At 40.9% G+C, this 467,047-nt stretch overlaps 3 protein-coding genes and 1 long non-coding RNA gene across 12 annotated transcripts; 3 read left to right on the top strand and 1 right to left on the bottom strand.

Moving 5' to 3' along the window:
* Nucleotides 1–15,338: 15,338 nt before the first annotated feature.
* Nucleotides 15,339–68,806, top strand: ODF2L (outer dense fiber of sperm tails 2 like). Of its 5 annotated transcripts, none has more exons than XM_073357167.1 (19): nt 15,339–15,642; nt 16,351–16,446; nt 21,437–21,594; nt 22,366–22,483; nt 23,650–23,778; nt 25,326–25,388; nt 27,309–27,380; nt 28,791–28,907; nt 34,577–34,762; nt 36,505–36,614; nt 38,192–38,327; nt 40,541–40,651; nt 46,236–46,337; nt 47,954–48,112; nt 50,570–50,652; nt 50,735–50,897; nt 52,456–52,581; nt 60,280–60,366; nt 66,159–68,806. In XM_073357167.1, the coding sequence occupies exons 2-19, from the start codon at nt 16,363–16,365 to the stop codon at nt 66,252–66,254; spliced, it is 2,100 nt and encodes a 699-aa protein (XP_073213268.1). In that variant the 5' UTR covers nt 15,339–15,642; nt 16,351–16,362; the 3' UTR covers nt 66,255–68,806. The 5 variants fall into 5 exon arrangements, with proteins under 5 accessions (XP_073213268.1, XP_073213273.1, XP_073213272.1 ...); XM_073357169.2 differs by lacking the exon at nt 15,339–15,642 and adding an exon at nt 15,770–16,233; XM_073357172.1 differs by lacking the exon at nt 47,954–48,112.
* Nucleotides 68,807–150,839: 82,033 nt separating this feature from the next.
* On the top strand, nt 150,840–392,224 carry COL24A1 (collagen type XXIV alpha 1 chain). 5 transcript variants are annotated; one of them, XR_012160422.2, is made up of 61 exons: nt 150,842–151,243; nt 167,499–167,563; nt 177,659–178,974; nt 192,319–192,372; nt 195,740–195,793; nt 203,791–203,844; nt 208,279–208,332; nt 218,437–218,481; nt 222,603–222,656; nt 223,941–223,985; nt 227,500–227,553; nt 228,353–228,397; nt 236,473–236,526; nt 239,371–239,415; nt 245,820–245,873; nt 245,975–246,019; nt 246,395–246,448; nt 247,272–247,325; nt 249,046–249,099; nt 265,633–265,686; nt 270,078–270,131; nt 271,773–271,817; nt 280,668–280,721; nt 282,777–282,821; nt 303,386–303,439; nt 306,336–306,389; nt 309,309–309,362; nt 310,052–310,105; nt 320,135–320,188; nt 320,578–320,622; nt 320,743–320,787; nt 323,571–323,624; nt 326,720–326,773; nt 328,816–328,869; nt 329,084–329,137; nt 333,521–333,574; nt 334,240–334,347; nt 338,019–338,072; nt 338,693–338,800; nt 340,424–340,477; nt 341,313–341,366; nt 342,711–342,767; nt 345,552–345,605; nt 346,447–346,500; nt 346,626–346,679; nt 354,235–354,288; nt 356,086–356,193; nt 361,761–361,868; nt 363,051–363,158; nt 363,250–363,303; nt 364,694–364,756; nt 365,891–365,944; nt 367,613–367,648; nt 378,638–378,673; nt 378,771–378,797; nt 380,065–380,130; nt 380,932–381,100; nt 386,717–386,826; nt 388,452–388,667; nt 389,790–389,919; nt 390,304–390,385. XR_012160422.2 is itself a non-coding variant. In XM_073357173.2 (60 exons), exons 1-60 carry the CDS (start codon nt 151,188–151,190, stop codon nt 390,448–390,450), a joined length of 5,091 nt encoding a protein of 1,696 aa, XP_073213274.2. In that variant the 5' UTR covers nt 150,842–151,187; the 3' UTR covers nt 390,451–392,224. The 5 variants fall into 5 exon arrangements, 3 of the variants coding, with proteins under 3 accessions (XP_073213282.2, XP_073213274.2, XP_073213275.2); XM_073357173.2 differs by lacking the exon at nt 389,790–389,919 and having other exon boundaries at nt 390,304–392,224; XM_073357174.2 differs by lacking the exons at nt 228,353–228,397; nt 389,790–389,919 and having other exon boundaries at nt 390,304–392,224.
* Nucleotides 391,229–395,154, bottom strand: LOC140916111 (uncharacterized). The gene is made up of 3 exons (XR_012160424.1): nt 394,981–395,154; nt 392,816–392,898; nt 391,229–392,080 (listed from the first exon to the last, which is right to left on the bottom strand). It is a non-coding gene; the product is annotated as an uncharacterized LOC140916111 (long non-coding RNA).
* Nucleotides 394,613–455,431, top strand: ZNHIT6 (zinc finger HIT-type containing 6). Its single transcript, XM_073357182.2, has 10 exons — nt 394,613–394,884; nt 395,498–395,563; nt 395,643–395,749; nt 395,834–395,919; nt 398,442–398,545; nt 409,336–409,404; nt 410,544–410,624; nt 417,125–417,205; nt 445,819–445,943; nt 452,799–455,431. Exons 1-10 carry the CDS (start codon nt 394,628–394,630, stop codon nt 452,882–452,884), a joined length of 1,062 nt encoding a protein of 353 aa, XP_073213283.2. The 5' UTR covers nt 394,613–394,627; the 3' UTR covers nt 452,885–455,431.
* The last annotated feature ends 11,616 nt before the right edge of the window (nt 455,432–467,047 follow it).

Raw genomic sequence — 467,047 nt, forward strand, 5'->3', positions numbered from 1 at the left:
ACTTTTCTTCCCCAGAAATGTTTTTAACAGGTTTCAAATGGTGTCAAAGTTCAGGGCAACTGCATTTTTCCCCTCTGTGATCCTGCAAGGGCTTCCTAGGCTTCCAGCTGTCATTTCTCTTGGGTAGAGATGCATGTCTCTCTCTACCTCCTGAGCAGGGATTTTCCAGGCAGCACAGTTCCCTGCCTACACTGTGATATCCTCAGCAAACCAGAATACCTGGCCTCTGCTTTCTCCTCAGAGGCAATAAACAGTGTAACTGCTCACAGTTATAAATGACCACAAACCGCTCTCTCTAAGCAAGTACATTTATTTTTAAGGTAAAAGCACTACAGAGAAAACATCAAAATAATAAAAGAACCTAGACACAGGCTACTAAGCTTGCCAGAAAGAACCCTGCCTCTCCCACCCAACCCCAGAATGGGCTCTGGGAGGAATCAGTCCTTCAAACCCTACAAAAGGGCTTTCCCCCCTGTGATTACAAGTTCATAACAAGTTTTTAGCTCAAAACAAGCACTCCCATGCACACATTAGTCTTCCCTTTATACAGTTTAGGCCTTTGATCTTTAGCTTCCAGGATCAGGTAATTTGTAGACAATGGTCCCCTTCTCAGGGTGTACCTTCAAAAGGATCAGATTTTGCATAACTGGAGGTGGGAATTTGCAGTCACCTCTCTGTAGAGATTCCCCAGACAAACCACTTGACACTGTTCAAGATCCATTTTTGTCTGGCACATTGTTCAATACAGTCCTTTTACATTCATAACATTTCCCAGGGTTCACAATAATACATAACCTTTGTATTTAATACAATGGACTCCAAAAATATTTAAACTTAATTCAATAACATTTTTCAAGCATACTGAGGGAAACTGCCATAATCCATCATAGATAAGATTCCCGCCTTTAACATAAACACAGTTTTTTAGTGATGAAAATTACCTTAACGATTGTGGATCTTGTTTACTAGGGAGTGGTACATTTTGTAGTCTGTGTAGGCCAAACTGATTGCATACACCAGGGGCTCCTTGCCCTCTCCATCCCCTCCCAGCTTCCTGTGTCCCATCTGCCTCTGTCAGGGACTCCTCGAAACTGCCTTCAATCTCTCCTTTCTTAGGGGTTCTGTGTGCCTCCATTCCCTACCACATCCATATCAGGATCCCCCATTCTCTCTCCACCCCATGACAGGGGTTCTGTGTGCCCCTATTCTCCCCATCCCTTCATGCTAGGGGCTCTGTGTGGCCCCTATTCTGTGGTTCCACATTCTCCTCTTTCTACCATGCCATCCATTCCCCAAACTAGAGTCCCCAAATTTCCCCCCTGCCAGGGTTTTCTGTACTCCCAATTCTCTCCTCCACCCATTCCAGGATCTCCCATTCTTTCTCACCTATGGCAGGGATTCTGTCTGTCCCATCTGTTTCCCCCCAGTAGGAGGGGCCCCTTACCCTCATTCCCACCTTCTACCCCATACTAGGGGCTCTGTGCATCCCCTTTCCTCAATCCCCCATTCTCCCCCTTCCCCATTCCAGGGGCTGTGAGCACATTCTCATTCCCCCATTTACCCTTACCTCCATCATTAATCTTCTGTCTGTTTCAGAGCTAGGTCATTCAGGATGTCAGTATGTTACAAGCTACTGGGAGGCTAGGTACAGATGAGTTAAGGGTAGTGTCATGCTGGAAGGCATTAAGGAGTGCCATCAACTCGCTTTGGCTGTGCTAAAGAGCTGCCCGGAGATTCTTGTATCCCCCATTTTTGGTTTTCTAATTTTTCCCAAAGTCTGTAGAATTCTAGCCATTGATGCCTAGAACACTCCTGTTAATTCTGGGATTGATCCAATACAGCATTCAAAAGTTATCACATTACAGACAGAGAGAAAAATACCATAGAGCTCACAGGCTCCAGCTTCCAATTTTCCCTGAGGTTGCTCAACTGCTGCTCACCCCCGGGCCCCGCCACAACTTCACTCCTTCCCCCAAGCCACTGCTCTGTCTCTTCCCATCCCTGCTGCACCCCAACCCAGCTCCCACTCCACCCATTCCCCCAACTCCCCAACCCTGCCCTGTCTCTTCCCGCCCCTGCCCCAGCCCACCTCTTCCCTGTCTCTTTCCGCTCCCTACGCCGAGCACGCCCCACCCCCACTCATCCGCTTCCCTCCCAGCGCCTCCTGCACTCCGTGGAACAGCTGATCCACAGAGGGCGGGAGGCACTGGGAGGGAGGGGGAGCAGCTGCCGGTGGGTGGGAGGCACCTATGATAGAGCTGATTGTATTGTAAGACCTTCACAAGTTCGGCCAGTAACACCTATCTTTCAAAAAGGCCAAATCCTTCAATCCTTACTTAGTCAAATCTCCCACTGACTTTATTATTAAAATGTAAACTATCATCCCATTGTTCAGCAGGTCTAAATACCAACAATACCAAAATATAATATAAATATAATATCATCTTTAGCCCAAGTCCAGCTTTTACTGGCACCTTTCACTCCCTCTGAATCTGCTGGGTAACTAAACTGTGTGTGTGTGCTTTTGCTATATTGTCTACAGAGAAATTTGCAGTTCTTGCAGAAATCTCCATTACTGACTGCATCCTGCAGTGTCCCACTCATAGGAATGGCAGTTTTGCCTTGTAAGGACTACAGAGTCAGTTCCTTCATGTGTTTGTTTCAAATCACACTTGTAGACTTGAGTGTACTGCCTTCTTCTTGAAAAGATACGGCTATATGTGGACTTTTTGCATGTAGACTGCCCTTCAGAAATCAAGAGGATAATATCAGAACCAGGCTCATGGATTGTATCTGTCTGTTATCTCAGGGGGGAAAATATCTAGGATTATCAAATACAGAAGCCAAACTAAACAAATAGAACAACTCAGGTGAATAAACACATGTAGACTTTGAAAAGTTGCTTAAGAAAAGATATTTTCTTCCTCCTTTTAAAATCTCAAAGGTCTCTAACAAATCATCCAGATGGCTGACTGTCTTATTTTAGACTCTGATACTTCCCTGTATATCCTAAGGTTCTTGGCTGAGATTTGAGAGTTTAGAAATGACTCACAAGAAATGAGTAGTGGCACCAGTACAACTGGCTTTCCAATGAGCATGTGGTAAGATGTGTTAAAAGAGGCCTGGGAACTCTGATCCAGGATTTAGTGTTGTTAAGTTTTTAACAAGTCAAGACAGAGCAATACATGTGTGACAAACTAGGAAATATCTCTTATTTATTAATAAGGAGCTTGTCTCTGTGTGTTTATATATGATGCATTACTTATTATGGAGTTAGATCAAGGAGGTTGTTAAGAACATAAGAATGACCATATTGGGTCAGACCAATGGTCCATCTAGCCCCGTATCCTGTCTTCTGAAAGTGGCCAATACCAGATGCTTCAGAGGAAAAGAACAGAACAGGTAATGATCAAGTTATCCACCCCCTGTTGCCCCTCCCAGCTTCTGGCAAACAAAGGCTAGGGACACTTCAGAGCATCCCTGCCCACCCTGGCTAATAGCCATTGATGGACCTATCCTCCATGAACTTATCTAGTTCTTTTTTGTATCCTGTTACAGTCTTGGCCTTCACAACATCCTCTGGCAATGAGTTCCACAGGTTGACTGTGTGTTGTATGAAGAAATACTTCCTTTTGTTTGTTTTAAACCTGATGCCTATTAATTTCATTTGGTGACCACTGGTTCTTGTGTTATGAGAAGGAGTAAATAACACTTCCTTATTTACTTTCTCCACACCAGTCATGATTTTATAGACCTCAACCATATCCCCCCTTAGACATCTCTTTTCCAAGCTGAAAAGTCCCAGTCTTATTAATCTCTCCCTATGGGGAAGCTGTTCTATACCCCTAATAATTTTTGTTGCCCTTTTCTGTATCTTTTCCAATTCCAATATATCTTTTTTGAGAGGGGTGACAAGATCTGCACGCAGTATTCAAGATGTGGATGTACCATGGATTTATATAGAGGCAATATGATATTTTCTTTCTTATTATCTATCCATTTCCTTTTGATTCCCAACATTCTATTAGCTTTTTTAACAGTTGCTGCACATTGAACAGATATTTTCAGAGAACTATCCACAATTACTCCAAGATCTCTTTCTTTAGTGGTAACAGCTAATTTAGACTTCATCGTTTTATATGTATAGTTGGGATTCTGTTTTCCAGTGTGCATTACGTTGCATTTATCAATATTGAATTTCATCTGCCATTTTGTTGCCTAGTCACCCAGTTTAGTGAGACCCCTTTGTAACTTTTTGCAGTCTGCTTTGGACTTAACTATCTTGAGTTTTGTATCATCTGCAAATTTTGCCACCTCACTCTTTACCCCTTTTTTCAGATCATTTGTGAATATGTTGAACAGTATTGGTCCCAGTACGGACCCCTGGAGAACACTACTATCCATACTTACCTCTCTCCTTACTGAAAACTGACCATGGATTCCTACCCTTTTGTTTCCTATTTTTTAACCAGTTACTAATCCCAGGGGACCTTCCCTCTTATCCCATGACAGATTGTTTTTCTTAAGAGCCTTTGCTGAGGGTCCTTGTCAAAGCCTTTCTGAAAGTCGGTACACTATATCCACTGGAAAAACAATGAGGAGTCCTTGTGGCACCTTAGAGACTAACAAATTTATTTGGGCATAAGCTTTTGTGGGATGTAACCCACTTCATCAGATGCATGGAGTGGAAAATACAGTAGGGAGGTATAAATACACAGCATAGGAAAAGATGGGACTTGCCTTACCAAGTAGGGGGTCAGTGCTAACGAGGCCAATTCAATCAGGGTGGATGTGGCCCATTACCAACAGTTGACCAGAAGAGGTGAACATTTGAGTTCCTTCAGAACTCTTGGGTAAATACCATCTGGTCCTGGTGACTTATTACTGTTTAATTTATCAATTTGTTCCAAAACCACATCCACTGGCTTCTCAGTCTGGGGCAATTCCTGAGATTTGTCACCTAAGAAGAATGTCTCATGTTTGGGAATCTCCCTCACACCCTCAGCTGTGAAGAAGTAATTTAGTTTCTCCAAAATGGCCTTATGTTCCTTGAGTGCTCCTTTTGCATCTCAATCTTCCAGGGGCCTCACGGGTTGTTCAGAGGCTTCCTGCTTCTGATGTACTTAATTTTTTTTTTTTTTTGCTGTTACTTTTTGAGTTTTGGATAGCTGTTCTTCAAATTCTTTTTAGGCCTGTCTAATTATATGTTTTACACTTCACTTGTCAGAGTTTATGCTCCTTTCTTTTCTATTTTCCTCATTAGGGTTTAACTTCCACTTTTTAAAGGATGCCTTTTTGCCTCTCATTGTTTCTTTTACTTTGTTGTTTAGCCACGGTGGCACTTTTTTGGTCCTCTTACTATGTTTTTTAATTTGGGGTATACATTTAAATTGAGCCTCTATTAGGGTGCTTTAAAAATTTTCCCTGCAGGTTGCAGTTTTGGCATTGTATCTTTTAACTTCTGTTTAACTAACTTCCTCATTTTTGTGTAGTTCACCTTTCTGAAATTAAATGCTACCATGGTGGGCTGCTGTGGTGTTTTCTCCCCTGCTGCCCCACCCAGGGATGTTAAATTTTATTATGTTATGGTCACTATTACCAAGCAGTTCAGCTATATTCATCTCTTGGACCAGACCCTGTGCTTCACTTAGGACTGAATCAAGAATTGCCTTTCCTCTTTTTGGGTTCCAGAACTAGCTGCTCCAAGAAACAATCATTTAAAGTGTCAAGAAACTTTATCTCTGCATCCAGTCCTGAGGTGACATGTACCCAGTCAATAGTTGAAATCACAGCCACCAGCTTCTTCCTTCCCCGATGGTGCTCAACCCACACTGCGCCCCAGACCCCACCCCCACTCCACCCCTTCCCCCAAGTCCCTACTTCCGCCCCGCCTCTTCCCGCCCTCCACCCCAGCCCAGACCCCGCCCCCACTCCACCACTTTAGAACCCGCAGCTGAGGAAACTGTATGCAGAGCTGTCCCCTGAGTCGGGCGAATCGGGGTGACCGCCCCAGGCCCCTCACTCTGGGGGCCCCTGCGCTTTGATAAAATCGGGACTGTCCTGATATTTAGCCCTTTGTCCTGCATCACGACCAGTGTGCGATCGGGATGCCATTTGTCCCAGTATTCAGGTGAGGAGGCAGGCAGGGAGGTGAGGTAGGAAGTAAGCGGGTGAGTGGGATGAGGAGGCAAGTGGCAGGCGGGCAAGTGGGAGGGGGGTGAGGAGGCAGGTGGGCGGGAGGATGGTAAGGAGGAGAGCAGCATTCGGGCGGACGGAGCGGGCGCTGGATGGACGGCAAGGAGACTAACGGGGAGGCGAGCGGCAGGCAGGCAGGTAGGGGAGGAGGTTTGGCACCAGGCTGCCAGTATTTGCCTGAAAACCCCACCCTGTTAGCAGATAATGATCTTGATGGGAAATGTTAAGTGCATTTTGCTGACTCATGTTGCAACTGGCTTGCTAACTCTAGAGGGAATTCATTAGAGGGTCTAGAGAAGAGGGTGGGGGACAATGCTACAGAAGAGGGGTATCTCCCTACCACCCACCTCTTTGTCCTCCTAGATCTGTAGGCTTGCACCACTCCTCCTCCCCATTTAATATATTAGCAAGGTAGTTGGGGTTTTTTGCCTTTTTTTAAAGAGGCCCATAGCTCTCTTTCTGAAAATACCCAGATGGAATCAGAGCAGCTGCCTTAATAAAGATCAGTAAAATATTTGTGCTTGTTATCCACAGTTATACACCAGCTAAATCCATGCTTAGGAAGTGGAAATGGAGATTTTCCTTGATCAGATACTATTGCCATAATTAAACGAAATGCTTTAGTGTCTCCAATTTCCTAAACAGAAATGGAAAGAGTTGCTATATTTTTTAAATCAGATAAAGAATTGGACCTTGACAAATACCTAGCAGAGTCTGCATAATATTTAAAGCAGCATCTCTCTCCTGGCTCTTCTCATCCATCCCACCTCTCTTTTTAAAGCCACAAAGTTCTTTTAATGTAGTTTTTGGTGAGTGATTATTATAATCCTGTGTATGTATGATGTAGAGAAATCAATATTGTAATGTTATTTCTTACTGTATAATCTATGACATATTATACATTCAGAGTCAAATCCTGCTCACCTCACTCATATTAGCAGTCTCACTGATTTCAAAAAGTCTACACATGTAAGAAAGTATATGCTATATTTCAGTGAGGAAAGCATGTTGAGTTTGAGCCTATGTATTGTGTATTACATAAAAACCAAACAACCACCTTCATTATAATTTACTACAACAATTTTCTGCTTTAATTTGAAAATCAGGTTTATCAGTTTCAAGGGTCAAATATCCAGTTTATATATCAATTTGTGATAAGATGAAATTTTGAATTGTCTGATATAATTATGATGGCCTAGAAGTGGCTATTCACATACAGAATCCCAATATCATCGTAAAATGCTATGCCAGTGAAAAGTTATGTTTGAGGTTTTTAAGGCACAAGTCAGACAATTCAAAGTTATGGCTCCTATAGGCAACAAATGTTGGTCCTTTGCACATATGAGGGCAAATTCTCCTAGCTGTTACACAGGTATAAATCTGGAAACAATCCAGCGTGGACAGTGGACTGATTCCATATTGACACATGTAACAGAATGCAGAATTTGGCCTTTGTCATATTTTATATTTCTGCATATGGAATTATCTTTTTGTCTTAGGCTCTGTGCACTCTCCTTGTTCACTATGGAGCTTGGGGGGGAGGGCAAGAGGGAGGGAGGGAGGGATGTATAATCATTCCCAAAACTTTCTCTGGTATGGTACACTACAATCTAGCTCTTAATACATATGTATCAAATAATATAGCCAAGTTACAATACCCACACACTTCTTAATATCTGGCATTGTGTTGGCAAACAATTGACAATGTAATGACATTAATGCCATGAATACCACACATCTATATGAAAAATAGTCACTGTGCATTCTAGTGATCTTTCAGTTCAGCCCCTTTGTCAGAGCAGTCCCACTGCAGTAAATGGGAGTTTACATTTGTGAGTACTGTGTGCATCACTGATGAACTAATTCTCAGCAACACATTACCTCTTCATTAAATAAAAGGGTGGAAGAAATAGATGTATAGTATGAAGAAGTGCTGGCAGTTTACTGAAAATATCTTTGGAGTAAAGATTTAGCTGCCTTAGCTATAATTTAACTTAATTGACTGGCTGAGGTGTTTTAGATTAAATTTTACATCAGCATCCTGAACAGAATGACTTGACTAGCAATAATGAAGTCCATGGCATATTTTGGACAAACACAAACAACTGAAACAATCTATGTACAGATTATTAAACAGTGTATTAAATTATTTTTTTAAGTAATGACTGTATAAATATTGTGTAGTCATTTATTCGGAAGTCATGACAACTGATCGTCCAATATGCAGTCATTTATGATAAAGGCCTTTGTATTGCAAACAATACAGTACCAAGTACATTTAGATAATTTTTATATATCACATTATATAAGCCTTTCCAGCAGGCCAAAAAAAATTAAAAGGATGTTTGTTTTCCTTACAGTTACAACCATGTCAGTCAGTCTATGTAGCATATACTGAAATAACCTAGTTTTGAACCTAGTTCAAAGACTAACATAGTTACTTACACTAGTTTGTCTTCTTTCAGCAAAAAAATGAAATGTCATGGCAGCTTGTAGGATTAGAAGGTATATAAAGGGTTAGATTACCTTGACTAAAGAATATATGTGTTTTGCAGTTTGTGTAAAGTGCTGGTGCTTAGCAATTGTGAGAATGCCTTGAAAGATTGTATGCTTAATTGGATATACTGGGCTTGGAATGTGACCTTAATAGGAAATACTGGACCTGGAGTGTGGCTGATAAGTTCCGAGGAAAATCTTTGAAGAAAAAGCCTCAATTATCAAGGATGGTTCTAACTGGTTTTTGCAAAGAAAGGAATTCAACAAGCAGTCACAATCATCATGAAGGTTCTGATAGATAAGGTATACAAGGGTGAACTCTTACTGTTAAAGGATTTGTTATTAGTACCTCCCTGTCCAGTTGGAGCCAGCCAACATGGGTTTAACATCCCAGGTCTAGCTAGTCCTGTTCTAGATATCTGAACAATGTTATAACTGCATGCTACTGTATGGGTGTGATGATTGCTTAGGTAGTTAAGGTATATTTGGAGCAGCTGTAAAAATACCATTTAGCCTTTTCGATTTAAAAAAGAAATTTATAGTTAAGAAATGTTGGTGTTGTAGTGGAATCCTGTATTATTATCATTAATAATAATAATTCCAGCACACTGTAAGAGTGCTATGTGTATTTTTGCCTTATTTAGATGCTATAGTTTTATTTTATAGTATGTTTACGAGTGTTGGAGTTTGTACACTTGGTCACAGCAGTTGTGGATGTCCTTGATGAATGTGATTTGCATCTTTGTAATACACTGCTTACTGTGTGTGATTGTGCCTCCACCTAACATTGTCCCTAGTGGTTATAACAGTCTACTACTTTCTCACAGCTAAAAGTGTCTTCCTATACTCAATTGATAAAGGTCAGTGATTTTTGGAGCTGGAACACAGAGTTTCAATCCTTGCACATGATCCATACTGTTAGCATATATACAGTAATGGTTGTTACACAGTTCTCACTATTTAATCGTAGTTTGCCCTTCAATGAAGCCCAACAACTGAGAAATTATTACTTCAGCTATATCCAAAAGAGGTATCCAAATATTGTTCAGCAAGGTTTCATAGAATGTGAATAGATTGTGAACTCCACTGAATAGTGTTGGACTGTAATAAAGAACATGCCATTTCATAAACTAAGCACCTTGTAAAAATGTTGATTTCACAAACATAATTACATAATTGTGTTATTTTTAATAGTAGAAATGTGTTTATGGCTAAAAAGTCCCGGTTTTGCAAAAGGGAACAAAATGGGCAAGTGCTGTAATTCATCAATTATGGCTCTCTGGATTGCAAAATGGTGTCTAACATGCCAGGAGATGATAACACAATAGGGTGTCTGGGAGTGGCAGAAAATACAGCACAATAAGAGACTTACATCAGAACAATAAACACACTGTATGCACTATATTTACTGTTGTGTGAAAGTTGTATATTATAAACATTTACATTATACACATGGCCAAATGAGTTTCCAAAGAGTCCAGCATGGGAATGGTTGTACCATATTTTATTATCATCCCGTGTTCAAAATTCTGCTTGTCACTAGTGAAAGATAATTTTGCATATTTTATTTGTCAAAATAACACAATGTAATCACACCAGTTTCAATTATGTTGGTAATTTATTAAAAAAAAACTTGTCAACAAGATGTCTAAGGCACTTAAGATTCAATAAATGCTTTTTAGACAAATAGATTCCCTAATAGGCATATTAATACAGAACTTTGAGTAATAATTCCTTTAAACTACAGTACAGAAATGAATTTCCTGTACCAATCAGAAGCAATTCAAAGGCTTTGAGGAGCTGGGTAAACGGAGGAGCTGAGGGAGAGGGAAGTAATTGCTGGGAAGGAGCCTGGAGTGAACCTGGAGGGTTGTTGGGTGTGGGTGGGAGAAGTATGGAAATTCTTTTGTGGGGGAAGGATTGTTAGGGAGTTGAGGAACCTCTCCCTGCAGACCCGGATGACCCCTGCCCTTCCCATTCAGTCAGGAACATTTTTCCCTCTCCCCATGTGCCCTTGCACCCCCACTTCCATTCAACATCCACCTCGGTCTGTCCCCCCAATAGCCATTCACAACCCCAGTGTGACGTTGCACCCCATAATGCTTTATAGAAATATGCTTATGAGTGTAAATATGACATAACTGGAATATGTTTTATGCGAGATATGCCATGCAACATATCTCTGCAAAGGTTATGGTCTACTGGATATATTCATCCTATTTGCATGTATGTATCATTTTTGTATTTGAAGTTATGAATATTGACTATGTACTTGTTTGATTTTAAGTAGCCTCAGTGAAGCAGTTGGTCAGCTTCTTGAGAAAAGACTATTCTCAGTAAGTGCCCAATCAAGAAACACTTAAGCTAACAATTAACTTTAAGAAACACCAATCCACATCTGAGCTTTCCAGGGAATGTGGTGTCGTCCTGTAAGAAACTGAGTCATGCATGGACATGTGACTTGCCCATGTGACTCCAAAACTCCATCTTGGAGCTGGATTCTGCATAGGAGAGGGAAAGGGGTTTCCACCCACAAGAGAGAGACTATTTGAGCCCCTAAAGAAACCCCTCCATTTTGTCTCCAGCTGGCTCAAGAGATAGCCTCTCCACCCCAAAGGATGCCTGAAAGAAACTGGAACAAAGGACAGTAACTACAGGGGTGTGAGGGACTGCTGGACCCAGACTAGAAGGAGGCTATCTGTCAAAGAAGCTTATTGGAACATCTCTGAGGGTGAGATTGCCTGCATTTAGTTTCCTACTGTATTAGGCTTAGACTTGTGTGTTTTATTTTATTTTGCTTGGTAATTCACTTTGTTCTGTCTGTTATTACTTGGAACCACTTAAATCCTACTTTTTATATTTAATAAAATCACTTTTACTTATTAATTAACCCAGAGTAAGTATTAATACTTGGGGGGGCAAACAGCTGTGCATATCTCTCAGTGTTATAGAGGTTGAACAATATATGAGTTTACCTTGTATAAGCTTTATACATTGCAAATGGATTTATTTGGGGTTTGGACCCCATGGGGAGCTGGGTATTGGAGTGCTGGAGACAGGAGCACTTCTTAAGCTGTTTTCAATTAAGCCTGCAGCTTGTGCGGGATGTGGTTCCGACCTGGATCTCTGTTTGCAGCAGGCAAGCGTGTCTGGCTCAAACAAGGCAAGGTACTGAAGTCCTAAGCTGGCAGGGAAAACAGGCTCAGAGGTAGTCTAGGCACATCAGGTGGCAGTCCCAAAGGGGGTTTCTGTGATCAAACCCGTCACACCCAGCATTTGTGACCTGCCCCTCCCCCCACCCAGCAGCCCCGTGTGCCCTGCTCTGTCTGTCCCCCACAAATCCTCACCAGGCTCCACACATAAGATGCTGTGAGGAATGCAGTCTCTCCTCCTCCCTATCCACTGCTTGCTGCTCTGGCCTGTAAGCCAGCTGCTGTCTGTTCTGACACCACAGCAGCGGTTGGTGAGCAACAGGCATAATTGCAGTGCCTCTTCGGCAGAATGTATTTTCTGCAGAGAAAATTAAAATGTGGGGGACAGGAATTCTGCACAAGCGCAGTGGCACAGAATTCCCCCAGGAGTAACATTTACATGAACAGAGCTGCTTTTGCATATGCAATATACACATGCAAAACTCATCATATGTATGTGTGAAGGGTTCCCCCCACAGGAAGCCACCTGGAATTGGGCTACTACTGAGCCATCCTGGTCCACCAGCCTAGGCTTCCTTTACATCAGGGGTTCTCAAACTGGGGTCAGGGGGTCACAAGGTTATTGCATGGGGGGTCGTGAGCTGTCAACCTCCACCCCAAACCCCGCTTTGCCTCCAGCATTTATAATGATGTTAAACATATTAAAAAGTGTTTTTAATTTATAAGGGGGGGTCACTATGTGAAAGGACTCACCAGTAAAAATGTTTGAGAACCACTGCTTTACACTGACCAACCTGCCAAGTCCTCTCCCAGGCATCAGCACACCTACAAGTAGGGACACACCCAGTTGCAGTATATACAGAGCTGTGATCCGCTCAGCACGGGGAGGCTACAGCTAAGGAACTGCCCAGTTACTCAAATGCACACACCCCTCTTGAGTGCAAACCCAGAATTATACCGGTCTTGCACTGCACAGTGATCTGTACAGCGTAAGCTCATGAAATTTGCCCCATCCTTCAGTGTGGAGAAGGATATGCAACCGCTCTCTGCTCCAAGTTATGACTCCCACACACTGGTTTTATACAAAGCAAAAATAAAGTTTATTAACTACAAAAGATTTTAAGTGATTATAAGGGAGAACAAACAGATCAAAGCAGATTACCTAGCAAACAAACAAAACAAGCAAACTAAGCTTAATATACTAAAGAGATTGGATATGAGTAGCAAATTCTCATCCTAAATGATTATTCAAGCAGGCTGCAGATATTCTTAAGGGGCCAGCTGCACTTGCTTATAGCTTAAAAACCCCAGGTGTTCCTTTCACAGGCTAAAAATCACTTTAGCCTGGGTCCAGCACTCCCTCCCCCCAGTTCAGTCTTTGTTCCGTAGCTCTTTCCAGGAGTCTCTTTAGGTGGGGAGTCAGTGAAGAACCACAGTGATGTCACTCCTCTGCCTTAAATAGCTTTTGCATATGGCAGGAACCCTTTGTCTCATGCCAGTCAGTGGAAAAACACCGGTATTCCAGAATGGAGTCCAGTACCAGGTGACCTGGTTAGATGCCCCTGCAGTGCCACAGCAGGCTGTTTGTAATGTCCTCAAGAAGACACCCCACCCACCCCCGTTGGGAGATAAATTTCTTCTAAGGCCTATTGTTTTCTCCTCAACAGAGCCTGACAATTGCAATCAAATAATGTGATCATCTATGAAAAGTAATATTTGTGTGTTTTATTGCAAATCTTTAAAAATATTTAGTGTCTAATCCTTTCCTTTTCAGGCAGTTTAGCTGGCTCCAGAAGGACCGTCAGGCTTATGGGAATCCTCAGGTGGGGTAGATGCCCTGAAATGTCATCTCTCCACCTGGCAAAGATGGTGCAGTTGGTGCAATTGCAGTTGCTGGTGCAATGATCCATGGCTTCTGGAATGGTTCCTAGGGGTATGGGCAGCTAGTGCAATTACACCAGAAGACTGGCTCAGTGCTGAGCAGTCTCAAGAGCAGGGAATTCAAAGATGGCTCAAAGCCACTTTTTCACAAACACTCTTTCCTTAATTGCACTGAGTACTCCTCTGCTGGAGACCATTATTAGAGCTTCAGTGGCTTTGACAGGCAGGACCTGCACTGCGCTTCAGAATTTGCTAATATGACAATCCATTAGGGAAGGTTAGCTTGGCATGAGAATAGCTCCATTACTGTGTCTTCATGCACATCTTATTTTTCTCGCTGGCAGAAAGTCAAGACGGGCCACAGACAGTCAAGTGGCCCCGTCTGGCTGGTGAATTTAGGATTGGGCCTCTCCAATTTTTGATTAGTCTGGAGATGTGTGCGATGGATAGGCAGGGGAGGGGTCATAGTCTGGAAATGCATGTAATGGGGAAGGGCCCTAGTCTGGAGATGCAAGTGATGGGTGGGCAAGGTGTGTATATGATGGGCAGGGGCAGACGAGGGGAGCCCTGGCCTGGAGCTGTGTGTGATGGGCAGATGAGGCGGGGGGCTGGCCTGGAGCTGTGTGTGACGGGCAGATGAGGGGGGGGGGCTGGCCTGGAGCTGTGTGTGACGGGCAAATGGGGGGGGGGCCTGGCCTGGAGCTGTGTGTGATGGGCAGATGGGGGGGGGTCTGGCCTGGAGCTGTGTGTGACGGGCAAATGGGGGGGGGGCCTGGCCTGGAGCTGTGTGTGATGGGCAGATGGGGGGGGGGTCTGGCCTGGAGCTGTGTGTGATGGGCAGATGGGGGGGGGTCTGGCCTGGAGCTGTGTGTGATGGGCAGATGGGGGGGGGTCTGGCCTGGAGCTGTGTGTGATGGGCAGATGGGGGGGGGTCTGGCCTGGAGCTGTGTGTGATGGGCAGATGGGGGGGGGCGCCTGGCCTGGAGCTGTGTGTGATGGGCAGATGAGGGGGGGGGCCTGGCCTGGAGCTGTGTGTGATGGGCAGATGGGGGGGGGGGTCTGGCCTGGAGCTGTGTGTGATGGGCAGATGGGGGGGGGGTCTGGCCTGGAGCTGTGTGTGATGGGCAGATGAGGGGGGGGGTCTGGCCTGGAGCTGTGTGTGATGGGCAGATGGGGGGGGGGGCCTGGCCTGGAGCTGTGTGTGATGGGCAGATGGGGGGGGGGCCTGGCCTGGAGCTGTGTGTGATGGGCAGATGAGGGGGGGGGCCTGGCCTGGAGCTGTGTGTGATGGGCAGATGGGGGGGGGGGGGTCTGGCCTGGAGCTGTGTGTGATGGGCAGATGGGGGGGGGGGGTCTGGCCTGGAGCTGTGTGTGACGGGCAGATGAGGGGGGGGGCCTGGCCTGGAGCTGTGTGTGATGGGCAGATGGGGGGGGGTCTGGCCTGGAGCTGTGTGTGATGGGCAGATGGGGGGGGGGGTCTGGCCTGGAGCTGTGTGTGATGGGCAGATGAGGGGGGGGGGCTGGCCTGGAGCTGTGTGTGATGGGCAGATGAGGGGGGGGGGGCCTGGCCTGGAGCTGTGTGTGACGGGCCCTGTTCCCGGCGGCTGACGGGGACTTGGGAGGACGAAGCTGGGCTCTGTCCGGGGCGCTCGGGACCGGGCGCCGCGGGGCCAAGACCCTGCTCTCACAGTCACCAGCAGCAGCCAGGCCCGGCCGAGCGGCTGCCCGCGGGCGGAGCTGTCCCCGGCCGCCCTGCACCACTCGGCCCCGCATGGCAGCGGGCTCCGCCCCTGAGTGCCGGCGAGGGAAGGGAGCCGCGCTGCGGAAGCGGCGGGCGGCTACAGGTTGCCAAGGCAGCAGCTGCGGCTCCCGCCTCCCGCCGGGGAGAAGGAGCGCGACGGCCGTGGAGGGAGGCTGGGTAACGTCACCAGGGACTCCGGCGGGGCAGGGCACCGGGTGGGCCTGGGCGGGGCAGGACAGAGCGGGGGGCGCCCCTGTCCTGCTTGGGGGCGGGGCGTGGCATGGCCCGCGGCGCTGCTTGGCGGCTCAGGGTCGTGGGCGGGAGCTGGCCGGTACCGGCGGGGCTCGCTGGGGGAAGGTGCCCGGGCACTGCCCGCGGCAAGGGGAAGCTGCTTGGGGGTGCCCTGTACCGCCCGCGTAGTGCCGGCCCCTTTCCCGTCCCCTCACACTCACGGCGTCGGCTGCTGTGTCTCGGATGGGGGATCTTGAGGCCAGGCTTTGCCCTGACGGGCCTCTCTCCCTCCTTCCCTCCCTTTTATGTCAGTTACAGTCAGTAGCCCTTTATTTTGGGGAGTTGTTTAACTTTTCTGCAATGAATGTGTGAGTGGTTGGGGCCAAGTAAATAAGTGCTAAATAAATATCCCTTACAACCTTACTTTATTAAGTATTGACTCTGGCCAGTAATTTCACTTGGGGTCACCTGGAAGCCTCATTCTTGTAGTAGGTCTAGGTTTTGTTCATCCTGCATTTTATATTCAACTGAACTGAGGTACCAGTGATCTTTAACTACTGTGCCTTCCCTCATTAGCTTGCTTTTCTATTATTTTTATTACGATGATGGCACTGTAGAGAGATGCTTTTATATCAACTTTTAATCTTTTTGCAGAATTAGGACACAATGTTGTCATCCATGCACATACAGAATAACGATAGTCTATCAGAGTTGTATGTTCAACAAAAGCTGTCTTTTGACATTGCTGAGGTAAGTCAAATCATACTAATTTGCAGTGCCATCAATAGGGCCGTGTGGGGCCCGGGGCAGAAGTGACAGATTTCTCTCTTCCGGGACCGACCACTTGCACCGGCCCACGGGGCCCCCCAAAATGCAGGGCCCGGAGCAGTTGCGCCGATTCGCCCTACCCAAGGGACTGCACTGCTAATGTGTTACTGATGTATGAGCATTTCCTACAAAGGAAAGTAATGTATGCACTTTGTTACTGACTAGGCCCTGGCTTCAGATCAAACTTTAAATTTTGTGTCCTATCTGTAGACAGTAGGAAGAAGGGATGCATTTGGGGTTTGATTTTCAAAAGGGTATGAGGGAGTTTTGTGCCCAATTCCCCTTGAAAAAAATCAATCGGAGCCAGGTATTTAACTCCCCTAGGCACTTTTGAAGAGTCTACTCTTGCTGTTTAGGAATGGAGTGCAATGCTAATAAAGGACATATATAGGATAATTCTTTAAGTGAGTTAGGGCAAATCTACATTACAGCGCTACATTGGCGCAGCTGCACCACTGTAGCACAGCTAGTGAAGAGACACTATGCCGGTGGGAGTGCGCTCTCCTGTTGGCATAATTACTCCACCTCTGCAAGAAGCGGAAGCTATGTTGGTGGGAAGGTGTCTCCTCCTGACATAGCACCAGTGGTGGGAAGGTGTCTCCTCCTGACATAGCACCAGTGTGAACAGCACAAAACTTGCATCTCTCAGAGGCTGCTTTTTCACATTCCTGAGCAACATAACTTAGACGGATTTAAGCAGTAGCGTAGACCTGCTCTTAAACAAGTGTTTGTTGGAAGCTGTTTGGTCACATCTCAAGCCACTGGGAAATAAATTCAGAGGGGAATAAAAGAAAAATGGGGTTAGAATAAAGGATATTATGCGGAAGACTTCTGCGTTGGTTTATGAAAGTGTATGAATATGCTACACATTTACTAAGAGAAGCTATGTTCTTAAAAGAAGATTCACGCAAGTTTGACACAAGGTAGGAGAGATCCTATATCCTAATTGAAGACTACCTCTAAAAATTACATATTGAAAAAATGGATAAATTCTAGTTTGTGCTTCTCTGGCTCTGGATGAACTAGGATAAATTAAATGCTATGCTAAGCCTCCCAAGATGCTGCATAGAAGGAATTTGACTAATCTCAGTCATAAATTTTTGTGCTTAGTTGTGCAGTGTGTAAATATAGCAAAAATATTTTCATAGCAATATTAACTTGAGAACATATGAAAATTTGCATTCAGCACACATGGAATGAAATGTATTAAGCCTTTGTGTAAATATATTTTATAGAACTTACTTAACAAGCCTACATACAAGTAACTTTGCAAGAATTTACTTTGTAGAACCAATGGAGACTTAATTCACTCTTACAACTTAAATTAGTATTGTTAGCTGGTTTCATTAAATGCTTATAAATTTTAATTTGGTTACTGTTTTGCTATACATATTTATATCACTCTAGAAAAATTCTACTTCTCCTGGAACTAAGTACCCTTTTAACTTGCATCACCAGTCAAAGAAACAATCAGTTTATTATTCTTATTTATTTATTAAGACTTCAGACTGGAAATGTTCTAGATTCATTGAGTATAAGATCTTGTAGCAAAACAGTGATGGAGAATTTGCCACAGCCTTTGAGTTGTTCCAGTGGTTAATTACCTTCACTGATAATAATTTTCACCTTATTTCTAGTCTAAATTTGTCTGGTTTTAACTTCCAGCCATTCAATCTTGTTATACTTCCATCCGCTAAATTGAGAAGCCTTCTAATATCAAATTTATGTTTCCATGTAAGTACTTAACAGACTTAAGTCTGTTTAATCTTCTCTTTGATAAGCTAAATAGTTCCTTACGTCTTTCTCTAAAAGGCACATTTTCCAGTCTTTTAATCATCTTGTGGCTCTTCTCTGAATCATCTCCATTTTACCAACCTCCTTCTTGAATTGTTGACACTAGAACTGTACTCAATATTTCAGTAGTGGTCAGTTGCACCAGTGCCAAATACAGAAGTAAAATAACCCCTCTTTTCTCCTACTTGATATTCCCATTTTTACATCCAGAGTTCACTTTAGCCTTTTGGGGTACACTGCCACACTGGTAGACCCCTAAAAGTCTCCCATCCTTTAAGTATGGCCTGCGTTTTTTTTTTGTACATATATGACTTTACATTTGGCTCCATTGAAATGTATATTGTTTCCCAGTTTATCAAGTAATCCAGATTGCTCTGGATCAGTGGTGTGAATTCATTGTTTAAACACTCCCCAAATCTTTGTCATCTGCAAACTTTAGCAGTAATGTCTTTAAGGTGTGTCATTTTTCATAGCCAATATTATACAAGGGAGTAATGTGGCTAGCATCATGTCCAGCCGCCTTTTGTAGCATGATGTGCCCTCACCGCTATGGCACCTCCTGCTGGTTAGTCCGGGAATTAACTCAGCCAGCCTCAGACCATCTCCTGCTGTTGCTTCTTGTCTTTTTATTCTTAATCTCCACCATTATACTTCAGGCTCCGAATCCCTCCTGGCCCACAGTGCCCCTTCTCCTGGGTACTGCCCCACAGCAGTGGCCCCCACACTCAGGGTCCTCCCCTCCCCAGGGAACCCCCATCCCCTAAGCCCACCTCACCTCAGTGACCCACTGCCAGTCCTCATCTAGCTCCTTCCCTCGGGGCAAACTGCAGTCTGAAGTGGCCAGGGGGTTGGACTGGCTGCCTAGTTCTTCCCTGGCTGTTCTCCTCAGCCCCAGTACCTCCTCAGGCCTTGGAAGCAAATTCTCAGCCTGGGAGTTCACCAGGCTGGAGCTCCTCCTGCTCTTCCCACCACTGCTCTGTCCAAGGTAGTTTCTTTTGCTTGCAGGCAGTCAGTCTTTCCCTCTCTAGGCTGGAGAGAAACTGGTAGCCTGCTGGCCCTGCAGCCCTTTTATATGGCCTAGCCTGGCCCTGTTTGGCTGCCTCCCAGCCTTCTCTGATTGGCTGTCAGCCCCAGCCCTCCACAAGGACTGTTTTTTAATCCCTTCTGGGCTGGGGCAGTGTGACTGCCCTGCTACACCCTTGACTTCTCAAACCCTCTGGAGGTGAACTGGAGACAGCCTTTCAGTGTAAGATCAATAGAGACCCCACCCATTAACCTCTGGGATTGTTGTCAAGTGCATTAACCACCACACCACATTTTGTATATCACTTCCCCTCTGAACCAGGTTGTTTTTTAAGCAATATAGCCTTCTCAGTTGTGGAATTGTACCTTTTTTGGCATCTAATAAAATGTTTTTAAACAGCTACCAATTATCTTTCACATTTTTCTGTATAAATTCTTTCTCTCAAGTGATTTGGTTCATAATTGTTTTCAGCTTTCTATAATTGGCCCTTTTAAATCACCATGACTGGCTTGGACTTCATTGTCTTTTGTGTGCAACATATGTAATCAAGTCACAATCACTTGCACCTACGGAAACGCTCATTTTTAGTTCTGCAATCGATTCCTCCTGTCAAGATGATAAGGTTTTTTATAGAATTCCCCTGAGCTGGGTATAACACTTCTGGAATTAAAAAATTGTCCTCTAGAACTTTTAGAAATTCAGAGGATGTTTTCGTACGAGCAGCATAAGACTTCCAGCATATGTCATTCAGATTGAAGTCCCCTATGAAACGCAAACCTATGAAAAAACAAAGAAATTAAAATGGAAAAAATAGAAGTTGGTTGTAAAATTTCACATTATGAGAGATGTAAATAAGTGTGATGTTATAGTCTAGTTATTAAGAGTCTGATGCTAAATTCTCAGTTTTCTCAATTCTCACCTCCTCCTGTTATGTCACAAGGTGGGGCCTTTAGTGATGGTGGAAATAACAGATGAAAATGATAATTTAGTTTGTCCTGAACATTTTTCTTGAGTATTTCTACTTAATAAAGAACTTAAGTTGTTTTGTCTTGAGATGTCTCTTAGGCTCATGTGGCAGCTAAGCATAGCAAGCTTAGCAATGAGTGGTACCAATTGTTACATAATTCTCAATATAGTTATTGTAGGGAACAAGACATGCACTACCTATTACACCCGGAGAAGCAGCAAAACTCTGTTCATTGATTCAGTCCTGTGAAGACTATTTTAGAATCAGAAAAGTCAACCAACATGGAAAATATTTTACTGGTCTAAGTGAAGAAGCAGACCAAGTAGGGAAGACCTAACAATAGTATCAGTATGAGGCTGACGCTCTTAAGCCTTTCTTGCACTCCTGTTGGCATTAGAGATATTTACACATTTGTTCTTAACTCCCTTGCATTAAATAATTTCCTGCTAAATTGGAAGGAATTCATAGAATGATGTGTGCGAAAGCATAAAGAAAATTCTACCTAATTCCTGACTAGCTGTAAATTCCTGTAGAGTGGAACTTTCAAAGGATAATCAGGAAGTTAAGTACACAATTCCCTTTTGAAATTAAATAGGATTTGGTTGCCTAACTTTCTTAGGCTCCTTTAGAAATCCCAGCTGGATTGTTTTCTGTACAGTTTTTAAGAAGCTAATAATTAAACTATGTGACCTTAATGCTAAATTTGTCGCTATGATAACTATAATCAGAAACATCCTTCTTTCTGCCCATTTATACAAGTAAATAATTCTGGACTTTCATTTTTCTCACTGTGATGGTAATATGCTTGATCTTCAGGGTATAACGTCCACTGTTAGCTGTTTTACAGCATTGGACAAGACTTCTTACATATAGACTAAAGAAAGTAGGAGAAAAGTACGTAGAGTAATAAATTATTGAGGAGAAAATTGGTACCATCTTTTAATTCCATTCTGTTTCCCATAATAAAAGGGATGATGGACATTTGAAATAATTCTGGCCCCATATTCTTGTTTGTTATCTTGTGATAGAGAATCTTTTGATTAAGCTTTCGTTGTTATAGGTAGAAAATATGTCTTGAAATAGTTGGGGAGAAGATAAAGACTAAAATAAAATAAAATGTTTGTAAGTTTTCAGCATGCATGGAGGAGGAACCCTTGAAGCAGAATTGGAGTTCATTTACCAAAGTTATGGATAAACATCAGAGCAAGCTGAAAGAACTGTCACCCCAGCTCAAAAGCAGATCACAGGAAAACTTCCTACAACAAAACCTGAGTGAAATGAGATGGTATGCTTCAGACCAGGAAAAATACAATTACAGAATTTCATGAGACCAACAGTCTTTCATCTGTTCTGACAGCATTTATTTATGCTTCTTTAGCTGTTCAAATCCACACAATGTGTTCAAAACATAAATATTTATCTTCTGTGAGTGCAATTCATGCTTGGGCAGATGATTCATTTAAGGCTTTGTGTTTAGACAACATAGGGGCTTATGTAGGTCCTCTGAACAGAGATTAATTTCACCCTATAATAGGGAACTTTTTGAAAGTCTCACCCTGTCTGTGTTTGCCATCTGAACACTGCTGTATATTGTACTAGTTCATGAGACCCTGCAAATGAGATTGTTTAGTCTATTTTCATTCCCCTGGCTGAGTGAAATGCAAAAAGCAAACAGCTTAATTAGTGAAAAGTACATTTGATTATTAAAAGTTCGTGGTACAGTCATCTAAGGAGTTATTGGTAACACTTAAAATAAACTTTGCTTCAAAAGGTTTTTTTTGGTTTGTTTGTTTTTAAATAGGGTAATTCCCAAAGTTCTTACTTCCTCTGGCTTTAGAGGACATAGAATGCAGCAGCAAGAAAGTGTTCCCATAAGTATTCAGTGTAAATAATTTATGATATGCAGTTGAAAAGGAGTTGTAGCCTGTATATTAAGGGAACACTATAAGAAAATTCTGCCTTTGGTTCATAAATATTTGTGAAATGGAAAAGTTTATTTAGATATTAAACATGTATAGTTCGTGCAATTTGATTTCTATTAAGTTCTTGTGAATAGGTTGAAAGAAGATGAAATTGCCACATTGCAGGAAAAGCTTCTTGAAGCAGAGATGGCAATCAGTTCAATAGAAATGTTTTTGCCTTCTTTTAAAGTCACTATTGCTGGAATGACAAATGTAAGTTACTGTATTTTAATACTATACAAAAGTCTGTGTACATATTTACCATCAGAACTCTAACTGGGTTAGTGTTCTGGGATATGCTGTATGGTGTTTTTTTTTTTTTTTTTTGCTCCACTCATTTCTGCAGAATTAAACTTTTATTTTATAAAATCTTAAATGTCTAACTCATATGGTTGATTAGAAAAACACTCTAAATGTTGACTGATGCGTTGATATGAGTGCAGACATACATCTTTAAATAAGAGCTTTAAGAGGTCCGAATGTTTGTTTTCATCTCACATGAATGTTAATTCTGAACCCTAACGATGCCAGTCAACATTCTGAGCTATTTTACTGCTGATCATTTTAGCAGAAACGTATACCTACTTGTGTATTGTGGGTTTGTGAGAAGAACTTGAGTACATTTGCATCTTCTTCCCCAATTGTAACCCTGTTTATACACAATATTGTACAGGAGTTACTTTTTTTTTACTATGATTTTAAAAAATATCTTCAAATGAGATTTTTGATGTCTGTAACCTGTTGAGTACAAATACATTATTACTATTTAAGTTTATAAAACAAAACAAATATTATTCTAGGAGTCAAGATATCTTGATTTTTTTGTAGTCCCTCATGGATAATTTGTTTAAGAATTGCCATTGGGAATTCACACTTTTCTGTACCACAGAGTTAACATTTCCAATAGTACTTCAGTTTCTCTCCAGCTACAGACAGAAGTATTGTGAATACATATGTGCAAATCCAGATGAAATAACTTCTGTGATAGTACTTACTAAAAGGTCTATTACCTGATTGTCCTTTGTTATTTTTGGAGCAGCATAACTAGTTTGATTTAAATGGATTTTCCCTGGGGAGAGGAAAATTGGGTATTTTATCAGCAAAAAAGTTAAACTAGAGAAGAGCATATGCCTGATCTCTCTGTAACAGACTTTGAAGAGTGAATATTGAATTATGTAGTATTTCATACCAAAATGTTTAAATTCTAATCTAAACAGTATTTTGCATATTCATTATGATATTTTTGCAGTGTACTTAGAAAAATAATTTTATGTTTTCTATATTTTAAAGCTAAATTTTAATAGTGGTAATCATGCTGTTTTGGGGAAATATTGTAGTACACTTACAGTATATTTGTTTGTGGCTTAATATTTTATCAGGTGTGTAACCTTTCTACATCAGATATGCTTAAGATTTCTAAACAAGAGGATTTACTGATAAAGGAACTAGAGACTCTCAAACACATAAAAGGATTGTTACTGCACCTACTTAGAACAGAGCATGAAGAAGTAAGATGACCCAAAACAATCTTGGGCTGGTTTAACAGAGAGCACGAGCACATTTTATTTTTTTTCCTGAACTTTTTCAGTAGTGTTTTCAAAGAAAGAAAGCGCCAGTCACAGAAAATGCAAAATCATACTGTTTCAAATATTCTTTATTGTCCAAATCAACCCCAGGTTGTGTAGGAAGTTTAACCTATTTCAAGAAAACTATGCTATGCTTGTATTGTATTGTAAATATCATAGAATACCCATACTTTCCTTTCATGTATATATAGTCTTTAATCATAATCACATTTGCTGAATAAGACAGAATAGGAATTGCTTGACTTCAAAAAAGATATATTAAGTTTTTAATAAAAAGCAGATGAGAGAAGGCATGTTTTTTCTTTTTTCCGGAGCCTATGTATATAGAATAATCAAGGAAGGAGAGGAAGTTTAAAAAGGAAAAGACAAACAAATAGAGAATGACAACTGGTAAATAATAGGGAGGCAGAGAGAAGAAAAGTGAAGAAATATAGAGAGCATTATATTACAATAATAGTGTGATTATCTCTTTGTGTTTGAATACCTTCTATTCACCGGTGTTTGTATTTAAACAAAACCAAGCATACATAAGCAGTGAATTCCTAAAGTGGACATTGTACACATGTGCTGGTGGCTCTGTTCAGAATGCTCTGTAAGGCTTCCCTCTCACTGATGAGACAGAGTACACCATGCTTCCAAAATCCAGCAGAGTGCACTCTGCAAATACCAGTGCCGAGAATGCAGCTCTCATTTGCTTTTCCCCTTGTTACTTTTCTCTGCTTTCCGATCCATCTGTAGTTTGACACTCAACTTGCTGGTTATCTCCTTCTTATAATTCAATATGCACTGGCCCTGTAACATGCTGAGTCATCTAAACTTCCTTGGAAGTCAGTGAGCCCATTCTCTGAAGTTAAAAAGTTTGGGATTTACTTAACTGGAAGTTCCATCAATAAGGGTAAAAAGACTAACTGATAAAATAAGGACAACTTTGACTGCCAAATTATGTAATTGATGATTGTGTGATAGTTATGGCTGCATAAATGGTTTTGCCATTCCAAGTTTATATTTATGATAGAAGTTAATATTGTGGGATATAAGATTTTGGGGTCTGGAGATAATCTTAGCTGCCATCAAACAATATTTTCAGAAACTCTTAAGGAAATGCTTCACTTTGTCTTTAAAATAGATGAATGGAATACACACTTGTACTTTAGTCTACTATTTGAACAAGGAAAATTAAATATGAATGCCATGTAAGTGCTTCTATTTAAAAAATAATCAGTGTTACATATAGAATTAACCTTGGTTTATTTTCCCCTATTGATAAACTCCGCACATAGATTGAACAGAATCTCTAAGGTATTTCCCACCAATTGTAAATAATCATGCATGTCAAAGTAAATACCTCCTTGCTGTGGGTATTTCATATATATCAGTCTCCATTCCGATTACACTGAATCAGCAAGTTCCATATACTATAAAATAATTAATTTTAAAATATTGGTTGTTTTTTCTATTTTGACTTGCAGATAAGCAGTAAACAAATTGACATTTTGATGCAGAAGTTAACTGAAAGTGAAACTGAAAATGATGTAAGTAAATTACATTTTCTGGCTCCTTACCCTATCAAGGTATGCCAAAGCAGTGAAATCCACATCTCATACAATTCCACTAGGCAACTGCCAGACCTAGGATCAGGATCAGGTCTTTCTGTCTTGCGGTCACATGTATGTGTATATTGATATACTTGCCTGGCTCTCACCCAATTTCCATTATTTTGTTTCTTCCTTACCCATTTTACTAGTGATATTTTTCAGGAGTATGGTGTCACAGAGTTTAATGTGCTGTACATTATCCTATATATAGCATGGGCCAGTTTATGATGATGTTCACCAGTGTTATTCCAGAGTAACTTTAATGGAAATGCTACTTATTTACACTGGTGTAACTGAGAAGAATGTCTAGCTCTGTTTCTCTAAGGCCAGATGTTACTTTTGTTTTAATGTTATGGTTATTCAAGTGCATTGCCTTTTTATTCTGACATAAATCGATAGGCACTGTAGGGGAGGGAAAAACGTGAATTCATTGCTCCCCCAAATTACCATTTTTGTTATAGTTTATGTAATGTTTCCAATCCATGATGAGGTCGTATTCCTACCCAGATGGTAGCTATCGTGATCAGACTACACCATTTTGAGCAAGCAGATGGAACTAAAAGCTTGTAAACCCTCTGAATCATTCCCCCAAATATGCCATTTGCCACAAATGAGAAAATAAAGGTCAATATGGTATCCAAGTACCTAAAGCTTCAGAGAGGTAAATCCAGATAGTTAACTCCATGAAAGCAATGACAAGAGAAGTTTAACCATTTTGTTGCAACTTCAGTATTACAAAGAAATGTAAAATTCCACCAGTACCTTTTTTTAAAACAGAGTAATTAGAAGTTGAAGTTCAATTTACTCCAGTACTGAGAAGGAATAACAAGATGTTTAGCTGAAAAGCGTGATACGGTGCTAAATATCTCAGGTAGCATGTATTATTATCCTCATTTTACAAATGGGGTAAATTGAGGCCCAAGGTGGTGTTAATGACTTGTCCAAGGCCAAAAAATATAAACCAAATCACTTTATTCCTAGTTTGGGCAGAAACTGTCTACACTGGAATTTGAATGATATCAGATTTAAAAGAGCTGTTTATTTTTCACAACGCAGGAAGTCTGATATTCAGTAGTTAAGGCAACCTGAACAATAGGTGTCAGTACAAGGGCTGCTTATGGAACACTACCAGTCTGGTAGAGGGGCAGAATATGGCTGTTATGTCTGAAAAGCATTCAGCCAACAAATTTACCTTCAACAGAGGTTGAATCCTAAAACTTACTTTCCGGGGAAGACCAAATAATCTTTACAATTAGGAGCTCCTATCTCAAAAGTAACATTACTTTTACTTAGTTCACAAATATTTACTGGCTCTGTGTTTAGGTTGGTTTTTGGTTTTTTTACTCACCAGAGTAGCACCCCATTCTTAATTCCTTCTTTGGCTCTTCCCTTATTGTCTGCTCTGTCTCCTTGCTCTCTTGTGGCCTCTTCAAATGTAATTTTAAAAATCAGAATTTTAAAAACAATTTGATAAGTAAATGAAGTGTATGTGTATCCTTCAGTAATTTGATTTGCAGGAAATTGACAAAACTTGACAAAAAGAGTGTCCCAGAACAAATCCCTGTAATACAAGGCATCATTGTACATCAGCTAAATTTAGGTACCCAATTATGTTGACTGTGCATCTGTACACTTAAATTCATGTCCCTGCTTTGAGACACTTTTGTTCTTATATTCAGGTGTACTATTTCTTTGCTTTTAAGCATCATCTTGAAATTTTGTGTCACTGGAAATGAGAGCTCAATTCCCTAATAAACTATCCCTTTTACATGTGCAATTTGAGTGCAGTTATGAAAATGTAGCCCAAAATGTGCATATTGAGACCTTTTAATTTTGTATTAATTTTCCCTCATGAAGGGTCTCAGAAAAGAAACGCTTGAAACAGAAAAGCATATTGTAGAGCTTTCTTCTCAGCTTCAACAGGAAAAAGTAAGTCCGTTTCCCCCTCAGAATAGATGTTTTATCTCCGTGTGCTAAATTCTTACCTCCAAAACTCCTAATTTTTCAAATTGTGAGAAGTGTAATATTTAATTTCAAACATAATATGAAAAGCTATTCCTGTGGCCAGTGTTTCTCATAGAGGTGAACCCACACCAGGAAGTTTGGCTCCAGATGTTTTTCTTGGATTGTGAACCACTCTCACCCCAGCCCCTCCAATGGTCAGTGTGAGGGATGGCTCTGAAGCGGGAGGTTGGTTTGGACCTGACTGTCGTTTCTCATTTAAGGTTAGGTTTAGGCTAATGTTGCACACATGCATAAGGTAGAGGGTAGGGTTGCCAAGTGTCTGGTTTTCGACCAGCACACCTGGTCAAAAAGGGACCCTGGGAGCTCCGGTCAGCACTGCTGATCGGGCTATTAAAAGTCCAGTTGATGGGGGGGCTGGCAGGCTCCCTACCCGGCTCCGCGCAGCTCCCAGGAAGCAATAACAAGTCCCTCTGGCTCCTAGGCATAGGGGCAGCCACGGGGACTCCACATGCTGCCCCCGCCCTGAGCGCCGGCTCTGCAGTTTCCATTGGCCAGGAACTGCAGCCAGTGGGAGCTGTGGGGGTGGCACCTGCAGGCTGGGGCAGCATACAGAGCTCCCCGGCTGCGCCTCTGCCTAGGAGCCAGAGAGACATGTCACTGCTTCCGGAAGCCGCCTGGGGTAAGTGCCACCGGGAGTCCACAACCCTCACCCCCTCCCGCAACCAACCCTGTGCCCCAGCCCTAATATCTGGCACCATCCCAGAGCCTGCACCACCAGCCAGTGCCCTCACCCCAACCCCATGCCCCAGCCCTGTGAAAATGAGCAAGTGAGTGGGGAGAGAGAGGGGTGAGAGAGGGAGAAGGGGTGGAGCCTCGGGGCAGGGGTGGGGTAATGGTATTTGGTTTTCTGCTGTTAGAAATTTGGCAGTCCTGTAGAGAAGAGAGTGCAAAAGCCCCTCTCCATTTTGCCTCTGTACAGGGGCTGTTCACAGTCACTCTCCTTGTGCTCTTTGAGTTCATCTGTCGCTGAAGGCTAGTGTTCTAGACAGTGCTAACCTCGCCAAAATATGTAGATAAAGGTCCCTTTTACCCTCTGTACCAGACAAGGGAGGTGGCTCCATTCAAAGTGAGGGTGGGAGGAAAAGCACTGACTATACTCAATAAGAGGGTTAAAACAGCTCTAGACAGTGCTTCAGTTGAGGGTATTATACTTGAGTCTGGGTTTGCAATCTGTTTCATAATTATATTGTGTATGTACCCACAGAGTGTGTGTACTACTCTATGTTAGAAATCAATTATACTGAAAAAATAGAGAAATCTTCTTATGGCATATCTGCATAAATTAAAAGATTTGTGTTCATATCTTTTGCATAGGCAAATGCACTGAAAGCAGACCACCTATCAAAGTCAGTAGAAGCTGTACAAACCCACCTGCAATGCCAGATTCAGAAAAAGGAGGCTGAGAATGATCAGTTGAAAGCAAAATTACAGGTTACAAATATTTTTCCTTTGGGTTTACTTTTAGTTCATTGGTAAATTAATGAAAGTATGTTGGGGCCAGAGGGCCATTTTAAATTAGAAGTTGTCAGTCAAATCTTAAAATGTCACTTGTTATTATTAAATTAAATCCCTGGTATAGACTTAAATTAGAATAGAAAACCCCAAACCAGTAAAACTAATGGAAATATATATTTCTTGAGATCCACTTGGACAATGCTCTTAATTACAAATGAGTTTTATAAATATTCAGAGCTTACACTATAGACACTTATAGAATGATGTAAAAAGTATCCAAAGTAGCCTTTATCCTGCAAACACTTACACATGTGCACCTAAGGAGTCCCGCTGAAGAGAATGCAACTATTCACATGCTTAAAGTAAACATGGATGGAAATGTTTGCAGGATCAAGGCCTAATAAAGGGACAAATATTCGTGTTAACAACCAGAGAGAGTTGACGGGAGTTGTCAGTGTTGAAAGACTGCAAGGATGTGATCAGGTGGCTGCAAGGGAGGGGACAGACTGTAGCCACAGATTCTCTACTAGTATTTGAAATGTGCAAGGAATGTGAAATTTAGGATTGAGCAGGGGAGTTCTCTTAAAAGTGGACTATCCCTATTACCTTTTATCTTTTTGAATTTGCCGGATACCTTACCATCAACCTGTTGGTCAGTTGCTTGTTATCACACACTCAATAAAAAGAGAAAAATCTTGGTATGAATATAAGCTTCTGTTCACTTTCTCCAGTTTAGAATAATAATAAAAAAAAGTAAGTTCACTCTTACTGAACAATATTTTGATAATGGTCTCTGCTGCACACACTTTCAATGGGCCAAACTTCAAGCAGAACTGCTACTGTTGAAAATATAACTGCCAAGCTTGGTTTTTTTTATTTAAACTCATTCTTGCTTGTACACTAAATAATGACAATGACATTGAGTAAAACCCTGTGTTAGCCATACTTTATTCTCCCTTATTAAAGATGAGCTAATTTTGTTTGGCTCTTTTTATGGTCTGTGCTGTCTATAGGCCTGGCTGGCATGCCTGCTGGTTCTTCACCAGTTCAACTCATGTATTCTATATACTGGATAATATAATTGAAATTAGCTACTTTGTCTACTACATATAGTATTGTTCTCTGAATACAGAATTATGGCCTACTGAGCCCAAACAAAACAGCCAAGTAAATAGGCTTTGTGCAGGGTTCTTTTCAGGGGCGAAGTAGCATGGAATCCTACCCCATTGGCAATGGAGCACCAGTGGAGAGGCCACTTCTACAATCCATGGTCTGTGGGAGCTTGCATAGGTGCTCTGTCATCTCCCATCATATGCAGGGGGGAAGGTTTGGCCAGTTGATCTGTATAATTAAAAATTCCTAAAATAGAATCTCTTACTAGAGAAGGATAGAGCAGCATATCATTTTCATTTCATTTTAACTGATCCTCCAAGGAATTACTTGTGGTTGCTCCAAATCAGTTGTAACTAGCCACATATTCAATCTTTTAAGCACAATTAAAGAAACTAGGGAAATTAATACAAGTTTGCAATATAATTTTAAAGGGGAAGGAGAAGTTTTATATAGTCTGAGGAAAGCTGAGTTTTGTAGTTAAACTAAGCATTGTATGTGTACTAGCTGAACATGTCAAAAAATCAGTTGAATCATCTTATATGCGTAATTTGGGTCTTTTGGTCACTCACGAAGCCCTCCTAGAACAGTAGGAGTTGAAAGGCATGATATGTCATATTGCAAAGGTAACTTGCCTAGATTACAGCATAGCAGCCGTGTTAGTCTGTATCCACAAGAAGAAAAGGAGTACTTGTGGCACCTTAGAGACTAAAATTTATTTGAGCATAAGCTTTCGAAGTGAGCTGTAGCTCACGAAAGCTTATGCTCAAATAAATTTGTTAGTCTCTAAGGTGCCACAAGTACTCCTTTTTGCCTAGATTAGTAATAAGGCTTGGATTTGACCTTGGACTCTGATGTTTTGGATATTAATGATCCCCTCATAGATACCATACAGACAAATATGCAGGATTTTTTTTGTGTTTAGACTTACTAGAATCTTACTCAATTGCAAAGATAAACTCAACTGATAAGTTAATTATAGAAATTAATTAATTCTAACAGTGATTACACCTGTTTCTTGGTGAATATGATTTTCTAATAGTGATACAAACCTTTGTAATGATGTATTTTTACACTTTTTGGAATATAGGAATGAAAGTGATTTTAAAACAATATCACTGTAGAAGTTTCAGAGCAATGCCAAATACTAACTGTGTGTGTGTATGTATAGCTATATAGATAAGGGCTGTTGATTAATTGCAGTTAACTCACACGATTAAAAAAAATTAATCACGATTAGTCACACTGTTAAACGATAGAATACCAAATGAAATTTCTTAAATATTTTTGGATGTTTTTCTACATTTTAAAATATATTGATTTTTATTACAACACAGAATACAAAGTGTACAGTGCTCACTTTATATTATTTTTTATTACAAATATTTGCAGTGTAAAAATGATAAAAGAAATAGTATTTTTCAATTCACCTCATACAAGTACTGTAGTGCAATCTCTTTATAGTGAAAGTGTAACTTACAAATGTAGGGGGTTTTTTTGTTACATAACCGCATTCAAAAACAAAACCATGTAAAACTTTAGAGCCAACAAGTCCACTCAGTCCTACTTCTTGTTCAGCCAATCGCTAAGACAAACAAGCTTGTTTACATTTACAGGAGATAATGCTGACCACTTCTTATTTACAATGTCACCTGAAAGTGATAACAGGCATTCACATGGCATTTTGTAGCCGGTGGTGCAAGGTATTTATGTGCCAGATATACTAAACATTCGTATACCCCTTCATGCTTTAGCCACCGTTCCAGGGGACATGGATTATCTCCTGGAAGCATTATCTCCTGCAAATTGTAACCAGACTTGTTTTTCTGAGCGATTGGTTGAACTAGAAGTAGGATTGAGTGGACTTGTAGGCTCTAAAGTTTCACATTGTTCTATTTTTGAATGCAGTTATTTTTTGTACATAATTCTACAGTGGTAAGTTCAACTTTCATGATAAAGAGATTGCACTACAGAACTTGTATTAGGTGAATTGAAAAATACTATTTCTTTTGTTTTTTACAGTGCAAGTATTTGTAATAAAAAATAAAGTGAGCACTGTACACTTTGTATTCTGTGTTGTAATTGAAATCAACATATTTGAAAATGTAGAAAACATCCACAAATATTTAAATGGTATTTTTTAATCGTGTAATTAATCACGATTAAATTTTTTTTAATCACTTGCCAGCCCTAATATATGGTATTTGCCATTAAGAAGTCAACATTTGGAAATTAAAAGTAGGGTAGATTTTTTTTTTTTTTCCAGGTTTGGAAGATTATTTATTTTCTCCTCTAACACTTTTACTCCGGAACATGAAATTAAGTATACACATTCCATGTTTTGTTCTGAAGGATATTGTTTCTTGTACTTCTGCACAGTGTAATTATTAGAATTCTCCCAGCAGATTTTATTAAATGGTATATTTCAAGGAATAAGCTGATCTTTGCATAAAGATTCAGTGAGAGTAGACAGCCATATGGGCTGAGGTTTTCAAAGGAATCTAAGGTAATTAAGTGTCCATAGCCCATTGAAGTCAGCTGATACCCTGACAAAGCCTTGGGACAGGTTGAATGTTTTCTGCTCATTATGAAATGAGTTCCAAGTTTAAATTTACTAAAGTCTTTGTAAAGGACATAGCTGCATGCTACACAGGACTGTCAGTCATAGTGTGATAGTGACATCTTGTGGTGATATAAAGGACTAACAATTGTATTCCCTATGTATTTCTTTAACTTAATATACGCAACACGGTAGGTGAGGTAATATCTTTTACCAACGTATAAGCAACAGACTGACAAATAAAAATCTTCTATATTCTCCTAAATTTGCTTAATTCATTGAAGATATTATTTCCTAAATCACAGTTATAAAGATCAATCACAAATATAAACTGCTTCATTTCACACTTACATCAAGAAGTAACATTGTTCCTTTTTTTTTTTCTTTTGACTACCAAGTAGATTGCATATCATTCTAGATATGTATGTGTTTGGAACCCACCTTAGGAAGGGTCATGGCCCAAACTTGAATGAGAAGGCACTATACATGTTTTTAATTCATGTTACATTTAGTCATGTCTGCCTTTAAACTATTTTAAGATGACCTGATAGAAGATTTTATATAGACTGGTATATGTAGCTGACATGTTTACTACTTTATTGCATGGTGGAAAAATTGTCGATAATATCAATGTGGCTTTAAGACTGTCCATCAAGAAACAGTTGCATGCTGGTAGATTGTTGATGCCATCGATGGCCATCCTAAAGACAACTGTGTTTGGGCCCTCTTTCAAGCAGGCTTTAAGGATACATCTGATTGCTTTCTTCGCCAAATGTCACTATACCTTGTTCTAATGTCTTTGATGTGATTTGCCTCTAGCATCCTTATTGTAATAAAAAATGCTATGTATGGGAACAAACATAAATATCTAGTTCAAGTAACTTGCCCAGCCTTGCATAGGAATTCTGTGGCGGAGGCATGGAGAGAATCCAGTTCTCCAGGGCAACGTTCATCTGACTCAACTTTGAGACCATCCTTTCTCTTTTTTTGCAATCTTCTGCCTCATTCATTGTATACTTCTAACTTCTGCAATAAATGATGCAGGGGTGCTGAAGATAATTGTCTTGTTCGCTGCACAGCCCTGATTCATCCCCAGACTGGGTGCATTCAGATCGCTGAATGAGGCAGGGGTCCTGTGGAAAATATAGTATGTTATCATGTAATTAAAGACTGTACTATAATTTATACACATAAGGCAGTGTTGGCGTTTCCTAACTTTTGAGTGTATGACTATGCAGCCTTAATGTTCTTTTAATGTATTTGGTTAAATGTAATTTCCTAATTTTTTCAAAAACAAACTGCAAAAAAGTTTCTGTCATGTGGACTCATATTGATTGCCAGTTTGGGTCATCAGCAGATTTTAGACCCTTACATCCACAGCACATACTTGAACCACTTGAGCTAATCTAGTAACTGATAGCAGTAGTAGGTGGTTATATGCTGTTTTGGCCAGCCACTAGAGGAGGATGAAACACACACTTTTTCAGTGGTCTTCAGAACTATTTGCTGACAACAGAAGAATGTAGCGACTTAGGACTCTTGGCTTCTATTCCAGGTTCTGGATGGGAGTATTTTCTAGTAATTGTAGACTCTTCTGCCCCTCAAGCCCCAGTCTGTCCTTCTCCCCATTTGCTGCTGCTGCCCCCCACAACCTACTCACTTATTCCTATCCTCTTCCCCTTCTGCTGTGCCCCCACCCCCAAGGCTTTCCCCCACCATTTGGCTCCTTCCTTACCCTCCGACTTATGTACCCTCCTCCCCCTCTGTCCCTCCATCCCCATTTCTCACTATTCAGTGTGTGGAAATATGGGGTGCACAGTTTCTGCTCTCACCCTTGTGCATGTATTTGGGATGCAGGTAGCTTAGTGCAGGTGGGGTGAAAGTCTTTCTCCCCTGCATGGTTATGTTACTGTGACTCAAAATCTGCCCCATAATGTTCAGAATATATCATTCATTTTGCTTAATTATGCTGCAGACTCTGGAAAAGAAAATAACTGAGTGGAAGCTTCAAACTGGCAAACGCAAGCTCCAAATTTTAGCTGTAAAGGAAACAAATGAGCAAAAGAAGAAAGCTCTGAAAAAAGCAACCAGAGCCCAGAAACAAAGAGCTGAATGTTTTGAAGCATCTGTTGAAAAACTAACTTCCAAAATTAGAAAGAGGGTAAGTGGCTGTGTTGATATAATCAAATGTTTTTTAAAATAATCAATTATTTAAAATAATAAGTGCAATCAAACATTAAGATTGCCTCATCATTGAAGAACAGTAATGACCGACTGAGCGTGCTGTACTCTGGACTGGTACCTTTTAATTTGTTCCACTTTAGAGAAGGGTAATTTAAAATCAGTGATCCAAAAGTAATTGCTAAATAAGATGCATGAACTTTAAGGTCAGAAGGGACCATCATAATCATCTAGTCTTCATTTTATTAAAAAAATTAAAACGTCAGTTTAGTGAATGACTTGGACCACGTGGTTGTACAATTTGTAAGTTTGCTCTAGGGGCTTTGGTCTCCCTTCAGTACGGTATATGCCAGTTAATATTACTGGGAGTCATGCACATTAATCCTTAAATATCATTGAGAAGCTTGTTCCCTTACATTCATAGGCGGGCCCCGATCCTGCAGTTTGAGCTGTGTGGATAGACATTGAAGTTAATGGGCACAAATGTCCACTCACACAGATCAGATTGCAGGATTGGGGTCTTGATGTCTTAGTACTCAGCTATTTTCTTTTTTCAAAAATGGATCCAGCAGGCAGCATTTCTTATAGATGCTCAAATCTCCCTTTGTAAGCTGTATGCTCTGAATTTTGTAGAGCTTTGAAAATGAAGTTAGAATCCTCTCATTCAGCTGTTGCTTGGACCTTGTTGAGGGCCTCTTGCTGCCTTTTTTTCACCAATGTTAAGAAATTTCAGAAGGCCAGGAGGATCAGAACTTTTTTGAGTGATCTTTCTGGAGCTGGTGGATTACAATTCTGAATGGAATCAGTTGTCCCATTAGAGTACATTTAAAACTTTGTCTCCTTTCATTGCATTTCCCAATAGGTGGGAATATGCTTTCATCATAACGTTACACCTTTTTAGACATACAATACATTGGCCTAGTTGGTATATCAGGATCTAATTAAATTTTGCTTTGTTTCTTCTTTGTGGGCTTAATTTACCTTCAGACCATACGGTGCAACTTGATTTTCTCATGATGACATTCAGTTGAACTGGACCTTTTAATAAATTAATTAATTAAAGTAATTTAATTGCCATTTGTCTAACTCCAATTTTTATGTGTTCTCATAGTACTTTCCCTTTATTTTCCTATTGTGAGGTTTAAGCTGAAGGTTTTCGAAGCAGTTAATTTTAATGGAACATGTGTGGCTAACTCTTCACTGCTTTTAGAAGCTCTACTTTAACAGCCATTAAATAAACCACAAAATCCAATCTTTCTTCTTTTGTGTTTGAAACTCTCTTAGTTAGCTATTGTTTCTTTTTCACAACATTTTGATGTTGTGACTCAATTTCATTTTGGCATTTATTTTGATCTCTTATTTTAAAAAATGTCGTCATTCTTATGTCTCTGAGATTAGTACAGTCAAAATATTTATTTTAAGAAAACATTTTACCTCAAATTTTGAAGTTTGCTGCAGTCTGCAGCTAGAAAACATTATGAATGCTTAATTGTGATTCAGTTCTAGGGACTCATAATTCTGTAGTTCAAGCTTATTTAACATAATTAAAAATTTATTTTAATTTTTCTTCTTGAGATTGCAAGCTTAAGTTTACATTATTTTATACTACTGAGGTGTAACTTAAGGTTGCTTTAAATTAAAATGCCTTTTGTGTTTAGGGAACTGTGCAAAATTAAAAAGCAGTTCTTATGTTACATGATCTATATTTTGTATATTCTCCAGGAAGTCAAATTGTCTGAAGTACTTTCAGCTTCCAGTGTCTGGAAAAATCATCATGAGAAGGCTGTAGAAGAAAAGACTAGGTTAGAGGTTCAAACTGAAACTCTGAAGAAGTAAGTTAAACTATTGAAGCTTTTTGCAAATTAATAAGAAATCATATTAATTTCATATACAGGTTTTTCTATTTAAAATTCTAGGTAGAATTTAGAACTTGGAAATTGGTGCTCAGAATTAGATATTTCAACTATGGAACATATCTTAGCATTATAGTCTTCTCTCCATTGGATCATACAACTTCCATTATAACTAAAGAGTAACTCCTACTCATCAAGGAGTGTATTCTGTCCCCTACATCATTCCTGACTACAGGGGCTTACTGTGCTTGACACAGGGAACCCTCTCATCTGCCAGCAGTGGCTGCAATTACAGGCTATGAACTTGGGTTACACCTCACACGGGGAAAATAGCTGAAGGCTCTGAGTAGTAACTGATACAACAGGGATTCTCTTCTCCAGCCCCACTGTCAAAGCTTGCCTCCACAACAGCACAAAAGAACCCCCCCGTATAGACTCCTGGCTCTCTACTCTCAATTCTGCTGCAGTGAATCTGACCAGTTAGTTCCACTACGGAATGGGCCTTCCATACATGGAGATAGGGGTAGGATTTGCCACCAAATGTATACATGTGTGCCATTTTTATAACATTGTATTCCCTGTAATCACAGACAAAACAGAACTCCCTAAAATCTTAAAATATATAATAGAAAAAGGTTGAATAATTAAAAATGCCTTTTTCCTTGGCATATGGTAAGAAATATTCTTACACATTTTTATGGTTTGAACTACAGTTTGTATTTCCAATAGGTTTTTCATAAATATGTAAAATAAGACTAATGGCTGCTGCCTGTACTTTTTAGTTGGGTTTCATGCAGAATGTTTGTTTTGTCAAATAGCTGTTTAAAGAGGAATGTTCACATGTTTATAAGGGCCAAAATTAAGTTTACAGGTTTTGGTTTTTTAAGTCTCAGAAAACCTAATTTTCATGGAAAGCGTTCTCTCTTTTTTTTTTAATTTCAAAGAAAAAGTTTCTTTCCTTAGAGTTAAACATTGCAGCAAAAACTATGGCACTATGCCAGGGAATGAGCACCAGAAAGTAAAACTCTCTGTGAACAGACGTGAATCTGATTAGACAATTTTCATTATCTAATTTGACTGTAGTACAAAAAGTAAATTGGCATAAATGGTGAAAAGTAAAGTAGAATCGGTTTACTTTTAATAGTTGAAGGTGGTATTCCTAACCTACATAAGACAATTTTTTAAGATGGCTTTTAATTTGACAGTCCCTTTTTAAATTCTGCATCATAATGTCTTGGACTGTAAATATATATAATCTGATATTTGTGCTGGAAGAGTGCCTGTGCATTCCATCTAATCAGCTTATTTACAATTGTTCTAACCCCATTTCACATCCTTTAATTTTATTACATCATTTATTGGAAAAGCTGAAGAACTTGCAACTTCTCCAGTTGCTCATTTGGGGTGTGTAAATATGTGGAGTTACTTTAATAAAAACAAAAAGCCAAAAACCCACAAACTTTTCAATAACTGCTAGAGGAACATAATATGCAACTTAAATTTTAAAAAGTACTATATGCTAGTTGCTGCAAAAGTTCTTGATTTATTTAATAAAGGCAGATCACAAACCTTTTGGAGGACCTGAAAAAAATACAAGATTGTGGAAGAAATTCAAATGAAGAAATCCATGGAAAGCTTAATTCTATCAATTCAGAAAATGCAAATATTCGTCTTGAAAATGCAAAATTAAAGGTAGGTTGTTATATCATTTCATTGTTCAGTATGAGAATAACACTGAATACCTGATGCATTTTAAAATAAAGAGTAACTAGATTTAATTCAGATGTTGTTATTCCTATACATTTTAAATATCTCGAGGCCTCCTTTAATAATCTGTGCACTTATACAGTACCTTCCATCCAAGGATCCCAAAGAGCTTTACAGGCATTAATGAACTAAACATCACAAGACCCATGTGAAGTAGGTATTATCCCCATTTTGAAGTTGGTGAAAATGAGACAATGATAGGTTAATACAGGAAATCTGTGGAAGAGCTAGGAATAGGTCTTTGATCGGCCAGTCCTGTACCTTACCACACTACCTTGTGTCCTTTTCATTATCATTATCTGTATGATTACGTAACTAACAATTACCCTTTTAACTTGAAACAAATTTTAACAATGTTCCAAACATGGGAACTGCATTCACTTTTAATAACTAGTTTCAAATTAAGTTAAGGAGGTTTCAAACTTGCTTGGCGCAATTTGATAGAGTCTCTCGGACTTTCCTTTGCTGGTTTTGCTCCTACCTATCCTGCTGTTCTTTTTCTGTGGCTCATATTATTATTCTGGATATCTCCATTGTGGGCTTTTCCTGTAAACCAAAGCTTTACACACTGAAAAACCAATCACTGGGGCTTGTGGGTGGCCACCTTTCATCCCACTCCTCCAAAGATTATATTCACAATTATTATTTAATTGTTAATTACATCAAAAGATGCCTAGTTCATATGTCATTTGATCTACAAATACTGCAATCCAGTTTGTAACAAGAAAGCTTCTTTACCATTCAAGTAATTTTATTGCTGCATACATAGTTCAAATGGCATTTGACTTTCTGTGTGAAATTCCCAAATAGTAAGTCTCGAGAGATCTAATTAAAAACAAGATTTATTAAGAGTGTAGAGAGAAGATCAGCTCAGAATAAAATAGTATACATAATATCTGGTTTATGTTTAGTTACAATAAAAGTTTAAAAAAAACCTAAACATGTCTAGAAAGTACTCTTTCCTTTTGTCCTTCTAGCCTTTCACAGTATGCCTACACTTGGAATTGGAGCTTGGGGGACTAATTCCCAGCTCAAGAAGAAATACTCATGCTAGCTCTGATCAAGCTACCATGATAAAACTAGAGTATAGCCATGAGCAGCGGAGGGCCTAGCTGCCACAAGTACGGTCCCATCCAAGACCCCAGACATATATTCGGGGCTGCTAGACCGTCCGACTGCTTGTGCTACATTCTGTTTTTAGCATGGTAGCTTGATCAGAACTAGTGTGAGTATTTCTCCTCCAGTTGGGAATCACACTCCTAGCTTGAAGTGTAGACGTACATTGAGAATCACATTCTCTGGTTTCAAGTACCTCCCTGCTTCCCTTTCAGATCCCAGTACTTTAATGTTGAAAGTGGTCACAGACTATAAAGAAAAGGAGTACTAGTGGCACCTTAGAGACTAACCAGTTTATTTGAGCATAAGCTTTCGTGTAGCTCACGAAAGCTTATGCTCAAATAAATTGGTTAGTCTCTAAGGTGCCACTAGTACTCCTTTTCTTTTTGCGAATACAGACTAACATGGCTGCTACTCTGAAACAGACTATAAAGATGTTCCAGAATTCATCATCACATCAGACCTGCTGGTCAAGGTTACATAGGCAATACAACAATATATTGTTTGATCAGGTGTACTATCTGGGGGAAGTGAAACAGTTTCTGTTTTCTGTATAGTGACTATTATCCCCTATAGTCCTTAAAATCTAATAGCCCTTCCAACTTGGAAAATAAATCCAAGATTTCCTTTTTTTAACCAAGGCTGTCAAATGCCTCTTTGATTTTGCCTACTTCTTAGTCAGCCAGAGAATCAAGCTGATTGAATATTGGTTTGCCCTAACTAGAGTTAGATTAACTCACACTCAGTCTGTCTTTAAAATGACAGGATTTACATCTTTTGTGTAGTATTTCTATTCTGGATCAAATATGAATGAAAGTTGACAGATTTAAATGAGTTTGTCACAGTTACTTACCATGCAAAATAACAAAATATGATCATGTACAACTAAATACCAGTAGTTTAATGGCTAGTCATATAATAGTGCTGATGGTGCTTTGATTTCTTAATTCTTCATTATCAGAAAAAAAGTGTATTGCCTATAACAAGAATAAAATATTTATTTTCTGTATATTTTAATCTAGGCTTTACTTGCTGCTTTGGAAGACAACACTGTTTCGGCTGAAGCTGAACTCTTAAACCTGCAAGAAAAAGTAAAGCAGCAGGAAAATCTTGCTGAACAGTATAAAACTCAGGTGACTAATGGACCTGGAGGCTTAAGTATCAGTTTTATGTCTACGTGCAGTTTTGAGATAATGATGAGGATCTTAATTGAGAGACATGGTGATAAGGTTATATCTTTTACTGGATCATCTTCAGCTGGTGAAAGAGACAAGCTTTTGAGCTACATAGAGGTCTTCCTCAGGTCTGGGAAAGGTACTCAGAGTGTCACAGCTAAATATGAGGTTGAACAGTTTAGCATAAGTAGTTAGCACATATTCTAAGGGACCATTCCAGGTGAAGTTACCTATTAACATCCCTGTAGTCATAGTACAAAAAAGGGGTTAGGGGGTTAGTGGGTTACAGATTCATGTCTTTAGTAAGATCATGATTTTTAGGCCTTGTCTACGCTACAAAGCTTTGTCAACAAAAGTTAAGCTGCTTTAATTAAAAACACTGTTGCATGTCCATACTGTGCTCCTTGTGTCGACAGAGTGCATCCACGCTAGCATCTGTTGCATCGATTCAGAGAGCAGGCCACTGTGGTAGCTATCCCAATGTGCAGCTGGCCACAGGATGCTTTGGGAAGAGTTTGCAATGCCTCATGGGGCAGGTACAGCATCACATGTTGCAGGTTTCTCAATCCCAACTTTCCATGGGCATCCTAGTAGATTATCAGCTGCTTTTCAACTGAAGTGGGGGGGCGAGGAGAGACAGGAAAGTGGTGTGTCCAGGGCAGGGAAGACAGCAGGCCAACCAACTGACCTATCCTGAGGCAGGGGAGGGGGACACGCCCCTCCACATCAGCCCCCGGCTCTGCTCTGCACAGCAGTCTGTCCCGAAGCAGCCCGCTCTGCCTGCCTATGGTTCTGTGATTCCCTCCGAGTTCTCTCACAGCCTCAGCTGCCGGGAGTGGCATCCTGAGCAGCTCTGTGAGTTTCCATGCTGAGGAATGTCAAAGCAGCACAGCAGTCCCCACCCACCCTCCACTCCCTACAGCAGCAGTCTGCCTGCTGCTGTGTTCCTAGTGCAGGGCAGAACAGGAGCATGCCAAGTTAATGATTTGCTCTTTGTTCTCAGAGCAGAGCAGCATGTTCAGCTGTCCTGGAGCTTTAAAAGGGGAGGGGCACATGCCTTCAGAGCAGCAGAGATCAAAACAGTGAGCAGAGTGGTCACTGCAGGCATTGCGGGATACTGGTGGAAATCAGTTATGTCGACAAAACAAATGGCAGTGTCTACACTGACCTGATACTTTGTCGCTTTAACTTTGCCACAAAAAGCTTTATGCCTCTCATCAAGGTGGTTTTATTTTGTCGGCAAAACAGCAGAGTTTTGCTGCCAAAAATAGCTCTGTAGTGTGTACACCTCCCCTGTTTTGTTGGCAAAAGGCAGTGTTTGCTGACAAAACTTTGTAGTGAAGACAGGGCTATAGTGTCTAGCAAAGTTAGGAATTTAAGCTCCTAGGCTCTCCTTTTGAAAGTGGTGTTGTGCAAGTTTCCTTTGAGGATGAGGACTGATAGATCAGATATATTGTTCACTCACAGGTGATATGGTATTTTTGTCTTTTATCATTTTCCTGTGTGAGTTCATTCGAGAATATAGCGATCGTCTGGTTTCACCCACATAGTTGTTACTCGGGCATTTAGTGCACTGGATGAGGTAAACCACATGTTGTGATAAGCATGTATAGGACCCATGGATCTTTAAAGGTGTGTTGTAGGGGGTGTTGATCATGGTAGTAGTGGAGATAAGTCTGCAGGTTTTGCATCTGTTGTTCTGTCAGGATCTGGTGTCACTTTGAGTTGCTGTTCTGGTCTGCGGGGAGGTTGCATCTGATGATGAGCTTGGAGAGGTTGGGGGTGGGTATTTGAAGGCCAGAAGAGGGGGTTCAGGTAAGAGGTTTTTTTTCAGGATGGGGTGCACATCGACTATGTATTGTAGCTGTTTGATGATACCCCTTATGGGTTCCAGTGTGGGGTGGTAGGTGACAACTAGGGGTGTGCTGTCAGAGGCGGGTGTATTTCTGCATTGAAGCAGGTTCTCTCAGGGTATTTGGGTGGCCTGTTCCATGATGCGATCTACTTCTCTGGTGGAGTGTCGTTGTTCAGTGAAGGTGGTTTTGAGTGATTTAAGGTGTGTATCCTGGACTTTCTCCTTGGAGCATAGTCAATGGTATCTGAGTACCTGGCTGTAGTTAACAGATAAAACCTTGAAGAAATTTTTTTGGACAAATGCACCATGAAACCAATGATATACCTGAGATACATCAATGATATTTCAGATGACTTAAGTTCCCTCATAGATTTCAACCATGACTTCAGCAACCACCACCCACCCATTAAACTCGCTCTGGAACACTCCGATGCTAGCATCAACTTCCTGGACACAATGATCAGCTTCAACAATGGAACCCTAGAGACAATTCTATACAAGAAACCCATGGATCACCACACTTACCTTCATAGATCCATTAATCACCCCAAACACACCAAGAAATCTGTTATCTAAAGCCAGGCACTCCGATACCACAGAATATGCTCCAAGGAGAAAGTCCAGGATACATACCTTAAAACACCCCAAACCACCTTCACCAAACAAGGACACTCCACCTGAGAAGTAGATCACATCATGGAATGGACCACCCAAATACCTGGAGAGAACTTGCTTCAGTACAGAAATGAAACCCACTCCAAATGCACACCCTTAGTTGTCACCTACCACCCAACACTGGAACCCATACAGGGTATCATCAAACTACTACACCTCTTACTTGATGAGGACCCCACCCTGAAAGAAATCTTTCGTGAACTCCCTCTTCTGGCCTTCAGATAATCTCTCCAAGCTCATCAGAAGCAAGATCCCCACAGACCAGGACAACTGGTAACAGTCCTGGGACTAGTGAGGCAACACTAGAGTACTGTTTTGGCAGCCTGTTTATATGGCATATGGATATTTTGTCTCAGTGCTAGGGAAATACCAACAAAGCCCATATTTTATAAATCTGTTTTAAGTTCCTTAGCAATTCCTTTGTAGTATGTGCCTTTGTTTATAGAGAGGAAATTTTAGCATGATGAAATCAGATATTTTATAGAATTCGGTGACAGCGTAAGGGCACACTTGACTGACATCCCTGACTCGTCATATTTTATAATTACTGACCAGGAAGTAGTCAGTTTACAAACTCTAAACCCTGCCAACAGGCCTTGCCTATGGAGCAAAGAGCTACAATAAAATTTTTAGCCTGCTGTAAGAGACAAGAGGTAGTTCCTTAACACATCCAGCCTTAAGTAGGTATTAGGGTCCAAACTAATGACCTTCAGAAATAGGCTACCATTAGTTGACACCCATTGTTTTGAGATGGAAGGGATTGGACAGCCAACTGCTCTCACACAACAGCTGCAGCTCGTTTTCCATGGTGGATAATGAGCCATGATATTACCAGTTAAATTTGGTGTTTTATATTCAGAGTTGCCCTTTGAAAATATTTGCTGTGAAGCGGGGTCTGTCACACTGCAGCAAATTTGAAAAAAGAAAACTTTAATACAAATATCATTTCCTGATGCCAGGAACTTAGTTTCCTCACTGCTTCTCTTGATTACATTTATTTCAGAAAAAACTTTCTCCCTCTCAGCCCAGCTTCTCCACTTACTTGCTGCTGCAGTGAAGCCATAATTTTGCTCTTCATCATAAGAATTTGTTACAGTGGAAATGATTGATGTAATTTTGACTTCACTGCAAAGATGAGATAGAGGAGAGATTGGAATACAAAGGGGGAAATTCCTTGTTGAAGCACATATATTTTTGATAAGTAACAGAAGTTGGAGGCATGGAAAACCTGTGAAACACATGCAAGGAGAATGGGTTTACCTTTAAGTATTCTGCAGTGTAAAAGCTCTTTTTAACTGAAATAGTATTTCTCTCTGTTAAATACATTACAAACAGATAGTTGCTTTCAGCAACCTGAAAGGGGGTTCCAAAGAGGCTGGATCTAGACTGTTCTCAGTGATAGCAGATGACAGAACAAGGAGTAATGGTCTCAAGTTGCAGTGGAGGAGATTTGGGTTGGATATTAGGAAAAACTTTTTCACTAGGAGGGTGGTGAAACACTGGAATGTGTTACCTAGGGAGGTGGTGGAATCTCCTTCCTTAGATATTTTTAAGGTCAGGCTTGACAAAGCCCTGGCTGGGATGATTTAGTTGGAGATTGGTCCTGCTTTGAGCAGGGGGTTGGACTGGATGACCTCCTGAAGTCCCTTCCAACCCTGATATTTTATGATTCTATGATTTTAAACGTACAGCCCTTTTTTCACAGACAGAATTTTTCAGTCTGCAATAAGATCTCATCGCACCAAATCTAAATTATGGTAAATTAATGATGAATATGTTTATACCAACAAGAAATAGAAATTCAGTTACTGCTATCTAACTAAAAGCGTGTACAATTTGATCATTTTAAAGGTGGTGGTCCATTGGCTTCAGCAGGAGCTTCTGGGTACTGTGCACCTTAGAAAGCCACACCAGATATTTAGGTGCCAAAAAATTTGTTTAGGAGCCTACATTTATGCACACAATTTTGAAAATGTTGGCCTTGACCCTTTAGAATCAGTCCAACTCCCACTGAAGTCAATGACAGGCAACATTCATTACACCAAGGATGAATTTGACCCCATGTATCTTAAATTGATGGAGAATCTTTGAAATTTGGAGACATGGACGTATGATCTCTTGAAATGGGTAGATCTATTCATATTTATGTCTCTATAACTTTTTGCATATGGCCTTTGGCCATAACAAAGCCTTTGAAATGAAAGATATAGGTGCTCATAAATCATATTAATTAACCACTTGTTGCCTTTTATTTACTGTATGTAATAAAATAACTTTAAAGTGCAGTGAGCGTCAAGTGCCTGTGTAAATTCAAGTGAATTGTTTCAAAGATTGTGGGGATTTTTTCACGATAAGCACAGAGGCTTTTCATTAAAGTCTGTGTGTCTTAACATGAATATGTTAATACTATTTGGGCTTTGTTAGATGAGTTTTAATTGCAGGACAGAAAAGTTTGCCTATGGAAAAAATAACAATGCTTGAATTAATACAGAGGAACCTCATCTGAAAAGTAATTTGGTCTTGTTTGAGTCCCAGAAGACTACATTTCCCATTTACACATTTGGCTGACTTCATCAGGTTGACCAGGTGTCACACGGCAAGGAAGGAAAACTGCCGTTGTTGCGACTGGGGAGTGATGCAAGCGGCCTCAGGTGAATGAGTCAGATGACAGTCAAATAGGGTGGAGTCACAGTTTCTGCCTCTGCAAAGATATACGTTTGGGGGCAACATAAAGTCAAAATAGGCTTTCTGTATCTGTACGAGTACAATACATGGCTTGGAATAAGGAGCAGTCTCCACAGTTGCTCAGCAGTTTGGGTGGTATTCAGTGTTTCTGCAGCCTACTCAGTTGTGAAGGCAATGATGAGGATAGAGAAAATGAATAAGTAAGTGCAGGTCAAGACAAAGTACCATTTAGGGAAATGAAAGGCTGTTGCTTGCCAGAAATGCTTCCAGCTTTAAGGAATGATGGAGTTGCATTTGCAAATACATGTAAAATATATTGTATCCTAGGTACAAAAATTACAAACAGAAGCAGAAGAACTGAAAGTCAGATATGAAAAAGTGTTAAATGAAAAGAAAATAATAGAAGCCAAAGATTTAGAGATAAGTGAGGTAAGTAGTCCACTTTAATAAACAGTATAACATGGTTTCATGGTATTTTGTAGAACAGTGAACCTCAGACTGGCCTGGGAACCACTTGCTGATGGTTGTAAGGTGCTGGCTTTCTTGTTTTCCAGGTACTAAATTTCATAAAAAGATGCCAAAAATATATTAAATACTTCACTAACACTACTTTTCCCTGTAAGCAATTGCTGTAATCACCACAGAGTGAGAATTGCAGAGCAGGAGCAGCAGTCGTACCCCGGACAGTGACTAGGGAGGAGGTGGTCCATAAGCTGCTCTCAATTAAGGTGTGGTCCACACTATAACCATTTGTGAACCCATCATAGAATGTTCAGATTGACTTGTTTGTTTGCTTTTAAATACTAATCAGTGGCCTAGCTTATTCCCATCCTTAAGAAAATCTGTGGAAGCTGGACAGGGAAGAAGGAAATTACTATAAGGTTTGCTTTGCTAAGCATCCTACAAATTCTTCCTTTTGGGGGGAGCAACATTCCCAGCTGTGCAGATACTATAGTTGTGCAGGAGACTAGATGACCTCTCAAGGTCCTTTCCAGTCCTATGATTCTACATAGATCTCTGGTATCTTCTACACTCTGCTTCCTCACTCCCCGTGACTCTTCCCTGGTTCATTGTTAGCCATGCTAGGCAGCAGAAGGTAGAGCCCTTCTGCTCTTCAGTTTCTGAATTAGTAAAATTGGGATAATCTTTACCTGATTATCTGTGACTGCATATAACTTAATTGCTATATGTTTGTGGATTTCCTTTATGGTAAATATTGTTGCCCCCTTTTTTTTTTTTTTTACTGAGACACAGACAGGTGTTGGTTCCCCTGTAGGGCACCATGGTTTTAAAGATTAGGCCTAAGCCTCACAGTGACAAGTCCTAGGTTTTTATTCTGGTTCTGAAAATAACCTGCTGTGTGACCTTCAGCAAGTCACATTCTGTTCCAACCTTCATCTGTAAAATGGGGATATGGTATTTGCCTATCTCATAACTAAACAATGTTTGAAAAGTGTTGTATGTGGCTGTTGTGGCTGAGGAGGGCACTTGCCACTGCCTTCCAAAATTACACTATAATCCTCATGTTCAGAATGTCTCATCTAAAAAGCTTTTAGAGCTTTCACATGCCTCACTGTGAAAAAATTATGTTACACAATGTCCCAATAAATCAGCATTTTAGGAATGCAATACACATACAATAAATTGTTGAAAAATTTCACATTACTTTTCATTAACATTTCATTACATTTCCAGTTTCACTGAGCCTTAACTAAAATATAGGGCTGGAGGGATGAGTTTGTGCCGTAATGTTAATTACATTTTTCATTATTATTTAGGGTGACCAGACAGCAAATGTGAAAAATCGGGATAGTGGGTGTGGGTAATAGGAGCCTATAAAAGAAAAAGACCCAAAAATCGGGACTGTCCCTATAAAATCAGGTCATCTGGTCATCCTATTATTATTGGAGGAATAACGTTATGCAAAAATGTGTGTAGAATTTTAGACGTATTATGTATGTAACCATGTGGAAAACATTTGAAGATTTTTAACAATTAATTTATGGTTTTGCACCTACCTGTTTTCCCTTAATGCTACCGTGCAGGTGAGGAGCCAGATGCAGGCTCACTTGAAGGAGTTAGAACGTGTTCGTGACTTACTGAAAGTAGCTGAAGAGAGGCTGCAGGAGTATCAGGAAAACCTGTTGTCCTACAAAAGGAGCTATGCAGACAAATCAAAAACCATTAGGAAGCTACAGGTCCAGGTGCTTAAAGCATAACCATTTAATAGTAAAGTATCTAAACTATGGAAGAAAGTCTTGGGAGTAGTTTTGCCATCTGAGGGAACCCATATCAATGTTCTCTCAGCCACGTACTTGCTTAATACAACAAAAGTTCCTTGTGCAGCAATTGTGATGCTCTTTGTGATATGGTCTGCTTACATTTTTCTGTACCTTTAGAGAAATGAAATTGCAGCTTCATTCCCTAACCGAAAATTCTTATTTACTTTTGTGTTTAGATTTTAGAGCTTTCTGACCAAAAAAAACCAAAACACCCTCTTCCCTTTTGAATAATTAGGTATGTTAAATGTGAATCCCCAGCTGAATCCCAGAAAGTTTTCCTTGTTAGTGTATTGTACAGTTCTAAAGGACACCATTATATCTAATGGAGTAATTTCAATCTCTGGATTTTTTTCATGTAATGAAAATATTACATTTTTAAAAAATGATATTGTAATGTCTAATTCATAAGCTGGGCAATATTTGTTCAGGGAAATGACTATAAATCATAAACTTCAAAGCAGTAAATTATATCCTTTCTATTTTACAAGTTATATTGTATTTTACGTATAAATGTACTAAAAAGGACACTTCAGACTTCTAAAAAAGATGATTTCAAGTAATTTTTAGAGTTTTTTAATCACTGTTGTTTGTAGTACTAATTAAGGGCCTGAACATGTTTTTCCTCCTGTTTTTTATATACATTTCATTTTTCAAAGATTGTCTTTCTCTCCGTGTTCAGAATAAAAACTTACAGTTTTTTATTTTAAATTTAAATTTATGTGACAGACCATATATCTTTTTTGTGGACTAGAATAATCTGTGACAGCAGAGCTCTGGGAAGTGTTGGAATTAATGGGGAAAACCAGAAAAGGTCTCCTAAAACTGACAGGTAGTCAGTGGCAGAACTTCCGATGACGCCATTAGAAACAGAATGAGGTCCCATGTGCTATTTTTATGGTCCCTATAAAAATACGAGCTCTGGATTTTATGTTAAATTTCTTGGAAAGGTCATCTTTATAGATCTAGAACCAGCTTCTGCTCTCACTTAAACCTGTCCAAGGCCTCAATTCGGGAAATCACTTAATCATGTGTTTAATTTTAAGTATGTGCTTAAAGTTAATCTAATGCTTCCATGCTTTCCTGAGTAGGGAGACTGTCCTGAATTGAGCCCTAAATGCAGAGGAACTCTGTCAGTGATGAGAATGAGGAGTACTTGTGGCACCTTCGAGACTAACAAATTTATTTGAACCTAAGCTTTCGTGGGCTAAAGCCCACTTCATCAGATGCATGCAGTGGAAAATACAGTAGGAAGATACAGATATAGATTTAACATGAAAAAATGGGGCTTGCCATACCAACTCTTAACAAGACCAATCGATTAAGGTGGGCTATTATCAGCAGGAGAAAAATAACTTTTATAGTGATAATCAGGATGGCCCATTTCTAACAGTAGGCAAGAAGGTGTGAGTAACAGTAGAGGGAAAATTAGCACAGGGAAATGGTTTTTAGTTAGTGTAATGACTCATCTACTCCCAGTCTTTATTCAAGCCTAATTTAATGGTGTCCACCTTAATCGATTGGTCTCGTTAAGAGTTGGTATGGCAACCCCCATTTTTTCATGTGTTGTGTGTGTGTCTGTGTGTATATATCTTCCTACTGTATCTTCCACTGCATGCATCTGATGACGTGGGCTTTAGCCCACGAAAGCTTATGCTCAAATAAATTTGTCAGTCTCTAAGGTGCCACAAGTACTTCTCGTTCTTTCTGCTGATACAGACTAACACGGCTACCACTCTGAAAGCTATCAGTGATGTTTCTCAAGGTTTTCACTGTGTTCCTGTGATCAGAATCTGATCACTAATTTGTCAACAAGACATTTAAATTCAAATCAGTATTTTTCTTCTATTAGATCTGGTTATAGTCTAATATATATAGTTAAAGTCTAGTATATATTTTTGCAAAGTTTATTTGCTCTTTTCAAAATAAATGCTTTGGTGCTTTAAAAAATCCATCAGACAGCACTTCTAAGCTGCTCCTGCATAACAACAGTTGTACATGTAAGAAAATGGTAAGGAAACAAATATCATTATCAAGCTTCCAAGCACTTTTTATATACTGTGAGGACAAAATAATTTTAAAATGGAAAAAAAAGCTTTATGGATTTAAAAGATTTTGCACTGATTTAAACCGGTTCAACTAAATGCATTAGGTTGCAGGGTGTAAGCCAGCCCTAAATTCATGCCTTAACAAGTCTTTAGCTTACATTATAGTCTGCTACATAAGTTGTATTTTATTTGCTTCAGATATAGGCCAAATACTGCTTGCCATGGTGATGAAGTAGGCCCACTGATTCGATAGCTTGAATAAGGCAAGCTTGATTTGGCTTAAAATGTCCTGTGCAAATCTCCATTAAACAGCATGGAAACATCATTTTCACAGATGGATGACAACAGGTTCTTGAGAAACCATTCTTTGGAAGAGGAAAATTGTAACCTTAAGAAGAAATATGAATATCTTAAAAGGTAAATGTGATATCTGACTAGTACTCACTTTTACATTTTTCTCCTCTTAATCAAATTTCATGTGTATCTCTTTTGCATAAAGACAGCTAGAAAAGATGGAAGTACAAAATGAAGAACTTGCACATCAGCTGGCAAACCAAGAGGAGAGTCTTCAGCAGAGTGAATTGCAGCTTAAAGAGAAATTAGCAGAATATGATGCTTTAGCCAGACAGTTGGAGGCTGCTTTGGAAGAAGGCAGAAAAAAGGTATATATGGTGTAATATGTTTCTAAATTTGATTGCAGTTTTTCCCATTTTCAAATAAAGAAAAACCTGGAAAAGAACAATGGGCTTGAGGAGGTGTGATGGTCAGACAAATCAAGAAAGGTAGATCATTCCATACGTAGGGGGCCATGTGGAAAAATAGGTCAATGGGAGTTTTGCCTGAATAAATACAAAGAACTTTGGATTTCTTAACCCTGTTGAAACTGATGGCAAAACTCCCATTGACTTCAATGGGGCCGGGATTTTGTCCATCTTTATACAAAGGAATTCTTTCCTTCAAACAACATGAAGAGCTTCAACCATCCAATATTTAAATGTGCAGAAGTGACAGAGTTTCTGATCAAAAGCTTCAGCTTGCCTTTTTTTTCATTTTCCTTTTGAATGTGCAGTCTACTAGGACTTTGATACTGAGTCTTTCTAATGTCAGAAGAGGGCTTTCCACACTCAAAATGTACAAGTTTTTGTGTGGTCATGAACAGAAAAGATAGATTTCAAGCAATAAAACAAATAGGTGAAGTGTTGGAACTTACATCACAAGTAACTATTGCAGTACAATCAGAAAATATATATCTGAAGTGATAATGTCCCCATTAAATTAACTATAAGTAAAGTAGAACGTACAGTTGTATGATTGTTCTCATATTCTAGTAATACTGACATATTCTGAATAAGTCTCAGTTCAGGACAGATTCACAGATGAGTCAGACTTTTTTTTTCCCCCCATTAATCATTCGGACAGTATTTTCCTATGAGACAACTTATTTAATTTTAAATCAGAATGTATTCCATGTGTGCTCAAAATAATTGGTCGGGAATAGAGGGAGGATTATAACCAGTAATATGGAAGAGACGATCAATTGTAGCATAAAATAGTTTAAAATAATTATTTGTTGTTTTGGGCTTCAAATGCAGGTCTATATGTAACTACATCTGTACCTCGATATAACATGGTCCTCGGGAGCCAAAAAATCTTACTGCGTTATAGGTGAAACCACGTTATATCGAACTTGCTTTGGCTTCGAGCATTTTCGTTATTAAGTCACTTCCCACCCTGACTGACACCTCAAAACCCCCGACCCATCCAACCCCCCCGCTCCTTGTCCCCTGACTACCCCCTCCAGAGATCCCCCGCCTATAACCCCCCCTCCAGAGACCTCCACCCCCTACCCAACACCCCTGCTCCCTGTCCCCTGACTGCCCCTACCCCTATCCACACCCCCGTCCCCTGACAGGCCCCCCGGGACTCCCATGTGCTATCCAATGCCCCCCATTCCCTGTCCCTTGACCGCCCCACCCCCAGAACCTCTGAACCATCCAACCCCCTCTGCCCCTTATCCAACCCCTCAGCCCCAGCCCGGCACCCTTAACATGCCGTTTAGAGCAGCGTGTCGGAGCCAGATGCGCTGATCTGCCGGAGAGCACAGACCCACCCCCCAAAGCACTGCTTTACTGCGTTAGATCTGAATTTGTGTTCTATTGGGTCGCGTTATATTGGGGTAGAGGTATATATATAGCTTTTTGTTCTTTCATTACATCACAGGAGTCTGAAGTGGTGGAAAAAAATTCATCCAAGGAGAGAGCTCTTCAGACAAAAATATTGGCTCTGGAAACTGAATTGAGAGAGAGACGAGAGGAGCAAAAGCGACTTGTCTGCAAATTAAACAATGTGAGTATCTATCTCTTTCCTGACAGTTTGAGAGTGGTAGCCATGTTAGTCTGTATCAGCAGAAAGAACGAGGAGTACTTGTGGCACCTCAGAGACTAACAAATTTATCTGAGCATAAGCTTTTGTGGGGCAAAGCCTACTTCATCAGATGCATGCAGTGGAAAATACAGTAGGAAGATATAGATATAACATGAAAAAATGGGGGTTGCTATACCAACTCTTAACCATACTAATCAATTAAGGTGGGCTATTATCAGCAGGAGAAAAAACTTTCGTAGTGATAATCAAGATGGCCTATTTCAAACAGTTGACAAGAAGGTGTGAGTAACAGTAGGGAGAAAATTAGCATGGGGAAATAGTTTTTAGTTAGTGTAATGACTCATCCACTCCCAGTCTTTATTCAAGCCTAATTTAATGGTGTCCAGTTTGCAGATTAATTCCAGTTCTGCAGTTTCTCATTGGAGTCTGTTTTTGCAGTTTTTTTTGGTGAATAATTGCGAGTTTTAGGTCTGTAATTGAGAGTCCAGGGAGGTTGAAGAGTTCTCCGACTGGTTTTTGAATGTTATAATTCTTGACATCTGATTTGTGTCCATTTATTCTTTTGGGTAGAGACTGTCCAGTTTGGCCAATGTACATGGGAGAGGGGCATTGCTGGCACATGATGGCATATATCACATTGGTAGATGTGCAGGTGAACGAGCCTCTGATAGTGTGGTTGATGTGATTAATCCTATGATGGTGTCCCTTGAATAGATATGTGGACAGAATTGGCAATGGTCTTTGTTGCAAGGATAGGTTCCTGGGTTAGTGTTTTTGTTGTGTGGTGTGTGGTTGCTGGTGAGTATTTGCTTCAGGTTGGGGGGCTGTTTGTAAGCGAGGACTGGCCTGTCTCCCAAGATCTGTGAGAGTGAGGGATCGTCCTGCAGGATAAAATCATAGAATATTAGGGTTGGAAGGGACCTCAGGAGGTCATCTAGTCCAACCCCCTGCTCTATCCCCAGTTTTTGGCCCAGAGCCCTAAATGGCCCCCTTAAGGATTGAACTCACAACCTGAGGTTTAGCAGATCAATGCTCAAATCACTGGGCTATCCCTCTCCCCCGCCAAGGTTGTAGATCTTTGATGATGCGCTGGAGAGGTTTTAGTTGGGGGCTGAAGGTGACAGCTAGTGGCATTCTGTTACTTTCTTTGTTGGGCCTGTCCTGTAGTAGGTGACTTCTGGGTACTCTTCTGGCTCTCAATTTGTTTCTTCACTTCAGCAGGTGGGTATTGTAGTTGTAAGAACGCTTGATAGAGATCTTGTAGGTGTTTGTCTCTGTCTGAGGGGTTGGAGCAAATGCGGTTGTATCTTAGAGCGTGGCTGTGGACAATGGATCGTGTGGTGTGGTCTTTACTAACACTGATCATAAACTTCTTAGTTAATTTAATCTCTACATATGCTAAAGTATTTTAAATAAATGAATATATTTCTAAATGAATTTGTACATAGTTTGGGGCAAAAAGTCAGTTTACATAATTCAGTTAAGCATAAAGCTATCAGAAAGACTGCATATTTTGTGCACAGAATTATAGATGACAGATTAGGAAAAGATCTCTAGGATAGTTAATCCATCTTCCTACATTAGTGCAGGATTGTCTACTCTGCTAAGACCCCTTAGTAACCTCCCTTAGGGCTACTCCTTATTCTAAAGGCTCACCTGGACACAAACAAATTGGTAGCAAGTCCATACCTATTTAGTGAAGTGGATAAATGTATTTCTGAGCTGGTAAAAGAATCTGATCTTACCAGGAATCTGTGCCAAAATTTTCAAACATGAGTGCTTAAAGTTAGGCACTCATAACCTTATATAGGAATCTAAATAAGTGCCCTGATTTTCAAAGGTTTCAAGCACTTGCAGATCCTAGGTGTGGCACATTGGTACTTAACCTATCAGGGCCCCATTTCAAGAAGGTATTGTGGGCTTGGCACCTTTTGAAAATCAGGCTAGCTATTTAGATGCCAAAGTATGAATTTAGGTGGAGATTTTCAAAGCAATCTTGGGGATTTCAACACATTTTCCATTATTGTTAATGGAAGGCATGTCTAAATCCTCTACTCGTTGAAAATTGCATCCCAGGTGCTTAACTTTAGGTATCCAAATAGAAAATGTTGGCCCTTGAGTTCATTGCATCAGGCTAGAGACAACAGTACACAAAGAGATACATACGTTTTCAGAGACCCGGGGACTGATTCTGACCCTGTAGTACATCAGGTTTAACTTAACTGTAGTCGTTAGATACACTAGTGTAAAAAGTGGTGTCAAATCAGAATTGGGCCTTTGGTGTCCTTTCATTTAGGTCTACTTCAGACAGATGTTCAGAGCAAACTTTTACTACTACAAGCAGAATGGATTGTCTTGTCTTTTTTCCCCCCAGAGTTCAGTAAAGTTGGAGATTGAATTGGACTGTGTCTAATTAATCATATTTATTAAATCTTTTGCTTAGAAAGAAATTATTCTCTCTGACTGATTAATTTGTATGATTAAAAATCTCAAGTAACCTTTGGTCAGAGAAGGGGAGGTCGAAGCTCTCCTGAAAGAGATGTTTCTTATCTCTGAGAAGAATGGTGATGAAATGGTATTTTCGTCTAACGGCCACGTAAACACCACAAAGGTAACAAACATTTCCCCCTTAATTTAAAAAAAAATCATTTTTCTCTCATATCCTTCATGAGATGGATGAACATTACATAAATCTTCATAGACATTTTTTTTTGTGAAGGGCGGGGGGAAGAGATGAATTCCAGCTAAACTGAAGGTGGCATATGGTCAAAAGGAACTCTGGCTACACCTGATCACCTACATTCTGATCTGATACCTGATCATCTTACATTCTGAACTGGTCTTTTTCTCCTTCTAGCATGAACTCTGGTTTAAGATTCACAGGACGTTTTTTAAACTCTCTAGAAGCTTGTGGGTGGGGCGGGGAGAGGAGCCCAAAACTGATGGCCATTATCACAGAATTGTTTTGATGTGTCTTTAATTATAATAAAATAAAAAACAATTTACAATGGATAGAAATGATACAATAAGAATGGAAAGGCACATCACTGACAAAGATAAGCAGTATTGCAGGGAAAATTTAGTTTCTTATGCTACTTTGGATATTTCTGTGAAGTCTGTTAAAGATTTCCAAGTTTGAGACAGAGAACAAAGTTAGCTTTTTTTTGGCTGCTCCCTGTTCATCCTTGTGTAGTCAGGGTCAAGATGAAGGTAGTTAGGGCTCAGCAAGGGGGGACTGGGTGTGGAGGGATAGGGTTTGGCGGCGGGGTCTGAGCAGGGGGATCCAGGTGTTGGGGGAGTGGGGCTTCGTGGGGTGGAGGTCCAGGTGTAGGGGATGGGGCTCATCAAGGTGGGATTTAAGTGTAGAGGGGTCTCAGCGGGGGTGGGGTCTGGGTGCAGGGTTGGGAGTCCGGAGCCAGGGAGGAGGGGCTCGGTAGGTGAGCCAGGGAGGGGTGGGGCTTGGCAGGGAAATCTAGGTATGGGGGGTCTGGATGCATGGGAGTTGCATGGATGGGGGAGCAGCTCCCTGTACAATCACCCCTCCCCCCATGGCTGAGGAGTGATGGGGGCAGAAAGCCAGAGGGTGGAGCTTTCTATAGCTGGGGGAGGTTCCTATCTGACCTGGACATGGCTTCTCCTTGGGAGGAAGAGTAAGTCCTGTCCTCCCCCAGCCCAGCCAAGGCTAGCAGCTAAGCCCAGCTCTGGTAGGAGCCAATGGCCAGTAGGTCCCCAAAAAACCCCTCCCAGCAGCGATTTACCTCTCTGCCAGCTACTCCAAGCACCCAAAACGACACACCTGGGCTGCTGCGGAGGGGTGCATGACTGTTCTTGTGGCTTCCCTATCAGAAGTCATTTTTCTGCATGGAAGCAAAGAAATCTGTTGGGTACATGAATTCTGTGCACGTGCAGTGGCGCAGAATTCCCCCCCAGGAGTAATGTTGACTCTTTGCTGGCTCTTTGAGGGCTGGATTCTTGAGAGTAAGATTTTTCTGTGGAAGCTGCTAATCCTGTCATGGCTACAGGGCAAGCTGCGCCTTTAACTTATTTTAGTTCCTCTCAAATACACCCTTTAGGTGACAGGTCTGGCTTTCTGCTCCTCGCTCCAGGTAGAGCCACTCGGTCCAACAATTCCTAAACTGGATCTCTGGGCTGCAACCCCTTTTTACCAAGCATAGTAATCACACAGGCCCAACTCGCTTTTGGTACCTGTAAGAGGTTTCCTTCAGGGAAATGTAGTAATGTAAGTTTGCAGTGACATAGGAGGTGTCTTCCAAATGAAGCATTATTTGTTTGTTCCTCAAAAGTACAAAGCACTAGAATACAGAGTAGAAACAATAAAAGACCTACACTCATGAGTCTTACTTACAAAGGCTGCCAAGAAAAGTTTAAGGAACAAATACTAATCAGCCCAGCTAACTCCATCCCTGGCAGGGAGAAGCAGCCTGCCCTGCACAGCATCTTTGTCTCTTGGTGTTGGTCTTGCTGTCAGCCTCAGTCTGCTGACACCCTTTTCTACCTGTGGCAGGGTGCTGCCACAGAAGCCCTTAATCAGCTCCTGCCACTACAGCCCCAATACATTCTCCCTGATTGGGGCTGGGTGAACCTCCCTATTTTGCCTGATAACTGACCACACCTGCCAGCCTCATTAGCCGGATCTATAAGGCTGGAAGGAAGTGAGAGAAAAGGGGGTGGGGAGGAGGTTAGGTTGGGGTGGGGTATCAGGCTCAGAGGGAGTAGGAGCTTCCTAGTCTGTTGCTGGCAGCACCAGGAAAGCCACACTGGCCACTGCTGGAGCGTCCCCACAGCCTGCTGCTCAGGCAGTTCTGCAGTCAGCCACACCAGCTGCTGCTGGGTGGTCCAGGGGCCAGCCGCGCCAGCTGCTGCTCGGCATCCCCCAGCTGCTGGCCCTGGGGACTGCCCAACCAGTAGCTGGTGCCGCTGGCCCCACAGACGGCCTGAGCAGTGGTACCAGTGAATTTTTGTTTATGGGCTGTGACCTGTCCATTACTTTTACTAAAAATATCCATAAGCACCTTATAGAGGCATGTATGTTATTCTTACAAAACAATGCAATAGAACCCCATTTGTCCACGCCTCCATTATTTGGCTCTCCATATTAACTGAACTGGATAGCGGGGTTCGGGTTGTCAGCCCTGCCACTTCTGGAGCAGACAGTTGGAGCCTCGCCCATTCTCCTGATTTATCCAAATTTTTGATTATGCAATCTGGCCTCAGTCCCAATTAATCAGGATTCCACTATATAGCTGATCTTCAGTGGTACTCATACTGCCCGGGTCCTGGCCACTGGTACAGGGGGCTCTGCATTTTAATTTAATTGAAGCTTCTTAAACATTTTAAAAACCTTATTTACTTTACATACAACAATAGTTTGGTTACATATTATAGACTTATAGAAAGAGACCTTCTAAAAACGTTAAAATGTATTACTGGCATGCAAAACCTTAAATTAAATTGAATAAATGAAGACTTGGCACACCACTTCTGAAAGGTTGCTGACCCCTGCACTAGAATAGGGGAGTGTTTAACATTTCAAATGACTTTGTTGTTTGTTTTTTTCTTTGTTTGTTTGTTTGTGGACTCTAGTTCGTAAAGGATTTTCTATGAAGCAATGCATAATTGTTTTCCCATAGCCTTACATTTTTACTGTTTTCTGCTTTTGTTTTCTCTTGCTGTGTATCTTTTTTTCCCAATAGCATGGAGAAATGAAGGAACAAATCTCCACCTGGTACATAGTTCAAACAGCTGAGCTGGACATTGGTCAGATTAGCCAGTGAAGTCAGTATAAGTTTACCTGAGTAAGAATTGAGGGCTACATTGACTCCTCTGCCTCAGTGGCTAGAGTAAGTGGTATCTGACAGAGCTCGGCCTTGGAATGGGATCATTCTGAGCCTTTCCTGATCCCCTCTACAGGAGTCAAGGATCTACAGCTGTGAAGGCATGATCCAGAGGGGCAGAAGTAGTATCAGATCTCCTGGAAATATATAGGATTTTGGCAAGCAAATTAATGCTGAATCTGTGGGGAGCCCATGGGAGTAGTGTTGGAACTACACAGCCAAATATTCTGTGGGGCATGGGATGATTATAGAGCCAAGTGTGAAGCTTTGAAGCTGGAAGAAAGCATTAGTAGAATAATTCCAGGGGAACCTCCTGAGTGAGAAAAGATATCACTCCCCAACAGAGGGGTGTATATCCACCCATGGGAGAGGACCACAGATTTCAGCCCCCTACCTGAGTGTTAACAAGGAAGACATGAGTTTCTTTTGTGGCTGCTTCAAATAAGGATATTCAAGATGTTCTGTTAGCTGTTTTTATAACTTATTTCCAACATTGTCAGTGTTCCTCCCCTCCCCCCTTTGGCATTTCTATTTTGGGCAGGGTGTTCTTGTCCCCTTTTTTGTTTTTTCCCATGTTGAAAGGTACCTCTAAAAATCTATCCATGATACCTATGGATGTCTTCATTTTTATGAGCCTGATCCTGCTTCTGTTGAAACCAGTGGGAGTTCTGACATTGAGGTCAATGGGAACGTAGTCAGGCCTCAAAGCATGGATTTATTACAACTCACTTAGCTTTATAAAAGAATTTGAGTCACATGACCAGAAACTTTCCCATGCATTCTAAATTATTTTATCTTGCAACTCCACTTCCAAATCTCCCAACTGGGTCTGAAACCTTTTAGATAAGGACTACAAGTCATTGCTATTATTTTTTAGCAGAATCTCTCTGATACCTTTGTATCAGGTCTGTAGTACATTTTTCAGTGGTTTTCATTCTAGAAGTATTTAGGCGCCAGTTCAAAATAAATATGAAAAGAGAATTATTTATGCCTGAGGGGAGGTTTATTCTGAACAAACACAAAACGTATCCATTGTTCACCTTCTCCAGTTACATACCCATAAAATTGGGAATATATATGGAAAGGAAAAACAAAAATCAAATTGTTCTATTCCTGTTAGAATGATGCTGGAAACAGGGCAGGGCACAAGAAGGTAATTTTTTCTTTAGCTCATTTTAACCTGATTATTTCATCTAATGTTAGAATTAAATCTAAATGTTATAATTGACAAAAAATTTAAGAAAAATGTTATTTTAAGAAACTCACATCTGAAATCATGTTATGATAGGCATAAAAGAGAATCCAAAAATGGTAATTTGTTACATAAACAATAATCTGCAATTTACCGTATATGGATCTAATAAACAAGTAAATGGTGTTATCATTCACCCTTTATTTTAAAGGGTAACATAGGCAACAAAAATCAGGCTGCATTAAAGATCAGTAACAGACGTTCTCATTAAAAAAATAAGCATGTGAGTTTTGAGTTCGTATTGGAATTAAGATGCCACAAATGTTTAATGATGGAAATCCAAAACGTTTGACAGTTGCTGTAAAGGATATCCCAGGACTAGTGTCCTTTTTTAAGAGTATAAAGTTATACAAACAGATCAGTTTGGGCTCAGGAGACATAATGTATAGGTTCAAGCTTTTGGGATCATTTTGGAGGTCTTGTGTTTGTGTGGAGTTGGCTAAAATTTTAGGGAATGACAGACAGGGTTATAAACTTGAAGTGCTAGTCTTACTGTATTTTTATTTTGTATTTTATTTCTAACTTGCATCCCCTTTCTCTCTTTTTCTTTAGAGTGAGAAACATCAGGAAGTATGTTTGAAAGAATTAGAGCACAATCTACAAAAATCAGAAAACCAGAACCACCGCATCCACAATTATGTACAGTTCTTGAAAAACTCATATGTAACAATGTTTGGCTGATTTCTTTAATTTAGAATACTTTAAATGGCACCTGACAAGATTCTGTCCTTATTGGGTGTCCTTAACTCTCAGTGAAGTCAATGGAAGTTGAGGACACTTTGCTGGATTGAACCCTGTGTCATTAGGGCTTCATAGCAAAACTCTCACTCCCAAGTTTTTCAGAATTGAGCCTACCCTGATGTGTATACACTGTCTGATCATGTTCTGAATGTTTACATGGCATTACTAATCTGCATTTCTTGAACAATAGTGAGGGAAAAACTGCACAGTCTCCATGAAAGATATGCGTTCCTGTTATTCACTGTACTTCCGTTGCTGTAAAAATCTCACTGGATTCAATTTGCATTCCAGCTACCATGATAGTAATAGAAATACTATTCTTAATATTTTGTAAGTGTAATCTATAATTGAAAGAAAATCCATTCAAATTATTATATGGAGGCACTAAGTGTGGTGACAATCCTCCTGATAATGGCCCCAATTCAACAAGGTATTTAAGAATATCCCTAATATTAAGCACATTAGTAATTCATTTGAAGTCAATGGGATTACTCATGTGCCTAAAACAAACCACATGCCTAAGTACCTAGCTGAACTGGGGCCAGAATGAAGGAAAATCCTGATTATGTAAATTGGTTTTCTATAGCCATAATATAAAATATTCTTACAGAATTGTGATATAGTTTTTAAAGGATAACAGTTTCAGATAACATCTAAACATCTCAATATATAAATTTTAAATGTATATTAAATATCCTATAAATGTCCTTTTTATATAAAAATATAACTGACGTTTCTTATTTTGTTTTACATGCACATGTTTTAATGATAATCTTTTCTCAATATATAACAAACTACTAGCAATGAAATATTTATTGGTGCATCAGTATTTTCTTTTTTTATTTTGCAATTAGGTATCCATATCATCAAGCTAATGGTATATGAAGTAGGTTTCTGTTGGTTTACACTCTACGTGGTTTTTTTTTTTTTTTTTAAAGAAAACTATTTAAGTATATTTGATTATTGTGTCACAAGCACAGTACTTTCTATTACAACTTTTTGGTTGCCTGCCTTAAACTAATACTAAATTTTCTTTTGATTAGGTTTAATATTTTCCTCCACCATTCAGAATTTACCTGTTTAGTGATACTGAACCATCATAACCTTTTTAAAAAATCATGAATGAAGAAACATCAAGATATGCAGAAGTAAAACCTTGAATCCAGTACCAAGTTTACTTTTAAAAGCCTAGCAGAGTCCAATTAAACCACATGAAGGTCACTGTAGTAAGTGTAGGCTTCTTATTTGATACATGGTTTAAGAATTTCCAGTAAATTGCTTTTAACCTATCCTCTGCTATCCAGGAAATTAGAAAAACCTGAACCTTTTGTCTTTACTTTAATGCAATAATTAGAGCCCTGCAAATACGCGGCTATCCGCTTCATATCGGTAGACCATTTTTGCGGGTAGTTGAGCAGATGCAGATGCAGATAGAACCTTACAGGGCTGTCTGGATCTGGAGTGGAGACAGATACGCGTTTGCACAGGGCCAAGCCAAGCTGAGCCGCGCCCGGCCAACTCCCAAACCGTTTTGGAGACACTTTGCTTCTTCTCAGCGCCTGCTGGGCAGCTTATAAAACGCAGCCCGGTCCCAAGTCCCCTTCGTGGCAGGAGCAGCGACCCCTCCCTCCCTCCCCCACCCAGCAGGAGGTATTAAGCCAAGAAATACGTCCAGAAAAAGGTCATCTGATTTCCAACAGAGCCCAGAGCACTTTAATTAGGGATGGATAAATACGCTGCCTGGGCTGGGAACGTGAGGGGGGAAGAGAGAGGAAGAGGGAAAGGGAGAGAGTCAGTGCCTGGCAGGGGATGGAGAGACCATGAAGGAGAGACCAAGGAGCCGGGCTGCCTGGCTGATGGCTCAGGGAGTGGCGGGATGAAAGTCAGTGCCACGGGAGAAGCAGGAGCAGGAGAGAAGACCTGGGAGCCTATTCTCGTCCTCTCAGGCTGGGTCCATGCAGGGAGGACAGGCCCTCACATGTTGGGGGTGGAGAATCTAAGCTGGGGCCTCCTGGGCCCCGTCCTGCCCTCATGTCCCCCAGGGCAGCAGGCCCCATACCTGGCAAGTACATGTTGAGCAGCAGCAGCTGGACTCTGGCGCCTTTTGTCACATGGCAGCACCTAGGGTGACCAGCTAGCAAGTATGACAAATTAGGACAGAGTGTGTAGGGTAATAGATGTCTATATAAGAAAAAGCTCTGAATAGCAGGACTGTCCCTATAAAATTGGACCATCTTCTTATCCTACCGGTGCCTGTCCCATGGCATCCAGCTCGGGCAACCAGGGGGTGCAATATGCTCTGGGCCGGTGGCAACAGCCAGTGGCTGGGGCTGGGCGGCAGATCGGAATTGGGGCTGTCCAGCACCTGCTCGCCATCCAGCAGCTCAGCCCCCCCTCCACACAGCCTCTTCTCCTCAAGACCCCACCCCTGCACCGCCCCTTACCCCCAGTCCCTACCCTCACGCTGCCACTTCATGCAAGACTGCCCCCCACCTCGCTCATCTCAGCTCCTTCCCGCCCTTGAGACGGCTTGCGGATGCGGGTAGAGGTAAAATTTGGCTAGTGGATTGTGGGTCGGATTGTGGGTTGATCCCGGCAGATGCGGTTCGGATGCGGATTCACATTTTTGTATCCGTGCAGAGTTCTATCCATAGCTAAACCTTACCTCCCATAGCTGGCTACATGGATTAGTGGAATTGGTGACAGTTTCAGAGGCAGAATCTTTACCTCAATGTAGTACGCAAGTTTGTATGCTTCAAGTATCCCATGAGTATAATACACCTCAGTTGTGTCAGGCTGATTGTTGGTGATGCACTGCTCAGAAAACACTAAGCCACTGAGATAACAGGTTGAGGTTGCTGGGCTGGCAGTTAGAAAAATATATCTTTTTTTACTTGTGAACTGAGAAAAGAAATTATGGAATCACTAAGGCCCTTATCTTTAAAATTCTTATGCATGCACTTAACTTTGTGTGTTGAAGCCAATGGAATTACTTATATGTGTCAAGTTAAGCTTGTGCAAGATTGAGTCTGTGGGACCATTGTTTCTGTATAAAGTTGAACATGAAAGTATTTACAGGATTGAAGCTTAAGAGACCGTAGCGATTCAGCCCTTTTACCCACATACTTGGATGCTCCTACTATAGGTAGCTGCAACTAGAAAGCACTATGAGTTTGGCTGAGACTACTAAGTTACCAGTCGATACTCTGACTGTGCTTAAGTATTATTTACTTGAAGGCCAGGATATGTTAATGCTAAGCAAAGAGAATAACATCTTTTATAAACACATCAGGAGGAAAAATACTAGAGGAGGAAAAAATAGGCCCCTTAGTAAGTGGTGGGAGGATTAGTGTCCAGTGTTGACTCAAATACCTAAGGTACTGAACTCCTTGTTTAAATCTGTATTCAACTACAAAAAATAAAGTAAGTTTTGATGGTTCAGAAATGAGGAAACCCTTGTAAAAATAACTGTTCACAAAGAACGGGGAGCCATAAGGGAACACTTGGAAAATCTGAATGTATAAAAGTCAGCCGGCATGTATGTACGTTATGCCTTTGCAGGTCAGAGATTCTTAAATTGTGTTCTGTGGAGCACTGTGTGGTCTGCAGGGAGCTGGTTGATCACATGGTGCTAGATCCTTCCCCCTTATTTCCAACTGCTAAATGGTATTAAAAGACAGACAGAAATATATGTAGTTGCCTCAGAGATATTATGGGATTGTGAATTGGCAGGCTGCAGACAATCTGTGTATTTACTACACAGAAGAACAAAGTATATTCGCCTATCTTCATATTGATAACTTGCCTGTCAAAAAATTACTAACCCCAGGCAAGTGAGTAACTTTCTGCATGGTTGAACTAATACATCTGGATAAACAGATATTCAGAAGGAGAAATTTATTGGTGATAGTGACAGCAAGTCAGACATAGTCTTTAATGTCAAATGAGAGCAACAAAGGCCAATGCAGTTTTAGGCTGCATACATAAAGGAACAACAGCCCAGGAAATGAAAGGTCTGTATGACTCCAGTGTAGAACACCCAGAATATAATGTTCAATTCTGAGCATTTTATTTACAGGAAAATATGGACAAATGGAGAGTGTTCAGAGATGTTAGGATGCATATGGTACATTGCCAGCCATCAGAATGTTCCCCAAATCTGCCCTTTTTTGAAAATAAGACAGCACAGTTCTTGATTGTGCTCTTTTATTGATTCCAAATGATTTAAACAATTGCTGGATCCAACTGGATAATACTGCTAGGTCACATACGTCATATGTCTGCTCAGTCGTAAGTGCATGCTGCCTCCTCACTGAAAGGGAATATCCCGAGCTCTCGAGGGGATGACAACCCAAAAAGGATTTTATTTCTTTATGAAGCATTAGCTATGTGTTACCATTAACATGTCTACATCTTGTAGTTTAGAAGGTACCTTTATGGCTTGATGTCTCCTTGTTTTTCAGCATACACAGCAGCTAGTGATCTTTATTTTCACATTACAGAATTCAAATATTTTCTCTTTACTTGTAGTTCTCTTATTATGAGGCACATACATTGGCTTTTTTCTCATGCTGCTAGTGGCAAAGTTGACATTCATGTCATTTAGTCATAGCACTGAAATGATGTCATGCTTGTGTAATATATTGTACTCAACTTCATGATATGCAGCCACCACCAATGCACTGTGGAAGAAAACTTAATTTTATAAGCAGCTTTTAAGGACACTCTTGACCATGTAACAAATCAAATCATACAAATACTGAGTTTATTACCTTGGATCCAACCCATCCACAGAGCTGCTGGTTCTTTCTTAAGCAGGAGGAAACCTTCAGCGTCCAAGATGGCTTATCACTGGTTCTACAAATATGCAGCATAGTGTCCTGAGACATAACCTTCCCATTTGCATCCCAGTGAGCTGAATCCTGTCTGTACTCAGGCAAAATTCCCCTTAATTTATAGTGCTTAACTTGAGGAGTTCAGTATAACTGCTTAGATAGGTTACTGTAGATAGAAGAAATTTAGGACTTGGCTCAGTAAATTTGATCTAACTCAATTTATGAAATGAAAGCTGTATGGTTTTAAAATTCACTTTATAATCTTCGCAATTCCAGAGTCTTCCGACAGGACCATTTTGGAGTCTGAAGTCCCTCTTACAATGACAACTGTGTTTTCCTGATCGTGATGACATTTTGTGGCTGTTCAGAATGGTTGGGTTTTTTCCCCCACCATTGAAATAGGGTGGCTAGCCCCAAGCATAATTTGTTTTCTTCCTCAACTGGGCTTATTCCTTTTATGAAGAAAGAGACTGATTTCTTTTATTTTTCTAACTAGTTAATTACTTAAAATTCACATCAGATTACTGCAGATATTTTTAGCAACATTGTTAATACTGCCAATTTAATTATTTGTGTTTATTTTACTATATAGAAAACAGTCTGTTACACTGCAGATTTCCTTAGCAGAGCTATGTTGAACCGATGGAGTTTGGGGTCTCTTATCCTTTAAATTATTTTATTTGCCGATTCTTCATTTCCTATATGTATATCTTAAATCTCTATCAAACAGGTCTTTTAGAATGTTGTTATATGTACCTTCTACTGTCATTTTCATCTTTAGAGGCACATGACAAAGCTGCTAACATAAGTGCCCACGCAGTTTTCAAATAAGCTTTTGATTTTTTTTTTCCCCAGACAAATCTTTACATGTTCAACTGCAGCTGTATCACTTCAAAAGAGAGAAAGCTGGTTGCATCGAACTTCTTTCTGGTGGTTGTTACAAAAGGTTAAAGAAGAATTGTCAAGCAGCAATATGAGCTCATCGGTACTGTACTTGCTTACGTGGTCACGAATATCTGTCTCTTATAATACTCTTTTGTTGGAGCTTTAACAAGTGGGAACCTTCCGTTTCTGCTGCTCTGAGCTCACATAGAGTAGCAAAAGTGATCAGACATTCTTCAAGTCAGTTTGAACATCCTTTTCAAAGATGAGTTCATCCAGCAGAAAGTGAAAAAGAGATTTAAGCTATGTAAGAACACAAACAGTTTGTGTTGTCTGTATAATGATGAGAAAAATAAGGCTGCAATATTGGTCAGGTCTACACTATTCTGTATTAAGAAGCTTCTCTAGTAAAAATATATTTCACTATAGTTTTTTAATTTTTAATACAAAGACATTCATTCTGCATACTATAGGATTTGACATTCTGGATGAGACATCTGACTTATAAACAGTTGGTGCCAATACAACCTAAAGGCTGATTCAGCATGGTACTTAATCTGTACATAACTTTGAGCATGTGAGTAGTCCCGCTGTCCCATCAATGTCATTGGGACTATTGTCTCACGCTTAAGTTCCCTGCTAAATCAAGGTCAAGGACACTTACACTGTTACATTATGCTCTTGATGGTACTGAAGCATCCATGTTTTTTAATCACTATATTTGTACTAGTAACTCCACATGATGAATGGGATTTTTTTTTTCTTAAATTAAGTTTCACTGTAGCTTCCATCCAAGGATTGTTAATATGTGATCCATGAACCCGAGTCTCTCTAATCAACCTGATAGATTTGTTTGGGACTGGGAGGAGAAACAACCCATTAAAGGGACAGTGTCATTCAGAAGAGTTGTCTTTCCTCCGTACTCTGTACCTTTCTGTGTATATTTGTTAACACAATAAAATTTAAACTGTTTGGTTTTTTAGAATTATCTAGAACAATCTAGACACAGTAAAGTTGGGAAATGAGTTGCATTTCATATCCATGCACAGTGTCCCTTAATTAAGGTTCTGAAATTCTAACCAGGTGGAGGTTTGAGTCTGCTAGTCCAAAAGAAGCCAATAAGCTCTCAGTCACTAGTCTTGCAATTATTGATCTCTGATAAAAGGGAAAGTAATGCACCAGAGTCTCATTTTTCACTGTATTTGGGAAAGTCAGGATTTGAAGTAGAAGATGCTCATAATATCATATGCTTTAGATTTATTAATGTCTGGAAGAACAGAATTTAAAGCAGAAGCATAAATTTTAAGGCTACTTGGAGCCCTACCCTCTTTAATCCTGTCTGCCAAATAGCCTATTACTAGTAGTTTAGGGTTGATAGAAGATCTTTTATCTCTGTTTCCTATCCATGGCATAAAGCTGCTTTAAATTCTGTTGTAAGATATATTCGTGGAAACTTTCCAGAGAGATAATAGAAAACTTAATAGCTTCCCTCTGTAAACCTGCCTCCTCAAGGAATTTCTTGATAGAAGACATATGAGATATGATCTCCACTGAGTTCCTTACAGCTGAGTCATCAGCCTGATGTGATATGTTACTAGCTCTCAAGCCTTCCCAATGTTCTTGCATAGTCCATTAGTATTCTTATTAGTGCCTGAAACCGAGATCTGGATCTCCAGATAAATTTTAAAAGGGACGACTAATATCCAATTCACCATAACTTCCACTAAAATCTTCACTACTGCATTTTGCAGCAGAGGGAATAAAGGAAAGTAATTAGTCCCCATATATGCACTTTTTTGCAAAGGCACCTGTTACTGAGTCTTCTCTACAAGGGAACTTGCAAATAAATGTCTCCAATCTCCTGTTTTCTGATTGTTCTGGAAGTCCCCCATAGAGCTATATATCTATGGAAAACTGTCTTCCTCCTGAAGACTTTCCTTTTCAAAAGGGCATTCCCCATCATCTTTCCTTTGCTTGGAATGTGAAGATTTGCAAGAGAAGCTGCTAGAATCTAGCATCATTTCAGAATTATTAGTAGAGCCATCTGTCTAATATTGCCCTCTACAATCTGTTCCCTGGCTAAGAAACTACCAATTTGCTGCCTTAGAACTTGTGCATGATCTCTTGTGGGACATCTAGAAGAAGGAGAACATTTCAAATGGTCTGGATTAATCTGTTGATTTTTGAGAAAAGTCCCCCAATTCCCTTTCCATGTGTCATAAATATAAAGGGAAGGGTAAAGCCCTTTAAAATCCCTCCTGGCCAGAGGAAAAATCCTCTCACTTGTAAAGGGTTAAGAAGCTAAAGGTAACCTTGCTGGCACCTGACCAAAATGACCAATGAGGAGACAAGATACTTTCAAAAGCTGGGAGGAGGGAGAAAAACAAAGGGTCTGTGTCTCTTGGTATGCTGCTTTTGCCGGGGATAGAACAGGAATGGAGTCTTAGAACTTTTAGTAAGTAATCTAGCTAGGTATGCGTTAGATTATGATTTCTTTAAATGGCTGAGAAAAGAATTGTGCTGAATAGAATGACGATTTCTGTCTGTGTGTCTTTTTTGTAACTTAAGGTTTTGCCTAGAGGGATTCTCTATGTTTTGAATCTAATTACCCTGCAAGGTATCTACCATCCTGATTTTACAGAGGTGATTTCTTTACTTCTATTTACTTCTATTTCTATTAAAAGTCTTCTTGTAAGAAAACTGAATGCTTTTTCATTGTTCTCAGATCCAAGGGTTTGGGTCTGTGGTCACCTATGCAAATTGGTGAGGATTTTTACCAAACCTTTCCCAGGAAGTGGGGTGCAAGGGTTGGGAGGATTTTGAAGGGAAAGATGTGACCAAACTATGTTTCCCAGTAAACCCAGTTAGAGTTTGGTGGTGGCAGTGGTTATTCCAAGGAAAAAGGATAAAATTAATTTGTACCTTGGGGAAGTTTTAACCTAAGCTGGTAAAAGTAAACTTAGGAGGTTTTCATGCAAGTCCCCACATCTGTACCCTAGAGTTCAGAGTCAGGGAGGAACCTTGACACCATGTTTGATTGGATGGGTAATTCACTTTCCTTTGGAAGCCTTTTGCTCCATAATCATAGGAGGTACAGTAGAAAGGAGAGACTGCTTGGCAGATATCTGGCACAGATTCAACACCTCTGTCTCATCCATTCATTTCTCTTCTCAGTTGCTCAGGGAATAACAAATTATTGTGTTGTGCTTAATACTTAATTCCTAATTTTAAAGTGGGTTAGGAAGGGAATAAGAAGGAGCAAGGGAAGTTAGAAGCCAAGAAAGGATGGGGTCAAGGGGCAAGTTGATAGGTTAAAATTGCCCCTTAAGAAAAGGAAAACTTAATTGTCAAAGACTGAGCTGAAATAGTCTTGGTCAGGTTGAGCAGGGGAGTGATGGTGCAAGAGTAAGGTGAGCGTGACTGCATGTGGAAGGAAACAGCTTCTGCTTTCTCCGTGAAGTAACTGGTGAGAGGTGGGCAGAGTGGGAGGAAGGGCTTGTAAGAGACAGTGAGCCAGACTTACTCCACTAGCAGAATCCAGACTGCTGCGTAACAGTAGAAAGTCAGCTATATTCCTTCCCCTGGTGGGAGAGCTAGAGCCAGTCAGTTCAACCAACAATAGAAGCGGAACCACACGGGAAGGGGGTTGGGCTACAGCACCAAGTAGATGCAATGATTTAGCTCAAATTTCAGGCTGCCTTTGTTGGTGAGGCTCCTGTGGAGCTCCAGTCAGTTTAAAGCTCCGCTGAAGAATGCTTCTGCTGATGGAGCTTCCCCCACAGGTACAGGGAGCTTGCACACTCCCTGAGCCCATGCTGGTAAATAAACCCCATTGATGCCGTTCACTGGCAAGGAATTCCTGCAGTCAGAAGGCATGTTTATTGTAAACCCCCTACCTATTCTGATTTGCACTTTGGGTTAGAATATTTACTCTTTTGTTCATGGTTAATCCCAAAGCTCATAACTGCATGATCACTTAGTGATAAACTTCAGAGTACCCATCAGTGGTGCAATGATTACATCATCACCAAAATGAATTCACAACTTGCAGCCCAGGACCTTAGCATCACATGGCTGATTTGAGACCAGTTGCAAAGGTTCTTGGGGCTTATAAGTAGCCCAAAAGAATATCATCCTATTAAGTGGTGAATAAATTATTCCTGCCCAGAGAACTCTGATACCTTTTGACATCCTGATTGCATAAAAGGTATTTTCCCCCCCCCAACCACCCACCCCAGAATCTCAGAACTCTGAGGTTGACTTCCACACCTTTCATTATTTTCAAAGGTTAAACTGTACCAAATGCTTGATACAAAGCAATTAACACAAAGCAATTAATCTCTGATCTGGTTCATTTGAAAAGTGATAGAAAAAATATGCTTCCAGGTGTGTACACCTTCCCACAGGGCTGGCCTTACCATGAGGCAAACTGAGGCAGCTGTCTCAGGTGCCAGACAATGGGGGAGGGGGCGCCACTAGGACCCACAGTGTAGAAAATTGTATCTGCTCCTGGTGCATATGTATTCTCCCTGCTCTAGATGCACAGAGGTGGTGGAGTGCTGTGCTGGAGGAAGGAGGGCACAAGAGACATAACAGGCAGGCAGGAGAAACGGTGAGAGGGAATAACAGAAAGCAGCAGGAGCTCTGGGGAGAGAGAGGAGGAGGAGCCTCTTATGTACCTCTCTAGCACCCCCAAGAGCCTGAACTGATTAACACCAGCTTCTCAGGGAGCTTCCTGTTTCCTACTGCTTCCCTGAACCCACTTGAGGAGAACAGGCAGCCAACTGAAGTAGTAGGAGCCAGTTAGGCCCTTAAGACTCTGATATCTTCCCTCACTCAGGCCCTGCTACCAGCCTGCTTATTTGTCCCCTCGGGGGAACAAACGTTCCAGTGGAGAACGCAGCTTCTCCAAGCTGAAGTTAATAAAAACACATCTGTGCTCCACAATGACACAGGAGAAGCTGGTCGGCCTTGCAACCATCTCAATAGAGCATGAGCTGGCCCAGACTTGGACCTTGAGGAAGCAGTTCAAATCTTTGCAACCAAGAAAGCATAGAAAGCACCACTTTGATTATTCAAACAGATAAAAATGCCAGTGTTTACTATGCAGACAAGAAAAGTTACATTTGCTGTTCAGGCGTTTGAAAGTTAAGTGTTACTTAACATTTTTGAATAAGGCATTTTAAGTTAGTTCTCCTTTATTTGGGTAGGTAGCAGAGCAGTACCATGAGAGGAGTAGAATAGGAAGAAGGAACAGAATTGAGACCTTTAAAAGTTCCTGCCCAAGCGAGTAGGCATGGGGGTGTCATTTGCGCTCCCCGCCTCAGGTGTGAAAATGTTGTGAGCCGGCCCTGCCTTCCCACAGTCTCACCACATCTTCTCACAATACAAGTTATCTTTTTCTTCTCTAAAATTGTGCCTTCTGAGTTATTGTTAGCATAAATACTTCAAATGCCCCTTTCTTTCATTGGCTCTGCTAAAAATAGAAACCATGGCCTATCAGTTATACTTTGTATCTTTTTCATCTTAATGTAACCCTTTTAAGGTAATCTATGCCATGTAATTTTTAGTGAAGTTTTTCTGTAGCCAGCAACCACCTCCATAGCTTTAATCGTTCCCCACCAAAGCTTCTTTCAGGCCAAGCCCTTTTTAATTATCACTGTGACCACATCTATTCTTAGTAAAGATCCTTGCAGAGATGCAGTTTACTCCACTGTGGCAGCAATCCACTTGCCAATTTACAGCTCCACCCACTAAAGTACCCCTTTGAATTATAAACTACTAAAGTAAACATGTATTTTTAACAACCTCATGTATTTTTAACAGTCATGCCTGGTTATCAAAACTGAAAACATTTTGAAGTACAAAAATGGTAGGTTGGCATTGCAGATTATTCTCAGAATACAGGGTGTTCTTCCAGGTTAGGTCTTTTTCCTCTAAGAAAATCAATATACAGTATATTGTAAAACATGAGCTATACGTTACTTACATTTAATTATTTTCTTCAGGTTAAAGCCCAATTTTCAATAATCTTAAAAGAAATCCCAAACTTTTCTACCTTTTCTATAATGGTCCTAATGCATGAATATACTTTTTTTTTTTTTGGTTTTCTTAATTTATAATGTGATGTACTGCACTGTACTTTTTATGACTAGCATAAAACATAACAGAACGCAGAGCAGTTGAAATGCTTTCACTGAGCTTCTTCCCCTTTCTTCATCTCTTTCTCTCTCTCTTTTTATGAAGTTAACTTTTGTATAGTAGAAGAGGCCACATTTAACTCAAGCCCAATTTGGCTGTAGCAAATTTGGGACTCAAACTGGTAATCACTTATATATGTGCTTAACTCTAAGCACACAAGTTGTTCCACTGACAAGTCCAGGGCAAATACTGTATATTTTCTTGCAGATTCATTCACACAGATTATTTTTCAGATAAATTACTATCTGAATATGATCATTATATTCTGTAGCATTCCATTAAAGTGATCTGAGCCACTATAAATAGCAGTTATATTTTTCTTTGTTTTTGTTATAGGGCTCTGCAATTGTTTCAAAATCAAATATCAAAAATATGTCATAATTACTTAAATAAAATATCAGATTATTTTATCCCCTTTGTGTTAACCATAATCCTAGTGTGTGGAGTACTACCAAGCAGTACCGGTAACAATATTGACATTTATGTTGACATGATTAGATTTTAGAGTTGACTGTTCTGTGACAGAGGTTTGAACCTCTGTCTATAATTTATAGGTTATGGAAAAAAATTAAACAAAATTGCTTGGAAAGTTTGTCATAGGATTTGATCAAAAATGGCAATTGCCAATGAAAGTAAAATCTGAGCAAGTTGTAAACCTTTGAAAGGCAGCCATTAATCATAGTTAAGGATTTTCTTTTCCTCAGTAGACCATCTTCTACAAAGTGAAGAATGAAGCTGTTTTACCAGACGTTATGGTGTGCATAGGTAACTGGAGAAAACTGGTTAGGAAAAAGGAGGAGTAGCCCTGGATCAGGTTGCGCTTGATTAGGAAGTCTTGAGGATAGCAGACAAAAGTGTTTCTGTAGACACCAGTACGATGCCAACAGATGGGCAAAAGAGTTCTGAAGGAGGATACTGCTTTCCAGGGATATAAGGCAATCACTTTTCTCTGTAACTAAGTTGAAGATACCTCATCTAGTTTAGTTCCATTTTCTATTTTTACTAAATCTTTTTATTTAGATTACTGTTGTAAGGGAAATTTCACAGTGCTGCCCAAAGAGAAAAGAACCCCACAACTTCTAAGTGCAAGTGGTGAAGGATAAAGAGTCCCTGAAACCTAAATTCCCAACTCAAGCTTGTTCAAGGAGCATGGACAGAAGAGTCTGCTCCCAATAAGTTGTGTTATCATCAGGCTGTAGAGGAGAATGCAAGGAGAATGAAAGACCAGTGTGGAGATGAGAGCCGGCCATTATGTTGGTCACACAGTTGGTTCAGGATGTCTGCATACTCAAGCGGGCTACATTGCATTGGTTATTCAATTTTTATGTTTTGAGGGCTATCTTTGCAACAATAAGGGCTAATAGCTTTTTTTTATTAATGAACATTTAGATTCTGGATTATAAGATGGCAAGCATGAAAATGTACTGGCTCACCAAGCTTCTGTGAGCTGTCAGAAGGCAATCCCCAAGCCAGAAAGGTCAAAACACATAACTCTGATTCTCAGTCTCACTATCCAAACCTGGTTAAAGAAAAGCCCTTCGCAAGCAAATATTTTAGAAGTATATAGCTCAGCCTTGATTATCCAGACTTCAGCTATTTGAAACTCCCTGTTATCAAAACAAGGTACTACCCATCAATGTTTATTAATTACTGTAAACCTCCTGATTATCAGAATTTAGCCCAAGTCCTCAGGGACAACTATGTAAGTCTGGAAATTTATTACTATAACAATCATTGTCTTTGGAAAACATCAGTAAACATACCTTGCATAACACACTTTTTAAATGCATCTTAAATTACATTGAAAAGTGCCATTTAAAGCTTATGTAGGAGGGTCTATCATTTAGCTTTTATCCATTTAGTCATGTCCAAATTATTGCCATAATTTTGGTGCAGTTAGAATGTAATGGAGCTTATAGCTATCTGTTTGGGATGCATGGATTGGAGATAGAAATATAAAGTTTTCTGTACCTGGGCCACAACTCCTTTTTGTATGCTTTTATTTAAAGGGAATTTCCCCCTAGACAGAAGCATTCAAAGGTGGTGTTCCTGTTTATTTCTCTTTCAGTCTGCATTTGTAGTAATGGGGAGGAAATTTGGTTGTCCTATAAATGACATGATCTCATCAGGCAACCAAGGTCTTAAACAAAAGAAACTCCCCAGAACAAACCAAACCTCCACAACAAATACAAGCCTCCTCATCACTCTTTTGTGGGAGACATTGTCTAAATCCTACCAGGGCTTATTTTCTGTTATAACTTCTGCAGTAGTTTCTCTGCAGAGTTCCACATACCTACACGAGCAGTTCTTATGCCCAGCAGCATACAGTGCTTATCTGGATCTATGAAATAAGCTTCTGTTCCCACTTTTATAAAATACCACTTGCTAGAACTCAGTTCTCTTCTTTTGGCTTCAATTTCCAGACTAACATCTGGAAACAAGAGTACTTTATGATTTTTGTACAATGTCTTGTTTCTTTTTAGCAGTCTAATCACTTAGTCTCTGTTCTTGGCATCTGATCAGGCCTTGAATAGTAAATTGTTAACAAGAATTCCCTTTCCCTTCTTGTCTTCTCACCATATTGATTAAACTAATAACTTTATGTTAATAGTAGGCACAATTTTCCATCCAGTTCCACATCAGCTTGCATCCAATAACTGAAAAATAATATCCCTTCTTGCCATGGTCTATTCCCGCACTTAGCTTTCTCACTAAGATTTGGAACACTTTATCTGAATGTTCCTATACAGTATCCAAAACCAAATGGTAGGCATCCAGTTTTTCACAAGCCCTATTATTGGTATCCTTTCTCTCTGAGCCTTTTGACAAACCACATTATTTGCCCTAAGATCTCTACAGTTTTTCTAAATGGTATTCAGTGCCTGGTTTTCCTTTCATGGAACAGCATTTAAACTGTTGGAGTGAGCAACTTTCTTCAAACCTGCTTTCAGACATGAGCAAACTGATGTCTTTTACATTTCCCAAGTCTCTGATCCAGCTCCAGAATAGTTCCAATAGAGATGAGTTTGCCTGAGTTCCTGCATCACTGGAGCTGCACAGGAATAACTGAGAGCAGAATTAGCCCTAAGATTTTCTACTGTTTGCATTTTGTCTTACTTTACATGCCATTGTTTGTTTATATTCATAGATTTTAAGGGACCATTACAATCAGAGCTGTCCCTCAGGAGATACGGGGCCCAGGACATTAGAAACTTGGTGTCTATCTGCCGAGGGGTGCTTCGCCCAGGCCCTGCCCCCACTCCACCCGTTCCCCCAAGGCCCCACCCCACCTGTTCCTCCCCCGAGCATGCTGTGCCCTCGCTCCCCCCTCCCCTCCCCCAGTGCCTCCTGACATCGCAAAACATCTGATCTGCGGCAGGCAGTAGGCGCTGGGAGGGAGAGGGAGGTGCAGATTGGTGGGGCTCCTGCTTGCCCCCTGCCCATCTGCCAGCCTGCCACTCGCCTCCCCATTTGCCTCCTCACCCCGCTCACCTCCCTGCCTCACCTCCCTACCCACGGGGACCCCCAAAGCATGGGGCCCAGAGCGGTCACCCAGATTCACCACACCCAAGGGACGGCTCTGATTACAATCATCTAGTCTTATGTCCTGTATAACACTAGCCATAGAACTTCTCCAAAATAATTCCTACAGCAGATCTTTTAGAAAATCATCCCATCTTGATTTAAAACTTGACAGTGATGAAGAATCCACCAAGGCCCTTGGTACATTGTTCCAGTGGTTAATTATGCTCACTGTTAAAAATGTACACCTTATTTCCAGTCTAAATTTGTTTAGCTTAAACTTTTAGCCATTGGATCATGTTACACCTTTCTCTGCTAGATTCAAGAGTCTATTTGTTCCCCACGTAGAAGTTTATAGATTATAATCAAGTCACCCCTTACCCTTCTCTTTGTTAAACTAAATAGATTGAGCTACTTGAGTCTGTCACTGTAAGACATGTTTTTCTAATCCTTTAATCATTCTCATGTCTCTTCTCTGAACCCTCTGCAATTTATCAACATCTTTCTTGATTTGTGGGCACCAGAACTGGACATAGTATTCCAGCAGAGTTAAAATATCCTGTCTACTCTTACTCTAGATTCCTCTGTTTATGCATCCCAGGTTCACATTAGTTCTTTTAGCCACAGAGTCACATTGGGAGGTCATATACAGCTGATTATCCTCCCCCACCCCCAAATGTTTTTTCAGAGTCACTGCCTCCCAGGATAGAATCCCCCATTCTGTAAGTATGGCCTACTTTCTTTGTTCCTAGATCTATACATTTAGTCACATTAAAACGCATATTGTTTGCTTGCCCCCACTTTACCAAGCGAAACCAGATTGCTCTGAATCAGTGTACTCTTCAATATTTTCCACCCCCAGTTTTTGTTTCATCTTCATCTCCAAGCCTGATCAGTGATAATTTTATGTTTTCTTCTAGATCACTGATAAAAATGTTAACTAGTACAGGACCAAAAACCAGTCCTTGCAGGACACCAGTGGAACCAGACCCACTCAATGACTATTTCCTGTTTACAGTTACATTTTGAAACCTATCAGTTAGCCAGTTTTTAATCCATTTAATGTGTGCCATGTTAATTTTATATTCTAGTTTTTCAGTCAAAATATCATCCGGTACTAAGTCAAATGCCTTATATTAGCCATAGAAAGTTCAGGAATTCAAGACAGCATAATTCCCTGGGATCAAACAACTGTACAATGAAGACTAAATAAATCACTGAGTAGCCATTTCATTCTCTCTCTCTCTCATGGGCATTTTCCGGTGGCAGCTGTAGTTTGGCCAATTAAATACTGGAAACAAGAAAATCAAGCCAAAAAGACCTCAAAGTGGACTCAATAACTTCTCTCTGGGGCTGTGTTCTTGCTTAGTTTGCCTTCAGTACAGTTAGAGCAAAGCTTTTGATATGAATATTTTAAAGAAGACTTATTACAGCTATTGTCCCCACCCACATTCCAGTATATTCCTTTATCAATCTCTTGCCCTTACTATAGTCACTATTACAAAGTTAGCATTTGTCATTGCTAACAAATAGTTTCCAAAATGCATAGAACTTTGGCTTCCCAGAGTATTCTGAAACAAGTCCCATTAATTTTGACACTTTGGTACTCAACATTATTTGACTATCCCAAGCAAACAAATGGCAGTCTATGGAATATTCATAAAAATCGGGGTGGATTGATTTAAATAGAAATGATTTACATCACAGATTTCAATACTTATTTAAATCAGTGAGCAGGAAACCTTGATTCAAAGAATATATTTTAATATTTGTGTTTGTACTTTAATTTTCTGAAAGAAAGATTGATTCTCATTGGTTGGTAACTATTAAAGCATGTTGATTTATATGAAATACAGCATTTACATTAAATGTGGTACTTCTTTTTGCTAATCAAGAGAATACACTGTATTTATATATGTTTATTTAAGCAGATATGTTGCTTAACATACAGTTATTCAGATTCTTAATTTTTACTTTTTTGTTAGAAAATAGTGAATGATGCATTTTCTTATTAACAAGATCATGGTTATTTTTGTTTATGTATGATTTGTGTCAAGCTGTATTTGAATGGAAATTGAATTAAATTAAAAATATACAAAACTAGAAAAACTGAAATTGTTTTTAATTAGTTAAATAAAACTACTTTAAATGTGCTTAATACATAAGGAAAAAAAGGTAAGTTTATCAAAATATGTTTTGCATGTAAAACTAACTGATTTATTTAAAAAAAGGATGTGTTGTTTGGAGTTTGTGCATAGAACTGATTGGTTTTGATCACTATGACCATCTAGATTTTAGAACTATAGATCTCCTTCTCTCTCACCTCATTTTTGTTCATAGATTGGAAGAGGAAAACAAGTGGAAACTCCCAACTGGTTTCTCAACTTTGAATGAACTAATCATTGAAATGAACTACTTGAATAAACTGAAACAAAGAAAATATTATCTGTGCACCTGCAGGAGAAGTTACTGCTAGCAAAAGCTGGTTTACCACTTCAATGAGCTCCGGTTCCAGGTGTGTAGTCAGTGACTTTCACCAATTTAGTTGCTTGATTTTCTTTAAAATTCAACAGTAAACATGTAATGTTTGAATATTTTTTAAAAATTGAATTAAATGATTTTAAGGGATTATAGTAAATGTAGACCTTACTATAGGTTGTCATAAGTTTAAATAGGTTTACTTTGAAAAAAAAGAATGAATGTAAATATTTTTTTTTCCAATTGAGTTTTATCCACCCTGCAAAAAATCTATTGTTGGTATTTGAATTTCAAAATTGGTGATCAAGTGTTCTAGCGGGCAGAAATCACATACTGTGCTCAGTGCAAGACCAAAGAGGTGTGCCAAAGATGGTTTAAAGCTACTTTTACTTTTAAGAACATAAGAATGCCCATATTGAGTCAGACCAAACGTCCATCTAGCTCAGTATCCTGTCTTCTGACAGTGACTAATGCCAGGTGCTTCAGTGAGAGTGAACAGAACAGGCAATCAAGTGATCCATCCCCTGTTGCCCATTTTCAGCTTCTAGCAAACAGAGGCTAGGGACACCATCCCTGCCCATCCTGGCTAATAGCCATTGATGGACCTATTCTCCATGAACTTATCTAGTTCTTTTTTGAACCCTTTTATAGTCTTTGCCTTCACAACATCCTCTGGCAAAGAGTTCCATGGGTTGACTGGGCATTGTGTGAAGAAATACTTCCTTTTGTTTGTTTTAAACCTGCTGCCTATTAATTTCATTGGGTGACTCCTGGTTTGTGCGTTATGAGAAGGAGTAAATAACGATTCCTTATTTACTTTCTCCACACCCATCATGATTTTTATAGACCTCAATCGTATCCCCCTTTAGTGTCTCTCTTTCAAGCTGAAAAGTCCTAGTCTTATTAATCTCGCCTCATATGGAAGCTGTTCCATACCCCTAATAATTTTTGTTGCCCTTTTTCTGTACCTTTTCCAATTCCAGTATATCTTTTTTGAGATGGGGCAACGAGATCTGCATGACTATTCAAGATGTGTTTTATATAGAGGCAATTATATAGAGGCATTTATATAGAGGCAACATGCATTTATATAGAGGCAATATGATATTTTATCTATCCCTTTCCTAATGATTCCCATCATTCTGTTCGCTTTTTTGACTGCCGCTGCACATTGAGTGGATGTTTTCAGAGAAGTATCCACAATGACTCCAAGATCTCTTTCTTGAATGGTAACAGCTAATTGAAACCCCATCATTTTATATGTATAGTTTCTTTTTTCCAACGTGCATTACTTTGCATTTATCAACATTGAATTTCATCTGCCATTTTGTTCCTCAGTCCTCCAGTTTAATGAGATCCCTTTAACTTTTTGCAGTCTGAGTAGCTTTGTATCATTTGCAAATTTTTCCCTCTCCGTAGTTTTCCTTGTTGCTCTCATTGGTGCCCAGCCCAGACAGTCCCAAAGTGCTCTTCCAACAACACAGGATCCCTGTAGGCACACCATCTTTCTCTCCAATCCTGTCCCCTGTCCCAAAGGCTGGGTTGGAGAGTGATGGAGGAGTTTCTACGCTGGCTCGCCATCAAACGAGAGTTTCCTCTCTGTGAGAAAATAACCCCATTAAGGGCTTGTCAACACAGGGAGGTTATGTGCCCTATAGGGGTGTGATTTCTAAAGCACACTAACACATGGAGCGTTAGTTGGTCCATGTAGAACCTGCTGATGTACACTAACTGTTTTTAGTGTGCTTTCACATAGTGTACTTTAGAGAACATTTAGTGCACACCAGCAGCATTTATGCAGACCAATTAATATGCAACACGTTAATGCACTTTAGAAATCACACCCATTTAATGTGCATTACCTCCACTGTGTAGACAAGCCCTTAGAGTGCCTGGGTGAAACCTGGCTCCACTGAATCAATGGAGCCCAGATTTCACTCTACAACTCACTGTGAAGGTGTACTTAGATTAAATTTATAGCTATGATCTGACTTGGGGTTTTTTTAGCCAGCAATCTTCGGTGACTGGTTTAGTTGGCTTCATGGCAGCTTTACCATGCTGCAGTAGCACAAGCCAGCTAGAACAGGGTTAAGGATCTAGGGTGAAATTCTGACCTTATTGGAGTTGACAGGAGTTCCACTATTGACCATATAGGATTTTATCTATGGTTTCTAAAGTATACAAACCCTATAACTCCTAGTCTTCACTACAAAGTCTAAAACAAAACTCTGCAGAGCTAACAGGATTTAACACTCTGCACAGAGCTGAGTAGGAAGAAGCCCAGGGAAATGGCAGCAAGGATTGAGATGGTGGAGACCTTGGCTACTGATTGTGGGGTCCCTGGGCTGGAACCTAGATTAGCAGGTGTGCCTGGGTTCTCCAACTAGCCACTGGGAAAGCGGCACAAAATTGATTAGGAAGGCTGCCTGGAATGACACCCAGATAACAGTGAGACTTGGTTACCCTGGAAGGAGAAAACTGTATAGAAAACTGAACAGTGAGCTGGCTGGAGGGCCAAGCCACAAAGAGGAAGCAGAGAAATTCCTAGAGAGCAAGAGGGGCCACAGCGTCAGCAAGAGAAGGAAGGAGGCAGCAGACCCAGCAAAGCTAATCCCCAGCCTCAGCCACAGGGAGGAACCCCAGCTGTGAATAAAACCCCATGATCGAGACAACCAGACAGCTGGAAAGATACATGTCTTCTAAGAAAAAATGGCACCTATCAATTAAACCGTGGCCTTAGAATCCCTTGAAAATACATGTTCAGATGCTGCGTGACAAACTACAAAGGAATACATCTAATAGACAGGATTTTAAATAGTTTATTAATATGCACAGCTAATATTTCCATAATTGATTCTGGATTTTAGTAGTTTAGCATCTATTTTGAGGAGGGATGGTGAAGCTGGAGTACTTCCACTAAGAGATCATAATGGGAACTCTTGTGTCCTTTATAAAGGTACACGAGAGAGCATATGGATTACAGAGATTCTTTCAAGGTAGCTAGCAGGCAATATTTTTTGGTTCAATGGGTAGAGTTTTTGAGACGCAATATTCAACAGTGCTGCCAAGTGGCTCTCACAATGAAATTATTCTTGTTGTGACAGATGAGGCTGGCCTATGATGTTTCATTGTGCCAAATGAGGCCTGTGATATACGACTAAACTTCCTGTATGTATGTATTTGATTACCCATCCAGAAGCTTAAGGTCTTGAATCTAGAACCCAGAATTGATCATCCTTGTTTAATTTTATCACACTGGAGCTGATCAAACATTCTTTTAGCTAGATTGTTCACCTATCAATATGTTACTTATGATAAATTTACACTTAGCTGATCAGTATGTTTAGGTAAAACCCAAGTGGTGCCTATAGAACCATGGAAGTTATGTGTGTGATACTGGGTGAATCTCCATGGCTGGTGTCATGCAGGGGATGGGAGTACATAATTATAAGTCACTTGTGGCCTTAAAATCCATGAATCTAGTAAAACAACAAATGTAAGTATTGGTTTGCAATACAAACATGATGGGGCTGATCTTATTTAGTAGTAGTAACCCACATTTCCCTGCAAATTGTTATGATCTGGTGCTAGAAGTATTTGAGCCTTGCTAGCAGCAGTGCAGTTCTTCTGGCTGGAAAACTGGTGTAAAGTTTTCTGCTTAGCAACTGCCCACTGACTTCAGAGAGTGTTGCGAGCCCTCTGCATTGCTCAGGATCTGGCCTTTAGGGCGGTGATGGGCCTCTCACAAGTATTAGGCCACATTCATCTCTCGGATGGGAGAAATTCATTTGCTCAAGTTAATGAAGATTTTTTGGATTGTCAGTCTCTCGTAACAAATTGCACCCTCAACCATATTTTTTAATTCTGGCCCTAATGATTACAATTCATGGGATAGAGCACATGGTAGCCATCTGAAAGTGTGTGTGAGACTTGCATTTTAGAGCTCTTGTGGTTCCACTATGTAAAACAATGTGCATATGTGCTGGTAAATATAAAATTATATTTGATCTTACACACCTTTTCTTGGGTGACTACAAACGATGACCACATTCTTGAAACTAGGAACAACAGACGTACAGTGTACACATGAATCCCTTCCAGAAAAACATATTGCTGACAGCTGCATTATTATTAATACAATAAAAGCAGCTATAGTTAGATTCCTTTAAATGAATGAGCAGAGTTTTTTATAGGTCCTAACATAACTTTAAGCTGTATGAAACAAATTGATAAATGGGCTTTGAATCTCTTGAACATGTGTTCAAGAGATGATGTTGAAAAGTCTGACTTTTCAGTCTTGTTAGCCTTGCTGCCTGACAAGTCTTGTCCTGCATTCATTAGTTGAAACTTTTCCTCTTCACCAACGTTTTGACCTTATAAAACAGAGGATATTGCAATCCAAATAGGTGACATTAAAGGAGATTTCTAGTTACACATTAAAGAGCAAAGTTGTTCAGCACTAGTAAATACTAGTTTCACTGCTAACAAACTCTTATAGAAATTACTTGTGCATAATTTTTTCTGACTAGTCCAGTAAATTGTTGTGCATCAGGTTTTGATCGCTTGCCTCTTTTCACTTTAAAAGATCCAGGTTAAACACACAAATGTAGCAATTATAAAACTTTGAGTATGCAAGACAAAGGGCTCTAACCTCAGCAAAATTACAGAAGTTAAGGTTTCTTTCAGTGACATTAACTCACCCAGGTTGCATATCCTATGTATCTTCTGGTATATGATTATAGCAAACAATATTTGAAAGCTTACATCAAACAAGGAAAAGAGAAACAGAAAATCCTGAATACTTTCTGCGTGGCTACTCATGAAGCTGTTGTTCAGGTGAGACCCACCTGTCGCTTCCACTATGGACATGTCAGATCCTTTAACTTAAGCTCCAAAAGTGGCATCAGTTCCATGAATAATTAATGCCAATTCCTTTCACAGCTATTTGGCTTTCTGCAGCTAATGCCCCTTTCCCAGCAGAGATTGTCAGCATTGCTACTGAAACTACAAAGGCAATGTAAAGCTCTTTAGTCTGGAGATGAGCAGTTTCCTGTACTTACAAGCTCCACTGTCCCTTGCACCAAACTTGTTAATCCTCTCAAATGTACAGTTTCCTTCCTCCTTCTCACAACTGCGCTTCTAAATTCCTGTAGCCAAAGAACTAGGCTAACTATCTGCTTGTATATGGACAACACATCCATCTTTACATGCGCAGCTAACAATGTAACAATTTTCATAGGTGGGGGGGAATGTATTTTAATTTTGTCATTAGTATTATTATTATTTATATTGTAGTAGTGCCTACGGGCCCCAGTTAGGAATCAGGGCCCCTGTGTTCCAGCACTATACAAACACATAATAAAAAATGGTCCCTGTACTGGAGAGCTTACAAACGAAGTATAAAATGAGTGATCACAAGTGGATACTACAAACAGACAAGGGGCAATATGAAGTTCATGAAAGTTGGCAATGAAAATAACTAACTTAGCTATAGGCCTCTAAATTCTGCTGTCTTCGAAGTTACCTGAACCTTTCCAAATTACAGAGGCTCTTCCTTACTAACAACATCTTGCATTTATTATCTAGCATTCTTTGCTTTCCACTGATCTAGTGTATACCTTTGATATCGCTATATAATTGCACAAAGGTCTAATCTCTGAGCATTCAGTTGAATTTTTATCTTACTGAGTCAGTGTATTGTTTTATGCTTTCCCTAATTTCCTTAAGAGCTGGAAACAATTGAAGAGTAATTTATATACTAAACTGAAGTGGTGTGTGCAAGCAGATTTGTAAAGATTTTAATTAAGCCTGGGTTTTCTGTGATCGGTAGACTTTGATGTTTTTACTTAAAAGAAAAGGGGATTTCAATTAATTGTGGCAGTTACTTAAACAAATGAGCAAACCCAACTATCTGTGCTAACTAATTATTGTAATGGGCTGGCAGAGCAATAGACAGTCTTACACTTCTTTAAAAAATTCCAGTTCTTAAGAGGCACTAAAACAGAATAAAGGTTTGTAGGGTAAATGTGAGGAAAACCTTCCACAAGTCTGATTTGAAAACCTCAGAGTAAAGGGATCAGTGAATCCACAACCACAAGCCAAACCTGTTTCAGAAGAACATGCTTGTGACTGTATATCCAGAGAGGTAATTCTGAAGGTAACATAGAATCATAGAATATCAGGGTTGGAAGGGACCTCAGGAGGTAATCTAGTCCAACCCCCTGCTCAAATCAGGACCAATCCCCAACTAAATCATCCCAGCCAGGACTTTGTCAAGCCTGACCTTGAAAACCTCTAAGGAAGGAGATTCCACCACCTCCCTAGGTAACCCATTCCAGTGCTTCACCACTCTTCTAGTGAGAAAGTTTTTCCTAACATCCAACGTAAACCTCCCCCAACATGTCACTTTCAGTCTGAGATACAGATCCCTTGAGTGAACCTATGGGACATCAATATATTGTGTGAATGTTTAGTAAGTTTCAAGAAAGCTTTTATTCTGTGTTTTATTACACTTTCTCTCTTCATTTTTCTGTATAATGTCTGTATTTCAGATATTAATTAGTGATATAGGCAAACTGCAATCTTACCACAAGATAGTGTATGAAGATTCTTAGAAGTCCTTGCAATAGGTCACAGTACTGTAATGATTAACACACTCAAGAGTCAAGCTGGTTGGAGAGAAGACCACATTTTGTCTTTCTTTAAGCTGCACAAATACTCTTCTCAATCTGATGCTGTTCAGGCTTCTCAAAATGCCTAGTTCACCCTGGTCATGCTCAGATGCTTTAAAGGCAATAACATAGTCCTTCCCCTACAAGTAACATGACACCTCTCCCATAAGTGCTACAGGGCATTGTTTATGACTACAATAACATATAACACAATTAATTATTTATAATCAGACCAAAAATGTACCATGGGTAGGTTGGTCTGTTAATCAGGAACTTTCCAAATATTGCTCATTGCAAAAAGTTTGGCAGTTCTAACATCAATGTAAATTTCCCAGAGAAATGTAAGTGGATGGAGGTTATATATATTCTCCATATAAACTTCCATATGCACATTTCTGTAGTTAAAGCTGACCCCAGCTAGCCATGATTTACATGATCTTCATTTATACCAGATGTTGGTAAAGAAATTCATCATTCGTTTAATATCAACAAGCAATTCCTATAGACTTCACTCAGGCATCTCATGCAGTTATTTAAACCTCTAGACACATATCCCAAAACTTGTTCTAACACTTTCCATACTAAAACAATGCCTGCACTGATCCAAAAAAAAAAAAAAGTCCTCTCCAGAAGTCCTTAGTACATAAACATATTTATCAGTGTAAAAGAAACTGTAGACTCTCCACTACCTAGGTCTATTTTAAAAAAAAATAATTGATCTCACATGTCATGGTTTTTACGAGTTTAAAATATATTAACTATTTTGTTTTAGAAAACATATAGGTGGAATTTTCAAAAACATTCAGCCTTGTCGTAACTGTCTTCCTTTTTAAATCAATCCTTAAACTCCTGGGAACAGAGAGGCCAACACTGATTCCTTTAAAAAATCCCACTCATAATACCCAAGATGAAAACTTAGTTGAAAATCAGGGTTGTTATTTTTATAGACGTCATTGCAGACATGCAATTGTGCCTGCAAAATCTATGTGCATACCTCAGTTGTGCATTCAAACTGGGTAGCTGCACATCCAAGTGACCACAAATATCCATTTATGTATTCAGTTATCCATTTTGTGAACATAGTGTGAATAATTGCATGTGCAAATTGAGAATGTATTTGCATCCCTAGCTTAATATTTAATATTAAATTTAAATTTAATATTTAAACCCAATCCTTATAAAATCCTTATTGACTTTTCTGTCATTCAGTTCATCCTGAAGAGATCTCCTACTTCTCTTTCCTTCCATGTAATTAAAAAAATATAAATAAATATAAATGAGTAGAATTTAGCACTGGTGAAAGGTGCCAGACTGCCTTCATTAGAGATGGTATAGAAAAGGTACACTAACAATGCAAACATATGTTAATGTGCCTCAATCCTTATCTGGCGGAATTACCTTTGTAGAGAATGGGAGTCTCATACCCTTTAACTTTGGGGCTTTGATACGAGAATATCAGTTATAACAGTGGTTTTGTGATATGGATACTTAGGATTAACTGTATATGTTCTGACACAATGCCACACCGAACTGTATTGTGCAACTCTTTTTGGATGTAGCTTTCAGTGATTTGTATGCTAACGGGTTTATCTATTAAGGTCAAATGGGCATCTTTCCACTGATGTCAGTTGGCTTTGGATCAGGTCCTAAATCACTGAGCCAGATTCCCTGCTGGTGTAAATGGGTGAAACTTCATTGAAGCCAATGTTGTCACTGAAAAACCTAATAGCAATGGTCAATGTTCCATGCGGCACTAACTCCATAAGAATATGGATTGCCATATTAATGCATGTTACTCTTTATAGATTAGGCATTGTATATTAGCCACTCCATAATTGCACAGCTCAGTATTATTCCATTCCTTTAAGGAAAATTTAAAAATAGAAATTAATATTAATTGAACCACACAAAATCAGTTAGAATAAAATTTTTGAAAGAGCCCAACTGACAGGCACTTAGGTGCTAAAGTCTCATTGAAAGACAATCGGATTTAGGAGCCTAAATCCCTTTTTAAAGGGGTCTTTGGCTCCTGAGTCACTTAGGTCTTCTTTAAAAATTTACTCTTAAACTTAAAGTCCATCCTTGACTAATATTGTTCTGTAGATATAAAGCAGAACTGTAAGGAGAGCATATGTTGTAGTATTGTCACCTCACAAAGATTTATTTTCAAGTGCATTTTTCAGAAGTTTGGGTTTTTTTGGTTTTTTTTTTTTGTATATCACAGAATTTTATGTTGGTTTCAAGTTGTATATGGTTTTATTTTATAGTGTTCCTGTTCTTCTTTAAGAATACTTCTCATTGTTCTGTTAATGGCGTGCCACAGGAAAATAGTCTTGGCCCAGGTCCTTCCCCAAGGAGCTCTCTTCATCTCCTTCAGTGCTGAGTGTTAGTAGTCAGATCTGGCAAGGCAATGAAGACAGCAGGCGCGGAAGCTGCTCAGCACTTCATAAGATTGAGCGCTTGAAGGACAATGCTCCTGATACAGTATCTCTGCTGTTGATATTGCTGTCTTCCTTCCCAATGAGGTTTTTGCCTCAGAATTCTCTGAAATTCTACTGTCTTCCTCCTCAGATTGCCCTCTCTCTTCTTCCTCAACGAGTACCAAATAACAAAATAATAAAATCCGACTATCCAGTAATAGTTAAATACCTTCTGCTTGTTCTTCACAGAGGCATATTCCAATATTAGTGCCCACTCTTGCTCACTCAGCTTATTTGTAGAGGTGAGGAACTGACTCGACCCCAAGTCAATAGAAAAAATGTGAAGAGCTAAGGTCTAAGCACTGAGAGAATGTGCCACAGGGGGAAAGCATACTTGAGTCTTGTTAGGGCAAGAAGAAAACAGCAAAGTGTCTGACATCATGTCTAATGAACTTTCCAAAAGTTTTTTCAAAAGAGGTGATAGGAGGTTAATGAGAGGGAGGGAGAGAAGTGTGAAATGGTCAGAAAAGAGTACTAGCCATTTCTCAGCAGGAGTGCAACTCTGGAAACCTTTCTAGTGTTCAAAGTGAGAAACTGTTTTGGTGCACAACTGCTTCTGTATTTGATTGTGTTGGTAGCGCTCTTTCATTCAGTTTTTATCTTTAGTTCTATCTAGTCCCTCTCTGCAATCAGCTTTCATATGCTTGATCACTAGCCATGAGGGAGAAAACTTGTGCACCATTAAAATTACGCTGCTCGAAAGGTGTTCAGGAAAGGAATTTTACATTTACAAAGGAATGTTGGACAATAATTTATCCACTGTTCACTGGCCAAGGACTTGAAACAACCATGATGCTGGAGATATTGAACGCTGAAGTGTTGCTTGTGTCCAAGTCTCTTTGCCCAGATTTTCTAATACCATTAGGCCATAACGTTAAGAAGACCCCCTTGACCCATCACTGTAGGGGGTTGCAGAATCAGGCTGCGTGGCTGTCACCCATAATACTGACACACATTCTATGTGTGCTATGAAAATGTCTCTGTCATGTGAGAAGGAAATTTGTTAAGGATTTAGGTGAACTCTGAACACAGCTAGCTTATATTAAATACCCATTGTTATTGTTACCTTGTCTTTCCTCTCCTCTCCCCCATTTGTTTGTCTTACTCACCTGTAATGTCTGGTTGGGTCACTCAGGATGTATCTGCATAAGATGCCTAGGGAGCAGTGGAGGGTTGTGACAACCTAAAGATGGAGCCATTCCAGGTTCATTTCCAGCAAGCCACGATTGTTTTTACTCTCATGTAGAAAACAAAAAGAGGGTGAGAAAGGGAACCTGCTCTTCACCTACTTCTCCCTCTACTATCTGCTCGGCTCATTCATGGGTGGGTTCCTGATCCATAGGGAAGCACTGTTTCCATGGCTTAGAACAGATTTTGCCCACTGCTGCTTCAGATGAGGGGTAGGAAGCCCTGCTATACCTCTCTTGCTGACACCTGCTCTTCTCTGGCACTGGTCCACTACCTTGCTGGCCCAATCAGTGCCCATTTGCTGTTCTCAGTGGCCACAGTGAATGAAGCCTGTTCACTGGACATTCCTCCAATATTCCTCCTGGCACTATTTTCACTTCACCAGTTGGCTCGTTCCTGGGTGAGGGTGCTATAAATTTGCGTTACCAACACAGTAGCTGCTTCAGTTCAAAGGAAGGGCAATCCGCCCCTCTGGGTTTCCCACTGTACCTCGATAGAGCACAGCTGCGTAAAATGCATCAAGTGGAAGAACTATAGTTAAAGGTGACTTTGGCAGAGAGAGGGACATAGGCTGAATACTGGGGGAGGGAAGCAGAAATTCTTCAAAAGCACATTCTGCTCTGCTAGGGTATATTCAAGTTTGCTACATTACTCATGCCACTCCCTCACATCTCCTCGGATGGCTCAATCTCGGTCTTTCCCAGCCTCAGTCTTATAGCTAGCAGTTGTGAATGCTTGAATGAAATTACACTATTATATTTTGAAGTGTACCTGGATTATTGGTTTTTCTGTTTGCTGCTTGTTTTGTTTCCATCAGTTCAGTAATTCACTGATTATTTGTTTACCCACATTTTTTTTCAGGTAACAGGTCATTTGGCAAAGATATTCTTGAGCATATCAGTTAAGTGAGTATGAACATCTTATGTGATAATCTATATATTTGATTATCATTCTTACTGTTTTGAAGAAGCTCTCTTGGGACCCAGATGACCCAGATATGTACTTCTCTAGGAGCTACCATACCCAATAAAGGTATTTGATAGAATAGTCAATATTTAATGCAGTGGTTACAGCCAATTTCTGTCTAGTGTTAGCTTTGAACTTCTCTCAGTCGATAAAACATAATGAAGCATTTGTGATCTCATTCTGGTGGGAAGAATTCCAGATCAAAGGAAAACCTTTCATGTTTCCTTCATTTTATTATCCAAACTTTTTATTCTATAGTCTGTGGACTATAGGATAAAAAGCTTAATTAACAGTTAGTGAGTTGTGTTGACTTCAGCAAAATCATTAAGGAGCTTACTTCAAAGATACTAGCTGCCAGATGGATTATGTTTAGAACTAGGTTAGCATTCTCACACTATTTTTAAGGGAGACACATTAAAAAGATATATGTGCAATTACAGTAGGAAGTGAAGATCAGGTCACAGCAAAATTACACTGGGTTACAGTTTAGTGAGAGTTGTGCTCCTATATTGCACTTTGAACGTGGCATCATGTAATTTTGTTTTCCTAAATCAAAGGTCCAGTCTCCTGCCTATAAATTATGCTAATTGATATTTGCACGCTGCAGAATCAAATAGACTTTTAGTGATAAATATATTTATCTACTGTTGGACTCAGGGTGAACTTTTTCAGTAGCAATAGAAGAAACATCAATGAGATACATATTTCAAATAATGTCTTGATAAGTTTACTTCTAAATTTTAAAATCTAGTTTTGTAAAATGTAGCTAGATCATGTGTCATATTATCCTGAGTTACACTAGTGCAAGCCATTGGCTTCAATGGAGTTGTGCTAGCATGACTCAGAGGGGAACCTGGTCTGCAAGTACTGGAAACATTTTTAGTTTTCAGCTCTGAACCTGAGGATTTGTATTCACCTTAGTGTTGTATTTGCTGTTCTGTGTTGGCTGTAACTAATATGATTACAGGTATTTCAAAGGTTATTTCTAGTACGCTGTTCTTTGCTTCACATACCACCAGGTTTCCTGAAATGCTGGTAGCAATAGTGGGGAATGCTAGCAAACATTTTATTATGATCTGTTACAGTACTGCCATGGCCAAGATCAAGCTGGACTGTAGAAGGACATAGTGATAGACAGTCTGTCACAGGGTGACTGGACCCTTAAGAGGAAGTGGGGGGTCCAGTAAATCTGTGACTTGTCCACTGCCTCCCCCTTGGGTTTAAGAGAAGGCAGCTGGGCCTGAGAAGAGGAAGTTATGAAGGGGCACTTGAGAGATCCCTGAGGAGATGAGAGACACAGGCAGAAAGAGGAGCAGCAGAGGAGAGCTGGTACAGAGAGCCGCTGGAAAGAACAAAAGGTGAAAAACGTTGTTGGCGGGGACTGTCCAGAGCTGGGGAATCCCATCTGAGTTATCAGAGATCTTGTGCAGCGGGCCCTAGAAGGAAGGGGAAGAGCCTTTCTGATTAGGGGAGGCCAAGTCCTCGCAAGAGGGTTGGTGCTGGAGGGTGGATCCACAGGGGTAGGACTCACAGGCAGAGAGGCCTGGGTGAGTAGAACACTGAGGGAAGCCCCCTTGCAATAGGTCTGAGTGAAGGGCTGACAGGCAGGGAGGCCTGGCTGAGTGGAAGATGCCAAAAGTTCTCTTGGGGGAGCCCTGACTTGGGGTGGGAAAGATGGGAATCTGGGAGCTCTCCAGTGGCTGGCCTTGGAGAGTGGAGCCCTGGAATAAGGGCAGAGAGTTTGGGAACAGACTCGAGATGGATTCTTGGGAGGGTGAGCTGAAAATGATGTCCCAGAAGAGGGCATGGAAAAGTGCTGTCAACCTGTTGTACTTTGGGATTTGGAGAGAATGGTTTTGTCATGAGGGGTCCGGACTATTGAATCTGTACATGAATAAATTATGCCTAGAGATGGGGTTTTGAAGTAGGCTGTGATGGGGTGCCCATCCCACACAAGGCCTTGAGGGGTTGAAGTGGCTAGGCAGGCCAATTAATTGCCCCTGCTGCACCTAAAAAAGGAGACAGGGAGCAGGCTGCTAATTGGAAATGGGCCCAGCTGTGCAGGAACAGGAGGGGCCTGTACAAAGTCTAGGAGCTGTGAGCAGCAAGGGGGCTGCAAGGAAGTAGTCTATAGTCACTCCCTGGGAGGAGGAAACTTGGGCTGGCAAACCCAGAAAGAGGGGGAAGCCAGATAGGCAGGTGGAAACCCAGGGAAACAGCAGCAAGGGCTAGGACTGTACAGACCTCGGCTGCTTGTTCTAGGGTCTCTGGGCTAGAACCCAGTATAGAGGGTGGGCCTAAATTCCCTTACCAGCCACCTAGTGGAGACGCTAGCTGGACCCCTGGTCTGGAAGGACTTTGACTTCCCTGAAAAGGGAAGACCTTAGTGACCTGACTGGGAGGCCAAGTCACGAACAGGAAGCTGCAACTCTGGTAGCAAGAGGGGCCACAGAGAGAAAGAGACAATGGATAGAGACACTGCCAGAGGAGGGCAGTGCCTGGAAAGAGCTAATCCCCTAGAGCCACCAGGAGGAGGCAGTATGTGCAGTGAGTGGACCCTGTGATATAAGCACAGAGAAACTGTATTCCTTTTTGACTGGACCAAGTAGAAACTGAGGCAGAGGTGCCTGTCAAGGCATGGTCTGCCACAGGGCAAAGCCCTAGGCAGGGGCCACCTTATCATACTGTCTGTGCTGTGAAGAGCTTACAGTCCAAAGAGGCAGGACAGAGAAAGGATGTGAGGGAAAACAGAGGCACAAAGAGGTGAAGTGATTTGCCAAAGGTCATCCACTAGGTCAGTAGCCGAGTTGGTATTAGAAGTCAACTCTTCTGACTTGCTGTACAGTGACCCGTCCACTGGATCATGCTGCTTCATGTCCTAGTGAAGACAAGGTCAAAATGTTTCAGTGCAACTGCAACTGCAATTCCATTTACAAGGAACTCTCCTTATACTGGCATTCTGTGGAAAAAGAACACTCTTCAGGCCAAGAGCTTTCCGATCGTCTGACTGTATTTATCCCATTTCATATGTCTATAAACTTGAAATTCTATATTTAGGCCTCTGAAAACAAAGGAAATGGAAATAGAGCCACAGAAATGTGTGTCTGTCTGTCTCTCCAGGTTGGAAGTTTCAGTTGGAAGTCTTTTAGAAGATATTGTGCTCCTGCAGTCCATGTGTAATGGTGTTGTTGTGTTTTGGTAACAGGCAAGGACAAATATGAAAGTAAGACATCAGTTTCACTCCTACACCTGGAGGTAATTTTCTCCAGAAAGTTTCTGTAGTAGAAAACTATTTTCAAAGAGCAATTCTTCCAGCCTGGTTGTTATTTTATTAGAGTATTGCAGGAAAAAGAACAATAAAGAACTCAAGGTAAATTTTTTTTCATTATAAAGTATATTTGTATCTCCACTTAAGCCAGGAATATATGCTCCTGTTTTGACTAACTCACCAACACTGTTAGTAAAAGCATCAGAAGAAAATAAGTCCTTTCTTTTATAACAAAACAAAAGGACTGCACTGCATATGAAAACTCTCAGTAGGAATTCTGCAGAATGTCAGTCCAAACTTTCTACAACTTGTTTCCTTAATAAGAGAGCTACAAAGGAAGTGGTTAGTTCACAAAGAGACTTATGAACAAACAATAACCTCAAACTGGAGAGAGGGGTGAAACAAACATTAAATACAGTGGAAAACAAACAACAAGCTAGACATTACAAAATAGGAAGCCACAAAATCACATGTGCATTTATGGCATTAAAAAACAGTCAGAAACAGTGGGCAAAGCTGGGAAGTTTTTTCTGTTATTGTTTTACCAGCAAGCTATATAGCACTAGTTCCAGTGGTATGCCCTTTTGTAATTAGAGGACAATACAGTAGGCCTACTCAAACTGCTAATATCTTTACATTACAAAGGTAAGACAGAACTTTTTGGCTGCACCCACTGAATGGCAAAATGACTTGGTTGTTGTCCAGTGCTCTGTTTAAAATTAATCTTGGTCTCTCAGATCATAACACCACCAAATGCTCCAAGTACCACAGAGATCCTTCTTTCAGGCTTCTTGGAAGGATGCAGTTCATGATGTATTGCTCAAAAGCAGCCTTCTTAACACGATTAATGGCACAAGAGACAGTTAGCCCTATTGTCTATAATAAGAGGTCACACATAAATTGTGGATATGTTACGAGAAAGGGGAAGGAGATGGCTATAAAGCATCTCCCAAATGACATAAAGAAGAAAGCCATATTCACTTGACTCAGACTTACAATAAATCATAAAACAAAAGGCTTAGCAAAGATGAAATTCCCAATTAACATATGCCCTGATCAGGCCAGGCCAAGCCAAGTGGGAAATTCCCATTCTTCTTCTACTGCTGCATTCAGATTGCAAAACATTTACTTACCCAAATAGCCCCCATTGACATGAATGAGACTATCTGTGTGAGTAACCACTCACCAATACAGTCCAAAATGATTAGCCCAACTGAATAGAAGTAACCTACAAAACTTAACATGTAACTAACCGCATTAGAGCACTAACTTCAGAAAAAATAAAAGTTATGGAGTAGCATCTCTCCATTGGGTGCATCTGTTTAAACAGGACCAGACACTACATGTAGTGATAGAGAATACTCTGCACACTTGTACCATGGACTATGTATAGGAATATGTCTAACTTGTTCAATGTATAAGTAAAAAAAAAAAAAAGGGCGGGGAGAGAGGTAGTACTACTAACCCTGCAATTTCCTTCTCAGAGCTGAAAGTCAAGCTGGGTTCATTCTTGTTTATTCCCCTTCATTAATAACACAGATTTTGTAACTGAAACTTTAACAATTTAATTGCTGTAGAAACCAGAATAGAATCCAGCCCCGATAGCTGTAGTGGTTCTGCTGGACTACAAGAGCTATTTTAAAAAGGCTAATGAAAACATTTTTGTCAGTAATGTAAGAAGCTACTATTCTGAAATGTCACAAGGTGCCTCCATTGGTATCCAGTATGTCACACTGCCTGGTCTGGCCTGTCTCTTGGTCTCTTATCCACAAACACACACCAGGTTGTTACCCCTTCACCAGGTGTGTATTTATATTCTTCATTTACAAAATATAACAGTGCATACTGCAGGCGTACAAGAGGCAGACTTCCATGCAGTCTTCTCTCCTCAACCCAGGCTAATCCTGTTCCTCCCACTTATATCTTCCCAATTACTGAGCCAATTGCCTCATTAGCCTAGAAATTGCCACCCAAGAGTCAGAAATCCCCAACAGAAACTGATTAAGGGTATGTCGACTACAAAATGAGGTTGATTTTATAGAAGTCAATCTTTAGAAACCTATTTTATACAGTCGATTGCGTAAGTTTCCACTAAGTGCATTAAGTCAATGGAGTGCATCCTGAATACTATGGCTAGCATCGACTCACGGAGCGGTGCACTGTGGGTAGCTATCCCACAGTTCCCGCAGTCTCCACTGCCCACTGGAATTCTGGGTTAAGCTCCCAATGCCTGATGGGGCAAAAACATTGTCCCAGGTGGTTTTGGGTACATGTTGTCAGTCTCCCCTCCCTCACTCCTTCCGTGAAAGCAACGGCAGACAATCATTTCGCGCCTTTTTTCCTGGGTTACCCATGCAGACACCATAGCATGGCAAGCATGGAACCCACTCAGCTCACCACTGCTGTTGTGAGTATTGTAAACACCTCGCGCATTATCCTGCAGTATGTGCAGAACATGGCTAAGGGGTGCCAGCACGAGGACGATTGTGAGGAGGACATGGACACAGACGTTCCTGAAAGCATGGGCTGTGGCAATTGGGACATCATGGCACAAGTGGGGCAGGTTGATACAGTGGAACGCCGATTCTGGGCCCGGCAAACAAGCACAGACTGGTGGGACCGCATAGTGTTGCAGGTATGGGATGATTCACAGTGGCTGCAAAACTTTTGCATGCATAAGGCCACTTTCCTTGAACTTTGTGAGTTGCTTTCCCCCACCCTGAAGCACAGGAATACCAAGATGAGAGCTGACCTGACAGTTGAGAAGTGAGTGGCGATAGCCCTGTGGAAGCTTGCAATGCCTGACTGCTACCGGTCAGTCGGGAATCAATTTGGAATGGGCAGATCTACTGTGGGGACTGCTGTGATCCAAGTAGCCAATGCAATCACTGACGTTCTGCTATTAAGGGTAGTGACTCTGGGAAATGTACTGGTCATACTAGATGGCTTTGCTGCAATGGGGTTCCCTAATTGTGGTGGGGTGATAGACAGAACACATATCCCTATCTTGGCACCGGACCACCGCAAGGGGTACTTCTCAATGGTGCTGCAAGCACTGGTGGATCACAAGGGACGTTTCACCGACATCAGCGTGGGATGGCAGAGAAAGGTGCATGACGCTCGCATCTTTAGGAACTCCGGGCTGTTTGAACAGCTTCAAGAAGGGACTTACTTCCCAGACCAGAAAATTACTGTTGGGGATGTTGAAATGCCAATAATTATCCTTGGGGACCCAGCCTACCCCTTGCTCCCATGGTTCATGAAGCTGTACACAGGCAGCCTGGACAGTAGTAAGGAGCAGTTCAACTATCGGCTGAGCAAGTGCAGAATGGTGGTAGAATGTGCCTTTGGACCTTTAAAAGCTCTCTGGTGCTGTTTGCTGAGTAGGTTAGACCTCAGCGCAACCAACATTACCATTGTTATTGCTGCTTGCTGTGTGCTCCATAATATCTGTGAGAGTAAGGGGGAGATGGTTATGGCGGGGTGGGAGGTTGAGGCAAATTTTGAGCAGCCAGACACCAGGGCGATTAGAAGAGCACAGTTAGGCGCGCTGCACATCAGAGAGGCTTTGAAAACCAGTTTCATGACTGGCCAGGCTATGGTGTGACAGTTGTGTGTGTTTCTCCTGGCTGCAAACCTACCCCCTTTGTTGATTTTAATTCCTTGTAAGCCAGCCACCCTCCCCCCTTTGATCACAGCTGGCAAAGGAAATAAAGTAACTATTGTTTTGAAACCATGCATTCTTTCTTTATTAATTAAAAAAAAAGTGAGATAACTGACAAGGTAGCCTGGGTGGGGTGGGTTGGTGGAGGAGGGAAGGACAAGGCCACATGGCTTATTGTAGCCACATTACAAATCAAAACTATTTGAATGACAGCCTTCTGTTGCTTGGGCCATCCTTTGGAGTGGAGTGGCTGGGTGCCCGGAGGCTCCCGCCACTCCATGTTCTTGGGCATCTGGGTGAGGAGGATATGGAACTTGGGGAGGAGGGCAGGCAGTTATACAGTGGATGCAGCAGGGGTCTGTGCTCTTGTTGGCTTTCCTGCAGCTCCACCAGATGCCTCAGCATCGCATCCTGCCTCTGCTCATCGCGCTCACTTAATGCTTTCCTGGCCTCTGCCACTGAATGCCTCCATGCATTCAGCTGTGCCCTATCAGTGCAGGAGGACTGCACAAGCTCAGAAAACATGTCATTGTGAATGTGGTTTTTTTTGCCTTCTAATCTGCGATAACCTCAGGGACGGAGATGATAGGGGGAGCATAGAAACATTTGCACCTGCAGGGTGATAAAAAGGAGAGTAAAATTTAAGATGATACATTTCTGAGAACAAAAGGCAGACTCTTTCACAGTGAATCAAGCAATTCACAGCAGACAGCACATGTGCTTTAGGTACAAGATTGCATTTTGCCTTTTATATTGAGCGCCTGCTGGTATGGTGACACATCACACACAGCTGGGCAACAGAATTCGGTTTCCAGGCAGCTGTGGTAAGCCAAAGGGTACGTGGGGTTTGCTTCTTCTGCCTTCATAACATGTGGGAATGGTTTCAAACTGCAGTGCCCTCCTTTCCCATAGCAAGCAATGCCGGTTGGATTTCACATTTAAAAGGAGGGGCTACAGTTTTTAGGGTGGATGTGTAGCACACACCTCCCCCCACCCCACCGCGTGGATATTCTTTGGGATGATCCCTTTTAGCCAAGCGCAAACAGCCCAGCATGAACGGGGTCCTTTTACTGTTCCCTTACAAAAATTCCCCTATTTCAACCAGGTGACCATGAATGATATCACTCTCCTGAGGCTAACACTGAAAGATATAGACCAAATGTTACTTGAATGCAACCAAAACCCAGAACCATTTGCTGCCATGCTTTGTGCTGCAATGATTCCAGACTACTTGCTACTTGCTTGGCGTGGTAAAGTGTCCTACCATGGAGGACGGAATGTAATCAGAGTCAGGATGGGCTCCACCCTGACATCTGGTGGTGAGGTGTGGCAAGTTGTGGAAAAGAACTTCAGGGGCTGATCTCATTTGCATAGGCACACCCTCCCGCGTTAGAATTAGGAGTGCAGGGGCCTACGCCAGCCAAGGGACCCTCAAAGGAAGCCTCTCCATCCGTCAATCAAGAGGATGTTCCCCCTACCTCGGCAACAGAGATTCTCAATAAACGAGACAGGGTGATAAGACCAGTAAAACGGTTAACTTATGATGCACCTGGGGTGACTAGTGAGGAGCCAATACATTTAGCACACAGGATTGTGGAAGCCAAAGTGGGCTTTCTGAGGCCCTTTGGAGGAAACCAATGAGTTGGTATAAAGGGAGTATGATTTGTCAGGACACCAAATTCTCGGCTTGGGGGAGGATGTAAGCAGAGTCAGGATGGGCTCCACCCTGACATCTGGTGGTGAGGTGTGGCAAGTTGTGGAAAAGAACTTCAGGGGCTGATCTCATTTGCATAGGCACACCCACCCCACCTACAATGAGGCCATAACTGCCCAAATGGACACTTTGGCTGCTGTGGGATCCCCAGTGTCTCTGTTATTGAGGCGGGAAGAATAAATTGTTATTACCCTGATTATGGGAACTGTGCTTGGAACTGTACTTGGCCTTTTGTTATGATGGAGGGACTCACCATCAACTGAGTAGCACTCGCTAGGCAAGGGACATGGGTTCCAAAACTCTGTGAATGGAGAGAGACTTGAGACAGGTATTAGTACCTGGTGATGTGGGCCCCTTTGTGAGGGCCTGAAGCACCAATTGCACCTCTGTCTCTCTCCACTGTGGAACATCAGAGCTAATTTTGGGTCTATTAAGAGTCTTGCTACAGGTACTGTGCTGCATTCACTTTGGCCTTATGGTGCACCAGCACTAAGGCTCCCACTACTATGAGCTGAAATCACTGAGCACTGTGTCAAGTAGTGGGGAGCCAGAAGATCTAGAGTGCAGCGGTGCTGTTCGTGGATAGGCTGGCGGAGTGTTCGTGAGACGGCGAGGTGAGCAGAGCTGTTTGTGAGATGGCAAGCTGTGCAGAGCGGAGCCGGTCGTGAGACAGCGGTGTGTTCGTGAGACGGCGAGCTGAGCAGAGCTGTTCGTGAGACGGCGAGCTGTGCAGAGCGGAGCCGGTCGTGGTGGAGCAGAGCCGTTCGTGAGACAGCGTAGCAGAGCAGAGCCCTGTGGGGCAGTCAGCTTCAGGACACGTAAGGTGCCCTTTACCTCTTTCCCCCACACACAGGCACATTTTAGCCAGACTGGGGAGTAACACTATGCAGATGAACTTTTGAACTCTGGGGCTGGACTTTTTGGACTTTGGGTGATTTGTGGATTGCTGGACTCAAGAGACGTTTGGGTTCTGGGACTCAAGAACCCGAGGGAAAGGATGTGGCCCAATTTTCTGGGGTGGGTCTTTGCTCATGGTTTGGTTAATGAACACTAGCTGTGGTGTTTCCCCAATTTAATGCTGATGTCATTTACCTCATGTTATTAAAGATTCTCTGCTACACCGAGACTCTATGCTTGCGAGAGGGGAAGTATTGCCTCTTTGAGGCGCCCAGGGGGTGTGTAAGATTTTCCCAGGTCACTGGGTGGGGGCTCGAGCCAGTTTTGCATTTGCTTTGATGAGAGGGAACCCCTGTGTACTGAACCTGGCCCTTGCTGCTATCAACTTGGCCTGGCAGAAGGGTTACAGGAATAAGGCAGCCCTCCCCAGAAACCTTCTGCAAAAGCTTTCAGAGTACCTCCAGGAGAGCTTCATGGAGATGTCCCTGGAGGATTCCCGCTCCATCCCCAGACACGTTAACAGACTTTTCCAGTAGCTGTACTGGCCGAGAATGCATCCCAATTCTTCAGGGCAAATCAAACATTAAACACTATTGCTTTTAAACCCTGTACTGTAGTTACAAATGTGCACTCACCAGAGGTGCCTTCTCCAGCTTCAGGGTCGGGGATCCCACCTTGGGAGGGTATTGGCTCCAGGGTGATTGAAAGGTCCTAGCTGCTGGGGAGAACGGATTCACCACTTGCCTGCTGCACATTCTCCTCCTCCTCCTCCTCTTCCTCATCCACAAAATCCTCCTCCCTTTTGTGTGAGACTCCCCCCTTGCAGGTATCCACAGACAGTGGTGGGGTAGTGGTCGGGTCCCCCCCCCTCGAATGCCATGCAGCTGATCATAAAAGCAGCATGTATAGGGCTCTAACCCAGAGCGACCATTTGCCTCCTTTGTCTTTTGGTAGGCTTGCCTGAGCTCCTTAACTTTCATGCAGCACTGCTGTGTGTCCCTGTTGTAGCCTCTCTCCACCATGCCCTATGCAATTTTGGCATATATATTAGCATTTCTTCTTTTTGATCGGAGTTCGGCCTGCACAGATTCTTCTCCCCATACAGCAATCAGATCCAGTGTCTCCCGTTTGCTCCATGCTGGAGTTCGTTTGCAATTCTGGGGGGACTGCATGGTCACCTGTGCTGCTGAGCTCACCACGCTGACCAAACAGGAAATTAAATTCAAAATTTCCTGGGGCTTTTCCTGTGTACCTGGCTAGTGCATCAGAGTTCAAAGTGCTGTCCAGAGCGGTCACATTGGAGCACTCTGGGATAGCTCCCGGAGGCCAATACCGTCGAATTGCATCTGCACTATCCCAAATTCAACCCAGCAAGGTCGATTTTAGCGCTATTCCCCTCGCCGGGGAGGAGTACAGAAGTCGATTTTAAGAGCCCTTTAGGTCGACGGAACAGAGTTGGTTGTGTAGATGCATTCATTTTAAAATCGACCTAACGCGGCTAAATTCGACCTTACCCAGTATAGTAGACCAGGGCTCAGTGGCTTAAATTAAGCCTGCACTCCAACCAGTGCTGCAGCAATGTCAGTGACCAGGGCACTACTAATAGTGCCCTGTACATGAATACACACAAGCAACAGGTCTGATCACATACTATAATCCAGGTGTGAGGATGTCTCAGAAGAGGAATCTAAGACCATACTGTTTCAGTAAAGTAACCAAAGCAATTCTTTAGACCACTTTTAAGTCTTCTGTCCATGATTCCTCTTTTCCCTGCTATATTCCTTAGTAATTAAACTCAATCATTCAAGAAGGAATGGGACCATTTTAAAAAAAACTTATGCTATAGGGTGGCATTTTAAACTATTCAGTCGGTGGTTAGGACTTAAGTCTTAACTGATTGCAGCCACAGTCTCCATAAGACTTTGAACAACATTAAGGCCTTGTTGTTTTTGTAGAAGATTCTCAATTTGGAGCCTTTCAGGCTCCCACCAATTAGGGGCAGCCGCCAAAGATTTTCCTCTAGAAATCAATTGCAGAAGCCACCAGAAACCAAGCTGTCTCTCTGTATTAAATATGTGTGCAGCTCACAAAGACTGGATTCCAGTAAATTAGGCTCTTAAAGTGAACTCTCTGTATTGCTTCATTTATATTTTCAGCCATGGACCAGATAGATAATTCAAGGAATGCTATTCAATTAAGAAATGCAATAGAAAGAAAATCTCAAATTTAATAAAAGGGTATGTCTTACTTCAGAAGATTCAGAGCTACTGCAGTAATGGAATCTTCCTGCACTGAGAATCTAATAGAAGATGGTTTGGTCTGAAAACTGTAAATTGGAGAACATATGGCACAAATTATACTGTGTATGCTAAACAGCTCTTAAATTGTAAACATCCTCTGTCAGACCTTCTCTTTAGAGATGCTAGAATGTCTCTGGCATAGTCTGATGACTCCAATAACTCCTTTTAGTAAGATAAGGTTTATTTCATTAATATGTAAGAAAACACATTTTTACTAGCTTATTGTGACAGACTGTCACAGTACCTGTGGTGTAGCAAGTCTTGGCTCTATGTATGAGATGGGTTTAAAACAAAACCTGCCAATTGTAGAGCAAACCAAATTCTGCTCCAAAAGTTATTAAAATCGGCCTAGTTCAAGTTTGAATGTCTATGAACCCACCCTAGCTTATTTGTATGTAGATTGTGATTTAAAAAAAAGGGTTTGCAAAAAGCTTCTGGCTTTACGTTTTAGCAAATTTTTATTTATGCTCTATTTTGATTTCAAGACTTGCTCATTGGACTAGGTCAAATGGAGGAAGTTGCATGGTATATCTTATGTGTTTTTGATTGACTAAGCCACTCACATGCATAGGAGTGTCAGCTTGAACTAAAATCCTTACTCCAAACATAAACCAGGATTTTAGCACAAACATTACTAAAACTCACTGAGATCAGTAGGAATAATTCTATTGATTTCAAAGGGCACTGGATCAGGCTCTTAGCCCTCTGACTTCTAGCAAATCTCTGCCACTCGGTCTTATTAACATTTTGTCTGATAACTAGTACAAAATAATCTCCTATGAGGTTCTTGTTGTTCCAAGTGATGATGTAATCTTATGTTTAATCATAAGGATGACAAAATGTTCTACTGATCATGAATAAAGATCACTTACGTTGTACAATAAGTTTATACAGTTTCAGAAACAGGATACACATGTACCCTAGAACGGAAAGTTTACAACATAAAGGATCCCTTAAGATGTTTGTAATCTTGGGAAGATGGCAAATGGTAGGAAGGTTTTTTTGACTGCTGAGGTTAAAAAAAAAATATGTTGAAAATACAAAAAAGTAAATAAACCCATAAATCTCCTGGAAACAGATTTGCAAAATAATCAATTTATAGTTGGGAAGGTGCAAATAAATATTCCAAAAACTAAATACTCCAAAAAACAGGTTTCAGAAAGAAAGTATGTGTGGCAATGATATGAGAAGGCATGATACATAGTGTAAGCTACTGAAATAGATAAACCCATGGATTTAGATGCAGGAAACAGATTATCAGTGTAAAAGACCAGTTCAGGATGTCATGAAATGGGGAGGGAAGTGGTTTCCTTCAAAGAAATTGTAATCATATTCCAAATGAATAATTAGGCTAGATTAGTCAAATGTTCTGAATTTTGGCTTTCTGTTTCAAAGTAAAGAATTAGAAAATAAGACTATGATCATTTTTGTTCCCTACTATGCTGAATAAAATAGCAGTTCAATTAAAATGAAGGCTGTGATACAAGGAACAATTGATATTCCAAGTTAAGACTCCTGCTTTATCTTGGTCTCCATCTTGAGTAGGCACTGAAAAAAGAGCATGAAAATCATCTGTGTACCATATGTTTCATTAATTATCCACAATGGAAAGAATTATTAAGTTGTTAAAGTCTTAAATTGGAATTTTTTGGCTCTTGTTCACTTTGGTTATAATCTCAATGTTAGTTCAATTCATTTTTTTTTAATCATATGAAAAGGGTAAGAAAGAAGTTACTTCCACTTTGATTCTAGGAAAATTTGTTGAGATCTTGCATCTCAATACATCCTGGAAGCACCTGATGCTTTAAAAAACATAGCTCTGTGCTATTCAAGACACAGAGGGAGCGCTATTATGGATCAATTAATACATGTATGATTTAAATCATCATAATTTATGCTATCAGGGCATAGCAGAGATTCCTTAATGGATGGACCATTGACAAAATGTCATAACAGAATGTATTGCTAGTGTAATCTTAATCTTTAGATCATTTATAACCACTGTGATGAATGGTGCCAATGCATGCTACCAGGGAGTTTACTTGCTATGAATAAGACAAAGCTACTAAGTCTTTGGAGTTTGTTCTATCTAAGCATATATATTGCATTATGTTTTTATATCTCATGGAATCATAGGGTTAGTAGGGACTGCTAGGGTCATACCCCTAGTCTAACCCCTTGCCAAGATGCAAGATTTGTTGTGTCTAAGCCAGCCGAGGCAGATGGCTATCCAGCCTCCTTTTGAAAACCTCCAGTGAAGAAGCTTCCACACCATCCCGAAGCATCTGTTCCATTGTCTTACTGTTCTTACAGTTAGGAAGTTTTTCATCAGAATTAATGTAAATCTGCTATGCTGTAATTTGAAGCCATTGCCTCTTGTCCTGCCTGCTGTGGCAAGAGAGAACAACTTTTCTCCATCTTTTTTATGGCAACCTTTCAAGTGTCTGAAGACTGCTATCATATCCCCCCTTAATCTCCTCTCTTCCAAACTTAACATACTCAGTTCTTTCAGCCTTTGCTCATATGGCTCGCATTCCATCCCTTTGATCATCTTTGTTGCTCGCCTCTACATCCTTTCTATACATTGGTGACCAAAATTTGACACAGTACTCCAGCTGAGGCCTAAACAACGCCAAGTAGAAATATCACCTCTTGTAACTTGCATGCTATGCCTCTGTTAATGCCACCTAAACTTGCATTTGCTTTTGCAACAGCATCGCATTGCTGACTCATTTTGAGGCTGTGATCCACCACAACTCCCAGATCCTTCTCAGAAGTGCTGCTGCCAAGCCAGTTTTCCCCCATTCTGTGTCTGTGCATTTAGTTTTTCTTCCTTAAGTGTAGCACCTTACATTTGTCTTTGTTGAATTTCATTTTGCTGGCAGTAGCCCAGTTCTACAATTTATCAAGATCCCTCTGAATTTTAGCTCTATCTTCCAACGTATTGGCAACACTCCCAGTTTTGTGTCATCTGAAAACTTGATCAGGATGCTCTCCTACATTACCTACATTCTCGCAATACTTAATTATTAGGATGCTCTCAATACCTCATTAATAAAGATGTTAAACAACACCAGACCTAGAAGAGATCCCTGTGCAACCCCACTTGAGACCTCCTTCCAGTCTGACATCATTCCATTAATAGTTACTCTTTGTTTGTGCTTTTCTACCAATTATGTATCCACTTAATGGCAGTTCGGTGAAACCCACATTTCTCTGGCTTATTTATCAGAATGTCATGTGAGACTGTGTCAAAAGGCTTGCTGAAGTCCAGGTATATGAGATCCACCACATTCCCCCTATCCACCAAATCAGTTACCCTGTCAAAGAAGGAAATCAAGTTGGTTTGACATGATTTGTTCTTGGTAAATCCATGCGGGCTGCTGGAGATCATCCTTTCATCCTCCAGGTATTCACAAATTGATTGTTTTATATATTGCTCTAGTAGCTTCCCAGGCATCGAGGTCAGGCTGACTGGTCTATAGTTGCCCAGCACCTTCTTTTTCTCCATTTTAAAGAGGGCCACTATGTTAGCCCTGCTCCAGTCTTCCAGGACCTCTACTGTTCCCCATAAGTTTATAAATATTATTGCCAGTGGCTCTGAGATTTCTTCAGCTAATTCCTTCAGTAGCCTGAGGTGAAAAGCATCCGACCCCACTCATTTGAATTCATTAAAATTGGTCAGAAGATCTCTGATATGTTCTTTACTTATCCCAATCTGCTTCCCTTCCCCTTTATTGTCTATGGTAACTTCACTAATCGTCCGGTCACGTCTTATTTTTTGTGAGAAGACTGAAGCAAAGTAGGCATTGAGCAGCTCGGCCTTTCTATCTGTTCTGCTCAGATGCACGCACACTTTAAATCTAGCTCCTCTTTATTAATGATTTACAGAAATGTAAACAGCTCTCACTGGAATTACATTGTCAGTTTTCTGCTTCATTTGAGCTGATGCGTATCTTGAGGAAGCTTGCCAGGTGTGGTGTGGGGAGGGAGGGCCAGCAAAGGATGCATTGTCCAAAAGACACAGAATATCCAATCCAGAAGTGAATGCAAATTACATGAACTTTTCATCCACTAAATTGGAAAATAATTTAAAGCTGCTGCTAATTGGCTTTAGTAATCTGCAAGATTCGTTCTCAGTTCAGACTTTGCACAGAATTTTTTCTAACTGAATTTATCCATCTTTCTATCAGGAATTAGCCCTGATTCAGGAAAGCGCGCCTATCCAAGACAACATTAAAGTCCCATTGAACTCAATGAATTTGCTTAACTGCTGTCCTGAATAAGGACAGACTAGAACATATGCTTACATGCTTTCCTTAGTTGGAACCCTATTGACTGCTCTAGAAGTGTCCCTGGATTGTTATAAGATTGTGTAGCAGTAGCAAAACCAAAATAGCAGCTGAAGATTTAAAGGCAGATGCTGATGAAATTCTCATTCTGGACAACAGCTTCATCTTATCCCTCACATCTGGTATGTATTTATAAGTTGTAGAATGGGGGAAAGTAAAAATTAATGTGTAGACTTGTCCATTTTTACCTACAGAGGTGAAAAGGGGGTGTTTGGATATTATCAGGTCTGTAGTTGGAGGTAATATCACCAATGTGTAAATCCCCCTTGAGCTGACAGTACCTGGTGTAAAATTATATAATTCAGAAGCCTGAGAACACACCTCAGGAGAGCCAATGTATTTGCTCAATGGCATGTACAAGTACAGAAAAGCTGAGGAGAAGCTGTAATACATTCAGCATATTGTGAAATATTGTAATGGCCTCTAAATATGCAATCTTGGTGGGGGTAGGGCAGGGCAGGAAAAGTACTTACAACACAGCTGCTTCTGTAACATAATGCTCATTTCAAATTTTAAGAAATATTCCAAAGTAACTTGCCCTTTTACTGTTATTGATGCATTATATAATACTTTAAATAATAATGGCATCTTTAAGAAGAAAAGCATAAAAAGTTTCTAATGCCAGCCAAACTTGCATCCATTTTTGCCCTCTAACTATAATCTAGTTACCTAGGGCTAAGCAAATCAGCTTGCATGCAACAAAATTTGCTTTTCAGCTGAGAGTCAGTTTTCAGTCCAATGTAGTGTTGCAATGTTTACAGTACCTGAAGAAGGAGGATAAGGTGACATGAGAAAACCCCTTAACTGTAGTAGCAAAACTGGCAAATTAATTGTAGTCGCAAAGGAAGAACACTGCAGAATGATTATTGAGAAGTACCGGGAGTAATATTTTTAAACTACCTGTGTTGTGATTTAAAAAAAGATCAGTTGAGATCCTGAGGCATATACAGTATATTAAAGAATGCATGAATAAAATGTACAGAGATTCTGTATTATGAAGGAACCAGAGAGATTATATCTAGAATCTTTTTATTATCAGAACAATATTTGTAAGAATTATAAAAGTCCAGCAGAGCATAACTCAGAGTGTGGAAACTGTGTTAGATTCATATATGGCAGGGCTGATGGAGCCATGTATGGTTCCTACAATATTAGTATAGCATTGGTCCATTAAATGGTAACTAAAGTCCTTATAATGCCTATCCATGCCAGACCCTATGTTCATTTAGTCTAGAATCGTCTAAGAGGGCTAATATTTTAGCAAGGCAAATGTTAGAACTGTAATATCTGCACTAAAGAGGAAGTGGAGATAATCTTGCAGAACACTTGTCTTGAAGAAAAAAAAAGCAATAAATGGATTTAGGGCAGTACTAACATATCAGAAACAAGATGTAAAGAAATTAGATTGAGGAGAAAATTAGAATATAAGCAATCCAGGCAAAACTTTTCTACACAGAGTTGGGAACAAACTTCCTGAGTCCGCAATTCAAAAACGTTATTTATGGGAAGCACATTGAGATGCAGTTTTGTGACAGGTGCCTGAAATTGATTTTGGCATTCATTGTCATCCTCAAGTCCCTCTTTTCCTTCAACTACCTTCTAGATTTAATTTTTACTCATGAATATCTAATTAACTCTGGAATTCTAGTAGAGCCAACTCCTGACCACCTTCCTCATGCAAATTTTGATATAACTAAGAATTAGTCCTTAATCCTTGCACTACCATACCTGCAGAGAAGCCCTAGCAAAAATCGTTTGTTTTAATTTTCTTCAGAAAATTCACTTATCACTTCGTGAAGCTCTTTCTTTCACACCTTACATCTGTCATTCTCTGTTTCTGCAACAGCTACAGCTTTTGTTGTAGTGGTTTGTTAAAATAGTTGGTGGATATCTGATCCTCTTTTGGATGCAAACTTTGGTTCAGTTTACACTTTAACTCTTCCAAATGCATTATTTTCTGTGCAATTTAATAGTAACATATTGCATTAAAATACCCATAAATACTAATTAGGATAGGGCATTTTCTTTTACCCAGAATTCTTTACCCATTTAGAACTATTCATTTCATGTAGCATACAATTTTTATTTGTAATAACTCAGACAAGGTTTGTAAGGCCTAGAGCATTTATTTGTCTTGTTGCATAAAATAATAAAGGTTTGCAATTACATTTTATATATTTATATTTATATAATATAAATCTTATAAAATACTATACACACAATAACCCCCCACACATTTCAGTGTATAACATGAAATTCCAATAATTCTGCACCATTGGCCAGTCTCAAGAAGAATGAATTACAGATGAGAGTTTCCCAGACCTAAAGAAGAGCTCCCCACACTAGCCCTGCAAGAGCTGAATTGGGCCCACCTGGCCTAATTCAATCAGTGTATTAGGCTTCAAATAGGGGAGCCTTCAGCTGTAGGCAGCTAAATAGAGAGAGAAGCTCACCTGTGAGGGATAGGCAGAGCTTCTACAAAAGCCAAGAAGCTGGCAACAGAAGGGGCTGTAGGGAAGGAGTCTGCAGTCACTCCCTGAGGAAGAGGGAGCGCTGCAGAGATGAGTTGCCTAAAGTTACTCCCTGGGAGTGAAGAGACTGGCAAACCCAGAGGAGTGGGGAAGGCAAGAGATATGGAAGTGGCTCAGGGAAAGGCAGCAAGTGAGCCTAGTAGGAGGCAGGAGTACCAGCACCCTGGTCAGAGCAGTGCTGCCAGCAGGGACCAGGGAAGCTAGAGAGAGCTTCTGGCTAGCTGCTAAAACTGGCAGGCTGAAGCCCTGAGGTAAGGTCGAAAAAGGTGCTGGGGGCTGCGGGGAAGTGGCCCAGGGAAATGAACTGAGGAGTCAGAGGGGATGTAGCAAGTGGCAGCCATCTACAGGGTCCCTGGGGCAGGAACCAGAGTAGTGGGCAGGCCTGGGGCTCCCCCACCCCTACTCGCCACTGAGGAAGTGCCTGGACTGAGGGACTGTGAGACTATCCCCTGGAAGGGGGGAGCACAGAGTGTGGCACAGCTGGAGGGCTGAAGAGGATGCTGCAGTCCTTGGAGCAACATGGGTCCAGCAGCAGAAGTGATGGCGGCAAAACACCACCAGAAGAGGATGCACTGGCTAGCAGAGCTAATCCCTTGGACACCCAACAGGAGGTGCCGCAATGGTGAATGACCCCTGTTACAGGTGGAAACTTTGGAAAACCTATTTTAGAAACAATATTATGCATCTATTCCATCTTCTATATTTGTTTTCCATTATTCTTTATTATAAAAATAGGTGTGTTTAAATTAATTAATAATGCATTTACTCTTGGTGGCTGTTTCCCCAGTATAGCCATGGCACTTTTTGCATCCTAGTGATGACTGAATTTGAGTGGGGAATCTTAAAAGTGGATATTGATTTCTTGTATGTGTAGATTGTAAAAAGAACAAGGATAGTAAAATTCAGAACATATGCTATCCTAGCATTATTCTGAAATGATTTAGTCACCATAAATCAGCTCTTGCAGTCATACATTTTAACCTCAGATCTAAGGTCTTACTTTCCCATACTTGCCTTTATATGTTTAAAATCTGTGACTTTGAAACAAAAGAGTAAATTTTTGGACAGGGGTATATGTACAATTTCAGTGTTAACATACAGCAGAGAGATTTCAGCTTTCATATGAAATGGAACCAGTTTTTCTGTTAATACAATACGCCTCTAACTTTTTATTAAGCCTCTAACCACATTCCCCTACCGATCGTTGCCCTTCTCTATTTTAGAGTGCTGTATCAGAAAAATGGCTGTCTTCCTTTTAATTTCATTTGTGAAATGATACAACCACTGATGTCACTATAACTGCACAGATTTTTTTTTTTTTAAATAATAGCAGCAAACGTCATGGAGAAACCTGGTAGTGATGGCTGTTGTTAAGGTTGCCTAGTACTGTCCATCATAGAGAGAAATTTGAGGCCTGTTTGGAGATGTAAAGGGCCGTGATGGTCAGAGTCTCAGAGCTGTGTCAGCTCATCCATGTAGAGAGACTCCAGGTGGAGCGAACCAGTGAGTGCTCCATTAAAGAGTAGGAGAATAGCAAGGAAAGGCTAGTAAGGAGGCCTAGGTTGCCCACGTAGGAAGAGTCATGGGGAAGCAAAATCAGAGCAGGTCACAATACAAGACAAACAGTCCAATTGTTAGGGTCCCAGGGCCGTGGGAGGGTGGCCATGGGTTCGTTATGCTGCCAACTTGTTGGGAGGGTGAAGACACTCCTTGTCAGCAAGGGGAGAAGGGTCTGTTGGAGCCCAGGAAGGCAAGAAGTTAGAGAAAACAAAAGGCTAAAGACTGTTGCATTCTAGCTAACTTTGGAAAGGATGGATTTCTATGACTTAATCTGGCTAAGTCACTGCAGTGAGCTAACAGTGCTGGAAGCTGGTGGATGTCTTCTGAAACGGGAAATTGACACAGCATGCTGAGTGGACAGGTCTGAAACCAGAGTGGGTGAATCCCTGCTACGGGTCTCTATAAAAGCCTAGCTAAGCATTTAGGGCCACATTCTCTGCTGGGTAAATGGGTGCAGTGGTATTGACTTCATGGGAGTCTCACAAACTGACACCAGCAGAGAATTTGTCCCATAAAAGCTCCACTCTGCTTAAAGCTCCCAGAACTCATGCTCTGGTGGCCCTGCAGAGGTAGCAGGTTCCAGAGGTGTGGGCCCTGCTGCTTTAGATGGTTGTCTGTTAAAAGGTCAAGAAAGGAAAACTTTCAAATCATTTTCTCACTGTTAAGCCCTAACAGATTAAAATGATATTTTTCTCCCTTGCACAGATACACCAGTTATGTTACAGTAGAATTGGTTGTGGCTACGGAATTTGGTTTTCTTTCTTCAATGATTTTTTGTCCCTCAAGCATTTGCTTTGTAAAACAAATTATAGAAAGAAATTGAAAAGAGATGCTAAAAATTATAATAAATCAAATGTTAGGACTTGGCAACTGTGCTTTTAAGGATTATAATGATTACTCTAAAAAATATCTGGATCTTGTCCATAATATTGTAACCATTTTACCAGAGGCTGGCTGTCTTGTCTCAACAGAGAGTGCATTTCTCTAAAAGTTTTGTAGTATATGATTCCTCTCCTGCTAACATGCCAGTTAGAGTGTGGGCACTAGTGTCCATATTGTCCCACTGTAGTTGGTATATTGCTATTGAATGGCACATCCCTCCAGACTTTCTAACTGAAACTATATATTTCAGACAGGCAACACCTCTGCTGATTGACTGTGCTGAGCAGGAGGATGCCAGTATGACACACTGTAGAACATTCATGTCAAATATGCTCATCTATCTTAAATGAAATTACTGAGTTGGGGTAGTCATTCCAGTACTATAACCTCATGGGATTTATGCCTAAATTCTGTTCGTACAATCCCCCGTTTCAGCTGTGAATAGACATCATTGTCTGTCAGATTTGGCCTTTGAATTTGTAGCAAATGAAGCCATAGCATTAGTCTCTAAAGTTTATTAGAATATTCATTTACAGGAATACTAATTAACTGGTGTTTACTTTCATCACCGTTTCAGTGCCAGTTATTCAACAGTGTCAGTATTTGGACTTATTTGATCATTAAAAATGTTTCTCATGCTGCTGAAAAGGCATTTGGATGTGCAGTGGCCACAAGGTAGGTGTTTTACTACTATTTAAACTGAGGTGGTGATTCTTTTAACTGCAGATACTGAAACAAGGCTGAATTTACTCTGAACCTTTTTAAGAAGGTTCTCAGCAAAACATTATATTAAAGGAAATAACTGCCACTGTTTTTGGTATGACAGCTACAACACTTGGTCATTCTGGCATCATTTTGTATCATTTTGGCAATGTAGGAAGAGAGTCGTGTGATTTTTGGAAAGAGGTACTGAAAAAGTGTTGGGCAGAAGATTATTTCCTGTATTTTTGAAGAAAGGAGGCTTTATTTTGAGTGATGCACCAAGTTTTACAAGGATTGTTTATTTACAAAAAGTCAGTCTCTATCTTTCTTAACTAAATCATGCCTCTTGTTTACACATTGCAAAAAAGGAAACGTTGCCATATACCATTAAATTATTCCCTCAGATTGGTGGATTCTGCAGGATTAGAGTGGAATTAGCTGTCCCAGACGTAGGACAAGATGACTGAACTATGTGGCTGTCTTAGAATGTAACTTTGGCTCTGCAGTAATTGCCATGTAGTGCAACTATGATTGCTTTGTGTTTTTCCTCACTCTGTGAACCGGAGATGGCCATAAACAAGGCCACTTGTTGATCCCAGACAAAAGATACCCAAAGAGACTCCAATTCAAACACAGAGCGAGACTGCAGTTGTAGTGGGTGGTGCTATCCTAGGGCAGGTGGAAGCAGCAGTGTTTTCAGATTGCTTTCCCAGCAGTATTTGAAAAGGGGAAAAGTAGAATTATAGGGAGGAAAGAGGAGCAGCTGGTAATCCATTGAGTCCATCTCTTTGTAGTAAACTAGCAGCTACCCCACACCTTTATGCCCTCCTTTGCAGAGATACATCCCTCCTCATTCCTTTGAAAATACTTCTTTACATTATTTAAAGGCTAGCCCTTGTTTAAAACATTGGAGGAGGTGAGGATGGCAGCAAGGAGGAATAGAGGGAGACAGGAGAAGGATTTTAAACAGGTCTTCCAAGGAAACAGACTAAAGGGAAGTGAAAAGAAAAATCTTTGTCTGGAGCTACTTGTCTGCATGAATATTGGGATTAGGAAGAGGAGAGGGAATGGAGAATGGAGTTAGGGACAAGAGAAGGGAGTGACTTCAATATGAGAGATGCATCCTCTCCTTTCTGCAGAAAGCAACCACAAAGTAACTGTACACACAACACCCCCAGAATCCAGCCTGTCAGATTAATGTGGGCAACTGGGGTGGGGGGGGGGAGGAGGAGGTAAGAGGAGTTTCCCCATGCCTCGTGTGCACCTTGCAAGAGTTACTCACAACTGCAGTCCTTGTACTTGTGGAAGGACAGGGCCCACTCTCTCTCCCTGAAGCCTCAGGGATGCACACTGCTTCAAAAGGAGGCAGGACCATGGCTCCTCCACTTATCCTTGTACTGGTCTGTGGAGGGGTGCTCCAGGAGAGTAGACTGCAGATAAAAGATCATGCAACCTGCCCGGTTCCCCTGTATTCTTATGTTTAACCACTCCAAGCTTAGTTTCCTGCTGATTCCTAAGGCCCAGCCCCTTCCCGTGGGAAGTATGGTTCTTCACGACCCCTGAACAGCCCAGTGACTAAGTGCCAAAGCCACAATTTGGTTTTTAATCTATTATCCTCAACACAGGAATAACCCTCTGACAGCTGCCAAGGGCCTCACTCCCTTTCCCTGGAGAGCTCCCAAGATCTGTAAGTCTCAGAATCTCTGCAGTAGGAAGGGGGGCATCCAAGCAGATGTCCCTTGCCTCCCTTCTACTAACTGGTCCCCACTAGGAGCAGTGCAGGGACCCTCTCAACTGTCCCCTGAGCCCTCCTTCCCTGCAAGGAAGGGTTCTGCAGCACAAGTAGTTTAATGCAACTTCAGTCCTATCTTCTCTTCTCCTGTAGATTTGGGGCAGGGGAGAATCTAGAAAAACCCTGCTGGTTAAAAATAAATCCCTCTTTCTTTACTGAGTCAAAACTGACATTGATTTTAATTGGAGGTATGCTAGAGTAAAGAGTTCAGAATTTGGCTCCAAAATACTTTATCTTAAAATCTACTGTCACATCAAAAAGTGAGACCGTAGCTAGTCATAATCTAGTACCTTTACTGGTAATGACAGCAATTAACATTCAGTCTTTGGTGTGTTTGGAGGTCAGAAGTACATAATAAAGTGTTCCGTACGTGCTGGGATGGGAAAATGCATATTTCTGACAATCAAGATCTCACAAATCACACCCCCCAAAATGTGATTTGAAGGCTACATAGAGGGAAAAACCTGATTTTAAATCCTATTTGTCAAAGGACGGGGGAGCAGGTGGAGTGAAAAACCAGTCCAGTCAGTCTGTGAATTAATAAGTAGGGAGGCTGAGGAAAAATTCTGGATGTGAAATATTTTATTTGTGTGCGCAAGGCTTTAGGAGCTGAAGGAGACCTCTTTCCCAATAGAAGGAAAACAGTCCTCTTTCCCCTCTCCCCCACCCATAGAATTACCCTTTTGGGTGCATGGGGCATATTATGAGTTTAAATTTCAAAGGAAATGGCTTGAGAACCTGGGCTAATTTTGGAAACCAAGAAAGAAAAAGATTATTTGAGACCGTACAAAACCTCTGAGTATAGAAATCTCCCATTCTTATTCAATGTGTTGCCCCTTTAACCCGGGAGACCTGGATTCAAGTCTTATTAAAGCTGTGAGTGATGGACATGCAAAATAACCAAAATAAGGAACCGTAAAATTCCAACCTGTCTTGCAAGGCAAGTTCCATTGAATAACCCTGACTTATTGTAAAAAGGACACATGCTTCCTGCAGAATGGAACTCTCTTTAGTCCTAGAACTGTATTATTATTTGTATTATTGTAGAGTGTAGAGGCCTCACTGTACTAAATATGCTCTGACATTCTGTTCCATCTTGCTTTCCTCTCACGTTGATTGTTTTTGCATCATATTAGCAAATTCTTTCATAGTCATCTTTTGTAAGTTCTCTTAACAACACTATTAGAAAAATGTACTGCCAACTCTCCCTCTTTATATAAAGAGTGTAGCACTACCAGTAATTTTGTCCGATACAACTAAACTAGGCATCACGTGATGAATTAGAAGATCATTTGGTACATCCCTTAAAACAACCTGGCATTAGTTTTGGGGTTTTATTTTATGCGTGCATCAAAGCAGACTGACAAATTCAGTTTCACTTCCATTCAAAGTCGTTTCCTTCAAAAACTGAAAGACCTGGCACAGTTACACACTGTGAATTGTTCTGTAATTAAAAAGATCCTGGGCAAAATGCCCAAATTTGGGTGCTCTAACGTGGCTCAATCCATATTCAGGCATCTAAGTGGCCTGATCTTTCAGAGGTGTTCAGCTCTTACAGTTTCCACTGACTTTTGTGAGAACCATCAATGCTCAGCACCTCTCAAAATCAGGCCACTTATTTAGGTGCCTAAATATGGATTGTAGTGCCCAATGATAGACAACCAAGCTTGAAAATGGTCACCCTGTTCCTTATTTACAGCATAATATATGCATAACCTTCTGATGCTTAACAATGTTTAGCGTCTCTTATTTAATGCACTATGCAGGGAGGAGCACTCTGTATTTCTCCTCAGTCTGAACTGGATCTTCTGTGTGTTTGCTTGCAATGTCTTCAAACCTTTTGTCCTCTAGAATGTCTGTCTGAACTGCCAAGTTCAGACAAGAAACAAGAGCCTCATGTGCGTCACTGACAGTTTGCACTAAGTGCTACCATTGACTCAAAGATGCTATAGATCTTAAGAAGGGACTCTCACACTTATATGGGTCCTTTATAGCTGGGAATGTTGCGTGCCGTATTATAGATCTTCAGTAAAGGTAGTAGTATATTGAAAGTCTTTGGGAATGCTGTAAAATCCTTGAAGTGGAAAATAAAACAGAATGATTTACTAAACTCACACAATTGGCTTTTTATTCTTCAGTTATCAGTGTATTAAAAACCTGACTAGTCTCTAAGCTTGTGTTGGCAAACTGGACACTGGTGCTGCACTGTGGGCTGCAGCATTATTAGCTATTTGAAACAGCTGCCGCCAGTAGAAATGCATGCCAAGGACCGTATCACTGAGTCCCCATTACACCAATAGTGGTGATCATCATAGCATGGATACAAAATGAATTCTGTATTTAATGGCTTTTTTCAGTCAGTCAAAGCTTTTCTTCAATCATATTTTCTCCATTTCTTTTCACTGCTAATGATCTATGTAAAGCGATTGGGAGAGCTGCTGAGACAGCATGGGCTGAAGTGGCAGCTGTAGAGGGATGACACCCACATCCCTGCCTTTTTTTTTGCGATGCCTGGATCAAACTGGCACGCCTCCACTGAAGAGTAAGTGGCTAAGGCTGGGGCCACTCTATGGACTTTACGGTGGCACAGCGGTAGCCCTGCAGCTGTGCCGCTGTAATGTCTCCCGTGTAGCTGCTCTTAATAATTAAACCACCCACAATGAGCAGTGTTAGCTATGTTGGCGGGAGAGGTTCTCCGGCCAACAGCGCTGTCCACACCAGCACTTTTGCCGACGAAACTTATGTTGGTCAGGATGTGGGTGGGTGGTTGGTTTGTTTTTTCACACTCCTGACCAACAAGAGTTTTACTGACAAAAGTAGTAGTGTAGACAAAGCGTAAGGCTGATGCCAGGCAAGACTGAGGTGATGCTGGCAGGAAAAGGGAAAGCACTTTGAGGAATATGTCTTCTCTGTAAAATCCTCTCTCATGACCATAGCTTGGTTCAAGCTAAGGCCTAGTTTACTCAGCTGGGAAAAAAGAATAGACAGGGCATTGCTACTCCTCCTCCTGTCTTCTATAAATGTTTTCTTCTTTGATTAATGGCCTGTCCTACCACTTAGAGCAGGGACATATTTTGTATTCCTGTAGCCAGCTTAACATCCTTAATTATATGTGTCTTTATATGTCTAAGGAAAATTTAAGGTTTGAAAGTGAATGAAAAGTTACTATATTTGTAACAGTGTATATTTTTTTTCATTTAGCACTTCCTGTCAGACATCTGGGACTGATTCTCACGGACAGTAAGGCCACACTACACTGCTCTGGCAGAGTGAAGGGGCTTTAAAGTGGAGTAAACTATATTTACTGCTAGAGCAGTGGAAAGTGGTGTTAGTGTAAATGAGAATCAGACACATTAGAGTCCAGCTGTCAACTTGAAAGTGATGGTACTGTTTGAGGTGCTACATCTGGGGAAATAGCTTTATACTCTGAATCTTACAGACAGTTCTCCTGAAACTCTCTCACATTTATGATCGTGTCTGTGCAAACAAAAACATGTATTGCAATAAGATATTATCTAGAGTCCTTGTTGCTATCAGTCAGTTTAGTGTATCTGTATACAAACCTCATTCTGCTTCTTCTCAAACTTGTTTTGCTTCCTGGTCTTGCCAAGAGGTTGTTTTTTAAAAAGGATCCTCTTTATGTGAGCCTATTAGACTCTTTGGTAATGCTTCATGAAATTTGACAAAAGAGCCAGAACCTTAGCTATGGTTTTCCATCAGAATGATTTTTTCCAATAGAAACTGTTTTTCACAAATCTGAAATTTCCTGTAGGAAAATTTTGATTTTGCTGAAAACTTTTTCCCATTGTGAAAATCAAAAGGGAATATTTAATTTCAGGACAGTTCAAAGCAAATCAGGATAGTTTTCGGCTTTTTTAATGGACCTTTCACACTTAGTTCAGCAGAACATTTAAACTGCATTTTCCTATCAGCACATTGCCTTAAGGGAGTTGTAGTTTAGAGGACTAAATCTCCCATAACAAAATGCAGATTTCCCACTGACTCAGCTGCATGCTACATCACAGGAGTCGCGCGGTTCTGGGCTCATCATGGAAGATGTAGTCCACCAGGAAGCCTGGCCCATAGGAACGAATGGGGGCATCGTAATCTTAAACTACAATTCCCATGAGGCAACTGTAAGGTGGGGGACCTGATCACCAATCTGGGACAAACAATTGGCCACACTCAATTCAGTCTGTAGCCTCTGCTCAGGGCTGTGTTCAACACACAAACAAAAGGAAATGTGGAATAATAACAAAAAGCAACAGTATTGTTCTCAAGTGAGATTTTGGGAACCTATGTCCTCAGGCAGCTAAAGGTCTCAACCTTCCCCAGCCTCAAGAGGGTCCACAGGGCCTGCTTGCCCTTTTGTAGCCTTCATCTACAGCCACAAGAGAGGGTACTCTCGGTCCTCTCCTTGTCCAGGCTCCCTTGTGGGGTTTAGGCCCTCATTTATATCCCCCAGCTGGGAATAATCAGACTCAGGTTGCCAACCCTCCAGGATTGTCCTGGAGTCTTCAGGAATTAAGATTAATCTTTTATTGGAGATTATGTCATGTGATGAAACCTCCAGGAACATGACCAAAACTGCCAACCTAAATCAGACCCAGTTACTAGATGCTGTCCAGCTGGGTTGGCTGATCCCCAGCACCTGTCTACTAGTCTTCTCTCCAGAACAGGGCTAGCTGTTCTCTGGCTTTCTCTGGCTCTTAGAGTAGCAGACAGTCCTATTAGAGTTTACTGTTGAACTGACTAAAACAAAAAGGCATTTTGGGTGATTTGGACAAACCAAAATGAAACATTTCAAAGTCAGGAACGTTAAAATGTTTTGACACGTCCAAATCAAAATTTCTCAGTTTTCATTCCACAAAAATGTTTGAAATTCATCTTCTGTCCTGATTTGGGCCAAAAACAAATATTAACATGTTAGAATTTTCCATGGATGGAAATTCCATATTTTGCTCAGATCTCTTAATGATGATCATTAGGATTTTTCCCAAAATCTTATGATGGACTATAGAACCTCTTCAGACTTTCTTTAACTTAAAAATCATGGTAGTATCATATCCTGCCTCTTCACCACCATCGGCTTAGATCATTGCATTAATTCAGACTCCAAGACAGCGACAATGGGCAGTCAAGTACTATAGGATAATGTGAAAAATAACCATACAATGCATCTTCTCCTTCTGCTTGGTAGTCCACTATAGGAAAAAACTATACAATAACTCTGATTGTGAAAGTACTACTGATTGAGAGCACTACTTAGTCTTCTCTGAAGGAAAGACTATTCTGCATTTTTATTACTTCATATCACATGATGCAGTATCACAAAATGCATTATGATCTGAAACCAATATTAAAACAGCCACAGAAGAACTGTACTTAACAATGAAGACTAACAAATTTATTTGAGCATAAGCTTTCGTGAGCTCACGAAAGCTTATGCTCAAATAAATTTGTTAGTCTCTAAGGTGCCACAAGTCCTCCTTTTTCTTTTTGCGGATACAGACTAACATGGCTGCTACTTTGAAACTTAACAATGAAGGGTTTTTATAAAAAACTTACTTTAAAAGGAACTATTAAGATTACACTCTACTTTTCAATTGTTTTATATTGTCTGCATTTAGATGAGCAAATATACATCTGTTTTGCTAAATACTGGCTCAGTGTTGGAATTTAAAGTTATGGATTTTGAACACAGGCTGAGAGGTGATCATTTCTTGCTCATCTTTAGAAGAGGAGGTTCAGAGGTTTCTCCATAACCGATTCACAGAAATGTATATTGTTACCAGTTATTTTCACTTTCTGAATATTTCTAAGATTTCTCTTCCCAACGGAGCTACCTACCAGAGAGTCAGAGTTTACTTTGGTCTAGAATAAAAAGGCAACATGACAGAAATTTACATAGCTTTTGCTTGCTTGCTCAGTGCCCAAACCACTGTCTTTTTTTTCCATTTCCTCTTCTTAAACTAGGGTGGAAAACTCATCAAGAAGACAAATTCATTCATTTTTTAAAGATGTTGAATCAGGAAATGAAATGGAAAACTCATTTATGCTAGATACTTCTGCGTGGATTTTACTATTTAACATTCTGATGGACAATTGTTTTGGGTGCTTTATCAGTCACAGTTTTGTTTTCTGTTGGATTATTTGGCAGCTGTTGTAGCCATTAATAATATCTAAGCGAAGGATAAAAGTAGTCTGATAGTTGGTCTGACATGTCAGATGCTTATAACCTGTACGTATGTAATTAAACAAAAATTGTTGGGAACCAAAAGTACTTTCTTTCTTTTTCTTTTCTTATAATGTGAATTGCTTGTTTATATATACATTTTTCATAGTGTCCCCAAAACTTTACACAATTATTTTTTTCTTTCCAGATAAAGAAACTTGTATGCTAGAGTGGTTAGATTGGACAATAAAACTAAATACTATTTTTTACAAAGGATTTTGTTAAGACACAGGTCTCCATTCAGAGATGAATTACCCCTTGAATTGGAGATCACTCTAATAAACTAAAAAAAGAACAGGAGTACTTGTGGCACCTTAGAGACTAACAAATTTATTTGAGCATAACCTTTCATGGGCTACAGCCCACTTCATCGGATGCATGCAGTGGAAAATACAGTAAGACGATTTTATATATACAGAGAACATGAAGCAAACACTCACCAGCAACCACACAACAAAAACACTAACCCAGGCACCTATCCTTGCAACAAAGACCATTGCCAACTGTGTCCACATATCTATTCAGGGGACACCATCATAGGGCCTAATCACATCAGCCACACTATCAGAGGCTCGTTCACCTGCACATCTACCAATGTGATATGTGCCAGCAATGCCCCTCTGCCATGTACATTGGCCAAACCAGACAGTCTCTACATAAAAGAATAAATGGACACAAATCTGACGTCAAGAATTATAACATTCAAAAACCAGTCGGAGAACACTTCAATCTCTCTGGTCACTTGATTACAGACCTAAAAGTGGCAATTCTTCACCAAAAAAACTTCAAAAACAGACTCCAACGAGAGACTGCTGAATTGGAATTAATTTGCAAACTGGACACCATTAAATTAGGCTTGAATAAAGAGTGGGAGTGGATGTGTCATTACACAAACTAAAACTATTTCCCCATGTTTATTTTCCCCACTACTGTTCCTCATACGTTCTTGTCAACTGCTGGAAATGGCCCATCTTGATTATCACTACAAAAGGTTTTTTTTTTTCTCTCTTGCTGGTAATAGCTCACCTTAACTGATCACTTTCATTATTGTGTGTATGGTAACACCCATTGTTTCATGTTCTCTGTGTATATAAAATAGTCCTACTCTATTTTCCACTGCATGCATCTGATGAAGTGGGCTGTAGCCCACGAAAGCTTATGCTCAAATAAATTTGTTAGTCTCTAAGGTGCCACAAGTACTCCTGTTCTTGTTGTGGATACAGACTAACACGGCTGCTACTCTGAAACCCATCCAATAAACTAGAACATACAAAAGGTGCAAATCCCATGCTTTAATTAATCAAATTAAATTAAAAATCAAATTAATTAAAAATTAATCGAATTTTGCTGAATAAGGACTATAGAGTTTGGTCCCGCAAAGAAGTTTGTTTGTTCTTCTTGATAATTTTCTAAACATGTGCAACATCATTAACTTCAGAGTTTGGTTCATGTTCTCTTTTTCTAGAGTTAGTTTTAAAGCCCTTCTGTTTTGTTTACGGAAACCAGGGATTTAGGAAACCACATTTTCACCCATTTCTGGGCTAACATATAATATTGTGATTCATCACTTCCCATTGTAGGAGTGTGACACTTCATATTAAATATTGCACTGCAACTGGATGGTCCAAATGCAAAGAGATGTGGCATGTTTCTGCAGGAAATCCTTAAAAGTCAGGCTCTCTTTTTTTAAAAAGTGTTGTAACTTTTGTAATTTTTTTTTAAGTCTTTCTATGCATGAAAGCATCAAGCAGGTTTTTGCAGGTAGAAATATCAAAGAAAAGAGGATATGTTTGTCCCATTCACTTACATTTAGTTTCAAGCAAAACAGAGTGGTGAGCTTCTTGGTAATTCCTAACAAGGAAGATGGAGCTCATTTCAAATCCTGCCATGTGGGTTGTAATACTTGTTTATTAGCACTCGTGGATGCTGAAATATTATATATTTACTTCCCAATTTAGTTCTGATACATGTACACAGCTCCCATTGAAGTTATTGTGCAGCTGAGTACTGACTTCCTTTAGGGCTTGATACAAAGCCTGTTGAAGTCCACCAGTGTCTTTCCATTGATTTCAGTTGCCTTCGAATCTGGGCCTAAATGTTATGTTTTCCTACAATCTATAGATAAAATCTTGTAGTGGGCACATCATATGATATGACACTTTTTTCTCTAGAAATAGTCATTTGAGTAAGACTCACATGGGCCTGATCCTTCACCAATGCAGTCAATGGGAATTTTACTATTAAGGTCAAGGGGAGCATACTGGGCCCTATATGAATTACAAATACACCAATTAGGTTTATGTGACCAGCCATTCTCTGGGCAAAAATTAAGGATTTCCAGTCCCTGTTGTTAAGCAGTATACATGCAATCTAGGAGCCAGATTCTGATCTCATTTACACCAATGTCAATTTAGAGTCACTCCTTTGAAGTCAATTGTCACTACAGACTTACACCACTGCAACGGAGACTATAATTTAGCCCATAAATTGAAATTTTTATTTCTGGGCAAAACATATATAACTGAAAATACAGGCATTCCAGGAGAAATTTGTAAAAGATTTACTGTCATATTCTGTTTGTGAGAAGAGCAACTCTATTGAATACAGGTTTACACAACAATGAGGCAAAGTAAAATTAAGAATGACCAGAAGAACAAGACCAAAATAATTCCCTAAGGAGGTCTGCCATTACCAGGCATTAGAGAAGCGATTTGTGATTTTCATGCAGTTGAATATAACCTTTTCTGAGCTGAGCTACACTGTCAACAAGCAGCAAGTAACTTAACAAATGGTAGAAAATATGGGGGAAACAGAAAATGTATATGAGTCCATGGACAGGGTAATGTGATTAGAAGATTTGTCAGAAGAAAGGGGAAATTAGTAGGAAGACTGTCTCTACAAACTTGAAAGTAGATCTCCTTGGGCAGCTCTTCTGTCTGCTAAACACTCCTTTGTTCTCTCTTTAGAGTAATAGGAAAAATGTATTTCAAAATGCTAGCCAATTTCTCTTACAGAATGAATGAAAACAATTAGGTTACATACGTAATAACTCAGGGCAGAATTTGGTCCTTAGATTTTAAATTCTACATATGCACCAGTGAACAATTTTTTTAAGTATATAATAGGCTATAAGAATATATAACTGCTATTGGAGGAAAAACACAGCATTTCATTGAGGGAAAAAGATTGAGTGAGGTTCATGTTGTACATATCTGCAGAAAAGAAGAAACCTGGATTTCTTCGTAAAATATGATAATCCTGAGCCAAATTCTGCTGTATTTAACCTCTTTATTAAAGGTTATTGAATGATTTTAGTAGCTGTTTTATTAAGGGCTGCGACACTTCAAAAGTGCAATACACAATAGCAAAACACTATGTACAACACACAAAAGAGGGGCAATCCTCAGCTGGATGGATAAACTGGCTGTGTGGAGACCCCCTCTATCTCTGGAGCAGCACAAAGGAGCCATAACAGACCAAGAAATCTGGCCTAAGATATCCAAGTGTGAAACAGTCAGTACTGGAAGCAAAATATAAATGAACCACTGAAGCCATATGAGGATCTTGATCACCCTTGGGCTTAGACTGTCAGATCTATTTGAATTAAACTGTAAAGATTACCTCTTTCTAGTAGACTACTGCTTAGTTGTGCTTTTTTAAATTGAGTAGCAATATCATAATACATTGTAAATTGCTGTCTGCTCATCATGAGATTCCAGATGATGAGCTAATAACAGATAAGCACTCACATTTAGGTAATTCTCGTTGATAGTCAGTTCAAGCACTCCGTGTTGAGCCCTTACTATGCACACACAAATAGGTTAGCAGAAATGTCAATGCAACTAGCAAAGAAAGTGTCAACAACAACAAAAAAGTCCTGAGATCAGTACCTGTTGTTTAAAATATCACCACAGAGCTCTTGGTGCTTTATTAGGACTTGTGGACCAAAGGACAAAAAAATCCTAATGCCAACATCAATCAAGCTTTTTGAGTTGAAGACAAGTAACCCTGAATCAGTTTCCAAAGAGCAATATGCCAAGAATCGGCAGCAGAAGAATTACTGTAATAAAGAAGGACACAATGATGCCTGCTATTACAGGTGAGAGAATTAGAGTTGGTTGGGAATTTTTTGACAAATTTGTCAATTACAAAATGTTGTGCGAAAACATCTCTGGTTCAATTAACTCTAGTTGAATCAAATAGGTTCTGTCGAAAAATGCCTGGTTTTCTGACTAGTTCCTGGAGGCCTCAAGGCTTCCAAGCTCCCTGCTGTGGAGCCAGGAGCCTGAGATGTACTTCCAAGGCCTGTGGAAGTACATCTCAGACTACTAGCCCAGATGCCTCCTTGGGCTTCCCAATTCCTGCAGCCTGGGCAGTGGTGCAAGTGGAATCTAGGGAGTGGGGGGCTCTGACCTCCTCCTGCTGTGCGAGACTTCGGAACTGCAGTGGAGAAAGGAGCAGAACACGGGGACACTGGGTGGTCCCATGCCCGCAGCTCCTCCGGTACGGCTGTACTGCCCCCAGACCTGTCCTCCAGCAGGGCTGCTGTACAGATGGAGGAGGTCCTGCATGGAAGGGCTGGGGGCAGTACAGCTGCGCCAGAGGAGTTGCCGGGTGGCCCCACGTTCTGCTCCTCCTGTGTCTTTCTGGTAAACCGTACCAGCTTTAAATATCACCATACCACCCTACTTGCACTGCTGAGCCTGGGAGCCAGCTGGCCTGGCAGTCTTGAAGCTCTTTATCCCCAGTTCTGACCAGTCTGCCGGATTGGGCTGTCCCTGAACCACAAGCCCTGTCTCATCCAAATTGGGATCTGTCTCACCCAGATTTCATTTTGTACTAATTATGTCAACATTTCCTGCACACTGGAAATTCTGAGTTTTGGCCAGCTGTAAAGAGAATGTTAGACTTCAAACTGATGCTAATTGGCAAACTAAAAAGATAACAGCTACACTATGTGCACCAAAGTTATATGAGTTAATCACCTCTTATAGTTAGTCCTAGAGGTGGAAGAAAACTCCCCCTAAATAAAACCAAACCCAACACTGCCTGTAGGATTCTTAAGAAAACCAGAATGCTGCTGACAGTGTTCTGTGTTGACAGAATTAGTGCAAGACTTTGTTCATTGATGATGGAACAAGAACAGGAGCAACACATGCAGGCCTCAGATGCCAAATTTGCCTTAGCAGCTGAATAGGCCACTGCAAAAAGTATTGTTTTGAGAACAGGAAGTGACCATGTGATTGCAATATTAATTGATTATACTAGTTGTCAGTTTTGATTATAAATTCTATATGCATTTGATAGTCCCTTTATAAGTATGTAAGAGTAACCACAGGAGCCAGTGCATACAGAACCCCTCTTGTGGCACGGACATTTGTCTTTGGAACTGTAACCCAGGTCCACTTGACTAAGGCCAGGAAATAAAACTTCAGGTACTTACCAATATTGCTGAGCAGCCGACCCTTATTAAAATAATCATGAGCACACATTTTAATCATATTTACAAGTTGTACCCTGTACTGTGTGCCTATAGTAGATACAGAATGCAGAGTAAATATTTTATTTAAAGCATCTCTGAGCAAAACAGAACAAAATCAAACATAGGGTGCAAGAGAAGATGACCAGATATGTACTGCATCTATGGAGTATTTCAATATTATTGCTGTTAAGACTCTGCATCATTACATCTCTCAGTGCATGTGTGCATGAACACCTCCCCAAGAAAGGTACATTGAATCAATCCTTAAAGCAGGGGTGGGCAAACTTTTTGGCACATCGGGGTTCCAAAACTGTATGGAGGGCCAGGTAGGGAAGGCTGTGCCTCCCCAAACAGCCTGGCCCCTGCCTCCTATCCCCCCCCTCCCACTTCCCACCCCTTGATTGCTCTCCTCAGAACCCCTGACCCATCCAACCCCCCCTTCTCCTTGTCCCCTGACTGCCCCCTCCTGGGACCCCCTGCCCCAACTGCCCCCCCAGGACCCCACCCACTATCCAACCCCCCATGCTCCCTGTCCCCTGACTGCCCCGACCCCTATCCACACTCCCAGCCCCTGACAGGGCCCCTGGGACTCCCACGCCTATCCAACCCCCCTGTTCCCTATCCCCTGACTGCCCCCTTCCCAGAACTTCCGCCCCATCCTACCACCCCCTGCTCCCTGTCCCCTGACTGCCCCTGGGGACCCTCTGCCCCTTATCCAACCCCCCCGTTCCACACCTCCTTACAATGCCACTCAGAGCAGCATGTCTGGCAGCCGCGCCACCCTGCCAGAGCCAGCCACACCGCTGTGCTGCCCGGCAGGAGCTCGCAGCCCCGCCACCCAGAGCACTGGCGGCATGGTGAACTGAGGCTGCGGGTGAGGGGAGACAGCGGGGGGGACCAGGGGCTAGCCTCCCCGCCCGGGAGCTTAAGTTCCAGGCAGGACGGTCCCACGGGCCGGATGTGGCCTGCGAGCAGTAGTTTGCTCACCTCTGCCTTAAAGGTTTCTGTCCACACATTCAGAACAATAGACAAATATAATATTGACAAGGAAGATGACCATTCAGACATGCTATTTTGAACAGGTCAAGAATTAGCCAAAATCCAACCAGAAAACAACTGTCTGAGGTAAAAATTAGTCTGAGTTATATACTGTGCATTTTTGCGTAGTCTTTTAAAACATGACCATGAGAGCAGGGAGATCCAGGTCATTCAACGAAAAATAGCTGCTTATACAGTAGGACCTGGATAGGGTGACCAGATGTCCCTATATAAAGGGCTTTGTCTTATATGCAACTATACCCCTATTGGAGGGGGAAATGTCCCGATATTTCACACTTGCTATTTGGTCTCCCTAGACCTGGATGAACTTTCACTGGTTTCTGCTGGTGTTTGAAGATCTTCACTAGAAACAAAATCCCATTAAAAATGTTGGGGATACTTTGGGATGGTTTCTAAGGTTAGAGGGCGATCTACAGGGGGTAGCTGCTAGTTCCGTCTTCACTATATAGGAAAACATTAATTTGGGTGTTTCATAGAACTGGAAGGGACATCGAGAGGTCATCTAGTCCAGTCCCCTGCACTCATGGACAATCCTGGACAGATGTTTGTCTTAACCTGCTCTTAAAAATCTCCAATGATGGAGATTCCACAACCTCCCTAAGCAATTTATTCCAGTGCTTAACCACCCTGGCAGTTAGGACGTTTTCCCTAATGTCCAACCTAAATGCCCTTGCTGAAATTTAAGCCCATTGCTTCTTGTCCTATCCTCAGAGATGAAGAACAAATTTTCTCCCTCCTTCTTGGAACAACCTTTTATGTACTTGAAAATTGTTATCATGTCCCCGCTCAGTCTGTCTCTTTTCCAGATTAAACAGACCCAATTTTTTTAATCTTCCCTCAGAAGTCATGTTTTCTAGACTTTTAATCATTTTTGTTGCTCTTCTCTGGACTTTCTCTAATTTGTCCACATCTTTCCTGAAATGTGGCACCCAGAACTGGACACAATACTCCAGTTGAGGCCTAATCAGCACGGAGTACAGCAGAAGAATTGCTTCTTGTGTCTTGCTTACAACACTCCTGCTAATACATCCCAGAATGATGTTTGCTTTCTTGGCAAGTGTTACACTGTTGGGTCATATTTCGCCTGTGGTCCACTATGACCCCCCCAGATCCCTTTCTGCAGTACTCCTTCCTAGGCAGTCATTTCCTATTTTGTAAGTGTGCAGCTGATTGTTCCTTCCTACATGGAGTACTTTGCATTTGTCCTTATTGAATTTCGTCCTATTTACTTCAGACCATTTCTCCAGATCATTCTGAATTTTAATCCTATCCTCAAAAGCACACGCAACCCCTCCCAGCTTGGTATCATCCACAAACTTTATAAGTGTACCCTCTATTCCATTATCTAAATCATTGATGAAGATATTGAACAGAACTGGACCCAGAACTGATTCCTGAGGGACCCCAGTCATTATGCCCTTCCACTGTGACTGTGAACCACTGATAACTGCTCTCTGGGAATGGTTTTCCAACCAGTAATTCATCTACCTTATAGTAGCTCCACCTAGGTTTCATTCCCTATTAGACCAGGCTGTATTAGACCAAGTTGTTGTAATGCAGTTTGAGTCATGGGGCTAAAGTCAGATCTAGGGTAAGTGACTAAAACTTCACTGACATTACACCTACGTAAGGTCTGAACTTAACCCATCATATTTGTTTGACTTCAGAGTATAAAGTAGAATTTATGCACCTGCATACAGCAATCTACCAGTCCCAGAAATCAGAATAAACCTTGAGTTTTTAGGTAATTCAGCATACTAACTGACCTGTAAGAGCTCTCCAAGTTTCTGACTACTGTCCTTGCAACTAATCTTTTCTGGATCCATCACAGTCTATGTATATGCTTTGTAAACACTTCCTCTTCCAAAAGGCTACAAGTATCATTTTCTTCAAACTTTATGGAAGATTATCAAATGACTCAAACAGCTGAACTAGAGAGATATAGGAAAGGATGGAAAATAGATTATGTAACATTTAACATGGAAGTGACTGTCAGATTGTTAAAAAAAATTTCCTTGAGTGCTGCACTATTAAAATATTTATGAAATTGGCTTAAAATGATATCCTGACACAATGCAGATGTAGTGATTTATATTTCTTTTCCTGAAGGGATCATAACTTATACAGTATATTGTTTTTATATTTTTTAAATAGGGAAAAAATTAATCTATGAATTTACTGGAAGTTTTCATATATGTAGTGGAAGAACACATAACAGAATCCAGCATAGGCAGTATGGATTTCCCTACACTTCCCTGTCAATATGCCTAACCCTTGCCTAGAAGGACTAACTGGTGATGATGATATAGTTCAGCCTCCGTGCATGTTCAGTCTTTGGCCCCTCAACTGAGACTGCCGACAAGGCTATTGGTTACAGTGCGATGTCAACATTTGTCGGTCGGAATTTAGATCAAAACCACCAACTCCTCTTATACAGAACATTGAAGAGACATCAGCTGTTAATGGCTTTTTTTCACTGATAACCTGGCCTAAATTCAAGCCAGTGACCTAGAAATAGGAGCCTTGAAACCCAGGGGCTTTCTCCTGATTTACACCAATGATACTAAAAAAAGAGTTTCCATGTACTCCCTCACTGCATAAAATCATATGGAGGGGAGAAACATAGTCCAAGAACTTTATGGCAGTGTTAGAACTTCAGTTTAGGTGAACATTCCCTCCTGAGTCATGGGACTGGCCATGGTTCAGGGCGTGCAGGGGTAGGACCAGGACTGGGAAAAGGACCAGAGGTTGTGGCCTGCGAACCAGATCCCAACCCCATGAGTGTTCAGGAGGCTGCATAGCATGACAGATGTAGTTGCCAGGCTGCTAATAGCTATCAGGCCAATGCTGTATGTCCCTTCAAAAGGGAATCACAGAACACACAGCCTTAACCATACATTTATTGCCTATGTTACTCCGTTTTCCAAGGGAAATATATCACTTAATGTTCTGTCTTCTATCTGTCCCCAGACACAGCCCCTTCACTTTCTAGGCAGTTCCTTGGGTCTGAGGCTGTTTTGGGGAAGACACTTCCTATATAACTTCTTTTCCCCACTGTGCCGTGCCAACATGAGACTCTATCAGCACTGTGCAGTGCTCTCTATCGTTGCCCATAAGAAGTAACTTTCCTGTCTGTTGATTGCTTACTTGTATGGAGGTTTATACATTTGTGAGGCAAGTATTTAAACACTGTTAAAGTAGCAGATCCAATGGTGCCTTCTGGTAAAATAAATAATAACCAGAGGCCCAGTGTGGCAAGGTGCTGAGTGCCCTTAATTCCTGCTGAAGTCAATGGGGGTTGGGGGCAGCTATATGCATGATTGCGCCCCAATTGAAGATAAGCCATATGAAAGACTTTCCTTGCTTGGCTCCCTTCTTAGGAATCCATCTCACTTAAAACTTTCATGCCTATTTTAGTTACAAAAATAAGTGTTACCTTTCTGAGCTACAGGAAAACATCCATTAGTTCCTGCAGCCATCACAGACCTAACATCCTCTTTCAAGTACACCGTCACTAGAAGAATGAAACGATTCTGTTTTCCCTCAGCCATTGAACTATGTGACACATCAGCTTACTGACAATCACAGACTGTTTTCACCCCAGGATACTTTAGGAGGTTTGAAATGGATTTGTTTTGGTTTATTTTCCTTTGAACTTTACATTTTATAAAGAAGGGGGCAGGATGATGGTGCTAGATGAGATTTGAGCACCTTTTATGATTGAAGGAATTTTCAGAAAGTGCTGAGTGTATTAAAACTCGGCCACATAGGCTGCCCCTTGACTCTTTTAGGCCCTCCTCTCTGGAGACACTAATACTGCTTTTGCTGGCATCAATTACTGAATTTTCTTCCTTTCTCTCCTCACTCCTTTTATCTCTTTGTATAGCAATTTAGTCCTCTTGGACTAACAAAAAATATGCAGAATTTTATACGATATATATTTTTAATAATGTGTGATCCAAGCCCTGCATTGTGTATTCTGATGTATCACCACAGTGTTTACTTTATTGCAGTGAATTGTGTAGACTCTCATTCCTAAGTAGATACATTGTAATACTTTCCCCTATTAAACTAGAGGTTGATCTGGGCCACAACATTTGAGCTGGGTTTGGGTCTGGATTTAGAAATCCCCAAAGCTTGGAGTTCAGATTTGGGGTACTCAGTGGGTCCTAGTATAAACACAGTGGGGGAGATTGTGCCCTTAAGGTGCAGTCCTGCTTTGGGTGCACTGCAGAGCAGCTCCAGCCCCATGAGTGTGAGCTCAGAGCTACAGTGTGCGTCCAAAAGGAACAATGGCTCCCAAGCTCTTAGTGCGCCAACTGCAACTACTCAAAAATCCTGAGATTAGTTTAAAACATGAGATTTTAAAAACAACATTTGAGGTTCTTTTGATTCGGCTTCTGGAGTTTGAGCCATTAGGGGTCTCTCTCTCCATAGCCAGGAGGGATAAAAATGTGTGTGTGTTTAGCTTGTTTTTTAACAAAAGCTGAGATCCTCACCTAGTCACATGATTCCAGGAACTAAGGCTTTAAGAAAAAAGCCAAATATTGGGAGACTTGTGATAAAATCATGAGAGTTGGCAACACTGCAGGCCCTTCTGTCCCACCATGGCACCACTATGGCTATCAATGGCATACTGGGAATGACTGGCTGGACTACAGATGTGCCTAGTTTCTGTGTGGAGGAGCTGTGAAGAGGGTAAGGTCCTTTTTGCTCTCCTATCCTGCTCACTTACAGGCCAATCACAACCTAGCCCATTATATGGTTACTATTCTCAGTGGTAGCTTCTTGTTTGTTTTGTGGTCATCTCCTTAGCTTTCTCACAGTGGGCATTGTTTTTATGACTTACTCTGCGCAGTTTTGTTCCTATGATTTGAAGTGAAATGTGCTAATGGAGATACAATGGGCCCAGTTCTCATTTACACTAAGATCCCATTACACCATTCCAGTAATGTACAGGGGCCCTAAACAAAATGTCATTTCTTTAGTACTATATAATTCCTGCCTTCTATATGGTAGCTTGCCTTGCAAGGGATACTAGCCTGGTGCAGTCACTCAGGAGAGCACAGACTACAATATTGCTTATCTCTTGCTTGGGTGGCACACCAATGGGAAGAAAGAAGGTATTTTGTGCTCTCCCACCTTGTACACCCTCAGAATGCCAGACACAATCCTCCCTTTTGAGTAGGAGTTTTGTGATTTATGAACACTTGCACTTGGGACTAGTATGCAACTACCAGATTCCTTTCCACTTTTGACCAAAGAAGCATTTGAATCTAAGAATAACATCTCACAAGCGAAACTAACTCCCCGACAACTGACATCTTAATTGCAGGAAAACCCAGCCAGCAACCAGCTCTGAGTGAGACCAATGCAAAAATTAGACATGGTGAGACAAGCATAGAGATGATCTAGTTTGAGAAAGAATCAAGGGAACAGATAGTAGGCATCACATTACCAGCATTGTGATATCAATCATGACTGCTGAAGACAGTGGAAAATTGTGTGAAGGGAGCGTTGGGGGAGGAGGGCCAGTATAGAAGATCATTGGCCATGAGGTTATTAGCATTGTTTATCATCAACAAAAAAATTATCTGGGCAATTTTGCTCTGGAAAATTGAGGATGTGCTTGATTACACTTTTCAGCTGGCACTAAAATGACAAGCTGTCTGAGATCAATGATCAGTGACATAAAACAGATGTTTGATTTCTGGAGCTAGAATTTGTGAAGCCAGATAATTGAAAAGAACTGGCATGACACTGTGGGACCTCTGTGCAACTGTGAAAGTGCTCTTTATGAATTAACCCTGAGATCATTGCAAAATCAAATCTCTCTCTCTCTCTCTCTCTTTCTCTCTCTCTCTCAAGAACACATCAGATCTGATCTGTAATGAAATGTAAAGCATGCCATTGTGAATAAGTAGATAAATAAAGTAAGGACAGTGCAGTACACTGATTCCCTATTGGAAATTCCAAGGAGGAAGTGAGGGTACTCACAGACAGAACGAAGCATGTGGAGTATCTTTGGTCAATAGAAAGTTGTTACATTTATTATTGATCGTTCACAGAAGTGTGTGTTTAAAATGTAATACTTATTCTTTTTCTTCAAAAAGAACAGGAGTACTTGTGGCACCTTAGAGACTAACAAATTTATTAGAGCATAAGCTTTTGTGGGCTACAGCCCACTTCATCAGTACTGTATGTGTATATACTATATGTTCCATTCTATGCGTCCGATGAAGTGGGCTGTAACCCACAAAAGCTTATGCTCTAATAAATTTGTTAGTCTCTAAGGTGCCACAAGTACTTCTTTTCTTTTTGCGAATACAGACTAACACGGCTGCTACTCTGAAACCATTCTTTTTCTTGTTTATTTCAGAATCCTTGATTATTCCTTAGAGTTTATTGATTTGTAATCCATTTAAAGAAGGAAGATAGTAGGGATAAATTAGATGAGGATTGGTAACTCCACTTTGTGGGATTAATTGAGAAACTATTTATGTATTTTGTTTAACAAGACTCTTTTGCCAAATTGTAAAGATAACATGTCTGCTTTGGAATTTTAAATAAAGTGAACTACTCCACCTAAGGGTCTGATTCCTAAAACCAGAATTTCTGGTTTTGTAATTTTTGAATGAATGGAACTCAACTTCTGTCTCTCGCTCCCCATTCACCTACAAAGTAATCTTGTTATATTCATAGTTGCAGTAGTGAAACACTTGGGATTGCAGTGATGATATAGAAGTATTACACAAAATCTCAGTTTACTGTGCTCTGCAGTTGTCTTGGCAACTCTTAAAATGTCAAAAATAAATCTCGGCCTTTTACAAGGTAATGCTAATTTATAACTGGTCTGCAGAAATAAAAGGAGTACTTGTGGCACCTTAGAGACTAACAAATGCTCAGATAAATTGGTTAGTCTCTAAGGTGCCACAAGTACTCCTTTTCTTTTTGCGGATACAGACTAACACGGCTGCTACTCTGGTCTGCAGAGATCATTTAGGCTAATTATTTCACAACTGTACAAATAGTTATCAGTTCAAGATATCTGAATCTAAGGTATTTTTAGCTACAGCCTCTAGACGTTACAGGGGACAGTTTTAAGAAAATGTGGACATTGGCACCCAATCCACGACCTCCCTTGGAAGCCTGTTCCAAAGCTTAACTACCTATATAATTAGAAAGTTTTTCCTAATGTCTAACCTACATCTCCCTTGCTGCAGATTAAGCCCATTACTTCTTGTTCTACCTTCAGTGGACATAGAGAACAAGTGATCACTGTCCTCTTTATAACAACCCTTAACATACTAGAAGATTGTTATCTGGTCCCACCTTGGTCATCTTTTCTGAAGACTAAACATACCCAGTTTTTTTCAACCTTTCCTCATAGGTCATGTTTTCTAAACCTTTTATCATTTTTATTGCTCTCCTCTGGCCTTGCTCCAGTTTGTTCACATCCTTCCTAAACTGTGGTGCCCAGAATTGGACATAGTACTCCAGCTGGGGCCTTACCAGGGCTGAGCAGTGCAGGACAATTACCTCCTGTGACTTACATAACACATGCCTGCTAATACACACCAGAATTATATTAGCTTTCTTTTTTTTTTTTTTTTTTGGTAGCTGCATCACATTGTTGGCTCATATTCAGTTTCTGGTGCACTGTCACTTCCAGATCCTTTTCAGCAGTACTATCACCTAGAAAGTTATTCCCCATGTTGTAGTTGTACAGTTGATTTTTCCTTTCTAGGTGAAGTGCTTTTCACTTATTGAATTCAGACCAATTCTCCAATTTGTCAAGATCATTTTGAATTTTAAACCTGTCATCCAAAATGCTTGCAACCCCTTCCAGCTTGGTGTCATTTGCAAATTTTATAAGCATACTCTACTCCATTATCCAAGTCATTAATGAAAATATTGACTAGTACCAGACCCAGGTACTGACCCCTGTTGAACCACCTTAGATACATAAGAATATAAAAACATAAGAACAGCCATGCTGGGTCAGACCAAAGGTCCATCTAGCCCAGTATAGTGTCTTCTGACAGTGGCCAATGCCAGGTGCCCCAGAGGGGATGAACAGAACAGGTAATCATCCCCTGTTGCCCGTTCCCAGCTTCTGGCAAACAGAGGCTAGGAATTGTTCCTGCCCATGCTGGCTAATAGCCATTGGTGGACCAATCCTCCATGAATGGTATTCCTCCTTATCAATTTGATCATATTTCCACTTTTTGTAGGATTCCTTTTTGATTTCAAGGTCATTAAAGAGCTCCTGATGGAGCCATACTGGCCTCTTATTATTTCTTATCTTTCCTTTGCATCATATAGTTTGAAGTTGTGTTTAATATTGTCTTCTTGAGGAACTGCCAGCTCTCCCAAACTCCTTTATCCCTTAGGCCACATCTACACTACCCGCCGGATTGGCGGGTAGTGATCCATCTAGTGTAGACGCGATAAATCGATCCCCGATCACTCTGCCGTAGACTCCAGAACTCCACCATGGCGAGAGGCAGAAGCGGAGTCGATGGGGGAGCGGCGGCCGTTGATCCTAAGGGAGGTAAGTGATTCTAAGTCGATCTAAGATACATCGACTTCAGCTATGCTATTCTCGTAGCTGAAGTTGCGTATCTTAGATCAATCCCCCTCCCCCCCCCCCCAGTGTAGATCGGCCTTACATTTTTTTCTCATGCGACCTTACCAACCAGTTCTCTGAATTTATTACAGTTTGCTTTTCTGAAGCCCATTATCCTTATTCTGCTGCTCTCACTCCTTCCTATCCTTAGAATCATGAAATCTATCATTTCACGATCACTGTCACCCAAATTGCCTTTTACTGCCAGCTTCACTACCAATTCCTCCCTGTTGGTCAGAATCAAGTCTAAAATGGCTGTTCCCCAGTTACTCCACTTTCTGAAACAAAAAGTTGTCCCCAATACTTTCCAAGAACTTACTGGAGATTTTGTGTTTTGCTGTATTATTCTCTCAACAGATATCTGGGTAGTTAATGTTCCCCATTACTACCAGGTCCTGTGTTTTGGATATTTCTGTTAGGTGTTTTAGAAATACCTCATCCACCTCCTTTTCCTGATTTGGTGATCTTTAGTAAACATCACTCCTATTTTGTAGCCCTCTTATCTTTACCCAGAGATTCTCAATTTGTCCACCTCCCACCTCCTTCTGGACCTCAGAACACGTGTATATAGCCTTTATGTACAATACAGCCCACCCTCCCTTTTCCCCTGTCTATCCTTTCTAAATGAGCTATACCCTCTATAGCAATATCTCTGATGCCAATTAAATCATAATTTAGCTCAGGGAGAACTGGAAGTATTAGTACATGTTTGTTCCCCATACTCCTTGCATTTGTGTACAGAGATCTAAAATGCAGATCAGATTGCCACACTGATTTTTTCTGGTTGTTCCTTTGATCCTATTGTACTTTCCCATGCCCCTCCCCCACTCCCAGCCCCACCCTGCCAAAATCTAATGCTCTGTTAATGTCAATGTTTTTATACTTACCTGTGGGATTTTGTCACCTGCCCCCATTGAATCTAGTTCAAAGCCTTCCTCATTAAGTTGGCAAGTTGGTACCTGAAGATGCTCTTCCCCTTCTTGGTCAGATGGACCTCATCTCTTCTGGGAAGAGCATCACGTGGTTGAAGAAGCTGAAGCCCTCCAGGTGACACCATCTGCACAACCATGCATTCATCTCCAGGATGAATGAGTTCATGCCTGGATCCTTACCCTCAAATGAGAAGATGGACGAGAACACAACTTGCTCCCCTGACTCCTTCACCCTACCTCCCAGATCCCTGTAGTCACTACTGATCTGCTAAGGTTCAGACTTGGCAGTATCCTTAGTGCTCACATTGATGAGCAGCATAGAGTTGTAATCAGAGGTGCTTATCATTATATCTACTAGATTGCATGTAACATCAGATGTACAAGAGTCTCTACTGAAAATAGCAGATGTTAGTGAAGAACAAATTGAGTGAGTTGTGAGAAGTGTACTTGATTCTGATGAGGGACACAGGTTCTTCAGCCCAGTCAAGAAATCTGAGATCAAAACATTTGCTTACATGGCCAAGAAGACAAAATTTAAGTCTGGCAAGAGAGAGGGCACCCACAGCAGCTATCACTCCAAAAATTCTTTTCCACACACTCCTGTCCTTAGCCAGACTCAGAGATGATGTTTCAGTGGCAACTGTTCTTAGTCACCCAGTAGGATCTATGCCTATGTCCCTCTTTCAGGCTAATGGAACAATGAGAAGAACAGATAAAGCAGAATTAGGGTATCAGCTAAAAGGTCAAGCTGAAAGAATCCATGTGTTAAGAGCATGCAACAAAGAAACCACAGTGTACCTCAGAGATGCCATTGCTGTCATGCAAATGATGGTTGGAGACAAATATCACACATTTGATGAATTGGCTGCTGAGCACTTGAGGCAGGTCCCAAAAGGATTTGACAGAGCTAATTCTGTAATCAAAGTCTTTGACAGATCTGACAAGAGATACTCTGTGAAAACTGCAGAAAGACAATACTGGACAGGATCTAAGGTTAGATTCCAGAAATACAGGTAATTGGTGCATGCCCTATGCCTCCATGGAAAAAGTTTCTAAACATGGCATTCAACAATCAGTCACTTGTAAAATTCTTCTGTGAATATATGGTTCAGAATGCACCTGAGAGTGAGGGAGTACACACAGTACAAACATGACTTCTTGCTGAAGGCTTTTGCAATGGTGAAGTAGCAAAGTCCATCACCAGTATAGGTGTTGAAGAAGCACAAGACTTGTATAGACTCAACAGAAGTGGACATAAGGATGCTTCTGCATGTTCCCATATGGCTTTTGGGTCTCTTGGTGCAAAGGAACCGTAGTAATTAGATCACTTGATTCAGATGCTTTAATCCTTGCTGTTCACTGCTTTCCAAAAATGGAACACATACATGATATGTGGATAGAAACAGGCACCATTACCAGCACAATTGACAAGTGTCGCTTCACACCTGCGCATGCGATTTGTGATGCACTCACTCCTGACTTCTGCAGCATACGTCCTGCTGCACAAGCATTAACAGGATATGACTTTGTGTCATCCCTATTTGGAATTGGGGGAGGGAATCTGTTTAGTGTTGTCAAAACAAAGGGAGCTTATCACTTTAGAGATCTTGCCAAATTGGGAGAGAATCACAGACACATTCACAGGTAGGAATGTCTGTGAGGGGAGGGCTCCTGCCTCATACTGGCAATGAGGGGCGATCAACAGGTTATCTCAAGTGCTTATATACAAATGCACAAAGCCTTGGAAACAAGCAGGGAGAACTGGAGGTCCTGGTGATGTCAAGGAACTATGACGTGATCGGAATAACAGAGACTTGGTGGGATAACTCACATGACTGGAGTACTGTCATGGATGGTTATAAACTGTTCAGGAAGGACAGGCAGGGCAGAAAAGGTGGGGGAGTAGCCCTGTATGTAAGGGAGCAATATGACTGCTCAGAGCTCCGGTACGAAACTGCAGAAAAACCTGAGTGTCTCTGGATTAAGTTTAGAAGTGTGTGCAACAAAAGTGATGTAGTGGTGGGAGTCTGCTATAGACCACCGGACCAGGGGGATGAGGTGGATGAGGCTTTGTTCCGGCAGCTCACGGAAGCTACTAGATCGCATGCCCTGATTCTCATGGGTGACTTTAATTTTCCTGATATCTGCTGGGAGAGCAATACAGCGGTGCATAGACAATCCAGGAAGTTTTTGGAAAGCGTAGGGGACAATTTCCTGGCGCAAGTGCTAGAGGAGCCAACTAGGGGGGGCGCTTTTCTTGACCTGCTGCTCACAAACCGGGTAGAATTAGTGGGGGAAGCAAAAGTGGATGGGAATCTGGGAGGCAGTGACCATGAGTTGGTTGAGTTCAGGATCCTGACGCAGGGAAGAAAGGTAAGCAGCAGGATACGGACCATGGACTTCAGGAAAGCAGACTTCGACTCCCTCAGGGAACGGATGGCCAGGATCCCCTGGGGGACTAACTTGAAGGGGAAAGGAGTCCAGGAGAGCTGGCTGTATTTCAAGGAATCCCTGTTGAGGTTACAGGGACAAACCATCCCGATGAGTCGAAAGAATAGTAAATATGGCAGGCGACCAGCTTGGCTTAATGGTGAAATCCTAGCGGATCTTAAACATAAAAAAGAAGCTTACAAGAAGTGGAAGGTTGGACATATGACCAGGGAAGAGTATAAAAATATTGCTCGGGCATGTAGGAATGTTATCAGGAGGGCCAAATCGCACCTGGAGCTGCAGCTAGCCAGAGATGTCAAGAGTAACAAGAAGGGTTTCTTCAGGTATGTTGGCAACAAGAAGAAAGCCAAGGAAAGTGTGGGCCCCTTAATGAATGAGGGAGGCAACCTAGTGACAGAGGATGTGGAAAAAGCTAATGTACTCAATGCTTTTTTTGCCTCTGTTTTCACTAACAAGGTCAGCTCCCAGACTGCTGCGCTGGGCATCACAAAATGCGGAAGAGATGGCCAGCCCTCTGTGGAGATAGAGGCGGTTAGGGACTATTTAGAAAAGCTGGACGTGCACAAGTCCATGGGGCCGGACGAGTTGCATCCGAGAGTGCTGAAGGAATTGGCGGCTGTGATTGCAGAGCCACTGGCCATTATCTTTGAAAACTCGTGGCAAACCGGGGAAGTCCCGGATGACTGGAAAAAGGCTAATGTAGTGCCAATCTTTAAAAAAGGGAAGAAGGAAGATCCTGGGAACTACAGGCCAGTCAGCCTCACCTCAGTCCCTGGAAAAATCATGGAGCAGGTCCTCAAAGAATCAATCCTGAAGCACTTGCATGAGAGGAAAGTGATCAGGAACAGCCAGCATGGATTCACCAAGGGAAGGTCATGCCTGACTAATCTAATCGCCTTTTACGATGAGATTACTGGTTCTGTGGATGAAGGGAAAGCAGTGGATGTATTGTTTCTTGACTTTAGCAAAGCTTTTGACACGGTCTCCCATAGTATTCTTGTCAGCAAGTTAAGGAAGTATGGGCTGGATGAATGCACTATAAGGTGGGTAGAAAGCTGGCTAGATTGTCGGGCTCAACGGGTAGTGATCAATGGCTCCATGTCTAGTTGGCAGCCGGTATCAAGTGGAGTGCCCCAAGGGTCGGTCCTGGGGCCGGTTTTATTCAATATCTTCATAAATGATCTGGAGGATGGTGTGGATTGCACTCTCAGCAAATTTGCGGATGATACTAAACTGGGAGGAGTGGTAGATACGCTGGAGGGGAGGGATAGGATACAGAAGGACCTAGACCAATTGGAAGATTGGGCCAAAAGGAATCTGATGAGGTTCAATAAGGATAAGTGCAGGGTCCTGCACTTAGGACAGAAGAACCCAATGCACAGCTACAGACTAGGGACCGAATGGCTAGGCAGCAGTTCTGCGGAAAAGGACCTAGGGGTGACAGTGGACGAGAAGCTGGATATGAGTCAGCAGTGTGCCCTTGTTGCCAAGAAGGCCAATGGCATTTTGGGATGTATAAGTAGGGGCATAGCGAGCAGATCGAGGGACGTGATCGTTCCCCTCTATTCGACATTGGTGAGGCCTCATCTGGAGTACTGTGTCCAGTTTTGGGCCCCACACTTCAAGAAGGATGTGGATAAATTGGAGAGAGTCCAGCGAAGGGCAACAAAAATGATTAGGGGACTGGAACACATGAGTTACGAGGAGAGGCTGAGGGAGCTGGGATTGTTTAGTCTGCAGAAGAGAAGAATGAGGGGGGATTTGATAGCTGCTTTCAACTACCTGAAAGGGGGTTCCAAAGAGGATGGCTCTAGACTGTTCTCAATGGTAGCAGATGACAGAACGAGGAGTAATGGTCTCAAGTTGCAGTGGGGGAGGTTTAGATTGGATATTAGGAAAAACTTTTTCACTAAGAGGGTGGTGAAACACTGGAATGCGTTACCTAGGGAGGTGGTAGAATCTCCTTCCTTAGAGGTTTTTAAGGTCAGGCTTGACAAAGCCCTGGATGGGATGATTTAACTGGGAATTGGTCCTGCTTTGAGCAGGGGGTTGGACTAGATGACCTTCTGGGGTCCCTTCCAACCCTGATATTCTATGATTCTATGATTCTATGACAAGCCTCAATTTCTGCAGCAAGGAAGCTGTGGTAGTCGTGTTGTGTGACCAGAGTGAGAAACAAAAGGAGATCTACAAAGACCTGAATTCTTGCACCTCAATCCAGCTTAAAAAGGGACAAGTCACTGGTCAAACTCCCACTATGTGAGGACAGTTTTGAAGAGCATGTCAAAAGGGCATCTCGGCAAACAAAGACTTGGATGTCTTTGCACATAAGTAAATCCAGTATTGGATCACCATTGCAACGCTGATGGAAAAATGTGGATCATGAACTACTTCCTGTATTTTTCGAGCGCCCAATGGCATCTGACCCTGTATCAGAAGGTGTTAGTGCACAATCTTCCCTGCACAGAATTATGTACATGCTAAGGCAATGAAGACTCTGGTAACTCACGCACTCTCAACAGGCGTAATGATGAACAAGATGATGATTACAATGTTGACTAGACATTTCACCAGTACTATTACATTTCAATGATACTTCTACAAATTTATTATTTGATTTTTGTCTTATCCTTTTGATTGTTGCTGTGATGCTTTGAGATCACAAAGAAATCCAATTTTATGTCTTGAAATATTCATAGTCATTAAATTAACAGAAACAAATGTAAATATTTAAAGTGGTTATTTTTAAATGTGTTGATTTTTATCCCTTTTTCTATGGTAACAACACCACTTGACAACCTCACATCATACTCCCCGAAAAGTAGACAAAATAAGCTTTCAGATGATGTGCATGTGTGGTACATTAAGAGGGTACATTAAGTCAACCAATTTTGTGGTGTCGGCCACTTGCCTATACAGAGAGAAAAACAGAGATTAAATTTGTTGGGTAGCTCTGAAAAGAGATTTTTCCTTGGAACATTTAACAGGTTGTATGCCAGTTTCCTCAGACTTTTTTCCCACTATTTCACAAACTTGGGTTCCTCGGGCCATGGGGCTATAGCAGACAAGAACTCTGATATTCCTGCCCAGTTTTCAGCAGGAAATCCTTTTCCAATTCATTTCATACTTCCCCAACTACCCCACTGAACTCCACAACATGAAATTGACATGTTTAGGTTATAAATAACATTAAATCATGGGAAGGGATCTTGTAATCATTTTAATTCCACTTCAAGAGTAGGACAAATTGTCTGAAAACATGTAAGGAAAATACATCCAGTTTTTTAATGTATATTTTAATTGTTAAACATCTTTCCTACAATAACTAAGATTCTCCTTGTAAAGGCAAGCAAGTCTTTGTCATCCAATAACAAACTCATTTTGCAATAAAATTTCTAAACTGTTTTCCTCCATTTCTGGGATGAATGCATGACAATGTGTCAGCATACTTTATGTAAGACAAACCATCGAAATGTAACAGCTAAGGGTTAATGTTCATGGTGGTAGGCTGTTTGTATGTCATGCGATCCTATAGCAAAGCTAAAACATCTGATAACCATAAATGCCATTATTGTGAGTACACTCCAATGCCATAAACACTTCTTAAAATTAGAAAAGGGATCCAAGAAATTCAACAAAATATATTGGAAAAAAGAAGGGTTTTTTTTTTTTTTGCCTCATCATTACTGGAATGGTCTAAGCTGCAGAGCCCTCAGACTTTCCACTCCAAGGTGGTTGCTTTGAAGGCTGTGCTTGCATGAATTAGGGTGGATATAAAAAGTTATTTCCCTGGTGGAGCACAGGTAAAAATTATACCGTTCCACAGGGGAAAGGAGTGATGTAATAGCATATAAATACTGTCACTAAGGATTTAAATTTATTTTGATTTTTGTGAGCTGTGATTGTCTAAACTTTTTCATACTGTATAAAAAGAAAAAAAGAAAAATTGCAGTTTGCACATGCCCAGTAGTGACTTGCTAGAGCTTTGTAAATAAATTCCTTGAAGATTCTGTCCATACTGGGCATGCTCTAACCTGTGGAAGAGCAGGACTTTCCCTGTAACTGCAGTTCTGGGTTTTTGCAGATTTGTGGGGGGGCTGGGTCCATGCACCTGAACTGTTTCTCCTGTGCTTTTAGTGATCCCCGAGCTGAACCCAGACAGCATGTTGGAGGAAGCTGCCTAGTCTGAATACAGGTTACAAGATGAGTAGATTGGAACAAAGAGTCTAGGGAACCGGTGAAAGAGGCGAACTGGGATTGAGAGAGGGGTCGGTGCAGACTGGGATTGTCTGGGCAAACATGCTGAGACTAAGAGCTGGGGGAGTGACTGAAGGTTGGGCCTTGGGGAGGCAGATCAAATGAAGAGCCAGGAAGGGGGAAACCGGGACTATCTGGGAAAGGAGACTGGGAACAAGAAGCTAGAAGGTGAAGGGGAATTTGGGAATAGCTGGGCAAGGACACTGGGACTGGGAAAACCCTGATTCATCCCCACAGCAAGTCCATCCTGTACATGGAATGAAGCAGGAGTCTTCTAGGAAAAATAGTATGTGATCACTTAATTAAAGGCTGCACCAATGTGCATATGCCCAAAGAAGGTGAATTAAGACAGCATAGGTTCCTAACGTCTGAGCTATTGACTTTACAATCTTCATAATGTTACTTTAATATAGGGAAGTTTTGTGTATGTGTAATATAAATAAAGATTATGTATACAAATAGTTAGTCATACTCATCTGGTGTTCAACTGTTTGGACTATTTTTAGGGCAACAGCTGAAGATTAAACAAACCATGAGGATTTTATAGTTCATTGTATTAAAAATTCTTCTCCTAGCAATTCTGGCCTGATGGATCTCATGTTTAATCTGAGGAGGAAAACTCCTGCTTCTGCTGTCCATCTTTTCTCTCGACTCTGTTTCTAGGGATTGTTGATTGGTTGGTTTTGGATTTGTTTGTTTTTTTTAATTACCCTACACTTTCTGAGAACATTCAGTGCCATCAGATATGCTTTCTCTGGGCTGAAACCATATTGGAGCTACTTAAGGGCCCAGTCCTTTAACCCTCTTGAACAATACTCACTCTTACACATAATCCAGTTGAAGTCGGGGTTTTTTCAGGATCCAGCCCATGTCTACACTGCTGTTACCCAGGCTATGAAAATAGGTTATTAAAAATACCATGCTATGTTGATACTACAGCTGTAAAGGATTTTTAAAAGGTAATTATACTACAACCTTAAAAATATCAGTGTTGAAGAGCTACACAGCCAATGTATTTTGGTCTACTAGCTCCGTGTTTTCAGCTGTCTGCTGTTTTGAGAGGATGTCTACTTAAAGAATCCACTTGGGAGTTTCTGAATAGAAACTTGTTTTGCTGCAGTCCTACATGTCTGATCTATAATTCTTAATTTAGAAGTTAATTGCCTATGGTACAAAAATGAGTCATGCTAGGAGATACTTTTGACTTTCTCCCTTTGGATTCTGAGGCAAGAAACTTTGCTAACCCATAAAGATGCCAAGCTCCAAGGGTGCTGGGTTGGTTGTGGATCTTTTTCCCACTGTACAAAGAACTAACTAGCACTGAAAGATTTTGATATCAACATGTTTATTCCAAAAAGGAAGGTGGGAAATGCTGTAACTTCCATTTTAATTAGTATACACCTATTGAACTTGCAAATCATGCTACAGTTTTGATGAGCTTTGTCAACAGATATCATTAGCAGTAGATTACTAATTTCAGTGATCTGTAGCAGTTGTTTTTTGACGGTTCCATATAATATGTACACAGTGTGGCAAGACAAACTCTTAGGCTGTTTAAAAATCACATTGAAATGCTTCAAATGTAGAGTGACTTACTTCAAAGATCAGAGTAATTGTCTGTTAGTCAATTGTTTGAAACAATTGTTTGACCTTGGACAAGTTACTTAAAATCTTTTGTGCTTTGCTTTCCCTGTGTGTAAAATGGGGCAAATACTTATTCACCTTGCAATTTACTTTGAGGTTTTAGGAAGAAAAATGCAAATTATTTCATCATTATTTTGCTCTGATTCGTACTTGGGACTGCAAAAATGGAGCTTACCCAGCCACCTTGATTGTTTCCATTTGGCATCATTTCTAAGACCACAGACTGTAGATTTTCTGTGATTTTTTTTCTCTTCTGTGATATTGATTAAAATAGTCAATTGTTATTAAAAATATTTAAAAGACCAACTAACCAAAGTTAATCAAACTTATTGCTGAAGACAAACAGTTCAATACAAAGAGCAGACATACATAGCCTCCTTCTGGTAAGCGATTCACAGAATGCTGACCTTATACAGAAAGTGTGCCTCAAACCCACTTTTACTTATATTATGTTATTTACAAGCTAAAAGACCCCTATAGTCATTTAAAGTTTAAATTTAACCCACTACTTTGCCAGCTTTGCCTTTGGTATCTCCCTATGCTTTCGTGTATCTTGTTTTGAATACTACATTCCAACTGTTGATGAGCCATTAAAGTACTCCCTAACTGTACTTGGTATACAGTATTCATTCATCTTTGCTTTGACAGTTTAGAGGGTTTGAGAGGGTTTTTGCAACACTCTCCATTTTCAACACTTCTGTTCATGTCTGGGAAGCCACTGGGGAAGATTGCAAGATAGGCTGGGTGGCAAAGTCATGACTACATGGATGACCACTATTGCTGACTTGGTTTTGTCAGGCCTGAATGGTGCCGTGGCTGTGGCTTTCAGTTGCTCATCTGAGATTGGGATTTGAATGACATTCAGATAAAATGGATATGGTGCTGGCCGAATGGGAGAAGGATTTTGAGAGTACTGCAGGAGTGGTTTCTTCCCCCATTTTTGAGTGAGATTGCCTGCTATTATCCCAAGAGGATCACAATGTTAGGGGTATTCTTAGACCCATTGACACGTCTGGAACCTCAGCTGGCATAAATGGCTGATAGCACTTCTATTTTCATCTGTGCCAAGCTAAATATTTACAAGCCGTTTGTTCTGTTGCTTTCCATAGCAGCAGGTTCCTCTAAACTCATAAGGATTTCTTTGCATAAGATAATGTTGACCTTGTCAGTATTACGTTTCACTCTGTCCAGTCCCTCTCCCAGCTTGGTTCAGGCAGTGGTGGAGAGCCACTGACAGCATGGCTCCTAATGGAATCATTCCTGTCATGGGAAAGAGGGTCTGAGGAATTAGCACAGTTGCCTTGGCATTCTTTGTTTGCTCTGAAATGCATGGGATTTCCCCAGGGATTTCTGATCTTCTACTGGCTAGATTTGCATCCCTACTCCCTGATGGGAAGATTTGTAGGAAGATCCACTGATTGAGACCCCTGTTGTTCTCTGCTTCTCGCGGCTTTCTTGTGGAGGTTATGATTTGACCATGTGAATACAAATTCTCTATCAGATCCAAAGATTCTAACTATGTGTGTTTTTGGTACAGTGAATATCCCAGAAAAAAAGCTTATTTCCAAACAATCCTATCCACTGTAGGAATGGGTATTTCCTACTCTTCTCTGGGTTACAAATTGCTCTAGCAAGGATGGGATGAAGAACAAAGAAAGATTAAAATCACCATTTTCTTTCTGGATCCTTTCAGGGCTCTCCCTTTGCCAGTTGCAAGGAGGTTACAGATCCGCACTGTGAGATGGAAATTCACCATGCCTCTCTCTAGGCAGACTGGCCTATTTGTCAGATGTAATGTTGTGGGTCTCCTGGTCCATTGCCAATGCACTCTTAAAATTCTCACATTGCAGTTCCCTTCTTGCATCTTCTCCCCCTCCCTACCCATTGGCTTATCACTTTTCTAGTGTTTCCTGACCAACTTTTTTCCTTCCCCTTCGTATTTTCTTGAGTGTTTGGCTAGTTTTCTCATAGATCCTGGGATGGCACATGCTACACCATCACTTAAATAAAGCCTTGTAGTATCAAGTATAGAATTTCCTCTGCATGGTTTGTATTAATAGTGTGTCTCAATCTTTTCAACAAGTTTTTACTCAGCTTTATGGTGGTTTTTTGCTACTTTTGAAGCGGCTTTATGAATTAGTGTTGCCAGGTCTTAGAAACAATTGCAAGTATGTTGGCTTCATTGCAACACCTTTCTCAGACTGAATCACAGGAACCTTGTGGTCTGGAACTTTTGCTTTCTATCGCAGTTCACTGCTCTTTTCTGTGCTTTCTCATTCCTTGCTGGGTATATTCCTTTGTTTTTGGTTCTAAATGAATGTCTTAAGGAATCTCAGTGCTGCTTGACTATTTTGCCTTTGTGATACATGCCACATTTAGTATACAGGCTTGAACTCAATCACTGTTCTCTCTCTCTCGGTTTCTGATGTTGTTCCTGCAAGACAGAAAAATACATTACCCTACAGTCTGAACTCAGAACAATATAACTGTATGCTAATTACTTTTCCAGTTTGCTAATAGAAAATTTAAAGGGATAGAATCCATTTAATAAGTCATATGTATTGTGCTCATTTTAAAGGCCTTTCCAGACTTCTAGTCAAAATAAAACCAAGAGTCAGAAGATACTGCATTTCATACTAATTTCTTTAATAGAAAAAAATGTATGTAACTAGAGTTAAAAAAAAAAAACCCAAGAAACCTGGGTTAGTTATTTCAATTCTGTTCCTTTCACATTCTACACAGAACTGAAATGTCTTGAAGTTTTTAAAACTGGAGTCCATCTTTTTAATTTAGCCAGTTAATTTAGCCATCAAAAACATCCTTCCATTTCTTGGATTTCCTAAATCCATATTTGATAGCTTGGCAATTCTTTCTTTTACCAGAGCAGTGTTATCTACTTCTTGGCTGCCACTGATAGAATTCTAAATAAACATTTTGCTACATTACGTTCCAGCAATTTAGGTATGTAGCCTACCACCATGTATTGTGATGTACATGGAAAATAAATCTCCTAAGTGGCCTCAATTGCAGTGCAGATCTGTTGCCAAAATTCCCACATTGTGGGACTGAACCAGAAAATATGTACAGGTCCCATCCTACTCCCAGTGAAATCAATGGTAAAACTCCCCTGGATTTCCGTGGGAGAAGAATCAGATCCTAATTCTGAATCATGGCCTATACAATGTCATGCCCTACATTAATGGGGAAAAATCCTATTAATTTTGTGTTATATCAAGGTCTTGGAAAAATTCTGACCATTGCTGTCTATAGAATTTCCTTTCTAGAAAGAGAAATCAGCTGTATGAACCATCTTCCATACCTCAGACGAGTTCGCATCATCTATGAGCCATCCCTGCTCTGTGCTTTGAAGAGTGGAGTTTAGCAATGTGTCAGTGAACAAGTTGGTTCATCAAAGGAGAGAACTGCTAGAAAAAGAAAAGGCTGAAACAGCCTGCAGCCCTGGAGGAAAGGCAAAAGCAATATTGAGAGAACTAATTTTAGATCCCAGTAACCCCAGGATTTGCTTGAGAGATAAGATAAATCAGTGATAGACTGAGGTCAAGGAGAAATGGCAAGAGATACTGAAAAACTGGAATTGGGAAAAACTCATCTTAGGAAGTGCAACTCAAATTTCACTGTCAAGCACAGTTTTTATTGCTCAAAAGTATACAGACCACTATATATAGTTCTGGAGGTAAACACATGTAACTGGATTCCTTTACACATAGGGGATTTTGTGCATTAAAACATGTCAAAATGCATGGAGAAGGCACATTGAGTAAAGGAATAAGGCTGTTATTGATTGATTTTTAGTACAGTATGGTGATTAATACATGATTTTAGTCTATTTGAAAAACAGGGCACTGGACAAGGAGTTGGGAGACCTGGCTTCTGTTTTCAGCTCTGCTACTGACTTGCTGTGTGAACTTGGGCAAGTCATTTGATTTCTCTGTACCTCAGTTTCGCCATCTGTAAAATGAGAGTAACTGTTCTTATGCACTTCTGTTTTGGGAGCGGTGGGTGAAAAGTGCTGTGTAGATGTGTTATTTTTCAGTGATATTAATTTAATAATAAACTGCAGAATCACATTAGACACATTAAAAATACAAGAGGTGGTTGGCTGCCTGTACAAGTGAGGAACATCAGGGGAAGTGAGAAACTACCTCACAGCCTCACCTGAGTATGGACACAGCTAAATCCTACCCTGTGATGTGGGAGTGCACTGGATGAAACAGGGGCAAAAAAAGAGGGTGCAAGAAAACCCTTTTCCTGGCCCCCATAGCCACCCCTGAAGCTAGCTATGCAAATTGAGGGGACTCATGAGCACTAGTATGTGTGAGGAATGGTGCACCACACTCCCATGAGGACATAGTCAAAATCGTCAGCCCATGGGTATGCTGTGAGTATAGTAAGCTTTAGGTATGCTGCTCCTTTCTCAGCACAACTATGAAGTGAGTCCAAGTATGTAGTCACTCTGCCCCATCTTGCCTTGTGCTGGCAGGATGGCTCCCATATGCACCAAAAGCCCAGCACTGCTCTACTTCCGGTCAGTGTGAAGGACAGGATTGGTGCAGTATTCAACCTTCCCCCAAGGTTTTTTCCATCACTTTTTTATATCTGATGTTAAAGAGTTAAGTCACATTGTTTAAAAACTCTGGTTATATAGCATCCAGTTTAAGTGGTTCATAGATTTCTGCTAATTCTTGGAAGGCATTTTGCAGTGCCAAATGCAAGCTCTAATGTACCTGTTTTAGCTCAGCTTATTGCAAATACACAAAAACTAATTGCTTGACTGGTTTTGCTGTAGTTGTTGGAGATCATTCAAGTGGGGTTTAAAATGGAAATGCTAACAGAACCTTCACTACAGAACTGGTAAGGCCACCACTATAATACTCTAATGAACAGGCATTATGCCCATTTTAACAAACACATACATAGCCATGTTCTGCGGCTGTTTTTTTTTTTTTTATGAAAGAAATGTGGGTGGGAATACAATATGTTGTTGGCTTTTCTCACCTTCCTTTCAAAAACTGAAATAAATAGGAAATATCATGGTAGCCAGTGGGACAATATACATTTTGGATGTTTCCAGATGTTGAAATAGGAATATATGTGTGTGAAGATAAATGCTTAAAACTTTCAGATAACTTTTCTAGATCCACCTTTGTTCCCTGGAATTGTAGCCCTTGTTAGTGCAGAAAAATTTTTAATATCCTCACTCAAATAAAACTTCAGCTAAAGTTAATGGGAATTTTGCCTGAGTGAGCACTGTGGCATCTGGCCATTGGTCTTTGTACTACTCTTTCTGTAATGTATATAGTGCACTGTCTTGTATTATTCAATTCTATATCAGGCATGTTTTGGAAGGCAGGTTGACGCTATGTAAGATAACACCATATAATATATTGTGTTACTGAGGCAAGGTAGGAACATTGGAAAAGAAATGAAAAAGACAAGAAGGCAGACAAGGGTGTCCTCTTTCTTCTGGCATTATAGAGCTTCCAAATTACATCTGTTCTTCATACATTTTCCAGAGAGAGTTTTCTTAGATCCTGATTTAATTACATCTGAGATGCAAAACCTCCAGCAAACTCATTTTTCTCTATATATCATTTCATCCTCTTTTTTCCCCATTCCCCACATATTATTTGAGCCTACATCTTTCTGCCAGGACTTTGCTGCTGAACCCCAGCAGGAATCTAAGCAGATGCTAACCATTTAGGTTTATTAAATACATTCGTCAGTTTTATGTCTCCCATCCCCTTCATTTTTAGCCTGACTGCTCCACTGCTAATCCGTTTAGGTAACATGCAAACAAGCAGATTGGGGTAAGGACTCTGAAAAATTCTGGTATCATTGATTTGCTCCAAAAAACAAAATGAAACAAAACCTCCCCTCTTTATTAAATTGGTCATACTTCGAAAGAAGGAGTCATTGTATAATGAAAAGGAGACTTAGCAATGTCTCTTTATTAAATGAGTAAATATAAGGTGACAAGGCTGTCATGGAGCAGGACACCGGAGTTTAGCCAGGGGCTTCAGTCAGTGGGAGCTGGAGCAGGCCCATGACAAGAAAGGGAAGTACACTGCTGTTATCCGGGCTACATTCCGCTCCCATGGACGTGGATGTAAATCAGAGGGGCTCTTCATTACTTCATTGGCCTTACTCTCATTTACCTCGGTGTAGAACTAAATCTGCCCCCCTGACAGAGGCTTCGGGGGCGAGGGCAGGGAGCAGAAGGAGCAGAGGGGAAAGGAAGTGTCTGGGGAGAAAAAGCAGAGGGCGAGAAGGAAGGCGGGAGCAGGGACACAGAAGATGCTTTAGGAGGCCACCTCTGGACAGATGCGTGCGAGAAAGGATCACAAAGGCTGCGCGGCGCTTCTGGCCCTCCAAGAGGTGCAGGGCTCCCAGGACAGCCGATGCAGCAGGCGGCTGCTAGAACTTGCAGACAGTGCTGCGGCCGAGCGGGGCGGCTGCGGCGGCAGCTCCCTCCCCAGGCGGGAACCCAGAGACCGCGTGCGCCCCGCCTCGGGCCAGGCGCGCGCTCTGCGGGGCTCTGCGCGGCTCGGCCAGGGCGGGCGGGGGTGAGGCGGGTTTGATGATGTAATCGCAAATCAGGGAGCGGTGAAATTTAACACCGAGCGCGGGTGGGGAGGGTTTGCCTTGGGTCGGCTGGCGGCTCTGCTCCCCAGCCAGAGGCAGGCTGCGCTCAAGGCTGCGCGCCAGTGCATCGCCACTAGACATCTCGGGCGCTTTGCAAAGGCTCTGGTGACCTGGGCACTGTTTCTTCACCACGGCCAAGGATTTCTCCGCAGGTCCCCTCCCGGCCCGCCCCATCCCCGCAGCGGATCGTCGAGTCCAATGCAGGGCTCTGCTGTACTTGCAAAGGCTCCTGTCTCCGAACCACGTGTGAAGCCGAGCGCTCCGCTCCGGTTTATATTGATGCCATCCTCTCCCTGACTCCCTTGAGAGTGAAACCCCAAGTCACGCCCCTTCACCATGCGGGGGACGCGCTAGGGCTTGCCAAGAGCTCGGAAGGGACCTCCGCTCTGGGGTGATTTCATGGACAGTACCTGAACCTTGAGCGGTTTGGAGCTGGCTTCTGTTTTCGGTTAGATCTTCGCTGCTCGGACAAATGCAGACAAATGCATTTAGGAGCAAAAAGGACAAGGAGTGGAAGCATCTCTCCCACAGCAAAAACGTAAGTAAGAGCCCAGCAGTCAAGGGTGTGGGTGTATGTGTGTGTGTTGAGCTGGGGGGGGGGGGTTTGATAGCTCGCTGCACACACAGCGTACGTCTCGTCAGTGTCTGTGAGCAGGGCAGGCGGTTTATTTTGGAGCTACGCGTTCCCCTTGTCTTTGCAATTTGTCAAATGCCCCGTTTAAAAGGCCTTCTGCCAGCGGGTCTACAGACGGTTTATGTTAAAGCAATCAAGCCGCGCAGAAGGAAAAGTTTATTGGCACTTTTCCCTCTGCCGGCTAAAACAGGCTTCGCGGACTTAGCGACTTTCAGGTCTCCCTCCCCCTTCCGAAATGAGTTACGAGATCCACGAATCTTAAAAACCGAACCAAACCAAACCCCCGAACTGCCAGCTCCTGGGCTTGAGATTTCCCCACTGGAGGGAAGAATTCTGCGCTCGGCGCGTTCTCCAGGGTGGGAGACGGAGGAACGGTGCTCGCGAGTCTCGGGTTAGCCTAGTCAGGAGAGAGCCTCGAAATGCTGGGTAGCAGTTTAGGGGGTTTCCGGAGTTACGAAGCGAGGAGGTTGGGGCAAGGGGTTGATAAAGAGATGACTGAGTGCGTGTGTTTGGCCGCAGCTTCCTTCTCCTCCCGAGGACACAACAGCCGTGCAGGAGCTGCTGCTGGGGCTGTGAACCCCGCAGGGACAGACGGGCTTTGCCTCCGGGGCCGGGGAGACCGCGGTGGCTGATTTTGTTGTCACTCGCTGGTGAACTGCTGCTGATGGAGAGCGGGCAATAAAGTGAGGGAACTAAGGGGAAGTGGTATTTTGCCTTGCTCCCCAATAGGGCAGACCCTGGCGTTATTTTTAGACTCGAGGATATGCTCAAGTAGTTTTTTGCCGACGCACTTGTAGGGGGAGCTGCTCGTCCGTAGCTGCAGCCCCCCTCGCCTGTTCAGGCTAAGATTGATTACTCGGGCTAGTGGCTATTTAAAGAGTCTGCAGACACGAACCGGTTCGTAATAGCGTTTGTGACGCCTGCAGCCTCCTGGCGAAGAGCTGGGGGGGGGGGGGGGCGCGCGGAAAGGTCCCAGATCAGCAGTTCGCCGCCGCGACAGGGGAGTTGCAACGACGCCCTCGAATACTTGTATGGGGAGGGACGGCAGCCCATATAGGAGGCTTCCCCCCCCCCACATGTTTACATGCAAATGATGCCAGAGACCCGGGTGGCAAAACATAGGTACAAGTGCTTTCTTCTGGTGCATCGTAGTGACAGTCTCTCCGAAGAGCGGGCAGGAGGAGACGGGGTCCGAGGGGGGAGGTTTGGGGTGGGGTGGGGCAGATGCCTGGCCGGGAAGGGCGCGTTACAAACACAACTTTGTGTTGTTTAAACACGTAAGGAGGGGTTGAGATCAAGGCAATGAATCAGATCTGATCACTCCGGCCGGGCGCAGTTTGACTTCGCTCCGTTTCTCCTTCGCAACGGAGCCGCGTCCCACCGGGCCGCCCGCCTCGTTCATGTCGTGCGGAAGCGTCTGCTGGCCCGTGTCTGGAACGAACCGCTTTGGCGGGGCGGGTGGTGGCCGGCGCAGTGAGCCGCACGGGCACGGCAGGCGGTGACTTGCCCGTTTCACAGCCCGGCGGTGGGCTTGAGGCTCCGTGTTTGACACGCTCGCTCCCGAGGAGCCAGTGCGCTTTGCTGGCATACGGGTAGCGCAAGCGTGCACCGACGGTGGCAGGCGCAGCATCGGCGAGCCCGCCTTGGAAATGCCCCGTCCCCGGAGACCCAGTCACCACGGCGCCCGAGCTCCCTTGCACGTTCACGCCCGGGCCAGCCCAGCTAGGCGGGCGGGGGCTGGGACGGTTTTGATCGTGGGGGTGCTGCCGATGGAAATCAGGACCCCAGCGCACCGCGCGGGGTGCTCGCACTCAGCCGCCGCCCGCGCCCGCTGGGAGCCCCCGGCGTGCTGCAGGGGAAAGCAGCTGCGCTCGCTGCTGCTGCCCCCGGCTCTGCTGGGCCCGGGGAGCGGAGGGGCTGGGCGGCAGGCATGGCGGGGGCACCGGGGGCGCCGGCGGAGGAGGGCGCGGCCCTGGAAGAGGTCAGGCGGAGACGCGGCCGAGCGTGGTGCTGCTGCTCCCTGGCACACCTGCCGGGGGCCATAGCGGGGCTGGGGAGAGGTACTGGGGGGTGGAGGGGAGCCTTTGGGAGGCGCCGCGGGAATTGAAGGGGGAAGCGGGCTGAGTGGGGGCGCGCAGGGCCCCTCAGGGCTGTGAGCGTGGCGTCCTTGCTTTGCCGGCGGCCGGTGCAGGCTCCCGTTCAGCTCCCCGGCCCCGCTGCCTTGGAGCACCGCCGAGCCCTCCCAGGCTGCGCTGAGGGCTCAGTGGAGTGCGGCTCCCCCGGCACAGACCCTGCCCCGCGGGCTCGGTCCCCCCACAGCCCTGCTCCCCCTACCCCCCTTGGCCACTCAGCGTGCGGCAGCATAAGGGGGACCCCAGCAGCACCGAGGGGGAGCAGGGCGCTGTGGGGAGCGTGGTGGGGGAAGCGGAGAACTCCCTGGTTCCCTAGCGCTGAGCTCTTTGATGAGCCCCCTGTGGTTTGTCATTGCACAGTTCCTCTAAACTCTGCTCCCCCAGCTCCTAGCTCAAGCCCGCTTCTCCACCTGCACAGCCCAAATCCCCCTCCTCCGTTGTCCCCTTCCCAACAGCCACTCCCATAATCCCGACAGATTATCCCGATGCCGCTGTCCATGCCTGCTTTCCTGTATGCTCTCTACATCCTCCCTTGTCCAGCTGTCCCCTCCAGCGCCTATACCCCCCAGCCTCATGCCCCTTTCCGTGCACAATCCATCCACACTACCTGCCCCTCCCTATGCCCTCCTAATTCCCTACGACATTCTGTTTTTCAGTGGGAAGCCCAGCCTGGACGGGGTTATATGTTACCAGGACTGAAAGGTTGGGGCCTGTGGGGGACAGTGAAGTTGTGTGGGGTGGGGAGCCTGGAGGCAATCTGGGCTGTATGCAAGGGTCCAAGAGGGTGTGTATGGATTGTGGCTCTGTGGTGGTTGCTGCTTGTCAATGATGACAGCTTGCTGTGTGAATAACTATCGGAGTTGACATATATAGTATTTATTAAAAACCTGGAAAATTCTCACTAACAAACAAAAACCTTTGCTTACAGCTTAGGTTTCTGAATTACTTAAAATGAAGGAGATCATGAGGTCAGGTAACCTATCTTGTGATGCCTGCTTACTTCCACAACTTCACTTGCATTTGCAACATATAACTACCACTGTGCACACATCAGATTCCTCTGTGCAGCACGATAACATACAACTTTATGATTTCATACTTTTTCATATAAAAATAACATTATAGACTTTACCAGAGCATGTCATCTGTCAAGTTTATGTGTTAACCTAGTTGTGGTCAGAGTTAAGGTTGCTTGTAAGTCTGAGTGAACAATGAAGGCATTTGATGTGTACACTGTGACTAGTTACATGTTGCAAGTGCAAGGGAGTTTGTTGTGGAGGTGAGGGATCTTTGAGTGATGTTTTGTTATTAAGGCATATGAATGTAAATTGTCTTAATTCAGGATCTTCTTGATCTTTAGTGATTGCGTTGGTCGGATTTCCCCTTTAGCAACCTTAAATCTAAGGTAACAGATTTTTTACTGTGGGATTAAACAGAATTGTAGAGGGATCTTAATGCTAGATAAATGCAAATGCATTTGTTAAAGTAGTACAACAGCACAAACTGAAGTTTACCTAATTATGTCCAAAACTTGTGGTGTTCAGCTAGTTTGAGCGCTACACTAATGCAAATAATACTATAATAATAATAATTGTGGTTTAAATGACTTTTGTTTTTTAAAAGTCCAGACACACTGTGTACTACAGGATTGTCTCTGGGTTTAAGCTGAAGTAAAGATCCTGCTCTGTATCCTGTCGCTTTAAATTCTACCCCTGACAGCTGTTTAAGCATGAGGGGTCCCTGTATCCCAGGCACTGGCTTAGAACTGCTGCCCACTATTTCTTACTAACTGACCAAATTGCTCCTCCAGCCCCCCTTCCCAAGCCCTGCATTCAGCCCTCAGATGAATTCATGGGTAATTCAGGGCTTTGCAAATTGGGTCCAGATGGGGAAAAATCTGAACGATTTGAAATGGGATGGAAGAGTTTAAAAAAATCTCATACATTTGTGTAACACAGCAACATGAAAGTAGCAGCAGGGAAGGAGTTTGGCTTCTTGGGAGGCTGCTGCTGCTGGGACACTGGGGTTGGTTTGCACATTCCTGGCAAGGGAGCTGTCTTCCCCTGCCCAATAGCCTTGTGTCAGAATCAGTAGCAACCCATCCATTAATAAACTTCATATATGTAGCCAGCCAGGGAGAAAAGTATTATAGGAATCTCCGCTTGGCAGGGTTTAAACAACATGACATATTTATCCGAGATAGTTGTGTTTTCTTAAAGGGCAATGAGAGAGAGAGAGAGTGTGAGAGAGAATGTTTGTATTGAGGGGGGTTTATCTCAATTAGAAACAACAGGCAGATGCGTACCCTCTAATGCTTGGGAGAACTAAGTGTAATTCAAGAGCCAGATCCTGCTTGCCTTACACACAGAAATAATTTTGGGCTGAGTCTAGCTTACTCTCAGAAATAGTTCCATTGACTCCAGTGAGTTTACTTGCATGAGTACAGTTAGGGTATTTTGTCCCCAAGTTAGCTGAGCAAGTAGAGAGAATAAGCACCTTCTAGCATAATGCAGTGTTTGTGTTAAGCAAGCAAAGGCCGCATAGAAATTACACCATTTTTTTGCCATCTCGAAAGCATAATTTGAGGGGATGCTGTTCGGTCAAATTTGGCTCCAGTGTTCTCTGTGCAGGGTATGCAGTAATGTACCTGATCGTGCATTCCTTGCACTTCCAACCTCCCTTTGAATTCAATTGACAAAACCTTTAATTCTTAAATGTGAACCATATAACCCTATAATACTTTTATTTACTGACTTTTTGCATTTGATTAGCTGCAAGTCCTGAATTGTTGTTTTATTTAAATCTTATATTGGTATCACTGTCTATAAAATGAAAAAAAACCCTAAATTTATTAGTGAAGAGGAGGATATAGAGGAATACTTTCATGAAAGGCTTTCCTTGGGTAGTCCAAATGGAAGTATTTAAGATACTGTGGATAGCAGAACTGGTTAAAATAAAAAAGAATCCGGTAAAAAATTCACAAAACAGTTGTAGAAACTTATTTTCTTTTATTTTCCTCTGTTGTTTTATTCCAAATGTTGTCAACATTAAAAAAAAGTTCTAGGTACATGTTACATGTGTTACCTTATGCCAAATCCTATTTGCAGTGCACAGCCTGAGTAACTTGGGTATTCATAGGGGAGTTGTGCAAGCGCTGGGGAGGGAGGCATCTTTCCTCCAAATCCATGGTGGAGTAGCAGAACTTCTCTTAGGCCACTGCTGCAGTAGCCCTTGTGGCTGTTCTGTTGCAGCACTCTTCCTCAGAGAGGAGAGGAATGGTACACTGGCCTCATCTCATCCCTGGCCTGCTGCCCATTCTCGCTCTGCCCTTGCAGTGCAATCAATCTGTGTGGAGCTACTCTCTGCAGCATGCAGAAGTGTGGGCCTCCTGCAAAAGTTCCAGTCATTCTGCCCCCTAGTCTTTGCTGTGCAATGGAACCACACCGATTCCATTGGACTCTGGGAGGCAATACTGCTGTGAACTGGGGATGTAGCAGTCTGAGATGGAAAGAGATTGTGGAGGTTTGGATCACTCCATCCGTGTTGGGTGTATGTTTAGTCCCAGTCAATTGATTCTAGGCTTGTTATAATATGGAAACTGTGGAAGTCTTGATAATTGATCATATAGCAATGAATGAAGATCTGGTGCCCTTGTTGGTTCTTCTCGATCTATAAGATGCCTTCAACATCACTGACCGCAAGGTGCCATCGAGTTGCCTGAAGAAGCTCGCAGAACGCAATGAGGTTGCGCTTGAGAAGCTTTGCTTCTTTCTTTGGAGAGATCTCTGAGGTGGTAGTGGGCAGATGCCCAGGTCTCACATTCTGTTCCCTCTTGTTTAACATGGAGATTGGTCCACAAGGGCAGTTACTGAGGATGTACGGGTTGCAGTATGTTCAGTATGCTGAAGATACCCAATTGTCAAACTTCATTTCATTGGACCAGTCTGTTGTGATGGAATGACTTACCAGGTGTCTAACGACAATTGGGAAATAGACCAGGGCTAGCTGACTGAGACACCAATCATGATAACATTGAGATAATGCTTGTGGGCTGAGAAAAACAACTGAAACAAAATGGAGGAAAATATATCAGCACCTCTGGATCAGTGAGATGCATCTGCAGCTTGTTTAAGGTTCACAACACAAGAATCTTGCTGGATCCCTAACTGCTTCTGGTTACTCAGATAACAGCAATTTCCAAAAATGCTTTTTTCTCCTCTGAGCTTGGCAAGAATGTTGAGTCCTTTTCTTTCTGGTGTGGACATCACTGTGGGAATCCATGCTTTTGTCATCTCATGATTGGATTATGATAGTGCAGAACCTGCTGATATGCTTGTTAAGCAAGCAGTGTTTCACCCTGGGAGCATATTACTTCTGTGATCCATGATCTACCCTTGTTAAGAAATTATTTCTTGGTGAAGTCTAAGGTGTTGATTTCAACCTATAAAGCCCCAAATGTTGGGTCCCATCACCTTGTAAGACTGACTCTTTCCCCATATTATAGCTATTGTTCCAGACACTCAAGCGAATAGCCCCCGGTTGAACTGGGTATAATAGCCAGGAGGTGACTGTGAAAAGTCTATGGTTCACTAATGCACTCTCTGCTTGGTTGATCGGAGCCTGGATTTGATGACCTTCAGAATGCACTGAAACACGTACCTACTCTCTCAGGGGACTGAGCTGGAGTTGAAGAAGGAAGTTAAGATGGAAGCCATGCTGATGGTTGGAAAGGATGTGTGGGAAGTCTGTTAAGATTTAGTATTATGGTAAGATTTGTGTTCATAATGTATGTAATGTGATGAGAGCTTAAAGTTGGAGCCAAATGATAAATTGAAGTCTGTAATGAATGAATTTTAATAATACTTTAACATGTTTTAAGGGAGGTAAGTATACTTATCAATTAAAACAGAAAATGCCTCTCTCCTACAAAAACATATTGCCCTGTTTTGTAGGTCTGAAGCTGAAATCTCACAACAGATGCTTTAGAACCATTGGATTAAAAATAAATGACTAATGTAAATATAATATGTATGTGCAACCAACTCCCATCAGGCATGTATCCCCAGGTGGCGGACAGGGGAACATCTTGCAGGTATATTCAGGGACGGCCCATCTATATATATGAACTAGGCGGTTGCCTAGGGTGCCAAGTTAAATGGGATGCCAAATTTGAGGGAAAAATATCAAATTTAAAAAAAACCCTTTTCTTTGTTTATAACTGGTTCACATGTAATAAATAAGGTCCATAAGAGAAAAGTAACAGCTTTAATGCTTACTAGACTATGAAAGTGATGATGTCACACTCCAGGCAGGTAACCGTGAGGAAGGGGATTACTTTCCAAACAACCGGTGGCGGGTTATAACGTTGAAAAAGATCATTTTGTGTCTGTGTAAATGCTGTAACTAACTGTTTTAATAGGTATGTGAGTGTATGTTACTAGTCACTGAACCTTTAAGCAGTGAAAAGACGTGTTGGGATGGCTGCAGTGTGGTTTAAATGACCAACCATGTGGTGGGTGTGACAACCATCCTTAACGCTATCATACTTGCAGTCGGGAGCACAGTATATAACAATATTCAAATGCCCCATGGCGGAAAGAGGAAAAAGAGAACCTTGAGGAGCTGAGTATTGTAAACGAAAGGCTGAGAAGGAAAAGAACCAAGCAAAACAGCAGGGATACTTCCTGAAATATCTTCTCTTTAATCCAAATAAAGATGGAAGCAGTTTACAGCATCCAGATGAAGGAATTTAACTTGGAGAGGAGGTTAGCTCACATCCGCATGGAAGCAGTTTGGACATCAAGATGAAGGTATATTACTTTGAGAGGAGGGTAGCTCACATCCACAAAAAAAGTTTGGTTTCAGAGTAGCAGCTGTGTTAGTCTGTATTCACAAAAAGAAAAGGAGTACTTGTGGCACCTTAGAGACTAACCAATTTATTTGAGCATAAGCTTTTGTGAGCTACAGCTCACTTCATCGGATGCATAAAGTGGAAAGTACAGTGAGGAGATTTTATATATACACACAGACCATGAAAAAATATACATTATAAGGAGAGTGATCACTTAAGATGAGCTATTGCCAGCAGGAGAGTGGGGTGGGGGGAGAGAAAACCTTTTGAAGTGATAATCAAGGTGGGCCATTTCCAGCACATTTCCAGGAGTTAACAAGAACATCTGAGGAGCAGTGTGGAGGGGGGAGGAATAAACAAGGGGAAATAGTTTCACTTAGTATAATGACTCAACCACTCCCAGTTTCTATTCAAGCCTAAGTTAATTGTATCCAATTTGCAAATTAATTCCAATTCAGCAGTCTCTCGTTGGAGTCTGTTTTCGAAGTTTTTTGTTGAAGGATACCCACTTTGAGATCAGAAATCGAGTGACCAGAGAGATTGAAGTGTTCTCCGACTGGTTTATGAATGTTATAATTCTTGACATCTGATTTGTGTCCATTTATTCTTTTACGTAGAGACTGTCCAGTTTGCCCAATGTACATGGCAGAGGGGCATTGCTGGCATATGATGGCATATATCACATTGGTAGATGTGCAGGTGAATGAGTCTCTGATAGTGTGGCTGATGTGATTAGGCCCTATGATGGTGTCCCCTGAATAGATATGTGGGCACAGTTGGCAATGGGCTTTGTTGCAAGGATAGGTTCCTGGGTTAGTGGTTCTGTTGTGTGGTGTGTGGTTGCTGGTGAGTATTTGCTTCAGGTTGCGGGGCTGTCTGTAGGCAAGGATTGGCCTGTCTCCCAAGATTTGTGAGAGTGATGGGTCATCCTTCAGGATAGGTTGTAGATCCTTGATAATGCGTTGGAGAGTTTCAGTTGGGGGCTGAAGGTGATGGCTAGTGGCGTTCTGTTATTTTCTTTGTTGGGCCTGTCCTGTAGTAGGTGACTTCTGGGTACTCTTCTGGCTCTGTCAATCTGTTTCTTCACGTCAGCAGGTGGGTATTGTAGTTGTAAGAATGCTTGATAGAGATCTTGTAGGTGTTTGTCTCTGTCTGAGGGGTTGGAGCAAATGTGGTTGTATCGTAGAGCATGGCTGTAGACAATGGATCGTGTGGTGTGGTCTGGGTGAAAGCTGGAGGCATGTAGGTAGGAATAGCGGTCAGTAGGTTTCCGGAATAGGGTGATGTTTATGTGACCATCGCTTATTAGCACTGTAGTGTCCAGGAAGTGGATCTCCTGTGTGGACTGGTCCAGGCTGAGGTTGATGGTGGGATGGAAATTGTTGAAATCATGGTGGAATTCCTCAAGGGCTTCTTTTCCATGGGTCCAGATGATGAAGATGTCATCAATGTAGCGCAAGTAGAGTAGGGGCATTAGGGGACGAGAGCTGAGGAAACGTTCTAAGTCGGCCATAAAAATGTTGGCATACTGTGGGGCCATGCGGGTACCCATAGCAGTGCCGCTGATTTGAAGGTATACATTGTCCCCAAATGTGAAATAGTTATGGGTGAGGACAAAGTCACAAAGTTCAGCCACCAGGTTTGCCGTGACATTATCGGGGATAGTGTTCCTGACAGCTTGTAGTCCATCTTTGTGTGGAATGTTGGTGTCGAGGGCTTCTACATCCATAGTGGCCAGGATGGTGTTTTCAGGAAGATTGCCGATGGATTGTAGTTTCCTCAGGAAGTCAGTGGTGTCTCGAAGATAGCTGGGAGTGCTGGTAGCATAGGGCCTGAGGAGGGAGTCTACATAGCCAGACAATCCTGCTGTCAGGGTGCCAATGCCTGAGATGATGGGGCACCCAGGATTTCCAGGTTTATGGATCTTGGGTAGTAGATAGAATTTGGGGTTCCAGGGGTGTGTCTGTGCGGATTTGTTCTTGTGCTTTTTCAGGGAGTTTCTTGAGCAAATGCTGTAGTTTCTTTTGGTAACCCTCAGTGGGATCAGAGGGTAATGGCTTGTAGAAAGTGGTGTTGGAGAGCTGCCGAGTTTGGAAACTCAAGATGATGGAAACTTACTTCTAGATGAAGGCAGCTCATAGCATCAGACTGATATGGAAGTGGAACAAATTTATTCACCTTCAGAGACACATGCAGAAATTGAAGTAAATTAGGTAGAAGGAAGAAAGGATGAGGAACTTACAAACAAGTTACAGTATGGGGACCCAGCTTCATGGCCCAGATGTGATGACAGTGTGCGGGAAATTCTCATGGAACATGGACCTAACAAGTTCATGAATTTCCCTTCCCTAAGGATGGAAATAAAAGAAAATTCTCTGCTCAGCATTACAAGAGGAAACTCATTAATGGGGAAGAAATTCATCGAAACTGGTTACAATATTCAGTGTTGAAGGACTCTGTGTTTTGCTTTTGCTGCAAGTTGTTTAGAAATCAAGCAGTTGGTACATCACTTACTGAAAATGGTTCAAAGGACTGGAAAAACATATCTTCAATTCTCTTTTCACATGAAAGAAGTACAGAACATTTGGAATGTTTTCAAAATTGGAAAGAACTTGAATTAGGATTGAAAAAAAGAAAAACTATTGATGAAGAAAATTTACATGTGACCAAGGAAAAAGAAGAAATATTGGCAACAAATATTAGAGCGTCTGATTGCTTTAGTGAGAATTCTTGGTGGGCAAAATTTGGCATTCCATGGCTGTGGTAGAAATGAAAAATTATACAGGCCAGGTAATGGAAACTTTTTAAAATTTGTTGACTACCTAGCTTTGTTTGGTCCATTCATGAAGGAGCATCTACGTAAAATAACTGATCATGAAACACAGGTTCATTACTTAGGAAAAAAATATGATATAATATATCTAAAATATAGAAAAGTCTGCAGATGAAGATAATGTTGAAGTGCTCATAAAGGAACATTTTTTGAGTTTCGTACCACTGAAGGAGACGACTGGAGTATTTATGACTGAAACTATTCTACAAGAACTTGAAACAATGTCATTATCTGTTGAAAACTTACGTGGCTGGCTATGATAATGGGAGTAATATGAAAGGTAAAGACAGTGGTGTGCAAAGGAGAATGATGGAAATCAATCCTAGGGCCTTTTTCATTCCTTGTAGTGCACATTCTCTGAATTTGGTTGTCAGTGACGCTGCTAGATGCTGTTTGGAGGCAAGCAGTTTCTTTGACTTGGTGCAACGTGTTTATGTGTTTTTCTCAGGCTCAACACGCCGTTGGGAGATTCTGACTCGCCATGTGAATTCTCTAACTGTGAAACTACTTAGTCAGACAAGATGGGAGAGTCGTACTGATGCTTTGAAGCCTCTTCCCTATGAACTTGGAAACATTTATGATGCCCTAACTGAAATTTCTGATGATACTACCTTTACTGGATCATCTGGCAATACAGCAGGTTCATATGCAGAAGCTCTTGCAAATGGCCTTTCCAAGTTCAAATTTGTGACTTCACTCATTTTGTGGTATGATATCCTTTTTAAGATTAACCTCGCTAGTAAGCAGCTTCAGGAAAAGAACTTGAACATACATTCTGCTATTCAAAAACTGCAGCAAACTAAAAATATTCTGGAGGAATTCAGAAGTGATGAAGGGTTTGAAAGAACACTGATAGATTCTCTCGAGCTCGCTGAAGAAATAGACTTTCCGACAGAATTTGAATCAGAGCCAGTTCGCATTCGGCAAAAGAAACAGCAGTTTTTGTATGAAGGATGAGACACACCCATTCAGAACCCAAAACAAAGGTTCAAAGTGAATTTCTACTTCGCAGTCCTTGATACTGCTATTCACTCGGTTGACAAAAGATTTCAGCAGATGCAGCAGCTAGAGTCAGTATTTGGCTTTCTATATGATATCCACAGCTTGCAAAAGAAAACAGCAAAACAGATAAGAGAATTTTGTATAAAACTGGAGTCAGCATTGACTCATGAAAATTCAAAAGACATTGATGCTACAGATTTGTGTAGTGAGCTTCAGGCTTTTTCAAGACGACTTAAGAAACATTCCACTCCTGAAGAAGTACTGAAGTTTGTTTGTGAAAATAAACTCAGTTTTCCAAACATTTTTATAGCTCTATGCATTCTTTTAACTTTGCCAGTTTCCGTAGCTAGTGGGGAACGTAGCTTCTCAAAGTTAAAATTGATAAAAACATATCTGCATTCAACAATGGTGCAAGAGAGACTTGTTGGACTTGCCACAATGTCAATACAGCATGAAATACCTGGGAAATTGGATCTAAAAGAACTAGTGACTGAATTTTCAAAACTTAAAGCAAGAAAAGTCATGTTTTAAGAGCACAGAGTGTTTTTTATTCGGCGTGTTTTGTAAACATAGGTTAAAGTTCATTGAAGAGTTTTCTTATTTCTTTCTATATTGGATGTGGCGATAATGGCAGTTAAAGCAGGATAGCATAATGTACGATTTTGGATTTGTAATAATAAAAATTATAATTAACATTTGAATGCATTTTTATTTGAAATCAGACTGAAATATCATCTAGCTGTTGTGTACAAATCTATTCTGAAAATTTCATGTCTCTATTATATCTGATCTCAGAAACATTGGTTGGACAGACGGATGGACGGGCAAACCAAATAATTAAGCCTCTGTTTAAAAAAAAAATCGCTTAAAAACATTAAAAGGAAAAAAGCGGGAAAATGTTTCCCAGTTTACCAAAAACCTCAGCCTAGATCTGCCCTGGGGGTTTGGGGTGGGGGTGCCGATTGCATGGTTCGCCTAGGGCACCAATTGCTGGCAGCTAGTGTAGGGCTGCCCCTGCCTGTTAATGAAATTTTTGGGATTATTTTGTTTGTTTTTGTTCATTTGGGAGTCAGTTTGGTGCTTATGAAAGTCACTAATAACAATGGGTTGAGGTTGAGCCATGCACACTGTGGCAGGTACAATACACGCTTCCATATATAGGTATGTTTGTTACAGCAGCTAAAATCTGACCTTCAATATCTTTCTTGCTCTAGCTTTGAGCATCTCACTGATGAAGTCACACAGTGCAAGTTGTATGATATGTGTGAATGGGGATTAGTATGTGCTCACATTTACTTGTGACATTACATTAGGATTTGGATTCATGTGGATTTGGATTCCAGAAATGAAAGCCTAAAATGCAAACCCATTGCATCACCTGGGTTTCAGATGTCAGCCAATGGTTTTTGCTGGTGAATGGCTGCTAAAAATGCTTGTAAAAGGCATTTCTTGCTGTAAAGGCAAGAAGAACTGCAGCAATTCCATCAGCCATGAAAGAAAGAAGGAAAAGCAGAGCCAAAAAATTGAATAGCTATTTTAAAATATAAATGTGTACTGCATGGGTGTGTAAAGAAATAGATAAAGATATATGCACTTTGACTCCCACTTATAGGGTGGGATTTTGAATGTTGACCTTATTCTGCTGCCATTTAAATCAGTGGTAAAATTTCCAGTGATTTCAGTGAAAGCAGTTAGATCAACAATGAACACCTTTGAAAATCTCACCTATTATATATGCATCTCTCTTTAAAAAAACTGCATGTATTTATACTTTTAGTTATAGGCAGCAATTAAGGGTACAAACCTGTGGTTACCCAGATTTCTTGTCTATGAACTCTTTTCCATGGTGTAGGTGCCTAAATGTAGGTACCTATAGTAAATCCATATAAAAATACCTAAATAAGATCCTGACTTCCTTTGAAAATAAGGCCACTTATCTAGTTTGACAATTTGGGGCTAACCTTCTTAAGAACTCTGTGCAAGCCTTATACAGTGAAAACTTTCCTTTGATTTGTGACAGATTGCATCATGATGGCATATCCTAGCCGTGTAGCTATACCTAGTTTCATTTTGTAAATAGTGCTATCTTTTTCTAAGCATCTGAAATATTATACAGTTGATAGAATATTTAGCCTAATATATCAGTAATGGTAGAGAGGGTGGTTCCTGGGTGATGTCAGTGTCACTTGCTCAGTCAGCCAAAAAAGAACAACAAAGATGTTACCACTTGGAGTATTTTTAAAGACTTTTAAAGACAAAACACCTTTGACGAATTCTACTTGTTGGGTCTATAAAACGCCCTCCTGCCTCATAGCATCTACCACAGGTGTTTGTCTTCAGAACGTCAGTTGCCAGGGGACTCAGACAGAGTGGTTTCAGCTGCAGTGAAAATTTGTGTCTTCAGGAAGGACTATATTAGAAGGATGAGCTCTTGAGAATCACTGCTGTGTGGATATGGGCAGAGCTGATAGTGGGATAATGTGAACAAAATTTGTCTGAATAAAGCTATTTATTGGTGAATGCTTGCTGCAAGTATCCCGTTTGCTGGAAGGGACACTGGAGTTTTCAAAACCAGAGTCTTCTCTTCCACTGGTATTAGTTAGGAGCAACTCCTTTTAAGCCAATGGATTTACATCACTATAAACCTGTATAAGTGAGAGAATTAGTCTGCTATATTTAAATAAAACATTGGCTTTACCTCCATTACTAGTAGTATGTCAGTCATCTAACTTACTTTTCACTTTGTATTTGTTTTCGTTTCATTTCACTCACAGTTTGGACAATAGAAATAGTCTTTCACTTCGATTCTCCTTCGCTAGCATGTTGCTAATGTATTTGAATTACAAACATTCTAAAGGAATGTTTAAATCCAAACAAGATACTGTTTACACGGGAATTTTTACAGAATCCTAGAACCATTTCTCCTCAACTCTTGTAAAAACTTTTATTTGTACAAATTTTGGGCCTAAGGTGACCCTTTAATGAACGCTGAGAGGAAGAAGGCCTTTTGTTTGAACTTTAGCCATAGGCAGCCTGTTTGCAGGTGCTATTTGAATGGGTTGTTTATCCTGTACTTGACCTTGACTTACATAACTTGAGCAATAGTCTGATGAAATTGAGTTCCATTGAACTACAGGTGTTTAGTTAAGACTTGTAGCTCTAAAATGTTTTTTTCCCCTTGAATTCAGCTGCTACAGCAATATAGAGCCTCATCCTGCAAACACATACTATTGGATCTAGTGTTTACTACCATGAGTAGTCCCATTGAAGCCAATGTGGCTATTCGCAGTGGTAACCACTGTGGTAGTAAATGTTTGCAGAATTGGGTCCATATATCCAATAATGTGAAATGTTTGAATAACTGATATTCTCTGGTAGGGACGGTTCTTATCTAATACTATATAAATAAGAGCTGCCACTGTTGTTAGATTATTTCTAAGTCTGGTTCTTTCACTTTGGAATATCCACGAAAATTAGCAGGATTTAAGAAAGAAATGTAATGCAATAAAATCAAGAGTAAAAATTAACGGAAATTGTAAAATGTCATTGTCACAGTTGATTTTCCTTCTGTATTACACAGATTCAGTGTTAATGGATTCTTGTTAAAAAACCTAGACTCATTATCTTGATCTATTTTTGTTGCTATCTATGCTCATGGGTCACCTGCGAATACAGGTGTGTCCCTCTGAGCATGGAGTTTTATTCCAAAGATGTTCTGTGATTTTTATACCCCTAGGAGAGCATGATACACTGCTTCCTGGGAAACACTAGCAGTTATAACTGGGATCTTGGTCACGCAAAAGTAGAAAAGAAGAAAGTACAAGACTTACAAAATTATTAGTTACTACATACCATTTTCATTTCTGGATAAACTGATAGAATATGTGATAAAATTGGTAATGGGTACAATGCACAATGATCATCGTGTGTAACAAATTGTCATGTCTTATATTTTCATTACAATAGTATTTTTCTAGAAAGTAGTTTAATATATAACAGCCTCTAAATATGAAACAGATACAACAAAATAAAATAATTTCAAAATGAATATAGTTGTCTTGTGAATAGGAATCAATGTAGAATGTGTCTACTGGGTATGTGTTGGTTGAAGCATGAGGACATATATTATCCTTGAGCCTTGCGTGAAACTTCCTATTAGCATCAGTGGAAAGTTCTACAATCTGAGGGTACTGTGTCTCTGATCCATAACTAAGTGAAGTCACTAAGAGTCTTTTTGCTGACTTCAACTGGCTTTGATTCAGGCCTTCTAAATCCCAGGGAGTTTTAAACTGTTGATTGGTTAAGATTTTTTCCACATTTTAAAGTTCTTTTTTCTTTTAGGAAAACCCTCCTCCTTTTTCTTGCGATATGCGTAGCTGTGGGTGCCGCACAAATGCCAGCACAAGGTGAGAAGACTTCCTTATAACAGAGTATTTGAATAATCTGCCACTAGAGGAAAAAAAGTAAATGGCTTCTGGTAGTAATGACCTTAAATTCAGCTGTTCAGAAGTTACTAATCCAAATGTCAGATAGAGTACAATGAGATCATAAGTTCAAATTAACCATTTGGAAAAGATGACCTTTTGAATATAACTCAGATTTTCTGTCTATGAAATTGCTTACATATTTAACCAAAGTCTTTATAAAAGAGAAGTCTTGTACAGTGAAAAAGCTTTGATTGTGTCGTCATTGTAAGTGGGTGTTCTTGGGGGTGGTGAACTGTGGCTGAGTTACCTTTGCACTTCTTAAGACTTTGCAAGCAAACAAGGGCCTGTAATAAGTGCTTAGTCTAGATGGGCATTATTAGGCAAAAAGTGAAATTTGCATGTTAGCTTATTTTTGTATTCAAATACAGATGTTGGTTAGGAAATAGGGTGGTGTTTTGTTTTTGTCTGCTTGGTATCCTGGCACTGCCAGATGTGAAGGGTTACGTCAGAGACAGCTGAAGAACATGCATCCTAAATTGATGAAAGTTAATGTGTCAGGATGGTAATTTTTGGCTGCCAGTAATGGGTCATGGATAGCATTGAGTGCCTGTCATGTAAATTGCCCTTCACTGTCTAAGCGACACACAAAATGACTTCACCTTTGAAATAAATGTTCACTTTTGGCTGGTGACTAGACTCACCACAAAGAGAACCAAACCAAACAACTGGAATATGTTTTAAAGAAAAGGACTGATTCCTGATTATATTGTGCTTGAGTCTGTGGTGATGAATCAGCAGCTGAGTACCCTCCTCCTCACGTATCACTTTGCATTGTTACCTGTCAGTTGCAATATTTTTCTGTTCTTGTTTTCTTCTTAGTCTTGTGGTTTTTGTTCCAGTATGTTGCTTCTTTTCCTTTCTTGCTCTTAATTTTTTCCTCCACTACTTGTTTATGTCTCCCCTGCTCTCTTCATCTGCCTTGGCAAGGCTGCCTCCCTATTCTCCCATTCAGAGCATGCTATATGCTGCCTGGGATGTTGCTAATTTCCTGGTGCCACTCTCATTGAGCCAAGTTCTGCAATGGAAGAGAAAGAAAGTTTGGCCTTGCAGGCTGAGCCTACAGCCGTATATGTACATGGACTGCTCTGATGGCCAGCTACATTAGGGGCCACCGCAGGAACAGGGTAGGAAGGTGGGTGGATTTAAGGAGTCAGCTTCCACTTTTCCTGAAGCAGCAGAAATGGTAAGAGATACCAGTGATGGGCTTGACATTATGGAGTGATGGTAGCTGCTATATAGTTAAGGATGAAGCTAACTTCCCATTATATATCCAGTTTTCAACCAACCACTCCAAACTTCTCCAAAAGATAACAAGTTCCCCCAAAATTTCACATGCCACATGTCATCCCCAGGAGGAAATTTTCTGGGAAGATTGGCAAAATATCAGAAAAGGAGTTTTAAAGTTACAGGACTAGATCCTCAGCTATAGCAGAACCGTGCTCCTACCATTAAGAGGTGCAAATGTGCCCTCTGCTGTCCTTCAGTTCGGGAGGCACAGGGTTGGTCTTCTGCATAAAATAGAAAAGTGTCATGACTGCTGTGTTTCATATAAGCAGTCTGATACCCTGGGTGGCTGCTCTATCAGCTGGGGCTTGTTAGGTAAAGGAATGCCCTGTCTATGCTCCTTGTACCAGGAGGGGACTCGTGTAGAAGCTACTATTGCAGCTCTACACTACCCAGAAATTCCACAATGAAGGGGAAATCCTGCACTCGCTGCCTGAGGAGTTTTAGGGCTGCTTTGCCTGGGAAAGATTATTTTGTGGTTGGGAGTTGTCTGGTTCCCTTAACTGTTAATTTTTAAACTTTTCAACCTTTGGGCTAGGTCTTAAATCCATGCAGGAACTGAAGGTGGTAGATACAGAGTGTGCTTCATGCTTAGCAGGTATCTCAGCAGGAGCATGTTACACCCTTGCTTTGTGGTCTGCCTATAAAACCCTAACTGGCCTTGCACCTGCATACTTCCCAGACTGCTTGTCTCTGTGCCACACTGCCACAGCTGAGATCGGTGGAAGCACTCAAGCTGACACTCTTTGAGCATCAGGGAGGGAGTTTTTGGCAGGGCATTTTATCTTGCCGTTTATCCACTTCTGTAGCCCTCTCATCGCAGTATTTGAGAACCTTTTGGCTTTGGAACTTGCTTCCCACTTGTTAATTCCTAGGGCACACTGAAAAGCTTGCCTTCTAAAAGGGATTTGGGGAAGGGGATTTTGCTGAGGAGCTATCATTAGTTAGTTTTTGCACCTTTACTTTGCTGTAAGTACTATCTAATTACTGCTGTGTACAGTGGAGATTGCTGCAGGTTTTATGTTTATATTGGTGGGTTTAAAATGATTGCCAAGGATGCCTAGAGCTTAGGATGCACACCTCTTCTTAGAAGTCTATGTAGATAAAATAAATATTCAGCAGCGGCAGCGTGATTTGGAATCATGTGATTTTCTACCCCAGCTGCATGCTCCCCGGTTAGAGGAAAAAGCAGATAAGAGGAGCCATTTCTGATGCATCAAGAAGAAAATGTTCTGTGTATTTCACATCCACATAAGCAAATGAACTTTCAAAGGTGTTTGTTTGCCCCTCTATGGACATGAACATAAAAATGGCCATACTGGGTCAGACCAAAGATCCATCTAGCCCAGTATCCTGTCTTCTGACAGTGGCCAATGCCAGGTGCCCCAGAGGGAATGAACAGAACAGGTACACATCACGTGATCCATCCCCTGGCGCCCATTCCCAGCTTCTGGCAAGCAGAGGCTGGGGACACCATTCTAATAGAATTAATTGTTAAGCGCACACTGCAAAGTGAAAAGAACCCCCCAAATTGCATTGAAAGATAGTGAAAGTTGTAACTTAACCCATCAAATATATGGAAGTTTGCAGAAAAACATCATTACTTGGGCACAACAAGAACATTACTGTTCTTCTGCTGAAGTTTATTGTGACCTCTTACTCAGAGCCTAATCCTTAGTTCTGAAGCCCATTCTTCCCTTGGCTTAGGTAACAAATGTAACATTCTTCTTTTTGAATTTCTTGATGAAGTGAGCTGTAGCTCACGAAAGCTTATGCTCAAATAAATCTGTTAGTCTCTAAGGTGCCACAAATACTCCTTTTGTTTTTATAACATGTTTCATGAAGAAATCTTGCTACAGCTGTCATTGCACTGTTGTAGACATTAGCCCCTTTGTAGCTGATATCAGTTCCATGTAACTCAATGGGAAATTTCCTTAAATGAAAATCTCCCCTAAAGCAGATGTCCTATGCTACACTTCAGTTTTATTTAAGTCCTATATTTGGTCCCTTCTGACCTTAGTATCTATGAATCTATATTAAGGGCTTAATTGGGACCAAATTAATATGTAGGGCTGTGCGATGGCAGCCTGCACAAGCATGAATTTTGCCTACCATGTGATTCTTTGAGATAGTAATATAAAAGGCTATAAAAAGTAGTTATACATACAAAGCAACTGATTTATAAAAGTTTTCTGCTTTAAAGCGTATGTGGGTATTTTAAATAAGAAAAAGCATCAGGACATATTGAGATACCCATGCCTGCAAAATTTCAGTTCCTAAAAATCTCTCTTTAAGAAGTGGCTGAAATGTATGATAGATTGCAGAATGATGTGTGAGGAACCATATTGTGAAAGAGAAAATTGCTTAGATTTCTCAGAATCAAAAGAAATTCAAAGAAAGAAGCAGCAAAAAGACAGACAGGTCAAGCAGCCTATCCCTCTGTCGAACTACATAGCAGATCCAGAGACAGTACTAAGCTGTTCACAGAGTTATCTAGGGAGTTTGCCAAAGATTCAGATGCCACCCATTAAGAATATCTTGGTACTTGGTTTCTGACTTATATGTTGAAAGGAGAGGTTATATTGGTAGTTATTCTGCCAAACATTATGTTGCTGGGTGGAGTAATTAATATGCATTGCCTCCTCTCTTGTTCGTACAAGGCAGCTATGCACACATTGCTTGAGAAGCAATGCATTGTGTAAATGTCCTTGTCTGTATGGGGCCTAAGCCACAAGTCAGTCTGGGGAATTCTGCATGCACAGCCCACAGGTCTAATTGGTACTCACTGCTCTACTTATTCCGCTAGGTCTCAAGCATCAGTCAGAGGAGTGCTCCCCATGTTAACTAAAACCTGCCGCAGCATAGGGAGTGTGTAGCAACTGGACTTGCACAGTGATGTTGAGCTGGCCAGTCACACTTACTCACTGCAGAGTAGAGCCAAACAGCTAGAAGGGTACACCTTAGGAGGGCTGAAGTGGGAAGGACAGCCCAAGTAGCTCATCCTCACAGTTGCCACGAGTGGCAAGGATAGCAAAAAGAGATGAGATAGGCACAGGTGTTGGAACTAAGGGTACTGGGGGTGCTGCCACACCCCCTGTCTTAAGGTGGTTTCATCATACCCAGGCTTTACAGTTTGGTTCAATGGCTCTGAGCACTCCCACTATACAAAATGTGCCAGCACTCCTGAAGATTGGATGGAAATGCAGAGCCATAAAACAATCAGGGTGCTGTATCCTGACAGTGTTACATATGTCCCTGTTGCCACACAACACTACAGTTTCAGGCTCTTGTGCTGTCATTATTTGTGGCTGTTATGATTATATATCTGCTGGTGAACTGGGCATCCAGATCACCTGACTCCCAGTGTGGTGCCTAGAGCCGGCTGAAAATTTTCTGGCAATGTATTTTTCAGTGGAAAATGGCTTTTTGATGGTTGTTTCCATTTTGACACGTTAATATCCATTTTTGGCAATTTTTTGAGGTTTTAGTTGAAAAACACAAAAAACTTTAAATTTTGCAGTTTTCAGTGGGCAACAACTGGCAGGTGGGGGGAGCTGTTGGTTTTTCAGTGGTCTTCACTACTATTGGTGGATAGGGAAGAGACAGAGCCAAAGTTTATTCCACCCCTCCTCCCCCCATACTCCCAGTGATGGAACAACTGCATGAATTTTGCAGGGCATTAGGGGGAGAAGGAGAAAAAGCATCAGGCTGCAAAAGCTAAAACAAATAGTTTTAACAAGATGAGCCATAGCAATGTGTGTGACAAATATGCTCTTATTTATTGGGTAAAAGAGTAGGTGAAGACAGATGATGTGCAGACATACATAAGGGAAAACAACTGACCTTTAATGGGTATAGAAAAATAATGGCTTTCATAATGGGGAAAGAGTTCAGAGGATTACGTGTTCCTAAAACCAATGATGAATTTTGAAAGCTAAAACCAAACTGAATGTATTCAAAAGGGACCACACACCTGACCAGAAATCAAATATCCAGAAACAGAGTTTGTAGCTGCATAGTAGGACATAGACAGTGCAAGTATAGAAGTATAGTTGGGGTGATTTGTTGCTACTTAATCTTTTGTGTCATTTTTTCATTCTGCATTTGCTTTGTGTTTAGCCCTCTCCTGAGCTGCTACTTGTTCGGAGGAAACTAGTATATTGCGGGTGTAAAAAGCATTTATCCTTTCTTTTTCATGAGGATCTTTGGTTCTTTTCCTTTTTCCATTATTCTTTTATGATGGAATTAGAGAGATTCTTTTTTCCATTCTTTGGAACAATAAAAACTAAATTTACCCTGCTTTTGTGTCTCAGCAAACTAAGAGAATAGCCTCTAAGAACTCTTGGGGCATCAGGTAATTTTCAAAATAAACAGAATGAGGAACCAAGAATTGAGCACAATTTCTCTAGGGGGTTGTTGACACAGATACTAACATGACTTTCACTCCCACTCACGCTGACTTTAGAAAGTTTGTGTGCTGCAGATTTCAAGTGTCTCAGCAAACAGTCCGCCTTTTAGCTCACCTCTGCTGTGATATCCATGTTTACTCTTCTCACTTCCTTAAATGACAACCAGATTCACCAGTGACATTTCCACCCATACAGTTTATTAACAAAAATGCCATGAAATGAAAGTGAATATTAATTATTTTAGAATCATAAGGATAAAAACACTGCAAGGTTACAGTACTCATGTTGATGGATAAGGATATTTAACTTGGAGTTTTGCAGTCACAGGATGCTTGCCATCTTAGACAGTTCTCCATTTAATGTACAAAATGACTGCTGCTCATTAACTTGTTTATTCATAATTTCTTTTAAAGCTCAGTAAACTGAAATCTTTGATTCATTCATCAAGTAGTCTTCCTATACTACCTCCCCTACAATGTATCACAACAACTATCGAGAAGGTTAACCTCTAGAGGTGGGAGTGCAGCTCAGAGTCCATGGCCCTTCAGTTCTTCACCTGCTAGGTTCCAGTTGTAGTGATGATTTTTGTGATTTGGGCACATGTACTGAACTGTTAAGACCACAAAACTCATTCCCACAGGCCATTGAATAGCCATCATGAAGTAGTAACTTTTGGTCATTGATCTGGGGATGAAAGGGTCTATATCCTATTACAAATCCTCTGAGCTATCTAGTCAACCATTATGGGCCAGATTCTGCCTGGTTCTTAGATGGGTGCACAATAGTGGGATGCGGGCAGCATAAGGAGCTGTGGTCCCCCTTCCACAGCCCATGCAAGGGCCAGAAAGAATTGTAATCCCTGCACTCTGGACCTATTCCTTTGGTGGTGCACAGTACCCTAAAGAAGCCAGGGCCAGAGCTTCATTTTTCCCTCCCCAGGCCAAACACCACACGCACTGGCCAATGGAGGAGGCTGGCTGCATTGGAGGGAGTATACTGCACCCAACTAAGGAGTGTGGCAGCAGACAAGTAGCCTCTAAGCTCTGGGTGACAGTCTGGCTCTTTGAAGCACAATGCCTCCTAGTGTTCCCCTAGGGCAGTGTGGCACCTGACATCACTGCTGCCCCTTTCTCTGGGCTCAGTGTAACTGACACAATCAAGCTCTGTGATAATATTGTGCTGATGCATTTTTAAGAGGGAAACTCTTAGCTAGGTTATTGAGGGCCTTCTTCCTGTACTGTATTTCTAAAGGCAATAGGATTGTATTAAGTCCATCCATGTAATCTTTACATTTGAACTGCCTGACTTTGGGCAGTTTTGTTATTACTTCAGAGGGAGGTACAGTATTTTTAATGTACAATGATTTAAAAAAAAATTATTAATAGCCCAGTTTGTTTGAGCCATCTTTGATTTATCCTTCAACTCATAATCCTTCTGACAAAGTCCATGCTTACGCATGTCGTTTTGCAAACACAAACACAATCCATCACAAACGTAAGGTGTTTATAGAGTTTAAATGTGACATTTAGGCCCAGCCTGGAATTAGGGGGACACTGCCCCTGGGGGTAGCACCAAACCTTTTGTGGGGTGCAATTTGTTCCATCCTGTGCAGCCAACCACCTCAGCTGGCCAGTGCGTAGAGGGGACAGAGCCATGGCAGCTGCCTCCTTTGGGGTGTCATTTCCCCAGGGGAGCACCTGCACTCCCCAGAGCATAGAGGCTGTAATTTTACCTGGTCTTTGCTAGAGCAATGCAAATACTTCTTCCCCCTGTGCACACATGTCATGACTAAACAGAATCTAGCCTGTGGCAAATCATGATTTTTCATTACCCCATGCATTAAATTTGGCAGTTGCATAGCAAGTATTTGCTATTAGTTTATGATGGATTAAAATACAGCCTGGATAAATTAATTACTTTGTGGCATCCTGAGAAATTGGCAGGTATCTATGATTTTCTCCGAAGATGTGCTTTTGCTTGCCCCTGTCTGTGCTGGCTACCTGCCAGTACAATCTTGGCACTACTGCAAACTTTCTAACAGGACTAGAACCACTGCAAGGTGTGTAATTAATTTTCAAGCTGTACAGTGCACTCAGGTTTATGCTTTTGGTTCCAATTTTTAAAACGCTTCCAAGGAAATCTTCAGCTTTTTTGTATTTTCTATAGAAGCTGAGCCAAGATGTGTCTATTCTTAACATTTGCTACTAATGTGTTCAGTAAACAGAGAGTGGGAGAGCTGGAAAAGGAAATCTAATATCCACTAAAAATTATGAATATCCATTTGTTTCAATTACTGTCTTTTTATTTTATTTGTAGTTGTGCCTCCACTTCCTTAACCTTGGCAAAAATCCTTAGCCTCCATTGGCTGCTCCCAATTTCATTTAAACCACTTAATAGTTAAAAAGCCTCAGCTTTATTTGCATAATACAAACACAAATTACATAGCACAAAGTACCCTCTGCCAAAATACGATGGAAAATGCTAATCTCTCTCCAGTCAGGGGTAATAGCTTGGTCCAGCTATTTGGATACCAAACAAATTCAACTAGAGGCAAATTCTCTCATCTCTATTAATTGATCAGAATATATCCACCCTCTGGGAGGAAATAGGCTTTTATTTCACACTCAGAGCCAAAACTACACTGTACTGCAAGGATTCTTCTGAAGTGACCCACACAGTTGTAGCAGCAATCTCGTGAGTGCTATATGTTAATGTATTACAACATTTTTCTCTATTCCACTAGAATGCAATCTTAGTTTAAATCATTTCTGTATAGCTGCAGCCTCTTGATTAACAGAAAGGATGGGGGCAGGATGGGGACTTTTTAGCCCAAGAGCCAAAAGATGGAGAGCACTGGCACTTTTGTCCTGCTGATTCCCCTCCCTTACCTGGCCTATTCCTCTTTTGCATGGTCAGACAGCTTCTCCACGGCTTACCTCATCTATGCTCTTTACGAGTAAACTCAGCAGAGGAAGAGGAATACAAACATGTTGTAATTAAGACACCACCTTTTGTTCCTCTGGGGAAATCTTCATTTTCCTCTTCCTCTGACTGTCCCGTGGCACAGATATCTGCAACTGATGGCTATCCCATTCGTTCGAAGCCAGACTCATTACTGCGTGGTGGGTGGTGAATGGGGCACCTTGATGGAATGGCAGCAGCTCTCCTCCTCATGTACCAAATGCAGCATATCCACAATACACTCAATATCTCTGCTGTCAGGCTTACCTCTCTGCCTAACCTGAGGTTCCCTTATGGTACTTGGTGAGCTGTTGCTGTGCTAATATGCTGGTTGTCCCTCTTTAAACAAAATTCTACCTTGTGTTTTCAATAATGCTATTTATGCCACAGGGTAAAGCATTGTAGCATGGGTGGTTAACAGAAAAAAGTGCAGCATGTTTTGTCTAATTTAAAATAAGTATTTAAAAGTTAGGTGCTGTGGTGGTATGTAAGTAATACATGACCTTTTGCCATCTTGAAAGTGGCAGATTGGTAGTGAGCATGTGAATTTAGAGGAAGTGGGGATTCTGCTTTCAGTCTATTGGAAAACGGAGAGAGGACAGGAGTTTGGAATTGTTCCATTTTGTAAATTAGCTGCTCCATGTTTTAAGTTTTGGGAGCTTATTGGAGTGTAGAGTGCTATGAGGGTGTTCTCACCAAGTTGTAATCCCACTGTAGTACTGGGAATAAATTTACATGGACAGTTCTCAATCTCCATGTTATACAGCAGCAGGAGTTATGTCTTGGGTGAGTCCTTGGCAAAATGCCTGCAGTGGGGCCATTCTATCACAAAGCCAGGGGAGTGTAGGAGGCCAGAACCAAAGTGGAAGCAAGGGTACTCTCTGCCTCAATTCCTGTCAAATTTGGGAGTGGGACTTTTGTGGAGAGGGCAACTCCCCTCCCCCATAGGATGATATTGTGCATGGGGTGGGGAGGGTGTCTCTATGAAGGAATCATCACATAGATTCCTCCCCTCATAGCACCTCCTGTGGGTGAACCAAGTGAGAAGACAAGCTGGGTCTTAGTTTTTAAAAGACAAGTTGGGGATTGTTTTGTTCATCAGTTTAGCTGACTTTAGTCAGGTTTCTGCTCTCCATTTATATCACTGACTGATGCATCTTCCTTTGGGATTTAGTGACCTAATAGTATACAGTACATTCATTCTGTGAAGTATAATTTTATTCAGATGCTGGTATTGATATTAGGGTGTGTGTGTGTGTGTGTGTCTACATGCTATATATGCATATATATCAATTTATGAACATATGAATGAAATAAAACAATAATACATCCCCCCCCCCCCTTTTTGTTTCTTTTGCAGGCATAGATGTTCTTCATCAGTTAGGCCTTGGTGGGAAAGACATACAACATCCATCAGCAGTGTCTACAATGCCCTTGTCATCTGTTCCGTTACCTCAGGGGGTTCGCTTAACAGCATCAGGCGTTGTTTTAACCAGAGATGCACACATTGAATCCCCTATCACTCAAGTCATACCATCAAGTCTAGTGAATCAGTTCACATTGTTGATTGGGCTACACTCTTATAGAGTAAACAATGCTTTTCTTTTCAGTATTAGGGACAAAAACAGACTGCAGTTTGGTGTACAGTTGCTACCAAAGAAGGTAGTGGTATATATTGGAGGGAAGCAGTCTGTATATTTTGATTACAGTATTCATGATGAACAATGGCATTCATTTGCTATTGACATTAGAGACAAGACAGTCTCAATGTTTGCTGAGTGTGGAAAGAAATATTACAGCAGGGAAACACTTTCTAAAGTACAGATATTTGATTTGGATGGTTTGTTTACCTTAGGACGGATGAACTCTCAGTCTGTCAGCTTTGAAGGAGTAATATGTCAACTGGATATTATCCCCTCTGCACAAGCCTCTGCAAACTATTGTAAATACGTAAAACAGCAATGTCGCCAAGCTGAAACATACCGATCTTTGCCAGCACCTCCCGACACATCAGCTGGGGTGTCTGTACACTTTCCAAGGAGACAGTTTGGTGACAACACCCAATCTGAACATAAATCATTTTATACACAGAAAGAAGCATTAAACCTTCCTATTAACAACACTGCACCAATCCATACCCTACCAGAATCCTTGGCGTTAAGAACTGTTACTCCATCAGAGCTTGCAAAATCTGAACCTCAGTCCACAACAATTAGACCTGAAGCAAGTGTCCAGGAAAACTTTAGTCTGTCAATTCATCAACAGGGCTTGAGCAAAAAGAGGAATGGCAGCAAAAAAAAACTGGGATCACCTCAAAATAATTCAGATAATGCTACAGAAGATGCAGGTGGAAAAAGTGAGCTCCCCCTCATTTCTTCTGTAAAACAGAGTAAGATCAAAGATATGAAAACACAGGTAAAGGCCAAGCAGCTTTTAGATGAACCCCTGGAAATTCAGCAAATCTTAAACACAACACTATACAGGGCTACTGTAGACCTGTCTTTGGATAATCAGCTCAATCCATGGGAGGAAGGTGCATTTGATGCTGATGAGACTTATGCTGCAGAAAACGGTTATGAAATTGATGTTGAAAGTTACAATTATGAGTATGAAGATCTTAACAAAGTATTTGAAATGGAGAATTCAAGAGGGCCAAAAGGAGAAACTGGACCTCCAGTAAGTTGTCTTTATTATAAACATTAATATACTACAGCAACACACATTTAACAGAAGGGTCTGAAATAAGCCCTGAAAAGTATGTCAAAACTGAGACAGAAACTTCTTAATGTACTGTATAAATGTATGGTTGCCATAAGATGTGCTGTCCAGAATGTAATTTTGGCATAAATGTATTTTTTTATACACTGACAGAGTACGAAGACACTCAATTCTGGTAAAATGATAAACAAACCAGATATGTTGCCTTTTTTATTTGAAATGCAGCAACATATTTATAATTGCACTAGATATAAATAGCTACTTAATAAAATTATAGGGTTAATGCATACAGTACATAAGTGTTAAGACTAAAGCATGACAAGAATGGATAAAATGAACCAAAGAAAATAAATGAATTTATTATCAGAATGATATAAGATTCTCAGATGAGCAGCACTCTTAGGGTATGTCTACACTGCAGTTAGACACCTATGGCTGGCCCATGCCAGCTGACTTTGGCTAAGGGGCTGTCTAGTTGCAGTGTAGCTGTTGGGCTCAGGCTGCAGCCTGAGCTCTGGACCCTCCCATCTTGCAGGGTCCTGGATCCCAGGCTCCAGCCTGAGCCTGAGTGTTTGCACCACAGTTAAACAGCCCCTTAGTCCAAGTCCCACGAGCCCAAGTCAGCTGGCATAGGCCAGCCACAGGGTTTTAATTGCAGTGTAAACATATGCTTAGAGGTTATAATCACATGATCACAAACCAGTTTATTCAGGTAGAAAATATTTGCATGAGACAGAGCACAAAATCTAAATCAGAAATGCCATTCCTGTGGGATCTGAATATAACCATATATTTAGAGCATTTTGACATTAATTAAAATTCTAATTATTGAGGCCACTCTGTAGCCCAAGCCCCTAGGGCAGGGGTTCCCAAACTTGGTTTACGACTTGTTCAGGATAAGCCCCTGGTGGGCCGCGAGATGCCTTGTTTACCTGAGCGTCCCCAGGTACAGCTGCTCGCAGCTCCCATTGGCCGGGAATGGCAAACTGCAGCCACTGGGAGCTGTGAGTGGCCGTACCTGCAGATGCTCAGGTAAACAAAGCATCTCGCAGCCTGCCAGGGGCTTGCCCTGGACAAGCCACGAACCAAGTTCAGGAACCCCTGCCCTAGCATGGGGTTGCCAGCCCTCCAGGCATTAAAGATTAATCTTTAAAGATTGTCATGTGATGAAACCTCCAGGAATATGTCCAACCAAAACTGACAACTCTAATAGGACACCAGTAGTGTGTTAGAGGTACTGTGACTGGGAGGTAAGTTCTCTAGGTGCATCAACAGCTGGCCTTGTAGGCGCTAGCCCTGGTGGGTTCCAGTAACAACCTAGATACATGGCCAAGGGAAAGGTTATTTTACTAGGGCTAGTGGGAAAGGGAAAGGTTGCAAATATCCGTGGTACAGAAGCTTAAACAGTTACAGTTCAAAGTAAGCAATAGTGGTTCTTGATTGGGTGGGCCCCTGGGGGCAGTCCAATTGAGAGTCAGGGCTCTTCATGCCTGGTGCTGGGATTGCCCTCTCCAGTCCAGTTTCTATACCAAGAAAATAGGGGCTTGCAGCTTTCCAAACCAGGCTCAGTTCATGTCTCTTATTGAGGCCCCTCCGCACTGTCTCCACGCCCAGCTGCTGCTTCCCCTTCAGTCCACACAGACCTGCACCCTCGGTAATGTCCAGCACTCGCAGCCTGTTCCACATGCGGCTCTGCATCTGTTCCTGCCTCCAGTTTCTCTCCAACTCTCTGCTTGCCACAGGTCACTGCCTCAGCTTCCCTGCCTCCTTGTTTCCATACCGCTGCCCTACACTACAGGCTGAGCCCAGTCACTACCTTACCTGGGAAGGAGAAAGGGAAGTGCTGTGGGGAGGGGGCTGATGGGAGTTGCAGTCCCTTGCTTTGCAGTTCCATCACAAAATGCATGTAATTAATTATTGTGATAAGCAACTTCAGAAATGTATGAAAATGCATGTTTGTATTTCTTTAATGTGAACTTAATTGTCGTCTTATTTTATATGTGCAATATCCAAACACCTTCCTAATATATGCAGATAGAAACTAATTCATGTGAGATTGCAGGCTGACTGTAGAATGTTTCCCAGCATGCTTAACTTGAATAATACGATAGCTGATTCTTATTTGAGTTTCTGGTTGAGGTCCAGAAACCATAGCATGGAGTAGATAATTCCACTAGTGCTCCTCTGTGTGTTTGTGGTTATTACTGGAAAGTTATTTGATATATGTCAGACAGCCTCTAATATGTTTGAATATGTCCATAAATTTAGTGTGTGTATTCTCTCTCAGCTCAGCAGACATCTTTTCAGAAAACTAGTCATCAGCAACTAAAAATCCTATCTAAGAGCCCAATTTCTATTTTAAACAAGATCCAGATGCTAAGGGCTAGAGAGACAATTGGGAAACGATGTGTTAAAAAACTAATTTAAAGATAATCCATGAGTGATCTTGCTTGCTTGCCCTGCATATGATGCCAGGCCTTCATTTTGTTGTTTTTGCCCTTTGTAACAATATTTCTATAGTTATATCATTAAGTCCTTGGCTGTCATCAAGATGTTGTTAATTGTTGTCTTTAAAGATGAGGATATTTTATAACCACCAATAGATTGTGTTGAATTGGAAAGGATAATGCAAAAATTGCATGACAAGATTTCAGTCAGTCAGAAAAATCAAATCTGTTCTTTCACAAATAGCACTGAAATATTCATGGGGCATATTATTATTTATTCTTGATACTACAATAGCACTGGGGGCCTCAACCAGAATCAGGGCCCCCTTGTGCTTGGTGCTGTTCATACATGTAGTAGGAGACAGTCTGTGATTCAGAGGTCTTGTAATCTAAATAGACAAGACAGACAAAGGAAATGTTAATATCCCCGCTTTATAGACGGTGACCTGGAAAATGCAGAAAAATTAAGGGTCTGATCTAGCAAAACACTTAGGCATGAGCTTAACTTAAGCATGTGAGTACTCCTATTGAAATAAATGAGACCACGTGCATGCTTAAAGTTAAATGTGCTTGGGAATGGATCACTTGATGATTACCTGTTCTGTTCATTCCCTCTGGGGCACCTGGCATTGGCTGCTGTCAGAGGATGGGATGCTGGGCTGGATGGACCTTTGGTCTGACCCAGTGTGGCTAGTCTTACATTTTTATGTTCTTTGTTGGGTCATAGATCCTAAGTATCTTACTCAAGGTAACCCAGAGGGAATCTGTGAAAGAGCCAGGAATTTAGCCTAGGTCTCCTGAGTTCCAGTCCAATGCCTTCACCACAAGACCTTCCTCCTGAAGGGATCATAGCCTTCTCTACAATAAGTTTTTGGAGGCATGCAGCCTGTAAATCCAGAAGAACACAGGGACTGCCACTCTGATTGGCCCCTATTCCATGGGGAATGTTCTTTTGCTCCCTCTCTGAGTCTTGTACACCTCTGGAGGAGCCAGTGATAGTCTGGTTCTTATCTATTCAGTCACATCACTCCGTTTCCTCACTAAGTCTGCTCCCTTGAACAGTAATTCACCTCCAAACCAACACTTGAATAGATTCATGTAAGCCCCACCCCTAAAATCTCATCACTGGAAAACCGGAGGAAGCAGCAGCAAAGAACTTTCAAAGTTCCCTCACAGTAAGAAAATGCTGACGAGACATGGAAAAAAAATATTTTTTTCATTATGTCATGGCTGGTTTGAACCTTTTTTTGAGGATTCAACACAGAAATAATTTTTAATCTATTAGAGTTGACAAGCAATAACTTGCTTTTGTGGTTTGCAAACTCCTCAACTTTGCTTTAGCTTTATAATCATCCATCCTAACCGACTCTTGCCTAGTATAATTAGGGCCCCTGTATTCCATGATCCCACAGCTATGGAATTCACCCTTTGCTACCGAAATTTAAGCTTTCATTTATGGATAGCGTATGGTTAGGCACCCTTTTCTTTAGTATTTTTTTATAAATCTCAATAAATGCATAAGTGCTAGTGGGTTTTTTTATGTATGATTGAAAAAATCCCCTTCCAAATATGGGTGAGTGCAGATTGGAGCACTGTTGTCTTCCTGACTAAGAACTGTCTCATTCACCTCAGTGGGCTGTTGTATTGCAGTAACCTGTGTGGGCCTCAGTCATGGACCAGGACCCCATTGTGTTAGGCACTGTACAAACATAGAAGAAAAAGATGGTCCCTCCCCCAAAGAGGCTGTTGACTTGAAACATAAATATGACAAGTTAAGTAAATGTCATCATTTTTAACTGTTCCACTGCTGGTCATTTTAATGGAAACTGAGCTAATGTGCTTATTGCACAATTGTAAGTCACCTACCTTGACTTTCCAAATACCCCATGTCTTCAGTTTCAAAAACCTCCATCCTCATCTCTTCCAGTTTATTGGAAATTTAGGGCCAGAATACTATCAGCAGAATCTAATAGCAAAATCAATAATGGAAGATGTACTATAATTATGTATTATTTATTTTCATACTTAATTAAACAAAGCTTAAATTTTTGAATTTCCGTGAAGATGTGACAATTTCCAGTTCACTGCACTGGCTTGTGTTAGAAACCAGGGGATTTTGCTGTAAAACTTGGATCTGGTACATGATGCCTTGCATACAGTCCTCTGATGTTAATGGTATCACTGTAGCAATCCTGGAAATTCTAGCCTGCCTAATTCACCATGGAAGAGATTTCCAGAACTGAAGGAGAAGGAGACCAGTCACACAATTGATTGGATACCCTCTCATTGTGGTTCATGATGCACTTCCATGCAATTTGTAGGGAGAAGTGTTTGCCATTATTTTTGGCTGGAAGTTTTGAAAATGAAGTGGCATAATAATAATTCTACATAATGCTGAAAGATTCTTTTATTTCAGGACTATACATTGCTTTATCAGAACTTAGGTGTTTTACAAGATTGGCTAGAAGGCAGAGTTGAAATCAAACATGAATATGAATTCAGGGATTTCGATCAATCAAATTTTTTAATTGCTCCGCTCCAGCTCCACTCCGGCACCAATAGTGACTGCTCCAGCTCCTCTCCGACTCTGCTCCACGCTCCGATTCAAATTAATTTTTAACTAAATAGAAAAGTGCATACTGTAATTTTGAAAAAAAACATTATTTTTATTCAGACTTTTAAAACAATTTAAATTTCATCAACAATGATACAAACTGGAATCATTCATAATTCATTCTGTAAAAAATTATTGCAGCAATCAAGTTGTCTTTCATAGCCTGCCACAAATCATTTAAAATTAACTTTAAAGCCGAAAACAGTCATTCTACACTAGCTTGAGTTGTTGGCATGCTCGAAGCAATTCTACAGGCAGCCTGAATGCAGTGTGGGTAGCTGTAAATGGCCTCAAAAACAGACCTAACTTTTAGTCTACCAGTAGACTCCATCATGTCTTCCCCAAACCTTCCCGAAACTTTCTCTCGAATAATGCTTCACTACAATTATGAATCGCAGAAACTCGCCGGCGTCTTTCTTGTTTATCCAATTCCTTTTCAAAGGCATCATCTTCTGAAGAATTGGTGCTTGAATTATCTCCATTTCCCTGTGATGGTTGAAGACGTCTCAGGGATGGATGCTCGAACAAGTTCAGAGTGGAGACGGAAGTTTGAGAACAGCCTGCTATTTCTGAAGCGTGTGAACTTTCCGAAACCGCAAATTCGATTGTTGATGACTCCTTTTGTTGTGTTTCGTTTTCTTCAACCTCTTTCGCAGAGTTCAAATGTAGCAATAGATTTTGTTTTTCGAGTCGTCGAGCAATATCAAGGAGCCCTTCCTTTGCCTTTGGTATTTCCCTTGAGGTAAGAAGAATCCGATACCATGGGTCAACATAAACTCCAGCAAGGAAATTAATATTGTCAAAAAGCTTCTCTTCACATTTCCACATGGAGGATAGAATTCCTTCGGCTATTTGTCCACCATTTTCTTGCAAGAATTTTGACAGTTTTCGCCATTCCTTCATTAAAACTCCCGGGGTTACATCGACAGCTTGAAGATTCACAGTTGTTTGGTTTGGCTTTGCCAAGATGTCTTGCAGGTTCTTTACTTTGTCCCATTCAGCTTTTGTTAACTTGAATTCTCTTGTTCAGCAGCAGCCACTTGTTCACAGTAAGATTGAAAAACGAGAAGCCGATCAATCATCGCAAGTGTTGAACCCCAGCGAGTCACAGTATTCAGTGATTGAGTTATCCCATGTAGATCAAGCAGAACACTTCGAATACTTGGGGTTCGTAGTTTGACAACGACTTGTCAAATTTTTGCCAGAAATTTCTTCGCATGTTCTTTGTTCAGTCCATCCAAGATCGCCAACTGAAGAGTGTGAATACCACACCTCATCAGTTGGACTTTTGAGCCATCCTCATGAAGCCATGTTGGAAGTATGAGGCTAGGGTCATTACCCCATTGCACAGCAGCATCCATGTTGAGTTCGATTTCATTCATTCCTTTAGTTTCTTCATCAGGCAAAATAGCTTCAGTTCTCTCCACCTCCCTGTTCTCAGAGGTAGAAATGGTTTCATTGTCCTCACTGAAATTTTTGATGGCACGCGTCATGTTTGCTGCATTGTCAACGCAGATGCTCAGCACTTGCATTTCACTGATCCCAAATTTTTCTAAAATAGCTTTTACTTGACTTTTCATGTACAACAAATTGTGACGCCCTTCAGTGTCGATTATGTCCAAGGTTTTTACCACAGCTTTATCTTTTCCTTCTTCATAGTACTGAGCATTGATTGCAAGGAAATTTCTGTTTCCACATCTGCATCCATTTTCAGGTAGCACAATTTTTGCTCCAAAGCTTTCTTGAGCTCTTCGCAACCAGACTCAGTTGTGCTGACAACTAAATGATGAACCGCATCATGCCCTGTCGAACGCCAAGCTGCTGACACATTTCACCTGCAATTTTTTGGAATCCTTTGTTCTTTAGCCTGAAGTTAGTGAGCAGTGTTGAACTCAAGCAAACCATTTCCATCAGCCCTTCACGGAAAGTATTGGCATCCATGGTGACTGTAACCTTTGAGGACTTCAAATATGAGTCAGGTTTTGTTTGCTCAATTTTGGGTTTCTTTTCAGATGAAGCTCCGCAAAAAAATCTTTTCTCCAGGAGTTTTCAAAGAGCCAGATGGACGTCGTTTAGCTGCGTCAGCTTTCTGTTTTGCCTCATCTTCCTGGTCCTTTTTTGTAACCAGAGCCACATAGTTTTCAGGATGGTTATGTTTTACATGCCGCCAAAGGTTGCAACTTTTCACGGCACTTGCTTCACTTTCTTGAAGCTACATGGTTTGAGCTCACCATTCACTTCCTTTTCCACCTTGCACGTTGCTGATTTCTTCTTTGCTTTTCCCAAAAGCTCAAATTTGGGCTTTTCAAATTCAAAAGTAAAGACGTCGTTGAGATCCTTTTCCGTAAATCAGCTATCAATCATGGGGGGCAGATTTGATTTTTTTGTTGAAGCTATGGCCAAATCTTCTTGTGCTGCTACTGCATCCATATGTTTCTTGTTATGATCTTCGAAAAGCAATGAACAAAAGCATTACATTTTTTAATAATGTAGCTGCTTGTGATATCTTAACCACTTAAGGTACTTTGAATTTATTTTGGATTTTCTGGACAAAAATGATCACATTTTCTTTTTACACAAAAATATTACTAAAGTATATTTTAATATTTTAACAGGTTTCTTGCAGTTTTAATGAAGTAAGAAGCATTTTAATGTACAAAATTAATATAAATTTTTATTTATAAATTGCAAGTTTTTCTTATGAAATTTTGCGGTAAAAATATTCAAAATATTTTCCAAGTTTTTAATTAATATCTCAAAAATGCTTTAATATAGATATATCAGTGAAATTTGGTATGTGCCATAGCATTAATACGTGCTATCGCTGTTCTACAACATTAATAGTTGGGAAATAACAAGGCTACACGTTACAAAGTTGAAAATAAACTTTAATGGGAAAGCAGATTCAAATTGCAAGCACAGTCCTTTTAGTAAAGAGAGCAGATTTTCAGAAATATGTTTTTGCTTCATCAGCCTGAATAGATTATACAAGATAGAGCAAATAACAGGTTCTATCTTGTATAATGTTTCCAGAAAAAAACAACTGGAGCAGTGGAGCAGTCAAGATTTTCTGTGCAAAATCTCCCAGCTCTGGGCAAAAACCTGCAGCTCCACTGCTCCGCGCTCCAGCTCCAGGATCCGCTCCAAAGTCCTGTATGAATTCATTCACTTCTTAATTCTTCATTAAAAGGAAATGGTAGTGACTCATTCCAACACCTTATTAAGAGAGAGAATCCTATCATTACTCTGCACATCGAACTTCCATTAAAGTCAGTAGAATTTCTGTGTGCTGAACTGTAACTGGACCAGCATCCAGGATCTGATGTTGCAAATGCCAGCTACTGAGTATAATACTTACTACTGTGGAACTACACCTGATATTAAGCACTATGGGTCTGGTTCTGCACTGTAGCACTCAATCACGAAACTTCCCGTTGGGACCTATGTATCATAGTAATACCCAGATCTGGCAAATGGCTCTGCAGGTACACCTCTGTGTCCATGAGGAGCTGTATTGAAGTCAGGGGACTCATGAGGGTGCAGGAGTTTGCCCTCATGAAGTCATTGGGGCCCGAGTGCTTGCAGGATTGCCCCCTAATTATTTGTGACTTTTGTAGTATTCCTCAACATCTGAAGGAAGCTTTCACTGTTTTTAGGTGCACAGTAAACTCAAGCATTAATTAGAAACATGCATGAGGAAAATATACAAGAATTACTGTTATTATACCATTCCTATTAAACCAATTTATTATTTTAAATTTGCATCTGTAGTACCATTTAGAAGATAATGTACAATTATTATGTTGTTTGATGTACCAAACAATGATTTGGTTCATCATATAAAATGTAATATGCTATGCAGTTGTTTAATGATTAATTACAGTTTACAATTATTGGATGAAAGACTATTGAAACAAACCTCCAATTTCCCTGGTTTGGGGACATATCAGATTGACTCTGGAATTATTGACTTAGTGACTTCTGTTGGTTGTGTAGAAGCTCTTCGGAGTCTTTGTGTAGTGTGACAAAGTTCCTCCTCTACCTTGGTGGGTCTTGCGCTTATTGGCGGATTTGCTCGCCTTGGAGCTTCACGGCAGCCCTCAGTTAGGCCGTTTTCATGAACCCACAGTCCAGGTCAACTCCTCCTGTGTCTGACCTGGAGTTGGGAGGTTTGGGGGGAACCCGGACCTGCCCTCTACTCTGGGTTCCAGCCCAGGGCCCTGTGGAATGCAGCTGTCTAGAATGCCTCCTGGAACAGCTGTGTGACAGCTACAACTCCCTGGGCTACTTCCCCATGGCCTCCTCCTAACACCTTCTTTATCCTCACCATTGGACCTTCCTCCTGGTGTCTGATAATGGTTGTACTCCTCAGTCCTCCAACAGTCCACATTCTCACTCTTAGCGCTTCTTGCTCCCAGCTCCTTACACACGCACCACAAACTGAAGTGAGCTCCTTTTTAAAACCCAGGTGCCCTGATTAGCCTGCCTTAATTGATTCTAGCAGCTTCTTGATTGGCTGCAGGTGTTCTAATCAGCCTGTCTGTCTTAATTGTCTCCAGAAGGTTCCTGATTGTTATGGAACCTTCCCTGTTACCTTACCCAGGGAAAAGGGACCTACTTAACCTGGGGCTAATATAGCTGCCTTCTGTTACTCTCCTGTAGCCATCTGGCCTGACCCTGTCACAGTAGGTATCTAGAACTAACTTTCTCTGTCAGTATAAAAACAGAAGAAATCAGTTGGTTTGAAGCTGTAACTATTGTAACTACTTCCACAGGCTGTAGAATTCTGTGCAGTGGTGTAACTTCTTGCGAATAATTGAAAAACAATGATCAGCAATTCTCCAGTGGTCTCCACCAAATATACAATCAGTTAAGTAGTTGCTTTAGCTAAACAGGGGCATCAGTTTCCTAATACTGCTCTGCTGTCAATTTGAAGTAGCAGCAGTTCAATTAATTCAATTAAGGAGTGTTTCTATTAATAACTTAACCAACTGTCTAAACTGTTGGTGTAATATGCTAGCAATGTTTGCCTGAAACACACTACCCTAGTAGCCAGTGATTATGTCGAGAAAGGTTTAAGTGGCATCTGCTGACTCAAGTAGGCAGGTGGCTCATTATCCCACCTGGATGTAAGATAGGCAGTAGTAACTATTTAGAGAGAAGCTGGGTGCGGGGCAGAGGGTGTGTGAGCAGTTCTGAGGTAGGAACATTACAGGGGAGGTTTATATTTACACATCTTTATAAAGATTCTGGCTACTTAGTGCAAGGTTCTAGGGATTGCTGGCAGTTGGTTTTGTCGTAAGGGTGACATCCATAGACCAGATCTTTATGCCCTATGAAGAAAAATTCATTCTTTTTATAGCATTATACCATTCATTGTCCTTAGACCAATAAAAACAATTACTCATTAATTCATAAGTTGCCTAGTGCATAGCACATAGGTGCTATACAAAAGGCAAAATAAAATGAAAAAGAAATCTTAAAAAATTAGAAGCCAAACAGGCCGAAATACACATCCAACTGCACCAAACAAATCTGGAACAAGGCTCACGTAGAGATGTAAATATGCATTAATATTTTCATAAGGGGAAAATAGGGATTCCAGCTATCAAAACACTGTATTTTAAAGCAAATGTAATCAGTATCTGAAATAGGGTGTAGAAAGAGCTTCACATTACAATTAAAAAAGCAATGTACCATAACTTCAAAATATTTTATTTGTCCACCTTTTATGAAGAAATATAGTTGACTCTTTCTTTTGTGTAGCCCCAGGATAACTTTCTGTGCATGGTGCATCTTCTAGCTTCAGTGATTCAAAAAGGAAAGAATAGGAAACAGTTCCTCCAGATGTAACAAGATGCGGAAACTCCAGGCTTTTTTTAGTTATATTTTTGGAACTCTTCCTCAACAAGAATGCCAGGTCAAGCTCTGTGTGTCTGTCTGCTCTTTTTTTATTCTTGGAAGTGAAATGCACTCAAATGCCTTGTCTATGCTAGAGAAATTTGGCATGCTAACCAGTGCTTGTGTGATGGCTGCTATTTTGGCTGACTCATCAGGGTGTGAACTGGGAACTTAAAGAGCTAAAAATATGAGCTGCTACAGCATGAGCTATAGAGCCAAGGGCCTATAGCAGCCACTGTAACAGGCTCACATCCTCCTCAGATCAGGCACAGAGGAGAACCTGTAACATACACTCACCAGTGGGTCATGGCTGGTCCCTGTAGCATGCCTATAATGCACCATTTGTCCACACCTATAAATATTCCTAACAGTCCACAGGCAACCACATTAGCACTAAACTTGCTTTAGGCTAGGTTAAACACCCATGCCAACCTCTACCTGTACAATGCCAGGGTGTATGAAGGTTGCTATAATTGTAGTCCTGACTGCACACAGTTGTCTTTCTACTGTGTCACAGTGCACCAGTCGCTACTTAAATGGCCTTCTTGGTCTACCCTCTTCACTTCGTGGGGGTTACATTTGCTGGAAACCTACTACCTGTACAATTAGCATTGTATATGCCAAAGGGAATTAAGGGGGCTTGACCTCTTGTCCTACTATTCCTCTGTACTCCCAGAAAGCCCTTTGAGGTCTTCCTGAAGCCACTATCTGCATTCAATTGGTCTGTCATTGGCTGATAGTCAGTGTTGGCTTCTGTGCCAGTGAAGTTATCCTTCTATTTCAAAGGGAACTGATATTCATTTTTCCTAAGATTTAACATTTTATTCTGGATTTTAATCATAATAAAATTATGCACCAAGGGCTCATAAAAGCCAGTGGGAAGTTATGTGGATAGTGCTATGCACGTACCATCTTTACATTTCCTGCACAGGTTGTTTATTGCCATCTCAGCCACAGTAGTAATCCTGGTGCTTTCCTTCATCTCTCCCCCCGATTTTAAATAATTTTGAACAGCGTCAAGCAGTACAGTCAGAGCTATTTAATGTATTTTACCCAGTGCACAAGCTGAGTAATTGGGTTGTGTGCAGAAGATCTTTGGGTGAGTTAGAGTCTTGGTGTAGGAGTGGTGATGGAATCCTTCCCTCAGGCCATTCCATGACTGGTAGTGCAGAGCTAGGACTTGCAGTAGCCTCTGTGGATTCACCCCCGACCCCCAGTTTCACACCCTGCATACTGGGAAGCAGAGGCAGTGAGCCCTACCAGTGAAAAACTGTGTGACACATAGGGGCACTGCCTGCATGAAGTCCTAACATCTTGCCACTCACCTGCCTCAGCTGTGAAAGGGTATTGATTCGGCTACAGCCATGGCTCTCTTCACCTGCATGGGGATGGGAATTTGATTTGCTCTTAAAGGAGGAGGCCTGAATTCCACCCCATTACCATGCAAACTCACTGAAGTAAAAGTGATGGCATGCAGTGCAGCACAAGCCAGTGCAGAATTTGGCCAAGAGTTCTCACCATAATTTGAGCTCAGATGAAACACTGTCTTTGCTCTGAAAAGTTAACAGGTACAATGTAAAAAGAAAGAGATCATTTTTAGGGACAAAGCTGTTACCTAGCTTAAACATGGTACTGTGCCTAACATTGTTACAATTATTTATGATCAAATCTATTTGCAAAGGTTACATCAACTCATAAAACAGAATATGAATGTATTTGATAAAAATAAAAAAGTTTTTTCTTTGAAAGCAGTTATATCAGTTCAAAAATATGAATGTAAAGAAACAAGTAATGTGCTACCTATGATTCCTATGAAAATGTCATAATTAGGAAGTCAAACAAGTCTTCAGTCATGTCTGAGGTGTTTCTTTTTCTTCGTCTTTCTTTTCTATGGGTTATTATTATTACTTAGTTTCTTATAGTGATTAACTGTCTGAAATGCCTCAGATGATACATATATTGTTTGCGATGTAAATGGTATGCCATGTTTTTAATTTAGTAAATTAACTGTTTTCTCTTTTTTAAATACATTTTGTTTCCTTGTTTTTATATTTTGAAATGGATTCTTCTTCCTGTAATAAAAATAAATTTATTTAAGTTATGCACTAAACTGGGAGTTACAAGCCTTATGCATAATATAATTTTAACCATAAGTCTCCAGTTGGGAGCCAGATTGGGAAAAAGCACATTGTATTTTTAGTTCTGAGCTTTTCTTTCAAAATGAGAAGGTTTTGTAATCAGAAAATCAGTTGGGGGGCTGTAGGAGGGCTTGTCAGATTATGACCTGCAGCACAAAGACTGGTCTCTCTTACCTTAACTATCTGGTTTTTGTCCCTCCAGGGTCCCCCAGGTCCTCCAGGTTTACCTGGTCTATCAGGGAAGAGAGGTCCAAGGGTGAGTAAAAGGGCTATATTTTTCTATAGCTGTATACTGGACGCTGATAGTAAAACCAAACTTTGTATCATCATTTGATTGTAGAGTGTATTCATATACTAGTCAGCAAGGAAGCTGTTGCTCTTTAATCTCAGCATATAATGGGCTAAAACAAAATAAGACAAGACAGATAAAACAATGTGTATTTTACAATAAATACCTAGAGAAGGTATTCTGAGTGAATGTGTCCACAAACTGCTATTGAGTTTGCAATATAACTGTGATGCTGTTACTTGTAGCATTAATTTTTAGTTTTTCAGTGTAGTCATCTGTAGCTGAGATAGATTCATTTGGTTTTTGGAATGAAGGGGAGTGGGCTTCCCAGAATAGTGCATTCCACAGCTACAGACTGGAAAACAATGAAAGTGGAATTATCCACTGCTGGCTGGAAAGAAAATTGCTCTAAGAATCTGCTTTAGTTTCTTTGTTTACAGCAGCTCAATAAAAGCATGATTTCTGTGTCTGTAGCTTCTTCAAGTAACTTTTACCATAGCTAATACATCTTGATATATTGTGTGTGTGTGTGTGTGTGTGTGTGTGTGTGTGTGTAACATGATAACAGTTTTCAAGTACATAAAAGGTTGTTACAATGAGGTGGGAGAAGAATTGTTCTTCTTAACCTCTGAAGACAGGACAAGAAGCAATGGGCTTAAATTGCAGCAAAGGAGGTTTAGGTTGGACATTAGGAAAAACTTCCTAACTATCAAGGTGGTTAAGCACTGGAATAAATTGCCTAGGGAGGTTGTGGAATCTCCATCATTGGAGATTTTTATGAGCAGATTAGACAAACACCTCTCAGTGATGGTCTAGATAATACTTAGTCCTGCAGAGGACTGGACTAGATGACCTCTTGAGGTCCCTTCCAGTCCTATGATTCTATCTGCAGCTTTAGTGGGCGGGGGGTGGGGTGGGGGGAGGGATGTTATATGCTAGGGCAATTCATTGAGGATAACCTCACTCTTGATTCCTTAAAAAGAGAGAGCCCAAATAAACCACATGTTAAAAATGTAAAACTATCCTGTCACATGGCCAGTCAGAAAGTCCACCAGACTTGCTTGATTCCCTCTGATACCATTATAAAGGTGGAGGTGGGAGGTAAGAGTCAGGATCCTTTATATCTCTTGAAGCTGTCTCTTTCAGATGCCTATTTCTTAACCTCTGATGGATGCATTGCATTTTGGGGCGCAAAGCTCCACAGTGTGAAATTTGTGAATTGAATGTGGAGTTGAACATGCAAAAAAGCATAATGGGAAGTGAGGAATCTTAAATTAGAGAGGGGTGGCTAGTGTCTGGAGACAGGCTAGATTGAGAAGGGCCAGTTTGATTTATTAGTAACTGTGATTTAAATAGAATTTTAAAAGCGTACTTAAATGTTGACACAAAGACTAGTCCAGGTGATGAGCTAAGGGCCAGGAAAACTTCATTTTTGAAAAGTCATTGTTGCGCATTAGCTCTTATAGTGCTCACAAACATCAGAATACCACCAAGTGTTGGTTGTTATTTTTTTACATTGAAAAGTAGGTCCCGGGCCTTACTTTTGTGTGCTAAGCCTGAAGCTGACGTGAGGCTTTTATGGGCAAGATATAACATGAACTTCCCAAAATAGAGTTTTTTATTAGAAAAGTATATGGGTAGTATATACATTATACACAGATGTGGTGTGACAGTCAGGTGGGTTATCTGAGCCTAGACCTACTGAAAACTTTGGCCTCCCAGTCAAAGAAAGCCCTTCATCACCCCTCCTGAACAGCCATGGACCCTGTCATATGACCTTCACCCAGGACTTTCTTCTGTCCTTTGAGTCATCTTTAGTCATACTGAGATGTGCCTTGAGCTGTTGAATAGAAGCACCTGGTATCTAAGGAGCTCTCTTCTTGCAGTGGCTGCACTCAGCCATCAGCAGTCAGCTTTGTGCTGCTCAGTTATTGTTATGTCAGTGACTCCTTCCCACTACTCCCAGCTGCATGAGGATGCTCCTGCCTCAGGCCCTAATCTTCCCCAGGATTCCCATGCTTCGCTCCCTCTGCCCTTAATCGTGCCTTGGTCTGACGATCTCAATAGTGACACCTTAGTTAAGAGTGATACATTTCCCTCAGGAGCAGAGGTGGATTTACAGTAAAATACAAGGTGCCCTGACATGGGGGCCCCCAATGACAGGAGGCCCCAGGGCCAGGCAACTGTGAGGGCAGAAGCTTGGTCCTGCAAGCTCCTGGGGCTCCTGCTGCAGGCTCTGCACCCACCGGCAGCCAAGCTCCCTCCCCCACACCTCCTCCCCTGAGCCTGCCACGTTTCAGCCCCTCCCTCCCAGTGCTTCCCCCACCACCAAACTGCTGTTTGCCAGTGCTCAGGTTGCTCCGGGAGGGAGGGGGCGGAGCAGGGCCACAGCGCACTCGAGGGAGGAGGCAGAGAAGAGGAAGGGGCGGGCCTTGGGGAAGGGGATGGAATCAGGGCAGGGTAGAGCAAAGGCAGGGCCCCGCACTCCCCCTACACATCGCCCCCTCCCAGCTCCCTGCTGTGAGCCACTCAGGGCAGGGGGCTGGGGTAGGGCAGGGGGCTGGGGGCACCCCTACGAGATAAGAGAGAATGTTCTTTTTCTTGGCTGCGTCCCAAGGAGTGGCCCCAAAAATGAACCTGAGCACAGGGCCCCACTAACTTTAAATCCACCACTGCTCAGGAGCTTGATTTTAACCCCTTTTAACTTTATTAGAAAAGTTCCTTTTTGTGTAAAATTTCTCATGTGGGACCTCTGCACAGAGGAGACTTAAAAAATGAATTTTGGAGTGTATCAGCCAAGCTGAGTCTGAGCTAGGGCACGTCAAGAAAAAAAAAGTGAGTTTTCAGGATTTGAAACAAATTGTTTTTGTTGTTCACCCATACCTCCAGAATGTCTTGTTTGATACTGTTTTATCTAAGAGGTATGTTAATCCTCAGTGAGGTGGAATTCCTAGGCCAACTTTTATTGAGCAGAAATATAGGGATACCTCAGTAATGTGATGCTTAGGATGTCCATTTATCCCAAACATTCTATGGCTGAAAAGTCATCGTCACAATGAGCTTGCTCTCATATACGTGTCCTGAATTACCTGGGAGCCCAGTGAAAAGTTAATGAATGAGACTGTCAAAGGAGTCTATGGGAGTTAGATGCTCAACTCCCATTTAATTTTAGAGAGAAATGGACACTGATTCCCTTAGGCTCCTTTGAAGATCCTAGCCAATGATTTTAGATGGAACAGTGATCCTTGAGGATGATTCTCTGCAATATTTCCACAAAGTAATGAACATCGTTTGGTGTACTTTTGAATAATCCTGCTCTTTCTCATTTTTATAGGGTGTTCCAGGGCCACATGGGAATCCAGGTTTGCCAGGGGTGCCTGGTCAAAAGGTGAGCGAACTTAATCACACTACCATTAGCATTATTTGAACTTCCGGATGTGTAACATTTGAACTTCCGGATGTGTAACTTTTTGGAGCAAAGTCCTAGAGTTTGCTTCCAGTAATAGTAGTGATTAATTTTATTTGGTTGACAAATGGAGAGCACAGCTATAAACAGTTTTTAAGGAAATGTAACCAATAAAACTTAGACCAAGATCAAAAGGAAAATAGCCAGTTTCACAGGAGAAAATGATGCATGTGGAATGGTGACCTGGAAGCCTTTACTCATGTGAGTATTCCTTGCTTTCCAAAGGATTTTGATTGAAGTCAATCCAACTACTTGGATGAGTCAGAATTATTCAAGTGAGCCATTTGCAGGATTGGACATTTAATCCCTGCGGTAACCTTTTGCTTTGGTCAAAAAAAAAAAAAAATAGGCCAAGTCCCTCTCCATAAATACTTCTATTTGCTGTCAAGATTTCACCTGTTTGATGGCATTTAATTACTCCAGCTTTCAGAGTGTGTTGATTAAATGATAGACTAAGAACTATGGAACCTAGATTTGATATTGCAAATTTAAGAAAAAATATTCTGCTATAAGCTCAGTTAAAAACTTTCAAACCTGGGTTACAAAGGCCACTTAAATACCGCCGGGCAGATTTGTGCAGTTGCAAAATGCCTTCAACTCATATTTAGTTATAACGGTTTGATAGATATGTTAGGAAAAAACAACATGATGATTTGTTTTAGTGTGATTCCTTATGGCAGGAATCTGACCTGTAGTGACAGGTGTTAAAAACTGCTCTAGGCCATGAAAATATATCAAATAAAGCTTGTGATGTTTGACATTGTAAAACAAAGTGGCTTTGTGTTTGCTATGTGCCCTTCTGTTAGTATCTAATTTTATTACAACAATTAAACAGTGAATTCTGTAATTTGCTTTTACAATAATTATGCAAACTGTGGAATAGAGAAGTGTAGACCACTATTACTTGAAATAACGGTAGCCAGCTACTCATAGGATTTATTTCATAATATATATTTCCTTTCATTGGGTCATACCAAGATTCTGAGAGTTTATCTACACTGTAGTTGAGTTCATGATTTTAAAAAATGAAGTAATTCATAAAAATTAATGTATTTTCTAGGCTTAGCTATGAACGCTACATTTTCTTGTTGGGCACAATTTATTATTGTTAATACTGTATCATTATTTTATGCAGAGGGAGCTAGAGCTCCACACAGCTTCTGTTTTCCTGTAAAATTCCTGTCTCAATGCAAATTTCTATTACAATATTTTAATTAAATAGAAGTAAGCCAGATCCTCACCAAGTGTAAACTGGAGAAGCTCCACTGAGGTCAATTGACCAATGCTGATTTACACTAGCTGAGATTGAAGACGCTTGGGTTTAATCATAGAACACACAAGATCAAATGTAATAATTTTCTGGCAGTAACATCACAATGGGTTTTATTCTCCCCTCAAGGTACGTGTGTATTTCCTATCTACGTTGAAGAGTTACACATGTGCTTCAAGAGTGGAATTTAATACATTTACAGCTTCCTAGATTCTCACTGATGACTTTAAACTGAAGGTCAGGTTCTGTCCCTGTGTGTGTGCCAGCAGTTTCCATTGACATGTATATAGTTTAGGGTTCTTAGCATGTAACCTTAGATACTTGACCTAGAGGTATAGGGTTGGCATGTGGTCTAAAATCACCAAAGCATGCATAAGTTTTTAGCAATTTTCCTAGCTATCATAAAAAAGAACTATTTCAAGAAAACTGAGTGTGTGGATTTTGGCATTGGTAAAGCTGCATTGTAATGCTAAATAGATTAAATACTTATATATTTTATTTTACCTTCACAAGATGGTTTATAGTTCCTTGCTCCTGCTTCACAATTGAAAACCATGTATAAAGATGACTGCTTGTTTCTAAGTTAAAATGACAAAGAATTGCATATGTTTTACTGGGGAAATGGCATTGGGCAAGGTATCAAAGGGAACATATTTTAACTAGCTAAGAACCAGCTGCAGCTTTATTACAAATAACTTTTTTAGTTCAGTCTGTTTGAATTGTAAAAGGGAAGCAGGACACTGCTCTTTTGGCAATGGGGTAAGCAAGAGGAGGATCAGGCCCAACATGTATCATTTCAAATAATAGTTATCAACTTAACACTTGTTCCTGTTCACTCCATCACCCAAACTTATCACCTGATTAGTACCCACTGAAGTCAAGGGGAGTCTTTCCACTGACTTGAAAAGGCAGAGAGTGAACACGACTTGCACTTGGGTCTCCATGCCAAAAGAAGCAAATATGGGGCTAGAAAAGGAGGGTGGAAAGATAATGGTGTGAAGAGATTTGATGGAAAGAGAAATCAATGATGGTAAACATAAGTAAAGGGAGAAAGGCTGGTCCCCCAGTCCTGCAATTCATTGTGCACTGTCAGGCTGCTGCACCTGTGCACAGCCATGCTGAGGGAATGGATCTCTGCAGGGAGGCGAGCAGTTTGCCCTCATGCAACAAAGTGCAGAACTGGGGCCAAAATCAGAAAGTTTAATGTATTGAAAAGAGAGGGGGAAAAACCCTGAAAGTTCTTAAAGGAATGAAAATATTTATTATAAAAAAGGCATGGATAATTTAATGGTAGTTTTTAGAAAAATCAAATGTCCGCAGTTCTGGCTGGGGAGGAATTAGTAGCGCCCAGCTCCTTTTGAATGCCCTGAATCCTTTTCATTTTGGTTTTGAAAAGTTGGCAGGTATGTCAAACAGTGGGTTTTTTAGAAATAGTTGTCTCATTGCATATAAACTGGCTATATGACAGAAAAACTATAGCCATCCGTCACCCTAAGTAAAGAGCTTTGTCTGAGACTACAGTTTAATGTCAAGATCCAGTCTGTGACTGCATTTGACAAGAACTTAAACATGCTGCTGGTATCTGTCATGTCATTTCTATCTTTGGGCCAGACTCTTGTGTTTAGAGAATTGACATTGTTCATCCACATGCCACTCCATATACCACTGTTTATTGACATAACACACCAATCCTTTCTATACTTTAATGGCTACAGTGAAGTAGGGAATTAAATGAATAGGAGAAGTTGAGCCAGTTTACTGAGGAAGAAAATAGAAATATGTATACAAGCGATGATTGTACAAAGGCGTAGCTATCACACAAGGCAGTAATTATATGTGGTTCTTTTTGTTTTCATAAAGTTTGTTGCATGGACAATGAATTCATTTAGCTGTAATAGATTCTGTGGTGATGATGTAAAGGTAAAATGCAGTGAATCACTGGATTCACCACTGCACTGCACCTTGTGTAGTCAGTTAAACCTGTGCAAAATGGGCATAAAGTGAGTGGAGGAATCTGATTTGAAGCATTTTATTCCCACTTTCCATGAGAGTAAATAATTACACAAAGTGCAGGGCAGTACAGGCTCAGGACTATGATTTCTAATGTCCAGATCACCCTGTCCTGTGAAGAAAGCTGACCAGATGGGTTTAAGGGAGGGTTTGGACTCTGTGAGGTTTATGTGGTGGGAAGGGTTAGGAGGCTGCAGATCTTAGAGGCTGCAGTCCCTCTGAACCCTATACATTTGTGCGATATATTGTGGAATGGTCTCCCCCTCCCACACAGAGGCAGGAAACATCTTGGATGGATCTCCCTTCCCACCAGGCATCATGGCTCCTCAGAGCCTACCTTTATTTATATGTTAACTAAATGTATTGATTTCTTCTGTCTTAAAGCTGTTAAAAATTAGAAGAGCAAAGTTCTATTTGATAATTTTCTGGGCTTCACAACTTTGTTTTTTATGGGTTTGTAGTAAGAAAATAATGAAATAGAAAGGGTATGTGATTTGTCTGACAAGAGGAATTCCTGAGAGCTACCAACACAAGACTAATTGCAAAATAATTGTCATGAATTATTTTTAGAAGAACTAAATTGTTTACTGCAGGAATATCTATCTTCTGTTTGACACTGGCAAGTTTCCATCTCTGCTTGCAATATGGCCTTTCTGTTGTGCCACGCAAGCTTTGCTGTCATTAGAGAGATGCTAATCTTTATCACAGTTAAAGCTCTATTCTGCAATAACCCTTGGAAGGTAAGTACTGTGTATAGAGTCTGTCTCATCTTCAGTTTGGAAGACCTGACATGCTTATCAACACAACTCAAGCATTCTCTGAGCAGTCATAACAAAGCAATACTTGGAAAAGATTTTAAAGAGAAAATAGGCCAGATCCTCAGGTGCAGTGCAGTGCAGCTGGTTTCTGTCTCATCATGGGTGGACTTTGGCTGTAAGCCCAGTCTAAACAATTGAGGGAGGAGTGCCACACAGCAAGGGGGAGTCTTCACTGCTATGTGGGACTTTTATGCCATACTCCCTCCTTCCTGCTAACATAGCAGGGGAGAGTGGGCATGGGCAGGATATCCCTGTGCCACAACAGTTACAGGCTGTGTTTTCTGCTTTTTGTGGCTGTTAGTCACAACCTACCCTGAGGCTTAAATCCTGTTCTCTTGAAGCTCTAAGTGCTTGGCTAGCCAGGAGATCTGCTGGGTCAGTACTTCTCCCAGGGACCGCTGTTACTGAGGCTTCTATGAAATTCACAACTCCAGGAGAAGTCAATCAGAGTTTCTGGTCATTTAGGACCTCTGGAAAATTGGGTCTTAAGTGTGTCAGAGACATTGCTCTTTGTCCAATTGATAATATATGACACTTGCCAGCAATGCTGATGTGTTTCACAAAATGTTTTGGGGACATCAAAAACATTCATATAAAGAGAGTTTTCAAATGATTAGGGGAGTTGATGGGAAAGTGACTCACATTATAGGACATAACTGGGATTTTCATAAGATATGAGTGTTAGATAAAAGGAAGCTCAGATACATAGGGGCCCAACTCTTTCAGCCCAGGGGATGTCTCTGTGATTCAGCTGAAGAGTTTCAGTTAAACATCTGACTAAATCAGGTTGAGTTGAGAAGATTTGAACGTTAAGTGAGGCCACATTCAAGGTTAAGTGGCCAAAGAGTAAATGTACATAAGTTGTTGTCTTGGTGATGGAGGTGAGGAAGGCTGTGGACAAGGAGAGATCAGCCTGGAAGAACTCCCTTCCCCTTGTGAAAACCACTTCTGCATGTAGAGGGCATGACTTGGTTATGTCATTCAAGTTAGCAGGGTCTGATACTATTTACCTCAGAGTACTGAAGGAGTTAGCTGAAGACATCTCGGAGCCACTGGCAATAATATGTGCAAACTCCTGAATGACAGGACAGGTCCTGGAAGTCTGCAGAAGGGCTAATGTAGTGCCCATCTTTAAAAAGGGGGGGGGGGGAAGCTGGGGAACTATAGACCAGTCAGCCTGACCTTGATACCTGGGAAGCTATTAGAGCAGTGTATAAAATGTTCAATTTGCAAATACCTGGAGGATGAAGGGATAATCACTAAAAGCAGCATGGATTTATTAAGAACAAATCATGCCAAACCAGATTGATTTCCTTCTTTGACATGGTAACTGGTTTGGTGGGTAGCAGGAATGTGGTGGATATAATATACCTGGACTTCAACAAAGCTTTTGACACCGTCCCACATGACATTCTAATAAGTAAGATGGAGAAATGCGGGCTCGACAGAACTACCATTAAAAGGATACATAATTGGTTAAACAACTGCAAACAAAGAGTAACTATTAATGGAATGATGTCAGATTGGAGGGAGGTCTTAAGTGGGGTTTCACAGGGATGTGTTCTGGGTCCAGTGTTGTTTAACATCTTTGTTAATGACCAGGATATAGGAATAGAGAACAAACTGATCAAATTTTCAAATGATACAAAGGTAGGCAGGGTTGCCAACACTTTGGAGGATCGAGCTAAAATTCAGAGGGATCTTGATAAATTGGAGAACTGTGCTACTGACAACAAAATGAAATTCAACAAAGACAAATGTAAGGTGCTACGCTTAAGGAAGAAAAACTAAATGCACAGACACAGAATGGGAGAAAACTGGCTTGGCAGCAGCACTTCTGAGAAGGATCTGGGAGTTGTGGTGGATCACAGCCTCAAAATGAGTCAGCAATGCGATGCTGTTGCAAAAGCAAATGCAAGTTTAGGTGGCATTAACAGAGGCATAGCATGCAAGTTACAAGAGGTGATATTTCTACTTGGCGTTGTTTAGGCCTCAGCTGGAGTACTGTGTCAAATTTTGGTCACCAATGTATAGAAAGGATGTAGAGAAACTAGAAAGGATCCAGAGGCGAGCAACAAAGATGATCAAAGGGATAGAATGCGAGCCATATGAGCAAAGGCTGAAAGAACTGAGTATGTTTAGTTTGGAAGAGAGGAGATTAAGGGGGGATATGATAGCAGTCTTCAGACACTTGAAAGGTTGCCACAAAAAAAGATGGAGAAAAGTTGTTCTCTCTTGCCACAGCAGGCAGGACAAGAGGCAATGGCTTCAAATTACAGCATAGCAGATTTAGATTAATTCTGATGAAAAACTTCCTAACTGTAAGAACAGTAGGACAATGGAACAGATGCCTTGGGAGGTCGTGGAAGCTCCTTCACTGGAGATTTTTAAAAGGAGGCTGGATAGCCATCTGCCTTGGCTGGTTTAGACACAACAAATCCTGCATCTTGGCCAGGGGTCCCATCTAACACTATGATTCTATGATTTCTAGTCAGGAATGACTTATATCCTGCCCAGTAAAAAACTGAACCCAGGACTGTTGGATTTCTCTCTCACACTTTCTCCATCCTTCAGGGCTCTGTGCTACTTTTTGGAAATATTGGATGTGTGAAAAAAGATGGCAGAGGCTACTATTTCTGATAACATATAGAGAAAACATGGAATCATGAAGGACTGGTGGATTACTTTCAATTGACAATAACTTTCTTCTTTTAAACTCAGGCTAGAAAACTGTTAAGTTAGTGTGCTATCTATTATAAGCCTGGTCAATGGGAATGCTTCAGTCGCTTCTTTTAAAGAATTAATGCAGGCAGTGTACTACTTCTGAGCGTTAATTTATTACCAGGGAACCAAAAGCAATTGCCTTCAAAAAGTTGTGAGAAGCACGCACGCTTCTCAGACTCTCATGGCAATAAAAACAGGTAGTGACACTTGAATGAGAGGGGAAAGTAAAGTGTAGCACGTTGCAGAACTTAATTATGTGGGAACACAACAAGCTATGAAATATGACATATGAAACATAACAATCTGCTTTCCTTATGCGAGACAACATTTTCCTATTGCCAGAATATGTGAAAGGCCAAATATATATTTATGCAATTTATTTCCCCAATAAAATGTCCTCTGCCTTCCACCTGAACATCACATTTCCCCTTTAAAAATATCTACATTGTTTGTAAGGAATGTAACTCCGAAACCTTGCATTTTTGAAGCAACAAATGGGCAACTTAACACTAGCCTTAAGGGGAAATTATTTCCATCATGGGGTAATTCTAGTTAGTTTTATGACAAGTTTTGTTTTGGGAGGGAATATGCAGTGAATGAAAAATTGCAACCAACTGACTACATCTCAACAGCAGCTTTCAAGGGCACTAGAGTAAAGGATAGGAACAAAACAGAACTGAATAGAAATGACATCACAACTCTGTTGGTGTTCATGTTTGATATAGTTTGATACATCAGGCTTGCATAAATCAGCAAAGTACAAATAAAGTATTCAGTTATAACTGAGAATGCAGGCACACTGATTTGTCTGTACCTCTTACTGCATTTGCAATTAAACTCTGCCTTTTTAATAAATAATCGTCAGGTACATTACACATATGCATTCAGATTATTGTATTATGCCATGTCGTGTGAAATGCATTTTTTAATAGGAAAATTGACATAAGGAAACATTCCTGGAATAAGACATATACTTTGTACAGCATTAGATCCTGCACACACACAATCAGTTTCTTCAACAGTGAAAATATTTGTGGCTGGCTATATAATTAAATCATCTGTCCCTGTACCACACTGATTTCATTTCTCTGCAATAGGGCCCTAAAGGAGATGCAGCATTCTCCCCAGAACAAGCAAAACGTGGAGAAAAGGTAACTGCTTCATAATTACAGAGAAATGTTCGCCACATTTTTTTTGTTGAAGTTTGCTTATGTCATCTGTATTGTTGGGTTTAATTATCTTTTAAGTCTAGTGCTATGTAAGTTTCAATTTCTGTTTTCCCATTATTGTTTGTCTCAGAATGGCTGATGTCTATATGGGTGGCTGGATTTTAGTGTTCTGAGATAAAGTAAGCCTCCAGCAACAGTTATGAACCAAAGACAGACATAAAATAACAACACTTAATGGTTCATCTGTAGTTAAATTTTAAATTCTGTATTTCATTTCAGATTTAAGAAACAAAAATTAAAAAGTAAAACTCTATTGGAAGCATTAAATTAAATTCAGTTTGTTAGGACCAATAAATGTGGTACAGTTAAACTGTTGTTTATGTTAACTCCGTCACATCAGCAACAAAATATGAGTATTGAAACCTTATAACATCTTATATCGGTACACAAAGCTAAGTGTGACAATGGTTAAAGGAATATTTTCAACTTAAAAATCACATCTCTACCTGAACTTATTTTACCTTCTGTTATTGCAAAGGATACTTCGTGTTAGAGTAACTGAAACTTTAGAAATAAGCCTTTGTGACCGGAATCCCAGGGGAGCCAGCTGAAGTCACTCAGGATGAACTGCAAAGAATGAGGCAGACAATCCCCAAAGCTGGTGGACATTCCAATGCTTAGATTTACCAAGCCAGCACAAAACCTTCTCTAATACCTTACTGCTTACCCAGAAGTCAACAACACAGTTCCCTTTAAGTAACCCAGCCTCAGGCCTCCACCTAGACACCCAAGCCAGATATGATGAGGATTAGTGAAAATCTTATTCATCACATAAGAAAGTTCTTCCAATCCCAAAGGATCGGACATATTACCTCCCAGGTTAATGAATATTCCAGATCTTACCCAAATACACACTTGCCGCCAATTCCTATTAACTAAACTAAAATGTATTAAAAAAGAAAAAAGAGTGAGTATAGGTTAAAAGATCAGTATACATACAGACATGAGTTCAATTCTTGAGGTTCAGATTCATAGCAGAGATGGTGAGCTTTGTAGATGCAAAGAGTTCTTTTCAAAATAGTTCATAGATTATAGTCCAATGTTTGTATTCAGGGCAGTCCAATCAGAACTGGGATTTCAGTCCTTGTGGCTTCAGCTTCCCCTGCATGAAGCATCAAGCAGATCTGAGATGTCAGGATCCAAGCCATTTTTTATACAGTTTCAGGCCTTCTTTGACAGTTTGGAGTCCCTTGGCGAACAATAGACACTCGTTTCCTAAGCATCGCCGGTAATTATTCACACTGATCAACATAAAGCAATTGCCTGTTTTTCCACCTTTCGCTGGTGATTTGCTGTACATTTCAAAGAGAAATGAATACAGTGATATCCCATGTTTACAATTCATTTAAATATTAAGATGTTCTTTTGATCTCTGAATTAACACAATACAGCATAGACAGGGACTGTTTGATTACGTTGTTGACCACTACCAATATATATGTAAATACACAAAAATACAAATATTATCTCCCCATATGTTTTTAAGGGTTGAATTTGAGTCATTTATCCTGTAGGATGCTTAACCCTTTCTGGTTTCAGAGTAACAGCCGTGTTAGTCTGAATTTGCAAAAAGAAAAGGAGTACTTGTGGCACCTTAGAGACTAACCAATTTCTTTGAGCATAAGCTTTCGTGAGCTACAGCTCACTTCATCAGACGCATCCGGTGAAGTGAGCTGTAGGTCATGAAAGCTTATGCTCGAATAAATTGTTTAGTCTCTAAGGTGCCACAAGTACTCCTTTTCTTTTTGTAACCCTTTCTGGTCATGCATCACAGCCTTTTCTCTGTTTTTCAAAATTTGACAGCCCTCTGTGTATCCGTTTCCCTCTTTCCCATGTCTAGTCAGTTAGGCCTTGATTCCATAGACACTTTAGCACATGTTTAACTTAAAGCACATGAGTTAGGCTCATTTAATTCAGTGGGATTACTCATGTATTTAAAGCTGAGCACATGTATAAATCTTTGTAGTATTAGGGGATCAGGGGCTTAGTTAGCAGATTTCCCCTTTTGTTTAAGTGAGTCTTTCACACCGTAGCAGGAGAGGAAAAATATTTTAAAAAGGAAAATATGATTCTAAACATACAAACTTGTGGTGGAGGGGTCCCGGGAATAGGTATAGTCCCTGAAATGATCTTTAACTTATTTTTTAAAACTTACGAGATTTCAATTTGATGCTGTCTCTTTACAGTATTTTGATGAATTTGCACACAGGCACATTGTCCTGTTTAACACTCACCAATGTCATTGTCTTCTCTCCAAAAAAATGCTAAAACATTCTGTACTTGAAAATAAAGAGCCTGATTCTGATCTCACTTACGCTGGTGTAAATCAGAAGTGACTCTATTTAAATCAGTAGCTACCCTTGTGTACAGCAGGTTTAAGTGACAGAAGAATCAGGTTTCAGAGCAGTAGCCGTGTTAGTCTGTATCAGCAAAAAGAACGAGGAGTATTTGTGGCACCTTAGAGACTAACAAATTTGTCAGTCTCTAAGGTGCCACAAGTACTCCTCATTCTTTTTAGAAGGATCAGATGCAGAGCAAAGCTCTGCTTTGAAAAAAGACTGTAAAAATGACACCTTCTGAGTCAGCAGATCTGCTTCCTGTGCTTATTCAGGATCTTATCTGCTGACTTTAGTGAAAAAATAAGCTTTCCGCCCCTCCTCTTTCTAATCCTCTTGACCCAACACAACTTTGAGAGAATGGTCAGAATTCTATTCCAGTTCGCACAGCATAAACATAATTCTTATCTAAGTTGCAGTTGGCTTGCACAGGTGTGGCTAAGAGCAGAGTTTGGCCCAAAGAATCTTTATGACTTTGGTGATGGTGCCAAGCTAGAAAGAATGCAGCTTGACTTGTTGATTCTAGTTTGAAGCTGAAGGACTGTTAGAAAAACATGTTTTCATTTGCGAATGGAACAAACTGGTTCAAGAAGCAATCAAGAGATGATGACTGTGGACACAACTGCAGCCGTGTCCTATTAACAGTCACTTTTCAGATTTTCACTGCATATTAAGGAATTTAATTGCACTGGGAAAAAATGCAGCCACTGTTATGTAACCTTGGGGAAGCTAAGGCAGCAGAAGTCCCATCCCAGAAATACTGTGTCTTCATCACTGCTTTAGTCACAAAGGATCTTTCAGCCCTATTCTGCTATATTCATTAAGAACTCTCTTAATGCTAAGAAATCAAAGATTCTGTCCTCCACTTCACCTTAAAGTGGATTCCAAGAGTAAGCTCCTATAGTTAAATTAGTTGGTTACTTTGTCTTTCCAGAATGATTTTCAGATAAAAATACAGCATGGTTCTTTATGGAAGCTATGGCTTGGAGGTTTATGAGTACAGTTTACTTTTGAATTGCACACCTACTAATTATGGCTAACGCTTTAAAACCAAAGTGCTCATATTGAGAGTTTAATTAGAATGCTTATTTCATAATGTATATTTAGAGTTCCATTTTAAAGAGCTGCCTGTCAAAGACAGAGCTAAATTCAGAAGTGAGACTACGTGTGTTTAGAGATCAATTAATTTGGTGAAATGTGTATACCTCCATTTGGTCCTTCCACTTGCATGTTACACAAATGTAGGCCTGGTCTACATTTAAAATTTAGGTCAACATAGCAATGGCATTCCAGAGTGTGAAAAATTCAAAAACCCTGAGCACCATAGCTATGCCAGCCTAAGCCCTGATGTAGATGCTGCTAGGTTGATGGAAGAATACTTCCGTCAGCTTACTGACTGTTGCTCAGGGAGGTGTTCCTGCAGTGATGGAAACCCCCCTTTTGTTGCTTTAGGCTGCAACTGCACTGTGGGGTTACAGTGTCATAGCTACAGCACAGTCTAAATGTACACAGCCTACAATACCTCTGACTTTGGCCCATCGTGCTGAATGAAAAAATTTGCCAGTTCACTGTTTCCAAACAGATTTAATGACATTTACATTTAGAAAATATTTGGAATACTTCCCCCAGAAAACCTTGTTGTTTCATTTGTTACTTGCAGGTTTGTATGGAAACTAAATGTGGCAGCCATTTTTTTTTCCAGTGCAAGAAACATGTAACATTGGGGAAATGGATCTGATATGAACAAATTGAATGTTGAGAAATAATTAAAAACTACTCACTTGGAGTGAAATTCACCTCTGGGCAAAGGCCACACAAAGACCCATGTAACCACTTCAGTCCGACTTAAGCTGGCTAAAATGTAGATATTCTGAGATCCTGAAATAAATGTTGTTGTTGTTGTTGAGTCTATTCCATTTTAAATGTCCAGGGATAAAGAGAATTTACTGCTTCCCAGGTGTTGAAGTCTTTTCAAATATTATAATAAAATGAAATGATTCTACCTTACTGTGTTGTACAGGGTGACCCAGGTCCAAGAGGCTTACTTGGCCCTCCTGGTATCAAAGGTCAGAAGGTAAGATTTTTTTTTTTTAAATTTTTGTATTCAGCTCTCGAGTGTAAGTCCACGGGAAATCCGTGGGGGGGAGGGGGGTCTGCATAATCGGGGCTCTCCAAGTTTGAGCTGCATAGTCTGTCTTTGGAAATTTCTTACCATTTGAAATTTACAATGATCAGCTATCAAAACCCAACAGGCAGGACTGAATCTGAGCCACAGATCATATACTGCATGTGCCTCTTTTTCAGGATGGGCCCAGTCTGGAAAATAACAGATTCTCCCAAGCTGTGCAAGTTACAGAGCTCAATAACAAGCCAATCTGTGTAGGAGAAAGGTCAACCTAAACCACAAGAAGCCCCACCATCCTCTTTCCATTGCCCCACACCTACTTCAAAAGTTCCAGCTTTAATATCAGGAAGTGGATGGGAAGTCAGCAGGCAGTATTCCCTGTTAGCCAGTAGTGGAAGCATAGCTGAAATGCACATCCATGTCAGCCTGTTCACCTTCCTATGTAAGCAATACTTCCAGGTTCAGTGCACACTCTGCTACTGGCAAAAGACGATGGTAATGCTGAAATCTTCCCTTTCACTGCTTGTCTGATCTAGGTAGGGCCAGTATGAAACCTGTCCGAAACTCAGGAGCCTTGATCTAAGTGAGGCTATGGTACATGTACTGCTTCTGTCCATACTGTGGATAAGTATAAGACTTCGGTCCCTATGTGGTCCATCCAGAGCCTTTCCTGAGTACTAAATTAATTTAAAATGTAGTGAGCACAATGTAAATTAGAAGTTTTTTATGGTCACTCCCAAATGGTGCGCTACTCTGAAAAGCTTGCTATGTTTCTGCTCTGGTATCATGAGCTCCTTTGAGCTTCAATAAATATACTCCTGCCTGGAAGACATTGATATTTTAAATGAGTGAATCCCACTTTATTCTCAGTTTCAGGACTGGCCACCTCTTTTCTATTCATTAATTCGTTTACCGAATCATGTATTAATTCATTCAGTGTTAGCAATGGAGCTCAGTCTTTCAGCACCACAAAATTGGATGTTTTTCAAAGATGTGTGTCAGAGCAGCTAAAACTCTTGCCTTGAAGCCAAGTGAAATAAGTTTAGATTTTGGAAGCCACCTAATATTCACATAATTATTTCTTCACTAGGAGAAATGTCAAAGTACTCTAAGAAATAAAAACCCCATACTCCATTTAAGAAACTACCCAGGCCTTAACAGTCCATTAACGTGGGACAGCATGAGGCAAACAAAGAAGTATTCAGGAAAGGGGACAAAAGGGATGCCAAGATTGTAGGAGTGGAGTGAGTTATAGGGAGAGTACATAGACATAAAGCTGGAGAAGAAGGGTGGAATGAATATATAAATTATTTTGAAAACCACAAAAATATTGTTTAATTGGGTTCAGTAATGGATAGGAAGTTAGAAGCCTTGTCTATACAGGGCCACTCAGGGAAAATTAATGTGAATTAACTAAAGATGTGAATTTAAAGTGGATTAGTTAAACTTCATTAAACCCCTGTATGGACAGTCTCATTCAGAATTAAAGTGGCCTACGTCTGATTTGGTTTAATTCACTTTTCTTGTGTTGACCAAAAGCATAAATTTACTCTTTGTAACCCAAAAAAGGAAGATGTTGCAAAATTAGTTTAAAAGCTCCTAGGAAATGTATTTCACTTGTCCACAAACTTTCTGGGATTTATCAAAATTAACCCAATTTTAAAGGTCTGACTAAAATGTTCATTTCTTATGTGGGGAAATTCCTTCCAGCAGCATCTGTTCTTATCCAAGTCAGAGATTTATCTGGTAGCCTGCTTATTATCACCAATTGTCACCAGCAGAGCTGTGGCATCTTCTGAGTCCCAAAACATATACTGCTTTACTATATTATCAGGTTCACAGTTTTGCTTGGACAAGCAAAGCAGTTTCTACTTAATTTTCAATAAAATCATGTTAAGCTATGTCTACAATACAAGCTAGGGGTGATGGTGTTCATCTGATTATTGGCACTTTTACTCTTTGTTTCCACCTCATGTAGAGAGTAGACACTAACTGGAACCACATTTCAGAAAACTCCAGTCTGATCTAATCTTGTAAAATCACTGAGTCCATGAATTATGTTACACCTGTAAATACTAAAAAGTATTTTATGCTTGATGTTTAATGGACCTAAGTCCAAGCTTTGCAGTTTTAAGATGCTTGATCTTTCCATATCATTACCAGATATACCCAAGATTTTGAACGCGTTTTCAGACTTCAGTTGAGTTGGTAGCTTGTTTTCATTTTGGAAACTCATTCAGTGTGTGCAAATTGTGCAATAATCCAGTTAGGAAAACAGGGGAATCCTTGGGGGAAAAAAACAAACATTCTCTTTTGTTACTTTATATTTGATTTTGTTAAATGCTGTTGGGGAACTGCTGAGGTGTGTATAAATGAGTAACATAATTCCTTTATCACCTAACTGTAAAGAAGACAAAAAAATCCATAAATTCATTGCTTCCTAAGTCCTATTTGATTTTGGCAGCTGGCTCTGATTTTTATCTTCCTGTAGATGGATCTTCAGTAAAATGATCAGCATTTAAACTGTGACATAAGTTTTAATGTGGAGTAGCTCTTGCACTATTTCAGGTCTCCCTTTTAGGTAGAATAATACCAATTTATTTATGCCCATTTCTTGGTAAATGCCCTTTTTCTCATTGACCTTCATTGTTTTCCTGAAGGATTCGTAAGCTGACACTTTCAAAGGAGCACAGGAGATTTGAATAGTCATTTTCCCTTAATTTTAATGGTGGAATTGAATATTTCATTGGTAACATGCTGGCTGCATAATGCCTACTACTGCCCTCTCCTGGGCATAATTAGACCTGCTCAAAGTTGTGGATAAAACAATAGGATTTTTTTCATCAAAATTTGTCTGATTTGGAACTTTTGTGAAATTTTGTGCAGTACTTATGCAATAGTGTGCACTGTTACAATGATTGTGAAAATGTTGGGGTCTACATTCATATTACATTTTTAATTTTTGAATGAAGATGGTTTGTGATTAGTCATGTGCTATTTGCTCTTGGTTTTGGTTTCCTGAATGTCGGGATTTAGCACAGATGGGGAAGAGGTTAGTAGAAATGAGAGACTGCATTAGTAGAGTTTCCTTGAGAGATCTCTTTTAAAAATGCTGCACTATTCTATGGTAATCCTGTACGGTACCCACCATCTGTGCATGTGTGTCCTTGTCTTAATAGTTTATTGTGTTGCCATTGACTACATATTTCTACTGCTTGCAACATGTTTATTTTGCAGGGCCAATTTTTGCCCAACTACACCTTTGCAAATCCAGAGTATCTCTAATGAGGTCAGAATGACAGGTTTCAGAGTAGCAGCCGTGTTAGTCTGTATCCGCAAAAAGAAAAGGAGTACTTGTGGTACCTTAGAGACTAACCAATTTATTAGAGCATGAGCTTTCATGAGCTACAGCTCACTTCATCGTTACTTCATGGTCTCCAAATTTATACTTGTGTGAACAAGAACAGAGTATTGTATCGTTGTCAGTCCTCTGAGGTCTGGTATGTTTGTTTGAAGCATCCATACAAAAAAGAGGAGCAGTAGCAAGAGAAAAGGAGTACTTGTGGCACCTTAGAGACTAACCAATTTATTTGAGCATAAGCTTTCGTGAGCTACAGCTCACTTCATCGGATGCATACTGTGGAAATTGTAGAAGATCTTTTTATATACACAGAAAGCATGAAAAAATACCTCCTCCCACCCCACTCTCCTGCTGGTAATAGCTTATCTAAAGTGATCACTCTCCTTACAATGTGTATGATAATCAAGTTGAGCCATTTCCAGCACAAATCCAGGTTTTCTCACACACCCCCCCCACACAAACCCACTCTCCTGCTGGTAATAGCTTATCTAAAGTGACCACTCTCCTTACAACGTGTATGATAATCAAGGTGGACCATTTCCAGCACAAATCCAGGGACGTCAAGAACGTCGGGGGGGGGTAGGAAAAAACAAGGGGAAATAGGTTACCTTGCATAATGACTTAGCCACTCCCAGTCTCTATTCAAGCCTATGTTAATTGTATCCAATTTGCAAATGAATTCCAATTCAACAGTTTCTCCCTGGAGTCTGGATTTGAAGTTTTTTTGTTGTAATATAGCAACTTTCATGTCTGTAATCGCGTGACCAGAGAGACTGAAGTGTTCTCCGACTGGTTTATGAATGTTATAATTCTTGACATCTGATTTGTGTCCATTTATTCTTTTACGTAGAGACTGTCATGTCTGTAATCACGTGACCAGAGAGACTGAAGTGTCCGACTGGACAGTCTCTACGTTATTATTACCAGCAGGAGAGTGGGTTTGTGTGGGGGGTGTGTGTGAGAAAACCTGGATTTGTGCTGGAAATGGCCCAACTTGATTATCATACACATTGTAAGGAGAGTGATCACTTTAGATAAGCTATTACCAGCAGGAGAGTGGGGTGGGAGGAGGTATTTTTTCATGCTTTCTGTGTATATAAAAAGATCTTCTACACTTTCCACAGTATGCATCCGATGAAGTGAGCTGTAGCTCACGAAAGCTTATGCTCAAATAAATTGGTTAGTCTCTAAGGTGCCACAAGTACTCCTTTTCTTTTTGCGAATACAGACTAACACGGCTGTTACTCTGAAACCTGTCAGTAGCAGGAGAGTTCATAATATGTTGGTGAACAAATAATAAATATCTGTGGAAATTTCCACATTTCTATGGTAGTGAATGGCTGAGTTTATTTCACAAAGAGTGTTATTTTCCTAGATAAGAATGAAGTTTGATTAAATGAGAGAAATTCTTCCATTGATTTCAAAGGGATAAGCACTCTCCATTGAACGCTGTTTTAGATAAGTTTTGACATATGTTTAAAATATAATACGTTGATATCTCATAAATGTACTTTTGCCTTAAACTGGCTTTATTTTTTACCAAGAAGATATGGTCTGGGATTTACATGTGAAGATAAATAATGTGGATCACCTCTCCCTAAGTAGAGGCACGTTTTCTGCTACCTAAGTATCTTGTCCTTCAGCGTCTGGGCTAGGCAGGGAAGAAAGGGAGAGGCTTCTTTCTTCATTATAACAACTCTAAAACTTTCACTGAAACTTGCTATGGCATTCATGTAAATTAGCTTTTGATTGCTCCTCCCTGTTAGATACACTGGACCTGATCTTTACTCTCGTACACCAGTTATAAATCAGGATCAACACCATTAAAGCTAACAGAATTACATTAGTGTAAAAGTGGTGTGACAGCAATATTAGGCCCGCTGCCCTTCTCAGATTCTTTGTTGGTTCCACGTTAGAGTGAAGGTCTGGTTGCAGCAGTAATATAAAGAGCAAGATACTTACCTTTCAGATTAGTTCCAGGGCTTGTCAGCACTGCAGAGCCTTTGCTGGTAGAGCTGTGCCGGCATGGCTATACTGGCAAAGCACCTTAGTAGAGAGACAGTGTATGTCGGCAAAAGGAGTTCTTCTGCCAGCATAGCTGCATCACCTCCCCAAATGACATTAGTTATGTGACAAAAGCATTCTTCTGTTTAGATAGTTGCATCTACACTGCGGGGTTTTGCAGGCATAGCTATGTCGGCTGGAGGTATGATTATTTTTTAATGCTCCAAGGCGACGTAGGTAGGCAAAACTTTAGTGTAGACTAAGCCTTAGATTAACTGTGGAGTTAGACCACAAAGAGAGGAGACCCCTCCTTTCAACCTCTTTCCCATCTCCTGCAAAGCATGTGAAGGGGAAAGGCTCCCATATGAGCACTCGTTCTCAGGGTGTATGTTATTGCTGTACAAAATGTACATCTAACTATCAAATGTAGCAAACAAACAGACAAAAGATTTCAAACCAAACTTCATTGCCACCTAAAAACATTATTGCTTTCCTCATTGATATCAGTGAGCAAGGAACTCTTTCCATCTCAGTTAATTGAGTTTCCTGCCTGATCAGGGAAGAGAGAAGCTTCTATGGATTCAGTGTTGGATATTGTCGTAAAATACCACATTAGCTTGTTAAAGTAGACACTCCCATTGTTTTCGATACAGGATTGTAGGTTTCTGAAATTTTGAGTAATCATGGGCATTTTCCTTTAATAAGTCCTATGAACGGAAGCATGATAACAGCATTATTTTAGTAGTTAGACATGAAATAAGACCTCCTACATGTAGAATGTGCCTGGAAAATCCATGCAGGAGTGTTCAGAGGTATTGAAAAGCAACTATTTGGAGGCAATGTGATGCTTGGGCCCATGATAGAATCCTTAGAACAGCCTCATCCATTGGAGACACAAAGACCGACTCTCCCCAGGCACCAGGACTTCAGTGCAGTTACTCCTGATTTATACCAATGAGATGAGACACAGGCCTATTTTCTTAAAGGAAGTAAATCTTTATTTTTACCCTTGAAATATTGAATCCTGGGAGTTTGAGAATCTAAGGGCTTCACTACCCACTACAGGGGTATCAATTCCAGTGTGCACTAGAATGTTTCACACTAACTGGCCCATGTGGATCCTGCTCGAGTTCACTAAAAGTTCTCTAGTGCATGTTACAATAGTGCTATTTGAAAAGGGCCTACATTAATGTGCACTAGGGAGCTTTTAGTGCATGTCAGCAGGGTCCACACAGGCCAGTTAGTGCACAACTCAGTAGCACACATTAGAACGAACACCCCTCTTGTGAGACTAATGCACTGTGTAGCCCTGACACCAGGCTGGTGTAAAAAAACAAAACAAAAACCCAGGGCTGGAGTGAGGGTGAAGCCTTCTGTTATTATAATACTACAGGTAGCACGTGCTAGCCAGAGACTCTGATTTATATTATTTACATGCCTCACAGACAAGAAACGCTGGATCTACAAAGAAGCCAAACACATTTCTAATCTGAGGGTGCATGGAGACCAAATAAGTGTTTCAAAATTGTGTCAGATGGTGAAAATGTGGAGTTGATGAGTACGTTGTGTCTTGTGGTGTTTGTGGGTTATGTGTTATGGGTCTGATCCAGCCTCAGAAGAGGACAGCAGGATTGCAGTCATGAGAGAATAGCAAGAATGGGATGAGCTTATTTTCTTTACATTTTTGTTCCCGTCATCATGCTGACATAGGATTAATTTTATGCCACTTTTGGTCCATACAGTATTTGTCATAGAGGAATAAGAATGGTATTGTGTCATGTATGTCATTCATCTATATTGCTGCATTGTTCTTTGACCTTCTCAACATTTTGGAAAACAACTGTCCAGCTGTTTCAGCTTTTCCATTTATGTGTTGATTTGTGTCCAGTTTTTAATATTGATTTAGATCTAAATGCTGGTATTAGTTCTATTTGCAAAGCAGTTCTTCATTCCCATGGCACCCATGGCAAAGGTTTCTGTAAAAACGCCTACAGTCGTATAGCTCGTTGTGCTCACCACGTGCCCACAGTGGCTTTTTTCAACTCTTCTTTGGCACTGTTCAGAGAAGACCAAATCCTCCTGCATTCCTGTAATTACCTGCCCATTCCTCTGTCTCTCTTGGGAGGCTGCTGTAACCAGCCAGCAACTGCCCCAACCCTGTGCTACTGGAATTTCTACGGAAACAATGGAAAACACTGCTGGGCTCCCAATGTTGTTGTTGTTTAATATTTATATTGATATAATGTTAAGAGGCCTTAGCAAGGTTGAGGCTCCATTGTGCTAGGCACTGTACAAACATATAGTAAATAACAGCCCCTTAAACGTGGCCCCTTACGAAGACGAGGCTACGTTACTCCATTAGGCAGTAGACTCCTTTCTCTCTCAGAGACCAAAGCACTCTTGTCACTCTGAGTGCCAATAACATGCCCACAAAGTGGGTGTGCTGGTGTAACCAGGAGCTCAAGCCCTTCCATTTCTGTTTTTGCCTTTGAAGTCCAAATGTGAGCGTCTTCATTAGAATTTGGGGAGTATCTTATCCTCCAATCAACCTACAGATATTATTAGCTTTTCTTTTTACACATACTTTCCTTTTAGCTCAAAACAAACGTAGTTCCCTTTTTTCCTAGTCCAGATATTAAAACATTTGAACATTTCCTCTGTAAGCACCTATTCTAAAAGATCCTTTAAAACCAAGATGTAGGGTTGTTCTCAAAAATGCTTAAACCACTTAGGACCCAAATCCCTCTGAAAGTCTATTAGTGGGACTTTGGCTCCTAAATAACTTATGTCTTTTTAAGGTGCTTTTGAAAATTTTACACATAATTCCTAAGAAAGTGTTACTGCTTTGCCCTCCAGGTTTGCATTGCAGTCATTAATCATGCTTTTGTCTTTAATTTAAATTTAATGATCTTACCAACAGCATTTCTAAAGCATGCCTTGGCATGTTAATTAGGCAGTCCCTCTCAGCCCGTTTGTCCAAGACCCGCTCTCCCATACCTATGCCACAGACTAGTGGGTCTCTTGCTAGTGCTCTAAAAATAGCTGTGTAGACTATTTTTTGCCACTTTTGAACTTGCAGCCGGGTCCAGCTGGAGCTCAGGGTTAGTCTTCACTGTGGGGAGGTCAATGCTGCTGCAATTGATGCAGCAGGGATAAATTTAGTGGGTCTAGTGAAGACCCACTAAATCAATGGCAGAGCACTCTCCGGTCAACCCCGGTATTCCAGTTCCCCAAGAAGATTTAGGGAAATCGACCAGAGTGTCTCCTGTCAACACAGCGCAGTGAAGACACCAGGATAAGTTGACCATAGCTACATTGACTCCAGCTACGTTATTCACATAACTGAAGTAGCGTAACTTAGGTCAACTTATCCCCACAGTCTAAACAAGCCCTTGGGCTCTGAGGCCTGGAAAGGGGGTGGAAGTGCAACTTCAAAGCTCTGTCTACACAGCTATCTTTAGAGCACTAGCATGAGGCCCATTAACCTGAGTCTGTTGACTTGGGCTGGGAGGCTTGCTTCTGTGGACTGTGTAGACACACTCAGATGTATGGTTGAAATACGCTCTGCAGCTTGTGATTTGCAGATGATTGTTGTTTGCGTCTGCTTTACTGTAATATCTAAACTTTAAAGCAAGTTAGCAATGCTGTGTGAGTGTTTAGCAAGATGTAAGGGAATACCTGCAACACTGGTTTGGAGAAAATGGAGCCTCTAGGTTTTTTAATGAGCACGTCCTTGGGACTAACGTTATTTCCCAAGCAACTGTATAATGCTAAAATTGCAAAGTTTGAAGCTTAACAGATATGATTCTTTTTCATTATTTAAAACTATTACTGAACAAAATTACTCCTCTTTTATAATTTCATGTTAGGTAATGCCGTTTAGTTTGTTGTAGCAAAGCTCTTGGCATGGTGTAGAAACCAAACCGAAACTTGAGGCACCAGATGAAATCTTGGCAATATTGAAATCATGGACAGAACTCCTCTTGACTTCGACATGGCCAGGATTTCACCCACCATCTGTACAGGCAAACCATCATCATCATAATGCTCAATATAAAGAGGGGAAATGGTAAACTTTGATGATTTAAAGATGCCAGGATAATCTGGAAGACTTTCTTTAGTGTCAGGAAGGTGGTAGTTTCATTTACTTGTGCAAAACTATCATCATAATATGGAGTATTAAAAAAAATAAAGTCCATATAAGAGAAATCTTTTGTTTTCTTACAGTTATCTTTTCCTAGAGAGCTTCTTGGAACTCTTTGCAATGACCTTCTTGTTATGCTTAACTCCGTTGAACTGGCTCATTCAGAGATAGTGTTATGACAAGGACTTGGAATAGGGAAACAGTCTGGACTAAATCCAGCTTTGCAATAATTACAAGCTGATTGTTGCTAAAGGCATTTTGTCTACGTGTTATTTAAGCTTACACAAATCTGGGACTACTAGTGCAAGTTTAGCAGGCATAGCTAGAAATCATCTATGCTAAGCTAAGTTTCTCTTTCTCCCTCCTCCCGCATCAGCTACTGAAATTAAGCCATGTGGATGTCACAGAGAAAGAGAGATTGCAAAATTGTTCTTTGCTGAAGAAAAATATAAAGTGGGGAGGGGGAAATCAAGACCCCCCAAAGCTGCATCTTGCATATCTGAATGTATTCATTACAGCACCTGTTTATCTCTTCTACCTGCAGGGTCACAAAGGCTATCCAGGGCCACCAGGTCCACAAGGCGAGCAAGTGAGTGGTGAACGCACTGTAACAGTTGATACACATTGTACAAAGCATGTTAAGTACAATTAAGGATAATGACTTTAAATGTGTATATCAAATAATTTCTTTCAATTGCTGACTGGTTGAAGAAATACTCAATAGATTTCATTCTTGACCAGGTACTTAGTTGCCATGGAGATGGGTATGGTTTAAGGGCCTAGATAAAACATAATAGACGAACTTGTTTTCTCCAACTAGGCTGGTGGCATGGCAGAAATGTGTTTTGTAATGTTTTAGGAGGCAATTCAGTCTCTTTCAAAACCTTACTGACTGAGACTTGACAATGCATGCTTAATTTCTGGATGGGGAGATGGGAAGGGATTGTGTGTTGCTTTCTTAAAGTATCCTTCATGTGAGTTTCAGAGGTAGATACTTGTTACTCCTCCCTAAAGATAAGGGGCCATGGCTGTCATCTGTAATAACCTTGGAACAGGAGTCAAGTTTTTCTCTGAATACAATGCAAGATCAGGTATCAAGATCAGTACTGCATACAGTACTGAATGCACTGTCAATGCTGAATGAATAATCATGACCTAACGATAGTAGTGACCAGAGGAGAAGTCAAAAACAAAAAGTAAAAAAATAGATTTTACCTGTTCAAAACTTTAACTGAGCTCTACTCCAAGAAACCAAATGAAGTGAGGGCAGTCGTTATAGTTCAGTCCCTTGGCCTCTGGCATCTTTCTGCAAGAGAATTAATTATCAGAGTTGTTCAGAAGAACAGCATTGTTAGCTGCAGGACCTGAGAACCAATGAAGGAGCTGGTGAAAAGTGATTAACGAGTAATGAAAACAAGAGGGTAACTGTGTGTGTGTGTGTGTGTGAGAGAGAGAGAGAGAGAGAGAGAGAGAGAGAAAGATTGAGATTGACATCAGAGGAATAATTTTGGCACTAAATATGCAAGTGTGTGAATTCTCTTGAATATAATCTGATACATTAGACCTCAATGTGAAATTACTGTTTGCCCAGCAGTACTGAAGACCATCTGACCTCATCTCAACAAACCCATACTATTGTTATAAATAATTATTATTCATAGTCTGTTATATTATTTTGGAAATATTTAAAACTCATTTATAAAAATTTGGGAAAATACTTTTGTTCCACAGCCTGTTCTGACTGCTCCTATTTTAAGGACTGTGACAAGGAGAAACGTAATTGTAGAGGATGGCCTGGAAAGAGTCAGGACAATGATAGTCATTTTGCATGTCAGTAGCAACAGACTTTGTGAAGTTCAAAGTATCCACTTGTTGGCTGGAATTTCCATAAACCTCTAAACAAAGAAAAAAGTTACTGTAAATATATCAAATGTGGAATTACTTGAGAGTGAAGCACAACTGGGAGTGCAAGCAAGGTTTTTAAAAAGAACAAAGAGTAAATTAAAATGATTTGTTGCTCTTTGGGTTTTTTGTCTTGATTTGCACTTGGAATTTTTGAGACCTGATTCAGCCAAAAATATCCACAGCCCTCTGAATTGTTTCAAGCTTTAGGAGACCCTGGATCCTGGTTCCATGGCAGACCAGCCTATTCAGGGAATAATCAACCTCCCATATATGCCAAGAGGATAAAAGAAATCATGGAAAGCAGAACCAACTTGGAGGCACGGCACTTATGCAAAATAACTTTTGCTTCCCACATTCATGACTTCGGATGCCTGGGATTATTTTTCCTCACTCAAACCAGCTGCATGTAGCTCATGGAGGAAGTCCTGATCTTGCATTAGTGTGGCTCCCACATGACAATAGGTGGAAAGGTTGGACAATCTCTAAGCCTTCCCTAGGGACTTGGTTTGTTTAAACATAAAATTAGCTAAGGAGAGACAGGGGTGGAGGGAAATATGGTGACATTCTAACTTCTTACCTCCTTCTCATTCCAAATCTTAGTAGTGGCTTTTGAGGAGGAGCTGATCATTGGAGAATCCCAAGGGGCTTCACTTCCTCCATCACCTGTGCCATGATTTTCTTCTCTTTCAATATTTTTGGCCAGTGGCACCTTTTGGTTTTCTTCCTGGTTGACATCAAAAATGGACCTCCTAAGGGCCCTGCGGTCCAGAAATGTTGGGCCAAATCAGCTTCTCTAATGGATAAACTGCAGGAGTGGGTATTGGGTCAGGAAAATTACGTGAGTTTCCCGAGACAGAGGTTAGTCTAGATTGGCTGATATTGCCATGAACACCAATCCTGGAGGCCAGGCCTAGATGCTCAGGTCCCTGGCATTGCAAAATAGAAATGCCAGGGCTTCATTTAGCAACGGCTACCCATGGAATCCCCAATGAGGTGGGTTCATACAGGGCATGGGAAATATGGCGAAGCTATTGCAGCCTCTTTATATCTCTTCTTTAGTGGATTCTCCAAGGTGTTTGGGCTTCTGATGCATGTCTTTTGCAGCACCAGCAAGGACCTTCCCCAGTAATGGTTTCCCCACCCAATGAAGGATGCTCTGGATGGCTGGTGGAGGCAGGGTATAGTTGACCCCTTTGTTTAGATTGGGCAGATTCAGGTGTGGACAGTCATCCCTGGGCTCGGATTCTGTGTGCGTGATCCCCTCTTGTTTTCAGATTTCACATAGGGCATTGCAAATAATGAAACTTGTGTGTTTAAGGGAAAAATAACCCAGATAAACAAGAACTCTGAAGATAGATTTTACCATGTCATTGTAAGTAACTTTTTAGGTGTGTGGATCTAAAAGAATTTTTGAAATACCAAGGCTAGGTTTTGAAAAGCGACAGAGGCTTTCATTTCATAACATGGAATCCAGGGAGTTAAGAACAATGCATTTTCAATTGTGGGTGGCATGAATTAAGTATTTTGAAGCAGTAAAGCAAATTAGAGCCTCAGTCTCAATGTGAGTTTGTGCTACCTTTCAATACATTTGGAAGAGGTTAGAAGGTAAGTTTTGCCGTATGTTTAAATGTTTTGCTTAATTTCAGATTAATTTATTTTATACGATGATGATGATATATTTTCTATCCAAAATAAATAACACAATGTACCTTGCAGATATTGTGAGAGTCTCCTGCCTTTCTTATGCTTTTATATACTATATCTGACTATCAACAGTGGGTCAAGATGGTAACTCCTGGTTTATTGTTAATTATTCATTTTTATTTATGAAAGACATTTTAAATGTTTCAGAGGTTTCTTATTCTCTGTAATGTGATATAATGACTGGGAAATTGTTGATATCAGAGAACCTGTCTCTCTGTTGACAATGCCTTGGACTGGTTCATTTGTTTGAAATTTTTTAGTGAACTTACTATTCCCTAAATTGAAGGACTAACAGGATCAGATACAGTTTAAGTGTCACCACTCAGCTAATGAAGTGCACTCCCATCCTAACTATCTTCATCACATCTCCTCTAGTTCTGGACCTTGCTTGAGTAAAGGTTGCTCACCAAACAGGTGTCCAGTTCTTCAACAATGAACTTTACCACCTGGCACCCAAGAACTTGCCCATTTCAGAAAAGCAGAATTTTCTTAAAATAAACAATCAAATACACAGAATTATTCGGGGGGAAAACACTTTTGGATTTGATTAGAGAAGGAAGAGGGGGAAAAGGAAGAGTTTACTGTACCCATTATTAATCCACTGTTACTCTAACCTTATCCTAGCATACCCACATTGACACCAATATAAGGAAATTCAGATATACAAGGACATTCCGATTCTTCTTACATTTGTTCCATAAAAGTAAAAATTTTAATAATACGGCCAAGATCAGTGTCAGCTTGGGTTATCTGCATCATAAATACCTGTCCCTTGAGGGCATCTCCCGTTGTGCATATCTGATTTTGCCAAACATTGTCTAAGAATTTTCCATCATGAATCAGTGGTTTTTTTCCTTGTACTTCACTTCATTTTGGACTAATTCCCTCCCTCTCCCTCCCCCACCCTAGGTGCTTTTGCAATGTGTGCACCATTGCTAAGGAAGTAATCATGCCAATTTTAATTATGTATAAGGAGTGGGTTTTATGGGCTTCCTATGCAACTTACACAAGAAACAGTCTTGCATTAGGAGAAAGCTCTTTCATGATATCAACAGGTAAAAATACACAAAACCTGATTACTTTTTTTTGCTTTCAATTTAGGGAATTCCAGGAATGGCTGGCAATGCTGGTTCACTTGGTTACCCTGGCAGGCAGGTGCAGTAACTATACAATAGAATTATATGTTTTCCTATTATAAGCACCTGTTCAGTACTATACATTAGTTTAAAATATGTTTCCCTTCCTCTCTTTGGGGTTAATTTTCAAAGTGATGCCTAGTGTACATGGTCTGTCCGTTGGCAAGGAGTGTTTTGACAAACTGATCTACCTCAAAAGGATTGTCTGCCATCTTGTAGCATTAATGATGTCGTTTCTGAAAGAACCATATCTAAATCTGCTGGCACTGCTGATGACATCACTGCATTGGCTGACATTGTATCACTAATACTTAAAACAAGCCTCCTTTCAGAGGCGCCATTCACGGACGATATCTGGCACATTGTTCCCCCAGTACTGGGCTCTGAATGGGTTAGACACAGTTATTCTGTGTCCCTCTAGTGCATACATACCTTGTTACCAAATTGCTCTCTGTCTGTTTCAACCTTTTAGTATTTAATGTTCAGAAGAAACAGGAAGCATTCTGCTCTAATACCGTTCCTACTTATTTGCCTACACTTCTTTTTTTACTGCTGAAACTATTTCTTTAACTTTTATGTGGGGAAAGAATATGTTAAAGGGCTTTTTCCATTTAGTTCATTGAGAGAGAGAACCAATGAAAACATCAAATTGCTATCAATGCAAGCCATTTGTAATATTGATTTTTATATACCTGGGACAGATAGATAGTTCAGTATATGCTGTTGGTGCATTAAGATGAAAGGTCAGTCACTTTTCCTCACATTTAAATTACATGAGCCAAATTCAGTCCTTGTGTTTGTCAACTGAGTTCAATGGAGTCATTCCTGCTTGAGGGGCTGAATTTGACCCATGCTCTCTAAACTATTTCAACATTTTACTAGACCAATTTTACAGCGGCTATATATTAAAAAGCATTAGTAAATAGTTTATATAGTGACTGGATGACAACATGCCAACATTTAAAAATACAAAATGCTTTGAAATAAACTTATTGTTCTAATGTTGGCTAGAAAATGACTGGAACTGCATTCCAATATAAAAGTTTATGAAAAGTTCCATGAAGTTATTTTTAATGTCAAGTTCACAATTGGGTAGAAGGTTTCAACTGGATTGGGAAGAACTTTACAAAAAGAAATAACTTTAATATAAAGGAAGTTGCAGTCTCTGTCTAGAGGTTCACATAGCACCCATCATGAAAAGTGCATTGCCAGTTTGGAAATTAACAATTATTGTGATAATTCTTTTAAATCTAGTATTTCCATTTGTTTTAAATGAAGTAAAAGTTGTGTCTTTTTATACTAGGGTTTAGCTGGACCAGAAGGTAACCCAGGTCCTAAAGGTGTAAGAGTAAGTAACATTTGTAAGCATTACGGCATGCATGACTGTATTTTTATACATATAGTATGCTTGAGAGATTTCATGGAATTGCCAGTTGCACAGCCACTGAATCACTCTGTCTATTGCAGACTTGGTTAATGACAAACTCTATTTCATTAAAAATTTGAGGATTTATTTCTTTTTCATGCCTACAAGCAGTACAGAATAATCTCATCTTGCTGCTCTTCCTTCACTTGGAACATATACAGACATGAAGAGAAAGAAAAAGAACCCTATGAGAGTGTGGGGGTAGCGAAGGAGGGGAGTGGAGGGGAAAAGGCTGTTTCCTGCCTGGAGCATTATTTCTGTAGTAGAAGCTGTCAGGAGTGAAGGCAGATCTGGCATTTGTAATCTTCAACGGTGACAGAGGTTGATGGAAGGAAACAATCTTGTCACATAAAGAATATGAGAGTCACCTTCTGCTAGATCCTAAAATATTTCAGTTGATATCTTTTGTAGCCAAGACCAGGGGTACAAATCTGAGCCCTTTAAAAATTTAAGCTTTGCTTGGATTGTTTTTGAGTAAAGTTTCACGGAGAAAGGGGAAAAAAAGTTTTTACTTTTTTTACTTTTACTTTTACTATACACACCTATAGATGTAAAAAGATCAGATTTTATTTCTTTCGAGGTCACTGCCCTCAACAGATCATCAGACTTGGATCACATGTGAATGTGATGTTAACTGTGTATTGCAACCTGAGATTTGTAATTGCTTTACACTAGAAATTTCTCAGGTTTTTGATTCCACCCTCATCCTTACTCAACTCCATTATCGTACAGGTTCCTGTGAAGTATACTGTGTACCTTATGATGCTGTCAAGCTTCTGTTACAACTTCTCCATCATGTTGCTGAATCTGTGCACTTGTGTCTTTTATTGCAGATATTTAAAGCCTTCATCTGCAACAGCTTTTTGAAATGTCTAAGCTTTGTTCTTCTTAATTCAGTTTTCATTATAGGATGGGAGAGGTGATTCCTCTGCTTGTAAGGATCTTGTGTCCCAAAGATATTGCACCCACATGGCTCTCAACCCTGAGACATTTGTTCCTTTTTTTCTTGCCCCAAAGTTCTCCATAAACCTGTAGCCAGCTCCTTCTCCTGTTATATAAGACAAAGGTGATCACAATCTTTTCCGCTAAGTGACCCACAAGCTCGTTATTATTTTTGCCCACACATATGACTGTCATTGTTAGTATGAGTTATTTTTGGAGCAATCTCAGACTGTCATGTTTCAAAAGGGTGTCTCCTACATAATCCTTTCTGTCAGATGTTGCCTGTAATGTTGACCCAGAAACATGTTTTTGTGCCATTGACTCATGCAGTTATGTCAATATAATTTGAGCTCTTAAGGTTAGAATGCACTCCTATGATAGCTCTGCATCCTGCTTATTTAAGGGTTTTAAGACAATACAGGGAAAGAAAAGAGAGCTGCATTTTTCCCTAATGTGTGGGGTACCAAGAAGAGTATTGTCCTTCCTAAGATCCTCAAAAAATGAGTTAAGATATTTCATTAAATTCAAAGGACTGTAGAGATAGAAGTGAAAACACTGACTTTTTTTTCAGTAATTAGATGCTGCTCCTGCCTTTGCACATTCGCTCTCAGAGCCTCTATGTGTAGAATCACTTCATTGTACTTTTGTTTATGCCAATTTGCAATTGAATTTGTACATGTCTGTCACATATGCAGAGCCGTGAAAATGAAACTGAGCTTTGGAAGCAATATAATGGAATATAGCACATACAAACCATTGAAGATTTGAGAGGAGGTTTAAATTTCTCAGGACATAGTGTTAGTTTTCAAATCTTAAGAGCCAGGAATTTAAATGATTACTACATTTTAGGGGGTGGATTTTTTAAGCATAATTTAAAAAAAATACATTTCCCAGGATAGCTCCCTGTACGTGAAACTTATTTTCCCCCCAATACAATCCTCCCTTTACCAGTTTCACGTTGAAGGAAATGGGCTAGCCAAGGACATAAGTGTGACTTCCTTCAAGTCACCTTATATTCTGAATTGCACGTATCCCATTCAATCCCAACAGTGGAGTAATCACTAATGACATTCTCGTTGTTTAGTACAAGAAAGCTGCACCCGTGTTTTGCTCAACAGAGAATTATAACAGCTCTTATGAGTGAGAAACATTTCCTGCCCTTTATAACTTTTCATTGTATTTCATATTATGATTTTTTTATTTAACTAGATTTTGTGGGGCTTCTGCTGGTCTCCACTGTATTGATGAAAAGTAGAATTGCTTCCTAATTCAGTCACAGAAGACAAAATCTTCAAAACCTCCTAAATGCTATTTTCATGTGAGAATTTCTTCAGTTTAATGTTTTCACTTTCTTAACTTTTTATTTTTATTCATTTAACTGGAAGCGAATTGGATATTTTGAGAACAAAACACAGGGATATGACCTCTCTGTTAGCCAGTGGTTAGCATGTGTCCCATCGTAATAGTTACTACTCTGGCTACTCTATTGATCTTATGTTCTACAATAAAATTCAGTTATTTCTACCTTACCATTTTAAAAATTGAACACAGTGGTATTTAGCTGTGGATTTTGCAGATTTTGACGCAACATAAGGAAGTTACTTTTCATGGTATATCATACTAGAGTTGGAAGGTGTCATTTCCAGCTTGAGGAGACATACCTGCACTAGCTTTGCTAAAAATAGCAATGTAGCCACAGTGGCACGAGGAATGGGAGAGGATAGCTGCCCCAAATATAATCTCGTCTGAGATCCTAGGCATGTACTTTTGGCAGCTAGCCCCTCCCACCACTTGCACCACTGCAGCGGCACTTCTATTTTTGGCACACAAGCGCAGTCAGAGCTAGTGTGGGATGTTTCCTTGAGCTGGAAATTGCAACTTCCAGCTCCAGAGTAGACAGCATCACTCTCTACATGGATAGAAAGCAGGGCATGATGCAGTTACAATTAAACTGATGCTTACAATGATTTGTCTCACTGGTTTTAATGAGATAGACAATTCTCCCCTTCTACTTAAGCAGGGAGGGAGAAAAATTAGTCACTTTTAATTAATACAATCCAGCTGTGACAAGATAAACTTGCAAAATAATTACTTTGTAGTAGAAATCACTCAAACTTATTCACACAAAAATAATTTATTTTTTATTTACATGTGGGGAATATTGTAAATTTGAAAGCTTATTTTTAATATTCCTTTGATCAGCACTTTCTGATGCAGTAGTATATTATTTGGGAATTTTTTTCCTAGTATGGTTAATTTGTACGTTACCTCTGCAATGGTGGGTGATTGTAACTATCAGTTGGATTTGGAGGGTGAAATCCTGGCCACACTGAAATCACGGGGAGTTTTGCCATTGACTTCAACTGAGCCAGGATTTCACCCAAAATCTCAAACCACTATACGTTCATAAATGTGTGGTAAATCTGTATCTAGCATTGTTCTTGAGATGAAACTTTTTAATGAAAGCATTTAAGAATTATTTATCTGTTCTAAGGGTTTCATTGGACCTCCAGGGGCGGCAGGACAGCCAGGACCTGAAGGAGAAAGAGTAGGTTTAATTAAACATTTATTAAATATTTACACATTTATAATAATGAAACACACTGAAGTATAACATACACCACAATGAGACCAAGGAAAACTTAAATAAGATTTATTAGGCTTTATTAGGATTTATTATAAGGCTTGTCTGACAGCAAAACTGGGAGTATGTGAAAATGTCATACGATTAAATAATAAAATTCTGCTGATTAGAATGAATCTAGTGAATAAAATCAAAATAGCACCAAGGTTAATAAATCTGAATTGACTGTAAAGTGAAGCTTGGATTTCATCTAAAACTTTTGAGATTGGGAGCCTGTTCCTGTTGTCATTGAAGTGAGCAGTGAAAGTTTCCTCTAAGAGTAATTCAGTCCATGTAAAATCCCCTTTCTGAATTGCCTGGTATGTGTTTAAGACAAAAATGTCCATGATAATCTGATAACTGTGATTTTGAGCCTAATTTTGCTACTATTGAAATCAGGGAAAGTTTTTCCATTGACCTTAATAACAGCCAAAGCAGGCCCTTCTCAACATTCTAGGACATATTAATATAATTAAACTAATATGCCTGAAGTGAAGAGATCACAATTTACATTTCTCCATCCCATTCTCCCTGCTCCCTTATAACAAGAAAAAGGAATAGTGTCTGCTTTTTGTGGTGGTGATCTTTAGATTGCCTTTTGCAATCAAATGTGCGTGCCAATAATATGTCATTTAAATTACTTTTAAAAAATCTAGATTCTGTAGATTGTTTAGATTGTAGATTCTCTTTTCTTTCTTTCTTTCTTTCTTTCCTTTTTTTCCAGGGCATTCCAGGACAGCAAGGAAAAAGGGGTCTTAAGGGGAGACTGGTAAGGTTACTAATATGGGTTTCTACTTTTGCTGCTAATTTAAATGAATAATGTAAGTATGCATATAATTTTAAGTAGCTGAAAAGGTTAGTGTTGTTTTATTCACAAATGATTTTATTATTGTTTCAGCACATACCTTGCACTACAGAAAAATGACAACTTGTTCGGTAAATTTAATGGTGCTGCTAAATAAACGTAAATTAAGAATTTTTAACGTGATGGCCAGTTCAGCCATGGGAACTATCAGTGTGACTGCCATGGGGTTAAAAGATCACCGAAAACGCAAACAGTTCTAAAAAAAATATTGTTAATGCAACACAGATTTATGATTCCAGGCTTTATGAAGAGTCTGATTCAGGTGTTGGCCTGAATAGAAGTCAGTTGCAGCTTCAAATAATTTCAGATGTTTGCAGAAAAAATTGTAGAAAGCAACTGTTGGCAAGTTAAAGATATTCCCTACTTAATAGAAACATATTTCTGCATGTGGGGGCAGACACAAATCTGCAAGGCATACCTTCCTAAGGTTTATAGTATTTCTGATAGATCAGAAAACTGTAGCATGATCTGTTACGTGCCAAGTTCTTTGTTTTCTGCCAGATGGTTGTACTTTAAGACTTTTGCTGTCTGGATGTAAAATACTGTGGAAGGAGAGATTCATAGCTCTGTTGATGTAATTTTTGTGTTTGCTGCATAGTTATTACAAAACCATGTGAAATATGGACAGCTTCCAATACATGTGAATTTTGGGTTAATCAGTGCATAACACAAAAAGTACTAAAAGACACTCCTGAAACATGTTCATTAAAATCAAGAACCTTATTTAAGTTTTTAATGCTACAGATTAATGTGTGAATCAAAAAAGATTAAATTTATTAAAGTAATTGGCTAACAGGATAGTGTGTTCAGTTTTTTGTCTACATTGTTGCTGCTCATTTCTCATTTGAATCATGTACTAGTTTGTGCATCCCAAAAGTGTACATTAGCACAGTGGTTCTCAAAGCCAGTCCGCCGCTTGTTCAGGGAAAGCCCCTGGCGGCCCGGACTGGTTTGTTTACCTGCCGCGTCCACAGGTTCGGCCGATCGCGGCTCCCACTGGCTGCGGTTCGCCGCTCCAGGCCAATGGGGGCTGCGGGAAGCAGCGTGGGCCAAGGGATGTGCTGGCCGGCCTTCCCGCAGCCCCCATAGGCCTGGAGAGGCGAACCGCGGCCAGTGGGAGCCGCGATCGGCCGAACCTGTGGATGTGGCAGGTAAACAAACCAATCCGGGCCGCCAGGGGCTTTCCCTGAACAAGCGGCGGATTGGCTTTGAGAACCACTGCACTAGCAGATACATGCTATTGTATTATGGCACCTTATTAGCCATGTGCAGTGTGCTAGCTTTTCTGAGAAGAAAGAGCATCAAGGTAAAAAAGCAGAAGACTCGTGCTCAATCTGTGTAAGAAGGAGGTGATGCTGATAGGGATCTTTGAAACACTGTCTGGAATTATAATCTTGTCTTCAACTGGAGGCACCTGACCTCAGGTTCTCAAGATGGTATGATGTCTCGATCCCACTGGACTGCTCCTAGCTGTACAAGTAGCAGAAGTGGAGAGAAATTTATTTTCCATCTTCAGCTAGTCACGTATTGCACCCATCCCTCTCTAGTGAGGACTCTTGACCATAGAGATCCATCTTCAAATAGTTTAACACATGGCAGTCCACTGTTTAAGTAACAGAGATCAATGAGAGCACATCAGCCCAGTGTTCTGCACATACCGTTGGCTTTCTACTTAATGCCAGATCTATTTCTTGATCCTGAAATCAGTTCCAAGACCTTAGTCCTCCACAGTGGGCTAAAGTTTAGTTATCATAAGGCCTAATCTGTCAAAGCACCTGAGTAGGTACTTAGCTCTAGGTACTTTGTTGGATCAGGACTGTCGAATGCCTCTTTCCCCAAATCCAACCCAATGGCCTCAGGGTGAATACCTCAAGAGGTTGGAGCAGGATGCTCTCACCAAAAGAATCTTGGCTGTGGAATTCCCCAGTGTCAGAGAGATGAATCCTAGCCTTACGATTCAGGGTGAAATGCAAGACTCATCTTTGTGCAAACTTTCCATCGATAACAATGAGGGGAAAGAATGGCCAGCATGGCACATTGCTTTTGGAAGAAGGGCAAATCCCAAATATGATCTCATTTTGGAAAGCAGCCTTAAATTTGAGAGGTGGAGATTAGGGGCTTGTTTTAGGGTAGTTCTTTTAATTTTTAACATAGTTCTAGACACCATGGTGATGAATGCTTTAAAATTCTGGTAGATAATTGTGCTTGCCATCATTTTGTTTACTGTCCAGATGGCATTTAATACACTATAAAAAACATCTGACATGAAAATCATCTTTAGGATTCAAAATGCGACCAATTAGCAGACTAGCTGAATAGTTATTAGTATTTATAATATCTTTGGCATATTTGAAATGGAACAAAATATTAAATTGACCAAATTCCTTATTATAAATATTAGCGAGTCTGAAATTGCCTGCATTTTAAATCAGTTGCATGTACAGTATGTTTTAAAGAAAATATTCTGTATTCAAGGTGCATGTATCCCATTTCTTTCCATATTAAGTATGTAATATGAAATCTGGCCACTTCTGTATTGTTATATTATCTGTCTTGTCATATATGCTGCACGGTATTTCACATACACTACTTTGAGCACATTTATTGGGAATGTACTATATAGGATTAGTTACAACAACTAATACTCAAACTGACAAAGCAGACCTTTTGAACTATACCAACAATCTGCTAGTCTAGTCCATTGTAACTGTGTGAAAATACTACAGACCCATTTTCAATTAAAAATATGAATGTTCTTGTTTTCTAGGATGTGTTATAGCAATATGCTAGATGATATTACTGATTTAATAAAACATTTCTTACACAGTAGTACTATTATGTTTTCAGTTTTAGATGGTTTTCTCTTTTCCTAGATTAGAAATGCTTTTTCTTTTTTATAGTGCCTAATTTGTTCTTCTCTCATCAGTTATAAAACTCATGATGATGAAAGTGGAAATATCATGGTTATGGTTAATCTGCCCCTTTGTCTCATCCAGAACATCTTTTGCTCTTTTTTTCTGTATATAAATCACTACCTACAGTCTGAATCTGAGACCTGGTAATTGGAAAAATTGCCTCGTTGCTTTCTCCATTTCACTTTTGATCCAACTGTTAGTTTCTATTTAAAAAGTTGTGTCTTCATGGGTGTCATCTGGAGTTTAACAAGTTTAACATCTATTGGGGCACACATCCTCACCAAAATGTACTAGTTTTCTTAAAAGAACAGTAAATTAGCCTTTGACTATGGCTTCCCAGAAGGTGGCCTTGAATAAGCAAAAGATATTTTAATAACATGGCACTATGTCAAATAAAATTTTACGATACAATTTCAGAGGCCAATTGAAAATTTGGTCCAGAGAGTATGGGTTTTCAAGTTAATTTCAAAGTCTGTCGTATTTAATAATGAACATTATGAACCTCTACTGAATCAACAACCACATCAGTAATAAATGCTATGCAGTCTATTTATGTTATGAAAAACTTGTACCTTAAAATTAAAGAATAACAATTGTCACTTGAGAGCACCATGATCAGATACTGAATACAATTTTCACAGTGTGCTAGATGGGCCTGTTTGTTGCTTGGAAATGGCCTGAATAATTTTTGCTGAAAACTGGTCAGTTTGGAGGGATATTTTTTGGCTTTAACACACGCAGACTTTAGCAGAATTTTCTGAGAAATTGGCCGTTGTGTTAGTTTGCAACAGAATGCAAAAAAAACCTTGGGCTAGGGTCATCCTGTGTTTGGGAGGGCTTCAGCCAGTGAAAATTCAGGAGCTTGATGGCAGAAACTTTGACAAAAGGAAGAGGTAGCAGAAAATGGCACCAAACATCCCTTCCTCAGTGGGCTTTTAGAAGGCCAGTGCAGCCCAAAAAAGTTAACTGTGTTTGCCAGGACAGGGATGTTGCCTGGGGATGCCTTGATTCGGTGCATCCTCTGGCCACCTTCACCATCGGAGTGTCTCTGTAGTGTCAGCTGCTAAGAAAAGCTGGCCTCCTGCTCTCCCAGCAGAAGGCCCGTTAAGAGGGCAGCAGTGGTGATGTCTGGGTGGTTACAGCTTTGTGATGTTGCGGCTTCACTTTTGGTAAATACAGCGTGGTCAGTTGAGCATGTTTGCATTTTGTTGTGAATAAGCCACATTCCGCTATTTAACTAGAAATCCAAAGGATATTAAATTGTATCTGTGTGATGTTGGTATGTTTACACTGTTGTAGGAACTTTAATGGTTTAACTTCTTTTATGGATTTTAATACAATGTCCAGTAATGAATTTCCACATTTACTTATGTTAAATATTGAGATCACCATAGCCATCCATTGGAGTTTTTTAATGTATGAATCATAAAACATTGAATAGTTTGTTGTGTATTTTGAATGTGCAAAGCTGCTACAGAGCATGGAGAATGTTTCAGAATTGATCTGGAGAACATCTGACAAATTAAAACTTCAGATGCAGTCACAGATAGTAATTTGTCAGGGCTTAAACTCCTTGGGTGAAATCCTGGCCCCACTGATGACATTGGAAATGCTCTCATAGACTTCAGGAGAGCCAGGATTTAGGCCAGCATTACTCCCCGGAATGCTGAAGTAGTGAGTTGACTTGTGGTTTGTAATAAACAACCATCTACTATGCAACAGTCCATTCAATATTACCTGTCTTTCTCCTTTTCATAATTGATATTTTATTATTTGTGTTAAAAATACAGTGTCAATTCATTGTAATGATTACAATTCAAAAGTCAGCACATGAATTAGAATGAATAAATCAAATTAATTCACATTATGATGAAAATATGAGGAATTATGAGCCTAGTAACCTATTGCAAGATACTATATAGGCTATTAATGGTACATTCACAGAGGAATAGGAGTGGGATATATTCTTGTCCACAGTGAAAGCTGACTGGAACAAAATAAGACAAGACTGAAAAGTACAAGACAAAGTATAAGTAAATAAGACCAAACCAGACAATACAAGACAAAACAAAACTAGCTGGAACAACTCTAGTCCAATGGTTGTAGAGGAGAGGAGAGTTATACAAGATAATTTTCCCTTATTATTTAGTTAAACTCCAGTTCTTATGATGACACCAAGGTAAAAGACTAATAGTTTTGATTAAAGAAAAACATGGCTGAGAAATCCAGAGGTATTTTGAATTACAGGGCAAACTTCCCACCTCCCTACTGCAACTTTTAAGGTTCCTTTCAGTTCCTGGCCTGTGGTTCCTGTTTATCCATTGTTAGGCACCCTTTTTCCCCTTCCCAGCTCTTAACTAAAGATATTTAGCTCTGATAAATCATGATCTAGACAACCTAAGGAAGGAAGGTTGAAAGGGCTAAACTAATAGTTTGTGTGACCTGAGGCACTTTTGAGCATGGCCCACTGGAGGTGAAAGGTTAGTATCTTAACCTCCTCTTGCAGCTATACAAAGAGAAAACTATAAACCTGAAAACACCTGAGAGCAGAAAAGGTAATGTTTATGAAATAATTACATGCAGGATGAAAGAAACTGCTCCCTCCAGTCTGTGGGAATGGAAGGGTGGTTCCGGTTAATGTGTGTTAACTAGTACAGTTGTGAATTCTAACATCACACTCACAAATATTTGCAAAAACAATGAGGAGTACTTGTGGCACCTTAGAGACTAACAAATTTATTTGGGCATAAGCTTTCGTGGGCTAAAACCCTCTTCATCGGATGTATGGAGTGGAAAATACATGCATCTGATGAAGTGGGTTTTAGCCCACGAAAGCTTATGCCCAAATAAATTTGTTAGTCTGTAAGGTGCCACAAGTACTCCTCGCTGTTTTTGCTGATACAGACTAACACGGCTACCACTCTGAAACCTGTCACAAATATTTGTAAATCTCAGTGCAAACACTCCCAAAGGTTTGTTCTGGATCCTAGCTTATCCTGGGGCTCAGCCTTGGGCAGTAGTTCTCAACCTGTGGCCCAGTCAGCACACAGCTGTGACCAATGTGACATCCTCAAAGCCATACAGGTAGTACTGGATGTGACCCACATGACAATTGTTATGCAGCCCACAATGGTAAATAGGTTGAGAACCACTGACATAGGATGAACCATGACTAGGAACAAATGTTTATTTCCTGGAACAAACTATTGTGGAATATCTACAGTACACTAGAATTTACAGTTGTGGTAGTTAACTTAAATTACCTGAGCTAAATCATGTTGCAGAAGTTGCAGTATGAACAAGACAAACCCTATGAGAATGCACTGAGAAGGTTAGGGATGGATCAGAGCAATTGTGGAGGGATGGCCAGTAAGTCTATAAATGGTGTTAATCCACTGGCCGAAACACCTGTGAGGATGGAAGGGCAACATAGCAAACTGTGTCCTCTAGTATAGTCTAAAAATAGTATGCTAGCAACTATGAACTGTCCATTCAAATACCATGTTCCCTACTTTTAGGGTGTGTTGGCAAATTTAGCACAAAATTGCGCTGGAATTTTACAGCTGTATCACAAGCTCCTACGTCCAAGATCATTCTTGGCTCTCTTACAACCCTGGTGCTTGCAAGATATTTTACTCTCATACTTTCTATATTTAGGGGTTTTTTTCCTGGATGTATTAGCTTGCATTTTCCCAAGCTGAATCCCCTCCCAATTTAGTATCATCTGCAAATTTCATTGGTGTGCTGTTTTACTACCTCTTCCAGATTATTAAGAAATGTGTTAAATCAGACTGGTTCTAGCATTAGTAGGGCTCTGCACAGTTCTCCACTACGCACCTTCCCTCCAACTTCATATACTGGCATTGATCACTACATTTTTTGTGCTCTTGTTTACAACAGAATTGTGCTGCTCTTGTGGGCATTAACTTTTGTGCACCACCGCACTGAATCCACTCTCTCCCACATGTGGCTCTTCCAGTTGGTTAGTGAGCATTTGATAGCGATATGAAATCAATAGGAATTAAAATAATTCAATCAATTCGTGCTTCCTTTCCAGGGGCAACGTCTGGGGAAGTAAAATAGGATCCATAATAGGGAGCAAAAAAGATCACGGTTCCAGCAAGGCAGGACTTCGAGTCCTGCAGCCCCAGACAACAATGCTAATTTTGGCTCAAAATTGAAATTTCACTTGTCCAATCAGATTCCAGATGCATCCTGGTGACTACATAGCATCACTACCCCAATATCTAAACTCTGAAGTCAACACTCTGCTAATATGAATGAGGAAATGCATACCTCATTTGGTGCTATTGTTTCAGTCTCTAGCTGCAGACTCAACCAGGCAAGCATGCACTAGTTTACATTGGCAAAGATAACTTTGCATACAGAATGGTTAGAAAATGAAGGTTTAATTCTGAGCAGCGCTGAGTCCCTCATATTGGTCATTGATTTTAATGCACGTTTGTCATATTGAGTCTTCATCCATAAATATTAAAAAACAGTCTTAGGTAAATGCTATATGGCATGGGGGAGGTGTGATCTTGTAGTAAAGGCACGGAGCTGGGTATCAGAAGACCCCAAACAAACATTCCAATGGGCACTTGCATAGTATCGACCTCATAAGGGCTCAGTAAGATGATAACGTCATATTCTTGCAACTTAAAATGGCATCCAAAAAATCTTCTGAAATCTTTCTTGGATGGGATTTTGGAGTAAGACAATGAAGTGTGTTTTGAATTTTGCAGCTGAAATGGTTTATTTTCCCCCCTTCTTGCTAGTATCATCTTACTTTCTAGTACCTTTGGTCAATTTGGGTTGGGGTTTTCAAGGGAACCTATGGGAATTAGGTGTCCAAATCCCATAAAAATTCAATGGGGGTTCTGCACCTGACTCTTGTAAGCTTCTTTTAGAACCTCCCAGCTTTGGATAAGAAAGGGCAAGTCATTTGTTCTTGCCAAATTTCTTAGTGTGTACGCATTTCTTACATATTTCCAAGTGTAATGTGAAGAATAATATCTGGTGTGTGCTATGATTCTAACAGTGTTATCTCTCTCTTGTTACTAGGGTTTTCCAGGTGACTTTGGAAACAGAGGCCCCCCTGGTGCAGATGGGAGTCCTGTAGGTATCAAATTGTGTGTGTGACTTTGCAATTTACAACATGATGGTATTAAAATGTGTCATTGATAAAACCTGTCCAAAAACCAAACAAACCCCTTGAAAAGGAGGAGATTCAATGCAGTACACTAGAAATTTGCTATCACTCTTGATTTTACATTGAAGGTGCTCAGATAAGAGAGAGAGAGATTCTGAAAGCTGCTGAATGTGGCCAGCTCCCATTAGGAGCTGCAGATGCTCAGCTCCTTTCAGGATCAAACTCTTGCCTGTTTGAGGCTAACTAAACAAATCTGTATTCTTGCTAAAATTCTTAGTGACTAGGGCCCTAGGACATGACTTTGCTTGATATGATACAGTTCCATGGTCTCTTAAAAAGGGGATATTCTGAAGTTGTTTCTCAGGAAACTGGCTCTAGTATGTTCAGGTATTTACTAGCTTTAACCTTTGAACTATTACTGAATAAGCTTCTGGACCTGTCTTTTGCTTGTCTGTCTTTTAGTAACTCAGCATTAGTAGGGCAGCCGCTCTTTCTTTAGAAACACCTCTTCAGAATAATGTGCTCTGATGATGCAGTAATCAAAACATGTGACAGTCATCATGTCATTGTTTCAGTACTGATTTCAAAGGAGCTTCTCTCTTGCCATGTTCTTAGTTGACTCTGGCTGCAGCCTGTTAGCTGTGGATTCCCCTGGCTTGGAGAAGCCCCCCATAGATGTAGAGCTAAATTACGTAGTTCCTCCAACACCCTTCCTGTGGTCCCTGACACAATGAACAGGAAGTAGGAGTGGCCAGATTGCAGCTGTTCTCAGCTGATGGATGTTCCCTTGGGAAAGATGGGCAGTTAGTGCCTACGGGCTACTCTAACCTGGGTGAGGGCCAGGAGCTGGGCGAAGAACCAGGGAACTGTAACAAAATCTCTGAGGATGACCCCTCCTCTGCTGCACCAACTGGAAACTCTTTAAAGTTTTGCTGATGCCTTGATTGCCCAGTGGCACCAGGATTTTGGCACGCAGTAAATGTATTCAGCATTTCTGATCTCTGGAATGAAGCTCACCAAGGGGTTAGGTAATATAATATCTTTCACTTCTGTGGCACTTTCCATCTTGAAAGAACTCAAAGGGCTTTATTAGTGTAACCAACTGTCGTACAAATTATACACAAGGGTCAGTTCGTTCTGCCCCTCTCCAAAGCAGATGCGTCCTTTCCACCAGAACTGAAGGGGAAGAGCAACACTTGAATAGAGACAAACTCAGAAAGTCTAGGTCCTAAATTACAGACTTATACATTACAAAGAACTGCATTTTAGCACCACACGTTTAAAATGAGTTTCTTCTACTCTACCAAGACAGCTGCTGATATCGCAGCCTCCTCAAATAGCCAGTGAAAAACCCACCCTGCAGGGCTGGTTCAGGCAAGGTGCCAAGTCTGCAGCTGCAGGGGGCTGGAGGTCAGGCTGAAATCTAATGTGATATTTACTGAGAGTCCTCTCGTGCTGATAATGTGGAGCAGGAGCTACTGCATGCTGACTGGGAGTTCTGCGGTGATAAGAGATAGCGGTCCCCGGAGACTCAGGAAGTCTCCCCCGTTATCTCAGCTATGGCTGGGACAAATCATACTCTCCACATCCCAGCCTCCTTCTGTTTGCCAGGATTACTCCATCCCTGTTTTCATGTTTCTCTCCCTAGCCCTTAATCATGTACATGTTACATTCCCCATCCACAGCCCACTGCAGAATAGAACCCTCCCAGCTGGTACGGCGGAGGAGTTTGGGGCTGGTGGATGGGTGGCGGGGGCAGAGAAGGAGGAAGTTACCTTTTAAAACTTTTGGTCTCACAGCTGGAAAGCCCAATACAATAGCTTCACAGTGGGCCAAGATTTGCTTTCATACACCCCACCTCCAACATTTGGATGTGAAGGGATGCACTGAGCCCCTGACATAATTTCTATCACCTGGATGGCCACATGGTAATTAAGCTGCATAGAGTCTGAGCCTGGAAGGAGGCAGACCTGGATGGCTAAAGGGAGAGAGCATAGAATCATCATAGCATCATAGAATGTCAGGGTTGGAAGGGACCTCAGGAGGTCCTGTAGTCCAAGCCCCTGCTCAAAGCAGGACCAATCCCCAACTAAATCAGAGATTGCAGTCTTTAATGCTGGGTAACCCATAAGGTTCGTAGTACCTTTGAGGCTCTGCAACCACAGAGTTTAATTTGGGCAGGAAAGAGCCAGTAGTTTGTTAAAATTGCTAAAAAAGTTTGAAGTAATTTATTTTTTGAAACTTATTTAAAAATATTCTCCAGCTGTAAAAGAAGGAATAATTATAATGAACTGTCTGTTCACTTCAGATGTGCACTAGAAGTTGAATCAGTTTTAGATATACGTAAACAGTTGCCCATAAAGAGATCATTGCCTTTCAAGGCAGTCTGCAAAGAAATTCATTTTAAAATGGAGCTTGGGCCTTTTTTGGCCTCCTAGTTATAGATAAAGGGAGCCTGACAAGCTGTCCCCCCCGCCCCTCCCAAAAAAAATTGTTTTCCTACTCCTCTTTAGTTTCCCCCCCTTAAAATAGCAGGAATGTCAAGTCTGATCTTCCCTGGTTTTAGAGGCAGGATTTCATTTCTCACGTCATGTTTATTATGGGTTCTCTTACCTTAATAAAGGGGCTTTTAGAACATACATTCTTTATGCATAATATTAGTCATCTTTCAGGCCCTATTTATACATCAGAGAGAAGCCAGAATTCCAATTTCTTTTTCTTTGCAGATCACCTTTCATTACCTTGCTATTTGTGGGGATGTATTAAAATATTAAAGTGCTGATTGTTCCATATTCACTCTTTCTTTAAAGGGAGTTGTTGGTGGCGTTGGGCCTCCTGGATTTCCTGGGCTGAGAGTGAGTGTAACTTTTTCCCATTTATTTGAACTTCATTAAAATATTTACATTTCGTCTCTGTGTCCAGAATCCTAATAATAAATCTCAAAACTAAGAGATTCTGGGGTTGTTATTTAAATCTAATCTTATTTTAATGAACTGCTCTGGTCATTCTAATTAAATAATATTACAACATTGCTCTTCCATCATTACAGTTTGAACATTTATATACTTAATAACATAAATCCAGTCTCAGCAGATCAAAACTTTTGTTTAAAACAGCTCAGCTTGCCAGTTTATTCCCTCGAACTCATTTTGATTTTGCTGTTAGGTGCAATATTTTCCACACACAATATAATTAAGGTATATAGTCCCAATTCATCTCTGGTGTAAATTCATTGTGTCCAGGGCAGAATTTGGCCTGATATAGAAATATAGGGCTGGGCAGGGCCTTGAGAGGTCAGCTATTCCAATGGTTCTCAACCAGGGGTACACGTATACCTGGGGGTACGCAGAGGTCTTCCAGGGGGTACATCAACTCATTTAGTTATTTGCCTAGTTTTACAACAGGCTACATAAAACGCACTAGTGAAGTGAGTACAAACTAAAATTTCATACAGACAATGACTTGTTTATACTGCTCTATATTCAATACACTGAAATGTAAGTACAGTATTTATATTCCAATTGATTTATTTAATAAATTATATGGAAAAATGAGAAAGTAAGCAATTTTTCAGTACTAGTGTGCTGTGACACATTTGTATTTTATGTCTGATTTTGTAAGCAAGTAATTTTAAAGTGAGGTGTAACTTGGGGGTGCGCAAGATATATCAGACTCCTGAAAGGGGTAGAGTAGTTTGGAAAGATTGACAATCACTGACCTATTCCATCCCCGTGTGCTGAGGCAGGACCTAGTCGATCCCTGAGAGATGTTTGTCTAACCTGTTTTTAAAAACCTTCAATGATAGGGATTCCACAACCTCTCTTAGTAATCTGTTCAAGTATTTCACTATCCTTATAGTTAGAAAGCTTTTCCGAATATCTAAAAAAAGAAATCTCCCTGGCTGCAGATCTAGCTAATTACTTCTTGTCCTACCTTCAGTGGACATGGAAGACAATTGACCACAGTCCTCTTTATAAGAGCCCTCAATGTATTTGGACTGTTATCAGGTTCCCCTTTCAGTCTTCTTTTCTCAAAAATATGCCTTAAATATGTCTAAAAGCAGAATCACATAGTGCTGTTTCCTGTGTCTCCCTCAAAATGTTCTATTTTATATATGCTATTAGTAAATGACTTTTTACAGTAAGTCATCACCTGGATGACCAGATGATAATTAAGCTGCATTGCAGATGATAATGCATATAATGCAGATGTGGCCAAATTCTAGTTATACAAATATAACCCCATCAAGGAAGCATGCTTCCAATGACATAGGGAAGGATAGGAGAGAGATCCTGGAGGCCAAATTTAGGCTGCTAGGTAAGAGATTGAAGTCCAGGATCGCCATGGTAGCATTCTCTGAAATGCTTCCAGTTCCATGCGCAGGGCCACTTATACAGGCAGAACTGCAGGGTCTCAATGCATGGATGGGACAATGGTGTAGGGAGGAGGGTTTAGATTTATTAGGAACTGGGTAAACTTTTGGGAGCGGGGGAGCCTATACGGGAAGGATGGGCTCCACCTAAACCAAATGGAACCAGATTGCTGGCGCTTAAAATTAAAAAGGTCGTAGAGCAGTTTTTAATCTAAGGGCTGGAGGAAAAGCCGATAGGTGCGGAGGAGCACGTGGTTCGGACATCCCTTAGGGGAGGATCTATAAATGGAGATTCCCTATGCCTTAATAAGAAGGAGAGGGTGGAAGATGATAAAATACAGGCAGGATCTGATGAGAAACAGTCAAAAGAAAAAAAGTCCCGTTCAATTACATCATGTAATGGCAGACAGCGAGAAAGTGACAAGTTTTTAAAGGGCTTATATACCAGTGCTAGAAGTCTAACTAATAAGATGGGCAAACTAGTGCCTCATATTAAATGAGGATATTGAGATAATAGGCATCACAGAAACTTGGTGGAATTAGGTTAATCAATGGAACACAGTAATATCCGGGTACAAAATATATCAGAAGGACAGAACAGGTTGTGCTGGTGTGGGAGTGGCACTATGTGTGAAAGAAAGCGTAGAATCAAAGGAAGTAAAAATCTTAAATGAATCAAACTGTACCATAGAACCTCTATCGATAGTAATTCCATGCTTGAATAATAAGAAGATAGCAGTAGGGATATATTACAGACCACCTGACCAGGATGGTGCTAGTGACGCTGAAATGCTCAGGGAGATTGGAGAGGCTATTAAAATAAAAAACTCAGTAATAGTGGGGGATTTCAACTATCCCCATATTGACTGGGTATATATCACCTCAGGAAGGGATGCAGACATAAAGTTTCGTAATATCTTAAATGACTGCTTCTTGGAGCAGCTAGTCCTGGAACCCACAAGAGGCAATTCTTGATTTAGTCCTAAGTGGAGCACAGGATCAGGTCCAAGAGGTGAATATAGCTGGACAGCTTGGTAATAGTGACCATAATATAATTAAATTTAATCTCCCTGTGGCGGGGAAAACACCACAGCGGCCCAATTCTGTAGCATTTAATTTCAGAGAGGGGAAATACACAAAAATCAGGAGGTTAGTTAAACAGAAATTAAAAGGTACAGCACCAAAAGTAAAATCCCTGCAAGCTGAATGGAAACTTTTTAAAGACCCCATAATAGAGGCTCAACTTAAATGTATATACCAAATTAAAAAACATAGTATTCTGAAGGCCAAGACTATAACAGGGTTCAAAAAAGAACTAGATAAATTCATGGAGGATAGGTCCATCAATGGTTATTAGCTGGGATGGGCAGGGATGGTGTCCCTACCGCCATTTGCCAGAAGCTGGGAATGGGTGATGGGATGGATCACTTGATGATTACCTATTCTGTTCATTCCCTCTGGGGTACCTGGCATTGACCACTGTCAGAAGATAGGATACTGGACTAGATGGACCTTTGGTCTGACCCAGTATGGCCATTCTTATGTCTTTTTCCCCATCTAGTAGCTGGCCCACACAGGTAATGCTTTCAGCTAATGTAATTATTCCTTCAGCGGTTCTCAAACTGTTGGTTGGAAACCCAAAGTGGGTCATGACCCCATTTTAATGGGGTCACCAGGGCTTGCATTAGACTTGCTGAGGCCCGGGGCCAAAGCCCGAGCCCCACTGCCCGAGGTCAAAGCCAAAGTCCAAGCCCTACCACCCAGGGATGAAGCCTGAGGGCTTCATCTCTGGGTGGTGGGGCTCAGGCTTCGGCTTCAGTTCTGGGCGGTGTGGCTCAGGTTACAAGTCCCCAGCCCGAGGCTGAAGCTCTTGGGCTTTGGCCCCCTCACCCAGGGAAGTGGGGCTCAGGCTTTTGGCTTTAGCCTCCCCACCTAGGGTGATGGGGCTCGGGCAGGCTCAGGCTTCGGTCTCCACTCCTGGGGTCACGCAGTAATTTTTGTTGTCAGAAGTGGGTCGCAGTGCAATGAAGTTTGAGAACCGCTAGCTCAAGAAATAGCATCTAATGCTTTTTAACAATGAAGGACATGGGTTCAAATCCTGCCATCAGCTCTGGTAGGATCAGTTACCCAAGTATATTAATGGTACATAACTATGTGGGGGAATGTGGCATGTTAACAGTTTTAGTTAGGATAGCTCTGATTGCTTCTAGTTTTTGAGCTTTAAAGATGTTAAAAAAAAATTGGTACTTTTGTTTCTTCTCAGTAGGGGTCATGTGAACTTTCATTTGAAGTAGGATATAGTTGAGTCCCAGTATTATTATAGTCTTTAAATGCTAGTGTTGTTTATAACATAAAATAAAAAATTCCTTTAAAGGTAAGTTATCCTTTATTGATTTTTTGTTGTTGCATTAGCCCAGACAAGACACATTTTCTTGCTAGATAAACCCATTGTGGAGTCAGAGCCTGGTCATGAAAACACTTACGCATATGGATAATTTTACTCACGTGAATTGTCCCATTTGAGTCCATTGAATCATTCCTGGGAGTAAAGTTACTCATGTGCTTAAGTGTTAACAGTATTAGGAACTGCATTTGGATTACAATTAGCTGTTCTCTTCCTTACCTTGGCCTCATCTGGAATTTTTCTTCAAAGACTCTAACAATTGTATCAATCTGTATGTGTCTAATTAAAAAAACGTAATTTACTTATTGGGAGGTAACCTCTCCAGCACAGAGCTGCTAGGCATTTGCCAGGTCTGACCCTTAAATGTTAATTAAGGGTCATTAAAAAAGGTGAAAGAGCCACTAATGGATGCGTATACTGTAATTGAGGGTAAGACACTCAAATTTCCTTGGTGGAGAGACATGTATCTGAAAAAGTAGGTTGGAATTGGTGCTTCCATTGATACTCATCTAATGCTGCTAGGAACAAAACCTCCTAACTGAGAATGAATGAGTTTGTGCAGTTATATTTTCCTTAGTGGACCAATAAAAATGGGATGTAATAAGCATCCTGTCACCATGAATATAGAAGTGAGAAAACAGAGATGTTTAAGTGGAGAGGGCTTTTGCTAAGAGATGCATTTTGAGGACAATGAGGGTGAAGGTTGTAAAATTGGATTCAGAAGCTGCGAAACAGTTCTTGAGCTGTGGATCAATCACCAAAGATTCTGCCATTTCTGGATCTGGATAATAAATTCTTACTTTACAAAATAAACATTTCTGCCTGTCTAGCAATATTTTTAGAAGTATTAGCCTAGTACTACCTTTGATTTTACACTTTTTCTCTGTCTTGCGTTTGTAAAATCACCAATTTAATTGAATCTCAGAACTGTTATTTCGGGCAGTCAGTGATGGGTGTCTCAGAGAGAAATTAAGCTTTGACTTTGAAGAGGCAAAGCCTAGAAGAGTAACTGTTTGAATACAAAGAAAATGTGATCTTCCCCAAACAGTCGTATGGAAAGCTGGTAGGGGGACAGTGTAGGCACAGGGAGAGTCAAATACTGTGAAAGCTACTGTTCATCACACCCCGGCACACAGTGTCTCATTCAGTCTTCCATTTCCTGACCTCTATTCCTATCTTCTTTTTGTTTGTCCTTCCCTTTCCAATAGTTTAATCTTATTAAGCATTTTATCATTATATTGCTGTTTAAAAAGCAACACTTCTAAGCAGTCATGGAAGCTGGATGCAGATGTAGAGAGACAGTTTTCCTGATAATTTTACCAGGCAGGCATCATTGGGAAGCTGAGTAGTCAATCTTCTCTTTTCAGTCAACTAACCATGAGGCTGTTGGTGGCTGCAGAAGGATTTTTGAACTTTCAAAATGTGTTTTCGGGCTGTTTTAAGTACCGAATATATCAGAAGTGCAGGAGGCTGCACCTGGGAAGCTCTCTCATCTTCTCTATTATGTCCATTATCTCAGCAAATGATGAAAGACCTCATCCTCATACTTTTCTTTGCATTCTAGGATGGCATCTACAGCAACTGGGACACACCATTTTGCTGTTTTCTTTTCAAATTGTAGAATCAATGGCGGGAAGCAGAAAAGCGTTTTTCTCTGTATTGATGATTGTAGCCATTATCAGATCATTTCTCATGTTCATCTAACCATCATGCATGAATATCACTGTTGATTCTTTTAGTTTTACCTTTAATTTTTTCTCTGTTTCTTCTCTTGCAGCAGCTAGGAGTGGAAGTGCAAGTTTAAATCACCTGGAGGAGTAGTATAGTAATTAATCTGATATAGTTAACCTTTATTTGCTGGTGAAGATGCATGGGAATGAAAGAACCCAGCTTGGCTGCTTGAGTTTAGGCTAAATGTGCACAGCTGGTACTTAGGGAAAATGCATCTTTTCATTTGTATATTGGGTGTACTTGATATGGAAATCACTGAGATTCCTTTACAAGAGTCACGTTTCAAAGCAGAATAATTAATTTAAATCAAATTTGGTGCTGACAGAAAAGGGCTGGATTTGGCAGTCCCAGCATGGACTGAAGTTTTTATGTTTATGTACTGAACAGGTACAGACTATACAGTTACAATACAAGTGCAAGCTTTCTCACACTGCCCCGCCAGATATGCATCTATCCTTTTCTGGGTGCATGACATTTAGGAATGAGAGGGTAGTTTAGTTCATGGTGCTTCTGCTGAGATAGAGGATGCCAGCAATGGTGGAGGTTTTGTGATCTGGATACTTGTCCATGAGTACCTGGATTTGCATCTCCAAACAGACGAAGACACTTTCAGTCACTGCCAATCTGGGCTGGAACGCAACCAATAACATAGAAGCAAAAGATACTTTGTAGCATTTCCAGTTCCCTGAATCATTCAGGAAGCAGTCCCCCTGTAAGTAAAAGTTTAATGCATCTTATTTTCTGTTGTTTAGGGTGTTGTTGGGCCTGTGGGACCGAGTGGACCTTCTGGAATTCCTGGGCCTCTGGTATGGCATTAAGCAGAACTCACATTACCATTTGCCAATTGCCTTGACTATTTTTCAAATAATAGTCAAACATTATTTGTTTGTTTTTTAATTTTTAATAGGGTCTTCCAGGGAGTATGGGGCAGCCTGGAATGAAAGGTGATAAGGTGATCTAAATATTTCCATTCTCATAGAGATATATTACATTTAGACAGTCTTTCTCACGTCTGTTTTGCAAAGCCCCCTTTTTCATTTTTTTCCTCTTTTGTTTTCTTTTTATCAAGCTATTGCAAACTGAGGGTGTGATTCTACAAACATTACTGGGCATAGTGCTGACTACCATGAATAGTGCTGTCAAGCGCTGTGTTAGTCATGTTTGCAGGATTGGGTCCTACAGCGGTACACCGTGCACTGTTCTTCAAAAAACCATGTTATAGTTTTAAATACTGAACATTGATTTAAGTCTTTCTGCTTTTGTGAATCTGAAAAATACACCATTTAAGCTGCATATATATGTCTGTTTAAAATAATATGTTGTTTAGGGTGAACAAGGCATTGCAGGAGAGCTGGGAGAGCTGGGATATCCAGGAGACAAGGTAAATTAGGACAGCACTTTTTTGACATATCTTCTGGTCTAATAATCCCAATGGCCTTTTCTTTTTTTAAGTTGCAGCAAGTACTTTACAATCAAATAGAATTCGGCGATATCAGTTGAATACCCCAGCATTATTTTATTTTCTGTACCATTATTTTAATTAATTTCTTTGTGAAAATAATGATCAGAGGCATGTAAAATGTATGGGCCAAATTCTGGCTGCCATGAGTGCACTTATGCATGTCAGAAAACATGCTGTAAGAAAAGGGAGGACAGAGCAGTCTAATTCCCACCAAAACTTACTGAGAGCTTGTTATACAGGTCATTTGCAACAGAAGCCAAGAAGCACCCTGGAGTGGAGCCTACAGTTTTATTGACCCAAAAAACCTGAAAATTGTGGTCAGCAGCCCGGCAAAACTGTGTTATCAGACAGCCCATATGATGCCCCTGGATAAAATGAAAATAGTTAATAAACAAGCTTTTCGCTCCTCTTTGAGTAATGGAATCTCTGGTAGCTAATCCATAACTCCTAAATTACCCAAGGGATTTGTTTTTATAAAAATTCTAAACTGATATGTTGTTGTTGTTGTTGTTGTTGCCGTGCAACTAATTAAAATAGCATAAACTAACTGAATTATTTTGCTGTAACATGAATGTAAGAGTTTGATTCAGATCCTGCTCAATGGATTTGAAATTTGGTCTGAGTGTTGAGCTGATATTTAATTAATTTTGCACAAGTGGGAAAGTATAATCAGTTTTTTACTACGTGCAATGTTATAAATAATTTTCAACAACAATATTTAACAGCTTTTTTTTTTCTTAAGGGTTCTGTTGGTTTGCCAGGACCATCAGGAATCAGAGGAAAGCCAGGGCCTCCTGTAGGTTTGAACACTTATTTTGTTTACTCTGGTTACATCTTTCAGAGTAACAGCCGTGTTAGTCTGTATTCGCAAAAAGAAAAGGAGGACTTGTGGCACCTTAGAGACTAACCAATTTATTAGAGCATAAGCTTTACTGGTTACATCAGTATGTATCAGGAGGATTGATACTTGTTTGTGTCATTCAGCCAATCCAAATGCTTTGGGGAACAATTCTGATTTCACTAGCGTTGGTGTAAATTGGGAGTTAACACCGTTGGAGTCAAGAGAGTTATACCACTGGTGTAACTGAGAACAGGTTCTGGTCCAGAGGAGGGCATTTTGCTGCTCAGTCATTAATCTGGTAGTTCAGATTTCCCATGGAGTGTAGAAGGTCCCTTGGATATTTAGGGCTCACTTAATCATCACCATAATAATAAATCACTTACCCCAAGATACAAATAAAGTAAGGCTTGAATTCATTCTTAGACGTTCTGCTGGCTTATGATTAAGCCTGTGTGCTTGTCAGTTGCTTTTAGACAACTCTGCCATACCACTGCTCCTTCTGTCTTTGAAGACCCTGTGACAAGGAAGCAGCACTGAAGAGGATGTAGTATTGCCAGTCTTTTACCTGCCTTTTTGCACTGCTGATGCTGCAGGATTGTGGTGGGGGGCAAGGGACAGCACTTAAAATGGTTTAAGCAGTAGAAGAAGGGATATTTTGACTGTAATAATGCAACTGTTGGGTCTTGGAATTCTCATTACCAAAAATTTGAGACTTTTGCTCTTTTTTTTGCCATGGCCAGACTGACTTGCTGCATAATTCATAGTGGCAAACACAACCAGCCCACTTAATATGTCACTAGAACTTGTCAGTGGAGTTGGAGCTTTCCTATGCACAGTTTGAACAGTGATGATGGTGTTGCTATTTAGCACCCATAACGTGGTAGGCAATTTACAGAGCAATAAAAAAAAAAAAAAAACAGCACTTTTCCTTACCTGGGGGAACTCATAAAGTAGAGTCTTGGTCTTGCAAAAAGACTTATGCACACATGCTTAACTTTATGCAGTGAGGGTAGTCCCATTAAATTTAAAGTTAAGCATGTGCTTTTTGCTGAATAACTTAAAATAATCAGATGCTTAAGTGCTTTGTTAAATTAAAGTATTGGAAGCAAACACATGCTTAACTTTGCAAACCTCAGTAACATTAAACACATTTATAGGAAGAAGGCCCTAAATTTTAGAAAAAAGAAAAGGAGTACTTGTGGCACCTTAGAGATTAACCAATTTATTTGAGCATAAGCTTTCGTGAGCTACAGCTCACTTACACTGCATTCAGCGACAGCAACAACAGAGGGAAAGAAATGGGGGAAAGGAGATCAAGATTTAGAAAAATACGGTCATGCAATTTAAAAAAATGTATGTGTAAATCTTGTGTAGCGGAACCACCAAGATGTGTAGTTGGACCAGATCCTGCTACCAATGGCAAAACTCCCATTGATTTTAATGGTGCAGGGATGGGCAAATAAACCTATTGAAAGTATCTATATCAACTTAGTTTTGTAACCCTCATATTCCCTTCGTGTGTGTGTGTGTATAATATGCATACAGGTTTAAGAGATATTTTTTCATTATATATATATTGATGTTTTTAAGTTGTTTCAAAAATCTAATACAAATCTGCTTCTTGTAAAGCTTTAATTTGCTATCTAAGTTATAATTTTTGGATTTTTTTTTTTAGGGAAAAATCGGAGATCCTGGACCCCAGGGACCATCTGGTCCTCCTGGGCCTGAGGTAAGAAATTGCTTGAAAGATGTAAATGAAACATTTAATGTTAATTGTGCTTTGAACACAAAACAAAAATTAGAAGGCAAATGTGTGGTCGGTCAGTTCAAAGGTTTAGTCTTATGGTAGAAAGTGGTTTTTAATCATGTCCTTTAAAAATGGATTAGTTCATGTTTTTTTATATGATAAGGTGTTATTGGACAATAACTTTAATACACAGGATTAACACACATTGTACCTTTAATGCTCCTGGATGTGCACCATTCACATGTATGGCTGTGAACAGTTCTCAGTTGATTCCAGTTGTGCATTGCAGCTAGGATGAAGCACATGCGATTCTTAAATCCATATTTCCATATATGAACTCTGCAGCATGTTTATGTTCAAAATTTTTCAAGACTGGTTGTATATTTATGTTTATCTCTTGGGGCAGAGCACATGTAGTTGAGAGGACTGCAAAGCATATACATTGGACAGTCTGGATATATTGTTAAAATTTTAACTTTGGCATAGCAGTTGATTTAGAACTGCTTCATATTCTGGAAGTTTACATGGAATCCAGCTAAATCTTTGAGATATTACATCTGGGTGTTTTTGGCATTTGCATCTTGAGTCACAACATGTAGACTGAATGTTTCAGACTACACCGGAAAGCCACGCCATTTTCTGGACAGAAGAAAGCAACAATTCAGATTATTTTCTTAACCAGCTAACTTTTTCCAACAGATTTATTCAAAAATCTTTATAATCTTTAATATATGTGCATATTTGTAAAATACGCTAAACTTGCTAATGATGATAACGTTTATTAAATGACCATTGTCAACTTAAATAATACATTTACAATTATAAACTGAAAGTGTATTTTAAGAACATATTAACTTAGTTTTTCATAACTGTACAGAGGCTGTCTTTAAAAGTTAGCATTTGCTTTCAGTTTTTACATAGTGCTATCTGAGATGCTGCAGTTAGCTTCTAGCCCTAATATGAGACCTGTGACTATTAGTAGCTTCATTTACATGAGAAGTCTCATTGAAGTAAGGGTCAAATATCGGAACCATGAAGGGGTAGAGCGCACTCAGTCACTCTGTGGAGGTAGCATATGAACAATCTGGTCCCGATAGGAGCTGGAAGAGCTCAAGCTTGCACGATAAGGAGGGAATCTTCAGAGATTTTACCTACTAAAAGTAATGAGCAAGCAATTTTTCAAAGAATTGTAACTAGGCTAAATTTGGGCAGATTTTCACAGGTATGTCAAAATGCACTTCCCTGACAGAAGGTCCCACCCCTACCAATTTGAGCCCTCTGCTTCAAAGCATTGTGAAGGTGGTCTTTTCAAAGAAAAAGTCACCAGGATTTTTTAACATGGGCAAAACAATGTATTTTTCACTAGCCTCATTCTCAGACACAGTTGAACCGTTTTTGTTGAAATTAAAAAACAAACAAACATCTGGCATCTAAAATGTCAGCCTGGACAGCTAAAATTCAGCAAAGTTATAAACAATCAAAAACGGGGTCTTATAATGGGGATATAAGGCAACCTTAACAGGTGATAGTACCTGCTCTGCCTATAATACATTTAAATTTTTAAATTAATATTAGTGTTTTCCTTTTTAATTTTTAATGCAAAACCTAATATGGGATGTAAAACACCTGGTGGTATCACATTAGAGATCACAATAGCACATTGTGTGTATGTGTGTTAAAAATAACTCTCTAAAAGTAGCAAAGATATAAGTAGAATTTCAATCATGTATTATATGGGGACACAGTCTTCCTCACTTTGCAGAAACGATAAGGTTTTAACATATGCTTTATCAGACCTTTCTATACCACTGAAATTTTGTGTAAATAGATTCCTCAGAAGTTTAATTTTAGTTAAAATTTCCTTACTGAAATTGTATAAAAGTTTGCATTTTATACTTGAAGGCTCTTTTACCCTTTTATTTCTTTAAAATGAGGTTATCCCTGAAAAGTAACTCTAAAAATTGCATTGTGAGGTTCCATGTTGACCATCCCTCTCAGGGACTCTGGACAAAAATGTTGAGTTTACAAGAAAAAGTTGTTTTTCTAAATGCCAGTCCTGCAAAGTGAGCCTAAAATATGCAAGTCCAGATAGATTCTTTCTGTTTCATGCTACATCGCCAGTAGTAAAGATTCTATAGACCAAATTCTGCCTTCAGTTATGCCCATGCAACTCTTGTTTTCAGTAGAGTTGTGCAGATGTGAATAAAGATAGAATTTGTCCCTGCATTTGGATTATTTTTTTAAAATCTGTAGATGATATGCAAGGTAGAAAAAAAACAACCTCACATAGCTGTTTTGGCTTTGCAGTTTTAATAGGATTTAAAAGTGGTACAAAGATTGTCCCTTAAGTACGTAGAAATACAGAGGGACCAGATCTGCTGGGTAGGAAGATGCCATTTTTTACATAGTGATGTTCAAGGAAATCTCACCTTAAAGTAGGGGAAAATGCTAAATTAAGAGACTGCTTATTGCACGAAATTAATCCTTTTTGAACATGATTTATGTTGTTTAAAGAAGGGAATTGGTTTGTTCAATATAATGTTATTAATAGAGTATGTCATGGATTTGAGTTCCTCTCTTGATAGTAGCAGTTCTTTTGATGCAAAAGAATGCATACCTGCATGATATTGTATACCATGTCATGCTCTAGACGCATTGTTAACAGGATTAGTGACCAAGCAAGCAAAGCATTTCCTGTTGCTCAGGGGGAACAGAGCCCTCAGAAGAAAATCTTTGTCTTGTTATGTAAACTGTTGTACCAATAAAATAAAAACCAGCAGGATCTTATTAAAGGGAAAAAGGCAAAATACCACATTTATTGTGAATATAGAAAGAATCATAGTAAGCAGTTAGTTATAGCTATAACATTCCATTCAATCTCATATTTATTCACACATTCATTCACACAAACACACACATACACACCCACACACACAGGTTCTGCAAGGTTGTTATCATAGTTACCAGCCTTAGAGTTGCTCATGCCAAGCCACTGGCCAGGTGGCCTGGACATGAGGAGGGAGCAGGGCCTTGTCAGATGCTCATCTGATGCTCCTGGAAGTTGGTTTGCAGAATCAGACCCCAAAGTTCTCACTTTTTAGAGTCTATTTTTATAGGAATTTCTTCCTATGCCAGTCTATGGGAATTGCTTCATCATGCTGTTGCTGAATCAATCAGCAGATAGCACATTCCTGACGGCTCCAAGATGTTATCTTGTTCTTTGGTTCTCCCATTCTTGAGGCTGTTGGGTGGATTCCAGTCTGCCCTCGGGGGGGGGGGGGGGGTCCTCTAGTTATTTCCACTTGACGCCTTCTTCAGCCGATGGACACTGGATTCTTAGGCTGGCACCTCCCTGATCATTCAGTTATTATCCACACCAAGCATCCATCCACATACATCCTCTATCTCTATTTTAATCACAATGGTTAATACAACAAAAGGGCGGGGAGTCTCTGGGTGCTGTTTCTGTTGTTAGAGTATTGCTTTGAGTCTCTCTCTCTGTGAATTGCTTTGAGAACAGACTCTGTCTTAGAATGTACTAACACAATTAGCAGCTTGCAAGTTTCACACATAGAGGGAGAGAAACAGTACCAAAAACCAAGAGACCTCTTAATTAGTAATACCCTGGAATTTAAACTCTGGGGAATCAAACTCATTTGTGATTTTAATACAGAACTTCTTTAATATGATCCAACAAAACAACACTGTGGAATGACCAAGTGTTTGTCTTTGAAAATTTGACTGAACAAATACCACGTTTAACACTCCAGAGTTATGCATCCCTGAGCCTTTCTTATGCCGGTCAGGTTGAAGTGAGATAAAATGAGCTTTGTCTGTACTATGAACACTTATAAACATGGTCACCATATGGTGAAATATGAGATGCAAATAAGGGCGGGAAAGCTGTATTCCACAATCTTTAGAGGAATGTGAATGCCAAGTAGAAGGCAAAAAAACAAAACAAAACAAAAACCCTGCTTAAAAATTAGGATAACCCTGCTTAAAAATGAGGATTGTGTTTTATTTTTCCCATCTTATTTTTGTTTTTAAAAGTGACTTGAATTCCCTGGCAAGTTGTTATTTTGACGTAACTAGACCATAAACATACAGTATGGGCAGTAGCAGTGCAGATCTCCCTGCTATGCTCTGCCAGTACATCTCAGGTAGCATTTTTTCTCAAAGATTCAAAGAAAGCTAGCTGGCATGTGAAGGAGGAGCGCTTTTACTGCTTCCACTGCATTATTGGAGTGTTCAGACATGTCATGCCCCCTCCCCTAACAGTATGTCTACACTGCACCTGGGAGGTGTGATTCCCAATGCTGGCAGACAGAGTCGTGCCCGCTCCTCTCAAGTTTGTGCACTACAAATAGCAGTGTGGACATGGCAGCACAGGCGGTGGCATGAGCTAACCTCCTGAGCTCAGACCCAGGGAGTTGGGTGGCCTTGGACTCAGGTAGCTAGCCCAAGCTGTCACCCATGCAGCAACATCCACACTGCTATTTTTAGCATATGAGCTTGAGCAGAGCCAGCATGAATCTGTCTATCTGCCCTGAGAAACATACCTCCCAGCTGCAGTGTAGACATAGTCTCTAAGAGGTCCTGTAAAGACTGGTTCCAGCCCACACTGGTCTCTGCTCTTTTTCACATGGTTGAGATTTCTGAACACATCTATTCTCAGACTTAAACCACAGCTGGGACAGATGTGAGATAGAGAAGTTGGGGTGATACAGCCCCACAGGTGCTGAAACTAGATGTGCTGGGGTTGCGGCAGCACCTTCTGGCTTTCATCATATCCAGAGTTTACAGTTTGGTTCAATGGCTCCCAGCTCCCCCAGCATACAAATTGTTCCAGCACCCCTGTACAGTCGCTGATTCTTCTCTCATGTAAACTGTTGTAAATCAGGCAATTCCTCCACTGTAATCAATATTTATCATAGTGTGTGCAAGAGCAGGAACAGACCCACGAGGCCTCACACACACACACCCAGATTTTTGCTTTTTATATGCAGTCCAGCCTCAAATAACTCACCAAATCTGTCTTTCCTCTCCAGCTGTGCAACAGAGTTATTTCAGATTAGAGTTTTAGTAACTCCTGATTGCTTTAGGGCCATGAGTGGGTGGCTTAAAGTTTCTGAGAATAAGAGACAAGTGTGTGTGTTGGGGTGGGGGAAGAATAGAGGGTCTCATATTCATTCACTTTCTGGGTGGCTCCAGGACCCTTGGCTAGGAAGTGCATTTTTTCAGTCTGGGAACTGTGCACCATCAGGCCAACCTTTCTTCTGGGTATGCTTCCACTGAACCAGTATCCACTGCATTCCAGGGTATTTACTGCTAAGAGGGCAGAAGATATTTTTAGCAGGCCCTTTACCGTAGTGTGTTTTTTGAGCCATTGAAGAGTTGACGTATTTTCCAGCCTCTTCATGTCTCTTAAAATGGTTCATATAAAAGTTCCCTTTTCTAGACATTTGTTTTACTCACAAAACTAATTGCAAGCCTTTGTATAGCAGTGTGTGTTAACACACAACACATATTTTTTGCATAATAGCTATAACAGGATTGAGTAGGTGAGATGTCACTCTTAACATGCATGAAACTAAAATGAGTTTTAAGAGGTTTCCAAATGCATTAATAATATTTTATTTGTAGGTGAATCTTGTGCCACGAGCCTATTTTAATTGATCCCCAAAATAGGCTCTTAAAGCAGAGTTTATTGTTTCCTTCAGATGTGGCTTAAGATCTGCTTCAAGTATTACAAATAGATTTCATCTGGAGCAAAGGGAGCATTAGTCATTATCTTCAGTAGAACATTTATTTCATTTTTGCATTATTTTGGTCTGAGCTTGTTAGCTTCTTCTCTCAGGAAGGTACACATATGGGAGTCAGCTGTTATACGTTTTATCCTTGGGGCTATAGAATTACAAAGAAAAGGGGCACATTTGCATAATAGCGAACAGTAACAAAATCCAAATCTTTTGCAAGTGAATCACTGACTGCTTTGAATTGTTAGCTCTAAAAGGGAGAAAGCGTTGTCTTCAATGCACGTTTCACCTCATCACATGATATTTTGAGATTATGCAGACAATGAAGTTCAGGAGCTAAAAACAGTCCATGTCCTAATGTTCAAAATTCACAATTATAGAGTCAAATTGTGATGTCATTACTCAGTTTACATTCAGCCTTTACCCAGGCAAACTTTAATTTACTTCAGTAGGAGTTTGCCTAAATAAACAATGAATGAATACTGAAATGGGGCCTCAGGATTTGGCCCTTAGAACCTAGTCCTGGGAACTTAAAATACACAAACTAGGGCTGGTCAAAAATTGAAATTTCTATCCCATAAGAAATTCCAATATTTGATATTTGTTTTCATCCCAAATCAGGACAAAAGGTCAAAACATTTGTAGAGGTTGGTTCTGTGCTTTTGTTTCTTGTAAAATAAAAAGGTCCCCAAAATCACTGTTTGTTAATGTGAAAATATTCTGTTTCTCTTTCTGTCTGCCTTGTGGGAGTTGTAATTCAGGTGTCTCATGCCCCCATTCTCCTCTATTTCACATGATATACCATGGTTGTGAGATTCTTATGATGCACCTGGGTGGTTGAACCTGAGAGACCATGAGACCATGCTGCATCACGGGAGATGAGGTCAAGCCTCACCTAGCCAATAGCTTTTCAAGTATGGGAACATTACAACTTACAAAAGTTGCCATGATCTTGGAAATAAGTCTAAGTTGGCCCTTCCTGAAAGGGTCATTTTCTCCATAAGTGTGGAGGAAAATTATTTTGTCTTCTCTGTGGAAAGGAAGGCTTGGGATTTTTCCAGTATTTCATCAAGCTAGGTAATTGATTGCCATCATCCAGCCTATGAAGTCTCAGAGATGAGAGCACATTTTTCTGAAAGCACAGACTGGTGGGACCGCATAGTGTTGCAGGTCTGGGACGATTCCCAGTGGCTGCGAAACTTTCGCATGCATAAGCACACTTTCATGGAACTTTGTGACTTGCTTTCCCCTGCCCTGAGGTGCAAGAATACCGAGATGAGAGCAGCCCTCACAGTTGAGAAGCGAGTTGCAATAGCCCTGTGGAAGCTTGCGATGCCAGACAGCTACCGGTCAGTCGGGAATCAATTTGGAGTGGGCAAATCTACTGTGGGGGCTGCTGTAATCCAAGTAGCCAACGCAATCACTGAGCTGCTGCTATCAAAGGTAGTGACTCTGGGAAATGTGCAGGTCATAGTGGATGGCTTTGCTGCAATGGGATTCCCTAACTGTGGTGGGGCCATAGATGGAACCCATATCCTTATCTTGGCACCAGAGCACCAAGGCAGCGAGTGTATAAACCGAAAGTTGTTCTTTTCAATAGTGCTGCAAGCACTGGTGGATCACAGGGGACGTTTCACCAACATCAACGTGGGATGGCCGGGAAAGGTGCATGACGCTCGCATTTTCAGGAACTCTGGTCTGTTTCAAAAGCTGCAGGAAGGAACTTTATTCCCAGACCAGAAAATAACCGTTGGGGATGTTGAAATGCCTATAGTTATCCTTGGGGACCCAGCCTACACCTTAATGCCATGGCTCATGAAGCCATACACAGGCAGCCTGGACAGTAGTCAGGAGCTGTTCAACTACAGGCTGAGGAAGTGCAGAATGGTGGTAGAGTGTGTATTTGGATGTTTAAAAGCACGCTGGTGCAGTTTACTGACTCGGTTAGACCTCAGCGAAACCAATATTCCCACGGTTATTACTGCTTGCTGTGCGCTCCACAATATCTGTGAGAGTAAGGGGGAGATGTTTATGGTGGGGTGGGAGGTTGAGGCAAATCACCTGGCCGCTGGTTATGCACAACCAGACACCAGGGTGGTTAGAAGAGCACAGGAGGGCGCGGTGCGCATCAGAGAAGCTTTAAAAAACAGTTTCATGACTGGCCAGGCTACGGTGTGAAAGTTCTGTTTGTTTCTCCTTGATGAACCCCCCGCCCCTGGTTCACTCTACTTCCCTGTACGCTAACCACCCTCCCCTCCTCCCTTCGATCACTGCTTGCAGAGGCAATAAAGTAATTGTTGCTTCACATTCATGCATTCTTTATTAATTCATCAGACAAATAGGGGAATAAGTGCCAAGGTAGCCCGGGAGGGGTGGTGGAGGAGGGAAGGACAGGGCCACACAGCACTTTAAAATTTAAAACTTTAAAACTTATTGAATGCCAGCCTTCTGTTGCTTGGGCAATCCTCTGGGGTGGAGTGGCTGGTTGGCCGGAGGCCCACCCACCGCGTTCTTGGGCGTCTGGGTGAGGAGGCGGTGGAACTTGGGGAGGAGGGCGGTTGGTTACACAGGGGCTGTAGTGGCAGTCTGTGCTCCAGCTGCCTTTGCTGCAGCTCAACCATATGCTGGAGCATATTAGTTTGATCCTCCAGCAGCCTCAGCATTGAATCCTGCCTCCTCTCATCACGCTGCCACCACCTTTCAGCTTTTAGCCCTCTCTTCAGCTCACCACTTACTCTCTTCAGCCTGCCACCTCTCCTCCCGGTCATTTTGTGCTTTCCTGCACTCTGACATTATTTGCCTCCATGCATTCATCTGTGCTCTGTCAGTGTGGGAGGACAGCATGAGCTCAGAGAACATTTCATCGCGAGTGCGTTTTTTTCACCTTCTAATCTTCACTAGCCTCTGAGAAGGAGCAGATCCTGTGATCCTTGAAACACATGCAGCTGGTGGAGAAAAAAAAAGGGACAGCGGTCTTTAAAAAGACACATTTTATAGAACAATGTGTACACTCTTTCACGGTAAACCTTGCTGTTAACATTACATACATAGCACATGTGCTTTCATTACAAGGTCGCATTTTGCCTCCCCCCACCGCGTGCCTAGCCCCTCCCCATGGCTAACAGTGGGGAACATTTCTGTTCAGCCACAGGCAAACAGCCCAGCAGGAACGGGCACCTCTGAATGTCTCGTTAAGAAAAGCACCCAATTTCAACCAGGTGACCATGAATGATATCACTCTCCTGAGGATAACACAGAGAGATAAAGAACGGATGTTGTTTGAATGCCAGCAAACATACACTGCAATGCTTTGTTCTACAATGATTCCCGAGTACGTGCTACTGGCCTGGTGTGGTAAAGTGTCCGACAGTGGTGGACGGAATAAGGTTGCCCTCCCCAGAAACATTTTGCAAAGGCTTTGGGAGTACATCCAGGAGAGCCGCGAATACCAGGGTAAATTAATCATTAAACATGCTTGCTTTTAAACCATGTATACTATTTTAAAAGGTACACTCACCAGAGGTCCCTTCTCCGTCTGGCGGATCTGGGAGGCAGCCTCGGGTGGGTTCAGGGGGTACTGGCTCCAGGTCCAGGGTGAGAAACAGTTCCTGGCTGTTGGGAAAACTGGTTTCTCCGCTTGTTTGCTGTGAGCTATCTACAACCCCATCATCATCATCTTCTTCGTCCCCAAAACCAGCTTCCGTGTTGCCTCCATCTCCATTGAAGGAGTCAAACAACATGGTTGGGGTAGTGGTGGCTGAACCCCCTAAAATGGCATGCAGCTCATCATAGAAGCGGCATGTTTGGGGCTCTGACCAGGAGCAGCCGTTTGCCTCTCTGGTTTTCTGGTAGGCTTGCCTCAGCTCCTTAAGTTTCACGTGGCACTGCTTCGGGTCCCTGTTATGGCCTCTGTCCTTCATGCCCTGGGAGATTTTGACAAATGTTTTGGTATTTCGAAAACTGGAACGGAGTTCTGATAGCATGGATTCCTCTCCCCATACACCGATCAGATCCCGTACCTTCCATTCGGTCCATGCTGGAGCTCTTTTGCGATTCTGGGACTCCATCATGGTCACCTCTGCTGATGAACTCTACATTGTCACCCCTGCTGATGAGCTCTCCACTCACCTGCAGCTTGCCATGCTGGCCAAACAGGAAATGAAATTCAAAAGTTTGCAGGCCTTTTCCTGTCTTCCTGGCCAGTGCTGAGTTGAGAGTGCTGTCCAGAGCGGTCACAATGGAGCACTCTGGGATAGCTCCTGGAGGCCAATACCCATCTAATTGCGTCCACAGTACCCCAAATTTGACCCAGCAAGGCCGATTTCAGCGCTAATCCCCTTGTTGGAGTGGAGTAAGGAAATCGATTTTAAGAGCCCTTTAAGTCGAAAAAAGGGCTTCATCGTATGGACGGGTGCAGGGTTAAATCGATTTAACGCTGCTAAATTCGACCTCAACTCCTAGTGTAGACCAGGCCTAGATGCAAGTGTAGACAAGGACAAATCATGCTCAGCTCCTTTTTAGTTGGCACTTAATCAAAGTGCCTGCAGCACACTTTATTGTCTTACTTGCTGTTCACAGCACCATCTTTCAGAGACCGGTCCTTGCAAGGTACTCAGCACTGACAATATCACCGATGGAGTCTACAGTCTTACCTGTGGCACAGAGTTTAGCATCACAGTGCTCGGCACCAACATCAACACCAGCAGAGTTCCCAGCACTGGGTGGTTTGAGTATCCCATAATGGCCACAATGGGATTCACGGCATTTAGGGATTTAACAGTTCTTCAAGAGCCAGGATTTTCATTTCCCTAATGTTTCTGGACCCACAGGCAATAGCACAGTCTCCGTCGCCATTGCCTTAAATGACGCCAAGACCCTTGACCCTGCCTGTGGATCCAATATATTTCTACTCCCTGACTCTTCATTAAGGTCAGAAGAGATGGATTAGCAATTCACCTTCTCTGCTCTGGCCTCTCTGCCACAGTCCTTGATCTCTTGCAGGCGCACTGGGGACCACTCCAGAAGTGGGTACTGGGACTCTCACCACTCTCAAATCCTCTGGTTTTCACAACCATGGCCATCAGGACCATATCCCACCCGCAGATGGCGATACTGGGGTCCCTGGTCATCTCGTGAAGCTTGCAACTATGTGGATAGTCTTTATGTACTCACAGCATCCACAGCCACAGCCACTCTGGCCATGACACCACCACAGCCCTCCCTGCTTCCAGTGACAGAACCGGAAGAAGAGGCTCCCCCACAGCTTGAGCCATCTCTAGTGGGAACCTTATCATATTCCTCACCAGATGAGGCAGTTGTCCTCACCAGATGAGGCAGTTGTCCTGGCAGTGGGTCCCTAACTTGATGATTTCAAAGGGTTCCAAGGGTTTCAAAGGGTTCCTTTTAAAAACAGTAATGGAGGCACTGCACATATCCATGGAAAAGGCCCAGGAGTCCACATACAAATTGGTTGATGTCCTGCCACCTCCGTCCTCTGGGAAAATAGCCTTACCCATAAGGAGGCCATAATGGACCCTGCCCAAGTGGTATGGCAGACCCCAGCAATGGTGTCCCCCACCTCTTGCAAGGTGAACAGAAAATATCAGGTTCAACACAAGGGTCCTGAGTATTTCTATAGCCACCTAGTCCCATCATCTCCAGCAGTGATGGCAGCTTTTAAGAAAGCTAGACAAAACAGAACACCAAAGGAGAAATAGCCAGAAAAGTTAGATTTATTTGGAAGGAAATTCTACTCCTCAGCCAGCTCACAATTCTCTCTTCTGAATTATCAGGCCCTACTGTCAAGATACCATTTTAGTCTCTGTGAGAAAATTGCTGCATTCACCAGTAAAATTCTGGCTGATTCCCGAGAAGAATTTGTGACCTCAATCACAGAGGGGCGGCTGATAGCAAAAATGAGTCTCCAAGCAGCCCTTGATGTGGTTAACATCACTTCTCACACAATGGCAACAGCCATGGTTGTACACAGGTTATCATGGTTACAGGGATCTGGCTTTCCCAAGGCTAAGTCCAGTCCACAATGTAGGATCTTCGGTTTGAAGGGGCTCATGTCTCCCCATTTCAAGGCCTGGCTCCTGGATAGAAGTCTAGCCTCCCATGTTCTTGCTCTTCTCCATTCAGGGTTATTTTGGTCAGCAGAGGAGACTCCACCAGACATACTTACTTTGTGAAGTGGACAAGATTCTCTCACTGAGGAGGAAGTCGAAGTCATTCCTATGATTGTGAGTTACCTGCTACAAGTGAAATGATTTAATGTTTCTCTGAGCTCGGGGAGAATTCACCTGGTTGGAGTCTCAGCATATCATCTACCTGTCAGTGGCCAATCTGTCTTCTCTCATCAGATGGTTCTGAGATTCATAAAGGGGTTGAGAAGACACCCATTAAGGTCCCATTTCTTCTTGGGACCTTCACCTAGTACTTCCTGTACTTACGGGGCTTCCATTTAAACCTAAGGCATCACACCCCCTTCTACATCTCTCTGTGAAAGCTTCCTTCTGAGTGGCTACAGTCTTCTTCCCTGATAAAATGACTCTCAGGACTTTATCCAAAAATTTTACCTACGGTGCTCATGGAATTCCATCTAAATCAGTAATCCACCTAATTGTGTTCTTTCCCAGGACTCATGTGACTAAGATGGAAGGGGTCCAACACTCTTTGGCTGTTACAGAATTTCAGAAGTACTCTGTAACCTACCAGCTGTTTGGCTTCTGGTTATTGGCAGAGTAGATATTCTACTTTTTACATTTCCCTAGGAAGTGTCAAAATATCTGCTCATATTTTGCACACAAGAATTTCATCTGGAAATTACGCATAAACCTCCTAGATTATCAGTTGTGTTTTAAAAAAAGGATTTTTTTTTTTATTCTGGGAGTAGACATGGGAGGGTGGACTCCTGAATAACTCTTGGTAAACAGAAATTCTGAAGGTTGGAGTATACTGAGTGCAGTTACATTGCTCAGAGTTTGGAAGGAAAAAAAAATTGTCAAGACAATTTAAGAGTTCCAGCCTTGTTCATTTCTTTTAATTCAACTTGGTCCTGTTTGGTGTTGATGAATAGCAATGCTGTTTGTTCCTCTCCATCAAAACAGTAAACCACATTAGAAATTAAAGGACCAATTTCCATTTTATGTAATTAAATGAGGACATTTTACAGATTCTAGATTCCTGTGGTATTACATTACTGGATCCCCTGTCATTTGAATTTGAAGACCAATACCAAGGTACCTATTTAGCATAACAAAAGTAGATAAGTCTCTATATCTTGATGAGCCAATCTGTGCATGCCATTATGTGATAATTTCTTACAGTTCTAAGTCAGGAATCTCACTGAATTTCATCTGTTTCTTCAAATAGTTTCCCCAGTACCAGTCCATAGGATTTAATACTGATGTCTTTACTCAGCAAAACTTCCATTGTTGAAAATGTGAAGATTTATTAAGGGCTTCAAGATGCAGCTCTAAGATTCATTGTATATTTTTGTGGGGTTAGGTTTTCTCAACGCTTGTGTAGATTAGGGATGTAGGTTCTTACTGATAAACTGGTCATAAATATTGTTTAACCACTTTCCTACTGCTACATTAGTAAATCATGCATTAATTTGAAAACTTCTTTAAAACAGTCTTCCAGGACTGTCATAGTATCTATGTTTTCCCTATAGATTGTGTTCAGCAGGAGAAGATGAAAAAGGAGACTTTGTGATACAGAAGAAATTTTTTTTAAAATAAAAATGAAGATATGTGAATATTTGGATGTACCATTATTGTTACTGTATGTATTCCTACTGTGCCCATCACCGTAGTTCCTGGGCACATCACACACCTTGTTGACATCTGGAAATAGCACAGTTTCAAGGATTGGTTTAGCTGAACCAATGCTGGCTTCAGTTTGCTCTTGTCTACACTTACAGCTTAATCATACAGCTTTTAGAATTTCTCTTAGAAGCATTTGTATACACCCAAGTAAATAAATAAATTAGAAGGATTTCTGCACAGAAAATGTAAGAATGCTTCTAAAAGGAATATGGCTCTTCCAGTACCCTTGTTAACACAGCATTTTCTGGGCTGTTTATCACCCAGAAGAAATTGTATTCATGTCAGCAGTTACTATGCATTTATGCATTTGAAAATCTCTTCCCTCCCTCCAATATAGTTAGAGAGATATAAAGAACTACATTTTAAAATTCTTGAATGCCTCTAAATTCAGCAACATTTAGAGGTATGAAAAGGTGAAATAGCAACTATTGTTGCATTGACCTAGTTAGTTTAATTTAGTGAGTAATCATGTGCTTTTTAGATTCTAACCTGAACAATTAAAAAATCTGGGGTGATATAAATAATGTATATTAAATATTCAATTCGAGTGCATTTATCACATATGTATAAAATAATATGTGCCATCTGAGGCATGTCAGTGTTGTTGCACAACTATTCTGGTGAACATTTCTCCATTTTGAAGGGAAACATTAATTTTGATGTTTTAGTATAGATTAGAGTGTACAGAGTCAGGATTGGTACGGAAACTTCTGTTTTGAAAGTTCATTGTAAATCAGGCAGTCACTCTGTCTAATGGGCTTGTTCTTGTGCCCCTCGGCATCCAAGTGCTAAAAGTTTAGAGGTTTCTTTAAAGGTCATAGAACCAACTGGGTCACAAACAGGTTACAGCAATAATTCTCAAACATATGTTTTAGATTTCTGATTTATTTACTCATTTACTTCTGGTTTGTTACAAAAGTGAACATCACAGATTGAGTTCATTTATAGCGTATTAAAAGCAGTTTATGAAAAGTAAACACAGAAAAACCCAAACATCTAAGACTAGAAGTACTATATATTTCATTCTCTTTTGTTATACTATTACACTAGCAGTAATGTGGTTAAGGATGAGATTGCACTTTCATTGCCTCTGCTTTAGAATGAATTTGGTAATTTACCTTTAGCGTTGAAATGTAATAGCTTAGTCTCAGCTAATACTGAATAATTTTCAGAAAGATTAATAAAAACCACTCGGTGTATTTTGAGTTACTTATTTGGGGGAATATTTTTCAACTCTTAGGACTTTTTCATAGGTTTCTTTTGTACTTGGGGAAACTAAAAAATGTTCAAAACTTCAATGATGACATGCATTTAGACATAAATAATAACAGGGAGCAGTGCTGTTTCCATCTCTGAAAGAATTTGGTATTGCAAATAAAGCTGTGGATATTTTTAAAAGATGTTGTGAACGTGTAGTAAATTCATTAATACCAGAAAGATGCCTACCAGATACTCTTAATTTTCATTTGTAGATATTTGATTTTCCTACTCACAAATTATCCTATTTATCTTTAGAACCAAATGACCTGTGGTAAGGGTTAAGGGGACCTTTGTCAGAGTCCGGCATATCAAGTTATAGATCCAATAATAGATATTTTATTCAGGGTAGGAGCTGATCAATGCCACCCATTTCCTACAACAATAATCATACTTACTTTTCAGCTGAGCCAAGTTTGCTAAACTTTGAAAAGTAATGGAACAACAAAATCAAATAATATTTTGACAGATGAATAAGTGCATCCTGTGCTGAATAAAGTATCAGTGTCACAGTACTAGCAGCAGTTCCTACTTGAGAACAGATGGCAATACCAGTGTGAAAAAGTCTGATCTTGTTCAATTTTAAAAAGTTAAGTTGGCTTGGGCCTAGTTTGTTCTAAAATGGAATGATCACCTGAGAATTCAGTGAATACCACTAAACATCATTGTCCTGTAGCCACACTGATATGGACTACAGTCTCATCGGATTTCATAAATTAAACTCTGTCTGTCTGCTTATCTAGGTTTCTGCGTCACACCCCCCATCACCTTTATATTTTATCAGTCAGGACTTGTAAATGGCAAAAGAGTCCATGGACAGCATTTGTGTTTATCAGATTGCAGCCAGTTTTTAATCTCCTGCTGAACATGTTCCTGCAGTTCTACTTTAAAGCAGTGAAGAACTCACAAGCTTTGTTTAAAAGACTTGTTGTTCATTTCCTTTGTAAAATGAAGCAGAGTTAAGGTGGCTGTGGGAAATTTATATCGGACTTTCCTGCCCCTTGTGTGACTTTCATATAAAATGTCAAAAAACATCTCTGTATAAAGAGCTCTTGTAAAATAGTATAAACCACTTTTTTGTTGTACAACTACGAATTCATTGTCTAAATCCGTGGTTCTCAACCAGAGATCCGGGGCCCTCTAGGGTCCCGATCAAGTTTCAGGGGGTCCGTCAAGCAGGGCTGGCATTAGACACCACAACCTCATTTCCCAAAGGCTGCTGGACAGCTGCTGTGTCATGGTGCCCAGTGCTTAATTTGTAATGAAAGAGGTGCTGGGGCTCAAGCAATTAGGTGCTGGGGTTTAAACAGTTTTTTTACATTCATAACTGATGGAGCAAGGTTCCTTTGTGGATTTCAATGGGATCAAGTCTGGGTCTATAGTTAAATAATAAAACTTGTCAAATGGACAAAAGGGTTCAAGACAAATAAAAGCTATACTGACATCTGTCAAATTGAGTTTAATGAAGCCAAGTTCTTTCAGAACAGCTTACTGGACTTCAAAGTGTTTTGGATTTCATAAAACAAATCCATGTCTTGATTTCTGTGATTCAGGTTTGTTACATTTCTAAAATGAATAGATTCAAAACAAAAAAAATTTTTTTTTTTACTTTGTACAATGGAAACATTCCTATGCTATGAACAGCTTGCCTATCTTCTCCTCCTTAGGGTTTTCCAGGAGATATTGGTGTACCTGGACTAAATGGCCCTGAAGGTCCAAAGGTAAGAACTTACAGAGCCTTATCGCAATGTCATTAATGCACTGAGAGTGAGACAATACTAAGAGAAGAGAAGGTTCTTGGGAAGAAATACAAAAGAAAACCATGGACTGGGGATAGGTGTCACACTGCAGCCTCGTAAATTAGCAAAGAACTGTGAACTGAGCATGACTTGCCTCTCACAGTCAGGAGACAGGTCTTGTCTACATAGGAAATTTGCACCGGTGTAACTTGAATTTGTTTCGATTCCAGTTTAGTTAAACTAGTGCAACCCCTGTATGGACACTGTTATTTTGGTTTAAGAGTGACTTTATTTCAATTTAGCTTAAACCTGTCCCCAACTGACTTTTTGCTGAACTGAAACAAGCCATTCTTAAACCAGAATAAGAGTGCCCACACAGGGCTTTGCGCTAGTTTGACTGTATGTGTTTAAATTCACTCATTAGGTTATACTTGTTCAACTTTCCTATGTAGACAAAGCTTAACTCTGTTTTAGATAGTGGAGTTACACTAGTGTTTTTCTAACCCTTTAGCCATCTGCTTTTAAAAATATGAGCTTACATATTGTTTCTATGCAAATACTACCTAAATCTCTGTTACCCTTCATTGCTTCAGCCGTTTCCTTAAGTTTTGTCTGCTTGAGTCTCATATGTTCCCTGGGTTGGCCATAATATCCTTTAAACACTGACATCCTAATAAACAGTAAGAATTATACAAAACCAAACACCGTCTTCTTTTATCCCTTCATTCAGATCACACAGTCACTCCAACTACTGGAAACCTGGTCAACCTCAGACTCTCACTTGCCTCCCACATCTGTCAAATGTGTAAATAGCCTTGATCCATCACCCCAAACATGATAACCTTCTAGGCATGCTGCAAAAGCCATTTATTTTACAGGGCTGGGGGAAAGGTTGAGGTTATGTTTCCAGAGGCAAAGATGACTAGAGAGGAGCTTTTCTTTTGCTCTGATTTGTTGGCTGGCTGAGTTAATTTGTTACCATTTATGCTTGTTTAATATGAATACTGTTGGGTGGTCATTATTATATTTTTGTAAGATTAATGAATTGTCAGGGAACCTAAGATCTTTCCACGAGACATCAGGCCTATGCATTAGTGGACATGAGAGAAGTGGAATTAAATTAGATCTAGAAAATACAGATTCAGTTTAAATATCCAAACTAATGCATCTATAGTGTAAATGAGCTCAAAGCCCTTCTTAGTGATGTGATATATATTATTTCCCTGTATATGCAGTTCAAAGTTAATGTTAATTTGGTCTATTAGTAGTGGATTTATGTTTCAGAGATACAATACTAGTCTATCTCCTTTCATTCAAATCCCAGCAGAAATGCTAAGAGATAGCCCGCAGTATTTAAGATTCCAGAGTTCATTTAATATAACAAGAATTCCATAACTATACAAGACTTTGTGGTCTCTCCAGCACATTGGCTCGCAAAGACAAAAAGCTTGGACAGCCAGGTCTAATCAAAGAGAATTGGTGACTAACATTGGAGATGGAGTGTTACCAAAGTGGAATAGCCTTTGCACTGCTCCTAATACCTAGAGAGCAGGGCTACATGAAACTGGAAATGTTTGCCTTTAGGATGCCCAGTGGTCTTGTGTTCACTGCAGTTTTGAAGAGTCTCATTTAGTCTTTATTTTTAGAACACTGTTTTCACCAAGCTGCTCTTTTCCTCATTCTTCTGTTCTGTGCTTCCTCAGAGACAAAATCTGCACAAAGTGCCAGGAAGGTGGCGTAGTCTTTATATTTTAGCTTAAGAGAAACCAACCATCATGATAGAGTGTAAGATATGCAAACATGATATACCTGTCTCTGAAGACCAGTAGAACTTTGGGATGGCCATTTTATCCAAATTACTACAGTAATTAACAAATATGAACTCCTAGAATAATGCACGAAAGATACATTACATAGTTTGGTCCACAGCACATTATTCATCTTGGAAGCAATATCTTAGAAGGTATTGATCTTGATCCAATGTTCATAAAAATGAGGCACTTGCATAATAACTAATAAAAAGAGGAGTGTTTTAGTTTGGGAAGTTCTGAAATATCTTTCTGTTGTTTGTTCGTTGTGTCACTCTTGCAAATACTTTTGGCTGCATGTTACAAGAGCCAGAGTAAAAAGTAAGGCAGACCTGCTCACTATATAAATATCATAATGGTTTCTCTAGCAATACTTGTTGTACCATGGAAATAGTTGCGAGCTTCCTTCCTCTGCTCATTCATGTTTTGTTTGGGTAGCATACCTCCTATAAATGGCTATTAAGAGTTCTATTAATCCTGTAAGGGAGGGTCGAATGGAAAGTTCTGAACACATGGGAAATACATGATACCCCCATTTGCTGACTCCCTGAATTCTTTCCAGACATTCTGGCACATCTCTAAAGACTACCTTCATTTTCTGTTCATTGCCTGAAACCTCAGAGTGTGGGTATGGAAACTGCAGTTAATTATCAGTTTTAAAGGCCGAGGTGTTCTTTACAAATTTGAGTAAGTACGGTCTAGGAACACACACAGTAACTAAGAAATTTGCTAATATTTGCACCATTGTATGAGTTTAAATGACACTGAAAAGCTTAGCATTTGTTAATTTATTGATATTGCATAGTAAAATAACAGTTCTGTTTTCTAAGGAAATACTTTTCTTCACCGACTAAAGATCAGTATTATTTATGGAGTAAGTGTCTTGCTGTTGCTTTTGCCAGAGAGATGCTCTCCAGCTGCAGTTCTCCATCGTACTTTATTCCAGATAAAATCAAATGATGGGAACTTTAATAAGACTCGGTATTTTGAGATGGCCCAATACATTTTCTATGAAGTGTTGCTTTGTGTGCTAAGCTGGCAGGCAGCTGCTGGACAAATGTGTGCACCTTCAGTCTAAATTTCATAAATTTAATAACGCTGAGAGTTGGAGCTTTTCCATCCAATATTTCTTCAGAGGCTAATGATCTCTTTCATAAGAGATGATTTTTTGTTCTTGTTGCTTTACCTGATATAAGTAAGCCTGGCTTTCCTCATATAATAATAATATATTTACGTAGACCTTTTTTGTCATAAAGCCGGGTTGAGTGCTTATTCCAGTTACTACCATTATAACTTGGATAACCAAGGTCTCTGAAACACCATTAGTTCCTCAGTCTGAGTAGTGGAGTTTTACAAATGTTGCTGTAAGAGGATGTGATGACTCAGGGTTGGCAATGGGATATGTCCTTCACTTCTAGGACACTGGATATAATCCTGCCAAGGTTTGTAATGGCTGAATATCATTGCTATCTGGCGGCAGTTCTAAATGATTTGATACCCTCAAATCACTTCCCAATCCACAGCACAAATGCGAGGATTACATTTGACGTCTCAGTAGGCATTCTTGACATATTGGCTGAGGGTTGAATCTTTGTAAACTCCCTCTCTAACTGATCAGAATTTGGGTCCATAGGTTTGGCAGTGTAGGAAGATTATATGTGATGCCACTACCAAGGTGTACCTCTTGTGTGGATAAATAGAGGTCTTCAGTCTCCAAAGTTATTTTCTACACTGAAAATTAAGTTGTCAGGACAACACTGAAAATAAAGTTTAGAGACATGACAGGATATCACCCTTGCCAAAGCAGTGCCGAGTCACACACACAGCAAAGCTTAGTTTTATTTCGTTCTGTCTTATGCTACTCACCAAGATTTTGTTACAAATTCAATCATGGCTAATTGCCTTCAGAGTCAATGCTCGGAAGTGGCTTGCAGCTGGGTAAAAATGTAAAAGTCTAAACTTTGTACAGCTATTTCCGTAATGCTTGTGTTCTGACAGCAATCGTAATCCCACCAAAGAATAAGAAAAGATGGATTTACTGATCTGCTTTGGTAGTGTAAGTGGGATTGTGTTGGACCTCGGGAAATAACTACATAAAATGAGGAGTTTGGTGGAGAGAAGAATAGTTTTAATATGTCAGTTTTCATTATCACCAAATATTACCCTAAATATTACCCAAAACCTGGATTTACAGGGGATTTCTCAGTTCCTCTTTAAGTAACCCATCAAATTCAAACTAATGTTGTGTAACAAAAATAAACTGTTCTCTTGCGAACATCAGTTACTTTTATCCTCCTCCTCCTTCAAAAGGTAAATGAAAATAGTCTGAATCTTAGAAATGTCGATGTAGTTAAACTTCGTTAGATACTATAGCGTTACAGCAGATGTTAGAATTAGGGCAGCTTTTCTCCTGGCTTTCTAAGGGAAATGAACAATAGCAGATAATGATGTCTCCTTCCTCAGCTTTCAGCCTCTCATTCACTGCATGATTGTAAGAGGAAAGAAACCAGACAAACAGGCTTATTGATAGATATAAAATCTCATTTTGGTTGTCTTGTTATTTAGGGACTTCTAGGTGACCGAGGGCCTCCGGGGGCCCCAGGCCCGAAAGGAATTGAGGTAGGATGGAAACACAGTCCAGTCAACAAGTTACATTTTTAAAAAATCTGACCCAATTTTTTTGTATAAGAAAACGTTGCTTCAGGATGGACAGTATTGCCATGCAGGATTTCAAGTTTCCATTTTGGGAGATTTTTAGATATTTTACAGTATTGTGCATTCATTATAAGATTTATTTCAACAGCTCTGTAGAGTGTCTAAGGAGTGTGGGTCCAGAATGTTGCATGTGGAATCCAGAATTAAACAGTGGCAGGTTTTTTTAAATAATAATATTGAATAAGAATATTGGGTGAAAACCTAGCCCCATTGAATTCAATGGCAGAACTCCCTTTGACATCAGTGGGGCCAGGATTGCATCCTATAAACTTTTTAATCAAGGATTCTTAATTCATTAGCATAAAATATATATGTATTAAATCCAACTCCATGTGCTGTTCTGCAGGGCTGCTCTGAGGTGGGACAATTTGCCCCAGACCCTGGGCCCCGCAGTTTTCAGGGGCCCCCACGAGAGTTTTCAGTGGCAGCGGAGGGGGTTCGTTCTGCTCCATGTCTTCGGCAAAATACTCCGAAGACCCAGAGCAGAAGGACCCCCGCCGCCGAAGACTCCAGGCCCCCTGAATCCTCTGGGCGGCCCTGCTGTTCTGTGCTGTTGAGATAGCTGGTAAATATAGGTTTTAAAAATGCATTAAATCAGGTAATGAGTCTGATGGTAGAGCTCTAGAGCTTTATGTAGCTGATTTAATGATGAGTTATCATGAGTGCTTTTAAATGATAAATGACTAATGGTGACAAAAAACTATCAGTTTAATCAGAAGCCATGTAAAATGCAGACCATATTTCCTCCATTCAGACTGCTGTGTTCTCCTCCATGTTGAGCATCTCTGCCTCCAAGAGCTGGAGAAATACTTTCATATTAAGTGGAGTCACCGAACCATCAAATAATCACAGTATGACATCATGTCTTGACATTATAATACAGAATCTTGATTTAACATCATAATGTAATGCGGCAACCTCAAAAGCCTACCATTACAATACATGGTCATGTATGGTTATTTTGAGGCTCTTGGTAACACTATAATGTCTCCTCTTTCTTCTCCTGTACTCCTGGCAGCTGGGATGAAAAGAAGACGTCAGTCTGTTTTTGACTCCACACTCATTCCCATCTGCTTGGAGAGGCAAGAGAACTGTTCTGCTTGCTCAGGAATCAAACCATAACTATGTGTTTACCATGCAGAGCAAGACAAATTCTGTCAGAGTACTAGACTCCATGAGAGACAAATGCATATCTATGCCAAATTAGACCCTCAGATACATCTGTGAAACCCCATTGTCTTCTCAGTACAGCTGGTCAAAAATTGTGAAAATGTTTGAGCAGCTCTGTTTGTGGGCTTTTCTTAAGCAGATTGTGTTTGATGGTTTTGTAAAACATGGATTTCTGACAGATCGTGGCTGAGATGAGGTCAGTTTTAGACCCTTTCCTGTATAGTGCAAACCTAGATCCTAACAGTAAAGATATCTACCTATGTCCATTCACTATGCAAATTTAAGATTTTAATATAAGTGAATATAGTTCTTTTCAGGTTTTAAAACTAAATACAGTATCAAAAAAGTTATTCCAAGTCCTGATTGTTTTTTCAGGGAGAAGAAGGACCAGTTGGACTTGTTGGAGGAGTTGGACCAAGAGTAAGTATGAGTAACATTACTACTACAAACACAAATTACTATAGTTAACAAAAAGTACTGTTTAAAGGATGAATCTACTCTGAAAAATGACTGTGTAAAAATGGGTCTCCTTCCTGTGTGTATTCTGAGTCAGATCTGTTCACTTTAGTGTCAAAAAAGTTTTTATTGGTTGCATTACTCCTATTAGCCCCACAGAGTCAACACAGCTGATAAAGAAAGCTGGATTATGTCCCTCATTATCAGAATTGTTTACTAAATTCTAGGCACTTGCATCTGTCCAACCCTAGTGAAGACAATGGCGTTTCACAGGTGTATCTGAAGGTCTAATTTGGCTTACAGAACCTTTATTACTGGCAATGATGCATGAGAAGAAAAGAACACAACTCAGTTCTCAGATCTCAGTGTGCATTTGCAGGGCTGGCTATTAGAGAAATCATCTTTTAATTGTAAACTAATCACATTTGATATGGAGTCACTGACAGCAATAAAGATGGAACTGCACAATGCCAGTTTTACAGTCTCTTTATAGACTTTATACAATCACACTTTGAGTCTCTTATTTATTTTTTAGCTGTTAAAATCCATTAGGCTCTAAACTCATTTACACAAGAAATAATTAAACTTGAAAATATAAGTGCTGGATAATAATTTACAATAGAGTGCAGGGTAACGTAGCAGAACTTTGTCTAAAGCAAATTAAACAAATCAACTCAAAGCACAGGTCTCAATGGAAAGGAAGGATGGTCTTGTAGTTAAGCCACTGGACTGAGTCTCAAGTGATCTGCTTTCATTTTCTGGTTGTGCCATAGATTTCCAGTGTGATCTTAATCTCTCTGTGCCTCAGTTGCTTATCTGTAAAATGAGTATAATACTACTTCCCTTCTCCCGTCCTTTGCCTTTCTTGCCTATTTATTGAGCTGGTCAGAAATTAGAATACCAGTCAACCTGGGACATTCAGATATTTCAACATTTATTTTCATCCTGAATTGAGCTGAAAATTCAAAATATCAAAAAAAATTCACAGAACAAAAATTTGGGAAAAATTTTGTTTAGTAAATGTTGAAATGTTTTGTTGAGGCAGGGTTTGATATTGAATTGCATCTGCCTGAGCTGCTGCAGTGCTTCATGAGAATTGTAGTTTGCATACTTCATACTCACATTCTCTCTTATGGAGTGAGCTCCGGGAACTGACTACAGCTTCCATGATGCACTGTGGCATTTCAGACAAAGGAGAGACTGCAATGCATCATAGGAGATGCATTCCAGCCATGGGAGTATGAGGCACTGCAGAAGCTCTGTGGGGTTGCCAGCCCTCCAAGATTAACCTGGAGTCTCCAAGATGATGAAACCTCCAGGAATACATCCAACCAAAACTGGCAACCCTAAAGCTCTGTCAGCCACAGAGAAATGTCGAACTGACCCAAAAGGAAATTATTCTGATTTGGTTCAAGAAACTGAAATTTTTGATTTAGGCCAACTTGACCCGGAATGAAGTATTTTGTTTTAATTTTCCTGATAGAAAATTGAAAAATCAGAAGCTCTAATGACTAGAGCTGCAGATTTGTCACAACAGCTTTTATCAAAAACCACAGAGCAGTCATGGTTAATTTAGTTAAAGGCATGAATTTAGAGGAAAGTGGTGTGTAAAGGAATTTACACACCATTTTTCCAGAAAAGTGATTATTTGTACTAAACATATAGTGACTGAGCCGTGATTTTTTATTTAAAAAAAAAAGTTGTAACAAATGGAATCGAACTATACCTCTCTAAAATCATAGGACAGAGTCATCCTCCTCCTCCTCTTGCCACTGAGAGGGCACAGGCTACCTCCAGCAGCATCCTCCACCCCTTCACCGCAACCCTAATCCCAGCCTGGTGAGGAGGGGAGGCCCCAGCAGGGTGGAGGCAAGGCTGGAGATAGAGTGTGTCCCACACTCACCCCACAGTGGCAGCTGCTGTCTGGAGGGGCTGGGCCTGGCTCCCCACGCTAGGCATTGCAACCTGGTATGCGGGGTAACGGCAACACTCAGGTATGGCCAACAGGCCAGAGTGCTAGTACGAGTCCCCTCATTCAAATTTGAAAAGTCACAGACAAACAGAAAAGTCACATTACCTGTAACATTTTCCTCACCATGACAAACATGTAACCCTACTAATGATTCACTAATTCAGAGGTGGCCAACCTGAGCCTAAGAAGGAGCCAGAATTTACCTATGTACATTGCCACAGAGCCACAGTAATGTGTCAATAGACCCCCAGCTCCCACCATCCGCTCCCAGCGTCTCCCACCCACCAACAGCCCCGCCAGTCGACTCCTCCCCCTCCCTCCCTGCGCCTCCCGATCAGCTGTTTCATGGCATGCAGGAGACTCTGGGGGAGAAGGGGGAGGAGTGAGGGCATGGCAGGCTCAGGGAAGGGCGCGGGAAGGGGTGGAGGGGGCAGGGCCTGTGGCAGAGCCAGGGGTTGAGCAGTGAGCACCACCCGGCACATTGGAAAATTGGCACCTGTAGCTCCAGCCCCAGAGTCAGTGACTATACAAGGAGCCGCATATTAACTTCTGAAGAGCCGCATGGGGCTCTGGAGCCACAAGTTGGCCACCCCTGTTCTAATTTCTCTACAATGACAAACAATTTTGAGAGAAGAATGCATGGACAATATATGCTTCATGAACACTGAAGATTTCAACCCCGTGGCTCACCTCAGATATTTTGGAGCAGATCGCTAGCCCACATTCCTTGCCAAGACAAAAGAGCAAGAGAATCAGGGATTTTGGATGCATAGGAGGTCAGGATTCTCTCTGTGTGTTTCAACTGCCAGCTTTTCCCCTTGCTTCAGGGACCCAGCTACTGTGGCCTGGATACTTCTGTTTCCTCTGCCTGAGGCTGTCTCAGGACCTCTTGCCAGCTTACTTCTTCCTATTCCTACCCCTGGATCCCTTCTCCTTCCCCACACTTCCCCCACTCCTGCCTACCCTTGCCTCTGCACCTCTTCTCATAAAATGGGTTGGGGGAGATTGGATGGTTACATGGGAGTGAGGATGGGCCTCGATCAAATGTACCCCAAATATGGTTGAACAAGCCTGGATGCTTGTTCAGATCCAAATCAACAAGCTATTTACATGTCTTGCTTTTCACAGTGTTTGGTTCCAAGTTTCATGAACAGAGTTTTCAAAACACATTATGAAAGCTAATTTTATTAGAGAATTTACCATACTAAAGAAACAAAGGGATTACAGTTATGATCCTCCTCCCATTGATGTCAATGGCCAAACTCAGAATTTTTTTCTGCCCTTCTTCAATATCTCATCTATTTTTTATATCTAATATGCCCCTATTATCTACAGGTGAAAGACATTAGTGTCATGGCCAGTCTTAGGCATGTGCAAAGATCCCCTCTACAAATCTACAAGATCAACTTGGGACCAAATCTTCACAATGACAAGTGCCCCAAACAAATTCCAGTACCAGCTATTGAATGAATGAGATGAACCTGAACCCAGATTGCAGATCCCAAATTTAGGTCTGGATTGGAATTCCCATATATCTTAAACAGGTAGAACCAAAACACAGGATCTCTCCTTGCTGAACTCCAGGATTCAACATCCAGATCCAAATCTAAAGTTCTAGGTGTTTCCCTTTGGCTAATTATAAAGAGAGATTTTTGAACTGCCAACTCCAAGTAAAATCCAGCTGCCAGGCTCACCGCTTACCAAAACCTTCCCTCTCATACTAGCTCAGTGACAAATGCCTGGATTGTTCTTTTATGTGTTCTTATACTCTATGTAGAGTAGCATATTCTGATTTTCATTTTAGCTTATTTTGCTTGTGAAAATACAATAGATGCCACATGCAAGAGATGCCTCTGCATATTCAATTTAATCACAGTTAACAAACAGTCATAAAGTTTATCCAGACATTAATATCACTATGTCACTGTAGGTCAGTCAATCAGCTGGTTATGGGTTTTGTACCTTATTATTATTGGACGGGAAAATGGATTAACTTGCCATTTAGTCACTGATTTGAAACTTTCAGAACATTAGAATGAATTTAAACAGTATATTGCTGGATATTCCCTGATTACCAATGTGAGAGACAGATGAAGAGAAAAAGCCACAAATAATCTGTGAAATGATATATTAGCCTGTCAACCAGTTCCTCCTAGGAGGGTGTAGAATGTCCCAGCAAAGTTCCCTGAGCATTTAAAATCATTCTGTTGTAGCAGCATATCCCAAAGTGTGGTGCATGTCCTTCTGTGGGGTATGGTCATGTGAAGGACTAGCCAGGGTTAGGAGGGCAACATGTAGAATGTAGAAATTAAAATGGATAGGCCATTTTGAGGGTGAAAGGGGTGCACTTGATTTCTCTTCCCTGAAGGGGGGCTTGGCACATTCCGTTCATTCATTAAGAAAAAAATAATTTTCCTTAGGTTTTTTTACTTCATTAAAGTTCCTTTTCCAAGAATGGTGTAGGATTAGGAGAGGCCACCCTTACTTTATCTTACATCTTATGTTTTCTTGAAAAAATCTGTGTTCAGTTTTACATTACTTTCCCACTTACATCCACTTTCACACATTTTATGATCAATTTTCATCTGATGTGTGACCTGTACAGCCATTTATGTAGTTGGGAAATTTGACCAAGAGACTTTCACACAGTTGTACATGTTTAATCTGAACTGGACCCAAAATATCTTGGCAATTAACAATGATTGGAAAGGAAATATGGGGAGGGGAGGGGGTGGAATAATTACATGGGAACCTGCTAAATTCTGTTACTTTGTGAAATGTGTGTATGTGGTGTGGATACTTTAATACCGATTCATCCAATGAGATGATTCAGAGCAAGCTCCAACCATTTTTCCCCTGAAGAAATTGTAAGTGAGATTCTGTGTATGAAAACTTGCTTACTAATATGAAGAGGCGACAATGTAATACAGGTTGGCACAACAAAGTCCAGAAAGTAAAACATCAGGTAGACTATTAACCTCATAACTGCAGTTTCCAAGAGCAAGTGAACTATTAAATCAATCACTCAAAAGTATGTTTTCCTCCAATTTAAGTTTTACATATTCAGATTTATTGAGCAACTCGAAACAATAGGCATGGATTTCAGGGTTATTCTTTGCAATTATGATATAGACTGTAAATTGTTCTTGGCTAGCATGGCAAATTTGCAATAAACTAACTCCTGTAGCTGAGCCATATAAATCCTAACTTTAAGTGCCCCTTAATTAATTTATCACATGACACCAATTATCCTATAAAGCCAGATTCTTCGACCCTTACTTAGGTTGCGTAACACTTATAGAACTAGTCCCATTTACTTTAATGAGGAGTAAGTGCTGCACAATAGAAGGGTTGCAGAAACTGCTTCACAATCTGTAGAAATGAATGATAAATATTTAGTGGTATATCATTACATTTTAGAAGGTTAGATTTTTCTCATGGGAATTCCAAGTAAAACTATTATATATTATCAGCTAGTGGGTGTAAATAACACAGGTCTGTTTCCAACAGAATAGTTTCACAGCCCCTGTGCATGCAATAGTCTGTAGAAACCCATCACTTATAGCCCTCGCATCATTGACCCATGTATAGAAATGTGACTTTCCTGCAAACCATGCTTTCTCCGGTTCTGCCGACACTCTTCGCAAAGCCCTAGGCTTTATTACCATACCTCTCTCCATTCCACTCCCACGTAACTAGATCCAATGTGGAAAGGTTGAACCAACACTGAGCATGGTAGTGACAGCATAGCCCTTAACGCAGAGTTTGTAAGAATGAGATATAAGATACAGTTTCAGTACTTCTGACTTGGAATCATGCCCTCAAATAACTCATTTGATGCTCCCATATGGTCTCTTCTCCACCTGCACTTGTGTCCTCATGTTAAGATGGCATTGGGCCTGCTGATCATAAACTGGAACTGCAACTTCAGCACATGGAAGGTGCCAGCCAAAGATTGTTTCAAATGGGTTGACTTCAGTAACTGCCTCCTCTCTGGCAGCACTGCTACCCTGGGTTGTATTTAACCCATTTATAACAACTAAAGAATATTACCAAAGCACTTGTCTGTCCGGACTTGTTGAAACTTGTGTAACAAAATGGAATGCTTTTAGGGTTATTGTGGCTGCCAGAAAAAAATGGGATTAAAGTGTGTATCATGGGAACTTAGTAAGAATATATAGTCTCAAAACATACAGAGACTGCTCAGATAGTCAGGGAACATGCCCAGACATTGGCACTGAGAGATAGATACAGTCACAGAGAAATCAAGGTAACAGAACCCAAGACCTAGATTGTGCCCTTGCCCTGAGAAATAAGTAGGTAGCTTAGTGCCCATTGCTTTGATTGCACTTTGCCCTGATTTTGATGGGTATACTGTAAGTAAAGGTCCCAGTGCAGACTATTGATCCTATAATCACAATCATTCCGTCTGTTGCAGCTGTTATGCTCAAAAGACTGAAAATTCCTGCTAAGGAGAACGTCAAGTATCTGTACAATACCTGTAGTTTCCCTTTTAAGGCTTTTCACCTACAGTGGTATTGTCAATCAGCCTTTAAAAGGAGTCCATTATGTAAAGCAGAGGTGGGCAAACTACAGCCCGCGGGCCACATCCAGCCCACGGGACCGTCCTGTCTGGCCCTTGAGCTCCTGGCTGGGGAGGGTAGCTCACGGCCCCTCCCCTGCTGTCCCCCCGCCCCACAGCTACACTGCCGCATGGGCAGCGCTCTGGGCAGCGGAGCAGCACGCTCCTGCAGGGCAGCATAGCAGCATGTCTGGCTCCAGCCAGGCGGCGCAGCTGCCAGACATGCTACTCTGAGCAGCATGGTAAGGGGCCAGGGCTGGAGGGGTCTTAGGGGGAGACAGGGAGCAGGGGGCAGTTGGATCGGTGTGGGAGGTCTGGGGGACCTGTCAGGGGGTGGGGGTGTGGATAGGGGTCGGGCCAGTCAGGGGACAGGGAGCAGGGATGGTTGGATGGGGCTGAGGTTCAGTGGGGGGCAGTTGGGACAAGGAACGGGGGGGTTGGATCGGCGTGGGAGGTCTGGGGGGGGGGCCTGTCCGGGGGTGGGGGTGTGAATAGGGGTCGGGCCAGTCAGGGGACAAGGAGAAGGGGGGGTTGGATGAGGGGGGGGTCCCGGGTGGGGTGGTATGGGGCAGGGGGTCCCAGGAGGGGGCAGTCAGGGGAAAAGGAGCAGGGGGGTTGAGTGGATTGGGAGTTCTGAGGGGGGCAGTCAGGGCGTGGGAAGTGGAAGGGGACAGATGGGGGCAGGGCCAGGCTGTTTGGGAAGGCACAGCCTTCCCTACCCGGCCCTCCATACAGTTTTGCAACCCCAATGTGGCTCTCAGGCCGAAAAGTTTGCCCACCCTGATGTATAGCATCACCATTCTCCTAGTATATATTTGTTTTGAGTGTTTGGACTGCAAGCTTCTCAGACATAGTTTGCATCCATTAGGTACTGGGCACAGTTATAGTGTTTGTGCTCCCCTGAGCACAGGGACAGGATGAGACTAGCCACCCCAAAGGAGTCAGCCAGGAGGAAGACTTCAGTATCTACCTCCTGCACACACACATTGGTCTACAGAGTACCCACCCTGTACACGCTTGTGCAGCAGCCATGCTTTCACTGTGCACCAAGGAGCTCCACGATGTATTTTACTAGCAGCTGCTAACTGCAAATGGCATGGGTAATTGTGTTCGGCATTTTGCAGTCCCAAGTTGATAATGATATAATCCTCAGCATATGCCATGTTATCTCCATAATTTGCAGTAATGTACTGTACTTTTGCAGTATCACGGTGTATTTCTAGAAAAACAAGAAGGTCCTTTTAAAATACAATTGTTCTGAAAACCTTTACATTTGGATAAACAGTCTTAATTGAAATTTGGGGACATTCAACAGAAGTGTGGTAAATAAAGCTGCCATCGCTTAGGGAGACTAACATGTCACTGCAGTTATGTGACTGTGCTGGGCTAAGATTTCTAGGCTGCAAGTTATTCTGAGGAGGAAATAAAACATATTTGAAAAAAAATAAATGGCACAGTAAAAATAAGACTGCCCTTGGCACAATTAAAGTTTTACAAATAGCCAAGTGCAAATTCAGAAGAAGAATCCCCTTTTTGTCTTTCTGTGCCTTTTTGTTTTGTGCAAGTGGCAGCAGCTTGAGCGGGTCACAGTAAAAGGCTTCTAAAGGCCTCCTCATCTGTGGTCTCTCAGTCTGATTAATGGTACCATACTTCTCCTCAGCTAACAATATGCTACAATTAAGTAGTTATCATAGCAGCAAGATTTGTCAACAAGCATAATCATCGAACCAAAGGTAAAACAACTCAGGAGCTGAAATTTACAATACTCCTTCTGAGCAAAGGAGAGAAGAAATTTGAGCTGATTCTGTCTGATAGAGAAAAGAGAGTTGGAACACCTATCATTAAATTCTCTGGCAGTGTTACTCCCCCTGCTTCAGTGGTGTTATGACAGCAGTGAATTAGCTCCTTTCTGTTCTTTGCCACCTCAATGGTCTCTTATAACTGAAATTGAAGTGGATGTTACATCCTTGGGTTTTGATGAATGTTCTCTAATAAACCATTGGCTGTTGTAAAAGTTGACACAGGTTTTGTTGATTGTACTGTATTTTCTTTTATATTCAGTAGTATATTTTCAGAAAAGTGGCTGTAAAATGCACGGTACAATAAAGTTAGTAGACAGTATATTATATTTAAACATTTAATACAGTTAATGAAATCTCTTTGAGAGAGACCCTTTGATAAATAGAGAAATTAGGAAATGGAGATATATTTTTTGTAAAAGTCAAATATTAGAAATCTTTAATTTTATTTATTATTTTAGGGAAGGCCAGGTCGGAAAGGGTATGCAGGTGAACCTGGATCAGAAGGCTTGAAGGTAATACTGCTGGGTTTTATATATGAAAATGGAATATAGTTCGAGTCAGTGGTGCTGGAACTGGGGGTGCTGCCGCACACCCTCCCTTGAAGTAGTTAGTAATAAGAAACACCAAATACATGGTTTCCATCAACAGCTCCCCCTACTATAAAAATTGTTCGAGCACCCCTGGTTAGAGTGCCCTCAGACGTACGTATGTGCTTGTGCGAGAGAGATACATTGTAACAGGGTTTCCAATACGACTAAAGGAAATTGGGCTCAACGCTCCTGTTCCAGTACAGCTGCTCCCTTTTTGGGCCAATTAAGAGGGCAAGGCACCATCTGGGAAACATAAGAGGCCTGAGAGTGAGTTAAGGGGGTTAGAGAAGACTGGTTCAGTCAGGAAGAATAATTCCTAGGAGAGGACTGAAAGCAGGAGAGCAGCAAGGGCTTTGCTGGGAGGTTTCCCCAAGCCTGGATTGGAGAGGGAAGGAGCAGCAGATGGAGATGCTTGCTGGATCCAGAGGGCTGAAGGGAGGGGAGCAGCAGAGGGCCTTACCTGCTGATGCTGGCATCTCCTTGCTGGGGAGCTGGGTCCCAGAGGAATCAGATGAGGCTTTCAGCGGAGGGACTGTGGGAGTTGCCGCTGGGAAGAGGGGGATTGTGCCCCAGAAGGAAGGGCTCAGGTGGCAGTCCTGGTGGTGGGACAGAGAACAACTAATAAAGAGTCTGGGTCTATTGGAAGACACTGGGATGGTGAGAAAGGAGCTGGGTTTTTAAGATTACATGAACAGGGATGATGTGAACTATGTTGTGTGACTTGGGATGTTTGCACTGTGTTTTGTGCACAAACTGTGATGGACTTGAGGACATACTTGTATTGGACTTACTGTGCATTCAAGAGGAAAACTGAGGTTAGGACCATTTGCAGAGTGGCCCTGTGGCCACGAGGGGCACCAGTGAGGAGGCCACTCATTGACCTACATCTAGCCAGTGAATCTGCTTACTTCCAGGCTCCTCAGTTGGGAGAACAAAGAATACACCCAACAGGATTGGGGAACATGGATGGCACCTGCTGTCCCTCCATATGACTCAGAGGGGAAGATAAGTGGCAATTTGAGGAGGGTTAGTATGAATGTTGGGGACATGGGGGTGTGGAGACAGGAAGAAAGGAGAGGATTGGAGTATGTGCAGGGGAAGGCTGGTGTGAGCTCAGTCACTTTGCATTGAAAGGACTTCCATGGCACGGATGCTGCAGCTACTTGCACACCAATGCTCTAGCTGCAGGGAAGCCCAGTGCCTCACAGCTGAGCCACCATAACAGCAAGTGCTCCTCAAATCAGTATTTGATGGGACAGAAGGGCTGATACTGCCACTTATGTAGTGTTAGCAAGATAAATAATACAGTGACATTCTCTTGTAAAGTTCTGCTGTAAAATACATCGGTGTAAATCCACCATGACTCCATGGAGTTCTATGGATTTGCAAGACTTACAGTGTAATAAGTGAGAGCAGAATTTCTTCTCTAATACTCCTATCTCTTTCTAATGTAGCATTTTGGAAGAGTAACCTGAGTTTTTTAGAATTTTATTTCAACTGTTGTATAGAGAAGGGTGTCTCGCAAAACCATCATAAATGTGGAACAGTGCAAATTTGGAAAAGCAATCGAAGAGTTAAATATCTGAGTAATATTATTATACTTTATGCAGATAATTGTCCCATATGGTGTATTGTCAAATTGATATAAATAAGTTCACAAACTATTTACAAATAACATTTGCTTTTAGAAGTGGTTATGAACTAATAAAGATAATTATATAGTGTATTTATATTTAATTTCCATGTGACAAAAGGAAGATATGAATATAAGAGGGGGATTAAAAAGAGAACCAAAGGATACCTGATCATACAGGCAAAACCATTGGTTTTGTTTAATTTGTATAATTTTACTGCTTAGGTTTTATATAGAAAATGAAACACAAAAAGGGAATTTGGGAAAATGGAGAAGTGTAAAACACCCTCCTGCAAGAAGCGAAATTTATAATCCACTATATAATCTGTTTTCTGCATTAACAGGGAGAACCAGGAGATCAAGGAAACCTTGGAAAAACTGGTGAAGCAGTAAGCTTAAATGCTCTTTCTAGATTTTTTTTTTTTACAAGTTATTTTGAGAGCTGTATGTTGCAGTAATTCTGTTTGACTTAAATCGTTTTAAAACCATGTTTCCTGATTATACAGTGAGCTCTGCTTTCTCCTCTTGAGTGCACCTCTCCAGTATCAGGCCTGGCTTCCTGCAGTCCAGGAAGACTGCATCTCTGGGCTACAGCCCCCATGTTTTCCAGCCATGTTAACACAAGAGGCCCTGTTTGGCATTTGGAAACCCTTTTCCTGCAGGAGCCTGTGGCAGTAGCTGAATATAGTGACTCAAAAACAGCATATTCAAATCAAAGCATTATTTACTCACCCAAAGGCACATAGCACACAGCAATGGATAAAAACAAAAAGGCCGCAAAACCTATTTTCCCCTTACCTAAGCTTTAAATCTTTTTTCTCATTAGCTTTTGGAGAGTTCCTCTCAGCCAGTTACCCCCATCTCTAAGCTGGGATGACAGCCTGCTTGCTGCAGTTTCTGTCTCTCTGTGTGCCTGTCATTCTTCTTCCTGGGCAGCTGACAGCCCACTCAATCTGTTCTCTTCCCTAGGCTCAGGTCTGGGAAGAATACATTTGCCCTCATAGTTGGAGACAGGCTGGAGGGATTCTCCAATTAATAGCTTCCCTATTGTTTCCTCAAGGGCCTATAGTATTTTCTGGACTGTATCTTAACTTTGCCATTGTTTTGCTTCCCATTTCATTCTCCTGCTTCCTTTGATTTAACTCCTTGCACTCAGACAGGATAATATCACACATGTAAACTGAGGTGCATGTGATATTTTTTAAAAAATAATGTTTCCCTCACTTTCCACACCATGTAATTAAGGGTGCTTCAGAATCACTCCTGTTAATAAGTCCCTAATTAGATTGCCTTTTGATTGAATGTAGTTTGTAATCTGGCATTTTACCAGTTTGAGTTCATTTTAATGGGTAAACTGAAAACTACAGATTAAGGGCCTGATTCAAAACTCATTCAAGTCAATGAAGAGACAGTTAACATAGTGATGATAAATATACGCCTTCATATGTAGTCTTCCTTTAGTTTTTTCCAGCTAATTATTTGTGAAGTGTACTGGCAATGGTTCACCACTGTCTAAGATATTTGCTTTATATTTCTCTCAACCATTTTCTGTAAAGTGCTTTGAAAAACTTCTGTAGGTTGTGTGGGTGAAAATCGCCTTCTGGGAACTCCAGACAAACTCAAATGTTTGACAGGTTTCAGAGTAACAGCCGTGTTAGTCTGTATTCGCAAAAAGAAAAGGAGTACTTGTGGCACCTTAGAGACAAACCAATTTATTTGAGCATAAGCTTTCGTGAGCTACAGCTCACTTCATCGGATGCATACTTTGGAAAGTACAGAAGATCTTTTTATACACACAAAGCATGAAAAAATGGGTGTTTACCACTACAAAAGGTTTTCTCTCCCCCCACCCCACTCTCCTGCTGGTAATAGCTTATCTAAAGTGACAGGTTTCAGAGTAACAGCCGTGTTAAACACCGATTTTTTTCATGGTTTGTGTGTATAAAAAGATCTTCTGTACTTTCCACAGTATGCATCCGATGAAGTGAGCTGTAGCTCACGAAAGCTTATGCTCAAATAAATTGGTTAGTCTCTAAGGTGCCACAAGTACTCCTTTTCAAATGTTTGAGCAATTGGGAAAACTTTCAGAAGAGCTTATCAGTCATACCCAAGTCTGTGGAGGGCTCTTGGGACTGAATCCTCCCAGAAGGAGGACCAGGGGTATGGCTCATGGGACTGGCCACTGAATCAAGATTTATTTTTTTTTTAAAGCTCAGACAGGTCCAGCTTAAGTCACTCGGCCCAATTTGAAAATAAACCTGCACATCATATATCATATCTATTGATAAACTGTAGTGCCAATTGCTTGACCATACTTTGGTTTGTTATGAAATATACTCGAGACCAAATAACCAGTGTCAGTCAGGTTTATTACTATAGTACAGGACAAAGGTTCTGGGCAATGCCAGTCTCCAAGAAGCCATCTTGTGCACCGATGTTAGATTCGCCTTATGCAGAAGGTGTGCACCCCAAAGTTACAATTTCAGCTGGTATTAGTTAAACAATGATTTTACAGGTTTACACATCATTAAAATCCAACCCATCCATTTGTCCTAGTTCCTTAATTTGTTGTTCTGTTCCTTTTTTATCTATCTTATGGATACTAGCTTTCCAGGTACTGGTCCATGAAGGTACCTCCCTAGTTTGTACTAAGATATAGACCAAATTAATCTTGATGTTTACAAGTTTCCTATCTGCTTATGCAAATGCTTGTTTCAGCAAATGCAAGGAGTTATGGGATACTTAGCTTAAGTGAATAGAATTATGGTATAGGACAGTTTAGTCTATATCACTATTATAATTGTGCTTAATGTTCTTGGCACTTAATGCATGCGCATATATATTATATTTATTAATATCAGATGATAGTCAACCTATCTTAAAAAAAAATAATATATACCACTAACAGCTTGATCTCAGAACTACTTCAACAGTTTATAAATATCAAAACCATTGGCTGGCTGACTAAGTTAAAAAGCAGTTTGAAAGGGCTGTGTATATTTTGTAAATGATGGTAAATTATCTGTGCAAAGATGGGAGAGAATTGGATGGTGATGTAATAGGTGGGGGTGCATATTTATGATTGAAATGAGCAAAGTCTCTTCTCAGGGGGCGATTCAGAGATGAATGTTTACTGAAACTTAATAGCTGTGTGACCAAGTGGAGTCAGGTCTGCTATTACCTTTAATATTAATATTAATTTAATTTTAATATTAATTTAATATTACCGCTATTACCACATTACCAGCATTGCTATGCCAATATACACCTATTTCATTTTTTTTCCCCATCAGACTGCAGAACATAGCCTTTCTTACACACACACAAGTTTTTAAGTTGTCTTTTAGACTAAGATCATCTGGACAGGGACTTACTATATGTTTGTGTCGTGCCAAGTACAATGGGGGCCCTATCTGATCTATGCCTCCAAGCACTTCCACCGTATTAATAATAATAATAATAATAATATTTAGCAAAGACACACCAGTGAATTCCTTCATTTTGCTTGCCTCCTTCCTGAACTTTTAAAATTCACATGATTATAGGATATTGGTTTTTGAATTCAGAGAGAAGAACACTGAAAATCCCAACCACTAAATATGTGGTATATTGGAACAGATGAAATAATTTGTTTTGTATTACAGTTGTGCCCAAAAGCCCCAATCAGGATAATGCAAAAAATTGTAAAAAGAAACAGTCCCTATCCAAAGATCTTGAAATCAATTGGGGTTAGGCATCTAAAAAACTTTGAAGATCTGTCTGGGCTTTAGGGTACTTCTACACTGCAATGAAACACCTATAGCAGGCCACAGAACCTCACCCACTCACTCTTGTAATAGACCCATAACCTCTGGCTGAGTTACTGATGTCCTCAAATCATGATTTTAAAGACTTCAAGTTACAGAGAATCCACCCTTTACTCTAATTTAAACTTGTGAGTGTCCTGTGCCCCATGCTGCAAAGGAAAGTGGGGGAAAAAGCCCGGGGTCTCTGGCAATTGTTCAGGCTTGAGCTGGGGCCCAAGCTCTGGCACCTCACAAGGGGGAAAGGTGCCCAAGCTCTGGGACCCCACACGGGGAAAGGGTGGCAGCCCGGGCTCCAGCCCGAGCCCAAATGTCCATACTGCAGTTTTATAGCCCTACCGCTATAAAAAGTTTTATAAACAGTTTTATAGCCCTACAGCTTGCAAGCCCCAGTCAGCTGTCATGGGCAAGCCCTGAGTGTTGTATTGCAGTACAGACATACCCTTACAGTCTAATCAGACAATACAATGGGTGGAAGAAAGGGGATATACAAGCAAAGTGATCAGAGGAATGGCAGCCACAAACCTTGTTAGGCGCTGTGCTTGGCATATGATGATTTGATTATTTTTTCTCTTAGTTTATTGCTCTTGCCTATTACTTTTTTGCCTATCTTTCTTTTTTTTTTAAATGAACTCCATTGACTCCCCTTTTCATCCAAGATTACGTAGTATATACTTATAAACCTGCAACTGAAGTGAACAAAGTTGTTATACTACATGGGGAAAATATAATAATCTCAAAATAAAAGCATGCAAATTCTCTGCCTATGTTACCAAAAGTTTTTTTTAACATAACTTTAGTTAGTTAATTAACAAACTACATGAGGAGTCCACCTTATTAAAAGTACTAATTTAATGGTTGTCACCTTTTTTTATTCTCCTGTCCCCTGGTTCCAGCTGGCTCTCTTGGTTGGTTTTTTTGTTTTGTTTTTAAGCTGATGGAACTATAGCTTTTGGCCAAGGCATCAAAAGGATTACTCTCCAGCGAACAGCTTTCTCAGGGTAAGCCCTGCTAAACACAAGCTTGAGCCTGCATGGGTACACAAGAGGGTTGAACGTGAGCAAGACACAGCCACCTGGAGGGATTCTAAGTATGGTGTTTTGTTATTCATGATCCAGTAAGATGAAATATGCCGGGGACTCAGGCACTGTGTGGTTAATGGTCCAGCAAGAACATCTGCCTGCCATATATCAAGGGGCACTGAGCTGCTGACTTTTTGGGAGCTGTAGCAAGCATTTCTATCTACATGATTGGCGCAAATGACAGCTTCTGCTCTCGGTCCCTCTAAGGTCAGCTTTTCCATACACTCAACTGGAGAAGATCTCCAGCTGGTTATCCTGAAATGGTGAAAATGCTCGCTGTGCACATAAGCCCTTATCTAGATTCGGTGGGACTGTTCATTTACTTAGAATTAGACACAGGCTTCTTGCTGGATCAGGGCTATCATTTCCATGTACAGGATTGCACTTAGACTATTAGTACTTGGCTATGCCCTGAGTCCCTCAACACACTCCCGTCCCCCTACTCCCATGTTCCTTCAGTGTGGACGTACAGTGGAATTTTCCAAAGTGCCTGTGTGACTCAGGTGCAAAACACCTTTGGAAAGTCGAAGCTTATCTGAATTTGAGCACAGTTCATATTTTTTCTCTTTACCCAGAATTCTCTCTCCAAGGCTGCTGAGCAAAAGCTGGGTTGCCAGGGCTTAGCACTTTGCCTCTATGCACCTCCTTCAACAGTATTCAGCTGCCTGCTGGATTTAGCTCTATATACTTTAGCAGCTATAATATTCATGAACTATATGAAATGAAAAGTTCTTAAAACCAGCCTATTTTCTCAACTTCTCATGAATCATGGTGCCAACTATTCTTCTGCTGGAACTTGGACTGCTTAAGAATGTTTTTAAATCTAGGAGATTTTCACCGTTTTCTGTATTTAAAATTCCTTCCATTCCTCTCTGCATGTTTGTGGATAGCTATCTGAGGCACCTATGGATGCTTACCCAAGAATCACATAAGCTCCTTTTCCTAAAACACTCGTAACTATATACTGCAATTTTTCTTGAGGGGAGAATATTATTTGTCTAATAAATGCTGTTGTAATAGGCCCATATCAATCCTTGACCAAAAAAGTAACCAAAGGAAAGCTTAAAATCAGAGTGATATACTGTACAGAATCGTGTATCAACTACATTCATCAGAATCAAAATTCCATAGTTAAGGCAAATGTAACCAGATTTAAAAAGTGGTTGCAGAGATGAAGAAAAGACATACCGTAATATTAATAAGGCTTTGGTTCAAAGTTGACATCAGAACACAGAATTGTCAAACAGTGGATGAGACCAACTGATCCATATAATCTAAAAGGTGATGCCTCAGAAGATGATGAAACACTACATCCCTACAATGGAGCTAGCCCATTGTACAATATAATATAAAAATAAAAAATTCTTCATGACGCCCGTATGATTGTGCCCAAAGAGAACAAAAACAAAGGTACTTGGCTGGGATGGGTGAGTTCTGTATGGTCCAAATAAGAATAAAGGAAACTGAAACGCTGCTGTGATGAAGCCTTGAACAAAGCTATTGTCAGCATATTGTCTGGTAGTGTAAAACCTGTCAGCTGTTCAAAGCAGGGATGATTTTAAGGTAAAAGCTACATCTGTTTCACCTTGGTTTATATGGTGAGATTCCATTTTTGGCTGGTGTGGTTTGGTTGAGCAGAATCAGAAACTGACATGTTTTGATAGATCTCTTTGTTGATGAGATAATCATCTGCTATGGAATCAATAGATCCATTTAGACAGTGGTTGGTTAATTTAATATGGGACACCAGCCAGAGTAAATTTACAATACCAGTGAGAGATAATCTTTTGGAAACCATCCCAAAAGAAACACTGGCTACAACTACTGAGAAAATTGCCTCTGGGTGAGGAGGAAAAAAAAATCTTACTGTGCTGGCATGTGGGTTTCATATGCTTAAATTATTGGTGGTTGGCAAATCTTTGAAACCATGTTGCTTCAAGCACATCAAAACAAATACCACATCTGTGTTGTATAGAGTGCATCCCAGTGCATGGATGACTTCAGACATTTTAAGAAAGTGATTGTTTTTTGGGTTTTGTGCCATAAAACTGAAATTCTCTGAGATTAAAACCGTTGCCTGCTAGGGCTGTGTTATTGTTTAGTAATGCTAGTGTTCATCCAGGCAGTAACAGACTATGAATAGCTGGGGGGGAAATTAATGAACATTTCTCCGTGCCAAAATCACTGCAAAAATTCAGCAAAAACAGAGAAGCTGTTAACAGCACAATGTCGGGTTAGTGTCAAAATGACAAACCAGAGTAAGCAGAGGCATAGAACACAAACCCTTAAAAAATAATCCTAGCACTTCATAAATGACCTGTTAAAGTACATTTAAACAAGTATGCCCAATTGTGGACAGCATTCAGTACCACAGAAGGGAAACTAAGTAGATACAAGTAGTACAAAAACTGGCAACAAAAATAATAAAATACAAGGTCCAGCAAAGAATGTAGGTGACCTTCTGGCTGCAGATGCTAGCTGCACAGCAGGCAGACCTGTAAGAGAAAAGGTCATGCTGCCTTGGGAAGATAAGGTAAGTTGTGCTGTGTGTCTGGAGATGTGGAGTTACTTTTGGGAAGAACTCATGTAAGTAATTTCCCCACCTCCTGCAGAGGCAAAATGTAGCAGGATTAACCCCCATGGAAAGGATGTTTAATTTATGGGGAATGGAAAATTGCAATTCTCTTTGCTTGAAGAAAAGATTAACGGGACTTTGAGTGAATTTTCAAGATGCTAAATAGACAAAGTTCTTTGAACTATTGTGAAAAGTCTGGACGCTGGGGATGCACAAACAAAAATTGGAAACATCAGGAAAAAGAAAAGCAAACTGAGTAAAACATTTTTCAAAGAAAGGATAGTGAATGTGGGGTCAATACTATGAAGGGCATCAGAAGACACAGCTAGCTCTGCCATTCTCAAAAACCTACTTCATAAAGGTTTGAAAAAGAGAGACTATTAAAAATTTATAGAGTAATAATAACAATACTTTGCATTTATATAATGCTTTTCATCTATATTGTAGACCTCAAAGAGTAAAACCCCTCTCAGATCCCACATAACTGACAGTATCCATCAACCACTTAGTCCTCCCCCTCAGGAAAAGCATTGGAAAACAGATAGACATTGTGACATGACCTGAAGGTCAACAAATTCAGGCTCCGGTGTACCAGTTTAAGAAGCAAATTGCAAAGTTGAAGGATTCCTCACTGATAAAGCCCTTAATCAGCTGTTTAGTATCCCACATGGACAGAGAGGTAGTCTTTGAAGTACCCAGCACCCCAAACCATTTATGGTTTGATAGATCAGAACTAGCATCTTAAATAGACTCTCCCAAATGAAGGGGAAGTGAAAGTGATGAAGCACAAGTGTTACATGCTCCATGCAAGAACCACCACTCAACAGAGAGGCCACCACCATATTCACCAGCTGAAATTTCCAATTGATATAAGGAGCAGCACCACATAGTCCTTTGCAGCAATCCGATCTCAAGATGACAGTAGTGTGAAGCCACTGTGTTAAGTGTTAATTTCAAAAGAAAAGGCCATGTTCAGATTATTAAAACACCATTTGGCCCATACGTCTATCTTGACCTTCAGAAACAGCTCCCTCATCCAATGAAACGCCAAGTTATGAACCTGGAGAAAGAAAAGTGGGCAAGGTACCTTAACTGAGGAAGCTGGTATCACTACAGATATTTCTTCTGGCTATTTTCCCCAGCCTACCATCATAATCCATCCAAATCCAGAGGGCTGTTCACTCTCATCAAAATCCAAATCCCAGCATGTCACTGGATAAACTGGTCAACCACCAACCAGATCCAGTAAAGCAGAGACAGAAGCCTTTATTCTCCGCTATGTCTGAGCACAGCCATGGGTGCAGCCTAGTTGTGGCTCACTGTTCAGTGCTGCCCAAGTGGAGTTGTCCTCTAAATTATGCTGCTGGTATAAGGCCTCTTACACTAGGGGAGAATCAGGTATAATGGAGCTGAGCTCCATCATGCTCCCACCTCCCTCTTGCACTGAGGGGGAGCAGCTGGTGTAGGAGGTGTCTACACTATCTCCAGCAGCCCTGCATCAGTGAAGATTCCCCATACATGGGGAATTTTCTGTGAGGAATCACCAGCTGTTTTAAGGCTGTTTTGCACTGTGTAAGGCTCATGTCCTTAGCAGCCAAAGAGCCTATCCCTGAGTTTGCTCCAGATACTGGAATCACCTTAGTCCACGCTACCTCATTATCATCCCCCCCTTAAAAGCATCACATACATGTTGGAGGAGTGACAAAATGGAACTCTGCAGTACTTCAGAGAAGAGAGCTATGGGGCACATAGCTTCATAGATCCCAAGGCCAGAAGGGACCATTGCGATCATCTCGTCTGACCTCCTGTACAGCACAGGTCATAGAACTTCCTGAAAATAATCCTTAGAGCATCTATTTTAGAAAAAAATCCAATCTTGATTTAAATGAGCTCTTCATCTGGTCTGCCCTCACAGAGAAGAAAATGGAACCATACAAGAGTGAGTCCAACAGTTCCTGCACGAGGGTGTGCTGTCGTCTCAACTGCATCTTGCTCCAAATCCAGGCAATCTTATCTGCAAAACAGAATAACAACTCCCAGCAAATGCTCAGCTGTGCTACTTGTGGGAGGCAGCATGACATCTACCATTCAGAAGAGATCTGTTAAGTCTTGTTCACCAGATGCTATGCTGGAAATAAAGAACCTCTTTGTTGCATTTTGGACAGCAATGGCGTCAGACTTCAAACACTCTTTATGTCACAGTCATTTACACCCAGCATAATGTTTTTACCACCAGTTCTCTAGCTACCTTCCTTTACATGTAGCAGGCTATGTGTATATCAGGGTCACCTGTGAAGATGGAATATGAGAAGAGACATTTAGGAGCTACCTGACCAATGATCATGGAAATGGCATTGTAATGGCTGGGGCATAGGCAGTTGGAACAGTAGTGTCCCCTGGACAGGGATCGAAGGCAGGAGTCAGGACTAGTTACCAAGCCAAGTCAGGAGATACGTATCAAGGTCAAGCAGGGCCAGGATCAATGGCAGGAATCAGGAGCAAGACAAGGCAAACAACAGGGTTGGTAGTAGCAGCAAGCTGGAGTCTGCACTGTTGCTCAGACAGCTCTCTGGGGCAACTTCTTGGTTTAAATAGTTGGTGAGGACCAAAAAGGTGTTCACAGGGTTCTGGTTCACTCTGGTGTTTTTGGGCAGTACTTCCTGAGGTGTATAACCCTCCAGTATTTGTTGGATGCTCCTTTAGCTGGCTCCCCAGTGGTGATGTGGAAGCATCAGTCATCCAAGGACCCCACAACTCCACATTCTAGACCCGTGGATCCTTACAGCCGTTCACAGAGTATATGTATTCATTTTCACCCAATAATGGTGCAGGTGTGAGCATGCTGTTTACTGCTGGTCCCGTGTCAGTCTGCATCTCAAAGTTTCATGCACCTCTTTTGTACACTCTGATGATTCAGGAAAACATTTTATTTTTTAACAGGAGTAGTGTCATCACATGGCATCTGGGAAGAAGGTGGAAGAAGACTAACTTCCAACACTTTGCTTATGAGAACGTCCTGCCAGCACTCTGTCATCTTAGATGAGAAGCATGGGGTGGAATTTTGGTACATCATACTGGTGTACTCTAGAATAATTACTCTGGATTTACTGTGGTGTTTCTGAAAGCAGAATTTGGCCCATGATATTTGTATCTTTGAGTTGTGGATAAAGCAGTGATGCCAACATGTTTTCTCTTTCTAATATTCAGTTCATTCTGGAGTCTGGCAACTGCACCTTTGAAGGTTCCAGTGAGACTGTAGCTATCTGCTACAAAATCAATACATTTCCCCAGCAGGATGTACATATCCCAAATAAGTAGCCTCAGAGGCTTTTACTCAGATTACTTTGATTTACTACCAAATACTATTTCAAAGGACAGAAAATTTTAACAAAACAGACAGTCAGATCCTAGTGTGTGGAACAGAGGACAAGGGCATCTGCCTTTCTAACCTTGTGCTTCTGAACATAATCATGATTAATGCACCTATAGATCTTATGTTCCCTTCCTAACATTTTTAGTACAAAGGCTCTGAGGCAGGAAATTGATCTGAAGTTTTAAGGTTGACTGTTAATACAGATCACTCACCAAAAAGCTTAGACTGCCAAGTGGCATAAGCATAGCAGTGAGATTCAGAAACTGTGATCAAACAGCTGTTTAGTTGTCAGGCGCTGCACATTGGGCAATTTTCTAGTCTACCATCATATTTTTACCTGACTCAGAATGAAGTGCTATCAGCAAATACATGAAGCACGAGGCATTAAAGGTTTTGGAAAAGACTAAATTCAGTAAGCCAGTTCAATTTTCCTCCCTGAGCTCTTGGCTTATGGCATTGTAAAGCAAAGCCAACGCAGTCTGCCCAGTAAAGGATGATGACACTGTAACATGCTTCAGTATCTCAGGTTGTTCCAAAATCTTGCAGAAACAGTACTGCTTGTGAATTAGATCTGATCTTGATTAGAGAGAGAGTATGTTATTTCTCAAAAAGAAAAGGAGGACTTGTGGCACCTTAGAGACTAACAAATTTATCTGAGCTGTAGCTCACGAAAGCTTATTGTCAAATAAATGTGTTAGTCTCTAAGGTGCCACAAGTCCTCCTTTTCTTTTTGCGGATACAGACTAACACGGCTGATACTCTGAAAACTATGTTATTTCTGTTCTTTTTGAAATTGAGAGAGCTTGGTGGCAGAGTATAGCAACTGCAGCACAATGTTATACAAACAAAGCAAAAAATGGGAAAGCTACAAGAACAAAAAATGGATGAGGAAGGCAGCATTAGAATGAGTGAGGTGTGTGTACATGCAAACTTCTATATTTTCATCATTATTCCTTTCTCCAAGTAAACCAACTTGCTAGGGACTTAGATTCATCTGAGGAAGAATTTTCCCTCTATCTCCTTGCTTTCCTTGCAGTGAAAAGCCTTTCCTAACCCTTATGGAATAAAATATATTATTATTTTTTAAAAAAACAACTTTTTGTTTAAGTAGGATAAGTAATATGACCCACGTATGTTGTACCTCACTTACAGTCATACAGGCAGCTCCTGGCAAGTAGTTACTTGGCATTGACAAAGGAAGTGTCTTGGGCCCAGGAGATGACCCCATTTGCTAAATTCCCCCTCTATGTGTAGGAAGTCAGAATTTTCTCAATACTTTTTCCATTTCAGCTCCTTTTTGTTCCATGTTCACAGTGGTCTGGAGAGAGGACAGCCTTTAAAACTAATTGTCTGCACTCTGCATTAGTGCTGATCAGATTTGGGCTTCATTTCAGGGTCTTTACCTTCATCTTCAAAACTCTGAATGAACTCAGATTCATTTATCCATTGGATCCAAAGGATCTGCATTTTGGTGCTGCCTCTGGAGCAATCAGGAGTGATGCTGTGACTCAGAGAGTCACAGTCCTCCTCCTGGCTCCCTTGCTGCTCCAGGGAGGGAGTAAACTGCTCTGAGTCTGTCTGCAGCACAATATTCTGTTCCCCAGAAAGCCAGCACAATGGTGTTAGCGGACAGGCCAAGGTTCCACCCCCTCCTTTGTGTGTTGGGAACAGAGTGGCTTTTTTGAGCATGCTTCTCTTCCCATATTATTAGCTGTGATGTGCATTGCCATTGCAGGGATACAGCGGATGCCTTGCTAGCTGGACAACCATTTGGCCTATTTTTTTTGCAAATAAGCTGCATTACCTTTGTAATTATTAATTTATTTTTGCTGTTGACTATGAAAAATAAGATCAAACTAATCTAAAAACACCAACTCTTATTATGTCTCAAAATGCAGGGCTGGTGAACTTGGTCTGAGACTGGACTTTAGTTTCAAAGGTTGGGGGTGTTTCACAGTAAACGTTGAAAACACAATTCTAGGTATATCAGTATGACATAAAGTAATAGAAGCTCAGGTTTGTAATATGGTTGTTGTTTTGTTAAAATTAACATAGAAAGAAACTGTCTTAAACCCTAGAAATATTCATTTTAATGTGTTGAAATCTGGATGTTGGTTGGTTTTGTTTGTTTGTTTTTTAAATACTGTACCTAGGTGAAGGAAACTCTTTGCAAAGACTGAAGTTTATAGGCTCTTTAGAAAAGTGTCTGTGTATAAATCCTTACAAGCAGACATAATTATTGCATTGGTACAGGTTAGATCTTATCTTCCAGCTGGGAGGAATGTGCAGATGCAGGGAAAGTTTTCATGGATGAATGGAAAGAAAAGAGTACAATAATATAAAGATTTTCTTACGGCAAGAAAATATTGTATGGATATTTGTATCATGTCATTAACATTATGTCTTATGAATATGGTGAAATTTTGAATTCTATATGAAATGATGCTTCATTGGAAAATTTTCTTTTGACTTAAAAGTAAATATTAGTCTATATAGCCTGACAGGTAACTGCTTACACATGACTCTTTTGGAACTGGAAGAATATCTGCTTCTCTCTAACCAAGCCTTTTAAAAAATTATTATATACTCTATTTTGCACTAAGTATACAATATGTTTCCAATTATTGCACTGTAGTCCGGTTTCTAACACAAAGCATGTGCTCTGGCAGTATGCTTGGTCTTCCTTACGCATGTGTTAGATGTGGGTTCTGGTCTCTGATCCATTTTCCATAAAAATGCTTATGTCAAGGAGGCTTCTATAAAGGGATATTTGTCATTAGAGACTCGTACAGAAATCCTTGCAAATGAAAGTTTATGGCCTAATTTTTTAACAAGGTTTATGGCCGTGATCATTTTTTTCATTCAGTTATTTTCCTTTTTCCTTTTCTCTATAACACATTCAATTTGATTTTTGGAGTGTACCACTGTGCCAAAAGGGAGTTTATGGGGATGCCAAAGGACTCTGACTTAATACACTACCTTTGGCAGATATTTATCCTCTTCTGTAATAAGCAGAGATGAGCTCAAACCTGTAGTGATCTGGATCCAAACTTTGCAGTTGGCTTCTTTATGTGAGCCAAACTAGAGCCCTGGATCTAAAGAGCCCCATGAACTCTGAGGAAGTTTAGTATGAGATCAAAACTATTTGGCTCAGCCTATTGGTATAAAGATGTTTTTGTTTCTGTAAATAAACATCAGTAAATGTTTTAGTAGGCTCCCTCAGTCCCACTTTGTCTGCCCAGGAGGTTGCCATATTTTTTCAAAAGAAAACCAACATCATCAAGAATTTTCCTCTTCTTCAGTCTCTGCTGGCACCCCCATCATGTTCACCTTAGTCTCTGACTCTCTGATCTCTCTTCTGACCTTTCTCTTCCTTCCCATCCTCCTTGAAAACTCCACTAACCTTCCCATTTTTCAGGCTTGCAACCTCTAGTTTAAAAAAGGGACTCTCCTCCCAGAGATCCCGCTGCGTTAGTACTCCTGTAAGTAGAGACTCTACCTGGAAGGCTTGCATTGCTGGTACCAAGAAAGGATCCACATTCTCTTCACTCAGCTGTCCTCAGTCTTCCAAACCAGATTTGGCAATCAGTGCCAAAACCTGGTACCGCCTCCACTAGGCAGGGCAGATATGAGCTCTGCTCAAGGGGTAACTCATGGCACCGATCCTCTTTCTGGAATGGGAGAAATCAAAGAAATTAGTCGTTAGGCCTTCCAACATTTCTAACTCACAAGCCCACATGCCTGATCACCCTGGACAGGCCAGCGGGGCTGACTCTCTGTTGCATCCATGTGGAATTAAGTGCACTATGCCATGAAGCTCAATACTGGCAATGACTCCTCACTGGCACCTTCAGTGCCAGACCTACCAGTACCACAGTCCTGAAGAATACCAGCAGACTTGTTAATAACTATTGACGCCAACCTGGCCCCAGTACCAATACCACTAGCACCTGTATCTCCAGAACTGTTCCCGAAAGGAACCACAGTACATATCCTGACAGAAACACCTCCACAATGTATTACATCAACGGGCAGGAGGATGCCTGCTTATCTCCCTGTGTCAGGAAGCAGTCAAGCAATGCACATGCTACCAGCTTCACAGGATAACTCCCTTGGCCCTTCACTTACCAGGAACAAACAAAGATCTCGTGGATTGCCTCAGCAGACAGTACTCAGCCAACCATGAGTGGTCACTCTATTCTTAAGCCTTTATTCCACTGATGGGGCTCCCTGAGGTACATCTTGCCTTGTGTTCTGCTCCAGAGCAGATATCAAGGCCAGGGTCACTCCAAGAGGTTTTCCTCATCCCCTGGCTTCATTGGCTTCTCTGAGCTTTTCTTCCCATCTCCCAAAGGGTCATAAGGAAGATCAGTCAGGATGTAGCCACAGTGACACTTACAGCCTCTTATTGGGCCAGACATTATTAGCTCACAGACATATTGCATTTGTCCACACAGCCACCAGTCTCTCTCCCCAGTCTGCCATATTAAATTTTCCTCCCAGACTCCACTTCCTTACTCTGATTACCTGGAAGTTGGCTGGCTGAGCACAACGGACAGCATTAGAGCCATATAGATCGAAAAGATCCTGTAACAGCACAGTCACCTTTCTAGAGGATCAGTCTGCAAATCAAAGTGGAAGAGATTTTTCCATCTGGTCTTCACAACAAGATCTCATCCTGTTGTAAGCTTCTATTACCAAGATCCTGGATAACAGCCCCCAGGTCAAGCTGTTAGGCCCCCACGTCAGCTCTGTCAGGGTGTGTTTAGTTTTCATTTCAGGTTGCTACCCTCCCACTCAGACTTACAGTGTTCTCTCATTCCACTGTTTCAAAGTTTCTAAAAGGACTCGTTCACACATATCACCTTCTTAAGGAACCTCCCTCATTTTGAGATTTTAATATAGTTTTTATGGCCTTGTGAAGCCCTTACGCTCTGAACTCTTATCCAAGTGCTTTCTTCGCCAGCTCACACCCCAAACTGCCTTCCTGGGGGCTACAACTTCAGACGCTAGAGTTAGTGAGATTCAAGCTCTGATAGCAGACCCTCCTTATACTGTATTCCACAGGGTAATTGAGATGGCCTAACACTGGCTATGATATCAAAATATATTAAACATTGATATTTCTAATACAGCTCAAATTTCAGGAAAATAGGGAGCAGAGTACAAATCACAAAATCTAGCAGTGACTTTACACCTGCTGTTTTCTCGTGGCCTTGATTGTGGATTTTATTGAACATATATATATATATATATAAAAACAGAGCATGTTTAAAGGCAGAAATCCCTGAATTGTTGTTTTGTCGCCAGTATAAATCTATTGAGCAATGATTTTGATAGACTGAAATAAAATTATAATTAAATCATAAAAGGAGTAACAGCTGTCTGGTGAGTATGAATATTTTTGCTCTTGAAAAACAAAAACCTGTTTAAGTGCTAGTTAAAGTTGCTTACTGCTAATTAAACTTGGTTATATTCCTATGTATGTAGAGATAGCAGTTGCCAACTTCTGAATCTTATACACATAATCTGATTTAATGTGTTACAGACATAACACAGTTGAATATTACTACATTACTAGTAACTTTCATATTTCTGCCAGACTTCACAAGCAGTGTCAGTCCAGGGACCAACATGGCTACAACAACACTGCATATTTCATGATCACTTATATGATGTATTCCAGGTGCCTTTTGCTATTTCTTCACTCACCATTTTTTTTAAATGTTCCACTTTTGCTAACCCCATGCTAATCCAGATCTTCAGGGTAGCAAGGAAATTGAGAACATGTTTCCAACAATACTTGTTTTACAATTGCACTGACTCCCTAAAGCAGTTTTCTTCCAGAATTCAATAGTAATTAGAGGTATCCTCATGATGCTTTAATGTGTTCAAAACCTGGAGCGCACATAGCTGCTGACTGGTTGTGGCCCATTTGCATGATTTTCCAGTTGGAAACTCTTGGAAGAAATATCTTGTGAATGTAGTAAAGGTGGCTTACAGGAGTTGTTTTGCACCTTACCAAAAAGAGACAACAGCCAAAAACTTCCACATGTTTATTAACAAGATCCAAAAAGAGTTACAATCGAGGAAACACTCTGAACCATAACTCTCAATCTCCTAAGCACCAAAGGGCAATTAGGCTCCCAGCTCCCATTGAAAGTCATTGGGATTAGATCCCTAACTCTGATTTGTGCTATTGAAAATCTGCTGCCTCCAAGAACGTAGCTGGGACCACCAGCTCTGTGCATTTTCTTTTTGAAAAAAAACTTGCAACATCCTCAGAAGACAAGGTGGAACTGAAGGAGTTGAGTCAAGCATTTACTGATAACTATTTACAGAAGCAAAAGGCATCATTATGCCAATACACAGCTGGGACAGCCAATATGTGTAGCAAAGGGACAGCATTCATACATCATTTTTGCCATGTCTACATGCTGTTTTGCAATTTCCTTACTGCTATAAAAATACATTAATCATACATTTGGATGTGTTATTATTTGTTATATTTAGTAAAATACTGAATGTGCATTAATGTTTTTCACTTCATCAAATAGCTCAAAATTGGGATCGTGAATGTGCTTTCCTTTCCCAAGGTATTCACAGCTTCTCTATACTGACTGTTTCTTTTCTTTTCCTGTCGCTCCCGTTGTTGTTTCTTCCACCCTCTCCACAGCTTTCATGTCCCAGAAGGAGCCCGTGTTCATTACTCCTGTTTGGAAGTAACTGGCTGCAGTCACTAACCAACCTTGAGTGTGGGCACTTCCAGTTTTCCACCTAGCCATGGAGTGTCCTGTAAAATTAAAAGTACCTGAAATATCTCTTCTAACTCTCATTACAGGGAAAGTAACTCTTTCAAATGAACACAGCTCCACGTAGCTTCTAGCTATGATTCTATTAGGTGTTCTCAGAATAAAATAAATGCACTCAACAGGAATAAAGATTATTTCTTACCTGTAATACATTCAGGGGCAGATACTCAGCTGGACTAAACTATCCTAGCTCCATTTTGTTTAAATCCCTGAAGCTGTGACAGTTTACACTAGTTAAGGAGTTGTTTCTCAGAACATGACTGTGTGCTCTTCACAATTCAGTCCCTACTCTCAGTCCAGGCTGTGAATGTAATGTTCAGAACACAAATCCCAGAGCTGCTAAACTGCCTCAAAGCATTAAGACTTCCTTAAACAAATTGGCTGTAGGTGTAATTGGTTTGTTGTTTTTGTAATCTCTATCATAATTAAGAGCTATTAGACTGGGCCAGATTGTGAACCTCTGACTTCCATTGGTGAGGAGTTACTCCCATGAGAAGTCCCATTGATTTTAATGGTCAGATGGAGTTTATATGTCTGGGGTGAACTCACTCATGTCAGTGGCAAAGCTCCCATTAATTTCAGTGGAGCCAGAATTTTCCACTTGGTATATAAACTGCTGTTACTATGTACAAACTGAAAAAACATATCCATTTTAACAAGATGTCTTGCTGACAGGGTTTGGTGTTCTCCTGTATGTGTTCCTATTGGTATGAAAGAATGGTTAAAAATGAACATAAAAAGATATTTTCTGTTGTTCAATATAAAGAACTGCCTTTTCCTCTATAATTTGACTCTCATTTGTTTACATAGTGCCTCGTTTTCAAAGTCTCCTTCTACCGTAGAAACTGGAGGCAGTTCAAATTGAAAGAATATGTCCCCAGGATGGTAGATTTCTGAGGTAGTGCTAGCAAAAGTAAAACAATGTGTGGGCTATATAGGGGAGGCATATGCAGTAGGATTAATGATTACAGGTCTATTCAAATGAGAGTTTGTAATTACGTTACAGATTACAGAAAGGACATTTTCTTCCATTGGAGATGTTTTCATTTTTTCCTAGGCAAACTGTACAAGCCTTTCATGGAAGGTATTTTTCAAACACTGTCAACAGACTGCTTTAAACTCTGCACTGAACAGATATGTCTGCTTACCCTTATGCCTTTTCCCCTCCCTTTGTTAAGACTCTGTTTTCTTTAAAAAAGAAAAAGAAAGAAAGAAAGAGTTCAGAGGGAGCCCAAAAGCTTTAACAACAGCCTCAAGAGAAGAAATGTCAATCATCCAAGTCTTTTGAAGCTGGGAGGATACTCTGTAATTTTCAATTATATATCCATTTTAGAGAGATTCAGAAAAAAGGCAGCATAACTTCACTGAACAACATATATATGTATAAAATTAAAAATAAATAATCATGCAAGTGGCACCATTTCGCCATATGGTTTCAGATATTGTAGCTGCTTAGCTTCCATTATCTCTTTTGACATCTGTCTATCTGCCTTTATATGGACCCTTGCCCCTCAACATTTCATCTCATCATGGTCGTATCTAAAATGGACATTGAAACCTATCAATATATTTTGAAATAAAATAAATCCCTAAAAAATAAGCCAATTTATTTATGTTATTCATTGCCTTAGTACCTGTCGCAGAGAGTATGAAATACTGTATGGAAAAAAATTGCAGCTTTAATTAAAATTTGGCCAAGTGGACTACAGAAAAACAGCACCTGCTAAATAAGATGAGCAAAAAGAAAAAAAAAAGCTAAGGCTGCCCTCCACTATCAATACCCAGTAGGAAATATCAGGATACCAGTCAAAGGGTTGTCCTGTTTTAACTGTATGTTGGAAAACAGGCCTCGCTGTAAATTTCCTTGTTTTCTGCATTTACGGCTCAATTCAGCAAGGTACTTAGGGACCTGCCTAACGGTAGGCATTTGAAGTGAATTGGGCTACACACAGGCTTACTTAAAGTTAAGCACATCATTAAGTACCTTACTGAATCAGGGCCTAGAGTTTCAGGGCCTAGAATTACAATGATCTAAATGCTACAAAGATGTAGGTGTTTTATTTAATTGTTAATTTATTTGGAATGTTGTGGTAGCAGTGTGTTACATGGTGTTGTGGGTGAGTTTTTTGAAAAGTACCCGGCATTGGCCTAACTCTCCGCCTGTTGAGCGTTACCATTGGCTTCAGTGGGAGCGGACTGAAGCCACTGAGAGTGGAATAGTTCCAAAAGGACCTATCTTTTATTAGTGGAATACCCCTGTGAATAACCCCTCCATATAGATCTTTTGTTACAGCCTGTACAATACTGGTGGAAATTCGTAGGAGAGGGTCATAAGAGAGCTATTTTCTTAGGAAAAGATCTGATCCTGTGTCTTTCTCAGCCAAAACTCCCCATGACTTCAATGGGTGTTCCATTCCTAGCAAGCTCAGGAGACAATAAGTATTACCTCAATCCAATAGTATTTTTGTTTTGCCCGGGTTGCGTTCCAGTGACATCGAGGATATTCTTTGATGAATTTATAGCTTCCTAGAAATTTGTGGCTAGGACTAAAGCACTGGGAAAGCGATTAGCATTGCTAGTTATATGTTGATAGAGCACCTGGCACAATGAGGCCCAGCCTCGTGGTGGCATTTTGGTGCTACTGTAACACCAACAGACCCTGGTTGTTGGCGGGCAGGATCAAACCTGGGACCTCTGGTGCTAAATGCATGAGCCTCTACTGCATGAGCTAAAAGCCATATGCCTGTAGAGCAGACTCATTAATCTCTCTCTAAGTGGTCTCGGTGCCACTAAAAGGGACAGAACACCACACCCAGGAGGTGTGTGGGGTACACTACCACAACATAAAAGTTAAATAATAATTAAATAATATTTCCCCTTCTTCCAACATCCCTTGATTGCATCTGGATCTGAGTACAGGAGGTGCCTCCCACAGGCCACAATCTAGCCCCAACTGCATACCGTCAGCAGAAGCTACTACCAGAGATGTCTGCTCAACAGAGAAAATGATATATTAGGAAAAGCTCTGTAATGCTGTGGCGAGACGACCAGGAAGGGGAAGGTTGGGAATTAGTATTAATTATCTGCCCCTGAAGTCCTATGGGCTAGGCTGTACAACACTTACTCACATGGACGAACTCTGACTCACATAAACAGTCCTTTGCAAACCACCGGGTCTACTCTTGTGAGTAGGTGACTCACCAGGTTGAAAAAGGGCTCCACAATCTGCCCTTTGTTTGTTGGCAGATGCAAAACCACGAAGCGGCATGGGCATCATACAAATAAAATCCATTTGTTTTTTCATGTAGGGACCCATTGGTTTACCTGGAGAAATTGGACCTGCTGGAATCCCTGGTGAAAAGGTAACTTCTAACACCTCAGTCTGAACAGCAGTATAAATCGCTAAAAGAAACCATACATTGATGATAGATTATTTAGTGATCATTGTGACCTAACTAATATGTCAGTATGCATTTTAACACATAGGGATGTAATCAAATGCAGCACAAATCCAATACCAGTGACCAGCACGTGGTTCGTTTGCCTTTATTTATAATGAAATTGGAGCTTGTGAATTTACTGGAGTGGGCAGAGATATTTTTTGTGCCCGAGGGCTTGCCTTCCTATCTATTTCATTGGTTTCAGTCTGAGAATGTGACATGATCAGTATTTGTTTTAATTGGGTGGCCATTTTTCACTTCGCTGTGGAGAGAGATAAAAGCAGAACACTATAATTTGGCAATAAGCATTAGTAAAATTTCTGTGCCAGTTTTTAAATGAAGCTAAGTCAATAAATGCACATAATTACAGTTTCCTCTCCTATATGACACTCAGATGTGTTTGTGAATGTAATGTTTGGCAGTGTTAATATTATTAGCATAATGTAAGTCTAAGAATATTAGACAAGTTCTACTTTAACAAAAAGATAAAAACAGCTATTACTTGACTGAATGTCAGTTTCAATTATAAAAAACACATAATTATTTGTCAGAATGATCTAGCACCATTCATATTTTAATCCTGCAGGATTGAATTAGTTCACCAACTTTGGTGGCTGGAATTCAAAAGAATGCTACTGACAAAATCTTACTCTATGAATTTATTATAACTTCCATGAAAATATGGTGATATTTTTACTGTTGGTTTATATTATAAGGAAAAGGAAATACATTAAATGAAAGCACTGGTTGTCAAATCTTAAATATGGATAAGTTTTATAAGGCTTTAATCATAACTGCATGCCTAGAATACAGTATTGAAGGAGATCTTGTCATTTTGTTTGCTCTTCATATACTTACAAACTTACTTCAGTTGCTGGTTTAAAATAGGAGAGGAAATGTAGCAAATCTGTCAGCAAATGGAAGCAAATTGCTTAATGACAGATTGACAGTTTCCATGACTACACTGGATACTTGTCTCTTCATGATTAGTGGTGCACTGTAATGTGATGTACCCGGTGCCTCTCTTTATAACATAAAGGAATCATTTGTTATTTTCAAGAGCTGTATTTTAGCAGCCGAGATTAATCCTCAGCCAGGCCTAGTAGCTGGGCTGGATGTTATTAGGATAGAAGAGGAGTCAGGGTATAAGAGGTGAGGAAAAAACCCTCCTCCCCTTCTAGCCAGGGAGCTAGACAAATGGCAGTGGCAGTTGATGCTGAGGTGGGGGCTTGACTTGCCCATATGTACGTGTTATTAAAAAATAGAGGGAAATGTGAAGTTTTTTTTCTCTTGTTTATTTGTTACGGTTATAGATAACTCATGGATGCATAAAGAATGTAGGTAGCTAGGAATGTGACATACCCCCATGCAAGGCACGTCCCTGCTGCCAGTGGGTTGCATAGCCCAGTTAGCTTTCTGAATCTCTTTCCTGTAAGCCACCTAGTAAATGGAAGGGAAAAAGTAACTTGTAGTTTGATTTTATTTTCAAAACAAAAAACTGGGACACTGTGGTTGCATTTGGGGGATCACAGGAAGGTGTTGTGCTGGGGGGATAAGAAAGGTTGGTGGGGAAGTGGGGGGAAAAAAGAGGTGCCCTCTCCCACTTCCCTTTGAGGAAATGGGACACTTTATAGTAAAGGCTACAGTGGGAGAAAACCATATTTATTCCTCTATTCCCCCTTCATTGTTATCTCCTAATCTAGCACTCCCCATCTATCTCCCCACTACTGACTTGTCCCCGTCTCTTACATCTGTTCACGTACTTCCCCATTCATCAGTTGACTCCATTCCCACCTGAACTCAACTTGCCCACACATCATCCTCTGAGCTCAGAAAGTTCCTAGGCCGCCTCCTCTTCCTACAGCCAAACCCCCACATGGTCAGAAACACCTCCCACGTGCGTGCGTGTGAACACACATGTGTCTCTCCAGGCTGATAACCACTTTTCTTCCTACCTAACCTCTCTAGAGCTCAGAATCATTCTCATTATCTCAGAGGATCCCACACACAATCCTTCAGGTTCATGAAAACAACTTGCAGGTTCTGAACTTTTTACCTACCTAACATCCACCACCAGCAGGCTCAGAAGTTTAAACCCTCCCCCTTCCTACTTGGTGCTAAGTCCAAAACAGTAGGAGTAGTGGCAGTAAGGAGCAGTACCTATGCTTTGAAATAGCCCCACAGAAGCCTGATCTCTGCTCCTGCCCTCCTCTGCCTGCAGCTCATGTGTTACAGGGACCTCCGGGGCTGAAGGCTCCAGACATCATGAGCAGAGGGCCTTCCAACTTTACCCTTGTGGGGCAGAACTGAAATATTCCCATGATGCCTGTATTCCTTATGCTGGACCTCCTCCTCCTCGTGCTGCCTACAGTATTATGTGCTAGAGGGTCACAAGTCCCCAGTATACTGGAGCCTCCAGGGTCTGGCATGGCTCTAGACCAACCAGAAGTCCCCTTTGGGCCTTGTAATTTCCAGTTCAAGGTGACATACCCGCTCTAGCTCTCCTCAAGCTAGCGCACCAAAAGTAGAAACGTAGTTGCTGCAGCTAGCCCCTCCGGTGTCGCAGCTACATGCCTATTTTTAGAACGCTGGCTCAATCAGAGCTTGCACAGGTATGTCTTCTCAAGCTGGAGATCACATCTTCCAGGTCCATTGTAGACATACTCCTACACAGTTGTGGCACTTAGCCTCATTAACCCCTAATAGCCAGACACCCCTGCCACAGTAAGAAATCCTTACACTGTGGAAAGAGAACTGTGCCAGTGAAATAACACACCATAAATTTGTTTCTTCTCTTTTTTTAAATTGTTTGTTAAAGGGAGAGCGGGGCAGTCCAGGACCAGTGGGCCCTCCTGGGGAGAAAGGTGTCATGGTAAGCAGTAAATGAGGTACAAGTCAGCTTTATTTTACTTGTAAAGGAACTTTTCCTTCCCAAAAACCTAATTCATTTTGGCCATGCCAAGAGCAAGAAGCCATATGGAAAAGTAAAGCATTTGTGATATGTTGTTTCTAGGAAAGTTTCCATTTAGCAGCTTGCTAAGTACTTTGCAGACTGAAGCAGCATGCAGTGAATATGAATTACCCACTTTTTAAAAAACGGCTCTCTCATCAGATTTATGTGCAGGATTGAAGCCCAGTGAATTAGCAAGCATGACAAAAAACAAGGAAAAGTAAACTTAGTCTGCAGATTATGTTTGCTGAGAGAGAAACTACTTTCTAAGACTAAGGGCTGGATTCACAGGTGTTGCAATGCCTGACTTTTAGATGCTCTGCTGCCTTGTAGAATTCACAACCCTGGTAGTTGGCCAGGCTTTTTGTACACTGCATGGGGAGAATTAGGCACCTGAAAAAGGGATTGACAGAAGCCAGCGAGCTGAGCAGGGAGCTGCCTTCGCTAGCCAATAGGAAATGCCAAGGAGAGGGGTATTTGAGTGACTTTGAGGCTATGACTACACTTCACACATAACTGGCAGTGGCATATAGCGTACATGTAGCCAGTGGTGAGCTGGAGCCGGTTTGCACTGGTTCGCGTGAACCGGTTGTTAAATTTTGAAGCCGGTTTAGAACCGGTTGTTAACGGGATGGGCAAACTCCAGCCCGCAGGCCACATCCGGCCCACAGGACTGTCCTGTCCAGCCCGCCTGAGCTCTCAGCTGGGGAGGCTCCCCTGAGAGTCTCTTTTTAATTTTTACTCACCCGGCGGCACTCGGGGTCTTCAGCGGCACTTTGGTGGTGGGACCTTCACTCGCTCCGGGTCTTTGGCAGCACTCCAGCGGCAGATCCTTCAGACCCGGAGCGACTGAAGGAACCGGTATTTCAGCTTTTGGCAGCTCATCACTGCATGTAGCTACCTCCCTCAATGAAAAACATACCACATCCACACTGTGGTATGTAGCTACACATGTCAATGAAAGGCTCTGGCAGAGGGGACGCAACATTGAAAGGTTCCAGGAGCTCCCCACAGCCAGAACCATTCCCCACTGCCAGAGTCTTTCCCTGCAACAGGGAGCTGCTGGAGTCTTTTCCTGGCTGCCAGACTGGAGAAAAGCTCCAGCAGCAGGGAGGCAGTGGGACGCTACACTGCTAAGAATAGGAGTGTAGGCAGAGAGGCATGGCTTGGGTGAATAGAGAGCCATGGGGGATGTACTTGTTTACATACTCAGCCCCTTCCGGCATGTCTTCACTCACCTAAGCTGTGCCTCACCATTGACCCTGCTATTTGTACCAGTGCTAGGGAGGTTTCACGGGGATGTACAACATGCTGATGAAAGAAGCGTGCAGCATCGACACACCCTGAGAGAGGCACCTATTTCCACTTGGGATTCAGAGCCAGGGATCCTCTCCTGGAGTTGGGGGGCCTATACTGGGTCTACTGGTGGTTACATTGTTACATGATTTTTCCCTCTCTCGTTTTAATGTTCTTTTTCTAACAAGACAAAACTCTTGTTGCTCACAGCATCATTATTATATTTAATTATAGCTGCTGTGGGAGGTCATGAGCAGGAGGGCGAGGCAGTCTCTCAGGTAGCTTGGTTCAGTTCCAGGGATGGATTTGACTAGCAAGACCAAGGACCTTGAAGCTAGCTCTTTTTATTCGGTAGGGAAGCCAATGCACAGAGTAGAGCCCTGGGGTGATGTGTGGGTGGGCTGATGTATTTTGTAACCATTGTCCTAGTAGAGTGATGCATTTGGTACCAGTTGAAGGTTTTTCAGGGTGTATGGCTTCATTCCTAGATATAGTGAGTTTCAGTAGTCAAGCTGGAAATCACAAACACACAGATCACTAGGCCTGAGACTGATAGGGTGTGATGTATTTTCTAGCCAATAGAATGGACATTTTTTTGCAGCAGTTGCTCTTTAGGTGTGCATTAGCAGAGAAGAGTCCGAGCAGACCTCTAGGCTCCAGATCAGTCTGTAGGAAGGGGATGATATTCTCTGAAGCACTTCACTCTTCCTACCAACATTAAATCTGTCTTGACTGGGTTCACCTTCTATCTACCACTTTACACTCAGGAACAGATCTCAGTCAGGAACTGAATAAACAAGGATTTATTAGTATAGGACACAATCCTGTTAACACTTTACTATCAGCCATAGTGCATACTACTGTGAGTAGTCCCACTCAAGTCATGGTAGAAAGTGCTATGCCGGGTGGTAAGTGTTTGCAGTAAATGTAACATGCCGTTACTTTATGGACCAGAGCTGGAGTTCGCAATCTTGGGTGGGCCTGCAAAATAATTTTTCCTTGCCAGTCCTATTCACACAAAATACCACTGACACTTGTCTACCATGATCACCTGTTCACACCACTATGCACAGTCCTGGTTGGAAGATAATGGATGGCAAACAAGTTCTTTGGAATTGGGACACATCCCAAATTTAAATTACTTCTTTGAAATGTATGTATCCAGTTCTGGATTGTGGCACTGTAAAGTTTTTCTGTTTTTGGCTCTGGCAACATGTATCCAGGAGAACTATAATTTTGCTGTGTCTTAGGCACTCACCAAATCAGAGTTGCCAGACTGGATTATCTTTGGGATGGGGTGGAAATCTTTTGGCTGTTTTAGAAATTTGAAAATCTGGTTTTGTTCGTAAAAGCTCTTTTGTTGATGCACATTCATATCTTGTGACCTTGGAGAGTGGATTGCTCTTTCGAATACTCTGAAGATGATATAATCAGCTTTTGGGGGGATTATTTTAAATGCCATTACCTGCCAAAATTGCAATTTTGAGTTCAGCAAATTAAGATCAGAATTATTCAATCCCTTTTCTATATCTACTTCCATTTTAGGGCTATCCAGGACCTCCAGGGGGCTTTGGGCCTTTAGGGCCACAAGGATTGCCTGTAAGTATAGACCAACATTTTGATATAACATAAAATGCAGTCTGTTTAAAAATCACTCTTTTGTTCTGTTACTGTTAAGGCTATTTGCAGAACTGTCATGAAAATATACTAGCCAGGCACAAATACTGTTCACCTGCCCTTTACCTATATTTTTGACTTGCCCAGAGCTAGAATTTTTCAAGGCTGATTTAAAGTGTAGCCATTTTAATTTTATTTTGCTGATATTTAATTAAAATCAAATAATAGTATGCATGATGTGTTTACTATTAATCAAAAACAAATGGGATCTTCCTCATTTGCCTGTGTTACACTCTCCACCATGGGTCACCAGCAGGGATAGCAAATGAGTCTTGTAGCACCCTAAAACACAAGTTTCTACCACTTGAGCCAAAGGAGCTTATAATTTATGTGAATAGCCGGTAGAGAAAGGCACAGTCCACATTATTTCTTACCCAGCACAAAGCCAATACTAATGGCACAAAGCCAATACTAAGCATATTTTATTGGATAAGTTGTACTAAAGTAATTTGGTTGATTCTGAGCTTTTAGAAAGAGAGAATGCTTGATTTTTTTTCAGCCTATATTGAACTACTATGAGAATTTATATGTAGTCTGTAATATAGACCTCTTGTCACTTCTGGACGTATTTCTGTAGTGGATATTAAATAATGACTTGATGTAATACTTAGGGTCCTTCAGGGCCAAGAGGACCTCCAGGACCACAGGGATCTAAAGGACGAAGAGTAAGTAGTATTGTTATATTTTACCTAAAGAAATGATCAGCACATGACTTAATAGGAATTGAGTTTCTAAATCACCTCCAATTGCTTCTTTTGAATTCTCTGCAAGGTTATCAATATCATCAATATCGATTCAAGGCATTTTAACTGAAATATAACACACAAGACATGTGCTTCTAGTAAGAAATAAATCCAAGGTCCAGTTCTGCTCCCATTGAAGTAAGTTTGAGTTTTGCCATTGTCTTCAATTGGAAGCAGGATCAGAACCAAAATTATTGCTTGTTTACTTTACCCGTCTCTACTTACAGAAATATATTAATGCAAACCCTCATCCCTGCTGATGGACTGTCTTTCTGTGTCTTACAGACTAAAATTTTTCTTTATCAGCATTCTTTTAATGCCTTCTAATGGCTGTGAAAGAAAATTACAATTCCTACTGTATAATTTTAGGAGAGGAAAAACAAAGCTATACATGACACCTAACATCATCATATTCCTGCACCATAAAACTCAGTTCAGACTATTTTATCAGCAAAATGTGAAAACTTATATTTTTTATCTTGTGCACAGTGAACTGATCCAAAGCCCATTTGAGTCAATGGGAGTTTTTCCATTGAGTTAAACAGTTTCAAAGAGACCAATTAAGCTGTAAAATAGTGTGATGGTTTGATACATGATCCATGTGAACTCTTCCTCTTAGAAAGCCAGTTAATTACTTATTCTTGTTGGCCTGAGCACTCATTACCTTAGATTTAATCTTCAATCTCTCTGGTCACGCGATTACAGACATGAAAGTTGTGATATTACAACAAAAAAACTTCAAATCCAGACTCCAGAGAGAAACTGTTGAATTGGAGTTCATTTGCAAATTTGATACAATTAACTTAGGCTTGCATAGAGACTGGGAGTGGCTAAGTCATTATGCAAGGTAACCTATTTCCCCTTGTTTTTTCCTATCCCCCCCCTTCCTCAGACGTTCTTGTTAAACCCTGGATTTGTGCTGGAAATGGCCCACCTTGATTATCATACACATTGTAAGGAGCGTGGTCACTTTAGATAAGCTATTACCAGCAGGAGAGTGGGTTTGTGTGTGTGGTGGTTGGGGGAGGGGGTGAGAAAACCTGGATTTGTGCTGGAAATGGCCCAACTTGATTATCATACACATTGTAAGGAGAATGATCACTTTAGATAAGCTATTACCAGCAGGAGAGTGGGGTGGGAGGAGGTATTTTTTCATGCTTTCTGTGTATATAAAAAAATCTTCTACACTTTCCACAGTATGCATCCGATGAAGTGAGCTGTAGCTCACGAAAGCTTATGCTCAAATAAATTGGTTAGTCTCTAAGTTGCCACAAGTACTCCTTTTCTTTTTGCGAATACAGACTAACACGGCTGTTACTCTGAAACCTGTCACCTTAGATTTAATGTACTGCTTTGAACCAGGGGGCACTTGATGCCTTACAGAACTGGGTCTTTTATGAGATGAAAAGTAGGGTATCATCTTACTTAGAGAACATTTAAAACAAATTCTTAATGGTCTCTTTTGCCAAAATTCTTGAATCCTTTTCTGTCAAATAGTTTTTTGTAACAGGAACTGTAAACAAAAATAGTCCTTCATACAGTTAAATATCTGTTACATCATTTCTTTTAAAAAAAGACATTTCAATATATAGTTTTTTGATGAAAATGTTCATATACTTTAGTTTACGAATAATATAAGATTAGAGGATTTTTAACTTTTGTTGGATAAAGATAAATACTTAAGAAGCTTACATATATGTCCTAACACTAGGGTCCTATACAGAAGGTTAAGTTTAGTAAACTTGTTTTGCATCATAAAAGTATGTGACCTGTATGGTCTTTTAAATTTTTCTTTCATTATTATTACTGCCTTACATATGACATAAGATATTTAGAAAAAAGTGTTTTTATATTTATTTCCAATATATTTGAAATATACTTTATATAGTACTAAGAATATACTACTTTTTCATTAGAAAAAGTTAATATCTTGCCTATAATGTTCTTCTTCCTTCAATTATGGTTTCCTCCTTCAAAATAAATCTGTTGTAATTTGCTTCTGTTTTGCTAGTACAATACATATGAACCATTTGTGAAATACTGCATGTAAAATGTATAATCTCTGCTAAAAGTTAGGAATTGGTGTAATAATAAACCTTATTATGAAGATGCTTCTAACTGGAAATGCCACATCACTGTTTTCTTTTCTTTAGGATGAGATATACAGAATAACTTATCCCAGTCTTTTACACTTGATCAAATATGTGAAGCTGAGTTGAAACATGTACTCATATCCACTTTTCCTCTAAAAGTATCTATGTCCACCCTAAGTGCCTGTGCTAACATTAGATGTTCCAGTATAGTTATTCTACATATAAAACCATGAGATTGTGATGGACATTTTAAATCTGGTACATTATAGGTCTGATTCTGCTGGCCTAACTCAAATAAAACTTGTATTTAAATGGAAGATTTGTCTGAGTTAGGGTTGCAGGATTAAAAAAATTAACTTAAAGCTCAACTGCTCACAGACAAAAGCATCTTCAAGTCCCACCAAGGAGAATTGCTATAATCCTATAAAAATAGGGTGTTTGCATTCCTACTTCATTAATAACAATGGATTTATTCTTCTAAAATATTACTTTGTTGACGTGATTTAAAAGGTTAAGGAAATAAAATGTTACAATTTGGGGATGTATTTGTTGATTTAATAATAATAGTATACCTTTTAACTAAACAACGAATAATCTTTAAAGTCCTCCTAAAAACACAACACCTGGAAATGCTCAGAACTGGTTAAATAAATTTACATGTGAAAACAGTCATACATAATTTAGCTCAGAAAATCATCAAGTGAACTGTGGGAAGCAGCTAATGAGACACGACTTGCAACAACATGAATGGTATGTAGAGCTACAAACCGCAGTGAAAAACAAGCTGCATCCACATTGCAGCATGTAGCTACACATGTCAGTGAAAGGCTCTGCCGGGGGGAGGCAATGGGGAAAAGCTCAGCTCCTTGGAGTGCTGGAGCCTTTCCCTATTGCCTCCCTACCAAAGCCTTTCGCCACTGCCGGAGTCTTTCACGGTGGTGGGGAAAGGCTCCAGCAGTGGGGAGGCAGCAGGACACTGCACTGCTAAAAGTAGCTTCATTAGGACTTGTTACAAAATTATCCCAGTGCTGCAGTCTTTGTTCAGGCTAACCTCCCCACTGAAGCCAACAGGAATTTTGCCTACATTCTAGACTGCAGGATCGGGCCCAATATGGGATTAATGTATGAAAAATATATAGAGACCACATAAAACCGAAGATGTCACCTTTGGATTCAAATGAAAGCTGTATGCGAACACTGAGCTGTGTGTGGCAGGATTTAAAAGGGCACATACAGCAAGTTGCATGCAAAAGTTAAATACAAACATATGAAAATTCCCCTTTGTGTATAAATAAAAGAACGGATCACATCTTCACAGCTGGAATTTATAGGAAGTTTTAAGAGCAGTGACCAGCTATTGCTGCATTGTTACACAATGAAATGGCTTTATACCATACACCATTAAGCCCTGAGCAGCCATTTAGAATTTAAGATTACCCAGCAGTCTAATTTTAAGACTGTCCAGCTATGCAGACAGTACATGGGAGAATTCTGACTGGCTGAAGAAAAGATCAGTTGTTCATGCTTGAATATTTCCCTACCAGAGGTTCATTCTCTCTTTACTGTGCCATTTGGTGTGCAGTTTACCAAGTAAGAGTCTCATCTAGCTTCTACAGTATTTCACCACTTCATGCTTAAGACTTTCTGCATCCCAACTAAAGTCATTGTGGAGGGGCAAGCCACCTGCCAACTGTGGGGAGGCCAGAGATAGGAACAGCAGCAGTAGCATGGGAACTGTTGGTTCTGGTCCTCCAGTAACCCATGTTTTATTCTTTAAACGTTGCACTTGTGACAAGGGAATATAGAGGTTGCCACGCTGGTGGCTCCTCTTGGGCAGGACACATTGATACTTGCTGAGGTGGGAATAATTGTACTTGAGGAGGGGAGTCAATCGGGTTACTCTTCTTAAGATGGGTGAACTTGAGAGCTTGTATGAACCCAGGAGAGGTGTTACTGGAAGTTTAAGAAGGCCCTGCTTACAGGAATGCAGCTGTTCTTCCTGCTAGCTGCTGTGCCTGCTCGCTAGTACCCAGGTATCAGTCATAAGAGCTGTTAGTACCATACTGCTGTGATGCAAGCTAATTTATGCAATAGAAATCTAAGAGTATGTCTACAGTAGAGCAGATGGTAGAACTTCCAGCTCACGGAGCCCTAGCTACACCAGCTAGCATGGCAAAAATAGAATCATAGCCACCCATGTGTACCTGTGGTCTCAGACAGGGTTGTGCTCAGGACAGCCAAGTCCTCCAACTCTTTGTGCCACTGCAGTTACACTTCTATTTTTAGCATACTACAGCTAGTGCAGATATGTCTCCTGGAGCTGGAATTTGCACCTTCCCACTCTAGTGTAGACATAACCTAAAACATGAGGTGCCAGAGCTGCTTTTTGTTCTTACTATAACCTCTTCCCTTTCTGCTAATATAACCAGTCTCCCTTTTTATTTTGTAATGATAAAATATAAATTATGGACCAACTTCTGATGTCCTTGCCTGGGCAAAACTCTCATTGAAATCAGGGGGAATTTTCACTGAGCTAGCACTCTTTGCCCTGTGTTTAATTAGGATGTGTCCTGGCAAATTAAAGATGATATAATAGCTGTATAAACATGATCGCTTTTGCATGGCAGGGAATGGTAAGAAGAAGAATGAGAAGTTGTTGAGAAATATTTTCATTATTATACATTACACCATTCTTAGCCACTAACATCTTTCAGAGTGAAGTTCAGTATGTTAAAGGTTAGAAGACATTCATATGTCCCACCTTGAATAAACATTTTATAGTCATTCAAACTCAAGCCTTTCTAAGATGCATGCAAATGATGAGCCAAAGTCAGGGAAGGGGATAGCAGTGCAACTCCATTGAAGCCTATAGAGTTGCACTCACTCCAGCTAGGTCTGAATTTGGTCTTATGAACCTAAATTACAGAAGAATAAGGATATCAACTATGTGAGTTGATGAGATGGGTTCAGTATATTCTTAATAGTACTGAACTGAGAGCAGGAGAGAACGTGTGATCGGTGTGCATGTGGACAAAAATCAGATGGGCTCTGTGATATGTTACTAAGGGCTGAATGTAAGTGTGTATCCTTAATTGTTCAAGGCAAACGATTTTAAAATTGATATAACTTTCCATTGTTCTTGCATATTAAACTTGTGGGGGGAAAACATAGAGTATGCTGTGTTCATTCTTTTTCCTATGTTTAGGAAACAGGGTGGGGGAGAGAGCTGTTTGTTTATTTGTTTTGTCAGGCAAATATTCCTTGGTTAATTATGATTAAATGATCATAAACATGCATGATAATATATTCCCTCCTCAAAATAAAGCTGAACTCATGCGAAAGAAAAAAAGCAGTAGTGATCACTTGGCAGCTGTTTTGCCCAGCTCTGCAGTTCATAGACTTGTACAGTATGTAGCCTATATTAAATAACTGCAGCCAAATTGTGTGTATTTCCTTCTGCACTAGCTACTGCAGGGAATGATACTAATTCTATCTGATCGAGTTCAACAGTGCCAATAATGAGTCACACAGTAGTATTTATAGGAATGATGCTCTGCTTTTGATAGAAAGTATACAACTGCCCTTCCTTTGGATTCGTATTCTTTGCCCTGTGGCAGGCAAGAGGTTAATACAATACCTAGTATCACTGGACATCATGTTCATTTCCTTTATTTTGTGTTAATTTAATAATTAAATTACGGTGTTTCAAAACCTAGTCCTTGGCTTCTAGTTCTTGCCCCCAAGTTTTATTTTGATTAGCTAACATTTGATTAGTCATGATCAAAGCAATTGTTAAGTTCTTCCTAATGAATAGACAACTGAAGTCACCTAAACTTAAAACAGTGGTGGCTCTATGTCCAGCAAAAATTCAATGTGTGCATGACGTACCCCAGATCATACACCCTCCCTATTTAGTTTCTCCATATTCTGCAACTGCTCTGCTTAGTATTCTGATTTTCCCCCTTTCCAGTGTCTTCTCTTGCTTATTTGGCTGCTTCCTTGTGTGATGCATTCTTGACTCTCCCTTCAACTTCCAACCCTTCTTTAGCTTACTGACCTGTCCACTTGCCCTGTCTGGGATTCTCCATCACTAATGTGTCTCCTTCTTCCACTCTCCCTTAGAAAAGTCTGAGTACCACCTGGTACTACTATCAGATAAGTCAGACAAATGAGGATTTCCAGTAAGTCTACCCAGCCTGCCCTATATATGCATTCCAAGCAAGTGTGCATGCAATAGATGACATGAGCAAGCAATTCTGAACAAGGTAATATGGAACTAAGACTGCTTTACACATTGGGGAGAAGAGTAAAATTATGAATGTTGTGTAAGTAGATACGTGGGTTCTATAACAACACTTAGGAATGTACATGACTTTTAGTTGAGAGTTCTCTGTAACGAGTACCATTTATTTGAATAGTTGTAAGGGTGTGCTTGGTGCTGTGCAAACCAAAGGTGAAGAAGAGCTTACAATGTGAAAAATAGACACAGGCAGGACAGGATGCATTGGGAATCCCAGAGTTGGATTTAATTTAGCTTTTGTTTTTGTATTTCCTTCATTAAAATGATAAATTATCTTCTTATGGGCATCCTAGGAGTTTTTGGTAGGATTATTTTTCTTCTCCTGTGGAAATGTATGAAACATTTTGTTGTGGGGAGTATAGGCTGTTAGGAATCAAAGAATGTTAGACTAGAACTCAGGCAGTGATAAAGTAGTGGCAATAATCAGACATTTTGCTGAATCTAATTAGATGAAGATGTTTTTCTTTCTTCTAAATTATACTGTATAATAATTTAATAATCAGGATTAAAAAGTTATATAAGTTCACATGGAGTCCAGTCATGTACTCTTATGTAGGTCAAGCTCCCTTTTAAAATCAGAGTATCTTTGGGTCTGATCCAAATCTTATCAAAGTCAGTGGGAGCCTCTCCATTGTCTTCAGTCTGCTTTGGATCAGGCCTTTTTCCGGCAAGGAGACGTGTACTTTTGTTCACCCTTTTACTCCCATTTTCCCTTGAAAGTTACTTCCACATTCTCTGTTCCTTTGCTCTTTATAAAAGTTTAGAAAACATACATTATTCCCAGTGCATTTGTGTTTTTAGGTAGGAAAATTTTATAGATTAGATTTTCCTACTTGATGAAAAACCATATATACCAGACAAAGCTTCTTTTCGTTGTTCATTTCTGAGAGCTATGTGGCTTTGGAAAGAAGGTAGGAGAAGACGTGAGCACGTTCTCTCTGTCAAAGAGGTGTTTCTGTTGTAGTTGTTCTACTTACTGTGTGCAAAATGACGGCCACTCCTGGGAGGCCTGATTTCAGTCAAGGACCCAAGAAAAAGATGGATAAGGCAAGCTTAAGTTGAGCTCTGAGATGTATAGCTGGCATTTCTGAGTCAAGTACAACTCGCTGTGTCTGACTTTACCTTTCTCTGTGTTGTAGAGTATATTAAATGCCTTGTTAAGAGTGAATCAGCTATGCACAGGTGCCCCAGCCCTATCTCTCAGTCTGTCTAGGTTTTTATCACCATGATAGCTAATCACCTTCCACAATAAGTACATACCAAGGCTAGTTTTGTGCCCAGCCATGCAATATTTAATGAGTTTTGTCAGCGGAAGCAAGGTTGGCCCCAGAATCAGAGTTCAAGTTACATACGACCTACTGAGTGATTTGTTTGGTGCATTACACATCATTCTACGCTCAGTTGTTTATTAGATCTGGGCAGGAGAGATGGTTGGAATAATACAAGAACTGCTCCCCAAACCTGTGCCAAAAACTAATGGGGTTTCAAAAATGTTAGCCAACTTACCTTTCCCATTGATTTTTATTTTCCTGCCAGAAGCAGAAGTGCGGGAATATCCCTTTTCTCATAAAATGTGCAGTTTAGGAGCCCCATCCTGCATGATTCTGAGCATATTCGGTTCCCAAGAGTCACTGATCACCTGTCACTCTCTCGAGTGTCAGAGAGTTGGGTGCACCGCACCTGTCAGGATCTAGCCCAATGGTTCTCAAACTTTTGTACTGGTGACCCCTTTCACATAGCAAGCCTCTGAGTGTGACCCCCCCTTATAAATTAAAAACACATTTTATATATTTAACACCATTATAAATGCTGGAAGCAAAGCGGGCTTGGGGGGGAGGCTGACAGCTCATGACCCCCTCATGTAATAACCTCACTACCCCCTGAGGGGTCCCAAGCCCCAGTTTGAGAACCCCTGATCCAGCCCTTGATTTACATTATTAAATCCAAGTCTGATCAAACAGAATTCTGTGATGCAAGAGGAACACGTGTGAGTCAGACACATTTTAGAGAGAAAGTGAGCCAGGCAAAACCAGCTAAACATAGTGCTCTTCTGAGAACAGGGTGTTCCGAGGTACCCAAGGAGAGGGTCTTCCAGCTGTTCTCTCCTAACCACATACAAGTGTGACGACCGAGAGCAACACTTAGACATTGCTTGCAGCTGCAGCATGTTGTTCGCAGTCTTGAGTCTTACACAACATGCTTTCATCTGAGTCCTTGAATTACCAACGAGAAAAATACTGTGTATAATATCGCTCTCGTGACTATGTAGAAATCCTGCATGACTGTCTAGATGGAACAATGTAGCATGCGATCTGAAGAACAAGTGGCCAACAATGTAGGAAACTCTAGACTATCTGGAAGTGCTACTCAGCCATGTTCTGTGCACTTGAAACTACAGAACATTTTCTTCTGTACACCTCAGTTCACTTTGCTGTATGATATTGCAGATCTTATTTTGCTTTTAAGAAAACTGAATCCATGTTATTAAATACAACATCCTGAAATATTACTGTTCTGACCACATCTGAAGAGAATAATTCATCAAGTCCTTAAATGCTGATGAAGATCTGGTGGTCGTGATTTACTTGTTCTATATCTGTATTAAGTTCTCTTAAATTTATTGTCAATATGCAAATGGTTCTAATGTTTAGAATCATAAAAACATCTTCCATTCTCAGTATGGATGAGATATCCCTTGCCTTTTTTGGTCATTATCTACTTTTGGTTGCTTTGATTTAGATGCCTAGTTATGGACTCAGATGCCTAATTTTAAACAAACACTTTTGAATATTTTTAATTTAAACATTTGCTAATATATAATAATAATAGTACCTAGGTCTTATGCAGCACTTTTCATCTGTAGATCTCAAAGTGCTTTACAAAGGAGATAAACATAATTATTCCCATTTTACAGATATTAATTATAATGAAATATACAGTGTAACTGTAAGTTATCCTTTGTTCATATGTTGGTACTACAAAATCTCAATTTTCAAGAGACACTGGTTAATCTAGAAATAGGGAAGCCCCTGCTGAAAAATAGTTCACCATTTCTATTTGGCTTTATATTGGTTTAGCATCAGAAGAACTGTACTGTCTAAATTTGAAAGGCCAGATGTTCAGTCCCAGACCAATTTTTTCACATTCAGCTGACAACATGACCAGATGTGAGCATCCAAATAACCAGTTGTACTTGCAAATGCAGGTTTGTCTGCACAAAATGTGAGTAAGATGCATATGCAAATTAGAAGCATAGAAATCGAGTTTGCCTTCAAGCAGGTTAAACATCTTGTTTAAATATTAAACAGTAAAGGCTTTCTTTTTAGACTCATATTACAGCAAGCTGGAAACTGATTTTATAATAGTTGATGCTTTATTTCACATTTAGCAAAATAAAAAGTGCTTTTCGTCATGTGGAATTTCAGAGCTCCATGCTAAGAGAATGGGTAGTTTTCCATTCAGTTGTACAGCTGATGTGGTATCTTTCTGATAAACCTCTATAGTAGTTACTGTCAGTAGTTTATAATTAAAACCAGAAATCACTTGTTTAATTTTCAGGGTCCCAGGGGTCTAGATGGTCCTCCAGGAGAACAAGGGGCACAAGGTATTAAGGTAATTATTTATTTGTTTTGTTCAGTACTGCAGAGGACGCTTATACGGTGTTGACTGTTGGAAAAGAAAAAAGAAAAAAAAGGAAAGGGCACCATGAAATAGTTTTGAGTTTGCTATTAATTCAGTGAGGGACTCACAATTTTTTGCTTCATTGAGGTTCTTATTTTTATGTATATAGTAGACATGTAGATCTGAATTCTGGTCTCGTTCACTCTGGACTTAATCCATAGTAGATGCATCAATTTAAGTGAAGTTACTGTACATTTATACTGGTGTAAATGATGGCACAATTTAGCCCATGGTAGTTTTCTTTTTCTACATGTGTAGTGTTCTGTGTGGCAAATCTAGTAAATTCATACTGAACTCATTCATCATTCGTTATTTGTCAGGGAGAAAGCGGTGATCCAGGGAAAAAGGGTGTTCATGGACTTATTGTAAGTATCAGAAATGTTCTGGGCATTAGGCACTAATTTCTCCACTAGGAATTTTTGCCTGACGTTGGTTTGGAATTTATCTGACATCAGCATTCTCTTTTAATAATTTTATTTGACCAGGGCAAGGCTGGAAACCCTGGAGAAATGGGTGATTCAGGAGTACCAGTAAGTACTGAAATCTTATAGCACTGCTACAAAAAACAAAACAAAACAAAAAATCTTGCTTCACACTCAAATGCAAGCGAAATTATTTTCTTTGTACCAGTCATTGAGCTCTGAGAATAATGGTTTGCATTTACTTTGTATAGAACCTTTCATCTGAGGATCTTCAGGTATATTAGTAACATCAATTTACAAAGCATCAGAATTCCTCTGTGACATTATATCTGAGTTTTACAGATGCGTAAACTAATGTGTAAACAGATGGTAGAGTGACATGCTCAAGGTCAAACAGTGGCAGTTACGGGAATGAAACCCAGGAATATCTGATAGTAATCCTGTCTATTATTAGAAATGTAATCTTTCAGATGAGACACTGTCTGTAGGATGTAATTTAAAAGAACATTGCAGCAGAAGAAATCACTATTGCATAATTGTGGGAGACAGCTAGAAGTTGCCATGCTCATTAGAGTAGTTTTATTGCCATTTTTAGAGGAGAAAGCAGCAATGGTATAGAAGAAATGTTACTTTTATACCTTTTACCGTAGAGTTATGTGATCATTGCAGGGATAAAATATGTCATATAAACATAACTGGAACTATATGTTAGGACACCTTTCCTTTGAACTGTATACCAATAAAAAAGCTTTTCCATAAGAGAACAAAGCTCAAACTTCTATGAAAATCACACCTTTTCCTATAGTAATATGTTTAACAGACCAGTCACACTATCGTGACTTTTCAAGGGTGGTGAGCTAATCGAAAAGAAGTAAGAAAAACAAAGGCAAGAGAATAATACCAATCATATTAGCAATGCAATGCTATGTATTTAAGACTAATAATGTTGGTTGCCATTTTAATCAGGGCCACTTCATAGCTTTGCCTGTTTGTCTAGAGAATTGGAAATTTGCTGCCCCCGTCAGTTGTTCCACAGAGTATTGTGTGTACTATGTCACACCATTCACTTGGAGGGAGTATGAAGCCACAGTGGTTGCTGACAAGTAGAGAGGTCATATAGAAAACACACTGAGGAAATGGCATCCCTCAATAAGAGAAGGAAAAGAATGACAAGGAAGATACCTTGCCCGACCTCTCTTCAGTCGCTGAGCAACTTTCTATTTAAATATTTAAGTGTTAGGGTTTCAACAAATTTGGAATCTCACATAGTTGTAAACCACATCCTTTTTCAGGTGAGATGTAAAACTGAGGTCCTAACCACTCGTGGTTGTGAAGGACCGCATGGCATTTTTTGCCAGAGTAGAAATTGCCCCTTCAATTTCAGTCAGGTATGGAATTCTTCATTATTTCCTGTTCTACACTGTTGCCTGATATTGCAGTCATTCAAACCAGAAGTCACTTCAGTGCCGGGTGACCTCTATATATACAGTAGATGTAATTCAGTTTATTTATGGAGTTCTTGAGGATCCATTGGGATGAAAGGTGCTATATAAATTCAAGATGGTATTCTCTTGATATTCCCTTTTACTTGGTGATAGTCTTTAATTCCACTACAGTGCATAGGTGCTGGAACTGGGGGTGCTCTTGCACCCCCTGACTTGAAGTGGTTTCCATCATATAAAGGGTTCACAGTTTGGTTCAACGGCTCTCAGCACTCCCATTATACAAATTCTTCCAGCACCCCTGCTGCAGAGGAAACCCCCATTTCTGATGTATTAATCTGTGAACTATGGCTGATTCTGCAGGGTAGGTTGGCCCAAGGGTTCTGTTTTATATAGCTGCACTTAAGTCTAAATTCTGTTTCAGACTCAATAAACACACTGAGTATTTAACTCTACTTGCCTTTGTTTAGCTCACTCTATTTCGTATATGTATAAATGACTCCGATTACAAACTCAGAGTGGATTTTGACTGAGAAACTGAGTGTGGCCTCACAAAACTCCCATGTACAATATACCCACTTCTGAGATTACAACTGCTGGGCACCACCACACTGGATGAAAAGATGGGTTCATCTGCCAAACAGGGTCAAAGAAATAGCTAAGGAAGTCCCATGAGTGACTCTAAGCAGACTATGTCTTATTCCCCAGGCAGGCAATAAACCTGTCTAAACAATAGGGCAGGAATGTGTCTTGTTTCTACTGCTGCAGCACAGTGGATGCTGCCTCTTGCTTTCTAACATCTCTTCTGTTTTTTTCTCTTCTGTTCCCAAGGACCCTTAATGAATCTGAGGGGCATTTTCTCTTAGTGATCTGTGACAGACAAAAAATAATGTAGAGAGCTCAGTGTTTCATTTCTTCATGGACTCTGGTGTTTATACCAAAGGAACAAATAAAGCAAAACAGCATTAGGTTGAAGAGATATTGTCTGTAGGAACAAGTGAAGTTATTGCAGAGTGTTAAAGGTTGCCATTATGCTTCTATATCTCTTCTTCATGGATGCAAATAGGGTTCTGTCAAACAGTTGAGTAGAACTTGCGTGTGTTGCTATGGTGTAAAGCCTGAGACTTGTCCAATTAATCCCACATATACTGTCTGAGGGACAAAGAGTCCCTTAACACTGTTAGGTCACATGAAAAGTAAGGAGTCTGTTAAGGTTTGAAATGGCAAATCAGCAAACTAGCCACCCCCAAATAAATGAAGCACAAGCAGGCTTCAGCTCACTCATGAATCACAAGAGCTGGCGTGATAACCCAGATCACAAAGGAGAAGGCTAAGCACGTTTCTAGAGGGATTATTTGAGGGAGTTGCTGGGTGTACAGAAGTGGGAAGGAAGTGGCTTTTTACAGAATTTGAAACAGATCTTTTTCTTATTGGTTTTGTTTCTCTTAGGGCTTACCCGGACCTCCTGGAAACACGGGTGACAGAGGCCCTATGGGAGAGCCAGTAAGTTGATCACCATACTTCCTAATAAAGCTTTTTATATATTGTACTTAATTTCCTGATAACTCGACTTCCACTCTATCAAGGTTTGGAACTATCACTACTTTTGGAAACTGCATGAAGACTACTTTGGAACAGATTCTGCAGCCCTTTCTTTGGGTAGCTCAACATGAGTAACAGTGGCAGAATCTGGTCCATTATATTATGTGACTTCACACTACTTAGAGACAGACATACTATATGACATAGTATGTAAATAGAACTTTAAACATAGACATTGATGGTTTCCTTGTTATTTTCAGCCAAGTTTTATGCTAGTTATTCTGGAACCCCATTAACTTAGCAGGTTACTGCTCTAACAAAAAAGAGTCTGTTTTAATAAACTTCAGGCATTCTTTTCCTGAATGGTTTGCTGTTCTTATTTTTATTATTAAAAAGCCCCCCACACTTTTATGTGGCTAATACTATAACAAAAAACCATATAGAGAGGCAGTAACTATATACAATGGCTGGAAGGTATAAACACGGCAAGAATGCTGTTACATCAACAACTCTAAAGCCAAGTCGCAAGTTTATAAATATAATGCAGTAGTGTGTGTTTTTCTGGTGGGACTCGCTAGAAGGCTGCCATTTTATTTTGCAAAACATAAAAACCTGTCAAATAACTTTTTATATTTTATTTTTATTGCCTATGAAAAATTACTTCTTGTCACAAATGGCATAAAAGTACATTGTTGATATAATCTTAAGATTTACAGTACTGTATATTCTTTCAAGTGCTGAACAGATGCCTATAAATTCCATAGGATGACATGGATGCCTGCAGGTGGTCATAATGTAATTATTTTGGCTAAAATAGTGGAAAAATTCTGACAGCCTAAGATAAATAATTTAAGTAAATTTTCTTTGATACATTTTAATCTACATATTCTAACTCACTTCCTGCTGAAAGTAGATAGCTATCTTATAAAAACAAATAGATTTCACTTTATAGAAAATCTCCACAAAACATTGTGTATTCTCATGTATATTATTATTAGTTTGGATCCCCTTCATTGTGTGTCTTTCATCTAATCTAATCTAGTCTAACTCACCTACCAGCCTAGGCAATTTATACTTTGCTCCAATCTGTGGTATCTGAGAGCCTTACAAATTCTAAAGCATAGTATGCGTAGTTCATCCTCCCACTATACTGCCAGCGTGAGCCTGATTTGCATGTTTATATATGGGCCAGCAAGCACACTTATGTAATCTAAAGCCATCTGCTGTACTCTAATCAATCTACATTTCTACTCTGCTGATCATTGTAGCATTTATGAGTGAAATGCAGCAATTAAGAAAAGTCTCAATTGTGTCCAGGAGCTGACTATTTGCATATTTATGTCAGAGATTTAAGTGGATTTGGTTGGAAAATGTTGTGTATAGTTTCAAAGAGGGCTAAGTAAATGACACAGGATATTGCAAAATAAAATGTTTTTTTCTGAGGATTTATCCAAGCAGTCTGCCTTCTTCCTCAGTCAGTGAGTTGCTGCATGTAAGGTAGCTTCAGAGGCCCTGTCACTGGCTTCTCTGCAAAAAGTAAGGAAATATTTTTAGAGAAAAATCCTTAAATTGTTAAGTTTGTTTAGCAATTTAATTTAGTTTGTTTAATGTAAAGTAAAGGATTCATTTCACCTAAGTGTCAGACATCTGTTAGTACAGTAATTGGTTACAAACTGTCTTTTGATTAGAAATGAAAGCGGTCTCAGCATTATTCAAAATGTTCCTGGATTTGTTTGGCTTCTGGTGTTCCACGGGAGTGGTATATTGCCAAGCCAGCAGTCTGAGCTCCGTGGGAATATGGGGAGATGTTTGGCTCCTAAATCAGACTTAAGCTTTATAACAGTAAAGCTGAGGAAGACTACGGAGGTGCTGCAAGCCAAAACCAAGGCAATCCTGGTTCAGCCTGGATAGATCCCTAATAGTGTATTCATTGCAGTTCTTAGTTGTTGATTGTACTTAAATGACATTGCCGAGTAATTTAAGGATACCGCTGTTGAAATCTTCCCAGCAATATCTAATTAGCTCCGGTGCCAGAAAAGAGGAAAAGGCTGCTTTTATTAATACTAGCAAGTCAACAGGAACAGCAAGACCACATGCGCAATCCATGTCCTGAGAAGGTGTACAGAGAAATTAGCTGCTTGGAAGGCTTATATTGCACACATAGATGTAGCACCAAAAATCTTGTTTACTTTAGCATTGAAGGGGTTTCTTTAAAATATAGATGGGTCCAGACCACAGTGTTCAGGTCTGGATCTGATTCTGAATGTCCCCAGAGATCAGGGATGACTACATCCGGGGTTTTGGTTTGTCCTATTATAGAGTTTGGGCCAAGGGGTGGAGTTCTTAGATGTCTAGAAGCTAACTCTAATTGAAAGTTAGGCACACAAATCTCACTGTTACATAGTATGGATAACTGGAGTTGTACACTTAGTTCACGCACACTGCTTTAGAAATGCATTTCCCTTAGATGTTACAGTGTCTTTACTTATAATATATTGGCTTACAAGAACACTGCTTCATAGTATAGTTACTTACTGAAACTGCCAGAAAGGCTCCAGTCTGCAGTCCCTTACACCTCAGTGACTGTCCTGTGTAAACATTGTTAAATCCATAAAATGAAACATACAGGAGTTGTTTTCAGTTAATTCCATACCAGACTGTAGGCTTTTCTGCAAAACAAACCAGACAAAGAATTAAATAAGTCTTAATTAAACAAAGTCTCCATTAATCAAGAGAAGAATATAGTTTAGATTAGAATTCTCTTCTGGTTCAAGAGAAGAGAGACCAGTGCTATCCTTCTGAAATCTACTTTTAGACTATGTCAAGAGAGGCAATGAAGTCTTCACTGCTGTTAACAATGTGCTCTTACAGGGACTAACATCAGTCACAGAATTTGGAAGGAAACACAGTGATGAAGCAAAATAAGATATACTTGATTATGCCAGCTGGCAGTTAAACATGATACATTTAAATAGTCTATTATATTATATGGTTAATATTATGTATTTCCTAAATATAACTGAATTATACATACAGAAGATTTTGTTTAATGCTAGGGCCCAAGAGGACAAAAAGGTGATGCTGGCCCTATAGGAGAAATGGGTTTTGAGGTGAGTTTTTTATGCTTTGTCTTTATTTATTTATAATAAATTTCAACAGAAACTTAAGCCACAGAATGTACCTTATTAATGTATTCAAAAACTATATTTCTGTTACCTACAGTGAACTTGAATATCATGTGTAATTAAGAGATTCTCCATTGCTTATGGCTGTTGCAAACAATAATTTGAAAGAAAAAAAGGATGTAATGATGCCAGTGGCTTCTGCAAACCTAATCTCAGGGTATCTTCATCTGGAAGGACAATGGTACATTGTTGAATGCAGCACTTTCCCAGAAGCAACACCATTCCCTTTGCAGTTAATCAGTTTTCACCTATCCAGGGCTGGGGGTTTTCAACTAGAATTTTAAGAGCTGTAAGGGACTCCATGGACATCTAGTCCATCCCCCCCTGCTGAGGCAGGACCAGGTACACATAGACCATCACTGACAGATGTTTGTCTAACCTGTTCTTTAAAACCTCCAATAACAGGGATGCCACATCCTCCCTTCGTAACCTGTTCCAAGTGCTTAACTATCCTTATAGTTAGAAAGCTTTTCAGAATATCTAAGCTAAATCTCTCTCTCTGCAGATTAAGCCCATTACTTCTTGTCCAACCTTCTGTGGACATGGAGAACAGTTGATCATCATCCTCATCATAACAGCCCTTAATATATTTGAAGACCGTTATCAAGGCCCCCTTAGTCATCTTTTCTCAATTCTAAATATGCCAAGTTTTTTTAACTTTCCCTCATAGAACAGGTTTTCTAAACCTTTTATTATTTGTGTTGCTCTCCTCTAGCCTCTCTCAAATTGTCCATATCATAAAATATGGTGCCCAAAACTGAGCACAACACTCCAACTGAGGCCTTACCAGTGCTGAGTACAGTGGAACTGTTACTTCCTGTGTCTTACATATCATACTCCTGTTAATACACCCCAGAAAGATATTGACTTTTTTGCAACTGTGTCACATTATTGGCTCATAATCAATTTGTGATCCAGTACTGTTGCCTAGCCAGTTATTCCCTATTTTGTATTTGTGCATTTTATTTTTCTTTTCTAAGTGTAGTACTTTGCACTTGTCTTTATTGAATTTCCTCTTTTATATTTCAGACCAACTTTCCAATTTATCAAGGTCATTTTGAATTATAAACTACCCTCCAAAGTGCTTGTAATCCCTGTCAGCTGGGTGTCCTCACAAGTTTTATCAGTATACTCTCCACTCCATTCTCTAAGTCATGCATTAAAAATTAGTGAATAGTAGCGCACCCACAACAGGCCACTGCGAGACTCCACAAGATACAGCCTCCCAGTTTCACAGCAAACCACTGATAACGACTCTTCAAGTCATTATATCACTTCCTAGTGGTGCATGAAAAAGCAATGGCATGCAGTTCTCTACTTTGCTTGTGGTCCTGTTTTGGGAGTTTGGTTTTGGGTTTTTTAATATCTCTTTGAAAGAAACATGAGAGGAGCTATTAGCCACATTTGCAATGAAGTAGCTGAGGAGTGAGCTCATTCACAACTAATTACATTTGGCTCATTCAAAAAAAAATGTTCTTTGTCAAACACCCATAAACATGCCCTTCTGATCTGTTTTGTATTATTATTTTTATTACTATTAAAATTTAAACTCTGAAAGAAACAATCTGGTGCCAATAACTCTGTAGGTTGTGGACCTACCCATAGATCCTCCTAAACATGCATTTGGCTCGTGGTGTAAAAACTGCTGGAATTGTAAGTCGGTATCTGGGAACAAGGTTGCAAAATATAGAGTTGTGCTTATACTACATGTGTTTCATTATGAAGGATATGGGATTAACGATTCTGTTGAGTCTGTGGTGTATTCCTGAACCTCTACCATACTGCATTCTCCCTTGACACCGCATGTCTCAGGCTAGGCCAAAGAACACAACTTCCTTTTGTTTTTCAGTCATGTAACTGTCCTAGTGCATCACATTGTTTTTGTGTTTGGATCTTTACTGTTTTATTTGATAGTTGTAAAACCATTCTTGGTGACAATGTGTAACAGTAGCTTCTGTACCATATAGGGACCTCCTGGCCCTGAGGGAGAGCCTGGCCTGCAAGGAGAACCAGGTGCAAAGGTAGATGGTGGGATTGTTTTCTTCCATGTTGCATTCTTCGCTGAATTAAGTAAAAGCAAATCAACTCTCTGTTGTTGATTTAGCTTATTGGGCAATTAAGCAATAAGAAAGAAAATGTCAAAGAATACCCATCATCATCAGTAATCCTCATCCTCAGTAGAGACAATTTGTTCCCAGCAGTTTAATAGTTTAATTTTCATATCGCATATTCCAGGGAGACATCGGACCTGCTGGCAATGCTGGAGAAACAGGAGAACAAGGTTTAAGGGTGGGTGAAAAATATGATTCTGTTTCCAAAAAGGAGAATGTTTTGAATTTCAGAAATGTCAAGTTGAATGACCTCTATATGTGAGAGAAATTGAATAAAATGTGTCTTTGATCCATTTAAAAATAATACTGGCAACACTGTAACAGGTTAATTAAAAAGAGCATAAATTATCATACTAAAATATCTGAGAGTGGGTTTAATTTGTGGAAATGACAATAAGGTTAAGAACATGATTTTCTCAAAGCATTTTAATTAAAATGAGTAAAGACTGGATTTTTAAAAATATATTCATGAAGTATCTGGTGTCACTGAGAGTGAGGTGGTCTAAGCACAGGACTGGGAGTCAAGAACTCCTGAGTTCTAAGCCTAGCTCTGATATTGACACACTTTCCAAGTCACTTAACCTCTCTTTGCCTCAGATTCCCCATCAGCTTACCAACTTTTGAGGGGCGTTGAATGTTTGTAAAAATTCTTTGAAGATGATAATCATAGAATCATAGGACTAGAAGAGACCTTGAGAGGTCATCTAGTCCAGTCCCCTGCACTCATGGCAGGACTAAGTATTATCTAGACCATCCCTGACAGGTGTTCTCCAAACCTGCTCTTAAAAATCCCCAATGATGGAGATTCCACAGCCTCCCTAGGCAATTTGTTCCAGTGCTTAACCACCCTGACAGTTAGGAAGTTTTTCCTAATGTCCAACCTAAACCTCCCTTGCTGCAATTTAAGCCTATTGCTTCTTGTCCTATCCTCAGAGGTTAAGAAAAACAGTTTTTCTCCCTCCTCCTAGTAATAACCTTTTACGTACTTGAAAACTGTTATCATGTCCCCCCTCAGTGTTCTCTTTCCCAGACTAAACAAACCCATTTTTTTCAGTGTTCCCTCATAGATCATGTTTTCTAGACCTTTAATTGTTTATGTCACTCTTCTCTGGATTCTCTCCAGTTTGTTCACATCCTTCCTGAAACGTGGTTCCCAGAACTGGACACAATACTCCAGTTGAGGCCTAATCAGCATGGAACAGAGTGGAAGAATGACTTCTCATGTCTTGCTTGCAACACTCCTGCTAAGACATCCCAGAAGGATGTTCGCTTTTTTTGCAACAGCATTACACTGTTGACTCATATTTAGCTTGTGGTCCACTATGACCCACAGATCCCTTTCCATAGTACAGTACTCCTTCCTAGGTAGTCATTTCCCATTTTGTATGTGTGCAACTGATTGTTCCTTCCTAAGTGGAGAACTTTGCATTTGTCCTTACTGAATTTCATCCTATTTACTTCAGACCATTTCTCCAGTTTGTCCAGATCATTTTGAATTTTAATCCTATCCTCCAAAGCACTTGCAACCCCTCGCAGCTTGGTATCAGCCGCAAACTATAAGTGTACTCACTATGCCATTATCTAAAGCGTTGATGAGGATATTGAACAGAACCAGACCCAGAACTGATCCCTGTGGGACCCCACTTGTTATGCCCTTCCAGCATGACTGTGAACCACTGCTAACTACTCTCTGGGAATGGTTTTCCAACCAGTTTTGCATCCATCTTACAGTAGCTCCATCTAAGTGGTATTTCTCTAGTTTGTTTATGAGAAGGTCATGCGAGACAGTATCAAAAGCTTTATTAAAGTCAAGATATACCACGTCTACGGCTTCCCTCCTATCCACAAGGCTTGTTACCCTGTCAAAGAAAGTTATCAGGTTGGTTTGAAACGATTTGTTCTTGACAAATCCATGCTAACTGTCACTTATCACCTTATTATCTTCTAGATGTTTGCAAATTGATTGCTTGATTATTTGCTCCATTATCTTTCCAGGTACAGAAGTTAAGCTGACTGGTCTGTAATTCCCCATGTTGTCCTTATTTCCCTTTTTATAGATTGGCACTATATTTGCCCTTTTCCAGTCTTCTGGAATCTCTCGAGTCTTCCATGACTTTTCAAAGATAATTGCTAATTGCTCAGATATCTCCTCAGTCAGCATCTTGAGTATTCTAGGATGCATTTCATGAGGCCCTGGTGACTTGAAGACATCTAATTTGTCTAAGTAATTTTTAAATTGTTCTTTCCTTATTTTAGCCTCTTCTGATCCAAACTCATTTTCACTGGCATTCACTATGTCAGTATGTCCAATCACCACCAACCTTCTCAGTGAAAACTGTAACAAAGAAGTCATTAAGCACTTCTGCTTAATATATTCAATGAATGCTAAGTATTATTACTACTTCTAGATAGATACATAACATACATACACACAGAGGCATGCAGTGAAACACACAATATCAGTCCAAAGAAAAATCCTTTTGTTGATAAGGAAAAACAACAATGCCTAATGTAGTCTTAAACATTGGACTGTCCAAGTATCAGCACATGAGGTGGGTCTGATATGGGAGAGGGAGCAGTTTTAAGAATGTATCAATTGTGAGAGCTATTTAGTTATTTTTAATGTTTTTCAATTTTCTAACTTGTGCAAAGTGTTTTATTTTTTACCTGTTACGGAGTTATTGCATTTTTTGCCTTTCTTTTTTGTCTTTTGAGTGTAGAACCACTTTGCCTACCCTTGTCTTTCCATTTCGAGTTAGTTTCCAGTGGCTAGAGATTTTTCTCTGCATGTCCAATAAATTTTCACTTAGATTAGGTTAGGTCTTTGTGTCTGTTAATCCTGTTCTTCCCCAGCCTTGGTCCTCTTTCTCTGTTTGGTTGATCCCTGGGACTTTTCAAAAAACGTGGTGAAGCTGTGATATAGTTTGTGACAGATTTTCTCTAGAAAGATTTTGACAAGAATATAAGCAAGACCCTTTCTAACTTAAACTTTAGAATGTAATTGTACATTCCATCAATTCATCAACACCCCGTTTTCTTCCTTTAGACTAGAAAATCCCAAGTGAAGTAGGTTCCAAGATTCTGCTGATCCTTGGAGAAAAGTAAACTCAGCATTAAAAAGTCAACACTTATCACACCACTGTATTTCAGATACCACAAAGTTATTTCCTACGGTGCAGTACACCTGCAATTTGCTGTGAAGGCAAAGTTATGAGTGCTCAGTCTCTCTCAGGATCAGACCCTAATAAAGACAAATATTGCAGAACCTAAAATACCCTGGTATTGTAACTGTTGGTAAGTGATGATTTTTTCATGGACAGTGTTGATCTTGAGCGATATATATAACTGAGCTAGTAATGGGGACCTACCAAATTCATGGTCCATTTTGGTCAATATCATGATCATAAGATTTTAAAAATTGTAAATTTCATGATTTCAGATATTTAAATCTGAAATTTCACAGTGTTGTAACTGTAGGAGTCCTGACCTATACCTTACTGCATTTCAGATTTACAGACTTCTGAGTTTTATTCCCTAAGGTAATGAACAACTGCATAGTTGTTACCTCTCGAGAAAGAGATCTTGGAGTCATTGTGGCTAGTTCTCTGAAAACATCCACTCAATGGGAAGTGGCAGTCAAAAAAGCACAATATTAGGAACTATTAGGAAAGGGATAGATAGAAGACAGAAAATATTATAAACCCACTATATAAATCCATGGCACGCCTACACCTGGAATACTGCGTGCAGTTCTGGTTGCCCCACCTCAGAAAAGATCTTAGAATGTGAGAAAGCACAGAGAAGGGTAACAAAAGTTATTAGACATAATAACAGCTTCCATACACAGAGATAGAGAAAAAGGACTGGGACTGAGCAACTTAAAAAGAAGATGACTATGATAGTCTGTAAAATCATGCCGGGTGAGGAGAAAGTGAATGAGAAAGTGTTATTCACCCCTTCACATAACACACAAACTAGGGATCAAGCAATTAACTTAATAGGCAGTGGGTTTAAAACAGACATAAAGGAAGTTCTTCACACAACACGCAGTCAACCTGTGGAACTACTTGCCAGGGCATGTTGGGAAGGCCAAAAGTATAACTGGGTTCAAAAAAGAATTAGATAATTTTGTGGAGCATAACTCCATCAATGGCTATTAGCCAAGAAGGTCAGGGACGTAATCCCATGCTTCAGATGTCCCTAAACTTCTGATTGCAAGAAGCTGGGACTGGATGATAGGATGGATCACTTAGTTATTGCCCTGCTCTGTTCATTCCTTCTGAAGCATCTGGTACCTGCCACTGTCAGAACACAGGATACTGGGCTAGATGGACCATTGGTCTGACCCAGTATGGCCATTCTTACATTCTAATGAAGACAAAAAAATAAAGAATCCCAGCAACAAAAAATTTGTCTAAAAAAAATCTGTTGATTTCAGTTCGAAAATGCATGTAATGCTAAACAGCACAAATTCTTCCCAGGCAACTCTGACCCAATAAAGAGAGCTCCTTCAGAGATTTGGAAGTGGTAGTAACTTTGTTTCATTTCTTCTCAAAATTAGGGTGAACCAGGATCCCCAGGAGAAGATGGTGTTCAAGGGAAAGATGGCTCAAAGGTAGTCTTCATTTTTCTTAATAGATGTGAAATATTCCTGGTTTTACTTACCTAATTAAGAACCTAAGTCCAGTTTTTCTTGTCTGTATTTCACAAGCCTGATGATGCACTTAATGTAAAATAACTAAGGGTTGTATATTGCAATAAAGCTATTGCCTTACTATTTATGGATCCTGTGGACCATCCCAGTAAGAAATCTGGGAAAGGGCACTTAGGGAGGCACAATGCTTCCTGCCACAACCCCAGTGCCTGGGGGAGCACAATGACTGTGACCCTTAAGAGGGTGCAACATGTCATTCTTTACATAGCCAACCAAAAGTGACCAAGTGCTAAGCCACTCACAGTCCTTGCTTTCAAATGAGTACAAAGACTGAAACTATTCCGTGCAATGGACACAAAGGAAGGAAGATTTTGTGAGGCCTCCAAAGAATTGTGCAGTTGCATAGGACTCAGGCAAAAATCTGGCATTATGAGGGCAATTTGAACTGGATAAAAAGCATTTCACCGTAACTGGGGGCCTGATCCAAAAACCTTTTGGAAGTCAGTGGAAAGATCCCATTTGCTTTAGATCAGGGCCAAAAATAAGCAGAGAATTCTTGTGTAACATCGTTCAATATAACAGTTTAATTCTTTTTAGACTTGATTTATTCTTCTGCTGTATTTTAGGGGATCCCTGGAGACCAAGGGCTTCCAGGAGAGGGTGGTGAAAAAGGAGAGACCGGAATTCCAGGAATTACAGGCCCCACTGGTGAACCTGGCATAATGGGTATTCCAGTAAGTATAATTTCAACCAAGATGGGTGTTACTTCTTGCAAAAAGAAATATCTCCTTTGAATGAGCTCACCACCTCCATATAACTTTTCATGGCTTGATGCATGGATAAGAAGAGAAACATGTTGGTCATTTTTTAAATGTGGAACCTTTTGGCAGATTTTTCACTCCTCACTATCACTCCCTTATGCCTGGAACAATCACCCAGATCCTGTGCAACATATAATTTAAAGTCTCCTACTTCAGACAAGTTACATACATAGCCGTAAATGTTATGTCATGACCTTTCATGCTATACACATTGTCCTCCTCTTCCCCCTACCTGGGTCCTTATTGTCATCCTTTGATTGTGTAATGTTTTATTGTCTAGATTGTAAGTTTCTTGAGGTAGAAAGTTGCCATTTTTTGGTCTATAAAGCACCTAGTGCTGAATAAATAAAAACAATCTGCAACCTTTATAAATGCCGAGGCTTCAGGCTTTAAAGTGTAACCAGGTTTTAGCTACAAGTCCTTTTATAACAATGAATCAAAAGGCTTAAAACTTTTCTTTAAAAAGTTCTGCAAAAGAATTTAGCACTTGTAAAGAGTGACAGCTTGTAGGGGGAAAGGTGCTCTCTCAATGTACAAAAGAGTTGCTCCACAGACACCAGCAAGTGTCCCCTATTCTGCCTCAGCTATGTGCCTCAACCCTCTCTTTGAAAGACCACCTGTAGGAATGACAGGTCAGCTCAGCCACCATCCCCAATCAACACTTAGCTTTTCTGCTGAGAATATCAATAGTGTCACTTGGTACCAATCATCACGTGGGCACCTGTATTCACTAGAAACCAGAGTGAAAGCAATAACTTATTCTAGAGAAACCACAGAACAGCTGTCAGATTAAAAGAACTTTTAGACTGTGCTGAACAACTGGCCTAGAAATGGAAAACTCATTAGAATGAGCTCCCCTGAGCCGAATTTCTGTTAATTCGCTTTCCCCAGATTCTGCTTAACGGAGGGAAGGGAGGCAATTTCAAAGTAACTCTACAAAAAGTACCTTTTTTAGAGTCTAGACACAGACCGTGTGCATGGACAAGGGACTTTAATATTCTTATTCACATAGATTAGAGAGAAGGCCTCAGCCATCCTCTCCCTCTGCCTGCTGTTATGTTCCCCTTCCCTCAAAGGGGGAGAACACAAATAACGCTTATCTTGAGTCCATCTGATCAAATGAAAGCTACAGCTTATTCTGGGACTCGCTCGTATACATCATTAGTTACTGATGTCACCAAAATCATTTATCAATGTCATCGCTTTGAAAACAGAGGAAATTTGATTTGGTTTAGAATAGTGAGGTATCTCTGAACTGACTTCACTGATCTTTCTGTAAACTGACAGTTAGCTTCCAACAGTTGAAAATGAGTAATCAGTTGGTCGTGGTTGAAATTGGAATCATACGCCTGAGGCATGTCTTGAACCTGCAGTTGAGATAGTTCTGAGAGTTTCAAGATTCTGGATAATTTTTTAGCGTTTCTATTCAAATCTGGATTGAATACTGGACTTTGTAAAATCAATTACTTAGAAGCATAAGTACTTATAACATTCCTTTGCTGAATTTGGGTAGCTGGGTTCACCTGTCTCTATTTGCATTTTCTTGAGAACTCTTCTCTTCTTTGGAAGCTCAGGCATTCCAACTGTCTTCAACTTTAAACTCTTCTGGTGGACCTCTGCAATATACTGCTTATTCTTGGCTCCTTAAAGAAACAGTCTCACAAACTGAGAAAGGAGCATATTATATTTTTTACCCCACGATCTAGTCCCCTGAGATATGCAATCCCAGAGAGTCAAATGCTTTAAGATTTTATGTAATGCATTAGGGGAAACACTGAAATCACTAATTGAACAAGCTTCTTATATTTTTCAAAAATAAAAAGTTTGGGGCTAAATTGAGCCCTTGGCTTGATCAGGGATGTTGGAGGCATGCAGTGAGGCAATACCACAGGTAGAGTCCCCAGAGGGAATTAAAGCTGATTGTCATAACCGGGACATGGATGGTCTGACCTAGTAGTCAAAGCAGGAGTCAGGCCAGGTCAGCCACCCGGAGGTCAGAATCCAAGACCGCCCAGAGGGAAAACTGAGAATTGAATGTCAGGAAGCAGGTAGTCAGGGTACCAGGAGACCAGAAGCTGGAGACAAACTTGAGAGCAGAACCACAGATTGATAACCAGAGTCAGACTGCAGGAACGGGAAGCACAAGGCACCAATCAAGGTCCCCAGCGTTCTGCCAATCAGGTCCAGGGACTGAGTTCTCTGTCTGAGTTCAGCTCCTATTCTGAAAACAATTAGGTGGTCCCTGGGTGGCAGGTTGGAACTTGCTAGCTCCACAGAGCCCTGTGGACAAGAGTTCAAGATCTATGGTCCCTGATGTTGATTCTCATGGTTTTAGTTTCCTCTTTGTTGATTTTCAGCCCTACTAACTTTGCATAAATCTGGAGATCAGCAGTGCCATGCTGGATATTTTCTTCTCCTTGCTACAAATATCAGAAGAACTCAGAACACTTTGAATGCTTTCTGTTTTCCCGACTTGATATATTGAAATGGTCAATAAACTACCCAGCTTCAGGACATCTTCATTTTATAAAATTACAATTTTATACAGCAAATCTCATCATCAAAGTCTTATTGTGCATCAAAAACAAGATTAATCAGGTGGTTAGCTGTTCATTAACTGAAGCTTTTTCTGGCTTCTGCTCCTTCACATGTTTCAAAGGCCATTATAGTAAACTACTTTCCTTCTTCCTTAAAGGTCTCAAAGGTTGAGAGTGTTTGGACCTTGCGTTTTGGTTTGGCCTCATTATGGGCATATGGACAAGCTCCAAAGTTCAGCTCTAGACCAGGAAATGAATTTCCTCAAAATTCAGTGATGTTTTAACCAATAGTTTTGCTTTGGGGCCATATCTAATCAAAGAGGAGGATTATAAAGTAGGAGATGGGTTTAACCTGCATTGATCCTGAATTCACCAAAATATCTTTCTCCCCTCCAGAAAAAGAAACCCTACACTTCTTCTCTCCCCCCTGAAAGTCAGCATCAATTGTTGAGCACTCTGGCTCATTTGGAATCATAAGACTCCCAGTAACAGCCTGGCATACCCCCTCCCCGGTTTACTCATATTGTGATGTAACTTGAATAGCAGGGACAACATGGACCTGATATTCATCTCCTACTCGGTGGGCCCTGCACCTGGATTACTGGGTGGTTGACAGCAATGAACTGTGGACCATGTTGCTTGCTGCTTACTGGTTTAGGCCTCAGACCTGCGGTGAGCCCTGCATGGGCCTTACTGCTCTCACTAGGGCTCCCTCTACAGAAGGAACCTTGGGATCCACAGTCAGTTTTCCACTGTCTGCATATCATATTTCACTAGATGCAGTGTTTGGCTTGAAGACAAAATGACTTTTATTCCTCCATGAATATATTCTGTTTGGCTGGTTTTGGTGCCTTTTCACTTGTTTGATAAACGTGCTCTGATGCTTACTTCATTCTAACACTCATGCTAACTTAAGGCCAAGGTTAATTAGATTTTTCCACCTACATCTCTAATTTTCAAAGGCCTTGCAGAGATTATCCAATCTGGAGTGCAATTTAAACATGTTCTCAGAGCCTTCTCAGTATCTGTTTCTCCCTCCCTCCACAGGGATCTGAAGGAACACCAGGAAATCCAGGTCAAACAGGTCGTCCAGGAAGAAAGGTAATGTCGTTTTCAGCTTTCCTACTTTCCTTTCTATGTGAGCCTTGAATTTCTATTACAAAATAATTCCTCTTAATCACTTGGTGTTGAAGGATCCAGAGCCGCAGAAGATACCATAAATTTTTGTGCCACTTGTATCATTAGGCTCATGTGATGAGCCAGGAAACCCCAGGCATAAGAGGAATCAAGTCCCCATGTACTTCATCTCATACTTTGCCCTGCGGTTGGGCAAATAATTTTCTATCACTAGCACAGCAATGGGATCTGTTGTAGGTAGGTAGGTAGGTAAGGTCCCAAAATAGAACATCAGATCCAAGTTCCTTAAGGGAAGTTTGCATCAAAATGTGGCTCTGGATTTTGCAGGTTGAGCCCATCACTAGTGTAGCATAAAACATGAAGTTTAGCTAATATAGAAATAAATTACTAACAAACCATCATGCTTGTTAATGAAATACTCCTCACTGCATGTCCTAGAGTCTCAGATTTTAAAACTACAGTTAAAAGCAAATTGTGTGTTTAAAAATAATACCTTACCGAATGATATTCTTCTGCTGAGGTATAAACTGATATTTAATTTTAATGTAAATGTCTTAATTCTTTCCATAAAATAACACCAACAGGGGGGAAAGGGGCAGCTAGGACCCCCAGGAGAGATTGGAGCCACAGGTGAAGCTGGCCAACCTGGAGAATTTGGTCCTAACGGCGCAAGAGGAACTAGAGGTCTATTGGTCAGTACAATATATTTTTTATGGAGTCATGTATTTACAGTTTAGGGGCATGGAGTCTCATAGAAGGGAAGAGACAAGTCTTGCTTGTCGTGAATTTAAAAGGTAATTTTTATTGAGGCTGCTGGACACAGATAGACCCTGCATTTCTCTCTGTCTGTGTCGTTCCTAGAATAGCTAATACAATCAACACTGTCTATTGTCATCACACAGGGTTACCCTGAATCCTGGCCTAGACTAAGCAGTTCAGGAATCATCTGCTGAATATAATAAAGAAGGATGTTTATAACTGAGCACCTTAAAACATTTTTAGACCAAAGATAATATGAGATGTAAACAAACAATACTATCAGTGGGGGAATGGTTTTTAGCTTTGAACACAGTTTATTCTCAGATACTCCAAAAACAAAGTCTGTTCCTTGTAAGTGGGATTTTCTGATACAAGCGCCCTTGTGTCTGTGATTAAAGTCATATTTTTAAATTCACCCCCTATTCTGAAATAGGTGTCTTTCCATCATCTTCAATGGGCTTTGGATAAGGCACTATTTGTACAAGGACTGCCAGGTGTCTTGTTTTCAACCAGAACACCCTATCGAAAAGTGATCCTGGCAGCTCCGGTCAGCACTGCTAACTGGGCCGTTAAAAATCCAGTTGGTGGCACAGCAGGGCTAAGGCAGGCTCTCTGAGTGCCCTGGCCCTGTGCAGCTCCCTAGAAGCAGCAACATGTCCCTGTGGCCCCTAGGCAGAGGCGCAGTCAAAGGGGGCTCTGCGCGCTGCCCCCAACCCAAGTGCTAGCTCTGCAGCTCCCATTGGCCAGGAACCATGGTCAATGGGAGCTACAGGAGCGGCACCTGCAGATGGGCAGCATGCAGAGCTGGAGGGGGGGACATGCTGCTGCTTCCAGGGAGCCATCTGAGGTAAGCGCCACCTGGAGCCCGCACTCCAAATCCCTGCCCCAGCCCTGAGCTCCCTCCCACACCCAAACTGCCTCCTGGAACCTGCACCCCCTCCCGCATCCCAACCCCCTGCTCCAGCTTGGAATCCCCTCCTGCACTACAGTCCCTCGTTCCCAGCCCAGAGCCCCCTCCTGCACCCCAAACCCCTCACCCCTGGCCCCAGCCCAGAGCCCGCACCCCTCCCACACCGCAACCCTGTGCCTCAGCCCAGAGCCCCCTCCTGCACCCTGAACCCCTCCTTTTTTGCCCCACCCAAGAGCCCATACACCCTCCTATACCCCAACCCCTTGCCTCAGCCCAGAGTCCCCCACGCACTCCAAACCCCTCAGCCCCAGCCCGGAGCCTTCTCCCGCACCCCAAGCCCCTGCCCCAGTCCTGTGAAAATGAGCGAGTGAGTGAGGGTTGGGGAGAGTGAGCACCAGAGGGAGGGGGGATGGAGTGATCAGGGGGTGGGGCCTCAGGGAAGGGAAGGGGCAAGGGGCGGAGCAAGGATGTTCGGTTTTCTGCAATTAGAAAGTTGACAACCCTGGTTTTGTACAGATTTCTTGTATTCCCTCTAATGCTCAGTAATGGTATTCATGCCTGCATACACAACCTCTGGACAAAGATGAAACCATTACTCAAGAGCCAAGCAATTAGTTTCTTTATCGCTGATTATTCTGTTTAACAGGGACATTTAGGAGTAATGGGACCTGAAGGAGAGCCAGGAATTCCAGGTTACATGGTGAGCTTATTACTAAATTAATGTGCGTGTGTGTGTGTGTGTATGTCAGTATTTATAGCTGATATATAATTTTGTGATTACAATATATTTTAAACAATCTCTCATAATTGGAGGTCAACTGTATAAAGAATGTGTAAATATCCAACTAGGTGACTGCCACACCAGATATTTTTATATGAAAACTGATTTTTAATAAATAAGTTTAATCTTGATGGATGGATTGATAAATAATAAAGTTTCAGTGGCAATTATTTCTTACGCACATGAGGCCCAATCTTGAAACCCTTGCTCTCAACCACTGCACTCAATAGGACTGCTCCCATAGACAGGACTACTTATGTAGGGTAATGATGGTAGAAGAGAGCTCCTACAAACTTACCCATTGCCTGCTGATTGGACAGGCATTTCCCCTTTCAATAAGAGAACCTGTAGTTTTTAGACTTAACAAGATTAGAAGAAGGACATTAATTTTTTGTTGCCTATGTCAAAAAATAATCATTTTCTTCCAAACTGATGTAATGATGCAAAGTGTAGATGGATTCCTGCTGTCACCTACTGGAATAATAATTAAATCTTTGTCTTCAAATATTAATTGCAAACTAAGGCCCTGATCCTGCACTAGGAACCACACTTGGCCCCCTTTGTTTCAACAGAGCCCCACTGAAGTCCATGGGCCTCTGTGATTGCACACACAGAGGTCTACCCGCCTGCAACAAATTTCCAGACTGGGCCCATAATTTGTCTGAAATGTCACTATTCAATTTACCATACAGCAGAAAGTGCTAATCTGAGCAATATATAACATTTTGTATTTAGTTGTTTGGGATTTTTTTAGGGTCATCAAGGTCAGCCAGGATCACCTGGTCCTCCAGGACCCAAAGGAGAGAAGGTACGGAAACTAGTTCTTGTTGTTTACAGTCCCAGTGATTGTAAAGGGTGGAAATGTTGTGGTACATTCATAGCTTATCAAAGCATTTCTCAAAAGACAGTTTTCACAGCCTTTGTTTATCCAAAGCCATCAAAAGGAAAAAGGATGACACCTCGGCTGTTGTGATGCAGTGTGAGCAAAAATGTAAACCTGCGGAAACAAATTATAGGAAGATAAAGTTAAGAATTAGAATAATGAAATGTTTCAGTTTCTAAAACATAAGGTCCTAGTTCTTCAATCATTTTCTGCATGACCAGACAGCACCATTGCCTTCCCTGGGTGTGATTACAGTAGTAAGCAACGTGGATCCAGCAAAGTACTTAAACATTGTGCTTAACTTTAAGCATGTGAGAATTTCCATTGACTTGACTTTAAAGTCAAATACATGCTTAAGTGCTTTGGTGGATCAGGGCCTATGCATGGTAGAAAGTGATTCCAAGATCAGGACCCAATGTTATAGATTCACTCTGATTCTTTTAGGCCTTGATCCTGCAGGCAGACCCTTATGTTCACTGAAGGCAATGGGGTGTCAGACAGGTACACAGATCCACCCATGCAGATGAGCTTGTAGGATCAAGGCCTTGCAGAGTAACCTATTAGGACCAGATTTTCAAAGGTGTTTAGGCTCCTAAAGATGCTGATAGGTGCCTGGTGGAATTTTCAAAGGCATCTAAGTAGATTGACTTCATGATTATTAGTTGCCAGTGGGAGTTAGGTTCCTAACCTGCTTAGCTGTATTGAAAATCCTACAAGGCACCTCTCTGGATCTGTGGATGCCTAAACACCTAAGAAAATCTGGCCCTTGGTCTTTAAGGGCAATATGTTACTGGAGCAGAGAATGTTTTATCTGTTGGTGTGGGTAGTAGTGTGACATTTAAAACATCATAAAATTAACCTATACAATTATTATGATACTCAGTATGATTAACAGTGTTTCCTCTACACCTATTGGATTAGGAGTAGTTAGCCTTTTTTTAACACTGGCAGGAGTGTCCTTTTTTCACTGTCCATTAACTAAAATGGGATTTTGTTCAGATTTCTTTTTGTTAAGAAAGCAAGTATGTAATTTTTCAGCCCAAAATGCAAATATTTTTGAAAGTGAGATGCATGTAAAAGCGGTGGGTTTTCTGCAGCCTTAAGTATAGTAGTCACTACCACCAATTGGTATAAATGTGTATATAATCCATATTTGCGTGTATGTACACTGTATGAAATGTTTATTTCAGTTTAATATTAAATAAATACTTGAATAAATAGATTTTCATTACCAGGAATAAATATTTTTAATAATTATTTTCCTTTTAGGGTTACCCAGGCGAAGACAACACAGTACTGGGACCACCTGGGCCCATAGGTGAACCAGTAGGTCTTTCTTTCTCAAAAAAATTATTTTAGTGATTCAAGACGAGAGGCAGTAAATGGAGTTTCCACAAGTTATACAGTTGCTTCAGAAGTTTAGGGTCACTTTGTCATAAAAAGGTGCAGAACCAGTGTCTTTAGAAACAAAACTGAACACATTGTTTTACTGTACAAAGTGGCTGTCCAAAAATGGCACCTTCTTATTCAGCAGATCTGCACCCTCTGTTAAATTATCCTAATGAGATGACTTTTCATTTAGATCAACATGTCTGAGAACAGAATTTGATCCCCGTATTTATTCCAAATAGTTATCTGTTGTTTTAGTTACCCAGTATAAGTGTCTTTTCATTCCTGTTAGCAATGCAACTGTGCGAGGGTGAGCTGCTATGATGATTTGGCTCAACAAGGACAAGTGCAGAGTCCTGCACTTAGGACGGAAGAGTCCAATGCACCGCTACAGACTAAGGACCGAATGGCTAGGCAGCAGTTCTGCAGAGAAGGACCTAGGGGTGACAGTGGACGGGAAGCTGGATATGAGTTGACAGTGTGCCCTTGTTGCCAAGAAAGCCAATGGCATTTTGGGGTGTATAAGTAGGGGCATAGCCAGCAGATCGAGGGATGTGATCCTTACCCTCTATTCAACATTGGTGAGGCCTCATGTGGAGTACTGTGTCCAGTTTTGGGCCCCACACTACAAGAAGGATGTGGAAAAATTGGAAAACATCCAGCGGAGGGCAACAAAAATGATTAGGGGACTGGAACACATGACTTATGAGGAGAGGCTGAGGGAACTGGGATTGTTTAGTCTATGGAAGAGAAGAATGAGGAGGGATTTGATAACTGCTTTTAACTACCTGAAAGGTGGATCCAAAGAGGATGGATCTAGACTATTCTCAGTGATAGCAGATGACAGGACAAGGAGTAATGGTCTCAAGTTGCAGTGGGGGAGGTTTAGGTTGGATATTAGGAAAAACTTTTTCACTAGGAGGGTGGTGAAACACTGGAATGCATTACCTAGGGAGGTGGTGGAATCCCCTTCCTTAGAAGCTTTTAAGGTCAGGCTTGACAAAGCCCTGGCTGGGATGATTTAGTTGGGATTGGTCCTGCTCTGGGCAGGGGGTTGGACTAGATGGCCTCCAGACGTCCCTTCCAACTCTGTTATTCTATGATTCTATGATTTGTTTATTAAAAGGGTGTGAGTACTACCTACAACTATCTACATCAACGAGGAGCATGCCAAATAAAACTCTCCCATAACCTTAAGTATTTTTTTAATTCAGGCCAGCTTCTGTCCTCAGTTATACTTATGCAGCCCCCTTGGCTTCAGATTCTCCCCTTATTATTTAGACCTTTGCTACCCCAAAAAAGCAGAATTTGAAGGCAATGGAATGAGAAGATGTAAATGAAAACAGAATTTGGACCCCCAGAGGGAACTTAGCGAACAATTTTCATGAAGATGCCTGAGAGAGAAAAGAACCTAGTTCACTCGCCCATAGCTGTGTTGATTCTGCCGTGCTAACTGAAGCAAAAGTTGTATGCAGAGGAAACATGTGTGTTTCCGCTGGGAAGCTGCTTCAGGAGGCCCAAAGCCCAATGGAAACACAGAAGAGAGGAGAGGCAACGGAGGGGGATTCCACAATCCCATGCATGCCATGGAGCTGAGCTCTACAGCAGCGGTCTCTGCAGAAATGTTAGAGCACAGGAGAGAAGTAGGGACCTGGCATCAGATACCATGGTGATGAGCATGTAATACAGATGGCCACTGGATCAGTTCATAAACTTTGAAGATCCACTGTGCCTGATGATCCCCTGGTAACCTTGAAGTAAAGCAATATTTTCTTTCTTAATGCTTTTATTTCAAATACTGGGGGAGGGTGGGAAGCTGTTCCCTATTAAAATCTCCATCCACCTAGATGCTGAGTGCCTTCAGGAAGGTACTGAGCCCCCTTACCTCCACTGGGTAAGATCCTGAACTCATCAACTTCAGTGGATGCAGAATTTGGTTCATTGACTGCAATGAGCATTAAAGCACTTAACGCTTCCCAGGGGGGACCCAGCACCTTGCAGATCTGGGAGTTGAGACTTTTCCTTGAAGTCAGCAAGCTGCAGCTTCTACTGCAGGTGATGGGATGCAATCGTAGCAGCACCATCATTCACAGGGCCCTGCCTCTGGATTAAATGAGAGGCTTCCCTGCCTCCCCTATCTTCTGTACAGTTCTCATACACAAAACCTCTTCATGCAGGCTTCGCTAAGGGATTGAGGATTTCCTCTCATAAACAGTTTCACTATAGGCAGGTTCATTATAAAAAAGGATCCATCTGTACCTAGTGGTCCCTGTCATTTGTTTTCTTTACATATTAATCATGGTAATGGCACCTTCCTATAATCTTCTGCAATTTGAATCAAATAATCCCTTCAAATTAAAAAAAAAAGTTAGGGTCACATTCTGATCTTACTTACATGGGTGTAAATATGGAGAGATTCCTTGGATGTCAATAGAATTATTCCAGATTTGCAGCTGTGGGAGGTTAGAAACTTGGACTGGGGTCTTCATTTACAATATATTTTTGACGGTGAGGTGTTGCACGTCTTAATGTAATACATATTTGTTTTAGAAATAGTTCATTTTTATTCTGTGAACTTAGCTGATTTTCTAATTTGACAGTATGTAGATTTTGGTAACCTCACAGCTGGGTGGTTTGTTCTGAAGGAAAGGCCCAGATGTATTGTTACTGCAGCAGTATTTTAATCAGCCATTAAACTCTGCTCTTTGGTTGTCTCTCTAGGGTCCTAGTGGTGAACGTGGAGATAGAGGGGAACCTGGTGATGAGGGATTCAAGGTAAATACCACTTGCTTTGTAAAGCAGTAAAACAAAATTGCTGTTTTCTCGCGCGCGCACGTGAATGTGCTGATGCTTCACCTGTATTGATTAGTTCTTAGTGTAAATTTATACTGTATTGAATAAACTAATAAATTTGTCTGGAATTGCAAACACTATTATTTTGTAACTCTCATTCTAATAATTATGTGTATGTTTTATGCAGTTTTCCTACAAATATGCTGTAACCTCACTATAACAAACACTCAATTACAATTGCTACTGTTGTGGAGTCAGCAAAACAAAAAGATGCAGTCCCTGACAGAAAGATCTTACACACAAAAAACAGATCAGACCTATAATAAAGCAATAAACCAAGTATGAGCCAATCTCTCAAGAAAGCAGAAAAGTTTAAACAATGTATAATTCCCTCCCATGGTGAGTGTGGAGTAGGGATTGTCACGAAGAAAGGGTCACGAAGGGCTTGATTCCATGAGGCGCTGAACAGCCTGAATTCCATTTACCTCAGTGGAATTGAGGATTTTCAGGGTACATCTACAGTGCAAGAAATCACCCATGGCAGCGAGTGTCAGAAGTTGGGTTAACTGACTTGGGCAGTGGGTCCCCGCTCCCTTTGTCAGGTTTCAGAGCCTGGCTCCAGCCTGAGCAGGACCATTTACAGTGCTATTTTTAGCCCCATCGTGTGAGCCCAAATCAGTTGACCCAGGCTCTGAGACTTGCTACCGCGGGTTATTTTGCAATGTAGATATATCCGCAGCCCCTCCCAGGAGTGGGCTTCAGAAGAAAATGATCAGCTCATCAGAGTTATCTCTGCAGTGATATTTATGTTTTCTGTTTCTAGGGTCACACAGGGCTTCCAGGTCTAAGAGGAGCAACTGGACAACAAGGGCCTCCAGTAAGTGTTCCAGGCAGTTAGCTGTATGTATTGTGCTTCTGTATTTGTTATTGAAAATAATTTATTTCTCTCCTACCTTAATGGCCAATTGTTGTTTGCTTATGTTTTTTCTGTTCTTTCTAAAGGGTGAACAAGGTGAATTGGGAGAACAAGGACCAAAGGGAGAGAGAGGATCAGAAGTAGGTGGAAAAAAAAAAAAGAAAACTCCACTTTATTGTAATTCTTTTGTGTTTGCAATTGTAACAACCATTATTGTCCATAGAAGACAAAGTGAAGTTTTTAAATCATAAGGCTCCTTTCAAGAACAAAATATGATTTATAGCTGTTGCGCTGAAAGATGACTGTGGTATTTGTCTTCATGTTCTATTTTAACATAAAGTCTTATGACTTCCTGCCACTTATTGACACTCTACACCTTGTTAAGTCCTTACAAACACAAACCCAATGGACCTGATTGCTACCTAAAACCATACAGAGATGGATAGGATAGTTGTCCACTTGTGTGACTTGAACAGAGTCGCAGTCAAATTAGGTACACTTCATTTGTATTTCTCCGAAGAATTCCCTGTGCTCACTAGACTTTTCTCTATAGAAGATTTCAAATTAGGCCAGATTCAAGATGCCAACTGATTTTGGAGTTGGTTGATTTTTAGCCCTAATTACTTGATGTACGTCTCTTTTTGCCATATTTTATTACAACATATTTATATTTCAAAATATTTTAGGAACTGTTAATTTGTATTCACCTAAGTTACAACACTTCCTTTAAGGCACCACTCTGAGTTGGAGACAGTGAAGAGTTTCACCACTCCAGAGCACAATGTGTTCTGAAGCTCCCAGGATGTGCCGGAGGAGTATGCCCACTTCTACATCCCTTAGCATGCATTTCACTGGCTGAGTTGGAGTAGGCTGGGGTTAGGGTTAGAGGGTAGAGAAAATGTCACCCCTGTTGCGGTTCAATACAAGACAGGACATGGCTTTAGGCAAGCAAGCAGGCTGGTTTGCTGACAGGATTGCCGCTGTCAGCTTTTCCACCTCTCTTTTATTTCTCTCCCCCCTGCGCATTACATACCCCGACCACAAAAGGCATCAACAAAGGAAAAATTATAACTTTGATTAATATTCTTATTTACCAGCCTCTATCTACTACAATCCTTGTTCTCAGGCCTTGAGCCCAGTCCAAGGAAGCTTCCCACAGTTCATGTCCTCTGAGTGACTTCCCATGGTCCATGTCCTTAGACGGAGCAGTGTGTGCACCGCTCCTACACAACAGTCAGGGTGTGCCCTGAATGTTTTCAGGTGCATGAACTCTACATGAACCCTTCATCCCCCCCCCCCCTTTTTTGTTTATTTGTGCTCGGCCATCTCATGGTAGCCATCAATTTGCTTTTACAAGCGATTTAACTCCCGGACAGACAAGGACATAACTCGGGGAGCCTGCCAGGGCGGGTCTCTACAAAGTCTTAACAAAGAGGGAATACACTGTACACAGCAGCAGCAAAAAATAAGCCCAGCAATCACAAATACAGTATAACCAAAAAGTTGTCGCAGCCACCCTAAAGAGGGCAGCCAACCTGTAAGCCAATTCCAAAAGCCCTCAAACCCCAGATCTTGGCGTATGTGTGCCGTAAGATTGGCCAGTTCGGCCAGTCTAGTTTCTATGGAACGACTATTATCAGTTAAATTAAAACAACACATATGCCGCAACGTGGAACAGCCTAAATGATGTTTCAAGAGCAGAAAATCAATGGCTGCTCTGTTATCCAAAATTGCATCCCTTAATTCGTGTTGCTCTGTATTAAGTAGGGCAATTGCCTGGGATGTTGTATTAATTGCCTTTGCCGCAAAACACGCCAGCGCATTTAAAGTTCTTGCTGTATAAGTGGCAAGCCCGGGGACCCCAACAATAGAGACCGCTAAGGCGGTATACTCAGAGTGGCTGAGAAGATTGATATCTGCGACACAATCTTCTGAAAGGGGTGTAGCCCTTTTACTGCGCTTTTGACCGCCAAAAGGCAAAATGAGTGTCATTCTGCTGAGGCAGCAAAGGGTGCCATCGCTTAAATTCGTGGGAATATAACTAAAGGTGCGTGAGCCGCAGGTAAAAAACCACCCGGATGGTAGGATGATATGGCCATAATTGTATGAAACATTCACGGCATGGGAACAATTTAAAAAGGGTTGAGAAATTTGCCAACAGCCTAAGGGCACCTTTGTACTAGTGCAGTTGACCACACGTGCACAGGTGACATTGTTGTAATGAGGGCAAGTGGTAAATGATCAATTACCTGATAAACATAATGTGTGTCCACAATCAAATTAAAGGGACAATCAGCGAAAAGTTGAAAGGCCAAAATAACAGCAGCTAGTTCCAAGGACTAGTAAAGCTCTCCAAGCGCTGTGCATGCAAATATTGTTGTACAAGTGAAAGAAGCGCTTTCAGCTTTTCTAGGGGGAGGGGCCACTGGTCAATCCATATGGGCTCTAAGGATTGCCATACCAATGGTAATGCGGATGGCAAGGTGGATGAGGGAGGATTTCGGGCCATTATATATTAATATTGAGGGTGGTGTCCAGCTTTGTAAGTAAGTCACGGCCCCAAATATTGAGGTGGACAGGGAGCACAAAAGGACGGATCGTAGCAAGGGCACGGCCTCCTGGTTTAGAGACCGTGACCCAAGACAAACTTTGGCGCCCGGGTTTGCTACCCCCGATCCCCCACAACTCTTTAGAAGGAACTGTTGGCCAACTGACCGGCCACTCCGGATCACGAATCACCGTAACGTCAGCTCCAGTGTCCACCAATCCTGTAAAAGGAACATTATTTAAGAGAAGTGTTAACTGAGGTTTCGAGGGGCGGACTGACATTGTTAGAGCAACAAGTGGAAAGGACGTGTTGTGAGACAGCAACTGAGGCAGCGTTGATCCAAAGCTGCCTCCGCCCCAGGCTCAATCCTCCGCGGCTGGCACCTGATAGGGGACTAAAATCAATTGTGCAATTGACCGTCCACGCGGGAGCAACTGCGGAAGATGGGTCCACACCTGAACCTTAATAACGCCAGTGTAATCGGCGTCAATGATCCCTGGGATGACAAAAAAAACCTGTTTCCCAGCGTGTGAGCAAGGGAGAACCAGACCCACAAATCCGTCAGGGAGAGGTCCCGTCACCTGGGTAGGTATGGCGCAAACCTCCCCTGGCAACCGAAAATCAGCGTCCTCCTGCATAATCAAATCAAGCCCTGCACTTCCGGCAGTCGCCGCCCTCATGGAGTCTACAGATTTTAAAGCAGAGGAACAGTTGTCTGAGTGGGAAACATCCCCGTTTGGCCCTGGGTTCGGGGGTAACCCGTCGTGCGCTTTCCCGACCCGCTACGACACTGATTAGCCCAGTGATAGCCCTTCCAACACTTGGGGCATTTCTTTGAGGGGTGAGCAGGCGCCGTCGATGAGCAGCACTCCCGCTGAAAGTGACCCTCCTTACCACAGCGGTAACAACGCTTCCCCTCCTTCCTGCTTTTCCGCAGGGCGGCAGCCAGAACTCCAGCTTTATGTGCTTGGGTTCCGATGTTTTGGCACGCCTGCAGCATGTCTGACAGCTCTAGAATTCCAGAGGCTTGTGCCGCCTGGAGAGCACGGCGGCAATCCTCGTTTGCATTTTCAACCGCCATCTTTAACAGGATCTCCTGAGCTGCTGCAGGGCTATCCACCTGTTGGAGGATAGCCTCCTGCAATCTGTTGGTAAAATCCATAAAGGACTCTGATGCACCCTGACGGATACTGGCAAAGCTTTTGGTAGGCTTGCCTGAATCCGGGACCTTCCGGAAAGCATGCTGGGCGCAGGTGGAAATAATGGGGAAGACGGCCTGAGGGAGTTGAGACTGCATCTGAACGGTAGCAAACTGGCCCTCCCCTGCCAAGTGCTCATAAATGATACCTTGCTCTCTATATACCTGGGCTTGGCGTTCCGCCATCTGCCGATTCTCACTAAGCCAAATAACATACTGACTGGGTGTCAGCATTATGCGCAACAGCGCTTTCCAGTCTTCAGGGACCAGGGTGTACCCAGTACCTAGCCCTTCAATGAGACCACGTACATACGTGCTAGTCAGGCCGAACTCGCGAATCGCTTTCTTTATCTCTCTGATCACCGAGTAAGGCAAACTGACCCAGTTTGCAACCTGGTTGCCCTGGCCATCATCCTGCCAGGTCACCGGACAAACTGAGACCAGATCAGCCAGCTCCTCTGCTGTAATATCGGAGCAAGTCTTCGCTGCGTGAACCATTTGTTGCACCAGCGAAAGCCCCTGAGCAGACACGGACGACCCTCCGGGAGGTCCCGGAGCATGGGGCCCCACGAGGGGAGAGCCATCACACAGCGGCTCCGGTGGGGAAGACAGGGGAGGTGGTGGTAATTGAGCTGCTGGGGGCGAAGCAGGGGGAGGGATGGTTGCAGGAGCGGACGGGGGGGGGGCGAGATCGGCAGCCCCTCTGTTGGCATGGGAGAGGGTCTTTCCGAGGCGACACGCTGTATCACGTCGTGGCAGAGGTGCCAGGCATCTAAAGCAGGCACGGGCGCCCGAGGCTCTTTGTGCAATGTCTGGCCCAACCACTCCCAGTCTGCTAGCTTAAGGGTTCCAGCTTCAGGGTACCACGGGCATTGGGCACTCACCTCCTGTAGCAGGAGAGTGAGTTCTCGAGTGGGGCAATCATGCTGAGCCTTACGCAGCAAATACTGTAGCTCACTGCGGTATTGCACTTGCAAAGCAGAGAGGGAGCTTCCCATACTTACCACAATGAAAAATACTCACCGGGATCTGCAAAGCGGATGAGTGACGCGTCTGAAACCCTTGCCGGGCGAGGTGAGTGCTGAGGGCCCCACGTTTGGGCGTCAGTTGTTGCAGTTCAATACAAGACTGGACACGGCTTTAGGCAAGCAAGCAGGCTGGTTTGCTGACAGGATTGCTGCTGTCAGCCTTTCCACCAATCTTTTATTTCTCTCCCCCCTGCGCATTACATACCCCGACCACAAAAGGCATCAACAAAGGAAAAATTATGACTTTGATTAATATTCTTATTTACCAGCCTCTATCTACTACAATCCTTGTTCTCAGGCCTTGAGCCCAGTCCAAGGAAGCTTCCCACAGTTCATGTCCTCTGAGCGACTTCCCATGGTCCATGTCCTTGGACGGAGCAGTGTGTGCACCGCTCCTACACAATAGTCAGGGTGTGCCCTGAATGTTTTCAGGTGCATGAACTCTACATGAACCCTTCACACCCCCACCCTCTCCCAAATAGTATTAGCTAGGAGCAGTCATTGCTCTCAAAGGTCTACAATGGAGGCTGACCACCTGTACACAGGTCACAATGGTTAAGTTCCTTTAGTGTTTCCTCTTTCCTGTGCCCACACAAGGGCCCGCCCCAGTCTGGCTCCTATGTGATACCTTTGTGCTGTATGAACTTTATTAAGAATCAGATATCAGAGTCAAATACAATTCTGAAATATTGGGATTGCTTTTTCCAGATATTAGGCTTATAGAAAAAAGATGTGATAATTTTCCTGAAAATGACTGACAGTGCCATGATGGAAATTTTTGAGGCGTCATACAATTATATTGGTGTTGAGACTAAAATGATCCTGTTTCTGTTTCATCCCTTAAGGAGAAAAATAGTATGAAATGGAAAATTACCAAAAATTCACAATAACCTAAGATAACAAATAAGTACTACTTGATAAGTATTTTTACCCTGAAGTGGTGAAAAGCCTTTAAAAATTTACTTCTTCTCAAAATATTTGAATGTCCTTTTTATGTCCTTAAATGGAAGTCCATTTGACAAACTAGCCCTGTACAAACACGCAGAATTACATAACGCTGATCCATCTGATGAAATAATCTGTAAAGAAAGCCCAATCAGACTGTATAGTATGTACATTCAGAATGGCTGGGCTTTAGACTGAGGCCTGGAAGTATGGAATATGCTACAAAACAACAGCACACTAATGACAGAGCAAGTCTTGAAAAGATCAAATATAAATATTTTCCTTCACCAGTAATATTTTGTCCTCATGGTGTACTGTAAATTGCTTAAAGTATTTCACACTTTGCCATTGGGTGACTTTTATTGGTTTCTAATATTTTTAGAAGGATTAGAATAAAGATGATTTGTAATCTGTATTCCCATTGCAATTTAAATGGGATGGATATTAGTGATTTGTCCCAAAACTCCCACTGTCACCCTACAATCCTGCTGCAAATAAACCATTTTCGGTGTATAGATGATCATCTGGATCAGATTGGAAATGGGCATTAATGCAAAATGAACACACTAAATCCTCATATACCAGTACCAACATGAAACCTCTCCTATGCATTCCGATATATTGACTTTGAGAACATATGCACACTGTAGGATAAAAACAGTCATCCCTCAACCCTCTCCCTGGGGAAAACTTCCATTATATTAATCAGAAAATATTCCCCAGCAAGAAATCTCCATATGCCAGTTTGGAGCCAATATTCAGCCTGGAACAAAACTTTACAGCTTAACGTCTTATAAAGTCTTTACAGCCTAAAGTCTTATAAAAAAGCAGGTTAATAATAGAAACATTGACACAACCTTAGCACCTGTGCTGTGAATAGTGCTGCTGTAAATAAGTTTTACAAGGCTAGTCACACAGAACATAAATTAACTTTTTATTTTATATAAACTCTGAAATGTTAATGAAAGCGAAACAGGGTGCTTTAAATGTATAGATTGCCGTTTTAATTGGTGGAGTTTTTGTGCCATAGTTTTATTAAGAAAAGTTATTAAATTAAACAATGGAACAGTATTTTGTTAACTTTCTGGTATTTATATTAGTTGGATGGTGGGTTTTGTATTTATCTTTATCTTTAGTTTGTTTAAACTTTATTAGGTTGAATATAGTTTTAACATAGTATGGTTATTCACTAGCCTTTATTTCTAGAAATTGTGTTAAAAATAATTTAGACCAGAAAACTTTAAAAGATCTTTTCTACTCAATCTATGCCGTAGTGTTGCTGTGTGCTGCTGCCGTCTACTTAGAAGTGGCTGTATTTCTAAGGTGGATGAATGATCCCTGTATATATTGTGATTATAATGGCTTTTTAAAGTTTTCTGTGTGCTTTGGGATCTTCTCAAAAGTGCTTCAGACTCATTGAAAGTCAATGGTACTTGAATGCTTTTGAAAATGTTACCCTCTCCATATCAGTAAGTTAGCTAAATCCACAGATGTCTCCACATTGGTTGTGCAATCCAAAAAGTGGGGTTTTTTTTAATTAACTGTTTATTTCATCATTCGTATTGTGTTTAGAGTTCAGATAAAAGGGAATATTCACTATGGCAAGAATCCTGTTTTCCAATACAGGCGTCAGCATATACATATTCTTATTTTGTATGCTTTGCTTTTCAAAAAGAGATGAAAGTGCTATTGAAAAATGTACTTTATTACAGTGATATTGTCTGATGGCGCAGAGTTACCTAAATATCTGGAATATCCTGATTAGCTCTGGTACTGTTGAAATGACCTGAAATTGTACAGTATATTAAAGAAGAGGGGGGAAATTGTGTGCAACCACACTATGAAGTCTTTGTTTTGATTGTTGAAAACGTCATGCTTTTAGGGCCTGATCCAAAGTCAGGTGATGAAAAGATTTTCATTAGAGTCTTCTTTTATGTCTTTGATTTGACCAATTCACAAATGTTTGAAATATCTAGGGTCCCACTGGAAAAAGAGGAATGACTGGTCAAGCTGGGAAACCTGGAATTCCTGTAAGTAACAAGATTCTGCCATCTATGTTCTTTTATAAAACAGATAAATGCAAATGACGATGCATATAAAAATCAAAAGTATTCGTTGCTTGTCGTAGTTTAAGGCCTGATTTTCATTTACCCTAAGACCACTTTATACTGCTTTGCCAGTCTAAATGGGACTCAAAGTGGGTCTAAATGTAATTGTCCTTAAGGTATATGAGAATCAGGCCAATAATCTTTGATGAAACACAAAATGGTATTAAATGATACTGAAAATGAACTCTCTCAGTTAATCAGCACATTGGAATGAGGTACAATTAGTGAATTATATCCTGAGGCTGCTTCCCATTTGCAAAGTTATAACTATATTCTTTGTCTGTAGAGTTTACACAGAGCATACAGTTCTTATCACATTAACAGGGACCACCCTGAAGTTAGCTGCATTTGTTCCACCCACCCACCCACACTCACTGATTGGCTCCCATAAATTCTCCTTCGAACGTCTACTGCCTTCAGCACTCTCCATCCGTGTGCCCATGACAAATATGGCTGACTGAGCTTCTGACCTTTCCCCACCTTTGTCACTCCATCAGACACCAGATATTAAATACACTTTCATTGAAAAGCAGTTACTTCTTTTTAAAGGAACTAATCCTTCCCCCTCTCCACAAGGAGTGAGCAGAAGAGGGAACAAGTGGATGTTCCGTAAATATTACCCAGTATACATTACAACAAGGCTATTTCTGTGTCCACTAATACATAACACCACACCAGCACATGGTGTAAACAACTTACTAGCTTTACATAATATCATTTCTGGTAAATGAGAAGTACAACTACCTAATAGATGCTTGTCAACAAACTGCACATTCTGTGCAGAGTGGATGGACAGCATTTTATTGGATAAATGAAGTTATGTAGCAATCCTAGGAGTTTAGTTATGCCCTCTGGAGTACTAAACAGATATATATGTAGTATCAGTAGTGCAGAACAAAGAGAACATGGGGTATGGCAGGAAAAAGGAAGGAGAAGCAGGGAAGAGAGGAGTGATGAGAGGAGGCTTCTGGGGAATTTCAAGGCATATCTCAGGCTCATTACAAGGTGCAAGTTTCTTGTACTACTAAAAATTGAAGCCAAGATTTAGATGACAAATGTTTTACATATTTATATCACTGTTTAAAACACATTTTTGGATGAGGCATAGTGATCTAGTTGGAGAGGATATTTTGTATTTCTGGTGCATGCATTCACTTGGAGATAATTACATGAGTTCTAAGCCTCTTCCACTAGCATATTGCAGTTTAAAGGTAAATCATCTTGTTGAAAGAAATTCACTGGAGCTTTGATGAAGATGGCATGGTAGCATTCAGTGAAAGCTTAACTAAGGGCTAGCAAGGTAAGTGCTGTTTAATGAGAGGTTCTCATGTGTTTTTGATACAGACATGTTTGAATTATGTAATTTCTCAATTATATAATAGCTCTAAATACTTTCAGAAATGACTTCTGACTTCTGAAGCCTTGTTTGTTGGATGTCCCACCTGAGATACCTTGGACCTGATGTGCAAACAGTCACAACTCCAGCTGAAGTCACTGGGATCTGCAGGTCCTCAGCACCTCTGAAAATAAGAACCAAGGAATCTCAGGTTGTCCATCCAAACTCAGAAGCCACTTTTGAAAATGTTGATCTAGGTCACTGAGTCTGTTATAGTACGGCCTAGGAAATATTGTTTTGAAATCTTTTTCTATGACTTTAGACACTGCTCATGAATATGAATAGATTAAGTAGATTCATATTCTATTTGAATTTGTTTCAAGGGAAAACCAGGCCCACCAGGGCAGAAAGGTGCTTCTGGATATCCTGGACCAGAGGGCATTCCTGGGAATCCTGGAAAGCCTGGGTTACCTGGGAAGCCTGGCTTTCCTGTGAGTAACATATACATTACCCTTCTCTATAGCCTTCTCCTCAAGAAACTTCCAAATGCTAAAGCATCCAAACAGAAGTACATGTTCTAGATTCCTTTGGCATCTTATTAGTTATGTAATTAGAAATTAGTTATGTATTTTCTTTAATTTTTGCTTCTGGAAATCTATCTAGGATGTAAGGTTAATTTACAGAAAAGGTGATGTCAGAGGAAGTAATATTCTGTATATTTCATAACTAGTAACTAAGCTGAGCAAAAGATTCACATAAAAGCACAGACACTCCTCTCCTCCCCTCCCTCCCCCCCCCCCCCGCCCAATTTGGGTGGGTTTGCAATTCTGATACCTTGAACATAGCCCAAGGTCATGAATGAGTTACAGACCTGGGCTGATGCTGTGATTCCTCACTGGCCAGTTCCGGGGTCACCCCACCTTATCTATGTTAACTTCAAGTGGGGGAACTGATGACCTGCCCGCTCACACTGAGAACCTGGGACGTTTTTCTTGTCATCGGAGTTGCTGGGTGAATAGTCTCCTACAACCCAGTATCTTTGACTACCTCAAGGCAGGGATTTCCAGCTCCCAAATCAAAGAAACTGAAGGCAACCTACCTCTGCCCTACACGCTTTACATATAAACAGAGAGAGGCTACAGGGTTAAGGAAAAGTTCTTTTTACAGCATTGTTACAGCACTGTTGTTATGGCATAGTCATCCCATATTCTTTCCCACAGCAACTAGAAAAGTACTGGGAGTTCCTTAATAACTGCACTAGAGATTAAGGCATCCTAGGTAGCCCAGAGTTGCTGGGGAACTCTGGAAGAGGGGGAGAAAGAGAGAGATACTGGTAATACCAATCCTACTTTCCTATAGAGAAGACGGCAAGCAGCATTCCGCCCCGCTGAACATCTTTTATCTGTCACCACTTCTCCAAAAGGAAGGATGAAAACCCTGTTGCTAATTTTCCACCATTGAAATCATTTAGGCTACTTACAGTAGAAAGCACTGTGCCTGGTAGTAAGTATTGGCTGGATTGACCCATAATTTATTATGACGATAAATTAGGTTAAAGTTGGTGTAACTATTTAGTCAAGTTAATAGTTAATGAAGAACTGCTATAAATACTGGTGTATTTGCATTTTGGTGAAAAAAAAACAAAAAAACAAATTAAATAACTTGTTGATGAGGGGGCAGATGCATATTACACTAGCTGTTAAAGTCTTCATATCATATTAACTGTGGAGTTACAGGGTTTATTTCAAGTGACTGTAATTCTTTGCAGTTGAATTTAGAGGGAACACCATAATGGATAGCTTTTTCTTATTCTTTTTAGCCTTTTCAGTAATAATTCAACATTCTTCCAGTACTTCTGAATAATGCATGTTAACAATAACATTGACATGTCTCTACTTAAGAGATATTTTAAACACAAGTTAGCCACATAAAATAGAGAGAGCAGAACATTTGTTATGAAAGCACAGCAGTTCATCAGGCTGGGAACCAGAGTAACATATTGAAAGGCTGTGGGAGCCACTCTTGGAAACCTGCTCTATTAATAGAAATGATGAATGGAACTACATATGAAAAAGATATTCTGCGTTTGCTTCTAAATGACATCATAATGAACACTAATTACGGATGAGGAGGGCATCTTTCCATTCATTTTTTTAAACATGACATAGGCATGTTCTTTTGGTTTAACTCCATACACTCAACAGCATGTTTTTCATTAAAAATTGTTACTCTTCTGTGCAATATATTTTAGTAGCAAATGTTCTTGATGTGATAAATTTATTTTTATATTCATCCTTTTTGTACACAAGAATGCTAATGGTATTAGTACGTTTGGCATTTATAAATAAGCATGTTGAATTTGAATGGCTCTGAAAGACACTATGAGAAAAAGGCGCTGTCTTTTTATTATGTGGAGAGCCTCCTACACACACAAATGTTTCAAGGCTGAACAGTCATTTCAGTACATCTGCAATCAATGAGTCTGACATCTTGTTTTCATCAAGAGGAGTTCCTTATTATACGCTTGTGATCTCTTGAATTCTCAGACCTAATTAAAAAGAAAACAACATATCTGTGGAAAGATCATACATTTGTCATACAAGGATGAGCCCAAGCAGTCATTTGCTATTACTAACACTGATCAGGGCCCTGACCCTGCACATTTTAAACTGTAATCAAGCAAAAACAGCTATGGGTCAGATCCAGATCCCATTTTATTGGTGTGGGGTTAGTTTCAGATAGATGATTCCATCACTAATATAAACAAATTTGTATGATCCACACTACCCTTGAATAGGAGAAGTGAAAGCAGCCACTGGGATGTCAGTAAAGCGGTTTTGAAATATGCAGTTATATGGAAGATCATTCTGCTGGTCATCAATGTCCAGACTCAATCTGCAGTCCGGCAACTGACCACGCACATGGGGACTTCAGTGCCAGCAGGGAGCCCCACTGATTTCATGTTGATTCACTTCACAGTTCTCAGTGCCTTTATCCAGGCCTGCGGAGATGATTCTCAGAGTAAACATTGAGAGAGGGGAGGTCTAATCACAAAATCAGGGGCACCATTTGTGGGGGGAGGAGGGGACTCCTGCCCCCACCCTAAGTTTTGTATGGGTGGTATGCTCCCAGACGGAGCTCTTAACTACAGCACAACATTAGTGTGCAGTGTGAGTTCTGCAGAGGAGAGGTGCTGCTCCCAGCTTGTGCCCCTGGGGCAGGGAGTCAATATTTTGTTTACAGACAGAGGCAGGGTGATTACGATAAGAAAGGGCTGGCAATTAAATTAAGGATCTGGAAGTGATTAGATGAACCTGTAAAACAGGAATCCCTGGTGCGGGTGAGGAGTGTTAAAGAGAGAACGTAGGGGACTCAGAAAAATTACGGCCAAGCCCTCTAAGCCAAGTTTACATTCTGAAAAGAGGGAGATTTGAGGGGCATAGGTCAAAAGAAGGGGCCAAAACCCAGGGAAGGGCTAGCAGTGGTATAGAGAAGTTCCCACTCTACCTGTGGTACTTATGTAGCCCCATCACCATAGTATCTGAGCGCCTCACAATATCTAACCTATTTCTCCTCACAGCCCCTCTGTGAGGTAGAGCAGTGCTGTTATCCCCATTGTACAGATGGGCACTGAGGCACAGAGAAACTAATGGCCAGATTTTCAAAGGTATTTAAGGACCTAGTGGGATTTTCAAATGCCTAGCTGAATCTTTGGGTGCCTAAAAACCTTTGCAACTGATCACCAGTTGGCAAGATCAAATTGGACAAATGCACAATTTTGCCAAAAAAGTGGGGTGCAATCCCTAGTGGGGCACGGAGGAACATGCAATGCCAGCCCCATGCAGGAGGGAGGGCTCATGAGAGCGGCTCAAGCTAGGCTGGCCCCGTGTGGGTGGCAGGGGGCACTTGGGCTGGCCCTGCATGAGGGGGAAGGAAGAGTATCTTGGGCTGGCCCAGGGAGGCAGGGAGGGCTTGGACCAGCCATGTCTAGAGGTGGGAGGCCTTTGGCTGGCCCCGTTGGGTGTCCTATTTTCTCTTTGGGAAAATATGTCACTCTACTCAGGGCTAGCTTCCTATCCATTGGACCAGCCTATCTCTCTGCTGCATGCTGCAAAAAAAGGAGGACTCTGATAGATGGGAACAAAACCAAGAAGGCCAGTTCTCTGAGACTCCAGAAAACAGTCACAAGTGATTAGGAAGCATGGCTGACAACATGTAAAGCATCACAGAGGTCAGAAAGGATGTAGAGAGAATGAGAGGAGATTACTTGATCCACAATAGGTGGTAGGTTCTGCCCAAGGCTGGGCTATACGGCAATGGCTGCTGCGCAATTTTAGATTTTAACTGAAAACCATTTTGTTTTGTCATTTTTTGTTCTGCGTTCGAGAAAAGGAAGGAATGAGAAAGTTTCCTTTGAGTATCAAAGTGTTTATGCCTCAAATTCTTAGGCAGATATATTGAGCTGTATCCTGGCCAATTCCAGAACAAAGAACAGAAATTCCATCCACAGAGTCCATAAAGTCAACAATTATTGTCATGATTTGTATTATTCGCTGGGCACCATCTGTGTGCTCAGCACTGTTCAAAATATGCCAGAAAATGTAATCCCTGAGCCAATGTGTATAAGATGTGTAGCCCTGGATAAGATGGCTCAGATATTTAAGTATGAGGTATATAGTTATTGAGCTCATGTTAATATCTGTGAGTGGAAGCACTTATGGCAATAAAAATGTTACTTGATTAAGGACTAGAAGATTTGACCCTCCAACTTTCTTTCAAGAGGAAGAGCTGCCCAGAGGTCCTGTGCCTGTTTATTTTCCTTTCCTGCCTACAGTGGCCCTGGTATACCTTGGAAGTCTCATTTTTTTCCTCATCTTTAAAATGTGGAATTTTCTTGGTGTTTAGTTTTAAATACTTTCCTGTGAAAATTGCAACTCAGTCAGTGTAGTGTTGTGTTTAAGAGTCTTCTAGAAAGTAACTATCCTTCGCAGTGTTGCCAACTCTCATGATTTTGTCTTGAGTCTCATGATAATTATTGTTTTCCTTAAAGCCCCAGCTCTTGGAGTCAAGTGGATATGTGATGATTTCAGCTTTCATTATTACAAAAAAATGACGTTTCTAGCCCTTGTGGCTGTGGAGAAAGCTTTAAAGCATGACCCCAGGGCACCTTAAAGGCTCAAAAAGGAGAAGGCAAATAAAAAGAACACCAAATCTATTATTTTTACATAATCTCATTATTTTAAAGCCAATCTCTTGATTTTGGGTGAGCCTGATTCATGATTTTTGAACACTTGATGTTGGCAATACTGTGAAAGTGACTTGAAAGTGTCAGTTTCACTCCCGTTTAAAGTCTGTTTTTAGTCTATTATTTGTAGTGGGTTAACACCCCCAGAGCCCAAGGCAGGTGCAGTATAAACTCACGGGGTCTTGCCCTCGTAGGATGTTTCCAAAAGTTAAATGATCCATTTCAAGCCTGATAAACTGCAAAAAAGTGATAGAAAGTAATTAGATTTTTCTACAATTGTTTCAATTGTAGTATTCAAGAGTTAGTAACAAAGTAAGAATATACCTTAAAATTTTAAATCTAACCAGTGTCCCTTAAGTGACTTGATATAAGATGTCAGAACATGTTGGTATTAGAGCTAAGTGGGTCTAATATTTATTTAATTTTTGTTCTTTATTTAGGAATTAGATACAGTGCTACTGTCAGCAAATTTCTGAATTATTATCTGCAAAAAGACCTAGAGTTTTCAGGTGTCTAAGTAGCCCCTGGAATCACAGTTAAAGTTGCCCCTCCTGCAAGTCTGAAATGGTATCCCAGCACAAAATGTTGTTTTAGTTACTAAGAACAAGTTTATTTATTGAGTAATCTCAATATGTTTTACAGCTGTATACTATTGTCTAGCTGTATGCGCATATACAGAGATGTGATATAAATATATACACAAATATATAAACAGCATTGACTGAACATTAAAATGTGTGCCTGCTTTAGTGTGCAATGGAAATGCTGCCAATGGCTGTTCTGATTGTAATCTGTTGTTCTTGACTTGTTAAGGGTAATAAAGGAAGCCCAGGAATAGCAGGGCTGGCAGGGTATCCTGGAACTCGGGGAGCAAAGGGATTGCAAGGCATGCCAGGTATCAGTGGAGAACCAGGACTAAAGGTACTGTGCATGATATTTTGTTATGCTTGTCAGATCCAGTGTTGTTGACATTCCTTAATCTTCATCTTAATCTCCTATCTGACAGATTATGGGACAACAAAATGCCTTTTAATAACACTAATGTTAGTATCAAACGCATATTTGAAATGTAAGACTACAGATGGGGCTGGTATAATTTTTCTTTTCTTTCTCACTTTTATAAAAACAGAGCAAATTAATCTGGCTTTGGAGCACCAGTTCCCATCCACCAGCATTTTACTTCCAACATTCAAATTCATTCAAAATTCAAATTTTGAACCATTCAAAATTCATCTATCTGGCCCCTTACTAATACAAGTTTTAGAGTCAAATCCTTTAGTCTTACTGAGGCAAACTTCCCCTGACTGACATAGGAGTTTTGCTGGAGTATGTCCTGCATGATTTGTCCTGTGAAGCAATCCATTAACATTTGATTGCAATACTTTCAAAAGTAAGGCCTAATCTGGGAAGGTGGCAGGCATCTCTGAGCTTCAATGGAAGTCCAGGGTGCTCAATATCTCACAGGACCAGATGCTTTCTTCTTGAGCCCAACATCCCAAAAGGAGTAAACAATTTGAGATAGCTCCATTTTCCAGGCAATTCCAGATACCACAGTAACATGTTTTGATCCATCAACTAATGTGAAACCAACTAGAAGTAAACTGAAGCAAGTGCCAACAAAGCTACCACCACTCATTGGGAGTGGAAGTTGTTTTGTTAACAGGAGAACTCTTTCCTGCCAACAAACAGCAGCTACACTGCGTGCCTTTTAGCAGCACAGCTGTAGTGGTACAGCTATGTTGCTAAAAGGTGCATAGTGTAGACATAGCCTGTTCCTGCCCCAAAGAGCTGACATTCAAGGAACAGACAATGGGAGAGGAGAGGGATACAACTCACCGGCAAAGTTATCAGGGTGATGTTTTGTGTCCCCAAGTCAAACAACAATCAAGAAATGTTGGAATGGAATAATTACTGGAAAATATTCCTGAAAGAAAAGTAGTGAAATATTGTACAATTGTTTGAAATAGATAGTGAAAAAGCTTGTTGCTATATAAAAGCTGTTTAGCTACATAATTCTTTTCTGACACACGTTCATTGAGGAGTTAATCTTTTAGCTGTTCTGTTGCAATTATAAGGTAAGATGCATTATCTGTCTCTCCACAGGGTGAGCAAGGGCTTCAGGGTCATCCAGGAAAACCAGGTAAAAGAGGCCTTCCTGGGGTACAAGGTGATCAAGGCCCACCAGGAGATCCTGGATTGAAAGGGAAGACTGTACGTATCTACCATGGATGACGCAAAACAATATTCTAACAATTCAGTCAGCAACATGGAATAATAACCAACATGCCTGCTAATATTACAGGGAGAACTTGGAGATCAAGGTTTGATGGGGTTTCAAGGATTCCCAGGTCCAAAAGTACGTGTGCGTCTTTTTTTTATTAGAGTTTAAGCCATTTGCAAAGAAAGATGGGGCAATTTTAATTGGTTTTAAATGTATCCAGAACTGTGAGAGTTTTCAGAGTAACAGCCGTGTTAGTCTGTATTCGCAAAAAGAAAAGGAGTACTTGTGGCACCTTAAAGACTAACCAATTTATTTGAGCATGAGCTTTCGTGAGCTACAGCTCACTTCATCGGATGCATACCGTGGAAACTGCAGCAGACATTATATACACACAGAGATCATGAAACAATACCTCCTCCCACCCCACTGTCCTGCTGGTAGTGTTTCCTTGCTCACAGCTCCAAGCCCCTTTCAGCCAGCACTCAGCCCAAAAGCTCTCGCTCTCTCTGGCTTTTCTTAGGGCCATGCTCTCGGTGCTTGTCCAGGCTGTGTCTGGCTTTCTGCACTTTCTCTGGTATGTTTACACTGCAATTAGACACCTGTGACTGGCCTGTGCCAGCTGACTCGGGCTAAGAGTTTCAGGCTAAGAGGCTGTTTGATTCCAGTATAGATGTTCAGGCTACAGAATAAGCTCTGGGACTCTAGAGCCCAGGCTGTAGCCTGAGCCTCACATCTACACCACAACTAAACATCCCCTCAGCCTGAGTCCCATGAGCCTGATTTAGCTGGCACGGGCCAGCTGCAGGCTTTTAATTGCAGTGTAGACATACCCTCTGTGTCTATTTCAATGGTGTTTCTCCTGCTTCTCTTTCTCTCATGCACACACCTCTGTTACAATACCCACCTAAGCCCCTCTCCTACATAGTGTCAGATAGCTGTGTTTGGGGTGGAGGCCTCTACTATTTCATATAGGAACTTAACTGTTTCTTACAGCTATCTTAAATAAAGGGCAGCAGTTACATCCCCCAGCTTCCATGAGTTTTAGCTTAACCCAGAACAGAAATATTCTGAGCCCTGGTCTACACTACCAACTTATGTCAATATAACTACATTACAACTACAGAAAAACCGCACCCGAGTGACGTAGTTATACCAACCTAACCCCCAGTGTAGGCAGCGCTATGTCGGCGGGAGGACTTCTTCCATTGCCACAGCTACCGCCTCTCAGGGAGGTGGAGTACCTATGCCAATGGGAGAAGCTGTCCCATTGGCATAGGTAGCATCTTCACTAAGTGCTACATCAGTGAAGCTGCCGCCACTGCAGTACTGTAAGTGTAGACAAGCCTGGAGCCAGTTTGTTTAATGTTTTCACTTTGATTGCTCTTAGCAGGTATCATGCTTCCACTTTCCATACTGTTTTTTCTGAGAAAAATAATTGCTTACGTACAGTAGTTTTGGCCGATAGTGGCTAGATTTTAATCTGTCAGAGGTTCAGGCGGTTTAAGCTTTTTATTTTTATTTTTAGGGTCCTGATGGGGACATTGGTTTAGTTGGAATTCTGGGTCCTAAAGGTCCTGTAGGCCAAATCGTAAGTATTATATGTAATTCTACAAAATAGTTTTCACAATACTGTTGGTGCATCTTCATTTTCTATAGCCTTTTCACGTAGAGCTCTGTAATCAGATTGAATGAGCCAAATAACTCCTTTTTCTTCATAGCAAACCAGAACATTTAGTCAAATGCCCACCTCTCAGCTGCTAGAAAGCTGCTCTGAAGGGCAAATTTGGCCCCGGGAATAGTTAATTCAGATGTCACATTTAGGAATTATTCCTTTTAACTGAAGGGTAACTAAACTGAATTAGCTGCTTGTGTCCAACCTGTGACAGCTTTTCACATTGTAATTTTCTCTCCTGTTACTCATGCAAAAATCTGGAGGCACTGCTGGGATTTATCAACAGCGGTATTTGAGGGAGGGAATATTCATCTATCGTGCAATCTGGGGTGATGGCCAGGTTGCAGCTCTGCACATCACATTGTAAAATGCTCTATTCATCACTGCCAATGACAGGGTCTTAGCTCTTGTGATATGTGCCCTGACATCACTTCTGGGAGAGTTTGATTAGCTGGTGTCTGAGATAACCAGCTTGAGAGACTTATTTTTATAGCTGTTTTCTCTTCCTGATCATCAGTATACAGCAGAGACAGTGGTTCTGAGCTATTTGCCCAAAAGAAGCTTTATCATTTACCAGAATGAAACAGGAAAATACCTCTGTTAGCAGTGTTCACTAGTTGTCTTATATGATTATTTGTGGGTAGCAATATACCTCAGGATGTGGCTGACGGTAGCTCAAAACAAGGAATATTTGGCTTTTGGGTAAATAAAAGACTTCATTTACCATGGTTTTAGTGCTCTGACTTTCATAGCGATATAAAGGCTCTCCAAACACAAATACTTACTGATTATTAAAGTAATTATCTGGTTCATTGCCTGTTGATAGTCTTCAGAAAGCCAGCATTGACATGGCACTTTGAATACATATGGAATCCTGTGTTGTTTCATTACTGTGCTGTTGAAAGTTTTAGGCCTATAATTATGCATGGAGGCATAGTATGGTGTTATTTAAATATAAATACAGTTATTTGAAGATTGAGCAATGTGTTTTGTGTTTTTCCTGGGATTTTATTCATGTTGAAATCCTGTAAATCCTTTGTTTGTTTACAGGGATACACTGGCCCCATTGGTCAAGAAGGCATAATAGGCCCAACAGGCAAACCTGTAAGTTTAAGTCCTTAGGTTTCCCTTTACATTTCACATTATTCATTAGGATGTTCTTTCATCCATGTGTTTAATTATGTCTTAATAGAAGATTTTTACAACTTAAGCAGCAGCTACCAAGGCTATTTTCATATTACACCATATCCACACACTACTGTATGTGACTCTAATCTAAGTAGAGCAAACTAAAAGATGGCAAGAGTCATTGGAGTGAACCAGTTCTCTTCTTTGACAATGCAGTACACATAGGGTGAGATTCCATGCTGCTCCTCTCATTGGCTCAGCACAGATTTTGTAACCCACAGGGAGGACGTGCCGTAGTGGCTTCAATTCGTCTTTGTATTCTCCCAATCCTGGAGAGGACCTATCATAATACAGGAGCCTGTGGGCCTGTGTAAATTAAGGCAGCCTGCTTGGGTTGTCCTCTGGCCCAAAGTGCTGCCTAGAATCTCTGTGCTGCTGTGGCCCTACCCACATTCAATTCTTCCTGCCCCTACTGCCATCTCCAGCACACACTTTATGCCAGGGCTAGCAAAGGGGACCTTAAGGAGGCAGCCTTATGGCTCTCTCATCAGTTCCTGTGCTGGAGAATCCTCTCCTGGCCAGATACGAGGCTTTTAGGGCCCCTTTACACCCTCTCGTGGCACAGAGGGGCAGGAGTGAGGATCTCACCTGATATCTCTATGACGTTGGAATAAAGATCAGCAAAATAATGTTTATATACAGTAGTTAATATTTAGTATGTGTAACATGTATGTAACTGGAGTGAAGAAAGAGAAGGGAAATAGGATTAGAACATTCTTGGCCTTTGTTGAGAAAAAGGCCACACCAGCAAAGTACAATATTTGCATTCCTTTTTCTCCCCAGCAAAAGGAAGGATGACAACTCTTACTCTAGAATTTTTCTCCACAATTGTATGAAGATTGTTAATGTGCTTCATACAAGCCAGACAATCTGTCATTGTAATAAATAAAAAGGTTGAGCTGTGACTCATTTTCACACATGGGTGTGTATCCAACCATCAAGATCCAAAATTCTATGCACATCAGATTAATTGCTAGATTAACATTTTTGGAGACACAGTATGAATGCAAAACTGGCCAAGAACATAATATAGGCAAAGAAGAGATAGCTAATCTGCCTGTAGTTGGGAATTAATGATCATATATATCTTTGATGACAGCAGTAAAAGTAGATGTGGAAACACCCATAGAACGTCGCATGGAATTAAATGGATTTTCTCACTTGCAGAAAGTATATCGTTTAATTCACAGCATTATGATGGCTTAAGCACTGAACCCCAATGATGGTGGTTTAAACATGCTGCAAGATTTAGCTAAACAAACAGCTAAACAGGGCAAAACTGACTAAAAGAAAAATAATATTAACCATTTTCAAAAAGAGCAAAAAATGGAATTACAAACTGAAAAGATAAAAAACAAAATATATAGATCACAGATCATGTTCATGTAACTCCTTGTCTAATCTATAATCTGTGTATCTATAGTACAAACTGTGGCCCCAGTCCTGCAACATTTGTACACATGAAGCAATTAATATTAAAAGGACTGCTGATGTGAGTAAGAAACTCACGTGTATATGTTTTTGCAGGTTCAGGTCCTAAAATATTACAAAGTGCACTGGATTAACAGTCTCTATTTCTTTCAGGGATCCAGGGGTGAAAAAGGCTCCAGAGGTGAAATTGTAAGTCTAAACATTGTTTGTATATTTATTTTTTGGCTGTGTCTTGCCATGAGAGTACTGTGACAGCATCACTTCCTGGTGCTCCCCCAGTATTCCCAACTAGAGTTGGGCAGGAGACTGTATTCCAGTCCTGGGGGAAATTTTGAGATTTTAAAACATTTTCACATCCTGAATTGGGATGAAATGACAAAATCTCTAAATTTTGTGAACCAACAATCCAAAACTACATTCAGTTCAGGCCAATTGAAACGTTTCACGTCAATAATTTTGAAACACTTTGTTTTGATTTTTACCTTTTTAAAACATTTTTCTTGTTATAAATTAACTTAAATTTCAAAACAAAAAATCAGTACTTTCCGTTTAAAAAATGTTGAAACAGGATGTTCTGAAGATTTCAAACCATTTTTTCAATAGTTTGAAATCGGAAAGTCACTGCCAATGTCCCCCAAAAAGTTTCAGTTTCAATGAATCGGCATTTTTTAATGGAAAAATGTTTTATCAGCAAATTTGTGACCAGCTCTATTCCCAACTGCTCAGTGGCTGGCTGTGATGCCTTTCCATTAGTATAACAGCTGACACATGCATGAATGTGCTGCCCACGGACACAGACCTTGTTGACTCTGGTCATAAAATAATTGTATATTTAAAATGTATCCTAGGTAGGAATTGAGCCTACAAGACCTCTTGTCACTCTAGTACAGGGGTGGGTAAACTACGGCCCATGGGCCACATTTGGCCCTCAAGCTCCCACCAGGGAGTGGGGTTGGGGGCTTGCCCCGCTTCTGCACTCCAGCCGGGGAGTGGGATTGGAGGCTTGTCCCACTCCATGTGTGCCGTGGCTCTGCACAGCTCCTGGGAAGCTGCTGGCATGTCCCCCCTCTGGCTCCTATGTGTAGGGGCAGCCAGGGGGCTCTGCATGCTGCCCCCCCCAACTGCCAGCTCTGCAGCTATCATTGGCCGGAACCATGGCCAATGGGAGCTGCAGGGGCAGCGTGTGCCAACAGGGCAGCTTGCAGAGCCGCCTGGCTGCACATCCACATAGGAGCCAGAGGGAGGGACATGCTGCCGCTTCTGGGAGCTGCGTGAGGTAAGCACTGCCCGAAGCTTGCACCCTCTAACCCTCTCCCTCCTGCCCTCCGAACCCTCGGTCCCAGCCTGGAGCCCCCGCACCCCAACTCTCAGCCTCACCCCGGAGCCCCCTCCCGCACCTAACCTGAACCCCTCATTTCTGGCCCCACCCTGGAACCCTCACCTCCAGTTCAGAGCCCATACCCCCACCACACCTCAACCCCCTGCCTAAGCCCAGAGCCCCCTCCCATACTCTGACCCCCTCTGCTTTGCCTGCAGCCACCTCCTGCACCCCAAACCCCTCACTTCTGCTCCCCCTCCGCAGATCCCACACCCTCAGCCCAAGCCCTCACCCCCTCCCGCACCCCAAGCTCCCATTTCATTAACATTCATGGCCCGCCATACAATTTCCATACCCAGATGTGGCCCTCAGGCCAAAATGTTAGCCCATCCCTGCTCTAGTAGCTGATACTCTAATCCCTGTGCCACAGCACTACTTGTGAATCCTATCCGTCTAGGTAATCTTATACAGAGAGACAGGAATTCACAGGCTGTGTGAGTATATGCAAAAGCAGAGGTTGAGATCATGCAGGCCAGCAACTGAATATATATGGACTGCTACAGTAGCAGCAGGCACTGTTGAAGTGGTATATACGTGATTAAGTCACTTTCCTCTTATTCTTCTCCTCCTCCTTTTTCTTCATCATCATCAGCAGCAGCATCATATTATTATTATTATTTTAGCTTTCTTAATGTTATAAATGTCCAAAATATCTAACTAAGATGCACTGCATTGCATTGAGCATACAAGAAATTGCCTACTAACAATGACCATGTAGAGGCTGTTGTCCATTGCTACAATAGATGTGTGTGTGTGTATAGTATAATATATATAAATTCTTATAATGATTTGGAATGCCAATGTTTTCCAGTAACTAACCTATGTAACCTTATTCCTTTTACTCTCGTTTTCCCTCACCTCTTCCCTCCTATTGTTTGTCACACTTGCTTGTTGCATCTTGTCTTAAATTAGATCATAAGTTCTTTTGGTGTCTACTTGTGTGTTTGCAGTGACCTAGCACAATGGGACCCCAATTCTGACCTAAACACTACAGAAATAGATATTTTAAAGCAATTTGGAACATTGCTGAAGGAATGTGGGCTGTGTGCTTAGCTAACTCAGAATGTGTTGATGTTCATTCTCTGAAACCGTCCTTTTTTATTTTAATGCTCTTAAGGCAATTCCTAGCTGAGGGACAGAACAAATACCACAGTGCTCATTTAAGTCTATTCCCTAGATATTTAACTCTCATTTCCATTCCTTCAGTTTAGGACCTGCCCCCACAGATGCCCTCTCTCTGGGCAGTGTGGAGCTAAAAGTGCCCTTGCATTTTGAAACCAATGCAAATGCTTATTTGTCAAGAAACACTGGTTTCTATTACCTGTACTCACATTTGACACTCAATTCCCTTTTTATGTACTCTCGTGAGACTCTCTTTTCAGAAGGTATAAGTGTGTGCAGTGGTATTAGTGTAAAGGCAAGTGTGAGATAAACCTGAGGGACATGAACAAGTTGTCATTCATTCCAGAAGTTGTGGGTTTGATTTCTCCCAGATCCAGATACCCCTCAGTAGATTCTTAGAATTCCAAAATAATGACAGAAGTCATTTCTATTTCTCTTGACCCAACATTGGCTAGGACTCACAGAGACATTCTTTGGGGACAATAAACAGACCTGATTTTCTAATGGCTCACTGATGTAAAATGCTACCAAATCTTAATTTTTCACTCATGCTGATGGAAGTGTTTCTAATACCTACTGTCCATTCACTTTGCACAGATATAAATGGCTCCACAAGAGGAAAAGCAGAGGGGAATCAGGCCCATTAGTTTTTTAACAGACAGAAGTAATCTGTATGGAACTTCATATAATTTCACCCCGCCCTCCCTCATAATTTACGTGGTTGACAGTGGATTTTTTTAAGTTCTCAGAGGTTTAAATAAATGTAAAGCATTACAAACTCACAGTAACATCCTGTGTTTTTCCTAGTTTGAACTATAAAATGGATGGCTCTCAACATTTTATAGCACCCAGAAAGTATAGCTCTTAATAAAAGACTGTCCGCATCTCAAGGATCTGCCAGTGTAAATGTTAGATGTGATATAATGAGTGGTGGTTAGAAACAGCGGGGAGGCAATGGGGAGATGGAGGGTGAAGGCTATAGCAATACAGTCACTTGAATCTTCAGTTTGTATATATGCACATCTTGGTGGTTCTATACATTTTGTTTTGTTTTCCTTTTATAAAAAATATTTCAGGTGGTGTTAATGGCTCCCTTGTTGCAGGCATTGCAGAAGAATTGAATTTGCAGTAGGGATTTAAATGAGGAGAGGGTGTTAGCAGACACGAGGAGAGGGTTTCATGTGTAAGAGGCAGTATGAACAAAGGTGTCTCACCTCTTTGGCATTGTTAGTTATTCACAGTAACAATAAATTAGCATATTATACCACCTTTTATGGACTTGCTCTCTAATATTCACTACTGGAGCTAATACCGTCTACAACTTTGTGAGCACAATCATAGAATATCAGGGTTGGAAGGGACCTCAGGAGGTCATCTAGTCCAACCCCCTGCTTAAAGCAGGACCAATCCCCAGCTAAATCATCCCAGCCAGGGCTTTGTCAAGCCTGACCTTAAAAGGAAGGAGATTCTACCACCTCCCTAGGTAACCCATTCCAATGCTTCACCACCCTCCCAGTGAAAAAGTCTTTCCTAATATCCAACCTAAACCTCCCCCACTACAACTTGAGACCATTGCTTCTTGTTCTGTCATCTGGTACCACTGAGAACAGTCTAGATCCATCCTCTTTGGAACCCCCTTTCAGGTAGTTGAAAGCAGCTATCAAATCCCCCCTCATTCTTCTCTTCCACAGACTAAACTATCCCAGTCCCCTCAGCCTCTCCTCATAAATCATGTGCTCCAACCCCCTAATCATTTTTGTTGCCCTCCGCTGGACTCTTTCCAATTTTTCCACATCCTTCTTGTAGTGTGGGGCCCAAAACTGGACACAGTACTCCAGATGAGGCCTCACCAATGTCAAATAGAGGGGAATGCTCACGTCCCTCGATCTGCTGGCAATGCTCCTAGTTAAACAGCTTATAATGCCGTTAGCCTTCTTGGCAACAAGGGCACACTGTTGACTCATATCCAGCTTCTCATCCACTGTAACCCCTAGGTCCTTTTCTGCAGAACTGCTGCCTAGCCACTCGGTCCCTAGTCTGTAGCAGTGCATGGGATTCTTTAGTCCTAAGTGCAGGACTCTGCACTTGTCCTTGTTGAACCTCATCAGATTTCTTTTGGCCCAGTCCTCTAATTTGTCTAGGGCCCTCTGTATCCTATACCTACCCTCCAGTGTATCTACCACTCCTCCCAGTTCAGTGTCATCTGCAAACTTGATGAGTGTGCAGTCCACACCATCCTCCAGATCATTTATGAAGATATTGAACAAAACCGGCCCCAGGACCAACCCTTGGGGCATTCTGCTTGATACCAGCTGCCAATGAGACATGGAGCCATTGATCACTACTCACTGAGCCCGATGATCTAGCCAGCTTTCTATCCACCCTATAGTCCATTCATCTAGCCCATACTTCTTTAACTTGCTGGCAAGAATACTGTGGGAGACCATATCAAAAGCTTTGCTAAAGTCAAGGAATAACACGTCCGCTGCTTTCCCTCATCCACAGAGCCAGTTATCTCGTCATAGAAGGCAATTAGGTTAGTCAGGCATGACTTGCCCTTGGTGAATCAATGCTGACTGTTCCTGATCACTTTCCTCTCCTCGAAGTGCTTCAGAATTAATTCCTTGAGGATCTGCTCCATGATTTTTCCAGGGACTGATTGAGGCTGACTGGGCTGTCGTTCCCCGGATCCTCCTTCTTCCCTTTTTTTAAAGATGGGCACTACATTAGCCTTTTTCCAGTCGTCCGGGACCTCCCCCAATTGCCATCTTTGAGTTTTCAAAGATAATGGCCAATGGCTCTGAAGTCACATCTGCCAACTCCTTTAGCACCCTCGGATGCAGTGTATCCGGCCCCATGATTTGTGCTCGTCCGGCTTTTCTAAATAGTCCTGAACCACTTCTTTCTCCACAGAGGGCTGGTCACCTCCTCCCCATACTGTGCTGCCCAGTGCAGTAGTCTGGAAGCTGACCTTGTTCTTGAAGACAGAGGTAAAAAAAGCATTGAGTACATTAGCTTTTTCCACATCCTCTGCTGAATAGCGTAGAGAATAGCGTAGCTGAAGTTGATGTATCTTAGATTGACTTAGAATCACTTACTTCGCGTCCTTGCAGCACGGAATCAATGGCCGCCGCTCCCCCGTCAACTCCGCTTCCGCCTCTCGCCATGGTGGAGTTCCGGAGTCGACGGCAGAGCGATCAGGGATTGATTTATTGCATCTACACTAGATGTGATAAATCGATCCCCGATAGATCGATCACTACCCACCGATCCAGTGGGTAGTGTAGACATGGCCCAAGAAAACTGAATACAGATAAAACCTCACCCTCAGATGTTTCAATAAGCTTCTATCACAGACTGGACGCCTTCCTAGTCTGGGCACAGTCCTTTCCCCTGGTACAGCCCTTGTTCCAGCTCAGGTGGTAGCTAGGGGATTTCTCATGATTGCCCCCTACTTTGTTCTGTTCCACCCACTTATTTATCTTTTGCATAAGGCGGGAATCCTTTGTCCCTCTGGGTTCCCACCCCTCCTTCTCAATGGAAAAGTACCAGGTTAAAGATGGATTCCAGTTCAGATGACATGATCACATGTCAACGCAAGACTTCATTACCCCCTTGCCAGCCCACAGGTATACAGGAAGACTTAAAGTAAAACAGAGCCATCTACAGTCAATTGTCCTGGTTAATGGGAGCCATTAAGATTCCAAACCACCATTAATGGCCCACACTTTGCATAACTACAATAGGACCTCAGAGTTATATTTCATATTTCTAGTTTCAGATACAAGAGAGATACATTTATACAAATAGGATGACCACACTCAGTAGATTATAAGCTTTGTAATAATACCTTACAAGAGACCTTTTGCATGAAGCATATTCCAGTTACATTATATTCACACTTATTAGCATATTTTTATAAAATCATATTGAGTGCAAAGTCACAACCTGCCCTAACTATTTTCTCCTTTCCCCAGCTAACTCAGAAACTGGTTTCATATGCTGGGCCAGGTCTTCAGCTAATATAAGCTGGTGAAGCTCCATCAGCGTCAATAGAACTATATCCATCTACAGCAGCTGAGGATTTGGCTCATAATTTTTTGCTTTTTAGCCTTCAACAGCAGGCCAACTTGTATCTAAATAGGGACCCTGGCTTGAAGTTGCAGATACACTTTGCTGGACTGAACCCTACTCTTGTATTTGCAGCAGACATTTTCTTGTCAAATGAAGGGATTCTTACCCCTTGCAAACATTCACAACTGAGTTTCATTTTCCCACCAAACATCTGCTTAAAGGTCAAAAACACCCCTCAGAATATTCCTAATTTCAGTCAAGCAGCACTGCCTGTGCTGAATGGGAAGATACTGAGTATTCTGCATTATTTTCTTCAGCTGATGATGTATACCTGTCATAAAGTCATGGATTCCGAGGCCATGACTGTTGTGATCATTTAGTCTGACCTTCTGGATAACACAGACCATAGAACTCTCCCAAAATAACTCCTTTTGAACTAGAACTTGTCTTTTTAAAAAATATTCAATCTTGATTTTAAAATTGTCAGTGATGGAGAATCCATCACAACCCTTGTTAATTGTTCCAATGGTTAATTAACATAAGAACGGCCCTACTGGGTCAGACCATAGGTCCATCTAGCCCAATATCCTGTCTTCTGACAGTAGCCAATGCCAGGTGCCCCAGAGGGAACGAACAGAACAGGTAAGCATCGAGTGATCCATCCCCTGTTGCCCATTCCCAGCTTCTGGCAAACAGAGGCTAGGGACACCATCCCTGCCCATCCTGGCTAATAGCCATTGATGGACCTATCCTCCATGAATTTATCTAGTTCTTTTTTGAACCCTGTTACAGTCTTGGCCTTCACAACATCCTCTGGCAAAGCGTTCCACAGGTTGACTGTGCATTGTGTGAAGAAATACTTCCTTTTGTTTGTTTTAAACCTGCTGCCTATTTCATTTGATTTCATTTCATTTCATCCTAGTTCTTATGTCATGAGAAGGAGTAAATAACACTTCCTTATTTACTTTCTCCTCACTGTTAAAAATTTACAATCTATTTCCAGTCTGAATTTATCTAGCTTCAACTGCCAGCCATTGGATCTTGTTAAATATACCTTTGTCTGCTCGACTGAAGAGCCCATTAGTAAATATTTTTCTCCATGTAGGTACTAATAGACTGTAATCAAGTCACCCCATGACCTTCTCTTTGTTAAGCTAAATAGATTAAACTCCTTGAGTCTATCAAGGCATGAACATCTTTCCTGAATTGTTGGCACCAGAACTGGACACAGCAGCAGTCTCATCAGGCCAAACACAGAGGTAATATAACCTCTCTGCTCCTACTTGAGATTCCCATTTATGCATCCAAGGATCACATTATTAGCCCTTCCTATCATCATATTGTCTTCAATAAAATGGGACATAAAAACATGTAAAGGGTGATTCTTCTCACTTACGCCAGTGTAACTCAGGAAGAATTCCACTCCAGTCAGCATTGTTACACTGGTATAAAGGTTGTGTAAGACAATGATCAACACCATGTGTCCTGATTTTCATAGAGGCTGGGCACCCACAACTCTCTTTAAATCAAACAGGAGTTATGAGTGCTCAGTGCCTCTGAAAATCAGGCCAACTGGGTTTACGGTCCTGATCCTGCGAACACTTATGTACATACTTAACTGTAAACATGTAAGTAGCGCTATTGAAGTCCCTGATTGCTCATGCTTAAAGTTAAGCACACGCATAAATGTTTGTAGGATCAGAATTTTGAAGTACCAAAGAGAAAAGAATGGAGTTTGGGCCTTTGACCTTTTGTGCTAGCTGTCAAATTAAGGGCTTGAAAGGATTAAAGAACACACTAAAAATAATTCATTTTATTCTTTGGTTTTGGTATTAAGGAACTGGAATTATACTTTTCTCACTCCTTTACTTATCCTTTGATCACATTAGCATTAAGTAGATTCATAAAGCTAATCCTGTACATTCCAGGGGAATATTCTGCTATTAACTTAATTCATAAAATGTGCAATTTAACCTTCTACTGCAGCTCTGTGGCAGAAAGGAGCATTTATAATGTTTCTACAGAATTTCCAACATACTATTTGAAATTTTGTTATGTTTAAAAGACTTGTAAAAGTAATTGATGTAGATCCTTGAAGTTTTAAAACGTTTAAGAAATGTAATATGCCCAAGGGGGTTTTCCCCAGGTAGCAGTTGACTGCCAATTTACCTTTTCATATGGGATTTGATTAGCAAGGTCAGGAGATAGTGGATCAAGGCAGACTGAGTCACATCACCTCCTTTTAGAACAGTTTAAATTCATCAGAACAATACAACTGTCAATAAAATCCCTCTCTATAAATCTCAAGTGTCTTAAAATAGTTCCACAGACATACAGTTGTGGTGCATACACCAAAAATATAGACTCGTTCAGCTATAAGAGAAATCCAGTGAAAGTTTTGAATCACTGTACACAGAACAAAGACATCTATTCACCAGAAATAAGTGTTTACATAGGAGCAGTATAGATCATTGAAGCCTTCACATCTTGATGTAACTTGGCCATTGTGTAACCTAGTCCTGAACCAAGATACACAAATATCTCCTTACACTGTGGAAATCATTCTTTTTGTTTCTTTTCACCCTTTCCCTTTCTTTTTCTACCAATAAGGATATCAAATGCACTTCACTAAGCATGATCAAAGAATACCGCAATATACACACATTGGTTTGAAGGATCCTTGAGACATATTGACAACAAATGTGCTACTGATCTGGTTAATTAAATGCAAAATTTTCAGCTGGCATAAACTGGCATAGCACTGTTGAACTCACTTGACTTACACCAGCTGAGAATCTGACCCAAAGTAGTCATAGGAAGATTTTGCTAACATCATTTCTCATCAATATTATAATAACAATTATTTAAAGGTCAGTAAGTATTATAAGCTGTAGATGGATTAAGTGAGGCAGAGTGAGGTTATGTGACTTGCCAAAATCACACAGAGTTAGTGGCACAGTTAGGAATCAGAAGTTTTAGGTTATATTACTGTTCCCCTACATTAACCACTAATCAATGGTGCCTCGGTAAAACTACAGTAGATGTTGGTCTGCGAGATAGAGGTGGTGGCTTATAGTCTTGAATATGCATACACTGGGTGAAACCAGGTAAGTAGGATCCAGTGACAGTAGGTGATGGTTGAAAAGCTGACAAAATTAAATATCCAAACTGATTCAACCCTTAATGCCTTCACAGTAAAAATCAGCAAAGGCTAAACTTAAACATAAAGAAATGTCCTCAGTTTTAACTCCTCTCCATAATTACTATACAGCTGTTTATAGAACAGCAGCACTCACAAAATACAGATTTGGGCTATGGAGATTGAATCAAGGTGATCGTAACAGCTCCCATTGGAAATCAAAATGCGCTCTCACATAGCTACCATGTGTTCTGTCCCATGAATTTTACATCATATGGGCTAAAGAGTGTGACCAATGTGCTTCTAGAGATCGATAGATCTGAAAAGTCTCGGTTACCCAAATGTGTCTCTTTTATATGATCTTATCTGGCATCCTCCCATTTAAATGTATGTGAACTAGCATGGGACACAACCCTGCATGCTCTAAACATCCCAAACTCCCATTGACTTGGTTGGCATGATGTAAGTGTTTGAGATGGAGGATCATGCTCACAGTTGTTCTGCACAGTGATGCTTATGCAGATGTTTCTTTTGAAGTCTCTTGGATGACATACTACTTGTTGGTGTATTGGTTAGAGAACTGAAAGAAACAGATGAAATGGTTTACCACTAGGATGAGGGTTTTGGCCAGGTCTACACTAGAAACTTTTGCTGGTATAACAGTGTTGATTAGGGATGTGATTTTTATGGGGTCTACACCCGAGGTGTAGACTTTTCTCTTTCCTTTTCTACTTGTGTTAACCTTTTGTGTGTGTTGTACACATTATGCCCTGCAAGGCCCCTGTGACTGTAATTGGTTCCTCCTCCCTTCTTGCTGCTTAATTCCACCCTTAAATGAAGTTCCTCTATGGTCAGCAATGGTGGTGACATGTTGCTTGCATTAGAAGGAGAGAAGTTTGCAATGTCAGGGCCCATGATGTAAGTGTTCCATGTCCTGAATCAAATGTCATACTTTGTATTAAGTGTACTTTTATAAATAGTTTATTAAGGGCTAATAATTTATTAATATATCATTTAGTAAAAGGTTGATCAACTATTAGAGTTCAGTAAGTCAAGAAACTCTTTATAACCATCTATAACACTTTGTGCTAATGTGCTTATAGCTATCCATAACACACACTACTCATGTGTGACATGCTTATAAGATCTATTAAATATTTATTAACCCTCTGCACACTATTTATAAATGTACTCTTAATATCAAGTGTGATCAGAAAAACAGAGGGTTGTTTTTATATCCAGCACTGTCACTGGCACCTTTCATAAGAACAACACTTAGTTTTTAAAAATGCACAATGCAGTACATTCAGAAGTGGAGACAAATGGTCTACAGCTCTACCAAGAAATCTTTGTGCAGATCACAGCTGACTACACTTCATTATGGCATTTTCTGATTTAAAAAAAAAAATTCAAAAGTAGAAGGATTTTTTTTAACCCTAATGCATTTTATCTTCCTTTCTCCTAGGGCCCTCAGGGACCACGGGGTCATCCAGGTCCACCGGTAAGTGTATAAAGAGCTATTTTTATCTAGGTTCTCCTTGCATGTGTGATTTAAAGAAGCCTGCAATACCTAATAACTGCTTTCTCTTGTTTTCTAGGGTCCACCTGGGGTACCTGGTGCAAGAGTAAGTTTCATAATTGTGCTCACTGCAACTCATTTCCTCATTGTTGAAAGTGAAAATGTTGAGACCCTCTTCATAGGGTATTGCTTCCTCCATCATCTCAAGTGAAATTCAAATGTGTTTTCTTTAGCACTCATCACTATAATATCTAAGCTCAGATATAATTGCTATGCTAAACCTCCTGTCTGACATCTTCTGTTCTAGTAGTGCTACCATGTTGCAGAGTCCTAAAAGGGCAAATCACATGCCCATGCTCACACGCTTGGCCTACGTAAACTTCAGTCCAGTTTTAAAGCTTACATGTAGGAATTCAGCATATACAAATTCTGAAGGGAAGTAGGATGCTCCGTGGTATGTCATTCACCAGATGCATACACATCAAATGTATCCGTTTTCTTCTAGGGGATTATAATCCAGCATTTACTGGGAGGATGGATTTAGTGTTCTAGTCCTTTTCTATTATTTCTGCTCTATTGGGCAGCCCCCTTCCTGGGCCACCCTCCTGAGTCAGGTCATGGCATGACAGATGCTGCACCCCCTCCCACTCTGGCATTCCCCCTACAGTAGGGCTAGGGTGGCCTGTGGTATAGGAGGCAGCTGAACTAGTTGGATGCCAGCCAAGGACTCCATCACATCAAAGGACTTCTCAGCTGGCAAGATATAGCACATTTCACCACTAGAGTAGTGCAAAGGGACCAGGGAATCTGGCCCATGTTGTATGTGCATGACTAGAGACTGAATTGTTTTTTGTGTATCTTGTTTGGAGAGTAAATATCACCTTTTTCTCCATCTATAAATAGTATTTGTAACTGTTGATGTATTAGATTAGATGGATGGCAGACAGGTTTGGAGCCAATAGTTTGGGCTGGGGATTTTTTGTTTTGTTTGTTGTATTTTTTTTCCAGGAAAATAACTGATAAAATAAACTAATTAATTTATTTTTTAAAATTACAATTCTTTAAAATAAGAGTATCCCATTTCATCCGTTTGTTTTTTCTTTTTAAAAGTAAAAATTCATAGTTTGTAATTTAATGGATGTGGAGCATTCAGCTAAACAATTAGAAGGCCTCAGAGGTTTTGGGGAAGTTGGGCTTTTTTGTCCTTTTTGATACATACACATTTATGTGCAATATGTTTTAATCAAGAGACTTTCAAATTCTTCATCAGATATAACTGGTATATTTCTGCAGCAATACTTGAAGAACTTACAACCTTAATTTTATTCTCTGTTGATCTTACTGCTGATCTTCAATGGTTTTGGTTTACACAGAAACAAATGGACATCAATGCTGCTATTCAAGCGTTGATTGAATCAAATGGTGCACTACAGATGGAGGTAATATATCTTCCTTTATTTACATTGGCACATACATTAGAAAATGTATAAAGAGTTGGGTTTTTTAAGGCCAAAACATGGCTTCTTCACAAAGGCTTTATTGAAAACAGAGAAAAACTAGAAACTGTTTTGCGAGGAAAAACTAACCCATGTATAATATGATTAAACACAATTGGATATATAGTATGCAATTTAAGTCAAGTTTTAAAAACCACAGTATTTCTAATGTTTAAATATGATTAAAGAGGATGGAAAGTATCAATCCATTATACAATGTGAAGTGTATACATTCAGCTAGATGTCTACAAATGAGACTGTCATTAAGGCCTTGATCCATCAGTCACTTACACACGCTTAACTTCATGCATGTGAGTAGAGTCGTTGCATCAATGGGACTCTGCACATGTGTAAAGTTAAGCACATTTGTATGTGTCTTTAGATTGGGACTTAAGACTATTAACTCTGTTGTTCAAAATCTGACAGTGTAAGGTATCGCTTATAAAATGAACTAATTTCTTTCTTTTTTTTTTCTTTTTTGTGTATTCAAATTTCCATTTCCATGTATTATAACAATGTTTATAACAATTTTTAACCTGACTGTAACACCTTTTCTCCAATGATTTTAATAAAATGTACTAATTATTTTTAATTTGAATAAATCATTTCTATTATCTCATATGTGGCCGGTTGCATGCATCATAAACACCTTTCATTTCTGCATGTGGTCTCCAATGGGCATTTGATTTAACTGCATGCACTGCTGCTATGGCATTTTTGTGATAACATTATTGCTAACGGCAGAGGTACCAGAATACTGAAGTAAATTTACTAGATCACAGTGCAGAGATATTCAAAACGCTACACTACCTTAGCAATTTACTGCACAGTATCAAGAACCCCCTCGGCACTCGAGATAACCCAGCACGCATCTGCAGGGATTTGCTTAACTGTGAACGTAAAGTATCAGATGGTAAGTGTCTACTTTCATCAAATCATATATACCATCAGGATTTAGAATATCTTGTTTCCAACTTTTAATTTCTAGAGCAAAACCGTAATGGGTGGCATTTTAATAACTGTATTAATTTTAACTTGTTAATTCCATATAACTACTGAGTACCACACACCTATCCATAATGGACTTACCTGTCATTTTATCCCCAAAGCTGCTTCTGCTCTCTGTGGATGGTGAAAAAATAACTGCTGCTTCTTCTAGGCTATTCCAACCTGCCAATACTCAGTGCTGAATTTCTTGTGAGTGGCAGCAGCTTTAAAACAATCTCAAACCTGCATTTTCTCAGTACAGAGGATATGATACTCTGATCATGCTGGTGTAAACCAAGGGTAACTCAGCTGAAGTCAATTGATATAGACTGATGAAAATCAGGCTTAGAGACTTCTTACTGCCCACACCCAGACTTCTAAGTTTACCTTTTTCATTCGACATTATGGGTTTGCGTACACTGAAACTGGAAGATTTCAGAGTAGCAGCCATGTTAGTCTGTATCCGCAAAAAAGAAAAGGAGTACTTGTGGCACCTTAGAGACGAACAAATAAGCTTTTGTGAGCTACAGCTCACTTCATCGGATAAATTCAGTGGAAAATACAGTGGGGAGATTTATATATACAGAGAACATGAAACCATGGGTGTTACCATACACACTGTAACGAGAGTGATCAGGTAAGGTGAGCTATTACCAGCAGGAGAGCTTTAACCTTTTGTAGTGATAATCAAGGTGGGCCATTTCCAGCAGTTGACAAGAACGTCTGAGGAACAGTGGGGGGTGGGGGGAATAAATATGGTGAAATAGTTTTACTTTGTGTAATGACCCGTCCACTCCCAGTCTCTATTCAAGCCTAAGTTAATTGTATCCAGTTTGCAAATTAATTCCAATTCAGCAGTCTCTCGTTGGAGTCTGTTTTTGAAGTTTTTTTGTTGAAGAATTGCCACTTTTAGGTCTGTAATCAAGTGACCAAAGAAATTGAAGTGTTCTCCGACTGGTTTTTGAATGTTATCATTCTTGACGTCTGATTTGTGTCCATTTATTCTTTTACGTAGAGACTGTCCCGTTTGGCCAATGTACATGGCAGAGGGGCATTGCTGGCACATGATGGTATATATCACATTGGTAGATGTGCAGGTGAATGAGCCTCTGATAGTGTGATTGATGTGATTAGGCCCTATGATGGTGTCCCCTGAATAGATATGTGGACACAGTTGGCAACGGGCTTTGTTGCAAGGATAGGTTCCTGGGTTAGTGGTTCTGTTGTGTGGTGTGTGGTTGCTGGTGAGTATTTGCTTCTGGTGGCAATTCTTCAACAAAAAGCTTATGCTCAAATAAATTTGTTAGTCTCTAAGGTGCCACAAGTACTCCTTTTCTTTTTTCATTGGAAGTTGAGCATCTAGTACCTTTATGACCCTTTGAAAAGCCCTGCCTTAATCTAGCTACCATAGTATTTCTGCAGCACCTATCACAATATCTTCATATTGTTTACATGTTTACAGTAGGTTATAGATTTATTTTTCAAAAATAAATTTTGGAGGTAATTGGTACTTAGGTATTTAAAATATTTGCTCTAACACTGGATCACTGGCTCCTAACACCATATTCAAAATTGCTTAAACTTCTACAGAAGTGCTCATGGCCATCACTGCTCAAACTGGCACAAATCTATATGCATTTTGCACTAAGTTGATATGAATGTATTGTATATGTAAGGTATGTCTTCTGATGTTAGCATATTTAGTGTTCACTGCTCATACCAACACCCTCAGACTGCAGCTTGACGAAACCGGGCATATTGACATGACTGACTGAAGTGCCCACTCCTGGAAGCTCTTACATGTTTTAATAATTTTATACACATGAACTTGTCCCATTGAACTACTCACATGTATAAAGACAGGTTTCAGAGTAACAGCCGTGTTAGTCTGTATTCGCAAAAAGAAAAGGAGTACTTGTGGCACCTTAGAGACTAACCATCTCTATGCATCCGATATATCCGATGCATCCGATGAAGTGAGCTGTAGCTCACGAAAGCTTATGCTCAAATAAATTGGTTAGTCTCTAAGGTGCCACAAGTACTCCTTTTCTTTTCACATGTATAAAGTTACTCATGTATGCAAGTATTTGCAGAATCTGAGCCACTGGCATCATCTGACTCAATGTGCAGAATCTGAGTTCTGTAATTATCACAGTTTCCTGACAGTATGGATTTGATCCTGCTCCCACTGAAGCCAATTGTATCTTCAAAGGGGAAAGGATTGAGCCCAGTCATTACATAGCATAAGAATAGAGTAAATAACAGGCTACTAGACAGTGCTTTGGAATGTCCTGTATTATGTTCAAATATGGTGAAAGCAGGCCATATTGTATAGATATGTATAATTATATTTTTATTTTAACACTAAAGTACTTCAGATATAGAGTAAATAAAAAACATGCTGAAAATCTATTTTTTCTAATATTTAGTAACATTTTCACATCTTTTAAATCTAGCTTTGTTATAGAAATAATTTCTCAAATATCTGATCCTGCAACGAACTTTGTGTGGGTAAAGGTCTATATTGTTATAATAAAAAATGTGTATAATCAGATATATTGACAACTATTCTATTTGAGGCAACCATTAATCAATAAATCTTGACTGGTCATTGAAATGTGACATCAATAGAAGTATTTCACATACTTCACTGTCTGAGTGTGTTCATTATAAATATCTGCAAATCTTTCCATTAGCATCAGGAATTTCTAAGAGGTAACAATTGTTAAAATAAAAGCAAATACGCAAAAAGGAAATGTATTTAGAGGTAATGGGGACAAAGTACTTATTTTAAAATGTAACCTTACGTAAATTTTAAGGGGAATTATTGTTGTGCCCTCTGATGAGCTAAACAGCATGTAAGAAGCCAGACTTATCAAGTCCCTAAACATTCCTTAAGCTTTTCTGTATTCTTCCTTCACCAGACTTATAGATAGCAACTGTAGGATTTCATTGGCTCTGCAGAAGGTGTTTGAGCTTAAATAAATGGGAAATGTAAAAGTATTCAGAAATATTTCTGGTTTCATATTGACAAAGTAACCCGCTCTAAAATACATTCCAGATACTGTTGGAATGTTTTTTGGAGTCTTTACATCCCTGAAGTGTTTAAACAGGAAGGATTAATTTGCTGAAGCATTCTCTGAACATTCTGTATCAGATATGATACTTCTGGGCCCTACCCAGAAACTAATACAGAAAATTCTTTCCTGGGTATTTGGCTGGTGAATCTTGCCCATATGCTCAGGGTTTAGCTGATCGCCATATCTGGGGTCAGGAAGGAATTTTCCTCCAGGGCAGATTGGAAGAGGCCCTGGAGGTTTTTTGTCTTCCTCTGTAGCATGGGGCACGGGTCACTTGCTGGAGGATTCTCTGCTCCTTGAAGTCTTTAAACCACGATTTGAGGACTTCAATAGCTCAGACATAGGTGAGAGGTTTTTCGCAGGAGTGGGTGGGTGAGGTTCTGTGGCCTGCGTTGTGCAGGAGGTTGGACTAGATGATCATAATGGTCCCTTCTGACCTTGGTATCTATGAATCTATATGCCATCTAAATGGGTAAAATTGTCCAGAGTCAGTCTTTGTCAGAGTCAACTTACTGACTTATACCTGATTGTTATTAGCCAATCATGAGAGAATTTTCTTCCTATATGTAGACTATTTTCTGTGGGCCAAGTCCTGGCCCTGAGTAACCAGACTGTGCACTGTGGATAGCTGCAGAGGTCAAGAAGGAAGGTATCTCCCTTCTGAAAATTGTGGAGCAGCAATGGAACAACTCTGAGACCACTGCAGACAATAGCTCCTACACCCCCTTTGCACATGAGGGAAGGGGAAACAACTGGTGAATCATCAGCCCTTGCCCCATTTCTGACACTGCCCTGTGCATTAAGGTGCAGGGTGTGCAGACAGCAGGAACCTAGCCCTCCACCCCTTACCCTGCAATGGAGCTGTACTTACCTGTGGTGGTAGGGTTTGTCTGTATGTAGCAAAAGTATTCATTTTCACCATAAATGTATGCATTGGCTTTCACATACTGTAATGATTTAAACATGCATAAACATGTTTAGAAAACTCATGTAAAACAAGACTCTTCCAAGGAGCCTAAGGGAGTTAAGTAGCCAAATCCCAAACAGTTGAGGATTAAAATCTCATTGTCTGTGTCATAGTAGCATGGTAAAAGCAAAGGATAGGAACATCCCTCATGTAGTAAAAAGCCGCAAGAGGCTAAGGGAGAGGAAAATTCAATGAGGTTTCCTAAACAAAGTTGTTCCATCATGGGGGTTTGCCCCCTCACCATGCCCTCTGTGGGTTAGACTCCAAACTCCATGGGTCCTCCAGGATCCACATGAAGCCAGAGCTATTCTCTCAGGCTCTAGAACCCAGGTGTCATTTCATCTTGCCTTCTCAGTTCTTGCTAGTGCATTCCCAGTGGAACTGCACGATCAGAGGTCCAATTGCCCCCAGGACCGCCTTTTGAAAGAGGGGTTTCTGTTACAGAAGGGGCACCACACAAAAGATAATAGAACCCCAGGTTATATTATCTTGTCTACGTAATCTCAGTACTTAAAGCACTGGTAAAGAAAGGATGTGCTCAGCCCTCACTGGAAGCCACCCATTCCTGTTGCACTCTCCTGCATGGATCCCAACCACAAGGAGAACCCACCATATGGTCCTAGGAATGGGGGTGGGGAGAATGCTGCAAGAGTAACTGACCTCGTCTTCCATGCAGGCTGGGGGAGATTTGCACAAAGGAACCACCATTTGTTGATTCTGGGGCACAGTCTGGTCCATCTTTAACTGCCGCTTAGGAAACATGGAACTAAATTCTGCTTTATTTTAGACTTGTCACTTGCACTGTTCTTTCTCTCACTGACTTTATTGGGAGTTGCACCAGGATAACAAACAAATAATTGGCCTTAATGTTCTATCCCAAGTATGAAAGCAAACACTAACCAACATCTTTAAGCACATTACACATACACATTATAGAGAGAGTCACCTGTGATCTTATCAGCAAAAGTGAAATGAAGATAGGGAAAATAAAAGCATTTTGTGCACTCCAGGCCTTATGTGCAAACAAACAATTTGTTATTTTATGATCTGGCACTTGTACTAATTTCCTGTTCACAGAAATTGATGAGCGTCTATTACCCTAACTATAGAAAAAGGATTTCCTCTCAGAATTAATTTTGAAACAAATCTCTAGCTACTGTATGTGGAGAAGAGGACTTAGTGTTAAGAGCCTAATTTACATCTCCTAGCTGCTGAATAGTCAGTATTATTTATAGAATGAACATTAGTTCCATCAAGGAAACGTGCTCTAGAATCTAGAGTGGATAAGAGTGTACCAGTTCTAACTGTGTAACTGTTAATATAAATGTAAAACTTAAGACATCTTTCTTGTAATTCCAAAGGGATGCCATAGGAGGTCAAGCTGCAGTAATAATACTTCTAACATTTGCCAAAAATTATGGAAATTTTATTCAGAAAATTGTTTAACAGCAGTTATATCTTTTTTTACCTTTTATCTGGGATTATAAATTGATAGGAAAATACTGGATTGACCCAAATATTGGATGTCCTTCTGATGCCATTGAGGTTTTCTGCAACTTCACTGCTGGTGGCCAGACATGTGTATCACCTGTATCTGTGACAAAGGTATGCATTGCTTCTCATTAGGATATGTTTCTGTGCTTAAACTCTGAATAAGTGAACACTGACCCACCCAATATATGCTGGCATGTCAGATTTCTCAGTGCTAACCAGCTTTATTTCACCATAAATTAGATCTGTGTTCCTCTGTTTCATTTGATTATGTGTTTCTTTTCATATATGTCTCTATGTGACTACCTTTATGGGCCTCTCTTTAATCGGTCTATAATATTTTAAATGCCCCATACCTGTACTGCACACTGTAGTCATCATTAAAATGTGAATTGACATCAGGGTCTCTGCTCTTGAACATGTCACCGAAGTATTCAGTACAAACTGGTTTTCTTTTCATTTCACTAAATGCATCCTAACATCTATTTACATTTAGACTGCATGCCTTTTGGAATGGGGACTTGATTTTCTGTGGAGTTTTACCTATGTACTTTAACTGAACTGTACTGTACCACATCTGTAGGGCTGTGGGCCAGATTGCCCATGGGAGGAAAAAGCCAAATGTTTCCCCTCATTGGGTTTCTCCCACATTGTTATTCAGGTTGGGCCCTCCCATTCCAATAGAATGAGCCATGGTTCTGCCCCATACTCCATAGAGCCCCCTGGGATGCTGTCTATGTGGAGCACCTGTGTCCTTTATGCCAACTGTATCTCCAGAACATCCTACTCTCTCTGCCAATCAGCACAGCTGCACTGGAGGATCCACATAAGCAAGGGCCCCCCCTGACCATTGCTTCCCCCAGTATCCCTCTTCAAGGGCATTTCCCCATTATGGAGGACACCACAGAAATGTATTATATTTTCAAGGCTTAGTCCTCACCCAGCATGCACCACCTACTAACTGCCCAGTCCCTGCCCTCTTTCTTCTAGGCAGATTCCAATCCTGGGGAGAGTCCTTCACAATGCCTGGAGGATGGTGCAGCACAGGCAACTGACACCTCTCTAATTAGGAGAGGTGAGATCTGTGCACAGAGGGTCTCCTGTGTGTCCAGATTTAGGGGGCATAGGCACTACTTCTTGCAAATATGTATTAAGAATAAAGCAAGAAAAATTACATTTTCCATATATAGCTCAATGTATATCGCCTCTCTCTCTGTGTCTTGTAATATCTCAAGTTATTAATAAAATCTAGGTGTTGAGAGGCAGAGCAATATAATGGACTGCAAACAAGACCGGGAGCAAAGAACTTCTGAACTCTGATCCAAACTCTCTCTTCTTTCTGTGCATATCTTCCTTTGAGTCACTTAACCATTCTTTGAATCAGTTTCCTATCTGCAAAATAAGGATATCTACCTACCTACATTTCAGGGGTGTACTGAGAATTAATTAATTTTAAAACAAGCTTTGAAAATGTAAGTTATACAAGTGTATATACTTGTATACAATTGTATTCATTCATTATGATGATTGTGGGATTCCACTCTTGTGTATATATATACACACCTGACAAGTCTTCTGAAGAAAGCAGGAGACATATGCATTTTGGTTTGTCAACCAAATTAACTGGTACAGTTAATATCCCCTATAAGTGCTGTATTTATATTGCCAAAATCTTTCTGATTGTTGGCCATTGAGCATGATACAACTGTTATGTCTAACAACACATTTTTGTAAACTAGTTGGAGTTTGGAGTTGGAAAAGTGCAGATGAACTTTCTTCATTTACTGAGCTCAGAAGCAACCCATACCATCACCGTTCACTGTCTGAACACACCAGTGTGGGGAACAAATGAGGCAGATGCTCAGAAAACATCTGTTAGCTTCAAAGGCTGGAATGGTCAAAAGTTTGAAGCAAATACACTACTTGAACCAAAGGTGCTTACAGACGAATGCATGGTAAATACATTTTGGCGTTATTAAATTAATAACTAATATAAGCTTTGGGCATTTATTTTTCCTTCTATCATTACAAGAGTCATTTAGATTTTCATAACATGAAGCACACTTCTCATATTGTTTAGCAAGTCTCTCCATATGTTGACCATTTTATATTAAATTCAAGATATATCCAAATGCTAACAGCAATTGCAGTTATGCAGGGAATCTGTCTTTGCTCTTAGCATCAGACTCAGTGGACCCTGCTTGTTAATGCTACCAGAACCTGAGAGGTGACAGGACCCTCTCTTCGGAGGCAACTTAGGGTAGGTACATGGAGATTCTTCAGGAAATCCTGGAACAGCCAGGCATGGGGTGAAAGCTTAGGCTGAGCTATATATTCTGATGATGTTATCTGAATAAAACCAAACTGCTGGAAGAAGGCAAGTTCATTACAGGCTAGAAGTTAATCTTTTGATGACTGAATGTCATTAACTTCACTAGTTACAGGGCAATCGTCTACTTATGTAATCAACTGATGATGGACAAACTTTCATTGGCTAAAATAAATTTTTTTGAACTTGGAAAAATCTGAAAAATCTAATAAAATTCCAATAATTATTAGATCAACTCCATTAACAGGCAAGATGTTGCCTTTACCACTGACTCTTGTAGTAATATATTTTTATTACAGAGAACCTAAAATATCCAATTCTATACTGTGCTAAAGAGAACAAAGGACTTAGCCTTATCCTGTCATCATTCCAGGGGTGGAACTCTTTCAAATTCACTGGGAGATCTGTGTTCAGACAGATGGCATGATGACAGGTGCTTTTCAAACTGGAAACTGTATTAAGTGGGTATAAAATGTTACCAGATCAGAATTTTCAACACACTTAGACCTGTAGCTCTTTGCACTGGTATAAATTACTGCAAAAAGTGAAAAGCAGTGAAGAATCAGGCCCTATATTTATAGAAGTACATCAGATTTGGGTTTTTGTTCTGGAAGAAGGTAAGACATGCAGTGATGGCTATTGAAAAGTGTAGTTTTTCTGTGAGATTCTATGAGATATCTCTCTCTCTCTTCAGGAAACTATGTACTGTACAGATTTCCTGCAGAATCTCACTTATCCCTTCCTGCAGGGATTTCACTTTTCAACGGTCTCCACTGTACCTGCTGCTTTGACTGGTTGGGCAAGAAAGGAGTGACTGCAAACATCAAGACTCCCACATCCCCAAACAGCGTTATACTGTTATTTTATATTTTTATAAGGTAACAGTTTTTATTGAGATTTTCTAAAAATTAAAATAACCAAACAAGTTCATGACAAAAAATGGAGCTGATTTCCCCATAACTCCTAAGAATGCATATTAATTCCAAGCAGAAGCCTAGGCAATATAGAAATGTATTAGTCTCATAGTTCAAGCCCTCATCAAGCTTTATAGCAAGTTAGAATTTTGACAGATGTTCTTTCTTCAATGGATTGGGAGATGGTCCTTGAAAAAAAAAAAAATATCACACAAATGTTACATGCATTGACAAGAGAATAGATCTCTCATTTGCTTCTCTGGTTCCTTGAGTTCTAGATTCTCTCTGTGTTTTGAAATTGATAGTTTGATATGTATTTAATACTCTCTCTAATTCCATGAACTGCAGATACAAGATGGCAGCTGGCGTAAGACAGAGTTCCTTTTTCACACTCAGGACACTACTGACCTTCCGGTTGTTCAAGTGCATACGTTTCCTCATCTCAAACCAGGACAACAGCAACACATAGAAAGTGGTTCAGTGTGCTTTCTCTAAGCTTCCTGACCTGACTCTGGTTTCTCACAACACCATGGAACTTTTGCACAGAAAAAGCATCTTTTAAAAACCAAAATGAATTAAAGATTAAATCATTATGAAACTGTGGAAGAATTTTAAAGCAAATTGTTGGTTATATCTTAAAGAATCTCAGGAAGAAAAAGACTTCCTCCTAAGAAGGAGAAATGGCATTTTAAAAAAGAGACTATGACGACATTGCTAAAGTATTTAATTTTTTTAAATATTGGTTGGTGCTTTCTTGTATATTTCCCTGGAACTGAGAACTATATATCTAAACATAAAATTCTTCAGGACCTCTAGTATTCTGAATAACCTATTTAACAGCACTGTACAAGATATCCTAAGGAAAGCTGGAGACATACAGTAGTAAGGAGCAATACTGGCTAATGCTCCCAAATGTGCAATAGCTTGTGTATGAGAGTGAATTATGCCACAGTACAATAAGTTGTCTTTTCTTAAACACTAAGTTGTATTATAGTCCTTTTGGACACATACATCTTAACAGATGGTACACTACCTCTTACGTGTTTCCTGTTTGTATTTCTGGTGCTCTTTATAACACAAGGTGCTTGTGGCTTTAGTAGAGATTATTTGATTCCCTTTTTCTCTTGCAGACTGTATGTGCTGGTTACATCAAGATATGTTTCTGTTGTAAAAGTACTTATCTTAAATTGTTTGGACACATACTTCATTACAAGTAAAAACATTATTTATGTGAAATTCTTAATTAAAATGTTTTTGTTTATTCTTGTGGAAGTGATATACCAGACAGCACATTGTATATGGTGCTTATAGGCAGGCCAGCTAATTGTTAGCCATTGTAAAGATTGTTGTAGAAGAGCTACATACAGTAGTTTTGGGGTTTAGTTTCTGGACTGCAGTTAACTATTTTAAACACCCAATAGCATCTAAGATGATGTACTGTGTATATGTTTTGTAACTTGTTGAAAAATGTAATACAGCATATGTTTTGAATGGCTAAGTTATAATCATAATTATTTCAGTAACTTAGAAATTCCATTTGTTTGCAATATTACTAGACACTGTTTCACACTTTTATTTTGAGTCTAAAAGTATTTGACCCTCAGCTGTTGAACAAAATACACTTTTATCATTAAGACAAAACATTTACTTTAAAAGGTTTGCAAACTGCTTGCCTATATCTATTGTCAAAGCAGAGTTTGTACAGTAATACAGAGCAAAATTATACCTCATATTTGGGGGGAGGGAGAGTGTTCAAACAGCAATTCATTTAAATCATCTTTATCCACAGTAAGTCACGCTTACTCATCTATAATAAAATGTGCTTCAAAAATAACTGTTTATCTTTTATAATTTTGATTCCCTTTCCTTGTATTGTTCATTTTCAGCAACCATGAAAAGGCTGTACAGAGTCTCTTATTTGGTAAATATTTGTATTAGGAAGGGAAACACATGCATATTTGTGGTGTTACAGGATATTGCACAAATGACAGAACATTTCCTTATACAAGACAAATGTGTAGAATCTCCAATTCTAAAGCTGGGGCTGAAGTAGCATTTTTTCCTCAAATTATGGATTTCTTTAAAGTGTGCATATTCTTTGAGTAATCTAAAGAAGCAACTCAAGCTATAGAATGATAAATTAAGGGGAAAAAGAGAAAAGAAGAGTTGGTTCAGAGAAGATTCTTCATTGTCATTTCAGCATTTAAAGGCAATGTTACTTATGATAGTTAACAATGTGTTCTTAGTTTGACTTTCCATTGAGATCATGTTACATCCATTTGTTTTTGTAAGAATGCTAACTTTTTTATCCTTTTATCAACCTTATTCTCATTTTCACTTAATTTTTTAATGTTTAATGCATTTTTAATGCTTGTATCTCATAAGGACAGTGTTGTGTTAAAAACAATCATCTTTAAATAGTAAGAAGTTACTTAAAAGTAAATGTGTATATTCTTTATATTAGCATATATATGCATTCCTGAATCTTATAGCTGATGATCTAAAATGGTTATTCTACATCAATAAAATTGGAGGGGGAGAGAGTGGGAAACCCTAATGAGACACTTTAGTGGCCCATCCTACACAATTCAATCCAGATAAGAAGGTTAAATCACTACTACTTTTGATTATAATACTTTAAATTGCTCTAGGTAACACAGGATCAGTCCAGCCAAGCAACTACATGCTCTTGTGAACCCCTCCTCCCCAAACATCATTAAAACAAAGGAATGTGTAATAGTTTTAAGTTTTCATTGAGCAAGAGTGTGTCTTGTGCCAAAAATGTCTTTAATATATTTCTAACAATATAAAAAGTGAGACAGAACCACTACTTTGTTTTAAGCTTTGCTAAGCAACTTACCAGCTTACGTAAAGTATTGCCTCTCTTGACTAGTCAGCAGTGACTGACTGACCGACCAAATAGATATTTTCTGTATCTAACATCTGTAACCGAATATAACAAATAGAATATGAGAAAAGGTAAACATTTAAAGTGCAGTACTACTCTGAAAAGTAGCTGTGAAAATGGCATTGTGGAGCTCTAGCTGATTTTTGTATCACATTTGTTCATTTACAAAAAATAAGAGGGTTTCTGTCACCTGTGCAAACCCAAACAAGTCTGGTTTTGCACAGTCCGCTCTACTGCAGCCTGAATTTTCAAGCTGGCTAGTTTCTGGTGTGTGTCACACAGATTTTGTAGGCCAACAGCTGCTTTAAGTTACACATACACAACCCGATTGTCCTCAAATTCTGTCCTTAGCTACACCTCTGCAAAGGTAGGAAACAAATAATCAGACCCAAAATAATACCTATTTAATAGGTTTAAATAATACCTATAACCAAATGACACCTCATGAAGAGAAACACATCGGAGAGGGGGAAAAAATAACAGTGTGTATCTGGGTGAGGGGTGCATGCCACCTCATCAACATGAGAAAGAAATCAGCATAACTATTAGGCAAGGGATTTGTTGCAAATGAAACCCAACCCTTGCAGATCTCCACCCAGACTTGGAAATCTTTACACAACCACCATCAACCTACTCTACCATGGGAGGAGAGTCTGCTCCCACTGCAGTTGCACAAATAGCCCGTGCATTAATGCTGGTGTAAGTGGCAGGGAACTTGAAGAAAACCTGCTCTGATAGGAACTACATTAATCCATTCTGGCATGCTGCCTGCTAGCCTGTAAACCCCTATCAATACAAAGGGTGTTTTCTAGGTTTAGGGGGAGAATGCCATAAAGCAGGGTGGGTTTCCACCCCTTTGCCCACCTAAATGGAGGGATACACTAGTCGATATTTAGGAATTTAATCCCAGACCAAGTGAACTAAGTAGGCTGTTTATCATATGATCATTAACATTCTAAGGCCTAGGTGGCCACCTTTGCCATTTAGGCCTCACTAGTGAGACGGGAATCTATGGCCCAACAGACAGAGTGTAACATATGCTCTCCTAGAGTCATTGAGCTTGATGCTGCAATCAGTCAAACCATTTAGCTGCACTAAAATCAATGGGGTTACTCTGGATTTACTATGTGTAGAATTTGGACCATTATCCCTAAATATCAAACTCCAGCCAGAAAAGTAACAGCTCTTAATTAGGTCTAAGAATTTTCCAAATAGCCAGCAGGGCTTAGATTAGTGCAACAGCACAGCCCACACGCAGTGACCAGATTTTTAAAGCAAACAAACAAAAACTCACTGGTCATAGGAAAAATTAAAAAGCTAAAGCAATTTAATCCCCAGCGTGCCCATTGTATTCCAGGGATATTTCCCAATCAGAGGAAACCAGGCCTGCAACAGTGAAATTAACCTCTGTATCCTCTCAGGGAGGTGATCACTCAGAGCCATATTCTACCCTGCCATGACCCATGCAAGTGCCCTGGGCTCCAGGCTTAGGACTGCATGAAACTTAATGGCACAACCTGCCCCACCTCCCCGGGTGAATTGAGGTGAATTGTTAACCTCCAAGTGCAGCCTCGGGCCCAGCCAGGGATGGGCGGGGCTATGAACGGTTAAACAGCTCTGCGCGGGAATGTGTCAGTGACACGGGCCGCGGCCCCGCCCCCGCCCCAGCCCACCAATGGGAGCGGCTTGGGCACCAGGGGGCAAAGCCGCCCCCCTCCACTGGAGCAGGCTGTGGGGACTGAGGGGGGAGGTTTCCAGGTCGCCATGGAAACAGCGGCGCTCTCCCAAGCAGCCGCCAGAGGGCGGTCACCCGCCGCCACCCCGCAGCGCAGCCGCAAAGCGCCGCCACTCAGAAGGAACGCGGCCCACGTGGGCCGTGGCGGAGCGTGTGCAGCAGGGACACGGATGGAGGAGGAGGGAGCCGGGGTGGCGAGCGGGCCGGCGGGAAGCCCTGAGGGGCCCGGCACGGAGACGGGGAGCCCGGGGCTGGCCTGCGGCAAGCGGAAGATGGCGCTGCACAGGTAGGAGCAGCGCGGAGCCGAGGCCCGACGGGCGAACGGTCCCGTTCCTCCCTTTCCGAGGCCTGGGGGCAGCCGCAGCGCCGCCGCTGGTCTCACCCTCGGGCCGGGGGGAGGCTGCCCTGTGTCTTCTCCTCTCGAGGGGACGCGGCGGGAGGGTGTCACCGTTGCCCCGGCCCTCAGCTCTCGCGGGCGGAGCGAGCGTTGCCCTCTCGTCCGTCACTGGTTGGCCTCTTCCTCGGAGGCGGGCTAACGGACGACAGCCAATGAGTGTCCCCCTTTGACCCTGAGTGGCAGTTTGGGCCCAGACCCTCGAATGTATTTAGACATTTAGCGCCCATCCATTTGAATGGGAGTTAAGCACCTAAGAGCCAGGCGTTGATTCCTCGCTTCCCTTCCTCTCCAGGAAAATCTCCCCCTGTATTGATCTGTGGCTCACCCTATGAAAATGTTTGGAAACTACTTGCTTTGCTGAGGCATCCATATTTCCTTTCCCTGCCTTCAAGCTTCAGTGATCATTTCTCAGAATTATGACCCAGGCTTGGTTAAATGTAAAGAAAACCTGCCTTTTAAGTACAAATGCATCTGTTCTTTTCCTGCTTTTTTTTCCTTTCAGATGTGAAATCTGTAGTGGAGAGGAAGCAAAGTACAGGTGTCCACGTTGCATGAAATACTCATGCAGGTATATACAATTTGAATTGTCTCTTGTTTGTTTTCTTGAATGCTAGAGACAGGATGCTTATTTTTCTCTTTACTTTCAGTTTGGCCTGTGTGAAGAAGCACAAAACTGCACTGAGTTGTAATGGAATCAGAGAAAAGGCAGCATTTGTCTCCATAAATGAGTTTAGTGAGTTGAATCTCCTAAGTGGTAAGAATTTCTCTATGTAAACTTCACCCCATCTTCTTTTTTAAACCAGCATTAAACTTTTCTTCCTGTTCCTTGTATATTCAGATTATCGTTTTCTGGAAGACGTAGGAAGGATGACTGATCGTGCTGCTCGAGATGTTTTCTTGCATAGACCAACAACCAATAAATTTGTGAGTTTCAAGTTACCTTTTTGGTCAGTTTAAAGTAGAAATGAGGCTGCTCCAAAATCGCGGATTAGAACATCTCCTGACATCCAGATTAAGGGTATCCAGATCCAAAATTTGACTGGTTATTTTCCTGTAATGGACTGAACAAACCTGAGATCTGTGTGTCCCTGAAGGATGTATCTTGTATTAGAAAAATGTCTTTAGTGGAAGTTACAAGGTTTTGAGCTTCACAGGGCTGTTCTTCCATTTTGGGGAAGGAAATAAGTGTTTCTGAGCTAAGTACAAGTTGGGACAAATTAAGCATAAGGAGTTAACATGTTGTGGGAAACCCCTTAAAATATAGTAGCTAATTAAGGTTTAGCAGGCAGTTGAGTGTGTTGAAAGTTGTTGTAATGAGTCAAACTAGTGTGTCTATTGAGTTCATGGTTTTAGAAGAGCCAAGAAGAGTTACGAAATTAAATTTCCAGGCTCACCTTTTGAAGATATTGTGCAAGTTCACCTTGAGGACAAATACCGAGAGGTCAGATATGGAGTGATCGTTTTATGAAAAGTGTTTGTCCACAGGTGATACGTTTTTGTCTTTTATGATTTTTCTGTGTGAGTTCATTTGAAAGTGTAGTGATTGTCTGTCTGGTTTCACCCACATAGTTGTTGGGGCATTTGATGCACTGGATGAGGTAAACCACATGTTGTGATAGGCATGTGTGGGACCTAGGGATCTTGAAAGGTGTATTGGGGCAGGTATTGATTATTGTAGCAGTGGAAATATGTCTGCATGTTTTGCATCTGTTCAGGCAGGGTCTGATGCTGCTTTGAGTTGGTGTGTCCGGGTCTGTGGGGAGCTTGTTTCTGGTGGTGAGCTTGTCAAGGTTGGAGGGTTGTTCTTAAGGCCAGAAGAGGGGATTAGGAAAGACTTCTATCAGTATGTGGTGCCCATCAAATATGGGTTGTAATTATTTGATGATACCCCATTTGGGCTTTAGTGTAGAGCAGTAGGGGCTTGCAGTCAGTGAGGGGTGTTTTTTCTGTATTGAAGTCGGTTCTCCTGGGGTGTTTGGGTGATCCTTTCCATGATGCAATCTACTTCTCTGGTGGAGTGTCCTTGTTTAGTGAAGGAGGCTTTAAGTCCGTTAAGGTATATAGCCTGGATTTTCTCTTTGGAGGTGGTATCTGAGTACCTGGCTGAAAGTAGCAGATTTTTTGGTATGTCTGGGATGGTTACTGGATCTGTGGAGGTAAGTGTGGTGATGTGTGGGTTTCATGTGTACAGTAATTTGTAAGGTTTCATTGTTGAAGTTAATCATGGTGTCCAGGAAGCTGATGCTGGTGTGGAAGTGTCCGACAGAGAGTGTAATAGATCGATGGTGGTTGTTGAAGTGGTGGAAATCTATGAAGGAGTTTAGGTCTTCTGTCCAGGGGATAAAAATATCATTGATGTATCTCAGATATATTGGTTTTGTGGTGCATTTTTCCAGAAATTCTTCCTCAAGGTGGCCCATGAAGAGGTTGGTGTATAGGGGAGGTTGGTGTATAGGGGAGCTATCTTAGGACCCATGGCTGTTCCTATAGTTTGGACAAAGTGTCTGTTGTTAAATGTGAAGTTGTTGTGGGTAAGGATGAAATGGATGCATTTGGCAATGTGCATAGGGTGGATTTTCAAACGTACGTTATCTTGTAGATATTTGAGGCAGGCAGCGATGCTGTTGTGGTGAGGGATGTTGATGTAGAGGGAGGTGATATCCATGGTGGTAAGGATGGTGGTCTGGGGGAGGTTGTTACTGTTGCGGAATTTCTGATGGAAGTCGGTAGTGCCTTGGAGCATAGTTAAGTGTTGTTGTTTTAGCAGGCTTTACCATTACAGAATACTGATCTAATGGTGCTTCTGCCATGCCATGTCAACGTTATTTCCCCTGTGCATTGCAGAGCATACTTCTGTGGGTTTTCTCTGCACTGGCCAGTTGATTCATGACTGTGGATATACTAATTATTCAGCCTTCATCTCAGGGAAACTGTGTGTGCAGCAACTGCAGTAGTGGAGTGAGTTTGGGGGAAATTTCAGCTCTAGACCTCACAGATACAGGCTTTGTACTTGATTTTGTGCACAGAAAGGTGTTTAGGGCCCTTTGGATTTAAAAAATCATAAGAGGTCAGTCACTAATTCTGTAGCTGTATTGGATTCCAACCTCTCGTACTGTTTGAATTCTACTTATAACATACGTTTTATGTTTCATTGGGACTCCTTGTGCTCACCATGGGAAAACTTTGTCTGTTAATCTTTAAGAATAAGCTTGGAAACTCTTGAAAATATCTAAGTATCTTTTTTTTTTTTAACTGAGAACTTTTGTTTAAAAAAAGAGAAAAAAGTTTACAACTGTGGACAGTTCTACATTATGCTTCTTCTTAAATGCTTGAAAGGTACTTTGGTTCCAGGACTACTCTTTTGGCCTCAATTTTTAGACTTGCAGGACTGAAGTAATAAACGTTTCCATGTTTGAATATACTTTGGCTTTTGTTTTCTGTGTTAGATAAATTATTTGAAAAACCGAGCTCGAAAGCACAATATTCACTTGAAAACTTTACCCATTGGGTTTACGAAAAGGAAAGAGAATTCAACCACCTTCAACAAGAAGTAAGTTTCTAATTAGTATGGGGTTTATGGACAAGTGGGCAAAACCTTAATTTAAGTATTACTGAAAGAATAGCTGGTGAATAGCTCTTGTGTAAGATTTCAAGGCCTGATAGCGTTTTTCATGACAGAATCACATTAGACAGTGAACAAAACTCATGAAATATCTTTGGAAACATATTCAGATGGAAATTTGTACTAAATTCTTCTACAGCCCTCTAGTACTCAGCTTACTTAATTCAGTTTTTTCAGAGAAGATTTATTATACCCCAAATTTCAGTTGGGGTTCTTCTGTTGTGCTTGGGCTGATGTTTCCTATTATCATAAAGTAGTCATAATTGGAAATCCAAGCACTGAAGTCAGCAATGTGGCAACATACTATCCATTGCTGGTGCTAGTCAATTAAATGTTGTCTTTACTGAACAATGGTATTCACAAAGAGAGAGAGAGAGAGAGAGAGATTCTTCCTTCTTCATAAATTAATTTGGGCTTCTACTTGCATGCATGTCTGTGATGGGGGACAAATGGGATTTTTTTAATGCTTTTACCAAAATGATTTTCAATGCATATTTCCTTGCTAAGGACTTTTAACTCTTAGTCCCTAGATGAGTTCTGTATCTGTCATTCTTCCATTAATTGGGATTACCAAAGTACTTGCTGATCAGATACTCTTGACTTTTTCTTTGATTGGGAGGGTGGGTACATCTGCTTAAAATGAAAAGACTTGCTGAAAATGTCTCCCTCTCATGGAGGGGAAAGGATGTGGATTTAAGTCTGGGTTATTCATGAAGCAAACATTTCCCAATATAAATAAAGTTTATATTCCTTGTATAGTTCTGTGTCATAATACAAAAACGTAGTAACTTGGTGAAGAGTGCTTCTGTGTGAACTACAGGGACAGGTCCAAAGTTAATATGAGGGCTCATTGAAATTTAAATATTTGATTGTGCTGTTGGGGGGAAAAACAGTAAAGACTTCGAGAGCATCAGATAATAGCCACTTGGGGCAGGCTTTTTCTTTAATGGCTTCTCTTTGGGCTTTTTTTTTTTTTTTTTCTTCTCCCGTGCTTATTATTGGTTTTGGTCACAAGTTCTGCTTCTAGATTTTTTTTTTTTTCTATTCAGTTAATGCCATTTACTGCTAGTTATCCAGTAACAATGAATGGATGAGAACTTCACAATATTTTAGTGACTAAACCACTAGGTGTCCCTCTTGTAATGGTTTAGCAAGTAAGTTTGCATGCATAAATAAATAAATAAAAACTAGCATAATTTCTTCTGTTCTGAAACAAAATCAGTTTTTCTCATTGATGGAGAAACCTTATTCTTAGCAGAACATAATGCATAAAAGACTTTCTGAAATGTTAGTTTTCTGCTTTACATACGTTAAAGTATAGGGTCTGATTGGCAGGGAAAATCCACAGGAGGGGTTAAAGAAAAGGAAGTGTGAGGTTTTTCCCATTAAAATTTCTCATAAATTCTTACATTGATGAGGATTCCTGGCTTCCTTAGAACAGCCCGCAAGGCAACCCGCAAATACTGCAGATCTCTGTATCAATGGCTAAGAGTTGTGGGGGGCACAACTACGAAAAAGTTCTCCTCACTGGTAAGTCCTGTACACAAGGCAGCCACACACTAACAGATAATTGTTGCTGTTATGTAGTGTGACTTTTAAACTCTTCTGTTCACAAAAGTCCTTTCACATATGGAAACACACAGCTGAGCACTGGGAATTAATTTATCTCTGCATTGAATTACATATGTCTATATTTATATATTTATATTTACCTTTATTGAACAGAGGCCCATTTTAAGATCTAGCAGGATTGGTGTGTTATTTTTAGGTAAATAGTTAAGCATGGAACTATTTCAGGAGCAGCCAGAAAGAAATAAGACCATGGCTTTTTTTTTCTTTTTTTTTTTTTCTTTTTTTTTTTTTGGTCATAGTGGAGAACAATTTTTATTTTGAATTGTTGTTCTTTCATAGACACATTCTGGTGTCATCAAGTGGAACAGCAACATCATTCTGTAGGAAAGTAGATACCTGCTTTCTGCAAATATTTTTCCAGGCACTGAGAATGATACACATTTTGTAGATGAGTATGAGACGGAGGTATTAAATACAAATTTTACATGGTAAAGTGCAGTTTTGTCTCCACTGTAGGGAAGGGTGTGGGGGGAAGTGTTGCAGATACTGCAACATGCCTGTCCTAGCTGTATTGGAACAGGTGTCATCACTTTATCAAGGCTGAGAAGTCTGCCTTTTCTCTTAAGTTGATCTTTTCTTTTCATTTACCTTTAAAACTAGTTATAGCATATTAGGCAGAAAATAGGGTCCAATCAAAGTTGTGACAAAATGATATTTGGGCTGCCTTCTGATGAAGAAAGTTGTGTCTAAGGGATGCTGGGGGAAAACAAGTTATGTTACTGGGAGCCAACTGCATCTCTTTGTGTGTCCCGCTGTGGTCCATGTTTTTTTTGCAAATCAATGGTAAATCTTGAAATCTGCAGTATCTGTCAAAATGAGACATCCCAATTTTTCAGATAATGTAAAGGCTTAGAGCATCCTCTTTATTTTCATGTATGGAAGAAATGCATGTTCTCATTGACAACTCGTCACAAAAAGTTAAGAGAGATTATATACAAACTCTCATCTCTTTGATTTCATACAAACATTTAGAAAATGGAGCCATAACTTTAGAGCTTGGCGATAGTATTAAATAGGTGATGCTTAGGATATTGGAAATGACTTTGAAGTAGTACTTCTTGCCCCTCATCTGCTGTGTCCAAAAAACAAACAAACCATTTGTAATCAATTAAACTTCAGTTTGGGCTTTGAAATGAGAGAGACAGACATGCACATTCAGTGTAGATCAAATATTTACTGGAAATCATGGCTAGAGAAATTGTTATCCACATTTAGGAAATCAGATTTTATAACTTATTGTCTAATGCCCCTAGTAAGATATACTTCTGGGGAAACTTAAGTACATGAAAATCTCTTCACTTCTTAACTGCTTTAAAATAATGAACAGAAGCCATATCTCAATGCTAAGGTTTAGACTACTCAGAAATGCAAAGGTATTTTGAATTAAATCTACCCTATCAGGGCTCAAGTATCAGGGGATAGCCGTGTTAGACTGTATCCACAAAAACAACAAGGAGTCCGGTGGCACCTTAGAGACTAACAGTTTTATTTGGGCATAAGCTTTCGTGGGTAAAGAACCCACTTCTTCAGATGCAACTAACAGGGCTCTTAAGCCTAAATCTAGAAATAGTTGCATTTTTTTGCATGCTGTCTGGGATTCATTGCAATGAGTGGTGCAGGAAAAATTTTTGTAGTGGGGTGCTAAAAGTGTAAACCATGTATTTGGGTTGCTATGACTTCTTCAAGCCTGGGGGTGCACCCCCACATCCCTAGTTCCAGTACCTATGATCACAGTGTGACACTTTCTCTGCCTACAAGCATGAAGAAGGCCAGGTAGCATTACATGAATGCTGCTCACTAATGATCAGAGAGGCTGATTTCTGTGCATTTCAATAATTTGATAGTCTCATGAAAATGGAGGGATGACATACAAACATGAGGAAAGGCTACATCCCAGCTCAGCTCTTGGCAGGCTGTCTATCCCTGAAGTGTGATAGAAACCTAAATGTCAGGTTTCAGAGTAACAGCCGTGTTAGTCTGTATTCGCAAAAAGAAAAGGAGGACTTGTGGCACCTTAGAGACTAACCAATTTATTTGAGCATGAGCTTTCGTGAGCTACAGCTCACTTCATGCTGTAGCTCACGAAAGCTCATGCTCAAATAAATTGGTTAGTCTCTAAGGTGCCACAAGTCCTCCTTTTCTTTAAACCTAAATGTGTTAGTTCTCATGCAGGGAAGCTGATGGGCATTTTTGTTTCCTGTCAAAAAATCAAAAGAGAGGACAAAACACATTTTTAAAGGTTAAATTTTGGACTAGTCAACCTTGGCGAAGTCTTTCGGTTTCCACAGAACCCTTAATTCAAACCCAGTGTGCTTGAATATTGCAGCACATATGGTTAGTAAGATCTCCTGCTGTTCTGAGGCCTCCTGGGAGAAGACCATATGTGTTACAAAGGAAAAGTTTTTCAATCAGTTTCTTGGTGGATAGTCTTGCTTTACAGTTTACTACAATTGTTTTAAATAGAAGTAACCCAACTTTATTGTTCGTCCATCAAATCTCAGCTGGGAATTAGTTTAGCTGAGCTTCAGCAACGTGTGGGTCCCCTCTGCTGTTTAATGTCACTAGCACAGTAGGTATGGTGGCACTAGAGACAGTGTATTTTCGTGAAAGCTTCAAACTGTTATTCATTTATTTTTATTGAGAGGCTTTTGTGTTTCACCAGGGAATCCAGTGACTTAATTGGACTGGATCTGTGTTGCCTAAAGCAGTTTAAGGCAATATTATCAAAAAGAGTAAACATTTAATCCACTTATACTTAAACTGCTGCACTGTGATATGAGCCACTAAAGTAGCAAATCAGGGTTAAAGGATGACTGGTACTTCCCCATTTCTTCCCTCTCCCCTTTTTGTTGATACGGTGTAACCTGTGTATAGCAGATGCTATTGTATTTGTGAACATGCAGATGCCCTGATCTAAGATACTTCCACATATTCTTTCCAATAACTTCATAAGGCATCTGTTATTCAATAGAATAAAATCCCCAGTGAGTCATTCTGTCTTTCACAGGGTTTCACTTTAAGTGGAAGTTGCTGTAGTCACAATTGCAGTTGGTACATTACAATGCACTGAACAATTTGGGACTTTGTTTACTTTCATATATATATGTCTTCTGTATCTGAGTTCATTGTAAGCAGATTCCAATGTACATTGTTTGTTTGAGATTTTTGATGATTAAAGTTAGGAGTTTCCTGTTAGCAAATTAGGATGTGAATAATGCTAGCTAGGACAGTTATTAATACAATTACTAATAAAACAAGCTGATTCTTGTATTAATCAAGGCTAGCGTCTAGGACTGAGTTTGTATAAAAGCTAAAAGAACAGTCAGATGAAAAATTGTATACATGATACATTTCATAAAAGTACCTTGAGAATTAATGAACTAAACCCCTCAAGTTTATAATTTTAACTGAGAAACCTGAAGCATAACTATCAAAATACTTTAATATAAACACTTTTAATAATGTTCTCTCCTGTCTCTGAGAAATAATTTCCATTATCCTTACATTTGACTTGTTTTTTACGGTTTTGTGGAAAGTAGATGGCAAATGTAAACAAATCAGTGTTGCATATACTGTAAACCTAGTACACTAGACAAAATCTGAGATAAATAAGGAGAAAAGTACAATGCACAGTTCTACTCACTGGGCACAAGGAGCGAGAGCTTAATAAATTTACCAGCAGGACTTGTAAGTTCTTTGAACTAACAGGTCTGCATCTGACATATCTCTGAAAGGCAAAAAGGGTATTGTGGCTTCCCCCCTCCAGTGAACAGAAAAGTAGCTACAAGAGTTTTATGTAAACTTCTGAAATAGGGTTCACATAGAGGCAAAAAACAAGCATGGAAAATTTCAAACCCCAAAGTTGAATTTGAGAGTTAAGAGTATGTGAAAATAGGGTTAAAACAAACTGTTTTGCAACCTTAAATATCACAAAGCCTAACAAGAGCCCATTATAATATTAAACTGATTGTAATAGTGGCTGTATTTGTATATATGTATAAATGCTCCTCTGCTGCTTTGCAGGATTACAAAAGGGGTTTTGTGAATGGGCACATGATAGGAGGTTATGGTGGCCAGTGAAATTCAGAGATGCAGATTCTACACATTTTCATGAAATTCATAGAAATTTGTGTCCCATCAAATATATTTTGCTTAGAGGGGAAGCAAAGTCCCAGACACATCTGGGGAGTGGATCAAAGAGCTGAGGTCTTAAAGTGTGTACACTTTCTTAGGTAGTAAGTAGCAGCTCACGCTGCATGTTTGACTTCTGATACTCTGTAGGAGCGTTTCTGATTCTTAAGATGGATTAAATGTGCAGAAAGTCAGAGTGTGATGATTCTTTATAATTCAATAATTTTAGTTTGGTTCTTTTAGTATGTTGTTCAACCAGCCTTGAAAATAAAATCAATCTTATATTACAGTATTTACTAATGATAGAATCTGTAAATATGGTTTGTCTCTCATGCCTCCTCCCGTTTATCTAGTTGAAGCTGCTTGATTTAAAGTAATTAAGATAATGTCCAGAATAGGTGGGAGTGGTCTCATGTGACTGCTTTCAAGGAGTGTATCCATAAAGGGATACAGAGAGGTGGAATTAGCTTTGGTAAATGTAAATATTAAAGCAAAGGCTAATTTGAGGGCAGGAAAATAGAGTTCAGTTTCTTTATTGAAAAGATCTATTGAATTAGGGTCATCCCAGCATTTGTGAGGTGTTTGAACAATTTCAAATACTCTAATACTGTGGGCAAGAGGTTCTTGGATTGATCAACAGTAAATGTCTACTTCTTAATTTCAGATAGGCTAGAGATTCTTTAATAGAAAACAAAGCAAGGAAAGAGCAAAGGGCCTGATTCTCTTCTAATCATTGTAAACCAATTACATTCGTGTAAGACAGGAGAACAAAGCCCAAAACCTTTTGCCCTCCATCCCTTAAATATATACAGTTACTATACTTCTAAATCGCTGAGCTTCCTTTCAATGCTGCTTCTGCCTCTGCTGCACTTTCACAGTCGGGGTGAGGGGGTGGAGTTTGATTCTCTCCTTTAAATCCTGTTAAATCAGCTGAGTGGTGTGGCAGGTCAGCAGAGTACAAGTGTGATGACTCTGATAAGGGTGAATCTGCTGCCGCTTTCTCCCTGCTTCTGTCGCAATTGGTGAAGGAAAAGGATAACAGAAATGGGGTGTCTGAGGGAAATGCTGTACAGAGTGCTATTTATGACCACCGGGTGCTAGTAGAACCTTGAGGCCAGACTTACTGTGATATTTAAATACCTAAAGATGCAGATAGGCTACAAATGCCAGAGCACATTAGGCACCTTAAATCTGTGCTTAGGCACTTTTGAAAATACCAGTAGTCACCTATCCTACTTCCTTAGGCACCCAGATACCTATGAAAATCTGTCCCTTGGGGTCTAGAAGCTGCAGTGTCTACAGCACTTGCCTAAATCATGGTACACAGACCCACACTACTAGGGATTGTTTCAGCAAAAAGATTGGAGACCACAGCAATCCAGACACTCTACAACAGCGTTTCTCAAATGTGGCCACCAGGGGCTTTTTCCTGTGGTGATGGTAGGGGGAAGGGGTGTGCAAGCAGCAGCCTTCCCCTGGGGTTGCCTGGAGGGATTGGGCCCTGCCCCCCTCTGGAGCAACAAACACCAGAGGAGCAGGCAGCCAGTGTGAGTTCCCCATCGCCCTTGGCCCCTGCTGCCTCCCCACCTTCCCTTCCAAGGCTTAATTTGTCCTCCAGTTTGCCAGAGCTGAGTAACTTCTGCTGTGAAAAGTGATATTTTTGTTTAATATCACTTTTCACTGCCTCCCAGCTAGCTAACAAGTCTGCTGCTGTGAAGTGATATTAACAAACATACAAATATCACTTTTCACAGAAGCAGACTTACTAGCTAGCAAGTTTTTTAAAAAAAACAACAAAAACCACCCCCACGCACACAACCAAAAAAGCAAAAGAAACAACAAAAACAGCATGCAAAGCATCTTATTTGTTTCTATTCAATTTAAGTCTAGTAAATAATAGAGACAACTGTACATTTTTTTTATTACCGAGTCTTCAAAAAAATCCCTACATAAATAAATAAATTACTACATGTATATGTGCATATTTATTCTTTTTCCCCAAAGTTAATTAACAATTTTAGGAAAAATTGTCACAGCGGCCATCAGCAAGAGTTGGTGGCCACACTCTGAGGCCACCAAAAAATTGGTTGTGAGAACCCCTGCTCTGAGGAGGTGATGACTGTGCTGCTCATAGAGCTACCACCATTATCATATTGAAAGAAATGACAGTAACAATCGCTGTGTTCCTTGCCTATAGGAACAGTAGCTTGGTTTGCTTGTGGATTATTTGCTTGTATGTTTATTTGGGGAAATTAGGAAAAGCACAGTTGAAGAAATTACTTTATGTTGCAAATTTAAAAGGTTTTGGCAGGGTAAGGGGGAGCAGATGTTTGTTCAGGAAGAACCAGTAGCTGTTAAAAAGCTTACAGATTTTAGAACCTAATTTGCATAAATATTTTTAAGTTTGGTACATCTCATTTAGGAGAAGATGTGCTTAGATTGCTATCCAATTCAGGTTCTGGGCCACCCTGCACAAGAACTCTTACAGGACCCTGCTATCTTCTAAGGCCGTGAGTCTCCCTTCCTGCTCTCCACTGCCCCCGCAGTGCAGCCCCCTCCTGCGCTGGCGGTGCGGCATGCTGAGACTACAGGGGAGGGGGGACAGCAGGGGAGGAGTCAGGGGCTCAAGGGCCAGGCAGGATGGTCCCGCAGGCTGTAGTTTGCCCACCTCTGCTCTACACACAGGTACTGGAGGAGGATGATTTCACCTCTGAGACCATTTTGACCAAACTGAAAGGAAAAGAAAAAGCCAAGCCTCATTCTTAGGCCCTATTTTCAGAGCAAGAAATGAAATATGTCTTCTTACTACTACTACGACATACATGTACATCTTATCAGTTGTGACTTTCAGTCGTGATCTTGCAACCTGCCTTCCAGTTGACAACACCCCCACCTTTAGTCCCACAGCAAGTTTTAATTAAATACTGGAATAGTGCTTTGCACATGTACCTGCCGTGTAAGTGCCCATCACAGACTGGATGACAGGAGATGGATCACATGATAATTGCCCTGTTACGTTCATTCCCTTTGAAGCACCTGGCATTGGCCTCTGTAGGAAGATAGGATACTGGGCAAGATGAACCATTTGTCTGACCCAGTATGGCCATTCTTATGTTCGTATATTCTAAGTGCTAAATATTAAAGTACAGCTGAGATGGGGATTGTGAGCTTGTTAATAGTCAGTTGAGTTGAAGCCCTTCTTCATTAGCATTGCAGTTTGCTGTACAATTGTTCAGTGATATTAATGTTGCTTTGAGTTTGCCATCTTCAGAGGTGCTAAGAATTTTCTGACAGGATTTTTCATATGGCAGATTTAACATTCAAAACATGAATCTTCTTTCAAAATTAATTTTAAATTAATGTTTGAGTTTGGAACTTGTAATAGTAAATACCATACCATTATACCAAACTGCAGGTCTTAAAATGTGAAGACAGGGCACATACTTTCAACTGTACCAACTTCTGATTACGGAAGCCACATAACTAGCCACCCTTTTTGTGTCCTCCTCCAACTCTTGTCTTTGCAGCCTCTTTCCTCTCCCTGAGCTGGTCTGCTGTGACTCAGTCTCTCTTTAGAATACTCATACTTAAAGAAGCCTCTAAATATTAATCCTCCCTTTTAACAAACTTTAACAAGTGGTTCAGAGAAAGAGGATGGAAATGGAGAATTCACAAGACATTCTGTACAACTCCACTCAGTCATTTGCTGCTTGTGGTACCCTAACATTCATCTATACGTTTGTTATCTGTTTAGATTCTAAGATTTATGTAAGGTAAGGACCTGGTTTTCCCTCCTCTTAGAAAAGCATCCAACACTGTTTCTGTGCTATGTAAGTAATCTGAAATATTGTATGGACTGTAACCTTCCCCTAGAAATAACTAGGTTAAGAATAATTATTTATTTCAGCAAACAAACTTTGTAAGTCTCTCATCTAAAAGCAATAACATAGTTAATTGTACTTAGCAACCAATTTGTTGTCTACTGTTTTGCTACTGGATGCACGTACATGCCTCTGTAGCCAGCTGGACCCAACTGTATAGTGTTTCAACTGTCTGATACCCAAACTAACTTCGTTACAACAGCAGCACATTATTTTTAATCATAATTTTGTAAACCTTTGTAAACTTGATGGTTAGGAGTCCCAAGTCTTAGATAGCTGAAAAAAGTACCATCAAAAGTTCCTGAATTTCAGGGAATTGTCAGACCTCTGGAACTTTGTAAATGCTGCTTCAGTTTAACCTCACCTTAACTATATGTGCTGTGTGTAAAATTCTAAACTAGAAAGAGCAGCTGCATAATAATACCTAGCTCTTATATAGTACTGTTCATCAGTAGATCTCAGAGGTCTTTACAAAGATGGTCAGTGACTGTCTCCCCATTTTACAGATGAGGAAACTGTGGTGCAGAGAAGTGAAGAGATTTGCCCAAGGTCACCTAGCAGGCTAGTGGTAGAACCAAGACTAGAGCCCAGGTCTCCCAAGTCCCAGCCCAGGGCTGTCGGGAAGGTCTGACTGCTCCCATAAAGAATGTGTCTCTTTGAACCATGTAGCAGTAGGTAATTTCTGCTTCCAAACACCTAATAAAAATTGCTCTATAATTAACTATGTTGGCAAAAGGGGAAGGGAAGGGAAGGGGCTTCTGGTTAAGGAACTGGACAGGGACTCAGGAGATCTGGGTTCAGTTCCTGGATGTACCACAGCTTTCCTTTCTGACCTTCCTGTAGATTGCTTAATCCCTTGGTGCCTCAATTTCCCATATATTAATATGGGAATAATAATAATACTTTTCTCCCACCCTGTGTTTATGTAGATGGTAACCTCTTTGGGGCAGGGACTGTCTCTTACTATTTACAGTACCCCATCTTGGTTGAGGTCTCAAGACTGTACCAGTACAAATAATGATGCAAATAATACCTCTGAGATATTAGTGTGTGTTTCTCTCTCTCTCTTTTTAGGGAGCAAAGGTTCTACTGGCATTTGAAGCTCATATTTCCTCACAGTCATGCTGAATACACAGTAAAAAGGTACCTGAGATTGTGAAAAGCAGATGTCTATAGTTAATGATAGCAAACTAGTTTTATAAGACTATTTGGTTAGTTTCTTAGCCATCTTTTTGTATGTGGTAATAAGACTCAAGATAAAGATTTATTTTATTTTTTTGGTTGTTACATAGGGGACACCTCAGGTTAATTCACTTTTTTAAAATACTAGTTTTGTTTCTATCGCCTTAGAAGCATAACACTGAAGTCTGTTTTCAAATTGAATTTCTCTAATTTAAATACTTGTTTTATTTGATAATCTTTTGTAAATAGAGCAGCCTTGTATATTCCTCCTGATGCTTGCTGTCCACATGCATCAGCATGCTAATATAGAGGAGTTTTGCATACTCCTAATGTTTTCCTTGATCTTCAGAGAAAATCCCACTCCCTGCAGGAAATCCTTTCCCACACCAGAGAGGATGGAAAGGAAGCCATGTTGCCTTTGTAGCAGATGCTACTAACCCCCTCCCTGAAAGGTACCTGTAGGAAAGCAGAAAAACAGCAAAACAAAAACTACCTCTTCTCTCCCCATGCCTGTTTGGGCTAGGAAAGCTGAGAAGTAGCCACTTGCTGTCAGGGCTGGAAGTTGCTTTTCCAGCTGCAGGCATGGGGAAGGATAAGAGGAACAGTCTTTGTTTCCTTCCTGCAGGTGTCAGCTAAGTCCTAATGTTGAATGAGAGTATGTTTGTGCTGCAGTTAGACACCCATGATTGTCCTGTACTAAGCTGACTCAGGTTCACTGGGCTGTTCAATTGTGGTGTAGATGAACAGGCTGGAGCCTGAGCTCTGGGACCCTCCCCACTCAGGGTCCTAGAGCCCAGGGTCCAGCCTGAGCCCAAATGTCTACACTGCAGTTAAACAGCCCCTTAGCCAGATGCCTGCAAGCCCCAATTGACACAGGACAGCTGCAGGTTTTTAATTGCAGCATAGACATACCCTGTGTGCTGGGGCTGGTAATATCCATTGTCAGCTTGTGCTATGTTGATGCACATTGCACCCTTTCCAGATGTTACCTGCTGGTGTTATATCAATTTAAATATGGAAATACCATTTCCTTAAAATTGCTTTAATATTTCTTTTTGAATGATACTTAATAAACTGCATTTTTATCTTTTTGGCCAAAGGGTGCCCGATGATAAAACACTAGGTGAAATCCTTAAACCTTACCTTGATCCTGAAGAATCAGATCCTGTTATTCGTCAAAGGTATGTATTAAAAACCATTAGTAATTTTACTTAACTGATTTTAAAATAACAAAACTAAAAGTTTTCCACTTTTACCATTCAGAATTGGATTCCTAGCTAATAGTGCACTTGCCATCTTTGTGATAAAAGCCACCTCATTAATACTTATTGACTGAAACTAAATTAAGTAAATTTCATGATTCTAAGGAAAGGAAGGAGAGAGCAAGAGAGCAGCTGAATAAGGACTTCAAAAAGCAGAGTCTAAGAAACTCAGAGAACTGGTAGGTAAGGTCCCATGGGAAGAAAATCTAAGGGAAAAGGGAGTTCAGGGCAGTGGTGGTTCCTCAAGGAGACAATATTGAAGACACAACTGTAAACTATTCCGATGTAAAGGAAAGATCAGAAGAATGACCTGAAAATTAAAAAGGAATCGTACAAAAACTTGAAACATTGAGGAGGAGGAATACAGAAGAACAGCACAAGTATGTAGTGACAAAATCAGAAAGGCTGAGGCACAAAAAAATGAGTTACATGTGGCAAGGGACATAAAAGGCAAAGAAGAGGATCTTTAAATACATTAGGAGCAAGAAAAAGACAAAGGAAAGTGTAGGTCCTTTGTGTATCTGGGAATGAGAGCTAATAACAGATGACATCAAGAAAGCTGAAGTGCTTAATGCCTATTTTGCTTCAGTCTTTACTAAAAAGGTTAATGGTGAGCAGATACTCAACAATGTTAACAACTAAGGCAAAGAAACATAAGCCAAAATAGGGAAAGAACAAGCTAAAGAACATTTGGATAGATTAGATGTATTCAAGTCAGGAGGGCCTGATGAAATTCATCCTAGGGTACTTAAGTATCTATCTGTAGCAATATTGGAGCCATTAGCAATTATCTTTGAGAACTCCTGGAGGACAGGAAAGGTCCCAGAAGAATGGAGAAGGGAAGCATAGTACCTATCTTTTAAAAGGGGAACCAGGAGGACCCAGGGAATTATAAACCAGCCATCCTAACTTCAGTACCTGGAAAAATACTGGTGCAAATTATTAAACAATCCGTTTGTAAGGACCTGAAGGATCATAAGATTATAAGGAATAGTCAGCATGGATTTGTCAAAAATAAATAATGACAAACCAACCGAATTTCCTTTCTTGATATGATTATTGACGTAGTGGATGGGGGGAAGCAATAGACACGCTATACCTTGATTTTAGTAAGGCTTTTGACACAGTTCCACAGGACATTCTCATAGCAAACTAGCAAAATGTGCATCCACCTTAGAGTAATTTCATCTAGATCACAACTGGCTGAACAACTGTTCTCAGAGTTATCAATAGTTTGCTAGTGAAGTCTAGTGGAGTCCCACAGGGGTCAGTCCTGGGTCTGGTACTAGTCAATATTTTCTTTAATGACTTGGATAATGGAGTAGAGAGTATGCTTATAAAATTTGCAGATGACACCAACCCGGGAGGGGTTTCAAGCACTTTGGAGGACAGGTTAAAAATTCAAAATGACGTTGACAAATTGGAGAATTGGTCTGAATTCATTGCGATGAAAATCAATAAAGACAAGTGCAAATTACTTCACTGAGGAAGGAAAAAATCAAATGCACAACTACAAAATGGGGAATAACTTTCTAGGTGGTAGTACTGCTGAAAAGGATCTGCGGGTTATAGTGGACCACAAACTGAGTTGTCAATGTACTGCAGCTGCAAAAAAGGCTAATATGATTCTGGGGTGAATTAACAGGAGTGTAGTATGTAAGACACAGGAGGTAATTGTCCTGTCTACTTGGCACAGGTAAGGTCCCAGCTGGAGTACTGTGTCCAATTCTGGGCACCACAGTTTAGGAAAGATGTGGACAAATTGGAAAGAGTCCAGAGGAGAGCAAGAAAAGTGATAAAAGGTTTAGAAAAATGACCTATGAGGAAAGCTTAAAGGAGGGCATGTTTTGTCTTGAGAAAGGAAGACTGAGGGGAGACCTGATAAGTCTTCCAGTATGTTAAGGGTTGTTGTAAAGAGGACAGTGATCACTTGTTTTCCATGTCCACTGAAGGTAGGACAAGAAGTAATGGGCTTAATCTGCAGCAAGGGAGATTTAGGTTCGATATAAGGAACAGCTTTCTGACTATAAGGGGTAGTTAAGCTGTGGAATAGGCTTCCAAGGGAGGTCATGGAGTCCCCATCATTGGAAGCTTTTAAAAACAAGTTTGAGAAACACCTGTCAGGGATGGTCTAGTTTACTTGGTCCCTTCCAGCCTTGCATTTGTATGCTTCTAAAGTCATTGAATTTAAACCAGCAGCACTCAAAGAAATTGCTGATGATACAAATGAAATGATTAAAAAATCCAAAGAATTAATTTAAATGATGGTAATGTTAATGCCTTATCTGGAGAAAGTAGAGAAACACGTTTGCAATCCAAGCTGATTCATAGACAGTCTTAAAATTCTGGCTAGTGGCAGAATTTGGGGGGGAGGGATAGCTCAGTGGTTTGAGCATTGGCCTGCTAAACCCAGGGTTGTGAGTTCAATCCTTGAGGGGGCCATTTAGGGATCTGGGGCAAAAATTGGGGATTGGTCCTGCTTTGAGCAGGGGGTTGGACTAGATGATCTCCTGAGGTCCCTTCCAACCCTGATATTCTATGATTCTATGAAACCTGTATTTACATTGACAGGAAGGCTGTTTTCATAGAATATCAGGGTTGGAAGGGACCTCAGGAGGTCATCTAGTCCAACCCCCTGCTCAAAGCAGGACCAATACCCAACTAAATCATCCCAGCCAGGGCTTTGTCAAGCCTAACCTTAAAAATACCTAAGGAAGGAGATTCCACCACCTCCCTAGGTAACGCATTCCAGTGTTTCACCACCCTCCTAGTGAAAAAGTTTTTCCTAATATCCAACCTAAACCTCCCCTACTGCAACTTGAGACCATTACTCCTCGTTCTGTCATCTGCTACCACTGAGAACAGTCTAGATCCATCCTCTTTGGAACCCCCTTTCAGGTAGTTGAAAGCAGCTATCAAATCCCCCCTCATTCTTCCCTTCCGCAGACTAAACAATCCCAGTTCCCTCAGCCTCTCCTCATAAGTCATGTGTTCCAGTCCCCTAATCATTTTTGTTGCCCTCCGCTGGACGCTTTCCAATTTTTCCACATCCTTCTTGTAGTGTGGGGCCCAAAACTGGACACAGTACTCCAGATGAGGCCTCACCAATGTCGAATAGAGGGGAACGATCGCATCCCTCGATCTGCTGGCAATGCCCCTACATATACATCCCAAAATGCCATTGGCCTTCTTGGCAGTAAGGGCACACTGTTGACTCATATCCAGCTTCTCGTCCATTGTAACCCCTAGGTCCTTTTCTGCAGAACTGCTGCCGAGCCATTCGGTCCCTACTCTGTAGCGGTGCATGGGATTCTTCCGTCCTAAGTGCAGGACTCTGCACTTGTCCTTGTTGAACCTCATCAGATTTCTTTTGGCTCAATCCTCTAATTTGTCTGGGGCCCTCTGTATCCTATCCCTACCCTCCAGCGTATCTACCTCTCCTCCCAGTCATCTGCAAACTTGCTGAGGGTGCAATCCACACCATCCTCCAGATCATTTATGAAGATATTGAACAAAACCAGCCCGAGGACCGACCCTTAGGGCACTCCACTTGATACCGGCTGCCAACTAGACATGGAGCCATTGATCACTACCCATTGAGCCCGACAATCTAGCCAACTTTTTTCTATCCACCTTATAGTCCATTCATCCAGCCCATACTTCTTTAACTTGCTGGCAAGAATACTGTGGGAGACAGTGTCAAAAGCTTTGCTAAAGTCAAGGAACAATACGTCCACCACTTTCCCCTCATCCACAGCGCCAGTTATCTCATCATAGAAGGCAGTTAGATTAGTCTGGCATGACTTGTCTTTGGTGAATCCATGCTGACTGTTCCTGATCACTTTCCTCTCCTCGAAGTGCTTCAGAATTGATTCCTTGAGGACCTGCTCCATGATTTTTCCAGGGACTGAGGTGAGGCTGACTGGGCTGTAGTTCCCAGGATCCTCCTTCTTCCCTTTTTTAAAGATGGGCAGTACATTAGCCTTTTTCCAGTGATCCGGGACTTCCCCCGATTGCCATGAGTTTTCAAAGATAACGGCCAATGGCTCTGCAATCACATCCGCCAACTCCTTTAGCACTCTCTGATGCAGCGCATCCAGCCCCATGGACTTGTGCTCGTCCAGCTTTTCTAAATAGTCCCGAACCACTTCTTTCTCCACAGAGAGCTGGTCACCTACTCCCCACGCTGTGCTGCCCAGTGCAGTAGTCTGGGAGCTGACCTTGTTCGTGAAGACAGAGGCAAAAAAAGCATTGAGTACATTAGCTTTTTCCACATCCTCTGTCACTAGGTTTCCTCCCTCATTCAGTAAGGGGCCCGCACTTTCCTTGACTTTCTTCTTGTTGCTAACATACCTGAAGAAACCCTCCTTGTTACTCTTAACATCGCTTGCTAGCTGCAACTCCAGGTGTGATTTAGCCTTCCTGATTTCACTCCTGCATCCCCGAGCAATATTTTTATACCCCTCCGTGGTCATTTGTCCAATCTTCCACTTCTTGTAAGCTTCTTTTTTTGTGTTCAAGATCAGCAAGGATTTCACTGTTAAGCGAAGCTGGTCGCCTGCCATATTTACTATTCTTTCTACACATTGGGATGGTTTGTCCCTGTAACCTCAATAAGGATTCTTAAAATACAGCCAGCTCTCCTGGACTCCTTTCCCCCTCATGTTATTTTCCCAGGGGATCCTGCCCATCAGTTCCCTGAGGGAGTCAGTCTGCTTTTCTGAAGTCCAGGGTCCGTATTCTGCTGCTCTTCTTTCTTCCCTGTGTCAGGATCCTGAACTCAACCATCTCATGGTCACTGCCTCCCAGGTTCCCATCCACTGTAGCTTCCCCTACTAATTCTTCCCGGTTTGTGAGCAGCAGGTCAAGAAGAGCTCTGCCCCTAGTTGGTTCCTCCGGCACTTGCACAAGGAAATTGTCCCCTACACTTTCCAAAAACTTCCTGGATTGTCTGTGCACTGCTGTATTGCTCTCCCAGCAGATATCAGGGTGATTTGAAGTCTCCCATGAGAACCAGGGCCTGCAATCTAGTAACTTCCTTGAGTTGCCGGAAGAAAGCCTCGTCCGCCTCATCCCCCTGGTCCGGTGGTCTATAGCAGACTGCCACCACGGCATTACCCTTGTTGCTCACACTTCTAAACTTAATCCAGAGACACTCAGGTTTTTCTGCAGTTTCATACCGGAGCTCTGAGCAGTCATACTGCTCCCTTACATACAGTGCAATTCCCCCACCTTTTCTGCCCTGCCTGTCCTTCCTGAACAGTTTATATCCATCCATGACAGTACTCCAGTCATGTGAGTTATCCCACCAAGTCTCTGTTATTCCAATCACATCATAATTCCTTGACTGTGCCAGGACTTCCAGTTCTCCCTGCTTGTTTCCTAGGCTTCTTGCATTTGTCTTTAGGCACTTGAGATAACTCGCTGATTGTCCCTCTTTCTCAGTATGAGGCAGGACCCCTGCCCTCTCGCGCACTCCTGCTTGTGCTTCCTCCTGGTATCCCACTTACCTCAGGGCTTTGGTCTCCTTCCCCCGGTGAACCTAGTTTAAAGCCTTCCTCACTAGGTTAGCCAGCCTGCTTGCGAAGATGCTCTTCCCTCTCTTCGTTAGATGGAGCCCGTCTCTGCCTAGCACTCCTCCTTCTTGGAACACCATCCCATGGTCAAAGAATCCAAAGCCTTCTCTCCGAAACCACCTGCGTAGCCATTCGTTGACTTCCACAATTCGACGATCTCTACCCAGGCCTTTTCCTTCCACGGGGAGGATGGATGAGAAGACCACTTGCGCCTCAAACTCCTTTATCCTTCTTCCCAGAGCCACATAGTCCGCAGTGATCTGCTCAAGGTCATTCTTGGCAGTATCATTGGTGCCCACATGAAGAAGCAGGAAGGGGTAGCGATCCGAGGGATTGATGAGTCTCGGCAATCTCTCTGTCACATCATGAATCCTAGCTCCTGGCAAGCAGCAGACTTCTCGGTTTTCCCGCTTGGGGCGGCAGATGGATGACTCAGTCCCCTTGAGGAGAGAGTCCCCGACCACCACCACCCGCCTCCTTCTCTTGGGAGCGGTGGTCGTGGAACCCCCAACCCTAGGACAGTGCATCTCATGCCTTCCAATCGGCAGAGTCTCCTTCTGTTCCCTTCCCTCAGATGTATCATCTAGTCCACTCTCCGCATTAGTACCTGTGGAGAGAACATGAAAACGGTTACTTACCTGTATCTGCGTTGCTGGTACATGGACGCTCCCCTTTTTTCTTCTGGAGGTCACATGCTGCCAAATTGGTTCACCATCGTCCTGTCCCCGCTGTTTTGGTTGTAGGCATCTAAAAAGTTAGTAAATCTCTTAACGGTAACAAGTGGTTTAGACTTTTTCTTTAATGTGATTTGTCTAGATTTCATGAGTTGTGTTTTTTTTCCAGATTAAAAATATATACAATGTCTCCTCAGTCAGATGTGCAAATTTTAATGAAAATAGAAAACAGGCAACATAATTCTGTCAGGTAAGGGATATATTTTTTCTGTATGTAGGCTGTTTGTGTACTTTTTAGAGAGAAATTACTTGTTGAAGATGTTTCGTAGTCTCTAGTGGTGTTGTGATAAAGGATAATGTGTCTGTACTCTCCCAGATTAAATCACTTCTGTTTAGCAACATGAAATTACAAAAAAGTTGCAGTTAAAATCAAGATAAAGTTTAGTGAGACAACATGTAAGCATCTGTAAAATTAAGCTGAATTTACTGTGCCACATGATGCTTTCTCAACATTACTAGCTGGTCAGATTTCACATTCTGGTGTTTTCAGATCAAGATTTAAGCTTCTTGAACCTAAACTTTAATAGAATTTTATTCTTTATTATATTAGCTCTGGACAAAATTTGTTTTATACCATCAAAATAAAAACTGTGCGAATAGCTAAAGAAATAATTCTACACATATCATAAGCACCATTTGGAACACTTCACCCAGCTGCCATTGTTATTGAAAAGGGAACGTACTTTTAATACTTTAGTTTATTGTGATTGACCCATAATTCTTAGGAATGCAGTTTAGAAATCTTAACTTTCTTCAAATGTAACAAACTTAATGTCATCTAACTTTTTCCCTGAAACATGACATACCATTGTTAAAGAAAAGCATCAATGATATTACGAGAATGTCTGTTGTAAACAGACATTCAATTTCGCTGTCATTTAATTTAATTGTAAACTCTATGCAAGAGTGAGTGTAGAATATACTCTGAACTTGAATGACAGAATGAAACTTTACAAATTCTTAACTTTTCTTCTTCTGATACTTGTTTCTCAGTAACTGTGACATTGGCTACAAGATAGTTGTCCGCTAGCAGTTTTTCTTTTTGCATAAAATGAGCTGATTTCCACGTCAGGATTTAATACATTTAGGAGACTTTGTCAACTTCTACTTTTTTTAAAAAATTGACTAACTTTATAAAATTACCTTTCTGATAGAGCACCATTTAAATAGTATGTACAGTATTTTTTAGAAAAATTCCCCATTTTAAATTATTTTTATTTGGGCTTTTCTGCTCTCCTGCTAATTGGTTGGTGGGGGGGGGGAGATCAAGAGCTCCAAAAACAAACATGTTGTTGAAATCTTTACTTATTATGATTGCAGCCTATCTTGTTCCCTTCCTCTTTATGCATATATTGCCTGCCACCACTGAACTGAGACTTGCTGCAGAGTTTTTTGTTTTGATTTGGTTTTTTTGTCGTGTAGGCATTCCTTCTATGAACTAGTATAATAAATTTGAGGGGAGGATCAGCTTGATAAAGTATGTGACTTCGAATCCGAAAGTATATGTTCTTTTACTTGCTCTATCATGGTTAGTTTGTGTGCCTGTCAGCAAGTCACATAATCTCTTCTCAGTTTCTCCTTCTGTAAAATGGTCATTATATTTTTCTTAGTTCACAGAGGTATTGAGCTAAAATTCATTAATGGTTTGTGACGCTCTTTTGGATCTTCAGATAGAAGGTGTAGTGCATTTAAAAGAAATTAAAAATCCTTAAGGTTGATCTTCATCTTTTATGTCCAGATATTCAGCAAAATTAATGGGATTATTTACATGTTTAATGTTAGTACTTAAGTACCTTGCTGAATCCTGGGTATAGTTATGCATTCCTCTTGTGGAATGTGAATAGAAATTAAAACTTGTTCTGTTCTTGATTAACTTACCATAGCACTAGGCAAAATAGCCTAAACTTACTAACCAAGACCAAAGGTAGACCTGCGCTGTGGTTCCACAGTGAGGTCTAAAAGGCAACATTCTAATGGGAAGCCCTGTGCTTTAAAGGAAAGACTTAAGTTTTGGTTGAAGTTGAGTATTACAGGAAAATTTAAGAACAGTCACCAACGTCAGAATTGCTCTTTTGTGTGAAATCTTCACTTTTTATGATTACAAAGAGGACTGTGTGAGAGAAAAATCTTCCTTAGATTGACTTCATTTCTCAGCACTTTTTGTGCAGTCAGTTATGTTCTGTTTTTGTGTGGTTCTTACACACAGAAAAAGGAAGCAAAATATTTTTAAAAGGAAAATGTGATTGTAAAACACCAAAAATTTGGTGAGGAACTCAAGCAGGTAACTTTTTTTTAAGTGATAGATTTAAAGCTGATGGCATCCCTTTTAAAATATCAACACTTAACAAATATATCTGTTTCAGTTCTGTTAAAACAGATATGCTTGTTTTTAGTGCAGTTTTCGGTGCAGCAAGGAAGTTGAATGCTGATCTTTGCTATACCTTCCTCCCCCTTTGCATTCCTTCAGACCATTTCTTCTCCCACCACCATGTTGCTGCCCTATATTAGTAAGGGTAGTGTTAACAGCTTTTCCTCTATTGTGCAGGCCAGGTTATTCTTTAATAACATGGGCTTGTCTATGGAGATCTAGTGCACCGCAAGGCAGGGTGTAAATCTACTGTGCTCTAGCCTGCTGCCCACTAAATGGCTGTGTGGACCCTGCTGCCATGCACTAAAAGTTCTGTTATACACTTCAATATACTGCTGTTTCACTATACAGCATTCCATGCACTACATGTCTGTATAGACAAGCCCATAAGTACATAGAGTACCCCATAATCCACCAGTGCTCTGCTCTGCTCACATTGTCAAAGATCAGGCAGAGCAACGGCCCAGCTGTGTGAAAGGAAACCTTTTACCACTAAGTAGTGGGTTGGTGGAGGAAAGTACCAGTATACTGCCCCACAGCCTTTTAAGTTCATATGAATATTCTATTATCTAGGATTCAAAAAACACCTTATTAAAATGGTTAGATAATAGGAGGACTTTAAAACTATACATTGTCAAATTGGGTAGGGTTTTAGTCCAGAGTCTCTTAAGACCGTTATCTTCATAATTGCAAATATGTATCATTGTAAGCACAGGTTCTCAGCTTGCAGCCCAATCAGTGCACAGGTGTAGCCCATGTGACATCCTCAGCACCATACAGGTAGTATATATCCATATGTATGCAACCCACATAACACAGAGAGAGCCGCACATGCGGCCCACAATAGTAAATAGGTTGTGAACCTAATGGAATGCAGTGGTGTTTCAGAGAACTAAATAGGATTATTATAGGCTATAAAACATTAGGCTCCTAATTTTAAGATAAGCATCTTACAGGAGGATTTCAGTATTTCTTGAAAATGTTTATAAAACAGGAATTTGTGGTTTAATTTTGACTGTTTAATTCTATGACTCACAGTGTAACAACCATTTTAATTTGAATGTCATTTACAAAATGCTAGTCTTATCGGATATTTTTTTCAGGAGAATATTTGCCAGCTACTACATGTTTTTACTTTAAATCATGGGAACCCCAGCTTGGGAAGTTAAACAACAGTTGGCTAACACTACTTCTGCACAGATAGACTGGGTAGCTGTTGAACAACATGAAACTTGCTTGCTTTCCATTGACTCCTTTTTATGTTAGATAGTGACATTCTTCTGCAACCTAATTTATCTGAGATAAGCCTCTGTTTTTGTTTCCCTGGTACAGTCTTCTTCCTGTAGTGCACATAATATGGGAGCCTCTCTTGGCTGAGGAGGACTATGCCAGGATTTCTTTCATTGTGTGTTGGTATTACTCCTTAATCATTTGGAACAGCTTTGGTTGAGTGACTCAAAGCACACCCTCTCACCATTACCTAGAATTTTAGAGTGTGACTACTAGACCCTTGATAGGCCTCTCGATTAACTACAGGTACCTTTAAAAGGGATCTTATAGAGGGAGGATTGGTATCACCAGTGTTATATAGACACAGAAGTTCTCCTTTTACTCTGAAGTCTACAGCTCTCTTCTTTTTGGTTTTGGAAAATCTGCTTTTGGATGGGTTGCTAAAAATTAAGTTTTCCATCTGGAGATGTTAACCCCTATCACCAGGTATGCAATATTCAGTTTGTCTAAGTTTTTTGTTCTGGTGTGAAACTATTCCAGGGGAGGTTTAAGTGCTGCCTGTTGGATGATTTTTGCACTCTTCTACATTCTTTTATAAAATAGCATTTTCTTTCTTCAAAATAAATTAATGTCCTTACTGTGTCTAATCCTTTATTTGGGATGCCTTCAAAGTGACTTCATGTGGTAAGATTATTGCTTTTTCCACTAAGGGAAGGAAAAATGCAACTGCCAAATTATACAGTCTAGTTTGGGAAATACACCTTCTCATTTTCCTGAGAGAGCTGCCAGAGTTGCCTTTGTGAAGCAAATAACTTGATGTTCATTGTAACTAAATTGATGGTCAGAATAATTTGATCAGATTAGTAAACAAAGACATGCCATTTACATGCATTTATACCAATACAAATATTGCCTGATGAGGCTGCTGTTAAATCATTCATATAATATTCTCCTGTTAATACTGACTATGACAAATTTTGTTTTGCAAGAAATCTTTTTTCTAACAGACTGTCTTTTTGAAACTCAACAAGGATCCTTTCATAAGCTAATTTTCTTCCTAGCCTGTTAACTGTTCATGACTCATTATTAATATATTTTTTTCAGAATAACTGTCATGGAGTTAATTTTAATATAACATCAGGAGCCAGATTTTAAAAGGTATTTAGGCACCTAAAGATGCAGATAGTTGCATAGTGTGAGTTAAAATCTGGCTTTAAAGGCCTAGAAGTCTTCCATTAACTTCAGTGAGTTTTGGATCAGTTCCTTGAACAGTACAGGAATACTGAGTAAAATCAGGCTATATCCTACAGGTATTCCTAATGCAAAGCTTCCATTGACTTCAGTGGAATTCACACTTTCAGAGGGCTCCAATGATGGGGTCTGTACATTTTGTACTGGTGCAACTCATATTTCAATGCTTTAAGAAGCCTTAAAACATCAACACACAATCAGATTGCCTCTTCCTAGATGCAGTGAGTGACATTGGCCAATGCAAATGGAAACACAGCCATCCTATCTTATTCAATTATAGTGGATAGTGAGGAAGAAAAATCCATTAAACAAGTATTGCAAGTGCTTCTCTTCTAAACGCCATTTCTTTATGCTGGTGACCACTTATTTTGCTTTAACTGATCCAAAACAGTTTCTTCCCAGAATTCTGGATGTTAGTAATTCTGGAGCACTTTCCTGTCTCAAGATCAACTGGCAGAAGTAGGAGTTATTTGCTTTGGTAAACTCTTATTTCCATGCCCAGAGAGAATTTTCCTTTGTGGCCTAATGTTTTTTTAAATATCTAGGGATTAAAGTCACTTTAGAGTCTGCTAATATTATGCTCTTTGCTATTAAGATCACTAAAACCAACTCACTGACAAATTAAAAAGCTTGATGTACATGCCTCTATCACTTTAAGATAGTATAAATCTTGTAATAGTGATTGTGCTGGAATGCACTTTGTTGTAAATGTTGATATTGATTTATTAGGTTTTATATATGTATTTGAGTGCACCCGCCATGCGCTATGATCTGTACAAATATGAAAGAAAGCTCAGTTTGTGTCCAAATAGGATTATTGTCTAAAAAGACAAACTGATAAAAATAGGGAGCCTTTCTTTCTTTAACCTTCCAGTTAAAATAATTGTAGGTGTCACAAATAGAAATGGTAGGTTAAAATAAAAATCAGATGTAAATGGAAGTTGACTGTCTCTTAATTATAAAAATCCATTTGCTTTAATTGTGTATTTATTCAAATGTGCCACTTCACCTTCAGAAAATTGTCTTGACGTTTAAGATGTGGTATAAATAGTAATGGTATTCTGATGAAGACCAAGCAAAATAACAACAATTATTAACTACGGCTATTTTATTATCAAAGAAAGGAAAAGAAAACTTTCAACAGAACAAACAAATGACACAATACAAGTGATAAACTAGTGACTTCCATTTCAATTTGCTCTATATATCTTTCTGAAGAGAGCTTTAACAGAGATTCCACCCTTGAGAGTGAACCCCTCTGTGGGCTCTTCTTTCTTGGTAAGTTAAGAACAAAGTAAATTATTTTCCAAAATTGTTATGAATCCATCCCTTACTATGTCCTTAGGCAGCTAAGAATGTTTATAGATGGGCTAAAGAGTTCTGTTTCAAGGCTGGTGAACCTGTTGGTTATTAGTAAATAACCAGTTTATAGTTGGCAAAGTAGGCAGTTTTAGCTAAACCCTGTGAAATCAAGAAAAACATTTAAATTTATTACTTAGACGCAGTATTTAATGAGCCAATTATGAATATTAAGACTCTTAAGGCCAATTACATTCCACTATTTCTCTGGGCATAAGCTTTCATGGGCTAGAACCCACTTCATCAGATGCATGGAGTGGAAAATACAGTAGCAGAAATAAATACACAGCACATGAAAAGATGGGAGTTGTCTCGTTAGACGGACTTCCCACTTGGTAAGGCAACTCCCATCTTTTCCGGTAGAGGCTGTGCCGCACAGCCTAAGGGGGAAGGAGTTCTACTCCCGGTACTTCCTCATCCCCAAGGCCAAAGAGGGCTTTCGCCCCATTCTAGACCTGCGCGGGCTCAACAAATTCCTGGTCAAGGCCCAGTTCCGCATGGTCTCTCTGGGCACCATCATCCCTTCCCTGGATCCGGGGGACTGGGGACGCTGCCCTCGACATGAAGGACACATACTTTCATATCATCATCCACCCAGCACATTGGCGGTTCCTATGCTTCACCGTGGGCCAAGAACATTACCAGTTTGCGGTTCTCCCATTCGGTCTAGCCGCGGCCCCAAGAGTGTTCACAAAGTGCATGGTGGTGGTGGCGGCCTTCTTAAGGAGGCAGAGAATCCAGGTGTTCCCTTACCTCGGCAACTGCCTCCTGGCAGGCCGATACAAGGCAGAATTGCGGGGCCATGTGGAGGTGGCCCTGAGATTATTCCGTGAGCTGGGGCTCCTGGTCAATGACCCCAAGTCCACGCTTGTACCCAAGCAGAGAGTGGAATTCATAGGGACAGTCCTGGACATGGTGCAGGCCAGGGCAAGCCTTCTGGTATCCCGATTCCAGGTTATCCAGCAAGCAGTGACCTCCCTACGCCAGTTTCCAACGACAACAGCCCGGTGCTGCCTGCAGCTGCTGGGCCACATGGCAGCATGCACAGATGTGATCAGGCATGCCAGACTGAGGCTCAGGACTCTTCAGGCGTGGCTCACTCAGGTGTACCACCCAGGCAGGGACCCCCTGGACTTGGTAGTGACAGCCCCAAGGGATGTTCTGGACTCCCTTCTGTGGTGGCAGTCCAAGCCTGTGGTTTGCGAAGGCATCCCCTTGCCGTACCACAAGTGGACTTGATGCTGGTGACGGATGTGTCAGATCACAGATGGGGGCTCACCTGGGGAACCTCATGATGCAGGGGTTGTGCAGAGCGGTCGCTCCATATCAATGTGAAGGAGCTCAGGGCGGTTAGTCTCGCCTGCCAGACCTTTCATGCCACTCTGAGTGGTCACAGCATAACAGTTCTGACAGACATCGCTACAGCCATGTTTTATATAAACAAACAGGGTGGGGCTTGTTCCTCGCCACTCTGTCGCGAGGCTCTCCTCCTCTGGGACCTTTGCATAGCCCATGCAATTCACCTCGAGGCGTGCTATTTCCCAGGGGTATGAAATGAGCTGGCGGACTCCTTCAGCAGGTCGTACCGCATGCATGAGTGGACGCTCAGGGCGGACGTCATGCTTTCGCTCTTCTGCAGGTGGGCATTTCTCCAGGTAGACCTGTTTGCCACCGGGGCCAATGCCCAGTGCCTGCGTTTCTGCTCGTTCCAGGTCCGCAGCCCAGGCTCGCTCGCGGACGCGTTTGTGATCCTGTGGAGGGGGGGCTTGATGTATGCCTACCCCCGCTCCCCTTGGTGCACAAGGTCCTACTCAAGGTGCGCAGGGACAGGGTGGAAGTGATCCTCATCGCCCCAGCCTGGGCCCGCCATCACTGGTACATGTCACTCCTAGAGCTGTCGGTGGAAGCTCCAGTAGTCCTGCCCCTACACTGGGACCTCATTACACAGGATGGCAGGCGGCTTCTCCACCCTGACCTACAGTCACTGCACCTGACGGCGTCGAGGCTCTGTGGCTAAACACCCTGGAGAGCCAGTGCTCCCTTCCAGTGCAGCAGATTCTGCTTGGCAGTAGGAAGCCCTCTACCAGGGCGGCCTATATGGCCAAGTGGAAAAGGTTCATGTGTTGATGTGAACCCTGACAGGTGCGGCCATGCCAGGCCCCCGTGCAGGCCATCCTGGAGTATCACCTGCACCTGAAGCAGCAAGGGCTAGCCCCGTCCTCACTCAGAGTGCACCTGGCGGCCATCTCCGCCTTCCATCCGGGGTTCTGGGGTGGGGGGAGAGGGGTTGGTTGGTGTTCTCCCACCCAATGATGGGACGGTTCCTTAAAGGGTTGGAGAGGGTGTTTCCGTAGTCCTGCCCACCAGTCCCTCCATGGAACCTTAACCTGGTCCTCTCTAAACTCATGGGACCCCCTTTTGAGCCCCTTGCTTCCTGTTCCCTCCTCCACCTTTCCTGGAAGATGGAATTTCTGGTTGCCATTGCCTTGGCCAGAAGGATGTCCGAACTCGGGGCCCTCACCTCTGAGCCACCGTATACAGTATTTCACAAGGACAAGGTGCAGCTCCGGCCGCACCCCAAGTTCCTCCCTAAGGTGGTCTCCCAATTCCATTTGGGCCAGGACATTTGTCTACCGGTGTTCTTTCCAAAACCCCATACGGAGGGATAGCTCATTGGCCTGCTAAACCCAGGGTTGTGAGTTCAATCCTTGAGGGGGCCATTTAGGGATCTGGGGCAAAAAAAATTGGGGATTGGTCCTGCTTTGAGCAGGGGGTTGGACTAGATGACTCCTGAGGTCCCTTCTAAGCCTGATATGCTATGATGTGCGTTGAGCGTTGGCATTCTATTTGGAGCGCACCAAGCCCTTTCGCAAATCCGCGCAGCTGTTTGTAGCTGTAGCCGAGAGGATGAAAGGCCTCCCAGTGTCGGTGCAGTGGATTTAGTTGGATGGATTACAAGCTGCATCCGAGCATGCTATGAGCTCGTAGGTGTTCTGGCCCCCGCAGTCACGGCCCCTTGACCAGGACGCAAGCGACTTCCACGGCGTTCCTGGCACAGGTCCCAATCCAGGAGATCTGCAGAGCAGCCACCTGGTCCTCGGTGCACACCTTCACGACCCACTATGCAGTCAACTAGCAGACCAGAGAGGACGTGGCAGTAGGCAGAGCAGTCCTCCGAGCAGTTGTTCCGTGACTCCTACCCTCCTCCAGAGGTAAGTTTGTGATTCACCTAATGTGGAATGGACGTGAAAAAGCACTCAAAGAAGAAAAAACGGTTACTTCCTTTCTCGTAACTTTTCTTCAAGATGTGGTGTTCACGTCCATTCCACCACCCACCCTTCTACCCCTCTGGAGTCGCCAGCAAGAAGGAACCGGAGGGGGTCGGCCCAGCGGGGGTATATATGCACAGCGCAGTGGCGCCACTTGGGGGCCCCGCCAGCCCGACGGGAGCCGCTCAGAGGAAAAGTTTCTGACCCTCGTGCACGCAGCGTGCGCACGCCTAATGTGGAATGTACGTGAAGAGCACATCTCGAAGAACAACAGTTACGAGAAAGTAAGTAGCCGTTTTTTCTAACCACTTGGTGATTAACAGGAGAAACTGAGTACATGTGGCACCTTAGAGACTAACCAATTTATTTGAGCATAAGTTTTCGTGAGCTACAGCTCACTTAAGCTTATGCTCAAATAAATTGGTTAGTCTCTAAGGTGCCACAAGTACTCCTCTTCTTTTTGTGAATACAGACTAACACGGCTGTTACTCTGAACCCGGAGAAACTGTTAGTCTTAAATTACAACAGGATTTCAACATTCCATCAAAATCATTACAGTAGTTTTAAATCTCATCCATTGGCAGTGTCTTAGGTAACTTCATCTCACCAATCCAAGTTGAAGTCTTGGAGAGATTTTCCTTGAGTTGATTTCTTCTTGACTCCTCTTTCTTAAATGGTTTTTCTTACTTGTCTGTGGCAGTGCTGTGTTTGAGTTGGGTAGTGGTGTGTGTAAGTGAGGAGTGCTCACTTCAGAGTTTTTATACCCATCCCCTTCCTATTTCCATTAAATTATAGGAAAACACACCTCTTGCAGGGTTGTTTAGATTCAAAGGTCACTGCTTCATGCCTTCGGGGTTAGCTTAGTTGACATTTTCAGCTCCTGAGTATACAGTCTGCTTAATGAATATGCAACATTTCTTTAATTGCCTTTGTTTTTGTGACTCGAAAGATCCAGATAACTTTTACTTGGTTTTAACTCTTTTTGTTCAGTCTAGTTTCAGAGAAGTTCTTTCAAATTTGTTTAGTTTGACAGAAAATGAATGTCTGTTTTCAAAAAGCCCAAACACACCTGTTTATACAAAAGTTTTTAATCTTCAAATATCTTTTTAAATTAAATAACTTTAAAGTCTTTAACTTAAATAATTAAAAGTTGTTAACTTTAGAGAGATGATTCTTATCTTCTGAAGTTAGTTAAGGGTTTTCTTATCCAGTGCCAGTTCTTAATTTCCGATTAATATAAATATTCACTGTTTAATGGCTTTTACACTGGTTTAGCAAGGTCATTAGATGCCATGTTGGTACGTGAAGCATTTTACTATTTACATAGCAATGACATTAAGAGCTATATTAGGAGCTTTGCATTTAGCTAACATATTTGCAAGTCTGCATTTCACAAAGGTGTTTGCCATTTCCGCATTTAAGAAATAAACAAGTTTAACAGTTCTCCAGCTACATATTCTTCTCTGAAAATTTTAAGAACACAAGCAGGTTTTCTTGCAAGAGGGTGGGGGTTGGTAGAGCCCACTCTTCTCAGATTTATTGCTCTGATAACACATCCTGCATTCCTTTTTACAATTAAGGCTCCACTTAAAATATGGGTGTTTTTACATGGTCTGTTTTCTTGAGATTTGATTGTCCTTGAAATATAGAAGCAGAAACCTTCTGGAATTTCTTTGATTAGCTTTAACATTTTGTAACAGAACTAGCAAAACATATGTATTGTTTTATTTCCAAGCACTTGACTATAACATACTTAGAGTTATATCTTAGTATTCAGTAAAAGTGCAAACAAGTTTGTAACAACTTTAAAATTAAGTTATAATAATTTTAATATCGCTTCTGCATCAATATTGAAGATTCTCCCCAACAGCTGGATCTAAATGTACTCCTTCCATGCCTCTAATGCTGTGTGTGTTCTTATTTATCCCAGACTTCATTTTTTTATTAAAACTTTCTTTCCTCCTTCAAAAAAAGAAAAGGAGTACTTGTGGCACCTTAGAGACTAACAAATTTATTTGAGCATAAGCTTTCGTGAGCTACAGCTCACCGATGAAGTGAGCTGTAGCTCACGAAAGCTTATGCTCAAATAAATTTGTGAGCTGTAGCTCACGAAAGCTTATGCTCAAATAAATTTGTTAGTCTCTAAGGTGCCACAAGTACTTCTTTTCTTTTTGCGAATACCAGACTAACACGGCTGCTACTCTGAAACCTTTCCTCTGTCAGCTTTTCTTATAGCTTGACATATCTTTTAAATCTCCTGATCAGTTCATCTTCAGCCTTAACTGTTGTCAGCAACTCCAACCATTCTGTATCCAACTAAAGTTCTGCTTTCCCTTTCTTCTTGGGAATATCAGTCTGTCTGCTCCTTTTAATAATAGGTTTCAGAGTAGCAGCCGTGTTAGTCTGTATCCACAAAAAGAACAGGAGTACTTGTGGCACCTTAAACTAACAAAATTATTAGAGCATAAGCTTTTGTGGGCTACAGCCCACTTCATTGGATGCATAGAATGGAACATATAGATAGACAGATATACAGAGAAGGTGGAAGTTGCCATACAAACTGTAAGAGGCTAATTAATTAAGATGAGCTACTATCAGCAGGAGAAAAAACTTCTGTAGTGATAGTCGAGATGGCCCATTTCAGACAGTTGACAAGAAAGTGTGAGGATACTTAACATGGGGAAATAGATTCAATATGTGTAATGACCCAGCCACTCCCAGTCTCTGTTCAAACCCAAGTTAATGGTATCTAGTTTGATTATTAATTCAAGCTCAGCAGTTTCTCGTTGGGGTCTGTTTTTGAAGCTCTTCTGTTGTTAGCTTGAATTTTTCAACTGATTAAAAACAATAGGGAGCAGCAGTTTCCAGAACTTGTAAGTTTTACTGTAATGATCGTCATTTTCATTCCTATTCACTTAATGTTCTTGTATTACACAACACAAATGGAAAGCAGCAATATAGTCAGTGCTAACGGTAACAAATACGTATGATCTGAATCTTTAGTATGCCAAGTTGAATGTTCATAATCGCTTACTTGACCTTTGAAAAACTTTTATAGATTATTCCAGTCTGCATAGAACATGTCCTTTTTGCTATCTTGAGCAATAAGTTGTTTTCCCAGGAATAATTGTTTTAAACCTGGAGTATTCTGCTTCCATTTTCACAAAATAGCATTTAGTACCCAATAGTGAATTCCATTGGATTTAATGGACTCTTTTTAATTGTTTGTATTACTGCACCTAAGGATCTCAATCAAGGAGTCAGGGCCTTACTGTGCTAAAACTGCACAAAAGCTACAAACATGGGGAAAAGGAGTGTAAGGGAAGAGATGGAGGATGAGAGAACAATATAATCTATTTAACATTAGTCATGGCTTGCCTCCTGCCTATCTGGTCAGCTTGGAGTGTTCTGTAGGCACCAGGGGGAGACCTGAGGGGCAAGTGATGTGGTATATATGGCCAGCATCCATCAGGATAGCGAAACTGGTAAATCCCTTCAGGGGGGTGCGAAGAGATTCTGCCTTGATTCATAAAGGGTTCATTGGCTGCTAGGTTTGGCCAGAAGAGTCTTCAACGGGGCCATATTAAGATGTTTCCATAAAGCAGGGATGGTTTTGGGGCAAGGGCTTCTGGAAGAAAGGAGTTAAGCTTGCTCACAACTGAGCAGAGAACATGCAGGATTGTTCAGTGAAGCCAGACTGCTGTGAAAAATGGTCTCTTGGATGTCCCTTCTGTCACAAGGGCAGACTTGAAAAGGGAGCCTTTTATGTTCCTGTCAGAAAAGAGAACCAGAGCTATTTCCTTCTGACCCTGCCAAAGGGGAATCCCTCTGTTTATCTCTTACTGACAGAAGGGAACTAGGACTATTTGTCCCCCACCATGGAGGGACTTGACTTTCCTACTTGTTTGCCAGGAAAGAAGCTTGTTTGTTTGTTTTTTTTATTTATATAAAAGGGTTAGTAACCCCTTATTGGCAAGTGTATGGCAATGAGCCTCTTACACAGATAAGATGTAAAAGCTCAAGACAGATGAGTAACAATACAGAGTCAAGATTTAAGTTTAGGCAAGATAAGCTGTACCAATCTAAAATAATAGAGGGAGTGAGGAGAACACATGTCAAAAGTAGTGAATGTAAGGAAGTAGTAAGTCCTCTTAAGTGGAGCATCATTCTGTCTATAGTACATTAAAGGTCCTGTATTAGTGTTTCCAGATATCTTTTATTCTATGTCACATTTCATTACATTGGATTATCCAATGGCTATGGCATCAGCTTTTTATCTTCCCTACGTTCTGTCAGAAAGTAGAGTTTGATGCAAAGGAAACTGCCTTTGCTAGTTGTTTTAACGATACTGTACTGTATGTTTACACCCACGTTCTGGAGCTTCGTTTTCGATTGGGATTGGACACTGGTGAAGGGTGGAGCAAGGATTCTGCACCGTCATGGTTGGATTTATGTGCTCTGGACCGAATTCAGGGTGTGTTAGGGCTGCTCTATGCGGTGCCAGCTATAGTAGTTCCTGTGTAACTGCTGTTCTAATTGGAGATCAGGTAAAATTCTTTGTGCCCTTCTCCTCCACACCGTAAGCCTGCCAGCTGGGTCACATGGTGAAAGAAGTACCTACACAAGGAGAAGATACCTAGAGAACTCTTTAGTCTAGCAGACAAAGACATAATGAGATCCAGTGGCTGGAAGTTGAAGTTAGAGAAATATAAACTAGAAAAAAGATGCAACTTCGTAACAGTGAGGGTAATTAATCATTGGTACAGATTACCAAGAGAAGTGGTAAATTTGTTCTCATTTTGAGTCTTTTAATTGAGATTGGATATTTTTCTAAAATATAGACTCTAGTTAAATCCAGTATTCCCTCTAATTTTTGACAGGCCATGTGCGCAAAAAATTTCTTCTGTGCAAATTGTTGTGCTTGCGTGCAGTATTTCGCCGTGTGCACGGGGTTTAGGATCTGTGTGCACGCGCACAGCTTAGAGGGAACAGTGGTTAAAACCACAAGTTGCTAGGCTTGATAATATTCACGTAAGAAGAATTCCTTCCACTTCAGGAATAATTGGGTGAAATTCTATGGCCTGTATTATGCAGGAAATCAGACTACAGTTGTCCCTTCTGGCCTTAAAGTCTATAAATCTATATCATTCCTTGTGCTAATATTTCCAAAAATATTGCTAGCCAGACACTAGTGCTTATTTTGTAAATAAGAATCCGATAACTAGGAATTTTAAATGACAGAGTCTTTGTGTCTGACCTGCAACTTAAAAGCTGTCTCTACTTCTGAAACAAGTTTTACAAGGAATAAATCTCTCAATAAATCTCTCAATTTTGTAGCATCTGCAGATTCCATTAATGTGCTGTTTACTTCCATTAATTAAGATATTAAATGAAACTTGACCTAACACTTCCTCCTGCTCTGTACATGACCACTTTTCATTATGCTTTGTTTACAGTCACTTAGGCAGTTTGCAGTCCACACGATCAAACTCTTTCAAGTAATGTTTTACAAAACCGTACAGAATGTACTAAAATCAAAATACACTGCATCTCCAGCATTCCCTTTTTTCTTCCCATTTTTTGGTAACTAACTGTCCATGACTTTTGCCGGGGGGGGGGGGGGAAGTAATTTAGTAGTATAGAAAATGACAACGTCTGAGCTATTTTTGAGATATCAGTTTAATTGACCCTTCTGAAGTATTAGCTGACCTGCTTTCTTCCTCATGCTTTTTCTTTTCAGAGACTTCCCTTTAGCCCCTCTAGCTAGCATTAGCTCATTTTTCTGCCCGTATCTTTTCTATGCTAGCCTTAACTGACTCAGAATCTTCTTGTTTGATTACCTCCCCATCTTACTATTTAAAGTACCGTTATTTTTTAACAGCAGTTCCTTGTGAGGCCACATGGGTAATTATTTTTATAAGATGTTTCTGTCTTCTGCATCTTAATTGTAATGTATTGTGAAACTCCAAGTGCCTTTCATGTGGGTGGTTTTTAATATTTCCTCCCATTATGCCTTACTAAATTGCTTATGTTCCCAACTTTTTTTTTTTTTTCTGAAATTTAATTCCTTTGTACTGCTGCATTCTGTTAATCTGACTGTATTGAATCCAGGCAGCTGGCATTCACTAGTTCCAACCTCATCCCCTTTTCCCCCACTCCCAAGGGTTTTCATGTTTTCTGCCACCCTCCCATAAGTGACAAGTGAATCCAGAATGGTTTGTCCTTTGGTTGGAGATTTTGGATTATGATTATGCATCCCAAACTCCTCTTTTTCACAAGTTACCCCTCACTTTCTGTCAGAGGAATCATTGCAGCAGACAAACTGTCTGCTTTTAATGCTTTGCCATTTTTCTATGGTTCTCTTTAGACAAGTTTTACTCTGCTCAGCTCTGAGCCATTGCCTCATTCTCAAGAAGTGACAAGGACAACCTTTGTCCTTCTGCGGTGGCTTAGTTCCACTCTTATTTTCTTGCATAATGACAGGTTTCAGAGTAGCAGCCATGTTAGTCTGTATCCGCAAAAAGAACAGGAGTACTTGTGGCACCTTAGAGACTAACACATTTATTTGAACATAAGCTTTCGTGAGCTACAGCATCCGATAAAGTGAGCTGTAGCTCACAAAAGCTTATGCTCAGATCAGTGTGTTAGTCTCTAAGGTGCCACAAGTACCCCTTTTCTTATTTTTCTTAGTATCTTTTCTTCCCATTCACTGTTAGCTAGTATCTGTAGACTAACAATGTAAAGCTTATCTATGTTGAGTATTTAAATATCACTAGTAATTTAGTTAATAAGTAGATTGTAGGGGGTTAGTGGTGGTTCCTCCTTCCCTGGGTCATTGGAAGGCCACTCTGCCTCACTATGTCACTAGGCATTGCCCAAAGTCAGGGAATCAGCAGAGCATTGAACAGCTTATGGCTCTGGCCTGCAGTCTAGGCAGAGCAGCAAATAATCAGGGGCTCTTGCCCATGATCTGGGAAGAGCAGCACAAGTCTGAACCTTGGCCCTCAGTTAGGGCAGGACAGACAAGTTCAGTGAGCCCAGACCTTCAGTCAGGGCGGAGCAGTGAATAGTGTAGGACTCTGGCCTGTACTCAGAACAGAGCAGCAAAGGGGTCGGTGTCCTGGCTCCAGTGGATGGCCGACAAACGCAGGCCTCTTGGCCTAGAGTGGGGGTGGGATGGCAGGGGATAGAGGGGTCCAGGCCCACCTGACTCCACTGGGCTCCAGCCCAGGGCCCTAACAGTGGCAGAGTGTTCCGCCACTGGGTCAACGGGGAATCCAGCCACAACACACTAACCAGATCTGCAGCAACAATGCAGCCAGATTGGGGTCAGCAGTCCCTGGGCTACTTCCTACCATTCCCTTGAGGTGTACCTGGATCCATGGGGATCCTCCGTTTCCTCAGAGTAGAAGGCCCGTGACTCCTCAGTGCCTGGGTCAGTGGGCAGCTCCAGCAGTTCTGGCCCATCCTCGGTTCAGCAGTACTCCGCTACAGTTTCCCAGCCCGGGAGTGAGCAAGAGGTGCCTGTCTTCTTTGGCGGCTGCAGTCCAGCTGAGCTCCAGGACCCTCCCTTTATACTTCCTGTTCCACCTCCTGACTTCCGATGGGATGGGCAAGCATGGCCTTGCCCAGCCCACCTGAGTTCAGAGTGTGGACCCTCCCTGTCTAGCTCAGTGGGAGGCCACTGCACCTCACTACATATCTCTTTTCCACTGGGTCTTGCTTCACTCTTGCCTCAATCATTCCATTTTATTGTAACAGTTGGAATATTATTTTACTTTTTTTCTATCACTTCTGATTCCAACTGTACTTTGATTTCCATAGTCAAAGGCTTGTTTATATCCCACAAAAGAGAGGAGATATGGCTTGCTGTAACTGTGTCTTCAGCAGGATCTATATTATTTTCTGAAAGTGATCTCTGGCTGAAATGATCACTACAGAGTCTGAATAACTTAATCTGATTTTAAAGAAAAGGTGTGATGCTATTCCTTATGTACACTAGGACTTTTTCCCTGAAATTTCCCATCATTGCTGTAGTGGGAATGCTAGTGTACATGGGGAGCTGGCAACCACCAAGTTGTCTACACCTGTACTTAGGAGGGATAGGTGACATAATGGTTAAAATGCCAGAGCTGGACTACACTCTCAACAGTATTAGCACAGGCAGAACTGTACATGTGTTAACAGCAAGGGGGAAAACTTAGAGAGAGACTAGTGTAGATACAGCCTAAAAACTCTCACAGAGCAAAGGTTCATAGATCTGTAATAAAATAAACTACTGAATTAAAGGTGATGTCAGCATATTTTTAAATATTAGTGTAAATTACATTTTCATTTGTAAACTTAGTTGTCTTGAACTTGCTTTCTCTTTTCAAAAAGTATTGTTCAATTCAAAAACAGTTTTATGTATTTATTGTGTTAAAGTAAAGTTTATGGGGAAGGGGTGTTAATCAAAAGCTAGTTTCATGGTGGGAGTGTTCCTTCTAAAGATTTACTTTTTTCCCAGTTCTTCAAAGTTCAGATCAATATTCTTAAAATTTGCACATTTCAAATTGTGACAGAACTTGTAAACACAAAGCTAAAGAATTTTATGTAGTTTAAAGGAAAAATGTATTCACAATCCAAAAATAAATTTTCCTCTCTCATCTAATTCAGAAGTGTATTTCACTACTTCCATGTTCACCAAATCATAACCACACGAAGGGTTTATTCACCACTTAGGAATGAAAGTCCATCTGTTAGTTATTATCTTTGCTGTGCTACAGCACTTCAGAATGAGTGCTTAGGAGAGACCTTGTAAGTGCTCTCTTTGAGGAAAATGTAGGCATCCAGAAAAGTTTAAAACTGTAGTCTTTTGTTAGGAAAATTGCATTTACTTCCTAGAAGTTATTGGGAGTTTGCCTGAGTAAGGATTGTAAGATGGGGTCCAAAATTGATGGCATGAGACACTTTGTGTCTTAATTACACTAATACCTTTATGTTTCCATTTAGGGAAGCTTGATCTCAACAAAATATTATGGGGGGAGAGGGCTTTGCTTCAGGACTACCATCTTAAAATCTGGGTAATGATCCTATGTGATGGTTAGTGCAAGAACATTTTTAAAAGTGTGAACTATTTGCATTCTGTTTATTTTTGTAAATGTTATGATTTCTCTATCAAAGATTGTTTCCTATATGACAGTTTTCTGTCCTACGACTAGAGTTTTATGGGTTCCAGAAATCGCATGAGAATTTAAGTTTTATCTTTAAACTCAGAGTGCAACACAAAATCAGGGTTCCTGTGGATGACGTAGGGGAAGACCTGATCTTAGCAGGGAGTTTCCTGTTGTTTGAACCAGTGCACAGTTATACCATTGAGATGATAGCTGTAGGCTCCAATAGAGGGGGTCTTATTGCAATAGAATAAACTAATGTAATGTTACTGTCTATAGAAGGAGGTTTAGGAGGTTGGATATTTTTGTCTTCCTGAGAGATGGAAGAGTGGTTGCAGGGTGCAAAACTGCAGATTCTTCTTTGAGTGATAGCCCACTGTGGGTGAGCATGCACTCCATGCAACTGAATTTTTTTTACTAGTAGTGTCCCCTGGTCTGCTCCTGCGCGTCTTCATGTTCTGAACAGAGGGCATCAGAGGAGTGTCGCTGGGTATGCACCCCCATCCCCTTTTGGGGTTGTGATACCACCACGGTTACAGTCTGTCTGACTATCCCTGGGCTGAGAGCAACACAGCCCAATGGCTGGAGTCAGTATGGCTGCCATGGGGATCAGGGCTGTGTGGCCTAATGGCCAAAGTCAGTGTAGCTGCTCTTGTGTTCAGGGCAGCGCAACCTAGTAGCCAGAGTTTATACAGCTGTCCTTGGGGATCAGGACTGTGCAGCTTAATAGCTGGTCCTTGGGAGCTCTGGTTCCCGCAGTCAGATACTGGAGCCTTCACGAAGTGTCCTCCCTCCTCTGTGGTCAGCCTAGAATGAGTTTGCCTGCTCCCTTTTATACTGAGGCAGCAGTTGGAGCATACCCAGCATGGTTTGCGAGGTGGGACTTTTGCTGCCCAGAGTGTGGGGTTAACCCTTTCTTGCCTAGTATGCAAACCTTGTCACAAGGAGGCACAGACCAACTACCTCTCCAGTTCCTTTCTGCTGTTCTACCCCTCATTGTCCATAGCTTCACTAACCTTCCTGCTTCTAATCTAGGAGTGTGCTTTTTCTGTAAATAGTGTACCCTTTATATAGTTACAGTAGTTTTACTAGTAGGTAGATAGTGTTTTGCTGTCTGGGGGTTTTCCCCCTCTTTTACCCCACCACCATTTGGTTCTTAGTATGCCTAAGATTCCAGGGCTTCATATCCTGCATGGCCTGCCCCTGGATCATCCCAGTGAGTGACCCCATTGATTTGGGATTATATTGCTTTGGAGAATCCCACATTCCCTCCAAATGCAATATTTGTTGTTCCTTTCCACCCTGAATCCAGCAATCCCATGAATTCCAGCTCTGAAGACACTTGATGGAGCGGTCTATGAAAGCCCAGTCCAACCCTGGGTCAGCTGATCTTCACACACACACCCTGTACGTCAGCTGGAGGTACATGTTAACACCCCTGCTGGCCAGACATGCCCTAGCTTTGGACTGTCAGAGACCAGGCCCAAGGGCTCTTAATAAGCAATGTCAGGAGGGTAAGGAGAAACACCCTCAGAAGAAGCAGGAGAAATCTTCTCCCAAGGGTTCTAAGATGACGACTGCCTTCCCTGCACCCTCCAAATCGAGTGAGACTCTGCACCCTGGTACGGATGTGTCAGGGGCTCACAGAGAGTATGGATCTGAACCGCCAAGAGCTGTCCCAAAACTGTTGGTCATGGAAGGGGAAGGACACCAACTCTGGCACCAGCAAGAGAAAGAAAGGAAGGATTACCAGCTGCACCAATGGTACAGGAAGAAATACTTGATAGTGGACATTCACTTCCCAACCTAATTCAGCACCATCTGCCTGACCAAAAGGCAGAAGCCCTTCCCATTACCCACCCATCAGACCCTGGTTGCTATTCTTGAGTAACTGGCTCCATATTCCAGCCCAGTCACTGATACTGGTGGAACCAGTGGTCTCTAGGTAGATATCCATACCATCATTGCCCCATTCTACAGTATTGTCCACCAGCTGAGCTATCACAAGGCATACAGTGCCAACAACTATGCCAGTGGAATCTGGATATTCATACTCCTGTGATGAGCTAGAGGCTGAGATAGCAGCTCTGAGGCTATCCATTGCTACTCAGCAATTCCTGCCAATTTCAAGACCTCCTGAGGAGCATTGGGGAGTCACTCCAGATTCCCCTGGAGGAAGTCCAGGACTCCACTCACAAGTGTTGGATATTTTCCAGACTACAGTCCCTATTAAGGTAGCACTTCTGATCAATGAAGCTATACTGGAGTCAGTCCAGACAGTCTGGCATACCCCAGCCACTTGTGCCCCCACCCTTAAAAGGTGTACCATCTAAGGGGGTTGAATATTTGTTTTCACACACACCCCAAATCTCAGGTAGTTCAGACTGTCACTGAATGCATCAGACTGAGACAGCCTAATTCTGTTCCTCCCAACAAGGATGCCAAAAGATTAGACCTCTTCGGAAGAAAGTTTCTCCTCCACTAGCCTACAGTTTTGGATTACAAATTATCAGGCATTTATTTCTAAATACAACATTATTAATTACAACAAATTGTCTGAGTTTACCAATAAAACTTCCACAGAAACTCAAACCACAATTTCAAGACATCATTGACAAGGATCAGCTGACAGCCAGGTCAGCCTCCAAGCTTCAGTTGATGTCTTGAACATAGATCTGTGCTGACTTCAGTTTTCATGATACGGGTTTCATAACTCCAATCCTCTGGGTTTCCCAAAGAGGTTCAAGCTAGTGTGGAGACCTCCCCTTCAAAGGCAACAATCTGTTTAGTGAAAAAATTGATGTCTTTGCACACCATTATGGACTCCCATGCAATCCTCTTCTCCTTGGGTATTTACACTCTAGCACCTTGGAGAAGGTACTCCAAACCAACCCCAAGTAAGCAATGCCCTGTTCCTTAGCCTTTTTACCATCACAGAGCACATGAGCCCCCAGGAAATGCCAGTGTGTGCAGCGCAGCAGAAAGAATGCCATGCTTTCATCCTCTCCCAGTCACAGCTTCCTGCCAAGAGATCATTTTGATGGGACCCTCTGAAAGATGCCAGCCATAAGAACATAAGAATGGCCATAGGGGTTCAGACCAGTGGTCCATCTAGCCCAGTAGCCTGTCTTCCGACAGTGGCCAGTGCCAGATGTTTCAAAGAGAATGAGTGGAAAAGGGCAATTATCCCCTGTCGTCCAGTCCCAGCATCTGGCAGTCAGAGGCTTATGGATACCAGGAAAATGGGGTTGCGTCCTTGACAATCTTGGCTAATAGCCATTGATGGACTGATCCTCCATGAACTTATCTAATTCTTTTTTGAACCCCATTATAGTTTTCACCTTCACAATATCCCCTAGCTACAAGTTCCACAGGTTAACACTGCATTATGTGAGGAAGTACTTCCCTTTGTTTGTTTTAAACCTGTTGCCTGTTATCATTGGGTGACCCCTGGTTCTTCTCTTATGTGAAGGGGCAAATAACATTTCTTTATTACTTTCTCCACACCTTTCATGATTTTATACACCACAATCTTCTCCGCCCTCTGATGTCTCTTTTTCAAGCTGAATAGTCCCAGTCTTTTTAAACTGTCTTCATATGGAAGCTGATCACAACCTCTATCATTTTTGTTGCCTTTCTCTGTACCTTTTCCATTTCTAATATATCTTTTCTTGGAATGACCAAAACTGCAAAAATATTCAAGGTGTGGGCATACCATGAATTTACATATTGTCATTATGATATTTACTGCCTTATTATCAATGCCTTTCTTAATGGTTCCTAACGTTCTGTTAGCTGCTTTTTTTTTTTTTTTTTTTACTGCCACTGTACATTGCACAGATGTTTTCAGAGAACTAGCCACAATGACTCAAGATCTCTCTCTCGAGTGGTAATAGCTAATTTAAACTCCATCATTTTGTATGGATAGTTGGAATTATGTTTCCAGTGTGCATTACTTTGCATTATCAACGTTGAATTTCATCTGCCATTTTGTTGCCCATTCACCGTGTTTAGTGAGATCTCTTTGTAATTCTTCACAGTCAGCTTTGGCCATAACTATCTTGAGTAATTTTGTATCATCTGCAAACTTTGCCACCTCACTGTTCACCCCTTTGTCTTGACCATTTATGAATATGTTGAACATCACTGGTCCCAGTACAGATCCCTGGAGGACCTGCTATTTACCTCTCTCCATTCTGAAACCTGATTATTTATTCCTACCCTTTGTTTCCTGTCTTTAACCAGTTACTGATCCATAAGAGGACTTCCCCTCTTATCCCATGACTGCTGGTACTGAAGTTAAACTTACCAGCCTGTAATTGCCCGAATCATCTCTGGAGCCTTTTTAAAAAAATCTGGCATCACATTAGCTATCCTCCAGTCCTCTGATACAGAAGCTGATTTAAATGATAAGTTACATACCACAATTAGTAGGAACTCAAATATGAAATTGAAGAACTTCAGAACTCTTGGACATCCAAAACCACCTCTACTGACACGTCAGTCTGGAATGGTTCCTCAGATTTGTCACCTAAAAAGAATGGCTGAAGTGTGGGAATCTCTCTCTCATCCTCTGTAGTGAAGACTGCTGCAAAGAATTCATTTAACTTCTCCACAATAGCCTTGTCTTCCTTGAGTATTTCCTACCGTGACAACTCACTGCTCATGAATTGGTTACTTGGAGAGGTACACTCAACAGTCCTCTCCCTACTCAGCCTCCTTCGATCCTTAGGACTTGAAGTAAACCTAGAAAAGTCCTATTCAAATTCTAGAGTTCATTTGGAGCAACTCTGGACTTGATTTCAGCCAGATCATACTTACTTGAGGACAGATTTCACACGAGGAGGGACCTCCTTGCTCAGTTTCAGCTGAACCCTCAGATGACAATTTGATCCTGCCTGCTCCTCTGAGGCCACATGACCTGCACCTATGTGACCTCCTTCTCAAGGCTTCATCTCTGGTGCCTTCAGGTGTGGTTATAGACTGCCTGTGCTCTGAGCAAGTCTGGATGAACAAATCTCAATTCCCTCACAGTGTCCTGACATCATTCACTTGGTGGGGGACAAAGAAGCTAGGTTTGTAGAGGGTCCCTTCATTTTCTCCCACCAAAGAGACTGTTTTCAGCCGCCTTCCGACTGAGCTGGGGCGTTCACCCAGGCAATCATGTGGCTCAAGATTCATGATCCCAACAAGAGTCCAGATTGCACCTCACTCTCCTCAAATTGTGAACAGTACGTGATGATACCTATAAAATACTCCTTCCTTCTGTCCAACCCCAGCACATTCGGGTCCTGTTGGACAATAGGACCACAGTTTATTACATAAGCAAGCTGGGAGACTCATTAGAGGAGACACTGCTAGTGAAAAACTTTCCAGTATCAGGCACATGGAACACATGTGTACACCCAGTGAAATACCTATAGGAACCACACATCTTGAAGAATTCCAGTCACTTTAGGGTAAGTGTCACAGTTCTCAACAGTGGTGACAGACATTATTAAGAAATATAAGACCACAAAAATACATGTCACTCCTGTGACACATTTCCTGTCCTAAAAAGGTGACACACACAAGGCTAGGACATGAATAACAAATTGAGTTGAAGGATAATATGGGGCCTCATGCACCATATCTTGTGACATTTTTCCAAGTGCCCCTGTTTTAGGTTGGTTTTAAAGCTGCTGATCTGTGATTTGGGGGGGGGGGGTTGGTTGGCTGGTTTTTTGCCCTTACCAAAATGGCTACTATCTACCATTGTCCCAGCAGAGCTGAAACTACAAGCATCCCCCGCCAAGTTGGCAGCCATCTGCCTACATCCTTTACCAGGTGTTAGTGAAGCTGTACTCAGTGGGACAGAATCCAAGCTTCCCTCAGCTTATTCACCATGTGAAATCTGGGCAGAAGATGGGGGGGACAGTGCAATGTGCGGGGCAAAGAATGACCCAGGGTGCAGAGTCATCATCTTAGCATATGCGCAACCTGCCTCAGGTGGCATGTGACCAGGAATTATTACCAAATTTGGTCTGCTGGTTGGATCATTAGCTTCCCTGGCACAGGCCGGGTGCTGACGGGGAGTACGACATGAACGCTGAACCATGCCCCACAGGGTGGGGAATAAGGGCAGGGAATCGGAGAGGTGTGTAGGAGAAGTCGGGAATATATGGAAGTGAATGCAATGGGTGGCCAGGACAATGAAAGGAGAGCTGGTAGAGAATGTAGGATGGAATTGGGGGTGTCTGTGGAGACAGGGGAACGTGATGAGATAGGCAGGGAGATTGAATACAGTGCCAGATAATGAAGCCTTGTTTACAGCAGCAGGCTTTAACCTGAAATAGTACTAAACGTTGTTTGTTCCTGTCTACACATGCAGTTCAGCAGTGTTCCATACCAGTTCAGATGCACCTATTGCTGACATTTGTTGTCAGTAGGGCTGTCAAGCGATTAAAAAAATTAAACATGATTAATCGCACCGTTAAACAACAGAATACCATTTATTTAAATATTTTTGGATATTTTCTACATTTTCAAATATATTGATTTCAATTACAACACAGAATACAAAGTGTACAGTGCTCACTTTATATTTATTTTTGATTACAAGTATTTGCACTGTAAAAAATCAAAAGAAATAGTATTTTTCAGTTCACCTAATAAAAGTACAGTAGTGCAATGTCTTTATCATGAAAGTTGAACTTACAAATATAGAATTATGTACAAAAAAAACTAAATTCAAAAACAAAACAATGTAAAATTTTAGAGCCTGCAAGTCCACACAGTCTGTCTTCTTGTTCAGCCCATCACTCAGACAAACAAGTTTGTTTACATTTGCAGGAGATAATGCTGCTCACTTCTTGTTTACAATGCCACCTTAAAGTGAGAATGGCACTGTTGTAGCTGGCATCACAAGATATTTATGTGCCAGATATGCTAAAGATTCATATGTCCCTTTGCACTTCAACCACCATTCCAGAGGACATGCATCCATGCTGGTGATGGGTTCTGCTCGATAACAATCCAAAGCAGTGCGGACCGACGCATGTTCATTTTCATCTTCTGAGTCAGAGCCGCCAACAGAAGATTAATTTTTCTTTTTTGGTGGTTCGGGTTCTGTAGTTTCCGCATCGGATTGTTGCTCTTTTAAGACTTCTGAAAGCATGCTCCACACCTTGTCCCTCTCAGATTTTGGAAGGCACTTCAAATTCTTAAACCTTGGGTTGAGTGCTTATAGCTATCTTTAGAAATCTCACATTGGTACCTTCTTTGTGTTTTGTGAAATCTGCCGTGAAAGCGTTCTTAAAATGAACAACATGTGCTGGGTCATCATCCGAGACTGCTGTAACATGAAATATATGGCAGAATGTGGGTAAAACAATTCTCCCCCAAGGAGTTCAGTCACAAATTTAATTAATGCATTTTTTTTTTAACGAGCGTTATCAGCATGGAAACATGTCCTCTGGAATGGTGGCTGAAGCGTGAAAGGGCATACGAACGTTTAGCATATCTGGCACATAAATACCGTATATACTCGTTCATAAGCCTAATTTTTTAGTAAAAAAGGGAAACATCAGAGAAGGGGCTCGGCTTATGAACGGGTATAGAGAGGGAGAGGTGGGATGCAGCCCCTCCTCCCAACAGAGGGAGCAAGGAGAGGCAGCACAGCCAGCAGAGCCAGAAGGGAAGAGGCAGGGCCAGAGTCTCTCTGCTTCTGGCCACGCTGCTCTCCCCCCAGCCTCCCAAGCCGCTGCAGCTCCGGGGCTGGCAGGCTGCGGCTGCCCCGCCCACCGGAGCACGCTACAGCCACGCCGCCCGGCTTCCGGAGCAGCTACGGCCTGGCCAGAGACATCCTCCCCTGTCCCTCCCCAGCTAAGGTGGGAAGGGATGGGATGGGGAGAGTGTGGGGGTCCCAGGCTAGGGGTAGGGGGTGGTCACAGGGGTTATTCCCCTGGCCTCCAGCTTCTCTCCCCGCCAAAAAAATTTCCCCACCAGTTGCTGTCCTGGCCTGTCAGGGTAAGCAGCTGGCGCGCCGGGACACTTTGTTTACTTAGGTTTACCTCTGTGCCTGTGGACGCTCAAGGTAAACAAACCATCTTGGCCCTCCAGCGGCTTATCCTGGTGGCCCAGGAGCCAAAGTTTGCCGATCCCTGAATTATAGGGTCGGCTTCTGAATTTTCCATTTTTACTTATCCGTCTTGGTGGGGGGTTGGCTTATAGACTAACCGGTTTATGATCAAGTATATATGGTACCTTGCAATGCCAGCTACAAAAGTGCCATGCAAATACTTTAAAAAAATCAAACTGTGGTTCAGTGATCTAACACTTTAATAATTTACTATCATAAAATAGTTTAAAGTACAAAGGTTTTATGCTATGCCAAACTGGACGCTAAAGCTGTTTTGTCTAAAACATGAGAGAATGGAAAGTGTATTGTGGCATGTGAATTACTGTAGCCTCTTTGAGGTAAATGTTTGCTTAACCAGAAAAGAATGTGTTGAGGGCCTTGCCAAAGGAAAGGTATTGCTGTACTTTAAATGCAAAGTACTGTAAGTAAACCAGTAAATGTTTTTCTGTTCGTGTGTTTTAATCCACAAGTTATGAATGCATTCATTGAATAAGAATTGTAATATATTGTTATCCTTTTTAAAGGGTTTAAGTAAGAACAGGTCATAATTACTTTGGGTCAAGAGAAACATGAAACCAAATACTGTATTTTCATGATGGTTGAAGTTTAATATATATGAGAGAAAGAAAAAAAATCTATTGCTTACATGAAGTTTCCTTCAAAGCCAGAAAACTCAATTCCTAGCTTACCTTCAGTATTTCTTTTGTCTGGTGGTTTCTGTGATGTACTGTTCTTAATCACGCATTACTGTAAATAGTAAAGTGTGTCAATAACTCCTCTCATCCATGCCATGTGGTTATTGGCAAAGAACAGCTACACAGCATGTTTAAAAAAAAAAAAAAAAAAAAAAACACTGCGTGAAGAGCAATTTAAGGGAAATGTCCCCCTTGTACATAAAATTTATTTTTGTATTGAAACTTTATTTGCCTTTAACTGATTCAGTATCTTAGTAGTAATTTAATAATCCTAATTTCAGTTTCAAAACAGGAGTCAGGTCACTCAGATCACATTGTAATAATATCTGAGCATCTGTTAGATGTTGCAGTTATGTTAAGTATTAGAAACAGGGTTTGCATTGTAGAAGACTTCTGAAAATTCTTTCCCCTCAACACCACCATCCAGCTTTTTTTGGTTTTGAGGTTTATAAAGACCGGAGAGAATATGGTAGTTTTCGGATGTAATTGTAGGGAATATGCTCAGTTTACTTTTTATTACTGTGGCATAACTTATGTTACGTAAAGCTGATGTCAGTACTGGCTCCAAATATATCCTTCCTAGAGGGTGAAAAGGCTTCCTTATATGGAAAAGGCCTGCTGATCCAAGTCATGTGACCCTGGCAGAACACACAAATAAGTGGAGCTTTCTGCTGGGAGCTGTATTTGCAGCTGATGCTGTGAGGCGAGGTTTTGGCTGAGGGGTAAATGGAAAGATTATGCCATTTTTTAAAATATGATTCACATAATGGGGATCATACATTGTGTAAATTGTTTCCAAGCAATTTTACCTCTACAAGATAGCTGTAAATGCCTCCAGTATAAATTTGTTCTAACAGTTTCAGCCTATATGATCTTTTTTCTACCTGTCTAATAAGCTATTGACAATTTAAAAGCAAGTATGTTAAACTAATATTCAATATTAAGCATGTAAATTAAACTTTTTAATATTAGAACCTTAAAGCATGAAAAATTATGATTACATCTGTTTATTTACTTAGCATACTATAAATGGCAACCAGTTCAGGAAAACAAATTGAGCACTGAATTTTTTTTTATTTAATTCAAAATCAGTTTTTGGTCCTCTTAGTTCAGTCTTCAGAGAAACTTACATTTCACTCATTCCTATATTTTTAGGATAAAGTGTTAAACTTTAAAATGTTTGTTTGATTTAGATGGATAGTAACATTGGCTTGTAATTAAAATGGTTTCCAGTTGAAAATTAGTCTTACCAAGATGATTTACAACTAATGATTATGTTCATTTCTGGAAATTAAGAAAATGCATATTACATCCTTGATGCTATAAAAGTTGAAATAAACTTTGCAATTATTTTTTTAAGCTATGATGAACTGCATACCAGTAAAAGCCTTCTAGACAATTTGAAAGACAAGGTAGTAATTGAGTACCCAACATTACTTGTGGTACTGAAAAAACTCAAGAATGATATGGGAGTTCTTGGCCAAGGTAAGCATAAATTGATTTCCTGTTATGCTACACTTAGATATTTTAGCTGAATAAACAATAATTAAGGATACATCCTTTATTAGTCTCAGGAATGTATAGTATGTTTTTGTATTTGCCTCTAAATTTAAAATATTGCTAGAAAAAATCTTTTTCAGATTTTGTGAATGCTCTGCTTTAATTCTTTTAGGTAGATGGCTTAAATTTTATGCTTACTCAGTTTACTAGTTTTTAGTACATCTTATGTAGCGTAACCACAGCAATAAAATAATCTTTTTGGACTTTTTTGTAGTCTTATTTATTACATTTCATGGGTAGCAAAGCTGTGCAACACTTGTTGGTGTTAAGGACACAATTTATGCGTAATTTCCCAGTGTAATTTTTGCTCACATTGGACAATTAATTGACATTACAAGTTCAAATGGCTATCATTTAATTCAGAAGATGGAGTTTCAGTGGGCTTAAAAGAGTTACTTTATCTTTCCAAAAGTAAAGGAAATTTTCATTTTTATTTTTTAATTTTCACTGCAAAATTGTTGTTCTACTCCACTCCAAATGGCCACATCTTAACTAGTCACCCTTCTTCCAAAAGGTGCTCATCATCTCATTTTCAGTCATGCTGATGACAAGTGAGGCACAGGCATTTTGTCTTCTGCTCTACAAGAAACACAGGAAAGTGTTATCTAAAGATGCCAGTACAGAAACTTGGGTTGCCTGTTTGAATCCTAGAAGGTTGAAGTTGCCATCTGGTTGAGAGGAACTTGCTCCCTCTTTATACTGCTGATTTAAAAATAAGTTACTGTGCAACAAAGGAAAAGTATAAAATGGATCCAGAAAGACCGCAAACGCACAAAAAACATAGAGAACAAGGAAGGTGCTGGTGTTGGGGATCTAACTAGAAGAAACACAATGGGTAACAACAACATGTGCTTCCTAACTGGTGCATCAACACAAACAGCTGGGCTCTAGAGTAAGTAGCAATATAAGAGCATAATGACAGTTATGAGTAGCAGCCGTGTTAGTCTGTATCCGTAAAAAGAAAAGGAGTACTTGTGGCACCTTAGAGACTAACAAATTTATTAGAGCATAAGCTTTCGTGAGCTACAGCTCACTTCATCAGATGCATACGTTCCCTTCCTGCTGTTCTTGTAAAGTGCTGGAAATGGCCCACCTTGATTATCACTACAAAAGGTCCCGTCCCCCGCCCTGTCCCCCGCTCTCCTGCTGGTAATAGCTTACCTTACCTGATCACTCTTGTTACAGTCTGTATGGTAACACCCATTGTTTCATGTTCTTTGTGTATATAAATCTTCCCATGGTATTTTCCACTGTATGCATCCAATAAAGTGAGCTGTAGCTCACGAAAGCTCATGCTCTAATAAATTTGTTAGTCTCTAAGGTGCCACAAGTATTCCTTTTCTTTTTACGAATATAAGAGCATGTAGGTGATCTGGAAGATCAGGAATGTCAGCATTAGGAACTGAGTATTCAAACGCTGTACCAAAGGAAGCTCCAACAATCCAGTCTGTAATATTGACAAAGCTCTGTGGAGAAACTCCCAAATAGGTTTGCAGCAGAACTTTCCTGGCAAAGACTTAATCATGGCTCTATGTCAGGGGTGGGCAAACTGTGGCCCAAGGGCCGCATCCAGCCCTTCAGACATTTTAATCTGGCCCTCTATCTCCTACCGGGGAGCACGCTCCAGGGCTTCCTCCGCTCCAGCCAGGGAGCAGGGTCGGGGGCTTGCCCCACTCTGTGCGTGCCGTGGCTCCATGCAGTTCCCAGAAGCAGCGGCATGTTCCCCCTCAGGCTCCTACATGTAGGAGCAGCCAGGGAGCTCCACACTCTGCCCCCGCCCCAAGAGCCGCCACCACAGCTTCCATTGGCTGGGAGCTGCAGGGGTGGTACCTGCACAGAGCCGCCTGGCCATACTCCACATAGGAGCCAGAGGGGGGCCATACTGCTGCTTGCAGGTGCTGTTTGAGATAAGTGCCACCTGGAGCCTGCCCTCCTGCACCCCAACCCCCTGCCCCAGCCCTGATCCCCCTCCCGCCCTCCGAAACCCTCAGTCCCAGCCTGGAGCACCCTCCTGGACCCCAAACCTCATCACCAGCTCCACCCCAGAGCCCGTACCCCCAACCGGAGCCCTCACCCCCCTGCACCCAAACACCCAATTTTGTGAGCATTCACGGCCCGCCATACAATTTCCATATCCAGATGTGGCCCTCGGACCAAAAAGTTTGCCCACCCCTACTCTATCTAGATTCAGAATTGGACTGGAGAAAACACTGACTTGTATGCCATAGGAAACAGTCCTGCAGTAGCTGTGGAGAATGGTATAGCCTTATTGATGGATTAGTGATTGATTAATATTGATTGATTATTGATTAATCTCTTAGACCACAGTGATCAATAAAGGTTTGGTCTCTTGAGGGATACAACATCAGGAATATTACTATCCGTATCATTAGAATAAGGGACCCTAGAAGCACATGAGAAGCGATTTTCAAGTTATCACAAGTCCCTTTATTAACAAATCCACTAAGCAGATAAACAGTCCCGCAAATGTTGAAATATAATAGTGGATAGAATGTGCAAAGTGCTTAACCGTAAGAGTGGTGTCACTCACATCTCAGCTGCAGCTGGGGGACCTTGGAGTATCCGTCTTTATCTTGCCCTGCATCGTCATTGTCACCTGTGGCTCTCATCCTGACCGCCCTCTGCATACCCTTTCCCCCTACTCCCCAGCACACAGGCTGGACAACACCTTTTTTTCCTGAGTCATGCTTATACCTGCTAAGGCTCGTATATAAGGGTTCCAGCCCCTTTTTCTTCAGTGGGGTGTGAAAGTATAGATAATTTAGGGATGCCCCATCTCTCATTGGCTATATCCTTAGTTCCCCTTGTTCTCATTAACACATATGTAAATGAGTTACCCTAACAACTTGAGGTTATCACAGAATACCCAAAAATGTTACTGTCAGGCATCTTGTCGTATTAACTGGTACATAGCAATATATTTGCCAGTCGATTGCTGAATAGTTTCCAGAACATCAGCACTTAATCCATTTTTTACCATAATTATTAATCTTTACTAGTAGGGGGTTATCTTTGGGTCAACCTGTTTCAGGCCCAAGGCCTTGTGTGACTAAGTATTTTACAGGCCTGAGACTTGAAAGCCCTGTGTGACAATATTAATTAATACTTCTATTTCACCTCTATATCCTAAATATACTTGATATCTTTTATTCTTGGCTGCAGTAGGTTAGCCATCTAACTTCCATGACTTTTAACCACTGTTCTCTCTGGATTATAATGAATGATCCTACTAGATTACCCTCACTTAAAGAAAGGAGTGGGTTCCTTTCCAGCTGACCTTGAGAGCTTCTGGTAAACGACAGAAAATCTAACTTCTCCTGAGAAGTAAGGCACCACATCAGAGGGTGAGACTGAAGTCTTTGTCTTGCAACTACATTCACTCCAGGAGGAAAAGCAGACACATTACACTTACTGGAACATTTCCATTCAGCGATAAACTTTTGTCTTCATTTTATGCAGTTTGGCTTGAGCTGAGCCCTTCCCTGTTGAGCAGGACCCCCATATTGTAATAACTGATATGAGAGAATTTGTTTTAAAATTGATTGGAAAACCAAGTCTGAATAGTGTTGATGTCATTAAACATATTATTTCCTGATGAGCTATTATGGCAACTGCCTTTGAGCTTATTATCCAAATAAAGTATTGAATGAATTTCTAACCTTTGTAGTGCTACTGCTTCTCTGACTGGTTGGTTCCATGAGAACTCCGAGCAGAGGATGGACCAAAGGGAAGAGAAAACTGATGTTGGCCAGAAATCTGAGGAAATGTTGAGGAATGTGTTAGAGATGTGCAAATAAATGTCTTCAAGACAGTGACCATCTATTGCAGGCTTTGTTCAAAAAGCAGCTCTCTTAAAAAGCTTATATTCAGTGAATGTAGACACCCATTTCTGGTTTAGTAAACCATGAATTTGCTTAATCTTTTTATGGCTGTTAATATAACGCCACGGGTTTCTATAAAAATTCAGGAATGCAGTCCCCCTACCGTGAGGAGCTTACAAACATGATTAGACATAGCATAGCAAAAGATTTTATACAGGGTAAAGGAAAATGCTGTTTTTACCTTTGCACATCTTATTAGTTAACATGTCTTTTTCAATTTGTTTTTTAATAATGAACTTAAGCCATGTGCTCAGTTTGGGCTGTATGGCCCGCAGGGCCTACTCTGTGCATACTAAAGGACTTATCCCCTTATATCCAAGCCCCTCCTCACCTGGTGGGTAGAAGGGGGAGGTTTGGAAAAATACCACCCTAGCACTTGTTCTAATTTAAATGTAAAAAAATCAGTGTTTGATTCAAATAGTCACATTTTTAAAAGGAATATATATAATTTTGGTGTTTTGAAGAATCCTGAAACTGCCCAGAAGGTGGAGTTATGCTTGAAGGAAATTATCATAACTTTTGAAGCCAACTACATTGTTCAATTATTAAGACTTTTTAAAAGCAGAGTTCACTGCTTAAGATATCCAGGTGCAATCTTTTTTGTAATGGACTGAAAATCTATTGAAGGTTCAAAATAAGATGGAAGAAAAGGTATAAAATAAAGTGACGAGTGATCCCATAAACAGTTGAGACTCTTCAGGTTGTTTATCTATCTATCTATCTATCTATAGAAACCTAAAGAATTAATATGTCCCCAAATATACACAATAAGGAGTAATCCATTCAAAGATTATTAACCGAAAGTCTCTTTAGTTCCTGTTCATTATCACCAGTACCGTAACAATCATAGCCTTCATTAAACAGAGTCTTATAATGGGAAGTGTTGGGTAACCTTAATAGGTAATGCTACCAACCCCACCCTTAATAAACAATATGCTGTTTTTAACTGAGTGAAAACAATGTGCACTGTCCATTGAAGTAGTAGTACTTGTAACAAAGCAGAAATAAACTACTATTCAAACGTTAAGCCACTGAGCATCTTTGAGTCAGAAGTTTCTCTGACTATTTTCTATAATGTTGTGATGCTTGACTTGCTTAAAGAAAAAATACAGGTACTCTTCTGTCAACACACGAGGTCAGTCATGGGTCAAGTTCATAAGGAATTACAGACATTTTGTCAAGACTTAGAGGCAGAAACAGTCCTCACTTTGTGCATTAACTCAGTACATAGCTGGCATATAAATCTTAATTGATTATACACTAGATTTAATGTAGACAAAATGTGACCTCTAATGTTTCTGGGTGAAATGCTTCTGTTTTCTTGACCAAATTCCATTGAAAATGTACAGGTGCACACTATGTTCCATGTATTATCTGTGCTTGCCAGCTGCAGAACTTATCTTGACAACATAATAATGATGCTCCATTAGCTCCCTCTTGTAATATTTCATTATTAAAGAGCAGCTGACACCATATGTCCAGAAAACCTATTTGAATTCATCACTGATCAGACACTGAAAATACCAATGCGGGAAGGGGAGGTTGGTGTGTGTCTGTATCATAGCCTTACTTTGCTCTAGCTGTACTTTATATTTAGGTTTGGCAGAATTTGATTTTTTTTTTTTTATTTTGCTGGATAATATTTTTAAGCGTTTTCATTTTGTATTGATTTTAAATGTTCACAGTTGTGAGAAATTATGGGGGATCAGGCAATAGTAGTGGGTCAGATATCTATTTAATGACAATAGATGCTGAGACTCAAGAAGTTAAATCTTTATAACAGGTAAAACATCACGTCAAAATATACAAAGTAAATATTCTTAAGCTCTAATAATGTCAAGCATTTTTCTTACTTTCCCTATCTAACTTTTGATTATTATGGAGGAAAATACTGTTCTTTGTGTGCACCATGATCTAGAAGTTTGACAATAAAAAGCAAATCCTTCCAAGACTATTTATATTGCTTATATGGTGGTGCTGCAAACTGCTGGCATCTGGTGACCTCACCTTGGGATGGTAGGAGCATAGGTGCTGGAACTAGGAGAACTGGGGGTGCTGCCACACCTCCGGGCTTGAATTGGTTTCCATCGTATACAAGGTTTACATTTTCATTCAATGGCTCTCCGTACCCCGACTATAAAAATTGTTCCAGCATCCCAGAGTAGGAGTCAGTACCTGCTGATTCAGGAAATAAATATGAGGGTGAAGGCCAGATTGGAAAATGTGTGCTGCATAATGTGATGTCATTAAGACAGTATAGGTCTGTCCTAAAGCTCTGGGCATTCTGAACCCATAACATCATCTTCTTTGGCTCTGAGGATTCTGCAGCCTTGCCACATCTTTAGGATTGAAACGTATAAACACAACACATTACGTGCATCATGTCTTAATTTTCCAACAGGAAACTAGCATGTCTCAAGAGTTCCCTCTCTTAATCAAAACACAAACAAAACTGCAAATAATTGATACTGCATTTCTTTTGGGTTATAAGTATGTATAACTTGGGTTATAAGTATAAGCAACCAAGAAAGTAGTATTTCAAAACAAATCAGCTGAGGGAACGAGCCAAACTTCAGTGGATGGAGAAGAAAAGTCACCTGGATGCAAATGCACTGTGCCTTTATTGCTAAAGGTAAAGAAATCCATAAGCACTGTTGCTCTGTCCCGCAATAGTGAGATTCATCTTGATGCCACCAGTTTGTGTTCATAATCTCACTGTGAAATGGCCATTCTCAAGAAAATAATCGCTGTTATTGGAAGGCAGAAATATAACGTGTTCTTTCTAGAACACCCATTCTCTACCATGAGCAAATAGATGACAAACAAACAACAGTGCTGTAACTAATGGTCTCCTCTTTTTTTTTTATGCCCCCCTCAGATGCTAGTGAATCCACTGAGGACCTGGACAGTGACAGTTCATCCCTCTCATCTGAGGAAGAAGGGGAAATACGGGACAGTTCCTGAAAAATCTGTTTTGACAGAAGAGGGTGTGGTTAGCTTTTTTTTTTTTTCCCCTTCATTAAATTTATTGTGGCAGTTTTGTTTTAAGAGCAACATTTTCAAAACTGGATGCCTAACTTTAGGGTAAATCCTAGCCATACATTTTCCATAAATCAGTGTAATAATACATATTTCAAAGGTACATTCAGCTTGTTCAGTAATCTCGGGCATCTAGCTTTTATCTGAACAACCCAGCTCCATATTTCTCAAACAGAGCTTAAAAATCTGTCCATTTACTTAGGTGCCTAACTTTAGCCTCCTGTTATTTTTAATAAAATCTTGAGCTAAATGTTTTTCTAGTTGAATTTACTTTTTACAGTATTTCTTTGCCGTGCTGAGCCTCTATAGACGGGGTCATAATTTCTTGTTGACTTTAATGTTCATTTCATAACAATGTGTGTGTTTAGTGCAGTAAATTTAGCTTTTCATATTTAGGTGCATTGTGCAGGATCCAGTGAGGACATTTTTTTCTGGCTAGAGTAGTAGTGAACTTTTGAATTGTTAGCATGATGTTGTTTTAAATCAGCATAAGCTCGAAAATCAGTAGAACTGAATAAATTCATTAACTGCAGGTAATGCTACTACATTCATGACTTATAAATATTTCTTATTTTGTGTACCTTTGTATTGTGATTTCATCTGTTGAAATCAGACATTGTAAATATTTCCTAGTTTTAATGGAATATCTTCTCAGATTTATCTCTAATTTAAAATAAAAACATGAATCTCTATGCAGCATCTTTCAACACATCATCTGCTGACAAAGAACATTTGCTGTAAAACTCTAGAGTAGACTTTGATTATCCCATAGTACACATCCATGTCATGAGTCACTTCATACTTGTCAGCCTGTTTTTGGGTTAGATCCCATGTCTATGGTATTTGCTATAGTGGGACTGCACACACAGCCTGGGGCAGTAAAGCTCCAATACACCTACCTGGCACTATTAGTCTCAAATCATTGAGGTCCAACATAGCATAGGGGATCTGCACATGCAGGGCTGCTTACAAACAAGTCCTGATCTTGCAATATACTTTTCATGTAAGTTCTCAACTCAGCATCGTTAAATCCCTTACCCGCCTTCTAGTTTAAGATGACCCAAGTGATAGGAACTTGGAAAGCCAGTCCTTGACTATTAGCACATAGTGGCCGCAATTCAGATTGAGCGCTCATGTCAGGCACTCCCAAACATACACAGAAAAACAGTTCCTGCAGAGGACATAAAGTCCAACTAGACAGGAAAACAGCAGCACAGAGAAGTGAAAGGACTTGTCCAAGATCACATAGTGGTTCCATGGCACAGCCAAGGAGAGAACTCAGGTCTACTGACTCCCACTCCCTTGTCCTATTTCACTGACCCATTGTGGTAGTCCCACTAGCTTCTTAACCATCATGCTTCTCTCAGAAGACTTTGGTAGCTCTGTCTGTGCAAGATGGTCACTGTTAACCTGTGCCTGATATCCCTCGAACCCTGATCAATTTTTCCACCAATTTTCATGGGTCTACAGTATGCTTTCATCACCTCCTAGGAATCAAATAGTCATCAAATGCACCATTCATTGGGCCATCCAGTTAATCAAGTGTTGGCGAGAGAGTTGATGCCTGGTTAGCACTGGACAGTTGTAGAATACATGCCATTGTTTCTGACAATAACACCACATCTCCTTTCCCCAGCCGCCCTTCCACTCACTATACCAACCCCCATCACCCTGGCTCCCTAACCACTTTTGATGGATGGCAGGGAATCCAAACTGCAGTATCCAAAGAAGTTGGAATTAGGAAAGAAACCACAGCAAGTCACATCTCTAACTCTTTTCTGTTCCCTGGGTTCTTGGTAAATTCAAACAACCAAACTTCTCCCTGTCTGGTGACAGCATCCTGTGCCCTACTTTATTTTTACAATTCATAGTAATAAAGAAAAATAACACAAGAAGACCAGCTAATCTTTTACCCACTTTTACAAGGACCTTTGTCCATGGTTATAAATACTTTCATGTTACTTTCACTTCAAATGAAATAGTAGGTCTTTCATAATCTCTGATTGCTGCATTCAGGCTCAGTAGCCACAAGTTACTGGAAACAAGTCTTGCACCTGTTTGCATAAATATGCATGAGCAATAAACCTCTCATTTTAACGAAACAGTGTAACTGCCAAAGCATATTTGATAGAAAATTAGTTTCATCTGCAGAAAATAGTGGGATTCTTGTTCTTAAGATTCATGGGATACAGTGGAAATTAGAATTCTACAGATATTAACAAACCGGGCACTTCATCTGTGTATGATTAATATTTGGCTGAGGCACATGGTTTTGTAATAGATACAATTTGCATTACTCTTCTAAACGCTTGCTGTTTTTCATTAATTGTGCAGAAATGGCTCGCCCTTATTTTTACACCAGTCCAGTTTAAGCTCTTTTGTCACAGGCGAACACAACCCTGATTTGTTTTTAAATGTAAACGCTGTTAAATCTGCCTTTCAGATTGAAAGTATTCATTGCTTTAAAATGATAAAATAAACATAACTGGGCATAATTCTTTTGGTTGTAGTTAGAAATAAAATTCATCAGAGCAAAGCTGCAAACCATCACCCAGGCTTTTGCCATATAGATAAAATTAAATCTTAATTTTTAACAGATGCATTTAGCATTGTTTTCCAGATTGCCTTCAATCGCTTTCACCTTTGTTGGCAAAATGGTGCTACCAATTTGAACAATGGGGATGACTCCCAATTTCCTCCATGACTAGTTTAAATACAGTTTTTTAATTTCACCAATATTTGATAAATGTTTATTTTAAGGCAAATGCTTAACACAATGAAAGAGTGGGTTACTGATGATGCCTGAGTAGCTCAGTTTTATACCCATCGTGGTCAAGGACAAAGATATAACAAGCTCTTCCTAGGAGGCAGTGAAGCTAAGTGATGGGATTGGGTCTTCCCTATTACAGAACTGTGTTCTGTTCCCAGCTTGTGTGACCTGTATTTGGGATAAGAGGCATTGTTTAATAATGAGAGAGTTATAAAGAGTACAGACTCATCAGCATAAAAAGTGAGTCTAGAATTCATATTGTCTTGATTCCTAGTTATTGTCATTTGTATTTCTCTGCTCCAGGAGTTATCCCATTCCCAGACAGTGCGAAGAGGGGAGGCTGCTGCCCATGTGCTGCCACCAAAGGGGTAGATGAGGTTCTGAGGTCATGTGCTGGGTCTGTGGGGATTGTTGCAGGGGAGTGCAAACCAGTCTCTCCTAATACAGTACTGTAGTATGTTTGTACTAGAGAATTCTTAATATGATCGAGTGATGTGACTTTTATCAAACATACTCTAGGACTTTGGAAAGAATAAAAAAATTAAAAAGCCTGATCATGTATCAAATGGTCTGTATGCACTGTAGGTGAAATTCATCTCTGTGCAGAGGGCCAGCACAAATTCTATGCAACACTTAGGCCAGGGCTACACTGTGGGGGGTTCGAACTAAGATACGCAACTTCTGCTACGCTATTCACGTAGCAGAAGTTGAAGTATCTTAGTTCGAGTTACCTGTCCGTCCTCACAGTGGCGAGTCAACTGCGGCAGCTCCCCTGTTGACTCCTCTTACTCCTCCTGCCAAGGTGGAGTACAGGCGTCGATTCGGGGATCGATTTATCGCGCCTAGACAAGATCCGATAGATCAATCACTACCCGCCGAGCCAGTGGGTAGTGAAGATGTACCCTTAGTCCGTTAGGTGGGACTTAAGCTGTGCATAGTCCTGCGCTGGCTCTATATGTTTTACATGAAGGTATTTATCATCAAGGGCCTGATCTTTAAGGATGCTGCCTTTCCGCCACTGAAGTCTGTAGGCGTTGAGTATGCTCAGCACCTTGCAACTTGGGGCCCCCAAAGAGTAAATGTACAGCTGTGACAATGTTACTCCGTTCAAGCTGTTTGCTCACAAACATTGCATTCTGTCTTTAAATTCCAAACAATTTCCCTGAAAACACTTACCAAACAAAAAAAAAAAAAAAACACCATACACCATGAATTTGTGTTTGTGTCGTTGCTATGGAATTTTAGTTCAACTGGATGCAGATGCAGATTCTGTTAATAAGGAAAAAAATGAACTGTGTGCTCCAGTGAACAAAGATTACCCTATGTTTGTATTAGAATGTTGCTATGGTAGTGCATATGGTTTTGTTTGATAGAAATTTGCCGTGAAATGGAAGGAAATCATGTATGCAGGACAAACAAAAAAGAAATTGCAGCAAAGAAAGTTCAGTATAAATACTGAAAGTGAAAGGGCTGTCATAGATGATATATTAAATCCAGGAAAACATCACATAGATAATGTAGACTTTTTCCTGCCAGCCTTTTTATAATTTGGTAATAGAACTGCACTCCCACTGTGTCACAGGCCTGTATGACTGATGGACAATGGAATAGTTTCTAATGATGTTTTTTCTTGTTATAGCTCATTTCCCATAATAACTCTATTGATCGTAATAGTTTTTGTTATGGAAGCAAAGCTCCGTTGGCTAAACTTACTTTTACCACTCTATTAATTAAACCTGCTGAAAAGCCCATTACATTAGGATAGACTGGAAGGACTTTTCTCCAGGTTTAATTAACATGGTGATAAAAAGATCAGAAGCCACTGCAGCCTTTCCTATACCAGGGCTCCCATTGGTTTAGTGAGATTATATATATAACTTTTGGTAAACTACTCTAGTGGAGGCACAGCCCAAGTGATATTATCCCCTCACTCCTCAGTGTATTACTTTCAGGTCAGGATGGATGCATGTTGGCTGGTGGTGTGGGATAGCTTGCACTGAGATTTCATGTACTGTATCTGTACTGTGGATAAAATTAGTTGTCAGCCAGGTTTGTCAATCCAGCTTCTCTAACACTCGGTGTTTCCTTTTTCACCATCTAAGAGAAGAAAAGTTCCTCCACAACATATATCTCGCATTTCGCTCTGCACAGTATTCCCAATGATCTCACAATGAGATGATATTGAGACAGACGTGCACAGTGTGTGAGGGAGAGAGTGTAAATGGAGTTTTTAATTAATAGTGGTGTCTGCAGCTGGTTGCACTCACCCTGCACTGAACAGGGAAGAGTTAACTCTATATTGTGGGCTGAGGAATCCAGGCCCCTTCCTCCCTACTAGGCATGCTCCAAGTACAGCAGTAGTATAAAAGGGAGCTACGCAGCTCAGTCTGGGCTGACAGCCGAGGAGGAAGAACGCTCGCCGCAGGCTCCCACCTGGGAAGTGCCAAAGGCTCCAACATCAGGAACAAGGAATGCTGAAGTCCAGGCAGAGACTCAGATGCTGGTGGAGGTTCAGGAGAACCCAGGGCTGACCGGATCCATCTGCAACAAAGTGTTTGGAAACCACAGAGGCACCCAAAGTATGACTATAAGAGATACAGTCGGAAGTAGTCCGGGGGGCCCTCAGCTGCCCAGCCGAGAATAGTCAGCGTATTGCGGTCAGGATCCCCGTCACTGACAGGGCCCTGAGTTGAGACCCAATGGCGTAGGGAGGACCCGGGTTCTCCTTCCCTGACCATCACCTTCCGCTAGGTGGCGACCTGAGTTCCTGACTCCGGCCATTGGGCCTTACAGCCCTGAGAGTGAGGGCAACTCCACAGGCTCTGACTACTAGGTCTCGAGGCCCTGAGGCCAAGAGCAGTCCGACAGACTTATTCATGGGACAGGGTCCCCCCACCCGTCACAGTGTCACTGAGTCGCATGCAGGCAGTAAGTGTTCTCCAATGGCACATCAATCACACCAGTGTCTGACTGACTGTAAAGCTGTTTCCAGCTTGCTTTTTGTATCTTTAGTTAAATGAATATCTTTGCCACAAAGCTGTATTCCAAATAGTTTAAACCACTTCTAAAGCAGGATGGAATATGGCTTCTTATTTGTTGACATTAACAGTATCCATATAGAAGCTCAAAAGATGGCGACACTACAGTACTAGATCACCTGCCTTCTGAATAATCCAGGAAAAGGTATTTGCTGCCAGCTACTGTTGACTGTAGGAATTTTTTCTGGGATGTAGATGCTTTTTCTGAGATCTTTTCACATTTTCCTGTTTAAAGTGCTCATTCTGCTCAAACTTCCATTCTCCATATAAAAGTTAATGGGCTTTACATGGAGGATCTAGGCATAATCGTCTCTTCACCCCACCAGGACAAAGAGCAGATCCTCCTGCAGCTTCCTGGCTACAGTTGTGGCTCCTGCCTGATACGGCCCCTCTTAAAGGGGGTGTTGGATAGTGGATTTGGCAGACTCACTGTTAGCACCTTGGCAGCTATCCAAACTCCCCTCTGCACTACTGCAAAAATTCCATGTAGTAATGCTCTGTGGTGTGCGGGGATGTAAAATTCCCCCTCCTGGGTTCTGTGACCTTGTATGTACTCTTTGCAGAAGCATGTTAGTTCTACTGCTTTCAGGCCACATGATTCCATGCAAAGAGGAAACAGAATTTGCCCCTGGTTGGGCATTTAGTTTTTTCAGATTATTTGCTTGAATTTTTTGTACCATTGCATGTTCAATAAAAATTCCATTTTTGTGGATCTTCTGAAACTTCTACCCAATGGGCTTTCTCAATATTCACAATCTTGTTACATGTATCCACATTTGCACATGCCTCTTGCCTCCAAAATTCATCTTGTGCTGCCCTGTTATCTCACCTTGGTAAGATTTTTATTCCAAAAGAAAAGGAAATTAATGTAGTGGAAAGAGAAATAACTTTGTATTCAGTTAACTTGTTGAATCCAAGCAGAGTCTATTTCTCAAGATTATTTTGCTCTTACTAAACTTCCATTACTTATTTGAAACTTTCAGTGGCCTTTTCCTCCTTTATTTATATATATATATATATACATATAACTACTACTTCTGCCTGTTAAGTGTTAGAAGGTGTTTTCCAGTATATGTTTATTTTCCTTTTCATTGGAATGCTGAGGGCTCTTCCAGCATCACAGTTAATATTGATTTGCACCCTTGTTAACTGTCTTAACAGCTTTCAGGGAGTCAGTAGACTGAATGATCCCTGTGCTCAATCAAAAGAGGGGCTTCTGCTGGTTTGGGCATCTGGGACTGCTCCAAAAGTGGTATGGAGGATTGCAACAGTAGCTGCTGCATGGTCATCTCATTTTGTGCCATCTGTATAGCAGAATGGTTTGGAGTTGTGAAGCAAACTTTTATTCCAGTCTCTCACTGAAAAGATTCAGCTCTGTGAGCTGCACTTATAAGTAGGATAAGCAGATGGCTGTGCTAATGAGAACCTAATGGGGAGGCTTTCTGTGAAGATGAATTCACATGTGTTCTCATAGGGAGCAATATGGAACAGAGTGTAAGTTAGACCAACCCTGAAGCTGCACTAATTCTCACCGGTGCTGGGCAGGTCCCTGCACAATCCCAGAATATGGGGCTTGCAAAGGTGTCCTTACAACTGTATGTTCCACTCCCTGCCCTCCCTCTATCCCTGACTCTCACACAGGAATAGAATGACTGAGCATCAGGCCTAATGTGTTTCTACCCATCAATTTAAAATGGACCCTGTACTCATACCCAGGCTATGTCTGCACAATACACCACTTTTGGTGGCATATAGGGTAGATGTAGCTACACACCTCAGTGAAAAGCAATCTGCATCCACACTCTGGTGTATAGCTACACATATCGCCGAATGGCTGTGGCAGGGGGTTGGTAGCGGGGAAAGGCTTCAGCAACTCCCTGCCGCTAGAGCCTTTCACTACAGTGAGGAGCTTTTGCTCCCTCTCTCTCCCCCACCACCCAGCAGAAGCCTTTCCCCACTGTCGAAGTCTTTACCTGCAATGCTGAAGATGAGAAGTGAGAAGATGGTGGAGACTTTACCTGCTGCCTCCCCACTGCTGGAGTCCTTACCTGCAATGGTGAAAGGCTACAGCAATGGGGGCTGCCAGAGTCTTTCCCTCCAGTAGTGAAAAGCTACAGCAGAAAAGAGCTGACAGCGTCCCAGCTGACAGCTCCTTTTCCCTGCGGTGGAGAAAGGCTCCGGCAGCAGGGCACTACTTGACTAAAAATAGCAGTGTAGAAGAGAAGGCACAGCTTGGGTGAGTAAAGTCATGTAAGGTATATACTTGGGAACATACCCACACCCTATACTCACCTAAGTTGTGCCTTACCATCTACATTGCTACTGAACCCCTTGCTAGTGGGGCTACCTGAGTACATGCTCTACGCTCTGCTGAACGAAGCATCCAGTGTTGACATAGCCCCAGACTCCTATTACAGGCCAGGAACTTACCCACTCTCCCCAGATGGCCCATATTGTGTGTGCTGTGCACAAACGGGGGCAGAATTAAAGCTGGTGTGCGTGATGGAGAGATGGCTGTGTGGGATGGTGTTAGAAACTTCACTGAGATTCTCCTGACATTTTTATGTTTAAATTTTAATCTGTATCTTCTTAATAAGCTTCACGCTAATTTCTGCTCCCAACTACACCCATGCATCCCTATTGGCTTTCATGGGATTGCTCCGGTACACCTGAGAGCAGAAGTGGGCAGGGAAGGGCAGAGTTGTAGAAGAAATAGTTTTTCTATCTTAAATTCTCATTAACAAATGTCTTGGTTTTCCAGCCAGACCATCTCAAACTGCGATTCTGTCATCTTTCATAAGCTAAATGGGTCAGACTTAGTCAGTACTTGGAGTGTTAGATCTCCAAGGAAATCACAGGTGTTGGAGCAAGTGATTTCTCTGACTCAGTAGGTTTCATGGTTTGCTTCTAATCTTGTACTGAGCCAGTGTCCCCAACATAGTGCTAGAAGGAACTGCTGGTGTTTTGAGATGAGATTAAAAATGGAATACCTGTGCACGTGTTATTAAAAATCCCATTGTGCTGTTTACAAAAAGATAAGATAACATTTATCACCTAGCCATATTCCATTCTGGGTAATTACATGTGGCTACCTTAAAAAATTCCCCTATAATGTGAATTAGAGAAACTGTCCTTCATCTCCACCTAAAAAACATAAAAACATTTCAGAGTAGCAGCCGTGTTAGTCTGTATTCGCAAAAAGAAAAGGAGTACTTGTGGCACCTTAGAGACTAACCAATTTATTTGAGCATAAGCTTTCGTGAGCTACAGCTCACTTCATCAGATGCATTCAGTGGAAAATACAGTGGGGAGATTTATATACACAGAGAACATGAAACAATGGGTGTTACCATACACACTGTAACGAGAGTGATCACTTAAGGTGAGCTATTACCAGCAGGAGAGTCGGGATGGGGGTGGGGGGGGACCTTTTGTAGTGATAATCAAGGTGGGCCATTTCCAGCAGCTGACAAGAATGTCTGAGGAACAGTGGGGCGGTTGAAGGGGGAATAAACATGGGGAAATAGTTTTACTTTGTGTAATGACCCATCCACTCCCAGTCTCTATTCAAGCCTAAGTTAATTGTATCCAGTTTGCAAATTAATTCCAATTCAGCAGTCTCTCGTTGGAGTCTGTTTTTGAAGTTTTTTTGTTGAAGAATTGCCACTTTTAGGTCTGTAATCAAGTGGCCAAAAGAGATTGAAGTGTTCTCCAACATTGCGCATTTCAGTTGTGGATGAAGTTACATACATACATGTATGTGTGTATATATATATTGAAGTTGTTCATATAAAAGGCTCATCTCTTCAGTTATAGTAATCTCAGTTCATCATCATAGTCCAGACATTAGCTATCCCTTTTTTAGCATTTGCTTTTTTATGGTCTTTGTAGATGTAACTGGATGTTTAATTCTTTCAATAATTTATCAGGTAGAGGCTTAACCCAGAACCAGCGCCTCTTGAGATTAATATATTATAGATACCAACCTGTCATTACAGCTCCACTTGCTTCCTCTGTTCATGATTTCCACACCTGTGGCAATGTTCTTGGCGGTGTGTTCAAAGTTAGCCATGTGTTGTTTCCCTCCTGATCTCTTTACATTTCATCCTTTTATGTGAATATTTAATAAGTGAAAACATGAATAAAGGTGAAGAGCTGTGACATGTCAGTATTAAATGCAGATGTGAGGCAGACCAAACAGTAGCTCCACCCAAAGGGCTTTATCCTGCAAGGTGCTGAGCATTTAAGCATGTACTTAACTTCAGGCACACACATACACCCTTTTAAATCAGTGAGACGACTCATGTGCTTAAATGTACACATAGTCGTAAGTGCTCTGCTGGATCATGGCCAGTGGGTTCAGCATAGGGAGGGGACACGTCAAACCCAAATACACCCCAGCTAACACACTCTCAGCTGTTTTGTCTAGGCAGGGATCTCAAACTCCCAGCCTACAGTCCGTAGGTGGCCCTCTCAATATCCAGCTCCTATGACACATTTAAATTGTCAAGTTTTCATTTACAGAGACAAGTTTTCAGCTTCAGTGGCTGCACTGTGAACCCTCCAAATGTGAGCCAAGATAGGCTTTGTGTTTTCCTTGGGAAACTATTTCACCTCTGTACTAACTAGTAGCTAAACATTTTCAATTAATACACGCTTAATTCTGCGCCCCGGCGGGAAGAAAGGATTGGAACGGGATCCACCATTCTGAGGAGAGTGCTCTACCCACTGGACTATGCAGTAATTCTCAGGCGCTCTCTTTCTCTGACCCAATGATTATTTAAGTGTTTTATCCACAATGGAACAGTCATTTGGGTCAGAGAGGAATGACTCTACAGTCCAGTAGTTAGGGCACCCCTGAGAGGTGGGAGACCCTGGGTCTAGTTCCTCTGCTCCAATGACTTAATCCACAATAGAACAGCATCAACAGGAGAGACTGAGGGAGCCCCTCCCATCAGAATATCCTGTAGCCCAGTGGTCAGAGCACTCTCCTGAGATGTGGAGACCCCCCTGTTGCAATCCTTTCTCCCCCTCCTGCAGAGAGGGGTAATTAAACCTGGTTTCCCACATTCCAGGCAAGTGCCCTAACCACTGGGCTAACAGCTCTGAAGTTGACAGCAGCAGCACCAGCTTCTCCAGATATTTTATGTGGTGCAATGCAGGCATCTAATTAATTCCTGCAAGAAATACTTAAGTGCCTAAGCCTCCTGACTACAAGCAGCAGATTCCTATTCATGGATAGCTAGTGCAGCTAGGTGCTTTTCTGTAGCTGGCCTTAGTTGCCCATCTCAATGAAAGGGGTGGGGCTTAAAACACACCCTTGTCATCAGGGTCTCCCATTGGCTAGTTTAGGCAGCTCCCTGCTTAGCATGCTGGCTTTCGTAGATTGCATTCGTAGGCACCTAGCTCTCCCCATTAATTGTATAGGGAGCCTAACTTAGGTTTGTGAATTGCAGTGTTCCTGTGATTTTTTAGGTTGGAATGCCTAAGTCCCTTTGTGGGTATAGGCCTGAGAAATCTTAGGTTCCATTTCAGGCTCTTCAGAGGAGTGTGCTTCAATGGCTACAGACTCCTATGTTTCAACCCAACCCAACCCTGTCTCTTCCCCACTTCTGGTTCCTCGTCCCATTCTCCTTACCTAGGCTGTCCCAGTCTCTACTTCTCAGGCTTTTCATCTTTGTTCCAGTTTCCTTGCCCACCAAGTCCAAGGCTCACCCCTCAAAACTCCCCATCCCAATACCACTGTGTCCCCCCACTCCCTCTCCTAGTCTCCTGGCCCAGGCAGTCCCAGTCACTACCCCTGCCCGAACTCCCAGTCTCCGGTTCTGTATCATCCCCATTCTCTTTGGCCCAATCTACTCTCCCACCCTCCAACAGGTTTGATTCTTGCTACCTCTACATTTGACTGAAGCAGCTTCTTCCTCCACTCTACCTGGGCCCAGCAGGAAGGTCATTGAGAGCACAGGAGAGAGAGAGGCTCCCTGCTCTTAGTTCAGGATCCAGAACAACCTGCAGCAGCCCAGAGCTGCAATTACAGGTAAAGTCCTGCTCAGCCCCAGGCTGAAGCATGCCCTGTGTGAACAAAATATTTGGGGAATTTGGCTGCTAAAATCTTAAGTCTCTGTGCACATATGCACACTGCAATTGTTTAAATGCATATAACTTCACCTAATGTGGGCAGAATTTCACAGGGACAGCAAAAGACACATCCTTGTCCCAAATGTCAAGTCCCTTCTCTAAGGTACGGGTTTGCTTATAGATTATCAAAGAAGGCCACTAGAATTTTTTTTTAACATGGGTAAAACAATGTATTTTTCCATAGTCATGTTTTCAGAAATGGATTATGTGTTTTCGCTAAAATTCCCACACACACACAACCCTCACACCACCACCACCCCTCCAAAAAAACCAAAAAATAATGCTGAAACAGACACCCAGCATGGAAAATTTCAGCCCCAACATTTAAAGTTTAGCAAAGTTATAAGCAACTGAAAGCAGGGTCTTATAATGGGGAGCGCCAGACAACCGTAGCAAGTGCTGTTAGGGCCACTGACCCACCACTGTGGGATTGCATTGCTATGGTCCTGTTTCTGAAGCTGCTCCATGGAAATAAAGGTGATCAGGGAATTGGACTGTGTTAGGTTAATGATTGAAGTGAACATCTACATACATCTGCTCCCTATCAGGTAGTCTGTGATAGAATTTTAGAGGCATTCCAACAGAGATGGTTGACTATAATTCTTGAATTCAACTTCCTGGCTAGTGTTGCTTGTTCTCTCTCTGCTCCCTCCCCGAATCAGGCATCAAATAAGGGAACTTGAATACCTTCCTTAATTTTGTTGCTCAGGGTTGGTGGGGGTATTAAAATACAGCCCAGATACTTACAAGCACATAGAATACAACAATTGTTAGAATATTGGATTCCTTCAATCTTTTGGGTGCATAGTGGTGCTCATTATGGTAATAAGTTCTTTCCAGGTGAATAGATTGGCATATCAAAGTCTTTACTGGAGTTCATGGAATCTGGCCCTGGTTATAGGAAGCTCTGCTTTGTATAGGATGGTTTGGTTTTGTATTGTTTGGGGTGGGGAGGGGTGAAATACTTAATGTCCTGTTTTTCAGAAGTGTTGAGCACCCACAGCTCCCTTTGGCGTGAATGGTGCAAGGTCCCCAGTACCTATAAAAAGCAGGCCATAGATCTGCTTTAGTATCCCTCTATCAGGAAAGGAATAATATATCTTGAAGGGGGATTCAGTGCTTTCTTTTGCTCAATAAATAAAATTATAATAATGCATACAGAATTTAGTTGTAACCCCTGCCATTTACATCATGAGTATATTGTTTCCCGTTTTTATGTACAAAGTGCATGGTTTTCTGTTGAGGTAATTGAGGGGATGGAGAGTTTCATAGAAGCTGCAGATGAAAAATAAGTGGGAGGTGAAATTTACAGTATCAAACTTTGTGGGGTTTAGTATTTTTATTTCTCTGCTATTTCCATTTCACAGCTGTGTAGAATATAGTTAATTCTGTTATTACTGATCCCTGTTCTACACACACACACACACACACTCTGTATGAAATTTTGACTTGGGGAGATTTGCCTTTGACTTCTGTGGGGCCAGAATTTCACCTTTTCTTTTTAACAGGATAATTCCATTTAGTATATCTTGCTTCCCATTCTGTTTCTGCAATCCTTACTCCTTGACTTCAGGAAGACTGCTCTTAGTAAGGCTTACAGGATTAGGCCCATAACTTGTAAAGTATTAAAGGCCAAAAGCATGTCATTCTTTCTGGGGCATGACTACTACCCTGCTTTATGAGAGTTGGAAGTGCCATTATGTGTGTTTTTTAAAAGGGCCCTAATTCACTCTGATTAACTTTTAATATTGAATGTATTGAATAAAATACGATAAACTAAAGGTACAGTCACAAACTAAAACTAGGGGTGGCTAGGAATGAAAATACAGCTACTGTGTACGTGTCTGTGGAGGACATGCCCTTTTCATTCCCTCTATCCAATAAACCAGCACATACAAATGGTGAACTCTCAGCAAGAGTTAGTTTGTTGGCAATACCCCAGGCATGAGCTATGTACAGTCTACATCCTGATGTATACACCCTTTGTTGCTAGATTTAAATGGGAGCCCAACAAAAGTGCCTCACTGAATTCCATACTTTTTCTGTCAGCAAATATTATACAGACAAGTTTAGGTATAGGTAAGACTGGGGGCCAGGTGGTAAATTCCAATACAAGCTAAAGTTTTAATGCCTTGAGGGGGA

The sequence above is a fragment of the Lepidochelys kempii genome, chromosome 8 (genome assembly GCF_965140285.1).
Source record: "Lepidochelys kempii isolate rLepKem1 chromosome 8, rLepKem1.hap1, whole genome shotgun sequence".
NCBI lineage: Eukaryota > Metazoa > Chordata > Testudines > Cheloniidae > Lepidochelys > Lepidochelys kempii.

Excerpts from the sequence above, each read along its gene's own strand:
- ODF2L (XM_073357167.1), top strand. The coding sequence starts at position 16,363 with ATGTTGTCATCCATGCACATACAGAATAACGATAGTCTATCAGAGTTG. Across the intron at positions 36,615-38,191 it reads CAAACTGAAACTCTGAAGAA|GCAGATCACAAACCTTTTGG; the intron begins GTAAGTTAAACT and ends TATTTAATAAAG. Across the intron at positions 40,652-46,235 it reads CTGAACAGTATAAAACTCAG|GTACAAAAATTACAAACAGA; the intron begins GTGACTAATGGA and ends ATTGTATCCTAG.
- COL24A1 (XM_073357173.2), top strand. The coding sequence starts at position 151,188 with ATGCATTTAGGAGCAAAAAGGACAAGGAGTGGAAGCATCTCTCCCACA. Across the intron at positions 265,687-270,077 it reads ATGGCCCTGAAGGTCCAAAG|GGACTTCTAGGTGACCGAGG; the intron begins GTAAGAACTTAC and ends CTTGTTATTTAG. Across the intron at positions 364,757-365,890 it reads AAGGTCCTGTAGGCCAAATC|GGATACACTGGCCCCATTGG; the intron begins GTAAGTATTATA and ends GTTTGTTTACAG.
- ZNHIT6 (XM_073357182.2), top strand. The coding sequence starts at position 394,628 with ATGGAAACAGCGGCGCTCTCCCAAGCAGCCGCCAGAGGGCGGTCACCC. Across the intron at positions 395,920-398,441 it reads GACCAACAACCAATAAATTT|ATAAATTATTTGAAAAACCG; the intron begins GTGAGTTTCAAG and ends TTTCTGTGTTAG. Across the intron at positions 445,944-452,798 it reads TATGGGAGTTCTTGGCCAAG|ATGCTAGTGAATCCACTGAG; the intron begins GTAAGCATAAAT and ends TGCCCCCCTCAG.